At 42.0% G+C, this 576716-nt stretch overlaps 27 protein-coding genes across 51 annotated transcripts; 13 read left to right on the top strand and 14 right to left on the bottom strand.

The window, feature by feature from the left end:
• Positions 1-9140: 9140 nt before the first annotated feature.
• Positions 9141-44900, bottom strand: ldlrap1b (low density lipoprotein receptor adaptor protein 1b). 2 transcript variants are annotated; one of them, XM_034149519.1, is made up of 9 exons: positions 44647-44900; positions 26343-26485; positions 25306-25418; positions 23172-23286; positions 22032-22104; positions 18247-18342; positions 15329-15423; positions 13955-13989; positions 9141-10494 (listed from the first exon to the last, which is right to left on the bottom strand). In XM_034149519.1, the coding sequence occupies exons 1-9, from the start codon at positions 44729-44731 to the stop codon at positions 10356-10358; spliced, it is 894 nt and encodes a 297-aa protein (XP_034005410.1). In that variant the 5' UTR covers positions 44732-44900; the 3' UTR covers positions 9141-10355. The 2 variants fall into 2 exon arrangements, with proteins under 2 accessions (XP_034005410.1, XP_034004732.1); XM_034148841.1 differs by having other exon boundaries at positions 15290-15423; positions 44647-44897.
• A 5078-nt stretch (positions 44901-49978) lies between these two features.
• On the bottom strand, positions 49979-62568 carry maco1b (macoilin 1b). The gene is made up of 11 exons (XM_034147819.1): positions 62278-62568; positions 60809-60950; positions 59883-60009; positions 57788-57911; positions 56678-56856; positions 55066-55621; positions 53085-53243; positions 52588-52770; positions 52373-52493; positions 51128-51302; positions 49979-50370 (listed from the first exon to the last, which is right to left on the bottom strand). Exons 1-11 carry the CDS (start codon positions 62355-62357, stop codon positions 50168-50170), a joined length of 2049 nt encoding a protein of 682 aa, XP_034003710.1. The 5' UTR covers positions 62358-62568; the 3' UTR covers positions 49979-50167.
• Positions 62569-63560: 992 nt separating this feature from the next.
• On the top strand, positions 63561-67263 carry rhd (Rh blood group, D antigen). Its single transcript, XM_034123221.1, has 10 exons — positions 63561-63812; positions 64102-64288; positions 64624-64774; positions 64877-65024; positions 65176-65348; positions 65506-65643; positions 66055-66182; positions 66269-66348; positions 66869-66942; positions 67108-67263. Exons 1-10 carry the CDS (start codon positions 63662-63664, stop codon positions 67132-67134), a joined length of 1257 nt encoding a protein of 418 aa, XP_033979112.1. The 5' UTR covers positions 63561-63661; the 3' UTR covers positions 67135-67263.
• Positions 67264-67270: 7 nt separating this feature from the next.
• Positions 67271-71212, bottom strand: tmem50a (transmembrane protein 50A). Its single transcript, XM_034123234.1, has 7 exons — positions 71063-71212; positions 70424-70529; positions 69659-69771; positions 68474-68541; positions 68157-68249; positions 67928-67988; positions 67271-67838 (listed from the first exon to the last, which is right to left on the bottom strand). The coding sequence occupies exons 2-7, from the start codon at positions 70523-70525 to the stop codon at positions 67793-67795; spliced, it is 483 nt and encodes a 160-aa protein (XP_033979125.1). The 5' UTR covers positions 70526-70529; positions 71063-71212; the 3' UTR covers positions 67271-67792.
• A 1029-nt stretch (positions 71213-72241) lies between these two features.
• mgst3b (microsomal glutathione S-transferase 3b) lies at positions 72242-74223 on the bottom strand. The gene is made up of 4 exons (XM_034134487.1): positions 73971-74223; positions 73718-73840; positions 73341-73413; positions 72242-72565 (listed from the first exon to the last, which is right to left on the bottom strand). The coding sequence occupies exons 1-4, from the start codon at positions 74094-74096 to the stop codon at positions 72465-72467; spliced, it is 423 nt and encodes a 140-aa protein (XP_033990378.1). The 5' UTR covers positions 74097-74223; the 3' UTR covers positions 72242-72464.
• Positions 74224-75023: 800 nt separating this feature from the next.
• On the top strand, positions 75024-78175 carry rsrp1 (arginine/serine-rich protein 1). 2 transcript variants are annotated; one of them, XR_004555258.1, is made up of 5 exons: positions 75024-75234; positions 75649-76133; positions 76226-76929; positions 77115-77694; positions 77816-78175. XR_004555258.1 is itself a non-coding variant. In XM_034122550.1 (5 exons), exons 2-5 carry the CDS (start codon positions 75671-75673, stop codon positions 77972-77974), a joined length of 873 nt encoding a protein of 290 aa, XP_033978441.1. In that variant the 5' UTR covers positions 75026-75234; positions 75649-75670; the 3' UTR covers positions 77975-78175. The 2 variants fall into 2 exon arrangements, 1 of the variants encoding a protein (XP_033978441.1); XM_034122550.1 differs by having other exon boundaries at positions 75026-75234; positions 76226-76398; positions 77617-77694.
• A 3087-nt stretch (positions 78176-81262) lies between these two features.
• Positions 81263-87895, bottom strand: syf2 (SYF2 pre-mRNA-splicing factor). The gene is made up of 7 exons (XM_034124608.1): positions 87838-87895; positions 87431-87520; positions 87087-87212; positions 84531-84648; positions 83394-83484; positions 82753-82851; positions 81263-81631 (listed from the first exon to the last, which is right to left on the bottom strand). Exons 1-7 carry the CDS (start codon positions 87853-87855, stop codon positions 81466-81468), a joined length of 708 nt encoding a protein of 235 aa, XP_033980499.1. The 5' UTR covers positions 87856-87895; the 3' UTR covers positions 81263-81465.
• Positions 87896-167956: 80061 nt separating this feature from the next.
• On the top strand, positions 167957-215958 carry runx3 (RUNX family transcription factor 3). 4 transcript variants are annotated; one of them, XM_034124830.1, is made up of 8 exons: positions 167968-168191; positions 168463-168573; positions 186875-187116; positions 187829-187985; positions 189349-189453; positions 202007-202153; positions 208235-208309; positions 212963-215958. In XM_034124830.1, the coding sequence occupies exons 2-8, from the start codon at positions 168516-168518 to the stop codon at positions 213436-213438; spliced, it is 1260 nt and encodes a 419-aa protein (XP_033980721.1). In that variant the 5' UTR covers positions 167968-168191; positions 168463-168515; the 3' UTR covers positions 213439-215958. The 4 variants fall into 4 exon arrangements, with proteins under 4 accessions (XP_033980944.1, XP_033980871.1, XP_033980801.1 ...); XM_034124980.1 differs by lacking the exon at positions 202007-202153 and having other exon boundaries at positions 167962-168191; XM_034124910.1 differs by lacking the exon at positions 208235-208309 and having other exon boundaries at positions 167962-168191.
• An 18549-nt stretch (positions 215959-234507) lies between these two features.
• clic4 (chloride intracellular channel 4) lies at positions 234508-256994 on the bottom strand. Its single transcript, XM_034152328.1, has 6 exons — positions 256611-256994; positions 243347-243456; positions 241564-241689; positions 238632-238738; positions 237497-237678; positions 234508-236216 (listed from the first exon to the last, which is right to left on the bottom strand). Exons 1-6 carry the CDS (start codon positions 256677-256679, stop codon positions 236052-236054), a joined length of 759 nt encoding a protein of 252 aa, XP_034008219.1. The 5' UTR covers positions 256680-256994; the 3' UTR covers positions 234508-236051.
• Positions 256995-259122: 2128 nt separating this feature from the next.
• Positions 259123-269998, bottom strand: srrm1 (serine/arginine repetitive matrix 1). Of its 9 annotated transcripts, none has more exons than XM_034151604.1 (17): positions 269862-269998; positions 268818-268907; positions 268117-268239; positions 265779-265949; positions 265380-265474; positions 265063-265308; positions 264565-264750; positions 264362-264481; positions 264003-264211; positions 263659-263739; positions 263126-263212; positions 261670-261805; positions 261455-261541; positions 260875-261354; positions 260554-260734; positions 260088-260258; positions 259123-259965 (listed from the first exon to the last, which is right to left on the bottom strand). In XM_034151604.1, exons 1-17 carry the CDS (start codon positions 269880-269882, stop codon positions 259855-259857), a joined length of 2595 nt encoding a protein of 864 aa, XP_034007495.1. In that variant the 5' UTR covers positions 269883-269998; the 3' UTR covers positions 259123-259854. The 9 variants fall into 9 exon arrangements, with proteins under 9 accessions (XP_034007495.1, XP_034007834.1, XP_034007598.1 ...); XM_034151943.1 differs by having other exon boundaries at positions 259123-259958; XM_034151707.1 differs by having other exon boundaries at positions 264003-264178.
• A 640-nt stretch (positions 269999-270638) lies between these two features.
• tdh2 (L-threonine dehydrogenase 2) lies at positions 270639-274542 on the bottom strand. 2 transcript variants are annotated; one of them, XM_034151275.1, is made up of 9 exons: positions 274409-274542; positions 274076-274276; positions 273490-273532; positions 273333-273403; positions 273047-273196; positions 272790-272962; positions 272566-272656; positions 272210-272479; positions 271266-271532 (listed from the first exon to the last, which is right to left on the bottom strand). In XM_034151275.1, exons 2-9 carry the CDS (start codon positions 274260-274262, stop codon positions 271387-271389), a joined length of 1131 nt encoding a protein of 376 aa, XP_034007166.1. In that variant the 5' UTR covers positions 274263-274276; positions 274409-274542; the 3' UTR covers positions 271266-271386. The 2 variants fall into 2 exon arrangements, with proteins under 2 accessions (XP_034007253.1, XP_034007166.1); XM_034151362.1 differs by lacking the exon at positions 274409-274542 and having other exon boundaries at positions 270639-271532; positions 274076-274387.
• Positions 274543-274776: 234 nt separating this feature from the next.
• zgc:154055 (uncharacterized protein LOC556036 homolog) lies at positions 274777-282979 on the bottom strand. 2 transcript variants are annotated; one of them, XM_034151094.1, is made up of 11 exons: positions 282391-282979; positions 281452-281508; positions 280911-281031; positions 280590-280715; positions 279161-279334; positions 278865-279082; positions 278152-278313; positions 277361-277502; positions 276004-276224; positions 275757-275908; positions 274777-275149 (listed from the first exon to the last, which is right to left on the bottom strand). In XM_034151094.1, the coding sequence occupies exons 1-11, from the start codon at positions 282573-282575 to the stop codon at positions 275031-275033; spliced, it is 1677 nt and encodes a 558-aa protein (XP_034006985.1). In that variant the 5' UTR covers positions 282576-282979; the 3' UTR covers positions 274777-275030. The 2 variants fall into 2 exon arrangements, with proteins under 2 accessions (XP_034006985.1, XP_034007057.1); XM_034151166.1 differs by lacking the exon at positions 281452-281508 and having other exon boundaries at positions 282391-282880.
• Positions 282980-284293: 1314 nt separating this feature from the next.
• On the top strand, positions 284294-287847 carry fam167b (family with sequence similarity 167 member B). Its single transcript, XM_034151490.1, has 2 exons — positions 284294-284709; positions 285937-287847. The coding sequence occupies exons 1-2, from the start codon at positions 284410-284412 to the stop codon at positions 286198-286200; spliced, it is 564 nt and encodes a 187-aa protein (XP_034007381.1). The 5' UTR covers positions 284294-284409; the 3' UTR covers positions 286201-287847.
• Positions 287848-289704: 1857 nt separating this feature from the next.
• Positions 289705-303033, top strand: lck (LCK proto-oncogene, Src family tyrosine kinase). The gene is made up of 13 exons (XM_034122542.1): positions 289705-289932; positions 291536-291647; positions 292199-292259; positions 293848-293938; positions 294576-294674; positions 294821-294924; positions 295357-295506; positions 295597-295749; positions 297767-297946; positions 299848-299924; positions 301756-301909; positions 302017-302148; positions 302257-303033. The coding sequence occupies exons 2-13, from the start codon at positions 291540-291542 to the stop codon at positions 302451-302453; spliced, it is 1506 nt and encodes a 501-aa protein (XP_033978433.1). The 5' UTR covers positions 289705-289932; positions 291536-291539; the 3' UTR covers positions 302454-303033.
• A 387-nt stretch (positions 303034-303420) lies between these two features.
• Positions 303421-308216, top strand: LOC117472958 (probable histone deacetylase 1-B). Its single transcript, XM_034118454.1, has 14 exons — positions 303421-303580; positions 304320-304432; positions 304519-304636; positions 304764-304838; positions 304965-305103; positions 305344-305485; positions 305569-305661; positions 305753-305861; positions 305973-306113; positions 306355-306463; positions 306697-306827; positions 306954-307124; positions 307239-307290; positions 307382-308216. Exons 1-14 carry the CDS (start codon positions 303529-303531, stop codon positions 307407-307409), a joined length of 1473 nt encoding a protein of 490 aa, XP_033974345.1. The 5' UTR covers positions 303421-303528; the 3' UTR covers positions 307410-308216.
• tmem54a (transmembrane protein 54a) lies at positions 308127-313302 on the bottom strand. Its single transcript, XM_034118555.1, has 6 exons — positions 313147-313302; positions 311044-311240; positions 310788-310847; positions 310254-310448; positions 310033-310170; positions 308127-308648 (listed from the first exon to the last, which is right to left on the bottom strand). The coding sequence occupies exons 1-6, from the start codon at positions 313157-313159 to the stop codon at positions 308511-308513; spliced, it is 741 nt and encodes a 246-aa protein (XP_033974446.1). The 5' UTR covers positions 313160-313302; the 3' UTR covers positions 308127-308510.
• A 1104-nt stretch (positions 313303-314406) lies between these two features.
• Positions 314407-317013, top strand: zpcx (zona pellucida protein C). Its single transcript, XM_034123029.1, has 9 exons — positions 314407-314826; positions 314900-315012; positions 315092-315165; positions 315249-315423; positions 315493-315598; positions 315673-315758; positions 315827-315912; positions 315990-316854; positions 316933-317013. Exons 1-9 carry the CDS (start codon positions 314407-314409, stop codon positions 316952-316954), a joined length of 1947 nt encoding a protein of 648 aa, XP_033978920.1. The 3' UTR covers positions 316955-317013.
• A 1000-nt stretch (positions 317014-318013) lies between these two features.
• pabpc4 (poly(A) binding protein, cytoplasmic 4 (inducible form)) lies at positions 318014-326903 on the top strand. 2 transcript variants are annotated; one of them, XM_034123018.1, is made up of 15 exons: positions 318014-318745; positions 321487-321680; positions 322318-322433; positions 323455-323594; positions 323678-323772; positions 323853-323990; positions 324095-324190; positions 324307-324576; positions 325195-325285; positions 325453-325548; positions 325687-325817; positions 325914-326004; positions 326086-326216; positions 326314-326438; positions 326516-326903. In XM_034123018.1, exons 1-14 carry the CDS (start codon positions 318550-318552, stop codon positions 326413-326415), a joined length of 1887 nt encoding a protein of 628 aa, XP_033978909.1. In that variant the 5' UTR covers positions 318014-318549; the 3' UTR covers positions 326416-326438; positions 326516-326903. The 2 variants fall into 2 exon arrangements, with proteins under 2 accessions (XP_033978909.1, XP_033978900.1); XM_034123009.1 differs by having other exon boundaries at positions 318015-318745; positions 325192-325285.
• Positions 326904-328399: 1496 nt separating this feature from the next.
• Positions 328400-331718, top strand: ppie (peptidylprolyl isomerase E (cyclophilin E)). The gene is made up of 10 exons (XM_034122996.1): positions 328400-328460; positions 328869-328967; positions 329060-329103; positions 329558-329584; positions 329733-329814; positions 329900-330003; positions 330095-330218; positions 330674-330859; positions 330979-331121; positions 331504-331718. Exons 1-10 carry the CDS (start codon positions 328430-328432, stop codon positions 331570-331572), a joined length of 909 nt encoding a protein of 302 aa, XP_033978887.1. The 5' UTR covers positions 328400-328429; the 3' UTR covers positions 331573-331718.
• Positions 331719-332872: 1154 nt separating this feature from the next.
• cx34.4 (connexin 34.4) lies at positions 332873-334915 on the top strand. 3 transcript variants are annotated; one of them, XM_034125694.1, is made up of 2 exons: positions 332873-332959; positions 333449-334915. In XM_034125694.1, the coding sequence occupies exon 2, from the start codon at positions 333484-333486 to the stop codon at positions 334258-334260; it is 777 nt and encodes a 258-aa protein (XP_033981585.1). In that variant the 5' UTR covers positions 332873-332959; positions 333449-333483; the 3' UTR covers positions 334261-334915. The 3 variants fall into 3 exon arrangements, with proteins under 3 accessions (XP_033981585.1, XP_033981592.1, XP_033981600.1); XM_034125701.1 differs by having other exon boundaries at positions 332875-332959; positions 333452-334915; XM_034125709.1 differs by having other exon boundaries at positions 332894-332959; positions 333383-334915.
• Positions 334916-338088: 3173 nt separating this feature from the next.
• On the top strand, positions 338089-341116 carry cx35.4 (connexin 35.4). Its single transcript, XM_034145978.1, has 2 exons — positions 338089-338264; positions 338942-341116. The coding sequence occupies exon 2, from the start codon at positions 339012-339014 to the stop codon at positions 339873-339875; it is 864 nt and encodes a 287-aa protein (XP_034001869.1). The 5' UTR covers positions 338089-338264; positions 338942-339011; the 3' UTR covers positions 339876-341116.
• A 395-nt stretch (positions 341117-341511) lies between these two features.
• hmgcl (3-hydroxy-3-methylglutaryl-CoA lyase) lies at positions 341512-344422 on the bottom strand. Of its 2 annotated transcripts, none has more exons than XM_034145797.1 (9): positions 344272-344422; positions 343970-344053; positions 343555-343662; positions 343323-343418; positions 343068-343216; positions 342914-342977; positions 342640-342828; positions 342369-342494; positions 341512-342166 (listed from the first exon to the last, which is right to left on the bottom strand). In XM_034145797.1, exons 1-9 carry the CDS (start codon positions 344365-344367, stop codon positions 342065-342067), a joined length of 1014 nt encoding a protein of 337 aa, XP_034001688.1. In that variant the 5' UTR covers positions 344368-344422; the 3' UTR covers positions 341512-342064. The 2 variants fall into 2 exon arrangements, with proteins under 2 accessions (XP_034001688.1, XP_034001765.1); XM_034145874.1 differs by having other exon boundaries at positions 344281-344421.
• Positions 344423-347321: 2899 nt separating this feature from the next.
• On the bottom strand, positions 347322-351531 carry zbtb8a (zinc finger and BTB domain containing 8A). Its single transcript, XM_034145684.1, has 4 exons — positions 351403-351531; positions 348682-349559; positions 347856-348025; positions 347322-347708 (listed from the first exon to the last, which is right to left on the bottom strand). Exons 1-4 carry the CDS (start codon positions 351483-351485, stop codon positions 347391-347393), a joined length of 1449 nt encoding a protein of 482 aa, XP_034001575.1. The 5' UTR covers positions 351486-351531; the 3' UTR covers positions 347322-347390.
• A 465-nt stretch (positions 351532-351996) lies between these two features.
• On the bottom strand, positions 351997-356040 carry gale (UDP-galactose-4-epimerase). 3 transcript variants are annotated; one of them, XM_034125830.1, is made up of 12 exons: positions 355877-356040; positions 355183-355266; positions 354952-355080; positions 354683-354798; positions 353927-354040; positions 353471-353647; positions 353275-353388; positions 353117-353183; positions 352946-353031; positions 352745-352822; positions 352408-352522; positions 351997-352310 (listed from the first exon to the last, which is right to left on the bottom strand). In XM_034125830.1, exons 3-12 carry the CDS (start codon positions 355070-355072, stop codon positions 352246-352248), a joined length of 1053 nt encoding a protein of 350 aa, XP_033981721.1. In that variant the 5' UTR covers positions 355073-355080; positions 355183-355266; positions 355877-356040; the 3' UTR covers positions 351997-352245. The 3 variants fall into 3 exon arrangements, with proteins under 3 accessions (XP_033981721.1, XP_033981712.1, XP_033981729.1); XM_034125821.1 differs by lacking the exon at positions 355183-355266; XM_034125838.1 differs by lacking the exon at positions 355183-355266 and having other exon boundaries at positions 354683-354795.
• A 16216-nt stretch (positions 356041-372256) lies between these two features.
• Positions 372257-374971, top strand: insm1b (insulinoma-associated 1b). Its single transcript, XM_034126350.1, has one exon. It carries the CDS (start codon positions 372468-372470, stop codon positions 373935-373937), a length of 1470 nt encoding a protein of 489 aa, XP_033982241.1. The 5' UTR covers positions 372257-372467; the 3' UTR covers positions 373938-374971.
• Positions 374972-376761: 1790 nt separating this feature from the next.
• ralgapa2 (Ral GTPase activating protein catalytic subunit alpha 2) lies at positions 376762-477272 on the bottom strand. Of its 4 annotated transcripts, none has more exons than XM_034125459.1 (41): positions 477027-477272; positions 459079-459189; positions 458641-458690; positions 450371-450428; positions 447613-447656; positions 447344-447524; positions 447080-447195; positions 446160-446298; positions 445423-445631; positions 444307-444552; positions 443886-444068; positions 442991-443125; positions 442753-442901; positions 442543-442654; positions 441950-442187; positions 439982-440161; positions 438018-438164; positions 437489-437611; positions 436696-436781; positions 436509-436599; positions 436109-436282; positions 434193-434360; positions 433270-433463; positions 432932-433030; positions 432216-432371; positions 426032-426160; positions 423582-423710; positions 423301-423359; positions 422324-422432; positions 420361-420471; positions 420017-420085; positions 419460-419597; positions 416549-416726; positions 413654-414488; positions 412978-413049; positions 412155-412278; positions 411903-412055; positions 408987-409145; positions 406167-406294; positions 385013-385134; positions 376762-379394 (listed from the first exon to the last, which is right to left on the bottom strand). In XM_034125459.1, exons 1-41 carry the CDS (start codon positions 477130-477132, stop codon positions 379237-379239), a joined length of 6168 nt encoding a protein of 2055 aa, XP_033981350.1. In that variant the 5' UTR covers positions 477133-477272; the 3' UTR covers positions 376762-379236. The 4 variants fall into 4 exon arrangements, with proteins under 4 accessions (XP_033981350.1, XP_033981326.1, XP_033981343.1 ...); XM_034125445.1 differs by lacking the exon at positions 438018-438164 and adding an exon at positions 381486-381524 and having other exon boundaries at positions 379168-379394; XM_034125435.1 differs by lacking the exon at positions 438018-438164 and having other exon boundaries at positions 477027-477132.
• A 66580-nt stretch (positions 477273-543852) lies between these two features.
• kiz (kizuna centrosomal protein) lies at positions 543853-568281 on the top strand. Its single transcript, XM_034125490.1, is given in 16 exon segments — positions 543853-543894; positions 543896-544002; positions 544545-544607; positions 545483-545645; positions 546884-546958; positions 548229-548838; positions 548911-549169; positions 552097-552216; positions 552882-553046; positions 554969-555119; positions 557020-557176; positions 557622-557684; positions 558941-559042; positions 559639-559708; positions 566650-566696; positions 567974-568281. Coding segments are annotated over 16 exon segments (2298 nt in total). The 3' UTR covers positions 568078-568281.
• Positions 568282-576716: the final 8435 nt, after the last annotated feature.

Genomic DNA, 576716 nt, shown 5'->3' with positions numbered 1-576716 from the left:
ACACAGGACCACTCACAGACAAAGATACCTTGTGGTGGGATACAGGGGCAGGAAACATTTGAAAGTCCAATCTACTATAGTTTCAGATTAATGGTCAAAGATGCATGAATGTACCATACATAAAAGGGGAATTCCAGCATTGCTAAAGCATTTTTGTTTGCAGCCTGGAAGGGTAACCTCACATGACGGTTTCTTTTGAGGTGAGACTATTTCCCAGAAGGCCACACCCTTTTTGTTTGGTCGGTGGGTCATGAGACATAACTGTTTGGATTTCCTGTGCAGGCCTAATCCTAATTATTCAAATATGGTCATTTGAACATGTTTTCTGAAGAAAATTACGACATTACCAGTATTGATCTTATCAGTTCCACAACTTTATCCACCGGTTCATGTAACATTTTGAGATGAGAAATCTTAACTGACACTGTTATTCAAAAGTGTATACCCCTGCTATTTATGACCAAAACACAACAAAAGCCGATTTCATTTAGATTGACTCAGCATAAAAAAGTCTGTCTACGCACTGAAATCATAACACACAGCTAGCCTATTTTTCATTGCTTACACATATAGGTCACACCATGTGAATGTTGGCACACCTCACCATGCCTTGTTTATACACAGACATCCTACTGTCACACTCACCTTGCGTCATAAACTAAAGTCATGAAAGTTCATGAGCGAATCAGAAGTGTGTTAAATAATAAATAACTGTGTATAGGTTCCACACTAACAAGTATGTGTTGCTGAGACACACGTACTGTAGACTATTTCATATAAAGTACTTAAAGAAAAAAAGCTCTTTAAGTTCTCACTCAATATAAAGTAACATTTACAAGCTCTCAACCCTCTATTAGTTAAGTGTTTGCAGTAATCTCGTGTGAGATAAAGTTTTTACAGCTGACTTTAATCTTCAAATGCCTAGAGGGAGAGAAAGTAGGCAGAGTAGTGAGAGTAGTGAGTACTATTACAGATCAGCTGTTGTGGGGTTTTCCTATGACAGATATTGGAAAAGTTTCATCACCACCTCCTATTACAACTCCTCACACCATAGGATTAGACCACCTGTGATTGGTTGGGGCACCTCACCAGATTAGAACACACCCTGTTACTATAAATACACACACTCGCCTACAATTTACAACAATAATAAAAACAAAACGTTTTTTTAATCAAAGGTGGCTTTAATAGAGAATGGGTTATGATTTCATGAATGAATATTAAACAAATTAGTAAATCATTTGGTATAATAACTCAAGGATCAAAGACATACAATGACAGGACATAACCACTATGTCTTTAAAATCAATTGTATCGGATATAATTACTTTGCACACATTATTGCATTCAAACCCTGCAGTGTATTTAAAATATATTATAATATGTAAAATATACATACATTTTGTCTAGTATAAAGTATAAAATAATACCCAATATCTAATACAGATATAGATATGCTAACATTATTTATTTACTATAATATCCAACAGTATAAACATACCTAGGAATATATATTAGAAATATTTTATATATATATATATATATATATCAGTATTCCTATGTGCAGGGAATGACTTAAGGATGACAGGACACTGAAAGGGCACACATTGGTGCTGCATTACGAGTCTCCGCACTTCCACAGCTTAGGGTCACGTTAACACCAATTCGGGGGTCCTGACTGGACCTAGGGGGGTTACTGCATGGCTACTGGGCTTTGGTCCTACTTGCTTTCTGTGTGCTTCCACAGCCTCACTAACTATGTATCTGTGCACCAAAAAGGATAGCTAACCTAATGGCTGTGCAAATATCATCACTGTTTAAGTAACATTGAGCTTATTCAGCTGCTTTGGCAAATACAAATCTGATCTCACCAAATATGATTAAACTAGTGAGGCAGTGATAGTTTGACAAATGAATCATTTGTGACGAAGTGTATAAGTGATACAACCATAGAGTATATGGCTTCCCAAATCACATGTGTGCACACATTGTCCTCAACTGATTCATTAAAAGACCATTTGTAAAGTGTGCAGCCCTATATAATATAAAAAAGCATAAAGATATATATTAAAAATATCTCCCTGCAACTTTTTCTTGCAGTGGCATGTTGATGTAGAGCATTAGGGTTGTTGGGACAATATTAAAAACGGATCAGCTATGCTAATAGACGTTACGGCTACAAATCCAATCCTGTGTACTATAAACACTGATTTAGCTGAAATATGGATTTAAAAGGGAATGCATTCTTAAAAACAGGGAAGAGATGGTTCCCTAAAGACGGGCACAACAAACGGATTTAGAGTAGTGCAGCAGGAATACAGCAACACGCCAACTGCTACACTTTTGAAAGCAGGAATAAAGTTGTAAGCATCAATAGTACATAATGCTGCATGCTACAGTATATTTGTTAAAAAGATTCTTAAGATGGCAGTACAGGGGAGATGTACGTAATCGCCAACTCCCCGTCATGGTCATCCCTCTGCATCTTCACATGAGGGCAAATCCATCTGAGTGGGAGACAGATGCATGGAAATGAAAATAGAGCATACTGAAAAACTTGCAAGATGAGAGAAATGCATGGTATTTCATTCAAACTGATTTGTTTAAAGACAAACCTGGAAACGTTCTTCTTGAATTTGTAGAACAGGAAGACACAGAGCGCGACCAGCAGCAGGATAACACCAACAACAGCAAGGACAACAGGAACCGTCACTGTCAAGAGAAGAGAATCAGTTAATATACCAATAGATTACTATTTATTACATGTATTCAAATGTAATGTATCACAAAAACATGCCTTTTTTTGTTGCTTTCTACTATACCATTTGTGCATACTGGAATGGGTATTTTGGTAATATTTATTTTAAATATGCAGTTACTGTATATTACCTATATACATAGAATTGACAACCCGGAGATATTTGTATACAAATACTTGCCCTCTATTAGTTGTGAATGGAAACAAAAGTCTTTGTTTCATTCATGCCGTCTAACAGGAAGTACACACATGATGTAACCTTGCGATATCTACCGCATTGATGGCAAAGATGACCTAACATCAGTTATGTTGTTTAGATCATCCTTACCGTTGTGTCCCTCAGACTGTCTGGGAGCACTCTGAGTACAGTTGGCTGTAAAAAGAAGAAATCAGAACATTGGAAACACATTTCACTTCATAAAAAATAAAGGACAACATTTAACAATTATATTAAACATACAAATGGATGACAATCTGACACAAGGCAGACCGCAAGATCTTTGCACAGTTAGAGTAAAGTGAAGGAAATGGTACTCACTTGTACAGACAGCTGTGAAACCATTCCCCTATAGAGAAGAAGCAAAGGGACAATACCGTGAGATTACTTTAGTAGAGGGGAGACATTTCCAAATTATTATCTGTTTAAATGGCAAATCTATAATGCCATTATCAACGTGCAGTTTTTTTTTCACAAGGTAAAAGTGCAATACCTCCTTGGATGTACGTTTGAAGAGCACCGCTTCAAAGCATCTGTTGGTTATGAGATAGTTCACGCTGTTGTTCACCACAAGCTCAGGATTTTTGCCCTCTTCATTTGCCATCACATAGTTCTAAAAAGTAAAAAAACTGTTTATAACACAAACAGTAAAACAACCTTACGTACATGTCTGATCAAGTGAGGATACAGTACTGTATTCATCCATACAAGTGTTAATATTTTCGTTTGTGATATTATAACAAATTAGTATTATTTTAACATTTTAAGCAGTTATCTGATGTTGTTAAACTGGGATTTTCCCACGGACAAAAATCTCGTTGGTCAGAGAAGTGAAACGCTGAGCTAGACGATGCTGCTTTGTCTAACTTACACTGGCATTGGCCCAGGAGTAGCCAGATGCCTCAGAGACACGATGGCCGTCTGAGATGCTGTACTTTGTGTGGTCTCCATCCTGGACCACAATGCAGGTAATGTCCTGTGCACCGCAACCTTGTATAAAGGCAGCTGGGAGAAAATAGAGAAACATATCAGCAGAAGCAAGATTTAGTTTCAAAGATTTCTTAGCATCAATGCTAGATAGAAATGGATAAATTGATAAAGATTCAAGGCTTTATTGTCATTTGTAAATAGCTACAGTGTAGTTATGACAATGAAAATCTTAGGTCACATGCTCCTCCAACAGTGCACACAATAAAACAGATAATAGTGCAAGTAAATAAATAAAATAAAGGACCCCTGAATAACTATGAAAGTGACAGTGCAAGCATGCACAAAAGTGAAGTCTGATTCCTTACAAAGCTCCTCAAATGATCTGGTTTTGAGAAAGTTGATCTTAACATCACTGAGCCCTTTGTGCACTACAAAAACTCGAAATCTCGCCAAGTATATTTGTCTAATATCTAGTCAGAATATGTCTCTACACCTGATATAATTTTTCCAGTGTGGTTGTGCTGCCCCAAATATCCTTCCTTTACTTTAAAATAATACATGACTTTCCATAAATTCTGAAATACACACACGGAGTTTTTAGGATTAAACGTGCACAGTTAAAACTCTATCACATGGTGTAGCGTTCATGAGAAAGAAGGTGGGATGAGTGTAGGTATTCCCCCGGGCATCCCCGCCTCCTTATCGGTTACATCAGAAAAGAAAGTCCCCTCCGGAGAGGAGAATGGCACACCAGCGAAGTTAAATAGTAGGGAAAATGCCCTATTATGAATATGCTATAAAAAGGCTTAACATATAGAACATAGTTCATAATTTGACCCACTCAAACCTGTTCTTACCGGTTAAGCATTACTCATCTAACCCAAACAATGTCGCGCGACGTTATATGTGGCATGCATTACTCTACAACAATGATTTCCCATTGTGTACAATAAACTAAAACAAGCTGAGTACGTTTGTACAGATGAGTAGATGTAATCATGACAGTGACGCAATATTATGAGTCAACTTCTGAGCAGAACTACTATACACAATAAACTCCTCGCTCTGCAGTTAACAGGTTTCGATTTCAAATAATAATTAGAAAACTCAATACTTACTTAAGAAGCAGAAACACTTCACGATGCGCTTCATACTCTCCATCCTGTCAACTGTCAGGTTGTCGGCTTACTACTAGAGCACGAGGTTTGTTCCGGTCATACATGTATGATGGGGAGGGGGCAAAGGATCTCCTTATACTTCGGGGAAAGCTCTCGAAGCAACCCATGTACCGGAAAAGAGTTGGCCTTCAAAGTAAAATATCTTAAAAACAGTTGTTTTCCAAAGGAGTTTAGACTTGAGTTATAATAAGGAATATTAAAGCAGATTGACCACCAACCTTCATAAAAATGTGTATACAACCAATAATAATTGAGCCATTAAAAAGCTTTCAGAGCTTTAGGTTATGTTGTGTTAAACACAAGTTATAACTATAGTCTATGTCTCAAAATAGTGAATCTGTGTTCAGTTTTATTGCGACCTATATCTGGGAATATTTTCCCACATAGTTGGCTGACGACTTTTTGCTGCTGATTAAATTCAAGATTCTAGATTCAAAGATGTATTGTCATTTCCTATACGCAACTACGGTGTCGTTATGCAATAAATGAAAAACTTAGGTCACAGGTTCCTCAACAGTGCAATTACAAGACATACATTTTTACATACAAAAAAAAATAGGGCAAGCTCAGGAGTTTAGCAGTCTTATGGCCTGTGGGATGAAACTGTCCCTGAGTCTGGTGGTTTTAGACCTGATGCTGCGGTACCGCCTGCCAGATGGCAGCAGACTGAACAGTTTGTGGCTGGGGTGATGGGGGTCTTTTATAATCCTGAGGACTTTCTTTCTGAGCCGCTGGGAGTAAAGGTCCTCCATGGATGGCAGCTCCATCCTGGTGATGTTCTGTGCAGTTTTTACCACCCTCTGTAAAGCCTTACAATTGAGGGCAGTGCAGCTGCCATACCAGGCCGTGATGAAGCCAGTCAGGATGCTCTCTATGGTTCACCTGTAGAAGGTCAGGATGCTCTCTATGGTGCACCTGTAGAAGGTCAGGATGCTCTCTATGGTGCACCTGTAGAAGGTCAGGATGCTCTCTATGGTGCACCTGTAGGAGGTCAGGATCCTCTCTATGGTGCACCTGTAGGAGGTCAGGATGCTCTCTATGGTGCACCTGTAGAAGGTCAGGATCCTCTCTATGGTGCACCTGTAGGAGGTCAGGATGCTCTCTATGGTGCACCTGTAGAAGGTCAGGATGCTCTCTATGGTGCACCTGTAGAAGGTCAGGATGCTCTCTATGGTGCACCTGTAGAAGGTCAGGATCCTCTCTATGGTGCACCTGAAGAAGGTCAGGATGCTCTCTATGGTGCACCTGTAGAAGGTCAGGATCCTCTCTATGGTGCACCTGTAGAAGGTCAGGATCCTCTCTATGGTGCACCAGGAGAACTTGCAGTGTATCCTGGAGTCCATGTGGAACCTTTGCAGCCTCAAATGATTTTTATTACAGTACTTACACAGCACTGTACATTGTGTTCTTGTATTTTATACCTGTTGGATTCTATTTTAGTGTTTTTATTTCCATTCTCTACTCCCTATTTATTTCCCAGAAAACTGCAGCTGCAACTTTTTGCTGCTGACTTTTATTAAAGCAAATGTTTTTTATTTCTTACACAGATCTTTTTTCTTGCCCTATTTCTATTAGCTCATTTTAAAATAGGTTTCTTTTGTTTGCCTTGATGCTTTTCATTTTTGATTTCTCCAATACTAGCAAGCATTGAATAACTTAATGCTAACAAGCACAAAAGCGTATCAGGAATCTTATTTTGAAAATATAACCGGAAACTGCTTTAGCCTTAGCTTGTAAACGAGCACTTTCTGCTGGCTGGGTGATGCAAGCTGTGAGTAAGACCATAGGCATTGTCTTTCATCATGTGATGATGAAAAGTCACAAATCGGTCACGGAGTCAAGTTACAATTGTGAAGTGGGTGGTGACTATTTTGACCTTAAAAAGTGCTCAATATTGCAACAACAAAGTGTTTCTAAGTGTCTTCAGGCATTGTGTTCAAATGTCTGCTGCTGTTTCACCAACGGCACATCATTACACATGCATGGTCACCTTAATTCAGCTCCTAATTCAGAGTTTGGAAATGCCTGGAGCAACAGATATAGATGGAGAAGCAGAGGAGGATGCAGTGGTCTCTGCTGGAGGGCTAAATAATGTAACATGAAAACTCATCACAAAAAGTTCACTATGCAAGTACTTCTTTGTAGTGATAGTCAAACAAACATGCCTGTGCTAGAGCCTCTCAGTCTGGAAGATATCACACAAGGTAAATGCAACTGAAATACATAATTCATTTGCACTTGCCTTATAAGTGTGTTCCATAACTGGACTTAAATGTAACTGTTTTAACTTCTAATAAAGCTCTTTTTCTTTTGTCTTGAAGCTGTCCTGTTTCTATTTACAGAGTCCTACAGTACATCTCCTAAACCTGGCCTCATAGTCACAACAACTCCCTTATCTTATATTTTCTCTTGTTTTCTTTAACTATACAGCTAAATGGAAAGAAAAAGAGCGACAGCAAATGGTAATATACAGTTAGCTTACAAAGTTAGCCGTTTGAAAGAAAGAAAGAAGCCCATAGGTTTAAGCCATATTTCAGATAAGGGCGCACTGGATCTTACATCTTATGAACCGCTGTTGGTAATACATTTCATATTAAAATAAGAAACTTCCTCACATGTAGTACAAGTCTTTGTACTACATGTGAGTAGATCCCAGTAGATCAGCAGTTTCTGAAATACTCAGACCAGCCTGTCTGGCAGCAACAACCTGTTCAAAGTCACTTAAAGTGGACCTATCATGCTATATTTGAATAATATAGTATAGGACCATACCTATATAAGGCATATTTATACTTTTTCTTTTTCAAAATACCAAACAGATCATGCATTTTAGCCATGCCTCATTTTGCTCAATTTCACATTTTTTAGCTCTGTTTTTGCAAGGGCAGATTCTGTGAGAACAGCACCATCTACTGGCCTGGCATATGTACTACAGCGTCTCCAGCGCTTTCGAACGGCAATGGCCGTGGCTGTCTCCTCCTGATTGGTGGAGTTGGCCCAATAGCCGTAGCGCCACTGTCCTGACGTCAGGACAGTGTTCAAATCTTGATCAGTTTTTATCAGATCCGTTGCAGCCCCTTTTTTAGAGATTTGGGTATGGAGGAAAATAGAGAGGGTTGTGTTTTCTGACACTTGGTGAGTTCCCTGGAACACCGGGGACACATATTCATGTATAAAAGACGTACAAAAGTGCATTTTGCATGATAGGTCCCCTTTAAATCTCCTTTCTTCCCCATTCTGATGCTCTGTTTAAACCTCACCAGGTCATCTTGACCATGACTACATGCCTAAATGCATTGAGTTGCTGCCATGTGATTGGCTGATTAGATATTTGCATTATCAGGCAGTTGAACAGGTGTAGCCTACCTATTAAAGTGGCCAGTGAGTATAGCATATACACCATACTTATTGAACATGCAACATCAGTTTCATCTTTTCCCCTGATAGTTCAATAACATTCTCAACAGGGTATTATGAGCTTCCAACAAAACGTGTGCTTTGCTAGCTGAGGATTATAACTGACATATTTTCCATTGTTGTTCCTTCGATCTTTCAGACAAAGGATGCAAGAACAACCATTATACTGTATGGTGTAGGAGCCATGAAACGTGTATAGTAATGCGTTTTGTTTTAATATAAGATATTTGTTTGATCACTATTGATTGGTTAGCTTGGGTCACATGGATATGGGCGGCACTCATTATAATCCTGTTCACCTGCGTGAGGTGTGTGTGTGTGGAAGAGAGGGTGACACAGGGCCGTTGTACTTTTTGTTGACCGCAAGTTTAAATGATTGCTTTGATTAATATAACAATGTCTATGTCCAAGGATAATAAGTTGATCATCCCAGTTTTCATTAAACTACATTATTTTTCAATATAGTTTTTGATCTCAGCAAGTACTTTTTTGTAGCGTGTCACTCAATATCAAACAGGCCCGGCCTCAGCCTCTCAGCGACTTTGTTTGTTTCCTGCTGTCGCTATATATGGAGAGATAACAGTGAGCAAAATAAGTACACAAACATTTTTGTAATAAACATCACACAAATACATTTGTACTTTTATAGTTTTTTTATGTAAATTCATGAATTAAATTAAATTCATACATAAACAATGCCAAAAGTAACACTGGGAACCCTCCCCGAAAAAGTAAACTTGCAAAGTCAATGCAACAATATAATTTAACATATAGTGGTAGAGTGCCGATGAAACGCCTTTTGGACTTCATGTTTTATTTTTTTAACTATGAATCACAGGTGATTAAAAGCAACTCGGTGACAAGGTAGAGACTGTCATGTTAATGTGAGTAAAAAAAAAAACGACATGACTTGCCTCCACTTTGACATCCAGGTCTGTCCATGAGCCACAGTGGGGTGAAAGACTGGTTTTGTTTAAAATTTGGCGCTATTTGAAATTTTTGTTTCCTACAATCTCGGAAAAACTGAATACTGTGATTTACAGATAAAAAAACTAAACATGAAAAGAGTTAACAGAGGCACTGTATATAGGCCTGAATAATGAGCTTGATGCTTATCGAAGTTAAATTCCCTTACATTAAATATGTGCTTTTCAAAGTGGATGAGTGCAAAAATAGATTTTGCAATAGAAAAGAAAAATAAGATTGTCATTTTGTTCGCATCCATTTTTCACACGAGCACTCTTTGACCAAAATACACACACATATTTTTTTAAAGCTTTTGTTGCCCAACAAAAGGCTGAATTCTTGAAGCACATAGGTAGTAACTTTATTATTTTGCATTTCTGGCCTCCACCCGTGACGTTTCCCTCTTATCCAGTTTCTCCATCTCTAGCTAAATAAAATATGTGACAGCACCCTTGTTGACCTTTACCTCACGTAACAACCTGCTCAACATACTCTCACATCTCACTTTGTACATTTATATTCTGTACACACTCGTTAACGCAATGTACACAAGCACATACCACAAACACATTACTAACAGTGAATGGGTAAACAGACAGAAAAAGGAAGTAATACACTGACTGTAACAAACATTAAATGACTGCATGTGTCTTTCATAGAAAAGGGATAAAATGGTTTGTATTGCTTTGGCCTGTTCTGTGAGCAGCCTGCTCGTGTCTCCGTCTCTGGTCTGCAGACGCATCCGAGAGAGGGCGTGGCAGCAGGGAGAAGGCGGGAAACCTTACCGATCACGTGTCAAAATGTTCGTCTTCTCACAGTTTCCAACCATGTGTTAACAACATCTATCCCCCACGTTTCCCTGTCTTCCTTCTTGGCAGAGGCTCCACTTTTAGAAAGTGTCTTTCTGTGGGGGGAAGTCTATGTCCTCTTGGTCCCATTTGCCTGGGGACAGGCACTCTTCAGTGTTGAAGTCCTGAGGGTTTACCCCAATGTCCAGGACCTGGGGGTTAGTGCGAGACTCAGCGAGTCTGGAGGAACACAAGAAAACACACACTTGATTAGAAAATGCTATCATGGAACAGTGATAAAAGAAAATACTGATATTATGAATGACCATTTCATACAATACTCAACCCCACATTTTTATATCAAGAACTCACATGATTCATGAATTCCTATCTTCTTATTTCTTAACAAACACATGCATTTCACTTAAACCTAACCATGTAAAACACTACTGTATAAATAGTACTCACATGGATGAGTAAAGCTTTATATAGATTTAGCGAAAATGCATGTGGGGAGATTTGGATTATACTGGTTGTGTGATTATATAAATTGTGTGAAAGTGTGTTAACAGATTATTTCATATAGCTTTGCTATTTTAAATGCAGCCCTCACTTTAAGAAAATGAATATGTTTTCTTCAACAATTTACAAGTTATTGATATATACCTGATCATTTCAGGGATTAAGTATAAGAATATTGTGACCACTGTGTGAACAATGGTAGAATGTGTACAGAAAGTATGGACAACAACATGGCCAATAAACAAAGTGGCATTACTATTTGTAATGAGAACATCATGATCAAATAAAAAATAGAACACACACAAACATGCCAGACCTGCACATGAACACAAGGCGGTTTCATCCATGGTGACATCTCATATTACGGAGCCATGGCCCTAACACTGTCGTAAAGCTTATAAAGATTCAAGCACTTCCATAGTACCTAAACCAAACATGTACAGACTCTCAAAGCCCCTACCATTACTTCTAAATTGTAACTATAAAAGCAATCGCAAAAAATAAAGTTGGCATAATTCCTTCACACTCACAGTACTAAAGTGAGTGTTTATTTCATTGACTTCTTAAACTAGCCCTTGCCTACAACACCAGACAAATACTATGATAGGATTGTTTCCTTTTTATATTAAAAGCTTTTTTTGGTTGAGTAAGAACCCTGTTACATAGTAAAAAAGTAGTAGAGACACTACTAGACTTAATTGTGAGGAGGAGACACATAAAACACTTGTGATGAAGACGTGGACACACACTCAGGTTCTGTGGCAGTGAAGCTAGGTGATGGATCAAACTGTGGAGTGACAATGAGGAAGAGTTCCCCCCGCGATGTGTCTCTAATAAAGTTAAACAACCCTTGTTAATGGGATACAGCCTGAAAAGAAAGCGTGAAACTAAATGAGTCTTAATCAACCTGGATGAACACTGACATCCAGACAGATGAGCGGTTTGAATAGTGGGTTGACTGTGGGGACAATGGAGGTGGAAGTCACTATGTCCAGTGAATGACATCGTTACCTGAGTAGGATTCAAAGCTATCCAAACTGCGGCTGGGGGTGCAAAGGAAACATCACAAGTCAGGCAACAATTCAACTCTTCTGAACGGCCTTGTAGTAAAGCGAGTGGATACATTTAGACCACAGTGCGACCTAATGTCTATATTCTTGTGCTTCAACAGAAAGAGAAATCTTATGTATGTAAGGCCCATTTTCCTCAACGTTTGCCACACAGAAAACACATGCACATCAAACTGGCTTTTCCTCACTAAGATCAACAGGCACTTCAAAGCCTTGAAGGGGCCCTATTATGCCTTTGGGGTTTTCCCATTCGTGTAGCTTGTTATAGGGTTTTGTGCATGTCAATGGTCTGCAAAGGCTAAAATTCCAAAGTTCCCTCCAGAGGGAAACGCCTCCATTGGACTACTTTGTTTACTTCCGTAACATAGTGACATCAGTATGTAACCCTCGCGCTTCTATAACTTTGTACGTGAAGGTTTTGACATCTCTAAGTGGTTGAACAATCACAACAGAGCTGGCCAGCTAACCAATCAGAGCAGACTGGGCTCTGGTTTCAGACAGAGGGTGAGAAAAACAAAGAGCTTTTTGAACATTAAAGTAAGTAAACATGTCACAGTAGAGACAACAAATACAAATACGAACCTGAAAATGGGTATAATAAAGCCCTTTAAAAGCTCTAACATTACATGGTGACAAACACCCCACGGCCAGCAGAGGGCAGTGCTGTCTTTCAAATAGCAATAAAAGAAATCACAACACATGGATTTATCTTCATCTTGTAGCAAAAAGTACAATAAAACGTCTTATTTAAGGAAATTCAATGTACCTCACAGGAATTAAAGTTAGGAATAGCCATGTTTAACCTCAGAATTCAAACTTTGGTCTGCAGTTATCTCTATTTTTATTGGGAGGGGGGGAAATGTGCGTGCATAATTTGTCACTTATAGTTGTAAATAATGCATGTTTCTCTAAAGCTTAATAACATTTACACACATCTCTGTCATTTGTATCTGAAATAATATTGTGGCAGAGCTTTATTGAGGCAGGGCAGAACTATCCATTAATCCAAAGCTGATTTCAGTCCTCACGCAAAACTGTTTGCACCACACAGAACCTACCAGCTACCATCATTTACTATCGGTCTGCACATTCTCATGCACAGAACCATAAGTCTTCTCTTAATTTTTAATAACTTTCGCTCTGACCCCGACTTCACCCAGTATATCAGCTTCTCCTGATGGACAAAGACTTCAAACCGGACCCTCGGGCGTCCCGAACTCATGTCCATTAGAACAAATCTACACGTGGATGCGTGTGTGCTTACGCTGGGAGCATCGTCATTAATCACAGAGCGGGAGATTAATGACGTTAGTGTGTAATCACAGTGTGTGCAGACAAATAATCATCTGATAACGGGGCTAAAATGGCCTCTTAGTGCTTGATTACAGATGCTGTGGAACCCATTTTCCCTCTCACTAAATGAAAGTGATAGAATTAGAAGCCCACTTTCCAATTAGCAGAGGGAATAAAAGGCAGGGCCAGAGGAAATAAATGCACCAATAAACTGTCGCAAGAGTCCTTTTCTGGCTGTTGGAAATAAATGGCTGTAAAAGCGCGGTACGACGTGACAGGAGACCACCGCAGTTTATCTGAGTGTTCTGATGATTTAGACTCAATTGCAGCATACATCCCATTAGACTCTATACAGATTAGTTTGTTGAAGGCATAGACAGAGTTTAAGGAATTCCAAATCAACGCATACTTTCCTGTCAACATTGAACCTGTACATTCTGAGACTTTCTCCTGACTTTTCTGAATTTATTCAAACAGAAAAAGTGTCTTTCCTTTGTAATATATATACCAAGTACTCTCAGCAGCACTCATTTGTAATCACTGTCTTTCTGAGCTCATATAAAATCAGTGTGTGGGCCTGAGCCGATGGTAAACGGAGCATACAGAAGCAGCATGACTCAGGGGGAGGGGCGGCTGTGTCAGGGCCTGTAAACCGAGCCTGACCCCCGCCCGTGGGAGCGCACCGAGGTGAACCCAGCAGAGGGAGAGGCTGGGTTTATTGTGAGAGCAGCCCAAGACCGCAGGTAGCTATTTCCAGAACAGCAGCCTGTGTGGCTGCAGCCTTTAGGGAAAACCCAAATCTCACGTGTTCTCACCTTGAGAAAGCCTCGTCCAGACCGTCCTCCAACTCCTGAAACACAGAACACACACACATGTTGGTTAGTGATAACGTTGAAGTCTCAAGAGATGATAAGTCTGTCCGGCAGTCAGTAGGGGCTTGGACTGGGAGCTGTAGGGTCGCCGGTTCAAGTCCCCGACCAGACCTAAAATATGGAGTGTGGACTGCTACTTGGAGAGGTCCCAGTTCACCTCCTGCCCTGCCGTGGTGCCCTTGAGCAAGGCACCCGGACACCCCCTTGGCGCTGTAAAAAGCACGACCAATCATTTTAGCCGGCCCGGCTAAAATAACTGGATGGCCTACCTGCCTGTCAGCCTTCCATCTTGTGCACAAACTTATCTCGTGCCCTCATTGGTCATGTGCGCGTTCGTGTGTGTTGGAGGAGGGGCTCTGTAAGGAAGTCTGAAGGAAGGGGCAGATTTTTTCCGGTTGTGTAGTTTCACATTCTAGCGCACTCGAGCTGGTTTCTCCATTCTTACCTACCCTACCTTTAAAAGTACCAGTCTACCCTCTGGACTTTGTCTGTTTGAGGATTTGAAATGTCAACCTTCTTACGGGTTGAGCTATTTAACTTACTTTATGGACACGTATATCAAGTACCAAAATTACTGACATAATTACTAACATCACTTAACCCAAACCCAGATTTGTTCTGAGCCTGGATCATGAGTCGTGGCTGTGGTTCTGTCTGACGCTCACCTAACCATTTACAGCCCCAGAGGATTGTTGACATCCACCTGGACCCATCTTCATCTTTTTCTTATACTTATACAATGGACTGAGGGGAGTTTATCCATGTCCGATGTGAGGCTCAAAGGACAGAGGGTGTCGTATTCTGTACAGACTGTAAAACCCCCGGTGATCATGTAAAATGTGTGATATTGGGCTATATAAACACACTTTGATTGATTGATTAAAACCTCATCAAGTAGTAATATAATGTTAAGCACATGTTTAAGCCTATCCGACTAAAAGCTGATGAATGATGCTAAAGGGGTGCTGACCAATCATCTGTATGAGTTGGGAGTGAGAATGTGTTGCACAAGAGCAGTCTCCTCTTGCCTCACATGGTCTCAGGGGGTTTATCTCAGTTACTTGCAGCCCACTACCTCTGTAGCTATGTGACCATTTGATAAGGCCAGCTCTGTTCAATAGACTATTGTGTGACTGTGCAGCAGCTGTGTAACTGTAGGGTCCACTCCTTTCAACACAACAGGCACTTCATTAATCAGTGTTTACTGCGTGTATCTCTTCTCGCCCCCATCTTATCGAGCCTGAACAGCTGAAACGTATTGACCAGCCCGACTCTTACCCATACAGTATTGTTGTTCTCTGTGGCATGATTATGCACCGTAAAGGGATCCGATTCAGTCTGCTTTGTTCCTGAGTGGACCAGCGCCATGTTGGCTCCCTCTGCCAAGTCCAGAAGTGTTCCTGTGGCCACCTCTGGAAGGCAAAACAAAAAAAAGTAAATACATCTAAATGACATGCAAATAAGAATCAGTATCCTTTATTCGTCCCACAGTAGATACATGTACATTGTTACAGGGGACAGTGCAGCTTAAAAGCAAAATGAGTAGAGTAGACTAACACTAAATGAAGAAACAAGTACACATTAATAAAGAAAATATCGAATACGTTTAAATTCAAGGTAAAAAAAAATAGGTAGCGGCATAATAAAAGTAATTAAACATATAAAGTAAGTGAAGCAACCTTTCACATTCATCATTAGATTCCAAGCCTACAGACAATTGTTTAATAATGAAGTTCAATTACTTTTGATGAGATCCTGCGATTATAATATTCATACTCGTGGAACAGACTACAGCAGCACACATGCATAAAGTCTATGCATCTTCTCTTCTTCAGCCACTAATGCACCTCAGCGATGCAGCCATCTGTGGGTGTCATTTGTGATGAGTGAGTATGGAGTAACCTCCTGACTTGCACGCCTAAAAAAGGTGACACCACTGATCTGTAATCAGATTGGCTTGTAATGGCCTTGCCCGATGATTAATGTGTGTCAACACTAATTTCTGTCTCGCCTTACGGCTAATGTTGTCCATCGAGTGAACAGTAAAAGCTCAATGATTTGTACTGTAGCACCACCGCAATTCCCTTGGACCTATCCACTCTGTCAACACTGAGCTCTAAGGCATTTGGAGTATTGTGCTGTTATGAAGAAGGCAATATTGTGGGACTAGAGCTGTCACTCATGCAGAAAGAGAGGGGGGAGTTAAGACTCATATGATGGTAATACCCCTCAGAGAGCAACTTAGGTGTTTGTGAAGGTGGAAATTAGGCTTTCAGGGCATACGCCAAGCTAGCATGTTTAACTACAGCTACAAGTAGTGGTCGATTAGTGTATCGCAAAATAATTAATTGGCAATCATTTTAAAATATGGATTATGTTTCAGAGATCTTTTTTGCATTAACATGCACAAAAACCTATATAACACTCTACAGGAAAGAGAACAATCCCCAAAAGCATAATAGGGCCTCTAAATAAAGTAAATTATACATCTGTTGATTTGAGACTGTTATTCGGACCAAAAAAATCTATGTGAAGATATAACCGTGGTTTCTGGGGGATTGTCGAAAGCATTTTTTCACATTTTTGACGTTTTATATAGTGAATGATTAATCGATAGAAAGCAGGCTGAATCGTCCATAATGCATTCTTCTTTCTTTGTTCCTACAGAGAGCGTATGCTGCTGCCAAGAGAAAAAGCTCTGCACTGCTCTGAATCTTTCATAAAGGTGCTTGTGTCGGCACTGCCCTTCATGTTCATGCAACTGATCTGATATTCTCCGACTGGCGGTCATGATCATTGAAGGCCAAATGCGTAGATTGTTTATAGATGTATTATACACGTTTTAGTTGCATGCCTACATGTAAGCCTTTAAAGAGAAGATAACAGATGGGATGATCAGGCTAAATCCCCGACCAATCAGGGCGACACAGGAAGAAGTGCCATGCCTATCTTGTAGCCTCTGTGAGAGGCCTGGCGCCAGGAGAGAGCAGAGGGTATCATGTCTCATGAATAAATCTGACTCACCTCTGACAACACAACTGATCCTGAGAGTCCCTTTGACTCAGTGGCATGCCATTCGATCGGCCAAAGTGAATAAATAGTGCATAGGAGTAGCTTTCTGATCGCTCTAAAAGCTCGGCTGTCCCCAATCTTTGCTTCAGGGAAGGACGGCAATGCTCAGCCTGTTTTGAAAGGCACTCAGCAGCTTCTACCGTGTATAACTCTGCTGTACAATTACGCCAATTTGCTGTACAGAAATACAATCTGCTGGCAGCCAAATGGCCCACCGTATGGTCAGTGGGATAACGTTTCTCCAATAACGCACACCGAGCCTCTCTGTTGCCAGAATCTGTTTCTAAGTCCCACTTTACGACTTCTCACCAGGGGATCATCCTTAAAAGCCGTGTGGTGTCAGATCAGATTTATGATGAGAGATCACTCTCTGGCTGGAGGCCACCTGGCGGGGCGGGGCAGGGGGGGGGAAGCTCAGTACAAAGCTGATGTTTTTAGATGTTTTTTAAGGTTTTTCTGCTTGAAAAAGAAACTGTACAGTAACCGCTCATGTGTGAAAGGGAAAAAGGCACGAACAAAACAGGATAACAAAGAGAAATGAGAAATAAGTGAACAGCCATTGTGCCACTGGCATCAAGATGCTCCTCATCTTATTGACTCCTAGAGCGAGGGCAATACATGGAACTAATAATGCCTTAAGGTTGTCTGGCTCACTGGACGCCAACAGCTTGTTTAGAAGGCCTGAGCCACGTCTACAATCCTGGAAATCTCAGTTAATCTAATCAAACAATGGCCTCTTTCATGCTTTCCATGCTAACAGGGCTGTAATTGTGCTTCTAAAAGGAGAAAGAATATGGTTGTTTTTCCGTGAACAGTTCTCTATTGTTGTAAATGTCATGGGGATTGGTGAACCAAGATTTGTTTTTAATGGATCCACAACACGGCTAGACGGCTTTCAATTTTCCTAATTAAAACCACCATCATCATTGCCATTATCATTACATAAATAGACCGCTGAAAATGTCATTTGCTGTTTATTGCAATGAAGCTAGCGTGAAAGAATAACGCAGATTGTTGTCAGCTGACCTGCACCCTCAATAGAAGCAAACCTTTGACAAGTGGCTGATTACTCTTCCTCCCCCCCCCCCCCTGAGGCTACGATTCCTGACAGAAAGGGCGAGGGAGGGGGAGAGAAAGACGTGATGATGGGTGACATGACTCACCTCCTCCCTTCAGGCTGCCCAGGCTGGCCGAGCTGTCCGACTGCGAGCTGCTGGCTGCTTCTCCGTCTGAACCCGACTTCACTCGCTTCTCTTTGTCTGTGTGAGGGGTGGAGGAGAACAACAAGCAGTCAGTCAAACTGTGAATCAGGGGCTTGTAACTTGTACTTAAGGCGCCGTTTACCTTTCTAGCTGCTTAAAATGTTTCTCTAACCAAGCATATCACGAGTGTAAACAAATTAGCGGCCGCAAATTGGCAGATAAGGCCATTACTCAGGCCATCTGCCAGCTGAAACCTAGAGGGACCTCGCTCCGAAAGATTGTAACACACACACACACACACACAGCAGTAAATACATTAAGTGCAGCATTTACATAGAGCAGGCATGGCATCTGGGTCAGAGGGATAATACGCTGCAAACATTCTCACCTGCTGAGAAGAAGGCTTTTCACCAAGTGCAAGTGACAACAGCTCTTTATGTATTTCACCCTCTCTTAAACTCATTCTAGAGAAGAGGGCTCGCATTTATCAAGCATTCAGAATCTCTCCTTGGAATTGCACTGAAGGTTAACCCAGGACTTAACACACTTGTGACTCATCTGTAAAACTTCCCCATGAAAACAAGTCGTAATTAAATAATAAGCCTTTCAGTTACACCCCTTGTTAAAGGTTGTTTTTTTACATAACGAGTGAAAAAGGTTGTGTCGTACAGTCTTGAATTGAAAAGTTGAACCCATATCATCAAATATAATAGCTACATTCTTTTTTGAAACAGCCCAAATACAAATGATACGAGACCCTATAAAAGTATTTCACCTATTTGAATTAAGTTACACCTAATCTCACTGAGGAGTCATGTGCATTATGGAGGCTCATAAGGCCCATGAAAGTTTGATTTATTACTTCCAACGTTTTTGGCTCTGACAGAATAATCTCTGTTGTGCAGCTGCATTTTCCTCCTCACGATAAAGCATAACATTGTGAGGGAATCAGTTTCTGCTGAGGCAGCATGGTTGTTCCTGGGCATCTTTTAAAAAGTCTTCAATATTCTTGTGAGTAACCTGTGCGTCCCAAAACACCCTCCTCTCACTCTCTGAACGAATACCATCTCTAGGTCTCTAACAGGTTAGGACTCTTCTGTAGTGAGTGTTATATAGGTTTTCTGCATGTAAATGGTCTGCAAAGTCTAAAATAAAACACAAAATGAAAGTTCCTTGTAGCTGCTTTAAGGAAAAAAAAGATGAAATGCTTTTACTTCTGCTCCTATTAGTGGAACAAAAATGCTTCACCCTGAGTAAATAAGGCCAGTTAGGAGTAATCACCTGCTCTTGCTTGATCAATACAGACACAGTCTACTCACAAATGCATCTTTACACACCCATCTCTGTCTACTTACTTACCTTTCCCAGGGCATGAAGGCTAGGCAGATGCTAACACAGGAAAGCCCTTTTGAACAAGTGTGAAATCTTACAGAAACAGAAATACACACTCGCTGTAACTCAAGCTTCCTATACATTTAAGTACAGATTAAATGTCCATTACTGTTTAACGAGACCTGCTTACAGAAAGGAGATTGTATTTCATCATCATCCTATCTCTAAAAAAAGCACCACATCCCATTTCCCATGAGCCCAGGTAGCCAAGTGATGACAGTGTTACACAACTTTCCCTGGAGCGACTGTATCCCCCCCCCCCCCCCTCTGCCTCTCCAGAGCATCGTTTTTCAGCCAGCTAAACATGGCAGCAACATACAAATCTGCTCAGTTCAAAGCCAGCTGTAGTCTTTACAGTGAATATTCAATGAACACAGATTTATGATCAGAGATGAGAGCAGTAATATACAGAGGAATGTGGGTCAGGGATGCGTGGTGGGCTGCGGAGAACCACTGTGGGTGTCGGAGGAGAGTTGGTAAGCAACAGCAGCAGTAAACTCGACTAGACACACAGTAGATATCCCCTCTTCCTGCTCTGATCCTCCAGGGTCTTTAATGAAACAGACTCCAATGGATTTGTCCCCCTCTCCCTATCTCCCCTTCTTCTTCTCTTCTACTCTCTTTGTGAAAATATCCTTCTTCCCCCCCGCCATAACCCCACCAGCTTGACACGAGTTCTCCTTCATCAGTGACACCGCACTGAACTGGGAGAGAACAGCTCGGCAAATTAAATTGCTTAATAGGCCCGCTTAGAAAAAAGACGACGGCGAAGAATGGCGAGGGAAGGAAAGAAAAAGGAAGAAAACTTAAAGGGTGATAGAGGAGGCAGCAGATTTAATATTCAACTCAAAGTTACAAACAACCAAATGAAGAAGCGTGAGGAAAGGAGCCCGGGGCCTTGATGTTGGAAGAAAAATAATCCCTCCCTTAGATTGGAAATGTGCATCAAAAGACACAGTAGAAGAAGAACATGTAGAAGAAGAACATGTAGAAGAAGAACATAGGAATGTGGAGTAAATAGAAAAGGATGTATACAGTGCCAGTGTGTGTCTCTAAAGAACTGCATAAATAAACTCGCCTTCGCGCAGAGACAGGATCAATGGCACTGACACTGAATCTGTCAGGGGGTTGAGCTCCCGCTGACACACGCACACAATCATTTTCCTTTCTCTCTTACACACCCCCCGTCCCAGAAGCCCCCGCTGCCCCGCCTTTCATGCTCTCTTGCCCTCTCTCCTCAACAACCATCCCCCCCCCCCCCCTCCTCTCCTAACCTCCTTATAATAAGCAGAAGCGAGCGCTGTGATGGGGGGGGGGGAGGAGGAGGAGGAGGAGGGGAAAGAGGAATAACTCCACAAAGGGGGCGGGGTCAAGGTGCCAGGTGCAAAACAAGACAAGACGGCAACAAAGGAATAAATCACGAACAAATTCAAAAGGGCGCCTTCGACACTCGTGGAGAAGATTGGAGGGGGGGGGGGGGGGGGGGGGGGGGGGGGGGGGGGTGCAGGAACCTGTATTATGTGGCTGCTCATTTACACTGGAGTCATACATGCAGTAAATCACATGCGTGTTCTGCTGAGCTGTACAGAAGAATGTGTGTGACACCAGGCTTACAGTGCACTTTGATTGCCTGCTGTGTCCACGGAGGTGCCTGAACATGCACAGTCTGCTTTTTTCCCCTCAGTGTAGTCTACTATTAAAATGAATGCCATTAAAAGAGGTTGCATGCCTCACAAGTCTGACATGAACATATAAATATGTAATGGAGGAGAAAAGGAACATTTTTGCACTTCAGATGAAATACATCTGAGGGAAATCCCAGCCTCCCACACGTCTGAGTCCTGCTCTCACCGTTAAAAAGGAAGATTTACCTCCAGTCAGCCCACCTCTGCCCCGGGCTCACCTTAACTCCTCTCCACCCCCCCCGGTGTCGATACCCAGATGACTCTTTAACCATGACTGAGCTGCCTGTAATAAAGAGGCTTCACTAAACTAAAGCATGTCTCTGTGTTCTCAGGATAATGATTTAACCACTGTTAGGGCGACGTCTTTAATCACCGGGGACATTCCTCTACTGTATGTGAGGGTTTGAGGTGAGAAGTCAGTAAATAGTTCTGCAGTATATCACATGACCCCTCTTGGAGGTGTCAAGGCTGAGAGCCATTTTTATCTCCACGTTGTTTGGAAAACATCGGGATAAAAAAAAAAGACAGGACTTTGTTTGGTTACTAAGATGGAAGATACACAGTGTGTACAGTAAATGGAGAGACTGACAACGGAGGGGGAGGAGAGGGGAAGGAACATTTTCACTCCTCCGTCACACTTCTCTGGTTGTCTGGGGCGACCATGCGTACCTTCCTTGGCAGCCTGCCAGAATTCAAACGCCACTCTGAAAGCCTGAGCCACCGTTAGGGTCACCGCCTGGGCCTGTGGGGGGGGGGGGGGGGAGCAGAGGGAAAACGTGAAGTCAAAAAGGGAAGATGAGTATGCAATGCTTCCACATACAATAAAACTACAGGAAGCTGTGACGACTGTGCCAAAAACAGGAAGTGACCGCCAACAGAAGAAGTTCCTTCATAGATACTTGAAAAGGAGGAAAAGAAACCCGTAGGCTCCATGACGAGTTGTTTATGTAACAGGGAGGATACGTGGCCTTTCTGCCAGAACTCAATTAGTGAGGGGAAGGAAAAGGAGGGAGTGGCTCCCTCGTTCTGCAAACCTCCAGGGATGGAGAGAATGCCACAGAGGGGTGACAGCCCCCCCGCCCCTTTAAGTTCGCACTCCTCGCCTTTCTCCTAATAGTGGTTCAAGTGGTTCAAAGTGGCAGATGTACTGAGTGCAGAATCCTGCACCGTACAGAATCTGCAGCTACAGCCTGAAGCTGTTTTTTCACTTTACATTTATCTATATGTAACCCATGGCATTAAATGGATAGTTCAAGGTGGTGGGCAATTTCATTTCTTGGGAATTCGTTAAAAATATATATGGCACTTTAAGGTTTGTTTGCTCAATATGAAGCCACAGCCAGGAGGCGAAAAGGTAATACAAAAAAGAACATAAGGTTACAGCTTTTCAGAACGGTGGGAAAAACTAGCTACCAGAACTAATAAATCATACTTATTGACAGGTTACTTGTTTTTTTGTTTATTCTGCACAAATACACAATGTTAAAACAAGTTGTGTTCTTGGTCTTGCATGATGAATAATTAACTAGGGAGGTGTAAAAGTGCTGATAGGAGGATTTTATTGGTTTCAGTTGGTACAGAGCCAGGATACCCATTTCCCCTTGATCCCAGACTGTATGCTAAGCTAACCTGATACCTGGCTGTTGCTTCATATCTAAAATACATGAAGATGATATGAATCTTAGTCTTGGCAAGAAAGCAAATGTTCAAGTGTTCCTTTATTTAGAAAGGGGGGAGATCTGGTAACAGCCTACTGTGCACACAAGTGGTGTTTCAGGCACATGTAGACGCAGAAAACCATTTACGTACCATTTTTCTCTTTGTGCAGAGGAAGGCATGACACTGCAGCGTCTCATTGTGTTGGCTCTGGACGATGTAGGCAAACACTTTGTCATGCATCTTGTCCGCTGTGCAATATGATATTCTGAGGGGGGGGAAAAAACACACAGATTTAATAAAAACTGCAAGATTTAAAGAGTCATGCGGGGCCATCGTGCAACTTCATCTGCACTAAGCCGTTAAGCTAGTCCAAGCAATCTCATTTAAACTGTTCCATCTAGCAATTCTTAAAAAAAAAAAAAAAAAATGCCATTCATGAAACCAGCTGCACGCACAATCTCAGAGCTCTGCACATGATCACACACACACGCACAGCTGTTTGCAGGTAGAGCTGTACAATGTCGTGTATTTGAACTGAACACGTGTGAGTGGACATCTGTGCGATTTCCCAAAAGGGATGCCGTTTCAAACAAGTCGCTACATCGCACTCCCTCTGTGTCCACCTGCTTCACAACCCACACACACACACACACACACACACACCGTTTAAAATGACAGCGCTCAGATTGGGCCTGGCCCCTGTTGAAAGGTACATGAAAAGACTCACGCAGACACAGGTGATTGTTTTTGTCCCGGGGTAGGAGGTTGTCCAGAGTTTTTTCTGTCGCGTTTAGGAGAGATATCCTTCTTGCTTGTCAGTCCCAGGTGCAGAGTAGGGATTTTAAATTACACTGAGATGCTCCACAAATAGCTTTTCTCCATCGTTTGATCATCATGCTGTATACCAAAGTGACCGGTGCGCGGGCCAAATGGGGAGGAAGGCCCAAAACGATGGAGGAAGGCTATAATGAATGTGTGCCATCTGTCCTTCCTCTCCCCTTGGAGCATTAGCACTGTGCTCAAACTTCACAGCGGGATAGTCTCACACTCGGTTAACTAATGGCTAAGAGATAAGAGGCGTGGATATAATAAATAAATAAATAAATAAAAGCAAAGGAGGAAAAGTTTGGGCGGTTGAAGAACCGTAGCTGCAGGCTGCACAATGGAGATTTACGGGCTAATGTTTGGGAGGGAGGGCGACGGGGAAATTAGGTGTCTAGGCAAATCCATTACTTTTATTGGTCGTCTGTCTTATGAGCAGATGTCCATGGGAGGAACGATCCAATGGGGTGCGAGATACAACCAGATGCTTTATGTCTCCACACCATCCTGAGGTCACAGCTGGACTCACCTTGCGCAGTTGGCCTTCTAATTGCTGCAGTATTTACCTCATGTTCTACAAATGGCAGAATATATCATAGAGTATTAGCAGTTTAGCAGTTTACTGGCCAAGCGTCACAAAATGAGTGGGGTTGTATGCTTTGTTTTTGTTTGCACACAAATAAAGGGAAGCTTGTGGCAATAAATTCAAAAGGTTGAGGTTGTCGGGTTAGGGTTAGCCCAGCGATGTACAGGAAGAAGATCCTGTATGAGAAATGAGCTCCAAATGATCATTCTTAACGGCCAGGAACAGTTCTTCCATGACAGGGGATGTCAAATTAAGCAGGTGGGAGAAATGTAACTGTTGCATAAATCAGAAGAAAATCCCAAAGGTGACAAAGAAAAGCCAGAAAGATTAAGTAAAATAAAAATCTAACTCTAGGATGACTTAAGAAAAGAATAGAGATTTGTCCTCAATCTGCCAGAATTTAGGAGAAATGATTCAACATAAGCCTTTTGCGTGTAAAAATGATTTAAAGTCCCACATCTCCTGGATCAATGTAGAATTTTAGAAAAGCAATTCAAACTTGGATTGTAAGCTTGAGGCCAATAGAGGTTAGGCAGCTTTAAGCGTGCAAGCTGCAGCAGGCAAGTGAGATCAGTTGACATTTACTAGAGAGAATTGGTGTGTGTCTCAAAGTCAGACATACAGCTGATGACATGCTCCCTAGGGAGGTTAGATTGATGAGACATACTGCTGTCTTTTCACACACACACCTACCTTACCTTGGAATACCATACCTGCTCTTAAACTTGCATCCACCCCGTGATGGATGAGAACAAATAACAACTTCTGTTTTAATTTAGCTGATAAGGACAAGCTAAAGTATTTCAGACCTGGGACCAGCCGGCTGAGTCAGGGACACAGAATGTGTTAGGAAGAGTGTAGTTGAGGAGCACTGACCTGTATATGGAGATATTTTCTATCATCTGGTTGGAGGCACTGTCGCAAAGGATGATACCTCTTGGGGAGACCGTTAATGTGACTTTCTGGAGTTTTTTTCCAGTTGCTTTGGCCTGGAGGAAAGGGAAAAGGAAAATCAATCCAGTGAAAAGTTTTTAAAAAATGACAACAAATATGTCTTTGTTTTGACATTACTTTCTGCTTTATGTAGACAAGAGATTTCTAACATTTCTCTCTGTAAAAACCTTTGAATCTATTATGTCAACAAACGGAAACAAGCATTTTCAGGGTGGCTTTGCGAAATGCTCAGATTTCTATTCCAGAAATGTATGCAAATAAGCACCTGTTTAATGAAGAGAAAGCCACATTTGCATGTTTAATCAAATATTTCTGAAAACATGAATAAAATGTACCTTATTTTATGTCCCCTCTTAACAACCCTACAAACACCTCCTCAGAAATTAAGTGTGTGCGAGTGAGGGATATCCAGAGTAAATTACTTCCTATTGGCTTGACAAAATATTTCTTTAAACCAAGTGCACTACAGGACCTATTACAGGAAATGGATGACTTAAAAATATCCCATTTGGCAGAATAACATCTTTTTTTCAGAGGGATACCAAGGGCGGCCAACAGATTAGGCCCAATCAGAGCCCACGCCTCCCTCCCCATACATCACCGTGTCCCGAGTCCCACCACTCTGCTGCCGCTAACTTCATTATCCAGTGAGCTGCCAGATCCAATAACATTAAGCCCTTTCTACCATGATAAAGCAGGCTGAGCCATATACTGAGCAACAGTGTCCAAACTAATCGCATCCTCTTCTAAATGTCATCGGGGGCCACGGGGGAGGAGAGCAGGGAGCCAAACAGTCACTTTTCACAGAGGTGTCATCCAGGTCAGAAACAGGAGGAAGCTACTGGGTGAGTAGGATTTTCAAGTTGTGCAGGCGGGGATGTGGGAACAAAGTGGAGAGCTGGAGAGAAACACATTTTGTGAATAGACAGTGTTGTGTGTGTGTGTGTGTCGTCTCTCACCGTGGCCACTATCCTCTTGACAGCGGCCGCAGACAGCTCCTCTCCTTTGGGCTGCTCAACCATTGTGACCCCCAGGTACTTGAGCTGGAACACCATCCCCTCCAGAAGGGTCTCCCTGGTGTCCGTCCAGTTCTCTGGAAGCTCTGCAGAGGAGACATAAGAGACATGCATCAGTGACTCAGTGCTCATCAGCAACCCGGCTGTTTCTACTGTAAGGCAGGCTGAGAGAGATTCTGTGAGACAACATGTCAGTACAGAACAGCAGTCACTCTAGGGACGACACGGAATGAACATTTCATGTCACCTTTATCCCCGCACAAATGATTGCTATTCATAATATTAACCCAATAGTACTCTTAAAATTGAATCACTTTACCTCGCCTTACATTTTGTTAAGAAACGGGTAATTTTATTGCATCACAGAAAGGACATACATCTATCCGGGTTGAAAAACAATTAAACAATTATTATTATTATGTATTTATTTCAACAAGGAACATGCATACAAATACATTAATCTCAGAAAAGAGAAGAGATGAATTATGCCAGATTTTTGATAATAGCTAATTTCCATCTGCAGTCTTTAGGGTCCAATCTCAAATAATGATTTATATATATTTCTTTTATTATAAAAACAGGGCTTTTCTTTTGGTGACTTTTTATAATAAAGATAAATTATGAATAAATAAATGAAAATTAATTAAAAAAGACCCCCTCACATTAATACATGATAAATAAATAGAAAAGAAGAATAGGACATTTTGTCTGTCGTTTCTAAACATGTATTCCTGTATTGTTAGTCAGGGTATATCTTTCCCTCCTCTACCAAGATAGTGAGTTTTTTTAAGTGTTTTTCATCCAATATTCACTTTAATATCCTACTCCCCCCCCCCCCATCCCTAATTGCCTCATCTAAACACCCAGCTGATGACTTTAAAACTTTTTTAAAAAGGTTTCAAATAAAGGTTCAAGAGATTAAACTGGTCCCTGTTAACTGTTTGCCAACACTCATTTACAATCCTGCCAATTATGTCCGACGAAGTTATTCCTAAATGTATCTCCTCCAGCGTTCGATATGATGACACTTAACTGGATTGGATACAACAGCAGCCAAATCATATCCTCATTATGGGTGCGTGTAAATGAGCTCTAGCAAAAGCAACAGCTCCTATGTAATGGATATTGGCTGAACAAATGAGAACTATGTGAGCATACTGTTAGTTTTAATGGTCATCTATTTGGCCAGCTAAATTGCTTTTGTGCCAGGCTGAACAGCATGGTAAACTCTTCCTATGAAAACATAATGGAGAATAAAATCAGTCACCACAGATATTACTGATGATGTATTTCTTTGTATGTTGGTCCATGATGCAAAAAGTTTCACAGTTTTGAACTAGGTGTCAAATACAGGTTCAAGAGATAAAACTGGTCCCTCTTGAATTGTTGTACTCATTTACAATCCTGCCAACTGCTGCCGGTGAAGTCATTCATAAAAGATATCTCCTCCGGCGAACGAGACAGTGACGCTTATTCAGGACTCAATATTGTACATTTTGTCTGTAGCATGAAACTCTGAGGCTGTGGTTTTGATTTCTTTTATCGGAGGAAGACTCTGTGAGCTGCTTGAGGCGCTGCTCTTCTCTCCATATAATATCAATAATCTGAAGAAAGCCTGGGGCGCCTGCTGGTCCTAGGACTACTCCACAACGATGGAGCAGTGAAAGAGAATAGAGGAACTTGTGAGAACTGACCTGCCTTTTCCTTTACATCAAATCAATAAGACCAAGATGTTCAGCAGCTTTCAAACTGACCAAACAATCAGAGCGGAAACACCATTTCAGAGTGAGAAAAATAGTATATGTAGACATAAAACTGCTTTTTCAGCCATTAACTCCAACAAACAACATGCTAACATCTCCTTAATGTTAATAAGAGGTTAATGGAGGTGCCACTATGAGGTGTGATGGCACAGAGATTCATTTGTCTCAACACAAAGAGCATCAGACAATGTCATGCCCTTCACCCCTGGGTGGGCTTAGGCCCCGGCTCCACGAGGACAAATACGGCAAAACGCATCGGAGTAACGCAAATGCAACCGCAAAAAACCTTCGGTCCCCACGCAATATACACCGGATTGTGTCAAGCTCCACGAGACGGCTCCGTTTACATCCAAGCGCTGGAAAAGCTGCAGTACATATGCCGAACCTGTACGTGGCGCTGTAACTTCCTCCACAAAAGCAGCAACTTCCTCCACAAAAGCAGCGAAGAAGAATGGTTGTCATGGCTGCACTTCTGTGTATTCTCCGCGGTGGGGGCCGACAGAACCGGGCAGAGTTTTTCGCCGGTCAGCGTGTGTTAAAGTTTAAATCTTCCGGACAAAATTATAAAAGTGCCGGTCAAAGGTCTTCATTGTTATTTATTGAGCTTTAAAACAAATGAATAACGACGATATAATGATATATAATCATCAAATACACGGAGCCTGTCTCTTTTTCCTCTCTTCTGACAGCGTCAGTGTCTGTCTCATGCAGCAGCTGATCCTGTAATGAGTGACCCGACAGTAAAAATGAACATATTTATAACTAGTTTAGTTTGAGAGGTAATTAAAATAGCTAAGGGTGATGATCTGACTTGAAGTGTGTGTTTTGCTCCCGCTGCATCACAGCGGCAGGAGCTGCGTGTCTCCGTCCTGTCAGATTAGACTTCACTCGCGTTTATGTCCATATCGAGATAAAGATAAATAATCTGAATTCAAGGAGGAGCTCCTGTAGATGTTGCACAAAGAACTGTAGCATGGTCAGTAGCGACTGGAGCACGATAGCAACCCTGCGGGGCTATGAAAACGAATGACCGTATAGGCGACTCCACGGCCCCGTTGGACCCCCCAGAGCGCTCCGTTCCCAGATCTATCCACCTTTGGACCCGTTGTCGTTTGCGGGGTCTGTTTCTACGTTTCCCTTACGGCGTCGTCGAGCTTAGAGGGCTATACGCATGAGAAATATGCGGATTCAACCCGTATTTGTCCTCGTGGAGCCGGGGCCTTAGTGTGACCCTGTATCTTCAGGGTGATCTAAATAGATCCCTGTGGTTTGTCACTGTGTTTTTGTTTTGAGTGAAAGCAGTTATTTGGGGTTAAAGGGGTTCTGCTCAAGTGCAATATAACTCTTTAGAGAACAAGAGAGAGATTGAGTATTCACGTCGGTTATACATTTGAGCCCATACAAGAGACTCTTAAAAAATATAGACAGAAGTGCAAGTATACATTTTTTAAGAAGAAATGCCAAAAATGCACTTATCCAAACTTTGAGTATTACATTATGTAAACTGAGCAGTTTGTTTTTTTGACAGACTAAAGAAGACATTTAAATCAATATGGGCACTTAGAAAATTGTGATTGACATTTGTGTCTATAATTGATATGCAATTGGATTAATCTGCTTATGCTCAAATAAAGGTTTCAGTATGTGTTCCCATTATAGCTCGAGTATTACTTCCTCTGCCAAGGAAGCTATGTTTTGAGTCCTGTTCACTGGTTTGTTTGTCTGTCAGCAAAATCATTTGAATACATACTAGCTTGATTTTATGACACTGAGCAGATACACACATTATTGTTTTACTTTTAGAAACTATGCAAGATCTGCGTTCTACAAAAAGGCCTTGTAGTTATCTTTCGGGAAACAATAGAAGACGTGTGCTACTCATTTCTCATCTGCAAATGTCCAGTACCCGGGCAAGTAAAATAACAACTTTTAAAGTGATATAAATCCTTTTTTTACTTTGTGAACCCCATCACTTGGCCTAAGAACCCCTATTATATGGAACCACTTGGAACCTGTGGCAGAGGCTCACATATTATATTCCCTTTTACAACGTTCAAACCAAGCCAACCCTGAGTGGTTATGGTTATAATTCTCTAAATGCAGCTCCAACCAAACCCATCCTTAAGTAATGGGTGTGTCTGAAATGAACACCCACTTCAAGGTCAAGGTCTTTGGGCTCATAAGAGTGGGTAACACACCAGGCTGTAGTCCTGTGGTTACATTAGTGCCTGTATAAGTATCACCCTAACTGTAATATGACCTCAGGCGAGGAATCATTAGCTCCTATTCACGGACTAAATCAAGTAACCAAGTGGTCCAAGTGGACTAATGAGTGTCCATTACCAGGTGTGGCCACTTAAGACATTAGCAGACACAAATAAGATGGGGATAATACAGGCTCATCCTCAGCTAGCATGACATTATAACCTTTAGTGCTAGCTCCTGTTATTTCAATCAACAGTGAACTTGAGTCCAGAGATTTTCAGCATTTACCAAAGGCAACATTGCCGACAGGTCTGCTTCACTGAATTTTAAGAATCTGTCAGAAGTGCTTTGAAAATACTCAGAGTGATTCAAGGCTTAGGCGAGATGTCATTCGCATAAAAGACTCAGCCGCCGCTGCAGGCCTGTGCTGGTCCGGCAGAGATATCGGAAGCAAGCCTATGTACTTCGACTGCCCATACTAATACGTGCAGGAGGCAAGTCTCTAGGGATGACCAGCCGTTCACACTGACTGCAGTCTTAGAATCCCCCATCCCATGAGATACTGAGGAAGCTATCGTATAAGATTAGACAAGGTCTGCAACTACAGTTTATCTCCATTATAAAAAATGTGCTATTCTTTTTTGGATAAAACATTAGAATGTTCTATGAAATGTCAGAAACGTGTTGTATCTCAGTGTTTCTATCTGTCAAAGTTGGTGTCTTTAAATGTGTTTGGTCCAATATCCAAAGATATTCTCTTTGACTAGGATCAAAAAACTGCAAAATAAGAATTAGAAATCCTTTCCCACAGCATGAAATTTACAATGTTCCTGCAAAGAAACAGTGCAGACAAAAAGGCCAAAATAAGATTAGTAGAGTAACATATTACGCAGGAAACTCCCATAATAAAATAAAAAATGTGAAGGATTCATCAATCAATGGCATGTATCACCCATTGATTGACTAAACGTTTGGTTGACAAATTGTTGCAAATCTATTGGCAGCCAATGAGAGATCTTCAGCCTGCCTGAATCACATGAGTAGATGAATATTCGGCACAAATAATAAGTGAGCAATGAAACAACAGCTTGGCAGTTCAAATGAGCAACTCGTAAACCAGAGCTATTTTTAGACCGGTGCATATATACCCAGAGTGCTGTTTTCTATAGGATATAATCCATTTTCATTTTGGTCACATTTGCATTCACACAACCAACCCCCCACCTACTACCAACACCACCAGCAGTACCAGCCCCCACCCTGGCCGCTCTCTGCAGCTGCGGTGCTGATTAGAGCAAACTTCAAAGGCTACTGGAGCTACGGCTGGTCAGTGAGCGCTGCTCGCATGGGCGACACCGCCTGTAAACAAGCCAGAGAGCCGGCAAGGGAGCACTAATGTTCGCTGAGTGGGGAGGGGCATAGGGAGGCAGGTGGAGGGCAGCAACTGCATCAGTGGGTGTAAGATGTGAGGGTTTGTTCAGCCAATTATCTTCAAAGTGAAGCGTGGATAATGAACCGGTGGGGTTATTCGCTCTTGTTCTGGTTCCTGCTCTGCAAGTCTTCACAGGGCCAGGTGTCCAGCTCACCACCTCTAAACGCACCAACCACTACTAAACATTTATACCACACTTCAGCAGAGATGGAATGCAGAACAAGGGAAATAAGTGTTATGGACAAAGACTCAGGAACACATCAAATATCTGCACGTTGACTGCCAAATGATGGGGGATTAAATGTACCACTGCCAGCATCTGGCAACCTTGGATGAAGTCCTAGATGAGTCTAAATAAAGATTATGTTACATCGAAGCCCCTTAAATAGAACTGTGACAATCGCCTTTACTCATTGTTTGATCTATAGGAAAACCTACCCTCAAACACACTTAATTTACAAGTTTCACCTTAACTTTGACTAAATGCAGAATGAGTTGTAACACTTTGTTCTCAGCAGAGAGAAACCCACTTCAAAGATCACATCCATCATCATCAAGAGAAGGGTCTTATCTTGGCAAACATTTTTACTGAAGTATCAATGTCATGGTAGTGTTTTTTATAAGACAAGATGTAATAACTTTTGTAAGACAAATGTTAGTGTCAATGTCCATAAATAATGTTTTCTCCGAATTTGTCTGAAGGTCAAGTCATGCTTTGTTTTTTTAAAGCACCACCAAACTTTAGCACAAAAGGAGAATGGGGAAATTCTTACATGACAGAATGAGAAGTTGTGTTTCATGTTTAGGACTCTAAACATATCTTTCCAAAGAAAGAAGAAGTTATTTGACCTCGTCTAATTTTACAACATTCTTAAGGCTATTTCTTGACATGATATAACAGTTGAAGTAGCCATTCTCATAACCTTTAAAAAAACAAACATTTGCCAACACTCTCCGAAGTGCTGTCAGCCTGTAATCACACAGCCCATGTGAAGTCCACTCTTCCAGTCAGATGGAAACCTGCTTCCATCCCCTCCGTCTCCTCCTGCTTCAGACAAGTCTCAACACTTCACCAGACAAGGCTGAGCCAAGAGCAGAGAAGATGTCGCAAAGAAAAACACATGCAGCACCTGCAGTTCACCTCATCTGAACTTTAGTGCAAGTCTACAAACCTTTAACATCTCTCTTTAAAACTGAGCACGGTGTAAAAAGCAGACAGGTTTAATGACATACACCAACATCAGACCTCTAGTACAAATGTTCCTGTAAATAAGTGTTAAGAGATCAAAAAAGGATTATTCAAAGTGAATATGTCACGAATATTAGACTACGTGAGAATATCACAAAACCCACTTTTCAAGTTCTAAGAAACTGTGCTTTTAAACTTTATGACCACAATCTAAAAAACGAAAAGATTGATTCAAGCCTGCGCCATATCATCCAATCTTTTCCCATATGTGTTTTGCTACATCTGCTTTGACTAACAACAGTTGCCAGAATTCCGTCAGGTTATTGAAGCTGTGGGGTTCAATGAACCTGTGATCAGAAATCCAGACAGATCGTCCGTCTGTTGAGACCAGGCTGGGTTCATCAGACTCCTCTGGTGGTTACACAAGACTGTTGGAAGAAAAACGCTCTAGAAAAAAGGTCTTAGCCTCTTCTTTAAGATCCGATCATTCGAGCACGAGCCGGGGCTTTTCATTAAGTTTGAATGAAGCTAAAACTACAGAGGCAGTCGGGCCCTTTTGACACAGCAAGAGATCTGGAGAGGCAAACCAGCACAGAGGTTTTTGGAATTATAATCAAAGGGATTTGAGTGCTGAGCCATTGGATCATGAGAAGGAGAGGTGGTGGGGATGGGTGTTTTGGTCAAAGCCAACATGGAGGAAATGAAGCCGCGATTTGGGAAAGGGAGGGTCAAAGAGGATCACTATCGCTCTCTCTCTCTCAACAGCCACAGTGACAGTAATGAGAAAAGAAGATCTGCCTACAGACGGACAGACGGACAGACGGACACACAGAGACAAGACGAATGAAGGCAGAGAGACATTCATTACTGAAGAACAAGCAGATAAAAGAGAAAGAGGAAGTCGAATATCAGGAATATGCAAATGAAGGCAGTGAGTCAACTTGCCGATCATAAATTCACATATGTACACCCAACAAATGTAATGTTCATTTAGAGAGAAACAACACTTTAATCACTGTGGAAACAGCAGGAACGCTCTGCTATGCTGAGTGCCGGCTACACGATGTAGTTAAGATAAGGGGCTGGCAGAGAGGGAGATGCACGAGCAGCGATACGCACATTCAAACACAAATCATCACAGAGCCATCCTGACAACTTCAGTCTTTTTATCACCATCTCATTTGCTTCATCTAACATAAGTAGTGTTTAACTGCTTGGAAATTGATGTAAATTAAGGCTCCAGCATAATGGCAAAAGTTACTTTCTTTGATATGTAAAAACCAAGTGGATTTTCCACCAGATGATGAATTACTTGTTTTTGGTCAACATCATTCTTTCAGTAGACAAAATATTTCTGTTCAACTGATGTTGCCTTGATTTTTTCAACAAAATGTCAGTGTTTTACCATCTCCTTCAAGCTAATTTTGGCCTGGATGAAGACTGTAAAACACAAGCAACAAACGTTATGTATCCACAAGTAAATAATGTGGCATCAGAGAAACTTCTCTTGTATTTTTGTCATGGAAAATGGCTGTGTAAATGTGCCTTTTGTATTAAGCAGCAGAAATAGTTGCCTTTGTCCTCCGATACATTGCAATGTGGATGCTGACACAGTATATTGTCCAGCCCTAAAGAAAATCTTTATCTGAATACAATCCCAACAGTTGAGGACAGAGAAAGGTTAAAAATGCCCTCTTCATCATCACAGTCAGTGACACATTTCTCACCCAAAACCAAATTGGAGGCGACAGAGCTAAAAAGGTGACATGGCGCGACTGAGTCACTCCTACAGTGATTAACTTTCGCATCGCTAGGAGTTAATGTTCTAGCAGTATCTGGGAAAAACATCCTTGTTATTGACATCATTCTAAGTGATTCCAGATTATTTCAATAAAGCTGTGAGAACATGAGTAAGCCAGTTATATATTCAACGGAGTCTGTCATGAATGATTATTTGGGATTCTAGGAAAAGGGAGGGGAGACTTTGTGGCCCTCCCTTACAAACAAAGACAACTAAAGTCTTTCAGGTCAACAGTCAAAGCCTCCACTCCACAGCACCGGCAGGCTCCACGAGTCGAGCCTGCTGCATCAACAATTTCCCCTTTGTGGCGGTTTGAAAGGAGCTTGTGAGCATTGAGAGCTCTCCGCGTGGTGTCGCATTGGCATCAGTTACTGAGCGGGAGAACAGAATCCCAGCTCATTCATCTGAGCCCTCTGTGTCCCAATGTGTGTCCCAATGTGTGTGGTAGGGCTGCACGATTTGGGGAAATAATCTAATTGCGATTTTTCTGACAGATATTGCGATTCGATTTGCGATATTTGTTTTTAAGCGACCCAATGGAAATGTATTGTAAAATGCGGCCATATCTCCGGCTAGGAAGGTCGTATCAACGTGCTCCCGTCGCTAGCACCCCGGCAGCCCGAGCTACGAGTGAAAGAACTAAACTTACATTAAACTTCCGTTGGGTTGCTTTAAAGTCAAGCTTTAGTTTAAGATTCACCCTGTAATAGATGTAAAACAGGTGATGGAGCATTACTAACCTGACTCAGATGCTTTGTTTCACCAAACCATCTGGGAAAGCTCCATTGGAAGCCATTTGGAAAAGTATTTCAAAAATACTTGGCAGGTGATTGGATCAATCTGTCTATCACCTACTATCATGATTCATGGGCCACTTCTGATTGGTTAACAATGACTGGTACATGTGGAGCACAGCACTTCTGATTGGTGTGGATGACTGACACACAAGAAGAACTAAAAAACAAAACTAAAAGAAATCATAGGCTTTGCGATTTGATAATTGCATCATTTCAAATCGCGATTTCGATTTCGATTTAAAATCGATTAATCGTTCAGCCCTAGTGTCCCACCTGCATACCTGCTCCCGAACAAGATTAGTGGATACATCTCCACCCGGGGTTCCTGTTGTTCTTACACACCTTAGCAGAGGGATACAAGCACAAAAGCCTGGCAAACCACAGGGTCTGGCTTTGGTTTGAGTTGTGAGTCACTATGGGATATTGGGGAAAGGTGTGGACTCTGGCTGTCTTTAGTGCGCTCCTCCCTGAGGATCAGTGTTAAACTATGGACACTTTGGTAACTGATCTCTAGAGCAGCTCTGTGTGTCCTTGCAATTCTCAAATAAAGTAAATCAGAATAGGAGGAAACCATCTGATGGAAAAGATCAGTTTTGGTGCAAAGGCAGAACAACAAGCTCTTAAAAATCTTAAGACTTTATATATCGACAGCTAGGCACTGTATATTGGTAATCGATAGGAATAAATCTGGTTTTCATCATAATAAAAGGAACATGTCAGCCAGTGCAAAAGGTGTGAAGGATTTATACAAAAATACAGAAAACAACGGGTGTCTACGGCACACATTCACAATCTTCAGAATAAATCCTGGGTTTGTTGTGTTCTTTTTCATGGAATTTGTTGACAAGAAAAATATAGATTACTACTTGTGCTAAAACAAATCACAAGCAACCTTTGTAAACAAAGGGAGTGTCAAAAAGATCAATAGCTCCAAATAACTACCATATTACCAAAAGAAATGTTGCTCTTGTGTCTTCAGCTATTTAAGGCCTCAGCTGACCTATCGGCTACCTCTTCTAATCTTACAGCAACAAAACATTTGCCGATTCCAGCATTATTAGGTTCCAATCAGGACACTTTAGGCTAATTTAGGAACTGCCGACTCAGATGATGAAAGATGCCTTCAGGGATACAGAGACACAGAACTGAGCTTGTTGAGAGAGCCTTGGACAAACTCCAACTATGCGAACAAAGTAAAGTTGTTACATTTTGATTGCAAACTATCTTCTGTGGTTTAGTCTTGTATAACAATGGTATGAACTGTATGTAAATGTAACGTTATGTTCTGACTGTGGAAGTCAGAGTCTAGCACCATCTTCACCACCTCTAAAAGACAGAAAAAGGCTGAAATAGAGGATTGTTAAGAAGAGAAAGACCAAGTGTTAGTCAAAGGGAAAAAGTGTGTTTCTATACGCAGGGGGGATTGTCACTGTCTGTCCCCGGCTTGGTACAAAGACTGATCCAGTACCATTGTTACCCCCTCTTAACTCCAGCTTGTGCAGAAAGGATACAGGAAATGTCTTACATATTATCGGAAAACCAGGTCAAAGCCTCTCTGCCTTACACAAACACACCATTAGAAACAAATGACCACAGAGGCATAAACTAAAGGCCAGTTGACTAAAAGGAGCAATCGATACACAGTAAGTAAGATGAAGAGTCAGTGGGGAACCGCTATGTCCAGCAGCCTGTGACCTCTTTTCTCTATGTCCTTGGGTTCTTTCATCTTCTACTCCAGCAGGCTTAAGATATTCTTATACCTCTGTTGGAGCATAATACAAAGGAAGTGTAGCTATCAGTATTTCATTAGACGATCATTACAAAACAATTCCAGTTGGGTAGAGGAAAGGATTTGCAGAGGATAAGAGTCTTATAGTCATAACATTGAGACACGTGTCTTTCAGTATTGGCTAAAACCACTCAAACATGGGAATCAAGGATAGAGAGAGGGAGAGGAAGAGAGAAATGAGTGCTCATGCCAGTCAGGGATTACAGCTGATGACCAGCTGAGGCCAGAATGTACTCTCGACAAGAAGCAGGGTTATGAAACTGATCCTTAAAAGCACCTTGTGCTCAGCCACGCCAACCGCTCGATTCATATGGAGCAACATACTTGCACACAAAATAAATGTAAACTGGGTAATGTAAACTGGGTAATGGTGTTCGAAAAAACACATACTTGCACACAATATAACTGTACTGGGAATTGTAAACTGGGTAATGGTGTCCGAAAAAACTAAAATACAGACATGCCGTCAAAAAGCCACAATGACAAGTCAATGGTCCTAACTGCAATGATTATGGTGCGGAGGTGTGATCAGAGCTAATTGTGAGTCTGGTCAGGTATAAGACATACCGACACATAAAGAATCTGAGACCTGCAGTCACAGAAAAGGACCGTAATGGGACAGAATTAAACTGAAGGTAATTTGAACACGGTCTGACTGAGGTCCAGAATGAAGTCTCAGTTACAAAGTAGCAAAAGGACTGCTACACCAAACAACAAAAACGTCATATAATGAAAATGAATAAACCATTCCGTTGACTTTGTTACTCTCTGTTAAGTCACCGATTGCCCGGTGAACCAGTTTGACACACAGGTCCACAGATTTGCGTTATCTCTCCCTGAGAATTAAGAGGTGTGCTTGTCAGCTCTGCAAATCTCTTCTCCGCATCCTTACTTCAATATTTGCAGGGACATGTTTCAACGTTTATTTTTGGCAGCAGTTGCGGACATACAGGTGGAAGACGGGTCCATTAAATTAAAAACAATCCCTCTTGCATTCATAAGGATTTTTATAGAGGATTTGTTTGGGGTAAGTTAAGGGTAAAGGGTGTCACGTCAGGTTTAGTAAGATAGCACTAACAGAACACAGTTTTGGTGCTCAAAAAGAGCAAGTTTGACCTGAATTACGGGCTCACTTCAGTGGGAGGGGGAATCTTGACAAACAATGTTGAGTTTCATACATGTCAACTGACCAAACACCCCGAAAGACATAAACCTGCACAGCTTGACTAACAAGTTCGAGAAGGAGGCTTTTTACTGCTGAAGGTGCCCAAGAATGACTTTTCAATGCTTCAGACTTGTAGAGCATTGCTGTTTTTCTTCTTTGTTCACAACTGATTAAAGAGCAACTTGCAGGTTAGAGACCCCAGTGAATAAATGTGTAGGAAAATGATGTATACACTCGATTTTCAAAAACATATACAGAAATATACACTACAGTGACATCTGGCGTCGTCTTTGTAAGACATTTTTACTTCCGCATAAAAAAAGACCACCCGCGTGTGACGTCACTTTTTTTCATTTATTTAATCGTTTATTTGAAGAGGGACAATGCACATTGATGAACATTTAAAACAAATAATGCTTTAAAAACGTAAACATGCCAGATTTTAGCTTTGAGCTAGTTTCCATCCGTAGTCCCTCACATACAACATTTAAGAACATGACATTTATATACATAGCAAAATAAATACATGATATGCAGAAAGAGCATGAGCAGCATATAAGCATTTACCACATGGCAGTACAATGTAGCAGCTACGAAATATAAAGTGCAGGAGAAGATAAAAGAGCTACATCAAGTGCAAGAGGAGATGCCCCTGTATTGAAGTGCATCTAGCGGTGATTGCACGTTTGTTTGTTTCTCAACCATTCTTTTAGTTGACCTTTAAAACTGTTCAAAGTGGGACAATCCCGTAACTCAGTTGGGAGGCTATTCCACAAAGAGCTGCCCTTAATTGATAGAACATTTTGACAGAAAGTGGTCCGTCTACGGTGGACTTCACAGTCTCCTCTGGTTTCTGACCTAGTGCAGCGTCCAGTGTGTTTTTTGTGGATGAATTCCCCTAAGGGAGGGGGTGCCAGTCCATGTAAACATTTATAAAAAAAACACATACTTTTAAAAGACTTAAAATTGTCAAAACAAGAAATTGTGTTTTTTAAGGATGGTACAGTGGTGGTATGAATAAGGCTTTCTGTCAAACACCTTGATAGCTCTCTTGTACAGCTGTTCTATAGGTTTCAGGTTTGTGGCACAAGCAAACGACCAGTTTGTAAAACAGTATTCAATGTGGGATAGAATCATACAGTGGAGGTATGACTTTGCAGCATTGACAGTTAAGAAAGGTCTAATTTGTTTAAAATGTTGCAAGTTGAATTTAACGGTATTGGATACTTTCTTGATATGTTTCTTAAAAGTCAAGTTCGAGTCCAGTATGACTCCAAGATACTTGAAGTGGGGGACTAGTTCTAATTCTGCTCCGTTTAAAAACACATTGGATCCTTCGATTTTGACTGGTCGTTTACTGAACATCATGCATACTGTTTTTTTTGCATTTAACTGTAAGCAAATGTTGTTCAGCCAGTGTTGAACCTTGTCCAAATTATTTGAGAGACAGGATGTGATTATTTCAGTATTTTTCCCGTGTACAAAGATGACCGCATCATCGGCATACATTTGTACATTCAAATCAGGACATACATTAGGCAAGTCATTAATGTACAGAGAAAACAGTAATGGTCCAAGAATGGAACCTTGTGGAACCCCAACAGGGTTCACAAGGTAGGGGGATTTGGTACCTCTTGGTACATCAGGGAGAGCGGCCGGTCTAACGTATGAATAAACATGGATCACAATGCTAGTTTTGACACAGAAGAGGTTGAAATTGTATATTCGTATGCATATGACGGACCACAACCTTATAATTATGAGCCTGCTAGGCGTCCAAGAGACCAGGACCAGCCAAGGATTAGAAGAAATAACGGCCATCGGAGAGAAATGGAGCTGTGGTGTGAGGAGAACCAGTGGAGACCAGGGCAGCTGTCTTGGTGAGTGACCGGCATTAGCTACAGTCAGTGGCGGACTGGCCATCGGGACGTTCGGGACGAATCCCGATGGGCCGGTACTGAAGTGGGCCGGTCGGACGATGTGGGCCGGTCGGATAAGTCACTAGCCCCCCCCCCCGTTGACAATTTACTAGCGGTTACAGTTAATGTTGGCTAACGTCGGTCACATCACAACATTGTAAAGTTAGCTATCATATATCAGGCTATAACTAAAAGTAGTATTGATAATATAGTAATGTTAATGGCAGGACTGTTGATACTGAACCATAACAGAAATGAATGGGCAAGTATCAGCCGTATCTCGCGTTACAATGCAACTCCACACTACGTCTTACGGTGCTGTACCGGAGGGGAGAGAGAGAGGAGCGAAGGGGGGGGAGAGAGAGAGGAGTGAAGGGGGGGGGAGAGACAGAGCAGCGAAGTGGGGGAGAGAGATGTAATATGGTTTTCTGATAAACGTTTTGTTTGATAGGTGCTTGTGTGGTCACCGTGATTAAAAATGGTGAAATGCAATGTAAAATTACCGAAAAAATACCAGCTCACTAAATCACAACCGCTCAAACCAACTACCAACTACTACCGTGAATTGGGCAGAGAAGGAGTCCGAGAAAGTTGCTCCCCCATGTGACGTAATATGACGCGTTTGACGTATGACGTTAAAAAAAAAAAGTTTTTAGTAGTTTTTTAGTTTTAGAGCTCAAAACGGCTACTTTCCCCTCTGAATTCCAGCCCTTATGTCTCGTAAAACATATTAAATCCTGCATTAACTTTTTTTAATTGTAATTTTCAGGAAAGGTTAAGCATAAATGTAGTAAAAAACAAAACCTGCAAGTTGCTCTTTAAGGGAAATAAATTGTTTTAAACACCCAATGACCAAAAAAATAACCCCTCAAGATTCTTAATTGGGATTTGTGTGCTGTCCCCATGCTGTGAAAAGTCTCAAATGGCAGCTACTTAGTCAACAAGATCTCCTATGAAGTTTAAGAACTGAACTACCACACTGACCATATGTCTTCGCATATGGCTGAAGGAGATTACATGAATTATTTCTTACCAGGAAGGTGAAGCGGTTAGTCACTGCGCCTCCTACCCAGACTTGCCTTCTGGCTTCTCAGAATGGCAAAGTCTTTCAAAGTAATCCCTATACTGTGAAAAGTTGGGCCAATAAGAGATGTTTATTTAAATAAGAAAAATAAACAATCTTTGTAGAGACTTGGTTTTCTAATTTTGCATCTGCCACAAAATAATAGGATGTTTTTCAGAGTTATTTATGCAGTTTACACAAGATTGGAAATCATGTTTACTCTGGTATAATAGCATATGGGAATAGATGTACAATTGCTCTAATCACAGGCAGGCAACTGAATGCAATATAGCGCAGTGAATAACAGATGGAAATAGATTGCCTCACAAATTCATCATACTGCAATTTAGCGCTCAACTCAGCCTGTGCCAGTTACTGGTGTGATGATAACAGTTACTGACGCTTAAAGTATCCTATTTTCACTGCTGTGTCAGCTGAAACAAGAGAAAGTCAAACATCCATTTCCCCGCAGGATTAAAAATTGTCCTCTAGGAGAAACAGTGACAGAGCATGATTGCGCAGTCCTATCCACACGTGACTCACACACAGAAGCGTTCAGATACAGAAGATCTAACAGGGCTATAAATCAGTAAGAGCTTTACAACTCCATAAAGGAATCCTGCAAGAAGCAATCTCCATTAGAGCCTGGCAGACCCCTTTGGGTGACTTTTTGCAGGGGCTGTAGCGCTGAATGGGGCCAGAGGGGCAGACCACACACTGTCTGTTGTAGAAGAAACAGGGGCTTACTAAAAAGGCAATTAAAGGACTACTGTGTCTGTCATTACCCATTATGGTATTTAAATGATAGCTACAGGTGTATAATTTACAGCAACCCCAACTTATGTCACTGCAGTGGCGCTTTCTGAATAATGTACCAAATGCAAATTAGTCAACAGCTGTGGCAACTACCACCACCCGAGAACTTAACAACATTGCAGGTGTCATTATGATGAAATCAAAAATGGTATAAGATCAAACGCCCTCCTTCCCATTTGCCATCTGCCTGGGTCAACTGATAGGTATGTAGCTGCTTCAATATTGACAACCCCTCAGAAGACAGCTCCTTGACCGGGGACGTGGGAGGAAACTGTCTCTCTTCAATGCAGACAGGGATTTTCTGCCTCCCACTCTTTTCAGATTAGCAAAAAATAAACCAGGACATTTATGACCTAAAAAGATGGTTGATGTTACATTCCATTTCCAACCATTAAAATGGAAACTATTTGGATGTAATGTAAGGGCAGCACAGAAGAATTTGTCAGCTCAGCAGACTGCCAAAAAGGAACCATGTTGTTTAAAACCAAGCAGGAAATGACATCACGGACACATTCTTGCTCGTGCAGAGACCCGAGACTGCCAAAATGAGGAAAACAGGGCGAAGCTAATGTCAGTCCGCTTTATACGTTGACATGCAGTGATGATTAAAGAGGCAAGTTTTATGAAAACAATGCTGGAACCTGTCACAATCCAACACTGACAGTGGGAGAAAAGGAATGCAGTGCTGATAGATGCCAAAGAAGTGAATAGGCTGCTTTGACAAAGCCATGCCTACACACAGGAGAACAAAACTTTGACTCTCATTATGGACCTGTCAAAATCTAGACCCATACAAATACAACCAAAGCCAGAAGGCACACTAGAAGATGAATAACCACAATTTGTATTTCCTAAATAAGTATATATAGACATATAATGTAGAAAACAGAAGCTGACATTGTAACAGAAACCGACTGACACTTCAAGATAAAACATTATGCCTTCTTATTCATGACTGTGCAGTTCACTGGTGCCAAATAAAATACTGTTATTATCTCAACATTTTGAACAAAAATGAAGAAGATGAACAGTTACACAAGCAGACGAAACAGGAAACTGCAATACATAAGCAATGAGGAGGAAGAAATTATTTGATTGATGTTAAGTGATTGACAGGACCAGCAGCAGCAGCAGAGAGAGGAGAGGAAGTGGTTATTGCCACAGATTGAATGTGTAGCTTCATATATATATATTCTGTGATGTGTAGTCATGGCAAAGCTCACCATGAGCCTGAGCTTCCAGCAGCAGGGACTGATTGGTCGTTATAGCCCACCGTCTGATGTGGAAAGGGGACCATGCTGATTGTGCATCAGACCCCCAAGAGAGGGGTGGACCAAAACAAAGCATCGATTGCACTGTCTGGCACGTGTGACATCTTGCTGCCAAGTGCTCTATTGTCTATGAAATTAAAAAGGGAGGAGGGGTGGGCATGGGAGCAGGGGACATTCCCTTTTTGTGTATGCAAACATAAAAGGGTTTAGGCAGATCAGCCATGCTAGCACAGTGAGTGTGATGATACTCAGTTGAAGCCTGGCATCATATGGAAATAACAAGTAACACCTATCATGGCTTTAATGCTCATTAGACCCCTAAATCAAGCTTCGCAGTAGTATGAACTAGACTCCCCTATAAGATCCATGCAACCACTCCTCATACAGCCTATTTTTCACATAGTGTATCGCCTAGCAACAGTGCGTTGCTAGGATTGTACAGCCTTGCCAGGGAGAGCCAGAGAGACTCATCCGTCATCCGTCCATGGCTGTCCACTCCCGTGACTCCCCTGCTGCTTTCTCGAGGTGCACGGCGCTGTGTTGTATCTCCACGCTGAGCTGCTGAGCCTCTGTTGTAATTTTACAACCGTGTCAGTTGGCAGAGTGACGTGGCAGACAAGGGTTTCGCAAACTTCAGTGTCTGCTTCTGGTCGGAGTGGTTAAAACCCTTCAGCTCAATGGACTTGTTAGATGTGCGTAGCAGCAGTTTAACTAGTTTCTGCTTCAACAGGAGTCAGTTTACGACGAGCTGCGTGTCTATATTGTCATAATAAGTGTCAAGTTCAAAAGCATAACACACATTTCAGACTTTGAATACTCGCCTTTACCACTAGTCTAATGTAACTGTTCGTAATGGTGGCGAAACACCCCTACACTGACAGCTATTATCTCCCGGACAACTGTAGCTGAGTTGTAAAGTAAACGCCGGGTGTAATGTTAGCTCCATGTCGAGGCTAGCTTGATTTAGCGTCCATTTAGCCAAATGAGCACCAGCTAACGCCTTCGTGGACATGTATAAAACAACAGAGTATACTCACTTTTATGTCTCCCCGCTGCCCACGACTGTTTGGCGATACTGGGGCTCCGTATAATTGCCCTTCCAGCGGATTTCAAAGCGTCCATATCGTAATCCAAAGTGGGGCAAAGAGCCCGACGAGCGTCTGTTGTCTGTGTCGAAACACTCTGGTTTAAAACAGCCCTCTCACGTACAAACTTTTTTTGAGCTGTTTTTTTCTCCCCTCCGCACGGTTCGCTTTCAGTCGATGGTAGATTATCATGTTCGTCCCCCTGGGCGGTGTTTTGTATGTAAATTAACCGGATAATGTGCGTGACGCCCGCTTGTGGAATCACGCGAGTTGTGAGTGAGGTTGCACTCAGCAGCAGCAGTGTGTTGCTGCTGCTAATACCACGGTTAATACTCGCTGCAGTTTGACTCCAGCCACTGTATTTTGTGTAAAAATGATTTGTATTCACATCACGGGCTGTGGTGAGACCTCTTATGTTTAATTCAGCCAGCCACATGGCTTCTTATTGAGCTTCAAAATTCATCGTCTATTCAGTGTCAGTAATGTCATGACCAGAAATAGATGGGACTTCAATTCAGTTGATCACCTATTCAGGTGTATACAGCAAACTCAGCATTCATGTTATTAATATGAGTGTTTCTGTCTCAAAGTGAACCAACAACAAAAATGTCCTTTCAATGTCCATTTCACGCAAGATCCTGTGATTTTGTTACAGATACGTAGCTAATTATGTATATGATACGTTGCATCCTGTTCCCTCTACTGTGTGTAACCCTAGCCCCCATATTATGCCCTTGTGCTCTGAAAGCCCATCAAGTAAACAGCTGCAGGGGAGGAAGGCTCAGAGGTCCTTTCTTTGAAAATACCCATGATATCAGTGAGTCATTGTTCAAAATTGAAATCGAAGGAGTCCCTGCCGGATATCTGGAGGATAGGGGTCTCCTGATGAAAAAAATTGGAAGTTAGGGAGAGCTAGACAGTAAACAAAGAAATCTTATTTCCCATTTCTGAAGAGCAAACCCTGCTAGCCAGCCAAGCATTCATGTCACATTGACCTCTTTTTGCATGAGTAAAAACAAATGGCCAAAGGAAAAGATTCAGTTAACTAACAACAAATCTGTTTCTACAAGATCATTATATTGTATTATTATAGTCCCACTTTATGCAGTTCTAAGACTTTTCAGAGGACACAAGTAAACAATACATGTTTGAGAGATGGGCTAACCAAATTAGCAATCACAAATAGTTTTTCAATTTATGCTTGGGTCAAACATCAATACTAATACTTACTATAGGCTTATATAGTAATTACTTGTATTATAATGTTGCAGGCAAAGTTTTCTTGTATTGAGACAACTGTAAGCATGTTGTCAAGTGAAAAAAAGGTTAAAGTAAGAAATTAAAAACAAATATGTGGGTGTTGGCACTGACACCTTTGTATTGTATTGTGTCTATTTATAAAACACATTTCAAATTACACAAAGCCAAATATCTATATTGAGTTTCCCTGAGCTTACATCACCTTCCACTACATGAATCACTCAGGAGAGTGGCATTCAACACATCTTGCTGTACCGCATTTCAAGGATGTGACAAGCTCAGGTACATGTGTGCAACAGGCTAATACGCCCCAAAGGACATATTAGGCAACACCACTATCCTCAATCTGAAGCTCACTTAGAAGTGACATAGTATTGACTTCTTCTGCAATAAAAATGCTTCCTATAGGGAGAGAATAATCACAGCTACAGTGCAGTACTGTAAACACAACCACCCCTCTGCACTCTGCAGGTGCATTCCTTTTCAATCACTGTTTCTTTGTTGGCGGCTACGAGCATGTTTCACTGAGAGGTTTGAGACAAAAGAGTAGTTAGTAAATCTGCTAGTAACTGAAGCATGCAACACATATATTGACTTTTAAAGCAGGAACAGGGGTAGTAGTTTCATTAGGTGTGTCTGGGTAGGAAAATCAATACATTTCTGTTAGAGGAGAGACGAGGGGTCCAACTGCACATAAAGGAGAGGTGGTGAGCATTCAGCAGGGATGATTCTTCAATCTGATTGTGAGAATGAAAGACACAATTCACATGATTTATAAATACACAAGGTCAAACACACGCAAGTATATCTACGCAGTACGCACATCTATTCACACATGCCTTAAAAAAAACATGTAATTCATTTTTTAATCTGTTGCACCTTGTCTTTCAGAGGGTCAGGTATAAAAGCAGGGGACGGAGAGTCGATTTCCAGCCAGAAAATTGCTCATGGACTCAATGTTTATTGAGTAGGTCAAGAGAAACACGAGCTATACATGGCATTTCTCATGTTCTTCTCTACAAACAGCTGGGTTTGGTGTAGATTAGTGAATTCTAATGGCATCGCGAGTACAGCTGGACCAAAAACCTGATATAATCTGTTAATTCCACATGCTCGATTCTGCCAAGCAGCGTGGTGCCAAATTGGAACAAGGAGGGTAAATCATACGAGGAATGTTATGTAAAACAAAGGAATGGCAAACCAAGGCACCAGTTAATAAGGGGAGATGAGGAGGAGCTTTTCCCACGTGTGCCACTGCACAGGTTAATCTAGCATATTTGGGGAAGCCTGGCAGGTGAAAGAATGCCGAGTAGAGGGTTTATTTCATGCATTGAATTTCACTGTCTTTTGATTCTTTATCTCAAATCCAAATGCATTCGATGAATGAATTATCAGTCCAATGAAGATGCGTAGCAGCCCATATTTTGCTCCCATTTGTGGTTCCATCAGTGACTGAAATCTCGAGCCCAGACAAAGGTCAGCAGAGCAGAGAAACTCCCTGAAGGTTATTATGTCTGAATTTGAAAAGCATTCACCCTCAAGTTGCCGAATTGCTCTTGGAAGCACAATTGGTCACTATGTTTTGACCAGCCGTGATTAGTGGTTAGCATGAACAATTTATTCATACGTTCCTTTTGTCAGAGTTAAATGAGATGTTCTGGTCTTGAAAAGAAGGAATTAGTGGTTAATAACCAGAGTCTGCAGAGATTATCTCTTCTAACCCACATAAACACTGCCACCTAGTGGCAGTAACGCAGTAGTGCATCTAATCTAGAATACCAGAAATAGCAACAGTTGGATTAACCTTTTTTACGACAAATTTCACATTAAGGAACCCACATCTTGGATATTGTTTTACTTTAGGTCATTCATTGGAGCTAAATCACTACAAATAAAACATTACAACAAAAACAAATTGATGGGCTGAGAGTTCCAGATGCCATAAAGGAATTATGGTTCTAGGGTGCCACAGCATTTTAGTGAATTATTTTTTGTGCATTTCCATAAAATCTAAGGACTTGCAAGAAACATTTCTTCCACACTTCTTTTAAACCCCACAAGTTTTGTAAAGCAGGCTCACCAAGGGTTGATATTTCAGTCTCAGACTAAGGTTTAGAAAGTGAAAAATCCAAATTCAATGCATCGAGTCAAAAACAATAAACAGAGAAAATTCTATTTGCAAGAAAAAAAAAGTTTATTCCTTGTAAACCTCACAGAGCGAGAGCACAGCCAAGGTCAGACCTGGGGAGAAACAGAGCAGTGACTGTGGGCATAGAAAACAAAAAAACAAACGAAACACTTCTCTATACTTCCAACAATCAGCTGACCAAACAACTGACTCAACTGTATTTTTCACAAAAACATTTTTTCCAGGAGCCAATGACAGCGATCTGAGCTAAAAGAAGCGTCTCCTTATACAGAAGGTGAAAAACCACACGCACAACAATGACCATTTCAGATGATGGCGAAACCACATCAGACTCAAGCGATTTTTCTCCCTGCAGGAAAATAACAATAATACCAGAAACAGGAGTAAGGATAGCTGCTCTTAAAGACAGCTACTTCCCCAACAGTTGCAAATACTGTAACATTCACAAAAATAAATGTGACTTTCTAGTCCCTTACTTTTTAAACTACAGTCTACTACAAACAGGTGACCACTTTCTCTACCTGCTTAACAGAAACTTCCATTAAGTGATATTTAAACTGGATAATTGACAAACACTTCGGCCAATGTATTTGCGGTACATTCTTGAACACGTTACTAGAGAAACGAGCATTCCCAGTCTTGGCACACAAACTGAAGTGGAGGATTCATTAAATAAAATTATTTAAACTGCTCTATTAACGTTGGCATTTCCAAAGCTTTGTTTACATTGCACAGTCCATCTTTAGAGTTTTCCCTTTCGTGTGTATTTTCTACAGTGCAACTTTAAATTGGAAATAATAAAGAACATAGGGGGGGCAGCAGCTAAAGCCAAGGATTCGGGGGTTTAACACCAGTGGAGACGAGCTTCTGTGAATGGAAATGTGACGAGCCAGAGACCTGGAAGCAGTGGACGTACTGATAGGCAAATAGAAGTACAATTAATTTGTTGTGGTCCATTCAATCTGGTAAATGAGACTTACAGAAGCTGCCCTCGAGTGGACACGGTGGATCAGCTTCCCTACAAATCGGGGATATTAGTACGAAGTCCATAATCTAAACCATAGTCTAAAGGCAACTTTTTCCCACTTCACAAGGCTAGGTCAAATTCTTCCATCCGAGCCAGATGCTTTACTTATAATTCACAACGTGTTGGGCTGCATCTCGTCACCAAACTGTCCTCAACTCAAGGCACTGATCATAAAAACGGATGAAAGAGAGTGCAGAGAGGCCGGTACACTTTTATATATACACACATGCTCCTGTGACTGCACTTTCTTCAACTTAAAAACTCTGGGGGGCAGGGGGGGGACAAAACAGTTTTTTTTTTCACTAATGCTGAACATTACTTGCTGCTTGGGTTCATTGCATTTTATGGTTTCTGCTCATAACACAAGATGTTTTCCAACGTATTGCAATCAAAACTTGAAATCTAAAAGAGCGAACGAATAGAACCACACAATACACTTGAAAAACTATTTACCACCGAAACCCCCAAAAGCAGGGTTCATTTTGGTTTAAAAATAAATAAATAACAGGGCTGAGAGTCTGTGCCAACTTTGCACTACATTCCTCTGGTTGCACAGATGTTGCCATATTACCTTGGGAGAAAGAAAACAAATCTGTCAAAGAAATGGAGATACTAGTCAGGCTGTATGACTGTATGATAGTAGGAGAACTAATCAACCTAAAATAATAAAGCAGCTATTCCCCCAGGACCAAAGAGCAGGTTGCAGTGGTGGTGGGAGAGGGAGAGCAAAACCCTCCTTGAGATGAAAATACAAACCCGATTCTGTGAGGTTTCACTAGACACTTTAGAGTGAAAAAAAAAAAACGGGGACTTCCATGTTGACATGTGATGTCCGCTTTAAAGTTTTTTGTCTTTGTTTTAACTACAACAAATACAGTCACACGATACAACATCCTTTTGACCTGGCGAGGAGAACAAAATAAAACCAGAGAAAAACAATGTTCTCAGGCGCAGACATGCCGAGCAGAGTGGAAGGTGGTGGGCCTGCAGGAGAAATAAAAGATGACTGAGGCAGGAGAGGGCGCGGGACGAAGCGTTCACTTTTTGAGTGGCTGGTATACGGAGGCGTTGGGGTCCAGGCCGGAGGGATTGGTGTCCATGAACTTGGAGGAGTAATGGGGGGCCACGGGGCTCATGCTGCTGTTGTCGGATGAGTAGGAGATGCTGGGCATGACGGCCATCACTTCGGCTATCTTCTGTTTCAGATCTTTTATTTCCTGGTCCTTCTGCAGAATCTGACCTGAAAACAGACGACAGTCAAAGTCACAGTCAGTCCAAAGAGAAGGCAACTCTAAGAATAGGGTTGAAAAATAGTTTAAGGTGTGCTCACAGTTGTATATTTATTACGACCAGTGTTAAAAATGTCCGACGCTGGACCGTTTTTTTCTACAGTTTTTACAAGTTTTCTCGTCTATTGGGTTGCGCTTCACTATAGCGTAACCTTTTTGAGACCAATACATCCATGAACAGCAAAAAACACATGAATGACATAGTAAACAAACCTAAAGTGTGCCATAAAGATATTCCCCCTTACTACCTCCAGCAACAGGTTGCTGTTCTTTTTAATATGCCAGGTATTATAAACCTGTTGTGGCAATTTACAGACTTTGGTTTTACATTGAGAATAACTAACAGATATGCTTTGACTTATAGTAGTTTGAATGGTGCAATAAATATTATTTAGAAATGCTAAAAAGCCAATGTAATCCAGAATTAATATTATTACGTTTTGATAATGGGCACCTTTTTTCTGAATAAGTGTATGATGTCACGCTCAAACTAGTCGGTGAGATACAGAGGTAATGTTAGCTGGCGATGATGTCATAGTTTTCAGAGTTTATTGTTAAATAAATAATATTCTTTCAGTTATAATAAACAGCTTCTCCTTGTGTGCTTTTGGAAAGGAGTGTTGGACCCCCTCACCTTACCACAGGTGTATTCAGAGAAGTAAAACCCCCTCAACAGAGAACACCAGCCTCTGTGGACATCAGACTGACCTTGTGCGATCTCCAGCTGTCTCTTGGCGTCTCCCAGCGCAGAGAACAGGTCCAGTTTGATCCTGGTCTCTGCACTCAGACTGTTTTCCAGGTGCTGCGTCTTGTCCTGCATAGCTGACAGCGCCGACATCAGCACCTCTGTGTCTTTTTCATTTTCCTTATATTTATGAAGCTCCTGAAAGATGGAGGAGAAGAGATACAGGTGTGGTCAACTCTCTCTGACTGGATGCTTAGCACGTTGGTGAGAGCAATGGCACGGTGCAAATTCTATTTGTTTTATAACATCCGTAGCTGATGTGAAAGTTGAAGTTAGAGGAGCGTGAAAAACAAACAGCCAGACAGACCTTCTCCTAGGATGTACAAATTGTTTGAGGATAGTATGCGTCACTGCAGTGAGGCAAAAAATCCCAAAAGCCTGTGCCAGAATATTGCTGTTAATAAAACAATTCTCTCAACATAATGTTGACTGTATACAAATAAAGCCTTAGGAGGTACACAGAGCTTCAAAACCTGTAGCAGTCTGCTGCTTTGACTTCAACAGCACTGCCACATTTATGAGCACTAGGGTTGAATATTATTACGGTTTAAGCCATTTAATAACAAGTCAAATCGTATTTTAAAATACACAAACAAACACGGTACATGTTGCAAAGAAATGTTTTGCCAAGCTGCAGAAAGCAACTAACAAGTAAAAAAAAAAGAAAAGAAAGAATAGAAAAACACAATCCAGCAGTTATACTGTTTCATTGTTTAATTTCTATATAACTATTAAAACCAGTACATACAGTATATGCAATGTATGGCAGGTGGATGAAACCTAAATAATGAATACCAAGTTATAAATGGTGAAAGTCACTGATTAAGTACTGGACCATGCCTCTAAAATGATTAGGTGGTTTGTAAAATAAAACAGGTAAGGTATAGAATTCATTCATATTTTCTATGTCATCGTAAACAATGACATATTTCTATCTTTAAGCTATGTGTACCTGCCTTCTGCACACTGGTATTGACGAGTTGTGGTGCACTATAGCTGTGACAGCGCTTCAAGCTATGCCCCATCATCATATAAACATGGGCATGTTACATTTTTGCTGCACCATATTCCAAAAGTTAATTGTGTGCAGGACCAAAGCAGAACTAGTCATGTACACAAGCCTGCACCAAGGTCACATGACAGGAATCCAAACATTCATGTATACCCGAGCAGACTCAAAAAACAACAATATCTGAAAAACTCCTTACCTGAACTTTCAAGTCAAGCTCTCTTATCTGGTCTTCCTTTAGCTTGTTGTCCATTGATAATTTCTTACACTCTGTTTCTAATTCATTGATTCGCCGCCTCAGCGTGTCTGTGCACTCCCCTCTGAAAAATGGAGGGAGAAAAGTAGTAGATTTAGGAATATAACAGAACTTCAGAAAAAGCAAAGTCAGCAGTGAAATGTCAGAGGTGCAGCTACCTGGATGCTGCTGCTAGTGCTAATGCTCTGGCTGCTGTGGCCTCCTCTAACTTCTTCCGCTTCTTTTCATCTGCGAGCTGTTTCTCTGCGGCGGCTCGAGCCTCCTGCTCTGCTTTGAGCCTCTTCTCCAGTTGGCCCACTGACTGTTTGTCCTTTTGTTTTGCCTGCACTGCATTATGGAGCCTAGAAGAAGCACAGATACAAACAGGATCGAAGAGAACATTAACAAGAGGTAATACAGGGTGGCAAGGACAGGATTTCTTACCCGTGCTATAGGTATCATCACGGTTTCACATGTATAGAACTTGTTTGAGAAATTGTTTGGTATTTTTTTTTAATCTGATCTCGCCATTTATTTACGAGATACAACTCAAAAATCTGCACAAATGTGAGGAATATGTAGTTTTACTGATGCCTGACAATGAACACCCCGATTGCACTATATAGTTAAGATCCTAAACAAAATGATCTCCAGAGTGACCCAGCTTTCCACTCACTTGTTCTGCAGCAGCTCGTTCTCCTGGCGCAGCTGGCTCAGCTCGGTGCGTATGGAGCGCTCGGCGCTGCCCAGCGAGCCGATCTGGCTGCGCAGGTCCTGCTCCACCTGCCGGCTGGCCTGCAGGTCAGCCTTCAACTTCTTTACATCCTGCTCCAACCTGTCCCGGTGGGAGAAGGAACAGAGGAGAGACGGAGAGACACATTGACATGCTGGATTTATAGATGTATACTGTACATCCATATACATTATGTTATAGATCGGAAGTCTTAATATTGTGGGCTAATGGTCGGACCATGCATTAAACATATGCTTCCCTCTCAAGTAACAAAGAACTCTCTCAGAAAAGCAGTACCTAAATAGTTATGGCACCTAAGGCATGTTCATATTGAATCTACACTGACATGCAGTCAAATACAAAGTAGGACTACACAAAAAGAAACACGTTAACTTTATGTTTCAGAGTGCAGCATATATGATGATGACCTTCATTCTGAACTGATAGATTCATAACCAGAAGATCATTCTAAGACATGTATTAGAATTGTATGTTGCAGATATTGGTATACACTTATTTCTGATCATCTGCTGTCATGTAAAACATTCACCAAGAATAATCTGTCAGAAAAACACCATTGCAAAAAGTATACCATACACATCCACAGAATCATGAGGCCTATTTTCTTTGACATTGTCATCTGCCAACATCTACCCTTAACTCAACTGTTACACCCAAAAAATGTCAAACCTGAAAAACATTATCTGTCAATAGACCAACATTTTACAATTCTGTTTGCAAAAGATTGCATGAAATAAAGACTGAAATTACATTTTTCTACATTTTCAGCCCAATTAAATCATACAAGCAAGACACCCTCTTAATGGCCATCTGTTTGCAATATGTGATTTCAAAACTAAACAGTTGACAAGCTAATCAGAATAGGGGCTGACTTGTATACGTTTATGTTTCTGCTTACAACCAATCTTTGACGCTCTGTTTGTTTGCTCCAGGTGCACAAGCTGTCAAAATGTAACTGGTGTTTTCCGTAAACACGAGGACGAGGACATAAAGAGCAAACTAAAAAACATATCCTGTGCTTTTGAAATGAATGCTTTTAGATGAAAAGCTTTGAACTTTAGCACTCTGTTCTCTGGAAATGAGAGGTTGTCAAAATCCTTTACAAAAGCTTCTGCCACATCAAATCCACACCGACACTTGTTTTGAATGTTTTACAAAATACCATGAGGCTAAAAAGGACCTTGAACAGTATGGAAGGAAACCATGAAAGGTCGGCTGTAAAATAAAAATGTTATTAAGCTGATTTGAATTATTAATGGAGAGTTATTTGATTATTTTACAAAAGTTAAAGGTTTCTTTAAGCGTGCAGAGTGATTTGTGCAAAATCATGAAAAAAGGAGATTGTATCAGTATTATGATTAAGGACAATATGTGAGGAGGACATCCCTAGCCTCAACACATAATTATAGGTGAAATGGATTTTGTTTGAGAGAGAAATTGGTCTCAATAACAAAAGCAACGCATAAATACTTAATTTCATATTATAAGTCTTAAAGAGGGTTCATATTTGTATTTTGTGCCTCTACTGTGACATGTCTCCATGCTTTAATGTTCAAAAAGCTCTTTATTTCTCATACGGCCTGTGCTGCAGCACCTCTTTTCACCCTCTGTCTGAAACCACAGCCCAGTCTACTCTGGTTAACTGGCCGGCTCTGTTGTGATGGTCAAGAGAGGCGAAGTGATACATAGTGATGTCACTACGTTATGGAAATAAACAAGGGACTACAATGGAGGCGTTTCAGGCAGGAGTGTGTGGGAGAGAAACTCCCTCTGGAATGAAGGGATTTTCGCCTTTGCAGACCATTAACATACAAAACTATCTATAAACACACGATACAGGAAAGGGAAAACCCCCAAAAGCATAATAAGGCCCCTTAAATGAATACACCCGTGTGCTTCTTACCTAACAAGTGCTTCTGGCTTGCTCAGCTGGTTGTTGGGGATGCAGTTGTCTGTGGGATCCCTGTGGGAGCCCCCCGATGTCCCCTTCCCCACTGCTAACTTGTGCTTCTTTTCGTTCTTCCCCGTGGAAGAGGAGGATGAGGGTGCGGAGGGGACGCTGCCGTTGGTAGCACTGTGTCCGCGGGGGGAGGAGTTGAGCGTCGCAGCATTGCTGCTAGCATTTTTGTAGTTTTTGGAGGAGGATGAGGATGAGGAGGAGCACGATGAATTGTTGTCCTCTTTAAGCAACAGGTTTTCTGTGCTGCCCAGCTCTGTGGTCAGTCTCTTGTTGTTCATATGGTTCTCCATATACTCCATCTCTTGGAGCTTAGAGTCCACTGCTGATGGCAGGATGCTGTTGTGCTGTTTTTTAGCATCGCCCTTTCCCTCTTTCCCTTTTTCTCTAAACTCTAACTCTGGCAGAGGTGCCGATGTCTTTTTATTGGCTGGAGCGCCATTCTGTGACACTGGAGGCGTGTCCACTTCAGATATTCCTTTAGCTGCTGCTGCTGCTGCTGCTGTATGAATGAAGGGGGAAGTGAAGGGAATACAAAGGAAATATATTTAGTAAAACAGCCTTGAGAGTGACCTTAAAGAGTCCCATGTGTAATTCTTTATATGAAATATGACTTTTTGTAACCATTGACAGAAGGATTCATGTGCTGCTTCAGTGTTACTTATGTGAAATTGCCCAGCTTTTTCTACAACTGCACAACAAAACACAGCGCTGCTGCAAGTGATCACTTTCTTGGTGAAATTGGTTCTTTGGTGAAATTTCCTTCAATTCGTTTTTCCCTCGGAGCTTCTTTCAAAAGGTTGCCCAATCACACTCAAACAAATCAACTTGTGATCATAATGTGCATCATCGTACGTTTGTTTAAAATGTGAGGCAGGGAAACCTGCAACCACAGACTTTGGGTAGGGAGGGAAGGGCTGCAAAAGTATGTTGGGAGTTATGCTGACTTGTTTGACAGGACAGGTTCATGACAAACACAAACTCGATTGAAGCCTGGCTGGGATTTGAAAGAGTTCTGTTGCAAGGGTCCACACTTTTTTCACCATTCATTAAATCACATGAACAGGACACTGTTCTTCTAAGTCAGTTCCTATTCACCCATTCACATACATTCATGCAGAGGCAACTAAACAAGGGGCCACCTGCTCAGCTGAGACTAACTTTCTCACACATTCACCCACCACTAGCCATCAGTATCTTGCCCGCATCAACACTGCAGGTGAAATCGAACCACGTCCCTTCCAATTGATTGACAGCCGCTCTATTCTGAACAACAGCCGCACCAACATAGCAAAACATATCTAAATGAATGATCTTTTGTAGGACTTTCTGGTGGCTACCTGCCATCTTTGTCAACACTCAAAGACTGACCAGCAGATTATTCATCTTCCCAATCCATAGACGTTTCATCAGCGACGTGAGGCAGCAAGCTAGATGATTTTTTACATCTCTAATTATTAAAATAAAGGATTTTTTATTGTAACTCTTGGTAGATTGTTCTTGTGAGTCTCTGATTTGAACCAGGTGCTTCATGTGTACATGCGTCTGTGTGTTTTACCTTCTTCTGCTTCTCGCTCTTGCCTCTGGAGCATCTGTTGCTCCGGAGGCAGAGCCTGCTGCAGGAGCTGCATGTAAAACTCGTTCTCCTTCTGCACCTCCTTCTGCTTCCGAAGGCGCATCTTATAGCTTACGTAGCTCTTGAAGCCGAAGCCCAGCGTGACCACTGGGTAGCCAATGCTGCAGAGATGGACACAAGAAGAGCACTTATCAGTCTACTCTTGGTTCATAGATCAACAGCGCAAAATACCGAATTGATCAATGAACCACTGCTACAATAGTGCAATTAAATGATTTATACCTTAGAATTATTGATATTTTTTCATTTAATTTAATTGTTTATTTGAACCGGGACAGTGCACATTAATGAACTTTTTAAACAAAATAATGTTTTAAAATGTAAATGAGCCGGATTTGAGCTTTGAGCTAGTTTCCATCCGTAGTCCCGTCACATATAGTTAGAAGCTAAACTTCACAGCATAACACAAGTCAACATAGTCAAACCGTGCTTAAAGCTTGTAGGGGTTCTTAAAATTGCAGACCTCAAGTAACCTTACACATTTTACAATCCTACACTTCAGAGGTGAACATTTTATAAACATGCAGGGGGAGAACTTAGAGATACAGATACCAATTTGCAAAGATACAGATTTTGTGGCGTTTGCCCATGGCACAGCAAATGTCTCTACACTTCCTAAAAGATAAGATAAGAGATCAAATGTTTTGATTTAAAATGGAAAGTGTGGTGCAACAGTTGTGAAGTGTGCAAATGTATAAGTCTTCCTACCTACTTATACTGTAAAGCATATGCAAGTGCATTCAATCTTTATCTTTAACACTCAGGTCATCCAGCCTTGAAAATGAGCTAAGGGAAGAAAAAGGAAGCTAAGAAGCCTAACACGTAACTAAGCATGTGACATTAATGACTTCATGTTGTGCAGAGCAATTCATAATGCTGTGTGAACATTGAGATGAGTTGATATAATGCTGTGTCCACATAATTCCTCCCTACCATGCTGACAGTCTGCACCAAACCTAGACATGCCTTTCAGCCAAAAGCCCGTCTGTCAGGAACAGAGTTTCACACAGTTTAAACAGAACAGCAGCTCACCAGTGTGCTGCAAAGGGACGACACAGGTCCACGTGGAAGTTCTTCAGGTCTTTGAATCTGATGGCTGCCTCGATGTACACAAAGAGTATCCATAGAGACACTGTGGGCAGGCAGACTCCTCTCTCTGGAAAAAAAACAAAGCAGGACAGACATGTTATAACATCAGCATTATGTGCCATCTTCACCGTGTCCATAGCAATGAGGACCAAAATGGCAATGTTGGCACAGAATACTATATCATTGTTTAATTATTCCTTCACAAGTCCCTGCCTGGATCCTTATTTAATGCTGTATACACATTTCTATCTTACAATAATATGCCTGAGCTTATTTTGATGAAAATGAATAGCACAGCTGACCCTAGTGCTTACTATATGATGTTGCAGCCAATAAAACGGTCCGAAACAAACTTTTTAGAATAACGACATTGGCAAGTCTTTATGGACTCCATTGTTACACTACTGTGCTCTCGATCTCTTGCAGCACACCTCCATTTTGATCAAATATGCTTTATATTTTTGTTTGCGGTTCAAGAGTGTATCTTCCAGTGCGATGTCATCAGTTAAAGCAGCATCTGTGTCAAATGTAAGTGAAGCCTTGATGAAAATAGACCTTTCATACATTATTCTGTAATGGCGCGTTTCCACTACACGGCCTCGCACGGCCTCGCTCGGTATGGCTAGGCCTCGTTAGGACTGGCTCACTTTATGGCGCATTTCCATTACAGTTTAGGAACTGGGGTAGTATCTATAGTAACGTAGTGTAGGCGGAGCCGTGACGTCATCTTCAATGAGAACCCCAGAAAAACAACACAGCCGTTAGCTGTTAGCACTCAGAGCTCACAGCTCCTCATATCTGTTCAGAAACTGGACAAAAGTTAAACAAGTACAAACCACAGACTGCCTGTGTCATGGTGAATACAGTCGCTGCTTTATTTATGTCTGTATAGGCCGTTGTTGTGAGTGTGGACGGTCGGAGTATATACTGCGTTAGCTTAGCCAATCTCCATTTAGAAAACACGCATTTTAAAAGGTTTTTCGCCTGCCGTCTGTCTGCAGACTTGACAAAGCATTAATTCATGGTTTTTACTAACCGGTATCAGTATGTTGTTACTTCGGCATCATTTTGAAACGTGTATTACAATTAAATCACGGTCAAATATGTCCTTCTTGTTGTAGTTGTAGCCCCCTTGCCAGCGATTGTCTCTAGTTTAGCATACTCAGCCCGACTCAGCCTCGTTGTCTCTGGCCCTGGCCCCACGATTTTATGAGGCCAGAAAAACTGTGAATTAGGACCCGCCGGCCGGTACTAGGCCAAGTGGAAACGCAACCAAAGACGGGCCGCTGACGTCACAGCCCTCTTAAACCGTGCTCCGCGCTGTAGTGGAAACGCGCCATAAAAGTCTTCTCTGCACTCTACATGGCTATTATTTACAAAACACATGCAGTTGTCAGGCTACAGACACTACCCATTGTTTCCTTGGCTGCACTAAGCCGCAAGACTTACCCCAGCGGGCCGTGGAGTGTTAAGAGATATGAATACTTTAACAGAGAATGTCACTGGTGCGTAAAGTTAGAGTGCTGAAAAAGCAACTGGGAACCACTCTTGTGTTTCTCCTTCCCCCAGCTAGCACTAGGATTTCCATCTGACACCTGGCCTTCAGTCAACACAGGGGATACCGCTAAATCAGACTGACAACTTATCTGCAGAGTGCGGCTCGCTTACACACAGCATGCAAAATTCTTAGAAGCATAAACCGAAAGTATTTGTAAATACGATAACACAATGTGCAGGGGATTGCGCAACACTTTTCACACCTGTTTTTCCCCCACAACGCACTAAGTGGAAGAACAACAAAAAATAGAGCCAGTTCTAAGAAGTAGTGTGGTCTGTGACCTTAAAGAACGCTTTATCTTTGTAGTCCATCATTTGAATACACAGAAAGCTTCTTCCTTCCTTGTTTTGTTTGCATTGTTATCAGAACTAATGTAGAAAAAAGATTAAATGAGACTACGGTTAGAGCAAGGGCTAGGTCTCATATGCAGTATTTAAACTCACAAATATCAAGACACTTATACACATTGGAGGGCCTCACCTGTATGCCAAACATACTGCACCCACACATAGGTACTGGCAGCGAAGAATAGCCATTGCACTGGGATGAAGAGGAGGCAAATAATGTCCGAGGTAAACGCCACACACACAAAGAATACTGAGAAGGCCTGAAGGGGAGAGGAGAGGCTGGTATGATTATCATGAAACACAAGCTTTCATAAAACTAAAAAAATCTTCTCTATAAAAGTAAAAGATAGGAGTCGAGGCTAACAGCCCCCCTTAAGATGTTGAAGACATTTCATTCTTATTAGAGTGATCTTGCTCTGGTTGATTAAACTTCACATTTCATTGTTGAATTATGCCCCAAATCGTTAGGTGAATATGACATGTTTGCATCCCTGTGAGACACATATTCACCAACAGCACACACCTACACATTGAAGCTAAATGAAAAGCAAACTGTCCAGCATCAATAAAGGACCCACAGGAAAGTCAATCTATGATGGATTTGGATAATAACTTAGCGCCTGATAAGATCTATCTACCAATACTTTTGAATGTTCCTCTTTGAGCATGTGAATCAATGTTTAGGCTTTTTCTTTAGTTGACATGAAACAAGATACGAGTATTGGAAGAAATCCGCTGCATTATCTTATAAACAAAAAACAATGCGAAGACATTTAGTTGCTTATATTTAGGTCAAGGCATTTTGAAAAACAATTCTGTGATAATAGAGTAACTGTTTGCATGTGTCCATGAAACTGGCGGTTACAGTAGCGCAATGGTGCTGAAAAAATTCAAAATGAAGTATAACCACATAATTAAAGTAGGTTTGTACTTGTTTATTTTTATGTGAAAATCTAAAAGTTAAGTTGTGAAAAGGGAAAAACAATAGGTATAAAAAAGATCTACGCTCTTTCTTGACTTTTATGAAATCCTAATAAGTATAAAGAAATAGCCACTCACCAGCCCCTGGTATCTAAAGGAGTCGTACACACTGCGGATGAAGAGCCAGAACGGCCAGAGGTACTCGAACCTGAACTCCAATACAAAGTCTGCCAGCAGCACCAGGGCCCAAACCACCAGGAACTTCAGGTACAGGAAGGTACTAAAACATGAGAATGAAAAAGTTTGTATGAAACGTGTTTTGTAAAACACTGCAAGATTCAAAAGTGAATGGCACTCGTATTTACCCCCAATAGTCATTATTAAACGGCATGTCGTCTGAAATCAATGCTTCAAAAGGAGATCCAGCTTTAATGTAAGTGTTTTGTGGGTGTGTGTGAATCAAATGCAAGATGTCTGGAGCCTATTGCTGCCGTTTGACAGATAAAATGCAAGATTGCATTGCACTTCCTCTTAGCGGTTTATATATTCAAATGCAAATCTTCATTTATACAGAACTAGTGCATAGAAATGTCAGACTTGTAAAGCCATCAGGGTGAGGTATATGTCTGCACTCTGACCTGTTTTTGAGTCAGTGCTTTTAACATTTGTACATGGTATAATATATAGCAATTTTTCAAAAATTGTGGAGATTATAAATACACACATAATGTTGTAGTTTATTGCTGGTTCTTGCCAGGATTCATGCAAATACATTACAAGAGAAATATTTGACAGTTTACATTGTCTGTCAATAGGACACTGAGACCCAGAAAGTGACACAGTAGGAGTGTTCTCTGATCTCAAAGCAAACCTATTTTGTGGTAGGAGCACCTGCTCAATAATTCAAGAACCGCCCCTCATCACTGGGTTCAGATGCCACGTGTGTAACCAGTGGCCTTTAACGTTTAGTTTGTCAGACACATAGGAAGTCACACATAGTTAGATAGCCAGGTGTAAAACTAAGCAGCCTTAAGTTGTCTTAATAGTGCAACACATGGTCTTCAGAAGTAAAACCAACCACATTTGTATCAATTCGTGTTTACAGTTAATGTTAAAATGATATGTTGTGATATGACTAGATAAATGGGACTCATGGTTAAAGTTGGCAATGCTGCTGTTGTGCTAGCTCCAAAACTACCTTAGCTAACAGAGAAACGGCTCATTTAGATGCAGCTAGCAGATGACAACTGACTTGGGCAAACGGTAGATAGTCTGGGTTGTTAGTGAGTGTTCAAGGACCCACGGCACCTTATTTCAGAGAAACAGACGTTGTGACATGGTTAAAAACAGGCTGTTTTGGGGCCTAGCGCCAAGGCTAACAGCTAACGTTACCTGCTAATGTACAACAAAAACATACAGCTAGCATACACTAAGCTATCACTGGCCATTAGCTATGTTAATAAGCTAGCTGGCAGTTGCAGTTCATTGATATCAATGGTAACGTTAGAGACGTTCCACAGTATGAGACTTCAAGCATCCCCACTCAGTGCCCCCCGTCACTGTGGTGAGGAGGACCCCTCCGCCTGCCCTGGCTCCATATGAGTTACCTGCCGTATATACCCTCAGTGATTCGGTTCCGTTTTAACGGCCGTCGGAGTTTGCTGCAGTCCGCATTGCGCCGCTTCATCCTCCTCCCCTTGGCTTTGGCCTTCGAGTAACCACTGTAATCTTATCCAGTTTTCTTGAGTATTCGGACCCAGATAATAAATGAAGTGCCTGTGGTATTTGTCGCTGTTATTATTTTTCCCCACTGGAAACAAAGAAATAAATAAAGGACTCTATTCGGGAACCTCCTCCTTTTCTGTTAGCGCAGACTCAATAAGCCACAGCCGCGCTGTGTTTTACGTACGTCCGTTTGTCAGACGGCTGGTATATCCAATCAATCTAACCGCCGAGGACTCTCTCTTTGACGGATGCAGAGATGAGCCATTTACGTTACAGGGGAGAGCGAGGGGGAGTGGGACGCTGCGTCAGAAACGTCTCCCTGTTGAACCAATCAGATCTTTGTGGACAATTCAGGCATCGCTGGTCGACCAATGAACTTATCACGGAGGCGGTTTTTTTTTCCTCAGCAGTTTTTGCCTTTGGTTATGAGCAGAACCTATGCAGTGTTTTGGACAACATCCCCCTTTGTGCGAGACACAAAAACACTCATTCCAACGATTCCAACACACGGGGGTTATTTATATCAGGCCCACTGTGTCTGTAGTTCATGAGAGGCTTGCCCCAAGGCTTTGTGTGCCATCTATGTTTTGTTACTAGGTTCAAATGTGTGCACATACAAGTGGACGCGTGCGTGTGCGTGTTTGAGTAAAACAGTGGGTACAGCTGTCGTTGTTTATAATGTTAAAACCTTTCCCATGCATTTCTGTCCGTCATTGCAGTTGGAACCATATAAAGTGTCATAATGAAAGTAAAAGTGAAAGAGTGAAAGTATTATTAAAGACTTGTAGCCAAGACGGAATCGTTTTGTGTAGCAAAGATAACCAAATAATTAATATTTTATTTTGAAATTATTATAATTTTGATTATAACAGTACAGTAATGTTATCCAGATGTGCTTTAAGCTAACAATACTGCATGTTGTTGTGTCTCTTAGGGTCAAACTAAAATAATAATAAATAATAATTATAATATTATAATATAATATAATTAAACATATTGACTTCACTAAATGAAATTTGACATTAAGGTAAAGCATTTTTTTCACGACCTTAATCGTATTGCAGTGTGTTAAGGGAATGCATTGTTGCTGTTTGGTTGGAATAAATACATTTGATATCATGACCAAATAAGAAAGACGTGTTCATCCTGCCCACCCAGCATCTGATAAAACAAAGTGATGTGCCTGGGTCTGGGTTGCGTCCTGTCCAAAGCGCAGGGGCCACACTTGCGTCAGTTGGAGGAGAAGTGCGCAGGGATCTTCTCCTAATGGCTCCTCAATACGCACCAAGTCTGCGCTCCTGTTTGGGTCCTATGCTGCTTGTTCTGCAGCTAGGATTCATTCTCATATATGCCTTTTACATTGAGATTGAAAGCAATGTAAAAGTGTATGGGATTACCTTCAGCAATTTGTACCCTGGTGAGTTTGAAAGGGGGGTGGGGTGAGATAGCAAGGGTTAAAAGGTGAATTAAATGGAAAATTACGTATATTTAAAGCTAATTCTTAAAGGTTCTTTAAAAGCAGCATTAAGTTAAATATTAGGAAAACAAGGAGGGGCTGCAGTTATTACTGTTGGGCAGAGATAAGGTTTTACAGTTGCTGGTTCTTCAGCAGCAGAAGACTTGGGGCGGGAACATGGGCTATGCTGAAACACAGAATAAGTCATTGTATTTTAAATGCAGGTATCTGGCATTATTTTCTCTTGCAGAGTTCCAGGATGTGAATGTGATGGTGATTCTAGGTTTTGGCTACATGTGCACTTTTCTGGTGCGGTATGGTTTCAGTGGCTCTGGGTTCAACCTCCTTGTGGCTGTCATAGCCACCCAATGGGCTATCATACTCAATGGCATTGAGAACTGGTATTACAGAGGAAAGATCAGGATAGACTTGAAAAGGTAGGTCAAATCTGTTTGAGCAAATTATCTCTACAGAAACCATTTGTCCTTACACTATCTATAGCCATAGGAAAAAGAGGACATGCATTCTGGGCAGGAGTGCCAACAACCTGTAAACCATTTTATTGAACCAAGCCATACAGTTTTTTCTCCCCTGATTTTGTCACATGCAGGCTCATTAATATTCCGGCCCTTTTCTGAGTATCTCAAGGCCTAAGCCATTTGCAAGCCACTGAACAAATATATGGTTTTTAAAATGTTTGTGCATGTAAATATATTCTAATGGAATAACAAAACACAAGAACACACCCTAAAATGTGTCTCCTTTAATGTAGCTTAGTGGTTGCGGAGATGTGTGCAGCCTCTGCCCTCATTTCAATTGGAGTCGTGCTGGGGAAGACAAACCCTGTCCATCTGATCCTCATCGCTCTGCTGGAGGTCTCAGGGTTTGTCCTGAATGAATGGCTCCTCCAGACTCTGCTGAAGGTATCAGCCACTATACATCTTCAACTTACATTTGGCCAAATATGTTCACATTATACACATGCAGTACTTTTAAACATTCCTAATTATGTTTTCTAACTCTAGGTCCCGCCTTTGAACAGCATCATGCTGCTTCACATTTTCGCGGCCTTCTTTGGGCTCATGCTGACCCGGATCCTGTACAGGAAAGGATCCGAGCAACCATTTGAAAAAGAGAAAGTTGATCGCAAAACAGGATTGTTCTCCATATTGGGTAAGATGTTTTCCTTATGTTATTGACGGATAGGGTTGAGTAGGATAATTGCAACAAGTGGGAAAGCTATTCAACCAGAGATATACGTTGAAGCAATGAATCAGCAAGCACCCACCATGCTAAAGCATAATGTATAACCTCTGTTCCACAGGGACTTTGTTTCTCTGTGTGTTTTGGCCCAGTTTTAACTCCGTCCTAGTGGATAATCGTACCCCTGGGAGGAGGCTGGGGGCCGTGCTCAGCACCTACCTGGCCCTGGCAGTCAGTGCTGTGACAGCAGCTGCTGTGTCTTCGCTCTCCAGCCCCAAGGGAAAACTCAACCCGGTACTCTTACTCTCTACACTTGATATAACACAACGTTGTGCTCTTTCAGGAACAGTTGTCGGATGTTGCGTAATGACTTTTACTTAGATAATCAAATAGCACTCTAATTCGAATAGTTCTAATTAATAACAGCCACACATCCTCACTTCTCTCTCAGATCCATTTGCAGTCTTGCATGCTTGCTGGCGGTGTTTCTATTGGGGTTTCCATGCCAGCGGTTCATCAGCCATGGGAAGCCATGGCGATCGGATTCACTGCGGCTGTTGTATCCACCATTGGATTCAGATATCTTAAGGTTTTGATCACCACATGGACGAAAAATCTATAAAACACAACTCATGGCACTAGGACATAAGCAGGCAAACCAGTGCAATTCAGCCATATCTTATTGATAATACACTGTTCATATGATAATATACACATTATATGTACATTTTTACTTTATCTTCCTGTTTATATAAATATTTTTTATTATTTTTTATTTGAAATTGTATTTAATATTTTATTAGACATTTTACTTTCACTCTTCTTGTTTATATAACCACTTTTTTCTTCATTTAATCTTTTACTGGACATTTTACTTTACCTTTTTTGTTATTTTAACATCTTATTGTTATTTTAACTTTTAATTGTACTTGTACATATTTCTTTCTACATTTTTTCCAGGTATTTTGATTCCGATTCATCATTAACTCTTATGTTTCAGAGCCACATGCTGCTTGCGTTTAAGTGCCATGACACCTGTGCTGTCCTGAGCACACACGGACTGCCTGGTCTGCTGGGATGGCTGGCACATCTCCTGCTACAGATTAAAGACTGCGATGATCACACAACGTAAGAACACAAGGATCACATTGATCACATTGATACACAGTCAAAAGGCGTATCACCTGTTTAACTGGTCCTTTTCTTCCCTATAGGGCAATCCGGTTTGCTGTATTTCACATTTGTTCTCTCCTCATCACCATCTCTTTAAGTCTGTGCATGGGAATCATTACAGGTAGGTATTCTCTCATGTAGCTTCCATTATTAACAGTCTGGCTCAATCATACAAGAAGACAGAAGGTCCATTTTGAATTATTCAGTCACAACAGAATGCTAGCAACAGTGAAATGTGACCCAAAACATATCTTTAAAACCCTATTTGGCAGTATTTTTTCATTAAGACTGAAACTAATGATTATTTTCTGGATTAATCAACAAAAGAAAATCTGAAAATAGTGGAAATGCACATCCTGGTTTCTCAAAATCCAAGGTGATGTGTTTAAATGTCTTGTTAAGTCAGTTTAAAACCCTATATTCATTTTAATATAATATATATATTTTTTAAAAGCATTAAATCTCCACATTTAATAGACTAAAATAACACGTGTATTACAATTTTTGCATAAAAACTACCAATAATACCAAAGAAAGTTGGTGATTACTTTTCTGATCAATTTATAAATTAGTAGACTAATCGTTGCAGGTCTACTTTCCATTTAAACGTGTTTTTTACTTCAATATGTTATTGTTTTAAGGGCTCCTACTCAAGTGGAACTTCTGGAGGCCTCCCCAAGACAAGAAGTGTTTTGATGATCAGGCTTTCTGGGAGGTAGGCCAACAACAGTTACTTTTTAAGCAATAATCTGGCTAAAAACAATTGTATAACTGCACTGAAAATGTGTATTGTACATTTTGATAATTTCACAAAGCAGTAAACAATTTAAAAAAAGTTTCATCGTAAAGCATTGAACAAAAATATGTTCCTGTTTTGCAGTTTCCCCATCTTGCAGTGCAAAAGTAAGAAGACCAAGATTCTGGAAAGCTATTTTGGTGTCATATTGATGGATATCATTTTACACAATTGTGCTTACTTAGTGCAAAGTATCTTGATGTTTTTTATATGTGCAAAATAAAAAAATAAAACATAAAAGCAAGACTTGTTTTCTGCACAGTATGTTGCCGTTTAATGCTGCCACAGTTGTAAGAAACACACCTCATGGTTTTGATGTTACACAAGCAAATAGGTAGGTGTTGCAGTCAAAAACAACCCATATGGTTACATTCAGTAAATGTGTACAGTATTATGAAATATTGCCCTCAATGATGGTTTGTACCATAATAATTTATGCTGTGTCCACTCAAAAGACTTTCCAGATTCAAAAGATGTTAAAAGTAAGTATACCCAAACTAAATGTGGACAGTTCAGAGAAATAAAGCTCCCAAGAAACACACGTTGTTATACACAAGCTGTACACCATTAGAACAAACATGGCTACACAGTTGAGTGCAAATAGACACATTTAAAGATGTTCCATTATACAGCAAACAATATAAATTAAACAAGTTAATTTGAAAGCTAAAAAAGTTTGTATATAAAGTGAATAACCACTAAAGCATATAGTCTTATACAATATAGAAAGCAGTGTATAAACAGTGGACACAAAGACACAACGAGTCCATTACTGCCACAGGTCCTCTGTACGGCCAAACTTGAAGACCAAACCCCTAAGGAGACAAGAAGATAGTGTGAGAAAAATATTTCCCCCAAAAATCTGTGAGAAAATAAGCATGGATGATGCTGGGGAGGAACTTACCCGAAGAAAATGAACGCGTTTTGGAAGAAGATGGCGATACCGGGGTACACGACAGGCTTTTCTGCAAGAGACAAGAGATATAACACAGGTTACAAAATAAGGAAGCAGTTATAATTCGACATTTAAATCTAGTAAATGAAGAGCTCTCTTTATACACTAAATGTATTTAAGTTACTGCATCATACTGGCTTCTCTCTTTTTTCTGCAATTGGTGCAAGTTGCGACTTACGAGGCACTACGAATCCTCCGAACAGGATCCACATAGAGGCAATGAGGGAGCCAAAAGCCAGCATGAAGCCGATGAAGAGCCAAACTCGAGCGCCTGCAAACAGATAAGAGAGGCTGCGTTACAGGGTGGACATTACATTTTTTTATGTAGTTGCATTAAACTGCATGTATGTTGTAACATTATTACAAGGAAATGGTCTGATATTACAGCGAAAGTGCTGCAGAGGTATGTCCAGTAAAAAAGCCATCTATAGAAATGGGGGGAATTAGGTGTTTGTGGTGAGATATACACAGTTGATCATATCCAATCATACACACCTGTCTGTCCGATGCAGCCTTCACTATAGCTGTCCCCTCTCACCTGGCCGTTGGAAACAGCATTGATCCTAGACAAGTCGAAGGAGAGAATTACAAACTTATCAGCTTCTCACTTCACCCGATTGCTTATCATGACAGACTCCATGTTAATAATTGTATATATTAAGAATGCTTTTCCTTTCGATTTTAAGAAGTATGAGCATTATGACGCTCTCCCAAACTGCAGCCTTTTTTGAGCTGGGAAATAGAAAAAAAAGGTCCTATTAAAAAGGTTCAAGTTAATTGGTGCTTTCCACCATGCCCTGGAGTAGCTTAGTTCAGTACAGGAGATTGGGTTGGTTTCAAATTTTAAAAAATGAGTTTGTTTCCTCTATCAATTCAGATTGTCTAGATTGTTTAGGTGTGAGTTGCTTGGTGTTTGAGATATCCTCTGAAGAGATGTCTACCATATCTCCAATCTGATTAAACAAGATGGCACTTTGTTTGTGATGCTAACAAGGCTAAACTATTTTGTTTTAAAGTCAACAACAGTGTTGCCCTCCAGAAATCATGACCAACAAGATAGTCCACTAACTTTTTGGTAAGATGCTTAATATATCCATTAGAAGATATTCCTTCCTCCTGCACAGTCAATAGTTCCTACATGAAAATGCTTTTTCTCCCATTCTACTATACTATAACTACACATGTATTTTTGTGGAGCACAGTAAGCAGAATTCCATTCGGTTCCATAATAGTGAAAAGAAGGCAGACATCTCTACAGCCAATGTCTCCAGTAATCTGCAACTCACACCAAAACAACCCAGATTGACAATAGCATTCATGTCAGAGGAGAAGTATTGTTTTATTATTATTTTGTGGTGAAATGGTCCTTTAAGAAGGCCATTCAAATCTGACATCATTATTGACTATTATTGAACAAAGACAGGGGTTACTACCCTCCCTATTCAGGACCATCAGTGATCATGTGACTAACATGAGGTCACGTGATAACATCTCATGACAAAGGGGAGGGGGGGGGGGGGGGCAACTCCATACAGTAAGTTAGGCCTGGAGATGAGCCTTTAACCTGAGGCTGCATTCAGCCGAGTACACCCAAAATAATAAATAATGAAACTTATGATACGACCATATTGTCAAACATTTCCAGTGACAGAAACAGACTTCTGACAGAGTATGTCTCACATGAGAAAGGCCACTGTAGCGATGACTCCACAGGTGTGGTAGGCATGATGAAACTCCCCCTCTTCAGGATATTTCACTGCTGCATCAATGATGATCCACCAACCAGTGAAGAACTGCAACAACAAGATCCACAGTTAGCCACAGGAGTTTCATGACTGAAACAAACATGGATGTCAGAAAATGTGTAATAAATGTGTACCCTGGTAAAACAGGTATATAAAGCTCTGCATCAGAGGTGGAAGACTAATTAGATATTGTACTTGTGTGAAAGTTGATGTACCAAAGTGCAACAATACTCTGTTAGGAGGTAATGCATTAAAAACGTTACTCAAGTAAAAGTACAAGCATCAAAATATAAATCAAAAGTAGAAGTACTAATTATGCAGATTGGTCCATTTCAGAATAATATGCATGATATGTTGCAAGAGAGTCTAATCAAAGCTGGTAAAGGTGCAGCTAGTTTAATTACTAGTATGGTGCAGGGTAGCTGGTAGATGTTCTCTAGGTGTTGCTAAAGTCTGATTTAAGTGTTGATTATATTTCACATAGCTAAACTAAATCTACAAAGTTACTAAATAAATGCAGTGGAGTAAAAGTACCTCAAAATTGTACTAACTTAAGTTAGTTGACATCTTTTGTTACTTTACACCACTGCTCTACATATACTAAATGCTAGGAGCCAGATGCAAACAAAGAACAGGAAGGCCTTGCACTTTCATCTCCGTAGTTAGTTTGTTTGCTCGTTATTGAGAAGCTCATGTATACCAGAACTCCAGCAGCTACAGAAGCGATGGCGTTTCTTCTCTCCCCCCAGTCCACATTGCACTCGCAGTCTCCGCACCGGATTCCGTCCAGAAAACCTGACATGACTCTGGGAAAGGGAGTAAGGTCAAAATGCTTTAAAGTGAAAACAACATCAACAGTTTACGGAAATACTCAGTCGTTTCGATACCCCAACAGTTTGTTATGTATACCAGCCAAATGGAATTCACCAACCAATTGTTATTAGAACGGAAAAACAATGTTTGTGCGCAACCGCAGTACGTTACTATGATGCTCAACTCCCTGGTTTATATACCAAGCACCAACTATCACTAAGTATTTGTACACTTAACTCGGTAATCTATTCGACACCAAGGCTGACAATGTATCCAGTACTTGTACCAAAAACTACTATATATATATATATATATATGTCTAGACCAGATACAAACAGGGCTGTGTCCACGGGTTCTTTTGTTCATCGCTTTGGCATTAGCAAACATTTCCTTGAAGGTTTCTTCTCGCTACGAAGTTGCTAAAAAATATAATAGAATAACTCAAACGACAATAGTAGTACTGAGCGTAAAAACACACCCCGGGGTCATTACTTGTTTGTAGTGCCATTTTCAAAGGAATTCTTACCTTTTATTTTCGTTTTTGTTGAGTTGAACCCCCTGGTTAAGCCCGATTTGTGCTTCCGATACAGCTCGGTCATGCACATGCGCAGTTCATGCACGTCTGATCTGAGACGCTGTTGATACTGGTGCGTTCAGGTGTTGTGGACAACGTGGGAATATGGTAACATTACAAGCCATTTAAAAATATTTTAAAAGTAGACTATCAGGCAGGCCTACTTTGTGACATTAATAGATGATTTACTGTAACGAATACATGAACAAATGGGAGTGGATATTATGACCTCGAAGTATGTTGATGCTAAAAAGTAATGACAAATAAAACAATTTATCGTCTACCGTTTGAACATTTACAGTGCAATACAACAGTTTTAGAAAGTATTACATGTGCTATCTGCTATGTATGTTAAAAACAGTCACTAAACTATATAAATATCTGTTGTAATTTATTGTCTTTTATTGTGATTGTAGAAATGTGTTTTTATGTGATTGTAGTTATTACATGTACAGCACTTTGGCCCGACCAAAAATCGCTTTTAAATGTGCTTTATAAATAAACTTTGATTTGATTTGATATACAATCCGACTTTGGAGTAATTTTCTTCATTTTCTGCAGGGACAATTACCGCACAAAAGTTTCGTATAGGAAGTACAAGTTTAGAACTAGTTTATGAACGAACCACTGTGAATAAGCATTTTGATGATACTTTCACATTCACTTCTAATAATACTGCAAGACAAGCTGGACTCGAAGCCAAAAGTAATACAAGAGTACATTTGTAATTAAATTAAGATACATAATGGAAAAAACTTAAAGGTCACCTATTATGCAAAATTCACTTTTTCACGTCTTTTAAACATAAGCATGTGTCCCCTCTGTGTAAAGAGACTCTGAAAGTTTCAGGAACAAAGATTCACTCACTTTTTGCCCTGATCCATTTATCATATATTTATCCATATTTCAGACAGATATAAAAACCTGTCTGAAAATGAGCTGATCAGATGTTGGCCACCATTAGCCAATAACCAACCAAGGTAACCCCCCCCCATAAACCATTTGCAGTGAGATTGGCACATCATGTGGGAGTCACATGGGGCCTTCGTGCAGGCTGCAGATCCCTTTCTTAATTCCCAACTCTAATGCTAACTAACTGTGAACAGGATACTAAAGAAGACTTACAGTATCTGGGTCTGTTTGGATCAGAATCTACTTTATTGTTGATGGTCACATGGAGTAGACATTGAAAAACATAATTGCATTACAGAGATAGTATCAAGCTAGTGGTCCATACAAAAATATCTAACGCATTACAATTTGAGATTATTATGAATTGTACTGCTGTTTATAGTTGATACATTTGAAGTGTCATGCAAGTCAGTAAAAATGAGTAAACAAGATGACAATTGTCTTAATAGACTCCAAGCAACTGCAGGGCTACAGATATGGACAGGAAGATGACGCCAAAGTATCCAATGTAGCCGTAGGCTCCGTACATCCTCTTGGATGGATCTGAAATAAAACATAAAACAGAACAATGTTAACATTCAAAGTAGAACTATATGAAACAACAATGAACACTATTCTGTTGAGAATAGCCTACATTAAATTATCACTTTTATAACATTTCATTTAAATAATGTATATAATATACTATGCCTATTTATTTTTGTTCTAGCAGTAAACTGGTATATTATAGAGTATTCTACCTTATTCTGTATATTGTAATTTTTGTTTAGATTTATATTTCATTCTATTTTTAATTCATGTGTAATACTTGTCAACATGCTGCTGTGACAAAATAAAATCCTTTCACGTACATCTAATCTTATCTAAAGTGGAATGAAATCCAACTTGCATTACTTGTTTTAAAACTACTTAAATAATTGCAATATTTTAGACACCATGCATGTCTTAGTTGCTATTATCTTTTTCTCAATGCTATCTTCTGTGAATGATTAAACAAAACTGGGGGCAGGGGGGGGGGGGGTAATTAGTCTTTACACCACTAATGTTTTGAGTATTTTTTTTGCAAATATAGATACATTTTGATGAGTTCAACAGGATAGACATCACTCAGTATTGATGTAATTGTATAACCTGCCTATATTCCTTCAATGTCTATATGTGCATATAACTTTGACCCATATACTATGATATATATTTATATTATTGGTAGTGTGTGTTTTTAATGCGTTTTGCCAGCATTAAAATGTGTGCAACATCTTTCGGACAAAAAACAAAAAATGAGGTTTGGTGCTTTTGCCCTCCATTATATCAGTCTTACCTCCTGTGTAGTAGCCCCAGGCATAGGAGAACCTGCTGGTCACCCAAATAGCCCCCAGAACAGCCGCTGACAACTGGGATTATGAACAAACAGAAAACCAGAATTATAAACAGTTTAGGAAATACAGGGGTGATGCAGTGTAATGGAAATATGCTGAGTCACTGTGACACTGTCCCCATGCTATCTTTATTATCTGGAGAATAGATGCCAGAGTTCATGAGGATTGCCTGCCCCACCCTCCTACACATTTTTGTTTTGTAACACTTTAAGTAGTCCTTAAAATCCACTTCTGAGCTCTCATATTATTTAATAAATATTATAGACATCAACAACAAAGTATTTTGTGTGTATGCAGGATAAAAGCAGGATACACATACCGGATACACAAGGGCTGCAATGGTCTGGAAAACCAGCCACTGAGCATACACCTCCAGGGTGTTCTGATGGGCTCTCTGGATGCAGTTGAATACCTGATGTTTGTCACTGTACATAGTGGGATACTGCAAAATAGAGAGATTAAACATGTCATATTAAAGCTAGAAACAAAAAAGGAAAACACATCCAATAAAAGCATTAGCGTCCACAGAACTTTGCAACCTGTTTTCATTATTTAAAGTTATATTTATCTACCTTAACATCGAATGTCTTCCTCGCACCCCCAACCTTGACTGCTAAATACCCCAGCATGATCCAGCTGTAGAGGTATGTAAATATGGCATATCCAAAGTTGGACGGTAGCACAGTTAGCATATCCATTTCTGCTCGATACGTTTGCCTGTTTCAAGTTTTCAAAAGACTGCAACGTGCAAATCAGGGATCAGTGTATAGGCAACTGAGGAGTCAGTGGGCAGGATTGGAACAGGAAGCAGATTAGTTAACAGATTCGAGGTTACATACAAAATCGCGAGATTACAGAGCGAGGTTACATTTAAAAGGCAACACCACCATAATACTGCGTTTTATTCTTGTTGCTTTCCCATAATAATGCGCACTGAATTGATTGTTTGTTATAGGATTACATAACTGCATTCCTGAAACAAAGTCAGCAAATTAAAGATTAGTTAACAAAACAATAAGCATGTTAAATAGCTTACTCAAAATCTTCTGTTAGTTGTAATATATTTACAACTATTTTCTGATGTTTGTGTCCATATTTATCCAGTCTTTTCTTTACCTTTATTTGTCTAGCTTTGTTGACATTGTTCTTGACAAAGCCTTGCAAGTAGTCTAAATTGAGAAATATGAATATAATAAGAATAAGTCAAATCCCCTGAATGTGTACTTTTCTCATTAAAGGTGATTCTAAATGAAGGCTTTGAATAACAGACACGGCATGGTATATTTGTATGTATCTATAATTTGTGGCATGTATAATAAAATGTTGCATTTCACCCCATATCTTTGTCAAGGTGGATTCAAACATTGTTGCTTCTATGTTGTTTTGCAGCTAGGACAACATAATTGGATTATTTTTTTATTGTATCATAGTCTGAACGAACTGAAATAAATCGCCTTCTTTCATCTCGAATTCAGGTTGATAAAACATTAGTAATAAGGGCACAAGGAGGAAAAACGTTGGCCCACAGACAGAGAATCAACTCCTTTCGTTCATGAGTTTTGAACCGCTATGGGCGTCACGTGACTGGAATTTTCCATAGGCTTCAAAAGTAGCTCTGCGCCCACAGCAACACTAGTTACAAAACAAGCGACGACGACAGACGGATCAACCCCGACGAAGAGACATCGACTTCGCTTTTGCTAATAAACGGCTACAAACTCACATATTTGATTAATATTCGTAATATATCGTCTTGATATACGTTTTGAAGGTTATTTACTTGCCTTGAATCGTTTACATCGACGTTACCACCAGAACAAAGCTACAATCTACACGGTAAGACCTTACTACTAACTTCCGTCCGCTAGCATGGCTCATTTTGTTTGGCCAATCCAGATGTACTTGCATCCGCTGCTTTAAATGTAATATTACGTTGAAATGTCATTTCATGTATGTGTTAAACTTGTTATCAAATCACAGGCGAATGAATTTGACATGGTCTGGTTTGTAGTTACAGCAGCTGTTAGCTTAAGCTATCTTTAGCTTGCGTCATTCTGGAATTTTCCAGTAGGCCTCATCTCCGCCATTGCAGTTCCGTCTATCTGCTCGCCATGTTTTGACATAGGCATATTTAAATAATATTACTTTGCTCAAATATCTGATAACGCCAGTTATTAATACTTCGAACATAGCTTTTTGAAAGCTAGTTAAAAGAAACGTATTCATATGTGTGTATGTTTTATTTCACAGCTTGTGGCAGTACACATAAACAATGGCCAAGGGAGAAGTCGCACACTCTAAAATGGCCTACGATCGTCAAATTGATGGCATCAAAGTCATCTTTGACCAGAGTAGCCCGGTCCCTTCTCGCTCCCGATCCAGGAGCAACAGTGGCAGCAAACCTACCTCTGGCTCCGGCCGCTCCAAGGGCCGTGTCAGCCGCAGGAGGCGCTACAGATCATCCTCCAGCAGCAGCAGCTCCTCGTCTCATTCCAGGTCCCGCTCTCACCCCCGATGCCACAGACCTTCTTCCCGTTGTCGCTGTGACAACCATCGCAGAAATGACCGTAGCCGCCAAGCCCCACCACGTCGCGACAGGGCCGGCTCCAGGTCCTCCAGCCACAGGAACAAGAACAAGAGGGCTGCGAGCCCCTCTTCCAAATCCCAACCCAGAACCCACAGCGGCAGCTCAAGATCTGGATCTTCAGAGGATTCCGTCAACCTGAGATTGGATGGTAAATTGATTCTCTAAAATAAGGAAATGGTAACTACTTCAATATTGATTTGTACAACTGATTAAATCGTATGCACATGTTGTGTTCCCCAGACAAAGGAGAACTGGTCAGAGCTGCACAGGCCATTGCAACGACAATCCTAGGAGTGGAGAAGGAGGAACTTCCTGAGAGTGTGGAACCAGTCCTGTCCGAGGAGTCGGTTGAGTTCAAACGGGTGTCCATAGATACATGGGTGAGACAAGACCCTGAAAAGACTGAGTCACAGGTGGGTGCATTTCTGTCATGTTTATCACAAAACACAATACAAAAATTAAGCTGTGTACAGATTCTTAATAAAGGCAAACATGTTTTTTTTCATCATGGACTACACCTAAATAAAAGGTAAGGGGTGTTGAGAATTTAGGGATAGCCAACAATCTTTCAACTTGTGCATAATCAATCTTTACCACATGCTTAATATTAATCATAGATCTTAAGCTGTACAGGATGACTTAATATTTTCATAATATAAGCTGATCTTAGCCGTTGCATCATTTTTTTTAATCAAAGATACAGTCTAACGTCTACAGTTGTTTATCTTGAGGTCAATGTTGTGTTGAATTTCCTGTCTTGTGTGCTTGGACCCCTGAGGGAATACACATGCTCTCTGTATTTATTCCTGTCTTCATAGATAACATGACAGTGGTCTCCTTCACTCATCGGCACCTGGGAGTAAAGGGCTGTCATGTGACTTGGGTGACAACAATATGTTTGCGTGAAAGTTTATCTGATACCTCCTTTATAATTTCCACGATGTGTAAGTTTATCAACTAGAGGCCTGCAGTTAAACAAACACATATGTAGATTACCTCACAATCAGGCATGTACAAAGTCCATACAAATGCTAACTATACACATATATGATGCTCAAGAAATTCATACATTATATTACACTGACTCCACTTTCAAATTTTGAAATTTCCAATGTATTTATGCTTGCAGTTGAAATGGGTCGTTGTTATTTAGCAGAATCCTTCACTCGCTGATGGAGCAAAGGCGTGTGGACCGCATTATAGTGACTATCCCTGTCGAGAGCTAGAAACAGATGAAGAACTCCACTCCGTATGCCAAAGATAAGTTGGTTCACCAGCCGTGTGCTGAGCTGGGAAACCTACGTCACCACCATTCAGCCAATGTAGACAGAGAAGACATCCCTTTTTACTTGATCCTTTTCTCTTTCATTTGATTGTTTTATTATGTTTCAAGGTCTGACTTTAGTAGGATTCAGTTAATGCTCGAGCCGAGTCTTTGACAACAGTGGGATGGGGTTTTTTAAGTGTTGAAGTTAACACTTAAATAATTAACATGCAATAGAAGTGCTTCACAATTTGACAATGGGGACTATAACACATCTATATGAAGTTTACAAACTGTCAGAGCCACCCTACCATCAGTTTCACACACATATCTAACTAGGTGTGGTTTTCTTGTCTTTCTGAAACAGAGCGATGAGGAGGAGTCTGATGATGTATTCAGCCCCAGGATGTCCCCAAAAAGGAAAACTATCTCTTTCAGCATTAATGTAAGTGACTTTAAGTTAGCAGCTTCCTCCTGTTTTCCCCAAACTGTTAAAAGACAAAGCCTGCTCTTCATTATTCAGTTTGTCTGATGTCTTTTTTCTCTCCCATCTTCTCCCTCCTTAGAACTCTTTGGTGAAGCCCACACTGGCGGCTCAGTCTGGAGCTAAGGTAACCTCCAGAGTGGACAGCTTTGACAGCAGGAAGCCCTACGGTCACTGGGTTCGGGTCAAATCAGGCAAATCTATGAACGCGCGCAAACACACATTCTCTACTACACACTAGTGTGTCAGAGTGCATGGACCCTGTAAATACTGCACATGATTTGTACATATGCTTCAACATATTATGGTCGCAATTTTTTTTCAGATGTTGAAAGAGTAAAGTGGGAACAACTGAAGAAATTCATTCAGGTGGGATATTTTTTTCCCTTTGTTGTATATTGTGCTTTTTTTTCAATAAAGATATTTATTTGATTACAAAGTGTTTGTCTGTTGTCTCATACATCTATGAACTGCAATCAGTGACCTTTAAATGAAGAGCTTGAATTTGGAGTTTTTCCAGCATTGACTAAAATCATTTTTTTTGTATTGACAAATACCATAAAGGTTATTTATCCATACTGGAAAATAACTTACCTCTTACAAATCAGTTACACGAGTATGTAAGTAGGGTATAAAAACCATTTATAGTGGGATAGGCCTGTGTCTTTAAGTCTTCTTAAAAGAAAAAGAAACATATCCACAAAAGAACTCAAACCAGAGTAGCCTGGTTATAAGCAGCTATCAAACATTACAGGTACAAACGCTACACAGAATATGGCGGCACCCTGTGATTCATTCAAAGGCCATTATCCTACTGTGCAGCTTGAGGGTTGCAGTACTGATCAGTGACCACACGGGGGCAGTATTACCACAGAGTTGTCTGTCACTGGGATGAGTGTTGATGCAGTCGCCTGGTTCGAGACCGTGGAATCACCACCATATCTGGGTTTTTTTAGGGGTTTCAATATGCGTGGCAATTCAGTTTAAGTATCAGGTTAGTTGATGCGGTGTTTCCTAATTTACATAAAACCAAGGTATCCATACACCTGTTACAGAACACACGTTTAAACAAACTCAACTTGTTTTATGTACAGACATTTTGATTCAGTTTGTGCATAAATAAAACCATTAAGACAAAAGTGAACACACATCGTTTTCAATATTTAATATCTTTATCCCCTATATGGAGATTTCACTTTTTTATATCATTGTTTATTTATGAAGTCATGTCTATGATTCAGATATTTTTTCAAATGTATTTACTTAGACATCTTAAAGCAACTGTAAAAATAATCATTCACTGTATTGATGGCTGAATCCCATTAGCTTTAGGGCCATGGTATAGTGATCACAATCGAGGAATTACAGGCTCTCAGCGATCTTTTCTTTATGTTAGGGGAATCAGTTGATGGTTATTCATGTTTGGTGATCATCTGTCTGCTCACATGATGTGAACATGTTCCTTCTTGATACATCGTGCTGTTCAGGCGGCTGTTAAGTGTGTGTGTATTTTAGATTTGATTAGTTCCTGGCACATATTAAAACTACAGATGTATTATTGCCAGAAGGTATCTATTGGATTAGATAGCGATCTGTAAAGTGAGTAATAAATTGTACTGCTCTTGAGATTTTCCAAGCTGATATTTAGATACATGTCACAATCTGTTGTAATAAAAAGGTAAAATCACACCGTTTTATGATGTCTGACAGCCAGACTGCGTGTCTCCTGCTGTACAACTCACCTGTTATTCTGATTCCTTGCTTTGATTAGAGATAAGACATGCAAATACATAACAGAGTCTCAAAGGAGCTGGAGCAGTATGTAAGAACAAGCGCAGGCCCAGTTGACTTGTTATATGCCAGTATCATTGAAAAGCACACAAGAAAAGCAGAGTAGTGTCTAGTTTTAAAGGAGCCCTATTGTTTGTGTTTTTCCTTTCCTGTAGTGTGTAATATATAGGTTTTTCTAAATGCAAAGGCTAAAATCCAAAAGTCCCCTCCAGAGGGAGTCTCCCCCCTCTGCTAAAGGCATCAATTGTAGTCCTTTGTTTACTTCTGTTATATATTGACATCACTACATAACACTTGTGCTTCTATTGGCTAGCTCTCCAACACATTGTACATGATATGCTCAGGGGCGGGACATCTCTAAGCAGTTGACCAATCACAAGGGCGCATCAGCCATCTTTTTTGGTGTGGTCTGCTGGAGCAGGAAGCGCCTGAACAGCCTGGTTAAGATGGCCAGCTCTGTCCTGGGGAGTCCTCTGGACACTGTGGAGGTGGTGGGAGACAGGAGAATGGCAGACAAGCTGTCCTCCCTGCTGGATAATATGTCCCACCCCCTCCAGGACACCCTGTCCTCACTGCATCCCCGCTGTCTCACGGAGAGATACCGCAGGTCAGACTTTACAACTAGCACGGCCCCTGGTAGACCCCCCAACACTCAGACAACTAAAGACCAAGACATCCCTGTTGTGTAACCACACCAACGTGGGCTCTGGTTTCAGACAGAGGGTGAAAAGAGATGTTGCAGTATGAGAAAAATAAAAACCTTTTTGAGCGTGAAAACACGTCACAGTAGAGGCACAAAATACAAATATGAACTAGCAAAATAGAGCACCTTTAAGAAAACATTTGTATTTCTTGCAATGTATAATAGTCATACTTATAGAACTGATGAATATGTCATATGATTTGCTTATTCTATTTTTTAAATAAGATTTGGTGCCAGTTTATTGCTTGCAGACTTTTATGTCTACGGAAAACTCCCCGATTAAACTCATTGCTGTTTACCAGGCTTTAAATCATACCCATGTTGCTTTACTTTACTTGGCCTTGAAAGAATCAAAGGTGTCATATTATCTAAAAAGTTAATTTACATGATTCCCAGCCAACGTCCTCTAGCTAATCAGATAAAACTACAAAAAAATATCCCAATAATAAATCTGAAAATGTAATCACTAACTGTAGTATAGTCAGATATCAAAGACATTTAAAGGCACCTCTACCTTTCATCATTAGAACATAAACAACGTGTGTCATGGCGTCTTTGCGAAGCCCCCTTTGAGGGCATCCTTCAAATGTATTCTGGGAGGCTTGATTCATCAAGATTAGATGCAGGAGAAAATAAAGATTCAATTTGATACTGGTATGACTACACAAAGCCATGGCTGTGTTCCCTGCAGAGGGCATTGCTGGTGTTTTCACACAGACTGGGGGCCTGGCATGGGAACCTGCTGTTGTCTCATCTCTCCTGCAGTCACAAGGCTTCCTGCTCATGTTCAGCTCGGGGCCAGTTAGTCAGAGATGTAGACGATAATGAATAAATTCAATTGCTCAATTGTTGGTCTTTATCACTCTATTTGGACCAACACCGAAACATTCTGTTGGCTGGCATCGCCGTGTTAATGTGCCCCGAGGTCTGATGGTAGCTACTTAATGGTGGTTCATTCTCACGCTCCAAACCCCCCCCCCCCCCCCCCCCCACCACGCGACCACACGCAGGAACCCACAGAAAAACAAACAAGTGTGCGAGATAACTGTCAGTGGTTTATTTAAAAATAAAAAGATTAATCATAACAGCTGTTTTCACCCCCATACTGTACAAAGGACCACCACACATCACATTCATTCTTTCTCAGCTCTAGCAATGATATAACAACGAGTATTGATGGCTTGTAATACATGAAAAAAAAATGCACCCAAGCCTCCAGACTATGGCTGCTGAAGCTTCTAGACGGCTGTGCCTCTCTCCAGGTTTTGTTTGATCTCCGCTGTGTATTTGCCGTAGAAGCGCTCCGCCTTCTTGTTGAACTTGGCGTTCCTCTCGTTGATGTAGTCGATGTCCGCGTCGTCGTTGTAGGCCCTGCGTCTGCTGTACTTGGCCCGCTTCTCGATCCTGACGTGGGCAAATAAAAGCAGCTTAGGCAGGATTTCACAAACCAGTGTGGCCACTATCCATGGCATATCCAATAACGATAATTGGCTGCAGGCAATTATTTTTTGGGGGGGGGGTTGTGCGTTTGAATTTGGCATGGAGAGTGGCAATGGAAAACCAAACACGCATACTTGGAGGAAAATGCTGTCAATTTGTGAGCTCTTGGTTCTTCAAAGCATTGTTGTGCGTCATTCCCTGGCAACTGAACCCCTTGTCTAATGCCCCACAGTCGCATCTCTACATGAGCCTGGGGCTGTCTTCAATACACAACAACTGAAGAGGACTGGGGTAACAACAAGGTGAAAAGGACTTGCTACAAAGACAAAAGTAACAGAAAACTAAGGCAGACATTTCGTGTTGTACGCCCAATTGGTTAAATTGATCAGTGTTCTGACTTTGTAGCGAGTTCCATAAAGCTTACTCACAGTTACCAGAACACTCAATTCAGTACATTTGGCTCTATCCTGAGAGTTATTCTGTTGAAGGTATTTCCACCCTCACATCACACAGGCCCTTATTCACAAATTGACAGAGGTCACAAATTCATTCCTTCCACACATCATCTCTTATGACTGATCTTCTCATATTTCCAGACTCCACGCCACGTTTGCGGTGTACCAGTGCCGGGAACAAGGCTCTGAATGTACCCACTGTCTATCAGAGGTTCGGAAATAATTAATTTGGTAGAATTGCTAAAGCCAATCATAATTAGCAGGGTTTTTTGCCCTTGTTGCCGTATAATGTTCATTTATTCAGTCCTCGCCATCAAGCTTTTTCAGAGCTTCTATTGGGATGTTGAGTAAATGAGTTTTAATGCATCCTGTTTGTATGTGAATGCATTTAATATCCTTTTAAATAGCATACATACACATCTGCACTTTTCTATCAATAACTGGAATATTTAGTCTTTTAATAGGCCATTTTATTTTTAAGGGTTGAGCCTAAACATGTTTTACATAAAGTCATGGAGGGGATTCTATGGAGGGATAGTTTACGAACTAATGACCTGCCTTATGTACAGGCAGGCTGAGTGAGATGAATTTAGCGCAGGGTCAGGAGACGATGATTTGAGTGTGACTTACTGTTTCTCAACATCATCCACCATGCGGTCAATGCCATCCTTTGAGGGGACGTGGGTGCCGTGGATCAGGCTGTTGGACGTGGGGTGGAAGTCCACACCGCTGTGGAGCAAACGGCAAAGGACTTAGTCAAGCATTAATCACAGATAATCACATTTTGAACATACTTAAAACTGACTTCTCTATTCCATCATTGTGATGATCGTCATCTAACGAGGAAAGATGGATCATTTGCATCAGGGGGAAACCGTGTGTGTGTGGATCCTTCACGGTTCTGCATGAACGTCAGGGTTTCAGAGAAACCTGCAGGCGCTGAACTCTTCTTGCATATTAGCATGCACTTTAAAACCCCAAATTTACTTAGTGTGTCAATACTTGCCCCGGGGCAAACGAGGGGGGACATAACTCAACGTATAGAATATGTTTTGTGCACATGTGATGGGTTATTTCTGGGAAGTCCACGGGAAGCAAAATGATACAATTCATTTTACTTGATGAGAAATGTCACAGCTACGGTTCCAATAGCAGAGAGGTCATCATCTTTTTTTACGGCCGTGTTTGTTCCCATGTTGAGCTTTTTAAAGAATTAAAACACAAATGCAGAACTGTCACAGTAAGACAAAATGGTAAGGGGCTTCACTCACCATTCCTCCCTCTGCTTCTCGTAGCCTTCAAAGTCAGGTCGGATCTGCTTGGTGAGCCTCTGGTACTGTCGGAACTGGGCCTCGGCATAGCCTGCAGTCCATTGTGTGAGATATGAAAACTGAGTTATAATTACCAGAACAAACGGCAAGCAGGATGGGCACAACCTGCAGCTTGTTAGGAGGAGATGAAGAGGCAACTCCTCCTCTCTTGAAGGCCTTCTGGTGATCATTTTCTCCCCAGAGGTTTTAATTCAGAGGAGGTTTTGATGCAGCAGATGGCCGCCATATTCAGGAAACACAGCAAGTCTTTTTTTATAAAGGAGATTAAATTGGGAGCAGTTTGAGATGATTAACATCCCAAGGGGTTCTAACATGCAGCCAGTACGGCTCGATACTGTCTGCTGTGTGGGATTCAGGCAGCCATGTTCTCACTTCTCGATCATATTGAAAAGAAGAGTAGAGTAGAATCACAATTGTAATTTAATACAGAATCCTCAAGAGTAGACTATTAAATTACAATTTAATAATATGAGTAAACTGGTTTGGTAGCCTCATATCTACAAAAAAGTAGATTGATTACTTTATTACTTCCTGATGTGATTATAACAATTCCAAAGTCAATAAAATCAGTGAGTGACATCCACTTCAATGTTCTAAATAATGGATGCTGACATTGATCGTGCTAGGTGTCAAAGGGACAGAAATGTTGTTTTCATTGATGACGAAATGTGTAATTGGTTAAGACTAGTATAGTGCCCGTTTCAAACGGCAACATTTTTTTGCCATCACATATTGCTGGATCCACCTTGTATATGATATTACAACTTTATCACAGCAACTTTTTTTGTATCCATCACCACGACGATGGCCAGGCACACAGAAAAAGATATGCTGCATCTCTGAGGAATGAAGCCGGTCAACCTAAATCAGGATAATACGCCTGGGATTTTTATTTTTGGGAAATTAAAAAAAGTAAAAAAAACTGACCAGGCTGATTCAAATTGAAGTTTTTTGTTAGCAATGATTAATGAACACTTGATGACATGTTTCATACTCTATGTCTTGTATAAAACATGTAACTAAAGAGTACGCTGCAACCAATCTATATCAGTCTCCACTGGAGACCCAGCCACCAACCTGCAAAGCCTTGGTCCGGGTTCTTCTTCTTCTTCTTCCTCTCAAAGCGCTCTGCATCATCAGCTGTGATTTCAAGCAGTTTCACTCTGTGATAGTCCTCTCCTTTGTCAGCACATTCCTGCAAGACAAATATTAAAACATGACTCTTTCATATGACATTTGATAAGTAAAGTTAAGTCTACGGCAATATTTAAATGCATTGGTGGAGGATTATTGATTATTTGAATGACGCCCGGTGAATAATAACTTCCCTCTGAGGGGAAACAGTTATAGAGGGTGCTGGGATGATGTATTTGTGTAATCCAACCCTGAAAGTTGACATTGTGCTAGTTCCCTCAACAAAAAGCCAATGAAATTCTCCCATTAGATTTTGGAACTTTGCAGTTAATATTCATCCATTAAAATAAAACATCGACGGGAAAGCTAAAGTGCTAGATTGCTAAATCATTTTCAGGTTCGGGACATATTCCTACACCACGCTATATCAAATCTAGACTAGAAAATATGCATGCAGGGCTCGACATTAGAAATGGCCCGCTGGCCCGGAAGCACTATTTAGACACCCCGGGCCAGCATAACGTACTTTCCACTTGCCCACTCAAAAAATTGCTTTAAAAAAAAAATTGTCCTGTGGTATTAGTATTTTGACTAGCAATTTTGTTAAATTGTTTCGTTTATTAATGCTACAACATAGCGTTTCGTGAGGCGGTTGTCATTGTTGGGTGAAAAGCAAACAGCTGTTTGCTGCAGAGCGCAGCGCGAGCAGGCTCCTGTGAGCGGCCGGTAACCGGCCAAGCGCCGGGCAAAAAACAATCTTTAAATAAAAGAATGTCACTGGAAGAGTTAAAGGAGAGTGACAGGGAGTAGGAGAAGAAGAGGGAGAGAAAGTTTCAGCCACACTGGCTTGATCGATGGAGCTGGCTTCAATATGATGATATAAACAAGGTCTTTTGTCGGCTCTGTACATCAATGCCGACCTATTCTGAAAAGTAAGTGAAGAGTAGAAAATATAAAAGGTATATTGGCTATAGGGAAATGTCCCAGCAGTTTAGGATAATGAAGGTTCTAATCTAGGTTATTACATAGCCATTACATGTCTAAATCCTAATGACAGGAAGGCAGAAAGCGCATTATACAAATAATAATATACTCATAATGATAATAGCAGAATTTTTTTAACAATGACCACAATATAATTATTTTAATAAACCAAATATGAACAATTGAGGAAAATTAGGAAGAACTGATGATTCAAATGTTGTAGTACAAGTAGTAATGTAGTTTGTGCATAAATGACTATTGCAACAAATGTGTTCATTTTCTTCATTATTAGAAATTAGAAATGATTCTTCGATTTTTTGGACGAATGCTCATGGGCCAGTGGTTACAATGGTGGGGCCAGTGATAATACAATTCCACTGGCCCAATTTGACCCTTAATGTCTACCCCTGGCATGTAAACGGCCGAGCGGGCATCAGAGAGAAATGTATCAAATCAAACCAAAGACATGATTAATGTGTTATGGTAGCACTCTTTCTTAGTCAGTGCAGCTTGACTAAAACATAATATTTTGCCCCTAAAAGAACCCATCCTAATGAGTAGTAGCCCAGCATTCAGTTTTATGTAAAGTACTTCGGCTCCATTACATGAGTCAATGTATGGGGAGGGATGCCATTGGACACATACATGGTTAGAAGATCAAGTCTAAAAACGTATGTTTGTTAACACGGCAACTGTCTGATTCGTGATATCATATTGAATATGCACGGTAGTTCATGAATACTAGACTTAAATAGCTATAGACTTATGGCGCATTTCCACTACAGCGCGGTTTAAGCGTGCCGTGTCCAGCCCGTTTTTGGTTGCGTTTCCACTTGGCGTAGTACCGGCTAGCGGGTACTATTTCACTGTTTTTCTGGCCCCATAAAATCGAAGTTCTTAGCGGGCCAACAACCAGGCTGAGTATGCTAAACTAGAGAGAGAATCGCTGGCAAGGGGGCTACAACTACAACAAAATGAACATATTTGACCGTGATTTAATTGTAATACGTTTCAAAATGATGCCGAAGTAACAACATACTGATACCGGTTAGTAAAAACCATGAATTAATGCTTTGACATGTCTGCAGACAGGCGGCAGGTGAAAAACCTTTTAAAATGCGTGTTTTCTAGATGGAGATCGGCTAAGCTAACGCAGTATATGCTCCGACCGTCCACACTCACAACAACGGCCTATACAGACATAAATAAACCAGCGACTGTATTCACCATGACACAGACAGTCTGTGGTTTGTACTTGTTTAACTTTTGTCTAGTTTCTGAACAGATATGAGGAGCTGTGAGCTTGAGTGCTAACAGCTAACGGCTGATGTTGTTTTTCTGTGGTTCGCATTGAAGATGACGTCACGGCTCCGCCTACACTGCGTTACTATAGTTACTGCCCCAGCTACTAAACTGTAATGGAAACGCAGCATAAAGTGAGCCAGTCCTAACAAGACCTAACTATACCGTACTAAGCCGAGCCAGGGCCTGCAATGGAAATGCGCCATTAAATACCTTTTTCTTTGCGTCTTCAGCAACCTCCCACTCCAGTCTGGCTTTCTTAGCCTCCCAGTTGGCAGGGAGCTTCAGCCTCTTGTCTTCCTCCACAACCTCCTGGTGGTTGAGTTTACGGGCTTCATTCTGCAGTGGAAAACAACACGACATGTTAAACAAGTAGCTGTATGAAAGTGACATTTAACCAGAAATACACTGGCTGGGGCAGACCGTGTTGACAGATGTCTTGTTGAAGGTGTTTTTCACCTGCGACAAAATAGTACGTAGTAGCTTAGAGGAGCCACGAAAATAAAATGTGTCTGGATAGCTTGAGTGTTATAACAAGGTTAGGTTAAAACACTCACCCGTTTCAAATGTAAGTCTCTGAATTTCAGTAGTCTCTCTTCTCTCTTCTGGGACGGTGTCTGTCCCTCTCCAAAGGCTGTGGCAGACGTCTGAAAAAAAGCCAGTTAACATTACATTCATCTTAAGTCATTTAAAACGAGCCTAATGACACTGTAAATGAAGTGTAGTACATTACAGGAAAGTTAACCGAGAGTATCAGGCAGCGATAGCTTACGTAAACATGGACTCGCTAACATCGGTTAGCTTAGCAACAACAGGAGGTGGTAAACAACAAGTGTGGAGCAGGAACACAGTATCCACCGGCGAACTTAAACACCACTTTCACAGAAAAATATACTCGTATAATGTCACCGAACAAAATCAAATAGATTCGGTAGTTTGCCAATAATATTGGGAAAATACTCACCACACTACAGGACGCCATTGTTAGGCTTGTGCTACACGGATGAAGACAGGAAGTATCACATCCATACCGGATATGACGAAGAAGATAAACATTTTTTTCTTTTGCCAGACAAAACAAGGGATATTTTTTTACATTTAACAATATATACCAGACGTCTGTCTGTCGAGATGTCTCGATTTTAAAAACATTAATCATTTTTTTCAACGATTAACTAGTATATTTAACCAGTATTAATTTACATTTTTAACTTGATGATATAATGAATACAATTAAGCTATTTTCAAATTCGAATAGATCAAATGTGTGTAAAGACATAAACAATTGGATATATATATACATATCTCCTGAATTTTCTTTATCTTATTTTAATTAAACATTCCAGGTTTATTGCAAATGATATGAACACACACACACACACACACACACACACACACACACACACACACACACACACACACACACACACACACACACACACACACACACACACACACACACACACACACACACACACACACACACACACACACACACACACACACACACACACACACACACACACACACACACACACACACACACACACACGTGGGAAAGTGTAGAAGCAGACAGGTCTAATGGATCGAATAAAAGTAACACTACTTAAAAAGGGGCCTAACAACAAGAGGCCAACAGTGGTGTGTCTACCGGAGTCGATCATACAAAAATAATTTACTGGTATAATAAATTGGCCTCCCAGAAAAAAGCGTGCATTGTTTTTTGTTGATTAGATGGTATTTTGTAATTTACCATATCTCCTAGATTCTCTTTATCTTATTTTAATTAGACATTCCAGAAGTGGACATAAATCTATTTCAAACCCTTTACATCATCAGAAGAAACTAACTTTAATTATATGCTGCAATCTAATTAAAAAAAAAAAATCATGACACCATGACAAAGCAATTTCCAAGCATCTTGTATTTTACAGAAATGTCTTTGTGTACTATTTAAAACCAGCCCAACGTGCTTCCTCTGATGTAGAAAAATACTGCTAGACTAATGGAAACTGGCACAACGCATACAGGCAGCAATTATAAATATGACTGGAGGTTATACAGTAAGAGGCGTGAAAGGTCAAGCATAAAGTCATCAGTGTGCCACACAGAGAGTCTCTTCAGACTTCCCTAAATTCTAATTTGTATGGTTGTTTTTGCTGCAGAGAAATGGAATTCAATGTATTAGCAATGCATGTTATTTTGACCCACAAAAATCACAAGTATCATTAGGGCTCTTGGACCTGGGACTTCCAAATATGATTCGATGATCAGATGTGAAGATGAAAGAAAACACTTTCAAAAGCCATTTGAGCATGTTTGACTTGCCAAATGGATGTGCTCCCTGTTTGATTGCAATATACTAATAGAGCTCTTTTGGAGGATGTAATTAAGTGGAGTTTATAGTCTCACATTAAAGCATCCTCTAGATCAGAGGCACTGTTAATGGAGTGATGCATTTTCACTGGAAACCAGATGGGAGCACATCACAACAGAACGAAACATCATTGGCTGCAGTAATGGGAAGGGCTCTTTAACCGCCATGAAAAAGAGAAAACATCTTCACAATAAATGGCTCTCAAATGAAGAGAGAGAAACAGCAAAGAGGATGAAGCTAATTACCATTTCCTATTTATTTAATTCAGATTGGGAAGTATGCAGAACAGTTGCATTGGAACAGGAGTAATGTCGTGTGTGTGACTTTGGAATTTCCAGACATCAATACAAAAAGAGCATGAGAGTTAGCATATGTATTATGGGTGTGTTTCTGTCTTGAATAGCTGTTGATCTCTTTGTTAATATAGTCCAGACTTCCTTTACAGTTCTCAAGTATTCTCATATGTTGACTAAACTCCCGTCAGGGTGCATTCACTGACTGGCCTTGAACACAGAACCGGTCAACGAGAACTCATGGATTAACAATGTAATGTTTGATAAAGTCAAGGGTCACTGTAGTAGCTTCCTTTTTTAGCAACAGTTAATGGGAATTTTAAAATGTTGGGGTAGTTTGTGGACCTGACACATGGAAGATACTGTATATTATAAAGATGAGAAAAAATGAAATATACGCAAAATAAAGGAACTTGGTTTTCGAGTTTGTCTGAGCATTACTGTACGTTTAAGTACATTTTGTTACAACACTCTAGGTTTGATTAAGGCAAAGTAAATGAAGCCTTTCAGTTCATTTCTGTGCCAGTTTTTGTCACAGGCAGTGTGAGGATCTATAAGCAATGCTGTCGTAACCATTTAAGGGTTACTGAAGTTGAGCGCAGTACGACGTGCATCTCACACGTGTCGGGCCACCCAAAAATGCTGAACAGCCTCGCTTGGATATTAACTTTTCCAGTCAGGCAGATCCGGTCTGAAATAAAGTAACATTATATCTGCAAATAAATTACACTTTAGGGGCACATTTATGAATTCAAAGCAGACTTCATGGTTCTTCGTCAACATTAATCAAACTGGACATGATATTAGTTCACTTTGTACATGCTGTGAATGCGATACTTTGTTTCTTGTACACACATACATATATTTAACTGGCGCTGTTATCTTGCTCTTAATAAAAGTTCCTCTAGATAGCACGTGGGGGGGGCAGGGCCTCTTGCTGTGCAGGCAGCTGCTTCACATCTGGAACTTAATATAAACATCATGGCCAATAAAATCATTCCATTTCCTTAATTACTATTCCTGTCATTTCCGCACTAAATGAAAAGTTATTAATTCGGGGCCAACACAAACATGCTTCTCCAATCCGAGGAGCTGCTCCTGAAGCGTCGCCACCCTGACTACACGCCGCTGTCACTGGACTGAAACCACAAGCTCCCGCCCCGCTCTGCCAGCGCCTGTTTGTGTGATCCTGAGTTTGCGTATGCATAGGAAACACAGGCCGAGGCGCCGCAGACATGAATGGAACACAAGATGGCGTCCTGTTTTCCATCTCATCCACTGGTGCCAGTATAATCATGACAGGCACAAGCCGTCCTGTTTCATCTCTCTGAAACTTCCTCTTCCACACTCCTGTTCTTCTGCTGCTTCTCTGTGTGTTCACCACATTCCCTGCCATCTTTTTCTCCGACCAATTTATTCTACTCATCCGCTAAATTCATTTTCTCCAGTTTTTTCCTTTGACATGCCTTTCTATGCTATCTAGTCCATGTAAGATAGCAGGCACATTGACGTAATTCACAGTATATAGTGTGATAACAAGAAATATAAAGAGAGCATCCCTCTGAGAAATATTTAGTGCGGCTATACATGACCTAAGTGAGAAATTGCAATCCCTCACAGGGTCATAAGTCATCCAGCTAATTTTCAGTTGAAACATTCCTCACAGCCCATCATCTCTAACCGTCCCTTGTTGTCAAAGTGCTGGCCATTGATTTGCTGCTGCTGCTGTTAATCATATCCAAAGGGCATGTATGAATGAAGGGAACAGTGAGCCATTTGGACGGGAATCCTTGTGAAACGCCTGATGCCAAAAGCATCTTTGTCAACACAAATGCCAGTGTATGTGTGTCCTCATAGATGATGTTTCGCCACATTAAATCTTCCCCTGTAGGTAAAATAATGCTAATATCATGTCAATCTAAGTGTATACATTTGACACAGTAGCTTCTTTGACTCCAACTGAAGCCGTTCACAGGCCAAGAGAGGAAGAGGATCTGGTGAGCGACACGTATACTTACACAAAAGACGCATGTATGCACTCAAATACCACCAGTTTTGTAGTCAATGCTTTTCCCTCCACCACACACAATTAAAGTCCCAATTAAAGGCCATTATGGGTTTTCCACTAGCAGCGACCGCAGGGAGAGCAGCTCCACGGCTCGTACATTGCGGGCACACAGATGTCTCCTGTGTTGTCATCCAAAGGAACTCAGACTCATCCACAAACTTTATGGTCATAATTACTGATCAAAATTAAAGTGCAACAACAATATAAACTACGCGATAAAAAAAAAAGTTTGAGCGATTCCGGTAAAACGGGCCAAGTGGGACTATCAGAGGGAAGTGTTTGTGATAGATTCATCCTGAAATATAAAGTATACTAAAAAGATCATGAGCAGTGACTGGAGCCACTTCCTTCTGAAGTCTATCAAACTCCCATTTACCACCAGAGGGAGGCAGTTCCCTGATATTTCACATGAAATGACACCCACAGTCATATTGCCCTTTGTTATACTACTTTTATTATTCTTTCAGTTAATTGACGAGCAGTATTTATCTTTTTTTTGTGGCTTTTTCTCAGCATAGTTATTATTGTCATAATAGTTCCAAGTGCCACTTGAGTGAGATGAGAGCTTAACAATAATGTATTTTAATTACATTTAATTATAAATAATGAGGTAATGGCATGCAACCCCAGATGTAACAATGTTAATTACATTTTTTATTACGATGTTGTGATCACTAATGTGTTGTTACCCATTGTGAGTATTTACATATTTGAGAGAAACATTTTTTTTAACAGATGAACTGAAATCTGAGTGAGAATATCAAATAAAAAAAAGCCACATTTCCATGATTATTCCTTCTTATGCACTTGTGCTTCCTATCTGACAGCCACAATCACCAATAGATGCGAGTTCTCACCGCAGACGAAAAGCACTGAGCTCCTTATCTGCTGTGATGCATCCCTTCACCACCGTACCCACACACAAGTTCAACCCGAGTGTCTCGCCTTGAGCGGGGCCCAAAAAGCATCATGGGTTTCCGCTTCTGAGTTCCCATCCTCTCCGCCAGTGAGCCGAATGAAAGAGTAAAGTTCTCACTTGGCCAAACAATGCGCTGTTGTCGGGGGCCTGCGATAAGAGGTGGCCAGTCAACAGCCTGTGGACATGCAGCTGTGCAGAAGAAGCGTCTCCCCGGTCTGTCCCCGGCCTGACACGCAAAATCTGTTTCTAGATCAGATAGCCTCACACAGAAACACACGTGTCAAAATGCATGTGGTGGCACGCACACGCACACAAAAAGTGAATCCCATTCCCACCCAATTTGCTCTGAGAACTCACAATCTGTTTAGCTCAAAAAACTGCTGTGGCTCCTTTCATCTCGAGTTCAAGGCGATGGATCTAATTCCAAATCTGATGATGAACAAACCAGTGCCAAATATCTAAAACAAGTGTCACAAACAACACCACTGTTTAACTGAGTGATAAATGAGCTCTTTCTTCATGGTCAGTACGGTTTATTCTATGAACTTTTAAGGGCCTTAAAGAGGGCTTTTATTTTCATGAACAAAATCAACTTATTTTTTGGAAGCGGAATATTTAAATGTTTTCAAGGTGCAAGATATTTTCTTCTGGGAATAGTCTGCTGACTAAGTGGAATTGAGAAAATGTAACACTGTGATACAGAGAATTCATTAAAAAGTATACAAGCTCCATTTAGTAGCCATTTTGGAGCTTTCAATCATCAATAAATATGTGTTTATATAAAATATGAATTGCCGATCATTCTGATGTGCAGTGTTTTCATGTAGAGATCCACTTTCGTTTAACATTAAGACATTTCGGCCTAATATTGACTTTTAATGGGAGTGTAATTCAAATAGAATTGCCACACATTATAGACACATAAAGATCTGTGCTTCACTTTTTAGAAGAGGCAATGAACAGATTCTAGGTTCAAATGCATTTTCTTATTCCTCCTGATTGCAAGGACTAATATTATGAAGACATTCTAAGAAACGTATTAATATATATAAATGAGAACATTTCAAAATGAAATATTTTGACTGTGACGACACATGACTGGCACATTTCTTAGTTTTTTTTACGGTTTTAAGTTTAACAGGAAACATGAGGAGAGATAAAGAAATGCAAAAAAAGTCCCTGAAATGTTGGCTATGTTGTATCTTATGTATATGTGTAATTTATTGGTATTAGTTTGTCTTATTTTATGTCTGTTAGCTATCTATTTTGTCTATATGTCTATATGTCTTATCTGTTTATCAAAGACTTCCTGTTATATATTGTCCAGTGTTGCACAATCGGCTTATTATTTTGATTAATAAAAAAAACCCAATATATTTGTAAAATAATTATTTTGTATTGAACTTTCCTGTTAACAAACAAACCCTCACTTCAAAATGCTGGAGAGAAGGCAGAAGGCCAACCATACACATATACTTTGGGCCTGTGTTGGGAGACTTCTGGGAAACAGTGTTAAGAGAAATGTCCAATATCTTTGGCATTTCTCTCAACAAGAACCCATTATCCCTACTACTGGGAAAAACCAGAGGAAATAAAAAAAAAGATTCCTACCTATTTCTGGTAATTAGAATAGTGATCATCAAACAAATTACAAGGAATTGGCTAAAAGATAATAACTTAGTAACCTCACAATGGAATCTATGTAATGGAAAAAACAACTATGAGAATTAGAAACCAAATGCATATCTTTGAGGAAAGGTGGGAAAAATGGGCCAAGTATAGAACAATATAATGAATATAATTAATGTATACCTGAGTATTAATAATGTATCCATTCTTTTATTTGTAATATTATTAATATTATTTTATTATTTCTTTTCAGATTTTTCATCTGATATGTAGTTTATCTATGTACCTAGATGTGTTCATTTTGTTATGTATGCTTTGTGAATATTTTCTTAAAATGCAAATTAACAAAAATAGGGAGGTGTGTGGCGCAGTGGACTAGTGCATTAGTGTTCGGATCAGGGGGTCACAGGTTCAAACCCCACTGCAGTCAGCATGTCGTTGTGTCCCTGGCCAAGACACTTCACCCCAAATTGCTCCTATGGGGATTGCCCACAGTATTGAATGTATGTAAGTCGCTTTGGATAAAAGCGTCTAACAAGTAACATGTAATGTAATGTAAAAATAATAATAATAAAAAAAGGAAGGTGAGGATACTCAACAGGTGAGGATTGGCAGGTGTGAGACGACGGTACAGGTCAGTGTGCACCTTTATACTGTATTTACAGTGAATGGTGTGCACACAGAAGCCATTAATCACACCAAGAAGCAGGAGAGGAAGGAGCCATGGCATGCAACCAAGCCCTGACAACCAAATACAATTAATGACAAAAGCAATTGCTGGTGTTAGGCTGAAAAAAGCTTCCTTTTTTTCAAAGTGTAACAATTTCCAGTGTGGTATTGGCACTATTTGGTCCATCAAGTTAAAACGGGTCTGTGGGTGACTCTCAGTCATTGAAACCAGACGCACACGTGGGAGCGCTGAACAGGACAGGAGAACAGTGACGGATATTCCAGAGTCAATGAACTGTCTCAGCCAGACAATCTGCAGTGATGTAGGGCTATGTGTGTGAATGAATGAGGTGTTTTCCCTAATGTGGGCTATAATCTGACCCTCTTGGGAGGGAGCAGCAGGCGGAGGCAGTGCTGTGGAAAATGTCCAGCGTAAATTCAGAATGGAGGTCCATTTTTAAAACGAGTACAATAACATGCAGGGGAAAAGACATTTAAAGTCCACAAAAAAGAAACAAGAATCAGCAATGTAGAGAAAGAGGAATATGTGCAGAGATGGAGGGCTGAAATGAGAAGTGAAAGCGAGCATTAGGCAGAACAAGCTCGAGCCATGTGTAAACAGAGTGTATAGAAACCAGATATGGCCAATCCTAAAGGTAATATACAGAGAGAATGCGTTTAGCAGAGTCCATTAAAGCCAAAAGCCTCTGAGGGAACGTTTCGAACCAGACACGGGACCCTGATGGAGGTAGCCAAGACACTCTAACTCCAGGTTAGCCTCTCACTCTGAGTAATGGACCAGGGTGTTTTCAGACTCCCATGGCCCCTCGGAGCCCCGCCGAGCCCCCGTGATGAAGTTAGCGAGGCAGCAGGCAGCGATGAAGCAGAGAGAGAACGAGCAGTGCCCGTCTCCTGTTGCTGTTGAATGTAATTTCGGATCGTATTGCAGCGGAAGCACAACTGACAGAGGAGGAATCTATCGAATTCAGCTCAGACATCACAATAATATTGAGTCTTGTTTATAAACACACATTCAGGATGCTTCGGGAGTATCATTCGTTTGTAAGACCCGACTGAGTGTGGAGTGTCAGTGTCTGGAACGGAAACCTTAAAAGGAGGTGTTTGAATGGATATGGCTGCTTACAATTGCTTTGGTTTAAAAAAACTAGAAGTTAAGTATTTGAATAGACTTTTCTTTTGTATTATCTAATTGAGAATTTGAATAGTTTCATGGTCAATTCACTGGTTTCTTTTAATCATCGCCTGTTGTATGCCTCCATCAACTGGTCATGTTTTAGCTACCAATCATGTCTGTCATGTCTTTTTATTCTATCCTATTTAACATTTGTGTGAAATAGTCTTAATGAGCTTTTAATTCTTGAGGTATGGCCCAGAAATTAGCGTTTTGCGAGGTCACAGTGACCTTTAACGGCCACATTTTAATCAGGTCCTAAAACAGAGATTGTTTACAAACCCTCCAGCATTATAATCCACGTTTACCTCATCCCATGATATGCTTGCTACTTCCTAAACACATGCATACTAATTATAATACAAAATAATACCGTTCTTTTAACCGTTGTTCACAGTTGAGGCATGCGAGGAAAACAGAATTCTCTTGAAGAATTCAAGGTAACACAGGGTGAGTAATTGATATACAAATTGTTCTTGTAAAGTTTTTCTTCAAGGGGTTACCAAAGGCAAAATAATTCATTCTGAGGGGAGCATGAAATGTGTGCACTGGATTTCAAGCCAATCCATCACCAAAGTCACTGGAATACATCCGAATGAATGTCTGCACAGACTTTCATAGCAATCCATTTAGTCGTAAAGCTATTTCAGTCCGGACCGAAGAGGCGGTACAATCGACTCCCAATGCAAACCCTCGACCTATTCTGCTTGTGTGGCTAAAAACAAGATCAATTAACCTCCACCTGACAAACAAGACAAATCCTCCCTTTCCTTTCTTGTCATTCATTGCGTGTCCATGTCTTTTCCTCTGTGGTTAACCGACTCTTGGCTCGTGCCTCCGGTGCGACGCCATCTCTATTATAATGCCATCATCCCTGCCTGCCAAGCCATAGAGAATGATGTCACTTCCACCCTTGGTCATGGTGGTTTGGGTTTGGCCACTGGTGCATGTGAAAATTTGTGCCCTACTAGGAAGCCCTGAAGCTTCCAAGTTGGCGACCGGCCATGACATCCACACCCTCACCCAGTTTCACAACAAGACATGTTTTAATTCTCTAGAGAGCTTTTGACTATGCCCTTACTTCTTCTTGTGCTCACTTTAATCCATCCCCCTCTCTTCTTTTCCTGTCACGCTGTACAGGGTCTCCACTCCAGTCCTTTACGCTGTGGCTTTGTAGTCGTGTTGTGAGGCGGAAAGGATCTGGGCAGGGCCAGGCGCAGGCCCAGCGGTGGCTGATGTATGGCTTCTGGAGAGGAAACACAAAGCAAGCGATGAGAGAATGTGGAAACGTACGTATGGCACGATGCCCGCCGGGCCCGACCCACTCTGCACTGTGTTTAGAGGCAGCCCTTTCTTCTGGTGCCAGGGGGGTGGGGGATGAAAGAGGGCACAGGCCTGGGATCAAACAGCAGAGATGCAGTGGAGGGTGGTGGTGCTGGTGGGGGGTGGTAATTGTGGGATGAGTGGTCAATTTACTGGACAGTCTTAATTCATATGTGATTAATTACTGCACAAATCGTCCATGGCTTTTCTGCAGCTATTTCCGTCTCTTCACGTTAGTGCTTATGAGGCTCTCGTCTCTGCTTTTCAAATTTTACTGAGGCCATTAATGACCCATTTTAGAAAATGTTAGAGGCTGTGTTTCATTTCCTTTTCTGATCCCATGCAAAATGGCACACAACATTCAACTTAAAATAGCTCCTTTGCCGCTTATCCTGTAGACCAAAGGCTCAGTAATCGATTTTAAAAACACTAACTAATGTGAGGTATGTATAGTTTCATTCGTGATTGAAATTGCTACCCCATGTGTAATAACAAAGCACATTCTATGAGATATACCACCATGACCAAACGTCTGTAATTTGCCAGTCAACAGCGTCACTGTCCAAACTGTGATCCTGCAAACTGTATTTTAGGTTGGGACTTTCACATTCATACTTGCGATGAAGAGCGGGGGCAGATGCATTTGTTGTCCCCGTACTGTCTCATTATCCCAGTTCTTCCAGCTCAGGCTTGTGGGTTCTTGGCGGGGAACCCCAGCCCAGAAGTGGCGACGAGGATGGGACAAACCAACCACCACTCACAGGCTCCGGCCGGATTGGGGAAGGAAGAAGATGACACTCGTCATTTGGAGGTTTTGGTCTGATTGCTTCCACTCATGGGGGACTTAACTGTCCCCACAGGGAATGCGGTCCCATTTAAACCCACGCCTAAGGACAGAGAGAGGGAGAATGAGGTGTAAATACAAAAATAAGTAAGAAATACAGCCGTGCTGAGTGAGCTGACAAATGCAAAACAAGTCAAGCATGAAGAAAATATGTATGCATTCAGACTATTAAATTAGTCTAAAGTTAACTATCTATTACTTTGGATCAAAGTGTGAGCTAAATGAAATGTATCATCGTAAAAAAAGTGATAATATGACATTGTTGTGTTCACGGAGTGTTTAAGTTGTCCCCCAAATTGTCAAAAGTTAGTTACTGCAGGTTTCAAAAGTATTCCAAAAACGTGAAAAAAATGTGAAAGTGGTGTTCTGGTGGGAATATCATGCACGACAGAAATGTCAGTGTCTGTCCGTGATGGAAACCAGACATTGTTTAGGGGATTTTCTGACTATACCTCTGAAATTCAATCATGTTTGAAAGCCGACCATATTTCACAGAGAAATCCTGGGTTTGGAATACATAATCAATGTCATTTTTGTCTTACTCTGCTATGTGCTCCTTTACCCTCCTCGCCTGCTTTCTCTCCCCCTCGTTTACAGTTGAATGCAAACGCTTTAATGGCTCAGTCGTTCCTGTTCAGAAGGGCCTTGCCAGTCGTCGTGGTTACTATAAAAACTAATCATTTCAATTTCCTTGTATCTTATTTCATTCATTTACTTTAATCACAGTCAATGGGAGGCGCCAATGTTTCCCCATGAGTGGCGTCTGTTAAAGAGAGTAGAAACTCAGAGCGGGCCGTTTTCAGCTGGCATGGGGCAGACATCCATACTACTGTATTTAATGACTGCGCTGGAGTTCAAGCGATTAGAGCTCATCTTGGAAGAGCTGCATGCCCTTTTGATCTTTGAATCCTGCAAATGAAGTCAAGGGGAGAGACAGAGACGAATCACCTGCGGTTTTTGGAAATCATTTAGAACTGACTGGCTTTCCAAACTGATAGGGGGTGAAAAAGGTTTGATCTTTGCTGGATCGACTGCTTCAGATTCCCTATCTGTCTTTCTCTCCGTGAGTGTGTGGTTGGTAAAAAAGTAGAGTGGCTTGGGTTTCCCAAAAGACTAAAAAAGACATGAATTCTTTCAACCTGAAAATAAATAAACACTGTAAGCATGAGGCCAGCAGCATGGGGATGACTGTGATGGCTGAACTGCCAGGCTGTGGCAGTCTTGGGCCAGTGAAGAATGATGGCCTTCGTCTGCTCCATTAATTAACAGCCATTGAGACAGGAAACCAGAGCCAGCACTCCAGTCTGCTTTCATGTCTCATCCCATTTCCCTGCAGAAACCTCATTTTTCATTATTTACTGTATCACTTCCAGACTGATGATCATCAATATTGTGCAAATGAAGGAAGGGGTGAAATCTTTTTGGGAAAGGTTTGAAGTGCATTTTGCTGTTGAAATATTGCCCTGTGGTAAACGTGTTGTTACTGAAACCCTCAATGGGCTGTCACAGTGTGACATTAAAAAGGCGGCCTTGTACAGCCACACGTCCAGGCGTAACAATAATGAACCTCGGGGACTTTGAGAGCGGGAGGAAAGTGGACGCAAGTGTTTTATGATCTGGCAGCGCCGCGGACAAAGCAAATAATCTCCAGACACAGAGGAGCAGGTAGTTTCACTTAACCTCTGCTCAGGGCTGAGAGCCAGCTTAACTGGAAGCACATGGCTGCACAGCACTTAGATAGAGGCAGAGAGGCTGATTATTCCCATTCACTGACCCACCAATTAAAGATCCTTCACAGTGCCGAGGTGTAACACAGCATCCAGCCTAATGACACTGTTATCTCACAGTAGCTGGACTTTCGCTGTACATACAAGCGTACTGCACACAGTTTCTCAAGTTACCCTGGCCACACAGCAAGTGTAACACACGGAAGACTTGAGGAAGTCACAACGCTGGTCGGTGCCTCGGTGTACCTGCGCGGTCAAATGGAGGAGAGAGTATACATCTGGTGGACTGTGGTCTGCTGTTTACTGGATGTCTGTGGCCTGTGGCTTTGTCTCCTTCCCATTAGTGTGTTTGGTGTTGTTCGCATAAAGACTGGCCATACGGTAAATGCTCCTTATCAGCGGGCCACTCCTGAGGGTACTGCAGCCGCAAAAACTCCTGAGAGGGTGTAAGATGGAGGAAGTGTATGCATCAGGGCAAGTGAGAGAAAGTGTCTGTGCGGAGATTCATGAGCCGATATACATACGTTTGCATGTTTGATGACATTAAGTGATGATGTTGTTTATGAATGGGTCAGGCCCGGCAGCAGTGAGCATCCATCTCACAGGCCGCACTGCCCAGGTTACCTTCTCCTCTGGCCAAGTGCCACTATCAGGTTCCCGCATGTGGTTCCACTTAGACCGCCAGGGGCTCCAGCTACAGTCTGCAGACAGCCTCTCAGGCCACAGGGCGGGGGGGTGAGGGGAAGGCCCCACTGACTGCATATGCAGCAGGCTCAATAGGCCACATCATGGCACACACCTCATCGCTAGCAACGGGTTCCTCATGGCCCCTTGACTAACCATAACCCTGGAGAATGTGTCCCTGCCTGCTGATCATTATTTCTTAGCTTACTTGGGATGATAAGATAGGTTAAAGAAATACAATCTTTGTGCTGTGATCTATTTTAAAAGTAAAGTATTAATTAGATGCCTAAGCCAAAGCCGAACATAATGCGTGTGTGCATCCTTTGATTCAGATCCGCTTGATCATTTAATTGGTTCTTCCTGGGATAATGCTGAAACCTTCCACCCGATTTCATGTGCCTCAGGTTTCTAGTTTTTCCGGGATCCCGCTGACACGCACAGAAACCTTCAAACAATCTGATATTCAATTTGTGGCACAGTGACACACAGCAGCCAAAAAAAGGTCAGGGGAGAAATTTTGTTTTGATTGTGAGTTATGATTTATGAGACCAATGCACACTTGGTGGTGAAATTACAGCTTTCTTATGACACACCCTACTCTATATGTTCCCAGCGCCTTCTGCCTCAGCTCAGAGTAAAAGCCTGTCCTTCTGCCTCAGCGTCCCTCCAACCCTCATTGTCCCCCCTCCACCACTTACAGCCTATCACTGTATATTTTTATTGATGAAGGCTGACAGCGCCCCCGATTCCAATATAGCTTGGGACATTTGATACATGCACCCCTCCCTTAAAAACGAAAAAAGAAAAGAAAAATGTGCCTCAGTCTCCCTCTCTCAGTCCTGAGACTCCACTCTATAACAGCAGGCCCTAATTTCTCTTTCCAGTCATGGAATATGATAATTTTCTTATTTGCAAGAAATATCAATTGCTCAAGGCGGACACATAATCATTGGGGAGGAAAGGAGAAGCTACCTGTCTAATGTGCTTAACAGGCTAACCCATTTAGCCGCAGGCGCTGTTTGAAAATGAGAAAGTGCTGATGGTCAAAATCAATTTTCCCTGTGTCCAAATTACTCCCTGCCCGGCTTAGAATTTCACCTAAATGGCCAAACCTTAAAACACTGATACTAATTCTATCATATTAGAGCCTGGTCATATAGTTGAAATTATTGCTAATGCTATTTTGCTGTATTTATTGATGTAGTGAGATGACTCGAAGGCCAGGGAGCAGAGAGTTCTATTACTGCCCTTGTGTCTGTGTGTGTGTGTGAGATGCATATCAGTACAACTCAATACCTTCATTGTACATGCAGCCGTTAGGCTTTAACAATGTTTTAAGGATGTTTGCTGCTTATGGGTTCTCAAATCTCATATATCATGTGAGAAATATTATATAAAAGCTTGTATTTTCCTCATCATATAATGTCAAAAGCTTATTTTACTGTCCCTAAAAAACACATCATTAATGGTACTTTTCTTAGTTACTGCTTAGAAATGCGTTTGTTTGAAAATGTGTAATGTCTTAAGAAATGTCTTGGCATTATATGCTAATAACAGTGAAAAGGAACAAGAACAGCATGCACATTTGGTTAATGAGGTTACAGCTAGCGGTTAGCCGTTTAAAAATTGGAAACAGGGAAACAGCCTGGCTCTGTTTAAGGTAGCAAAATCTAGCTACCACCAACTCTAAAGCTTGTCATTTACATGTTAAATCTAATTTGTTTAATATATTAAAAATGTATATTAGAAGAGCTCGAATTTCTTTATGCTAACTTTCACTGATAGGCCTTTCTCACAGCAGCCATGTTGACATGTCATACCAGGTTAAACACAGGTGTAATTGATGCTAAATAAGGTCCGCCAGCCCATTAGCCAGCATGCACAACACAAAGGACCTGGCTCACATTAAAAAACAATAGTGTTATTAATTACACATGTGTTTACCCTGCAGTGACATGTCCAAATGGCTGCTTTGAAAGGGGCCTATTGTGTCCTTGTTCAAGCTTCATATTTAAAGCAAGAATATCAGATTATTTTTGTTCTTCTCATGTAACTCTTGCCAAGTTAGTACATAAGCATATTAGCCAAAACTCATCATGGAGGGTTGACATTCCTTTTTTCCATTGGCTGTGATACTCTGGCAGAGTAGAGCAGTCAGCTCTAAGCTATTCCAAAGAGCTTCTGAAGAACCGCTTTTACAGACTAACCAAGATTTTGATATCTGTAAACTATAGTTTGCTTTGTTTTTATTAATAACTTGTGACGCTTGCTCTTGAAAGTTGATACATCAAATAAATACACTTCACTCACTGACATTTCTTTCAGTTCCAGCATGATGACCACTTTTTCTTTTCCACCAAGAAAATATATTTAGTCACTTACAGCTTCTAATGACCTCAATCAAAACAGTCTCTGTATTTTTACATAACTACTATAGAATTACTGGACTTTTACTTAAAAACAACTTTCTTGGAGGCCTGTACTTTTATTCCATTTTCAATATTATAAATAAATAATGATGGTTCCAAGAAACTTTATATGCAAGTTACTTTCTGGAAATGATGACATTTTGTCAAGCACAGTGTGAGAGAGTATATGTTGTCAGTACCAAATTAATATATCTGAACATACACACACAATATACTACATTCACATATAGAGTTAAAGCCGTCTAAACATAACTTAATTATGACTGTTATGAGCACTTCTTCTCGTCTCTGTTAAAGTGAATTTAGTTTGTACAATTCTGATCAACTCTTCTTTAACTTCAACATAAAATAATTTAAATGAATACAAAGTTACACTAAAATGGGTTGGAGGGATTTCAACCAAAGACAATATTAGGAGCTTTAAAGGCAATGTTGACATCCATTTAAACCAGAAGGACCCGACTTTCATTTTTCCTATGATAAACACTTTGAGTTGGGTTTAACACAGGCTGGGACAGACCTGACTGACTTGTCTACCCCAAAAAGATGACAGAAAACCAGCTCTGCTCGGGACTATAGATCTGTGGATTTGGGGTCAGGTTGGCTTGTGGCTGTAGCTCGTCCACCTGGGCTCGCCACATCATAAACAACAGCTGTGTGTCAGGTTTGCTTCTGTATCAACATCACCACACTAGCCACTGGCTGGAGCCGCACATAGGTATTATATCCATGGGCTTCCTGCTGGAGGACAGCCCTCTAAACACCACGGCCACTGTCCAGGAAGTCAGGTACTCCGCCTCTGAAACCAAGACGTTAAAGTGGAACAACAGAGGAAACAACTGACAGGGTGTATCAATGTGTCTTTGACCTTCTTCTAGGTTTAAGATGGTTTCAATTTGCCGCTTCATCGTAATTAATGGACTTTTACGAGCTCATGTCCTCTGACACTTTCTCTCTCTGAGTGAATTCCCAGGGCTTGAGATAACATATCTGTAGCGGCTCTGATTTATCTGCTGGGCCCTCTCCACTGCTCAGAACACAGATAAGCCTAATAACCATTGTCAGCTCTTTAGGCGTGAAGAAGGTATATTGTAACCATTTGGGCAGAAACGGGCCGGCTTTCCCGATATTGACTCGAACACACAGAGGGAGAAGGAGGGGAGGCGCGGAATAAAGTGACACTAATGGAGCATTGATGACAAAACAAGGCGCGCACAGGGACCACTTTCTAGCGTTTTTAATTCTTAATGCCGTCGCCTCGGGTTTCAACATGTCCTGGGCCGGGGCTGCTTGCTTGCACCCGGCGGATCTGGCATGAGGATTAGGATGTCTTCGCGAGGAAATGGTCACGTGATTTACTGTTGCTGGAGAGGCTCTACAGGTGCCAGAGCACGGGGAGGGACGGATAAGATGACCGAAAGCTCGTCTCGCTGGAACCACACTACGCTCCTCACCCCACTCTGGAATCAGCTCTATCGTGACTGGGCTGAGAGACCAGAGCGTCACCCTATACTTTGAAAACACACTTTGATGGCAATTAAATATTAATACGGGGAATCATAGCCTGAGAGCTGTATCCACATTACATGGAGCATGCAAATCGCTCCAATCAGTGAGCCAACTGAAATAGCATCTGGAGAGCTGTATAAATAAGACTATGTGTATCTTTAATATCATTAATATGGACTGGACCAACTGCAGAGGGGTAACAAAGTATAAAACTAGAAAACAATTGCTGTAATTATTATTTTGTTTTTATTTGCATATGAACTTGCTGTTGTTGCTTTGACCTTGTGTGTTTCCCACTGTTAACAGTTTATCATAAGAAAACATTTATTTCACCACTGTTAACAATTTTAAAGAAATGTTAATTGTTATAAAAGGGTGTGGAAATCAGAGAAAATTCTCTTTGCTCTTCTCATCTCCAGTCCAGAAAATCACACGCACACAGACACACAGTCATCTGCCTTTTCTCTTGGTTTCTCTCTCCCCTCCATAATCAGGCCTGGTTTCCTCCCAATAGAAAAACATCCCTCTTCCCTCCCTGCCTGCGTCTGTCAGCGATTCTGTGTGGGCCTGGACTCAGCTCAGCCCGTGGCCAAAAATATCCCCCCATGGCTCCTCTGAATGGGACCGGCCACATAGACCACAGGCACACAGCCCTAAAAATACAGAGAGGCTCAGCCACAGCTCGCCTCGTTCCTTCATTAGCACTGCACAGACTCAGGAGCTAACAGAGGGAGAGAAGCCCAGGAGACGGCTGTGCACATTGAGTGATGTAATAATGAAACCAACAATATGTGTGGAAAAACAATTGTCGTCTTCTAATGAGAAGCACGCTCAGGTCTCACCCACACCCAAGAAAAAGCTCAAACTCTTTTGCCAGAAGAGCGCAGCGTCAGATAAGCAACCAATAAATGTCTTCAGATTTCAGCCTGGAGACAAACACTTCTTCTGGCTGCCATGTAATATCCATCGTTGGCGGTGGCGTGGGAGAAATTCATTAGAACTCATAAAGCTGTCAGACCAAAATGATGAATCGCCCTATGGCTGGCTCTAACAGATAACCATCGTCTCGTCACATAGTGCCACCCTTTATCTCGCCGATCTGATGATAGAGAGTTGGAGAGAGAAGGTGAGAAAGAGCGGGTTTAATTGGTGCATTATTGTTTAATGAAGACGAGCTCTTTGTCTGCATTCCTCTCTGGCTGTTCACTCGGTACACTTCCCCCCCTGTGTGCGATGCCAACTTGAGCGTTGGGCGGCTGCTCGATGTGTGGGCACCGTTTCTTACACATTCCGTTCCTCTAACTCGCCAACAGACGGGACAGGCCCGGGCCAGATCACATGAGGCGTGTGTTCAGCATGAGTGGAAGAGTCTATTTGTGTGTGTACATTTGCAAATATGAATATGTTTTCATTCAGTTTATATGGATGTGTTCTGTGTTTGCGTGTTTGTCTGTGTGTGTAGCAGAGAAAGCATGCTGCATATTTGTGTTTTTTAAGTATGTGTAAGGGCGTGTGTGCGTCTGAGTATGTGTGTGCATGTGTAAACAGCTGGCAAGCCTGCCTGTGGTGGTGTGTAAACACAAGTGAAGGTATTCTGGCTGAGGTTACGAGGTGGGTGGGGGGGTATGCCAGTGCTGAATGAGGCATTTAGTGCTGACAGTTAAAAATACCCCGAGCTGGACTAGCGCTGCTGCAGCTAACGCCGAGCCGCAGAGCCGACCTACGCCGCTCGCCCCCCCACGCTAACTCATCAAATCACACGCCCATTTCAGGCTGATCTGGGCTGCGGCCTAGCGTTCTAAAGCCTGATGTAAGATAATGGTTAACCAGAGGTATGAGCGAAGGCCTGGGAGTCCTCCCACACATGAAGACGTGTGGGTTCTCTATGGGCATGAACCAAGACGTTTGATACTCAAAAGTAAACATAACGCTGCCTTATCGTGCAGCATGATGCTGCAATGATGCTGTGTCTTTCTACACTTAACAATATTAGAGGCAGTGGAAAGATTTATGGGTGCGAAGGCAAAGTGTTGATAAAACATGAGCTCCAAAAAACAGGTCTCATGCTGGCCATAATGCAATTAAAGTTTATCAGACAAGAAATTATGAATATTCCAATATACAATTCTGTTAGATAAATAACTGAGTTGTATCTTTCACCGAGTCATTCTGGGTTAGGATATTCATTCAGTTTGTTTCTTGGTCTGTCAGCGGTATTACGGAAAAACGACTAGTCTGGAGTTCATGAAACTTGGGAGAGTGTAAGGGTCTACTAAATGCTTTAGCTGATCTTAATCAAGGATTGGACATAAACATTTGGTCAACAATCGTTAACATTGTGCTGCATTCGGTGTCAGAATCTTCACAAAAATGTTTTCAAGTCAGAATATCAATTGGGAAACAACTATCAACGTGATGTTGTTTCCCAATGATGACATTATGTTAAAACGCTCTGAGCAATACAAGACAAAACATTTTCTTTGACTTACAGTTCATGTTTAGGTTCTGAAACACATTTATTAATGTATCTATTTCCTATTTGTCCTCCTTAAATAACTACAATTATTGCTTCTGTCATTTCTAGGGAGGGAATTGGTTGATGCTTAATATTTCTTTATAATAATATTGTTTGAATTCTTGTTTTATGAAAACCTTTTGACAATACTTTTGACTTTGTTTTGTTTGGGTCAAATACTCAAAAGTTGTAGTTACCTGGAGTTGGAGGAACATCCTGTAAGTTCCCATTGGCTCAGGCTGCTTATACATTGGGACTGAAACAACAACTTAATTCCACTGATTCAATCTGGCCATTAAATCATTTTAGTCAGAGGCAAATGGAGAGCTGTTTGCTGTTTATCAGGCTGAAAGGCTTCCTCTCGCTCATTTATTGATAGCATTACAGTAATATAGGTGTTTACGATAGGTGTGGGGCTTATTTAGAGTTAATAAAACATTCTCTTTCCTATGTAATGAAGGATGCTGTTTGACATAAGTGCTTTTTGTTTGTTCTGTTTGGTCTCAAGTGTGAGGAGAGGACCATTAACTTGAGACAAACATTTTTACCAGTGGTTTGTGAAAGCCTTCTCTGAAATGTACCGGAGGAAAGGCACTGATGCATGGTTTCTCATCCGTCTTCAACTCCAAGCATCGAGACAGTGAGTGTACTATTTAAAAAAATGAAACCAAATCTCTTAAAACCTGCATGACAGCTCTCTAAATGTCATGTTGTAACACCATTAGGTAAAGTGTATTAAGTGAAAAATGTTAGACATTGCTACTTGAAGTAGCTTGCAAAAGAATGCGAATAGACTGAAGATAAGGCGTGTATAAAAGTGACTTACATGATTCATCTACATGAAACACAGCCGCAACCTTCCAGATCATTTGGCCAAGTGTTAACTTTCTCCCATCAAGACGTTGAAATACAGTAGGTGGAGCACTAGGAAAAAGGGACCAGTGTCTGTTTTTGGGGGGGGGCGCGGTTCGGACGAGGGGATATGGTTGACAAAATGTAAAACAGAATGTGTGTTTTTGTGTTAAATTTGATAATGTTCCCCTCGGGTTTCCAGGAGCACACGGATTGGGCTGAGTGCGACAGGGCTTCAAAAAGCAGCTATTTAAAAGTCTCAGTTAACAGGACCCTCCAAACAGCCAAACCGCTTCAAACGTCAGCCAAACAAGATCCACATTGTTCAATGGTATGCCCAAAGTGGCCATAACCCAAGCACGGGGCCATAAACAACTTCTAATTGGTTTAATTATCATATAATTTTAAAAATATGTTTTAATATAGGGTCTATCCTTTTATTTACCCAGAGCGAAGTGGAAATAAGACTTGGGCCCAGTAACAAATTCAATATGTTCATTATGTAAACACCTTAAAGAGCTGAGAGAGAGAGGGAAAGTCAAGATTTAAAAAAGTGAGGTTTTTCGCTGAAGTGCTGCACATATGCAAAAAGAATTCAAAGTAAATGTTATGGGCTTTTGGAAGATAACCCAAACACGCTGATGGATAGATAGAACAATGTCCAAAACCACTTCTGTCTTTGTTTTTCCAAAGGGAGCCGACAGATGATGTGCAGGGGAAACTGGCCGAGTGTTTCACAACAACTGCTTCCTTCCTGGATGGAGGTTCGAGTGGTGGAGAGGGATAAGAGAGGAGAAAAGGTCAAAATCCACAAAGAGGCTGTTCAGGAACATTTCTCAGCTCCTCCCTTCAAATTGCGAGCTGCAGAGGAGAGTAAATAAACGGCCTGCAGACGGCTGACCCTCTGATCAATACTCTCTTTTTGGACCCTAACTGTCGAGTGTTGACACGCAGAGGGCGGTGCGGGCCTCAAACGCTGCCTCAGCTACGAGCAAGGACACAATCACAACACACAGGAATGTTCAGCACGTCTACTTTAAATGCCGCCTCATTGGCAGTCCGATGTGGATGGCACATCAATCTCTGTTTGGCACAACAACAATGAAAACATGCAAATGAGACGGCAAAACCTAACCATGGCTTCGTCACTTCATGTGTATATGGGTTGGGAGCTGTGGTTTCAACCAGAACACCTAGTACAGAAATATTACAAGGGGTTTACTAAAGGTTGTGGCATGTTTGGTTATGAAGAGCTGCAGGGAACGACATGTCACAGTAGTAGTATTTGTGCGAATTGTTTTCCAAGAATTAAAAAAAACGTAATCTTTTTTTAATTCATTAGTTGCTTGCGGTTTTGCTTAACTTGACAGCTATGTTTTATATAATAAAGGTGTTTGACAGCATTTGCATTTACATTAGTAAATTATAATCTTACAGTCTTATACCAATTATTCCCAGAACAAATGATCCACCTTTTGCTTTTGGCTGGTGATTTATTATACATTCCTGCTACCTGGTTTTTGCTATTCCACTGATTGGCCAATGAAGTTGGTAATTTGTCAAAAAAACGAAAACAACAACAATACACGGTAAAGAAGAACTGCTACCTGATGTCAATATGGCAACCCTGTCAATACTTAACTCAACAACTAAACCGCATTCTCAATTCGTTTTAAATTTGTGGTAAAGGTTGTAAATTGAAACAAAACAAATGTAAATTAAACACATTGACTTGATTTCACACATCACAAGTCCAGCGGTCTCCAGGGTGAAAGTGCTTGTGTGACCCCTCACTCCACCCTGACCTCACCATGATTAGAAACATGTTTCTTTTTTTTTGTCAACAAAAAAAGGGGGGAAATACATTTCCCCTCCAAACATTATTAACAATACAACCAGCACAACATATAAATACAAAATAGCACTGCATACATTAAATGACAACCCTGAATGTTTAGAATTTCTTTTATAGTGACATAATCCAACTTGATATGAAGCAGACTTAAAGTTAGCAGAATAGTCGCCTATATGACTGGCCCCAATCTGGACGTGTATTTCAGAGTAATTGTTGCATCACTGTTACAGCACAGACCCATAGCAAATACAGTTCAGAGACGCCATTGAGCCCCCTTTCAGACCAACTGTCATTGTGCCAAATCTGTGGCCTCACAACAATTTTAGGCAGCGCCAGAATGAGGGATAAATTGCCTTGAGTCATCGGATTCCTATTAGGGAAAATGTTTGCGGAATGATTGGCAGAGATACCAGAACCACTTTTAAAATGGTCAGAGAAGATGAAGAGGGAAAAAGAGATTGAGGCATCAGGTCTGTTCCAAGACTAAATCTGACTGTCAACAGCGTTAGCCTGTGATCCGGCCCTCCAGAACGACACACGCTGCACGCCATACTTTGAGGGGAAATAGAGTAATAGCAGGAACCTGATAGTGTTTAGATGCTCAATCCAAGCATTCAGCAGATTCTCAAATGCTCTGCTTAACTGCTGAGGAAGACAAGCTAGGTTCTTTCTCTCTTTTTATGCACGTGATTCGAGGATTAAGGCTGATTGTTTTTGTTAAACTACCAATTATAGTAAAATGTTCAGATTATCTGCAAAAACGGAGAACTTACTGTATAGGCACACCATGAAAGCAATACAAATGCATACGCACACTGTAGCAGCTCTGTTTTGGAAGCCCTGCCGATCCTCTCTTGTTTTGTTTTGGGTGTGCTCCGAAACGTGCCTTTCATTTGCAGCTTTGACCTCGGGATCACTCCATAATTTTCAAAACGAGTTCACTCCTCATTAAAAGTGAGAAAAATGATGGAGCGATAGGGGGGTCGGGGGCAAAAAGGGAGAAGCTGAGATATCAAGATAAATGGGACGTGAGGAATAGAGAGGGAGAAACGGCGAGAATGAAAGAGCGTTTCGGTTGATGTGAGCCAAATGACAGGCGTTGGGACACGAATGTGAAAACTTAATGGGGCTGGCCTCAGAAGTGGGCCTCCACAGTAAAATGAAAAGCCTGTGGAGCTGGTTCCTGTGATGGATGAAGCGTTGTGCTCGCCGGGCCCTGACAGATTCTGGGAAAGCGCTTGAGCCGTCTCCTGTTCTGATAAAGAAATAAGAGGAGAGCCAGCGCTGCTCGTCTCGCTCCTGAGGTGACAGAGGAGCTTTACAAAGTAGTGGATTTTCCAGCTAGACTGCTATTATCTACAAAGCTGAATACCAATAATGCGGTTTGATTTGCAGTACTCATGTATGACAGGTATAGGATCCATACTTGAGGCTAAGGTACCATCTTACTAAGCCTCTGATCCAGTGACACCAGAGATACTGAGCCCATATCTCCTTGTTCAGGAGATCTTCAGTCTGCTTTCTAATTGGTACCATCTCCTCTCAGAGTGACATCACTGGAGTCATGGCAGAGGTGATGGGGACCAGATGGTGAGGAGATGGTGATGAGCCACTCCCATGTCTCCCTTCTCTACACCTCTCACCCATGTGGTTTTCCTTTGGTCCTTCGCTTATCTTATCCGTCAGCTCCTCTTCTGATGTCGCCATCAAAATGTTTTTTTATTGCCTTCGGTTTCCAGAACAGTTGCTGTAGACTAAATCAATATGCATTCACTTCAACTCCCACATCCTTCATTCTGGCTGTGATTGATCATGCAGGATAAGTTGTCCTTTTCATAAAATAGATAGATTGATCCGGCCTCAAAAGCTTGTGTTCTGATTGAACTAAAGTGGATTGTGGTGGCGGACTCCTTCTGCAGGCCTTCGACCTCTAATTAACACCCGCTCTGTCCTCCCTCTCCTCCCCCTTTATCATTTCCCAAAAGTGATCCAATACAGCCCAGGCGTAAAGCGTTGCTGTCCTGGCGAAGGTCGAACCTCTTCAGCGCCTCAGACTTGCACATAGAAACACACAGAGGCATTGATCCTTGGGGCTGGTGTTCATTTCAGATTCCTGTTAGGATCCATCCACCTCATTGATTACTCCATCTCCTCTGATTAGGCAATTGAAGGCAACATACCAGCGTTCCGATGGGTCTGATCAGGAAGACTTGCCCCATAGGACAGCTGATAAATAGGAGAAGGAACAAATGGACTGAGACCGGAGTTAACAGTTCACTGAGGACGTTTTTATACTAGCTATTGTTCTCCATTACTCTTAGCCATTGCACGTTTGGATTGCATATGTTGTTCTGTACCCGTGTACACTTGCATCATCATCTACATGACATTTGGAAATGTTGTTCACATAGAGAAAATGCTTATCGCGAAATCCAAATCGCACACAATGGAGACCATCTTTGCATCATGCCAACTATTGTTTGTGCTTTAGAGAAAAGACCAACAACTAATCTCCTGACGCGCTGCCACCCGCGTTCATCCGATTGACTCTGCCAGGGTTTAATGCTCATTTATAAGGAAGCGTATTGTCAAGGGCGAAGGTATTTTGAGGAGCAGTTCTCGAGAAAGCTGTTGGCACCAATACTGGAGGCCAAGCAGGTCTGACGTGTTACATTTGCTCAGCTATGATTCAAATGTTGGAGGAGGGGTTCTATCAAATGGTGAATTAATAATAGACTTCAAATAAGGACCGACAACAATACTTGTATGACTACACTGACTCAGATCAAAGTATTTGTGGTGATTCCAAAGCATTGGCATGTGTCACTGTTAAATGCCTAGAGGACAGAGTGCAGACACAAAGGCTGTGTGTGCCCACGACACAGATCACATGCAGCGACCTGGAACTGCTTCTGAACACACAGCCCAAACCACAGAAGTAGATCCAGTCACAGCAACAGAGGGAAACCGTCTAGGCATTCTTCCCTGACTGTGTCAACAATGACACACCTCTGCTCCGGCGTGTCCCCTCCCTCCTCCTGCCGCCCTTAAAGCACTGACAGAGGGAAAACAGGCCTGTGTCACACTGTAAAGGCTGTTATTCATTGTCCTCAGTGTCTTGTAGAGTCCTTAATCCCAGCCTTGCTTGGGCTCTGTCTGTCTCTCTTTCTCTCTTCAGAAGGATAAAGCAGCAGTTGAAGAAGTAGCCCACCCTAAGGGTTGAAAGCTTGTATCCCATCCAGCCCTGAAAGCTGTTTTCACTCAAAACATTGTCAGCGTGCCCAAACATGTCAGAGGAAGTTATTTGTAACAAGAGGGATAGGGAACTATCCTTTGGATCTGTCATCAGGCCCTGGAAGGGAAGCTCGCCGCTCGCTGCCCGCACACCTCCGCCGGCCAATCAGAAGGCAGGAAAGAAAAATAAATAGGTGGCTGTGTCCCTGAATGGAGAGCTCACACCAGCGGTTTCATCATGCTCCTGGCTTGACGGGTGCAATGGCAACCGTGTTTCTAAGAATGTTTCCACTTCTTATTTTTCCTCTGCTGTTACTTCGCTCTCATCTTTCCCAAAGGTGACCACTTCTAAACACAGCACATGAAATGTCTTTCAGTAAAGGGGAAAATATTTAAAACAGAATCCCACCGCATTACCTAATCAACAAAGTAAAGCAAAAGTGTGGTTATTTTGGAAACCTAATACATGGTGAGACTCATTAGAACACCACAACTTCCATCTTATTACATCGTCTTTACCAATGACATTGCATAATAGTAGTCTTTCTGGCCATAAATCCAGCTTCCAAGAAATGGTTTAAGGGGAAGTGATGATAACTTAAGGTGCATTTGAAAGCATTAAAGTGATAATACAATGATTTAGTATTGTACTTATAAAATGAAGCCATAGAGGCCGATTTATCCTTTAACTCTTGATCACATTTGCCATGATGGAAATGACATAATGACGAGTAAACTGAAAAGTGTAAAATGAGTGTCCCTTTAGCTAGTGAAGTATTGAATATGTATTGTACATTATCTAATTTAATTGTTTTTATTTTATCTTACAGATATATATTTAACTTTTTTGCACTATATATATATCATTTTTTTTAATTCTAAATGACATTGTATGTTGCACTGTAATAGGAGCCTGGGACTTTTTTCATTGCCAAAACTATGCTGTAGCATATGACAATGAAGCCTTTGAATCTTGACTTCTCAATAACAAGGACGGCAGCAGCTGACAAACAGATGAAAATCAGACAAGCTTCAAGAGATCACACAAGCATATTTAAATGAATTATTATATTTGCTCTAAATGTATACAGAAGCTGAACATTGTTCTCTCTGTACTGTGTGGGATGGAGCAACATCCGTGCCATGAGTCACTGCAGCGCGTCCAACCAGCTCTCTGGGCGTAAAAACAAACTTTATTAAAAAGATCATAGGCACGAGGGCCGACAATAGCAGTAGTCATTAATCAAAGGTGGAGCAGCTGCCATGGCATGCGTGGCGTGGTGGGAGGCTGGGTTGGAAAAGCATCACAGAAAATGACTCATGTTCTTCCAGATTTGCCGGTGCAATTCCCTCACGTCTCCTCCTCCCTCATCAGGAATGTCACAGCAACTGGAAAAAATGTCAGCGGCTGAGTGTTGATCACTGACAAAAGAATCAATATGTAGATAAATGCTAACAAATGCATACACAGTCCAGCACAAATATCAGCTGGTGTGCAGAAACACACAATGAGTGACACGCAAGCTTCATTTTACAATCAGTTATAACACTGCAGGCACACGTGCATATGCTCTATCACAGTAACACACACATAGAAACTCCTCGAAGCCAAGCTGTGCCCAATCAATTGTTGTAACCATTACTCAACACATGTGGCTAATTTGTCCCTGGCAATTTTCATCATGGTCGGGTGATGGTCTACAGAGAGAGGTAGAACAAAGCAGAAGCGGTCACATGACAAGTCTCGAGCAAACCGTCGCGGCCACAAACACACAGGATAAATGTCAGCACTTTGACGGATCGAGCCTTCCCATTCTGCTTCTATCAACACACACGAGCACAATAAATATCAGCATTGGGTAATGGTGGTGCTAGAGAGAGCTGCCGAGTAATGACTGAGGCCGGACTTGATGCTGCTAACACCTCAGGGAGTGCCAGGTAGCAAATGTGAAACGTCTGATGTTGCACCGGAGTCATTTAACTAAATTAAGCCAGTTAAATGGGCTGGAGCCTGTGGTTGGCTGAATGTAAAGAGAAGAGTCACTACCTCGTCCACACACATTTGTCAATGCAGGCGGATAGACTGGCGGATGCATAGCACACACAGATACACACACAGGCTCTGTGGGTAATAGCGGCTGCATGGGTGTTAGAGGGGCGCCACTGTGGTCGGACTGGGCTGTCTGGGAGCATAAAGTGGCCTTCTCATGGTTCCCCACTTTCCTGGGTGGTCTGACTCCGCCGTTGGTGTGTGTGTGTGGACAGGGACGGACATACACTCGTCCTGCAAAGGTGAGATGAGTGAGTGTGTGTGGTTGCAAAGGGTGGCAAGACAGCCTGGGCAGTGCCCACACATGGAGCGCCGCAAGTCCCACTGACCATTCTATTCACTGACATACACACACCCACACACACACCAAGCCCCCCCATCCATGCAGAAACAAATATTTTGACAGAGATGGGTAGACGATGGGGCGTCTCCTCTCTCTCTAACTGGGCTTCTTCTGGTGTCACCTCAGCACAGGACGGCCTAAACAGAACCTGGGAAAACCTCATCCACTTTTAGAGTCAATCAGCCCCCCGCCACCCCCCGACCCCAGCCCGACGACAACCATGGATGCAGACACAAACACTGAACCATCAGACGGCGGAGCGAAGAAGACATCAGACTCCTCGGGTTTTTAAGTTGTGGTCAAAGTGGAACAAAATAAACATTTTCTCCTTCCAGTGAGATTTCAACAGGCAGATATACAGCCTGTCTCCACTCCAGTTATATTGAAAAAAAGTGTCATTCTTTCTCTCTGTAGCTCGCTCACTCTCTCATAAGTGCCAGGCTATTTTGGTTTCCCAAAATATTTTCGAAGGCCTGAAGAGCTGCTTTTATATATCTGTCGCCATAGCTGTTTGAAAGTGAGCATGCCAGCTGAAAAGGACCATTCAGTAGCCAGAATCAAAGTGTGCTGCCTGTGTGAAATGGCTCTCTCTCGGGAGGGAAGGCCACCTCAGTCCACAGAGCAAAATTAGAGCTTCACAGCATCTGATGTCCGTAACCTTGATCACTTGTGATCATGTTTAAGTGAATTAAGCCATTGGATAAGCTTTGTAATGGCTGCTGTCGCTTTAAGTAGCTCTCTTCTTTTTTAAACTTTGGAATACAGCAGAGAGTGACATTTGGGCATGTGTAGTGCTTTCCAACTGACATGCAAAATAAGAAAACCCATTCAGTTTTTTTGTTGCTTCCTAGATCGGAAAATAGACAACAATTGATAAGCAATCGTGATTTAGCTTCCTATCCCATATCACATGCAGGCTCATTAGAATAAACCACCCCCTATCTAAGTATCTCCAAGGCTGGAAAACTTTATCGCTTGCCAATAATACACACTGAGCTTTTTTGGGAAGCATTTGGGAAGTCCCCATAATATTTCACTTTAAATCAAAGAACTTAACTGTTGTTCATATTATTAAATATTAAGACCAGTCAAACAATCTTCTATCTAATCACTAATCTTTTATTCTGAAGTAGGTTACCACTTGTGAGGTTTATTCTTTCTTGCTGACGTAAAACCCTTCCTACTGGAGTCAAGACTGCTCGGTTGTTTACATGTTATTTCCCTGCCTCGTCCATGCATGCAGGCAGAGTTAAGAAAGCAACATTTATTATTGATTAGGCTACTTCAAAATGTCCTTCTTGAGTAATAAACAGTCGCTCATAGACAGTCGGTGCATTAGCGTCAGCAGGAGCGCCAGGCGGAAAGCAGAGGCCTATCAGTCACCATCACTCCCAACGTGACGAGACTGATTATAGGTTATTATTAAGCTGTATTGATCACTGCCTGGGGGAGCTAAGTGTGCTGGAGAGACACTGTTGAACTGTATAGGGAGAGACTTTTACAGCTCCCAGCACTATAGTACACTGTACAGTAGTAATGCACCCTATTGGAAAGTTAAAGCAGCTCACAATGTAAGACAATAAACACAGTGTTTACCATGATGCTTTGTTTCCAGTTTCACTAAGCGTTTTCTCTCACAGCCTTTGTCAGGGAAGAGGGAAGTCATATTTACCATCAAATTCCGTCAGTGGTTTGGAGCTTTTATCGTCACAATAATTATGGCGGTCCATTTATTGAATAAACTTCTGAAGTGGTAACACTCTTGAGATGCCAGAGCCACCCCAAACACACCACTTTTGGGGGCAGAGGGAACAGCTTAAAGGCTTTGGAAGCCATGTGGGTAACCTACCCTGTACCACTCTGTCCACACACACTCAGGGACAAACACACACACACACCATTCTCTCCTCCAAACCAATCATTATACCCATCCTGCCCACAGCTTGAGAGTCCTCAGGTCCACACAACATACTTAGTTGTGGTTGAAGAAGCACTTACATCCTCTCAGCACTCTGCCATTCCCTGCCCAAGACAATGCTGTTCTGGTGGAGGATGGGGGGGGTCTTCTTTTACGAACTTCCTGCGACCGTCCATCAGACCGCTAAAAAGAAATGGGTGGGTACGGTGGCCACAGTCTCTAACCTCAAGGAGAGCCTAATGCAAGGGGCCTTTCTGGGCCAGCTCCTCGGCCACCGTTGCATAAGAAGTGAAGATGTTAATTATTGATGCTCCATTGGGTTAAATATTTAATGGTGGCGACATGTAATTTACACTCACACTGGAGAAATCACGGGGTACAGACCAAAATAAACAAGTGTATTTGTGCCAAAGAGTGCAGGGGGTGTTATATGAATCCTATCCGGTGGGCTCTGATTTCACTAATAATCTTTGGTGTGAAACAGCAACTGTGTTCTTGATTTGATTCATATTGGAAAAGTTGGGAACCAGGAGATTTTAATGCACCATTCATCAATGTGAACCACATCAATACAATGTAAAAGCAAAAAGGCTTTTCCCTTTTAGAAAAGATGAAACCCATCAAGGGCAGAATATTTATTGTTTTATACAAAGCTGCTTTTGATTAAACTATGATATATGAGCCACTATTTAAATATGACTTTGCTCAGAGCTCAAATGCATCTGAGGTAAAAAAATAACATAATATATCAATGAGTAGCATGTGGCATCACACCAAACTAAATAACCCGGGAACCATTTGACTTCCACTCCTGATCTAGCATCCGCTCCATCACAATCCTTTTTGCGTGGTTGCGTGACACCAACTGTCCCTTATTCTGATTTAGAATAAGTTATATTGAAGTCCTGTTTATCAGACCAGAGTTGAACAGCCGTCTGTCACATAGCACGTTGCTAAATCTCCTGTATGTTCATTTTTGCCGGTGACTTCGCAAGGCTGAGCCGCACCATTAAGCAGGGATTTAAATGAGGTGGTGAACTTTGAGTTAACACCTTTTAGGGTTACGGATCATGGGAACATGTGTTGTGAATTTGGAGAGCTGCATGCTGCCATGTGAGCGCAGCAGAGTGACCTCTGACATGTGTAACACCTCCTAATTTGTCCTGAGGAGAAGTTAACGAGGCCTACTGGGGAGAGGGTCATTAAAGTGAGGCCCTTCTGACAGAGACAAGGAGCCTGTGTGTATATATGATGAGTTTATAGGTCTTTGAATAACGTTTATTCCATTAATATAGTATATATGTTTAGAGGGGACTCCTTACGTTATTTCAAATATTGGGTATGTAGAACTATGTAAAAATATAGGTTTTTTAATGAAAAACTTGCATGTACAAGGATTAAAGCCAATGACACCTGTAATACCCAGTAGCAACATTCTTCTTGTGTGCAGTGAGATTAAGTACCTTGGTCATTATATCTCTGATGATCTCACAGATGACAAAGACATCCATAGACAACGCTGCAAACTGTATGCCCAGGCAAACATATGAATGCGGAAATTTCACAAGTGCTCTGTAGATGTCAAGGTATCACTTTTTAAAGCTTTCTGTACACCATTGTACACGGCTCACCTGTGGAGTAACTACAAGGCTAGCAGCATGCAAAAACGAAAAGTTGCATACAATGATGCTATACGGTTGCTGGTGAGGGTACCAAGATGGCACAGTGCCAGCCAGCTGTTTGTTAACTTGGGGGTACCTACCTGTCAAGCCCTTTTAAGAAATGTAATGTACAAATTCATGTGTCGCCTAGAAGAGTCAGACAATCATGTTATCTCGATTTTAATTAACCCTGTGAAGAGTTCTACTCGGTTCTCTTCCATGATTTGGAGGCATTGGCGCAACAGCCTCTACAGACACTGAGCATATATGTGTGGCTAGCTGTAATTGGACTGATTTTTTCATCTGTTTTTTTGTTTAGCTTTTTAATCCTATTTATTGTTGAGTATTTTGTCATTTTGTATGTGATATGGACCTTGAGTCTGAAATAAAGATTGAATTGAATACTGTATAATGCAGTCCATTACAGCACACTTTGAACAGAAAAAGAACATTAAAAGCTCAACAAAAGCAATATTTACTGCTAGGCTGTAGTATGCTGTATTTCTACTTTACGTATATGTAAGTATTGAGATAATTAAGATATGTAGAGGAGTAGAAATAGAAATATTTACATAAAAACACATTGAAGTGCAAATGCAAAGTAGCTTCAAATAAGATTTCAAAACCTAAAAACGGTATTTGCTCAAAGCACAGTACTCAAGTACTTATTTAACTTCCATCACTGTCAGCCACTGTCAATAAGAACACCAATGTGTGGGTTACTGGTACAAATGATAATGAAAGCAGGTGTTGTCTGAAAAGATGTGTGTCAATATTAAGTGAAATTCCCATCATTCTTAGGGAGTGTCTCTCTCTTAATCAGACTCTAGGTCAAGGAACATGTCATGTTGATCTTGGTGGATGGGGTTACCAAATGCCATAGTTAGTGGTAGTTAACTTGGCACATTTACTGTACACCAACTGTACGACTGTATGTCTGCATGACTCTGTATTTGAACATAAATGCATGTGTGTGTTTCAGAGGAAGGTGTCAAAAGTATAGGTTAAGTTGTGAGTGAATTTATCAGATGAATAGGAGGACAGAATCTACTACCAGAAACTCACATGTCCAACCATCCGTTAGGTCTCTTATGATCATACGACTTTTCCTTAGGTTCACCTCTCGTGCACCCGAAGCAGTGAAACCACACCATATGCTTCCAGGGCAGTGTGCTTACCACTGATAAACATTCCTCAGACTGTGGTGGAAACAGAACTTTTTTTAACGCTGCTGTGTGTGCCTTTGTCAGCCAGGAGCCCTTGACTACGACCGAGGAGGAATGCATGTAAAGCTGCTTTGAAGGGCCCCTTTTAGCTGCTGCACCACTGGAGGGCACTGCTCCGTCTGCCTCCACACAGAGCGCTCTTTGTTAGGAGATGCTTGCGCCAGAGACAGTGAGGATGAATTACAGGGGAAAAGAGAGGGTATATCATCTATCTGCCACATTTTGCATCATGTGCGATTAAAGTTTCAACATGAGATCAAATCGCAATTTTTTATACATTTTTATGAGCTGGTAATAATGAAGGGCTACTCGGATGAGAAGTGTTTATCACTGTTAAAGGTAAAGGGTGTTTCTGTGGTGTGAAGTACTTTGCTCACCAAAAAGAAAAACAACAACACGCAAATGCCACACAGCATGAAGCCTCCTCTACCGCAAAGCTCGCAGCCATGTTTTTCTATTTCCTATTTTTTTCCCCTTCTCGGGGCAAACTGCAGGAGGGTTGCCTACATTGGAATGCTACTGGGTTTGAGTTGTTTCAAATGAAATAGTTTGGCCTCAACACCTCCGCCCCCCTCTAGCCACAATGTCACAAACACTTACATCCTGGATGGAGGAAAAAAAAAAAGAAAACGCACAGTGCAACGACAGTTGGCACAGATAAAGTGCAAAGAAACGAGGCAGCTGCAGAGCCAGAGCAGATCTGCTGACTCAGCATTGTGGACTGCTAGCACTAATGCTACAAGTGCCACTGCAGGACAGGTCTTGTTTGCTGGAAAAAATATTGCTAAGTGGGTTAGATTGAAGAGAACTGGTGGTTAATCATTTGCGGAAAATGACAGGATGGATGTGGGGTTGGAAATGTGGGGGATCCATTTTGAAAGCCAATGGTGAAAATTGAAGAAGAGTTGGCATCCAAGGTGATGAAAAAATGATAAAAAAGGGCACAAACTATAAAAAAGAATCAATCAGAGACACGGTAGTATTCTGCATGACTGATGGCCCGTAATCAGAGGATATTATACAATGAGGAAGGTCCAAACCACCGGCAGCCCCGCGCGCAGTGCTGGAACCGACGCCTGCAGAAGCTCTGGCTTTATTGGAGGTGGGCAGACATTCAAGTTTTTCTTTGACGCTCCACCCCGCAAGCCGCTTTTATGGGGCTGTTTACTAGCATGGGCTTCCAGAGATCTTTATCCAGTGCGCCTTTGATTTGCCAGAGCTCTCATCCCACATCCCATATGCAGCGGCAGAGACACAGCCTTTCAAGACGCACAAATAGAAATCTGGCAGTCATTTCACAGTCAAATTTTTTTTTGTGTCTCCCCCCTTCTCTGTTCACCCCCTTCATTTTATTCCTATACCCCCCCCCCCTTCTGTTTCTCCACATCTTTAGATATAATTACGGAGGCTCTTTGCAGATGTTCCTTCTCTCCCTTCTTCCCATTACCCAGATTTGGGGAGATGAGTAGAGATGTGATGTTGCACCAACAGAGGGGACAGCCAGCCTTTAGTAAAACACATTCTTCTCTGATAACCTACAAAGGAATGGTAAATAATAAATAGGAATGGCAAGACCCCTCACCACCACATGCAGGCAGCAACAGGATATGACAGGAACTGCAGCATAAATGTTAATTGCATTTATTTCCTATGACAACTGGTGCATTACAAAGGCTTCAACAAACGCACAGCAGCTGGAGCGACCGCTGGGGCTTCTACTGTACAATGTAGGTGGTCGGGACATTACTGTTCTAATTAATGTAGAGTTGAAGAAGAGCTTTTAAACTTTTCAAAGTGAGGAGATGTCAATAGAAAAACAAGTTGAAAACCACTTCCGTCGACCCAGACCGAAACAACAAACAAAGAGATCAGCAGCTGGAGTAAAACTGTCAAATAAGAAAAGTATAGGGTTCAGGAAGGGAAGTCAATACACACACTGCATATAGCTCTGGTCCAAGCATGACCATCGGACAGGGTGCAATTATCCTGCGTTGACACAAAAGCACACAGGCCGTAACATTTACCCATTGTTAACACCAACCTCTGTGGATAGTGAAGTCGAGCGGCAAGTCGGGCCAAGCTAAACCAGACCTGACCAGACGAGGCCGGAACACCCAATCACGACTGGCCTCAACCACCCGTGTCACATGACCAAGGTCAACAGGAAGTTTCGGGAAGAGAACGGGAAAAATAACACGGCATTCGGCAGGTTTAGGACCAATTGAGTAGGCCTTCGTCTCCTATTCCCACTTTTATTTCATTTGCCATTCATCAAAGTGCCAGATCGGCTGGCGGCTACTTCCCAAGTTGTTAGACAGGCAATCCTCGGGTGTGCTTACTCAGCGACTTGGTGACAGCCAACGTTAAAGTTGCTTGTTTTAAGCAAAGAATCTAAAAAGTATTTAGAATAATGTGGCCCCCCCATGTAAGTAGGAAGCAAGGTGTTTGAGTCTGGGCATAACAGCTCTCTGTGGATTAATTCATGAACTGCTGCAGTCCGGCAAGAGAGGTGTGATTTGGCTCGATGTGAGTGAGGGGTTCTGCATGGTAGACAGAGGCAGGAAGCTCTGACTGAGAGAGAGAGGGTCAGCAAGTCTATATAACGGTTTCCGAGAGAAAGAGAAGTTGAACTGAAACACAGAGGCCCCTTGCTCGTAATCTTTCTGTGGTTTCCCTTCTCTGCTCCTCGGCCACAAACCCCCATGAAGACAGTCTCTCTTTTACTGCTGCCCTCGAAACTGTTCTCCTCCCCCCCCCCTCCTTCAATCTCCTTTTCTTTTATGGTATAAAAAAGATGATGCTTTTTCGGGTCTAGCTGTGGCCTTGGCCCCGCTCCATGGGAGGAGATGTGGTTTCTCCAGCTGCTGTGAATCCTGAAATGATGGTCTGCGCATGAAGACATGCTTAATTTGTGTAGTCGAGGCGGCGATACACCCCCGCCAGCTCTCCACTCAGCATTCTCTATCCCTCCATCATCTCTATGTATTATCAATCTGAAAGTCTGCCTTCTTCTTCATGATTTCAGCTTCTGCTTCACCTTAAACCTGAAGATGTATTTCATTCTGAATATTCCATCTGAAAAAGTTGGGCTTGTATAATGATCAAATCCTCGACACGGACACATTTAAGACAACAGATCCTCTTGTAAATGAACTGAGTATCTTCATTGATCGAGTGTTTTCATTAATGGGTGTTTTGTAGCCTTAAAGCAAAAGTATGACATTTAGGGAAATACGCTTATCAGCTTTCGTGCTAAGAATTAGATGAGAAGAATGATAAAACTCTGTACACCATTTATATCGTTTTATCGTGCTAGAGCCAAAGGCATTTAGGTTAGCTTAGCACAAAGACTGTAAACAGCAAGTCTGCTTCTGTCAAACACCAACAAATATGCCGATGGGTACTTTTAAAGCTCACTATTTGACAGGTTATATCATATTTGTTTAGTCTGTACCAAAACCGAAGCAAACCTGAAAATGTATCATCGATGGAGTTTTTGTTGCTAGATGTTTTCTTGGTTTTGAGTTGTGACTCCAAGAGGATTCTGTGTAGTGCTTTGTTAGCCTAGCACTTCACCATCGGAGTCGTCTAAGGGTTGTTTTATATTCTAGGTAATACGAACAGCGAGCTCTAAATGTATTGATAGTCCAAATCAAAGCTCTGAGTCCAACTCGCAGTGTAATTGACCGAAAATGAGACTGTGAATGCCAAGAGACCAAGTGCAACCTATAAGTGAAGAAAAGGTGGAGCCAAATGGAGACACTGCCATGTCCAGATATAAGTCATTTACATCCCCCACACTAAACACTGCCTACTGTACCGATCAAAACATTACATAAGAGAGTGTGGTGGAAGGTTAGGAAGTCTGGCTGGGCTCCAGTGGCTTTCTAGAGGCCCTGGTCTCTGTCTGTACATTAGCCAGGATATTAAAGGAAATGCAGGCCACCACAGGCTCCTCTGCTGTGGTTTGCCATCAGCCGGAGCAAATCTGTGTGTTCCAGTGGCACACTCTCTGCCCAGTCCTGACATGAGGACTGTGTGTGTGTGTGTTGTGGGGGAGTCGGTGGGACGACTGCGTGACCACTGTGTTCCGTTCTGTGTGGCCTGTCAGCAGCCGGTCGCTATAGTAATACTCACTCATTACACATAATAGTCGCAGAGACAAAGAGGCAGGCAGATGTAAAGACACACACACACACACACACACACACACACACACCGTCGTCGTGAACAGACATTCCACGTGGGCCCCTGTGTGTTCACGGACCATTAGCATAGCTACAGTGTGAGCTAATCAGTTGTGGCAGTGTTTTGCTGGGGCAGCGGCTGGGTGGGACAGGTAACATTCAATTAGAGCCCCGCCTGGAGAAGACCAGAAGACAACAGAGTCGCGTTACCAAGCACACACGCGACACACTCTGCAGGATGACGGAGAGGGAGTGGAAGTGTTGGGAGCCAATCTTTCCTCTGGAGTCTGAACAGAAAAGCTTCCCACCTCATCAATGCGCTGGTTTATTTCAATGAATACCACCCAGTGTGTGTGGGTGTGAAATGAAGGTTCATAGACATTTGCACACAGCTCGACGTATATGTGTGCATTCATATTGAATAGCTGAACATGTGTGAGTGTGTGTGTGTGTGTGTGTCTGCGGGGGATTGTCTCTTAATATAGTTAAGCTGTGAAAAACCCCAAAGTCTTTGGCGAGGTCTCACACACACTTTTTCTCCTTCCTCCCTCTCACCAGAACCATTTATCAGAGCAGAACAGGGGCAGCTAGCGTGTCGTAAGCCTCTTTGGAGCCACAAACAAATCAAGCAGGGCTCTCCATCAAATGAACTCCCCACTCGACTGGCGGTTACATAAAGGTTTACTCACTCGCTGTGTAAGAGCATGTTTCAGGGGGAATGGCTTCTGATTGAATACATCCATACGTAGCAGTGCGAGGGGAAGACAAATGACTTAGACTCATATAGGAGGGGGGTAATTGTCAAACTTTTTTCAATTCACCATATGTCAGAGTATTCAGAGGTCTTACAAGTATGGCTGGTTCCTTTATGTAGGTGTAGGTGTGGGATCCCTGCAGTGGTGAGTTGCAAACCATTGTAGCTTTAATTGAACCTTCTGACCATTTGTAATGATTGTGATGTATGTATTTTGGGGAAGGGCTCTTTATGCCTTTATTCAAAAGTGTGAGAGGTTACAGGGAATGAGTTTGGGATTTTTGGTTTTCGGGTTCAGATATGCAACAAAGGTCCCCAGCAGATGTGATCACAGTATGGTGACCATTTGAACCACTGGGCCAGCGGGACGCCCCAATGCAATATTTAAAATGTGTGATGAGTTACATTTAGCTGTCTCTCCTCACAAAATATAAATATTTCACAGGCTCCCATGCCTTTCTAACTTACAAGATGTGAGCTATGCACTTTCTGAACTGAAAATCGAACCTGATATTTCAGACATATGGATAAAATTGATACTGATACAAAGTTGGAAGTGGAAAGAGACACATTTAAAAAAACGTTTCCCTCGAGTGTTCCAAGAAGTATTATTGTTGGTGTGGCTGTTGCAAAGACAAACAGATAACCTTCTGTTTTCTTCAGAGCCTAGCAATTACCAACACCTCAGGACACACTGTATTTTGTTTTCCACAGTTACTTCGGCTGTTCCTCCAACTGTTATTCCCATTACGGGGATAGTAACTGCAAAAAACGTACATCGATACTTTTCTGTGAGGATGGCCACCAATGCTACCAAGGAAAAACCAAAGCACTATCCTCTTCATGTTATGGTTTTGACATAGGACGCACTTCTTGTGTGCAGAAAATCCGGCTTTCATTTGACCTGGAGATAATAGCCATTGGCTGACAGAATTACATAAGGAATGCAAAACTCAAAGGGAACCTATAAAGGCCAATGGGGTCACTATTAAATAGCTATTCCATCGCGCAATTGTAAAGGTGCGATTTTGCCTGTGGTATTCTCCCACACAACCTCGACTAGATGCTCCTACAGCTATCTTAAAAATAACCTTTCAAATAGAGCTAGCTATTTGAATTGGCTCGTTAATTCACTAAATAAATGTATTACTTGACAATGTTTCAACATCAACATACTGTACTTGTCTTGACAGGCAAACCTGTGGCGTAAGAATGAAGTTTATAGCATGAGTCATCGTCACAAACAGACAGACACAAACACAAAAACCACCATTGCGACACAACAATAATACAGACAGCAGGGATCGTAGTACTTGGACAAAAAAAAAAACTAGGGATACACTTCGGAATGCTTTAAACCTATTAGTTTGTGTTTCAAAATAAGTAGATATTTTGTAATATTATTAAAGATGGAAAAATACATCAGGCAAAGTTGAAGCATTCGTCTGTCAAGATTAACCTCAAGAACCTTTTAAATGAAAGCTCCAACTTATAAATCAAACGATCAATCATTGCCCAGATACATTAAGGCCTTGGGCTTCACCGCAGTAGTCTGATATGGTTTCCTTTTGGACGAGAAGGTAACCAATCAATATCATTGGCCTTCACCCTGCCAACCCTGACCAACCCACTCCCTGCAGTAAACAGGAGATGTCTTTGTTGTGCCGTGACCCCCCCTCCCTCCAACAGCACGGCCATTGCTGACCATGACCACAAGGGCCACGAAGAGGGACCATTCACAATCTGGGGGTCCGAAGCCTCGACAAAAGCCCAAGTCAGGGCAAACTGTGCAAACAGACGGAGCGCAGGGTTTAGCCTTCTGCTCTGTGGTCGAGCTACAGCTGGGACAGTCACTCTGGCAACTTGACCTTCACCCTGACCCGACCGTGGCTTGGGAGGACAGAGAGGGGGCCGTGCCCTGCGCTGACTCCTGTGACTCTATTGGTAATGGCATTGATTACTGCTCCTGGACACGCAGATTTGTGAGGCTGTGTATTAGCACAGGCACGACCATGACTGAGCGCTGCTAATAGAACAAGCTGAGGGCCTTGAATTATGGGGACAAGATGGATGTTGTATGACTCTGTTGAGCTTTGTGAATGATTCATGGAGATGACACTCACTACTTCTAGGCCTAACATACAAAGTATACAGTCCCTTTGGTCTCTACACCCTCTCAGCTCCATCTCACACCCTCCCCTGTGGAGGACAAAGGGGCTTTTAGGGCCCTGATGAGGATACAGTTGGAGTCACGGGGTGATGAGCTCTCTATCTCATCTCAATTACTGCTGTCATTAACGCAGAGGACTTTGAGCAGGAGGAAGCCCAAAGTGACACTAACAGTACACTTAACCTTTGGAGCATGCAGATGCTTCTCCGCTGACTGAGACATAGAAATGGTGGTCGAATTTTTAATCTCAAGAAGGCAACGTGTGAGTGTTTTTTAAATAAGTCATATGCACACTAATCAATCCAGCAGTTACCAAATTCATATTTAGCTAACGAACCTTCTGAAACTAAAAGGCAGATCACTTATCGATTCCTAAGCTAATCAACAAAGGATGAATATAAAGCAACCGTCTATAAGTGTTTGTCTAAACGACAGGCTGTAATTTGAAATGAAGTGTATACTCACCCATAGAGGGCCTGGTCTCCTAGGGCCACTAGTAAGCATTAGGAGAGGCCTGCGACTCACACTACACATGAATATTTAAGGACACACTGGGACTCTTCCATTTGGCTTCCCAGAGGGGGTGAAGCAGGCCCCTATATCCTAACTCCTCCCTCATTGCACTCTCTCCTAACCCTGACCTCTGTCACCTTCTTGCACTTCAGTTCCTCCCTTTGCTTTTCACTTTTCCATATCTCTTTTGCTATTTTCTCTACACCTCCAGATTCTGTTTTCTCTTATCCACACGTCTCACGCTTGCCTGCTGTCTCTTCTTTCTGTGGTTTGTCAGAGCTCAGAAGCCACGGAGGCAGATGAAGGGATGAGCACTCTCCCTTCTCCCTCTGCCTCTGCCCTGCCAGTGCGTGGAGGAGATTGAGATGCGGTAGACGATGCGGCAGCTGGTTCTTCTTTTGCTCTAATCACTCCCAGAGAGCCGATCATGGTTTGATTTGGTTTTTTACAGCCTGGCCTTATTTTTCACATCAGCGACGTGAATGCCTCCTCATACCCTCCCCCCTATACTTTTGATCAAATTTGCACCATATGCCTTTGAAGGGAGAGGAACCGACTGGCAGGCGTGCTTCTCTTTAACTCCCCTTCCCGGTGCAAGTGGTTTGATCAGGCCCCAGCCCTGATGGGGGCAAGCTCTCCAATCCTGAGACAGTATTATGTTCCCAAAATTGCCTGACTGGAGATAATGAAGGCCTATGATTTTTTGGAGCAGCGCTCACTTCCAGAAAGAGGAGGAGACAGGGACTTGACTAAGGACGTGCTCACTAGACCGTTACTACCAAATCAACCTCCAGAGGTAGAAATAGGCAGATATGGGCATCAAAGGAAAGGCCACATACATCTAATCACCTCTGTCCGTCTACACTGTACACTGATTCTCTCACACTGCTGCAGCCAATAGGATTAAAAGAGTTTTATTTCACCTTGAATTACCACAGTGCGCACCATGCAGTGTAATCCATATTGAAAGACTTCTGGGACGAGTTTGGCCAAATGGGGAGAGGAAAGGAAGGAGGGAGGACGGTTGGCTGATTGCTGAAATGAATGCCGTGTTGCCCCTATATCTTCGTCCCAATGAAATCCTTCCCTTCTTCAGAAGGAGAGCCAATCAATGCCCTTATCAACTGTCTCATCAGGCCCACTGGCCAAATTAGCCCTTGGCAATTCGCAGAGTGACGCATAGTTTGTGTAATCAGAAGGGAAATCAACATCTAAGGAACGAGAGAGAATCCACTGGAAAAACATTGAGTAGATTAGTAAACTAGACAAATGTCCGGCGACAGAAACAGATGAAGAGGATGATAAAGATGCGAGTCAACAAATCACAACTTTTAAGTGTACACAGGTACTGAAAGACGTCCTTGTACCCAAGAGATGCCAACATTGACAAGTGGTTGAGAAAAACTAAAACCTAATGGTGGATAAGCTTGAAAAGACTGGAATGACCTAAATAATATTTAAACTATCAGACAGCTGATCCAAAGGCCACTTTCTCCTCCACCTCTGAATCCTTGCTGCCATGTGTGACTGTGTAAAAGACCTATGCCAAGACTGAAACAGGCCTGAAAAGGTTGACTGCAATAACATGTCTTCTCCTCCTTGTCAGTGGCACCCAGGATCTGGTTCTGTTTCTCCACTGGCTGTCACAGAGCTTTCAAAAACAGCTGTGGAGGTTTAACGGCTGAAAACAATAGCTTGTGTCTTTTATCCGGCTCTCAGGCACAAGCGTCTCTTGGCTCGCTAAAGTAGTCAGTGAAGAGTTAAGGGCCTTGAGGGACAATCGGTCTTTAATTACTTGGCTGAACAGCAGCAACTGTAAGCTGATCAACAGGATAATGATTTCTGTCAAGTAGTCATTTCCAATACTTCCAGAGATGATATCAAAAGGTGTGTCTTCAGCGTGCATAAATCTATCTGTTTAAGGGCCCTGCCATGTGCAAGTGTAGTTAAACATCAGCTAACATGCTAGCTGGCAGTTCTGACTACAGCAGGGCTGGGAATCATTAATGAGCAGTAATAAACAATGCACAGACACACTGTAACGAATGTGTATTTGTATGTGCGCACAAAACATCTTCAGTGTACTGCATGCAGTGCGCCTATCAGCAGGCCATCACTATTGATTTATTAATGCTAGAGAATGCTGCTGCGCTAATTGAATTGAGATCCAGGAAGTCAGTTAATGTAGCTGACAGCGATACAGGAATTTAATCTCCCCAGTGCACAGAATTATGACTCTTCCCTATCCTCGCTGTCAGAGGCATAAATAGTAAATCAATCTTTTCTACAATGGGCCCCACTCAGAGTTTGTGCAGGATGGATCGTAACAACCTCTCTCCATCTTAAACCATCAACAATCACTACTGAAGCTGTTCAATTGGTTCATTGTCTCATCCCTTGGAAGATAAATCAAGAATTTGGAAAAGGCTGCAGCCCCAAAGCAGATGTAGAATTTAAACCCCATAATCATAAAACCTTTCATTATGAAAAGACAATGTGCTGCTTATAGCCAAATCACTTGTAACCCAATAGTTTATAGCCACCTACATTGTCCAAGTCAGGGCAATCACTCTTATGCTACACACTTCAAAATCCACTTCCTGAGGTCCGTCCCGGTCCAGCTGGTACCGCGCCATCACTCCCCACCACTGTGCCCTTGAAAGACTCCGCCGACATCAGCGTTTCTACGCGAAAGACCACCACCGCTACAACGACCACTACAACTTCTTAGAATATCAGAACCGCACCGCAGAGAGGCTCCAACATAAAGTCATTAATACAGGCCTGGTTTAATGTATATGTGTTTGTACAGCTGCTCTTTAGCTGCCTTCTGATGGTAAAGGAAAGCTGTACAGCCAGGTCTCTGACAGCACTGTGAGGCGGACTGTCCAAAGGGGCTAAAGCACAGACGCTGGCAGGCAAGCCAAGCAGGGGCCTGGGGCCAAACCACTACAGTATACTCAGAGGCACCACCACCCAGACGGCCAAGGTGTGTGGGCCTGGGATCGGATGACCCTGGACAGTCAGCGTGTCGATGTGCACGCTCTGTATACACTGTGAAGAAGTGGCACAGATGCAAGTCAACCATACTGATCATATTGTACATGCATCACAAAGATTCATGAGCCAGAGAGGATACATATAACTTTCCCAATGAGAAGCTTCAATATAGCATAGAGAAACAGAGATAAACAGAAAGAGGAGATGAGGATGACTATATTATACATTTATAATATATACTAACTGGCCAGGCGAGGGTAGAAAAGAAAAACACTTTTTTTTGCTCTTTCTGTTTCTCTTCTCAGTGGTTAATGGATACATGAGTTATATACAGTACTTATTTTAGTCCCTTTAATCATGAGCTTTTATCGCATGTTCTGCCAAGACCTTCCACCAGTTACTGGTCGCGCCTGCCAAGAGAAATGAATGAAAATGTAGAGAAACCAAATATTGTGGAGCCATGGCTCAGAAGTCAAAACCAATCTTTTTCCCCTCCCTTTGAAGAGCTGAGCTATAAAAGAAACACCTAACTGGGACCAGGTATTATGTTCAAAGAGTGTGTGGGTGAGATGGGGAAATGCTTTTAATAGGGTTTAGTGATATGAAAAGAATTAGTGTGGCTAATGGTACCTAGATAATGCTTGTGCAACATAAGCTCATATAAGCTAAGCAAAGACAAAACAAACGTCCTTGTCAGCATTTTTCAACTGTGTGGCTTAAGAACAGAAGAGAGAACATCATTAATCATTTTGACATGCCTTGATCTGCATGAGGAAAAGATGCCAAAGTCATTCTCGTTGTAGACACAACATCTACAAATCAAGATGCAAGACTTCAACATTTGAATAACTGAAAAAAACACATCCCCAGAGATCAATCCCACATCAGAGGTGTTGACCATTATCCTGGTGTGCCCTTAATGCACAGAGAGCCTGCAGAGTGGATGAGTGTTTCTGGTCAAGCCTTATCCAGAAGGCCGCTGCATTAGATGGGGCCAGAGCTGCGGCCAATGGAGCTCTCAGACCTGGAGTGTAGTACTTAATGCTCCAGGAGAGTGGGGGACCTTCCTGCCCACAAAGTCCTACCCCGTGCCCCCTGGAAAACCACAGCTGACCACCGGGGCACTGGGAAATGAAACCGAGGAAACCACGGGCCAGTCGAGAGCAGCGAGGCAGCCGACACCGGGGCGGAAAAAACAAAGAGTCCGGCCTTTTGGCGGCTTGGTGGTTGGCGCTGATGGAGGTATTAAGATATTAATTGCTTTTTGACTTGATTTTGTTAAGGGAGGAGGGCAGGCCTGCGGCTTCTCACACAGCGGCCATTATAATGGTGTAGAGGCCTGACAGGGCAGAAAGGGTTCAGCACTGGCCTCCATGCTGGAACGGAGAGCTCTCGCAAGAGGGAGATGTTTTCTTTTTATACACATTGCCTTCAAATTGAAGGTTAGACAAATAGTTGTATAGATCATGATAAATATTATAATACGAGTGATGTAGGAGGTGCATATAGTTTAAGATTTGACATGTGTACAATGCTAAACCATATGCAAGAAATGAAAGGGCATTTAATGAAGTACCGTTTTAAAGTCAATATTTTAGGAAATACTATTTTTTGGTTCTATGCTGAGGTTGATGTCATAGTATGTTTGTACTGTAAACATGCTTAGCATAAAGTCAGGGAAAAAAGGGAAATAGCTAGCCTGCCAAAGATATGCAGCCAATCTGAAGCTCACTTTTTTACATATAGATATTGGATTTTCTATTTGTACAAAAACTACAATTAAATAAACTTAGAACAACAGAGCAAGGATAGTTGTGTCTCTATACTTCACGCCTCTAGGCTAAGCTAAGCTAACTATATCCTGGTTGTAGCAATAAGCACATTCCCCAAAATAATACTCACTATTCCGGTAATACTTTACCAGAATAGAGAAGCGCCATTAGAGATCTTTGCTTTAAGTTTTTTTTAAACAATTTTGGTAAATGAAGTTGCACTTCAACCATCTTATTCTTGATGGAGTGCTTAATCCAAAATCCAATAAGCAGGTTTCCAAGAAAATGTAGCCAAAGAGGCCAATTCTCACTTGTTTATTTGTTCTGGTAAAGAGCGTTCATCAGAGAGTTTACAGTGTACAGATTCAATTCAGTTATATACACAACATGTTTTTTTAAAAACAACTTAGCTGTTCTAGAATGTAAAGTTAATAAAACAGTTTACAAAGTCACAATGAATGAGCAGGCAGTGAGCTGAAGGCTAAATGTGTCTCCCATCGTAGACTGGGTTAACCCAACTGAGGTGGTAGTGCGTCAGCTGGGGGCGCAGCCTGCGTACACGCCAGCAGACATAAACAGCAGCGCAGCAGCCCTGACGCAAGGCAGCGGCCTCACACACACTCAGAGAGAGGCTAAGGTTGCACTGGGAGAAGTGAATCACCAACCCCCGGTGATTCAGGACACACAACCTATACTTATGGGCTGCTGCGTTCATGAAACTGTACTCCGCTGCATGTGTGTGTGTGGGAGTGGCGTGTGTACGATGCAAATGCGTGTATGGCGCAGGCAGCTGCCAGGGGATGGGCAGGGAGCATTACCATCAGCATCTCTGAGGATCAAGGAGAATCCCCCAGTAATCCTGGCCTCTCTCCAGGCTCCAACACACCGCAATTAGGATTAATCCTCCCCTCCTCCCTCCTAGAAGCAGAACAACAGGGAACCGTGGCGTGTGTCTCTGTGTTTGTGTGTATTAGTGTGTGTGTGTGGTGTGGCTGTGGGGGGCAATTAGCCAACTTTGTACTTGGGGTGGAGATCCCCCCCCTGAAACCGCCAGACGACCACTAGGCTGTGGGACTGTGGGACAGCGCGCACAACACACACACATGAAATTGAAAATATGGAGGGTAACAAATTGACCAAAGTGGTGACGATATAAACAAGTGTTTGACCAGTGGCCACATAATTGGCTGTAAAGCAGGAAGAGTTCTCACTATCAGCAGGGAGTTTTCCCCACTGGATCCACCACCACACAATCTGTCTTTGTGCAGACATGCTGTTGTGTTTTCTAATAATCATATGTTTAATAGTGCATCCATCAAATTGTAACCTTTTTTGGGGATAATAGGAACAGTTTGGTGTAGATTGGAGAGTATGAAACCTGATGTCCTGGAGTCTCTCTGAAGGTAAATTATGGCCTTCACTTGGTTTTGACAGATTACCAGCAAACAGCTAAGGTGCCGCGGCTGAGTGCAGATTAAACATCTGCGTGGCAAACACAAGCCGCAGGGTCACAGCGCAGAGGCTCAGCACTGACAGGACATATACAGAGATGTATTTGAGGTGAGGCAGGCTTGGCTACAGGAATTCCACATTAAGTTACAAAATATGTATGATATTGCCTTAAAATGTATGTTATTTGAACTGATTTCTCTATCAGCAGATCACCAGCCATTGTCCCTGCTTTAAAAAAAATTACTGTTACTTTTTTATTCTATTCTATTTTATTTGTATTTACTTTACTTGCACTATTTAAACTATTTTATTTGTTTTATTGTGTTGCACTGTTGGAGGAGCCTGTGACGTAAGATTGTAATTGACATATCTACACTGTAGCTATGTACAAATGACAATAAAAGCCTTGAACCTTGAAACTTAAGATCGGGAAAAAGTTTGGAAGAAAGGGATATTTAATCTTTTTAGTTTTGCACTTCCATAGAGAGACACGTAAAAAGCTAATACCAAGGTGTGATCATTACTTTTTTGTGTTCTCTTCAGAGCCCCAATATGAATCTGTTTTCAAAGGCTTAGTAGCACTAATTGATATAAAAAAGAGAAGTTAACAACTGGGAATTGTGGTATTTGTTAAAAGAAGTTGTAAACTTTGTTACCCATTCATTTTCCATAAGGTGTTTGGTGACTAACCTTAGCATCTCTACGCTAATTTTCTCCTGACAGAGGAGACCTTTATAATTATTATATTATATTTTGAATTGTAATTGGAAAAGCACATGATTTCAGCGGATAGTTTTAAAGACATATTCATGTTATTGTTCTAAAATACAGTATGAAGACATCATCACTGTAAGGAAGAGACTTCGGTCTTGATCCTAAGGATTTGTAGATTTCAACACCGCTTGTGCGCTACACAGAAATGTGTTGAGGTGGTGCCATCTTGTATTTTTCAAAGTTATAGTGAGAAAACAAAAAGGAACGACCCTCAATATGTTGGGTTGTGTGAGATTGACACCAATTCGGAATTAAGTATCATATTTTTTATCACAACACAACTATTTATTGAAAATAAATGATGATGGGAGTAGAAATGTGCTATCTCTGAACTGTGGTTGACACTAATGCCCTAGAAGTGTCAGAAGTGATTTGCCTGCACAGCTAAATGTAAGCAGTAGATGCGAGGGACATGAGCAGGGTGGAGAGAGGTGTCAGGGTGGAGGGCCTGTAACACGCCAAACCTCAGAGCTCACGCCTTCACAACTTCACAGGTACCTTATCTGACCACTTCCGCATCTTAAAGGAAGCAAAGATGTACATTTCTGCATTATACTTCGAGGCTGTCCCCCTAAGGCAAATAAACACTGCATTTCTTCCTCCCACAACAGCTGCCGTGTTTACAACTGCAATAATAAAACACTTAACAGTTTTATATATGTATATATATACATATATAAAAAGATCTCTCTAGCGCAACCTATTATTGTTTTTCCCTTGTAATAAAAAGTCAGGGAGTGCAAAATGTCGCCAACAGGCAGCTGCACGCTACGACTAAAGCGTCAAAATCATTTCCAGACTGCTGCCCTGTGGATCAAGGGGAGAGAGAGGCACAGGGAAAGGAAACCAAGGCAAAATAAATTAATTGCAAATGTATCTTGGAGGGGAGCAAAGGGGAGCGATTGGGCCGATGTATCTGTGCTGACGGACAGCGACATGAGCAGAAAGCTGAGGGTGAGAGGATGAGAAGCAGTGTGAGGTCACTGGAAAGCAACACAGGTGATGAGGAGCTTCACAATTCAAAGAAGTGAAAGATGAGCGGAGAGCAAAAGAGCGCGGCTGTTACACGGACAGTCATGTCTGAGTGCATCTGAGAGCCGAGGCAGCTCTGTTAATCTTTAGGAAAGCTTGCTGCTGAGGGGGGAGGGTGGGGGGGGGGGAGTTTGATTTGGGCTGTGACAATGATAAACGGGCCGGGGAAATAGGCTATAGAGATCAGTCAAACACCTGCCCTGCCCTGCATGAGCTCCACTCAACTCAAACAAGATGCGGGAGCAGGAAGTGCAGCGTGCCCGCTCAGGGGGGGGCGGGGGGGGGGCTCCCTGCCACCTCTCCCTTTGTTCTTCTGCAAACACACATACATGGACAGGTTGATCGATACCAAGAGGGAGGCAGGATTAATGGCTTTTTAACAGTATGTTTGCAGTTTGTCCGAGGATAAATAACTGCTTACAATTTGTAAATTCATTTTGTAGAAAATATATTATGAACACAAAACATAAAGTTAGAAACTAAGAAAATGAATGCTGAGAGCAAATGATTGCAGTCATTAAAAAATATATGCATTTAAGTTAATCTGACATATTATTTATATATTAGAAAACTGTTTGAATATGTTTGAATTCATTCCAAACTCTGTTTATCAAAACAATAATATTTTTCTTTGAATAAAGCACAACATGAAGGTTATACCCAACTTTACTCTCAATAAATAAGTAACATACCTTGGATTTTATTCTATGATGACAGAGTGATATAACGCTCAAGAAAAACAGCAATATTACAATTGTTTGGAAATAATAATTTCTGTAGTATAAATGTATTTGTGGTCTTGCCCCTCCATATGGTGTTGTCTTGTTTTCACTTCCTTAAATATATGTGTGCATATCAATTATACGTTTTTTTCGTAAATCTGTAAAGCTAATGAAAAACAATGTACTTGAGAAAAAGAGAAGAGAAAACAGGAATGTTAAAAAGGAACCAATATGGAGGAATGACACTTGTTATATTGATCCAATACATGAGAAGAAGAACTGTTTGTTTTATGAGCAGTGCCACGCTGCTAGAAGTCAATCTGGTAAACAAACATTGGTCCTTCTGGAGCCTGCACAGCCTTTGCCTTTTTTTCCTACACTGGCATCATTTAATAAAAGCTTGACAGCAAATATGAGTCTTTGTTAGAGAAAGTTGTATAAGCCCTAAATGGAATCAGGCCTGAAAGTGATGCACACTCGTCTTTCCTCAGGGAAAAGAGACAGGAAGAGAAAAAGAGAGGATGAAAATATAAGTGACTCCAACAGCAGCATTATCTGTTTGTAGTTTTCAATTCCAGGAAAACCTGAACGCTCAATGTGACTGAATATTATTTGTATATTGAATTTTTACAAAGGATTGCAGGAGGTTTAACTCCATATTGTGTTTGGGTTTAAACGTGCAGGAACTGTGGAGTTGTTGTCTGTGCTTGTTGTTCTACAGACCAAACACATGCAGGTTAGGTTCCTTTGGGACTCTAAATGGCCCGTAGGTGTTAGTATAGATGTTACGTGTCCATGGTTTACCCCGCCTCTCACCTAATGTCAGCAAGGCTCCAGGCCTGTGTTCCTCCAAAGGATAAACGAGTATAGCTAATGGATGGATTTGCTAAAGGTGTTTAAAATTCAAACAGCATCCCCTCTCCTCCGACATCCTCTGCAGCAGACGGACCCAACAGACCTGCCAAAGTGAATTTACCTAGTAAAGTGAATTACAGGGTGATAAACGATACTTTGGCAGCAAGGCAGTAAACTGCTGAGAGAAGCTAAATACTAATGTGATTTGTCAAGGAGTTTATAAGCTGTAAGTGCTGCGATGAAATGACTGCCCTCATTGGAAGAGATAAACACGAGGGAAAGTCTTTGTTTTGCAGCCTTATCGACCTGTGGGAGGCCGGCGGGGAGGAAACGGTTAACATTTACTGTTAATGTTTACACTGTTCAGAGGCGAGGGACAGTGCTTTTCTATATGGTAAACCCGTACTGTTTCGCAGAGCAACACCATCTTAAGATAGAATCCTGATGTACACGCTTCTTATGAATAAACATTTTCAGGTTGAACCTCTTCATTTCCATATGGGAGGTCTCCTGTATCTGGGGGAAACTAGACCCTAAAAATATCTCCCTCAGCCTGCCCCAGACTCTACCCGACCTACAAGGACGGGCACACAAACACACACTCCCTATCACTGTGGCTCTGCTGTGTTGTGCTGTGGGAGGCTGAAGTGGCCTTTGTGGGCAGAGTTGAATATCTCTGTCCGCTCTGGCAGGGCCTCAGAGTGCCGGCTGCCGCCTGCTGCCTCAGCCCCGGGCACGGGCTGCCAGCCGACCCGCCGACCAACCTCCCTGAACCCATGCCAAGCTCCTGACGCCACCCTGGGTGGTCCCGCTTCATGCGGCTCTGGCATGGCCCTGCTCAAATGGCACCCCCCCCCCAACCCAACTCCTCTCTGGCTCCTTCGGCAGCCGCAAACAACCTCGCTGTGTTCCCAATGTGGAGCTCCACAGAGATTCAGTCAATGTTGCAAGTTATATTTTTATCGTAAGGGAGGATGTGGATGTGCTTTATTTTTGAGGGTTTTGGAGAAGTAAAAAAGTTGAAAAAATAATGTCTGTAGGCATTTATATTTAGTCTGCATATGAGTTTATATTTGCATGCTTTTTTGGGGGGGACAAGTGTGTTGCTGATGGGTCACATAAACTGAAGGGAAGCAATGTCTCACATCAAAGTCTCTCTTTGGTCTTACAGAACGTTTCCCCTTCAGATCTAAATGTCTCCTTGAGTTACTCTCTATTCTTCCGTTTCTGATTTAGTCAATGAACCACGACGAAAAAGTTAAAATCATCAACACTGAAATCATCCATCGGGCAGGTTCGGGGTTGCAGTGATGAGTTGGAAACCGACTGTCAAATTACAAGACGACGACTCAAGATTCTCCTGTTACAGATATCCCAGCAGGCAGCCAACAAATCAAGCCTGCTTGAGCCAGAGCGGCGCTCCCATTCCCCCATCTCCCTGCTTTGGAGTTTGGAGTCATGTTCCCCTGGAGCTCTGGAGGTAATTGTGCCACGCTCCTACACTCCTTATGACCACCCTTCCGTTGCTCTGCGGCCCCGCCAAATAAAACGCACTCCCTCCCCCCCTTTCTGTCTGTCTTGTCTCTCTGTCTCTCGTCCACAGATTCGTGACTCCTGCACCTGATTGCGGACGATTAAAATCATTAGAGGTCGTTAGCGGGAGTCACTTACTGTTGAGCTTGCCGTGTAGGAAGGGTGGGGTCCGGAGGGAAAAAGAGGGGATAGAGGGGGTGTTGCGGGAGCTTGTTGGGGGCGGGTTTGGTGTCAAAGGGGAGACGAGTATCACTCTCTCCTTTGACCTTAACGAAAGTATTACGCGCTGCCGGACCCAAATGCACATACAGGCACACACATCTATCTGCCCCACCCGTCCACCTCTAACAGTCACACACACACCAAAACCACCCAAGCTGCCACTGATACCATCAGCAAAAAGTCTCTGAAGAAAAGCGCCAATGTGTGTATTAGCACTGTGTGTAATCACAGGGCCTTTGGGGACCCTAATGGATTAGTACACTAACACACTGTCAACTCTGGGCCAAGCTGGGCCCACACTTACACACAAAACGCTAACATTGTCAAATGACACAATCGCTGTGCTGGAAAAGTCCTAATTGCCCCTGTTAGATATCAACAGAGGACTTTATAATACTCAAATGACTCATTTTGGTGCCCAATGTTTGAGTCTGTTGATTAGAAACAATACAAACTTTGTATTTACAACAAGTGATCATCATCAGCTCTATGAAAATGTCCTCGCCGTCAAGACTGAGTAAGACAGCCTTGTTTTTGAACACAGATGCAACACAGATGTGTTTATCCCTGTAAGTTACAGCAGCGATAACTGCAGTTGGTTAAAGCAGCCGTATATTAACTCCAATGTGCTTGAGAACATGTTGCCGTCCGACCGATCCTATATCCGTCCGTCGCAGATTGGAGTGGCTGGACAGCTGTTGTAGCCGGTGCGAGCTGTGAGTGGATCGCCGGGCTGTAAGCCATGAATAATAGATGCTGTTTATGAGTGTATGTTTTCCATCTGACCCCTGGGTTTACAGCGAAAACTGCAGCAGGCCTCTTAAGGGGAGGAAGGAAAAGAGAGAGAACGCGAGAGAGACAGATGAAGCTCGTCCGGGGAGGCGATGGGTCATTTAGTGCCGGGGGACCCCCTATCAGCCATCAGTGACATGTCCAATCAGGCCTTATATTGTTATACACACAATTCCCTGCTGCTGCCAACTGATTTTACACACACTGCACTTTGAGAAAACAATGCAGCATTTATGCTTCAGAAAAAGCAGCCTCATATTAAACTCTGTTGTGTTCACTCAAGGCTTTTCTCATATTATTAACCTACATAATGAGTTTTTTTTAAGGTTATTTGTGGGCAACCAGTGTCCTTATTACAGATACAGAGGAGGAGGAGACAGAGTGGCTAATTCTCTTAAAAGGTTGGAATAGCACCCAATTCCGCCACAGCAGGGACTTAAGCTGCCTTTAAATCATACGCGATTTGGTCTCCTCTCACCTCAAGGCTCAGAGCAGAGCGTTTCCTTTCTTTGCTTACCTCCCCTGCTAGCTGGCACCCTTTCATACAGCCGGCCTCTGATTGTTTGTTTGTTTGTAGCCTTTATTTAACCAGGTGAAAAATCCCATTGAGATCAACGATCTCTTTTTCAAGGGAGACCTGCAGTACATTGGTTACACATAAAAACAACAGAAAACAAAAAGGACATCATACAACATAATTACAGGGGTATAAATTAGCAACCTATTCACAATGACAGGTATCTAATAACATTTCATCCAGCCATGCTTTAAAATGATGCAAGGGAATCAAAATGCTCAGTTTCAATGTTTTTTGCATAGTGTTCCAAGCTAGAGGAGCAGCGCACATAAAAGCTTTAGTACCTAAAACAGTCCTAGCACTTGGCACATGTAATAAAAACACATCCTGGGATCTCAGGCAATAGCTACTTGCCACTCTCTGTGAGATCAAAGAGCATATGTAAGTTGGTAGTTTACCCAACATAGCTTTATAGATGAATATGTACCAATGACTGAGCCTCCGTACAGTAAGTGAAGGCAGACCTGCCTTGGCATACAGGGTACAGTGATGAGTAAGTACTTTACAGTTAGTAACAAATCTCAGAGCACTGTGATAGGCGGCATCTAACCTTTCCAGGCAATGGGCAGGTGCATTCATATCAAATCACCATAGTCCAGCACAGGTAAAAAGGTCACAGTGACTAGCCTTTTCCTGGCTTCAAAAGAGAAACAGGACTTGTTTCTGAAAAAGAAACCTAGTCTAACCCTCAGCTTTTTAAGCAGATTAATGACCTGAAGTTTAAAAGTAAGACAATCATCAAGCCAGATACCAAGGTATTTATAACAGGTAACCACTTGGAGTACTTGTATAGTCCTTGCATAGTAACAATATCCAAAGCAGTCTCTGGAGTCTTTTTAGCTTTTGAAAAGAGCATTACCTTGGTTTTCTCAACATTTAAAAGAAGCTTAAGCTCAGCGAGCTGAGTCTGAATAATGTTAAAAACAGCCTGTAATTTAACACCAGCCTCCTTAATCGAGGGACCTGCACAGTACATAACGGTATCATCCGCATAAAAATGTAAAGTAGCTTCATCCACATTTTCACCTAAACTATTGATATATATGGAGAATAAAAGTGGACCTAAAACAGAACCTTGGGGAACACCATTAGCAATGTTCAACCACTCAGAAGACAGCCCATCAAAGTGAACACATTGGGACCTTTCAGAGAGGTAGTTCACAAACCACCCCACTGCATGGCTGGATATGCCAATACTGAGTAGCCTCTGCTTTAAGATGCGATGATCGACGGTGTCAAACGCTTTGGAAAGGTCAATACATAGAGCTGCACAGCTCTGCTTTTTATCTAAAATACTTGTAATGTCATTCACCACTTTCATTGTCGCAGTCAGTGATGGTGCTACAGTATGTTGCTTTCTGAAGCCTGACTGATGTTTAGACAGGATATCATTTTTACATAAAAACTCCTTTACTTGTTCACTCACTAGGCGTTCGAGCACCTTCGCCAGAACTGACAATTTAGAGATTGGTTGCGTGTTGAAAAGTTTGTAGCAATAATGGTAAAAGTTTGCGACTCCAGGTAAGGCTTCCGTCTCCTCTGGTGTCAATGCTCTCTCCATAGAAAGACAACGGCAGCGCAGGAATGTTTTACCACTGCTCATGTCAAAGCATTTTGAGAGCCAGTACATTGGCTGCCAGCACTACCAGGTGAGCTTTCTAGAAGCACAATGATGAGGTTTTAATATGACCCTGACACATATCAAGCAGCCAAACACTGGTTATGTTCAGCTCCTTTGCTCCTGTAGTGAGAATCAGCAATTCTCTCTGAATATCACAGCAGCTGGGTCATTAAAAAGCCATGGTGGGTTTCCTTCGGTGACGCCGGCAGAATTAGGACCCCTACAGCCTGACTAATGAGGGTCAGGCCTCTGGTGCAGCGTGCTAGGCCCAGACAGTTGGAGGTTAACCTGCTCCACTGCTGGCAATTAGGTTAGGAAACCCTGAGCTGCTTAAGAGGCTGCAGGTCTTAGGACTTTCTCTCACACTGTTCCTAATGACACAGGGGTCAAAGAATGTGTGTGTTTTATAAGAGTGGTTACGGTCTGCGGGTCCTGACAGTATTCTCATGTGCTGAGAGGTTTAGGTTTGAGGATCAAGAGGAACCAGAGGGGTCGTCACAGCCCCGATCACTCAGGCTGTAAACTTCAGTCGAGCCTTCAACCCTCTGCTATCAACTCCCTTCATCTGCAGCGACGTTGTTGTGAGGTTTGACAGTGACGTTAGTGTAAGCAAACCCCATGCTAAGAAGGGAGAAGTACCACTAGGTGGCATGGTCACTTTGAACACACACACACATGCACACACACAAAGCAAACCACTGAAAAAGAAAAACCGCAGACGTTCATATGTGAGGCTCAGCATTTTGACATTTCATCGTGTTTGCAGCTTGATGAGTAAGACGTTTTGCTGCATATCTGATTGATAGAGCGATAACAGCTGACACACTGCACAAGAAGCACAAAAACATGAGGACAGAAACTGAAGTTCTACAGCATCATGCGAGAGTAAATGCTGATCAATGAGATATTTGAATAATGACAAAGAGATAATGCCTTCTGAACACTGTTGTGCAAGCGACATCTTCTAGTCACTAAAGGATGTTATGTCTTGTAAGCTGCGCAATCAGCAAAGTCAACACTTCTCAGAAAGGACAGATGTTATTCTGGTGCTGTATGATATCACTAAGAGGAAGAATGATTAATAAGTAAGATAACAGGGCAGAGTGTGAGAAAAAAGCACTGTCTATATGTATGTGTGTGCATTCAAGTGTGCTTATTTATTGACTGTGTGTAGGCATATCTGTGACCATGCCTGTGTGTGATCACAGTTTTAGCCTCCTGAATAATTCAGTGCCCCCCAGTGCGAACGCTGACACTAACTGAGGGGAGCCATTAAAGATCCATGAGGAGATCATTACAGGCCGCTGCCCGCCCCACTGCCCGGCCTTCTCATCTGCAGCCGCTCCTCCACCCCCCCTGGGGCGACTCCCTCTCCAAACAGTGAGGCCTAACCCCTTCAACATGAGCTCACTTTCCTGCCCCGAAGCTGCTACAAGGGCTGGGGGGGGGTCAGAGGTTAGCCAAGCAAAGGCATGACCCACTGCACTAATGCACTTGTAACACTTTAAAACACTTTGGCGAGAGTTAAACAGAACACGCTCTCAAGGAGGACCACACAGAGGCTGGCTTCTCTTTCTCCTTTTTTCCCCTTTTCCCCTCTCTCAATACTTGCTCTGCTCTCGCTGTTTCTTTGGCAGTTAAAGGAAAGTGAGATGTGTTGATGCTGTCTTTCTCTCTTTTCTCTTTAATTTCACTGTAGACTGATACACTTTTGTTTATTCAATTACGTGTCTTGGACTCAGCTGCCATAAAACAACACGGATTATGTTGGTTGCTGGTTTTAGAATTAGGGAAGCTAGTATTTATATTTTACCCTAATGTACAGCCATCTGTATTAAAAAAACAAATAATAACATCTAACTCAGGACAAAAGCTTAAGAGGATTGAGTTGAACAGAAATGAGAAAATGTTTGTTATCAACAACAAAATAAGAGAACCTTTAATGTTTTTGTTTGTATGTGATCTTTATGTATTTTTACACAGACTTCTGAGCCAACCTATGTAAGATAAGCATCATATTCACATGACCACTCCCCCCGCTGCACCTCACCTCCCCATGGAGACCTCCAACTGTTATCATGTCATGTGAAACCATCAGAGTGAGCCGAGGGCATCAAGTGCACTGCCAGTCAACAATTAGCTCACATTGGAAGTCCCCTTTGGTGGCAAATCCAATCAGGTAAGATTATCACTGGCTGTCCTGCCTCTGCCCAGCATCACACAGGCTCATTTTGTTACCGCCCAACCACCACTGGAACGTGGGAGATGTGTTTGATTCCGCTTTAACCACATTGGGCTGAAAAGCTGACTATTCCTTAGATTTGAGAAAACATTGTTAGTAGATTGCATTCTCAGCTTTTTGGGTTAGCGGTGAGATTTATTTACATACTACTATGTGACTGAACTGGGGCTGTTTTGAGTTTCAGTCAAATCTTAAAGATCTGTACATTTTGCATATTCAGAAGGTACCACTTTACAATAAGACTACCCTTATAAAGGTTTATAATTAGGTTATTAATTAGACTGTGAACACTTTATTAATCATTAAGAACCATTTATAAACCAGTTCTAAGTTTTCATACATCAACACAGGCTCACTATTTGGCAAGATGACTAAGCCTTATGTTGGCTACTTAGCTTACTTCGTCTTCTTCATCAGCGAACATCCTTGGTATCTGTTGTTCACTGAGTTGATTCTCCCCCCTTCATCTTGATGTTTCTTGGCATCTCTTTATGACCATTTATTTATGAGGTACTAACATTTATAACTGCCAAAAGGGAGCCTTATTGTAAAACACATTCCCATTTATTAATCAGTTACAACCATTTCTAATTGGTAAAAGGGAGCCTTATTGTAAAATGTGAAACAAATCACCATTTATTAATGAGTTACTACCATTTATAATTGGTAAAAGGGAGCCTTATTAAAAACACAGTCAACTGATCGAATGCACCTATTTCCACATCTACACTTGATCAGCTGATTATTTCTATTTGCCTCACTTTATGAGCTACACAACACTTGTGCCTTGTGACTGCAGAGTTTGCAACGTCACAAATAAATGGTGCCAATCTTCAGTCAGATGTGAATGTGTAATCTAACATTTTCAGTAAGAATAATTGACAAAAGGAGTGCAAATACAAATTCAATTTATTGAAATGTGAACCAAAAGTTATCAAAGATGAACCATCACATTTAAAAAAATAAATAAAAAGCACATAATAGACAGAAGGTGTAAACCTATGAAATGTATAAGTAAACACACTTAGTCAAATAAAGTGACAGAATAGGCCTGTGCCGTTGGTATCAGCTATGCCCAGCATGGGCTCCTCCATCAGGCCTGGTCCTCCTCCATCAGGCCTGGTCCTCCTCCATGAAGAAAGACCTCTCTCCATCAGTCCTCCCGGGCCAAACCAACAGACAGGATGTACATCACACTGAGGTTTCCCCCTGAAGTCCCTGCAGCTCTCTGGACACCACACTGTATGAGAGGGGGAAATGAAAGCAATAAACGTTTTAGACAATAAGAAATATAAAGTTGACTGTTGAGTTGCTCTGTTTTTTTAGATATAAATAACTAGAGTCGTGCAAACATATTAATATTTGCTTGATTCCAGTGTTGAATTTAGCACAATTATATACAAACGTTAAGGGATTTTAAGATTCTGAAGTATTATCCTAAAACTCAATAACTTAGATTATTATTTATAGTTTGCTGAATAGTTTTTGTCTGTGCTTACCTTAGAAACGTAAAATGCGACGGCAGTGTGCAGACGGGGAGCAACAGACGTAGGTTAGCCAGCTAGCATCGCAGAGCAGCACTGCTGAGCATGTTAGCCTCAGCTAGCTCTGGAGCTTCCAGCTCACTGTCGAGACGGCAGCGGGTGACTCCGCCTACTTCGTGCTTCACAGCAACTCTGCAGAGACCTATGGGTGACGTCACGGACACTACGTCCATTTATATATACAGACTATGGTTCCAACCTTAAAGGTGGGGTAGGTAAGTTTGAGAAACCGGCTCGAGATACACTTTTTGTTATATTCCATGGAATGCGCCGATAGCAATGAATATCTTAAGTGCTTTGACAAAAAATCCATAAAAAAATGTAATCTGTGGAAGCCGTAATACTGTAAAAAGCACGACCAATAATTTTAGCCGGCCCGGCTAAAATAACTGGATGGCCTACCTGCCTGTCAGCCTTCCATCTGTGCACAAACTTATCTCGTGCCCTCATTGGTCATGTGCGCGCTCGTGTGTGTTGGAGGAGGGGCTCTGTAAGGAAGTGGCAGACTTTTTCCGGCTGGCTCTGGCGCCAAAATGTATGTTGGCTAGGTTTTTTCTTTGCCATGGTTGTGACTCATTAATAAATGGGAATGTGTTTTACACTTTACAATAAGGCTCCCTTTTGGCAGTTATAAATGTTAGTAACTCATTCATAAATGGTCATAAGAGATGCCAAGAAACATCAAGATGGAAGGGGGGAGAATCAACTCAGTGAGCAACAGATACCAAGGATGCTGGCTGATGAAGAAGACGAGTTGCTAAGTAGCCAATATAAGGCTTAGCAGTACAGATAAATGTGGGCTCACTATTTGACAGGCAACCGGTCACAGTTGCCCTGTTTATCTCATGTCTTATAAAAGCGTATTAATGATTTATAACGTGTCCACAACCTAATTAATAAATGAATTACAAACTATCCGTAAACCCTTTATAAGGGTAGTCTTATTGTAAAGTGGTACCCCGGTCCCAGTAGGTTAAGATAACCTGATGTGAACCTCAACTCCACCTTCATTTCCTTGAACGCAATTGTGGTTATCTGTTTTTACTGTAAAAAGCCTCGTAAGTAGGTCATGTTGGGGACATTTGTCCCTGATGGTTGGGGTCAGAGGGTCAGCCAACCACCAAGAGTGGCAGCTGTCATTTGACTGATGTCCAATGTCCCTTTACCCACCAGGAAGTGGAGGTGTGTGTGCTGGAGGCTGTGGAGTGTGTGGTTAGCTGGCCGGTCAGCGGTGGGCCCAGAGTGGTCTGGTTCCAGATACCACGGAGCTCTCAGCAGCAGTGGCAGCCCAGAGCACTGACTGATAGTGGGCATTATCATTTGTTAAGTGCCCTCTTCGCCTTTGGTCAGGAACACTTAACACTGCCTGTGGTCACTAAATGCTGCTGGACTGCCGGTAGCAAGGTAAAATATTCATTGTCGTGGAGTGGTGGTTTTCCTCTGTACCAAGGCTAAAAGCCTGGCTTGGTTTTGTGTTTTTAACCAAGGCTCTAAAACCAGGCCGCACAGGAGTGGCCTTTTACTGGACAATGTAATGGACCTCAATAGTATCCGCGTAACTTACCACAAAATCACAGGCATCGAAAGATTCCACCACAATGTGGAAGGTTGGAAAAATAAAAGGGCAAAATATGGAAAGAACTGTAAAATAAGGACAATGCCTAAAATTGCTTTTGTTGATAGATTTGACATGATAAGCAACATCCTTTCTATATTTGACATTTTGCATGCTTGCACTAAATTGAATGCTGACGTGAGCGTGGTTGGCTTTTTGGTTTAAGAACATATGTTCTTTTCGAAGGGGGATTTTTAAACTCCCAGTCCAAGAGAAAAATATTTATGTAGGTCAGCAACCTTTGGTTTTCCCTTTTATCAGTGAATCAGTGAGTCACCTGTGGTTTGCTTTCCTTTGGAAGATGTTGCTGCTGGTAAACTTTATGAGTGCAGTCACATCCCTGATAGCGGGGGGGACTTCCCAGAAGACCCCTGCAGCCTGTCCCTCCTCTAACCAAACCGCGTGGCATTTACTACTGTGTCAACTGCTGAAAATAATCTGCAAATGTTCATTTGCTGACTTTTGGTTCTGTGTCTGTTGTGGCCACTGTCTGCTGCATTATTGGCTGTCATGTCCGAGAGCAATTGAACAGACCCTCCGTTTTGCTTGCTGTCAATGGTTTTGACAGAGGTGCTCCCACCTGTGGTGAGTCTGGCATTTAGCAGCCCATAAACTTCTCCCCCCTCTTTCGCTCTCGCTCTCAGACATGCACACACAAACACGCCGCAGTTAGTATCAGGTGCTTGTCTCTGTGTTTCCAGTTTCGTCTGGGTCCCAGTTCGGCTGCAGCCTATGGTGTCAGAGCACCACAGAACCGAGACTGTAACCGTTAGAGGCGAGGGTGGTTTCTCCCCCAGTGGCCTCAGACTGACTCGAGCTGAGGCCTGGGAGTTGTGGGGTTCTGGTTGAGGGGATCCCTGCCCCAGAGGGTGCTTGGTGGCATCCTTGGTCAACCTAGGCGCAGCTCACAGGAGGCTTGAGGCAGAGCAGAAGCCAGGCTGTGGCAGGTGTGGCTATGGGATATGGGAGGAAACTGCCGCATGCATGGCCACACACTGCTGCTGCAAGATGCAATGCTTCCTGGGCTCTGCAGACATTAACAAGGTCATAGAATTATCTATGAATGGAAACACAGGATGTTGGGATGCTGTTGTTTATGGCTGCCTTATTGTTATGCACAGATTTATCTCTGGAATTAAATGAAAAACCAGGTGTAATCCACACACTTATGTCACTTTTAGTCATACCAAATAAATATCAGAAAAGTATGAAGGAGATTGCGGTAGAATATGACATTTATATCATATTAAGTGTTACAGAATCCATGCAGGAAAAAAAGGCAACTGAATCAAATGTATAGCATACGATGTCAGTATAGGACATATGTTGGATGTATCACCCATTCAATCATTGCCTTCAAAACTGGATATTAACTGAAACAGAAATGTCTTCAAACATAAAAAAGAGAAATGCAGACTTGAAGATGAAATTACATCTGTGTTTTGAAATATTTTTTTCCGGAGACATGAGGCACGAGCCAGACAACCACGAAGGCTCACAGGAGTGAGTGAGTATGCAGTTACTTTAAGATGATTTACCCAATATTTGATAATGATCATTTGTCATTAGGAAACCTCCCGGAGAGAAGAAAATGAAAGCTGACCAATAAACCTCAGTGAGGGTCTGAGTAACAGGAGGTCAGGAAGCATCGCATCATTGTAGTGTGACTCCACTGAAACCACTCTGGAAGGCTCTGTCAAACCTTTGTGGTTGTTATGTCTAAAGAAATGGAGATTTTCAAGAATAAATATTTCTACTTGAACATCTGCGGTTGATAACTTGTAAATGGCCCACACACTTCCAACCTCAACACACACACACACACACACAACTACAGGGAGAGAGTTAAAGACAGGGTGACGTTGCTGTGGTTTTCTAAGACCAGGTGAACCTACGCCACTGTTTCCATGACAGCAGATGAACACAGTGACGGCAGAGCTGTTTGTTGGCTTGTGTTACGTCAAGGAAAGCTGCAGATGAACTTAAAATGACCTTCCATACATGATTTAAAGGTCCCATGTCATGCTTTTCCGGTTATTACCCGTCCCCTTGTGTGTTATGAAGGTTTTTATGCCTGTAACGGTCTGGAAAGACACAAACCCTCAAAGTACACCCTGTAGCGAGTAAAACTCTAACCCAGAAAAGACCTGTCTATACTGCCCCAGAACGCCTCGTTGGAGATTTCTCTTTTTCTTCCTGGTACTAAGTGATGTAACGACAACCCAAATGGACCCATTGGTCCGTAGAGCTCCTCACACACACACACACTCTTTTCGCGGCAAAAATGTGACGCGCTGGGGGGGGGGGTGGGGTGCTAGTGGAGCCTTGCAGCGCGGCGAAACTGTGGCACGCTTACCCCTAGATTCCACCGGGTCCGTCTGTGTCGCGTTACGGCCGCATTACGGCCACGTTACGGCTGCGCCGCCGCATTCACAAGAATCGCGGCCAGTCAATGGGTGCTATTCCACCAGACGCGCTGTGTTACGGCTCAGAAGCGTCCCAGATGCGTCTCAGCGCTGGGCTCCGCTCAAAATAGGATTCAAGTCTATTTTTTTTCGACGCAACGCGAGGCGTTGCAGAGGCGCAGGGCAGGAAGTGGACCGGTCAGAGCATCCGGCCCATCCACAAAATAAACTAATTTTGCAGACCCTATCCCTCCGTAGTCTTTCAAGTAGGAGGAGAAATGCCAGCGTTCTCCTCCGGTTTACAGGCACTGTGTTATGATGATGAATGCATTTTTTACCACTAAAATACAGCAAGACATCTTTGATTCATGTCGTTTATAACTGGAATATTACAATTATTATTAACTAGTGGAGCCTCGCAGATGGGGCTGCTGCAGCCCCCTCAACACCCCTCCCCCCCCCATTCCCGCGTCCATTCGCGATGTCTCGCTGTCTCGCAGCAAGCAGGAAACCACACCAGTAAGCCAGCTCACACTGTTAGCCAGTGGGCGAGCTGACCAATCAGAGCACACTGGGCTCACAGGGGGGGGGGGGGGCAGGAGCTCCAACAAGGCGTTTAGGACAGAGAGTGAAATTCTGTGAATACACATACTATACAGAGATGCTGTATGAGAAACCAATGTGAGTTTGGAAAATTGCACAATGTAAATCTATTCTAGTAGACCTCAACAATGGAGTTATGATCAGTAGAAATGGCCATGTCATGGGACCTTTAAGTACGAAGAAATATTCTGCTATCATAGATATTTAGTTTAAAATTGGTTTACCTCATGAAAAGTCTTTTTTAAATGATTTGGGGGTCAATTTTGCAATTTTTTTTGTTTTATATTAGTTGTTTGTGCTTCTACAGGGACATGTTTACATGCTTTAATGTCTTAAGTGTGCTTTTTTTGTCTCATACTGCCATACATAGCACCTCTTTTCACCCTCTGTCTGAAACCAGAGCCCAGTCTGCTCTGATTGGTTAGCTGGCCGGCTCTGTTGTGATTGGTCAACGCTTAGACATGTCCCACCCTTATCCTATCATGTACAATGTGTTGGAGCGCTAGCCAATAGAAGCGCGGGTGTTACATAGTGATTAGTCATTATGTCACTGAACTAAACAAAGAACTACAATGGAGGTGTTTCAGTAAGGGGGGGGAAGAAACTCCCTCTGGAGATGCAGAAAATTAACATGCACAATAACCTATAGGACACAAAACAGGAAAGGGAAATCCCCCAAAAGCACAATAGGGCCCTTTTAAAGTATTATCTAATACTCTGCTATTATACATATTTAGTTTAACATTGATTTCCATCAAAACATTTCATTAAAAACTCTTTAAAAGTGTTTGACTCAAATAAAGAGTTGCATCAATCAGAATGAATACTGTAGTTAGCATCTTTTATTTGTTTTGCTAATTTGTTAGCTTCTTAGCTTGTAGCTAGCAGTGGCTGACACATCGTTAGCGCATGTGCAACACAATATCAAGGCGGATTCTTTGGTCATATAGATGAAGGAAGCTCCGGGATCTGGTTTGCATGCAACAAGGCCCACATTTGTATGCATGTTGGCTGCCACAACTTTAACCATGATAATGCAAACTTTGCATATTAGCAGCTTTGAAAATGTGTGATATGCCTAATCTAGCGTGGGAAAACTCACCTCTCTTTTTGAGTGGAGGGGATCTTTAAGTTGCATCAATGTGTGTGTGTTTCTGAGAGTGTGAATGATGGTGATGAAATGATAGAGATGTATTAAGTAGAATCTCTTTAAGTAGAATCTCTTTAAGTAGAATCTTTTTGCTGCAGGCTGACATATCTACATGTTAAAAGACATGTTCTCATGCTGAATCCTGCTCTAATTCACGTGTTTGAGGATGTAACAGATGTCTGGTCATAGGTGTCACCACTGTCATCACTATGAAGACTACATTCCCACGCTGGTGGCCGTCTGCGCAACACAAGGGCCGAGTCACGGTCTTTCTCATGAAACCACGGCAATGGCCATCAAAAAACCAATAACTTCCTCAGCGCGTCGGCTCACTTCCGCCTTCTGTGTATGGGGACCTTCCGTTACCATGGTTCCCGGGCCGGCGTTTGCGTGCGAGCAACTTAGACAGCCGTCTGGGGTTTCTCGCACACACAACAGGAAGACGCTGGTCGTACTTCACAACCGTTTCTCACTTCTGCCTTCTTGATTTAGGGAAGGCTGGGGGAGATGCACAGACACAACACACAGCAACTGTGAACAGTGGTGTAAGCTCACCCCCCCTGAGAAAATGTTATAAAAAAAGATGCAGCCATTGATGTGTAATAGTGATGATTCATTTTGATCAGCACTGTTGCCCAAACTGAAAGTAACAGCTCTTAGTTTAACACGTAGGAAACATTGTGTTTGTTGTATTACTTTTTTAAATACACCAGTAAATCTTTCTTATTTATTTTATTTTCAGTTATTATGCTGCTTGGTTACAATGTCCAACAAATTAATGCATTTTTAGGACATTTGCACACAAAAATGTCAACAATATTTGAATAACAGCATGCTATTATTCAAATACTGTTGAAATTGTTGCAAATAAAATTATACGATTATGCAATTATAAGGCAGTGTCATCTGCATACGTGATATCCCTGCTCTCAAATGGTCGCTGTGTGCGAGGGCCTGGGATCTTGTCACTGAGCCCGGGGCTGATCACAGACGTCGGTTTGGAAGCATGTGTATATGTTCCTCATTAGCATAATGGAAACATTGAGCTAACAAGTGAGACATTGCTAAAACCACAAGTGTTGGATGAGGTGATTCACATCAACCTCTCATCCCCAGGCTGTTGACCGTGGGCTTCGACAACTTTGCTTATGTAAACTCTGAGTCACTCCACTAAACTAGTGCAGCCTGAAAGAAACCGATCAATTGAAAATGTGGAACGAGATTCCGTCTTATATTACATTTATCTTATCTTGTTTATTTGATCAAAGGTGTCTCAATGGAGGGAGTGAAACTGCATGAACCTTTCCTATCAAAACAGTTCTGGCAGGATTTAAAATCACAAATATACCCAACCTGATCAATCTTTAGTCAGTCACTTGAAGTGTTGAAATACAACCGCAGCTCTCTTGGTTAAAGTACACAAAGTGCTTCTCTTAAGAGCAAGGAAAAATGGAAGATGCTGAAATATCAAGGTGCCAAGTAGTTAGCCAAGTGCAAATGTTAAGCAACCATAAGAGTAGCCTTATCTGCTCAGTGGCTGTGGGAAAGTGCAGAGCATGTCTGTCGCATGGTTAAGTCTTTCTCAAAGCAGCAGAGTCGTGAAGCCACAGAGAGGCAAACTATACTGTAAACTCATACCGGAACCCGTCTGCGGCCGGAGCGCTGCCAAGGCAAGTCTTCCTCATGCCAACCTGTCTCTGATTTCACTCAATGACAGCAGGCAGGTCTGCACTCTGCACATAACAAACAAACCTGAAACACATTCACACACACTGAAACCTTTCAGCAAAATTTAACATCACCTCAGAAAAGAAACTCTACCCTTCTCAATGTATTTCTATTTTATAAGCACAAGTTTCAAGTTGTGAGAGGTTGCCGACATTCCATCATGAATATTTTATATCATGGCTTATTTTGACGGAGGACTTGGGTTTCAAATTATGAATATCGCAGTCAAACTTGAATTAGAATGCATATTTCTTTCCCTCTTTCCACACAGTTTCGTTTTTAAACTGTTGCACTGCAGCCTAAGGACACAAAAGAGCTTAGCAAATATTAGCTTTCAAGCCATGATGTCTGCTTATTGACGAAATGCACCCAATGATTATTTACATTTTCAGTTATGCACTTGGATAATAGAATAGTCGTTGTATCTATTAAATGTCAGAAATGGTGAAATGAAAAAGCCCATGGTGACATGTCAAATGTACTGACTTGTCAAGAGCTCAAATATATAGAATTACTGTCACAAAGAACTAGAAAATATTCATATTAAAAGCTGGAATCAGAAATGTTTGACTAACCTGGCCCCTATTATGCTTTTTGGGGTTCTCTTTTTCCTCCCGCAGGTTTTTGTGCATGTAAATGGTCTGCAAAGGCTAAATTCCCAAACATTCTCTCCCACATAGCCCCCCCCCCCCCCCCCCCGCTTAAAACATCTCCATTGGACTCCTTTTCTTACTTCCGAAACATAGTGACAGCTATATAACACTAGCGCTCCTATTGGCTAGCTCTAACACATTGTAGTTGATAGGCTAAGGGTCGGCCACTTCCATTTCTAATCACAACAGAGCTGGCCAGCTAACCAATCAGAGCAGACTGGGCTCTGGTTTCAGACAGAGGGTAAAAAGAGGCAGTATGAGTCAAAAGCTTTTTGAACATTAAACCATGTGAACATGTCACCGTAGAGGCCCAAAATACAGACATGAACCTAAAAATGACCTCTATATAGAATAACTCAAACAATTAATACATTATCAAAAAAGTTGCCCATTAATTCAATCCGCAAGAAATAAACCATTAGTCCCTGCAGCTCTAGCGTACATATCTGGCTTTGATGAATGACCATGTGTAATGAAGTAGCTCTCATAACCCATCATTGCTTTTGTATGGTGAAGGCAAATCTAAGTTTCTTCAGTGGAACAATGGCTCACACACGGCTATTCATTCACTTGGACAAGTCATTCCCATCGACACATTATTCACAGCAGTGACAGCATACAGAACTATCAGGTGATGTATAGAGGGTTGACGTTGCAGTGGAAAAGAGTGTATGGGTTTGTGTGTGCGGGGGTTTGTTGAAACCACTTTTGGTGTTTTGCAAAGTTAATCCACAGCGTGGGTTGCTTCTGAAAAACTAATATATGTTTCTCAAAAGCCTTTCGTCAGTAGTTTCACATCTCCTGATGGTTCTAACTGAAAGGAAAATAAAATGTTCCAATCAACCAATCCTCAACTGCATGAGTTCAAATCAGGACTGTTACAATGTCTAAATCTGTGTATTTGATGTGTGCAGGTCTAAGTGCTTTATCAGTGTGACTCACAAAGTGGTTTGTGCGAGGGTGAAGCTGAAGATTTAAGCTGCGTCGAGATGACTCAATTTAGCAGAACTTCGCCAAGAGTTCTGGGTAAAGAGGTTAGGCTAACCGACACCGTGAGAATGTGGCAACATGTGTCCTGTTCTGTGGCAGGACCAGCCTCCTCTCTGCTCTCTCTGTATACGGCGCAAAACAAAAGTGTTGCTGCTATTTAGAGTGTTTTTAGATATGCTGGTGCGATGTAATTAAATGTTCAAATGTTGTCTTGCATCACTCAGTAGGAAACCTAAATGTACAAAGAAAGGGCAAAAAAAGGCAATTCATGTCCCAGGCAGAGCTACTCGTCATACTCATGTGACTCAATATAATTCCAGATGAGTGTGTGATGATATGATCAGCTGTAAATAGACAATTAATATACTCCAGTTAAGTAATCTTCTGTTTTGCCACATGATTAAAGCAGATATTTACACAGTGTATTTAAGTCGTGGTTAGCCAGGCTTTATCAAGTCATGCGCCCACAAACCTGGCTGCTGCTTTCAAGCCTTTAGGCCACAACCATGTTCACCTCTGGGACCATGTGACGCGGTGCCGCCATGGGTCCTGAGCCAAGGCTGTGGGAATGGTGGAGTGCTATCTACTCCCACTCCAACCATCGCTTCCCTTTGTAGTGAGCCGCAACAAGCTCCTCATGTGGGCTGGAACAGGGCCTTTGATAAAGCCAATGCTACAATATCCTCTGATCTGAGTGTTAAACTGCAAATGTCATGCAAATGACTTTTTTCTTTCATCTCTCATCTGTCTTTTTTTTTTTTACTTAAAAGTAATTTCCCCATTATCTTCTTCTTCTTTAAACATCTTTATTTAAAATACCTTTTATGCAAATGTGTTTATCTTATCTGTGTCTTTATGTACAGCTCCTTAACTGCCTTGTTGTATTAAATGTCACCTATAAACTTGCCCTGCCTTGCCTTATAGCTATATTGAAAATATATAAACAGCTGTGGAGGACAGAGGATGCTGGTGCGTGTTGCATTTGGTACATTCACACTTCAGATAGGTATGAATTTGAAGAATAAATGCTCACAAAGTTCAAACACAGAGAGGCATATTGCACCAAATGTGGATACACTCGTATGCACTGAAGTAGCACTACAGCGGAAACCAACCCCCCTCAGTCTTGTCACGAAAAGCTTGTCAGTCTGGAAGAGATATAGAATAGAATTGATATTCACGTTATATTCACACACGCACACTAGCAGATAGAAATACAAAAAAAAAGAAGCAGTTCCTTCTCGGTTGTCTGCACAGAAAGCTAGCCACCAACCACAACCACAAAGCCCCAGTATGTCAGCAAGCACCTGGCTATACACCCACTCCCAGACAGACAGTCACACACACACACAACAATCTGCAAACAAGCACCGAAAGATGCACACTTTGGCTTTTCTCAGGAAGAACATGCAAAAGCACCTGCTTCTTTATAAGCCTTGCCATATATATCCTGTGTATAGGTGGAGCAATGCATGGATCACAGAGGGAGTCGCTTCAGCCTGGGTGTCAGTGCGTGTTCATGTGTGACTTAAAGAAGAACTCTGCAACCTCTAAGACCTATTTACAGCGATGAGCGTGGGAAACAACATCAGAAGTCTAAGACATCGTACTAAAGTACTGCCATGTGTGTACATGTACATGCAACGTTAAAACACTGTTTATCGACAGCGCTACATCCTTCTCACTATGTGTAATTCACACACATTAGATAAGATATTATTTTTTAATAAATGTCGGATCACTATTATGCCTGAGGATTATGTATGTAACATAATTACATCTATTTTAGGTTTTTATTTGTTGAGCTAGCAAAGGTGCTATACATGCAGCTACTGTACAGGCATACATGCAGAAATACATGCTCAGACGTCTGCAAGCACACCCGCTATAGTGTCTGTAGATGGTAAAATAGATTAACAGTGGACATGTTGCAAGTGTTGCAATAATGACACACACAGGCTGGCTCAGAGCAGCAGGTCACAGAGGACATCTCTCTCTCACTCATTGTTTGGATGGTAGTGAAGGTTTGTCCTGGACCGAACTCACTCTGGGTGATTACTGCATTGTTGTCTGGCTCTCTATCACAGCAAGCTGTTGTGTTGAAAAGCCAAGGTGTTAAAACCACACGACCAGCGAGGAGAATCACAACTTTATCATTTACATGGTTGGTCTGCACCTGTTAAAGATTTACACCCAACAGATGTGACAATCAAAGTGTCTCAACTGCACGTGATCATACTTAAAAAAGGCAGGCTAACGCTTCCACTTCATTTAATATAACCATATGCGAACAGAAATGTTTATAAAGAAAGCCAAGTCTAGTCCTAATTGACTTTTAATCATAGATGAGTATGTGTAAATATTTGTATTAGAATATGTTGTTTTAATGTATGCGTGTGTGTGGGTGTGTTGCAACTTGCAGAGAAAAGCAGAAGGAATTATTGCCTAAATTACTAGAAAACTGAAGGGTGACAACAAAAGTTCAGGACACTGCTTGCGGTCCACAGCTGCAACAAAATAAAGGTGTTTGTTTTTTGTGCTGATTCACAATTCATTGGAATAATGAGTGTGTTTTTCTGAGCTCATGAAAAGCTTTAAAAACATGTGGTTCTCAACGGACAGCAACTTCAGAAACATACAGTGTGATGATCTTAGAACATATAATGTAGATGAAACCAAACGGTATATAAAAAAGTTAAAACAAGAAAGAAGCAAGGGTGTACAAATTAAAGCAAATACAGGAAGTTCATGTTTTAGAAGCTTCAGTATTTTTTATAAAAGGTTGGCTTAGTAGTGTAGTATTAGTACATGTTACTTAAACAGGAATAAAAGTGTATTTCATTGTGAATGTATTTAAAATATACTACAGTGACTGTGTTCATGGTAATAAGGGACCCAGTGCAACAGGAACTCAGTAAGTGAATGACCTGCAGTTTTAAAAGGGAAGCTCGTGACCTTAAAAGGGAATTGTGCGACATTTGTGGGACATTTTTCCTGTTAATCACAACCTGTGCGCGGTGGTAAATTAGATGCATGAGAGAATTGGACCCAGACCTGGTGGTGATGCGTTCAATCTGCGATTTCTCCCGTAAAGAAAAGCGCTGTATGCAAATGTATGAGGAGCCGCTTCCCTATCAAACATCAGTCTGAGCAGGAGATTCATTAGAGGGGTCTCCAGGTGGTCTTTGACTGTACATGCACGATGTAGTGTATACGTCTTTAAACTGGAGGGGAGCGGTGTTATCGGGCCAGTAAAGCAGCCTAAACCTCTGCATGGTCTGCACCCCCGAGCCTCACCAGTCATCCAGCCTGCCAGCGAGTCCGGGGGGCCTGGGATGCATTAGAGGCCGGGGGAGAGGCCGCCCTGAGTGGCCTTCATTAGGAGCGCACGCACACACACACACACACACACACACTCCCCTCCCACAAAGGAAACACTGTATGTCTCCCTCACAATAAAAGCCAGCCCTGGATCATAGATCAGACACATGTAGCGTCTGCTGAGTCTGGTTCTCCACTAGTGAGCCGAGGGATTCAAACACACACACACACACACACACACACACACACACACAACCACACACACACACACACACACACACACACACACACACACACACACACACACACACACACACACACACACACACACACACCACACAACACACACACACACCACACACACACACACACACACACACACACACACACACACACACACACACACACACACACACACACACACACACACACACACACACACCGCGCATTGCAATGGATGACAAAGAGCAATGACCTCTGATATTAAAAGAGCACAAAGGATGAACAGGGAGGCAGAGTGAGACGTGTGTGTGTGTGTGTGTGTGTGTGTGTGTGTGTGTGTGTGTGTGTGTGTGTGTGTGTGTGTGTGTGTGTGTGTGTGTGTGTGTGTGTGTGTGTGTGTGTGTGTGTGTGTGTGTGTGTTGTTGTGTGTGTGAGGGGAGTTGAGACAGTGTTAGGGGCCGTCAAGAGTGCCCCGTGTCACCATCACCTCATAAAGCATCCTAATGGACGTCGCCGCGATTTGTCAAAGGGAGAGACAAATGAAAGAGAGGCGGTGTGAGGGAGGGGTGAAAGAGAAAGTGAGAACGACATTTTTGAGAAAAATGGAGTGCGCTATTATGTTACCGGCTTTCAAAAGACTGTAAAAAGCTTAAGCACATATGCCTACATTTACAGATACAGGGACACACACAGACACACACACACACTGAAACATAGATGTGAATTTCCAGAGCCCCCCTTCCCCTGTTCTAGGTCAGTAAAACCCACCAAGGTACTGAAATGTGTGGGCTGCTATATGAAAGCAGGTCACTGCTGCAAGCACACACACACAGGTACACTGAGGCACACACACACACACACACACACACACACAGGTACACTGATGTACACACACCGGAACAAACACACACCAGTTATGGTTAAAACTTATGGTTTCAATGCTGCCCATTAAACTGAGTCACACTATTCTAGGGAAGGCAAACATGCCCTTTTGGATTTCTATGTTAAATAGTCACACCTTTCAACCTGCTGATAAAGAAGGCCATGCATAACTTGTTGATACTGTATATATTTATTGATTTGTTAAGCTATGCATATGCACGTGGCCAAATAAAATAGCAGGTGCTTCAAGGCCATTATAGTTATGGTTGAAAAGTGTGTATATTAATTAAGTTGAGTGTTTTCTTAATATAGCTTGATGTGTAAACACTTTTGCCCTTACATTACATATCATTTAGCTTTTATCCAAAGCAACTTACAATAAGTGCAAAAACCATAAAGAATCCAACTCTGAACAACAAGGAAAGTGCAGATATATTCACTTCAAGCAAGATCATACCATAGTAAGTGACTACTTTGTTTTTCAGCAATAACTTAATTGCCAAGGTACAATCTTTACAAGTTCTTACATTTCTCAAAAAAATGATAGTAAAAGATGATTTGTGATTAGTTTCAGATGTGATAAAAAAACAACAACACTGCATACTTGGTCAGACCTGCTGTATTTGTGTTTTTTTTCATGGACACGCTTAATCATGTGTTATCATGCTGCACACTCTCATGTTATCTCTCACATGTTCTGGTTGGTACGTTATCTAATGAGACAACAAACACTCTATTGGGAACACGTTGTCAAACTGGTTGTGTTCCAAACATGTTTAAGTACATCAAGTACACGTCTGAGTTACTTTACTATGAGCTTTTCCTTGTATGCCCCAGCAACTGGTGGTTAACATAAAAAAGACAGTCATCATATAAAATGCTACAGTATGTAAAATAGGCACACATTGTTAGATAGTGACCAGCTACACATTTAAAATGCTACTTAAAAATAAAATGTACAGGGCTTTCCTGGACCCAAACCATCTCGGCTGCCAACAATAAATATAATAATATTAATTAATAATATTAATTAATAATATTAATACATATAAATAAAGAGAAATAAGCTATGAAGAAACAGAAAAATAACGGTAATAATAAGGAAAGAAGTGAAATTAAATGGGAAATGGATGAATAGGTGAATTAATCATAAAAGCAAGAGATCTGTATGTGTATATGTGCATATGTGTGCATATATATATATATATATGTATTTATTTATTTGACTATTTATCTATTTATTTACCTATTAAACAATAAAGTATACCTATATTATGAAGCAAATCATGTATAAATACAACGCCATATGCATACATCAAATGTAACTGACATTGTAATCCCCCTACCCCCCCACTCTTCATGTTATGTCCTGTCCTACTTGTAATGTATGTGAGCCATGTCCTTGTCCGTGTGTTTTTGTCTTTTGAAAATATTTAATAAAATATAAATGTTAAAAAAAAATTAAAAAAAATGTACAGCTCATAATAATTACATTTTATGATGTATGATACAATTAGAAATAAAGGGAGGATTATGACCTCATAATAAACACTTTTACTTTTGATACAGTTTGAGTTTAATATTTCAGTACTTAAATCTAAATGGATTTTAACTTTTAATATTTTGTATTTGTGCCATTGCAATTTTTACATAAGACAAATGAGCTTGGTACTGTGTAATCAGGAACCTAACCTTCATTGAAATCTTAAATTGCTGCAGATTTACTGTAGTTGAGTCGAGCCTCAATATGATCTTTAACAGAGTGGAACAAGGTCATTGCATGCACACTGGACATATGACAGTTTCATGCAGCAGCACAGCGACCTGAGCTCACACGCACACAGCATCTGAGTTAACCGCTGAGCATCTCTGGAGAGGAACATCCTGCCCCACAGACGAGGCTCGTCTCTCACATCCAGAAACCCGTGTCTGAACCACAGGAAATACGTATGTGCACAGTCTCAGACGCAGACACATGCACCAATACAGGCAGAGGTAATAAAACATGGTGAGAGTGACTCTGACAAACTCACTGCAACTCTATGAAGATTAAGTGCATTTCAAATTCAGCCAGTAATAATCATATGGTGAAAAAATATTGCAAAGCATTCAACCTGTGTTAGCTTAAAAGATCCCGATGATGCTGAGGTCATCGGGATCGCTCTGGTTTGTGGCAAGACCATGGATTGCTCTATTCTTGTCCAGCTGGGGCTGAGCTACAAGTAAGTGTGTGTGTGTGTGTGTGTGTGTGTGTGTGTGTGTGTGTGTGTGTGTGTGTGTGTGTGTGTGTGTGTGTGTGTGTGTGTGTGTGTGGGGGGGGGGGTGTTTGTGTGGAAAGTTGGGGCATTTGGGGTAACTGAGGTCTCGGGTGCTTTTATGTGAGGCTACAGCACTCCATCCTCCAGCTGCTGCGTTGCCATGATGTGGTGCCGTCGTGTACCTCAGAGCGCAGCGTACATTTACCACTCTGGTGAAGACGAGTGGTTCCTAAACACACAGGCACAGTGTGATAAGCATTGTCAACTAAAACAGGATAAAACCAGAAGACGCTCAGCCGACCGTTTAGTTTGTTTATCATCCGTCTTCCTGATTTGATTGTAAGTAAGTAATAACAGCTGATTAGGATGCACATTTAGCAGCAAATATGTCTCAAATGTTTTTATCTTATCACCAACACCTGAACGCAGCGTTATGGAAATGTAGAAACCAAGTAAAGGGATCAGAGTCAGTCCCATATTAGTAAAAATATTCAATGGGTCAATGATTCAAGTTGCCTCAAAGTAAAAAATCACCTCTGTCTCAGGCAAAATACATTAAAACATTAATATAATTATAAATACATGTACTATATTTTAGATTTACTTGGAATAAATACAAGTAGTTGAACTTTGCTGCACATAATTATGTTGGTTAACCTTATTGCAAGTTAACACTCTTTTAACCTTTATTTTGATATTTGTGCAACTGTTTTATAATTTTTTAAGTACCAGAAATGACATTAAAGTTTAATAGAAAAGTTACAATATCTTTGTATTTACTGTATTTAGCCTGTACTGTATGTTTCGTATTATCATGACCCATTGCCATGTATATCTACTCTAATGCCTAATAATATATATTAATATATTGCCACTACATTATTAGAAAACATACATTCTTAAAACATACATCTACCCTACTACTAAATACCTCACTTTACTCAAGTTCAATTTAATTTACTGAAGTAATTATGACTGTAGACTGGTGTGATGAGACTGATATATTTACTCTGCATTATGTTTCAAAAGCTACACGAAGAACTGTTTGCCGACCATAAATTGTGGAAGGAGCCTAAAGAGCACGTTGCCAGGCTGGATGCTCGGTCTTTGTGTTGGCACGGTTTCTACATAACAGGAAGAGCTTGGGTGACGGGGTTAGGATGGAGGTTTACTGCCTGTAAACACGGTAAATGTGTCCTAAAGAGCTGCAGCAGGTGCCAGAGGTGCAACACTGCAATGGAGGAACCCGGCAGCTTCCACCATGTTAGCACTCAATCACGATGTTCAATCTTATCTGTCCTCACGCAGCACAATCACGAAGACTCTGATATTAACAATTTGCGCCTTTTTTGAGATTTCTTTTTTTCTTAACAGTACGAACCCTCAAGAGATGCAAAACAAATCTTTTTAATTCTACAGCTGTTTATCATAGGACTTGAATAATATTTAATCACTTCACACCACATCATAATTTGAATTAAATAACCACTACATTAACTGTTCAACCTTAAAGGTAGGGTAGGTAAGAATGGAGAAACCAGCTCGAGTGCGCTAGAATTTGAAAGTACACAACCAAAAGAAATCAGACTTCCTTACAGAGCCCCTCCTCCAACACACACGAACCAATGAGGGCACGAGATAAGTTTGTGCACGAGATGGAAGGCTGACAGGCAGGTAGGCCATCCAGTTATTTTAGCTGGCCGGCTCAGATGATTGGTCGTGCTTTTTACAGTATTACGGCTTCCACAGATGACATTTTTGTATATATTTATTGTCAAAGCATTTAATGTATTCATTGCTAACGGGATGTTAAGAGCATTCCATGGAATATAACAAAATGTTTCTGAAGTGAATTACCTACCCCACCTTTAAAGGAGTAATAAATAAATCATTCATCTTTTTTGGTGCAATTTTACATCCCTTTTTAAGGTCACTTATTACAAATTGCCTTAACTTCAGAACCACTGAAGTTTTTTTATGTGTAGAGTCCAGTGCTCCACCCTCTTTATACTTGTGTTGGGCACTGGAATTCATTTTCTTAATTTATTTTCAATCTCTGTGTGTTCACATGACCCTGCAGTCTCATGCTTTTTTTGTATGTATGGGAACAATGTGATTTATAACATTAAATCACAGGTCAAACAATTCTTCAGTTAAAGAACCCGTCATGAATCTGACATTCTCCATAAATATCCACCTTGCAATGACACTCCTCACAGCCCTTTATCCACCCGGACTTATCTTGGTCCTACACCAGGTTACTGTATACATGTCCACCCCTCAGGAACTCTGGGATACGGAGTTCTCAGTGTGTGGCGATGCAGCGCTCCCACTCCCCTCCTCTGTGTGGTTACCACAGTCAGCTCTCCATGTCTGCTGGAGCCAATAAATAAATAATGGGCCCGGTGATCACTTCCAACCGGGATACTGCGTGCTCACACCACTGCATCTGGGAGTGCCCCGCTTACAATGACAACAACAACAACATATGAACTCACACATGTTGACACACACACACACAGATCAATGCTGAGTCGGTTACAAAAGTCATTTGTCATGCAGCTGCAACTTTCAAAGAAGTAAGATCTCTTGGTTTCCACACCAGCTTTTTTCAAATGTGACAAGTTAGGAAAATAAACATGTTTTATATTTTTGTTTTGCTGCCAATGTTTATAAAAAGAGAATTAGCATGAGCACTTCCGGAATAAATCCTTGTTAAAAGTATCATGTTAAGAGTAACATGTAAACTTTTATGTGAAGCCAACTGGGACTCTTTCAATCTGTTAAATCCTTGCAAAGTTATAAATCCGTACAGACTATGGGTACGGTACTGAAAGTGGAGAGGACCATCAGTCAAGGGAATGAGCAGTGTAATATAGTTAGAGGGAGCAGGGCATTATGAGGTGTGAGTGAGCAGGTAGGACATTGGACCCGTGCATGCAGCCCCAAAAAGAGCGGGCTCCCATGGCCGGTCCCAGAGGAAGGCAGGACCGTGGTGTTTGATGCAATGACGGCCACTTTATTATAAAAGCCTCCTCAAGTCCCACGCTGCATTCCACGTTTATAGGGAACATATGGGGAAGCCTGCAATTTTTAGACCACAAAATAAGCCCCTTTGCAGCTGGACGCACGACCGCACCGGGTCCTTTTTGCCTCGCGAGCCACACCCGAGAGGCGTAGGACCACTGACAGTGATTAAACCACCACAGTTTTCTCAGCAAAACAGGAGTTATATTAAGCTTAAATACAGGGGCTTGATAAACAAGGCATGGGCAGGGGAAAAAAAGAATTGAGTGAAAGACGGCCACAATGATCTTCAGACTATTTTCCCCTCACGGTCATGGGCAGTGCACAGCCATGAGATACATTTCAAAACATGAAGCAGATGTTTACCTAGACAAAGTAGAAAAAACAAAGCGCGGGCTGAGCACAGAGAAAAAAAGGCCTCGACTCCAGCGCTTTCTTCAAATGTCAAGGTTTTGGACTGCACTACAATGGAGACAATTCCCGTTCTTGCACAATGCTGTGGGATTGTATTTGTTTTGCTTTTCTCGATTCCTCATTGAAATTCGACATGCAAACGTCTACCACCACAAATGGACAAGAATAAGGAAATTGACAATAACCTGAAACAGACTCCCCTTGTGAAAACAGCTGGCAGAACATATATTAAACACTTCAATCTCAAAAACAACATCAATCATTACCAGAAACATGTCACACTTACACAAATACACTCACTAAAAGGTATTATAAACTGAAACCACCACAAGCCTGTGTGCTTTGAAACGTTGCACTCTGTAGCACCCCGGATGACACCAGAGACCCAGCAGAGACCCTCCACTCACAATGGAGCATACCAAAAATAAATAGTTGCAAATGTCTTACAACAGGGATCGGACTATAGGATTGTATTGTTTATCTCGATAAAAAGACTGCAAAGAATTTAATCATGATGAAATTCCGTCTCGATAATTGTGAATATCCTCACATGAGTGACTGAAAAGCTGTCTAACCCACTATCAAGGAAGAAAAGTTAAAAAATACAGGTCAAATTAAAAAAAAGATTGCATTATCAAGGCAGGGGAAAATACTGATTTATGATAACCTGATTTGGGATTGACAAAATAAGATTTTTGGATTGTTTTTCACAAAAAAATATGTTCACTAAAAAAATCATATCTTCAAAGCAATACAAGTATTTGTATCCAAACAAATGTAAATGAAATAGTTTTAAGCGGATTTTATCGGGATAAAATTGTAAATCCCAAGGTTTTTAGACAGGATAATCATGGTATTAAATGTAAATACCCTCCCTTACATACTCACAAGCGCATTGCTAAAGAATCTCAAACATGACTGAGCACAACCCTTCAGCCATCATGCCCGTGGCCTAGTCTCCCTGAGGCCTATGTGACAGCGGTCCCTGTTGCTGCGCAGAGTCACAGCTGTAATCTGTCCCTGGGCTGGCAGGCCGGTCGAGGCCATGTCGGGAGGCAGCAGAGGTGTGAGGAGAGGAAGCCTCGCTGTGTGTGAGGTTAAGTTGGAGGCCTGTAGTGGCCGCGTGGCCGGACTGATAAAAGCTCTGGGGCCGCGGCTGTGGCCTCAGAGTTCGGCCACACTTGCCGACGCGCCGTGTCATTTAGCCCGCGCTGCCGCCTAACTCAGCGGCAACTGCTCATTTACAGGGCAGTGCGGGCTACCAGGAAGAGTTCTCCCTCTCTTACACACACATACACTCAGAACATGGTACTGTATATAAACATACAAACACATGCTGTGGTCCATGCAGCAGCCTTGTCCACCAATTAGCAGAGGACCTAGTGGGCTGACAACCATACACAGAGCAGTTTGAAGGAGTAACAGAACCATGCACACACACACACACACACACATACATACTCTGAGACACACAGACTTCACATGAGTGACCAGACGGTGGTTTGGGTCTGTTGTCCCGTGGCCAGACATGGTCAGTGTGTCACTGAGAGACAGGAGAAAGGAGAGAGGAAGTGTGGATACCACAGGTTTGCAAATGCCAGTGATTTGTGCACTCACACACAAACAGGCACAAACACACACTTGTAGTACTGCAGGATTTTCAGGTTAACAGTACCACAACAAACAGTTAGTCTTTTTCCCTGATTGACTGCATTTATCACGTTGCTCGTTGCTACATTTCTGTACAAATCTGTAGCAGAATGAATCATTTCCTGTTTCTTGCATAAGTGCAGAATAAGCTTTCAAATAAATAGCAGGAAAAGTGTTTTTTTTTAAAGAAAGAAAAGGATGTAATGCAATGAAGTCACAACTTAGGTTGATACTGAATGAGTAGAAAAATAACCTAAAAAGTGTGGAAACCACAATCAGGTTAAATCGCTTTGCATTTTCACATGGGGGGAAGAGACTACGCTAGGCCACAACTGACTTTTATTGGTTTCTCATATTGCTCAAAAAGGCTTATTTAAAAATCACAAACTGCCATGCAAACTTAAACTGAAAGAATAGTATTAGGTGGTGAGTTTATATTAAGGAGTTACAATTGAATATACATTTATTTTTTAAAGGAGTGCTGGAAAAAGAAATGATTATTGATGTAACCTAAAAATATGAAAACAGAGTTTATCTACTGGCAGTGCTGCTTCTGATGAGGCTCAGATAATGATACTATCGATGGGTGGAGGTTTGCAGGCCGATAACCACCAGCTCTTTCAAACACAGACGTGCTGTCAGACAAAGGTACACAGGACATGCATATAGAGTCGAGAACAACGTGGTCCTGTGAAGCTGCTAGACTGACACTCTGAAGCCACAGCTATCTCTCATTTCTCTTTCTCTTTTCATTCAGTTCTGTCCTCTTTCTCTCTTTTGAATGTGTGTTTGGTTTAATACTTTTGCAGCTCTTCTGCAGTGGTTTCAGCGAGCCACAGTGCCTGGTTTGAACTCAAAAGAAAAATAGAATGTTTCCAAAACGTGGACGACCAATCAGAAGTGAGAGTGAAGCCGGCGAGTCAGAGAAGGAGAAGCATGGAAACTAAGAAACCGACGCAGAGAAACCAGAGAAAAAAAATCAAATGCGATAGGAGTAGAAGGGAGGGAGGGTGAGAGGGTGGGAGGGAGAGGCCCGGTGACCTCACGTGACATGTGACGTGGGCTCCACCACTCACCGAGGGGAGTGTGTTTGTGGAGGATGGCGAGGAGGATGCAGATACACTGTGGCTTTTAGCCTTTTACTAGCATCGACGCTCCAGTCAGGCCACCACCATCGTGCAGGAGGAAGAGAAAGGATCTGCTGGCTAACCTCAGACCCTCAGCCCGCTGCTTGACACAGGACCACAAGCCCAGCCCTCGCCGCCGCCGCTTCCACCACCCAGGCTCCGTCCAGCAGGGCCTCCTATCATCTCCAACCCCGGTGAGTCCACACCTGGACACACACACACACACACACACACACACAGTTTCTTTCTCTCAGTTTCTCCTCTTCTCTCTGAAAGTCTGCCGGTGCTGCCGCTCTATAACACATGCTGCTGCTCTCTCTGCAGGCTTGTGGCTTGGGATTCCTGTGGTAGTCACAAACCCTAGATTCTTGGTTGCTCCGAGCTCCAGGAGTTGTGTCCTCGCCGCTCTCCTTCCTCCTCCTCACTCTTTGTTTCTGATCTGTTTTTTTGTTCTTCTTCTCAAAGGTCGGCGGAGATCGACTGAAGAGCAGGCTCCTCACCGTTCTGTCTTCTCTGTCATGGCATCAAACAGCATCTTTGACTCCTTCTCCAACTACAGCAGCAGTCTACTCAGAGGTGAGTGCTGATCCTCCCCTCTTACCACCCCCCCCCCCCTCTCCACCCTCACCCCCCTACTTTCAACCACCATCCCACCCTCTGTCCAGTTCTGAATGTACAGCTTTGACAACTTGTTTCTTTTGACAAAAGAAATGTGTGAATGCATATATCTCTCCGTCCACTGAGGCAGGATCTGATTTGCCCTCATCTAGTTGACTGATATGGCCCATAAATGCCTCTGCGCTCCAGTGTTTTCTGTAGGCTTGATGGAGTAGCGCCATAATGGGATTCTCACCACAGACATTCATTATCAAGTGAAACTCGGCGCTCTCTCTCACTGCTGAATACGAGCTCAGAGGCTCCATGTGACTGGGCCCTTTACTGGAACAGGGCAATACAATAAAAGAAAAAAAAATAACACAAACATATTAGGCTCTCTGCTTTACTTCCAGGAGGTACTTTTGGTCTATGTGGTGAGGTGAGTGCACTATACTTGGCGAAGCTAAACGCCAGCCTCAGTGAAGAAGCCATTTGTTGCCATGGTTATTCCAATCAGACGGCTTTTACTTGTGGAGCTCTTAAGCGTGGTGGAGAAGCAGAAGGAGATTACAACTTTTACCTGGTTTTAGCTAGAATAGCTTGTTGACTTTATTCCTGTTAGTGATGATAACATGAAGTAGTTGTGGAAGTTGTTAATCTGATGGCGTCCCGGGGATTCAGATATTCCCACTGTTCGTCACACAACCACTAAGACAGCCACTGAAAGGCAGCAGGAAAAAAAATCTCCTTCCCAATTAAGGCCTCGTTGCAGTTTAATTAGAGACAGCCACAGAAGAAGCACTACCAGCTCCTAATTGTTTGCAGAGTATATCTTAAACTCTCTGGAGCCTCACACACACACACACAGTCAGACGGACACACACATCTGCGTCTCACATGAGAACAATCCTCTGATATCCTCGGTGGAACCGCAGTGACAGGGGATGATGTTCCAGTGTTCTCACAGCTTCTACAGACACCAAGGCTTTTATAGTTTCCTCCTGACAAGGCTCAGGCCTTTCCTCGCTTTTTCAACTCTAAAACCGCGGGATCTGCATCCCTTTATCTCTTCCCCGTTTACAGATCAGCGTGTCACCAACTCCAGGTTTCATGCGTGCCGCTGGGGCGCCTGATTTTGATTTTGAACTCGAGCAGAGCAGTGAGACGCGATGTGAGACAGTAGGTCAGGAGGGGAAAAGAGAGACAAGCATTTAAAGCTGTAATCATCCATTGGAAATCATTAGTGAATATGCAATATCCTTTTACAATTCACTCTGTCAGGAGACTGAAACCTAACTGCGGGAGAACAAAGGCCAAGAGTCATTAAATACGCCGGTTCAATCTGAAAGCATTTCAAATCGGGACTACCTCATGTAAGCAAAATACCCGAGTGGTTAGTTTAACAACTTCCATTACACAGGCAAAGCAATTTGGCAAGTTCCCTTTTTTGTATAAAACTCAAATCAAACTGAAATTAAGAAGAACGGTTACAGAAAATCAAAGACGCTGTTAAATGTCTGGCTTCCATGAGCTGTGACTTTAATACCGTGTGACATTAAGCTTGTGGAAATAATGTATACATCTATTTGGATGTCAGGATATACAGCTCTAATCAACATGTCAGTCATTTGAAAAAGGAAATAAAAAGAAAAGAGGTTTAAAAAAAAAGAAGGGTTAACACCTTTTCTTCCCTTTTTTTTTTTTTTTTTTAATCATACAAACTTGTACTTTGCTATTAAAAATAGACACCAGCACTATCGCATATATCAGGCCAGCACAAACACGCAGTGTCTACTGCTGGTGTTATATTGGTAACTCTTTAACATTTCAGCGTATCTCACAGTGCAGACAGAGAACACATGTTAGCATGTGATGAGCAACATCAGATGCACTGCGTGAGAAGCGAGAAGACGCCTCACCTCAGAAACCTCAGTCCTCCGCTTAAGCTGAATGAGACAAACACAAACACACACACACACACACACACACACACACACACCCACAACACAAACCACACACACACACACAACACACACACACACACACACACACACACACACACACACACACACACACACACACACACACACACCCACACACACACACACACACACACACACACACCACACACACCACACACACACACACACACACACACACACACACACACACACACCACACACACACACACACACAGACACACACACCACACCAGTCACCAAGAAAGCAGACAAGGCAGCTGTCGTCTCATGGCGTCCAGTCCATTATTGAGCGCAATAAAAAAAAAAAGTCTAACAGTTAGAAAAGAAGAGAACATCGGATGGAGAGCTTAGCGTCAACGAGGCGTTAATCTGATGCAGACTCAAAGTGCTGCTGCAGTTCACTGATAATAACCACAATGAGGCTATACACCTGCTAACTCTCACACAGCAGCTCCACTACTTAACCAGAATGCAGCATTTCTGAGACACTTTATTTAAAGGAGTAGGGTCCACAAAACACCGGGCTTTCCCCATATGAAGCAGAATTGTAATTAACTACACAACATTTTTTGTTTCGGACATATTGGCAGTGCATCGGGGGGGGTACCTGGTTTATAGCGGCTGTGATTGGGCCGATATGGTGGGTCATATTCTTGGCCATGTCTGTCACCACATTTCCCTCCGCTTGGAAGCCTTTTCCCTGCAGACTGTTTTTTACAGGGGTCCGTTTAAAAAAAAAAAAGAGTGTCTTGGGAGCCAGCTCCCTTTGTGGCAGAGAAAAAGGCCCCCGGTTTATTAGGGTGGGAATGTTTTTTATATGTTTGGCTTATTGCGCTGCATGAATGGAAGTGAGGGATTGTGTGTGAGAATCGCGCCATGCCTCACCACAGTTGTAGCGAGGTTATTCTGGAGGGTTCCGGGAGGTGGTCTGGTTTGTTCGACAAGTTTCTGGGAGGGAAAAAGCCTGACAGACACATGCACAGTATGCGAGAGAGAGAGACACTTCAAATGCATCAAAATGAATCGCTCAGAGGGGATACAACTCGAGACGAGCTTCAAGCCTTGAACTACTGACAAATAAAAAGGCGCTATACAGTGGCTCAAAAAAGAAAAAATGCTATAAATTTGACAGAACACATGGCTGGTGATGGCTGGTGAATTTATTAATAACAAAGTCATATGGTGAAGATTTCTCCTGTGCCTCTTAAATTAAAATGCTTGATTGGAGCCCATTCAAAAGCCTGCTGTGAGTGTGAGGCCCCCGAGTGACGCCAAAACATAAAGACTGGCTGAGCGGGCAGAAATCTGTAACCAGATATTGAGGGTTTCAATATTTGATATAGTGAAAGCAAATAATAGAAAACTCATGACAGACAGAGCGGGCGAAATCCTGTCTCCAATTTAGCCCAGTATAATATCTATTTATAAAACTAATATTGGATAGAGGGAATGCTCTGGACTTGATTATGGCTGTAAACGCTTTTGGAGGTACTTATTTACTTTTTGGTACGTCTCGCCGTTTTAACCGTCTGTCAACACGACTTCATGGGGAACACTTTCAAGGGATGCCAGCAACATGGCTTCCAGGTAGAACGTGCAGAAGGGCGTGCTGATTATGTGGTCGACTAATCCCAAAACCTGCCTCTGCCCTCGCATACTTTTGGCTCCAAACAACCACGCTCGGCGTTGCGTTGGTCAAGGTTAAAGTCGCGCTAAGTGTAGTTGTAAATACAATTTTCTGGTGGTCGACAAACAACCACAGGGGCCAGATTCTTTTCAGCCGATCTGATAATATGGATTTATGCTGTACAGGTCTCGCTAACTGGGGGGAAGAAAAGTGTTCTGAAAGGTTGAGCGACTTCTTACAAGAAACACTCATGGAGGGGGCTTCTTGCTTCTGTAATTCTGCTGGAAAATAAACTGTAGGTGCGTCGGCTTTGAGGCAGCATCCAGCGAGGAGCGAATGTGATCTGAGCCTGGTGTCGGGCCAAGCAGGCAAGAAGAACATTCTGCGTGTCGGCGTCTTCAACACAGTTGAACAAGAGTTAGTCTGCATGTTAAACTCTGTGAAATGATTGTGTATGGCAGCTGTGAGAGCAGTGAACTCAGTATGCTGAACACTTTTTACTTCATCAACCTACTATAGTTGTATAAGATGAGGTAGAAGTAGAAAATAATTGGTATCAGGGACACAAATGTCCAAATATGATGCATGTGATGTAAGAGGAATTTATAAAGTCTAGACGGGCTACTTTAAATGTCTGCCATGCAAAATAAATCGAAACAGGAACTACATGGCAGGAAAATATGCAGACTTTGAAAAAGCTTGCGTAATTGAATAACGAGGTGGAAATGATCACAATATAAAGTTCTTTCTCTTGATTTAAAAAAAGGTTATGCCCTGGGCGGATAAGGCTCTTCTATTTCTATGACTCATTTCTGTACGGTTAATTTGCTTCACTTACGAGCTGATAATATTTCATATGCCCCCTTACGTTAAAAAGATTAAAGCCACATCAGTTATTAGACTCTTCATGAGGTCATTCATCCTGCATGGTGGACAACTAAAAGAAGGAAAAACCTTTCTCGCAATTTTCTGTTTCTTAATTTTGTTTTAAACCTACGCCCTAAACCACAGGCCAGCCCCACAGCTTATTACATGGTAAGGCTGGGGTTGCAGAAAAAACACAAAGTATTATTGTAGGCTAATTTATGTATTATTAACCTACATTTATGCAGCTGTTGTGTGGAATTTGCTTGCAATTCTCTGCAAAGCTGGGAAGAAGGTAAACAATTAAAAGTGAAAATTGAAATAAAACATTTGTGTCATCCGAGGTTTAGTTTGTTTTCAGTAACTCTGGCTACAATTAGAGAGTTGTGACCTGAGTTTGACTCAGATGAAGAAGCCTTATTGTTTGGACCCCTCCCTGTAGCGTTAAACAGATGTTGTCAACAACGTCCTTACTGTTGCAGTGAGAAGCAGGAAAAGCAAAGAAAACTGCCGGTGACTAAGCAGAACGTCGATTGCTGTGCACTTTTGTTTTTAACATTACAGTTGCATTCAAAGCCACAAATGACTTTAATGGGCGGGCATGGGTCTGGTCGGCAGCACATCAAATGACTCAAACTTATGGAGAACCCACATGTTCAGAAACCTATCAGCACGGATCTATTTCTTTTTTTTTTGCATAAGAAGGAACACAGAGGGTTTTATTTTATCATGTGTGAAAGTTTAGCAAAGATCTAAGGCCCAGAGGAACTCATTCTGTCACCATCAAAGGATTAAAAGGAATGTTTTTCACAGACTAAATATCCTTCCTCCAGACTGAATCTTCACGTCATTATGTGCAACTTTAATCTTCTCCAAAACATCCTTATAGCCTATCCCTTTTCCCATAAGCAATAAAGGAAAAAAAAACGTAATTACGGAGGAGGAAAAATGCAGATAATGATAGGATGCGAGAGGCTGCCGGCTATGAAATGTTTTCAGATTCTCTATTTTCCTCCATTTTCCCAGAATGTTTTTTTTCTTTACTTGTTTACATACAGTTAATTGTCGTTGCTGCAATAAAACATGTTATTGGGTTGCTTCTTCCCTCCCCTCAAACATAACTTTAACCACAGGGAATTGATTTTTGTGGAGACAGCATTTCAAAAATGGGATTTTTCTCTCTGCCTATTCATTGGGGGGTGCGAATCTGGCTGTGCTCACTGCTTCGGTAATGGGCCACCTAATTGAGCACATTTGAACATTTTGATGAGACAAAGGATGAGTGAAAGAAAGTTCGATATTTCAGGATAAAAGCTTACTTGCTCTCTTTCTGAGTTAGATTGATGTCCCTCTCAGGCCCTATTATGTTTTTGGGGGGTTCTCCTTTTCCTGTGGTGTGTTAGATATGTTTGTGTGCATGTAAATGGTCTGCAAAGGCTTACATCCAAAAGCTCCCTCCAAAGGGAGTTTCTGTCCCACACTTTCCCCCCGGCCTGAAACGCCTCCATTTGAATCCTTTGTTTACTTCTGTAACATAGTGACATCACCATGTAACACACGCATTTCTATTTGCTAGCTCTCCAACACATTGTACGTGACAGGCTAAGGTGAAGGACATCTCGAAGCGGTTGACCAATCACAACGGAGTCGGCCAGCTAACCAATCAGAGCAGACTGGGCTCTGATTTCAGACAGAGGGTGAAAAGAGGTGCTGCAGCACAGGCAGTATGAGAAGAATAAAGAGCTTTTTGAACATTAAAGCATTAAAGATTGAAATAGAGGGGAAAACATCACGGCTTGCTTTGTTACAAAATCTGCCAGCCAGAAGAAGTCATAGTCCCGCCCAGTACAACCAAAAGTTGGTTTACACTTTTACTATTGTCCAGAAAAATGAATATTTCCCAAAACTCAAAGGAAATTCATTAAAAAGGTCCATTCTTCCTCAGATGCCAAAATGACCATATTCATATCCTGATTTAGCTTGTTCTGCAATCTTTTTATTTCATAAAGACTCATGCAAAATGTATCCAATTATCTACAACCCCAGTATTGCAGCATGTTTTGCCCTGAAGTAAACTTCAACGGGCTTGTACTTTCTCTCCAGCTGCTCACTTCTGTATTGGCTCAGTAGGAAACACCATGCCAGGGATTCCCCCTCAGCTGTGCACCAGAAGTGGCCCCTCCATCTCTTCTGCATAGTGTCTGCTGTGAGGTCACTCCGTCTGCTGCACACACTCTTCTCACGGGGGCAGCCGTCATGCTCACCAACACACGAGAAACTGTATGGTATAGGCGCACAGACTGCCGATTGCACATATAGAATACACACACACACACACACACATGCAGAAGTCTGAGTTTTTCCCCCGTGCTGAGTCAGAGACGAGAGGTGCCTGTCAACATGATGACCGTGACGTTTCCCCCCCCTTAAATGCTGTCTGACCTCACTCTAATAGCTGGTCAGGACTAACATATGGTCTGCCGATGCCTTAGTCCAGCAGAATTGCCCACACTGTGACTACACAGCAGAGGACTTAACTGAAAATATCACTGACAGCTTTCTCGATAAAATCAAAAGGGCCAGTTTGGGACTTCTTCTTATAAAAAGTATTCAACTGATTTTACTGAGGTTACACTTGTAATGAGAAGAGTCAGAGTTTCTATCAAATTAACAGCTGTTAAATCCACTTGAATCCAATCACAAAATCTAAGAGCAGCCTAGAAAAATTGTCAATGAATATCAGGCATAATTGTTGCTGTTACATATGAATTGTAACACAACATTCAATTAAAACAGGGACACCTCTCAGGTCTCCACATAACAGCCTGACAGCTAGCTGTGTTAACACTGCCAACCTGGCAGAGACAACGTTGGTGTTAGAAGTGCTTGACGGACTTGAACACAGCTTTTCCCCTTTAATCAGTGTGATGACATAAGAGGCAGACAGCGAGCCAGTCATTCAGTCAGTGTAGAGTTTGATTAACCTAATCACCAGGCAGCCAGGCTCCAGGCTGCTGATTGGGTTTACAAACGCTCCTTGTCATCGTTGTGTCATTAGCTCGCCGTTAGCCGCGGCCGCCTTGACGTGGAGCAGCGACGTGCCGGGCCTAAACACAGCAATCAGGGGATTAGTGTGCAGTTACAGCAAAGCCTCAATGGACGCCTCAGGCTCTGAGTCAAGGAGGGGAAAGTCTTGCCTTCTTATGCTAGCTGCACATGGCCAGGGTGCTAACTGTACATGGGCAACGCCACTACTGATTAGCAAGGGACCCGATGAGAGGAAACATTCAGTGACTTCGGACACACGGGTGGTTTCCCAGACTCCAATTAAGCCAAGTCATTGACTCAAGCAATGATTTGAATGGAGGGACTCCATTGAAAATAAGTTTTAGCTTCCAATTAGGTTTGCTTAATCTGGAGCTGGGACTCAAGCCCAAAGGCATCACAGAAACAGAGCAGCCTGCAGCACAGTGACTCTCTGCAGAAAGGCTCAGTGGAGTTGGAAGGAATTCATTTTCTTTTTGATTTCATTTGAAATTCATTGGAATGATTGACAATAATCAGTAACTGTGCATAAGACAGAATATATGCATTGTGACAAATGAATGTGTCTAAGTGCTCTCCTGAGCTTCTTGGCTCGAAGGCTGAGAGTTGCCACACCCTTGTTTCCTTACGATGAAAAGCCCCGAGGGCGAAGCGAGAACTTTCCAAGAGTTGTCTTACGTCTGCAGAAGAAAGTGGCACAGACACTTGTCAGGAAACCAGCGCCGGGTTCCTGCTTCAATCTGGTCGGACTCTGCGGTGAGACAGACGGTGCTTGAACGGCTGAATCCCTCTGAAGAGGGGAGTACATGCAAATTCAATATTTGGGGGATTTTTGAAGTTCATTTGCACTTGAATGAGTGTGACAGAACCTGGAATGACCTCTGTGGAAAAGAGTCTCTACACAGTGATGAAAGGAGATGAAAGGGACAAACACTGATGACAATAGTTGGAAAAGTTGGAAGTGTGCACATGGTGTGTATTTGTGTGGGTTCCCATAAGGTTAGCTTGAGTGTGTGTGCGCAGTGGTTTAAATCAAGTCAGCAGGGATGACTAATAAACGGTGATTCCTTCAGACACTTTGAATAAAAACACAATGCCGCTAAGAGGAATACATTTGGCCCAGTGCCCGCTTGGCAGAGCCCTCTCTGCCTTGTGTTTGTTGGTTTGAGTTCATGTCATTCATTTTATACGTTACAGAACTTACCTTGTTGCTTCATATGCCAAAGTAAGAGGGACCTAGTTTTAAAAAATAAAAACATGTGGCTTTTGTTGCAGAGAGGAATGAACAACAGCATTCCATGTGCAACCACATCAAAGGTCCCCCTCGCCATGGGGCTAAATGAGGGCAGACTGTCCTGCTTGCCCCTCCTGACATGACTGCCACTAATTAACCAGCGATCTCAAAACTGACACTTAATCTTCTTCACTTCTCCCTCACATATTCACTCTCATCTGCACAGATTTTAAACTGCTTCTCGTTGGGCTCCAGTGTGAGGGGACAGCCACACAACAAGCACAAAGGGGCATTGTCTGCTGGTGAAAATGTGGTTTACAGGCTCTGCTATAATGGCTCGGTGGTTGCTGGAAGCCATGCGCACTTCCTAATATCCAACTCACATGCGATTTCATTTTGAGAAAAAGACTGAGCTGTGGGGCTTTGCCTTTGTGTGAGTGGGACGCCTCACAACTTATTTTCTGAGCCCTCACCCCTCCTTCTCCCCTCTCTTCACCCCCTCTTCCCCTCTCTGGTGGCGCTACTATATTTGTGTGGGCTCTCTAGCAAAGGCTGCGTTGCCAGTCAAACGTGTTCGGGGGCCGTCAGACTGAAAGGCTTCCAGCGCTGCGATCTGTCTCCGCTCCTCGTCAGTGGGAGCTGTTTGATCTGACAGAGAGACTCCATTAGAGACACAGGGAGGTTGGATGGCTTCAGCAGTCAGAGTAGCAGCCCAGAGAGGAAAAGGTTTGCACACGCAGTCTGGATGCAATCTTGGTGTCTCGCTGTGTATCTATAAATGTCTCTGCGCATTACTTGTCCTTATACTAGGTGTGTGTGGTTGCACGTTGATGAGTGCACCGTAAGAACTGGGCTGATATATTTTGGGGCTCTGTTTGGTAAAGGGGTGAGACGCGGTGGATAATGATATCATAAAAGTGTGGCGCTGCTTAGCTGCAATGACCGAGAGAGAGAGAGCTTGTTTGCCAAGGTTGTGAGAAGTAAGACGTCCTCTTAACACACATCATAGCTTTCCCTCAGTCTCCACTGGTGGTGATGACCTCATAAACCTGCGCCACAGTCCAACTGACTAGAAGCTGGTGTCAGGGCGGTGAAATGGTAGACAATGGTTTGATAAATATGCATCCACGGTTGAGCCACAGACCATCTCCACACTCCATACATTTACTATGGCTACAACTTCCACTAATCAGCAATGAACTCTGACAAATGACTTAATTCTACAAGATGTATTTACACGTAATATTAAGGGATTAGACTTTCATCATGTGCTTGCACGGTGTGATAGCTGTTAAAAAGGAGCAGGGGGAGCGAGTTTGTGTGAAAGATTTGTCTCCTGATCTGTGTGTGGCAGCTGGGCTCTGGCAGGGCTCTGGCACCGGGGCTGCATGGCAGTTAAACTGTCAGTGGCAGGAACTGTAAATCTTTCTGCAGAAGGTGAACGCAGCACGACAGCGCCACAGGTGTGTGTGTGAGTGTATGTGTGTTAAAGTTTGTCACAAGGCTATGGTTGCTTGTCCGTATGTCTTTGTGTCTCAGCCATCCTGAGAGACAGTCTCCAAAGTTTTGGAGCTGGACACATTTGGCAGAGTGAGTCAGGATACTCTTGTGTGTGTATGTGTGTGTCTGTCAGGGGTGGGGGTGCTGTCACTTTGGCAACGCAACTGCACATATTGCAGCGATTACCACAGCGGAAAAATGTTTTTCTGCAACATGCAATTACTACAGATTACAGATTGCCGTCCTTGCATCAGAAGCTCTCGCTAGAAAAGGGAGAAACACAGCACGTCTGTGTGTGTGGATGTGGATGTGTGTGTGTGTCCCGTTACACACAAATAGACAGAGAGACAAAGAAAGATGAGAAATGATTATAGCTCACACTAAAAACCACAACTGAAAAAAAAGGGGGAGTTGACGTATTTATGGGACTCATTTAGATTAAAAAGTTATAATGACTCTTATGGGGTAAATAAAAGACCCTGGCTAAAAAACACAATCTGTCCTTCAGTGAAATGAATAAAGTAGAGCATTTCGTAGGCCTTTTGTCCATCATCATCAACATTATGAAAAATACACGAATGAAGGACACAATCCTAAACACCACAAATCATATCAGTTCTGGACTTTGTATTTTGTTCCAGGTTACAAATGAACCTAAATATCAAAAAGCTTCCTTCAGGTCACACTAAACAATATAGCCCAAAAGTGGTGCCCCGCAGCAAGGCAGGGCCCTATTTACAAACCCACCAGACCAAAGTGCTCCTATAATAGCACTGGGGCCTTTTGGTGAGCTTACCATCCAATGCTACTTTTAGTGGGTTTCCAAAGAATAAACAGGCCCGGGCAACCACATCACAGGCTGCTGACTGTCATCGTTGGGTGAGTGTACCCGACGGATGATGTGAGGGCGGAGCGACCGTGACACCGGGGTTTACGGCAAGTCCCCCCCTGCCTAACATGGGTGTGGTGTGCACCATTGAACTGCCACTGAAAGGACATGGGAAGGGGGAGGGGGTCTGACCACGTTCAACCTCTGAACGCTGATCACAGTGAATCCATCAGTGTCTCACTTTGCCTTTCATGACTTATTTGGTTATTGGAAACAAGAAAGGAGTGACTTTGGATTTTGGGTATTCAAAACAGAGATTTGTTTGGTTGGGCAATCAGATATGCACACACAAGCAGGATGGTGTAAGAAGTTGTCAGATCTTTAAGTAAATCAACCCTACGCAAAGTATAAATACAAGCCTTTTGAAGTCAAATTCATAATTCCATTTGTTTCTTCAGCAAACAATATATTTGTTTCTGAATCGAGACAATAACATAGGATGGAGTTTGGTTGTTTTGATCATGTAGCGAGGGATTATGGGACTTAAATCATTGCAGTCAGCTTCCCCCTTATTTATCTGAAGCTGACTTATCCGCAGAGGTCACCTTCTTTTCAAAACAAAAGGTCCTAGTGATAGAAATCAGTAAAAGCTCGGAATAAGGACATTTTAGTTTTAAAATGCAGTGTTTTCTGATGCTGTTGGTGGACAACGGACAACATGGAGGACCTAATGTTCCCTCTGTTAGCCTAGGATCCAAACGTTCCAAAGTATTTTACAGTTAACCGAATTATCCGTAAAGGCAAAACAAACAGTAAAAGTACTTAAAAACAGCAGTTTCATGGTAAAGAAAAGTGTTTCTACAACTCTGTTCAAGACCAAAATCCTTTATAAAGCTAACAAACCAGAAATATAGTTACTAATGTGTATATTTTATAGGTCTATCATTGTTTTTTAAATGTAAAACCCTAATCTGGAAAACAGCTAACAGCTTAAACCGTCAAATAAATGTAGTGGAGTAATACAAATAAATAAAAATTTCCTTTTAAAAGGTTCTTTAGCAGAAGTATCAAAAAGGTACATCAAATGAAAATGGAGTTAACTGTACTGAATGACTTTCTTCCTCTGCTCTAGAGGATTGGAGAGCATCACAGCAGCACCGCTACCAATCTCATCAGATAACGTATTCAATATGAAATGCATTGTTAGATCGACAAACAGATGCTTGGTATGTTTGCAAATGAATGCAGTCTTTAAGAAGTCCATTTACATTCAGCAGACAGAAATAAAAATGCAGTTGGAGTCGTCCCCCAACAGCCATTATGCAGCTCAATTGATTCAGAGAGCTTTTATAAGCCCTGGGCTCCGCTCTGCACCTTTTATCAAATGTAAGCAGAATATTAAAGATGCATGAGATGAATGTGCTCATTGTCTCCTCTGGTGACTGCTGCATCTCAACTCATCACGCTCACATAGTCATTAGCTGCTGCGTCTGGAAATGATACAACAAATAGGATCAAATGGATAAGATTTATTGTCCTAAAGGAATTTTGTCTTGGAAACATACAGTATCTGCTGTTAAGAAAAGACTAATAAACATAGTGCCTGCATACAGAACATAGTCTGTTAACATAGTCAAAAGGAAATGTCACTATCATCTTTATTATGTTTATCATATATACCTCAACCACCTTCAAGGATTGGGGAGTTATTTTATGTATAACGCACTTCAAAGGGGAAATTATAGAGGAAAACTGTCAACATTTAAATACAAATAAAGTGCTTTAGGGACATTGAGAGCTAAAACAAGTTTGAATACACAAGTGCATTCCAGTCATCATTAAAACTAACACAGACAGCCCGGGTTGAGAACAAAATAACATACACATTTATATGAGGAAAATTCTTCAATGTGTTTCCTATTTTCTTGTCTGAACATCAAAATGGACAAAAATGACCACCAATTGTGATGTGCTGACACATTATGTAATCAAAATTTGAGAGAATCAGCCATCAGAGCAGCGAGAGCCCAAAACCCAAACAGTCTGTACCCACTCACTGTTGTTTAAAGGTTTCTCCGTATACTTGTGTATATAAACACTCCAACGCTAGAATATGATTTGGCTTTGAGGGGACTGGCACAAATGGCTTTGGTGACTTACATCATGCTTGGATGTCTAATCACAGACACTCTTGTCATATCAAGAAGAAAAAGTCCATTTCATAGCGAGCTACGTCTCCAAAAAAAAAGAGGAGGGAAGGGTAAACAAGCCTGGCGTTCCACAGCCACCGCAGAATTCATCATTCATACAAAAAAATACCCCGAGACCCAAAGTAGAGCTAATTTAATCCGAGAGGAATAAAACTCCATTTCATAGAAGTCGTCCATTCAGAACACTCATATTTCCACTGAGCAGAAACCCCCGGCTGAAATCCGAGCAGACACTTTTCGGAAGGAATGCATTCGGTGGGTTGAGGGCCAAAGCTTGCCCTGTAATTTGTGAATGTACAGAAATGTGTGACCGCCACAGCTCCTCTAAAGATAGAAATCTTTGTCTTATGTCATCGCCCAACCTCAAACTATTTCTAATTGCCCCCATAGCCCCCTTTCCCAAATGAATAGCTACCCATCGAAAGGCTTATGTGTGCATGGCTGAAAATAGCCGAGGAGTTTACACAAGCTAATAGATCATATTCAGCAAAATAAAAAGATGAAAAACGTTTAAAAAGGAGCTCCACGTATTGGAGACTGTCCCCGTCTTCAAAGTGACTTTTAAGTGGCGCTGAAAGTTGTGTGGGCGGCATTTAGAGTCAGGTATACTTTTACACACCCCGAAGGCTTCCACTGGTTCCTCTGCTAATGGGTTGATTCTCATTTGAGTCTTTACACTGTGACTCATTACAAATAAAAACCAAAGTAAATGGAGTTTCCTTTGATTGAATACTCAGAGGAGGACGTGTTTCTTGTCAGGACTCCACGGAAGCATTAGTTTAACGACAACTGCGAAAAACTACATTTTCTTCGGGGCCCATTTAGAATCATTTGTCTTTATGGTGTTTTGATTGCAAACATTTTCTAATAAAAGGGAAGCTTTTTTCTTATGAACTCAAGTTATGACTCAGGACTTTCACAGAGGGCTGAAGGCCAACCTCTCAAGTTTTCATAGAGCAACCATCAGTAAACAATGATGTGATATCTTGATTTATATCTGAAGGATCTATTTTCTTTTTAACCTTCGTTGGTAAGAATCCTTTATGCTGAGGCCCATTTGAGGTGCGTCCAGGGTTTCACATATCCTCCACGAGTTCTATCTTGATTTCAGGCTCAACCCACCCGGATCATTAAAAATCGTTCAGGGGCACGGCGGGCTCCGTCCTCAATGGCTGTGCGGCTGAAACCAAAGAAACTGCAGGTTGAAATGTGGAGGTCTAAATGTGACAGGCGCCCAGAGCACAGATTACGGCTGAGGAGGGTATAGCATGGGGTTTGTGGTCAAGTATTAATAATGAACTCGGGCAGGAGGACGACTAAAATATCACCGGCATTGTCATTGTCCCAGTAGAGCTGGACTCAAAATAGAGGCGGCATGATAGGTGATCTGATCGGAGGTGATTCTTTTGGCAGTAAGGACTGTAGGGATTTAAGCTGCTGCTGCTTTATGGAGGGATTTGAGTTCAACAGTGGACTAGGCTTGGTGATTTGGGGTTTCCCTACATGTTCAAGTTAAAACTCCAAAAATTGAAACACATGGGCAATGGGCCATAAGGTAATTCCCTGGCTTAAAAGGATAATTGCTGTTCTGACACTGAATTGACTCTGAATGGTAATGGATGTATTATCTTAATTGTGGGTATAATTGTTGTGACTAATATAGAGAGATAACTTTTTGTATGTCACTCCACCCCCCTGAAACCCTGTCCTCCAGAATAACAAGCAACCGCAGGAGAGTCAGGTGTTACAAGCTTAACATTTCTGTGACCCAGAAGAAACACTCAAAAATATGTTTTGAATTGAAAATAAAACTACAAAAATGACAACCTTATATGCTTGATTTAAATTTGATTTATAGAAGAAATGTTTATCAGCAGTTTCTCTGATAATTCAATTTAGATTAATATAATTTAATATTTTCCTTTAAGTGTTAGAGCACCATTGACACAGCACTGACAGTGTGAGGTTTGTGGCCAGCTTTGATCCCACATAAACAATGAATTGTGAAAATAATCTTTAATATCCCAGAGTTTTTTGGACATTTGTTTTTTGTTTTAACTTTTGAAATCTTCCATCTGCATCTCTCTCTGAGTCTGATTTAGTGTGATGGGGGAAATTAAGGGAAAATGTGAAGCCACTGCGATGACTCCTCACGCCACTTAACTGCACTTCATTTATTCTCATGCAAGTAAACAACTTAAAAACCGCCACACGCACGCAGAGGCGCGCGCACACAAGGATACATTGCGCAGTTATTAAATCAAATCAACCGTTTTGATTGGATGCGTTTAAAAACGCGAAATCCAACATACTTGTACAATATTTATTCTACTGTCAATTTTCTGTTTGCATTAATTAATTAAAAACATTAGTTATATTCATTGTGTTTTATGGTCATTTTTATTATTTTAATGCCAGTAATTAAAATAATAATTTCTTCACCAATGATATCCTAAATATCTATTAGAATAATTTGTACTATTATAATCAATAAATAACTGCTAGTGAACACTAAAACAAACGATGTAAACTTGTATTAAAGTGTTTTAAGCGAAGTCTGAAAATATGCTTAAACATTTAAAGTAAAAGACACGAATCAATGAATTGTCTAAATGTTGTATTTCGAGACGGACATGTTAAAACAAATACATTACGTGGCTTCAATGAACGATTCATAAACGAAAAAATGCTAGTGTTTTATAATATTTTACATTTTCAACGATAAAAACAGATTTAAGGCAAAAGCTCAAATGTATACGCGAAAATTAAATATCTGCCGAGCTTCTTTCAAAGACGTAATCAGCTCACAAGGGGAATTCTTTATAACAGATTTGGCTTAGATTAATTCACATTTAAGAGATCTCTGAGCACTGATAAAGTTTCATTTTCTCTGCACATGTGAAATGAGTGCCTCAGACTGTCTGAGCTGACAGCGATTGAAAAGGCAAACGCGCCAACTAGTGTCAGAAAGCAGCATGGCGGAGGGCTCAGGGTGCGCCGTCACTTCATGTTACCCTCAGCATTTCACCTTACTAATGAGTGTAGCCACACACACACACACACACACACACACACACACACACACACACACACACACACACACACACACACACACACACACACACACACACACACACACACACACACACACACACACACACACACACACACACACACACACACACACACACACACACACACACACACACACCACACACACACACACACACACACACCACACACACACACACCACACACACACACACACACACACACACACACACACACACACACACACACACACACACACACACACACACACACACACACACACACACACACACACACACACACACACACAACACGTATTGGCCTGTTGTGTTTTTTTTTTTTATGTGGAAGAAGCACATTTGCCTGTTTGCTTTAATCATCTATTAATTCAGTTCAGTCAATTAAAGTGATACGGATCTGCCTTCCACCCATATTTCACTTTATGAACACGTTATTTACCTACCTGAAGAGGAGGTGCAGAGCCTCCAGATATAATAGCTTTTCAAAGTGAATACACGAGAGTAAAACCACAGGCATCTGCAGTCTACATCCTTCTCTAGATACATTAAAAAACGCCCAAGTGAAATAGGTCAAAGACGTTTCTGGGACAATGCAGTGTGACAGGAAAGCATATATTTTATGTTATTTCATTAAATTAAACTGAGTCCATGTAATGCGGATATTTCCTAACAGCACAGAGGCTGATTTGTAATTAACCAATATAATTTATAACCCATGCTATAATCCATCCCATTCAATATGTTACCCAATTAAAAAGCTTACACCTCTTTCCATTTGGGCTCCTGTCACTGGGTATCATTTAAAATATTCATTTGTGTTCTTGCAGCTCAGTTAATACCACGTGTCGCTTCTTTAAACTCTCATCATTTCTATATGCATCGATTCAACGTGTCTATATGCTGTATAAAAAACCCAAGCAGCAGAGAAAAGCACAGATATGTATCAATAATTCAGCTCGTGTGTGACAGCAGTGCAGGGCAGAGGAAGGAGCAGCGCAGCGTGTGATTGGTCTGCTGAAAGCCCAACCCTGTACATTCATTGGTGGAAATCATCCCCACACTCCCAACCACTAAACACTAAAATGACTCGGGTAAAATAATATCGCGGCACTCTGCTCTGCGATCAGCCTCACGGATCCTTCTCGCGCCCTATAACCCTGCGCTAAAGGATAACCTTAAAGGAGATTCCGCTGGAGCTTCTCTGTACCAGAATCACGCTGTGTTTTTGTGGAGAAGGGATCCAGCGAGGACAAAGTTTGCGAGAACTTTAACGCAAGAAAAAGGACACTGATGTGCTACAGTATACTTTGACTGTTGATACTCGGGTTTGAGACATTTAGTTTGGAGTCTCTGAAGAGGCGTCTGGCTGTTCAGTCGAGATCATTCTTTTAAAAACTCAAGCCAGTCAGCTCGGTTTCTCACTTTCCGCACCACGGCTGGATTACCTGGTTGCTGTCAACAGATTGTCATTGATCGGTGATAACTTATATAGAAGATCCGTTGACTCATTTGAGGTTTCAAAGTGAGAGCTCGGGTAGTTTGTGGTGTTGATACATTGTGTACACGCGGCTGAAACTGTCTGTCCACCAAGCGTGCGACAGATAAGAGCGCCGATAAGTTGCGCACTGAGAGACTTTGTTTGTACGTGTTTTGCTGAAGTTAGAGAAATAACAGAGCAACCCTGGTGTTCCTCGGGCTGACACATCCTGTGCAGATGATCTATCTCACAGTCACCGCAGTGTATTGTTTCTGTTAAGGTAGCGAGGCTCTCTTCACTTAGTGCGCTCGGCTCCATCCCCTGCGCTCCCACCGTGGACTCCTGAGACCACCAGCGTCTGGAGGAAAAACTATTAGAAAAGCTTCTGATACAGAGCCAGTCAGGTGGCACTGACCCACGCTGTTGTGATGCATATTCCAGATTCGCCCACCACCAGACGGTTCCCGCCACCCTCCACGTCCTTCCCCTGCAGTAAGCTCGGAGACGGCAACGGGGCCATGGCCACCCCGGGGCCCCACAGGTCACGATCGGACAGCAGGAACGTGGTGGACGTGCTGGCGGACCACGCCGGAGAGCTGGTCCGGACCGACAGCCCTAACTTCCTCTGCTCCGTGCTCCCGTCCCACTGGAGGTGCAACAAGACGCTGCCCGTGGCTTTCAAGGCAAGACCCATGTGTTCTGGTTTTACTTTTTATGGTTTTATTTTAATGACGCACACTTTGGTTTTCTGACTGTAGGAAGAGCATAAGAAAATGCTGTAAGATAATTAATCAAGACCAAACACATTGCTTCTAGGGTTCTTAAAAGCTTTTATTTGATCAATAACAGTGACCTGCACGTTCTGTTGTTTGGTTTTCGCATTGTGGTTAAAGTAGGATATTAAATTGTTAAAATTAAGCCTTAAAAAACGCTTGGCTAATAGTGGCTTCGGCTCCATCGGTCTCGATAGGTCTGTATTAGTCTGAGGAAATATTTAGATCTATTTAGTATTATTATTTATACTTTTTTTCCTGTAGGCCTATTATGTTTATCTATTTTATATAATTTATAGGCAAATATCTGAAGCTTGTGTCAGTATTATGCATCGCATTGTCAAATGTTGTATTTGGATCAGATCCGATGACAACACAAAAACATAAATAAAGAAAATATATGTATCATGACACTCGTGTTTATAACAAATATATAAATGCCACTAATCTACATTGGATTGGAGTCTTTACATTATGTGTTATATTTAAATTGTTGACATGCTGGCAAAATTGTAAAAAATATTCCTTATATTATGGGAGTCAGATGCGGTTTTACGCGTGCATTGTGCAGCCTATATTTCGTTTGGTGACCCAGAGTGACCGGTCGTTTTACCCGGTACAGATCGTGGCTCTCGGTGATGTCCCCGACGGGACTCTGGTCACCGTGATGGCCGGGAACGACGAGAACTTTTCGGCTGAGCTGAGGAACGCCTCCGCCGCGATGAAGAACCAGGTGGCCCGTTTCAACGACCTGCGCTTTGTGGGCAGGAGCGGACGAGGTGAGCTGCAATTCTCTCTCCTACAGTAGTAGGCTACACACACACACACACACACCCACACACACACACACACCCACACCCACACACACACACGCACACACACCTGCACACACATAGCGAGAGGACTGTGTGTAATGCCATGTGCAGCAACATTTGGAAACGCGCTAATAATTATAATAAAATGACATTTCTGGGTTTAAGTGGAGATCGAGTGATAACTTAATTTTCTTTTCAAATATATATGGAAAAATATTAGGTCAAGTTATGTTGTACAGACCAAACTGCTTAGTCCTTATATGAATAGCTTTTATATTATTTGACTGATCTCTGTTGTCTTACAAAAATAATAAAGAGCAGATCTGGAATCATTTATGTGCCAACACTTCGCCAACTGACGTCCGCAGGTGTCATCCAGAACATCTGGCCTGCACGATGAACAGAGGCGATGTGACTGTATTTTTCTTAATCCAGGGGAATATATATAATTATCCACGTGGTGTTTATCTGAGGGATGGATGGAAAAACCACCTCGAAATGCATGCCCTGGGACAATTTGTCAAATAATCCCTGGCAACAAAAAGCTTAGCTTAATACGCAGTAGGCCAATTTATCGTGGGTTTAATAGCTGCAATAAAAAAAAGAAATCACACATTAACATGGGATGTTGTGGTTAATGCATAGGGCTGTTGAAAAAAAAATGTTGTGCCTTATTGACTAAATCAAAGCCTCATTTTCTCAGGCATAAATAATTAAATGTCCTGAAATAAAAAATACATTTGTGATTGTTCACAAAAATCTTAAACTAGAGAAGGGATTTTCCTCTGTCCCTTCAGAGCCTCTTCTAGGCCGTTTGTATTTTATCGTAATGTTAACAAATCTATGATTTGATGAAAAGGAAATAGTTCTCGTCAAATTAAACAAGTGGTTTATAGCTTTCATTTGTGTAGTCAATTACCCCACCCGAGGATTCTTTTTTTCTTCTTTCCTCCCACGCAGTCTCTCTTTTTTTTTTAAACAAGAGCTGCCTTTCTCAGGCCGGACGCTCTGATGCAGATGGGAGCAAGATCCTGCCTTGTTGAACAATAAACTATGGCTGTAAAGCCTTTCGTGCAATCTGGAACACATTGTCTCAATAATCGAAATCCTACCCGCAGTCAGGCCATCAATAGAGGTGGTCCCCTGCTTTAAAAAAAAATCCTGAATTCAAAGGCTGTAGCGGGATAAAAGCCGGTGATGATTTGAAGTTGAACAAGCGATGTATTGTTGCGCACAACAGAGGAATAGATAGCCTAATTGTTAAGGGCCGTTTATACAGTGAAACGAGTTCCATAAATCTCACGGACATGTTGTTGCTGTTCTGCAGGGAAGAGCTTCACTCTGACCATCACCGTGTTCACCGGACCGCCGCAAGTGGCCACCTACCACCGCGCCATCAAAGTCACCGTGGATGGACCCCGAGAACCGCGCAGTGAGTACACCCCCCCCCCCCCCCCCCCCCCACACACACACACACACAGCAACGCTACTATTGTTGGTACTAAAAAAGCATTGTGGTGCGATTTGATGCTCCATGCCACCCGGTTAAAAGCAGCTATTGGGGGTGTGGGGTATCGGTGTCTCTTCATGCTAAAAGAGCCGAATGAGTCATGTGCAGATGATACATGTAAATCTAACTCTGTGAGCGTGTCTGATAGTGTCACATTGTGGAGGTAAAAAAATCAGTTCACACCTCACATGTGCCAAAGCTCGGTTGCCACTGAATATATTTTGGGGTTAAGACCTGGTTTTGGGGTTGAGATTAGAATTAAGACTAGGTTAAGGAGGTTGGCGGTTATGGTAAGCCTACAGATAATGAATGTAGGTTTGAACATCGTCCTCACAAGTGCAGTGGTGTGTGAGTGTGTGAGTGTGTGTGTGTGTGTGTGTGTGTGTGTGTGTGTGTGTGTGTGTGTGTGTGTGTGTGTGTGCAGCAGGGGCACAGGGGCGGGCCCAGTCAGAGGAAACTGTAAAGCATATTAAGGCCTAACCCAAGACCACTAAGGAGCTGAGTGAGTCTCCAAGCCGCAGGTGGCTCAGCTCAGACGACCCCCCCCCCCCCCAACTTCCCCAGTTGCTGGTCAAAGGGGTCGTACCTGTCTGACCACATAAGTGGCTCGTTGATTTAACACAGGGCAGACTTCGGCCGCTGTTAGGCCTGGCAGGGAGGCTCAAGCTGTTAGCGCCACCGTTCAGCCGCAGATACATTCTCATGTGGTTTGATGCTGCTGGTGTGAGTGGGGGGGAGAGCAGTGTTACTTCTACATGAGTCAGGGGGCTATGTATGCCCTTTACTCACAGTACGTTAGACGAGATGGGCAGGATTTCATGATCTACCTATGAAGGTGTCATGTTGGAGAAGTTCTAGAGGTTTCTGAACATGTGGATAAGTGTGGTTTGTGGTCATGTCAGTTATTTGGGAAGGGGTGCATTTAGCCCAGGCAAAACGGACCACAGCAGGGGAAGATAGAGTGGCAGCAAGTGCAACATGAGGGTGGGGGATAAGGCTGGCATGGAGGGAGCCGAGGGGCACAGCGAGAGGGGCATCAACTGGACGCTATTTGCAGAGTTATTAAAGAGAAGAGTGACGGCAAAAGAGGGAGATAATTATAAACAATGTGTGTGTGTGTGTGTGTGTGTGTGTGTGTGTGTGTGTGTGTGTGTGTGTGTGTGTGTGTGTGGGTGTGTGTGTGTGTGTGTGTGTGTGTGTGTGTGTGTGTGTGTGTGTGTGTGTGTGTGTGTGTGTGTGTGTGTGTGTGTGTGTGTGTGTGTGTGTGTGTGTGTGTGTGTGTGTGTGTGTGTGTGTGTGTGTGTGTGTGTGTGTGTGTGTGTGTGTGTGTGTGTGTGTGTGGTTTCAATTTGATCTTTCTTTGTTGAAAGAAAAAAAGGAGCTTATCGTGTGTGTCTGTGCATAAGCGCATTCTCATGTGCATCTGCGAGTGTCTCAGCTCGAAATAACTGCGTACATTAAGGTCGTCTCCCGTCTGTCTGTCAGCGTGTTACGGCTCCAGCTGAGGCGTCAGAGTGGTCGTGCTACTTTTACACTGGCGCTGGCTGCTATAAAGTGACACTGTTTAATATAGGGCAGGAGGAATTTAGGGCTCCATTAAACTCTGTTACACGGTGCTGAGAGGGGATTCATAGGATGACAGAAAATAAACTTTGGCGAAGGCTGATTTAAAAAGAAAAAAGCATCTGTGGATGATTTGGATATGTACCAAGGTGAACCTCCTTCAGCTTAACCCCCTGGTAACATTGATGGTTTAATTGGTGTAAATGCTGAAATACTGAGTCTGAAATATGAATAATGCATCCAGCTACACTGCAGTTAAACCAGATATACATATGGATCACAGTTGGTAGAATAAGCTTTTTGAAACCCAACACATTTATATTGTTCATTAAAATGATACAAGCTGTCAGGTTTAGGAGGAGCCTCCAGTCCAATTCGGTGTATGAAGGACTGGTAGCCTTGCGAGCAAGATAAAGGACCTCTCATATTTAAACAAGAAGCACATTTTAAGAGAGTAATATCATTCGTGTTCCGGTGCAGTCAAAGCGCAGGAAAACACACACTACTATTCAGACATTATTAGGGCCATAAAAATAATCGGATTCCTCCCTAACCACAAGGCACCACATTATATTGGCTCTACAGCGTTTAGAGCCAAAGCAGAGAGGCACTTTTGCCAACACATAAAACTAATAACATTTTTTCATTACAAATCTCATCCTCAGAGACGGTTATACATTCTGACGCTGCTTTGATCGCAGTATATATTTTTCAGTAATGCCACACAATGATGCCGGTGTGACTGGGCTTCATCATTGATGGAGTGCAGACAGCCTGCAGCCCAGACTTGGCCGCGCTGTGCTCACCTGTCCGCATGCTGGCGGGCCGGGGCCTTACGGGCTGTTTGTGAAGGGCCCGCATTTGCATGGCTGCCAGCCGAGCCGCGGCAGGAGTTGGCACAGAGAAAGGAGGTTTTTATTAATGTTTACTGATCCAGTCAGGAGAACCTGACGAACAGGACTGCAGTGGCTGCCAGCCAGCGGCAAAGTAACAAAGGACACCGTGCATTCTTAAAACACATGATATGTCAGATGGATACACACATGGCCACCGATGTGTACACTTGTGTATTTCTGCATGCCCACATACATATAAAGGTACACAGACTGCATTTAGTTCCTGAACAGAAAGTAGGCTTAATGTTCAGCTAAGTATTTTTGTCTCCCTTGCTGCTGATTTCCTCATCACACATCCGGCATTTGTCGCTTAACCCTGCCTCCCCAACCCCCTGATGTATCTGTCATACTATATTATCGAACTTCTGCTGAAGCCAAACTGGAAGCACAACTGTTGCCTGTCTCCTGTCTGTGCAGCAGCTTCAACAATACACCACATCCAACAAACGCGCACGCTGAGCTAAAAAGACAGAAAAAGAAAAAAGCAGATGACTTAAGTGTCGAGAGCCTCCCTGTTTGTCGCTGTTATCAGAGGCCTCCCCACACACTTAGAGCACCCTGCAGGGTTATATTCTCACCAATAATCCCACAACTGTATTTTTGGTGCTCTTCTCACTCCCTCACTTGCATATGACATCAGCCGCTGCATATTTACCCAACATGGGGGAGGGGCTGTTTTTATTTCCGTAACTCACGACCTGAAATGAATCGGTCCCCGGGAAGAAAAGATGAAGTCACCGCAGGTCAGGTTAGGCCAGAGAGATTTAAAAAAGGTCTGAAATATTTTGTGCTAGCAAAATCATTTCTCAGTGTTCTTGTGTTCCCTTTTTTTAGAGCCTCAAGAAATTATCAGCATTATTTTAATAAAAGTTCAGAAAAGAAAAGTTTGTAAAAATGGAGATATAATTTACAGATGTGTAGATAAGTCATACAAAAACTGTGAGGGTGTGAATGAAATGTGTGGATGAATGATATTGAAACTTGATTGTCTGTAAGATGCTATCTGTGTGTGAAAATCAAAACCTAAAGCTTGAGTGTGTGACGCTGATGGATAAATGTAATTGTGCAATCTCAAAGCCATTTTTTTTATCCAGTTGAAAATTAATTCCACTATTCGAGCAAATCTGCAAATAGTTCTGGTATTTATTCAATTATTTACCTAAAAATTCAAATCAAAAAGCCCTTTTTTGTTCCCACTCAGAAGTTTTGGAGGATTAAGGATGTTAAGGCAACAGAGAGGAGAGGGACTGAAGATGTGGAGGCCTGTTGTAGTGAGGTCAGAGAGGCAATTTGTCGGATGAGACATGAAAATGATACACATGGATACACCCTAACACAATTAACAGTGTACATGCAATACCTGCATACATTCAGACAGAGCTCACACACCGTCCCACCCACAGGCCCACACCGTCCCACCCACAGGCCCACACATCCACCGAAATCAAGTGCTGTCGTGTTTTGTTGCCTCTATTTACTCTGCTGGGTGTGTTCGCACAACTCCAGGAGGAGAATGGCGGGCGTGGGGGGGGTGAGACGTGGGCGGCGGGGGTGCATGTTGGAGTTGGCAGGTTGATTCTATTTGCATTTGGCACACAGACTGTACAAAGTATGCAAATAGACAAACAATGACTTTTGCTGTGTTCTTTTTCCCTGTGATATTGCAGTCTCTCTGCGAGTAAACAAAAAAGATGTTGTTGCGTATGCATTTGCGTGTGCTCGGCTCATACACCTGCCAGGTGCGTCCATCTCTTTAAGTCGGCCCCCGCCGGCCACGCCCATGCTCCACAAATCACATGAAAGGCTCACCCTCAGTGCGAATTGCTCTCTCAAAGGCAACTTTGATGTTTGAAAATGGAGACGGGTGTCTTTGAAAGAAAGGCCTACAGGTGTATCAGTGCCAGGGGAGGGGAGGAACAGTGGCACGTCTGATGCTGGGTGCTTTCCTGACTGCTAACGGCTGGCCATAACTCCCACATGTATAACCTGGAGACATAGTGGCCTACGCATGCACGCAATTACACACACACAAAAAGCTTTTAATCACGACAACCAAACTCATGACCACCTAATTTATGATTGGGTAGTTAAGATAGTCTGCCTCTATACCACTGACAGACAGATGGGAGCAGATAAGGGGAGATTTTGTGAGTTTCCCAGCAAAATGACAGTCGGTGGCGTCTGCAGTGATTGGAGGCCGCCGACCACGGCGTTCCTCCCGCCTGGGGTCACTTCAGACGCGTCATACTTAGCCTCAGTGATTAGGAGCAGAGCAAATATTGGCTAACTGATAAATCCACTGGAATGGAATGTGCATATTAAATAGGCTGGGACTGATTTCAGAGAGGAACAAAACCACAGTCTGAGGTCTGAGGCTTGTGATGGGCAGAGGAGCAGGAAGGTTTCCACCAGTAGTCATCTTTATGCTGTTTTTAAAGTTAGATTTATGCCGTTTTTAAAGTTTGATAGAAGGAATACAAGACTGTTGCTGTTCATTAAAGTGTGATTAGATAGACATTAAAGCTTCTGTAATATCAAATGTAATTATGAGACAGTAAAAAAGATAGAGGCTCTGTGACCATTGTTGCCACCTTAACCACATATAGAGTTTTTGAGGCTAGCTTCCTTTGTGGGCCACACACACACACACACACACACACACACACACACACACACACACACACACACACAACACACACACACACACACACACACACACACACACACACACACACACACACACACACACACACACACACACACACACACACACACACACACACACACACACACACACACACACACACACACACACACACACACACACACACACACACACACACACACACACACACACACACACACACACACACACCTACCTGTTGGTAATCCTACTTTGGCTTTTGTACTTAGGCTTTCCTGTGAAAGCAGAGCTAATTACTCTAAATACCTCCACTAGACAAAGGAAATATAGCCATTAGTTGAAAACTGGCACTTTTCTTCTCTTCCATCACTGCTTCTGTTTGCTCTTCAGCATGTTGCTGCAGCACCAATGTGTAAAAAGAAGAACACTGTCTTACACTTTGACACAGCGTGATGTCCCCTCCTAAGGCCAGTTAATGACTGTCGGAACCACACAAAAAATGACCTTTTCTTTTTCCACAAAGACATAAAATCATTTCCACGCTGTTTTGCTGACCTAAAAAGAACAGCAGGTCCTATTAGAAATGAAACCTACAAATGATTCGCCCCAGACAGAGCATCTCATTCTGATGCGATGAGAAGACGGTTTCTCAGAATCACATTTAAGCTTAGCCAAAGTCGCTCCTTCGCTCTAACTCACTGTCTCTCCACCCACTCCCCCCTAAACTCAGCAGCCAAGCGTCTTTCCTGTTTACCTACCTATGAAGGGAAGTAAAATGCCCACTCTGTGTGTGCTCACTCTTCCTTATTTACACTGACCCATACAGGAGGGAGCCATTACGACCTTTCAGCCGTAATTCAATAAAAGTTCCGTTCTGCATTTAGAAAAATAAATGGCCCATGAGTGGAGGAATATTTTCTCCCCCGCTGCTTTATGACAATAAACCGTTTTCTGTGTTGGGGCAGTGGGGGTGGAGTCTAGGGGGGGCTGTTTGTGGGAAGAAGGCACCTGCTGGTTACTGGAAAAGACGCCCCGTACAACCACCCCGCGGTTCTTGATATTTATTTCTTCAGGCCTTAATGGATGGGAACAGTGAGCAAATAATAGGTGTTGCAAGATCTTTCTTTTGCTTCCAGGAGCGGAGAAAGTTGTTAACCTCTGGGTAAACACAGAGGGAAGGACCAGGTCAATCTTTGTAAACCTCCGCACTGCTGCAGCAGTTCACCAACATGACAACTTCAGAGACAGTACTGAAAGTGAAATATGTGCATGCCCACACAGTAACGAAAAATTCACACGTTAGACATTTTACACATTTACTTTGACCCTCCTGGAATTTAAAATGTGTATTCCGAGGAACTGTGTGTGTGTTTAGGGGCAAATGCACGCTTGTTGCACATTATTGTTCATGAGCTCTTATGCACAAAGGTGTATGCACAAAGGTGTGAACACAAAGTCGTTTGACACATCTGCTGGCGTTGCATTGATGTATGTGACAACGGCATCTTGCTTTCCTTTCCCACAGCCTTGCGAGGCCCCCACCTTTCCTCTGGCACCTCGCTGCTTAGAACAACTTGAGTACCATGTACATGCAAACAAGTATGCACGCCCATACATACATGCACAACAACCCCTATTAGAGCTAAAATAACACACCCAAAGCAGCTTATAGCTTTAATATGATCTGTCACCGGAGCCAAATTGTTTTTCTGTGCTTTGAAAGGCAAGAGAAGCAGTAGCAGTAGCTCGTGGAAATCTATGAAGTCTGCAGGCATGCCGCCAAAAAGATCTGAAAAACAGCCGTGCTCATATCAACCTCAACACACCTCAACTCCCCAAGAAGACAGTTACACACACACACACGCGCACACACGTGTGGATTGGAGGGACAAAAGAGGGATGATTGCTCTCAATATGCTACGGGCCTTGTTCTATTGTCATAGAATCCGGGTGCATTATTTTGGCACCCCTTCATTCACTCTGCCTGCCTCAACCTGCCTTGCTGTAAGGCTGTCCTTGTGTGGCACTGCTTCTGTTCCACATACACACACAGACACACACACACACACACTCAGAGCTTTATCCCCTTATCAGAGAAGGAAGGCTGCTTCTTTGCTCAAACAGTCTCATGTAGCAACTTCCGCTGTGAGCAGCTTGTTTTCAGACCTGCGAGGGGGATTTTCTCACTGCTGATGTCCTCAGAGACAGACAGACGCCTGAGGGACCCGACGATCCCCCAGCTGTAGTCAGGTGGAGGGGTGAACTACTGATAAAAGCGTGCCAAAACTTGTGCTGACCTCCTCCTTACAGCTTAGATAGAAATAACGTTTACACAAAAGCCCACTTGACACTGTATTCAGAGCTGACATGTTTATGAGACATTCAACTCAGGAAATAAACACAACTTGCATTCAATCTATGGTAATGATATAGTCGTAAAAACGTATTCGTACTGAGAGTGCAACAGGCAAGTTATGTAAATGAGCACAGTGCAATGTCTGTGTGTGGCTAGCATCGACTCATTTAGGCCCCAGACGAGACAGCCACAATCACCAGCCAAGGGTAAAACCCACATCCTTCAGGGTCAGCCTCAAAACAAGAACTTTGATTCGTCCCACTGTAAATACCCAACTGTGTGATTGGTGGCCCTGAGAAACGCGGTGCCAAACAAGCCACTGCAGAGATGCTTTCTGAACCATGCTAGTAATAGAACTGAAAAGGGAAGTAAAAGACAGAGCAGCGGAAAGAAGCAGGGTGGGAACATAAACGTTGGGGGTTCAGGTCTGCTAGCGAGAAGGAAGAGGAAGACAGGTGTACAAGTCTTTGCTCAACAGATGTTGAAACGTCCCCTGTGTCTGTTGAGGCCAAACGGAAGTTCGCTCGCAGGCAACTAGGCCTCACTGCAACAAATGTTCAACTGTCGCCCCACATCGCTCTGTGGGGATACAAAACTTAGATAAGATGCTGCTCTTGTGCTCACATCTTTTCAACACCTAAGTTTCAACGCATATACAGGGTTTACTTAAGAGGAACGCTAGAAGCATTTCTAAGTTGTGGTGCTATTGGTTTGACTCATCAACATAACACAATCAGTTATTCAAACATGCTATAACCAGGAAGCTGCCATCACAGTAGCCTTCATATTCACAAAGGCTTCTTATACACTGCCTAAATATGTTTGCATGTAATCCTATAGCATAGTTACATAGACTTTACAGTTCAGTCAAAGTTTTCAATGTTAAGTGATGCACTCTAAATCAATTTCATTATGTTATCAGGGGCCTATCAAGTCCATTTATATGTTGAATACAAATATTTACACTTCAAATATATTCAGTGAAGACTTGGGCCGGGGCCAAGGCACGTATTGCCCTTTGCCGTCCAGATAGAGTTTCACTTTGCCCCTGAAAAAGCGCCCAGCCCTTTACTAAAAAGAGCTTGTGTTTAATGTGTCTCCCTTTGGACGGGAACATATGTTTCTTTCTTTCAATGGAGACAGAGGCAGACAGAGAGAAAGAGAGGAGAAGTGGAGAAAATGTGGGGGCTGAAGGAAGGAAACCGGTCGTATTGGGTGATCGTTCAGCTGTGTTTAAGGCCTGGCTGTCACCTTACTGAGCAAACACTGTCTCTGTGTGCGGCTGATATGGGCTTTGTGGAGGGAAGGCTGGGCACAATTCTGTAGAATTTGCTGTTCATGTTAAGATCAACGGGTGCAATCTCCTAAAAGCTTGCACTTTTTTACATCACTTACATTCAAATCTATCTGCATACACTTCAAAGCTCAAGGGAACAAGAGCAAACCAGCATCTCGAGTTATTCTGCAGCGAGGATAAAACGCGTATCAGGAAATAAAAAGTCACACACACAAACAAAACAAAGCGAGGCTGAGAGCGGCACACCCATTTCTCCAAAACACAGCCATCGCCTACATCGTTAATACCAGACATTTTATATCAAGCATTTTATTTGTTCTTCATAGACTTCCATAATGCTTTCAGATGATGCGACCGCTACTCTGAGAGGAGGCTAGTAAATCTACAACCTTTAGCATCCATTTCGGCTCGGGGTGCTTATTGAGCGCTGCCGTTTAGGCCTCATGTGTGCATTGGCCCCCCATCTCCCAGCTCTATCTTGTGGTTATGATATCATAGAGAGAAAACAAGGGCATTGTCTCCTAAGTGCACCCTGATACATTAAATATTCATCCGACCACAAAAACCCTTCTGAAATGGGGCCGGTGTGGAGCGCTGGCACCCCTCTGGCCCCCGGACCTGCAGAGTACAAGTCAAATGTTGGCGGTCGGAGCAGACACACTGTGGCTACAGACAGGGTCAACTGGCCAATGAGAGCGCATTAACACGAGGTTAAACTGAAAGATACAGGTTGAGTCAATGTGGTGAAATCTTGCAGACTGATGTGATTTAGAAAGTCCGAAAAACGTTTGTTGAGTGACTGACGAGGTTTTCTTTCATTAGGAGTCATCAAGCAGGGTAGAAATACAGAGCTTCAAGTTTAAAAGGAGGGATCACTTTTCTAAGTGAATGTTAATGAAAAATAACTAACTTCAAATCAAGACTAAATTGTATTTTATTACAAAAAGGTGATTTAATTGCTCCTTTTGTATTCAGTAAAGTTAGTCTTGTGTTCTTAACTTCACTATCAAGCATATAGAGTAGATATGAAGTCTTATCCCAATCCTTGTGGTAGCTACACCCTTTTGAAGACTATAGTGCCTTACAAAAATGGTTTCACTTATAAACAGAGGAGAAAGGGAGAAGAAAGTTTGGAGCCACCTCCCAGTTGATTAGTGGTGTTAACAGTAACTGCGGCCCCTGGGTTAATGAGCCCCAGGCCTCGCCTAATGAAGGCTTCCCTGAAAATCCCCCTCTCCCGGCCCACTGAACCTCCTACTGGAAGCTCGGAACAGTGTCGCCAAACGCAGCGTGTCCATGCCAACTGGAACTGGGCCATGTGATTCACAGTTAGGCTCGAGTCTGTGTACGTGTGTGTTTGTGGGTAGCTCAATGATCACTTTCATCCCCAAAGAGCAGGCCAATTCATCTAAGACCACCATTGGCTGCAGAAAAACGGACCAATTATCATATTTTCCCCCCCTTGCCGTCTGTCTTTTTGTTTTTTTTCCAACCGGAGAGCAGTGGGATGTATCATTTCCCTGACCTCAGCCGTTTGAGGTGGTGTAAATCTCTTAATAACTACACAAGGACACATATAGTGGCTATATTTGGAGGGCTGCTTCCCCTGGCCGCCCCTGCTCTGGCATGGTACAGACAGTAGCCACAGTGTCTATGTGGGTGATGGAGCCGAGACCTGGCGCTGTGTGCGTACGAGAGAGAGAGGGAGTGAGAGTAAAAAGAGAGAGTGAGAACGCAGGCCTTCATTCCTTCCGTCGCAGTTAAAAGAAGGCTGACTGGCCACATATGAGTACGAATACAAAGATAATAAAGAGTGTGTGTCGCCGTGTGTCCAACCATGTTTCTGAGTAACGGCACGGAGCAAACTGGTGGGTCGGTCGGAAACACACACTCACTGTCCTTTCCTTAATGCTCTGTAAAACAAACAGCTGGGGAGCAGAATTGCTGTCTCTGCTCAGACAGATTAGTCATGACCTAGTCTAAGACACATAACGTGCAACAGATCAGTGTGTGTTAAAAAAAGAAAGTAGCATTCTGTGCTGCAATTTGACTTTGAAAAGGTGGAATTTCTATTCAGCAGCTGCCTGTGGTTTAGACATTGTGTCTGTGCATCGGTGCATCCCCTTTGTGCATCTGTACGCATGTGTGTTGGGGGACGTCAATGATAGATATTTCTATATAGTTCGTAAAGAGAGGCTGGAGGGGAGGCGGTGGGCACAAACAAATGGACAGAGCGGTAAACGAGAGGAAACTTTACCCATGGGTCAGCCTCCGAGGGAAGATATATTGCCCATGGGTCAGTGGAGAGAAAGGACGGGCAAAATCCATATTGGTCCGTCTGCCTTGCCCCCTTTATATAGTGATAAAATATTCAAATCCAGCCATTACTTCACATTAGGCTACTCTGTAGAGATGCCAGGGAGAAAACCACAGAATGTATACATGCCGGTTCACACACAGTTTTGGTGCATTGATAGTTACATTAAAATCTCTTCCTCCCATTAGAGGCATAGCCCTCATCCGGACTCTGACATTTAAGGTGTGTTCACATGTAGAGTATGTGCACGTATGTATGTGCGTGTGAACATGTTTTGTACATGTCTGCGTGTGTGTGTGTGTGTGTGTGTGTGTGTGTGTGTACATAAAAGGCATGTTCAGAGGTTTTTTTTTTCTTTTACCATCTCCCTCAACGGGACATCAAAGTGATAAGGGCGCTAAGTGTGTTGGTTAGTTTGTCCAGGTCCGGACAAAAGACATGCAGCAGATACGCTTCACTTATTTCATTCTCACATCCTGCACACACACACCGACACCAAAAGCTCTTTCTGTCTTTCTCTATCCCATATGTTTAAGACTGATGACTATAGGGTCTGGTAGCTTGTCTGGGTGTTTTCTTCTGACTAAGTGCTGTGTCAGTCAGACCTGTGTGTGTGTGTGTGTGTGTGTGTGTGTGTGTGTGTGTGTGTGTGTGTGTGTGTGTGTGTGTGTGTGTGTGTGTGTGTGTGTGTGTGTGTGTGTGTGTGTGTGTGTGTGTGTGTGTGTGTGTGTGTGTGTGTGTGTGTGTGTGTGTGTGTGTGTGTGTGTGTGTGTGTGTGTGTGTGTGTGTGTGTGTGTGTGTGTGTGTGTGTGTGTGTGTGAGGGGTGGTTATTGAGGGAAAATCAACTCGCTCTTTTTTGTGTTTTGAGCAAGAAGGAAAGATAAGATCACTTAGCTTCATAGCTGACTTTTTGTTAAACTAAGAGAGAAAACAGAATTCCTTCAGCAATTATTTTCCACCACTTATGCTATCGTTATCTGCGGATGACGCGGCAGCAGGTGCAGCTTGGGTAACACTAAGTGTCTAGCCGATGTATGTCAAGGTCTGTTTTCATTCTAATAATATTTTTGCCTTTCGAAGCTAAAAACATGGTGACAGTGTCGCTCCCCTCTGCCTTATTTCATTTCTTCCTATGTGAGTGTTTGTGAATTACCGTGGAGGATATTGATGGTTTTTACAGTCCAAAATATATTTGGAGTAATTACAGTTCAGGATACACGTCTGCCACAAAGTAATTTGGCAGAAGGAAAAGTTTTCCAATACCATTCTTATTTTTGCTATTTTTGTACAACTCTGGAAATATAAAGTGCCATCCTGTGCCTATTTTCCTGGTTGTGTAGGTGGTAAATTGGCAAGTCCTTGATTTTTCTCTTAAACGTCCTCCTCATGTCGCTGTTTCAGGACACAGAGTGAAGATGGAAGACCCCCAGAAGATGCAGTTCTCGGACAGGCTGTCAGAGATCGAGCGCTACCAGCGGTCGATGCGGATAGGACAAGTGAACAATAATCCCCGCCCCATCCACCAAACCCACCTAAGCACCACACAAGGTGAGGAGCACTGATAACATACAACCGCAACCACCCCACATCCCCATGAGCAAATGGTACTGTAAAGTCAGCTTACATTACATACCGCCATGACTTAGAAGTAAATAACTCCTCCAATGAAACAAACATATTCCTTTTTATGTGGCCCAGAGGGTAAGTAATATGCAACGCAAATCTTTAACACAACACAGTACAATCAGCTCAACAAGTATGAAACTTAAACAAAAGCCCATCAAGTACATTTTTCCTCTTTGGGCCTTTCGAGTTATTTCCCACATTATCTGGCCAGCCGAGGGGAAGCTCATGTCAGTTCTGTCCCCGGATGCCCTGCGTTTGAGGGTCCGGGGCCCCACAGTGTGCAGGGTTGAGTAAGTGGTCAGGTGGCATGGCGGGTGCTGCCAACCCAGCCTGGCATAGGGGCTGAAGCCGGCCTCCGCACGCCGCACACTACAGCCTCAGGAATGTAGCAGCCGCTCACTACCTTGGCAATCACGTCACTCCCAGACTGGTCAAATGTGCGGGGGCAGAGAGGGAGGGGGGATTGAGACCTAGACTGAGGTGGTGCGATGGAGGGGAGGGCGTTGTTTCATGCATATGTGTGTGTGGACAGCTGCGTGGGTGATGGTTGGAGTGAGGATGAGTGTTTGGTCTCCGTAATATGTCAGAGCCTCTTTAACAGGATGCCATGTCCACACACACACACACACACACACACACACACACACACACACACACACACACACACACACACACACACACACACACACACACACACACACACACACACACACACACACACACACACACACACACACACACACACACACACACACACACACACACACACACACACACACACACACACACACACACACACACACACACACACACACACACACACACACACACACACACACACACACACACACACACACACACACACACCTCTTCCACCCACTCTTGAGTTCTCATGCCAGCTAATGAATCTCATTACCTTTGTATCAGCATGTTGCTGTGTACAGGAGAGCTTGTTTGGGAGCTGTGGGCCGTGTGTGTGTGGGTGGAACTCTATCGCTGTGTATCACTAGTGTTTGGCCTTGTGCTTTGCTTAGCCAGCGCTGACTCACTAGTGCGGGCATATCTAACAGCTGACTGCGGAGAACACAGGATCTGTATGCCCTGCTACCCCATGTCCTTATCAACTGTTGATATGGATGTTGTGCCCTCGAACGAGAGAAAATGTCAGCCAATTAAAAAACACCCTTACGCCGAAAATAAACAGTGCGGATCTTCAACACAATACAACCACTGTGATGATAATTTTCAGATGGGTTAGAGTTTGGCGTGAGCGCTGTAGGATATCTGCCAATAAAAAGCCCCCTGTAGCTAAGCTTATACTGGGCGCTTTAAGTTTCTGACTTGAATACAGAGAGGGGGGGGGAGGAGAGGTGTACAGACTTGGTCCAGACAGCAGACGAAGAGGAGCTCTTTGCTGTGCCTCGCACGGGATTAGGGCGGGAATTAGAGCGTCATAGGCTTTCCAGGCTTCAAAGGGCTGCAATGTTGCAACACACACATGTACAGTACATACACGGTGAGCAGACACAACACATTAACATCAGTCGGGGTTGTCAGAGACGGTGAAGGCCTTGGAGCTTCGCGTTACAGCTGCCAGCAACTGGAGGCCGTCTATAAGAAGTGTGTGAGTGAGACAGACGAGGGGAAGGGCTGTTAAAACCGCACACCTTAATCTGTGGTATTACCATTATGACGGCATACCGCAGGGCAAGAGTGGTAAAATAATTAAATAACAGAATAGAGGGCTTTCTCCCTCCCACCTCGTCTATCTGTTGGAGTGTCTGAGCAGCTCACTGGAAACGTATATGCGGCGGCACACTTCACACGCAGCGCTCCCGTATGTGTAGGAATCGTGCAGCAGACAGCAACACGGCAGTATTACAAGGAAAGCTCAAACGAAAATAGACTTGTTGCAATAAATCCCATTTAGAGACACAGGGATGTGTTTACATATCAACAGCACACACGGCTCTGCTCTTGGCAGACCTGCCAGACACTGTTGTATTTTGCAGATACTTTAAATCCCGGGGCCTGTTTGTTTGAGAACTGCCGGGTGATAGATCGCCCATCAACACGTTATAATTAAATGGATTCCCGCCTTGCCGTTACAAAAGATGTTTTCCATTATCCGGGGCTGGAGCCTTGCGCTTCTCCCCCCTTGAAGACAGCTAAATAAGAAAATACAGCGTCATCTCCTCCTAAAGCCTCCTTGCTTCATATTGTTGTCTGAGCAATGAAATACTGTCTCAGTTTTCTTGTCAACAAGACGTGTCTCCAGACATCTGCTCAATGCTACCCTGGATTCTTAAATCACACACACACAGACGATTGCACCATAAGCACATTGAAAATACAAAACATGAACACACACACACACACACACACACACACACACACACACACAGAGTTGTGTGCTAGTGTTGCAAGTTCTCCGCTAGTGCCCCAGACAGACAGGGTGATTAAGAGCTCATTACAGTGCATGCAGTGACAGGATTCCTGCACGCTGGCAGACGCTGCATTCACTGCTTGTTTTTGTTCTTCTGTGGCCACAGGTAAGCCTGCTAGACATGTGGAATGATTCTCAGCAAGGGTGGAGGGAATGTGTATGTGTGTGCGTGTGTGTGTGTGTGTATGTGTGTGTGCATGTGTGCGTGTGTGTGTTTATTAAATGCGTGGTTCAACTAGTGCAGTCAAGCAAATCTGACACTCAGACAATCAAGTACTAAATTGTTATTCTGGTTTTCAAAACCTCAAGAGAGGCAGCCTACATGTGTATACTGTACGTGTCGGTGGGTGGCAATTTTTTTCTTCCTCAGATACAGAATTGAGTTCATCCCTTGACATCTAACTGTGACATTGCATTTTTTAAATATACACGCAGATCTTTCCATTCTAAGAGAAGCAAACGGATGATAGAAAATTAGATTTTCCTCAAAGTGGAAAACAGATTCCAGTTTTACCTTGTTCCATTTTAACGGCAGACAAAACTCAACAAGCCCCTGGCACAGCCTCTAACAGACAGCCGAGACGAAAGCGGCTCTTTAAACTTAAATGTGTTTTAACAGCACGAGGGAAGAAAAAAAAAAGAAATACAATATAATCATAAAAAAAAGAAGTCCTGGCACTTTTGAGGCTGTATCATTTACCATGTTATTCAGTCCAACACCTGTGTGTTCCCCTCTGCAGATGAATATCAGACACTAGCATAACGTTCCGCCATCGAGTTGAGTGCTCGATGCTTTGATGAGGGCCCAAAAGTGTGTGTGCGCCTGTCTGTCTGAACGTGTGACCCAAGTGGCGATATTATTAAAAATGTGCAGAAATAATATATTTCACATTTCATTTTGGAAAAGTACTCAGCGTTTATCCTGGGAGTTCATTTCATTCAAAAAATTCATTTTTTTTATTAATGACACTTTCACACATGTTGGCACCTCTGGCTTCCTCCTGCACCACTGGCACACATCTGCTGCAGCTGTGCTTTGGCCCTCTGGTCCAGTATTTTCAGGCTGCGGCCTCTGGACTGGACTTAACTAGAGAGTCCTGTTTGATGGAGGACCAGCCCGATGCAGCTGTGCCCCTCCCGCCTCGTCCACAGTGACCACACTGTTTACACCACATAAACAAGCTGGCCGGCCCCCCCAGGTTCGAGGCGGCACTCTGCTACTGCCGTGGCTGAGAGGCTCACACTAATTCACACATCCAGAATGACATGATCAGCCAATTAGAAGCAAGAGCGAGACAGGAAATTAGCACCGTCAGGTAGCTGTGGTGTGGACTTTAGAGTATTGCCGTCACGCTAGTTAGGTTTCATGCTCATTTCTGCCAAACCCAAGCAGGAAGCTGCCCCTCTGAGGCCAATACAACCAATACGAGCAGGAATCTGGAACAGTCCTTTAGACGCTATGTTTTACTTCTGCACTCCATTATTTACATAATATGTCAATGGCTGCCACGGAGTTTATTTGTTATGGTGCCTGAAAGCTTCACTTGTGGTTACTCTCTTTTTGTGACCCTGAGATGAATAATTCAAACTGAAAATGTTTTTGTTCTTCAACAAAAAAAAGAAGAATCTTTTGAAGCCACCTCCTTGGTGGAAAAAAAGAAAGAAAAAGAGAAGTGAGAGCAAGTTGTTTTTTACCAGACTCAACTGTTTGTATAAGTTATAATTTCACATCAGAGTCAGGCTGAGTTTTACATTTCAGCAATTACAGAAACTACATGTGTGCCATGAACAGTCTCTATTGAGTCTGGGGAGAGGGGAAGGGTGGGAGGACGACGAGCTCTCAAAGAGAACATAGGATTTTTCAGCCCATGTGTTTGTTTTTGCTCACGTTATAAGTGAGGGCTCAAAAGACATATCAAATGTCCCACATAGCTGAGCCAAGGCCGTGTTCCTCCCCTCTCTAACACGCTCTCTTTCTCTCTCCTTCTCTCTCCTTCTCTCGCTGGCGTCTTTCTTTCTCTCTTGCTTGCTCTCTCACATTCTCTCCCCGTTGCGACGCCTAAGGCCTAAGCGAAACAGGAAGCCAGCACAAGGACCAGCATTCACTGTGTCTCAATGACACGCTTCATTACGGCGGGCGCATTACATGTCTTAGAGGCGTTGCTAGATCCGGAGTCACGAGGACGGACGCCATTTTGGCTCAAACATCTTTCTCAGCCTTTCATCTACACATGCACTTCAAAAGCATTGCATGTGTTTATTTGTGTCCTCCCCAAAACTACATTGGAACCACCCCAAAGCTACTTATTAGTGACGCAGTCTGCGCTTGCTCCCACTCCAGCCCCCGCCCTCCCCACTACTCAGCCCCGCCCAGGGGGCTGGTCTTCTTATTAACAGGGGTAATCTGTGCCTCTGGTATTGACGTTGTCTGCTGGCCAATCAAAATATTTGAAGGAAATGTTTATTTTCTTGAGCGAATCGCACCAGCTGCTCGCAAGCCTTTCTGAATAAGGCCATTTATGTGTAAGAATTTGCCATTGTGAGGTATAGTGCGGGACCTCTCGGTGACTGAGTGCTGATTTGGGCCTTTGCAGAGGAAGTGGAGGAGCTCCAGGGGAAGCACAGATCTTACACATTCTGAGCCCAGTGCGGCTATAGGTGAACAGCCCGGCGGCAGCGCTACACCCCCCTCCCTGCTTCTGGCATCCTCCTCCGTCCTAATTGCCACTACAGGAGGTTAGGAGTTTACTATATTGCGGTATCTCGACAGCGTAGGGCAGAGTCATAGTGATACCACATGGCCGACTGCTGCTCCCATTAAAAGCAAAGCTCCATGAGAAAAATGTGGTTTTATAATATGCAGGTTTCATACTTGAATATTAATGTACATTGTAGGAAAAATGTTTTAATAATATGTAACTCAGCTCAGAGACTGGTAGATGCACAACCAATGTGCTGAGATGTGCACAGGGCTCCGTGCTAGTTGTCATGTAACATCTGCAACGTCTCAGACCGAGAGCAAACAGCCCCCCGTTTGTGTCAGCCCTCCTGCGGTGTGGCCGTTGAGTGTGAAGCAGGGTCCCACGCGTTGGGCCAGTAGGTCTTCGACCCTCCCTCGCTCCCTGACAGCTCTGCTGGACAGGCTAGTGAGTGTCCTGCCACTTCACAGGTCTCCGCTGCCCGTCCAGTGTCTCGTCTGAAACACCCAAAAATATCTCCCATGCACCCACCAAGCATGTTTTTCCAAGTCTGATCTCACTCTGGTGAGAAAAAAAGCCCCTCCTCTACCCAATCTTCGCTGCTCAGTCAGCAGAGGCCAACCTGTGACAGGAAGACACATCTCCAAACCGCCAGATGTCAAGACAGTTTTGACAAGTCTGTCATAGAGAGTTTTTTTTGGACGCTGCTCTAGATTTCTATGGCGCTACTTCCTCACACTGTACACATAAACAACCGACACATTTTTCTGCGTTCCACAAAATACTAAAAGGAAGATTTTTAAACAGAATTCCTGGACTGATTTAATTCTAATAATCTCGTTTTGTGTGTTACACCAGCCCTGTGGCAGGATCAAATGGACACCCCCGCTCTGAAGACATGCAAAGTGGAGGAAGACCTGAGACCATGGCCAGGTGAGACACTAATGCTTTACAAGAGACGTCTGTTTAACTCTGCTTTCGGCTACTTCTTCAAGCTTTCCTTTCTTCACATGAAGCTCAGCCTTTTTAGTTGGACCACAAATTCAGTGTGAATTTCAGGGAGGTGTGTATGCGTGCATTTTGGGGATTTTGTGTGTGTTAATAACAAAATAGTTTTGAAGGGTGTTAGTTGCCAAGAGAAAATCATCATGTGCAGCCCAATCAGCAAGCAGTTTGTGGGGATGACGTCCCTAATAGGCAACAGCCTTAATTACTAGGAGGGAGCAAACAGGCTCTAAAAATACAGGGAAGAGAATTTAAGCCAAAGAGTGTTTACTCCTTTCACATGGTACATCTCAGAACAAACTGAAGACTTCCAAACTCATTTCTTTTAATTACACATTACGTCAGCCCATTCAAATGAAAATAAACACTTCAGAAGAAGAGCAGCTGGAAAGGCTGGCATACACAGGGTGTGCCATTCGTTGTGACCATTTTGGAGTCCGTTTAGTTTTGCCTGTAGGGCTCTACTACACCCCAGAACATTCCTAGAGAGCCACCACCCTGCCTCATTTATTCTTATTATTCTTATTATCCTTATTATCCTTGCTTCCCCCCCACTGCCTCTTTATTTGATTGGTTTCTTTTTATTATAAGAAAATAAAAGGACTTTTTATAAGCTCTCTTTTGTACAGTTAAGCAGAAAAAAAAGACAATGTCTGAGACAAAGTTATATATTTACATGTGTTACTGGTTTTACGAGGCGTTCTCTGGCCACAGATTCACTGCAGAGTAAGACATTCATGGTGGTGTGAGAAATGTCATTGACAACCGTGATTAGTAAAAGCATAAACTTAGATGCCAGGAAATCCATTAAAAACAACTGGGACAGACATGTACTGTAAGAATGCAAGTATAACATGATGATGCTACTTGTAGTCAAATACTTAATCCATACAATAACAGCAGACATGGTCTAGGGTCAGCAAATCACACATCACGCTGGTGGCTTTACAAGCAAGTATCATATCTCCATAGAAATAGATTTACTTAACAAACAAATGTATTAATCATGTCGCCATGTTTGTGGATGCATTATGAAAATCTCAGGTTTTCTGTAATCACAAACTACCTTCACCCTCGCTTGTATTGCAAGTTGGCAACATGCAAAATCCTCTGTGCTCACATGATAAAGTGCCTAACATGGATGAGGCTTTTGGGCTGTTGACCATGGTGCCACACTACAGAGGTGATTATCATTTGCATTCAACATGATGCACCGGCCTCAAAGCCTTGGTGCTTATAAAAACACCTGGAGATCATTTGTGTTCATTTGGCTCTCCTATTATTTGGCCTGTGCAGCAGAACCTGAACACCAGAAGTGTTGCCCTGTCATCATCACCCTGTTAGCAACAATGATTGCCTATCCTTCTAACGGCATCCACTGTTCCAACCACCCAAGCCAGTCAATAAATCAAAGCCCCTCAAAGGAGCTGCAGGGCAGTGTTTCTTTCGGGATCATATGAGGGAAACAATCTGACTCCGCAGCTCGGTGTGTGTGGCTGACCTCGGGTTCTCTCTCTCTCTCTCTCTCTCACTTCCCCCCCCCCCCCCATTTCCCCTTATTTGCCTGAGACACCATTCCCTGGGTACTGGCCGTCACAGTTTGCATCAAGCCTGAGTAAACATTTCACAGGTGAGCGCCTGTATTTGCATCTCCCTATCGCCAAGCTCACCACATGCGGACATGCACGCATACACACACACACACATAACTCTGCGCGCAATTACACAAACAGACATGTCCGCCTTAAACGTGCCCTTATGTTAACAACCAAAATCAGTTTCTCCCATATGCAAATGATGCAAACCTCCGGTCGTATGTTGGTTACACGCTTGACTGTGGACTAGTGGACTTCTTGAGCTGAGCAGAAAGGAGGAGGACTCCACCCTTGGTGTTACAGGATTAAATAAGTGTGTGGCGCTATGCTTGAGAGCTAGAGAAGGAAAGAGAGCGCTGGAACACTATGTTCTCTATAAAAGCCCTGATTCCCGGCTACCCGCTTGCTCTACTGCGAACATCACAGACAGCAGACTGTGCCAGCTCGCCCTCTGGGGTCCATACCCTCTCCTGTCCCTGCAATTTAGTCAACACGTTTCAGATGAGCCTAATGGAGATCATGTGTGGTGGGCCGCAGAGGTTACAGGCAGCTACTAGCAGGCTCAGTTAGGAAGACCCTCTCTGCCAAAGATACACCACCGTTACCACAGTCACGACGGCGAAGCCTGTACTTACACTGGGTGGGGGAGGGTGGGGATGCAGTAAGGTATGCAACATGGTTAAGAGTGAGGAAAAGAAGACATAGCTCGCTATTACAAAGCAGTTTGTTCAGCCCTCTCCTCCAGAGGGAGCTACTGTACTGTAGAGGCTTGAAATGTGGGAGCAGGCTCCTGCTGGCTCAGGGCCGAGCGCTTGATACTGCACAAGCCCATTAAGGTGTTGTGATAAGTGTCCAGTCCAGTTTCTCCTGACAGAACACAGGAGTCGATCCCCACCGCAGTTTAGCCAACACGTTTCCACCGACTCCAATTAAATGGAGATCATATGGGCTGCAGCAGCCAGAGCCATCAAGTCCCCGCGCCACACATCCCCTCGCCGGCTTCACCCTGAAGCCTAAATTTAGCACAGACAGAGGGAGATGAAGGGACAGAGAGACAGAGAGACAGAGAGACAGAGAGACAGAGAAAGTGAGAGAGAGCAAAGGCGTTTGGGAGTCCAGTAGGAATTGGTGGGCCGACTGCACTTCACCCGAATCAACAGCAGCTGAAGTCTCGGATTTTCCTCGCGTGAAATCAGATATGGAGCCCGACTCCGGTGCCTGGTAGACTCTGGAAAAAGAAACAGCCCCCATACCACCACCATACTCCCTCATCCCAAAAAGAGGAGGAAATTCAACTGCAGAAGTGTGTTGTTGAAAAAAAAAAAAGCAGGGGCCATGGAAATTGCAAAGGAACAGATTTTTTTTTTGCAGCTGAAAAAGGACCCAGTACTCCAGACATAGGGAAAAGACATTTCAATGAGACTATGGCACGCAAGTTTGGCATTCTCCCCCCTAAGGGCAATGGCGTGCAAGCGCTTGCTATTTCACAAATACAAGCTCTCTTTTCTCTGCCATCCAAATCCACATTTTACACTTGCAGTCATGTGGGCACTTTGGACCCATGAAAGCCATATGCGGACAAACAGATAACCATGGACGGAGGTGTGTGTGAGTGTGGTTACAGGCAGCAGGTGTGAAAGCAAAGTGTGTATGTTGACAGGTATGAGCAACTCGGCCTCATCATTTTGTCTCTGTAACCAGGTTAAGGGCGTTTGCCGTATTTGGGCCTGGCTGTTTGCCACATGACCTATCTTGCAAAGTATCTGCTGGAGTACAAAGACTGACATATCTAACTCGTCAGGCAAGACTTCATATTTCACACCTCAGAGATAATTATAATGCAGTGTTGATTTGTATGATGTGCATTGTTTGAGCACATAAAACGGTTGTGATGCTTGTGTGTCACAGTGACAGTTGCTTTGTATTGAAAAACTACCTCAGTAGAAGAAGTGACAATCAAAGATGTTTTCTTAATATTACGTACAACTGATAAAATATCTTCTAACGAACATAATACAGCAGAAATATGAAACAATAATTGTCCCTGCGTAAGAGTAACAAATACTACAGTAGGTTGCAGCAGGCGGTGTTCCGAAGTCCTACATGACTGCAGGAACTGTGAATGGGTTCATATCTGAAACTGAGGCTGTAAGATCAGCCAATAATACTCCTCAGTTAATAAGGAGGGCAATATGGTGTTTGAGTTAAGGAGTTAAGTTGGTGACAGTAGCGGCCCCAAATCTCAGAGAAGCAAACTGCCAAGTCAAACCCTCGAGCAATATTTATTTTTCCCCTTTAGTCAGCTGAGTAAATTAGAAAGTGTGCAGTGAAATTGAAGTCCTTACAGCTGGGTTCACAGGGCTCTGCTACCTGTGAGATTACACTTAGCAGTTAACTCTGACAGGTCCTGGACTGTGATACACATTAGCTTAGAGGACATTCACATAGAAACACCCGTTTTCTTTTTTCTCTTCCTTCCTTCTTTCCTTTCCTTTTCCCCTCTGCGTCTCCCTGTCTGTCTCTGATTGTGACTGTCTGCGTCTAACAATGATTTATGAGTTGCACAACAGTGCAACAAGCAGTCGGTGTTTATACAAAGCACCCCTCAGCACTGACAATGCCTCTTTTCATTGCTCCGAGAAAGACAGAATAATGTGCTTTGCTCTCCTTTGGAAGGGGTGGTAGGAGGGCTGAGGCGAGGGGGCCTTTTCATAACTTCAGTCTTGTGCACTGGGCTGTGGGATGATGTGCTGTCAGTGCTTGATGACTGTTATTAAGCAAAGAAATGTCTCAGTTCATTACTTTGAGCAAACATTTCCATGGACAGACATATCGGAGGAAATCTGAGCTCAGAATTGGGGGTTTGGAGAGATTTGCTGTACCAGAGATCAGTGTTCTTTTTATAAAATAAAAAAATCAATGAGGCTCTTTCATGCTGAATGCTTGTCGACTCTTTCCAACATTTTGTTTTCGTTTATGCCTACAGGTAGTACTGACCTCTTCAACCAGAGGAACAGCTTCCCGTCACTGTCGCCACTGACTGACCCTCGCTTCTCAGACCCCCGGATGCACTACCCCGGGGCCTTCCCCTACTCCTCCAACACCTCCAGCTCCGGCATCAGCGGCCTCAGCATGTCGGCCTCTTCTAGATACCACACCTATCTGCCGCCGCCTTACTCAAACAACCAGAGCCAGAACTTCCAGTCCAACTCCTACCTGTATTACGGCGCAGGCACCGGATCCTACCAGTTCTCCATGGTGGCGCCGGGCAACACCGGGGGCGAGCGCTCCCCCACCCGCCTGCTGTCTTGCTCTGGGGCCACGGGAGGGACCAACAGCCTGATGAACCAGGGCCTGAACAACCAGAGCGAGGGCGTGGAGGCCGACGGGAGCCACAGCAACTCCCCCACCACCATGAGCGCCTCGGGCCGCTTGGACGAGTCCGTCTGGAGGCCTTACTGACTGACAGACGGCTAGACAATGAGAGGAGTGCAGTGAGGGCGGAAAAGTAAAGAGGATAATGAACAAAAAAACACTGAAAGCAAAAAAAAAGAAAAAAAAAAGAGAAATGCTGCATGTTTTTCTTTTATTTCTCCGGCAATAGCTTTAAAAACAGTTTTTAGCAACTCTGTCAAGACATCCATGTATTTTGTACATTTTTGAGTAAACTCCTGCACTGTGCTGAAACATGTACTCTTAAAAAGGACTATCAAAGCCATAGAAGTGAGGAAGATGAAGGCAGAACCAGAAAAGCCATAGCAATGAAACGTTTCAGCATCCTTTGTCCGATGTAAACAGGTACTGATGAAAGAACAGAAGACGATGGAGGCATGATCCATCAGTACAGCTGATGAACTGAAAAACCACAGCAGACAATCATCAAACAGTCGGACTGGACTGAGTGACTGACATCCTTCCAAGGCACCGCTGCACTGCTGTAGCAAACAGCCTTTTAAAGCTTTACATTTGTGTAAAAGTTGAATATTACGTCAGTTGTGAAAACTTCTTCAGTTTCATCCAGGGCTATGTGCTCACAGTACTTATGCAGTACCTTATTGCCTAATTTATTATCCGAATGGACACATTAGCCTTTGGTGCTACAGTGTGCAGTTGACCTTTCAACACAATCGCTGCATCTTTCAGAGTAAAGCATTTTATCCGTCACATGTTTAATGATACATTCTCCTCTGCCGCGTCATCAGTGTATCGAGTTTCAACAGGACAATGGCTGATATTTGGAGGAATGTAAAAGACTTATGCAGAGGGGGGTTCATTTGTTTCTTTTTCTGCAGGAATATGTAAGTCCTGCTGTGTCAACTCTTTACTTTTTTCTTACATTTCTTATCCAAGCTCTTTTCTGAAAAATAAGTCTTGGTCTGGTATTTTTTTAACTGGATGACACGGTTTACTTTTGATATTTATTTGAGCCAAATTGTGAGGAAATGTGCACGTATACCCAAAATCCTTAAGCATTTCTCACTACCTTTCCTTTTTATATATATACAGTATATATGCCTTATTTTGTTGTTAAGTATACATTTGGAATTTGTGTAATATATTGCTACTAAATTATGAAAAAAACAAAACATTTAATGTAATTATTTTGTCTTCCAATGTAGCTTTGATGCACTAAAAACTTTTATTCCTTATGAACCACGCCCAACAGATTCTGTTAGTGAGAAGGTGTATCGAGCCCTTATCCTTTAGACAATTTCCAATTTGCCTTTCTGCGCTAAATAAGCCATTTGCTTCATTTTTTGCACTATGATTGTTTTTCTTTTTTGGTTATGTATTTACAAATATCTGAAACTATGCCAAAGTAAATATTAAAATATTCCGTCACGTGTATTTGCTGAACACACTTATGTGTCCTTTTTTAAGAAACCCATCGCCAAGTAATTAATGATGTCATGATTAGACACATTCACACACACACATTCCTGCACCACAGGTGTGTGTGCACATTCCCCCTGTCCTGAGGGCCTTTCGCCTGCAGGTACACATGTGATCCCTCCATCCCTGGTTAGGAAGAGTGTGAGGATGAAGGGATAGAAAGAGGAGGAGGGGGCACAGTGGTATCTTCTTACCAACACCAAAGGCAGTTATGCAAAGGAAACCCCCTTGTTGTTCACAGGTCCCTTTGTTCTGTATAATCAGGGAAGGCTTTGAAGCCTTCATGGTCCCCATTTAGACATGTTTGGTCTAATTGACTGATCAGCAGGGCTCATGCTGTACCAATCATGTATACGCCTGCACAAAAGGCAGGTATCTCATATCTACTAGAAGATTCATTCACAAGCGAGAATACATCTGAAGTATGGAATATATGTAGTTCCTACAAAAGTTAGATATCATTTTTGAATGACCCATAAAAGCGTGCACTTGCAGCTCAGGTAAAACAAATGTGCAAAGTGTTTTGTAGATCTCACATCAAGACAATCAGTAGCAATGTGTCATTCCTATCTCCCTTTGATCAGGAGGGAAAGCGTGTATCCCTGCTCCCTCCTCTGAAGCCTTTTCACGGTAGAGGACCTACTTTATTATGGGCAAAAATCATGCAGCTAGAGAAACCACATGTGTACTTCTATCCACGTGGTTCCTTCAAGAAAACCAAAGATCTTCACAACTGCCTGTAATAACGTCAGGATGACTTTTAATATCATTCTTTATGCAAAACTAGGAAGCCAAATTGTACAAGTGATATGTATTTTATTGTATATTAGATTAAAGAGCACAATGTAACTTTTTCTGTTTTGTTCATCTTTTTTATAAAGATGCCCCTTTTCATATACCAACATGTTAAATCATCTTTGCTCCTTTCATTTCTCCTGATGCTCAAGCATGTACATCTGAAACTGATATGTTAATTTAAGAATCTCATCCGTGTATGTAATGATGTTGTTGATGCCTACATATTGAGTGCTTGTAAAGTTTGCGGATAATGTCGTTTTGAATCATTTTAATTAAAAAACACATGTCTCACTTTTGTCTTTACAGCTGTATTTAATACAAATGTCTTTAAAAAAGAAATGGTAAGTCAAAATGAACTCCAGGAGAGAGTGACGACAACACGTCAAATGTCTTCAAAAAGGTCACGTCTGCACCCTTGAGAAAATCACACCCACATCAGATTTCAGTTCAGTATTTATGGCCACATTCTTCAACATTATTCGCTTTACTATAAAGAAAAATAAGATTTCTTACAATAACAAAACTCTCATTTTGAAACTCAATGCGAAAAAAGTCTGGATTTGTGGTCTTTTATGGTTTAACAGGGGGAGGTGTTGAGAGTGGAAACATAAAGCATGGAGGCAAAGGGTATCATTCACCTGAAGAAACCCAGACGCCATCACACCAGCTGACAAAAGAGCAGAACAAAAACACTATCAAGATTCATGGGAGCAAAATCTATGCCAGCACATTGTGGTCCAACTATTCCTTCTTTTTTAGCCTCATACAGTAAATGCCATGCATGCCATTAACTCCATCTCATAACCCTGGAAGTTCATTGGCAGCCCGTTCTCAATAACCCCTTTTAATAACGATCCTCCTCTCTGCCATTAGTAAGACTCTCTACCCACACTTCTCTGGGGTTTACAAACGCCTCGGCTGTCAACACGGTGGTACGGAGAGCGTAAATAAGGCGCAGCTCAGGAATCCTACACCGCCCTGGCAGCCTCGGAGTAAGTGCGCGTCGGCAAGTCGTCACTTGTTAAAAACAATACGGGAGAAGTTTGGAATGTCGGCCGTCTATTTGACCAGCTATTTGGTGGTTCATTGATGCGGCGGTGATGGCATCTGTTGGCCCTATTGAAGCCGAGCCACAAGATTAAACTCTTGAGATGCTACCTTGTGGGGTGGTCCGATTTCAGATGTCTCATGTGGTTAACCTGAAACACAACATCCACAATGCCTCCCTCCTAAACTAATGCCACCTGTTGATGTGCCATGAAAGGGCTTTCACTTATAAACGCTTTGTTTTTCTACTTCAAATTAGTCACTCTTTTATTTTCCCTGTCTATACTCTCCTGTAGTATCTATACTCGCCTCTTTTCTTCTCATTTTCTTTCCTCCTTTCTTTCCTTCTGTGTGGCTTTTATTTTGTCTGCGTCAGGCCTGCCTTCTATGGGGGCAGTGTTGGCAGAACAACAAAGCCTCAGGATGCACACACACAGCCTTGATACACACTGTATTCAATTAACTCTGCACACTCAAAGCATATCCCCGCACACACAATCCCCTGCTGACAGATCTCACACCAGGCTCCGCACAGACATTACTGAGCTCTACTTCACAGCGCCAGCGTATGACAGATCTGCACCGTGTTAAAACATTCCCCACTATTTCCTCCAGGTCTCATCACAGAGTTGCTCTCTGAGTCTCTCCCCGCTGATCCCTGGCCGCTCAGGAAGCACAAAGAGAAGATGATAAGCTTTCAATTAGGCCAGGCTCAGGGGAATTTTCCAGCTGTCTTCACACACTCTGTGAGACCCGACTCTCGTCCACATGTGGGGAGCAGAGGAGCGCTCATCTGGCTCCGTCTTTGTCATGGATGTACGTGAGCCGAGCTGCCTCTTTTCATCTCCCCCCTCTTCCCCCTCCTATGTCGTTCTTCTTCCGAAAATTGTAACTCTCCAGGAAAGAGGGGAAATGTTTGCCTGGAGAAAGCTGCTTGTCTGGATGCAATTTTAGTCAAAAGGCGTGATTAATTGGTTTATAATACGACTTGTGAAATAGCTTTTTAAGTGGATAAAATAAAAAGGAGAACTGGAGGCATGATAATGTCATGATTATACACAGGAAATACAAATATAAGACAATGAGAATCATTGAGGAATACTTTGGTAAGTCAATCATGTGTTCTAATGAACAGCAATGTCTTTTGATTTTCTTTTGTAACAGGCCCAAGCCTTGTCCCTCACACGACTTTATCTTAGATTCATCAGAAAGATGAGAAAGGTTAAAGCCCTATTTATAAATTCAAATGAGAGAGAGACAGAGGAAGAGATGCAGGAGGAGACAGAGAATAAAGGAGAGGGAGAACAGAGTGAGGGAGTGTTTTGGAAAGAGCACAGGATTGTTAAACCCTCTCATTTCTCATGAACACAGTATCCCGTGTCGCTTCTGCGGTACCTGCATACGAAACCCATTAGGGCCTCTTCTGCAGCCGCTGACCTCTCCCCCCCCCCCAAACCCGTGAGAAGGAGCGGGCTTGGACCGGCTTGGTTTGGGTGCCTGGTACACGACCAGAAATCTATTTTCTAACCAGACTGGTGGTGGGAACAGAGGCTACCGTCCAAAAATCAGGGTTCCCACAGATTGACCGAGAAACACAGGGGCCAGGGGGCTAAGAAACCGCGAGAGCTATGATGCAACCGTTCTCACACTGATGACTAGTGCTGCCTCGTCGACAGGGAGCGGGGTATGGAGGGAGAGACAAAGGAAAGAGAGAGAAACAGGGTTCTCCTAGTTCAGAGGGATCCCAGTGAAGGTAGTTTCTCATCCATGTTGGGTCTGCAGAGACTGCTCCGTGTTCCGATACATCAGGCTCATATCAGTTCCCACAGCAGAGCACTGGGTTCCCGCTCAGACCCAGAGGATCTCTAAAGGCGTACGGAAGGCACTCGCAGAAACAGTCTCACTATCGGCTCCATCTAGAGAGCTGACCGTGTTGATTCAAGGCTGATAGTGTGTGTGATAGGGAATCGCTGTGCGACCCTAAAATATTAAATGTTAGATCTGAAAACGGCAAGAGCAGAACTACTGTACGTTCGTATTATTAATAGAGCAGAAATGATAGGTCATTTAATTGATTGGTCGATCAATAGAAAACTATTTGTCAGCTTCTTTGATTGTTTATTAATTGTCAAAATCATTTAAAAAAGCAAAGCTTCTGTTTCCAGCTTCTTAGTTGTTGGGATGTTGTTCTTCTTTGTATAATGTGATAATTATGTACTTTATATTTTGGAATGTTTTAGAAAATAACCTTTATTTTTAGTTAACTGCAAAGGAGATTATTTACAATAACAATATTCCAAGTATCAAAAAATATTCAGCGGAATATAATATATAACATTTTAAACAAGTTTAATTTGAAGCCATAATTATTACAGTTTCCTTGAAAAGTGTTTTTAGACCGTGTGGCTTGCACATGTTTAAAAAAAATCATAATTTAAAGAATTTCACAAGATCCTTAACTGTCAAGATAGCAGTCATACAAAGAAGCCATAGTACTAATAAGAAAAAGACTTTGCTTCAAACTATCTTCTGCTAAACTTAGACCGAGTCATCCTTCCCACTGATCTCGTCATAGGAAGCCAAGACATGTGAATGAGACACATCAGAGAAGGCCTTTATACTTTTATTTGCAGAAAGCCAACAGACCAGTGGATGGTGGACCTGCGGCCCGGACCATGGTTAGAGGGGATTCTGGCTCGGACCACATCAGCTCACTTTAATGTGGCTGCCCCAATGGCTTGGATTTAGCTGCATAACGGCGACAGCTTTATGTGTCGAACCTATCTAGCCTAATGTGATTAGTGAGATAGGAAAAAAGTAGAGCATTTGATATGAGAGGGTAGCATATAGTGCAAAGGATTGTTTTGATCTTTGATCTTTGCCTGGAATAATGAATAATGACATGATGTGCTCTTTAAAGTTTCATTTGGACATTGCGTCGCCTACCTTTACTCACATTGCCCAGGTACATTTTTACTAGCTTTTCACAGGTTGTAGGTCAACACATTACTTTAGTTAACATTTACTTGGTGCTATGACTTAAATGTACTTATCAAAATGAAGATACAAAATTACTTGCAAATTCAAGTAACACATTAAATAAAAGGAGAGATTTTGAGTAAAAGAAAATTATTAGTGATTTCTTGTAGAATTTAAACACATAATCACAGTATTATTTACTGGACCAACAAATTGTTTTTATCAGTGTGTTTTCTGCTAAACTTAGACCGAGTCATCCTTCCCCACTGATCTCGTCATAGGAAACCAAGACACATCAGAGAAGGCCTTTATACTTTTATTTGCAGAAAGCCAACAGACCAGTGGATGGTGGACCTGCGGCCCGGACCATGGTTAGAGGGGATTCTGGCTCAGACCACATCAGCTCACTTTAATGTGGCTGCCCCAATGGCTTGGAGTTTGATTCTTGTCGCTGCATAACGGCCACAGTTGATGTGTCGAACCTATCTAGCCTAATGTGATTAGTGGGATAGGAAAAAAGTAGAGCATTTGATATGAGAGCATCTAGTGTTGAGGATTTTTTTGATCTTTGATCTTAGCCTGGAATAATGACATGAGTTGCTTTTCAAGTTAATTTGGACATTGCGTTCGCTAAGAGAGCAGGGCAGCTTCCCAGAAACAATATTAGTTGTTTCCCATACAGATTCATGAGAATTGAGCAACTTTTTTTCTGTCCTTTTTTTCTCACAGAGAAAATCTGAATAACGATCTGTACGCGAACACTGCTTCCTCTATAAAACAGGAAATTAACACACACACACACACACACACACACACACACACACACACACACACACACACACACACACACACACACACACACACACACACACACACACACACACACACACACACACACACACACACACACACACACACACACACACACACACACACACACACACACACACACACACACACACACACACACACACACACACACACACACACACACACACACACACACAAGCTCTCTGCCAGGCTTTCCCCCATCACGGTGGGGTCCTGAGTGGGGGGGTGCTGGGGGTAAGGAGGCGAGAAAGGGAAACTGAGATCCCTGTGGACCAGGTCTCTGTTCACTTCCTGCTTAAGCAGGGGAACACACAAAATAGGCGGTTCACACACACACTTTCTATCTTTCTATCTCCCCTACTTTTTTCATCCATGTACGCAAGTAGTGAGTGAAATGGGGATGATTGCTCAAGTCTGTTTTGGATCATGTGGGAACATGAGCGTCATTGAAAGCTTGCACCGTCCCATTATCTTTTGTTCCCACTAGCAGCAGAAGTCAGATGAACGTATGCCTGTTTGTTGCTAAGATCTAAGTCTTTGTCCTTCAGACGTTAAATGTCAGCCTGGGACTGACCACCATTAAGATGACTAACACTCTTTTACTAGTAAGCGCTCATGTGGCTATAAAAAACGAATGTGTGAAAACCGCTACAGACTTACAGCCTCCTCTGCCCTATAAATTGTTAGAATGAAAACATTAAAGAAAACTTTTTCCTATTCCTCTCATGTGTCACTGAACACAAGAGCTTTGCAAGAAATGTGTCTGTCATCATATTTCTTGTTACATCAGTCTTTCTCCAACAGTCCTTTTTATCGCTGTTGCTATTTTGGCCCTTTGATTTGTAAACATTACAATCACAGTAATCAAAGACAAGTCTGAATAAATCAAGCTACTGCTTACACCTAATAAAATGTCAGCTATTGTTATTGTTAGACAGGTGAGGTGACTAGAAGTCATTGCTTGGGTGTTTCTGTCTCCAGTCTGCACTGTGTGTGTGTGGCAGTATTACACACCCCCGTGTCTGGCCGTGGCTGCCCTGCAGGCCTCTGCTAACCCGTTCCCATGGTTCCACTATAGCGACTGTGGACTTCCTCAGGGGACACCTCCCACTCACTGGTTTGTTTTCATCCTTAAATGGGAGCTCATCTTACACTCTTTATGGTGTGTGCGTGTGAAGTAAACAGTTTGTGTGTGTTTCTTTTCTGTGCATGCACCTGCAAGGACAAAGGCATGTCATCAGGTATGAGTGTGTATGTGTGTGAGCTTACACAAGTCTGTACAGCATAAATGTTGTGTGTGTGTGTGTTGATCTACAGACAACAGGCATCTTGATTTCTCCTCATTTTGTTTTTGCCCATGAGGCAGAGAGGAAGATGAAGGAAGAATGTATCTTTTGAGTGTCTGGAGACGTCTGTTAGGGATCCATTCATATTTTAGAATAATTGCTTTTAAGTGCTGAAATATAACAGCCAAATGGCTCGTGGAACAAAGAGGGTTTGTGGGGGGATGGAAAATGAAGCATTTACATCCAGGGCCGAGTAATGAGGGGATTTTCCTGAGAGATGACAGTGAAGAGGAGGATCAGAGGAGGACAGAGGGAGAGAGAGGTACAACAGAGAGAACACATCAGATCAAGGGGTGGCAATAACACCCATCGGAGACAAGCGTTTTGGCTGTACATTTGGCCCCAGACTGTGATGCACTCTGGCCAAAGCATCATGCATACAAACACATTTTCCTCACCCAGTTTGAAGCCTACAGGTGTTTGTGCTTTATGAGAGGCCCTACACTGTACCTCAGCAGGGTCTGCAGCAGCAGAGCGAGCCAAGGAGGATTTGGGCTCTGGGACGTCTTGGCGGATTCAACCACAGTATGAAGTGCGGCCTTCTGGCAGGCCGCTCGCAGCAGGGCACGGCAGACCAGAACATAAACAAAGTCAGTCCTTAAAATCCATCCATCAAAACAGGTCCACCAGGGAGGCAAAACCCATCAATCTCACTCACTGAGACGGACGCAGAAACAGATTATTGAGGACACGGGAATGAGTTATATCATTTTCTGGTAGACGTTTAGTCAGTAAGGTAAACCACTGCCATCTAGACGTGTTATTTATTACGTATAAATTAAACAAAAAAAAGATTTGTTCTTGTGTTTTCAGAGAAGTGTCATTCTACTCTGCTTCACAGTCACCCTGTATTTTGCCCAAAAGCAGCCCTGAACTTTTCTTTTTGTGGTTTTTGGAAATGCCCCCACTTTTCCGGCCCTGCTCCAATTTTCTTTAAATACAACCGTAATTGGTTTGATTTCCTACCTCCGGCCTGGTGGTAAGGGGGGGCTGGGGTAACTAGCAGTGCTTGAAGCTAGCGAGGGCCAGCCGAAAGGGGACCCAGCCCACAGCAGGCGATCTGCATGCTTGGGTGGCAAATATAGTTTGGACTTCAGTGCCAGGACTACTATTCCCTCGTTTAAAGGCTGTTTATGGGTTATATGCTGGAGGCCCATCGGTGGAAACTGTCATAAATCAGCACGGAAAAGCACATTCAGAAATATAGCTTCTAATACCAGAATGTGTCTGAATCATAAGCTAGCAGCACACATCATAACCTTGCAAACAGGAAACGTTTCCCCTTTTGTCTCACACACATCCATCACACCCCTGCCAACAAATCTTGCGACATGATAAAAAACGCATTCCAGCCTCCAGATCAAAACCAGTCTACTGCAGAAAGTATTTTCTTTGACATTTCTGTCATGGATAGGCAGACAGACAGAGAGGAGAGCAAGTGAGCTGCTCATCAGGCAGGCGTGAGTAATCAAAAAGGAAATAAGACGTAGCGTCTGGGAGTGGCCAAGCAGCCCCTACTGATCTACAGCCAGCTCATTGTTCTGGCCTTCTATTGTTTTATGCTTGGTTGTTAGACCAGAGAGCAGCCAGCCAAGAAGAAGCCACTTCAGATCTGTCCTTGTCATGGGAGCAGAGATGTTCCTCAGGTGGTGGCACTGATGGTGAGGGGGGGGGGATCCTGAGAAATCAGTGCCAACCATTGCGCTGCTGTAAGGCTCTTTGTGGGTGGAAAAGCATAATGACATTCAGTCTTTTACTGCATAAAGTCAAATTGGATTTAGTCCAACAAGCAACTGAGATTGAAACCTTCAGATTTGAGGCGGAAACTGGATCTACACATTGAAAAGTCTCAGTCTGGGGTAGAGGAGGTGTCGATTTTTTGACTGCAGCCAGCAGCAACCCGGAGCGGACTTGTTATGGGGATTCCGGGGCCAAACACAGCTTATTAATGTAGGATGGGGAGACAGTAGAGGAGTTTGTCTTCTGATGATGGCTGGGAATAAAAACAGACACGCTTCCAACCAAAGCAAGATTTTGGGGTATATGTGGGCAGCAGAAATGGACCCAGGAGGCTTCCTTAGCATTGGTGCAGAGAGAACACAGGGACTCTTCCAAAAATTGCACAAGTGCACGCATGCACACACACTCACACAACGTGGTGCCTTCCCGGCAAGCGACATTCATCTCCGTGGAAAAATATGGTAACCGATGCATTAAAACCCAGGACTTTGAGGGGTTGCAGGGACACAGTGGCATTAGAGACAGACAGACCAGTGGGAAACACACCACACAATATCCAGAAAGCTTAGGAGTTTGTTCGGCAAAATGGGTCACAGCATAAGCACATACACACACACACAGACTGGTGAAAAAATATCAAACTAATGATATCCGGGCTTATGCAACACAGATGAAATACAGTTGGAAAGTTCATGTGCATGGTGTTTTAACATATTGGTGGACATTTGTCAATCGTTAGATAAGCGCAGCCTCCCTCCGCATATCTAAATGACGTGTGCGCACTATCAGAGCAAGACCTACTCAATAATTAGAGCGATTTGAAAGAATAAAGGCAACAGTGACTTTCTCCACAAAAGAGACCTTGCTCCTAAAAAACTAATTTTATAAAAATAATATGGCTTGGGAAGTTGAGCAGAAAATAGCTCCAAAAAAGAAAAAAGACAGTCTTTCATGCCGGTTGAAGCCTGCGGTTCTGTTGCTTTATAACACCAAATGATGCACTTCAAACCCCATTTCAATCGCGACCCTTTCCCCAGTATCCAGCCATCGGTCTCTCCTCGGTATGTGAACCATACAAATGTTCATAACTGCTGGAACTTCACATGTCTGTCAGTGTCAGACAGGAATTTTACTGCACACAAGTCCAGGGTTTTCAGGGTAAGTGAGCCGCAGCTTTCAGCGCCCAATCGAAACAAATTCCCAAAAGACAAGAAGCTGATCCTGCTCACGCCTTAGCAAAAACAGAGAAGGCGAAGATACGCTCCAAATCACGACTTTAAACCAGCCTTTTGGCCTAGACTTGTGTGCGTTCCTGATGAGCTGACAGGCTGGAGAAGTAACACCGACTGTCTTATTAATGCTTAAAGCATTCTGACATAGCCTTTTGTTACTTACTTAAACCACACTGCCTGCAACGACCTAATGGAAGTCTAAAAGCCATTAGGCTAGTGGGCTTAGCCCTCACAAACCATGCACAGAGGCTATGAGGGAGCAGCTAAGGGCAATCAATACATCTCCCCTCCTTCTCCTCCTCGTCCTTTCCTCCTCTAGTGTTAAAGATGTCATAGCGTCTTCTATGGCTGCGAGCGAGTAAAAGAGATGCTTACGTTTAGATTGGAAAGAAAGCAGGTACAGAGGGCTGGCACCTGCAGAGTGGTCTTACTTAAATGTTGGCTACATGTAAGCTGCTTTTTGCTCTAGGCTTTTATGTTCAGTTGTTTCTTCTGTTCTCTAATGTTGAGCATCTTGGTTGTGCAAATCAGCTGCTTCTGACAACTGTAAGTCAGTTATAAGACAGCACAAAAGCCAAATTGAAAACAGAGAGGGGCTTCACTGTTAGCAGGGGCACGTGAGTGTAGTCTGTTGTCATTTTACCATGGCGACATGGCAGGGAGGAGTCATTCGGGGCGTTTCTCTTTAACGGGCCTGGCCTCTGCATGGCTGGCATGAAAAGAAAGCCAGCGAGCTGCAGACGGATGGCAGAACCCAAAGGTTCAAAGACCTCCTCTCTTTCCCCTTAGATGTGCTATATGGCTATGAAAGGGAACCTGCTTGTTCACTTAAGCACAAAGACACGCAGGCATACTGTCTCTTATGCACACACACACACATATACACACCTGGGATGATCAGCACACCCAACAGACGCTTCCTGATTCCTTTTAAAGAAGGAACAACAGGAACATGGTTTGGTTATGAAAATACACAAACGCAGACACGTAGTAATACACAAATGCACAAGTGCACAGACACAGGAATAATTCACCACATACCAGACAGATATTTTGCCGCAGGCTTTGACACACTAGCATAACATAAACTGCAAGGTAAATCTTCTTCTGTGGGGAACTGAGGTGGGGGTGTGGCTGCTGACAAGGCAAAGTCTTTTATGTCTAATAGTTTTTCCATGGCAGACAAAATAAAAACAGGCCACTATTGTACTCTCATAAAGAGCCTAAACAACCTAGACAAAGACCCCAGGAGGCATCAAATATCTGACGTCACAAGGTGTCTTTCAAACACACAGCTGACAAAGACTCAGAGTTACTGTTTTTCTCTTAAAAACCACTTAGTTTAAGACCCACGTCTCTCCTTATCCCTCGCTCTCACAAGCACAAAACCTCCTTCATGCTTCCTGTGAAAAAGTGCTGACCGTGTAAAGGAGATAAGAACAAACCCCAGGGAGAAAAGTCACTGCCAGCTTTCAGAGCTCCCCCTTTTCAGCTCACTGTGGCTGAGTACCCTCTAGTGGTAATAACTGTGAACAGCACTTCTCCTTCCTGATATTTGTATCCCTGAACCCCTCACTATGCCTCTTTACCAGCCAACAGCCGCAGTTAACCGCAGCTCTGCCACAGGGTGTGACTGTAGGACCCAGATGGGGTGAGTGGCAAGCAAGGGGGAAGGGGATGAGGCAGCTTTTTGTGGGCCGCCCAAGGGGGTCCACCACAGTCCCCTATCTCCCTACCACAGTAGCCACCGAGCCCGGGAGAGAGAAAGCCACCCCACCACATTTTAATGAGGGCTAAAATAAACAATGTGAGCACACAAAACCCACCCCGACTGGTTGACTGCAGGCACTGGAGTGGGGCAGATAAGCTGGGCTGTTACTCGGTGGTCTGGGGGTTTGATGGAGTGGCTGATGCCACAATGAACTCCACTATGAACTGCACTTGTTTGGCAACGTTGGACCCTTTCAACACTCAAATAGTGACAGTGTTTGTCACAGTGGCAGCAAGCCCCCAATTCAAGATTAATGAAACACTGAAGGAACAGTATGTCAAGCTTTTGTTTAATTGAAATTGACCATCTTTGTGGGGTCAAATTCAATTTGAAAGTGAGTATAAGGTCAAATGAATACTCACTTACCTGTGATGGCATCTAGCCACGCAGATACTGTAGTTTTGGTTTTCTGGGTTTTGAGATATCCATCTGAGATTTCTGCATCTACATCGACACAAAGGAGCAAAGGGGTATTTTAAATATGCTGCAGAAAAACTACATGTTCCCCACTAGTAATATGTAAATGTGTACTCAAGCATTGCATTTTAGTATCTTGCAATTGAGTACAGTATGATATATAGTTTTACATCAATGAATTCTACTTACACACTATAGCATCAGTAATGCTTACATTTTGCTTTTAATAACTGTACTTGTAATATATTTAAATGGAGGACTTTTATTAGTAGCTTCACATTGTTGTATTGAAATTATATTAAGTAAAATATAGTTTCTCTACCACTCCTTTTCACACAAATGTGTACCAAGTGTAACAAAACACACTGTTTATGCAAATATATGTTGTAGTTATAAGTGTGATTTTTAAATAGAGGGAGCGCCACAAAACTAAAGTCTTGTCACGCAACCCGTCACCTGCATTGTATTGGGTGGTAGCGACGTTAAATTACCCGAGACAGTATATTGTTGAACTTTGTAAAAAAAATGACTCCTAATACCACATTCAACCCTCGACATAGAATACATTGCCAAACCACTGATATATATTGCATTTAAACACAGAAAACCTTGAAATACTCTCGAGTTTCATGCTAGCACAGTGTGCCACTCTGCATCACTCTTAGCATGTTGATGTGTCTTTCAGAGCACGCGGAGTATGCCTATTTATGAGTAACTATATGAATACCAGACAAAACCCTCTATGCTGCTGCCAAAAAAAGAATTACAAGATGATGGGTCAATGACAGCTTGTACGACTTGAAGAAGTTTGGCAAGAAAAACACACCTTTCTGCAGGGTCGACACAGGCCTCGGCGCTCGTGCTGCTAACTAGTTTCAAACGACGAGTATTTATTTTAGAGGGTCGCGAGCTGATGCCAACATATTTTCTGAATAAAGGCCAACTTGACTGAAGTTATAAGGGGCAAATAAAGGCCATGGAAGGCATTATGGCGGCGGTGAGCTCTTCAGTACTGTATTGACTGACAGAAATGCCTGAAGTTCACCGCTAGCCAAAATCAACAACAACAACAACACACCGTGTGGTCCGTGCCAGGCAAGCAGCCGCTGTGGACTCTGCGGTGACTTTACACACCTGTGGACACTTTAGCTAATTATGTCAATTAACGAGCTACTGTAGCGGTACTCAGACCTTATGCTAAAAGCAGAGGTGGGAAGTAACTAAGTACGTTTACTCACATACTGTACTTAAAGTATTATTCTGAGTAGGCCTACTTTGTAATAGTATAGGCTACTGCATGTAGTTCTTTGGTATCCAGATTGAATGTAAATAATTTTCTGGGTCAATATCACTATAAAGTAACTTTGGTGTCCCCATCAGAATCACTCAGTTATCATGAAAATGTAGCAGAATAATGAAACTCTGAGGTTTTATTATAAAAGGCCAAACATTTACACACATATCAGTACAATGATAATGTTAAGTCTCTTGAAATGTGTTTCCTTCATTTATACCTTATTTTTTCATTGGATGTACGTGATTTTGGCATGTCCCACACACTACTCTGCTAACTACAGTGTGTGTAATAAGTGGTTAAATGATACTACATTTTAAAAAAAAACTATATATATAGCAAACTAGGTCATTCCTAGCATTCGGTGCCATTTAGGTCCCCAACACATTATATCATACATTTTGTATTTAAAAGGTCTAATGCTTATTTTTTAAAAGCTTGGTTTTAAATGTTTATCCCCCTCTACCATAAAACAACAATGTTATTTACCCAGGATCTTCAAAATTCTAAATAATGACTCTGATTTTAGCACAAGTAGGCCAAATTGCTGTGTCCCCAATCATGTTTGCTCAACTTCTGTAACAGATATACAAAAAGAAATCAAACAAATTCTACATTTTTGTCACTGTTGTATAACCCTTTTGCTAATATTCCTCACCAAATTTAATTTGTTTGTATTAATTCATTTTTATTGTTTAAAGTTTTTTTTAAAGTGTGTGTCCCCTGTTTGAATGTCCCCCCTGTTACTCTGATTTGAATCCCTCCGGACACGCCCCTTTACTATTCTACCATTTGTATAACCCAGAAGAAGAACGATACATTTTGAGTGGGAAAATCATCTTCAAGAAGCTTTTTTAAAGAACTTAACTGTTGCAATGAAGCATAAATGTCCACCCTGTTATGCTCATTTTTTAGTGGAAACTGATCATTTGTTTTACATTTAGAAAATATGGTAAATATATCTATCAAATATGTGTTTCTGTTGTCACCAAGTGCTAGCTTGATTATCATCACACATTTAGCAATAGCCAAGTTTAGCATACAATGTCCACCCTGTTACCGTCCACCCTGTTACTATTTTTCACATTAACAGGGTGGACTCACAGTAACTGGGGATGTTAAAAAAGATTTTTTTTAAATATAATTTCGAAATATATTTGTTAAACAGTACACAGTCACCTTGCTAACTGAATCATGTTGCTAACTGAAGGTCCACCATGTGCTCATTAAATGCTAATATTAGCCAAAAATGTCCACCCTGTCATTGTCCACCCTGTCAGCAAGCCTTCCATAAATAATATAAAATGTACATTTTTTGTTATATTCCATGGAATGCTCTTAACATCCCGATAACAATTAATATATGAAATGCTTTGACAATAAATACATTAAAAAAATTAATCTGTGGAAGCCGTAGTACTGTAAAAAGCACGACCAATCATCTGAGCCGGCCCGGCTAAAATAACTGGATGGCCTACCTGCCTGTCAGCCTTCCATCTGTGCACAAATGTATCTCGTGCCCTCATTGGTCATGTGCGCGTTCGTGTGTGTTGGAGGAGGGGCTCTGTAAGGAAGTGGCAGATTTTTTCCGGTTGTGTATTTTCAAATTCTAGCGCACTCGAGCTGGTTTCTCCAAAATTACATACCCCACCTTTAATGGAAAAAGTATTTGGATAATAATGAAATTATGGCAAACGATTTGTACCATTGTCCACCCTGTCAGCAAGCCTTCCCATGACAGGGTGGACATGGTACAAATAGTTTGCCATAATTTCATTATTATCCAAATACTTTTTCCTTGTTGAGAAAGGGACTATAGCTTTCTGAAAATGTACATTTTATAATCACTATGTAATTACAATGTATTTATTCTTTGAATTTTGTCCATGACAGGGTGGATACATTTTGCTGTTTGCATGTACTTGCAGTTAATTTATAAAAAGTGTGGGAGCTTGACCAACATCCATTTCTAACAGCATAACGTATACTTAATACAATGAATATGAAGTTTAATGGAAAATCTCAGATTTTTTGGGGGGAAATGGGGAAGTCTCAAATGCACCGTATGGTGATATTGACCCTTCTATATCTTAACGTATTTTTTGTATAATAGTTTTTATTTAATTTGTTGGTTGTTTTTCTTACATTTTATCTTATTTTACTGTGTTTATGAGTGCACCATGTAGACAAAGACAAATTCCTCGTATGTGTAAACCTACTTGGCAATACACCTGTTTCTGATTTTGATGTACTTGTACTTTACTTCAATATTTCCATTTAATTCTACTTTATACATCTATTCCACCATATTTGATAGGGAAAACCTGTAATTTCACTGCACTACTCCACTCTTTAAGTCACATAGGAGTCAAATTATTAAAATATTTTACATAAAGTCAATCAGTAATAAGTTAATAAAGTAACTTTTCCACCTTTGAGTAAAAGTAATAATATTCTGTTAAAAGTAAAAGTCCTATAATCAAAATGTTACTTAAGTAAGTACCAAATCTAAAAGTAGGCCTACTCATTACTCAAAGTGGCCATTTTCTGAAATATATATATATATATATATATATATATATATATATATATATTATATCACTAGAGTGTATTTAGTGATGCACTGTCTATCATTTTAATTTTGCAGCTGAGAAAACATTGAACACTTTTTAAATCTCCATTCATATTAGTACATTAAAGTTGATGAGTGGATTTCATTTTGGTATTAATAAAATGTACCTGCAATAGTAACTAGTAACTCATTTTTTGTTTTTTTCATAAATGTAGTGAATAACAATTAAATATATTTGCTGCTTAAATGTAGTGTAGAATTACAAATTTGCATAAAATGAAAATACTCAAGTAAAGGACACGATCCTCAAAAATACTTGTGCGGTACTTGAGTAAATTAGTTACTCTCCAACTCTGGTAGCGGGCAGCCATTTTAACTGTGTCATATCAATTATTTTGTAAAACCTTTTTATAGACATCTCCCTCTAGCTAACATTATGAGATCTCATTACAGGGAAAGTACAGGAACTAATAACATTAATTACGGTTTGGTTCCACTTAAGTGTGCCAGTATCTTCTTGCCACTGAGCCAGCAGCATGGAGGCTACCAACACTCTGACTGTGGCACACCTGGGTGGAAAACAGCCATTATTAATGTTATTAGTTCATTTACAAGTCACAGAAGTGTTTGGTTTTACTCTGTGTTTAGACAGCTAACTTTTATTTTGCTTCAAGGTGTGCCATAAAGCAAAAGCTTGGCTTCTGATCTGCTTGACATCACAAATATGTTTCCTTTCTTTAGTTGTAGTCAGTTAAATGCTGCCCTAACTGAAACATAGGAAATTAATGTTTTTTTCTTTTGTAATTTTCTTTGTTTTGTTCATGGCATACCGTAAAGCAATTTGAATTCATATTATGCATGAAAAGTACAATACAATGTATTTGTTTTATTTGTATTGTTTTGTTTTGTGCTTGTTCTCCTTTGTAGCTTCTTTTTTCTCAATGGTGAATAACACTGTTTTGGGTTTTCTACCATATTTATGTTGTCTTATATAAAACTTTTAAAATATTATAGTATAAAACTGAAGTTTGAAAAAGTGCTATATAAAAAAAGTGTAATATAACATTGTCTTGTGAATACTGAATACAAATATCTCAAAGTCCAACATCTTTCTTTGACCTCTTTCACACAAAAAGGTAAGGGAACCACAGCCTTGGGCTAATTCGTCAATCCTTCAATCCTTTATTATATATTCATTAAAAATGTACAAAAATAGTTAAAACACATTGTTTGTGGCCTCCTGTCTAGCTCCACTAAAACCACCACAAAGCCATGCCTGGAGGCTATCTGTTTAATAAAATGATTATAGCAGGCCTTATCTGCTCAAAGTAAGCTTTGGCAAACTCACAGTTAAAATAACATTTACCTTTACCTTTTAATTTAACTGTCATGATAGGAGTGAAATATTATGGGCCATTTGAAATGAAAACCAATTATACAACATCAATTATTATATTTAAATTGAAGGAATCCCAATATCCTACCAGCCACATATTTATGGGCCTGCGTGCTGTCACTCAGCAGACTAAACCAAACACAAAGCAACCTATGTGACCACATGAAATGTCAGGTGCACTGAGTCCATTATGCAAAGAAGGGTTTTCACACATTGTAGCTCCAAAACCCAGTTGGGATATCACTGTGTACTCTCGAGCGAGCTACTTTACCAATGTAAATATTTAGCCAGCTGTATAAATGGGTGTTGTGTAAAACCTGCAAACTGAACTGGCACTGCACAGAAAGAGCCAAACAGAAAAGGCTATGCCAAACATATGAGTAGTGAAAAATACACAGCGGATTGTTTTACCTGTTAATGATGGCAAAAATGTAAATCAAGGGTAAAGAAACTCACTACAAGAGACTGACTGTAACCTGTGTGTTGGCTCCCTCTTATGGTGTGTAATATAGCCCAGCTCTTTATACAAACACACGCACGACACACACACACAGTCAACATGTTTGAAAAACAATACTCAGCCCCTCCCTGTCTCCCCTTCATTACCCAATTACACTAATACACTCATCCTGCTTGTAATGAGTGTGCGGTCTGAATGATAGCCATCCTTGTTGTGTCTTCACTTACCCCACACGGACAAACACACACATACTTTTGTTTGTTTTCTGATGGGTGGATTTTCCTGACTGTGAATTACAAGTGGAGACCATGTCTCAGTGTTCAGCAGAAAGGGAGAAGAGACTGTCTGAGGCTGAAACATGACACTTTAATGATCTGGACAGCATCCAATAACAGTACACCCCCGCACTTTTTTTTTTTTTTTTTTTAAATCTATTGCGAAACTTTGTCTGCAATCAGCCCTGCAGAATAGACTTGTTTGTGCTTCAAAACAGTAGGGACATGGCTCCAAAACACCATCAAGCTGACAGCCAGAGGCAATGTTAGGGGGGGGGGGTGGACACCCACATGAGACATTCCTTGGAGACGGAGAGAGCTGTAAACAAACATGTTTTGGCCCAGGGGTTCCCAAACTTTTCTATATTTTTGTATCAGTGAACTGCGAGATTAACTATAGTTTGACCATGAACAGTCAAAAGTCATATAATAGTTCTCTTTTTCTGTTTGCAGGGGAGCTCATGGGACCTGAAGGTCACTGGGCCCCTTTGTTGGAAACTTGGGCTGATTTTACTCTGCAGGTAAACAGCCCATCTAGGGATTTCCCCCTGAATAACTGACACACATGCCTTTTTTTCTGATATATTTTCTGAATTTGTCTTAAATCTGGAACATGGTTTGATACAATGTAACTGGTATTCATAGTGACGTTAAAGTAGTACATAATTCATTAATGTTTATGTCACTGCAGAGAAAAAAAATTACAACATCACGCTGATTCTTGCAGAAAGCTGGAACAGAGCTGCAATTGTTTTTGTTTTCTAGGACATGATTAAAGTTATGAATTTTGGTTTATCTTCATTTAGCTGCTCCAGTTTCAGGGTGCAGATCAATTGAATGTGGCATCAATGTCAGTCCTATAAAGAGAGCCTATGAAACTTATGTAGACAAATACCTCTTAACTCAGTGTCCAAATTACTCTCATGGTCTTCCTCAAATGACTATGTTGCTTATTTGTCTTCTGGTACATTTGCGAGTTTAGCATCTTCGATGTTGTGTTTTCACTATTCTTTATAAAGGGATAGTTTTGATGCTTTCTAGTGATGGTTGCTTGATAGCTCCTATATGCAGAAACAGACTGGAGTACTTAGAGGAAATTCACTGCTGTGGATGGGAGAGCTGCAAAATGTCCCAACTTAAACCAATATCAGTTGAAGTTTATGCTATATTTAGAAAACAGGAAACTGAAGCCCTTATCTATGCTATCTTCAAAAGCCACCAGACTACATTGACAAAAAAAAGATGTAACTTTACCAGGCTGGTAGAAGTGGCTGGTTCACTGTTCATGGATCTCTCAATGTGTGTGCATTATTGTGGAACTTGATGATTTTAAAAAAGTTTCATTTTGGATAAATCAAAATTAAAGAGCAAATTCATGGACATGGCGGCTACCAGTAAGAAAGGAATAAACAAAGTGGTATAGGATATGAACATGGAAGTAGTAAAGTAAGGGTTAATGACAGTCAAAACACTTACAGTTACAAAAACAAAGTCAGAGTGCCAATAAGTTTATTTAAATTCAGTCAATATTGTTAAGAAAAATAAAAATAAAAATCCATGACATAGCTTGTATATTTTCTTTGTACAACATCATGTTGTAAAGAAATGGTCTCTGCAGAGAGAAAACAGGTAAGGCAAGAGGAGAGCAAGCAAGAAATGAGCTTGTTCCCCTCAAAATTCAGATGAAATGTATAAAATGTACACATTGAATTCTGAGCGACCAAAACAAATATTTACAATTCCTTTTTTTTTGTAATCAAATTTGTTTAATAACAAAATGTCTGAAAAAACATGGCAAATGAGAGAAAACAAAACATGTTTTTGCTTAATCCGCATTAAAGCACTTTTGGAGCTACTGTATCATCACATACATTCACTACCACAGAGATCTACACACTGAAGAGACAGGTATTCGTTTCATTGCTACTCTCCTCTTTTGACATAAATATGTTTTGTGCCGCCTTTTACTGACTGCACATTAGTGTCCTTCATTCTGTATGCTAAGGAGAAGGAAACAAAGAGTGTGTGGATCTTCTTTTACATAGCCGGAGTCATTTCATCCACAGTGAGACCAGTATAATGTGCCCCTTTTGCTCCTCCATGTGTAATCCAAACTACGGCTACAGTCAGCACGACCTTCCTTCATGCTTCACAAGAGAAGACGAGTCAAAGAGCTTTGCTATGTCTGGACATCTACACCTTAGATATCTGTAAGCTACATGGGGTTGATTATTTCTTCACCTCAGGTTAGATTTACCCCGATTCCTGCAGCACGTACAGAAAATTCCCTCCAATTCTCCAGAGCTGAGCTACAAGACTTTTGCCAATTTGAGGCAATGAGGAAATCAGAGCATGGATACCAGGTAGCTTTACCTGCAGTTACAATTATCTTTGATTTATTTAAAGCCGCTCAACATTAAAATAAAGCATCTCTCACTTGATATACCAACCACTCTGGTTTGGATTTGCTTCTACTTGTCAAATACTTGAGCGAAAGAAAAACACTGAAGCTTCAACACTGTTTACAATGCCTCTTAGTAAGCCAAAAGACCGGGAAAAACTGCTTCTCAGTGTTCATCCTAAAGCAATCTTAGAAAGAGCCTTTTCAATATTCAATAACAGACAACAGGAAATGAACAACAGCTTGTGACCTTCCCCCTGCTCCAGAGGGAAGGTCATCTCGAAGGTCACTTATATGTTGATAAGCGCTGATACACATGTCTGGCTGCTTCTCACGTGGCCGAGCAACATTCATCGGCCTATGAAAAACAAAAGTAAATTAAGGACGGAACAACCGTGGCCTTTTGCTGAATCAACTAAAAAAGTAGGTCTTCGGAGAAAGAAAAAAAAAAAAGGGATTGAGAACGGTTCATGCATTGGGCTTCGCTTTAGATGAGAGAAGGAAAAGAAGTCCAAAGTTTTTTCTTTCTCGTGAATGAGCACATCAGTCCCGGGGTGGAGGTGGGGGGTGTGAGAGAGAGAGGGGGGGGGGGTTAGGGGTGAGGGATGGATGGACACGGGAGCTTATTTGACCAGCCTCTTGGCTACGTCTCCGTAGGCGATCTCGATCTCTTTGTCGCTGGGGCAGGTGTTGGTGAACTCTTCGCGCGTGTAGGCGATGTTCAGGTACTTCCAGATGGAGCTCATCTCTTTGGGGATTTCAAAGCCTCGGTACTTATTGGCCACCACCTTAGAGGAAGATATCGGAAGTTAGAAATCTAAAAACACAATCCACCGGGCGACAAACTCTTCATAAACTCAAAGCATCAGCAAAACTATGCAAAGATCAATAGTCAAGAAATAACACTTTTTATTATATTTGGATCAATTAAATAAATGTGGCCCCATATACATATATATAGTGGAGCAGTTATTGGTGAGTAATTCTTCATTAAATTGCTCTATGCTGCCCACAAGGTGCCACATTTGTAAAGCTGAAACTACTAGTCACTCAACAAATCGATTAACAGAAAATTCCTCAATAATTATTTAATTAATTAGTTGAATACTCATTTTTTTGATGAAATTCATTAGTAGTTGAAACCCTATAGAGTTGTCTCAACATCCTTACAACAACAGAACATGTGGCAAGTCGTTCAAGGATATTGTTTGGAAAAAATATAAAAACACACAACCCAATATCACTGAAATTAAAATGTCGCCAAAAAATGGCGACATTTGAATTTCAGTGATATTGGGTTGTGTGTTTTAACAAAAAAAAGGTCCCACGTACTCATTGTTCACTCACTAACTTACTCTGCCTAAATAAACTGCTTGTTGGGAGCATGTTATCTCAACTGATATATCTCCGACCGTCCCATTAGTGTTGTTTGACATTTAGATAGCAATAGACTGAAAACAAAAAAAGGTGTGGGGTGTAGTGTTTTTGCTCTCCAGATCATTAAAGTTTCACACCAACAGTTTTAGGTTCATGGAGTTTGGTGACCTTATGCCTTTAAAGACCCTGTGTATCCATCTGCTGTTTTCATCAGGGGACTGTTTAAAATGTCATGCTAACATACCAATTAAAGCTCCTGCTATGAGTAGGAACCAATGTTTGTTTATTCGTCCGAAAGGTAAAACAAACACACAAACACACACACACACTTACTATTTATAATAAGTATGACGGACAACTGAGTATGTGATGTATTCGTACTGCATTGTATGTTCATTTTGAGTATATGAGAAATGCGTGGATGTATACTAGATTAGCAAGAATGTCTGAGTATGCGATGTGAGCTTACTAGTACCATCATGAATTGAATAGGCAGTACATTATGGTTGAGTATGTATTAAACAGAATTGTATTTCAACACATTGCTCTGGCTGACCACTGCTGAGGTTTAAGCAGGGTGGAGCTCTGCTGCGTATTACATAAGGTCACCAATATCAATGTAGCAATAATTTAAGTTTGTTCTACCACAACTACAATGATTGGGTGATGTTTAAAAGTCCCCCCTGCTCACCTTGACTATGTGCAGCTTTGGCAGCAGGTTGCAGTCGGCCAGGGTCATCTCATCCCCGTCCAGGAACTTGCGGCTGGAGACCTTGACGTCCTCGATGCTGTTGTGGTCGATCTCGTCGGGCAGCGGTGAGCGAAGATACTCGTCCAGCTTCTGCAGCGTCTTCATGAGGCCGCGCTCCAGACCTATGAAAGATAGTTTTAAGTTAAGTTAAATTCTATTTTCAGTAAATAATATTTAACAATGTTAAACTGGGCTCAACAGTGCCACTCCCAGTGATCCACCACATGGGGGCAGCATTTAATCAGGAGAGTGGGCATGAACACTACTAATGCAGGAAACAGACACATCATGAACACCAGTACAATCCTAGCAACACTAGCATTGTGAACCACTGCTGTGCTGCTGTAATATTTTATTATAAGTTAACTAACCACCACACATTTGAATTAATCGCACATATGATTTGACCTTACCCTGTATCCATCTGTCTATTGATCAATCATTAACAATTAATTCTATAGTTGGAAATTATGACATGAATGTTCGATCCAGTAGTTCAACAGTACTTGTGAACTGTAACTTTGGAGAGCACTTATCATTGAACCATGAGATTCAGCCCAAAACTCTGTTGACACAGCCTGGGATTTCACCTGCAGCTCACCATGGCTCAATATTTTCCCAGGGTGGAGAGAGCGGTCAACTAAAAACATGATACAACGTCTTGGTATTTTGTGCAGATCATAAAAATCATTCAAGGGAAACAAGTCTACAAATTGTTTCACCCAGGATGAACCAGAATCTATGGAGACTATATACATACTACAATAAATCTAATTATCTTTATCAGGGAAGTGTGTAGGTGGAGGGAGGAGATAGTGCGCTCCAGTTCATTCTCAGAATAGCTGCAGTGTGGTTTTCCAGAGAGCTCCAGCAGGTGAGACAGGGAGGGTGAGGACAAGAGGAACAAAAGCTCTGTGTTCCGGAGTGAGGCTGTAAACCACCAATCAGGGCAGGGCTACCAATGTCGCCTGGCAACCAGAGAGCTCTCCAAACACAATTGGATGGTTTATGATCTCTGATCTCATGCGTGTGTCTGTTCGTGTGTGTGTGTTTGTGTCAAATACAGATAACTCACCCTCATTTGCATCTGGTTTGGAGTTCTTAATGAATGCTGAAAACTTGGCGAAGATGTCCATCCCAGCTGTGTTTGACTCTGGGTGTCTGGCACCAAGCTTGATGTACCTGCACCCAAGAACACACACACACTCAGGTAAATACACATCTGTATGTACATATGAGGAGGTTAAAGTGCAGTTTTGATAACATTTATATTAATGAAAATAAATGTATCCTATTAACTATTGTTGTTTGTAAAGACAAACACTGATACAGCATATTTCTCTGTACTGCCTGCATTAATTGTCTAAAAATGACATCAACAAAAAGCTCTATATAGTCATATTTGAGTGTTTTGACATGTTTTCCTTATCATACCCGATATATTCTTTGGACACAATCACAATCGGTTTTATTACCAAATGGGTTTACACATACGAGAAATTTGCTTTGTTGTATATGGTGCATATAAATACACCTTTTATTATCGGAACAAAATGGGTTAGGTAAAACCTCGTACAACCTAGTACAGGGGTGCCCAATACGTCGATCGCAAAGGTATGTGGGTAGATCGCATGGAATAAAAAGAAAAAAAGAAAAACTGGAGCTGGAGACGCAAAGGAAGGCTTGTGCGCAACTTGACATTGCGAGCAGATTGGGACAATTGTGTCAGAGTTTGACAAACGCTTTCAAGACATTGCTTTACTCCAGGGGTGGGGAACCTCCGGCCTCCGCGAGACCATTTGATACGTCCCTCGAAGTCATTTATAAACACACACAAAAAAAATTAAAGATATCTAGACCGCAAAATAATTGAACAAGCAAGTGCCTGTTTTTCCTGGCCAAGGTCAGGTTCCTTGAACACAACACGAGCCTAACATCAGGTGGTATAGAGAGGCGAAGTCCCTCCCCTTCCGGTTGAGCTCCATGGGACCTTATTTCGGAAAAGTTATGCATTGAAGTCAATGGAGAGAGAAAGATTATCTTTCGATCCCGTTTGAATTGTGCCACGAATTACACATATGATGTTTGTCAGTTTAAAAGATAATTTTGCAAGTCAAAAAAATAAAAATGTGTCGTAAAAATGTGAAGTAACACTTTTTTTGTGTGAAACCGCTCAACTATGAACTACATCTCCCGTCTCGCACCACACACCAAGACGGCCGTCACGTTGGCACATTTCACTTCTTTCTTTCAGAATGAGGCGAAAAGTATTAAAAGAGGTGAAAATCACTCCAAGTCTGGGCATGTTGAGAGCTGTACATACACACAAGGGGAGTTAGTCGGTTCCGTAAGAGCCAGCATGCGGGACCGGGATCCTGGGATTTGTAGTCTTTCTAGTTGCGTATTTTTCAGTCTTATATTTCAACAGTTTTACGACAAACTGTGACTTTTTTGACATGGAAATTATTATTTAAGATTGACAAACATCATATGTGTAATTCGTGGCACAATTCAAACGGGATCGAAAGATAATCTTTCTCTCTCCATTGACTTCAATACAAACTTTTTCCGAAATAAGGTCCCATGAGTCCCACCGGAAGGGGAGGGACTTCGCCTCTCTATATGTCTCGTCTGACAGGGGTGTAGTGCTGCCGGAGAGCACCGGAACCCTGCTCCGGCACTTAAAAAATTGCAGTACCCATAAGGAGCGTACACATGCTGCAGTTTTTGCGTTGCTGTGTCTGTAGTTGTAAGCTCAGTGGCGATCTGTTCATCTGTCATACAGTCAATAACGCCATCGAAAATAATATGATACAGTACAGTACAGTACAACTACTTCTGGGTCTTTGTGTGTCATTCAAGCTCGGCTCTGTGTGTGGCACGAGCGCATTTTGGGTGAGCGAGCGAGAGAAAGAGCGGTACAGGGAATTGTTGTTATTAGCATCTGGTTAGCTAGCTATGCTAACGAATATAAGGAGCTTTTTCTACAACCAGGTGGAAGAGAGCTCTCCTTTCAGACTGAGAGGCTGATAACCTCAGCTCAGTGAGGTAAAGGCACACCTTTATATGATCATTATAAAAAAATAAGAGAATAAATGAAAAAATAAAATACTAATATGAAAGTAAAAAAAATGTGTTATTAATTAATTAATAAACAAGAATACAGTTTGAAAGGGGAGTGATTTGTAAAATATCCATAAAGAAAAAGAAAATCTGCTTACAGTTCCGTTTCATATGGGTGTTGAGAGATGTATCCATAGATCTCCTAATGTTGCTCTCAAAGTGCACCAGATTGATGCTTTTAACTTCAACATTTAAAAAAAATATTCCCGGGGGTGCATGCCCCCCCGGACCCCCCTAGAGGAGGTGAGGACCCCCCTAGAGGAGGTTAGGTCCTCAACCCACTTAAATCATGTTCACATGGATAGGATACTAAATACATTTGCACACATCTTGTGTCCATATCTTTCTGTTTGGGTGGTCATGCCACAACCGTGCACGTGCACACATACGCGAGTCATGGTAAGATATCTGGATTAAGAGGTTGCTTTTTCTTTGCACAGCATGAAAGAAAGGCGAAATGAATGGGCTGTGATTTTAGTTTTTTAAGCAGAGGTTGAGTTCAATAATTTGTACGGCCCCCGGAGGATGTTGTAAAAATTGAAATGGCCCTTGAGAGGAAAAAGGTTCCCCACCCCTGATTTACTCGAACCAGTCGCTAAATGTATGTGCTACCCATTTCGGGAAGATGTTGAGGTTGATTCAAATTGCAAAGCTGTTTCACTTGAACTCGTCAGACTTTTTAATGTAGGTAGATCATTTTGACTTGGTCATTTTAAAAGTAGCTCCCAAGCTGAAAAAGTGTGGGCACCCCTGCTCTAGTAGATCTATATGGCCTTTAGCTTTAAATCCTTGCTAACAGAGCAATTAAAAGCTTAGTGTCCTCATGACAGTGTACAGAGATTAGGTGTGTCAAAGCGTGGCTGGAGGGTTGAGACGGCACTCACTTGGGTGGGGAGAGGACATCCTCAAGGAACTCCTCGATCTTGTTGACGTCAGTTTTGACCTCGCCGTTGAAGGTGATGAAGGGGGGGTGTGTGCCCGGGGCCAGGTTCTGGAGGTCGGCTGGCTTCCTGGAAGAGAAATTAAGCGAATGTTAGTGGATTTAAGAAAAGGGAACAAAAGTAACCATGCAACCAATAAAATCTCTATAAAAGTGGTTCTGGTCCGTTTGAATACGTGTAAACATATTCACTGTATATATTTCAAGCCAATTCAAACATTGAGTGTGATATGTGTGTTTTCCTCTGTCCCCAATGAGTGTGTTTGTGTCTCCTTTTCTCTCTGCGGCCTTCAAACCAGCACATTTTGTACCAGATGTCTTTGGCAGGCAGATGACACTGACGCACACATAAATAAAAATGAGCATGTGTTGAATGAGGAGTGTGAACACAACTCACTTGGGAAATCCACAGAGCCCAGATGCTTAAATCCCTTCAGCTTAAAGGCAGCCAAACAAACAGCGGTGTCTTTTTGAACCTAACAGATTGGTGTTAGCCAGCAGACAGTGTGAATCCTCTTTGATGTTATGTTACTAGCAACAACATGTATCCATAGAGAATCTAATACGCTCCAGCGGTGGCGGTGTTTTGGGACAAGCCATCTGAGGGCACAGAGGAACAGGAAATGACTTCAACTCTTAGGAATGCAAAGGGGAAGTGGCACCCTTACCGATTTATATCCCAGATGAGCTGGTAAAAACTGCCTTATGACTCGCATGCTTTTATCACAGATATGAACATGATATCCTTGACCCAAGAGAAGACCTTAACATGTGACATACATGTCCTTCTACAGGTGTAACACTGTTCTCCCATTTAAATACTACAATAAAAACAGCCATAAACACAGCACACAACTTCTGTTGCATTACACATGCGCTTTATGTTTACTCAAGGTTACCGACACTAAAACACATGGAGTCTGGATCTCTTGTTCCCCTGGAGAGGAGTAAAAAACAAAAGACACTCCAGCTGAACAAAGGGGTTGTCTGACGAGTGAAGGATAAACAGACACTGCTAAGTAGGCGGACATCCTACATTGCTTTTTACAGGAGATCATCCAGCTCTGTACTGTGCTACTTGCCCTCCGCTAGGGAAAATCTATGGAAATGAATCTGAGCAGTCATCTAGATCGTGCATGCATGTGTGAAGAAACCCAGATGACTAGTCAAAAAGACTATCTATCATTATATTTCTGTTGATTTGTGTTGTTGCGAGACGCCCTGTGTTGAAAGAACGGATTAAATGCATTTTGGAACATTACTGCAGAAGTCTCGAATCTCTGAGTCAATACACACATGACGCAGAAAGACCTTATAAACCACACGTTGATCTGATGTCTGAAAATAATCCGGCATTTGCCCGTCCCGCCTTAGGAAGTGGAACAAAATGTAGGGTGATGAATCACCGAAGAGAAACTGATGGGTTTGGTAGAAGTTCTGCTACAGGAGTCCATACGTTACTTTGTGGTGAAAAATAACATGTTCCCCACCAAAATCTGGGCAGGAAGTGGGTGGAACCTTAAGAACCTTAAATAGCCTCTCCAGAGTCTGTGTGTATATATTCCTCCGGCCTGAGAAAGGGTCATGGGAAAGACAAATAAGCAGTGGGGAGGCAGCGAGCGTGTCGGGGTGGGGCTGGATCAAAGCGCTACAGAGCTGCCAAGGCCTTTGTGGAAACATCCAGAAGAGAAAAAGAAAGAAGGATGGAGACAGAGAGCCAGACTCACCTCTTGAGGTCCACTGTGGTGACGTTGAAGACGACTCCTTTAAGCCACAGGATCATGAAGAGCCTCTGGGAGAAGGGGCAGTTTCCGATGCTCTCGCCATCACTTCCTGCCTGAAATAGACACACAGATTTAGGCGAGTTAGAAGAGTAGATTATCAGTGATATGTTACAGATATTGTTCCTGAAGACTGAGCACACAAATGATGGCACAGGATTCTATCGTATTGAGAACATTGAAAGAGAAAGTATGGATTGTACTGCCAAGCAATGTGCAACTATGGATGTTGGCAGCAGAAACATTTAAACTACCTAAAAAAAAAAGACTCCCCTAAAATGATCAATACCGGCTCATCGAGTACACTTTATTCTGTATATTTCATAGTTTGTCCTTGCAATCAGGCAGCCCTTTGGACAGGGAACTGAATCTTGTCTATTAGGGTGGTCCTTAAAATCGAAAGTCGGAAAGTCTAAGCTCCAACCCCCAGAATTCATTCCATTAGTCAAGAAAACTCTCCTGGTGAATTTTCTTTCCTCAATCTGACAACATTTACCCCTCCCTCATCGACCTTGAAGTTTAGCCTCAGTTGCAGCACCGTGGCTGGTCGGTCGATGAGGGAGTGGTTTTTTAAGGACCACCCTACTGAGGCTAAACTTCAAGGTTGATGAGGGAGGGGTAAATGTTGTTGGAATTTGAATAAAATTCGCCAGGAGAGTTTTCTTGACTATCATAACGAATTCCGGTGGTTGGAGCTTAAAATAAATGAATTTGAAAATGTACATGGCACTAAGGACCACCCTATTGTTGTCTATACTTGCTTGAAAAGCCAGCGTACTCTTTTGGCAAAAACAGCCATTTTATCTAGCTTCTAGTCTATGGCTGCATTGATCGGTTTGTTTGAGTGATGATGCAACTTTGGTGTTTTAAATGGGTATTTCCGATTAACCAAAGTCACACAAGACAAACCAACTAACCGATGTCTATAGGATAGAATTCTGCAAGGTACTGTAAATGATGTCAATTTGGTGAAAAAGTATGTAAACTTAAAGTGATATTAATTAGGAGGGCATTTCTTTAAGGTAGCGAAAAAGTGTTGTTACTGGCCCCATCCACATCAGTACATTGCTTCTGTGCCAGTACTCCTACATACTTCTTCAAATTGGCGGTGTGCAGACCGCCCTCTACTGTTATACAGCAACTATGGATAAGTACCTCATTTAACCCCACTTCAAACGGTACAAACTATCCCTTTAAAAAGGACACATCCCAGATTGTAATTATTGCAAGCATAAAATAAATATCAAGATAGCAGATCTTAAAAACATCTGTAACAGGTTTCAGGCCCTGATAACACCTAGGCTTAATGCTGAGGCCGAAACACCCCGAACAATCTTGATAGAGATCGCATCTCTGTTGCTCAACCTTTATGGCCCCGGGCGTTTTACTGCACTCACCCAGAGAGGGCCTATCACAGACAATGACTCTTTCATACACATTACAGGCTGCCCTCGAAAAGATTTAAGTAGGAGGGAAAGAGTGGAGAGAGTCGACCCCCCTTGTCTTAAATACTTCAGCACACTTCCCCTCCATTAAAGTGCACAACAACTGTCCAAGAGTAAGAGGAAACTTCTGGAGTGATTAAGACCGTGGTCCGCCTCTTGTTTCCTCTTTTGCTAGACTGCACAAACACAAGACCAAGAAGTTGCTCAGGGAAGTGTATCAATGGATGCGGCACATGTCTTTAAAATGAATGACCATATCTCATCGGTTAGCACCAGACAAAAACAAGAGTGCTTTTCAAACACTAGAAACACAACCTGCTCGCTTTTTCTTAAGCTAAAGGACTGATAGAATAGTCCGAGCGCTTCATGGACAGGAAAACATTGCAGTGATTTCTGTCTCACTATCACACACACAGCAGTATAGAGAAAGGCGACGGGAGGATGCTGCAAGCTGTCAGAGATATCTCCGCTCTTCCTAACATCCATCCATCTCTTTGTCTCCCACTCTAAATTATTAGAGACTCACAGCCATGTATGGAGTGAGTCGGCTGTAGCGCAGGACAAATATGGTTTGGATTCTACATCAGAAGGCAGAATAAGAGATGCATTTGATTAACTGAGCTTTGTGAAGTATCCTAATCAGATCTGCAATGCTGATAGAGTAATGCCTGCTCCAAGACATAGATTTTCCGTAAAAAAAGAAAAAGAAAAAAATCTTTATTCTACCTTGTTTACACATCACCAGACATATATTTAACAACCGTTTTCCATAGACTCAGAGCATTGTGACTATGAATACCAAGCCTCTTGAGGTATGCCCGTTGTCCAGACAAGGCAGGCCAAAAGAGAATGCACCTTATTCATCCATTCACAAGGACAAGCATGGAGGTCATTCAGGTATCGCCGCTCTGGAATGAGCCTCTTCGTTCAGTGTATTATTGTAGCAGAGCCAAAGCGGCTGAATATCATTTGGCTTTGTCTGCCTCTCGTGGCGTCACTCACTCCTCATTCTGCATGCACTCCTGCAAAGGTAATATGCAAAGTGTGTCTGTACGAGTGATGCAAAAGCCGTACTCAAATCACATAGACCAGAAAAAGAGCACCGAATAAAAACAAGATTCAAATTTAAACCACTATCTTAACAGAGTATTGTTTAACATCAGATTTGCATGTTCTGCAGCATCTTCAATAGTGGACTTTGTTCTGGAGTGTTCAGTGAGTCCTGCTGCTCCTTGCTGCTGCGGACAGGCCGGCTGCTGTTGTCCTCTGTGTGACGCCCAGTAGGATGGCTCTGTTTGATCTGCCTGCTGGCTCCTATTGTACTGCGGATGCCCCCCCTACCCCCCCCCCCACCCACACTCTGAATTCAATATCTGCAAAGCTTGGATTAGATCTTTGCTTTTGTCCAGCAAATTAAATTCCCCTTTTCACCTTACATGGTTCAATTCTGATATAAAGCATCGGCCATGAAGAGTATCCCGGTTCTTGGCCTTTCATACATTACACTAGCATTAGCTGATCTTTAGCGGATCAGAAACACATCAAATGGGACGATAACTCCATTTTCCCCACAGCGCTTACACCTACAGCGCACCATTCAGTTCTGGATCAAGGGAGCACAGCAACCGTTCCCATGACAATGGCCAGGGACATTATGACATGCACACAGCGTAGAAGGGATCACAAAATCACAGGTGAGCTCCTTTTCTGTAGGGGTTGAGAATTCAAATCACATAACGCAACGTCCTTTTTAATTAAAAAGATGTTTGCTGTTCTTCAACACAATGAGATGCTTTTAAGCTCCAGTTCTGCCTCTCGAGTTGCCAAGAAGATGGCCACAGCAGCTGAGAAAGACAGTTCACACTTTTCTTTCTCTTTCAGTCTGTACTCGGAGTCATGGCAATGCTCCTGCCCTCTGCAGCAGAGAAGACTGCAGCTCTCTGTGAAAGACACTGCAGAGAGAGGGATGAACAGCTAGAGAGAGATATAATAATAAATAGGGAGGGAACGAGGTGTCAGAGACATGGAGAACAAGCGGTAATCAATGCTCTTAGTGGGAGGAGAAGACGGCAGGCTTCAGAGGCCGTGTGCTGTTTTGCACGCTGCTTCTTCTTTCTTCTTCCTTCCCCCTTTATCCGTCTCCCCTTATCCTGGGCCCCTCTGTCGAGTCAGAGGGGGGTTGGGCATTTTAGGAGGAGGCAGAAACTATTCCAGAAATGTCTTGTTACTCCCGCCGAAGAGGGGGCTTTGTTTAGTTTAAGTAATGATGCTGTTGGGGCTGCATTTCCGCTGCCTGTGACATATAAACTGCTGCTCTGATGTGTAAATAAAAAGTTCTGCATATATTATATAGACTAGATGTAGTTACCACTCTTCTGATAGCATGAAAAAGTGAACTTATTTTTACTAAGATTATATGCAAATTGTGTGTGCTCTTAATACAATGACACATTTCCAAAAAATAATAATTAAAAAAAAGTAAATCGCAAAACACTGCCTTGCATACAATATTGCAATGTATCGCCATACTGAATTATAGATTCAAGTGAGGTAGTTTTATATGATAAATAATAAATGTAAAAAATGAAATTATAACATTGCACCAACCTCAGGGGATCGTTGAGAAACAAAATTTGATATAATGAAAAAAAACTGCTCCGTTAACATTATTTTCAATTCTCATTCATTTATTAGAAATTGGTCCGGGGGCTGATAGAACGGCTACTCACTGGTTTAGGACACGCCTCATAACCTTGTCCATGCTCCACCCTACCAACACTTTCCAGAGTGCCAGTATTATAGTGGGACATTCAGAAAAAAGGACTTCTGGAGAACCTTCCATACAGCAGCATCACAAAGCGCTTTTTGTTTGCGGAGTTTTAGGCACGTCACTAGGTAGCCAGGGGGGGGGGGGGGGGGGGATCACCCTCATAAAAACACACATACAAGGCAAGAAAGTACCTTGAGTGGGCCCTTTTATGGCTAGGAACTTCAGTTTAAAAATACCCTTTTTTCCAAATACAAGCAGCATTCAGCGCTCAGTGTGGAGCCTGTTATTTTGCCTCCTGTATCAAAAATGACTCACATCTTGCAGACGGTTACACCATCTTGCAAATAGATTCGTACATAGATTTCCTCTAATGAGAAACGGCTAAAATAACGGCTGGTGTGCAGAAGCAGCTGACTTCTTGCTAACAGACTCTCAAGCTTTATTTAGGCTCCATGGATGGACTGAGAGTCAACAGATGCTTGTTTATTTAATGCCGAACACACACAGCTGCTGATGGAGGGTGTGAGTCATGCTCAAGTCGGATGTTATCTAGGAGTCTGTGTCCAGGACAGCGTGGCCCCACAGCAGAACAATGAGGCCTCAGTCAGCAAGGAGCCCGTTGTGTCTTTAAAGCCCTTTTTCACAGTGTGGTCATATCTCTTTATCACTTCCCTTATGACTGTGCTCATGCTGATGTTATGACCCACTTAACACTTCTCGGGAGTAATGAAGATGAGGCTAGGCTTTAAAGTGCACCTATCATGCTATGTTTAGGCATATATTATGGGTCTCAGATATATACAAATATATAAAAACATGTCTATGATGTGTTTTTCTCAAAATACCAACAGATCATGCATTTTAGCCAACCCTCAAACCCCTCTATTCCAGCCCTGTTAGAGAAATGCGGATTTTGGGTCCTTAGCTAAAAAAAAAAGAGGAGGCGGAGCTAATGCCTGATCAGAATTCTACCGGAGATAAAGTTAAATTCTGCTGTGATAAAACGCCATCCTGTTCTAAATCACATCAAGGATTATTTCTGAAACAGTATGGAGCTCAAATGCTTTTTCTATTGCGGGTTTACCACAAGGTGAGTTCCTTTTTTTATTTCCTGCTTTTTAAAACACATGTGCTCTACAGTACAGGTTAGCTCCGAGGCTTGCTAATGTAAAAAAAAAAACATATTACGTCCAAAACACGTCAGGCATTGTTTCCGATAGCAACTTTCTGTGGGTCCGCCATCCGAAATTACGTAATATCGGCAGCAAATCTGTATCCGCTCATTGTACCCCCGTTTTTAAAAGATGTGGGTACGGAGGAAAAGAGAAAGGGTTTTATTTTCTGACGCTGCTTGAGTTCCCCGACACACCGGGGACACATATTTATGTATAAAAGACATCAAAAAGTACATTTTGCATGATAGGTCCCCTTTAACAAATAAGCTCAAATATTATTTGTAGATTAAAAGAGATTCTCAATACACAACAAATGTACTAGGCTAGGTTTCCTTGCCCTGGCTTATACAAATAGTTTTTTTGAGAAAATTAAAACAAAGATTGGGGTCGATTGTCATGTTTTATCTCATATAGTAAAATATATCGGACCAACGGCGACGTGTCACTGATGTCAAGTAACAAACATTGTTGCGTCACAGAAATGGTATGACAATCACCGCTCCTTCTCACTAATCATGGACTAGTTAACTGTGAGTGAGTGAGTTAAAGTACAGGCCGTAGCAGATGTGCAATTATTTTTAACCACTTGTGATTGGCCAAGTGGGTTGCTGGATTTACTGGCCTGACGTGGCATTTCACTGCCTAGGGCAATCCTTATTGTTGAGCCATGTGTATGTCCTTGAAGGTGTGTGCACCTTCAATAGGGACAAAAGGGATCCTCTTCACAAGTCCATAAGACTTTTCAAGCAGGCACAGAAAATCCAACATCACCCCTTTCATTTTCCAATTTTCTCCAGTGTTACATACATGACTTCCAACACATTTCTACCAAGTTCTCCTACAGTTCTAAGACTGGTCTGATGATGTGAGACCACAGTTACAGTCGCCAGCATTCAGGGACAATGGGTCTTGTTCAGGCCGGGCACAGTCCTCCCAGTCTCTGCTCACAGCCTAATTTTAGTAACATGTCTGACGTGCCTTCCCCTCCCCAACACACTTCATGTTCTAAATTGGGTGGGCTGCTCAGCAAGTTCAAGCCACACTTTGACCGAATAAGGAACTGACGATGTAACAAGGGCTCAGCTCTCCGTCTCCTGCTCTGACACACAGCAGGAATGTCCGTTTGAGAGTGGGCAGCCATGGAAACGTCATGGCAACGCCTCTCCCTGTTTGCTGGACAAGGATAATACTAGGATGATGCTAGAATTTTTTTTAGATTAAAACTTCTCATTTTTGTTCAGCATTTAGAATAGGGCTGAGACAAATATTAATTAATCAAAAATAAAATAATTCTAACTATTCTGGTACAGTGGTGCAGGAATGAGTCCTAAAACCCGTATACGAGTCAGCATTTTGGGACTTCTGATGGCTCGTCTAAAAATAACAAAGTTTTTCTTAATGGGTTTTTAGTTAGAATCCTAAATAAGGTTTGTGGTTACAACATGCTTAAAAGATGTTTGCGCCATGTTCAAAACACATAATACTTCACTAAGTACCCCAAGTGTCCGATGCATTTGTTTTTTCAGGTAAAATCTTACTTTGAGGAATACAACCATGTTTTTCAACAAAACCCATAGTTTTATTTTATAAAAGCCAAACTTCTCAAATATAATAATTGTTCACTTGACAAAATAAAGTATAAAGTAAAGTAATTGCCAGAATTCAGATTTCCATCAGAGACTTTATAAGTACAAACACCCAGGCATCAAATGGCACCTTTTGGTACTCAACAGTCTTCAATAGTGCTATTGGCAGATTTCCCCCATCACCACAAAGTTATTTAGTCTCCATGTCTGAATGTGGCGGTCTGGTCTGGGTGGGGCTGAGACCCTGTGTTACTGCCAATCGCTCAGAGATATGAGTGTACAGAGGACTCTGATCCTGCAGGAATAGAAACGCCATCACATCCTTGGTGTGGCTCTGACTCAGGCTGACATCACTCAATGGAAAACTCAAGACTTCCAGTCAGACACAGGCCTACTGTGCTGGAGCGCAGGAGAGCTGTAAGAACCAACGGTCGCTGTGGAAAGTTGGAAAGACGTGTCCTGCGTAACCATGCTACTGCAATGATGTTGGCCAAGTTAATAATATTGTAACTCCTGCATCAAGCCTCAGTGTCGAATAGATCAAGACAAATAGCCAGTTCAGGTTTCTAGAAGCACATGACGGGTGTTTGAGGATGAGTAACGCGGATCCAAAATGAGGGAAAAACAAACGGACAGCACTGTGGGAGATCAGCATGAACTAACAATCACCCTCGCTCTGACTGTTGTTTCAAGTGTCTAACACAAACACTGAGCTGCAAACTGAGGTCTGCTCCAACTCCACCTATTCAAATACAGTCCTTACACATTCAAAGACCCCAAGCTGATGACTAGGGAGACTCATGCATTCACACTTGCATATAGAAAACCCACACTTTAATCGTTATTCTCTCCATTTTACAAACATTTACAGGAGGAAATAACATGGAAATCTAGCCTCCATGTGTCTTTCAAAAAGTAAGACTTCTTTAGAATCAAATTCTCTGTACTGAGCTCAATTCATTCACTTTGAACCTATGAATCCCAGGGATTCCTTTATTATAGATATCTTGTCTAGACAGCTGTGAACCACCCTTTGGCACAGATACAATGCCAGCATGCTGTACATACATGCCAGATATGCACAGCAGTAAAAGCCTGCCCTGCATACTGGCCACATACACACTGGCCTCATCAGTGATTCTGACAGATAGTGTGTGGGTGTTTCTCAATGTTGAGTAAAGCTGCTGAGCCACTATTTCAAGCATACTACGTCATCGAGTGCCGCCGAAGGACTGTTCCAATGTCCAGCATACTTGGAATTCTACCGAGCCCGGCGTACTTCGTAGCGAGAAATTTCGAGGCTGCACATGTGGAGACTCCGCGGTCTTAAAATCCCCACAATGCTTTGCGCACGGACCAATTTCCCCAAATCTGTGGCGGAAAATGTAAGGCGGGGCCTCTCATATGACGCACACCTGCACACTCGGAAGACATGTGCTACCAAGCAAGCGTACTCGACATTGAGAAACACCCTGTCTCTCTCTGGACACTCGCTGGTCATATCCACTCTGACCTGCAATTGAGTTGGCTTTCAGTACCAGTCTGCTGTCTTGCTCTTTTCACATCATAAAAACCAACATGCAAATGAAGAAACAGCTTGTGCAAAAGTGAAAAGGGAAAGACTGTTTACTGCAAAATGAAAAATACAAATGTTCCTCCACCTATATCGCCACTTACCAATAGTTTTTGCGTGAGTTGCTGTTTGTTGTAGGCAATGGCTGTAGAGATTCTGCCTCAAATTAAATGGAAGTAGACGGGCAGCATTCTCCTTTGCTTGTGGTGCTTTAAGAAACATTATTTTTTCTAGTTATGATTCTAGCCATCCTTGTATAATAAATCATCAATATTAGCCTTTACGTAGCAGCCATGATTGTGATTTTAACATCCAGTTCTCAAAGACAAAAGAAAGCCTAGGTAGATATTTAGGGCACTAAATGATGGAATGATGATGAGTCAAGTAAGATTCCCATGTCATCCTATCCTCCACTTTCAGGATGTACTACACTTCCAAAGGCTCTGCTATGAGGAACACAGCATGTGAAACACAAGCAGACTGGATCATGTTGAGACTGATTGAGTTACATGTGTAGCGTGGAGAGGAGGGCAGATTCTCCTCATTTAAGGGGGTCACATCTCCTCGGACAGTGTGGATGATGTAGCAGGCGCAGCGGTAGCTCCTTCTCCCCTGCATCCTGATCTTGTAGGTTATAATTGCAGCAGTAACCTGTACAGGCTATTAGTTAATTAACAAGTAAAACACACCAATCCATAAATGAACAAGTCTCCTCGTCTCAGATCCATGTGCTTATAGGGCGACCTCACTTCCTGTACTTGAGCTCATAGGGAAAATGCTTTATTAGCCAATGGCTTCCTGGTCAGGCAGCACAAATGAGACAAGCACTTCCTCCTTTTCCTTAGAAATATTGGCACAACTGAACATTTTAGTCACACAATCAGGAACAACAAAGCCTCCGTTAGACTGAAAACAACATGAAATGGGACTTTTGAGTACCCCATAAAAATGCAAACATTGATCTGAGAGCTCCTCTTACACACTAATAACACACTGCCAGGTCAATTATGGCCAGTGTTCAGAGTCAGTCAACCGGACAGTCACAATGAAGAAGCAGAGACAGGGCAGGTGCTGCAAAAGCTAAATTCACAGAGCAGAAACAACTGCTCTGCAACAGCAACAAGCTATTCATCTTTGTCCCCTCATGATGCTGACTGCAGCTTTGCTATAAGCTTAGGATACTTTAACTACCCTATTGATTTTCCTATAAAAAAAAAAGCAGTGCTCAAGTGCCTGCAATGCCACCAGGAGCACAGTAACCATAAAACAGCACATCACAAGGCATACAACTGATTGTCACAAGTTGCAACTGATAGCACAATATATGACCGTGAAGTTTTTCCCTAGGCTTTTATAATAAACTTTAAAGAACAGAATATACTGTCAACTAAGAGTTCAAGGTGTAACACATGAACCCTAACAATTGTTCTCATGTGTAGGGAAGACATACATCTTAGTGTCATGTGTTGTTGAGCAGTAAGTCATCGGGCCGACTCTAGCCATCCCTGAAAAAGTGCTGCTTTGTGTGGACCTTGTTGCAGGCTACCATCTCCCTGGTTCCCATGGAACTGTGCTGAAGGACACACACAAACACAGACGGCCCCTTATGCCATCCAGACTTAAAAGCACTTGTGTTCTGGCTCTGTTGTTACTGCTGGCAGCAAGATGATCGAAGTCTGGAGGCAGCAGAAGGTTTTGTAACCAGTAGCGTGACTTTGGCACACTTGCAGCTAACAGAAGCATACACAAGTAGAGCCTGTCTGTTTCTCTTGACTCATCTGTATTCTGCTCGTACCGTCAGGTCATATGCTTGTGGAAAATGACTCACTTTGTAAAACTGTGAGAAGCTGAATGAAAACAGAAGCAAAATCGTAGTGATTCAATGAGAATCATGCACATTAAGAACAATGAAAGTAACACAAGACAATTACCTAAGTTATGCGAGAGGATCCCTGAATCAATCAGACCGTGCTGCAATTAATAAGGATGGAACTCAGTTTGTAAGAGGGTAGGGCTGCAAATAACAATTATCTTCATTGACGTTGTATCCGTTGTTTGTTTTCTTGATTAATTGCTTTGTTGTTTGTTCTATATAAAGTCATAAATACGGTGAAAAATGTCAGTCAGCGCTTCCTGAAAGCCAAGATGATACTCGAATGTCTATTTTTTCCAGCACTTGAAAAATAGGTATAAAGAAACAAACCAGGAGTTGCAGAATTGTAAACGTTTCTTCTTTAAAAACTACTCTGTGATTCATCTTTTATCAAAAAAAGTGAGCAATTAATTTAATAGTCATAACAAAAAAAAGATCTTTAGAATTCTTAGTTCAAATACTACAAACAATGTCCCTTTGTGGCAGAGTAATACTTTTTCTAGCTATCACAGCACATAAATACATCAGATGTAGGGTTTCATATTACCCTTTAGCCATGTGACGTGTGGATGTTAAACAGACATGGGTGGACGCTGGGAAGTGGCAGAAGCTATTGCTCATGTGTGCAAAACAATATCTAATCTGCTGCAGCGTGATGAGGGTCAAGGGTTGATCCTCCTACTCACAAAGTCATTATACGATGCTTATTTGCAATCGAGAGCAATAAAAACTGACAATGACAAACGTCACGCCCTCATAGATGAGCACAACGTAAAGTGTTCCCATAGCAATGTGACAACCGTAGCTATAAACACCACAGGTAGAAAAGCTGCAAGATCATCAAAGTATCTCCAAACTGGGACAGTCAGCTACTTTGAATGAGTATCAGAGTTGTCTTTTTACAGACACAGCAGCAACTCATGATCTCGAAGTTCAATTAGTCAGCTTTCACATGGCAGCGCCCTAACAGATCTGACACTGCAGTGTGTGGAGAGCACACACAGTTCGTTATCAGCTGTTCCCAGAGGCCCTGCTCGAAGACGCGTGTCTATGGCAACCTGCATGTCTGCCATTGTCTCACATGACTGTGTTTAACGCAGCACAGTGAGAACAACGGCCACAATAATAGATGTGGACATGGCAGATGTTGGCACGCAACACAGTGCCATGCAAGGGACCAAAGAGAAACACACAAAAGGCTTTCTTACACACGATAAAAAGAAACTTCAAGCTACACAGGCCAAGGAGGGAGGGAGGGAGAAGAGTTTGCCACATGTGTAAACCTTTCAGGATGATGTAACCTCTCCTGTAGGCTGAGGGGTAGTTTGGAGAAATGGTGCTGAGCCAGTTGGAGTCCATTTATTCTGTAGCTTCAGCAAAGGGCCTGCAAAGCTGCTCAGCCTCATGAAGTCCCTTACTACAAATGCCCTGCATTTAAGAGAGCACTAGGAACAAAACAAGTGAGTTTTCTACTGAATCTAACAAAACAGGATGACTCATTTAAGGCAACCAAAGTGCAAAACTTGTAACCCAGAGTGAGTTTGCACCAGGTTACAAATGCCTGTTTCCATTTATTTTCATTTGCAGATAATTATTGTTTTAATTAGACTTTCCACAAGTATTTTATTCTCATCTGTGTCTTTCACAAGTGTGATTGTATTTCTCAACCGTCGCCATTAAAGAGTTCACTCTCTGGGTCAGTGACACCCCGCTTCAACACGCCCTCTCCCAGCCAAGACCCCATAAGTCCCTGCCTGTCCCAGCCCCATGCTCCCCCTTTTTCCTTCACTCTGCCATTTTCCCGCCCTACAACGCTGAGCTGAAGAAAAGGAAAAACAGCCGTTCACAACCCTCCACCATCCCTCACCAGTAGATGCAGATGTATAAGCCATGGAAAAAGTGTGGTTAAGTTAATTGAAATTACTGATAGCTTCATACAAATTGTTAATGATGTTGTTGTGATGTGTTGCCTGGGAAAAGGCACTTTGGAAGCCCATTTCCCCCCATTTCTCATTCCCTGGCAAATTATGGAAAAAGTAAATGTGATGCAATATTTGTAAATTAAGAAACAAACGCATTATCAAAAGCTTCTTAATAAATTATCATAATCTAAAATGTAAAAGCAGCATAAACAGTTATGACATTAAATAACAACCAGTGTCAGAAACAAACACCACTGATGACACATGCCTGCAACCTATCTTTCATACCGTTGCCTTAACAGTGAGATAACCTTGGATAACTTTGAATAACCAAAGTAGTCTATTTACACAGATCTCTGATGGCAGACAGTGTTTCCCAAAACAACTAACGACATATTCAATGACCCTAGTAACCATGAATAGATTATATGCACGTCCAACACAATCCATCACTATAATAATCTAAGTGTTAAGCATGAATTTCCACTGCAGAAGGCGAGCACATGTTACGGTGTTTAATCTGCTGTTACGGAGCTTTTGTGAAAGGATTAGCGCCGTGTTGTCAGCATGGCAGCATTTTCCCCACGATGGGAGGAAAGCTGCATCCGCCCTGCCTGTGACACATGGCCACGGAGGGTTGTGGATAAATACAATTAAACTCAATGCGACATATTGTTCTAGCGTTAGTGCCACATATAGCAAACGTCGTAAATGAATTAGCAACGTATAGCTAGTATGGATGTAGCCACGCAAAACCAGTAATAGTGCGCAGAAATACAGCTCTCTTCATCAGAATGCACTGATGTGTGTTTATCAAAGTATCTCAAAATGAAAAACTTCTCAAAGAGACGTGTGCTCGGTCTTACCTTCACAAACAGCTCGATAACGGGCTCGTCGTCTGACTTTACTCCGTTCTGCGGTACCGACAGCGACATTATGGTGCTTCTTTCTGAAGTTTTTGCGAACAAAGATTAGTTTTTTCTTGCTACCACGCCCGATTTAGCTCAGTCCTGTTGTCCACCTCTCTTCTTTTTTTTCCGCACTGGAGCCCAAGTAGGCGCGTTTTCTCCCGGAGGAGGACCCGGTGCTGGGAACACAAGTCTGTTAAGCCAAACGGACGAGGAGGCAGCGGTGAAAGCCAGATACACAACTGTTTTTAATATTACGGTATGACTTTAATCACGCTGGGCTACAAACACATCGTAGAGGCGCGCGGCTCTTTATGCTGGGTTAGTGTGATGAGGAGGCGGGAGGGAAGAAGAAGCAACGGGAATATTTAAAGCGGTGATGTCATCCGAGGCGCAGACAAGTGGGAGGGTCTGAGGGTTCTTGTTGGGAGGAGGGTGAGGAGGAGATGTAGAGCAGAAAACTGAGACCACTGCAAAATTATCATTTTCTCTGGTTTTATTATTTATAGCTATGTGTTTGAGTAAAATGAATTTTTCTTTATGTTATTCTAAAACCAACTGACAACCTTTATCTGTGTTGGAATTCAACAGACACTGCGGAATGGCTGCCACACATGTAGAAATTGAGATTTAACCCTTGTGTTATGTTCACATTTCGCACCCTTTGGTAATGTTCGGGTCAAATTGTCCCGGGACATATTTCAGGGTTTAAAAAAATACAGAACTAAATTCAACATGCACAATTCCTTATATATATTGTCTTTAACTCATTCCCCAACAATTAAATGAAATATATGATTCGTTTTTGAAAATACTCTTTGCTAGATCAAATGTAACAATGGAAGTGTCCATCGTTTTTTGTGATAAAAATACACTGTAATAAAAACTAGGTTTACATTTTGCTCATGCTTTTTTAGGACAAATGTAAATGAAACATTTTTTCATTAATGTTTATTATTTTTAATGTGGCTGTGGGGGTCCTTCAGCGGCTGGCTGTGGGGGTCTTCCAGCAGCTGGCTCTGAGTCAAGTTCATCTTCCAATTCGCTGTCAAATTCTGAGTTTACCTCCACATTATCCTCATCTTCAGAAATGTCTTCCTGTTCCACTTCACCGTGTTCTTCTAATGCATTCCACTCACTCTCATCCATTATTAGCTCCAAGGCTCTCTGAGCAGAATATCTTTTGGCCATTTTGCTGGTAGATAATTGTAGTTCTGCACTATAGGCTACACTGTAATGCGAGGTTATGTCTCTGTTTAGTCCCTCCTCCGGCGTGCAAGTGCGAGGGGGACAGTGCGAGAAAATGTAAAATGTTTATACATTTCTGGAAGATCTAAAATGTTTATAATTTTCTAGGATAGTTTTGTGAACATTACATTGCTTTTAGCTGACGCACACTACAGAGGGTAAAGATCAAGGTACAACAGGATTAAACAGCTTCTCTATGCATACAATTTTGTGTGTGTGTGTCTTTAGTTTGTGTGTTTCTGTGTGTTTTTCTCTGTCTGTCTGTCCTGATATTGTATCCGGGTCAGATTGACCCGAACCTCTTATGAAGGACATAAATGCGGGTGGGCATTTTTTCACAAGTGGAACAAAATAAAAACAATTCCACATGTCCTTCACAATAAATAAGCTCCGGCCATTGCGTTTCAGGTTGAACGAAAATATCCTTGTTTTTCTTTATTCATTGAAAATGGAAATCGGGTCAATTTGACCCGAACACCACACAAGGGTTAAGAAAAGTTTGCAGTGGTCACTTAATTTTTCCAGAGCTGTATAGGCCTGCTGTCTTTTGTCAAGAAATACAAACATTTTTATTTTCCAACAACCACTAACTTCCCCGTGGGTTTTTCCATTTAATTTACGTATTTATTGGAATGGTTCGAATGCAAAAAATAAACAAGTTTTTATTTATTTTCCGTATATATTTGTGGGCTCTCTAGGGAATTAACTTTATGTGTGTTGCATTATTTTGGCAGATCAGTTATTTTTCTATTATACATTTATTTTAACAAATGTTTATTTCTAATGTCTCTCTTTACTTGAATTTGCATTTTTACTTATCCTATTTTTAACTTACTTAACCATTTATTTCGACAAAGTCACAAGCTATTTGCCATTACAATTTAACAACATTCAGAGATATACTTTCACTGACAACAAATATAAAGAAACTATTTTAGGTCGGCTGCGGGATATTCATACTTCGCCTAAACTAGCATTACTTTTGTTTAACTGTTGAAACAGGCAGCATGTGTAGTGGTAGGTTTTTGACTTTGCAGGTCCATTGGATCATCATTGGTCTCATTTCAGTCAAGGCAACATCCCAACCATAGACTTCAGGATAACCAAGACAAGTGGGATCCCAAGCCTTTAACCTTTGCATTTTTTGTTAATTACCTCAATAAAATCTGTCAGTTTTCACAGATCCCATCCAAAACAGAAATGACAAAAAAAAATCTCACAATTAAGGAAAGCACACGTCCTATAAAAAGGTTTTAATTCTGAAAGGAGGACAAGATGACAAGAGCCAGGGGTACTAAATACAAATAATAGAGCAGTCCCACAGCGTGTTGGAAGGGTGTCAACATAAAATTGCATATTAATTATTTTAGAAAAATTAAAGCATACTCCATGTCACATTAGATTGTTGTAGTCTTAAAACAAGACTATTTCAAAGTCAGAAAAAAAAGCAGGTTAAACAATGCTAAACACTTCCTTTAAGTTACTATATGGGACAAGACATTCTGTTAGGGCCTCTGATAGTTCACACAGCTGTGCAACTGTTCCACTAATAAGAGGCATTGGTAACAGTATGTTACTGTATGTTGGTTTTACTCTACACTCCATAAGCTCAGTGGGTCATGCACTTCAGAGACGATCACTGCACATGCAATCATTTCTCATATGGAATCTATTGTATGCTGCGGTAAACCTCTTAAACCTGTTAACTCAAACCGTTACCCTGCTCAACAATTTAAAATGATGGACAACACAGGCTTCATCACAGTTAAGATAATACACTAACTGACAAATCAAGCTCTTAATGAAACACACTCTTCAGAATGTACCAAACCAGTAAAAAGAAAACAAAAAAAGACTTGAGATTTAACAATTTGTACATTCTAAAGCTGAACCAGGTTGATGACAAACATCAAGAGTGAGTGGAAAAATTCAAAAGTGAGAAAGCCAGTCGTTTTCAGGACATCTGGGATGGAGACAGCTGGGCCTTCCTCATGGACCGTAGGGCTTTCTCTCTTAGGTGCTTCTCCAGGCCGGCCAAGCTGTCCTCTACTTCACTATCTGATTCCTAAACGGAAAACAGCATGAAATACACGCAACTCCACTAGCCACAAATACAGAAAGTTGGTTATATCTGTCCCGTTGAGCAATAGGCCTGGAAAGCTAAAAAACAAAGAAACTAGACATCACCTTTCTTGACTCTCCGTCCTCCGCGCCGTGGTTTTCATGTGCATCACCGGTCACAGCACTACCACTCTTCTCCTTCTTATGCTTCTTGTGCTTCTTGTGTTTCTTCTCTTTCTTGTGTTTCTTTTCCTTCTTCTTTTTCTTCTTCTTTCCACTGCCATCAACATCGGAATTCTGCAATGAAACAGATTTTTATGAGGACAAGGTTAACAGTGCAACTAAAAACACCACAAACCATAAGAAAGAGATAATGAGAGCTAATATAACCAGAGTACACATCGTAAGGTATCTGCATACTTAATAATAATTCAACCTTCTCCAATAAGAACTAAAACACATTTGATAGTTGTTTTTTTTACTAAATGCAATCGTCCTTGAGTAAACTTAGAAAAAATATCCATAATATTCAATACTCAAGTTATAAAGCCAAACAGACAACCATATAAGTAAATAAGCTAAAATATCAAACCTTGCTTGGGGATTGGCTGCCGGAACCACTGCTGGCTTTCTTTGCTGGTGGTGGAGACCCACTGGCAGAGCGGGAGGGTGAGGGGGAGGCAGATGCAGGGACGGGACGTTTCAGAGCTGCTGGTTGAGGGGAAACAGATCTGGAGGCTGCTCTCCTCATGGGCTGGGGGCTCGGAGAGGGTCTTGGGAGAAGAAAAAAAAGGGAAGATTTAAAAAGGGTCGCAGGGCCATGCACAATACATGCTATATAGTACAAAGAGATAGAACAGCAGTATTCTGAATAAATAAATAAATAAATATTTAAAAATAAATTCAATGTTACCTCTTGTTGTTGCGTGGCTCTGGGGTACGGGACACTCGGCGGATGGGTTTGCCGCTGTGTGTCGGGGACTGCTGCCTCCGCGGGTTAGATGGAGATGCACTGGAGTTTTCAAAACGTCCCTGAGGACTGGTGGAACCCCGAACAGGTCGACCGCGGGTTGCGGGGGACGGGGAGAGGCGGCCAGCTGCTGCCACAGGGGATCGTGGGTCCCTGCTTAGTCTAGCAGAAGGCAACATGGGGCTCCTCCGGTGTCTGGGTGGAGATGAGGAAGGAGACATGCGTCTCCTTTGAGGAGGGGAGTTTCTGCGCTTGGGGGACCTGGAGGGGCGTCGCTTGGCCCCTGGAGAAGAGCGCTTTGGGGGAGAGCTAGACATCTTCCTCTTCTGTGGGGGCAAAGGTGAGGGGCTGTAGCGACGCTGGATAGGGGGAGAATATCGTCTGGGGGATGGAGAACGACGACGGGGAGGCGGGGAAGGGGACCTGGGTAGGAACAAATGTAATTGTTACACTTTTTTTTTTTAAAACCGTAAATATAATTTGACAAATTAAAGCTCTAGATATGATATAAAGCTGCACATACCTTCGTCTAGGAGGAGAAGGAGATCTGCGACGTCGTGGGGGAGACGGGGAGCGCCGTCTGCGTGGAGGAGATGGAGAGCGTCTTTTCCTGAAGGAGTACAAACACAAACAAAATGTTATACATGTGGACAACGCTGAACATGGGCAACTTAAAAACATTTGATTCAACAATAAGTTAAAACATTTTGATAAAAATGTACAAAAACGTTGTCTAACCTTGGGGAGGCATCTCTGTGTCTCCTCCGTGGTGACGGTGTTCGGCTGCGTCTCCTCCTCACATCCCCGTTTTTGGCTCCCGGCCCGGCTGTTGGCCTCTTGGGCCCCTCGTTTTCAGAGGAGGAAGATCCTGAATCTAAAACCAAACAGACAAAGGACATCAACAACTGTTTAATTGTAGCCATAACTGTATGAAGTGAGGGGAAAAAACACTAAGGTTGGGGTTAAGGGCACGGCTTCAAAAGTCCATGAGACGATGAGTGCAAGATGACATGGACAGAGACTTTGTCAGATGGGGCTTTCACACCAATGCGGTTCCAGGGCCGGTTCGGAGCTAGAGCCTGAAAAGCACCGGTTTTTCCTGTTCACACCGCAGCGGAGCCGCCTCTAAGCTCCGGAATCCGGTTTGTTTCAAGCACCAAAAAATTGTCGGTCTAGAAGCAAGAACCGAATACGCCACGCTTACGTCGGAGGGCGGCAAGATTAACCTGAGCTAACAGTTAAAGGCGAGTACGGCAAATAAAAGTTGTAACAAGCAGTAGTGCTGAGCAAAGTGACTAGAACGCAACCACACACTTGTAAAAAAAAACACGCTTTATAAAGTCAGGCAACACTAACCAGGCTTCTTGTGATTCTGTTTATTTGTACCTTACTTTGACCATCCGTTCGCTGTTATTGATCATTGTGGAGAGCAGGCAGACGTTTTGTTTGTTATTATAGCAGCTATCGGATGGAATCAATACATGGGCTGCACAGGTTGTCATGTCCGACTATCACAAGTAGAATCACAAAGAAAAATATGCCGGTAAAATGTGCCGGATTATGCCACAATAGGATAGCAACAAGTAGTCAAGATAGTCAGTTTAGCTTCGGTTGCTATGCTAACATCACCCATTTTATACCAGATAAACTTTAATAACAGCGTTGTGATGCCAAACAGCGTCAATTCAGACTGACACACATTCACTTAAGGGGAATTGGGGATATGTATCAGCTGCTTGTGTGACAGTCAGACAGTGAACACTTTAGAGCCGTGTGAGCTAACCCGGAGCTAACGGGAGAATACACTCCCGTTGAAGAGCAGCCAGCACTGCAGCGGTCAGTAAATGCCGCTGAAACACATTAATAAACAATGAACCACGGCACTCTGGAGAAAAGTATAAGGTTGGAGCAGTCGTTATTTAATTTAATCTGGCTTCGTATGATTAAAAGCAACACGACGCAGTCCCCCATTGTTGTTGTAGTGAGCGCCGTAAGCGACGTAAACGGTGACGTCATGACGCAGCAGCGGCAGCACCAGTCAGGCTCTGGGCGGTGTGAACAAAACGGGGGCTGAAAATAAAAACCGGTTCCGAACCAACTCTAGCACGGAGCTAGAACGGGAATCGCGTTGGTGTGAAAGCCCTAAGAGAGGTGTTGGGTATGGGAGAGGAACGGGGATAAAAACGCTTTTAACCTGAAGATGTCTGTCGGTTCTGCCTGCGATACTGACGTCGCTGCTGCACCGAATCTGCTGTTGCCTCTTTGTCATTTTTATCCTCCTCTGAAATGTAGAGCATTGAGTGTCTCATCAGTGTCAGAGAACCAGTAAAAAAACTGCCATGGCGAATTAAGATAATATAGAAAAATATGTATATGCCTGTGGCTTGAGTTTAGGGTTTTAAATGGCATAGTGCAATTTGACTAAAAACTACTATTGTCCTTCATGTCAAGTCATAGTTTTTGTTTCCTTTGTTTGTACTCTTAAGTGGGATCCCAATTATCAAAGCAGCTTAATAAATGTGATCACTGTAATGAGGTCCATGGGCATTGATATACTTAACCTTCCCCATCGCTGTGTGACATTGTGCCCCTTACTGCTGAAAACCGGGGCAAGTGGACTGAGCCAAAAAAATGACTGAGAACTCCAGACAGCAGTCATCAAAAATGTTTTTGGCATGAGGCAAAAGGCCCATACAGTTCCTTAAACAGACATAATATAACGCTTACCTGAGTCAGAGCCTTCAGAAGGTCTGGGCTTGGCATTATCAGACGGAGAATCATTCCTTCCCCTTTGTTTTTGCTTTAAACCTAAAAAAAAAGAGACACAAAGAATTATACATGCAATTTCAATATCCATTCCTAAAGCCATGAACACTTCAAATGCACAATACTTATATGTGTCTCTCTGTGACCTCAGTACCAAAGGAATTTTATCATCACATATTAACTAATGAGGAAAATGTATAACTAAACAGAAATAGTCAGAGAACTGAAAGAGTCATGGGGTAGGCAGTATGAGACAAAGAGTTAATAATTATGGCGAGGAAAGAACCAACGGTTAAAGATCATACCAGACGGCCTGGCTGGTGACGCAGAGCCTCGGCCTCTTCTGGCACGAGGAGATGGAGACCGCCTGTCCTTCCCGGCGGGGCTGATGGCTTTTTCAGGATGATGGACCCCCTTTCTGGGTGGGGAGTTGGATATTCTCTTCATTGCTTTTTTAGGAGAGCGAGAGTTGGAGGAGCTGCTGCCAGAAGATGAAGCAGAGCGTGAGCGCCTCCTGCAGGACACAGACATTAGCACATTCATAATGTATTCTCAACTGAGGAAGGATGGTCCAACATCCTATGTAGGGTCACTTGTAGTAACCAATATAATATAAAGTATATTTAATTAAATAATTAAGTATTTTGAAGGATGTGGCGCTGACCTGCGGACTGGGGACCGTCTATGTCTGTTTCTGTTGCCAGGGGGGCCACGCCTGGGGGGGCTCCTACGACGAGGAGACATCCTCCTCCTGGGACTTGGTCTTCTACGAGGAGAGTAGGATCTGCAGTGGGGTATAGTGTTCTATGTTAAATAACTTTTGAAGAACCATAAAAATAAAAATGTGATATGAGTGTTGGGAATTACCTAGAGCGGGAGCGTCGCCTGCGGTTGCGGGAATGAGAACGAGAGCGGTGGTGAGGTCTGTCCCTCCTGCTGTCCTTCTCCCTGTCCCGGGACTTGGGCCTTTCCTCTTTCTTGAGAGGCTTCTCTGGCGAAGATTCTTTGACTTCAGTAACTGGGTCTGGTTTCACCACCTCCACAACTGTGTCACTACAAGTCAGAGAAAGAAGTTTACATTTTAATGTTACCCTTAAGGTTATTTGTTATAACCTGTCATCAAGCTAAACTAAAATACGTATTGATGAATACAAATGTAGTTTTTGATCCAGTTCATTGCTACACTCCGCACCCCAAATGAACCCTAATGAAAATCGAAAAAAAGTAGGACTAAAATAAACATGCAAAACAAGAAAATCTATTAAAGAAATTCAAACTAAAGTGGATTTGAACCTAAAACTTAGAACAATTAAGTTTTGACTTTAAATGCATGGCAATAATGGTACATTTAAGTTTTCTACACACCATGTGGAAGGAGTTTCTTGGATGGCCGGCTCTGGCAGGGCTCCTTCTAATGCATTCGGCTCCACAAGCTGCTCCACAGGTTTGGCTGGCAGCTGCATCAGGGGTGGAGGGGGGGAGCTGCTGACGACTGGACTGGGTTTGCGTCTCGGCGAGCGAGAGGCACTGCGTTTCCTTTCACGCTTCACTGGCGACCTTCGCCGTGGTGACGGTGACCTTGATTTCCTCCTAGACATAGGACGATGCAAACTGAATACGTTTGTTGGTGATAAATGCACTTGTACACCCACTGATCTCCATATTAAACATGTTTTTCTTACCTTCTTGGGCTTTTTGACTGAGCCCTGTCTCTGATGTCCTTTTCCTTCTTATCATCATCAACTTTCTTCAGAGTAGCCAGCTTCTCTTGTTCAATCTACCAAAAAATGGAACCATGGGGGAAACAATCACACATTTCTCCAAAAGTATATAAATAATGTCTATCCTGCAATGTTTATAACATAACTGACATCTGGGAACCAAATAATGTTTTTAATGTTGTCTCAGACTATTGATTGAAATGACATATCAATACCAATTATTATAGCATTTAACAAAAGTGTATAAGAGATTGCGATGGCTGTTTTTACCCATAACAAGTATTTTTGTATCTGTCAACCGCAGAGTTATGGCCTTCTGATAGCTAGAATGTTGCCTAATTGGCATTGGGGGAAGCTTACCTGTCTCTGTTTAATTTCCTCCTTCTTCTGTTCCAGGAAAGCAGAGGGGATGCCAGCAATGTTCTCCTGAGCACTCAGCAGCAGGGGCCACAGGTCCCTCATGAACTCCCGGGCGTTCTTCCCATTCAGAAAGCCTGTCAGGTTGATCTGCATCATCTTGCTATCTGGATTCTGTAACACACACACGAAGGGAGGAGAGAAAAAAAACATATGGCTATTGAAATAATGGAAGGGCAACATAATCAAGGACGGGGGTAGGATCCCACAAGGGACCTACTAGTCCTCACTAGACTATTCCTGGGACTATGTTATCACCATTACTGTATTACTCAAATCATGACTATATAAATAAATGTGACTAATTTAAAATCATACTCACAAACTCATTGAACTGAGAATGTGAGCTAGCTGAGGGGGAGACATGTCTAATGATATAAAAACGGCATGCAATGTTGCCGTTATTCCAATTCCTGATTGTTATTCCCCAAATAAACAATCAATAATACAAGAAAACATTTTTGCCATTATTTGATTTCCTCAGAATTATCCCCTTTACTTTACCTTTCTGTGTCCCTACCCACCCCTTGCTCTCTGGTCTCCCCACAGTCTACACTTCAGGAGTTAAACAAATAGCCACAATACAGAGTGCATTAAAACCCAACACTGCAAGTACAGTTCCGGTGTCTTCAGTGAGTCCCGTGGGATCAGTGGGCACGGAGCTCCCATGGCTTGCTTCCGCCTCCCTACTGCTTGAGACTCAACCACCTTGAGCTTAATGTTATATCACTAAATTGCAAGAGACGAACAAGCAATAATGAGTACATTGTTACACAAAAAAGGAGTTTTATTTCAACAACTGATAGAATTATTCTGAGAGGCCGTAATTTCAATTCAATTTCCTTGTCTTATCATTACGCAACACCCCTTACACTTAGCTTTCCAGCCCAACCCACCCCCCAAAAGCTATGACAAGCAAAAATATCAAATAGAAGGATTAAAAAAAAGTGTGCAGTGATGGTGTCATATATAAATAAATGAATGTGTTTTTTAGCATCTTGTTAGAATAAAAAAGTCACTAATGTGGGTTATTTGCATTTACACAAACATTTGCATTTAAGTATACTGTGGGATGAAATCCTAGGGATAGACTAATGAAGGATACTTTGTGTAAATTACTTGGGTTATTTTCCCCCAATGAACCTGTGAAATAACCAATTGCAGTAAGCATAAGTGGTTAATCAGTGGGCTCCACATTATGATTAAATAAATAAAACCCTTGAAGTCTACTTAGTAGCAAAAGCCTATGAAATAAAGAAGAAGCACAGTTTAGTATTACAAAATGAAATACCTAACATAAGTGGGGCTTAGCATTACAGCTCTACTGGCAAACAATATTGTTTTAAGGTCAAAAACATGACCATTACAGATATCTCAATAGTCTTCCAGTTTAAAGAGTAACTTCATACCAAAAAAAAAAAGAGTGTTGTTTCTTCTGGTTGAAAATCTGCTGTCTGTTACACATCTGATGACACACAACCCAGAAGATGGGTGCTATCCGAGGTTTAACACACTCAAATAAAAATGTTGTTTTTGTTGACCTCCTGTCATTGAGGTTCTCCATCTCCTACATTGATGTAGAGATACACCTGTGGTGTGTTCACATCACTGTAAGGTGTGGTTACAAGTCCACCAGAAACAGTTTTGACCACCCCCAACAGATGTGAAACTTTGAATCAGAGGTGGTCAGTGAGACAATACTTTTTAGCTTGGTGTTAAAGTACTCAAGTTACTCTTTAAAGAATGTAAAGGAAATCATTTTCTCTATGTGGCAAACCCTCCCTGAATTTAACCTATATTTCCAATTACATTGGGCCATTGAATGATGCACTACAAATACCTACGCAATATGATTATGGCATTGTTCAGGTGTTTCTTTCACTAACATGATATTGGTAATCCCTGCATATAACTCACCTCAAACCACACACTGCATCATGAAGGGAGAGTTGGGCTCAGTGACTTTGGGCTCAGGAGAGAGCTAATTAGGTGTTGGTGCTATACTTCAGATGCAAGGTATAACATCCATATTGGTTCAGGCCTTTTAAATCATAAATCACATCATCATTAGAAGACTGCTGAATGAAGGCACTTTGTCACATAACATCAAAACATAGTTATGTCATTATAAATCAGTTTTACACCAATTGTAACTTTACCCATTTTCAAGTTGAACAAAATGTGCAATGGTTTGCTTGTATTCCTTCTAACTAACTAAACATTGCCCTCAAATTCATGACAGTTTTGAAGAAACAAAACATAAACACATTTAAGACATTACCTTCTCCTCAAGCAGGTTAAATATTAACTCTATGACGACATCATCCTCGAATCCCAGAGTTTCTGTCACTCGCTGAGTTATCCAAGGTTTGATGACTTCCAGGTTCACTTTGGTCATGTCCACCTATGGGTGAAACAAGAAACCAACATCACACAGTTAGTAAGACAATCAGTGAATAAATGACTCAAGACTAGTGTCTATGTTTCAGTTGTATTTATCAAAATGTACAACAGATGTGTTACTCTAAATGTGCAACTCCATATAGTATGAGACGGTTTAATATAAATGGTAACACGTCCATTGATGTGATTAGCATGACATTTGGAAATCTCTAAACTATTTTCGGTCCCATCTGAAGTAACACATTGAAAGTGATGCTGATACCATTATAACAATTAAAAACAACATGGATGAAAGGAAGTTTGGACAGTATATTATTGCCTGAAAAAGATTGTGTTAAATTACTCAAGACTACAGTGTCTACATTTCAGTTTTTTCTATCAAAAATGTATCTCTTTAAACAACATTGACTGACAGAAACACATCTAAAACTTAACAATACATTACATTTGATTAAGGCAACAGTTTATTTGGTAATGAAATCTGACATTACCAAATGTCAGATTTGGTAATGTGAATCTATTGTGTCAGATTTTACATCTGACACAATAGTAAAATAACAAGTGATGATGCTCATATACCTTCTTGTCCAGACATTCTGCAAACTTCAGCTGCTTCAGCAGTTTCTTCTGCTTGTTGCTGAAACGGTTGTCTTGCTCCGCACTTGTACCCTAAAGACAAATCAACAATCAAATGGGCTTGTGTACGTTGAGAATCGTTATCACATCTACACGCATGTGCTTAAAACATCTCGCTTTTTTTTTTTTTAATCGAGTTGAAAAGCAACTTCCGTGTTATTTTGTCAGCGTAAATCAAACACCTGCACTTAAACAAAACAGGGGTGCTGACATCCAAATCTAAATACCGAGTTTCAGTTAAGTTAACACAGATTTGAAAACATGTGCTCACACATGACGTTATTATATTATCCTAAATATTAATAAATATAATGTATGTGATAACAGTACCATGTTAAATGTAAGCGATCAAACTGAGTCGGATATGACATTGATACGATGAAGCTAACACTAGCTAAGCTAATCGTTAGCTTGCTTAATCCTTCAAGGGAACCAAAGATGCTAGTTAGCCACTGTCTGGGGGATATTTTGGCCAACAACAGCGTTAATATAGTCCGAACACCACAAGTCATATTAGTTTTGTAATGCAGGACACATGTACGTCTATTTATTATAGCCAACATAAATGGTCGTGACTATCCCTTAGAGACAGAAACGATGTACCGCCCGGACGCCATCTTTAGCCAGAGCTAACACATTATCATTAACTAGCAAGCTAGCAAGTGTGGTTCGACTATTTCCTGCAAATGTGTAAAACTGCATATTAATGTATAAAATACGGTGTAGGCAAGACACAATTACATGCTACTTTAGGGTAACGCCAAATACACGCAAACCCTGGAACTAGCCCAGTTGTAACACGACTGTTGACGAAACCCAACATGGTTCGTCATCAGGTGATAGACGTAGCCCTGACCATAACGTTACAGTCTGACTGTATGGCCCTCCGCCTATATACACAATACTACTGTTCTAACTAAGAAATATACTTCCATGCAACTTTGCAGTAAGACAAAAAAGGGTTAGAAATCATTTTCAAGAACTTACGCGGAAGAATCCCGCGTCCATTGTCGGAGAAAATGGATATTAGCAGGCGCAGTTGAGAAAGACGTGCGTGGCTCGGGTGAGATACTTAGAGGCCAGCCGGATGATGGTGCGCCTCTTCGGGAAGGAAGGAAAACTACATCTACTGAAATTACTGGAGAGCAGAGGGGTAAGCTACATCCTGAGCTTTTAAGTTAAAACCCCTATCACCAGTAAGTGTATAAACATGAAATATGCAGAATGTCACCTTCTGAATGGTTTATTATTGTATTATATATCTATATCTTTATAATTCTTTATGTATTACTGTTTGAGCAACCTTTTTGTATGTAGCTGGTCTTACAGAGGAGGCTACTAATTATATTATTATCATATTTAATTTGTTTATCATGTATTTTGAAGGTCAACCCTGTTTTGCAAAGTAACTAGTATGTATGATGATCTAAATGTAATGGTGTAAAAAAAATAAAAAATCTCTGAAATGTATCAGAGTATAAGAACACGTACCTTCAAAATGTACCTATTTAGCAGCATAATCAGTACTACTGTCTGTTATCATTATCATCCTAAACTTCATCATCGCCCACTCAGTTATAATTACTATATACATGTAGATACATGAACTCTTCTTTTTTTTAATATACCACGTTATAAATTAACTTAAAGATGTCTGAGTGTATCGTTATCCTTTCTTTCTCAACACCTGACCAACACTAGTTACATGGATGTAAATGTTTGGCAGTCCTTAAGTAATTCAACCATTCGCAAAAATCACAGCTGTTTGGGTAAATATCATGTTTATTGTTCAAGATCTTAAGTCAAAGTACATTGCTTTCCAAAGTAATCCACAGTTAACAAGGCTTCTTTTGTTATTGCTGCTCATTCATAACTAAAATCACACTGTTCGCAAAAAAGGCAAAATAAAGGCTTCTTGTTAGATGCCACAGCAAGGGTAGTGGGATTGCATTGTGTGTGATATTTATTATAAAAGATTGCATTTTAAAACACCCAGAATTGTGTCATTACAGTCCAGAGGTAACTGAGCAAGCCGTTCCAGATGATCCTGGAATCAAAATGTACAACAGATGTGTTACTCTAAATGTGCAACTCCAAATAGTAGGACAGTTTAATAGAAATGGTAACATTTCCATTGATGTGATTAGCATGACATTTGGACAACTCTAAAGTATTTTTCCGTTCCGTCTGAAGTAACAGATGTAAAGTGATGCTGATACCATTATAACAATTAAAAACAATATGGATGAAAGGAAGTTTGGACAGTATATTATTCCCTGAAAAAGACTGTGTGTGTTTGAGTGTATGTGTGTGACGTCTCACTGTCCACTGTACATTGAGAGCATCTGACTGAGAATTCCCACTTTCATTTACTAATTCCCATGTTCATTGCTGCACTGACCAGAGTAACACTGGGATACTGGTGGACAACTTGTGAAAGGAAGTGTCGTATATGCAGGCTGAAGCAAAGTCAAACATATGTCATTGGTTAGCCTTTGTGTTCCATGTATCGCTAGCTGACTGGCAAACCCTCGTTTGTCCTCTTCTCTCGAATGGATCTCAGCATGTCTGACACCAGCTCCTCAAGCGCATAAGTTGGCGCCCAGCCCCAATCTCTCCTGGCATTGGTGTCGTCAAACCTGACCGGCCAGCTGTCTGCTGCAGAGGGACAAGCAAAATTACCCAATTACTATTAGCATATTACAAAGGTAGCAGTATGAGACACATATCCTTTAAAGATAAAACTTAAAAGAGAAGTTTGTTTGATTTAAGCTAAAAACTAATTTCCTGCTCAGTGATCAGGCACACCATATACCGCTTGTTGAGTGCCACCCCTAGCACACATATGGTACACATCTGCAGAATTGGTCAGTTCCACACTCCCTGGTCCTTTTCTGTGTAATTAGACCTGCATTGGATTCTGGTAGCAGGTTACTATAGATACAATGCGGTGCAACATGGCGCAATCCTTTGAAGAGGACCCTCTCCCTTCATACTTCATCTTAACGGCTCATTCTAACCTAACAAAAACACAACTATTCCTAACTTCTGGTGATTATAAAACAGTTAAAATATTACATTCCATTTATGCCAATAAAAGCCTCTAAATCCTTCTCACCGCTGCTTTGGACACTTTTAAAATGTAGGTTTAATTAAATGCCACATCCTTTAATGTCTTTTGCCATCATATGAAAGATCAGTCACTTTGCAGTTTTTAGATTAAAGTAAAGAATTGTGTCATCTACATTTCTATAATCAGCCACCACAGCTGGATTTTTAAAACCATTTATATTTTGACAGAGCTTTTATGTGTAGGTATGTGTACCACGTCCTACCGATGTTCTGGCGGACAGAGTCAGGATTGTAGGTGACTTTGAGGTGAGGGAGATGCTTGCGGATCTCCTGGGCCACTTCCTCTGGAGTGAAGCTCATGGCGGCGATGTTGTAGGTACGCAGAGACAGCTGGCAATCTGGTGCCTGCATGAACTCTATTGTGGCACGGTGGCAGTCAGAGATATGCATCATGGGAAGGCGGGTGTCGGGACGCAAGTAGCACTCATGGTGCCCTGTGCTGAGAGCATCGTGGAAGATTTGAACGGCATAGTCTGTGAATAAAAGAGCCCAGAGCTTAGTCCACAACATCAAACTGATTGTACTGAATATCTGTGGCAGATAGAAAGTGATGCAATACCTGTAGTTCCTCCCCCGGGGGGGCCGTTGACTGATATCACACCTGGGTAACGTAGGCAGCGGAAGTCCAAACCATATTTATGATGGAGATACTAAAGAAAAACACAAATATTATTTAAGTTTAACAAATCTTTCCTGTTACCTGTAGTGCTTTTTATCAAGCTAGATGTCAGCGATAAATGGCACTTCATAATAAAAAGATGTGTTTATCCATGATTGCCACACCTCCCCCATCAGTTCTCCATGCACTTTGGACACGCCATAGATGGTTCGAGGTCTTTGGACACAGAGGTCAGGGGCAGGGTCACGTGGAGAAGAGGGGCCAAACGCTCCGATTGTGCTGGGGACAAAGATGCGCAGGCAGTTCTCTAGGGCCAGGTCCAGCACGTTATGAAGGCCTACATGGACAGCAGAAAGCAGGGTTTAATTATAAAGAATCCATAACAAATTGTACTTTTAAATGGTTTATGCTTTCAGCTCCCCTGTGATGTTGATCTTGCGTGCCAAAGCCATATTGGCCTCCCCTACAGCACTAAGCAGAGCGCTGTAGTGGACCATCCAAGTGATACGATTATTCACAACCAGTTCTCTGAGATGTTTGTAGTCCAAGACATCAGCGTATACAAACGGACCTAATAGGAAAAGAGCAGGTAAATAGATCAATTAAAGAGAATAACTAATGATTCAGCAACATGGAAATAAGATGTGCATTCTGTGAGGAAGACACAACAAAGAAGGTGAAAATATTTAGAATTTGGTTTTGCATACCACTCTCCAAAACATGAGGTTGAGGCTTCTTAATGTCAGACAGGATCACATTGTCCTTTCCGTAATGTTTCCTAGACATAATAAATATATGATAAATAATAAATACATTTAAAACATTTTGAAAAGCTTTCATATATGCGAAGTCCACGTATCTCACCTCAGTATCTGTGCCAGTCCCGCACCTAACTGCCCAAGACCACCTGCGCACAGAAACCACGTTTATTTATATTTTATATTCCGAGGAAACACATACATATTTGGTGGTTACATGTTTGGTATGAAAATGCAACTAATGTTTTTTGTGAGCACCACATTTCAGCTTTTTTGTTGTTTGTATCAAAGCTTTATTCTGGGACAAAAAGTGACAGCCAGCTATTATTCACCCCACTCATTGGCTCTTTTATGTCACCAGTGCTGTCTGTACACATCCTATTGTGAAGAATCAAAATGAGGTCCTGCTGCCGGTGCACCGTAAAAAAACAACTCCAACAAATAAAAATGACAGCACATGTCCAGTACTGCCTCATGTCATTGATGCCACAGTATGAGTCTTTCCTCTTTTAGTCTAAACATTGGATATGTTGGATAGAGTTACTCTCTTATCACCATTTAAAGGTGCTGTTGGCCACTCAACAGGGGCTGCACAGTGAAAGTGGTAGAAAACAATGGCAGCTTCAGTGTTTGTGTAGATGTGACAAAGACTGTCATCAGCTATAATGTTGCAGAAAATAAAGTGATATTACCTGTGATAAGGATACGGGGGTTATTCTGTGAAGGTAGGGGGCTGCTGGAGTCCCGGCTGTTCCACCTGCTCATCTGCCGGTGCAAACCGCTGAGGCTGAGACCAGGCAAACTCCGTGCCCTGCTGAGACAATCTCGGCAAAACGGGCCCAGCGCAGCCGCAGTGGGCACAAAGACCCCCGGGTGCATGTCCAGCAGCAGTCCTTAGAAAAAGTGAAATTGTGATGATACAGAATATCTATAATTTAGGTATGATTATTAAGGCAAATACAAGTTGTGTTAAAATAACATTTAAACCCAAATTCAATTGAATAGTACACAGAAGAGTGTTTTACCTGACAAAACAGAAATCCAAGGCAGATGATTCTTGTTGCGAAACCAGCTGATGCAACTGCGTCAAACTATAACTGTTTTATGAAGCTGACACTACAGTTTTCCAGGTTTTTAAGTGTCAGAATTAAAATATTATGATCCGATAGGTCACCGTTCCAGTTCACCTAACCTGGATAAATAAGCAGGTGTAGAAAGACAACAGGGCTTGTGGCTCTTTACTGAACTGGACTACAGTCTCCAGCTTCCAAAGCTGCGTGTGTGCAAACATGCTGACTTGCAGTGCACAGGGATTTCTATTGTGAACAGTGTTTAGCTGAGCTTAACAGGACTGGGAGGTGTGTTTGTTATGCAGTCTTATTCTATTCAAAATAGCTAATTGTAAATAAATGTTAAAAAATCATAAAATAAAATGCAAAACATAAAACATTTGAGCAGAATTTAAAACACCAAAGTACATTGTTAATATATAGTGGGCCAGAACAAACATACACGTAACATTTTATTATTATACATTTTTTATGAAAAATACTGGACATTTTAACATGATAAGTTGTAAAAAATAACAAGTCGAAAGGCATTGCACATTGGTAACATGTTCTACATGTTCTGAATATCTTCACTTCTTCATGTGCTGGCAGGACAACTGCTGAGAGCCAGCTTCCCCCACTCAATGACCATGTTCCTGATTTCCTCCTGAGCCTCTTCTAAGTGATGAGTCTGTGGAGTCCACCTCAGAAAAAAGCCTTAGGAAGAGACATAGACATAGCGTTGATAAAATCCTAGAGTTGAAAAGTAGCAAAGTTGTAGGGTTACGACTCTAAATTATAAAAGCACTAGGGGATATCATATTGAATGAGTATCGCTGCTGAAACAAACCACAGGTAAAACAATTAAGATAATGGAACGGACATTATTCCGCAGTTTAATTGGTGGATGAAAATATGAATTTGGTGAAATGTTGAGTATTCTGCTAAATACATTTATTGGCCTGCATTTATATAATGCAAAGCTCTATTGCTTTAACTGTAATCGACTTAAAGAGCGCAGCCTCTACATAAACAGTATTGTTTAGTGGCGGCATGCACTTGGCAATACAACATTTTAGATTTTTTTTTAAATACATTTCAAAAGTCAGAACTGTTCTTTGTTTTTGCTGTGTTAGCAATAGTGACGTCACTTAATTGTGGTTAGATCAGAGCTATGGAATATTAAATCATGCATCTTTACTCACTACAGATTATCCTTTCTTACCCTAAATTTGCATTATGAGGTTATGAACGTGTTCTTAAAATACCTCTTCTAGGTATTGGCTTTAAAATGTAACCATCCCTGGAATACACCAAGGCTCACCTCTCCAAAGCTGCAGGGACTGAGGGTAGACTGAGGGCCAGATTGCCAGCTCGGTGTGCTCATACAGCGGGTTAGAGTAGCAGTCTCTCTCCCTGGGCCTCAGCAGAGCCTGGAACAAACAGTGAGTGTTCTCCTTCACTCCCAGAGCACACCTGAGAGGGAGGAGCAAATGTCAATGGATGTAAATGAAAGTTAAAAAGTTGAATTTTATGCTTCCATCAATTCCCTAATGCCCCGTTGCACTGACCTCTCCTGCTGGTTGTTACCCAGGAAGGTGCCGTAGTCCGATGCGTAGGCCTCGGTGGCCAGCCGGAGGAGCAGCGCCTCAGAGAAGCCCAGCGCCAGGGGGAACTGCCGCCACAGCTGCCACACGCAGTCCAGCAGCAGCAGGAACACCGGGGACTCCTGCTGCAAGCGGGCGTGGGAGTGGGCCGAGTGGGCACAACGCTGCTGGAACGGGTGACCTGCCTTCAGAGAAGAACAGCAATATCCATATTCATACATATAGTACAGTATATAGACATAGAGTGGCAATTCCAACTTATTGAGGAGAGAGACACTTCAAGTGAATAGGGTAAAAACATTAACTTATAGATATCAGCCTTAAACCAGTTGATAACTTACGTTAGTCAGTTTTGTACTTCACATTTTAAATGTAACAAATGATGCATTATCTTCTTTTCTATGTGCTAATTTGTATACATTTCTGGACCAGAAATCTGCATATTGGATAAAGCCAGGTTCATTATTCTGGTATCACTCAATCTATTGTGGTCAGGTTTATAGGAATAAAATGTAATAAGAAAATTAGGCTATGCACGATAAATCAACAAAGCCCTCCGTGGAAACCTTCACAATATAGATGGGAATTCAACTGGGAAGTTTGTTATATGTACATGCTACTAAAGTGGAGATTTCTGAGTATGTGAAATATATTTTGTAATGGGAATTAAATGGGGTAAATAAACATGTTAACTAATTGAAATAAAAAAACAAGTTTAAATATGCTAATTAGTCATTATCTAAAGCTAACTCTCTGTTAGTCTTGGATACATCTACAGACACACTGTGAAGGCTTACAACCACTGTTTAGTTTAACAGTAGTTAAGTATGATGTTGAAAAATTCCGAAAAAATTGTTTCCCTTAAATGTTGATAAATGTTTCACTGGAGGTGGAATTGTTAGAGAAAATTCACCACGGTCAAAAGGTGAAGAGAAGCAAGTTTTGTTTCTGCCAACAGCAGCACACTAAATGTGATTTTTTTGTTTTGTTAAGTCATTTCCTGTTAAGGGTAGAATGTGGAGCAATTTCCTTTTTAGCAAGAGATTTGGTCATAACCACATGTAAGATTGTGAACAGCTCTGCAGCCAAACTACAAGTGTGAGTAGTAACAAAATCCAATATGCTCTTATTTTGGATGTGACAAGAAAATGTATTTCAGACTCAAAAACTCAAACGGTACAAAAACAATTGAAAATACTAACTTATTTAATATAAAGTGCGCCTGTTCTATTGATACTATTTCCATATGCCTTGGTTTTGCCACCCTTTGCTTATGAGAATCAGTGTTTTCCAAGTATTTTTCTCAAACACACACTCTCACCTGTACCCACTCCCTCTCCAGCAGAGTCAGGAAGCCCTCCAGTGTGCGGCAGCTCGGGTCCATGATGAGCTGAGCCAGAGTGCTGATGAGCAAAGTGGAGTCTGTCCCCTCAGAGCCGTGCACCAGAACTGAATGACCGTCCCTGGACAAAACCAATCCACAAACAGTCATTTACCTCTACATAGGATATAAGTGAGTAGAAGAAAAAACACACATACATGCATTTATTTATTAGCAGTTACAGTAACCCCCGTCTGATGAGGATTATTATTATTATAATGTCCTAGAGGTGTCTTTGTTGTCGCTTGCATTATTTGTTATGCTATACCCTCATTCTTACATGCATGTGCAGCCTTTGCCTGTGTTATTTTACTGTCTTTTAGTATCATATTAAAGGGGTCGAAGCAGCAAAGCATTGCAGCATTCCACCCACTACTCAGGTACATAATCAACCTAATCGACCTCAAGGTGGTGCTGTAACAATCAAGTGTTTGCCATTATCTCAAAAAGGGCTTGGATTCGAGTCAGATCCCTTCATCATTTAATGTCTTAATTCATCTGCATTTCTACACCAATCTGAATTTAAAATGACAATTTTCTTTACTTTTCTCTATCTTCTAATCCCATCTTCTACAACTCGTCAGAAACCAATTGTCCCAAAACGGATTTGGCTGATCTAGGGTTATCAAAGAGATTTGGTCTGACTGTCCCTATAAACACTAATATGATTGAAGACAAGGGAACACCTTCTGTATTCGTACTACAGACATACTCCCGGGTGTAGTTCGTACCTCTCCACACACTCCGCCAGCAGGCCAGCTGTTGACAGAGCAGTTTGGACGTGAGACAGCCACTTTGAATTTTCAAGCTTACTGAGCCAACGGTCCATATTATTGGACTCTTCTCCGCAGGCCTCCACCAGTTTAATCAGACTCTCCTGCAGCGCTTTACCCCTGCATATGAAGACAACGAGGTGAAGGAGGTACGTTTGAAGGGACATATAAGTGTATATATGTTATATAGAGTTATTGCAGTGGGCAGTAATGTTTTCCTCTACCGGTCCGCTGTCACAAGGACCGATACAGGAAAACATTCCTGCCCGCTGCAATAACTCTATATAACAAATCACCTCTGGCTGGCAGAGAACTCTCTGTTCCATAGCTTCTCTTGGACAACTGGACTTAAAATCACACTGTACATTTTACATTTATATTCTAATATTTCATATTCCATTCCTCACATACTTATGTATATATAATATCCTGCTTTATATTTTGTTACTGTACATTTGTAATTCAACATGTATATTTTCTACTTTTCTTTTAATGCTATTTTATTTCTATTGAGATGTTTACATTTTGGAATGTTTATTTATAGTCTTTAAATTTGTATTGTACAATGCCATGTCTTTGTATGCTGCTGCAACACAAACATTTCACAAATTGGATCAATAAAGTACTTCTTATCTTATCTTATCTTAAAAAACCAATTCACACTCACACACCTCTCCATCTGTCTCTGCAGTCTCTTCCAGCTGCTATAACACGATTTGGACTCCAATCCTCCACCTGTCATCCGGGCCTGCAACGCCTGCTGGCTGGAGCGCGTGTCGATAATGTAACCTTTATCTGAGCCGTCAATCACAGCCTGGAGGAGCTGCTCATCTTCCCTGCAGCGCTTCCTATTGGCTCCCGTCAGAGGCTGACTGCTTCGCATGATTACCTAAAAGGTTGGATAACGTTTTTTTTGTTTAATATATAAATTGTATACTAGCAGTGGAAACACGTGAAAGCCCCTCACCATGCCGTTCTTCTTGTGGTAGTAGCAGAGCACAGGGAAGCGTCCTCCCTGTCTGAATTTGGCCACCTTCTCCAGCATTTCATCGTCTGTGCTCTTGGGGACGATAACAGCTTGAGGGTAAGAGGGACACACTGAGAAGTCTCTGTTCACGGTGCTCAGTCTCCACCGATCATGCTGCAAACAGAGGAGAGAGAAACTGTATTTTAACTTTATTACACGTAACATGCACATCTGTAACAGCTTTTATGTAAAAGGATATGAGTGTTACAGGAAACTGCTCTAACATGAGCGGGTTCCCCTTTGTCTGCATAAAGCACTTGCTCACTACTGGATTGTTCAGTCTTAAAAGTCTAGAGAGCAAATACACTTTGTGTGTCACTTGATCTTCATTTGTCCATTCATGAAAATCTAGAAGAGGCCAAGACTAACAACAAAACTAAATGTTTTACCGAAATTGAGAAGCACATGAAGAACAACAACACTTGGTATAACTCTACAATCAAAATAAACTTAGCATAAAGACTGGAAACTACGTAAAACAGCTAGCCAGGCTCTTTCAAAAAGGGAAAATCTGCCTGCTAGCTAAAGAAAGTGACAACTAAAGGTAATTATTTAATGTGACGTTGCATTTGTTTATCCTTTTCAAAACTCTACAGAGTGTTGCTCCAGGCCTACAGCTAGCTTGTCACTTTTCATAAAACAGAAATGTTTGTAACACTTTGCTTTTTGTTCTGATCAAAATAGTTTTTAATTAAATATATTTAAATATCATATAATATCATTCAAATATAAAGTGTAAAGGAACTTTTAAGTGGATGGTAGAAAGATTTTCTTTAGTTGTTGGACAGATTTAAGCTAGTTGTTTCGCCCTGTTTCTAGTCTTTATGCTAAGCTAAGCTTACCGTCTTCTGGTCGCACCTTTATATTTAACATATGATTTTGATAGTTTTAGAGTGCTAGAAATGTTCTTATTTTACTCTCGGCAAGAAAGTGATAAGCGTAAAATTCGCAAAATGTTGAACTATTGCTTTCAATGACTTAAACAAATATTTTATTCCCCATATATGGGCAGGAATCTGCTGGGCAGTTGGGTGTAACCATGCAAGTTACAACCAGAAACACAGTCACAAGGCTAGCCTGATAAAAACTTAAGATATCCTGCATATTTTGGGAACATTGTGCCAGTAAAACAAACGCAACAATGCTGTCCTGAGGGTCCAACCCTCACCATGGCAACATGATATTCCCAGAGGAAGACGTCCGTCTATTGAATCACACATTTAAGCTGTGAGCAGCATATTCTAGAGTTAAGGGAAAACAAATGAAAGCTAAGCATCGGGGATATCCTGAATCTTGACCCCTGCATGCAGATTCCCTGGAATTATCCTGTCATGTGGATGTTGGATCACTGTTGGGATGAGGTGCTTACAAGTTCTTTCATTTGACTGTAGTGCCTTTCAAGGGACGAGAGACCCCACTGGTCCCGCAGGCTGGCACTAGAGGGTCTGTAAAAGAAAGGATACAACTCCGACATCGAATCCAGACAGGACAGGGTCTGGAAAACGTGACAAAGGGTTGTTGTTGTTAAGAAGGGTGTTATCAGATGTAAAGCACAGATGAGGGCTACACCGGAAATAGTGAGTAACGTTGTATTCAAAGCAAGGATGTAAGATCCTATCATAAACAGAAATGACTGATTTCCTAATTTATGTTTCGGGGCTTAGTATGATTATAAGACTATTTCTTATACCTCAATAGAGCGTGCGATGTTGAGACACTCCTCCATGCCCGGGATGTCAAGCTGGAGCACACGAAGATCTTTACACTTGATGGTAATCGTCCCGGAAGATCCAGATAACCTACACACACCGCTAACCAGATAACACACACACACCGCTATGATTATTTGCAAAAAATAAATCAAAAAATTCCCCTGTGTGTCAACTCCCGCCTAAACACCACATGTTTTGACTTCACCAGACTTGCAGCAAGAAAAGAAAGGTGAACCATGTCAGTATATAAAGTGTTTATATGGCCAATAAGTGAGCAACCCCTACTCACCAAAATATATCGAGTACGTGTGTGTGTGCGTGTGTGTGTGTGTGTGTGTGGTGTGTGTCTGTGTGTGTGTGTGTGTGTGTGTGTGTGTGTGTGTGTGTGTGTGCGCGTGCGTGTGCGTGTGGAAGGCGATGAGAAAATAGAGTTGCTGTAATGCTGTTAGCAAATTTCCTCTTTGAGCACTGTGGGCAAATAAGAGCAGCTGACACATGGAAACACACATTATGTCCAACCTTTGACTGAGACCTGCGTTAGAGAAGAGGCCGGAGCAGGTCAAAAGGTTTTCCACACTGGTTAAAAAAGATTTGAAGAATAATTGAATTAGACATTAATTAAACATTCTCGGAAAGCGTTGGTTATTATTAGTTTAGTTGGTTAGTGTTGATTAGAGTATATTCTTGAACAAGTTAGTTAGTTAGAATGATCCATACAACCTTATTATTAAGAGGAACACAACATAAATCCATCTTTTGATTTCCTTAAGTTTGTACCTGATCATTAGGCAATGAAATGGAGACTGATTTTGTGGACTGATTAGTTAAAACCCATGTAAATGTTATATGTTATATAACTTAAGCATGCTAGCAGCACTATAGCATGATAGTTATATGATTTACAATACGAAAAAGTACATCAGCTGTGAGCTATAGAAACAATGTCTTATGATTATTAACCTATACTGTACGTGCTCCTTTCTCTACCTTGAACTTACAAATTCACTTATGTCAGTTATTTTTAATAACGTAGATAGGTGAATGCTGTCAATTCTGAAACAGAGAATCGAACCATATAGAACAGTACCCTGGTTGATCTCAGTGTCTCCAAATGATTGCCAATGGAGCAGTTTTACATTGTAAACTTGATAACATCACATTTAGACTGGTTTCTAAATGTGACAAATGGAAGTTTCAACCCTCTAGTTTTTTCTATGTGGAAATTGTTCATTTTCTAACTGTCTTAAATCATAGTAATAACTCGTATGCATTCTGTAAATTGGCGTATTCCCCTTTAAGTGCTGTAATTGGTATGTTCAAGCACATCTATTAGCCTACATCGTTAAGGCTGTTAATTAAAATCTGTTGTTTTTGGCACTTTTGGAAAACAAATGGAAGCAATGATATACTACTTTAATAATTCCATGCTGCTATGCTCAACATAACATGCCCCCTCACCTCTTCTCAATAGCATCGATGTTCCGGAGCAGCAGCAGAACCTGCCGGCAGCTCCCCTCCTCCCTGTCCGAAAACAGCAGGTGGTGGCCGGTGATGCACAGGGTGCCTCTGCCTGGTGGATGGAGCGGCTGCCGGAGCACAACATCCTCCACATTGGCGGTCTTGATGTGTTCAGAAAACTCCATCACAATGCAAACTTCTCTGCTGCTGCTGAACTTCTGAATGCACAAGTAAATCACTTCCTCGCCTCACTGTGAGAAAATGAAAGCTCCCTCCTCTCTGCACTCAGGGGGCTGGGTAACACAGCAGTTGCTTTCTGTTTGTTCGACGATAAGGGGCCTATTAATAGATGTTTTTTTTTTCTGAACATAGCCAGGCCTTAATGTTGCTACACCTATTCTTACACAGGTGGCTGCTGAACACGAGACGGTGTCGCTCGAGGCCACAGAAGACGGAAGTGCACGTTTCCTGAGAAACAGCAGCACATAGATGTGACTGTAGGATGTGACACATCTTGCTGTAAAAGCTCTGCACAGTGAAAGAGAGAGAAATCGTAATAATGGCCACGTATTATACACAGTATTACAATGTGCTGATTTTGACATTACTTCGAACGGTTTTTTTTGTAATCCTTTTATAGAAACGTCTAACTTATGTTTATACAAATATTTGTTTAAAAATGTTTTCAGAATATATATTTTGTATTTTATTCATCTTAAATTGAGCATTTAACACAACGCCCAATTTCACGCGGGAAAAATAAGGTATACTGATTCAGATATGCATGTTATGTCACACATGGCCAGTAGGTGGCAGCACACTCATACTCAGAAAGTTGTTATAGCAGTTAAAGCTTACATCACAACAGGGTGAAGAAGGGTTTCAGTTTTTATTTAGCTTACATTTTTTATATCACAAACAAAACACCTATATATCCAAGTATTATTAATTTCCGTATCATTTATATTCATTTTTTATTTTACTTAATTTATCTTACTTTAATTGCTATTCTATTAGGAATTGGTGTACATATACAGTAACTTATAATGCACTTTATTTCTCTTCTGTTTGTATGTTGCTGTAATTTTAAGAAATTGATCTCTGGCTCGAGGAAGTAGTAGAGAGCTCATATGAATGTCCCACTTGGAAGGTATTAAACATATTGGCTGTTTTATTATGTGAGTGGAGCTACATTAAACTAGTTTGCACTCTTGTGGTCGTTTTTTTTCTCATCATATTTTGTAAAGTTGAACAGTAGTATCTGCAAAAATACCAGAGCACCTAGATTGATGTAGAAAAAAACCTAATATTTAATATATCTAAGCACATTATTTCCCTTTGAAATGCAGCAATACAGTGGTGAATGTTACAAAGTACATTTATATACAAAACAGGCCTGTACAATACAAAACGTTTAAATATGTAGTTGTCTGTGAAGCATGGTGCAGGACACACATATAAACAAGTCAATAACAGAGATGTGATATTAAAATAGGATGACGTAGCTTTGCATCCATCAGCTTGAACATTAAATATTAATAATAAACTAGTAGATAGAATATAGGGTAAACAATCTACAACACCCATAGTGGTCATATGACTGCATTATATAGGCCATCTTTAACTTTATTTTCAGAACATTGTGCTGATTCTGTATTTCTATTTTATTTGTTGAGTGTACTTGTATTGAAGTACACTTTATTGTTGCTGTGTTACTTCACTTTACTGAACAGATGCAGTGACAACAGGATTGGATAACGCTTCACTCTAAATTCGTCTAATTTGTTTTAAATTATGAATGCACAGCTATAAATAGCGACACTAAGGTCTTGAGGAAGTTTAAGGAGATCAGTGCTCCTTACAATAATGATCCAGCCTCCCTGTCCTGCGGGATGGGCGGTCACTGCCTCGTATGTCCCTATAAAGGAGGTAAAGACCTGTTGCCTTTACTCGCCAAGCTGCTTACCCAGAGTGCAAACTGCACGTGGATTCCTAAAGCCTGCATTCATCACTGAGCCGATGGATTTTAAAGAGTATGGAGCTGGGTCCTCGGAGGGAGACTCGGAGGACCTGGACAGCGTGAAAGCCCTCACACAGAAGCTGAAGCTGCAGACCCGCAGACCGTCCTATCTGGAGTGGCAGGAGCGGGTACAGAGCGGACCCTGGAAGGAGGGTCTCCTTGCAGCAGAACCGGGCTCTGGAGGAACAGAGGTCTCCGTGCCGACGATCCTGAGGAATGAGAACTCAGAGCTGGTTGTGCGCAACATCTGTGGCTTTGACACCATTGATGATGCTTTGGAGTTTCTGCGGAAAGAGCTGGTGAGTGACTATTTTCCCCAAATTCCGTTGTGCTGAAACTGAATTAGATTGGCAAAGTTAGAAAGATATTGGGGTATTCTAATTTGACTGATCAACTTAAACAACACGTTGTTAAACACAAACGATGTGTCCTAACAACCACAGTCAAATTGACAACTATTGGGATTGTAATTATTGTTATTGGCTAGCTGCTTCACTAACTAAAATAATGTTTGTTTTAGTGCATACAATGTTGCAAAGAGTTGACAGCTTTGTCAAACCAAAATTAGTTCCAAAGTTACCTATCCATACATATGGATATGGAATATACAGATGTCTGTCTTTCTAATTCACCTCTAAATAACATACAATAGTAATCTCTTCAGGTGTCAGAAATCTGCTGCATGAATGCCTGACTTAACCCTTATGCCATTGGCTGTGTTAATGCCTATTGCATAGATTTGAGCAATCTGTGTAAGGTTTCCTTTTCTTTTTGAATATTGGAGGTTCAATCTCAGCTTCTATAATACATACATACAGACAGTAAAGGGCAACAAATCTCCCTATTGAAATCAGTTAAAACCACACATTTTGACCCACTGGCCATTAAAACATAAAACCAAGCATTATATTATATCTGGGTATTACATCTACAGCTGGCTTCAAAATGGTGACTTTTATAATTTTACAGCAATGTTTTAATGTTCGTCCTATGGGGCAAAACATGCAATTTGATTGGTTTACTGTACAAAAAAATTGAAATGCATCAACATCAATCAAACATTATACAAACAAACAGGCATGTATTGGATTAAGCCTCTAAAAGTGAATGACTGTTTGGTAGTTATGATCAGGACCATAATTGGTTTGAACATTTAACTCAGTAAAAGAGGAAATAATATTTACATATATATTTACATGGAAGGATTTTATGCAGACATTTTCATCCTCTTGGTATATTAGAACTTGTTTTATAGTGAGGCACAAGGGTTGAAATCAGTGCTAACATGACTGACTTCATGCAGTCGTCACTGCCTGAACAAACAGTTTGTGCAGCCATACGATGTGTGTTTTCTCACAGGCTCCAGCCCGTATGCTCTACATGCCAGTGATTTATACACCTTGATAAGAAGATAAATGAGAAGAGCTATCCAAATCACAGCTTCCACATTCCTATACCTTACTGATGATCAATTTAACCTCTCTGCCTCCCCCTCTCTGCCTCCCCCTCTCTGCCTCCTCACTCAGAGGGAGATGCAGGTTCAGGACAACCGCCTGGCCCGTCAGCTGATCCGTCTGCGTGTGGAGATCCACCGGCTGAAAGTGGAGCAGGTGTGTGGCCGCCATAAGGAGATGCTGGACGATGCCACGTACGAGCTGGAGGAGTGTGGCGAGGAGTCGGACCTGCTGTGTGACATCCCCATGAAGGCAGCCTTTTCCCTGTCCGGCCCCCTCAAACACCTGGGCCTCACCAAGATGAACATCAACTCCAGACGTTTCTCACTCTGTTAAAATTTAAAAACCCTCATTTGTGTTTCTGAGGATGTTCCCATGGCCTCCTCTGTGTTTGTGTTGGCTACATATTAGGCTTATTTCCTCCAATTGGTGGGTGGGAATGAACATGACTGTGCACCTTGGCTTGACATGCATGAGGAAGTCTCAGTGTGGAGACCTGTAGGGGCACACCCACTTAATACAGACACACCTTCCTGTTGGATAGAGCTTCAGCTGCTCTACTGTTCACTGTTCACTGTTCTTTGCACATGTCATGTTAATCGGATATAACAAGAAGGCTTGTTAATGTGAAGGTAGATATGGAAGGGCACCATTTACCCAGAGGAGAGATGCTGAAAGATTGTCAGAAGAACAATCTCCCTTCAGAAAAGCAGCTTCATGGTCACAGTAGATTTAGAGAGGTCAGCTTACTTTACATCAGTGGTTCCCAAAATAGGGGTCGGTGCCAAGACAGGGGTACCGTAATTCTTTTTAGATATTGTGAGGCAATTAACTGGATAGGAAAAATAAATAAATTACTGATTACATTTCACTGATTATATTCGTGTTTAACAAGCTTTGAGCAGATAAACTGCTACACAAAGTGTAGTTTTGTAGCACTATAGGCTACACTCAATTCATGGCTATTAAATGTCCATAAACAGAGAAGAAAAGTAGAGGATGCAAACTGGCTATGGCCAATTCACTTAAAAATGGGGACAGATCATTAGGAATTCTATAAGTTCTTTCATCTGAGCTAGTAGTGCCTCGTTTCATGATGTATGGAGATAAAGACAAAAATATGCCAAGAGCATAACAGCTAAGTCATGTAAGTTAAATATTTACGGAATTTATTCAGCCAATGCATTTTAATATACTATCAACTCTTTTATCGCAAATGTAAAAAGAACCTCAAGAGTGCAAAACATTTGTTTTTCAGACAATTATAGTTTTATCAAAAAATGTGCGCTTCCATACAGTTTTTCCTATGTGATCATTTAAAATGTTTAATACCCAAAAGGTTGGGAACGCTTTGGATTACTGTTAAATGTGGAGTTGACTGAAATAAGAAAAGTAAGAAGGAGGGACCTCTGGTCACATAAAATAAATTGTCAGCATTGCTTATGTACACATTTAAAAGGAGTACTGTAATCCAGCTGGTAAAGCCTTCATACAGCTACTGTCCTCACTACTATCCTCAAAGGAAGCTGGAGGTCCCTCTCCAGCATTTCTACGCCTCTTCTTCACAAACCAAATATATCTCCATAGCCTCACCACTGCAGCGACAGGACGCAGGAGGCTGTGCCTAAAGCATTTTTTTTCCCATTACTATATATGGCTGGTGGTGACCAAGTGTATTCTGCGGCTCAAAGTTGAATGCCAATTATAGCTTAATATTATTAGCTAGCAAGTAGGAAGATGTTTTTATTGAGTGGTATTTGACATTGGTTCTTACTTTGTTGGATGTAAAAAAAAAAAAGAAACTGCAATATTGTAAAAAATATGCTACTGTAATATAAATGTATGTATTTGACAAATGATTATAAAAAGAAGTGCCTTAAAATGTAACTGTTTTTCTTGCACAAACAGCAGAAAATTAATGAGACTACTATATATATTTGACTTGTAGATTGTATTGTATTAGCATTAAAACGTGAAATATTACATGCTTAGACTTTGAGCTGTTTTGTGCATCTGCCTATACCATATATCCATATTTTCCAGCCTAACTGCCACTACATCCTCCATGGGATCCATCCTTCATCCTAAAGCCATCCTGCACAAAAGTCTCTTGTTTCCTGCCACGAGACATTCATGACCTGCTGTAATTTCCAAACATAAGTGTGGGGCCCCGGAGGGATGAGCAGAAACACAGGCAGTGTTGGACTTAATTAGTCAAACAAGAAACCAAATATGCCTTACCAGAGTGCGCACTGTCTGAAATGAGGACTGTTGACATGATTACAAAGCGGCATACTTCTACCTCAGGACACGGATGACCAATTGTGTGACATAAGAACTAAAAAGTTGAAATTAATATTATATGAAAGATGCAAAGAGGCCGAAGTTCGTCTTGAGGCCTCATTCTTTAGTGAATGCTTTTATAACAAAGCTCTGCAGAGTTGTGTTTCTCATGCCCCTCAGCTCTGCCCTGCAGATAGTTTCACTTGACCCTTTAACCATATCATACCACATGATCATATGTTGAAGAAACTGGAATTAGAGACTAAACAAACTTAAGAATATATGTTTTTTAAATTGGTTAAGAATGACTGAGTGAGTTAGCAGCAAAAAAAAGGGGCAGCACCTGCACAGTGAAGTATGTCAGTAGGAGTGTTGGAAAACCTTTTTGCATATTGATAGTATCTCGATTTGATTGCGTAACAGAATGTGATTTCCAACCACATTTAGACAACAGCTGTGGTCGAAGGGAAACTAGGAATACCCTTAAAGCCTCACAAGGCCCGGCAAAAGCTGATCTCCAAATATGGTGAGGTTTTTTGTAGTAAATGTGCCAGCATTCATCATATTTATGGAGAATGTGTGCCAGGTTGGATTCTGCATTCAGAAACAGATAATACCACATAAATCAGCTCAGTAAAAGACTCACTGTAAAAAATGAAAGTACTTAATTATCCCTTCTAGGGTTACACTCTCACAGTTATGTGCCCTAATGGAAAAAGAGTAAGCTCAAGTGGTTTCGTGTTAATCTATGCTGTGGCAGTGTTCTACGCAGACGTCTGTGCACTTCCTGGAAGGTTTGGACCGACTTCCTGCCAGCGCAAGCTCTGTTGCAGCAGCAGCTCACCACAAGAGAAGAGAAGCGGCCTGCAGCAGAGAAAGATTTAGAACTTTACACGCAGGGCTGAACGTGATCATTCTCCGAGTAGCAATGGTTAAACATGATGATTAGTTTACACTGACATATGTTTTTTTGCCCCTCTGCAAGTGAGATGTTTGTGACTCATGTTGTCTATAACTTTCCTATTTGATTGTCATTGAAAACCAAGGCCAAAGTCTATTTTTAAAATGGTTCGCTGGCCACACGGAGACACAAACCACATGTGTGATTGACAAAATAGACTTGTTTACTTAATACTTAACCTGTCGTTTGACACCACAACACAGGAAACACAACTGTCCCCAATCACCAAATTGGTGATTTATCTAGTACATTGTTTATTATAATTATTTATAATCAATCTGATACTGTTCGTATATTATTATATCATGTATATTATTAATTACAATCTTTCATAGCAGGTTCTCTTGAATAACCCTGCATCACTTCACCTTAAAGGTCACAGATCTACAGATGATACACACAAAAGTCGAATATAGAACTCTAACTGAACCACTGTCTCACATAGCCTCCTTTTTTAAAACTGTGTTGGAAACATCTTTGGGAAAGGTGCTGTCCTGACCCCTTTACCATGGAGCCTTTAACTGCTCACACACAGCTGCAAGTTGAAGCACCTGTTATAGAAGAAGCCTGCAGAGCAACCCTCAACCTTTCAACGACAGGAAACTCTGCTGTCACTCTCCTCCGCTTCTCCAAAGTGTGTGTTCGCACATTCAGTTAGTGACTATAAGAGAAGCGGATGATGACATCTTCACACCCGTTGTGAAAAACTACCTTACTGCTAAATAGATTTTTCTTTACAAAATAGACATATTTAAAAAGTGTCTTTATGGAGGCACGTGATATCTGATATTGCACATTTGAAGAGACATTTCATATTTCAAAAGGTAAGTGTCATACTTGTGATTCTATTGTTGTCGCATAGTTTTAAAATGTAGAGAAAGAAAAGTGAATAAACTAAAAGTGATCATTTTTCTTTAGTTATCATGTGTTACATGACAAGAGATACATAAATCAGACAGGATGTTTAGAGTTTGCAGATTCGTTGAGTCTTTAATGTAATTTAATGTAATGAAAAATAGAGAAAAATTATGTCAAAGCCCGAGTTACATCCCTATAGCTACACTCACTATGTTTTTGTTGCCTGGTTCTAAATTAATGTGTATAAAAAAATATTTCATTAGCGCTGTTGATAAAAATCACTATGATAAAAGGAACAAACAAAGGATTAATATTAAAGTTAAATGTTCTTTAGACGTGTTTGTAAGTTGAAAGCTGCCACACAAACTGTGAATACGAGAGACACAATGTAGGTGATGCAGACTAGATTATGAAGTACAAAAAACGAATAAAATGTGAAATGTTGGAATTGGAACAGAGCTGCATCAACATAAAAATCTCATAAAATATTTGTGTTGATATTTCGTTACATTTTTAAATCTAGTTTATTTGTTTATAGTGTTCATAATGCTTTTTTTTTTTAAAGGTGTGGTTATAATCCTACATGCTTCACTTACAATGTCAACATGTATCAGGTCATTATTCAGACTAACAGAGTTTCTTCATGATACTCTGCATACAATAACAATCAGTATTTGTTTGCCAAGGCCTTCAGATCATAAACAAAAGAGGGTAGCCCCTGAATGGAAAATGCTGACTTTGTTTGTGTGACTCTGTGAGTACTGGCCAGAATGCGTAGGAGTGCTGATAATTGAGAAAAAAACCTAGAAAAACTCCTCATAGGTCAAAGTGATCGCTCCTCGGGCTCTCAGTGCAGTGTTGGGCTGTTATTGGCGGGTCAGGCCTCTCCAGATTGTTCTCACGGCTCCGAGCCTTTGGGACAGACGGCCGCTGCGATTAGCCCACTGACCCTGTTCCATGAGCGGCCCGCTGGGAGCCAAGTGAGCTTAAGAAGGCCAGCTCATACAGTGCACCAGTGTAAAACAAAATACAGAGCACCCCATGCTGGATTATACAAGATTAGTATCTTTTAGAATTTCGTAGTGCTTGAGGTAGAATTAGAACATGTCCACTCCTGCGATTTGCAATAATGGGAAGTAACAATGTAGCTGTTTGTCACAGTGCTGGATGTGATTTTACTTGCAGGTTTATAGTGTCGAAACAGTGCCTACAGATAAAGCTTTCACATGTGTTAGGCCCTTTGTTTCCAGCCCGGTTCTCCATTTTGAGGCGAGGCCCTAATCACATTCGATAACAGTATGACAGTTTCGGATTTCTTTTTTGTTTTCTGTCCACCGCAACGCAATTTTAGTTTAGTTCCAAACAGTATTTGATATCTATCTTTTAAAATGCATCGCAAACCGTAAACCGTCTTGGATTGGTATGAGAGACATTCCTTAAGGGACATGAAAGCTATCTCAGACGCCGCACAAAAAAAGAAAATACTTTCACACGCCATCAAAAAATGTATAGACATTATTTTATGAACCCTAATGCCCATAATGCTTGAATTAAACCTCTTAATTGCAGAAAAATGGGCTGCAACTGCAGTTCGGACTATTCAGACAGCGACTGGATTGAGAACTTGGATGAAATCTGTGATCACTGCAACTGCGCCATACCCCCCCAGTCATGCAACCCAGTAAGTGTCACTGCACATATTGTATGTACAGGCGTGTGTTTGTGTCAGTTCATCATACATTGTAGTGTTTGAATGTGTGTAAGTGAGCTTCACGTGAATGGCCTTTGGTTGTTTGTGTGCCCATGAGTGTGTGAACATTTCATAGGGTGCAACAATTCAATTCATGGCGTGTAAATGATGTAAACATTTCCAAGAAAAATAGAGCAATCTGTTTTTGTGTTTTGTGTCCATAACGGTTTATAACCTACATGCCTGTGAGGGAAGTTCTCTTTTGTGTTTGTGATTAAATTACAGCGTAATCATTCCCTCTGTGTTTTTGTTTCCTCTGCATGAGTAAGATATCCCGTTAGATTAGAAATAAAGTAGAAAGCCACCTGTGTGTGGCACATTATGTTGAGACATTTTGTCTGGGAGAAAAACCTAAACTGTGATAACATTGGCCTAATAACCTGACGTTTATTTTAGATGAATGTGATACTTACTTATTTTTTCTGCCGGATTCTTCTTTTGTTCTTTGGAAAGTCTAATATTGTTTGTTTTTTGATCTCCAGTACACAGACCAGCTTATTCATCACCCATCACAGTATTCACCTCCTACATCTCCTCTACCAGGTGACAAAAATACAACAAACTGTTCTACATTTGCAAGTAGTAAAGTGTAAATACAAATAAAAGTGATAAAACATTATTGAATGTGTAAATACTAGGGCTGTCAGTCGATTAAAATATTTAATCGCGATTAATCGCATGATTGTCCATAGTTAATCGCGATTAATCGCAAATTAATCGCACATTTTGTATCTGTTCTAAATGTAACTTAGAGGGATATTTTTCAAGTTTTTAATACTATTATCAACATATGAGTGGACAAATATGCTTTATATGTTTGTTTATTATCATTTGAACAATGACAAATATTCTCATGAATATTAAACACAACAACCTCTGAACATTACAAATATTCGATTCAACCTGGAACCTCTCATACAATAATACTGTGTGTGTGTGTGTGTGTGTGTGTGTGTGTGTGTGTGTGTGTGTGTGGTGTGTGGTGTGTGTGTGTGTGTGTGTGTGTGTGTGTGTGTGTGTGTGTGTGTGTGTGTGTGTGTGTGTGTGTGTGTGTGTGGTGTGGGAGCTGCAATCATGTTGCGCGCACTATCCGTGCTGAGTGTGCTGACTTTTCGTACAATGTCCCACTGTCTGGCTACCTGCATAAAGTAAAGTGCTCGGCGCAGTTGTCGGCGAAATGTCATTGAAACAGCTCCTTATATCCGTTAGCGCAGCTAGCTAGCACCAGATGCTAACAACAACAACACGTAAGGTGTGCCTCGCTCGCGCGAGTCGCGCCACACATACACACACCCTCCCGGTCCTCCCGATGGCCAGTCCGGGCCTGCCGGTGAGCGTGGAAGTGTGGTCTGCCACAAGCGGGCGGCAGGTGCGGGGCTGTAAGCATCAGCTTGTAGATGGTATTTTAAACTCGATGCGCTCTGAAACTACTGGGCGGCCGAGGACAAAAAATACACATGCGTTAATCGCGTTAAAATAATTAGTGGCGTTAATTTTTTTTTGCGTTAACGCGTTATTAACGCGTTAACTTGACAGCCCTAGTAAATACATTTAAAAGCTTTTGATTTTATTCCTTTATTCCAAACTACAGTTTGCATTTTATAATTTGCACACACAATCATTTGCCTCACCAACCTTTTTGTAACATCTCCCCATCTCCCTTATAGTTTAAATATTGTGTCTAAATGCAGGAGCATAAGAAGTTAACATTTCCTTTCTTCCTTTACAAAAATCTAAATTGTGAACCTCTTCGTATTAGTTATTTATGGATTAAATTACATGTATAACTAAGCATACATGGAGTTTAGCTAATTTGCTGCCAATGTGGCTTCACCTCGCTCCGTTTCCCATATGTTCCTCCTTTTTTTCCAGCCCACTTTACCTTTAGCCACATAAACAATAATGGGCTACCAATACACATACTGTAAGCGCTATGCAGAAGACTAAGCTTTACCACTGTCCTACTCACCATCGCCTTCGAGCCTTTACAGGCAGCCAATTGCCAAAATATAAATATCAAAACAACTAAAGCCTTTAATATATTCTAATAGTACGTTTTGGGAGTGAAATCTGTGGCTAATGTGTTTCACCTATATGTAATTCTTTCAAAAATGTACAAACCTCCTTGCAGACAACCTTGTGCTGGCCATATACAGTTATGAACCCAACCATGATGGAGACCTGGGCTTTCAGAAGGGAGACAAACTCAAGATCATCAACAAGTAAGCTGCTCATTACCGTAAAGTAAAGATAGGGAAATATATCTTAGAATATTTAGGCCCCAGACAACAATTCATAGACTATCCACTCACCTCAACGTAACCTAAAGCTTCATTTACATTTTAGGCCTACAGAATATATACATATACAGGAAATAAGGGAACACGTTGGTTTGGTTGGTGGAATTTTTAAATAAAAACATGGCTTTATTAATGTGAAAAACTCCAAAAAATACTCTAAAATGTAATTGAACTTTTCAAATAAATAAATAAAATATGGGTTCATTTTGTTTGTGTGTTTTTAACACTCAGAAAATACAATACAGTGTTTGGTTGGAAAAAAGCAAAAATAAATATAAAAAAATAGAGGTTTTAGGGAGAACTATTCCTTTTTTGAAATGTCAAGTTTAAGAACCTATACAGTGTGGGGAATGTTGTTGAATTGAACATCTTCACTGTAAAACAAGACATTCCCACGCCTAATGTGACATGCGGTTCATTTGATGCACTGATCATTACCAGTGCAGAGAACACCTTTTTCCGTTGGGGGGCTAACTGAAACTGCTTTCTGAATATGTACTCCGTCTCTCAGAAAGTCTAGACTGTGTTTCATTTGTAAAAGTCACTCTTTTGCCCTCAGGGAAGATCCAGAGTGGTATTTGGCGGAGTCTCTCACCACAGGCCAGCAGGGCTACATCCCATACAACTTTGTTGCGATGACCACCATGGAGACAGAATCGTACGTCACACAGGAAACATAATCATACATCTCTCAACGCCATGTCACTCAACCTCAACACCATCTCATATCATGCGTGCTGTGTCCCTGAGGGAAGGGAAGTGGTTTGCTCATAGTGTGAAGCATATCGTGTATTTGTGTTGCAGGTGGTTCTTTAAGAACATTTCGAGAAACGAAGCCACGCGGCTCCTCCTCTCTCCCGGGAATACAATGGGCTCCTTCTTGATTCGAGAGAGTGAGACAACCCAAGGTGATATTTTTGTCATCATGTCATTGACTCAAAAGGCAGTTTCTCAGCAGCATATTTGGAGTATGGCTTTTCATTGTTATTTGCTTAAAGGTGCTATCGGTAGAATATTAAGACTTTGATATATTTCTTTACAATAATACAACACACAAAAGGTGTGGGTTTCCCCATGTTACTTTGTCTTGTTATGACTGGCAGATGACCCATTTCCCACAACTCCCTTCCTGCTTCCAAACTCGTTTAACATGTTTGATTTCAGTTTTGCTTTTAGTCTGAAATGCAAACACTACTAGATGTGTCATAAATCAATATAGTGTAATGTAAAGAAGTGAGAGAAAAATGTTTTTTTCACCAATAAACTTCAATCGATTTGTGATGTTCCGATATCTTTAGTTGAAAACACCTCGATTCCATTATGTTTCTTCTTTGTTCCAGGCTCATTCTCCTTATCAATCAGGGACTTGGACCACAACACTGGGGAAGTAGTCAAGCACTACAGAATCCGCAACATGGACGATGGTGGCTTCTACATCACAGCCAAGATATCCTTTAGCTCGCTGAAGGAGATGGTCCAGCATCACTCACGTGCGTGCAGCCTGTTGAAATGACTAACAAGATCGCTGTGGGGTCTTTATCTAAATGATTCTAAACCTGTGTGGTCTCTGTATCGTTCAGGTGAGGCAGAGGGGTTGTGCACAAAGCTGGTGAAGCCGTGTCAGTCGAGGGCACCACAGAAGCCCTGGTGGCAGGATGAGTGGGAGATTCCCAGAGAGTCCCTGAAGCTGGAGCAAAAGCTGGGAGCAGGACAGTTTGGAGAAGTCTGGATGGGTAAGGGACAGAGAAGACCCTATGGGGGAAATGATTGATCCAATTCAATTATTTAAGTGTCATTTTTTTCTATTTTGTACATAATGGTTTGCACAATTTTGCACAGATCCATCACATGTACAGAGCCCTGTTATCAAGTTGTGGGCACCTAAAGCCTTTAGCCTGGGTTTTTCCACAGCGTATGCAGAACAGTTTCCTAAACACGGTCTTAATTGTAGGCTTGTATGAGCTGGTTCACTGAAGAATTATGAGGTATTATCCCTGTTATGCAACAGCACTCAAACAACATCAATCTAAATTTGCAAAGAGCTCATGAATTGGATGAATGGTCTCTTAACAATTCTTGCATAAACGCAATTGTTGAGTATTAAGTCAGACACGAAAATGTGCTGATCACAAGGGTATCAGTTTTAATCATCTGTGCCACAACGTCCTTATTATTCAATTAAAGGGGTAATTCCCTTCTCTTTTCCATCCTCAATTGCCAGCTCAATTCAACATGCCAAACAAACCCTTGTATTAAGAGAGATAAACATTGCCAACCATGGAACTTGTCCTCATTGCACAGCCACTCTCTATTTACGATATCTTCTTGCATGTAGTCTGGGCACTGTATTTGTTTCTCTATTCACGTCCAAAGATTGGGGACTTTCAAGGACATGCTTAAATAATGGGAGTGGTTTTCATTTGCTATGAAAGTTTTATTTCATTTTCATTTTGTTTCCAATGCTACGCTTCATGCATGGTGTGAGATGCTTATCATTTCATGAGCATGGCTGTGGGTTTGAGTGACATGTTTTAATGTAGCAGATCTGGAATGAAGTCATGTTTGCATGACAGTCATGTGGAACTATTGTCGGTATGTCATAACAACTGTATTTATCACCGCATTACTTTGGTCATCCCCTAAGTTTTTATTCTAGTACCAAAATTAGGTCCACATTTTCGATTGCGAGTGAATTCACTCACCAACTATTAGTTGGATAAACATTAATGCTACAAACATGCATGTTCCTAGACTGAATGCCGATAAGTTAAGGTTTTTCATTTGGCGCCATAAGAAGAACATTATTTTAATTACTTCAATGCTTAAAGGTAGGGTAGGTAAGTTTGAGAAACCGCTCGAGATACACTTTTTGTTATATTCCATGGAATGCTCTTAACATCCCGATAGCAATGAATATCTTAAGTGCTTTGACAAAAAATCCATAAAAAAATGTCATCTGTGGAAGCCGTAATACTGTAAAAAGTACGACCAATCATTTTAGCCGGCCCGGCTAAATAACTGGATGGCCTACCTGCCTGTCAGCCTTCCATCTGTGCACAAACTTATCTCGTGCCCTCATTGGTCATGTGCGCGTTCGTGTGTGTTGGAGGAGGGGCTCTGTAAGGAAGTGGCAGATTTTCTCCGGTTGTGTATTTTCAAATTCTAGCGATCTCGAGCCGGTTTCTCCGTAAGAATGGAGAAACCAGCTTGAGTGCGCTAGAATTTGAAAGTACGCAGCCGAAGAAAATCCGCCCCTTCCTTCAGACTCCCTTACAGAGCCCCTCCTCCAACACACACGAACGCGCACATGACCAATGAGGGCACGAGATAAGTTTGTGCACAGATGGAAGGCTGACAGGCAGGTAGGCCATCCAGTTATTTTAGCCGGGCTGGCTAAAATGATTGGTCGTACTTTTTACAGTACTACGGCTTCCACAGATGACATTTTTTTATGGATTTTTTGTCAAAGCACTTAAGATATTCATTGCTATCGGGATGTTAAGAGCATTCCATGGAATATAACAAAAAGTGTTTCTGAAGTGAATTACCTACACTACCTTTAATGAGCAAATACATTTGAATACGTTTGCTAGCCAACACAAATTGTGGAAAACATTATACCTGCTTAACATTAGCATGTTAACATTGTGATAAGCACTGCACTGCTGTACCTGCTAGCATGTCTGCAGACTCTTTGTCTTGTTTTAAACAATGCCCTTCAACCACTGATGTCCAAATGTATATTGTCAGGTGTCTACAATAATGACAGGAGGGTGGCAATTAAGAACCTGAAGATAGGCACAATGACGGTGGAAGCCTTCCTGGCAGAGGCCAACATGATGAAGAACTTGCAGCATCCACGTCTCGTCCGCCTCTTCGCCGTTGTCACGCAGGAGCCAATCTATATTGTCACGGAGTACATGGAGAATGGTGGGTAGAAACTCCAGTTATCTCTTATAGCATGAAAAGAAAAGGAAAACCATGGTCCCAGGGTATTTCCATCATCCTCAATTGAAGCTAAATTAAAAAGAGATTCTTCTTTAATCATACCAGCTTCTTTTCAATTCACTTAGTCAGCTGGAGTATGTCTAAGCCTGTCTGAAACGATCATTCCCTTAATCTCAGGCCCTGTTGCCCGAAAACCAAAGGCGGTGTCATAAGCATAATGTCTGGGCCTGGGGAAAAAATAAATGATAGGCAGCGGCGTAGACGTTCAGGATCAAACATGTTGATCTGGAATTAGAAAAATGGTTGTTAGAGCACTTGCTTTAACAAAAGACTGGGCTGCCCAAAGTGTTTCATCCTTTTCATTAGTCACCGTATTTGCAGACTTCAGTGACTCTGTTGAATTATCTTTTGAACACACAGCTGCCTTCCTATGTTTGATAAAAGATATAAACATTACTGAAATAATACTGTATAATCACAACCCGTGCATGGACATGAATGCAGCTGTGAGAGCAAACCTAAATAAGGGACTCGGTCATGAGCCTTGCCTCCCAAAGCATGCTGCTCTGCTGAAGTGGCCTGCCTTCTGATAGGCTATTTTCAGCTTCTCCTCGCAACGCTCCTGTATTCGCCACTCTGTGCTAAAATGTCTCAAAGCAAACATGAACTTTCACTTATTTTCCGGGCCCCTCCAGTCAGGTTACTGGTGTTTACTCATGAAGGGGAAATCCCAGTCTCCTGGCCCATCTGAGACAAGAGGGTGTTCAAATAGGAGAGGGTGATTAATCAGGTTATTGTTCACAAAGACCCCTTGATGATACTTGGCTACTTTCCAGAGTCTGCATTACGCACATTGCATCCACAGACACTCACAAGCACATTGAACCACAAACAAAAGAAATAAAAAGGGGCAATCGTAACAGATGCAAACAACTTTCCATATTACATGCTCTATGCCCTGTAATAGTTTATCACGCACAAGTGCAGCAGTCATTTGTAAGTCATGCAGTATCTTTAATCTCAACAAATATGTTTAATTCTCCTTCACTGGGAGGAACAACAACAATATGCATAGAGAGATGCTGTCACAAACACAGCTTTAGCCTTGCAGCAGAATTGAATGGAGTGGCTTTGTATGGTCTTGTATGAGTGGCCTGTAAACCAACAGCAGTGGCTCTACATGAGGCTGCCTCTTTGTCTGGGATCCACGTGTGGACAGGACACAATTGTCGCCTCTGTGTTCAAGAGAAAGGATGGCTCGTAGTTCTCGTCTTTTCAGTTTTTATTATGGAAGACAACAAAGATGGAAAAAAACAGGCGTGTCAACCCGGCTTCCTTTTGTGACCTTGACAAAAAGCGTTCCTCCAGACTTCAAAAGCTGTCTTCCTGACTTTAAGCAGAGGAGCAAAGGCCTCCTCTTTCCTGGCACAGTCATACCTCTTATTTCCTTTGGTTTGACTTGGTTGGCTTGTGTGCGGAGTTATTGTTCTGTGCTTATCAAACTCAACACAAAGTCTGCTGTCAGAAACTATATACATCAACTTGACTGATGTTTGTGCACTTCCTCAAAGTGTTATGTCCCCTGTTTTAAACTGCTATTCTGGTCCAACTGTCTATTTATGTCCATGAGGTTTTTACCAAGGAAAATATAATCTTCTGGAACAAACTTGGCTTTACTTTTGTTGTCCAATTCAATTAAAGCTTGTTCTGTACTATTCAGCATGCACTTGTGGTTGTAACCTACTTTATAGATATATTTGATTGTAGAAATAGGTTGCTAGAGTCCATCTGTTAAGGCTGACATGATTTTTTGTTACAAAATGTTTTTTGTTCAGCAAAACGTGCTTGTCTGAAAAGATACAACTTAAATGTCATTTTCACAGGAAGCCTAGTGGATTACTTGAAAACCACAGAGGGAAGCAGTTTGCCAATGAACACTCTGATAGACATGGCGGCTCAGGCAAGACAACTCTCTTTTTTACTGTCAATGAATCTGTGCTTTTATCTACATTCTCCATTTACCACACTCTGTTTCGTTTATTCTTTCACAGCCTATTCTCTCAGCATGATCCTCATAGACAGGAAACTGACCACTGTTGTAATGAGACTTACACTCAACGCTGTATGACAGAGCAGGGTGTGTGTGTGAGCAGAGGTGCATGTGGTCTAGACATGTTGTCACAAATAAAACTGGTTAAAACCAAAGAACCAGGATAGGGGAGAGATTCACCTTTTTATTAACCCATGTGAAAGTTCTCGTTGTGATTTTAAGCCTGACAAAAGACAAATCTGGTCAGTTACACCAGATGTTTAAACAAGGATTAACACAGACTAAAAGTTTAAGGGGTATAACAACATTTTGGGAGTACACTTATTATGTATTTTGTGCCGAGGGCTTCACTAGAATATGATACCGTTCTCATATCTTTCTGTTAAATATGAACCTACAGCCAGGAGACAGTTATCGCCTAGCACACATACTGGAAACAGGGGGAAACAGCTAGTCTGGCTTTAAAAGTTAACACAATCTGCCTACCAGCTCATCAACAGCTCACTTATCAACATGTTGTATCTGGTTTAAAAAGCTGTCTACTATTGGACAGCGCCAGCCGTTTGGTCATGGTTCCAATCTTTAAGCTGGGCTAGGTTTAGCTAAGCTACTGGTTCTCGCTTCACTTTTAGCGTACAGATAAGAACGGTATCATTCTTATCCAGCACATAGCAACATGAAAGGATATGAAAAAAATATCGCAATGTTATCATTCCTGCATCTACTTCTTTAAATGTTAGATGCTAATAAAGGAACTGGTGTGGGTGTGGGAAACCCAGCCACCGGAAGACAGAATGATCTTTCAAAGTCTAACAAGAGATTCTTCATTTGAGAATAGGTTCATACAGAGCTTTGTGGTAAACGTGGTTTAAAAAAGATGCATTCTAGCGAGTCGTCATGCTCTGATAGCATTTGTGGTAAAAGCCCTAGCAAGTAACTCTAAAATTAAAGTGATGAATGACCTTGCTCGGCCACAGTAGCCCATTGGACTCTCTGTCCACATACTTAAACCTTGACTAAAATGTGTATACATGAATGGAATCAGAAGAGTTCAAGAGTTTCAGATTGAATCATACCACAATCAAATGGAGAGTGAAGAGGCGTTAAGTTGCCTGAATTGGAAGTCATGACGACGGTAAAAGTTTATGAAATACACAGACATAGGCTACGTACATCTCACGTTTCGGACAAGCCCCCCAGGGCTAATTGCACCTATGTGATACATTCTTGTGTCTGACATATACACCACTGACCCAGCAAAATGTAGAGAGTTAGAAACATTTACACAAACACACAAATGACACAGATGCTTATTAACTGTGGGTTGTGAATTCTGTGGAAATCTTAATAAGATAACATCAATTGCTTTGTGCAATAGTTTCAAGTTACATCATAGGTCTGCTTATGTAGAAATGACTAATGATTGAATCAGAAACAGTCACTGGAATATTCAGCCAGCCTGTAGTAAGGTGAAGGCAAGACTGCAGCTTTTAGTATCAGGAAGTAGAGCGGTTACAGCTGGATGTACCTGGGTGGAGTACAGAGGTAAAGGGTATAAGGAACTGACCTGGGGAAGTGGGAAACTCCCTGATTTGGGAGTGAACCAAAGCTGTCCATCTGTCCAACACACACAAATATTACACAATACTAAACCATACACAAGTCACTTACACTCACACTCACATTTCATGCTTGAACACACAGTGATAGGACTTGTCTGATGATGTGCTGCCTCCTGCAGGTGGCGGATGGCATGGCTTTCATTGAGCAGAAGAATTACATTCATCGAGACGTGAGAGCAGCCAATATTCTGGTGTCCTGTGAGCTCATTTGTAAGATTGCTGACTTCGGACTGGCAAGGCTGATTGAGGACAATGAATACACAGCAAGAGAAGGTAACACATCCTCGGACAAATCACCCATGTTTGTCTTGAAGTCAAAACAAAAATGTAAGTATGATATAAATCTGTACAGAAGATAAGGTTTCTTCCTGTGTTCATAGGTGCAAAGTTCCCCATCAAATGGACGGCTCCAGAGGCTATCAACTATGGCACCTTTTCCATAAAGTCTGATGTGTGGTCATTTGGGATCCTCCTCACAGAAATAGTGACATATGGACGCATACCCTACCCTGGTAAATACTCATTAATTATCATACTAGTCCATCCCAAATTCCTTTCTTAAAACACCTAAGTAAAAGTATAACATTTTTGAGACCATTGACAATTTAACTGTTTTTCAGGTATGTCCAACCCAGAGGTAATCCAGAACCTGGACCGGGGCTACAGAATGCCGAGGCCAGAAAACTGTCCAGAGGGGCTTTTTAACGTCATGTGTCTTTGCTGGGGGGAAAACCCAGAGGACAGGCCCACCTTCGAGTACCTGAGGAGCGTTCTGGAGGATTTCGTCACGGCCACAGAGAGGCAGTACCAGGAGTAGCTCTCAAGAAGCAGAAAGACATACAGACTTACAATAAATGTACTCAAACTAAAGGCATTGCTCGTGAAGATGGATGCTGGATTTTGTTTTATTTGTCTTTAAACAGTAGGCTACATGGGTATTTTGCTTCTACATGAATTGTATTTTATAGTGGCCTCTTGTGGAACTATAAACCAGGAAACTCTTGCAACAGCTGGAGAGGGAAGTGATCAGCATGCTGCTTGAATAGACATGGCAACTGTAGCTGAGAAAGTAGCAGCTCTCCTGGTGCTCATTATTAAGATGTAAATACCCTCAAAGTACTCAGCTATGTTTTACCTCGAAACATTTATATATTTGTTCCTACTGGTTTTACTTACAGATAAAAGCTTAACATGGATGTTGTTTTGCCGTTACTTAAAATACAGCAGAACCGATCACAACCCATTTCCCCAATGATCCCCCATCAGATTAAACTTGGTATGTTTCATACGTAAAAATAATCAAATGTTTTATTGATGCTTTTATGACTATAAATACATGTAATTAATAATAAAAAATATGTGCTTTCTGGACACTGTAGTTTTAATCGTGTGTGCTGAAATTCTGAAATTATAAAAAAAACGTTTTCAGACACTAACTGTTAGTGTAGGCTATGTGATCATGGACAGTATTTCAATAATGTAATGAGGTGTGGAAAAATTAAAGTTGCTTCAGCTGCATTACTCCATTAGGAAAACTATTAACTTTACATACATTATAGGCCTATGTTTGCTGTTAAATACACTTTTATGGGAAAAAACTGCCATCGTCCTTATCACATTTGTCAAAAATATAAATGTTGTTGCCTTGGGTTTTGAAGAATATACAGCACATTTTCCCATAATAATGTAATGATGTAGGCTACTCAATGACAAATCTGCAAAGGGGTTAAAAACTACAATTACGTCACAGAGTGGGACGGGCTATAACTCTATCGCCCCCTGTTGAAGGCAGCTATCATTACCTCCCATTGATTCGCCTTGATACAAACTATCCGCCTCTCGTCGCTGTTGTCTCTTGCGTTGTGCGGGGAAAGCCAGCAAAAGGCAGTAAAATGGCGCTTAGTTCTCAAGGAACAAAGAAAAAAGTTTGCTACTACTATGACGGTGAGTACTGTTGTGCTTGTACACTACAAACCGTTCGTGCGTATGTGTGAAATCCTGCACTTGGTGCCAACAAAGGTTGCAGTTTATTTATTCAGCCTCTTGTGCTAACCTGGCACGTTAGCTAAGCTAGCTAGCTTTAGTCGCAGGCGGCTCTCATCATCTCAGTGTAACGCAGAGCTGCTAAGTCCACAGACAGTATTTATGCCCTAATAGTATATCCGCGGTTCCAATTGATGCGTTAGTTTCGAGTAAAACAGACTTGCATGCATTTATCCACCAAATAGCAGCATTTAAAACCAAATTAGTAGCTGTTACTAGCTACACAGCTAACAATGGGTAAATGAGTACTTCATTGTCGCCTCAATTAACGCCAGCACCAAGCTAGCCTTACAACGGCTCATCGTGCAACCCCCAAATACCCGGTAGTTAGCATTAGATACTGTTTTGGTCTCGATTTATTGATCCGTGTAATATGGCGCAACCTTGGAAATGTAGCTGGGTACTTAGTTTACTTTCATAGACCCGATTTTACTACAGGCTGTAGTTTATAGAGATCTCTTGCAGGATCCCAAATACATTTTTGTTGAAATCCTCGACGATCTTTTCAGTGCACAGACCAGGAAGTTGTAGGACCTACTGTTATTTTACTTTTTACTTTGTGTTTACATTTGTTGAACGTTTACATTTGAAATAGAACCAAAAAATCCAACATGTTGTGTTTATTTTTTTAATATTTCAGGTGATGTTGGAAACTACTACTATGGACAGGGGCACCCCATGAAGCCCCACCGAATCCGCATGACTCACAACTTGTTGCTCAACTATGGACTCTACAGAAAGATGGAGATATATGTATGTTAAAAGTAACATTTTAAATTAATCTGCCACACCAACTCGCCTTATGTGTCTCAGGAACTAAGTTGTCCTCTGTGTTTCAGCGTCCACACAAAGCCAGCGGAGAAGAGATGACCAAGTATCACAGTGATGATTACATCAAGTTCCTGCGTTCAATTCGACCGGACAACATGTCAGAATACAGCAAACAAATGCAGAGATGTGAGTTTAATCACAGATGTCCTTTGCATCAGTAAAGACATTGTCTTTGTGCTCATCAAACTAACTGCATACATTCTGAAATGAGAAATAGCAATAATGTGTTTATTTCTCTGCTGCTGCTTTGCAGTTAATGTGGGAGAGGACTGTCCAGTGTTTGATGGGTTATTCGAGTTCTGCCAGCTCTCAGGAGGGGGCTCTGTTGGTACGTTTTTTGTTTGTAAATTCAGCTAGAACAATATGCTATGTTAAACTATTTTCATGCCATAGTTCCCCCATTAATCTGTCAAATTCAGTATTGGCAGGTTGTTAACTCTTCTCTGTTCTCCAGCTGGTGCGGTGAAGTTGAACAAACAGCAGACGGACATCGCCATCAACTGGGCTGGAGGCCTGCATCACGCCAAGAAGTCTGAGGCCTCCGGGTTTTGCTACGTCAACGACATTGTTCTGGCAATTCTTGAGTTACTGAAGTGAGTACAAAGGACCTATCATAGTCATTCAAGTACTGGTTTGCTTTGCATAAGGGGTATAATTGTGATATTTTTGGGAAAACATGTATTGTTTAAGGTCTAGTTGTTCCCCTAATCAAGCACATGTGTTTTCAGAAAGCCTTATAAATGTGCAAATTGAGAAAAGACTGCAAGATGTTTTGTTTTTTTTTGGCTAAATCCAAAGTTTCATCACCTAACGGATGTTTTTGCTCTTTCCAGATACCACCAGAGAGTTCTGTACATCGACATTGACATCCATCATGGAGACGGTGTGGAGGAGGCTTTCTACACCACAGACCGTGTCATGACGGTGTCCTTCCACAAGTACGGAGAGTACTTCCCTGGCACAGGCGACCTGAGGGTAAGCTTTGCAATATGTTTTACTGATTGGAGTCACATTGTCATAGTTATAAGGTTAGCTGACATCTTTCTTGTTCTCTGCAGGACATCGGTGCTGGTAAGGGTAAATATTACGCTGTGAATTACCCGCTGAGGGATGGGATTGACGATGAGTCTTATGAAGCCATATTCAAACCTGTAAGTAAACAAAGACTTGACTTTGATGTTTGGGTAGTTGTGATCTCTCTGATGGAAAGAAGGATTTTAAGAGTGGATGTTGTTTGTGCAGATCATGGCCAAGGTGATGGAGATGTACCAACCCAGCGCAGTGGTTCTGCAGTGTGGAGCTGATTCTCTGTCAGGAGACAGACTCGGTTGCTTTAACCTCACCATTAAAGGTAAATTAACAAAACATCCCTTTATTTAGATGCACAACTGTCTGCAATGCCTTGACTGCAGTCTATCTGGCAAGCCAAATAATCTTCCTTTCTTTCATTCTGTGTTCTCAGGCCATGCAAAGTGTGTGGAGTACATGAAGAGCTTCAACCTGCCACTGCTCATGCTGGGAGGAGGAGGCTACACCATCCGTAACGTGGCACGCTGCTGGACTTATGAGACGGCTGTGGCCCTGGATACCTCCATCCCCAACGGTGAGTCTTTTTATACCCTTTAGAGTCAAATTCTGTGGTGTGGTGGTAAACAAAGCATTTTAGAATATTTCAGAAATAATTGAATCTATTAATAAGTCTGTTGTCAGATCCATTGATTAAACTGCAGTTGCAATAGTTTCCCAGCAAGTGAAAAGAGATATATAGACTTGAGTATCCTTATACAAACAATCAATTAACTTCTTGATTATTATCTAATGAACAACAAATGTACATTTCTCAGAGCTCCCATACAACGACTACTTTGAGTACTTTGGACCAGACTTCAAGCTGCACATCAGCCCCTCCAACATGACCAACCAGAACACCAATGACTACCTGGAGAAGATCAAGTAAGTGCATCAAATTGGATTTATGTGAACTTTGTATTTTCACAATCGCATTTCAAATAACACGTTAGTAACAAAATCTAGACATTTTTGGTACTTTGGAAAGTGTTGAAATTGTACTTTTTAAATAGCGGTTTCAACCCTGTAAATGTAAGAATTTGGCCATATGTTGGGTACAGGTTTTTATCTCCGGTCCTTTAGTGTTCAGTATGTTCAACCTGTATTCTGTTCTACAGGCAGCGCTTGTTTGAGAACTTGCGCATGCTGCCCCACGCCCCGGGGGTCCAGATGCAGGCCATCCCTGAGGACGCTGTGCAGGAGGACAGTGGAGATGAGGAGGAGGATGACCCCAACAAACGCATCTCGAGTAAGAACCTCTTCCGTAGACATAACTTTCTTACATATTCACATCGGGTATCTGGAGATTATGCAGCTATCCATTTCAAACTAGTGTTCCATGTTTTAATTGAACCCTCTGCTCTGTTAACTTCAGTCCGTGCTCACGACAAGAGGATAGCGTGTGAGGAGGAGTTCTCTGATTCTGAGGATGAAGGCGAAGGAGGCCGCAGACACGCAGCCAGCTTCAAGAAAGCCAAGCGAGCCAAGACTGAAGGAGAGAAGGAGGGAGAAGAAAAGGAGAAGAAGACTGAGGAGGAAACGAAAGGTATACATACAAAAATATATGTATATTCTTTTTATCTCATTGGTCAGATCATTCTATATAATTCATAGGTAGTTGTGTTGTGATCGCTAAATATGTGTTTGTTTTCTTTTACAGAAGTAAAAGAAGAAGAGAAGGCACCAGAGGAGGAGAAAATGGACACATCAAAGTAAGAAAACACTTCACACACATATTGACCGTATTTTACAGGAAGTGGTCATTGTGTGGTGCTAATCATTTCCTCTCTCTTGGTCCTTTAGGCCGAAGGAAGAGTCCAAGACGCCTTGAAGTCCTCAGCAGCTAATGGTGCCAATTCGGTTGATAAGAACAAGCTTTGTTTGGATAAATCATCTTTCCAGGCTGCTGCTGTGGAAATCAGTCAAGAAATATACCTTTGTAATGAGACCCTTCTTCCTCAAAATGGGATAGGGATCTTAATATTTTCTAGGACACCTTTTCAACCGAACCTGTTTATGGACCGAGGTCAAACTGCGTATTTTTGAGTATTGTTTTTGTATTCTTTATCATTTTATTTTTTATTCTTAATCTTTTTATTCTATGACACTTACTTTTCCCTTGTAATGCAACTGTGTAAAAATGGCTAGTACATGTATGCTTTTATATATCTGAACGATTTATTTAAATCATAGATATTTTGGCTACGGTTTTGTCTTTCAGTCCCAATTGTCATGTGTCTTTGAAAATGTAGTTGAAGCATGTTTATACTATAGATCCTTTTCTGTAATACATTTGTGTCACTGAGATTGGTTAAAAGGGTTGTGAATACCTGATAACCTTTTCATATGGCACAGTGAAGGTCAGTTACACTCTTATTTTAGGATGTGTCCTTTACACAGACATCTTCAAATCCCTGGGACTCCCGCCACACAATATTGATAATGTTTTGATTCCTGTCACGTGATGTCAGGGCTTAAATTCCATATAAATTTGGACTTGAATATCCAGCATAAAGTACTTAAATGGGAAGAAAGACAAATGCCAGAATTCATTTGTTGTATATATTTGTATTCTGAAATCTGACAGACCATGTGTGCAAACACACTTTTAACACCAATAAAAAAAAAAAACTACCCTTAAACATTATGTACCTTTGTTGTTAATACAAATGTTAAGCTGGCAGAATAATAGACAAAACTACATTTATAAAAAACATTTTAATGTCAACAAACGGGAGCCATCGCAACACCCAAAACACAAATCTGATAATTTAAAACCATCCAACAGCAGTATTTAATCACAGGGAAATATAATGCCTTTTGCTTTTTCAGACATTTAATCTGTAACAGACACAGTAACTTCACAGAAAGTGTTTCATTTTATCCAGGTAAGCCAGGCAGTTAGCAACCCATGTCATTAGGCTTAGGAGCTTCAGAGCCACGCGCTCTGCTCCACCGCGACTTCTTCCAACAGCTCGTCCTGCTCTGCCGGCTCCTCAGGGTCAGCCTCGCTCTCTGGGTCGGGTGCTTTAGGAAGCGGTGGATAGTCCACAGGTCTCTGGATACGCACCTACAACATAACAAACATTTAGTTTAAGATAAGGTAAAACATCAATATCATTAGCAAAGGTAACTAGAAAATGACTAAAATACAGACTGATCTTTGGTACTAGTGCTAAGTGGCAATTTCAAAGTGTCATTAGCCAACACTCTTTTGAATAGCAATTAATCCATTTTAAACCACAACTTGTTTAAAAATGTAAAATCGCTAAGCACAAATCTGCCTGCATATCGTAATGGCAGGGCCGGTTGACATGTAAGTCCAAACTACAACATAGTGTCTCTTGAGACTTAAGTTAATTTACTTTATTTTGAATAATGTCATTGCAATTTTATAAAGACCTTTTTTTCTAATATGCATTTGTGACAACACAAGTGTGTCCAATGATGGTAATAAACTGAGCCACTGTTGTGATCTGTGCTTTTGGAGTTTATTTCCAGCCACTGATCCAACCATGTGATGTGCACTGAGACCACATGAGAAGAGGACAGTTACCACCCCGCTCTGTTCAGGTTTGCTTTGTCAGTAGGGCCACTATCTTCCATTTGTCTGTATTCAATTCAATGTCACAGTGCTATTTGTGGATAGATTGAAGCCAGGCCAGGTCACTTTTATAACGTTCACTTAATTTAATGCTTTTCCATTGCTGCTGTGTTAGTAGGGCTTTTATTTGAGGTATTATAGTTAAATTATTAGTTTGTTGTTACCTCCACACAGGGAGTTATGTTTTCAGGTTGTTTTGTCAGGAGTATTACAGAAAAATGACTCCATATTTTCATGAACCTTAATAGAATGGTTTAACATGGGCCAGTGAAGAATGAAAGTTGATTTGAATCACAGAGTACACAGACTTCTTTATATACAGTCTACGGTAGAGACACATGTTTTACTTATGGAAACAGCCTTTATAGAGTGCTGGCCCTTCTAGTTTTAAAATATATTCATGTTTAACCTCTATCATTCTTTTAAAAGTATTTGTAGAAATTAAATTGATTTGTTTGCACTTTGGAAAGAGGTAAACATCACAGCCGCATCTACATTAAGGTTAAAAAAATGTATATAAAAAATCAAAGGTCTGCCTAAAATGACTTAACATGACATCATCTGGATGTTGTGATATGGCATGGTTTTAAAGGCTGTATTACATTACATAAGTGATGTAATTCTTTGAACATACCAGACTTGTGTAGCTCTTCAATGAATTGCCTTTACTCACTTTGTCATTATATTCACCTTGGATCATTTATCCAAAATGTCATTGTGTTAATATTTAGTGAAACCATTATTGATTAACCCTACAATATCATTGTTATATTGAGGTATTGGCTGAACGATAACATAATATGTTATTATCTTCATATGTAGGTCCAACACTGATCAGACAGCAGCTCACCCTCCTGGCCTGGGTCGGCCTCCTCCTGCACGGACACAGGTAGAGGAATGAAGTGCAGGCAGCGAAGCAGCGGAAGGAAAACACTGTTTCCACCACGGACATTAAGATGAGAGGAACCCACAGAATGATCGTTGTCCCCTGGTTGACAAAAAAAGAGGATTTTCAGGCATTTCAAGTAAATATAAAAACTACTGATGGATGAATATTAACATTCAACTTACATAGATACGTGTGGGGTCGAAGGGGCATTCGTATGTGATGCTGGCGGTGTCGACAACAGGTTCAGAAAACGTGCAGTGTGTGAGCAGACCCCATCCTCTGTTGCTGATGGCTTTTACCATAGAAACTAATAAGGCCACAGTGGAGGCGACCGCCAGAAGGCCGGCCAGGAAGCTCAACACCAACAAGACCCACTGCTGCAAAGAGAAGGTACAAGAAAGTGAAAGCGCACCTCGTAGAAAGACAATTATAAACAGGAGATAACAGGCTTTTCAATGTCAATTAAATGTAAGTGGGAGGCTCTAGGACCCTGGAATACAATCCACAGCAAAGACAGGAAATATTTAAATATACTCTATATTCGCATGGACCTGAATGTTAGCTATTTAAATAATAAGATATAATCTTGCATATGTTTACACACATGCATTCCCTCAAAAACAGAGGACAAGTTCTAACAGGAGCCAGCAAATGACACATGAGTGCTGAATGGAGCGAGGGAGAAGCAGTGGCAGAGAGAGGGGAAGAGCATTTACCAGGATCCTGTTTCTCTTGTTTTTGGACAGGACAATGGCAGTTATTCCAACAATAATTCCCTATGGGGTCACAAGAGAAAAAAAGCAAAGAGAATTCATAAAATATATACAGATCAAATATGAGGTTTCAAGCAACATTTTAGTAAATGTTTTTCTAGTCTGTTGAGGAAAAATTATTTTAAAACCACTGTTCACTGGTAATTATCAATTGGATTTAAAAATGTTCATATACATAGTGAGTTTTTGCACCACTTACAACCAGGCCTGCCACAATGGCGATGACATTAGAGATGGCGTAGACCATGGTCCGGGCCTGAGAGTGCACGTTGATGTGTCTGAGCACAGCGCCGTGCACCAGCGCTCCAAGAAGAAAGTTGACGTGGCCCACCAGCACCAGCCCCAACCCCATCTTCATCAGGGCTTTGTTGTCCTTCAGGTTGGCACAGCATACTCCTACAGGAAGTAGAAATAAGATTTGACTTGGGCTGCAACCCATCATTATTTCCATTATCGATTATCCTGCCAAAGAGAAAATAGTGAAAAAGGTCCTTCCCTGTTTCTCAAAGTCTAAGGTGATGTCTTTAAATGTTTTGACAGTACAACCAGGGCCGTCCCTCCCTACAGGCCGATCATGCAGGCTGCATGGGGCCTCACATTGCGCAGGGGGCCTCGGCTTATGAGCTCGGCTTGTGCGCAGTTCTCCGCGCAGTTCTCCGCGCAGTTCTCCGCGCATCAGCTGCAATTCACGACATGAAGAAGGCAGTCTCTGCATAGCAGGCTAATGGAGATGCAGTTATTTCCAGCATTCTTTATTTACCATTCATTCAAGTATTTTATGCCTTTTATCTGCTAATGTACAGGAGGAAGAGTGATACACTGTCTGTCTAGTTGGCTTACATAACAGTTCAAGTTTACAGCCTAAAAAACATGGAGCATTTTCTCCCCCTTTTATTCATTTTTATGTCAATTTGCACATTTCATGGTGATGCTCAGCCTCTCCCCTTAACTCCTAACAGTCATCATCATGTCAACCACAACACAGAGAAATACTGATAGAAATGTGTGTGTAGTTGTTGATACATTGCTGACAGAGGGAATACATTTGAATACAGATTTAAGAAATATCAGTTTTTGAGCATGTAATAAGCATGTTTTGTCTTGACTATACTACAACTATATTATAATAAAATAATATAGTATTTATATTATTGAATTGATTATGATTATGATTATTATTATTAGTAGAAGTAGTTTATTTGCATTAATTATATTAAAACCTGCTCTGGAGATGTTGTAATTTCTCCACAAAAGTGAGTTACAGGAACTGTAACCAAATCTCTGGATTGCCCTCCGCATTGCAGTAACTCTTCCTGTTACAGTTGCGTCTGCTGAGAGAAGCTTTTCCAAACTGAAGGCTATGAAGACGTACCTCCGGTCGTCAATGGCACAAGAACGCTTAAGTGGCCTGGCTATCATAAGCATCAACGCACAGTTGGCACAGCAGCTGTCATACGATGACCTTGTCGATGACTTTGCATCCAGGAAATGCTTCCCTGATCGGAGCATCCCTAATTTTGTTCCTTCCTCTGAGGAAAGTTTAATCATCCCCCACCTGTAAAGGACAATGTAAGCCCCTCCTGAACCAAACAGGACAAAGCTTTGGGTGGAGTGTTCAAACATTAGCCACTATTTACCTGGCCTGAGGGGTCAGGCAGAAACACATTCTGCCTGTCTCATTCCAGCCTTTAGGAGCTGCAGGAAAAACTCAGTGTGTGTTGGTCATAATATTGATAGTATAATGTTGACACTGTAATGTACAGACCCTAACAAATTCATAGTATTTTGGCATGTAGTGATAACCCGTATCACTCTGATAACCACTTGATATTATATTCCAATATGATAAAAGATAAGCTGTAAAATGCAATATGATATTCTATTTTTATAGTTACACATGACCCATATTACACAAACACATAGTAAATTATGTTTGATCGCGTTACTTTCTTTATGTTCAGTTATAATGATAAGATGTGGTGCGATAGCCTACTACTATGGGTCTTTATTTTTGACCTATCAACAGCCTCTATCATGGATCTATGCAACAGCTACCCAAAGTTTAACTTTTATTGGTGAAACTCCAAATCAACTAAATAAATAAACTTTATTGTCATAAAATGAACGTATATCACTTAAGCTTCGACATCCAAACACCATTAAAAATGTTAACTACGTTTGTTACGTCTCATCTCCTTTGACCTCAGTCACGGACTGCGCAGACCACGCCTAAAAACTTTAGCGCGCAACACACACAAATATTCAGCCACTTTAGTCAAACACGCATTAAAAGTTAACTTACCTGAGTTCGGCATGGTGGCGTTTATGTCCCCTTAGATCATATTAGTGTAGAAGTTGTATTAAAGTCATTTCTGACAGCTTGGTTGTCTTCCTCAACTTCCGCTTACCTGCAGGACAGTGACACACAGGCGTAACCTTCCGCCTACCTGAGCTGAAGCTCCGCCCCGTGCTGGCTCACTCTACAAGAAAAAAGGGAAACGTTGTTTATCTGTTCAAAACACATGCAACTGGGACCCTATACTAGTCAAATTGATTATCCATACATGGAAAAAAAATGATATTTCTAAATGTTTGCAATTATTATATTATCAGAAGAAAAAAACATCACATAATGTATTCGATCTTCATGATTATACATAAAGTTAACTGAACAGTGGTTTACAGTGACTCCCTTGTTTGTTCACTGCAGGATTTTATGGGAACTTATTACAACAAGGTAATTAGTAACCTAGGTCTCATGCTGAACCAGATGTGGTATTAACACTGTAGATTTCTACTCTACATTGACCTGACAATCCATGCTACTAGTAGGCCTACCCACAAGCATACAAGCTACAACACTAAAGTGATAGTATTACAGACCATTCTGTGTAATGAGTAATTTTGGCACTTTAAATTAATTTGATGAGCATACATATACAAGCAAGTATTCAGTCACATTGTTGTTTTGCTACTTTTACTTTTGTTAACTCTTTATATCTTTATATATATATAAATATAATAATCTGTGTACTACTTGCACCGCTGTGCAACATTTCCTCAGTTAGCCATCACGATTATTTAGTCTTTCTCTCCCCAACATATTAAAAAATATATATATATATATTGTGCACAATCTTTTCCATAAGGATTATAATAGCACAATTCCATTAAATATGTTCAACATTTATGGCATAATTGGGCATCTATATAGCCCTGGTAAAATGTCAAGTTCTGAAAAGTGGATAAGAATGATATTATTGAGGAACAGGTAAAATACAGTTTAATTCAGATGTCAGGGATTGATAAAGATAAAGTCAGGAATAAAATCAACAAAATATACAATCTTATACTACTTGTGTGTTGTAAAAAAAAGTGGATTTACCACATCTGCTGAATGCCTCCTGTCTCACAATGAAATAGCATATAGACTGGCAGCACTAGTGTTGAATGCAGCATAATGGCCTCGTTAGCGTGATTGCTAACACCTGTCCCTCCTGCCTGCACCTTATTAAAGACACACCTGTGGTGGGAGGGAAATTATCCCACTTTGAGGCTTGCAATGGGGAGTATAGAGATATTTGTCCGTGTTTTTCTTGCACACGTAATTGCTGCTCAACCAGTAATAAGAAAGCAGGATGCCACATTTTTTCAGGATGTTGAACAATTATTTGACAACATCAGGCCTTTTCCATTTGAAAACAATTTTGATTTCATCCCGTATGACACCATCTTCAGCTCGTGGCGGACTCTGCAGCCTGACTTTCACAAGCTGGTTGAATTACCTCACACCATGATGGTTCCCAGAGTCGAGGTGTTCTGCGATGAATCGAAGCTAACTCTGCTGGTTGATAAGAGATTCAATGGTGTCGTACTGACCGGAGAGGAGCTACAGCTGGGTGGGGGCTGCTATAGCAACAGCGAGCTACCAAACCAATTTGTCTTCACCTATAGTTTGGATGAGTGTGGAACCACACCTGTGGTAAGTGGACAACATGTTTTAATAGTTATTGAGTTCCACAGCTTTTGTAAGGATTGTCTGATTTCTCTTACAGATGCAGAATGGCTTGGTGATGTTTAGCAACTCTCTACACTTGAATCTCAAAAAACCTCTCCAAACAGGGTGGCAAACTCCCTCCGCTGTGCACATCTCATGCATGCCTAAAAGGTGCATCCTTTTGATTTGCCAAAATAGTTGTAAATCTGTCACAAATTATCATACTAAAAGAGAATGCATGTCGCTACAGGTCATATCCAAACTTCTTTAACTCCACGCCATTTCCTGAGACTGGCAAAACCTTTAACATCAAAGCTATGAATCGTGAGTCATAAGTAAAACATAATGCTGTTAGGCTGGATTTGTTTTCTTCTTTTGCAATAACAAGTATTTAATCGTTTCTGCAGCAACTTGGACTGGTAATGCAGAAACTAACATCTACAAGCGAGGGCAGGTTGTCAACCTCCAGGTTTCTGCCAAAATCAGTTCTGAACAGAAGCAGCTTTTCATCCAGTCCTGTTTTGTCTCTGCGTTCCCTGAGCCTCAGACTAGACCCAGGCATGCAGTCATAATGAATAAAGGGTAAGCAGCCAGTCAGGGGTTAATATAATGTATGTCCATGATGTTCTAATCACCTGTGATACTCTGCAGATGCACAGCCCCGTTGGGTTCTCCTCATGCTGTGATACAATTCGTAGCCTCTGGCAGAGCAGATGTAGTGAATCTCGTTCTGAACACATCTTATCTTATTTCTAAGGTAAGTTTTGTTAAAAGTCATATTTTTCTTCTTCTGCTGTTCAATTAAACAACCTCCTTTTTTCTTTTCTGAAGTTGTACATCCACTGCAGTGTCCTCAAATCAGACCATGGTGTCCACACTGGCTCTAAATCCTGCAACTATAACATGATGCGATCAAGGTACTTGTACACACATTGAACTATACTTTGTGAACTTTCATTACTTGATAAGATTGTTTTGTTTTTAGATGGGAGGACCTGAGAGGAAATGCAGAGGTCTGTGAGTGCTGCATCGTGAAGTGTAGAGGCCTGTCAGTCAAGCACCTGTCTGAAGGTCAGTTTTCTGCAAAAGGTGCAATGATGATGAACTCAGTTTTTTTTCTGGTCTGTAACTCCAGCGTGTTGTTTCAGATGCTAAGGCTATCGTCAGCACTGGCCCTTTGGTTGTTGTGGACAAACGTGTAGAGATGAGTCCTCAGCCTTCTCTTCCTGAAATGCAAGAGACCACCAGTGCTCCGCATGCACGCTCCATGCAGTCTGATGGTGCAGCAATTGTTTCTAGTACTTCCTTATCAAGACCCCCTCAGGGTGTGGTGATTGTCAGTCAGGACCCAGTTGCCAGGCTGACACTTTGGCTACCTGGACAGGTCCAAGATCCTGAACATGGAGAGAGTAAGGTTTCTGAAGACAAGTTGACAGTTAAGTTACAGGCAAGAGACACCACATCAAGATACATTCCTGAGCAGCGACCGTTTACCTTATATCAGGAGCCTCCTCTGAATGCACCCACCAACAAGATCAGAGATCACGGTGCAAATGAACTAAAAGACGGTCATATGTTCGATTTGAATCTTCTTACACTAGTTGATGGATGGCCAATTCCTCCACAGATGGAAAAAGCAGCTTTTGCAGATAAAGCTCAAATAAAAAAGCTTTTTGGAAGACCTGGAATGTTTGAGGCTCCACAAGAGGTTGACATTCCACTGATGGCGGAGATGACTTTGAATGTCCTTAACCAGCATGACTTTCACCAAATAAGAGACGAGCTGGCAGAAGAAGCTGTGATGCCCAGAGATGAAGCGACTGATTCAATAATTCGCTCAAAAGTTCAGTTTTCCAAAGGCATGGATGGATCCCAAACATTGAGTTATGAAGAAGAAGTGATGAGGGAGCAAGAGGGAAAAGGTGTGACCAGTAGATTTGGGATGGATGGGAATAAAAGGAAACCGGAGACCAAACGGAGAGGACTGCGCTCGGCTTTCCTGGATTTGATAAGGTAACTAATCTTGTAACGTTAGTATTTTGTATTGCACGTGAATATGACTAACTGTATTTCTCCATCTCTTATCCCCAGGAGTATGGACAAGGCAGAATAACTGTATTTTAAGAATAGTCTAAAATGGCACTTTAACTGAATAAATCCATTGAGCAATGATCAAGTTGTTTCGTCATACATTTGAGTAAAACCAAGGACATCTTGACTCTCTGGACTCTATACGGCTGAATCATAAACTCATATACACAGTACACACTAAAGTAGGGGGAAACACTTCTAAAATAAGCACTAATTTAATTATTTATACTGAAATATAAGAGCCTTAATGATTGTCGATAAGGCTGATCATAATAAGTCAGACTTTCTGACTGTTAAGGGTTAACGGTAATGGACGAATGTGACAATTTGAGGGCTCAATTAATGGAGCATTGTAAAGAGGAATGTACCGTCCGTATGTTTAAGAATTTACACACACATATTTGATGGATACAAAGCCTGTGACCACATTTTTAAACTGCTCTTGCACAATTTTGAAATACTTGTACTTTAATTTAATATTTCCACATGCTACTTTATACTTTTACACTACATTTCAGAGGTAAATCGTGTATTTTTACTCCACTACATTTATTTAATGACTTTAGTTACTTTACAGATTTGGATTAATGATGTGAAATGTAATCATCACTTGAATAAGACTTTAGTTACACCTGGAGTACATTTACAGCTGCACCTTTACCAGCTTTGATGACACTTTAATGATCAATAATTATAATCAAAACGCATGATGTATATTATTATTCTGAAATGGACCCATCTGCATAATTACTACTTCTACTTTTGGTACTTAAGTTTATTTGATGCTTATACCTTTACTTGAGTAGCCTAATTTTTGAATGCAGGACTTTTACTTGTACAGAGTATTGCTACACTTTGGTACTTTTACTAAAGTACATTAGTAGCCTACTTCTCCCACCTCCAGTCAATTTGTATTATGAAAAATGACTATTTGGTATAGGAGGCATTTCTCTCTTTTTCTTTTAGATGTATTTTTTTTCTGCAATAGCCTATCTTTAAATCGAACTTAAACGTTGTCCATGGTGGTAACAGCCACCCAGATGTCGCTGTGGGGAGCTGCGCTCTGTAGTTAGCAGGGTACAGTGTGAGCTCTCTTTTACACCGCATGCTCGGTGTTGTTTTTCTCCCATCCCATGTTTGACCCTGGCCACTAGTTCCTCCTCACACCCACTCTCTATAAAGTTCCCATGCTTTTCTTCACACAGTCTCTTTACCCGGCCACAAAACAAGCGTGAGTGTCTAACTCGCCGATCTTGAAAAACTTAAAAAAAATATAAAAAATATAAAATCCACAAAATCTTAATAAAAACAAGGATACTTAAAGAAATACAAACGTTTAAAAAAAAACAGCAAAAATAATAATTTATAAAAATACGAGAAACAGGCCTTGGGCTTTAAACGAAGTTCGCGTCTTTTAAAGGAAGAAACACTTGAGATCATTTTATATCGTGATTTTTCAGGTTTTTTATTTTTTTTCAACAAGCTGGATAACAGAGCCAGCTGTCTTTTTGAGCTGAAGGGCACATCGGACCCGGAATAGAGCTCACACCAACCGGCTTTTTACTCTGGCGTTTCTGAGGGGAGCCCTGAATTCATTTATATTGTGAATTCCAAGTTATGGACAACACAGCGACGGGGAGTTATCCGATGGCTTCTCTTTACGTTGGCGACCTGCACCCCGACATCACGGAGGCTATGCTGTATGAGAAATTCAGCCCCGCCGGACCGGTGCTCTCCATTCGGGTCTGCCGTGACATGATCACCCGGCGATCCCTCGGTTACGCCTATGTGAACTTCTCTCAACCCGCTGATGGTAAGAAACACGCGAAGTGATCACTGCAGTTTGAGCATATGTTACCTGCATGCGGCTTTAAAATGCACACCTCATGCATCCTTTAAATATTGACAATGTCACCATATGATCTCAATGTCAAGAGTTAACCTGTCTGCATAACCAAATGCAAAATCAAGTGCACACTGACAATGAAAACACATGATTTGCTTCTAAATAATCCTGTGCCATAGACAGGATAGTGCACTAGTTTTGACCCATATAAGCATGCCCCAGTTGTTGAGAATACTCCTGCCAGAGTTAAAGCCCTCACACCCATGCAGTTTGATCTGTACTTGAAAGTGAATAGAAGCGTCTCTTTAATGCCCAATCAATTGGGAATATCAAAACCTTTTGCAGTCTCACTTAATCTGCCCAAATGACCCATTTCTGCTCCTTCTTAGGGCTACTGGGTGTAACCAATTCACATTGCCCTCTGTTGCTATGTCTAAGCAAGAGAAGGGACAGCTGAACAATGACTCCTGCAATGCCAGTTTGACATGTCTCCTTTGTATTGTCTGGCACATGCAGTAGTAAAAGACTCTATCCTGTTGGCATTTAATCCCATATTTGGTATTATCTGAATCATAATAGGTTTATCTGTAATATCGTAACCACTTGAGGGTTGTTAATCTATTAGGACATTGTGCCTCCAGTCAAAGCATTGAGCAATAGTAGCAGGTGCTGTGGTGGCCTGCTGACACTGTTTACATTGTGTGGGCTTTTTTGCCTCCTTTATCAACGATAAACACCTGTCATTTATCTGTGCTCGAGTCTGTCACCAAAAGCTGTAGTAACGATATGTCACAACTTCAAGGGAGGTAGTGTCACTCACTTGGTAAGAGCCACAAGTGAGAAGACAACATATTTGTTATTGGAAGTGTAGACATGGGGGGATGGTAACTGTTGGGTAGTTAGCATGTGCCTGTGGAGCAATAGCTTGCTGTCTGTAAATAAATCTAACTTCTGTATATCTGTTTCATTCAGAGTAACGCAGTAGTCGTAGATGACCATTACATGTATGTATGTGTAATGTGTATTTGTAAATCGCTTTGAGTCATTGAAAAAGCGCTATAATAAATATAAGGATTATTATTAATATTATAGTAGTCATGCACTCTGTTGATTTCTTTATGAATCCCACTCTGAGGCGTAGTGTTGCTCATTTGAGCATTCTTGTTGAGTGGCTCTTCCCCATCAATGGTAGAGAATGCTCTACTCACACTCTATGCCAGCACATACCTCCCAGGACCCCTCTCTAAATATAGAACATCTTTCTGAGCAGCACTTAATTTGCCTGGCAGAAATTCTTTTAAGTTTTTACCTTGACAGAAATTGTTAACCAACGACTAATAATTCAACACAACAACATTTGACCACTCTGTTTAACTACTGTTCTTAATTATTTAACTGATAATTTAAAATAGTAATTATTACATAGATCAAGCAGGCCTTTTAAAAACTACAATTCCCAATCTGAACGTTCCAGAAGACCACATGTTTGACAGCGGTCACACACCTTCTCTGAGAACACAGGCTATGAAGTACAATTGTGATCCAAACTGCTGATGCCAGCAGACACAAGGCAGCTCCGTTTTGTTTACCAGACACTTTTAGCTGGAAAGCCTGGCCTGTGTGTGTCTGTTACTGTGGACAGAACAAAGGGATGTGTTGGCGTTTGTGCACACATGAGCACCTTTATGAGAGTTGGTGCAATAGATTGAGAGAAACATTTTATAAATTGAACCTGAACCTATGCCTCCTTCCATTATGTCTTCTTTGAATCAGGTTTAAAAGAGACCGAATGGAGTGAGCAGATAACACATAGTACATCTTATACCCACAATAAGCACATTTGTATTATATTTGGGCCAGCTGCACTGATAGTGCAACTGTCTTAGGTGGGACGTGGCCCAGCAGCATGTGTTGAGTTGGAGAAGGGGGACATGTGCTCCCAGCTCGCCCACTGCAGCTGCCCCTGACACATGTCTCAGCTGCTCCTCCGCCACATGGTCTGCTGCAGTCCTTAGTCATGTTACATATACCTTGTTAATGGGCTGGAAGCTAAGACTAATACACTACATTGTACACTTTGGGTTCATCTTATTTCTCCTGGGGCGTTATTAAACGATAATTAACACCCTAAATAATCATTTGTATACCAACTTTCTATCTCGTGTTAAAAAAACTAAGAAATGTTTTGCTTTATTGAAATAAATGGGAGCTGTGTTGAACGGCAGCAAAACTATATCCAATTATATTAAATAATAAGTTCTAGGCTCATCTAGTAAGAATGGTAGTATATAAATAAGACTTGGGTTATACTTAACAATTTGCATGGGATTATTTGATGTAGTATTGTTATTTGATGCGATACTATTTACTTCAATCATCAATACTTCTTGATACATTCTTTGGGTTATCGTGAAGGCATGCAAAACAAACAGTTTTCTTAAAAAACACGGGCGAGTAATTGATATACAAATGATCATTTTATGTAAAATGTCTCTTAAGGCCCTGCTGTGTGTGTGTGTGTGTGTATGGCAGCATCTTAATCGGTTTTGACGAAATAGAAATTCCTTGTGTGCATATATTGTCCATGATAGATGGAAGCATGTTGGTTACAGACATACTACTAGTAACATATATGTTTTGACTGGTTGCTCCATGTAAACAACCACCCCTGACCTTTCCCTCCATCTCTCTGCCTCTCCTCCCTCCAGCTGAGAGAGCCCTCGACACCATGAACTTTGATGTGGTGAAAGGGAAGCCAATCAGAATCATGTGGTCCCAAAGAGACCCCTCACTCAGGAAGTCTGGAGTGGGCAACGTGTTCATCAAGAACCTTGACAAGTCCATTGACAACAAAGCCCTGTACGACACCTTCTCTGCCTTTGGCAACATCCTCTCCTGCAAGGTACAATTGTCCTAAATTCGACTGAGGGATGTTAAAACATGATGATTGTTTCTATCAAAACTGTTCTTGCCTTGAGATTTCACACAAATGTAGTTAGTTCTAGTTCCATCTCAAAACCTCAGCACCACTGCCATATTCCCACAGTTGAATATGAAGCTACAGCTAGCAGCTGGCTAACTTACCTTGTTTTAGAAACAGCTAGCCTGGCTCTGTCCAGAAGGTAACACAAATCACCCAACAGCCTGATGCTTACTAATGTACAGTTATTTAAATATGGTTGGAGTGACACCTTACGTGTTAAACTGGCAAATAACCCCTGTAAAACAACAAATAGACACGTTTTTGTACAGACGGATCCAGGCTAGCTGTTTCTGGTCTTTATGCTATGCTAGGCTAGCTGTCTTCAGCTTCATATTTAGAGGAAACATTTTACAGTGGTCTCGATATTCTTATCTTACCCTCAGCAAGAAAGCAAAGAAGCGCTCTTCTAAAACGATTTAACTATTGCTTTCAAGTTAAACCAAATGCATGCAAACATACCATACATACAGACCTATCCTGGTTAAATAAAGGTAAAATAAATAAATAAAATAAAATAATGCCTCTTGATCTGATACAATGTCTTTCTCTGCTCCAGGTGGTGTGTGATGAAAATGGTTCCAAGGGCTACGCTTTTGTCCATTTTGAGACCCAGGATGCTGCTGATCGTGCCATCGAGAAGATGAACGGCATGCTTCTGAATGACCGCAAGGTGTGAGTGTCAGATCATTTAGGAACTTGGGACAAAGGGTTGTTTATTGTTGTCAGTTTTTTATAAAGAGACTTTTAAAACAATTCAGCTTAAAATGTAAAGAAAATCTTGAAAGTAAAAGAATAATAATGCTGTTAAAAGTCCAGTTGTAGAGGTTGCAGTTATCATAGAGCTTATGGTGATAATATAGCAATAGCTTACATGTATCGGTGTTATAAGGGTGTTTATGTTGTGTAAACCTGACTTGTTTGTTCTGCACATGTGTTGAGTGACCTGACTTTTCGTGTCTTTTTTGAGTTTGAGTTTGTGTGTGAATAATCTGACTAATAAAGCTCATCTCTCACAACCGCCAGTAAGAAGATAACCTCTGAACTGATTAGATAACAAACTAAAAGCTCTTACCTTAGCTCTTATCTTTCCTACCAGAAGCATTTTCTGTTGCCTCATTGGTCCACCCGCTGGTCACCCGTCTTGGAGTGTTTGTATGTGTGTGTGTGTGTGTGTGTATGACCACGCTTGTGTGTTTTAGTGATGGATCGAATGCAGGAATACAATACTGGATGGCAGAAGGGGAGAGGTCATCATAGCAAGGTATATAAGATCACTTGGTCTTCCTCAGCTTTTCTTTGTACTGTGAGACTCTGTTCCTCCATCCCTCTCCATCCACCTCATCAAGTTTTGGACCAAGAATTAAGATAGTTGTCTCTGTGATGTCTAGCATGCCAACCTATCTGCCTGCCTCTGGTGATATTAACAGCAGTTTGATGTTTTACCCCAGGAATGATGTGTCACATGATGAAATGTAGCTGTGAATTTGTTTTGTGGGTGTTGTTCCTGTTTTGTAAAAGAAAGTACTCTCTTTTACTTACCTTGCTTGTGTGGTCAGGTCATCCTCTCCCGGGATCAAGAGTGTTTTTAGATCGGGAAAGGGAAGTCAAAACAGATGGATCCTGGTTTGTTTTCTCACCACTTTCAGGACTGTTTTACAAGAGTGTGTTTTGCTGCTCCCCTTCCTCTCTTTAGGTTTGTGGGTCGTTTCAAATCTCGCAAAGAACGGGAGGCTGAACTTGGTGCCAAGGCCAAGGAGTTCACCAATGTCTACATCAAGAACTTCGGGGATGAAATGAATGATGAACGGCTGAAAGAGCTTTTCGAAAAATATGGTAAAGCGGAACTAGATTTATCCTCCAAACCTGAATGTGGTCTGCTATCCTGGATCCACTTATCTGACCATTAATCTCTGTAGGTACAATTCTCAGCGTGAAGGTGATGACAGATCCCACCGGCAAATGCAGAGGCTTTGGATTTGTTAGTTTCGAACAACATGAAGATGCTAACAAGGTACTTTGCGCTCATAGTGTGCACTACGTGATTGTTTCATTTTTGGTAATTCCTGCTAATAACAATGATTTTGTACAAAGGCTGTAGAGGACATGAACGGCACTGAATATAATGGCAAGACAGTGTTTGTGGGCCGGGCTCAGAAGAAGATGGAGCGGCAGGCGGAGCTCAAGAGGAGGTTTGAGCTGCTGAAACAAGAGAGGATCAGTCGTTACCAGGTGTGTAGAGACTAATCCCTTAATTAATCAAATAAATCCTATATTTAGTCTAATGTCGAAGAAGCTGCTACGTATGAATCCTGACTGTCCGTCTTTGGTTTCAGGGCGTTAATCTTTACATTAAGAACCTGGATGACACCATAGACGATGAGAAACTGCGTAAAGAGTTCACTCCATTCGGGTCTATCACAAGTGCCAAGGTGAGAACAATCAAATTGATCTTGCAATTTCATCCCCATAAGAGAAAAGATGATGCATCAGTGCTTACAATATTATGTGTTTGAAGGTACTCAGTCACTATCTGTCTCTACATTAGGTGATGCTGGAGGAGGGTCGCTCCAAGGGCTTCGGCTTTGTCTGCTTCTCCTCCCCTGAAGAGGCCACCAAGGCTGTGACTGAGATGAACGGACGCATCGTTGGATCCAAACCCCTCTACGTCGCTCTGGCTCAGCGCAAAGAAGAGCGCAAAGCCCACCTCACCAACCAGTACATGCAGCGTATTGCTGGCATGAGAGCCATGCCGGCTAATGCCATCATTAATCAGTTCCAGCCTACCAGTGGATACTTCATGCCAGCTGTGCCACAGGTAGGAGAATCAACGTCTGTAAAGATAGTGTGTGTTAACATGGCTTTCTTAAAAATATACAGTGTTGAATGTGAAAGGGGCTAGCTCCTATAACAAAGCTATAGATACTTATCATCTGACTCTACTGAGTTTTTTGGTGTAGGCTCATTATGTTTGACAAATGTTTAAAACCTTATGTAGATAACCAGCTCATCATTAAACTGCTGACTACAAAATGTAACATCTTAAAGCATTTACCAGCTTGAAGCCAGATATTTCCTGCAGCAGTAGATGGACACCAAAGACAGAGCTAATAAGAGGAGTGCATATTGGATTTATCTTTGCCCAGTAGATACAAACCAAAGTCAAATGTCACGCAATGTGTGCTTGATGTGTACATATGCAACTGTGTGCTAATAAGTATGCCATACCAACTTTAAATGTTATTATGAATTGTCCAATTACCACCAACTCTAAGTGAAGTGTTTGTATTGTTTATTAGGGATATAAGTAAAATGTTGACTCTTGTTTTATTTCAGTAAAACGTCACAGATTACAAAGATAGTCACATCAGTGGTTTAGGTGTGGTATGACTTGAATTACATAAAATGATACATTTCCCTCACTTGTACCCAGCAGGCCCAGAATAGGACTACATACTATGCACCAAATCAGCTGGCCCAAATGCGACCCAACCCCAGGTGGCAGCAGCAAGGAGGCAGAGGTCAAGGTGAGCATGTGGCACTTTATGACAGGGCATCTATTTTGGATATGCTTTCAGGGACACTGTAATATATAGCTATACTGCAATGGACCTATTTGAAATCTATACAATTTAATGCACAACCCTTTTGTTATTCATCTCATTGTTTTTGTCTCTGCTTCTGTCACTCCTAGGTGGTTTCCAGGGGATACCCAACTCGCTGCGTCAGCCAGGACCCCGTGCTAACTTGAGACACATGAGTCCTGGCGGTGGCTCACAGGGTCCAAGAGGTGTGTTCACTCATAACATTATCAACCAAAATGACCACCATCATTGATATTCACTCTCGCTTTTATTGAGGTATATGCATGTGCAGTAGAGGTTGTCAAGACTCTGAATTATGCTCCATTTTCCCTCCTCTCTGCTAGCCTCTGGCCAGGCCATGGCTCCTCGTCCCTCGATGGGAGTCCCCGGCCCCCGCGCCATGCCTCCTTACAAATATGCCACTGGTGTCCGTAACCCCAACCCCCAGGTGGTGCAACCTCTTGCCTTACAGCAGGTATGAGCTAAAAAAAACACATCATGTCATGTTCCTATCATATCGAACCCCAAAACCTTTATATAATTTTCCTTCCAATGCTTTCTCTCTGTCCAGGCTCAGCCGGCTGTGCACGTTCAGGGCCAGGAGCCTCTCACGGCCTCCATGCTGGCTGCTGCACCCCCACAGGAGCAGAAACAGATGCTAGGTAAGAATATCCCATCATGATAAAGAAACTATTATGTTTTTTTTTTTATAATTAGGTTGATTTATTTATTTATCCAAATAGGTGAGCGTCTTTTCCCACTGATTCAGTCCATGCATGCCAACCTGGCAGGAAAGATCACTGGCATGCTGCTGGAGATCGACAACTCTGAACTGCTGCATATGCTGGAGTCTCATGAATCTCTGCGCTCAAAGGTACTTGATTACCTCTATCCTTGCCATAAAGTGGCACTAAAATGTCTGTTATCCATAGTACACTGTTTCATTCATGTGTGATGTTATGTTTGTACAGGTGGATGAAGCCGTTGCTGTGCTTCAAGCACACCAGGCAAAGAAGGATGCAACTCAGAAAGTGGGCAGCATGGCTACTACTGCTGCTGCGGCCACATCCTAAAGACTGTGTGCTGTACTGAAGTGGTACGTATCATTATCAGTCAGTCTATTCTTACATAATTCCAGGTTTGTTGTGTTAATAAAAAGTAATTGTCTTTCAGCGCACAGAGTGCAGAGATGGGGAGAGACACTCTACACCGACTCCATACACCTTACTCCTCTGAAGAATCATGCAAAAAATGAAGGAAAAAAAAGGAAAATGTAATAAAAAATATACTGGAACATTTTGAAAAATATAACGGTTCATAGTTTTCTAGTTCTGTACAACTTTTAAACTGCATACCAAAAGCAGATATGCAAACAAATCTTGAATGAAGGTTCTTCACCTTGTGGCGAAGGAGAGAGACCTTTTTAAAAAAAAAAAGGGAAACGAGCCTTATTCTTTTGCTTTGCTTGAAAGTTTTATGTTTGATTTGAAATGATGAACTCCCCCATCCTATCATGTTATCATGGGTGTGTGGTATTCTCAATAAAAGGATGACATATCAAGGTTTCTACTGTTGTCTGAATGTAATGCCTACATGAAGCTTTATTTATTCAGTTTCAAGTGTGTATCTGACACACGCTTACCTGTCAGTAGTACACAGAGATGGCCGAATTGTACACAGCAGAATAGTTACAGCAGGAGTAGAACAAACAATATTATCATTCATATGGTATGGTATCATATGTTTTGTTTGGGTGTTCACTCGGATAGATGATTGATATAAATTGGACCCTTGATAATGACATCGGAAAGATTTTGCCTGAAAAAAATGAGAAACCAATAAGATAAATTAATCATATTTTTGCATAGAAAACCCATTCAAGATAATTGTCATGACTTCATTGCCATTACATCTCAGCAAAATAACTTATTCAATTCAACTAAAAAGGTATCACCACCATCATGTTGATCATATCATTGTTATCCATTAGCTTGCATAGGATTTATTAAACATTTTTTTAAAGCTTTTCTAAATGACACTTCTCATTCTTCGAAAGAATGATCCTGATGACAGAAAGCATGTGCATCAATTACTGACAAAGGGTGAGATATAAAAAATATATTTGCTGAAAGTTTAGTGCCTTTTTTCTTATCTTAGTCAAACTAAATATGGTACCACCAGCCAGAGACATTTTTCACAAGCTATAAGTTATCTTAGAAAATAGCTTAAAACAAATCAAAACATTTTTTATTTATTAATTATTATTTAATCCATTAGAGTGCCCTATTAGATATTGGTTCCCACAAATATGTTTGGCTGCTCTTAAAATGTCCCTTTTAAATAGAGAAAGGTAAAATAAAATATGCTCCACAATAGTCAGAGATTTTTCACAGCAGTTGGACTTGTAAGAAAGCACAGGTGTCCCAGTAAGTGATTACAGTGTGAGCCACTCAACAGGCCTTTTTTTCCACAGATGATATTTGGACATTATCAGCGTGGGAAAATTAGAGGTAACATTTTTTAAATAATGATTGAAACCTGGCAACTGCTGTTTCAGGATCCTGGAATTGTGCATAGAGGCATACCGGGGCAGTAAAACACAACAGTGCATATGAATGATAATATAATTTCCTGTGCTTTTCATACTATAACAAGTGGCACGTCCCTATCTGAAACAGCTTAAGTCATCATTCATATTATTATTCAAACATGTAACAAGGAAGAGTTTTATCTCAAATGCAAATCTTACCTATCTCACTTATATCCAAATACAAAGCTTTTTGTCTTCCTAAATAGTAGTCGTAAAAAGTAGATGTAGAGTTTTGGAATATTTGCTGAACAAGATAGATACAACTGGTAAAATGGACCTTCCCAATCCCAACTATAGAAGGACTGTAGTGATAGTCTGCAGCTGAATGTACAACTTTGAATACTGTATAATGAAGCCTAGTATTAAAGTGAATATGGAGTCGTGCCCGTTTCCTCCGACAGATGGCGCCTCAGGAAACGTGGTCACTGGGAGGCGGGCTTTAGTCTCACTGAACCAATCACAATCTGCGGGGTCAAAGTTGAGGGGTAACATCCAATATGGCGGCTAACAAACGAGTGCTGTATGTTGGTAAGTTAATGTTTTTTTTCTTAAAAATCGTTGAAACTACATAGTTTCACTACATTTAGCAAACATATTAAGGTCAATACTTTATAAATATTTGAAGTAACTAAATGAAAATATGAATATAGTGCAAGAAAACCTCCGGAAGGAAAAGGTTTAGCCGGTAAAACTTGAAAACGTCTCCTGAAAACATGGCAACTTCGCCGATGTTTAACTACGTACAAACGCAATGAGAAAGTACTTATAGTCAACTTGTTAAAGAATTTTGAATGCATTTAGTAAAATATAAGCGTAAGCTTCAGGAAATCCTATGGACATATGTTTATTGAACGCAGCACGTTTAAACTGTCCCGTTATGCTCTTCCGCTAATATGCAATAATATACATTTCATCATTTTGGTGTGTTTCTGTCAGGTGGCCTGGCAGAGGAGGTCGATGAGAAGGTGTTACATGCAGCTTTTATTCCGTTTGGAGACATTACAGACATCCAGATACCATTAGACTATGAAACAGGTAAGACTAGTAACTGTTCTGTTTCTGCAACACTTTATCACTGTGGCCAAGATAAACTGAAATAATGTGTCTGTCTAATGATCTGTTTTCAGAAAAGCACAGAGGATTTGCCTTCATTGAGTTTGAACTAGGAGAGGTATGTACTGGTACTTCTCTAAAGTACACACTGAAAGTAACAATATTCTGATATTTACATGAAAAAGCCAATACATATATGTATTAAAATAGGCTAAAATCAGTGTGTAGTTGCACTATTGAGAGAAAAGTTGAACATGGACACACCTTAACACAATCTGAGTTTAAAAAAAGGTTTGCAACACATAGTAATCTATCTGCTTGGGATTGTAATGTACTGTTATGTACATCCTTAAAAAATGTCACTCCCCCTTGTTAATACGGCTGTTGTACAGCATATAAATATGAATGGGCTAAATGTATTATTATTATTATTTGCACTACTGTCTGATAAGGACATTTTGTATATTTGCCTGACTGTTGAATTCAGTGTAAACATGGATGGTAACACATAATAAGGATTTCAATTATACATATTTCTGTGCTCATGACATTTATGGCCTTTTCTTCTGTAGGATGCTGCAGCAGCTATTGATAACATGGTAAGTGCATCACTGTGTTGCACAATCATGTAAGTGAGAATGTTATTCTGTTTCTGAGACATAGCTGATGTGAGTTTGCCCAAAAGGTTAAAGCTTTCTGTTTTCTAGCTTTCTGTTTTAATGTTGATGTTCTTGCTCTTTCTGCCAGAATGAGTCTGAGCTTTTCGGGCGGACTATCCGAGTCAACACTGCCAAGCCCATGAGGATCAAAGAAGGATCTTCTCGACCAGGTGATTTCAAAAAACAGCTTATAGAGTTCTTAGGTTCAAGTATATTAAATCCTTTATTCTTAATTTAAATCTGCTTTTCTGTCAGTGTGGTCGGACGACGACTGGCTGAAGAAGTTCTCGGGGAAGACCGCAGAGGAAGCTGATGGGGAGGCAGCGGCTGGAGAGACAACCACCACTGCAACAGAGGAGGTGAGGCGGCTTTCTCTAAAAAGAGTTGGTGGCTCCCACCCTTAACTATGTCAAGATAGTGACATCAGTATGATTTGGTTGTTTTTTGCAGGCTGAGCCCCCGGCTAAAAAGGGCAGAGTTAATCCTCAGGTCTACATGGACATCAAGATTGGAAACAAGGCAGCGGGGAGACTACGATTCCTTCTTCGGGCCGACATTGTTCCCATGACAGCAGGTGTGTGTGCTGTAGGGCTTTCAACATCATATCTTTGTCAAACATATATGTTGTAGCTGTACAATGTTAAGTGTGCTTGCATAAAGAATTGACACTGAATTCTACAGGAGTCGATCGTAAAAAAAAAAAAGTGTTTAGAAGAAGAAGAAGAAGAAGATTCAACTTATGGTCATTATGTAGTACAGGTACTATGTAACGAAACGGTTTCTCTGCATTTGACCCATCCTAGTGTTAGGAGCAGTGGGCTGCCATTATTTACGGCGCCCGGGGAGCAGTGTAGGGAACGGTGCCTTGCTCAGGGACACCTCGGTAGCACTTCCGGGACTTGAACTGGTGACCTTCCAGTTGCCAAGCCAAGTCCCTATGGACTTCGCCACCACCGCCCTTTATCATTCCCCCCTAAATTTAAAATCGGCAAAAAGTGACCTCATCATCTTTTTTTTCATTCTCTACAGAGAATTTCCGCTGCCTGTGCACGCATGAGAAGGGCTTTGGCTTTAAGGGCAGCTGCTTCCATCGCGTCATCCCTCAGTTCATGTGCCAGGGAGGAGACTTCACAAACCACAACGGCACCGGGGGCAAGTCCATCTACGGCCGGAAGTTTGATGATGAGAACTTTGTCCTCAAGCACACAGCGCCAGGTGAGGAGTTTTGTGTGGGGTTCGTGGGTGTTTGTGTCGGAGGTCTGAGTGTGAATCAGCATCATGGTTTACAGATTCTGTGGATAACTGTTCACAATCTTGTTTTGTTGTGTTCACAGGCCAGCTCTCCATGGCCAACTCTGGAGCAAACACTAACGGCTCCCAGTTCTTCATCACGACTGACAAAACAGACTGGCTGGACGGCAAACATGTGGTGTTTGGAGATATGGTGGAGGGCATGGATGTGCTCCGTGCAATGGAGGTAAGGGATAAAGGGCTGACTCAGACTGCTTTATTATTATTATTATTATTAAATACAACTGAAGGTTTTTTTCAATGCAGTGATCATAATGAGCTGCACAATACAACAACATAGCCCTCTGGTTTAAATGCTCTCAATTTAAACACAATTCATTTCAAAACAATGTCCATCACTATTTGATTCTCACTTTTGCTACCTGTGAATAAACTTTCTGTTCATCATCTCACTTAAAAGTGTACACATTAAAAACTCACTATATTGGTTTAATGTTATATTGATAATAGCAGGTTATTTAGCTATAAAAGCTTGTAAAGGTTAAAGACAATCAGGATGAATTTTTAGATGCAATTGCTTTTTTTATAATTGTGTTTTCTTTTTGCAGGCTCAGGGAAATAAAGACGGCAAGCCGAAGCAGAAAGTCATCATCTCGGACTGTGGAGAATATGAGTGACCAAAACAGTGTGTGTTTGCTTGTATGTGTCTGTGGCCGCAGTGTATGTCTGACAGTGTGAGTGTGTTCATGGTATTTTGTTCTTTGAGCCCACATTGTCTGCCATGTAAATATTTCAATAAACATCTTTTTTTTTTATAAAGAAACCACAGCTTGATATTTCTTGATATCTATTTCTTGGTACAAAAAGAGTGGAAATGGTTGGCCAATGCTCTTAGCGATGCATATCAAATCAACAGCTTCCTAAAGACACCAGCAAGTGTTGAAAATGTTTTGACATTTGGTCAGCTTTCACCTCAAGTTTGCAAATGGTAATGTTGGTTACAGTATGTTTAAAATATGAATAAAAGCCATAGTGTATTGTGTCAAAGAATATGAAAAGTCCTTATGTCATTTTCGATAATATCGATAAAATAGAATAGTTTTCCATTGATTTGAATGGATTTTTTTTATGTACAGTGAGTCCAAAAAAACTGAAAATGTTCATTGTATTGTATAGAAAATATCTGAAGAAAACCCAAAGTATAGTATGTCGAACATTTCAGAAAAAAGTCATATTGCATGTCGAAAATAGTAAACAAAAATACAACTAATTAGAAATATTATGTCGAAGATTTCTGAAAAAAACAAACAATTCAATAATAGTTTGGCATGTTGAAAAAAGTTATTGTATGATATGTCGAACAATTTGAAAAGAAGTCAGTCAAGTCTGGTGAAAATGTAAAGAAAATCATAGTATAGTGTAAATATGAAAAGATCATAGTATGTCGACAAACAAGACAATTATATGAAAATACTGCAATATATCAAGATGCAATTGAATGAATGAAAAACACAGATGTCAATTTTTACCATGCCTGGAATGATTATAAAACGTAAATAGTTACCTATAATATGGCGAGGAAGAGTATTACTTTAAAAAACCTCCTTTATAGTTGAGGATAAACAGTTTATGTAAAAAAACAGATGATGTGCTTTGTTCATGCGCTGATATTTTATACAAATACAAAATATCTTTATTTAACATGATTATATTGTTTGTATTGAATAGTTTTTTCTTCATTTAATGGGTTTCATGTAAATAATTAAACGACCACTTGCAGGACGCCTGATCAATCCAATCTGATCCAAACGCATGATGCCTATTTTGACATAAACGGTACATCAAACGTTACCCTATATCCATACGTAATCGCATAAACAAGTTTGTTGCAGTGTGGCTGCCACACCTGAGCAAGTTTGATTGGAGAGAAGAAGACATGGCAGGCAAACAACTCCACCCCCTCCACTCCTGTCTGTTGAGAAATCTCCTGAGATATTCATCCGAGAGCTTCATCCAAGCTGCTCCTCCGCTCCGACACTGAAGCGCAACAGCAGCGGCTAAACTGTAAGTATTCAAATCAATATGTTAAATACGGAATAGGATGATAACGCGAACATGTTTGGATGTGTCCGATTGTGTAGCATTTAGACGTGGATATTGTGGATACGCGCAATTGCTGACGGAATGTCCAAACTTTAAAAAGTTTACCGTAGTCATTTGGAAGTGATTCAGTAATATTTGGTTGACTGTGTTTCGGCACAAAACGAGTTTAAAAAAGGTTTCTGCTTGTAGAATAAGAAAACATCTTATATTATAAAGAAATTGCGGACATTTGTGTTGTTCATTGTGTTGTTTTTGATCTTATAGTGTGCGTTAAATATATGTTAACACGGGATTATCATGATATTAACCCAGTTTCGCCCGAACTTGTTTCTTAGTTGTTTTATCCCTCTTCTATGTGTGTGACTGTGATTTATTTTATCTCAGGTCGGTAGATACCTGGTTTTCTCTGTGCCTGTTCAGCTGAAAATAGTTTCCTCTGTCTTCCATCAGCAGGAAGAGAAGACGGACTGTGAACAAACGTCGTCATGAACTGGGCATTCCTCCAGGGCCTCCTCAGTGGAGTGAACAAATACTCCACAGTCTTCGGCCGAGTGTGGCTCTCTATCGTGTTCCTCTTCAGGGTCTTGGTGTTTGTGGTGGCCGCAGAGAAGGTGTGGGGTGATGAACAGAAAGACTTCAAATGCAACACGGCTCAGCCCGGGTGCCACAACGTCTGCTACGACCACTTCTTCCCCGTGTCCCACGTGCGGCTGTGGGCCCTACAGCTCATCTTCGTCACCTGCCCCTCTCTCCTGGTGACGATGCATGTGGCCTACAGGGACGACAGGGAGCGCAAACACCGGCTCAAGTATGGCGAGAACTGCAGAGCCCTCTACCTGAACACGGGAAAGAAGCGTGGAGGCCTGTGGTGGACCTACGTTCTCACTTTGGTCTTCAAAATAGCTGTGGACACCACCTTCGTCTACCTCCTCTACCACATCTACGAGGGTTACGACTTTCCCTCGCTGATAAAATGTGAACAGAAGCCCTGCCCCAACAAGGTGGACTGCTTCATCGCTCGACCCACCGAGAAACGGATCTTCACCATCTTCATGGTGGTCACCAGCCTGGCCTGCATCCTCCTCTCCATTTTTGAAATCGTCTACCTGATTGGCAAGCGATGCCGTGAATGTTGTGTATCCATTCACAACTCTCGCTACACCACGAAACGCACATTGATCGAGTCAAACGGTATAAAGATACCTGGAAAAAGCTCCCCTGAGACGCCCGCTCCTTCATACAGCCTTGTCGTCACATCCTGAGATTCTGAGATTAAAGGAAAAGACTAAATGAATGTGGTGGGAAAGGAAACTAATCTCCCCCACTCTACAGGCACTTCCTTAAAAGACTTGTCAGCAGACATTTTGTGCTCAGAGACTGAACTACGATTAAGTTTGTTCTTTACTTTTTTTGTGTCCACTATCAAAGACTTTTTAACCCCGAGGCATATGTGTCATTTATCTGGAATGTGCTCACTGTTGTGTTTGGGTCAGTGTATTTTTTTTTACAGATGAAGTTCAGCCTTGCAAAGAAAAATCTAGTTTGTGTGATTCAGATTTAGCCTACAGTCCAATTACATGAGTCACTCCATGGTTTTGGCGATGGTTTTACAAACAGATGTGGTTTTCTGTGTAAAGTTTTCCCTCTGCTCAAAGCTCAACCCAGAACTGCTTACTCCGAGCTGTACTGTGTCTCTTTCCCCTTCACTCACATGATCATATCTGGTTCTTTGTGAGTAACTTACATAATTTATCATTAGGTTTGACAGACTGATCTGACTTGATTTTAAACTGCTTCCTATACAAAGGCAAACGAGTGCAATAATGTTGAAATCCAGGGTTGTAAACACATATATCAGGATGTGTGGCTGCAAAGTTGTTAATAATATTTTTCAATAAAATAATTTTGATGTTTGGATATGAGTTTTCTTTACATTTTCATGTTTTCAAAATGTCTTTATTCCTCTATATAATCAAGGAAGGCAATTTAGAGAGGTCCATATGCAGTAGTTCTATAATAGTTACACAATAAATCTTAACATAATGAAATACACTGATTTAATCTAGCCACAGGACTTATCGATTCTTCACAAGTTGTGTGGTTTGACAAAGCCCTCAGACTTTCTTTCTTCTTACACTTTTTACATTTCATAAAGCCCTCCCTCCACATTGGCGAACAAAATTGCTCTGTTGCTAGGCGCAGCGCCCTCATTGTTTAGGTAGATTGGTACATTTGAGAAGGGCAGAGGAGGAGTCTCCCACCCCTCGGTTTGAATCACCCATTCGAACGGGTGTGGATCCACCCAGTGCAGGAATTTGTCGGTCTACACAACCTCTGACTGGATGTTTCCACTTCTGAAACTTCATGTGTGATAGAAGAGATATAGTGAGAGTAAAACACAATTTCTTACTCTCTCGTTTTAACCCAGTTAGATCATTTGCTCTGCTAGTGTTTTTCCCTCTGAAACTGCCACCTCAATACCACAGAGGAGAATAAATATAGTTGGTGCAGCTCAGAGCAATAAAGAATGACATTTTAAAGAGTCAAACATTTAAGTGTCTTTGCATAAACATCCGGAAAGATCATCTGCAGACTACTGTTAACAGATTTAATTGGAAACATCGATGTATTTTACAGTAGACAGTAGTTCCGATCAACCTTTTTAACAAGAGAGGTCTGTGGATTATCATGTTTCCTAGGGCAATGTTTCTTATAAATACTTTTAACACTTCTACTTTAAAAGGTCGGTAGCAGAAATGTCACAAATGGATATCTAAATCCACAAGAAGAAAGTGGCAAAATAAGTTTTTATGTGGGTGATTTGAGAACTTTCTAGTGGGCCAGATGTGCTACAATTATGTTAAGTGACTAAGTCTGAGTTAATCATCAATTCCATATTATCTAAACAGGATCTAAACTCTCAAGTGTTAGATCAAGTGTCACAAGGTCTACAAATATAAGCAAACATAATTGAAGTTCTCTTTGTCCCTTTTCTGCTTGCCCAGCCTTACTGGGTGGTTAAGTGAAGCGGGCAATCCCTCCCATCAAAGGTCCCATCGGGTTTAATTCCTCTCCCCAGGCCTTCCCTCTGTTCTGGCACATTTCCTTCCTTTCACAGCCACAGCAGTGCAAAGTGTTTACCCCGTGTTGTGTTGCTGTTGTCTTGTCGAGACTTGCTGCTGGCAGAGGTTGGGGTGCATTCCTCCAGGTGTGTCCCAGCAGACTGCCTGGACCAGTTATTCATCTGGAGCTAGAAGCAACTTTTCTTTACCCTCCCCCTCACCTCTAGTTCAATTGTTGTAGTCTGAACTGCTAAAATGCTTTTACAGGAGTAAATACAGATGTTGTTGGAAGCTTAATGCCACAGCTGGACTTTCCTCAAAAGCACAATCGCAGTTGATGTTCGGAGAGTTTTGCCCGATGGCTGCGAGTCTTTGAGATGAAGTGTTTGCTTTAGACAAGCCCACATTACAACATTCTATTCATGGTGTAACCTTTCATACAATTCAGCTTGCTATATTGTAGAAATGGTTTGAACACAGATACAATATGAGAAACAAACTTGTTCTAAACATGCACAAAAATGTGCACTGAATTACTTGTGGATTTTTAGCCAGACAAAATTCTGTCTACATGTCACTTTCACATCTCATTTTTTCCAGACATTTTAACTTTGGTGAAGGAAAAAACATAATTTAGTTAGATTATGAGGTTAGTTATGTTTGCAAACTAAGCATGTCGCATTGCAACTGCTCTTATATCTCAACCTTGTGAATTACAGTTGTTGAGCCCACTTCCTCTGATAGTTGTGAGCCATTGTCATTGTGAGCCTGAAAGAAGAAAAGCCCATTGAAACATAGCATGCGATTGAACAGAGCGATGCAAATTCAGTCAATGACTTGACTTGACTTGAGACTGGTGAAACATGAGCAAGTATATTATCCTTTTATATAAAGTCAACACAGGATTTAATAGCTCTGAATGGTCTGCAAGAAGCGGCATGCTCTGGCATAACTATGGCATGTTTGATTTTCCTTTACAGCTTCTGAGGACTGCAAACACTGCTTATGATGGGATGGTTTCCCTAAAGAAAAGAGAGACAAAAAAGCTGTTTAGAAGGGATATCTTATCTGTTAAGTCTGAAAAAAACAAGGTTTGGTCGTGAAAAGCATGCGGATGGTGAAGTGGAGACAATAGATCTGAAGATGAGCCTATAAGCATGAATTGCGACAGTGTTATCTGAGAAGAGCTCTGCCTCTACAAGAATAAAGGAACCACAATATGCTCTTTTGGCACTGTTGTTAAAGTAATGGAAACAGATGGAATAAATTAATAGAGCAGAAAATGAATGAGGAAAGAGAATGAGGAACAGGAACAGGGACATTTAAGAATTGATAACAAATTCCCTCTGTATAATGATGATGTATGTTTTTCTGCTATGACCTCCGGCCTACCAGCAAACCCACATTTTTCAATAGCCTACTCCTACTTAAAATCCCTGTAAGAATGTTGTCTCGCACTCGTCATACTTGTAGAAGCTTGCAACAAGTCAAAGACATGCACAACAAAACAATAACAAAAAAATGCATTCACTTTAAGGTGTGTCTGCCTCTTAGCACACTTTATGTATAGTACTCAGAAACACGTTCAAACAGGGAGACGCTTCCTGGAAAAAAGACCTAATAGAACAATAGACCTAAATCTGACATCTGAAATCATTTGAATGAGCACAAAACAACCCTAAGAAGAGGATGCTTTTCCTCATGTAACGGTGTCTGGAAGGATTTGGTGGTCACCATGTTGCCAATCCTTAACGTGAACCATGTGAGCTCTAATTGGTTTTATCTGGTGCCAAATGTGTTGGTGCATGTGTCCTGAAACCCGTACGAAGTACCTGAACATGGTTTCCTTGAACTGTGATACCTGTTACGCCAAAATATTTGATTAGCCACCTAACAGTGGGGTGTGAGACCGAGTCAAGGAGGCAGACAGAGAGAGAGAGAGAGGGAGAGAGAGCGAGAGCGAGAGAGAGAGAGGAAGGGAGGGAGACAGAGGGAGGGAGGAAGAGGAACATCTGGGGAGGCTCCAGTCTCTTTTCTGTAACCACACCCACAGGCGCATTTCTCAACTCTGCGCTCCGCTACCTGTCGACTGGAAACGAATCTGTGCGTTAAAGGACCAAAACGACATTAAAGCGGCAAGAAACCCCGCAGAAACACATATTATCGGGTGGCTTTCAACATATAATGGACTAATACTTCTTTCGGTAAGTGGAAAACTCGCCGAAATGAACTTTTGCTGTGTCTTAAAAAAAAGTTTAGCTCCGCGTTCCAGTCAATTGGACAGGAGTTGATTCGTTGTTTTTTATACGGCCGTCTCTGTAACGAGAGACGGCCGTATACAAAAAACCCCACACAACCTGTATTGTCCCGGGTAAATGTGTAACTCATACTATCGGAAAAGAGCTAAATCCATCAATAAAATATGTTTAAATAACGCATAGAGTCTGTGCGTAAAAGGCCGTTTTAAAGACTCATACATATTCAGATGTCTCTTTTTACATGTAAGCACAGCAGAAGGCTAATAGCATTTACTATGTTAATTACATACGTATTTGCATTAAAGTCGTGTAGTTAAGCCATTGTGTTTTGTGAATTACATGAAACTCTGGATGTGTCATCGTTGGTCCAACTTGTTTCCTTCATGTACGGATTTGGCTCGAGGCCTACCCATAAATGTGTTGTTGTCAGCTAAATGCTGATAAATGAGGCCTTTGGGAGTTGCTTTCACTTTAATTCAGATTTAGAAGATAAAGAAGAGTTTATAAAAGTCAGAATTGAAGGTTATGTATTATGCAAGGCACCTGGAGTTCACAGAGTGAAAGCAGAGTACTCAGCAGACAATGAAAACATGTTCACCCATTCTTCATTCTGCCATGTCCAGGTTTGAAGATAAACTCCAACCAGCAACAGAGGATTTCCAGAGAAAGGGTTTTTGACTGCCAGCCAAGGACATGGACTGGAAGACCTTCCAAGCCCTCCTCAGTGGGGTGAACAAATACTCTACGGCGTTCGGGCGGGTATGGCTGTCTGTGGTGTTCGTGTTCAGGGTCATGGTGTACGTGGTGGCGGCGGAGCGAGTGTGGGGCGACGAGCAGAAGGACTTTGACTGCAACACCAAGCAGCCTGGCTGCGCCAACGTCTGCTACGACCACTACTTCCCCATCTCCCACATCCGCCTGTGGGCCCTGCAGCTCATCTTCATCTCCTGCCCATCTTTTATGGTGGTGATGCACGTGGCGTACCGTGATGACCGTGAGCGCAAATACAAGATAAAGAACCCAGACTGCGAGAAGCTGTATGCCAACACGGGCAAGAAGCACGGCGGCCTGTGGTGGACCTATCTGGTCAGCCTCTTCGCCAAGACGGGCATCGAGGTTGCGTTCCTCTACATCCTCCACCACATCTACGAGAGCTTTGACATGCCGAGACTCGTTAAGTGCGAAGTGAAGCCTTGCCCTAACGTGGTGGACTGCTACATCGGCCATCCCACTGAGAAGAAGGTCTTCAGCTACTTCATGGTCGGAGCTTCTGGCCTCTGCATCGTCCTGAACATCTGCGAGATCATCTATCTCATCTCCAAACGCGTTGTGCGAATTGGCAACAAGTTTAAGAGGCGCCATCGCAGCACGGCCGTGCGACAAAACGACTACAACAGCAAGGAGCCCTTTAACAACTGCCATTTGGCCGTGCCGAGTCGGGACCGGAAGGACAGGCCTCCGTCCTTTAAGAGTGCATTCAAGTCCTCACACGGGGTATCCAGCCTCATAATGGAAGAGAAGATACGGGCCTCCGCTCCTAATCTGTCCTCCTCATGAGATGACAGGAGGCTGAAATTAAGAGATCAGCAGAACCCAGTGTCAAACCAAAAGACAAACAAACTCAGAACTATGAGACAAACGTCAGTGTGTGTCTGACCCTGGAAGTCATGATCCATCCCTTGGGCCCCTGTGTCCACATCTAAGACTCTTTTTGAGCTCATGAACTTTGGTTTCCAAGTCAGCTCGAGCCAAATTGATTTGTTAATAATATGTTGGTTTTCTTCTTTTTGAACACAATACAGGTCTGTGTGCCTTTTCAACTTCACCCATATTCAAACATTCCTATGAGGTTTCTGTGTTTCATGTGATTCGAGTTTTGACGCAGGAGGGGAAGGCAATGAAATGCTCACACAAGGAGGCAGGACACACCTGGCAAAGGTATTCCCCCTCCCTGTCTCCCTGTCTGCCTGCCTGCCTGCCTGCCAGTGTATACAGTGGTGTGTCAGGGCACTAATTGTTAGATGCACATTTCTTGATCTCTTTTATTTAACTGAACATTAGCTTTACCTTTATCATGTGTTGTCCTGTTGACATTAAAGATGGGTAAAAAACAACATTGGGAGTGGGGATACTCCAAGGTCATAGAGTTATGGCTGAGTTTTACTTGAAGGTGTGCGAGCTGGCCAAAACAAAATGTTTTTACTGCATTTTTGCTTCAGATAAGCAACAATGTGCATGTAATATTAGTGTATTTCTTTATCTTAAGCCTCAGCAGACTCAGGTTTATGCTGCACGGTCATACGCTGTTCTGCCTGTGTTTTGATGTGCTTGTACACAAACACCCCTCATCCAAGACCACTGTTGATTTAAATAAGGCCAAAGGAATGCTGCTGTTTATCCCTGTGTTGGTAGAGCTGCAGCACTGAGGAAAAGGTCGTACAAACAGACGTCTCATTGAACTATTAACGCATTTTTGTGAGTTCCTAATCGTCCCCTGTGGACCTCAGCTGGACATGGATATTATGCACTTGTTAAAAATGTCATTTTTACAAAGCTAAATATATTAAATGTATTGAATGTGTGTTTTGTATTTGGTGTTTTTAATGAGGGATGCTTCTTGATACGCAGGTAATATTTATTTTTGGAACAGTTTTCTATTAACACATAGGACAAAGACACTTTTCCTCCCACAAACTGTTTGATCATCCTTATAATTTAAAGAGCTGTTATTTTCCATTGTTGTTGACTCATGATTAGTTTCTTACACAACCGATTAAAAAGCATGCATGGTAATATCATTTGTCCACGTGATCTAGCTGTGAGTCATCACATGCGATTTGACTGTCTCTTATACTCATGAGGCAAGTTTCTAAAGCACCATGAGGAGGCCAGCGGTAAGAATCTCAGTCTGCCTGTCAGACTTGTAAGTCAGGTTTTTAACAAGGTGGAGTAAAGAAAGAAAGTTTGTTTATTCTGAATCATTTCCGCAACAAACTGCAAAATCAATATGGAGTCAAGAAATATTAACATTGTGCCTAATATGGTCAGTTATGGCTCCAAAATGTTTACAACAATTGAGCTAATATTGACTGTAAAAGGCTTAGATTTACTTTTCAAGCTTCTTGAGTTACAATCTTTCTTTACAGTTACGCTATTTATATCTCTTTGCTCTCCACATAAGATCAATGACACATTTCATGTATGAAATAAAATTTATTTTTAAAGGTACTATCTCCGGATATTTACATGTAGAATTTGAAAGGAAAATAAATGCACAGCACATCAACATTTGTTCCACAAGCCAGTACAATGCCCACGTTCATTAGAACAGATTTTTCATAGACTCTGGAGAATTCATTTCAAGACAGACATAACTGCATATGGAGTATGGTAGAAAACAAACAGTGTTTTCATCCATACCCAAGACATAATTCCACTGGTTCATTAACAGAAACTAAGTGTGTGTCTACTTTGATTTGCCCACTGACCAGAAAGGAATGTAAACACACTATTAAAGAAGCAGGTGATGGCATGGCTTTTATAAGATGGATTTGTGATTAGACTGACTGTACATAAGGCACTGTTCCAGCTATGCCATCATGAAGATTAATAAATAAACCAAAAACAAAGTAACTGGTACTTGGAGAGGATGAATGACACTCAGGAGAGAATAAGCAGATCTGCACATAGAGAGGATGAAGGCTCCAGGTTTTGCTGCAGAGTACAGTCTGTGTTTTCACTCTTGTCTACAGCTTGCAGTTGGCCTGCGCTACTTTGGAGCTGGTCTTCCTGTTGAGGGTTCGGCAGATATAAGCTCCGGCATCCATCAGCTTTGAGAGGTCCACTCCCTGAGGTGAGGACAGCAAGTCAAAGGTTAAACTTGAAGGAGCCCACATCCTACAAAATATGGCTAAAATGTAAACTACAAATTTAGCTTAATTATAATATGTGGAAAAAAACGCAAAAACAAGAGCAGCATTTACAAGTTCTACTATATAGGAAATAAAATAAAAGGGAGGTTGAAGACAAACATAAAGGAGGACTTCTCACTGTTTGAATCCCAAGTCCGTGAAGCATGTACACTACATCTTCAGTAGCAACATTCCCAGAAGCCCCCTGGGCATAGGGACAGCCCCCCAGCCCTGCTACTGACGAGTCCACCACACTGATTCCCATCTGCAAAATAATGGTACAATAGATTCATTAAAGACAATCTTCAGTTTATGAATTCATGTTTGCTTTTTACCTTTAATATTTATTCTATTGATAAAAAGGAAAATATATTTTCCAAAAATAGTAAGTAACCAGAGTGAGGTCTGACCTGTAAGGCTACAAGGATGTTGGCCAGGGCCTGGCCGTAGGTATCGTGGCAGTGCACTGCCAAGGCATTAACTGGCACCTCTTTGCTCACCGCCTCCAGCATTTCTATCATGCTTCCAGGAGTCCCCACTCCTATTGTGTCCCCCAGAGAGATCTCATAGCAGCCCATGGAGTACAGACGCTTAGCCACCTGCAAGATAGAGTCCAAGTTAGACCTGGTTGATCTGGTACTGTGCCAGTTTACGTCAAATAAACATGTATCAAATAAAACCCACGTGTGCAACTTTTTCTGGTGCCACCTTGCCTTCATAGGGACATCCAAGAACACATGACACATAGCTGAGGTGACAGGAAACAGAGAGGAAGGAAATGAAAACACAATAATTCCAGTAATGTATACATGTGTTAGGAGCGAGACAGTAAACCTACCCTCTAACTGGCACACCGGCTTCTTTCGCTGCTTTCATAATCACTTCAAAGCGCTGTAAACTCTCTTCCACTGAGCAGTTTATGTTCTTCTTACTGAAGAGCTCTGATGCAGCACCAAATATGGCTACCTCTGAAGCTCCAGCCTTCAACTGAGGTAAGTAAGAGCAAGTACAATTTTTATTGAAACATTGAGACTACAGTGTTAGAAGCTGGATTTATCAGTGTAGCTATTGGGATGTGATGTGTGACACTTACAGCAGCCTGGAAACCCTTGAGGTTGGGGGTGAGGACGGGGTAAGACACCCCCGGTTTCCTACCAATCCCCTTCATCACCTCCACCTGGTCTGCCATCTGGACAAGGGTGACAGAAACCAATTAGTCCTGGAGAACAAGCCACCACCATTCCTTCACACTGCAGTTTCTGTACCGCCCTACGTTGGGTGTGTCAGCACTTTCCATATGAATGGCTGTGGGAGAACAAACTCACCTGTGGAACCCATTTTGGAGACACAAAGCTGGTGGCCTCAATGACTGGCAGCCCTGTCGCTGACAGCATGTCAATCAAATGAATTTTAGTTTCTGTTGGCACGATAGTCTGAGGGGGGAAGCAGCAGGGCAACAAAACGAGGAATAATTGTGAAAAGACTGACAAAAATGCATGCCTGGAATTATTTCACTTTTGCACCTATACTTGAGTCACATTTTGATTGCAGGACTTTTACTTGTAACAGAGTTTCTACACCCTGGTACTTCTGCTTTTACTTAAGCACAGGATCTATTTCTCCCACCTCTGACTATGCTGATGGTGACACGCATAGATATGTTAACATCTGTCTGAGACATTTAATAGCTTCTGTTTAATCCAATTATTCAAGTCATTAATTGTTCTTACATAACTTTACCTTTTCATTCTGAAGCCCATCTCTGGGTCCCACCTCCACTATTTTCACCTTCTCTGGAAGAGCTTGACCTGCTCTTACGCCAGCCTGCACAAACACACGCAGACACATATTTAATACAGATGTAATTTAAAGCAGTGTTAGGTAAGAACACCTGACACACAGCTGCCTAGGTTACCAGCTATCAGTGACTGTATGTTAGCTTAGCTTGACCGTGGAGGAAGCTAACAGTTCGCCGACAAGCACTGCAGTCCTGACAGCCATTTAAACATGAACAATATAACCTGCTGGGAGATAAAACTTACTGCAGTGACCTTTGCTGCTGAGCTATACGCCACATACTTCTGACCCATTGCTGAACTTAGAATTCTTCTGTTTACAAGCCTCATCACCGCCGCCATGTTGGTCGGTTAGTGCCCCCAGGAAGTGCGCTGGACTCTGATCAAAATATTCTAGTGTCCAAAAGGCGGTACTACAATTTCCGTATCAGTCCGTGACGTCACTGGGCCCAGAAATACTTTTTCCAATTGACTAACATTGGGAAAGAGACGTCTGTATATCAGCGGACAATTAAAAAAAAACGAAATAAACTACCCAGTATGAACTATTTTATAGCCCTTATTATAATCATTAGGTCCTTAAAGTTGTAAAATGCACTAAAAGCCGAATCTAGATTTATTTTCGGTCTCCATTCATTCTACTGAGCCGAGAGTGGGAGCTCCGGGGGCGGGGCTTAAGCATGCCAACATTCGTTCAACGTCCAAACCATACGACGCTGACTAACCCATGTTGGTCCAGCCTCTGGTCTGATGTCAGTTCTTCCTCGGGATAGAGGAACGGAAAGCACTGCAAGGTCGCCATCTATGGGCCGGGTCTTTGTATTGAAAACTCATTTCAGAATCTTTTAAATGTCCTTTATCATTTATTATGTTAATTGTAATTCAACACCATTACCATATACGTTTAAGACGCAGGGGCGGATCTACCGGGTGGCATGCGGTGGCAACTGCCACCCTAAAAAATAGCCTAGCCACCCCAGCTGCCACCCCAGTTGGCATCTTTGTTTCGAAAGAAAAGTTGTGGCTCATCTGACATTTATGAGAGAAAATCTCTAATGTCCGAGTGCAAGTGAATGCAGCACAAGACGCGAGTCTTGCCCCTCCCCCGGCCCTGGCGCGAGCTTGGAAATATGATTGGCGGCGATTTCATTTGAACGGGGGACGGCGCAAAACAAGAAGCATTCGGACCTATGATTCGGACTCAAGTAGACGGAAGGAATGAGGTATTTGCGGTCTACAATGACACAGAAGATACTGTCAAGTTTGGCTGTACTCAGCATTGAATCAAAACGCACTAAAGCTGTTGATCTTAATACGTTTGTGAGACGTTTTGCTGAACAAAATGGTAATAGCCGCATTCAGCTGTAATAGGCATGCCAACTTAATGCTCTGCTCACGGATGACTCGTGAGCATAAAAAACTGTTAAGAGATGAATGATGACCTGGTATGTTTGTATATATTTGTTTTCTTTGTGGGGGTCTGCCCCCAAAAAACAGTTTTATGGCCTGAGAAAGTCAAATAAGACGGTGTGTAAAACTACACTGCCCAGCCAAAAAAAAGTAACCACTTTGATTTAACTAGGCCAGTAGGTAAGGAATTTCCACTGGATAATAACTTACTGCAGCGATGTATATGTTTTAGCTGAATACACGATTTTTTTATTTAACCCTAACTGATGCAGTTAGTCACTTCTTTAATGTTTGTTCTTTCTGATGTAAAGTCAAGGTTGTAACTGTTTGCAGTAAAGTCGTGGGGTGCTGAACTGTTCGTTTGAATCTTTTGAATTTTGATACATGATATCATTAATTACTTGTCTTTCAAATTTGAAGGAAGGGGAACATTCATCATTAACTCCTCCAAAATATATAGTTTATTCAATAATAAATGAATATGTGAATCATAACAGTGATTGACAGCTGATAGGAATAATATGATTGTTAATAGTATCATATTCATTCAGACAAACATCGATGAGACAGTTAATTAATGTACTTATTGCAGCAGTCTTCATAGATTTGGTACCCCTGCTGGTCTAAGAGTGAAACAAACTCATTCAGTTATTGTTCAGTTAAAATTCATTAAATTATGTCTGCCACCTTATATATTTATATGTAAGGCTTTACTGATGTGCCACAATAATGTCACCTAATGTTATTGAGTTAAAATATTAATATTGTGGCTTTTCAAGTTAACATTGATTGATCTGACTGCGATTAAATCAGCATATACTTCTGCCAGGGGATGCCACCCCTCAAAATCTCCTGCCACCCTCTTGCCACCCCATGGATATTTGTCTAGATCCGCCCCTGTTAAGACGTTTACAAAAGCTACATCATATTTATACACCTATGTTTTAATGCTTCACTCATGTTGATGTCATTTTTCTTGTAATCATTCACTCACTATTTGACAAATAATCTAAATGAATACTGTTTTCTTTACAATACTTTCGAAATGTTCTAAAATCATCAGTGTGCAATGAAATATTGTCCATTTCGAATGAATATAATCTGCCTTTATTTTATTGTATTTTCATTATTTGTTCTTGTCCTTACTATAGTTTTCCTTTTATAAGATTTGTTTAAACTCTCCATTTAGACAAAAAGATGTGAAATGACACAGAACACAGAGTTGTATAAAAATATCTTTAATGTGTCAAAAAGTTTAAAAAAACAGACAAATAAATTATAATTGGTTTTATACCATAGTGCATATCATAATCAAAAATGATCATAGAAAAACTTTGTGACATTGGGAGGGAAAGAAAAGTCTGCTGTTGACTTTCCCTACAGTGAGCAGGAAAACAGCAGTAGAGTCATAACATGTCACTTTGTTTTGTTCAAACGCCAGCATTTATCAAAGCAGAAAGACTCGAAAAGTAGCAAAAGTGTTTTTCCATGCATATGAAAAAACAATTGAAAGAGTTATTATTTAACAATAATAGAAGCAAAGGAAACACTGACAATGCATGCTTTGGATACTGCATATATTTATGAAGTTTAACAAAAAGCATTCCATTTGTCACTAAGGTCAACTTCTCATTGAAAGTAACAATTAACCGGTTGCATTTAACTAATAGACTTATATATATATAACTAATATATCATAAATGTATGTATTTACATTACTGGATCACATATGTTATGCATAAATTCTCCTGCATGGCTTCAGCACATGCACTAACACACACACACACACACACACCACACACACACACACACACACACACACACACACACACACCACACACACACACACACACACACACACACACACACACACACACACACACACACACACACACACACACACACACACACACACACACACACACACACACACACACACACACTTTGGTTATATTTCACTCCAGCTCCTCGTCACTGTCGTCCACTTGTTGGATGATGAGGTCGGCCCCCGAGTCTTCAGCCAGGTCATCGTCATCAGTTACCATCCAGCTCCTCTTGCTGTCCCCCTCCTCCTCCCCGTCTACTCCCAACAATAGTGCCGGCTCCTCATTGGCGCCATCTAGACTGTCCATGGGGATGTCATCACAATCCACTTCCTGGATGCACGCGGTGCACATGCGGTATCGTCGTGAGCCCTCACACACCACATGCCCAGTGTCCTCCGTCACCTGACACTTACACTTCCTGCAAACCAGCTTCCTGGCTTGATGGATCTGTGGAGGAACACAAAAAGTCAGAAATGCTGTTGGTGTTTCAAACACTGAAGCACAGCCTGAAGTGTATGCTCACAATTTCTATGTTTCTAAAGCTGTTACATCAATACTGAATGACTTTCGCCTCCAGGTTGTTAATAAACCTACCGTCTCGAAATGGCTCCGAAGATGCTCCAGGCGAGTGAAGCGTTTATTGCAGGCCTGACAGGGGTACGGCCTCTCTCCAGTGTGGCAGCGCAGGTGTCGCTTCAGGTCTGCCTTCCTCTTCACCGTGTGTGTGCAGAAGGGACATTTGAAGCGCATAATGGGGTTTGAGTCTGCAAAGAGGAAGAGAAAGTGTTCAGAGCTCTTGCTTTTCGGTTGATGCAGCAACCTGCACCAGAATCACAAAACCCAATATCCCCTGGGATAAATACAATTATTCTGATTCTTATGATTGTGATAAAAGTTAGAATTAAGAAGGTCACTGATGCTGATAAATGTTGAATAAGTTACAGAGATTACTTTTTTGGGAGTTCATGCTAAAAATATTTGTAAAATGGTTAACGACGACAAGAAATCGCATGACATCTGACTGTCTTGCTGTTTCGAAATGCAGTTATATTCGTTTTTTTATATAGAATATATACTTTTTTCTGGCATTTCTGATTTATTATATTAGTGAGAAGGAGACAGTAAAGGCATGGGATAAAATGCAACAGTAAACCCTTGGCGGGATTTGTACCCAGGCAGCTGTAGCAAACTAGCGTCAGCTATAAAGAGAACAATACTTGCATCAAATAGCTGTTTTCAGCTTGTCCATATATTATATTTCTGTCCGTATTAAACTTTCAATACATTAATAAATAATGCCCCGAATATGAAGAATTGGCTTATTTTGAGGTTTACAATCAATGCCAGTCTGACCATGTTGTTAATTTTCCCACTTCTCTATAGAAATGATTGTCTTTTCCTTTCGTACAGCCCGACTCACCTCTATTGAAGTGTCCAATTACACCCACAATAGGTGGCAGAGTAGCATAAAGCTCCTCTGCCTTCTCAGCCTTTTGTGTCCTGGCCTCCTGCAGGTCTAGGTCCTCAGGTTGGTTGGAGCGATTGCTGTTGGACCCTTTCCTCTTAGTCCCCCCTTTACCTCTCCGGCGCTCTGATCCAGGCAGGGTGTACAGAGGATCCTGAGGGTCATGCAGGTCCTCTGACTCTGCATGGAGATCATCAGCAGGGCTGCTCGGGTTAGTCTTCATCACTGAGGCCGATGACTCCTGGTCTAAGTCTTTTCCTATAAAGCTAGATTGTGATGTGGAGTTGTCCCGGGTCCAGAGCGCAGGGGGTGGGCTGACAGAGATGGGGCCTTGCTGCTGCTGCTGCTCTAATGTCTCATCCCCTGCTACACTGGTGAAACTGCAGGTCTCAGACACGCTGAGGCAGCGCTCACTGTCTTCATCCTTCACACTGATCTCCAAGGAGGATTTGATGAAGTTCTTGCAGAAGTTGATGACATTGTTCATCTGTAAGTAGCTTGCTGCTGACATCACCTCGATCACGTTGTGGCTTGAGAGGTCCAGCTGGCCAGAGTAGATGAAATCCAGGATGACGGTGAAGGTCTCGGGGCTGAAGACGTCGAAAGTGGCATCAACGGAGTCAGCCAGCCCGTCCGGCCCCTGGGACAGCAGCATGCGGAAGTATCCACTGCTGGCAAACAGGACGTTGCGGTGGGCCCTGAAGAGCTGACCCTCCACCAGCAGGTTGCAGTCGCAGAAGAGCTCCTGGCGGCGCTGCTGGTTCAGCTGCTTCAGCAGGCTGCTCTGGTGAGCCACTGTGATGTCTGCCGCGTTGAACCACCTCTGAGGCTGCCTGCAGGAGACAACATGAGAGCACTCTGGGTGTGCATGCGGAAAACACTGTTCTGCAATAAATTAACAGATCATAAAGGCCTTGTGGAAACTAATAATGACAGTGACACTTCCATCTACATGATCCTGGATGAACAAGCTAAGAGCCTATACATACATGACAAATGTTTTGACTTTTACATATTACAGTGGAAAACATGCACTTCTTGAGTGTGTTCGTGGGACATCTGACCTGGCCAGCTGACTTTGATAAATAGTTGTGCTACCAGGCTAAATATTAACAGGAGGTCACACAGCAAACACACCAGTGACCAGTGGTGTAGTGGGGATTTTTTTACTGGGTGGACGCTCGTGAACTGAACTGTCAACGGGGGGGTGCACTGTGGACCTCTGTCAGCGCAACTTACATGATGCCGTTTCAAATAATAATAAAGGGCGGTGCCTGACATCAGCGAACCGAACTTTCTCCGCGACTGTCACTCAAATGCGGGACATAGTCTCAATTTGTGGGACGCGGGACAAATGATAAAAATGCTGTGCAGTCCCGCAAAAAGCGGGACATCTGGTCACCCTAGGACTCATCCCAAACAATGCCACAAGTGCGCAGTGCACTCACAAAACGGGCAGACAGCAGGTCTACAGAAACTACCGGTATGCTTAGTCCTACTTTAATTAGCCTACTGTACTGCAAAAAGCACGCGCTGCGCTCAACACACACACAGACTCAAAACCATGGACACACCGGCACATAAGTTAGGCTACATAAACAATTTATAGGCCTAAGTTGCATAAATGCTTAGACTTCGACTATTAAAAAAAAAAAATCATGCTTCAAAAAAGTGGGGGCTCCAAATAAGTGGGGGGACGGCGATCCCCCGCGTCCAACGACCACTGCCAGTGACCCCCCCGTTGATGTAGCTGTCAGATCTCCCCTGTCTTTGTTTCTGCACTGGACTGTCTCCAGCTTCGCAAAACATCCGCCTACCTGACTTCATTCGGCGCTGTGATTGGATGCACGATCTTTCAATCAAACTCTCCTTCTAATAGGCTACACCCGACTCCAGTCAGAGCATCGGGTGGTAAAACCCTGTAATCACCCCTAAGCGGGCATGAAAAATATTATATATATATATAATATAAAACAGACTTAAGGGAAGAGAAAATATTAGAGCATTGTAACTGAGCATGACATGCAAAGATAGTACGAAAATGCCGCAACCTCATTTGCAGAATAGTTTTATTTTTTATAGTAACCTATTTAGCCTTCCTCGTGTAGACTCTAAATTACACGCATGCATTTTTAATTATGCGATGCTTTCTGACAGGCTCCCCAGCGCCCGATAACCACGGTGCAACGCCCGCTTGCAACATTCTATACTGCTCCTCATGTCACACGAAACCAAGTCCAGTATGTAAACAGAGATATTCTCCCGTAATTCAGGTAGTCGACCTATAAAACGAAATGAGAGTGCTGCAGTCCTGCGAGAGAAAAGCGGGCAGCGGCGCACCAGAGCAGCCCAGTCTGTCCTGGAGCGACGCCCACTTCAGGCTCCAGCCAGCACACAATGGAAAAATAAGAAACAAACCTCCAGTAACTGAGCATACTGCGAACTGATAAATACATATATTCACATAGGGAATCATATTTGGGATAAGACGCGCTAATACACCCGTTTTCATCCTCGACGCCACCCCCACTTTCCCCGGAGGTCCGGAGCGCAGCGAGCAGCGGGGAGGATTTGCCTGCTGCCCAAACCCAGCGACTCTCTCCCAGGCGTGAGGTGTCGGCAGGACCCGCTTACGCCCCACGCCGTTCAACCCTCACAAGATCCATCGATACTCACTGGTGACTTGATTCACCCGGCGCCCGATAGAGTCTACTCGCCCCCAAGTCTTCCACCATTTCCGTTTTTAATTTCTTTTGCATTTTTCCGGTGCTCTTTTCTCCCTTCCAGGGTCCACAGTCAGGCACTTCCTGCTCAGCCCTAAAGACCGAAACCCGGTTAGAGCGACTGGAGCTCTGCTGACGTGGGTGTTTATTAACTGGGTGCCCGAGGGTTCAAGGAGCCATTTAAAGCCCTAGTGCCCGGTTTTAATGTGGTGTATGGGCAGAATATTGATATTGAACAGTGCCTTATAACATTGTGTAATATTTCTATAGGGATTTATAGCCTGTCTGCCCATCTACTGACCTATCACATAGCCTGTCTTATCACTATGATAATGTTCCTGTGTGGCTCAATAGTGACTTTTCATCATATTTACAGACAAGCGTATCTTTTACTGGAATATTGTTATGGTTTTGTTTTTTCCACAAACATTTTGTATTTGATCTCATATCGTATTCAGCACTGAAACCGGCAATCTCCTAATAACATCTAATTTCACAATCATTTGAAACAGTTAACTTTTATAATGGAGTGGAAATGAAGACATCCTTAATATGATAATTTATTTATTCTTTCAGTGTTATGGCTCACAGATCAATACATACAGTATTATTGGAGAAAACACCCATTTTTAATCTGAGAAATCAAACATTTGTTCATTAGTTAATAGAGAATACATAGTATAAAGCAGCTGAATCACATGATGTTTATATGAAATGCAATAAAGAGGAAGTTGATGGTTTGCTTTGGCCCGATGATTTAGGAGAGGATTCAATAACAGCAAAAGTCTGAGTTGCATCAAGAGGCGGTGCCATCGGAAAATCCTGTGGGGTTCTTGGACTGCCAGCGCCACAGATCTTCACCTACACAGGTAAGAATAATAACATATATGATGGGGAAATATTTCACACAAAATAACTTTAAAATACACAAAGATATTTTAAGTGTAGCTGTGCTTACACATTCGTTCCAGGTCAAATTTGGCCTTCCAGCCCAGCTCCTTGTCAGCGAGACGAGGGTCAGCGTAGCAGGATGCGATGTCTCCTTCCCTACGTGGTGCAATTTTGTATTTGATCTATGGAGAGGATGCATTTTAATTAACAGAACAGGAGGGTGGTTTAGCCTTAAAAGGTGGGACCCTCTTAAATCATCTAACTTCACAATCAAAGTCAGCTTTGCCATCCTTTAAACATGATAACATGTAGTTTGGTTACTACGCCAAGTGAGTTTAATTACGCTCAGAAGACACAATACAATCACTGAAGGCAATTCGCTTTGGAAAGATGATGTCCCTCACCTCTTTCCCTGATGCCTTCTCCATAGCCTTCACCATCTGGAGCACAGAGTAGCCCGTCCCCGTTCCCAGGTTGTAAACCTTCGGACACAAAAATATACGCATGCCAGCACTCCCATAAATACCTTCATGCTATATGCAAGTGAATACACAATAGACAAGAAAATGTGTTTTGGAATGCTTTGCTTTTTTTCTCAAATGTACCTTGCAGCCACAGCCATCCTTCAGCTTCTTCAAAGCTGCTATGTGTCCTTTTGCTAGATCTACGACATGGATATAGTCTCGTACACCTAGAAAGAAAAAGGCAAACCTTGAGCCCTCTGCCCAATTTGCAAACCACAATTAAATATTTTAAATGCAGTTATTTTCCATTACCTGTTCCGTCAAGTGTGTCATAATCATTCCCATACACACTGAGGCACTCTCGTCTCCCAACAGCAACCTATGAGGGGGATCAATTAAGCAATGCAAAACACATGGAGTATGCTTCCATGCTCTGATCTAGCTGTGTATTTGGCAGAGGGCTCATGTACCTGGGCAACATATGGCAGCAGGTTGTTAGGGATACCCTGAGGGTCCTCCCCGATCAGGCCGGAGGAATGAGCTCCAATTGGGTTGAAATAACGCAACAGCATTGCATTCCAGTCCTGCTGACACACAGGCGATAATGAGACACCATGTGCACTGTATATGTGTGGGTGTGCATGGTTTCTGTCTTCGGATAAGTACCTTCTCAGCTTTACAGTGGTCCTTGATTATCTCCTCAATGAAGTACTTGGACTGGCCGTAGGGGTTGGTGCAGCCGCCCACGGGGTGCTGCTCGTCGATGGGGAGGCGCTGAGGGTCTCCGTACACCGTGGCTGAGCTGCTGAAGACCAGATTGTGCACCTTGTGAGCCTGCATCACCTGGGACACGTGCAGATGAAAAAAACAAGGCACACACATACAGTCAGCCGCTTAAGCACACACACATACAGAGTAAGTTTGGCGGACACAGTGAGCTCCACACGTTAAAAGTTCTGAAGGGTGCAGGGTTAGAATTAGCCGACTCAGTGTCAGATGAACACACGCTGTCATGCACTCTGCAAACAAAGAGGAAGTGCAAATAGAGATCGGTTCAGAAATGAAGAGGGAAGTGCAGGCTTAATGGAGGACAGACGTGTCAGATAAAAAGTTCAAACTGACCTCCAGCAGGTTCATAGAGGCGGTGAGGTTGACTCTGTAGTAGCGTAGCGGCTGCTCCACAGACTCGCCAACAGCCTTCAGACCAGCAAAGTGCATCACCGCACTGAAGGAATGCTGCAACACACATCCATGTTTAGTCAGGTATGACCAATGTGGAAGGACATCTTTTTAACTGATATGCCCAAGCATTATGTCACACTACCTATTCTCAGTGCTATCTGAGCACGTATGGTGGCCAGCAGGGACATTGTTTGGTAAAAAAAATAGAAAAGCAGACTAAAATTGTAATTGTAAAATGTACACTAAAGACAAGGTTTTCAAGCATTACCTCAATGACATGTTATGAGCTGATCTAAGAGCTGATTTATGAGCGGAAAATACCTGTACATTTAGTTGAATTTAGGTTTAAACTCACATTTCCTGTTGTCGATTAATCAGCCATTGAGGTGAACAATTTATGAATTTGTCCAAAAAAATTGTCCAAGAAAAAGTGAAACATGCCTATTATTTTCCCAGATCCAAAGCTGCCATATTAAACAGAATTATATTATTATTATTATATATATATATTATATATATTCAACCAACAGTAAAAAGCCTTATGTTTGTCATTTCTTGCCTGAAAAAATTACTAAAACATTTGATGGCTTATCAAACTAGTTACACTTGAATCATCTCTCAACTGAGAAAGCATTTAAATAAGTAGCTGTTCAAGTTTGGATCAAATGAATAAATAACCTTTAATATCTTACTGACCTTTTTGAAGAGTTTCTCCAAGCCAGGTTGGTCCAGAAGATCTAGTTCATGAAACTCAATGCTGGTGTCCAGGAACTTCTCTATCCTCCGTATGCTTTCTGGCACATCCCCCTCTCCTCCATAGACAACAGGTTACACACACAAAGAGAGACACACACACACATACACACACACACACACACTTAGTTTTATATTATGACTTTGAATTGCCAACTGTAAGCTGAGGCACTAACTTTTTATCAGCCTGTGTTTTCATTAAGGGAGTTTACCTCTGACAGCGTTACTGAAGTTATCCACCACGACTGGATGGTAACCCGCTTCGATGAGCTCCACCACACAGTGACTACCGATGTAGCCTCCTCCACCTGTGACCAGCACCTTCTCTGCCATTCTCTCACCTGTCAAATACAACATACAATCACAAACATAAACTCAACCATTTAAAACCCTGTTGTGATTATTCTTGTTAAAGCACAATGATGTGAAGGCAATCTCTAGACCTGCTCTGGAAGAACAGGATATCCTTTAGCCTGAGTAAGTTTGAGGAAATACTTTAGGGCCACTGTCCCAGGGCAAGCCCAAACCTGTCAAGCCACATAAAACAATTATAGTGCTATAATTAGTTACCTTGTAACGTCAGTCGCTACTCACTGTTGGAAGGTATTTTAATCATTTGAGAAGGTGACCTTAAATAAACTATAATGTACTAGTACGTTGCTTCGTAAAAGTTGTATGAATGAATTTCAATAAAAACCTTTGCAAATATATAAAGTACAGGCCCCTAATGAGTGCTGAGTCTGCTTTAACATAAACCCATGGACATTTAACTTCTTTCCATCTAGGCTTAATCAATAACCTAATACTATGTCTCCTCACTAGTAACATACACTCTAAGCCAAATCCTAAACACACTTTTTCCTCAGTACACTTTTGTATTCTGTGTTTTGCATTTTGAGACTGTACATTATAGCTAAATGTATTATTGTCTGTATAAGATTAGGCACAATCCAAATTAACACGTCTTTTTTTATAAACGTGATGTCGTCGTCGACCCACTGCATCTATGCCAGTTCTACTAAGGATTAACAACTTAAACTTAGTCTAACCCATTGAGCAAAGGCATTAATTTGTGACAAACTGTCAGAATGAGAGCACATCCTACAGAGAACTGAAGATGTCAGCGAAAAGACTTACTTAATTTCCCGATAAGAGAGTAAATAGTAGTTCCCGACAGAGTCTCCTAATAAAACAGACCCGGAGAAGCAGGAAAAGTGTGTGTCGTGACAGAAATAAGTTTTATCTGTCAGTTCATTTAGTGAAGTGTTTCCCCTCTCCTTTAGCCATATCTTTACTTCCTGTAAAACGTGGAAACAGCGATAAGTTCATGAGTAGAGCGCAACTTCCTATATCTGTCCTTTCAAAATAAAAGCATACGCATTCCTACATTGGCACCGCAGAACATTTAATTCACTTAAGCTTTAACTGTGATATAAAGTTATCAATATGTGTAATACCATGTAGGAAAATAAACGCAACATAAACCAAAACATGTTATAATATCGGCAAAACTATAGTTTCAGCTTTTATTTTGAAGTATTAAACGGATTCACCATACTGCTCATCGTGCGCTTCATGGTATTTAATCACTTTGACGTTGTACGTAAGAGGCTCACATGCCGTGACGTCAGAACCACCCTAATAAAGCTACGCCCTTGCCCATACAAACAGAGAGGTGATAGTGCTGTGTACAGACCAATACACACAGGATGGGAAGGGGAAAGTGCCACGTAACTTAACAAATTCAGTCCAGCACATTTGCAAATATAAGGGTTTAGGCAGCAATGCAAGTGCAGTTTAGTTAAAAGAACTACAGATACTTGAATTTATCCACATAAAAACATGTTTTAAAACATGTTTAAAACATACAGTAGGCTATATTCTATATGTCATTATGTTAATACATTTTAAAAGTATCACTATGTATAATGTACAAAGTTGTAGATGTTTTTTACGTAATTGTCCAAACTCAAATAAAAGTAAATAAACAAACAGACAGAGAAAATATGAACCACAGCATCCAAAACTTATGTAGCATTTTAAAACACTATATTTCTAACTAATTATCTGACCTTTTTCTTTATTTCCTATGATGACATATTCAATTTGAACTGATGCCTTTTCTGTTGCCTTCAGATCATAATGTGTAAATCATGCATGTGAAATATGTGTTGGCATTCTTATGTTCATAAAGACAACTGTTTTTTCCATTAAGTCTATATGAAGTTCAGATTTAGCAGGAGTCTTTTATATCCTGTGTCATTTCTGAAGGCCACTTGCCAGTCCTGCCCAGAGACACTGACACATAAAGAAAGGCGGCAGAATTGTGAGCAAAGAAAGATGAGACGAGTTGGATACCTTAGAGATCAAGTTTGCTTTCATAATGCAGTCTCTTTGTTATAGAAAGGTCTTGGAGCAGATGAAGACATCTGAAGAGGGAAAACACAATGGAAAACACATCAGCAGTACACAGTTATAATACAGGAAAACCAATCCAACCAGCAACCAGCAACTCTCCCCCCTAGCCCTGATCTACTGTGTATGCTGTGGGCAGTCCTCTAATGTGGATTGGCAGCAGTGTGACCCGGATGGGGCTCAGATGGCAGCTGTGAAGGGGGCCTGGTCTCCAAGACGAAAATGCAAATGAGGAGACACAGGGCTGAGCCAGATCCGACATGTGTGTGTCAGGAAAAGGGTCCAGTATGTGGCTCAGATGGGTGGACCTACCCGAATGTTTGCCAGATGAGAGAGGTCATGAGCCAGCATAAAACCACCCTAAAGCTCACTGGAGGAGGACCTTGTTACTGTGGTTACTGCATTATTTTCTTGCACAAGTCATCAGTCCAGGAATTATTAGATTCAAATTCATGTGAAGAGTTGTCTTGTTACTTATTAACTTTAGTGATCCTAGTTTTGAACCTTGAGGTACTCCTTTTTTTGCTGCGCCCCCACGTAACCTTCGAAGCCGCAGAAACCAGTTAAATATACACAGGGAACGACATTGTGTTTTTGTGCGAAGCCTAAGCCTACCATCTGTCAAACCTGAGCTGGGCAAAGACACGGAGTGACAATTTCCTGCCCGGAGATGATCCACACAGCTCTGTCCAGGTTTAATATGCACTGCTGTTATCAGGGTTTACTGAAAGTTTCAGTAACAGTGTATCTGAGGCTGCAAAATCAAGCAGAAACAAAACAGAACAACTATCTAAAAATAAAACTAACTGCTGAGTCACCAGATAATTAACCGAATGCAGAGAATGATCCAATGTCCAGGAACAATGTTTTCACCTATTCTCGCCTTGCTGCCTTTACTGTGGTGTTCCCTGGTAAAAAGATCCCACCTCCACCTGTCTCCAAGAAATGTAAACCATCATTTAATTTGATTTAAGTGATACAAACAGATACAAGTCACCCCTAAAGTAAAGCCTCAACCACTTCTACCTGCTTTCACGTCTCCACCCAGAAAACGTAGGGTACAGTACATTCGTACACTGAGGAAAAAAGAAGGAGATGGGTGGAGCGAGAGAAGGTGGGACCATCCACAGGGTCTCCGTCTGATTCTCTTCATCTCTCTCCACCTGAGTGCCAGTTAATCCTCCCCTCATCCCAGACTCCCAGCTGGATACACTGGCTCCTTCTGAATGGCAAGCTGCATTAACGCCGAGGAACTTTCCCCTGCTGTCTGTTAGTCAAAGCTGATTGGAGATTAATGGCCTGCGGCGAAAATACAGCCTTCCATCTCATCTCAAATCACTTTCCACCCCTTTATCTCTCCTTCTCTTCACTTCTATATCTTTTAATCCCAGCTCTCCTCCTTTTCAATGTCATCAACTTTTGCTTGCCACTACATTTTAGACTCTATTCAGTTATCTGTTTTTGACAGATACATGACAAGAAGGATGAAGAAGAGGAAGACTGAGTAGAAAAAATAAACCCCCCTCCTGAGTGGAGCCAGAATGATGTCATGGGGGCATTTGTCCTCCTGGTGTGGAGGCTTCCCTTCCCCTGCTAATTACCTTGTACAAACTCGAATCTGATACGGCGGATATGAGGCCCAAACACAATTATTGTGGGCTAACAAAGAGATATTGAGATTCAGGGAATGAGGGAGAGACTGCAAGTGAGATAGAAGGAAAAGCATGCGCATGGCCATGCATGCACACACACATACAGTGACCACATGCGTGCACACACACAAGCATACCCCACCCACACACACACAACCACTTGTCCTTCCCCTCCATTCCCTCAGATAGGCTAATGTTATTACTGGGGTAATTATCCTCATTAGTGCCAGCAGCTGTAGAGAGCACATTGCTTGCTGTTCAAACTCCACCCCAAACCTTTCCGTCTTCACATCCCTCTTTGTATTCCCAAGATCTTATTTAGAGACTTTGTCTCCATCCTTGGCATGCAGTTGTAAAAATAGAGCCCCATCAAATATCTAATGAGCCCAAGTTACCCCTACTTGTTAGAGTCTATTTTGTGGATGTGGGTTGCTAATGTGTTCTGGCTTGCAGCACTGACCACAAAAAGCTACATTAGAAGGCTCAGCAGTGTGCAAAAGTAGAAAAATGGCTAAAGTGCATTTATAAATGAGTTAATAGTTAACTTAATTGGATGTCATAAAACAAGGATCCATCTCTCATTCCACCTGCAGGGTTTTTGGATTTTAAAAACTGAACACAAGATGGCACTGTTTAGTCAAATAACCACTTTACTGCTCTCCAGTGACTGCTCATACACCTATTTGCACTGCTCTCTATTTGCTTCATGTATTCTCTTATTTACATCCCTCTAAGCAAAATCCGTCACCAAATATTATTAGTTGTCAGTCTTTCTGTTTTGGATACAATGACACTTCCCCACTGACACCCAGAGAATACAAGTATTTGCATAACTAAAGGTGTTGCCTTTTATATGAAAGCCTTCTGAAAATGAATCCCTTCGTGCTTTTCACCCCAATGCGCTGTGTGCATCTTTACACACAAATTATGAGATCAACAGCTGAAACAGGCAGCTTTGCACACAGCCTTCCCCCCCGCTCTGTGAGATTGCCTTTTGTTTTATTGCCAGGGGCTGCTGAGGACAGTAGGTAACCTGTATGCCACTAAGCCCCGCATCAGGCGCTAAATGTCATGCATAGCCTGTTTTTATTGGCTGAAATGGCCCGTTGTACCCTTCTCCTTTTTCCTGGAAGCCATTGTTAAAGAGCTGGTTGTTAACGTGGCTGACCAGATGGGCTCCTTCTCCCACATCAGCTCTGACTGAGGGTGTTTACCATGCACTGGGCTGTGGATAACAGGTGAGACTGATGCTTTTCAACCAATCACTGAGCAGCAGATGTCTGGCCTCTGCCTGTAAACCTTTATTTGGCATTTGGGGCCTTATGGGAGTGGGTTTGATAATAACACGGAATCAAAGTGAATACTGGTTTATATGTTTTCCACATGACGCTTTTATGTGAAATGGCCATGCAAGCTATGCCAATAAGCCCCTCAAACTCCCTGAACCCAATATCCTGAATCCATTTTCTGTCAGAACCTTCAGATAAATAAAGATGAAATATCTTTTGTGTATGAAATACTTCAAATGAAAAACATCTCTGCTATTTATTTTCCCTCATTCAAGTTCAGACCTCATTTCCAGAGATGTTCCCCAGTCCCTTGTGCGACAAAATGTTTCAAGCATTAGCTGAGCAAACAGCGGACATTCCTTTCCCTTTTCCAATGCAGCCCATCTTGAATTACTGCAATTATTATGGCAACAACAGAAGGTAAGGCCGGGCCTGGGATGGTTGAGGAGTACTCTTCTAAAGCTCTGAATCAATCTGCCTTAATGGATGACCTGTGTCGAGCATGCATGTATGGATTAGTTTGTCTGCAGCACCTGTCCCTGCTCTGTCAACAGCAGATCAGGTTACTGGCCACACATTCACCTGGCTGACACAACTTCCTGTGATTGACAATACGCCGGCTTTTGTGCACTGCTGCTCTCACAATATTGACATTGAATGTACAATTATGAAACAGGTGATCTTAAAAAATACTTTGGATATAGAGATTTTTCTTTTCCTCACAATGAAAAAAAATCCATATTGCCACAAACAAATCCACCTCACATCTGTCTTGTAATTTTAAGATCGGGCTCTTATGAGGCCTTTCAGGTTGATTATGGAGTTAAGCTTCCAGAGCGACCCACTGAAGCAAGGCTGTAGCCGAGCTTAACATCCTCCCAAGGACAGCTTGTATCTGATCTGAACTGGGAAACAAAGCGCGGCGGAGAATAGGAAGAATCCTCTCTGAACGTTGCTCCTGAGTAGTAAGATTTAAAGATTATATTATCAACGATAAGCCTTTTTTTTTTCTAGTCAGATAACATTAATATGCATATTTTAGAATATTTAAAAGCGAACTGGGGATTTGGAGCAGTTGACAGGATACCTTCTACCCTAAAGTCTTTGTTCTGCTAATCAGTTTCCCAAAGCCCAATATGGGGAAACTCCCCTTAGATTTGTAAGAACATTTTTTGTTTCAAATGATCAAACCAGCTCGGTGGTGCACTCATGTAATTATTAACCGATGTTCAAACAGACGTCACCTATGTTCCTGCGAGAGGTAAACTGCAAGGCTCCACTTGAGACCATTCATATTTGAGTCAGGAGTCAGGAGTCCACAAATGGAAATATCTACATATTTCATCCAGCTGGCACAAAGCCCCCTCTGCCCGGCCTTGTACGCCTCGTGCGGCCTTGTTGCTGGTCTGAATTCACTGTCATCTCCATTATCTCCCTGATGATGAAACGATTAGCTATCAACCGTTATGCTAACCACAAAGCTGGGCGGTGATGGATGGGCTAAGTCATAGACTCTGGCGGTTGGTTTGGGGGCTTTGTCTTGGATCTCGTGACACCTTCTATCTTGTGATCCAAGCAACCCCCCCATTGCCTACAAACAACCCCAAGTTCCCCCCACCAGCTGCCTCTGACCCCTCATCATAGCGCTGCCTATGCTTGCCATGTGCTGGGAGTCAAAGGTTCCCACCTATCGCTCATCAGAATGGAAGCCGTCCGTCTCCTGCCCCGCGCTCTAAATCACAATCAATCTCTTGGCAGACAGAGATGGATTAGGACATCCACGACCCTGTACCTTTCATGGAGCCCCCCCCCCCCCTCCTTCTTCCCCTCCACCCTCCAAAGGGCGGCTGTCACTGACAAATAATAGAGGTGATGCTGAGGAGTGAGCAGGTCAAGTCTGCCGGCCCTGGAAGGAAGTTATCACAAAGCAATGGAGGGGCATTCCTTTCTCTTCAGGAACAACAGTGACAATGTCTAACAGCATGTCTGACAGAAGGACGTGTGGAGGAGAGGAGACTTTATAATAACATTTCAATCCATCTTAGGCAGGAAACATTTTTGAGTGATGTGCGGAATGTATTCTTGTATGAGAGATGTCAACAAAAGTACACAAGTCTCACGTTTGATGTTAGATTTATTTTTTTGCTAATGGGATACTTGAGAGGAGAGCAACAGAACTGTACTTAGGCAATGTGCTATCATTTAATTTAGGCTAACTTTAGGTGATAGCATGTCCTTTTAGTCAGACTAATATCTGTACTTCAACCGTCTCTGATTCTTTAGCACGAGCATTTCAGTAAAAGATACATGCAAGAAATAATCAGGCCACCATATAGCTCAGGTGGTAGAGCTGGCAGCCAACATACTGGGGTGATCCCCAATTGGAGGACCCATGTTCGAATCCGGCTCGGAACCATTTGCCGCATGTCATCTCCTCTGTCTCCCCATGTCATCCCCTCTGGCTCCCCATGTCATCCCCTCTGGCTCCCCATGTCATCCCCTCTGTCTCCCCATGTCATCCCCTCTGTCTCCCCATGTCATATCTAGCACTGTAATAAAGGCACTTGTTGCCCAAAAAACCTTTAAAAAAAGAATCAAACTATGCCCAATGTGTTAGGTAGATGTCTATTAAATGTCAGTCCGTCCAACAAGCTAACTGTTTGGCTAACCAGTAAGGCAAATGATATGAGAAAAGCTTCTTTTAACCTTAACTTAATTTAAATGAACTAGTTAAGTCACCATAGCAGTAGCAATAACGAGGAAAGTGCAGCCGTGTTGAAATGCCATGATTTCTCCTTTTTTCAAATGTTCAAATGTTAAGTGGCCTAGCTAATGTTAATGCCAGCCAATAGTAGTTAGACTAGTAAGTTAGGTGCTGTATTTGTTTCCCCTCATTTTACAAATGTTACTTGCATTATGTTAATCATGCTTATTAAAATGAGGCGTGTTCGTCAAACAGTGCTTAAAAACAATGACAAACTGAATTTGATTTACCGTACAGAACTAATAAAGTGTCAAGGTGTGTCTATATGCACCAAGATGTACAACGGCCTCTAAGAAAAGCAATCCATTCCATTTGTATTCAGACTCATAAACACCTGTCTTTTGATGATATTTACATATGTATTATCAGTAAGCTGCCTTTGTCTCTGCGTCCCTTTTGTCCTCTTCTCTCATAATAATACAATCTTGACATTGTGCCTCACATCATCATGTGTGTTTGAAGAGTTGCCGTCTAGTGCTTCCTGATTTACTTCACAACAGACTGAGTGATTGCATCGTTCACATGAGCATTGACAACAAATATCATTCAGACATGTAAAAGTCTCCACAATGCCATAACACGATGATTGGGACGTGAAAGATCTTATTCTGTATTCACCGCCAAGGGCTCCAGGAGGATCATTCACATGTAGATGTGTCCTTCTGGAAGTGCCTCAGCTATACAATTTCCATTTAGATAAGGTGTATACACAAATAAAGAAAGGGCATTGGGTTCTTCATTTGATTAACTAATCATAGTCTTTGTAATTCCACTCGGAGAAGGGCAGTGCCGGGCTGTGCACCCTGATTAGCCTGTACATGATTGCTGCTGCTGTGGCACAAATCAGTTCAAGTAACTCAACTCCATACACTACCCAGTGGCTGTGATTAAACAGGCGATTACTACGGAGAGAGTTTCTGTCTCTCTAATCCCTTCTCCCATTGTCTAGATAGCCGCAGTGTAGTCCCTGATCAACAATAACTGAGCACCACAAGAATTGGAGTGAGAGGTGATTAGGTCTTTAAAGCTCCCTAGAGTGCGCATGCAGGTTGTTTGTGATTAGCTCGAATTTAGAGGTACATTCTGTCCTTATTGCCTCTTGCCTGAGCTGGGAATTCATTATCTGATGCTTAAGCTGAGGGGAGTAGAATAAATAACACACATACAGCCCCCAGGACTGGTGTAATATCTTTAAGTGAGACCGGAATAATCCACGTTTGTGGCACTAACCATGCCAAGTGAGGAGGCATCCTGTTCACAGCATGTTGACAAACCCCACAAAACACTCCTCAACCTCACGACTCCATCCTCAAAGTGCTTTAACCCTCTTCCCACTTCTCTGCTAGCCTCTTCATGATGTGCAGTGGTGTCTGTGTATCATCTGAAGGCTGTATAGAAGCTCTACAGCCCCTCTCCATGACTGATCTCTTTTGATAGAGCTCATTATGCAAACTGCTCCCAACTCCCACCGCATAATTAGTGCTTAATTAATTTGAGTGAAATCTTTCATCTGTCTGTGTCCGGCCAGCTCCTTCCTTCCATTTACAACATGATATTAATTTCAGAGGGGGGAATGGTAGCCCAGCTGATGAAAAGGCTGATATAATTAATCAAGTACTGTATCTTTTTCCTTCATTTTTCTGCAGGAATAATAATAAGTGTGATGAGCAGAGTCTGATTAACCCTATTATGCTCCCTAATTAGGGTGATCATTTAATAATCAAAGAAGCAGCACAATTATAAGAGAATGCAAATTATGCCATCTAATGAAGAGAGGGCCAATTCTGGGAATTCTTTGTTTGGAAAATGCGGCATTCCAAAGTCAAAGGCCAAGAAAAGGTTTCTTTTCTTAATGCACACAATGTGTCAAGGATGTACTTACACACTTGAGCTCCACATTTTTCATGCATTTTTTGGTACATTTCTTCCACAATGTCAACAGAAAGCATTAAAAAGGCATACTAATCACAATGTCTTTCCTTGATAAGAGTTCAACGAGAAAATAAAAACCAGTGTTGTTTTCTGTACAGCAAATATGAAGCTAGCAGCCAGTTAGCTTAGCATATAGAAAACATGTGGAATATGCCTAGCCTAAACTCGCCAGTTTATTTTGGTTTGTTTAATCCATCAAACCCCTCAAGTGTAAAAACGTTGTGTTTTGTAAAGAGTTGTGTTTTTAAGTTCCCTACTATAGCACTGCTAAAAAACGCTAGCACAAAACTGCAAGCATGGCATCTAAAGCCCTGAGTGAGTGTGTGTAGAAGCACCTGCCATGACTTTATGACGAGATCTTAAAACTGGTAACCTTTTCTAAACCATATGATGCTTGTGTAACTGTATTTAGTTTTCATATTCTTTGATTTTTGTTATAGCTGTTTGCACGACAATTTCTCCTGTGGTACAATAAAGAACCCGAGAACCGTCTATTTCTTGACCAGGAGATGTAACTTCCTGGAGTCATCCTCTATGAGAACTCAACGTGACGTTACTTTTGAAAGACACAGTCACTGTTTCCAGTCTTCATACTAAACCAAGATAACTAGCTGTCGTACAGACATTTAAGTGGAAGCTTTTTAACAAAGAAAACCATCAACAGGATGTTCGAACAAACCTATTTAAAAGGACACATTTCCATTCATGTGAGAGTCACAATGACAGAATCGCATCACTCAGGCGCTTAAAGCCACTCAGAGGGCACCAACTTGTATTTCCCACTGGCCCTGTGTCTTTTATAGAGCCCGAGGCACTAGAAAGGGGCAGCTGCCACTGTAAACTCGAGGGCAGAAGTTCAGAACCATGGACAGCAACCAGCCTTCTCCAGAGAGATCACGCTCAACCGTCCACAGTCAGAGCCAGTGTTTCAAATATAACATTGTGAATATTAATTAGGGGAACAAGACGATTCTGCATTAAAAGCTTAGCAATGTATCTTATGTATGAATTAGTGAGATAAGCTGACTAATAGTGAAAGGCTATGAGCAACGCGACCACCGTGTAGCTCCATATGTCAATAGATAAAGGATATGGCCCATTAGGTCTGCCAGAATCCATCGTTCATGCTCCTAGATGATACAGCTGCTGTCTACACTTTCATCAAGATAATGGTGACCTCATATATGGAGTCTATGAGCAATGGCCCTGATTTCATTTTTCTCAGAGAATCCATTATCAATATCATTACATCTTCAGGGAGCCAGCGAGCAACAGAAGATGGACCTTTTTTTTCCCTTTCTGTTGTGTACTTGTGTGAGAAATGTATTGGTTGCTAAGCCAAACGCCTGTCAGTAAAATCCTTTATATGCTGGCTTGTCTTGCTACAGCGTGTGTGTGCCTCCTCCACTCCATTGTATCTGTGCAGTGTGTGCGTGCTCTTGTGTGTGTCTACATGAATGTACCTCAATTTACTCCTCTTCACCCCCATAGTGCAGCTGCGCCTCAGAGGACTCTTGTGAAGTAATTGAATGAGCCGGGGCAGGGGGAAACCTGTGGCAGCGAATGTGCTGCCCGCTGGCCTTATTATCTGTAATACGGCAGCCGCTCTGCCTGCACTTTCTCATCCGCTCATGAATACCGAAATGAATGTGGTGGACGTCAGAGGTGAGCGCAGAGGGGAGAAGCAGGGCCCGAGCCGTTTTAATCAGCTCCCAGATAGAACAATCACTTTATCCACCTCCACAGCTCAGAGGTGAATTAGTGTTTAACATTCCAGGGCATGCTTTCTGACAGGGGACTCCACCCCAAACAACCAATGGACTGCGGAGATTATTGAGAGACACTCTGATGTTTTTTGATGGTTAAATTAGAGCTAAACGTGCCCCTGGGACTCCAAGCTACTGATATGCAGGAAGACCTCTGTTTAATAAGAGGCTCTACATGAGAAAAGATAATCTGTTGTTGTGCCTTTGAAGCATTTGTTCACGTGTCTGTGCACACATTACATGAGATATAACCGATAGAAAAATCGATGGTTTTCCCCGGGGTCATTAGCAACCTTTTTGCAATCATTGATGTGGCATTTCATACTCATTTTGCAATGCATTGTATAATGCAAAGAGAACATTATATTTGGCCAGCTCCACAATACCTTTTCAGAAATGACATGAAGCCATCAGCGTCAGTCAAAATGACATCAGGGACATTCCCAGTCAACACCAAGGTCCATTAGTCATAAGCTCAGAGATACACCACTTTACGGGGCTTTTGATAGTAACCTGGTCTCATGGGCATCTTTCTAAAGTACACTTTAAAGTCTAGACACCGACCTCTGTGTGGTTCTCATGGCCAAACAGGCAATTTCCCCCATTGATCTCCTGGATGCTACAGTCAGACTTCATTTCTAGAGGCTCGCTGCAAACTGTTCACTTTTGTTGCTCTGTTGTATTTTTACAGTGACTGCAACGTTATCTGTTTTCTGTAAGAAACCAGTCAGTGGAAATCAAGACTTTGTGACCCAAAGGTGGCACACAATTCAGCAGAAAACATGTATACAAGGCTGGATAAAGCAGTAAACCGTAACCATGAATCATCTTGATTCAATTCCCATAAACCTTTTTCAACTGTACTCAAATGTTTCTTGTTAATGGCAATGTATTAAAATGCCAGGCAGTGAGTTGTTCTGACAGAACAACAGCAGAGGCACTCCATTGTTCTGCCAAGGCCTCTTTTCTGTAAGTTAAACATATTGAATGTATCCGCCCCCGGATCAGCTCCAAAATGAAATGGATTCTGCCTAGTCCCATGCTACACCTATCCAGTTCTTCCATTATTCTGCTGACAGACAAATAACACTGAATCTAACCCTATTCGCAATCATAACCTCCTTAGCAGAGGTAACAAACAATATATTATAGTTAACCCAAAGCTGAGATAAATATCTTATTATATGAAGATTCATTCACACTAACGAGAAAGTAGAGTCATAAAGATATCTGCCATAGTAACTTAACCCTTCTCTTGCGTTAGGTCATACCCCCCTTCCCATGCTATTTTCGGTCAAAATTGATATCTCTGGAACTCCTTATCCAATTTTGATGGTTGACATCTCATTTGAACAGTCAAAGCAAGTAGAATCAAGGGGTGACAGACAGAATGACACCAGGGGTGAATTTCATATTATTTTTTGCAGTAAGTTCAAAGATAGTGCTTATTTTACATTACTGTATATTATAAAAATGCTTGCCATGTAGGCTGTGTTTACTGGAGATGGAAATGCTTTAGTTAGTGTTGTGGCTGAGATTCTTCCCGTTGCAATGATGTATGGGATGTATTGATTTGATACAAGCAAGCCAGTGTTTCATGTCATGGTCCGGACCCACCGGTGGGCCCATCAAGTTCAGCACTCACTGTGATGAATATAAAATAAGACACTGATACTGTTTTCCTCAATGAACATTTATTGAAAGAGAAATATACCATAATAGAACATGTGTGTGTGTGTGTGTGTGTGTGTGTGTGTGTGTGTGTGTGTGTGTGTGTGTGTGTGTGCGTGTGTGCACGTGCGTGCGTGCTCACGTGTGTTCACGTGTGTTCACGCACATAGTTGGCAATGCAAAATTGTGGAATGTCACCTCAGGCTCCTCTCCCTCAGGGGCCTCTATCTCAGGGGCCTCTATCTCAGGGGCCTCTCCCTCCTCTCCCTCAGGGGCCTCTCCCTCAGGTGCCTCTTCCTGGTCTGTTGTAGGCTCATAGTCTGGTTCGCAGTTGTCTTCCATTTCTGAGACATCTTCCTCTATCTCCTCTTCATCTGGTTCAATGTCCTCTTCATCTGGTTCAAAAAATGTGTCCAAAGCCTCTCGTACAGAAAATCGACTAATCGGTCGCCTGCTCATTGTGTCAATGAGTCAAATGTGAGCAAGGCACAAATATAACTGCTTGAGAGACAGTAAGGGAGGCGCATTTAGCGCGAGAAAGTCAGAGGTTTGTGTTTCTCGAGGGGCACAGAGCTCGCACCTGTGAGAAGGTTTGATACAGCGTGAGAAAGGGAGAGGTTCCCGTAACGTGTGTGTGTGTGTGTGTGTGTGTGTGTGTGTGTGTGTGTGTGTGTGTGTGTGTGTGTGTGTGTGTGTGTGTGTGTGTGTGTGTGGGTGTGTGTGTGTGTGTGTGTGTGTGTGTGTGTGTGTGTGTGTGTGTGTGTGTGTGGAGAGATGTTTTCCATCTGCAGGATGAACATAATACACTCATACCCATTCATTTTCTATGGCGGTCAATTCTGACCGAAAACATCATGGGTGTTTCACTGTTGAATAAATCACTCAAGATTCAATGCAAGTGGTGATCATCAAGTGTATATGTTCAGAGGCCTAGTGTGGAGGATAACATAAGGTATTGAGGCAATTGGATGAAAAACACAATATTTATGATTAAAACAAATGTCATTCGGTCACTTTTGACCCGAAGCGCAAGAGAAGGGTTAAGAGAATAGAAGATAACGGCAGAACTGAGTCATCATGCCCCTGTAGAAATAGTTGAAATGTATTTTGGACAAGCCCATTACAACTATATTTAAAAACCAATCACTTCATTAAACTCTGCCACTTTTGTTCTACTGTGTCATTGTTCTGTTGTTGTTGCCCGCCTGCTCTCAGTTTCAGGGACAAAGGCTCGAGCCGAGGCTGTGCTGCGTCCACAGCCAGCCTGATTAAATCTGGGTCCCTTGCTGGCTCTCTCCATGGTGCTGAAAGAGCCCTCTATCAGATTACAGGCAGCCAGAATAGGACCTCAGCTAATCCATTACAATAATTGATTGACAATGCATTGAAGGTGGCCATGTAGTGAGCACCAATTACAGTCATGTCCTGTTGCACTGTCAAATTGGCAAAGCACATGGAGCCAATCATTCATCTGGGAAGTACAGGAGCTTTCTGTACATGTATGGCGAGAATAGAGCTAATCCAATTGTTGGGAAACAACCAAAATGCTCCACTGCTCCCTGGGTAACGCTGTTAATGTTTGACAGAATCATGGTGGGATGCCTGCAAAAAGATCGGAGTAAAATGCCTTGAATACTGAAGGAAAACTTTTCGGTCTGTTCTCAGAATTCATGTTTCTTCCTGTAGGTGGTGCAATTAAGTAAGAACAAGGCTCTGAAGCTAGAAGGTCAGAAACAGATCAGTCTTTAACTCAAACTTCTACTTTTACAGTTAATCCATGAACTCAGGTTCAAATCATCAAATCAGGCCTACATTACTTTAGGAAGCTTTTTTAAAGTGACTGTGGGGAAAGTTAAAGAAACCAGCACCAAAAAACATACTTTTACATCAAACTAAAACATTAAAAACAATACTTATTATTTTAAACTTTAATCATATAGGCCTAGTCTAATAGCTATTATATTAAGAGTATGGGCTACATGCAGGTGGAATATGAGAGGAATATTATACACGGTGCAGCATGCCATAAGGTTTATGAGGCTGAAGTTGAGCCTGCATTAGAACGGCTGCAGCTGTATGCTAATGAGGCGCCTATGCTTCCCGTCCGCCAGAGCAGCACGCGCCACTGATCAAACACGCGCATGCGCCTTTATAGCCAAGACCAGCACACCGGCCCACGCGCCCCACAGAAATTATCATAGGGGAAAGAGGAACTCGTTAAAATGCCATCAAAGCTTGTACTCCCAACAAACCACGACTAATAGAAGTGCAGAGAGAAAGAACAACAAGTAGCAGAAGAGAGAGGGACGAAGTCAGGGGAAAGTTTGGAGTTATATTATAAAGTACAATTAGGCGAGTTTGTGAAGCCATAAAACAAAAAAAACTGTTACAAAACGTAGCAACAAATAAGTACACTAAATGATTTTCGATACTTAAAAATGTGTTCAACTTGAATCAAAACATTGAAAAGTTTATGTTTAGTTTTATGTCTATCTTTAAAACGTTTATAAAATGTTTTCTCTACTCATTTTACCTCACCAAAATAACGGTGTGCGTTCAGGCAGGTGAGAAGGCACGGGCACACAGAGACCTATTGAAAGAAGGCGCAGGCCTGCGGCTCAGAGCCGATTGTGTAATTATTTGACTTGGTCATACTGCAGCTTTATGCAAATGAGGGGAACAATGTACGACGATGGAGATTAATTCCTCCCTGGTCTGCCGAGTGAAAGGAAAAAGAATGCACTCTCTGCCAAGTGGCGCACTGCAGCCTACATTTAGCCATTATAAGAGAGGGAGAAAAAACAAATACACAATATATGAGGTATGCACAGAAACCATGGGGGAGCTGGTAAAGAAGTAGGCCACATTTGTCGTAAAAAAAAGTTGTCTTTGTTAGGCAAACAGCAGACTGCATAATGAGGGCGTTTTATAGAAACGGAGATTTGTTTTAATAAATTATTGGAGTATAACAAACATGTATTGTTTATAGGATTCAATGCAAACTTTAACATTGAATCGCTTCTTTCAGCAAAATAAGCCCACAAATCAACAATTCACGTCCTCATAGCACATATTTGCCCAAACAACAGTTCCCTCCAGCAACAACAGCAGTTTCCCTTATGTTATGTGCAGCATTTTTGCGGCACAAGCCTCGGCTGCGGCCTTCTTTGTCTGCAGCTCTGATTCCGCCCAGCACGCGCCTAGCTGTGGGCCAGATTGGTCGTGAGTCCTGTTTCACAGTTAAGAGGTCAATTTGCCTTTCAAACGAAAAAAAAGAGAGACGGGGAAATCCAAGCACGGGCAGACGTGGCTATTGTGCACAAAGACCAGAGGGCCTTCTTATTACTTATGTATGCAGCGAGATGTCTGATTTATATATCGAGTTAAACGGAGACAGACACGTGCCCTAAAATAAAGAAACACTCCATCCATAGTGTTTATTTAAGGCATAATAAAATAAAGGTCTATAAAATCTGGCTTATCTGGTTTGTTGGGAGGCCTGCAATGTGTGCAAAGGTCGTGCGTAAAAGAGGAGCATGGGTATACAAAATAAACAACTGTGAACCGAGTGGAGGTTGAAACAAGCTGGAATTCGGAGAATCTGGTGTTACAGTTGTGTCCATTAGGTGAGTTGCTTCTCTGAACCTCATCACAGCAGAAATTGAAAGAAACACAGCTTTTGGTTTGTATTTAACCAAGCTTGTCTTATCCCCGTCTTAATTCTAAATTGTGATGATCGTGGCAGTGACGGACATTTCCTTTCGCAGCTCCGGGGCCCCCAGAGGAGAGCCACAAAGCCGTGGCACGTGTGCATTTGTATAGGGGCCCATCAGACCGTAAAAGGAGGAGGGTCCCGGCGTGTGCCTCTGTCGGGGAGGGGCTGAGCGCACACATTAATGTAATAAACCGCCAGTACATCTGCTAAGCTATCTGCACATCCTCCAACGAAATCCACCAAACCCAGGCTGTAAGCCCTCCCACAATCAAATCCACTGGGATGTTGGTTTCATCCGATTGGTCGGGGATGCTGCAACAGGGGGGGCGAGAACAATAGCATCATTCCGGCATAAAAAGAGTGGAGCTATGCCTTGGAGACGAAAACATTTCAGCAACAGAAGAATCGATATACTGGGGAGATAAAGTCCCAGAAGCTTCTAGTGTTGCCATATTTTTAACAAACCTGGATACTCGAGACTTCACCCACCTCCCCGAAGTGCCTTTCCTCTCATACTCGCCAAGATGCCCAAAGGATTCCTGGTAAAAAGAAACAGGAAATCTACACATGTTTCCTACAGGACTCGGTCGGACGAAGATGACTACCAGGAGCATCCCACCCCAGCTGCCTTGCCGAGTTATGTGGACCCCTCCCCGCCGATGTCCGTGGCGTCCAGTCCGGAGCGCGCCGCAGCCTCTCCAGATTTCACAACAGCTTACGCGCCAGTGCCAAGACTGGAGAAGCCGGTGCTGTTCGGCAACCCGGAGGCGGTGTGCCAAGCGATCTACAGCCCCACCCGGCCCATCAGCAAGGAGCACGACAGGGGATATTTCGAGCAAAGTTTCAATCTGGGCTCGCCTATTTCTGCCGAGTCATTCCCCACACCTGCCTCCCTCTCCGGCCTGGACCAGCTCATGTTCGCCCCGGTCGACCTAAAGATCGGAACCAGCAACAGTAGCCGCAGCGGCACCACCAGCAGCCTTCCGGTACCGAGCAACCGGGTCGCCACCAAAAGACCCGCAGCTGACGGTACAGAACGTAAATCTAAGCCCGCCTCCAAGAAACCCAAAGCCATCAGAAAACTCAACTTCGAAGACGAGATGACGACTTCTCCCGTGCTTGGTCTCAAAATCAAAGAGGGGCCGCTGGAGGTGAAGCCGAGGTCGTCTTCCGCGGGGAACAAGCCTCTGGGGGAGTTTGTGTGTCAGCTGTGCAAGGAGGCGTACGAAGATCCATTCTCTCTGGCTCAGCACAAGTGCTCCCGCATCGTCAGGGTCGAGTACCGGTGTCCAGAGTGCGATAAGATGTTCAGCTGCCCGGCTAACCTCGCCTCTCACCGCCGCTGGCACAAACCCCGGACCACCGGAGCACCTGCCATGGCACAGGCTCAGGCCATCAAACATGAAACGGCCAAAATGCCACCCATGGGTGTCAAGTCAGTCACCGACGAAGCCAAAGACATGAGTGACAGAGACACCCCGAGTCCAGGTGTGTCCGAGTCGGGCTCTGAAGATGGCACCTATGACTGCCAGTACTGCGGGAAGAGGTTTAAGAGACAGGCATACCTAAGAAAACACATCTTGGCACACCAGGCCTTGCAAAAGAAAGTGCTGGAGGAGCACGGGTTTCAAACCGGCGACCGCCCGGCAGAGCAGGCTCCGGTCTTACCCTCCTCTTCAGCATCATCAGCATCATCATCATCATCATCATCATCATCATCATCATCATCCTCAGAGGAAGCCACAAACCAAAGCCCCCTCAACCTGAGCCCGGCGGACTGCCTGCTGTGCCCGGTGTGCGGGGAGAGTTTCACCAGCAGGGCCGGCCAGGAGAGACACCTGCGCCTCATGCACTCCTCCCAGATTTACCCGTGCAAATACTGCCCCGCCACTCTCTACAGCTCGCCGGGGCTCACCAGGCACATAAACAAGTGCCACCCCTCGGAGAACAGGCAGGTGATCCTACTCCAAATGCCGGTGCGCCCCGCCTGTTAGAGACAACACTAAACTTGTGCCTTTGAAGGGGGGATAACTTAAAAAAAAAGGAGAAACAAAAAAAGTGGCTTTGGGGTTAAAAAATAAGAGTTTGAGATGCTCACTGCCATAACTTTAGGCCAATGAAAGGCAGCCGGTTTGATGTTTAAGTGGTGTTTAATGAGGTGTCTTTTCCATGCCAATCAGTGATTGTTGAATGCTTCTCTCTATATTTGAACTACTTATAGGCCTATTTTGAGATTTTCTTTCTCAACTTAGTTTATCAAGAAGAAAAAAAAGAATACAAAGCGTTAGTTTGACTGTTAAAGGGTATTTTTCTAGGACAGCACATGTGTTCAATGATAGCTTCTAGACCTAAGAAATGTCTTAAAATTCTCAGAAATCCTTTTCCCCATCAAAGCCTTTTGAATTCACTATCACTGTAGCTTTAGGCTAGTTTGGGAATGACTTCGTATTGGTGGGAAAAAGAGAGTGACTGAGACATTCCCTGTTTAGTAGAACCACAAATGCCTTTAGTATAAGCCTAGTCCGACATAGCCTAAATACACATCCAAATCCCGCTGTATAACTGCCTTAAAAAAAGTCAACATAGACTGTATTAATTTTGAATGCTGGCACATATTTTATTATTATTATTATTATTATTGTTATTATTATTATTATGGAAGATTGTTGCAATATTTTTCATCATATGTTTATTTATTTATTTATTCAAATTATTTTATGTAACTTATTGTTGTGTTTGGTGTGATCTCTTCTGTGAATCGTTCTGGCAGTTTACATGTCGTATAGCCAAAATGTATTTTTATTTTTTGTTTTTTTGGGGTCAAATTCACGAGTTGTGCTAATTGTCGTGGGTCGGGTTTTAATCCTCAATCCCCACAGCTCTTGTAAAAAAAACAAACGTAAAGCTCTTACCTTAGATGCAATCTTTTTTAAGGACAAGTTATTTTTCTTAAATGTTGGCTTTTATAGCGCTTTGATTGTATGTGTACATCGTTGTTGTCTATCGAAATAAAATATTTTCAAAAGGACACGTGTCTCAAGGTGGTTGAACTTTCTCAGACAGAGTGGAAATAAGTATATGGTGGTAATTAACGAATACTTCATATTACTGGTGGGAATTTGGTTATGCTGACATGATGAGTTTGATGATCTTTTATAGTCTTTAGAATATCCGTGATGGGTTTTCTCTTGAGGGAAGTCTGGACAATTATTTCCAAAAAGCTTCATATAGGCTAATAATGCTAAGATTATTATGTAAATGAATACAGGTAGAACATATTAATTTATCAAATGAGATGAAAGTATGAGATGTTGGAAAAAGCCCTCTGACTTTGTGGTTATAATTTTAGAACCCACAATGAAACCATGTGCTTAAAAACTTGCGTAAAAGCTCTTTCAAAATAACCTTAAACGCGTATTTACACTACACTGACTTATGCTTTAGTATAAAACATCTGTCAATATAATCTTAAAAAAGTGAGTAAAATGCAGTTATTATTCTGCTTTTATGGCCGATCATGTGGTTTAAAGTGGACTTCCAAATCAGGTTACCAAGCAAGATGAATAAGAATACAATTTATCACCATAAAACTTTTAACAATGTCACTGTTTAACGTGTAATGTATCCTCTGCACCATCCCTCTCACATCGGGTCCCACTCCAAAACGGTGCAACTCTTTTTACTCGTCCCCAACAGGAACAGAAACCTCAGGATCCCCCCCGGCCAAACCTTTGCCTTCGATTCCCCGTTCACCAGCCTGATTCGCAGTGAATCATAGCTCCAGTGGCTCAATAGAGGCCGTTTCGCTGCCACAGAGAAGCACTTAGGGCCTAATCATAAATCCCCTCCTTAATACCATGTCAGGACATGACAGGAGGACAAAGAGGTGGTGGATCAAACTCACCTCTGGAGCAGTAAAACATCTGTCTTCTCTGGAAGACTCATATGCAGTTCGATGTGTGCTGATTTAGGGCACATCCGGGCTCAGTGGGCTTCATATCTGACCTCCAGAACCTGTAAGGCATTAATTCAGTTGTAAATTAGCACACAGCCTCCTCTTCAGACTTACAGAGACATACTGTCAGCACTGGGTTGACCTCAGAGCATTATTACTCATGGTATAACTTGCCTTATTTGTTGAAAAGATTACAAAAAATCTCCTTTTTGCTATAAAGATTTTCCTGCTTATTAAAACTCTCCAGCCTTCTCAGACTAAAAAAGAATAAAACCATGTGTTAAATGACTGTCACTCCCCCTTAGGGCATCAGTGACAGTACATCCAGACAGAGATATACTGTATTAGAAGTGTGAAAATAGACTACAGTCAGCAGTGTAACACATGAAAAAAGACAATCTGGTAGTAACAATCAGCCTGGGACACCCAGACCCTGCTTCATAAACTCTCTCGGGGTCAATGACTGAGGCAAACAGCGCTGAGCATGGTGAAAATGAGCTAACATTATCAGCTTCTTTCTCACCCTTTCTCTCTCACAGTTTTAGGGCTCCAATTACAGTCAAGTGCTTTTCCTGAGTCTTCATGTGACCCAGGCGAGGCAGGGCTGCAGTCTAGGTGCTGCAGCCTATGCACCTGTACCTCCTGGTGAGCCTCCATTATGCCAGCCTGCTGAGCAGCAGGGGAGACAGATGGGAGGGGGGTCAGGTTACCCTGCTGCTGCTAGCACGCCTGGGCCAGGGTCAGAGAGCCCATGGTAACAGCACCATCATGTCAGCACACACACTCTGGCCCACTCTGCTAAATCCGAGGTTACACAATTATTTGATGTGTTGTTAGGAGGGGGGAAAAAGGCACAAAGAAACTTAGAATTTCAAATTGATTTAATGAAATGTTTCAATTTTCACATTTCTAATAAAGATAGCAGGAATTCGGTCGTTAAAAACAGTTTGATATGTTGACAAGTAATGATGAAATCTTCAAGCTTTTTTTCCTCTTTCTCTTATACAAAGATTATATTACAGGCATTCATATATTTATATTCGGAAGGCGCTCGAGCCTTCAAATTTGACACAATGTACAAGGATTTTTCTAAAACGAGAAGAGAGAGAAAAAAACATACTAGGGCTAACACTAGTTCATTTTCCTCACGTATATAAGACACACAATCCTTATCTTGGTCCAAAACTAACATCTCCAGCCAACTAAACCACCAAAGGGGGAGCACAGACCCCTTTCTAAAGACATCTGCTAATAAACTACAATCTTTAAGATCAGCATCCTGGGCGGTTCCTTCAAGTTGGGGGGGGGGGGGGGGGGAATAACAAAAAAAGAGATGTGATCCAGGCCTATATTTATACATTCTTCAAAAAAAATGAATCAACCCAAACAAAAGGAGGTGACGTGTGCAGGTTAGTAAAGACAACAGACAGGAGAGCGATGGGGGGAAAGTAAGGCATAGTAGTGCAACAGATGGGGATAGAGTTGCAGCTTGGGTGGAGCCCTCTGAGGATGTGGGTGTGTGTGTGTGGAACACCTGGCTGCCATGACTACCCCGAGCGGGCAGGTTGGAGAAGTGAGCGTCGCCCCGGCTGTTGCTAGGAGGGCTGCTAGATTTCAGCTCAGGCATGCCACCTAAACCCAGAACACCCACTCCTCTCTTGGGAGGCGATGTGGGCGAGGGCGGAGGATCATGGGAAAGAGGAGGTGCCTCCTTGACTCCTATTCAGGGACGGAGCAGTGCACCACCTGTAATAAAGACTAAAAGAGAGAACCCCACAAATCCATCTGCTGCTGTTTTTGTTGTGGGAAGCACAAGACGCTGACCTTTAGAGACACAGAGAGGGAGGGGGGGGGGCTTTGTTTTAGACTAACTAATGATGGAGATGTGATGCAGGGTGTCTATGGTTTGTGTCACAAAAGAAGAGAAACTCAAATGTGCTTACGGGGAGGAGCATGTTAGAGGACAGACATAACACAGGCACTGTGAGAAGCTCCCTCTGAAACTCACACACTCATACACACACTCAAACACACCAGTGCATGGACTTAAGATTCACCTGAGGCTCTGGTGGCATATTTCCTCTAAAACAGCACATGAATAGATAATACAATACAACATCAAATAGTCCTTTCTAATATAAATCTAGCAAATAAAATGTAAAGCAATTTACATCCAAGAACGAAGAGAAACATTCAAATGCTAGGTAAATCAATGACAGTGCAAAAAATAAACGTTGGAATGTCGATGCCTTAGCTTCACAGGACAGGGGAAACTGATAGCGGAGGAAAGAGACAGGAGGAACTTATTCAATTACCGGACATGAGCCCAAGTTAACGACATCAGAAAACAATTACAAACGCAGTCTTTTCTCGTTTCAGCAGAGTTGCATAAATCAAATCATGACACAATCCATCGGAATTCATTTAAAAATGAAAATTAGAGGGGTAAAAAAAACAACACAACCCCAAACAGATTTTCTATTAAGCTCCAGTTAGAAAAGACGTCATTGATTGTCCACTCTGGGTTGAAGACAATTAAAAATCCTCCTGACTGCACGTCCTGCAGGGACTCAGAAAGTATGTGTGGTAGTGCAGGGAGCACGGACAGTTCTGGGGAGGCTATCCCCATGCATCAGTGTTTTTGTCTTCCTTTTTCAGTGTATGGAAGTCCATGAACATGGTCCAAACTGGTGCTTAAGAGCGACTTCCTGTCCCCCAGTGGCTATCTTTGACACAGCAGAAAGGTTGCGGCAGGTGCGGGAGGAGGTAAAAAAAGGCAAACATATTTATAAATGGATCCCAACATTTGTGCAGTTTTAGCATGATGCCATTTACAGCGGTGTCCTTCAGTGCTTTGTCACATTAAGTGTTGAGACGGTTGAGACACAGAAACAGGGGGAAGCAGTCTCCCTTTCCCTTAACATAGTAAGAACGTCTTACTCTCCAGTGCATAGAGACAACACTAGAAACATGAGAATAAAAATGACATTTCTTTTGATCACAGGTTCCTTTCACGACTTCTCATTCAAGTCTTCCTATGCTGCTGATCCTTATGCTGAAACCACCAGGGTGAACATAAATAGCGTAGTCACATGTCCATCTCGATTAAGCAGTTAAACACCACAACAAATAGAAATGTATCAACGAAAATCAATGATTGCCACTTAAATTAAAAAATTGCATTATGCTCCAGTTACATGTTTATATGACACGAAATAAAACAAAGAAAAACAGTACACGCCAAGAAACACTTGCAGTCACGGCTGGGTGTGTGAGGTTCTTTGAGAGAAAGATTAAAGGCTGCACTCGGGTGGGGAAAAGGGGACGGGATGAAGAGCTCAGTTGGAGGATTTGCTTATAGCGCTGGCTGACCGGCGGAGCTTTCCGGACACTCGGTTCTTCGTGGCACGGGGCATTGTGGGAGAAACCTGGTCCACGGGGTCCGTTGGTCCTGCGTTGTTTCCGGATTCTGTGCTCACGCTGCCGGTGAAGGAGCCTGGGAGAGAGATGGAGGGAGAGATTGTGGACAGGAAGAAAAGGACAACAATAGATGAGACAGAGTTAGACATGGCAGTGGGGTTCATCAGGTTGTGTGATTGCCATTTTATCCCAGCATGCTTTGTCATGCATTTGGCTGCTCCCACAAAACAAGATCACCTAGGTTTTTTTCACCGACATTCACAAAAACGTACAATTCAAACTGTCAAAGTGCTGAGATTTGAGTTTGTTTCACCCATTAAGCCATTAAAATTAAGATATGAGAAAGTGATTTCAAATATTTCAGAGATAACATGCTTCTTTCACATGCTGTGGGAAAGCAAAGCTTGTTAAAAGAGAAGCCGCCTTTCTTCCGAATACAGAGCTTCCAGATGCTTAAATGACATAAAAAAATGAGGCAACCTTTGTAGCTAAGGGTAAAAAAAAAGTATTCAGTTCACAGTGTGACAGCAAAATGCTTTGAATGGAAATAAAATGGCACATTATGCTCTTGTTGTGAACATGTGGAGCCTTCCCATTGTTAAGTATTGTCCTTTTTTAGAAAAAAACGTCACAGATAAGGGGACAGCAAGAATTAATGGGCTGGGAGGTGGGCATGGGGGGGACAATCAAGTATTGTGAACATCGCCCGGACTTCTTCAGTGTGCCCCTGACCAAACCCAGACCTGCTGCCTCCCCTCCCCTCCCCCCCCCCCCCCTTTGGCCCCCATGCCTCGAGTTTAAACAACTTTTCTGCTTTGTGGAGGTGGCATCTGGTTGCCTATTTTCTTTCCTATCCTTTTATTTCCTGCCATTTTTCCGAGGCATCTCAAGTTGCAGCGGCTAAAAGGAACGGCAGATGGCTGGAGTAACAGACACTCAGCAGCACAGTGGCCACCGGCAGCATCCAGGGCAGCGCTCACTGGGAGAGGAGGGCTGGGCTATGGATGAAACATAGGGTGTGTGTATTGTGAACGGCTAGAGGGGAGGCGAGGGGGGTCCGAACATGGATTCTCAAATCTGCATATGAATATAAAAAAAGGGACTGGCTTGGCAAAAAAAAAAGAAGAAAATAGGCTGGCCTGATGGACGGAATAATTCCTGCATTCCCGTATTCTTCTACTCATTCCTACAGTAAACACTTTGTGGGCTTAACTCCATCTGCATGTACTGCGAAAACATATGATAGACAGGAGGAAGGCAACCACCTATTACAGCTAATACACACTGACAATAGTGCGGTACAGTTCACCACCCACTCAACAGACTTCCCTTTTCGTTTAGCGGCCATTAAAACATGCTGCACTAAACAGTCATCACTCCCACTGTGGCACTTAATGACTGCGGCTGCATCGGTTAATTGATGTTCTTCACTGTATGGCCTTATGTAAGAATTCATTTTCATAGTAAGATACCGCTTGAAAAAAAAAATAACCCAGATCAAGAAGAGGCTAATGTATCATTATGGTCATTTTAACTCAGCATTTCCGCTCCTTGCTCAGCCCAATCTGCCTTACAGTGAGGTTCATTTCACATGGGAGGAATAAGGGAGAGAGAAAGAAAACAAAGAGGGTCTTTACATGGCCCTGCTATCCCATTGGTCCCCTCTGCAGCAGTTCAAACAAGGCTTTAGATGACAAAGACATCTTCCAGTGCGGCAGGTGTTAGTCTCAGAGTCTGCCCCAGGCAAACAGGCACACTCCAACAGGAGGAAATAAGGGGGGTGGAGGGATTGGAGGGATTGGGGGGGAAAGAAAGGAAAGAGAAAAGTGTTTGCTGGGGGAAGAGATAAAGGCGCGCCACATGCAGAAGCGAGGGCCAGAAGTGTAGCCGTATTGTTCATGCTGCTACTTAGTCAGGTGCTAATTGTCCCCACCGTGCATCACTTTCAATTACCAGCCTGGCCTAAACAGTAGGACACCCCCAAATAAACAGCCTGGTTTCTCTGTCCCGTTACCCCTTTGTCAGAGCACTCAGTAAATAAAGCTTGGTTAGTGCTGGATGGAGAGAAAGAAGAGTGGGAGGGGGGAACAGCCAGGATGAGGGATCGAGCGAAGGGGTAGGTAGGCCGCTGGACGGAAACGAGCTTCAGGTCTGACTCGGGGCTTACCTGCGCCATAAACAGTTTTTGGACCTTTATATTTTTAATCTAAAAGGGGAAAAACAGAGTAGAGCATCATGTGAGACACCATACCACAGTGCAGCAGAACACAACACAACGCTGCTGAAAAGTCAGTGATCCGAGGGAGACTCAGACAGCTTGTGTGGCGTCGAGGTTAGTCATCACTGGAAGGTTTCAAAAGTCACACAAGGTTAAATGTTTTTACGGCGATGAGTTAATCAACAAGTGCCATTTTTTATTCTGAAGATACCTTCAAGGATATTTTCTGCCAGTGCCTGTTAAATCTGTCCAATTCACATATTTCAAAATCAAGAAGATTTTGAAATCCAAACCATGAATGGTGGGCAGTTCACATGGCAACAACAGAAACAATTTGCACCACTGTTACTATTAAAGAGGGTTAGTGTGGGAGTGTAAAAGGGTTTGAAGAGGTTTTATCCACTAAAAAGAAATGTTTCTTATGTGCAGTTATTCATTAAGAAAGTTTCAAGGTTAAAACACAGACAACATCACAACACAATACAAAATGGAGCAGAGCAGTGCAGGTGAAACACAACAAGGGCAGAGCACTGTGGATACAGTTAGTATGGCAGATGGACTAGCTCATGCAGGACGCCATGATGCTGGTCTGAAGTTGCATGGTAAGAGTGAGGTTGCATTCAGGGTCATGGAGTTAACTGACAAGCCAAATATGTTACGAGAGGAGTAGAGGGTGGAGGTTAAAATGGTTCAAATACAGCTACTTTTATCCATTAGCATGCAGAATCTGAACTTGGGCCATTTTTTCTTTCAAAAATTGGCTCAATCAAGCGCAGCCCACATAGTTATTTGATGATGGCGGGGTTCACAATCATTTTAATGAATTAATGGATGGATGTTTGGGGGGCTGTGGCTGGGCGTCATGCCTAGTGAGGAGGAAGCAGGCAGAGTCTTACAGTCCAGTTTGGCCCAGGGGTACTCCATGTCCCAAACCATCCCCGGCCAACGCCTGCACGCTGTCATGGAGCATGGATGACATGTTAGTGGCAGCAATGGGAGCAAGAGCAGGATGGACTCAGACAGATGGATAGACAAACTTGCACACACACACACACACACACACACACACACACTCATACACACATGGGACGGCAGTGCAGCACATTTAAGAAGAATGAGGATGAGGATGAGGAGCAGCGTCAGCCAGCCATCACTGCTACATCGAAGCTTGATGGGACACAGAGTCTCAGGGTGATCGATTACAACGATAAAGGATACTTGGATGCATTATATATGTGGCCTAAAGCATTAAATACATTATGCCTATGGTTTTGAAAAGCTACAGACCAGCTTTCAGTTTATAAATACAGTTGATAAGAATACATGAAAACACACAGCTGTGGTGGCTGGAAGAAACTGCTAGAGTCAATTCAGCAACTACTGGACCGTCAATTATTACCCTGTTAAAACTGTTCTTTTTTCAACATTGGTAACCCTAAAGGGGCCATATTCTGCTCATTTTCAGGTTCATTATTGTATTTTGTGCCTCTACTGTCACTGTGACATGTTTATATGCTTTAATGTTCAAAAAGGTATTTATTTCTCTCATACAGTCTGTGCTGCAGCACCTCTTTTCACCCTCTGTCTGAAACCAGAGCCCAGTCTGCTCTGATTGGTTCGCTGGCCGGCTCTGCTCTTCTGCCAACAGCACAGGGTATTCCAAAGAAACAAAGTTGCCAATATGCAAACGAGTGTTTGACATCAAAAGATGACTTTAGGAACTACTGCTAGCTACTTTCATTGCAAAGAGATGGCACAGTGCCAACAGTGTCCGTTTGCAGTGTGGCCTTCATTATCGGGAGATCATAACTCTTGGCAGACAGGACCACATCATTTAAATCGAGGCTTATAGGGAACTAATCTAAATACAGATGGTAAAGCAAACTTAATAACGATAAGTAAAATAAATAAAAAAACGTTTATTGGCAAATGTCACACATCACAATTCCTTGGCTGCAACACAACTAAATAATAAAACAAATATATAATATCAAACTTTAGCAGCAGAATCATTTGTGAAATCTCTGAACCCACTGTTGAAATAGTTCACCTGAAAATAAAGTGACTGTGTTACAATATCGTCTGAAGTAAGTCCTGGATACAATATGATAGGACATAAACACACACCCTGACATTAATCTAGTAATCTATTTACACACGTTGATTCCGGAGAAATACAAATGGCCGTTCAGAACGAGTTTCCGCAGCAGCGAGGGTGACACGGTCAGCCTTACGGACTTCATTATGTCCTGGCCTCTCACATTAGCCACAGCAGCTCTGTCCCATGCTGTGAACGTTTATTCCAAAGCCTGGCAAACCTCACTAACCTGTCTCTGTCCAGACACAAAGGAACTCATGGTCAGCTAGATCTTCTTCCTCTCACTCACTTGCTCTCCCTGCCTCTATATTCCTCTGAATCTCAATTATATTTCCCCTCAGTCCTTCCCTTTAGAGTGATCGAGTGGTGGGGATGAGACGAGGTGACGAGAGGTCAGTTGGGGGAGATTTTACACCTCTCCCGGAAAGATGGGCAAATTCTATGATAATATAGCTGACTATATTTCAAAAGCCTGAATATCACACCTGCCGTCTCACAATCTGAAGTCCTACACACACAGACAGGCACACGGTCTCAGAAATCCAGACATGTCATTCTCACATGCCAGCATAGGGTAAAAATATTACATACACGTTGAACAACCCTTGAAACTGAGAAAATGTGAAAATGACACGACATCTATGGTGTGGTACTGTGGAGTGCTTTCCTTGTCAAAACAGAATGTGTGTCGGGATCCGATAGAGTGGAAAAGTGCAATCCCGTATTGATTTCAGTGCTGTGGCAGATCGATCAGAGCTGGCACAAGTAGGAAGAACAAGATAAGACACGTTTTCCATTCTATTCATCACAGACTGATAAGGGTGCAGTGCTGACATCCGCGAGCTGCTGTTTGCCGGTCGGCTCTTCTAAGTGTTGGTGAATGAGCTCATGAAGACGCACCCGCACACACACACACACACACACATACACACACACACACACACACACACAAGTATGCACTTTGCGGCCGCCATTTAACAAGGCTGCTTATATTCATAGGAAAGTAATTGCACGGAAAATATGCAGTTTGGAAACAAGAAGGGATGAAAAAAGTAGTGTGAGTGGGGCTTGAGGAAGTGGAGAAAGCAGAGCGTTTGAAGTCAGTCGGATAGCATGAAGAGGCCGGGCCAGTCGTTTGATATTCATCAGCGCACGTAGGCGAGGAGGAACATTGGAGATGAGGGAGGGTGGAGGAGGCAAGGATGGAAAACAGGTGTGTTGTAGAGCAGAAAAAAAGAGGTAATTAAGAAAGGTAAAAGAAGGGATAACGCACAAATGTGATGAAGGGCTGGGATGGAGAACCTGATGGAAGGGGGCAAAAACATGGAATAGAAAAAACCTAAGGGAGAACAGAGGTGCAGTTTGGGTAGTTTCTCACCTGTCCCACTCATTGGATAGCCAGGAGAGGGGGAGAAGACCTGTGAGGCAAAATCTTCGAAGGTCATGACCTCTCTGTGGTTCTGAACAATGGCCTCCAGGTAGAGCGCCCGCTCCTCATAGCTGGTTAGTTCTCGTTAAGGCACAACATATGATGACATGTTGGAGAAGAAAAAGGTAGCAATACAGAGTTAGCATTTCAAAGTAATTAAACCTCAGAATAATCACATTTCAGAACATCATTCTGCACATCTTGTCAGTTATCATAGCCACAGTTACACATCACATATTTTCAGTGGCGCGCTGCATATACATGTGCTGAGAGCAAGAGGCAGGGCAGCTCCACCATCAGCAACCCAGCCAGAAGCGAAGAGGGAACAATCAGCCATGACACACAGCCCCAAATGAGAATGCAGTCTCCAAAATAATCATAAAAAAAGAGAGAAAGAATACATGACTGCTGGCGTGATGCTCCACACCTCTCCTCTCCACCCTCTCGTGCCTCTCTTCTCTCTAATAGAACCCCTGCTGCAGGCAGCATGTTTAGGACCTCCCTCCCCGATGTGCTGCCTGCCACTTCTCCGTGCCATCAGGGGGAAAATTGGAGCCATTTGAAATTCAGAGTGACAAGCAGTGACTGGAGCCTGGGCAACCAGCATGCAGGATGGATGGCCGGATTTGAAATGGGAAAGCTTAAATTAATAAATAAATAAATAAATAAATAAATAAATATAGGCCTGCAAAATGGCTGCCGGATGAGGGTGGAAAACATTCAGGTGGCCATTATCATATCATTATCATAGATTAATCGTAAGTCTGTTGTGGAATGGAGGCAAGTGCTGGGTAAAATATGGTGCAGGGAACTACTGGAGTGAAAAGGTCTGTCTGATGGCATAATGATAGTAAGCACTTTTGAGATTTAACAGTGTGTGAGTGTGTTAGACAATGAGCCAGATTATTCTCACGGCTGTCTGTTGTGGCCATTTTTCTTTGATAGAAAACACCTCACAAATTGCTTGTCAAACATATGCATACTCACTCTCACACAACTCAAGTCGCTCTGCACAGAGCCCCCTCCCCCTCATCTCATTACCACTGCCAGGGTGGAGTGGCACTGGGCTGTTGCTGACGCCAAGGCTGAACCAGGCTGAGCTGAGATAGGCTGGACTGGGGTCTGGGTTAGATAGATAGGACGCGACAGTGACTGGGCGAGGGGCCTGCTGTGGGCACATGCCGCCACAGCAGGGGCCAAAGCAGCCATGACCAATGGCTTTGAGGGAACCGTGGCAAAGGCAGGGTGACGGGCACCTGAGCCGGGAGGCACCAGAGGGGACGCTGGCCAAGCTGCTCAGGGACAGACAGGGATGGACAGAGGGCAGTCCGGGACAAAGGATGGGGAAAATAGGGAGCAAGATGGAAGTGCTATGCCGTACCACACCCTATAAACCAAATAATTACAATTATTTAAAAACAGATAGCTGCATATCAAGTGGGACAAGTTTTTGGTGTCGAGAACGCTAAGGTTTTTGATTGTAGTCAAGCAGTTTTGATCAATCTGGAACAAAAGAGGCAGGATGCATTGTCCAAGGTTGTGGAACACGATCGGATATCGTCTGATGGTGATGTTCTGATTTGTTTAAAAATGTCAAATGGCAACAATTTATTTCGTATGCGTCGTCTTTCAATTACAATTCCGGATCCCAATCAGAAATATTGGCTGTTGCCCAAGAAGCTTAATCAGCGTAAGATAGATAGCCGAGGGGTCCCAAGGTTACATAAAGGTAAATAAAGCCTTGTAAAACTAATATAGTCTTTTGACAAACAAGCATTTTTGAACCAAGGAAAGCAAACGTTGGAGACAAATACTAGCTAGTAGGTTTAAAAATAAAATAAAAAGTATTTATGTTGTTTCTTTCCATGTTAAAACTATTTGGAACTCTGCCCTTTTCAAATTGAGATTTTTTGGATGCTTGTCAGGACAGAACTCCAAAAAATCCATTAAAATAAAAGCTCATATTTCCTGCCTTAAGGAGAAGAGGAATGGAAAGACCTGACCAGGATCTCCATTTAAGAGCATGATTTTGAGTAAAAGCCTCTTGAGCTCTATATCTGTCTTCCGGTCTGCCAGGCATGCAACGTCACTGTTTTCTGTCACTTGCTGGAAACAGTATTGGACAAGAGTGGGCATCCCAGTCTCTGCTGCCATGGTAACTTGGGTCAAAGCTCTGTGTGGTGGGCCATATTCAGGCTTTTATGGATGACAGACACAGAGAAAGGATGTTTGTAAAAAATAACAACATGTGCCCAAATAGGTGATAAGTGGAAGACAAAATATAGTAGCACTTAATGAAAAGAAATGAGAGAAGTTAGAAGGAAGTGAGCAAATGAAAGAGACGGGAAGACGAGAAGAGAGAAAGAGAACCTCGGCACAGCGTGGGTCAACATGGCCATATGGCTGTCCATTATCAGAGATGCAGATGACTGGAGGCCTGTTATTGAGATTCCTAAAGCAAATATTGACTCCAGCTGGAGCAGACGCTCTCGCTGACTCCGACACACGCCTCTCCTCCACTACTTCCTTCTGCTGCCCTCCATCCAAGTCAAATGGATTATAGTGGGTGAGAAATTATTAAAAAAACTTCAAAGAATAAAATCAAGGGAGATAGTGTAGAATTATCAAGAGACGAGAGAAAATATAGAGCCACAGGCTGCCGGGGAGAAAGACAGGCGGTTAGGGAGACTAATAAAAGGTATTTTGGAGACGAGTGAAAGCGAGAGCCATAATCAGCTCACTTAAGTAAATGTACGGAGCTATCTGTCAGTAAAAAAAAAAAATTGCTGCACAGAAATCAGAGCTGATGCACAGCGAGGGGTAATCTTGCCTCCCGCACTCCCTCACCTTTCTGCTCGTCTCTAATTACTAAGCCACAGGCACAGCTTGTTCCGCTGTATATGCACAGATGCGGCTGCCTCTGCGCAGTAACTTAATCAACGGACACGTCCAGAACAGTGACGCAAAGACTATGCCCATGTCATGGACACCAAACCTGCTGACACTGACCTAGTTTTAGGGGGAAAGCTGCAGCTATGATGGTGATCAGCATCATGTTGAGACAAGCTTCTCTGAGAATATGGATCACAAAATACAGAATGTTAGTCTGCCTTTTTTAGATCGACTATTTCTCTATATCGCATCAAGCTACTCTATATTGTGTGCTATACAAATCCTCATAAAGCTAGGGATGAAATGTATAAAAAGGAAAATGCAGACAGGTCTACATTTCCACAGATGGACTGCAACTTAAGTCACCCGTGAGATAACTGTCATTTACAGCTGAACTGGGCGGACAGGCAAGACAAGCCCGAGTATTGGAGGAGAGCGTGTTGCACCACTTTGGGAATTTCCAAGGAACCCCTACGTTCCAAGCCGCTGCATTCCTATTAGGGAGAAGAGAGGGAAACCAATGTAATGCCTATGGAGCGTGACAAACATTGGGATAGTAACGAGAAATAAAAAAACATCAGAGTTAATGTGAAACAACTTTAGTTAGGGGATTTTATGTCTAGAGACATGGAGGATGTGGAAAGGGCTTTGAGAGTAGGGAGGGATTTTTATGGTTTAAAGAAAAGTACAAATCTAATCTATCAAATACAACACATTTGTTTTAGTGGTCATTGTATGCCATATCCCCTGCATGCCCTCTCTTTTTTGAGGACAAAGGAAGTGACTTATGGCCAGCATGTTGTTTCTTAGTGTAGATGTGTATGAATTGTGCAAAAACACACACAATGCAGCTAAAATGGCATAGAATAAAAGGTGTTATATGGCCGAAAAAGCACCATCAGAGTCAGAATCCAACACCGTGAAACCTGTGAATGTGCATGTGTATCTGAGTTGGCCTACGTGTACATGCATATGTATCTGTGGGTGTGTGCACATATGTATACATATGCATGCATGCTGTCCAGATGGCAAGAGATGGGGGGGGGGGGGGGTTCTCTTGGGGAAGGGTGGGGGTCAAGCATCTTTGTGGATCAAAGCCAAGGTCAGGGCAGCTGCAGTGGCCCATGTTCAAGGTGAATGGAGGCCTCAGATGGCTCTTCATTAGCAGGCTGCTCCGTCCCTGCTGGACCCCATCAGCCAACCGCCACCGAGCCTCATCATCCTCTCCCTCCCTTCCTCTTCCTCTGTCCACAGGGACCAGTCCTGAAAACACCCGTCCACTGGGATCCATATTGTGACGTGTGTAACCCCACCCAGCCCACAAGGACACGCACACATGCTCACACAGGCGTTTGTGCATAAGCAGGTACAACACACACTGACACTATTCACCCCCACACACTGTTCCCCCAAAAGAGCCAATGTTGACCTCTAAACTGGAGTCTCTCTGGAGAGCAGCATCCTCCTGACCATCCAGCCTCCGTCTTTGTGTTGCTCAATCCCCCTGCTGACAAAAGGCCTCACGCCACTACTCGCCTTGACACACACTCAACATCAAACTGAACACACACATCCTTTGAACACACACAGCCAGCAGGGAAGTCAATGGCTTCTAAAAGTAAACCTCTCAGTTTATATTCAATGTTTTCTTGCCATTTGTTCACCACCAGCACATTGTGCGTATACTGGAGGCCAAAAAAAACATATGAATGTATTTTGTTTCTCACTAAAACATAGTCTTTAATTTGATTTTAAATCTGCATTGTTAACATCCATGTAAACAAGTGTTTGCAGTCTTCTATTCCCCTATTTCGCGTGTTGCAACATCTAATTCAACTGCCGTTCAACAGAAATGCATGAATCATCAGCATACATTTGATTTATTTATAAAAACAAATGTACCAACATTTACTATCGGACTAAAACATGATTCCTTAGTTCAAACGTTATCAGGTCAACCTATATAAAAAAAAGCGTGAACACCAAGCAATGGCATTCAAAGAGTCTTTTAGGTACCCCAAAAGTGCTGACCACCATATGTTTTGAACCAAAGATTCTTTCAAGGTTCACCATGTGGTCAATCTCAGTAAAGGTTATGTGGGGGTCTCGGTCAGGAGAAGACAAACCCACTGACCGCAGCTTGACAGTCCATATGGAGTTTGCCAAGGGGAAGTGCATGGATTCTGAGAGCATGGTGGGACAAAAGATGATTCGGTCTGCCAAGTGAACACCAGTGCTATATCCAGTGGGGACCAGATAATGAATACTATACCCACAGTGAACTACACTGGTGGCAGCTTCATGCTGTAGGGATGGCTGTCAGCAGCAGAGACTCGTTAAGACTGGAGTGGGTTCATTTTGACTAGCAATGTCAAAATCCAACTCTGGAAACCCGTTTCATGTTTTTTGCTAAATAATAATAGATTGTGTGTGGATATTTCTGTTTACAGTATTTACTCTCACTTTCAGTAATTGCAGACATGAGAAGAATGAATTAAACAGAAGCACAGAGACTCTCACACACAGCTAATCTGTTGATAAGGCGGAGCAGAGGGTGAAGGTCCAGATTAGGCAATAGAGCATTAGAAGGGGTTTTAAGACGCTCCATACGGACATTTCACTACTTAAGCTCCATTTCTATCTACTAGTGCAGGGGGGGGGGGGGGGGGGGGGGGCTGTCCTATGGTCAAAGATGTCCTAAGGCTAAACTCTCTCTCTATGAAATGTTCATAGTCAAAATGAGGCATGTCAAGTCAGATAAGGAAATTCTCCCCCACAAAAAACGTTTAAAAGGCAGACGGACATTTGTAAAAGAGGCACCCAGAGGATGACACTATTGAAGTTTTGAATTATCATTAGGGTTGGGAACCGAAACTCGGTTCCAGATGAGAACCGATAAGAAAATGCCGGGTACCGGGTACCCATACAAAATACACAATTTCGGTTCTGCTTAACGGTTCCTAAACGCGTTGCATGAAACGGCATCATGTAAGTTGCGCTGACAGGCGACAGAGGTCCACAGTTGCCCCGCAGCGAGGCTCCCCCCGCCCTCCCGTAGACAGTTCACGAGCTCAGTCACTTCATAACACCAAAGATGGGTCGCGGTAAACGCTCTACAGTGTAATGCCTGTTAATAGCTTGCCACAGGCATAGCTCAGTTCAAATAAAGCACAGCTATTGTGCAATACATTTGTATTGCATGTATATTTTTTATTTGTAAAAATGTCAGTTAAAGCTTAAAAGAATAAAGATATCTTTGTTATCTAAACGTTTGACCTCTTTCTTTTACAATTTTGGAATCGAAACTGGGAATCGATAAGAACCGGAATCGATAAGCAGAACCGGAATCGATAAGCAGAACCGGAATCGGAATCGATACATTTCAAACGATACCCATCCCTAATTATCATCCCTTGCAGGCCTGCCTAGAGCAGATAAACCATTGTGTTGACCTCTTTGATTGTCTTATTTTGGAAGGAAGAGGTGCAACTGACACCAGGGGCCTCATGTATAAAGCCTTGCGTAGGATTGGCGCGGGAAGGTTGCTTACGTAGGACAAAGCAAATAAATACGCACCGACACTTTCTGATTCATAAAAGACTGCGTACCGGCGCAGGACTTGCGTACGGCACATCCTACGCCGGTTTCCCTTTATAAATCACAATCAACTCGAAATGCGGCGCAGCTTTTGCGGGCTTCACGTAACGCCCATATTTGCCTATAAATAGTCAAAGAAACGCCCATTCATTCATTCATTTTGACGGACTGCATGAAGAAGATTGCAGGAAATGACGACAGGACAGCTAAAAAAGACATCTCACACCGTGTCAGATTCTGGTTATTTTGGGGAGGTCGAGATAAATCATATTGTTTGGTGGATGCAGTTTGAACCAGAGTAGCAGCATGGAGGTCGGATCGTCACCAAAATAAATAAATAAGTGGTCCGAAAAAGGTTAATGACAAAAAAAAATACACATAGCCTTCCTCAGGCAGTGTGTTTGTACCGGGGACAGGAGACACCCCCTTGATGAGAAACTGTAAGAAATGATCGGGGAATCCCTCCGGAGTGGAGTCATGACGACTGGATCTGAATTATTTTGTTGTATTTGGTGGTTTGTGTTCCAGCTGTCGATCAGCAACTATATATCCATAATCCACCAGTTAAAGGAAATACAACTAATGTGTTGTGTTATATTAGCTGTACAATTGACCACATATGGTGTTCTTAGTTTCCATACCTCCTGTGTTTTACAAGCGACTTATCAAGTAGGCTATTGGCGAACGGCATAAAACATGATTAAACGTGATAGTATATAAAACCATGCTCGTATCTACAACCTATAGAAATGCTAAACGGCGTCAGTTTAAAGTAATTCTGTCCTCCTGTTTACCGCATCATTTATGAGAATACATTTCTTAACAAGAGAACATAATCGAGGGGTGATCAATAACATTTCCGTATTTATTTATTTCTCCAAGTTATGTTTTTGTGTGCACTGAGGAGTCTCAAACAGGCGTTTGTTAAATCATTTTAATCAATGTTTTATCATATATGAAGAATTCATTTTCAATGAGGTAACATTTTATTTATGGTATTATTTCCACATATTTCTCTCCATTCTTCCTTCTGCCAACGGTATCGCAGTTTCTCGTCTCTCCCGTTTTTGTGCTTAGTGCGTACGCATGGGTCAGAGTTTGCGTGGAGGACCGCACATTTTCCCGTCAAGTTAGTTTTTTATAAATCGCAAACAGTGCGTAGAAACTGGCGTACGCCATCTTTCGTGCGTACGTACCGTTTATAAATGAGGCCCCTGGAGACTACACCTTTACCAAACACAGACACTTTCTGGTTATAAGGCATGTGTACGTTATCCTCCGAGAAGACACAGTTTACTATCACATCTTATGATTCTTGAAGTTTTTCTTGAAGAACATGCAATAAACTAAACATGAGCTTTTCCATTCATGGGGAGGAAACAGTCCTACGCTCCTAGGGCTTCCACGGAAGCAGCCAAGGTTAATCCTGTTTATGGAAGCGCTGGAGGTAAAAGGGGCTCTTGTAGTGAAGAGGGACAGTTTAGAGATGAGGTGGAGGGTGCCTTTAGGTGCTTGACCCCCTCCTCTCTTAGCCCCACATCTGCCCATTAACCTGGGCCAATCAGCTTGACCTTGGTGAGGAGAGGAGCTCAGGAGTAGCTCACAGAGCCATTGACTCCCAGCAGTCACATAATTGGCCTGTTAAGAGGAAGGGATGGGGGGTGCTTAGTTGTGCCTGGGTGCCAGTGCAAGCGGTGTGTAAAAAAAAAAGAGAAACAAGGAGATGTGGTAATTATTTTTTGTTGAACGGCATAGTGTGTCACGCTCTTATATCACATGCGCACTCACAGCAAAGTTGTCCGATTTGACTGTCCATACATAAGAGTACATTTAGGAATGTACAGTCTTTTCATAGGTGTTGAACAAAAAAAGGGTGTCAGATTCGAAAAAAGACTAGTGGCAAAGACACACCTTTAAATGGAATACAGGCTGTTGTTATTACCAGTAATTTACACTGGCTATCATAGGAGGTAATAGGAGCAGACTGGTGTCACATGACCGTGTTTAAATCAACAGGGATCACAGAGTCATCTCCAGGAGGAGACTGTATATGGACGAACTGCTACTCATTATGGAAAAGGAGATAAGAGGCAGGAAATGGCGGGGAAATGTAAAGAGGTAATACACAGGCAAAGAGAAAGGGTGGAGACGCTGAAAACGAAGGATAGAACGATGGAGAAACAAGGTGGAGAGAAGGGAGAGAGTGGGGGAAAGAAGGATAAAGCCGGGCAGGTGTTGATTGGAGAGAGGCCAGGCGGTGAGTGCCAGCGGTACCTGTTGTCACAGCGAGGGCTGAGGTGTGAAGCCCGTCTCAGCAGAGGCCCTGAGAGGTGTGAGGTGATTATGGGAAAACGGGGAGGAAGACAGAGACATTTAGACGGGAGAGACGCGGAGAGAAAGAAAGATAGGGACAGAGAGAGTGAATGTGGCGATAAAGCTTGCTGCTGGAATAATGGCAGAGTGGGAAGGAACAACAGATTGAGATGGATAAAGTGAGAGCGTGTATGACAGAAACTAGCCAGTAGGGTGATTGTATAGTGTGTGTGTGTTGTGTGTGCATGTGTGTCCCAATCCCATTTTATATGGCAGCTACTCAAACCTTGGTGTCTCATTAAACAGCTTTTTGCTGTAGACTCAGCAGCAGGACAGAGAAAAACGTCTGAATGTGTCACAGATGCATTATGATGAGTGGAGGTGTTTGTGTGTTCATTTTCTGGGTGTGCATAGACATACATGAGATTAGATGCTCCAGTAGAATAGCTGCTTTCAGAAGAGTTCTTAACAAGTAGCCTAATTAGGAGCTGGTCCAGAAAACCGGAGCTTGTGAGTCCCTGAGGAGCCGGGTCAAACAGTAAGCCCAGGTTAATGACACCTCCTGAGGGGCGAGTTTCCCCACAGCGAGAGCTTTCTAAAGCTCCAACCTCCACACCTCTCTGCCGTCCATCTGGCATTCAGACAACGGGATGGGAAGTTATGGCTGTGACATCACTCCTAACCTGTGACATCATCACTGCCCATCAGTGATTTCACACAGGTTTGCCACAGCTGCAGACTAAATCTGATGTCTGCTAGCTGGCATGAGCAGGTTATTTATGAGCTGATTGGATAAAGTAGTCACCCATTTTCTCAAGTCTCTGGCGGACCACCATTCCTCTGGGAGACAATAAAAATCGATTTCTGCTCCCCGACAAATCACAAGACAAGCACCTACACCTAAGTCGATGTTGACCTTTAAACTATGTTTGGACAGACCGTTGGGGGCCCCAGAATATAAATGATAATGCAACAAGTAAGCCTCACACCACAGAGAAACCACAAGACAACTGGTGACATCATAATTTGTCGTGGCGCTGTTTGTTCAGCACAACATGACTGCCATCAAAGCCTACTGGGGCTTGTGTATTCAGATGAGCTGAGTCTGTAACCAATCTCGTTTTGAAAGGACTCTGGTCTCCATTGATGAGTCCTAACGCAGCAGCCTTAGATGTGAAACACAATGGATCGACATGATTAATCAAACACAGGCCCATTACAGGCAGACAGTCACGCAGGCCTCCAGCGTGCATTAACAGAAAGTCATAATAAGATGAGCAGAGGCTCACAGGGATGAAGATGAACAGATACAGCTCTGTGACTGGCCGGGTGAGAGTTCTCTCTGAAGGTCTCCTTTGTCAGTGACGATGGCCAGAGTGGTATGAATGCCTTCTGGAAACCTTATTAGGTCAGTACAAAGGTGTGCATCTTATTAGTTATCTGAGGTGAATATGCGTCATATTTTCTTTTCTGATATATGAATTGTTCAGAATCGAGACAGGACCGAACAACGGCACCTATCTGATCTCAATTTGAACTTTTAATAAAAAGTCAAAGATGAGAAAGAGAAGGGCACGCTGGGGCGAGACTTCCATTGAAATCCATCTGATTACTTTCTTTCAACTGTCATGTGGAAATGTATAGCTTGATAATTATTACCTCCAGGGTACAGATTCATACTCTGCCCACCTGTATCCACCTCAAAGCATGGCAGCAATCAAAGTCATCTGACGTTCCATAATCTGTTTGACACATCTAGAAAAACAGTCTGACACTTAAATTGTACGAGGAGTGTGCCAACCTCTGGGTCACGCCAAATGGGCTCTGATTTTAACCCTGCGATAACACTGTTCAGACAAGCACTGATGAAATATTAAAACTAAAATGAACGGAGGATTTTGCAATTTTAATGATGCTTGTGGCATGTGCGTCCGAATAATTGTGATGCCTTAACGCCAAGCACCTCGATCTACTTCCCCTCCAAGACGCGCTGCTCATGAAGTCTCTTGTTCCTCCATTGCCCCCTCTGTGAAAGGTTCATTGGACCAATTAGGCTGCTTGGCCTTATGCAAAATGCCAGGCATTTAGCGGGGAATGATAATGATTAGCGCCGGGATACAGCTGTGGTGAATGCACAGAGCAGAGAGGGTTAGTTACTGGGGCCAAGAGTGATTTCATTTGCCCTCATATTTGCATTTTGGACATATTTCAATTCATTCTATTGTGATTACAAGGAGTCTTATCTTTGGTACCATATGAAGACCAGTCAGGCCAAGTCTAACATACTTCTCAAATAGTTATAGGTCTTCTTGTTGGTCTTAATGTGCTGGGTGGTTAAGGGCCTTGATGACAGTCCAAGCCTTCTACCTGAATTGGGATATGTATACACACATAAGCATGCACACATAGAGAAACCCACACACAAAACCTTGGGCAAAGAAAGAAAATGGACTTCTGTGTTGGCAACAGCTTTTTTCCTAATCCTCGCCCCTGGGCTATATTGTGCAGTCAAGCAGGCTATTACATGGCAACAATTAGGGGGGCTGGAGCCCAACACCTGGTCGTCTCCTATTCGGGCCCTTCAGTGGCAGCTGACTGTACAGTCTCACAGCCAGGTGGCCCTCCTTCAATGACATTAGCTAGTCACTCCAGGGTTAATCAGGAGCCTGCCATCATCCAGTGGGCATGCATAGAGCTCCATTCACACCGGGAGCTTTTATAGGGGGGAAAGGGATGATGCAGACAATGTTGTTATAAAAACTTCAACTGAAGAAGTCTGAGAGCCCAGATAATCAAAATTAACTTGAGGGAGGGGTTGGGGCCTCTTGGATTCGTGGCCTAACTTCAGCACACTGCCTTGATTGGCTCAAGCGGAGCTCGCCGCACATCAACTGTGCATCCTGCGGATTATAATGGACCTTTTCATGGGTGGACAAAAACAGATGGAGGAGCGGGAAGTGCTATACATCCATGCAGACGGGGGATGATGTGGGGGGAGGGAAACTGGATTTTGTCAAAGTCGGCAGATACAAAAACAAGTGGGTGTAGCTGCAGCGGCCCCGGCTCTATCTGCCTGCACAAAGCCCCATTCCGAAGCCCCCTGGCTTGGAGATCTGAGGGTAAATAACACTCATTAGAATAACAAAAGCTATAGATTTGTACCCAAATCAGCTAGAGTCTCATCAATAGTAATTAGAGGCTATACATAACTAATGAAGATGTGTACACTAGATGAAACAAAGGTACTGAGAGCTGTTGTGTATCTAAACATAGTGTTGAATAAGTGGATGTCTGCAGCACAAAGCTTTTCTTACATTTCATTACTATTATAGTCATGAGTACTATCAGCGTAATTATAATGTTGTGCCGTATGACAAAGATGTGATTTACTTGTTAAGATAAGGGGATCCCACTATTTGAATGTGTGCCTGTGTCTGCAACCAACAATACTTTCTCTTTGTTCGAAAACCCCTCAATATTATCTCAGCCTGTTGCAGTGCAGGAACAAGATGTGGCCACTATTACGCAGAGCTTCTCTTTCAGCCACATCCACCACTTGACAATGAATCGCAGAATATCAGTATTAACACATCAAAGGCTGCTCTCTGGAAGAAGAGGCAGACAATGCACAGCGATACATACTTAAATGTTTTGTTTGTGTGTTATTGCTTTTGTTTGCCTTGCCTTGTCTGTCAATGCAGAAAATTCCATTTAGTGCTAAAATGCAAATCCTGCGAGGCACAAGGACATCCTCAAAGAGAGAACAATGGCCAGAGGCCAGCAGAGGAGCAGACACTGCCTTTGAACCAAATAAAGAGGCATTAATGTGCAACTTATAAATAATCAACTAATTCCTTCTTATAAAACAGCCAATTAGGTCTGTGACATTAAAAGAAACGCAGCCTTTTGAAGAAAGAAAAAGAGCAAACCAAAATAATTAAATATGTAACAGTCATTTAGGGACAAAGACATCCAATAATGTCACAAGGTGTCCTCACAGGAGTCCTTAAAAACCCAGGGCCACACCAGAGACAGAGATTCCAGCGGAGAACGATGAGTGACATTTCAGTGACATTTCCCTGCAGCATTCATCGCAGGGCTGTATCAAGACGGCGTCAGAAATATCTATGGATATGCTTGCGTGTGACACAGGCGTTAAGGGATGCGGGTTCTTTCAGGGGACGCCTGAGCTCTGGGGCCGGTGATGAGGAGCCTGGACCCTGGGAGATTGAATGGTAATCACTGGAGCACAGATAATGGATGATTGAAGGCTCTTTCTGCGCCGCTGTTGGATTTCAATATCAGAGAGGCCCTAGAATTGGGATTCTTATCAGGGGCGGTGTGTCAAACAAAGGAGAGCCGAGCGTGAAATATGGGGTCCAACTCAGGCACACGACCATGGCGATTAGCACAAGGATAAAAAAGGCCGCACAAACAAAAGAGGGCAGCTTTAGCTGGACAAAGGGCTGTCCACTGCCTTGTAACAGGAGACACGGAAGGAAGAAGGGACATAAAGGAAGGGAGAGTACTTGGTGGTAAAAGGAGGACAGGACAAGAGTTTTGCTGAGATGGCTGAAAGATGAATAGTGACGCACACAACTGTTAAAGAGTGTTCCAGATTCCCTGCTTCAGAGGAGGAATAATGGACCAGCGGGGATGAAATGCAACGCACCCCCGCCTCAAAGCTATTCATACACATCCAAACAAACACACATCCTCATTCACGTACACACTCCTGACACACAAACACACATGGTGGCACGAGGCTTCACATCCCTGCCAAGCCCCATCACAAAAAAACACAAAACAAAAAAAACAACAAAATTATTCCCATTTATCCCCGGATTCCAAGCGCTACAGCTTGCCAGGAAAGCTCATTAACCCTCCCTTCAAGAACCCTGAGACAAAAGAAGGGGGAAAACAAAACATAACTAATCAATGAGAACGCACCCATTGAGGAGGGGGGGGGGGGGACGACGACAAGAACACGCATCCATTTGGATAACCTGAGAGGGCTAACAGCTTTTGCTTTAGTGTTGCGCTGGCTGGCAACGGGGCGGAGAAAGAAAGTTCATTAATTAAACAGGGCTAGGGGGAACAGATGGAATGGCTAGCTGGATGCTTACCACTTAAAGCAGACGGACAGGTTTTTACACCCGCACTAGTAGCAGCTCCACACATCAATCACAATGAACATGGATCTGCAGTCCGTACTAGTCCAGTGGTGACATGGGGGTCAGGATTTTCTGGTTGATGGACACTGACCTATCAGCAAGACTGTCATTAAAGCAGTTTCATTTTAGGTTGATATTTAGTGAGGATTTTTTGGCAGTCTTTGCAAGGGTATGGTCTCGATGTGTTAACATGCAAACCCACACCACCAGTCATTCCTTTACACATTAGGAGCCAATTTGAGATGATTACTCACTTTGAAGCTTCATGTTCAAGTGTATGCAAAATATAATAAATGCAATGGAATGTATTCTATTGAGCCTGAAATTAACAGAACTAGGAGACTTTTCTTAAAGGGGACCAATCAGGCAAAATGCACTTTTGTACGTCTTTTATACATGAATATGTGTCCCCGGTGTTCCAGGGAACTCACCAAGTGTCAGAAAACACAACCCTCTCTATTTTCCTCCATACCCAAATCTCTAAAAAAGGGGCTGCAACGGATCTGATAAAAACTGATCCAGATTTGAACACTTCACCGACGTCACAGAAGTGGCGCTACGGCTATTGGGCCAACTCTCCACCTATCAGGGGAATGTGGGGTTGGGCCACGGCCGGCCATTGCTGCTCGAAAGCGCTGGAGACGCTGTAGTACATATGCCAGGCCTGTAAGTGGCACTGTAGTCTGCCACAAAAGCAGCGAAGAAGACTTCCCGCCCATAGTTACCATGGTTACCCTTCTGTTTATTCTCCGCTGTGGCTTTTTCTCTCCCTCCCCGAGGCAAGCGTTTGCTCCCGCTGCTTTAATTCAATGCAATCCCTCCCCGTCGAGGCAAGCACTGTAATTCTCTCCGGTTAGTCCACCAGCAGATGACAAACACCCACCTCTCCGCCTCTTCCAAGGAACGAGGGGACCGTGCGGGAGAGTTTCAGTTTCAGTTTCCTTCGCCGGTCAAGATGTCCGTTAAAGTTTAAATCTTCCGGACAAAATTAGAAAAGTGCCGGTCAAAGGTCTTCTTTGTTATTTATTGAGCTTTGAAACAAATGAATAACGACTCTATAGGCCTATTATAATATAATAAAACACGGAGGACGGAGATCTTTTTTTCGCCCCCTCTTGACTTGATCAGAGCACAGCTCCCCTCTCCTGCAGGGGGGGCATGGTCAGCTGCAGCTCACAGAGATCAGCCCCGTAGACAGCAAACAGCACATAGAGCGAAATGAGGCATGGCTAAAATGCATGATCTGTTTGGTATTTTGAAAACAGAAACGTATAAATATACCTTATATAGGTATGGCCCTACAATATATCATTTAAATATAGCATGATCGGTGTCCTTTAAGCAGCAGCAATATTACACCACAAGGGTTTTGATATAGTGGTCAAATTTAAAATGGTTGTAATTTTTTTTTTTTTTTTAAATAAATCCAATTTTAAATTAATTACGTATGTTTAGTACGTTCTGTTCTTGTGTTGCCAAGCTTCTCAACTTTCTTTGAAATATAAGACGAAAAGACACACAACTACTTGTAATTTCTAGAACCAATGTTTTTTTCATATATAATTTTGATGCTTGCTCTTAAGAAAGAAGAGAAGAACATCTAAACTACAATTTTGTATGTACTATTAGGATTTATACTCTTGATAACATGTTAACAATGAACCGAAATATATCTGTATAAGGAGTTGAATTTGATAATTGACAATCCGCACAAATAAGTGATTTCAAATCATCAAATATTAATATGCCCTTAAATTGAAACAGGCCAAACGGTTGTCAAAAATACATAAATAATTTTCACAATTATGATGTTCTTGTTTATGTCCTTCTTCCTGATACCCTGAGCCTGAGTTGGGGATGGGACAGAGATACGACCCCACACCAAACTGGCAGTGTTGCTGGCTTTCACTTTGCCGCTCACAAACACACAGATGTCAGACATGACTGCATAACAGACGGAGAGAGAAGGGGAGGGGCGCCAGGGTGGGGGTTCAAGTTTAAAAATACACAGAGCATGACACTTTTTGTGTTACACTAGGCAATGCCATTTCTTCTGCTATTTTAAAAATAATATTATTTTATTCACAATATAAAATAATATTATTTTGTCTGCAGAAAACTACCTGGCACTACAACACAGTTCATTTTCAGCTTATAATCTAGTGTAAATCAAAAATAAAGTATGTTACTCTTTGCAAATAAAAGACAACCCTTCTTTGTCATACAGGTTGCATTTAGAAAAATAAAGGACACATGGTGCTTAAATATGCATAACCACAGAAAGCCGGATGGTTTTATATTACTAGAGGCGCTACAAAATAAAAGGCAGATACCGTAAAGGTACCAACACAAACAGGCACAACAGTTTGACACCAGCAGTGTGTGTATGCTACCCGAGGCGGGGCTCTGGGTCCCTGCTGTTGGCCGTCTGGTTCCACGCCTGCTCTACCTGTGTTTAAAAGGGGCGGGCCCCATGAAGCTCAGGCCTCAGAGTGCAGGCTGGGCTGGGCCCCCAGGGCTTTCAGGGTGTGGGTGCCATGCAGCGGACGCCTTTTGTTACAGGCTGGGTGGCAAGAGGAGGAGGAACTAATGTGGGGGAAAGGAGGGAGAAAAAAAAAGGGAGTAATGCTATGAGTCATTCTGCATTAGCAGCAGGGGAGGGAGACAGGGAGGGGGGGCTCGATGAGGGGAGGGGGCAAATGGAGAGAATACTTTTGCATGTTGTATGAAGCTAGACGCCATATGCCATCCGAGCCGGGCTGCCTCCTGAGTCAGGGCTCTTGGTTTGACAGGCCTGTGCTTGCCCCCTCCTCAAACCCAAGGCTTCCCCCCTCACTAACACCCTCCTCCCTCTAGGCCTTCCTGGGCTCCAGCAATGGTCTAGCCAATTGCTTCGGTTGTGCATGGACTGCGCCCTGTGTATTTGTGTGTGTGATGGAGATGGGGGGGGTGGGGGGGGGGGGGGGGGGGGTACCCAGTGATCTGAACACATCGGACATTGTCGTGAGTCCCGGCAGGAACAGCTGGTCAGCTGGAGAGAAGGGTGGGAGGGGGCAGGGATAAGGAGGGGGAAGAGATGGGAGGCAGTGCGCTACACTGATAATGGGATTAGGTTAAAACATTCAGTGGGGGAGAGACCCCTCCTCTCAGTGTAGCCCCCCAAATACTGCATAAACTCTCAACCGCTCTATCAAAGCCAATGCCAGCCTCTGCCCAAACCGCCCTTGCCAATTCCAAGCAGTGACACTTCAACTCAGAAACGGACCCCCGCAACCCACCCGACAGCAGCCGACTGCCTCCAAATAAAGGCTTGCAACCAGTAATACCAGATATACAATGCACGACAAATCAAGGTCATTTCTGATTTGATTGTATATCACAAATTACTTCGGGCAACTTGTAAAAGCTTTTAGTTGGTCTGCCTTGTTTTCCATAAACAGGAAGTTGGCTAGTTACACTCACTTCAGCTCAGACCATTACATGAACCAGCAAATAATGACTAGCCCGGCGTCTCACTGTGCCCAGTCAAGCACCGTGTTCCACAGCGATATAGACCGCTGAGTATTATCTATGAGTCTGCCGACAGTTATGGCACAACAGCTGGCAAATTAGACCTATCAACGATGCTAAATAATTCATGTGAGACAACACTAACATGGCATATCCTATTCATGATATCCCATCATGCATACAGACGCACTTTCATCTCCGCTAGGTGAGGAATCTTACTGTATACAAAAGAACGCACCGCCGTTGGACAAAGACACAGCGAGAGTGGGACAATAACTTGCTCAGAAGGGGTGTGAGAATATGTCATTGCCAATGCAGGGACTGTAGTAATTATGATGCCGCCTTGGGGGGTGCAGCAACAGCACAAAAAGAACTGCTCACGGGATACCATATCCATTATTTTTTCAGTAGACATCCTTTGAAATTATGTACATCTCGTTTTGGCTTTCAGGGAGCTGGAGGACTGTAGATATGCTCACATGAGCCAGTGAGGGAACATGAGAGACTCCAGCAGCATTCTGGGATCAAGCCTCCCTCTCTGCACACAGATAAACACACACACACCCCACCTAAAAGCCTGGCTCGCATGACTGGCGATGGGCAGAAACAGATTATGGTTATTGATCGCTGCCTGGAGATGGATCTGTGTGTGTGTGTGTGTGTGTTTGTGAGTGTGTGTGTTTGCCAGACCAGAGGATGGGGACTAAGGGCAGTGTGCAAAAACTATTGATTCAGTCCAGTAGGGAGGCTATGTCTCTGAATCAAGGTCAGTTCAGCAGTCTCACCTATTAGAAACTTGCCGTTTCCTCAATATACACACACGCACACACAGTCTTTACTCACAACAGTACCCCCATCACAAAGAGTGATGGACGGCACATCAAACTCAAGTGCTTGCTGAAGAGAGAAATGAATCCCAGCTTCTGGATGGAGACATTATTCCACAGTGACAGTATGAAGGATCTTTATAAAAAAGGAAATGGCAGCAGACAGCAAAACCATTCAGTGACAGCCTGAGTTCATGTGACGCAAACACACTTATTGCATCTTCTATGCCGGTATGTCATACACTGCACCATTAATGCAGGAACAGAATTACATCTACATGTTCTACTCTCCTACCCCAAAAAGTGGTAGTTTTCTAAAAAAGTTGTTTAGGCACATTTTGTGTTGTCAATTATTTAAAATGTGGAGTGTAGACTAGTTGCAGACAATACACTTAGAACACACAAACCAGACCAGCTGCATTTTCCATCAGGCGTATAAATAATAGATGATACATTATGAGTTGTCTGTGGGAGGCTTGTGATATGGTGTCTATGAGGCCAAGGTTTTGTCTTGACTGAAGAAATTGATACAGATTGTAACTGACAATGGGAGAGTACAAGAAAACAACTACACAGATTTCACAAATCCTCACAGTTCAGAGCTGGAGGAAAAAAAGGAGACGGAGGATGCGATGAGGAGGAAGAAAGGAAGACAGCAAGGGGGGAGTATTTGAAAAACACTCTTACAGCCCGTCTGTGTATTTTCTGAAAATGTGGCTGGTGGACATTTTTTAATATCAAATCCTATTAGCCTGAGAGATCCTGTGAGCGTTGCGGCAGACTGCTGGAGTCCTCTCGAAGCCTTGTGACAGAGCGAGAGAGGGGGCCACAGCGCCACACTGGCCTTTTATCTGGACACACAGGGGTCATATAGCTTCTCTTTGAAGAAATATTCAACTAATTACCTTGGAGAGTGGCCTCACAGGCAGAGAGCAGACTGTGGATTGTTAAGGCATTGTGAAGGGGTAAACCAAGGATGAGGATTTTCCATCTTGTAACCAAAAAAAGAAAAACACAGCCGAGACAAAAAAAAAAAGGGAGGGTCATTGTTCCGACCTGCGATAGATAAAGGGACGCATAACCTGAGAAGATGGAAGAATGACGGCTGGAGACGGAGAAGTGCAAAAGGCTGCAGTAATACAACAGTGATGAAAGCATTTGTAAGATTAGCTGGTTATCGCTTCTGGTTTGTGGTCCATACCGGTGCCAGTCAGGACTTAAAATCTAAAACTTGGTCATCACATTTTGGCTATGCATTGCCTCTGTCCTCACAAGTTCTCAGGCTATGCATTCAAACAGCAGTACAAACAGACATGCAGATACTCATGCTGGCAGTGTGTGTTGCCTGGCACATTCATTCATCTCCTCTCTTGGAGTGTGTGAGGCCTGGCAGCCGCTCAGTGCCAGAGCTCCAGAGGCAGCGCTTATCTCCTCTCATAGATCACGCTGCCTGCTCCTCTGCTAAGGAATGCCAGGTAAAGCTTTTGTGGCCCGGCACAGGCCCGGTACTGTCCCCCCCCCCCGCCCCCCCAGAGGCTCACAGAGGCCTGTGGCTGCCCCCCCCCTCTGGCACTGAGTGTCACACTGGGCTAATTCACTTGGCGTCGGGTAACAGACATCTGTCACTCAGGATTCCCCTGGGGACACACAGACAAGGCCTGATATAGGGGTGGGGTGGGGCCAGGGGATGTGATGCACTGTGAAACGCATACAGGCAGGCACATACTTACACACAGCCGACTGTAAACAACACGCGCAGCTGCGTTGTAGGAACGACAAAGAGGCTTTTTTTGGGTAAATGACTGTGATACAATGACTTCAGAATAATTCAAAACAGCAGCAAATACGTCAATGTCTAAAAAACAAAAGAGAGTGGTCTTCCACCCAAATGAAACATCCTCAGGGGAGGTTTCTATAGCAACTGCCAGAGGGGCAGCGTGGTTCTGGTGAGGCGGTGCCGTACATGCTGTCCGAGGAGGAGCGGGGCGTTGAGGGAGATCAGGTTTCCCCCTCCAGGGGCCATCCCGACTCTGCCCCCCATCTCACCCCCCAACTCAGTGCTGCTGGCATTCACATGCTAATTCATCTCCATTGGTGATTACACTCCCTTTAAACCAACTGACAACTACAGCTGGAGTCAGGCTCTTAACGGCACACTGTTGGCTGGATGGGTGGAGGGATGAAAGCGAGTGTGAGTATGTGTATGTTTGTCTGTGTGTGTGTGTGTGTGTGTGTGTGTGTGTGTGTGTGTGTGTGTGTGTGTGTGTGTGTGTGTGTGTGTGTGTGTGTGTGTGTGTGTGTGTGTGTGTGTGTGTGTGTGTGTGTGTGTGTGTGTGTGTGTGTGTGTGTGTGTGTGAGTGTGTTTGTCGGTGTGTGCATTTGCTGAGGGTGCTCTTATTTCGGCTCTCCTCGTGCTCCATAAAACGGTAGTGATAGATGATGACACATTATCTGCGCTCCTGCCCAAAACAACCCCAAACAACCTCCCATGCTGCTCCAGGCTGCGAAACAGCCCTGGCCTAATAGCTGTATGTAAATCAGCCAGCCCATAAAGATCAGTGTCAGCACTCAGCTGTGTACGTTAGCTGATGTGACAAGCACGCCACATGTCTCAATGAATTTACCCAAATGGGCCACTGGTGGTGTCATGAAATCATTATAAAAAGCCATATCTACTCACAACCGTTAATATCTCGGCTGTATGGGTCATCAATGGGGTCTTTTCTTATGAATTGTTCGATTTCTCTGTGCAGATTAAATGTAGCAGAACACATTAGGAGTCAAGGATACAAGCTCTGGTAGAGAGTCAGCCGGGACTTGACAGCTCTGCTGGCATTGATACAGGTGGCCCGCACCAAGCTGGGCAGCAGCGTCCCCGTGATGATGGCGCCATTGAACAGAGGCCCGAAGAAAGGAACCTGGGGAAGTAAAGAAAATAAAACATGAGACATCAAACGCTCAACAATAATCCAAAATGAACTCACTCAGCGTTCTGTCCTTGTATAAGTAATCTCCCAAAATGTAGGAAAAGGTTAATTAAAATGTGTTTTGTTCTTCTCTTTTTAACCGTTTCTCCATCTGTTTAGGGCAAGGGTTCAAGTTGAAATTGGATTCTTACCTAACTTTGCATGACAACCACACATATCTAATGCGAATCAATGTTAGGCAAATGAAATTAAAATGACAATCAATACTAAACAAAGGCTCATATTGAGCTACCGAACAAATACAAAGGGGCAATATGCATTTCAGTGGCAGCGTGTGAGTGTGTGTGGCTACACGCGTCTGTTCATGCATATTGGAAGGAGGCCCTTAATCACTGAAGCTCAATGGTCGTTGACCTGGAAGTTGACGTGAATGTCAAAGTCTCCAAAAGGTCCTGCTGTCTTCAACTTGGTAGTTCAGCACGTATAATAACCCGACAAATTATACAATAAATTGATTTTAAAGGTCCCATGTCATGCTTTTCCGGTTATTACCCGTCCCCTTGTGTGTTAGGTAGCTTTTTCTGCATGTAAACGGTCTGCAAAGTCACAAACCCTCAAAGTACACCCTGTAGCGAGTAAAACTCGAACACAGAAAAGACCTGTCTATGCTGCCCCAGAACGCCTTGTTGGAGATTTCTCTTCTTCCATTTTTTTCTTCCTGGTCACAGTGACGTAACGACGTCCAAATGGACCAATCCGTGGAGCTCCTCACACACACACACACACACTCACTCAGCCTTATCTTTTCTCAGCCACGCTACTCCACGGAGTTTCGCCGGCACACACACTCACTCAGCCTTATCTTTTCTCAGGCTGCGAGTGTGTGGCGAACAGCCTGGCTGTGAGTGTATGTGTGTGCTCAGGCTGAGTTCCGCTGTGTCTCGCTGTCTCGCAGACCCCACGCAGCAACCAGGAAACGACACCAGTAATCCAGCTCACACTGTCCGCTCCTCGAGCCTCAAAGGGCGGAGCAGCGAGCCCCGCAACGTCCCGCCAACACGGCACTCAGACCCCACGCAGCATTCTCATCTGTTTGTCATTACTGGTGTAATTTTCTGGTTGCTAACAAACGCCATCGTAACACAGAATCACTGATGTTCCGCTGTAACGGTGGTGGACTCATCAGAACAGAGTGGGCGAGCTGACCAATCAGAGCACAGTGGGCTCATAGGGAGGGGGGGGGGGCTCCAACAAGCCGTTTAGGACAGAGAGTGAATACACATACTATACAGAGATGCTGTATGAGAAAACCAATGTGATTTTGGAACATTGAACAATGTAAATCTATTCTAGTAGACCTCAACAATGGAATTATGATCAGTAGAAATGGCCATGACATGGGACCTTTAACATGAAAGTACACAGACCAATTAACCTAATAATCACATGCAAGAAGACTTGGGTGACTTTGGATAAACTAAAATCAGAAACCTGAGTAGATTGCTTTAAAGGTTCTTGGAGTCGGGGGCAGTTTAAGTGAGAGAATGTTAGATAACTTTTATCGGGTTGCATGGGGTCACGGTTGGGGGGCAGATCCGTGGCTTTTCGCCCTCCTGGGCTCTGGCTGCAGAGACCCTCTACTGAGAATATGTTTTCAGTTGTGAACCATCTGCGATCATTGAAGAACTTAACGTACACTTTTTTTTCTTTGTGTATTATTTATTAATCTAACAGTCGCTCACAGTTCTTAAGAAATGCAGATTTGTACTATTTAGATCAATTTGATTAGTACAGAGATTTCTTATTGGCAGTAAAGAAAGAGATATGCAAAAGAGTTAAAAACTGACAAATATTTGAGGAAAAAATTAAATATTTAACAGAAAATTCTCAAGAACACTTGTATAGCCCTTAATTAAATCATTATGTTCTAAAAGTTGTAAAATGCGCAAAAAAATGAATCCAGAGTTATTTTCTCTCTCCATTCATTTGGCTGAGCCGAGAGCGGGACACCAGAGGCGGAGCTTAAGCAAAATGCAAGCGTGTACTCTCTATGGGCCCGGATACTTTCAGGCAGGTGAGCTAATTATTGTATTGGTCCTAAAGTGCTATCAATGTTTAATAATTAGCAGTTCCTCTGGAGCTGGTATACTGTCATTATAAAGCTAAAAGGAGATGATGTTATTTCTTACATTAGGTCACGGAACTCTGAAATCGTAGAAAATGTTGTGGATGTATCTGAACATCTGAAGGCAGCCCTTCCCTGAAAGAGACATTTCACTATCCTCTGGAAGGCCACACATCGAGTGCAGTACTTCAGAGTGGTCAAGATGAAAGCTAGGCAGGAAAGGAGTGCAACCATCTCCGAGAGCACGTACCCACAGTATGGGTAATAATGCACAGCTGGAGTATGAGGAACTGAGAGCCTTCAGACAGAAACCATAACAGGGAAAAAGGACGGAGAAACTCATGGCAAAGTCTGAGAAGGAAGCGGAGTAGGGACTGTTTAAACTCAGAGCCTGGAAATTAGTGCAGTGATGAAAATAGCCAGAGCGCTCTTTAGCTTTTTGTGCTTGGCACTTTGTCCTGTTAGTATAAAAGGAAAATAAGCATTTAAAAAAAATGTAAAAAAGTAATTTCCCATTTCCAATGACCCTTAATAAAGTCTGCAGTGGTTTACATGTACCTGCGGTTTCTTCATGATCTGGATGAAATACATGTGGTTCTTCATGGGGTAGATGATGATCAGCACGTCTCCAAAGTCAGTCGGGATGATGCCACGCCGGTAGTCCCTGCTGTGCTCCGACCACACTATGTGCACCTCGTCGTTTCCCAGGTGACGTAGCTGCCAACAAACAAAATCAGTCTAATCAAGTACCTGGCAAGTGCATGTAATTTTCATCCCTAAGGTGATGATGACAGGAACACACCGGGCTCAGCCAGCACGTAGCTTCGGGCAACACCTCGTAACGGGTGAGGAGTGCAATGAGATATGAGGGGTGTGTAGAAGGGGATAATAAAACACAATTCACTACTGACAGATCAGCAAATGTGCCGTTACTGGCTTTTATCACTGTATACAGAAATATATTATGTAATGCGTTATTCCGATATAAGCACTTTTGTTGGATCTTAAAGATAAAGCATAATTGCAGCAGGTGTGGAAGGTGACTATGAAAACAATGGTTTAAGTAGGAGTCTTAGATTCGCCTCTTTTTATAGCTTTTTTCATTACAAATTTAAATTGCAAACACAAAATTGAGCATTTCAAAAGCAAATAATTCAAATCCAATTGACTTTCCCCCATCAGAGATTAAATTGCTTCCCATTTCCACTCTATTCACGAACCCAAATGAAACTGGGCAGGAGAAGAACGTGTGCTTAAATGACAGGAAATTGACTGATGCTAGATGGAAATAGGTAAACAGCTTTCCTCTTCCCCAAAGTTAAATAGAGGGACACAGCCTCATTATGTTCTCTGACAAGTGTGGATCACTTATTAGCTGGTAGCCCAGTGGTTTTCTGGGGGGGGGGATCATGGACACTGAAAAGTGAGCCTCTGCTCAGAAGAAAACATCTGCCAATGTACTGTGGGCCTAATGAGCCATTAAGAAACATGCCCTCGCCACCAAAAATGCAATTAGCACATTCTATTATAAGCCATTAATTATGGTAATACGGTAATCTTAAACAAATCCACGGCATGCTGATTACTGGAGCTCGCCAGTTCAGTCTGTCTGTCCAAGGATCAGCAGGTACCAACCAGGTCAGTCACTGGGACAATTTCAGAGAAAATGTTGAATATGCATTTGCCGCAGACAATTAACACTGGGATGTTAATTTGGGTTAAGATATTAGCATTTGGATGAGCTTAATCACAAGTTTAATGAGGATGCTTATGCTCTAGTCAATCATCTGCTGCACCAACCAATTTACTCCCTTGTTAATCACATCCAAATGTTTGAGGCTTCTTTTATAAAAATGTGATTCAAGTCAAAGGCTCTTGTCCAATTAGCCCTTTTTGACCTTCCACTCAGCCAATGGGCTTGACACACATGGAGACAGCAGACCAGAGGACCCCAGAACACAAGAGGCTCCTTATAAAAACAACCTGCAGCAGCCCAGTTAAGCTGCGGCGCCTGGGGGTGAATGTGATAGCTAAGGCACTTGTCTATTTCCCTCTATCTCACACACACACACACATATACACACACACACATTTACACACACACACACGCGGTCTACATGGCCTGACCCCAACCCTGCAGGTCGCTTCTCTAACCGCATTACTGAAGCCAGCTGCCACTGCTGCAGCCTGCACTGCCCCAAAACCCACAATTGGATTGAGGAATTCATGGTCTTCCCTCTTTTCTTTTTGGTTTGGCTGGGTTTTTTTTCTTCTCCCCTCAATTTTCTTCAAACAGACAATCTGCCCAGCGAGAGCTCCCCCATCCGTCACTCCCCCACAGTATGCCTCTATGGTTGCAGGCAGTAAAGCGAGTGACTGCTGGACTAAAAGTGTTATTTTTAAATTGACAGGGAAACATCCTACTTGGACACAGACTAAGCGCTTTTCTCAATCCAATTCTTCGTACCACTTCCTCTTCTCCCTGCCATCTCTTTCCCTGACACATCCATGCAAGCAGCCAGCATGCCAATTTCTGTGCAGCCTGTAGCTGGTGTTGAGATCTTTGCAAGGTGAGCGTGAGCAATTACAGAAGTTGCCTGTAAAATGAATGGAAGAAGAGTGGTAGCACACTCCACTCTGGGCCCGGCCGCCCCTGCAGCGCCTCACTCTGGCCAAAGTCAAAATCTTTGCTCACACATTTTTTGCGGTCACCAAGCACAGATTCAGGATGGTTTCGTAATGAGTAGGGGGTCATTGGTGAAACAGAGAGGGGGAAGGTCTGTGAAGGACTATAAGGGGGTTGGACATGAGGAGAGCCTGATGAATTTCCCTTCTCAGCAGGGTACTGTATGAGAAGATTGGCAGCACGGGCAGGGGCCTTGCGGCTCATTTCTTCGTGCTAACTGCTACTGGTGCACTACAGCTCAGAATCCCACTGCAGAACCCAATCGATCGCTCCTGTGGCGGCAGCAGGAATTGGATAAAAGGATCCTGCCGGCATCCGGCCGGCGCCTGCCCTCGCAGAGAGAGCTAATGGCTGAATCCAGGCCCTGGTCACAGCACACAGGGAGGGGGGCAGGGGCTAGCAGAATCATAGTCATTACCCGCAGCGGCACATGCCCTCTCTTCACTCACGCGCCTGCGACTCTCTACTCCTCAGGCCTGCCTGGCCAGGGTCACTAATCAATGCCCGCACTCTGGAGTCACACCTCCTGATCACAGCTTAACACAGAGCTGAAGGCTACAACAACATACTGCTATGGGCAGGCCGGCCTGTGTAGCCATTTCACCGCATCATTTTCTCCTTTTTCTCTACATACTCTTGGCTTGAGGAGTGCAAAAATGACAATGATCAAACATCAAACAATGATATAATACATTAATCCAAATGTCACAGACAGGAAGGAACTGTCAACATTTATCATTACACAGGATAAAAAAAGATAATTAACACAAACAAGATTTCTATTTTACCTTTTTGGTAAGGCAGTCAGAGTCAGATGGCATGCGAGTGGAGACGTGGAAGATGGTTTCCACGGTGGAGGTAGCATAATAAGGAGCCGTTAGACCCGTACTGCCATTCCTCTGGAGGCCTCCCATAAAGCCGCAGTGTGTGGCCAGGTCCACCTGAGGGACACATGTACAATTGAGTGTGAGTGTGTGCATATTTAGGCAGTATGTGTGGATACATAAGATGTGTTGATTTGAGGGTGTGGTTTTTGGCACCTCCCATCCCAGTCCTGACACAAAGTCTTCGTAGGCCTGGCTGCCCGCGCTGTTAGACAGGATGGAGCACTTGTCCTCTTGGCCCTCTCCAATGTAGAACACAGCGATCTTGTGTGTTTCTCGACTTCAAAACAAAACATGGATTTTAAAAAAACAACCACAACACAGCAGACATTTTTAAACAGAACTTGAAAAGCTTCTCACTCCAGTGGCCACCTCAGATGATTGATGCTTTGTAAGTCAAAACACTTGCTTATGGAGGTAAATTGTGTGTAAGTCTAATTGAGTTGTATAAAATCAGGAGAGCAGAATGAGCATTTTTTTTCACTATCTCTGCAGCTCTAACCTGATTTTTAAAAAGGATGGCAGCAAAGGCCCCCTTTCCCTACTTTCCCTGTTGCCATGGCAGTACATCATGCTGGGGTAGATTTAGGGCACTTTGCATGCTTGCGCACAGGTTGTTATTGCCCAACCAAGGCTGGCCATCTGGGAGAATAAAGTCCAGTCCTGAGGGAAATCTTTAATAAGCTCCTGTCATTAGCAAAGTGTGGTGTACTTAATGATCAGTCTAAGAAAGACAGAGTTATTGTGGGAGACTTCCAGGGCTGTGATCAACAGGAGATGGTACAAATTAGAAAGATCTTTGGGGAGGAAGGGAGGGAGTGAAGGGAAGGGGAAATATATTCAGCTTGGAGCAACTGTATGATGTATCATTTGAGTTAATTTCTAACAGGTTTACCATAAGACTGTTTCAGGATTAGCAGAAGTATATGAATACAAACAGAATATATATTATGTCAGATTAAATGTATAAAAGTATTACCATTGCCTGGAATCCAAGTTCTTCAATTCCCTTAAAAGTTTGGAGTTTTTCTTCAGCAAATGGAAACTTTTCCTGTTTGACAAAAAAAGTCTTGATTACATTTTCAATTCTGGATATAAAAACCATGGTAGCAACAATTAACCTCTGTTGGAAAAAGGGTTTAATCTACTAGAAAATTGAGAAAATAGTGGAGTTTTGTTTTGCAGACAAGATTAACAGAGGCAAAAAAAAGGCACAGGTGTGAACAGCAATCTCCTTCTTGCTGTGGGCACGTTGCACGGTCACCATTAAGAGGTGTAAGCTTTTAATTTACGGGAAAGCACGTCAAAGATGTGGCTCTGCGAGGTGGACCTTAGTGAAAACAGCTGGGCACCTTTACCCTGTGGAGAGGAGATTAAGTCTCTCTAGACTCCGCAGTGCTTTTAACTGTGCTCTTTCTCTCTTTGAGTAACGAGCCAGCAGCTGAGTTACTTAAGGGAAGTAGTCCAACTAGTTAAGGAGGAAGGAAGTAACTCTGGCTCGTACTGCTTGAATTTAAGATGAGAGCAGAGAGAATGCTAAAGAAAAAACAAATAATCAACAGGCTATAGAATAACTTCTAAGAACCCTGCTTCTTGTTTGCGTCTTTCATCTTCTACAGTGCAAACCAGGTAGCTAGTTTCGGTTTGTAGCGTACCTGCGGTCCAAAGAGTTCATGCCAAGGTCATTGAGCAGCAGCCGGCAGAAGTAGAAAGGAGCTTTTGGTTCCTGGTGGGACGGTTCACTCTGGCAGGCAGCCTTAAAGCTCAAGTCAGCATCCCACCTCCTCACCTGCTCCTCCTCCTGCTGCATCTGACGCAAGATTGCCTCCATGATGGCGCTCTCTTGCTCTAAGTTCATGCCATGAGGGGAGGGGGCTGGCTGGTTTAGCCTGAGCTGTGGTACGGGGAGGCATTCTGGGCTGCTGTGGCCCAGGTCCTCCAAAAGCGTGTCCAATATATCCAACCCTTCCTCCTCGTAGCAGTCTGACAGCGAGTCGGAGACTGAGCAATGGTTTTTGTACGGTCCATTTGTTGGAGAGTCAGGCTGGTTTCTGCTGTGAGGGTCATGAGAGGTGGTGGAAAGAGGGCGATCAACTGCTTCAAAAACGCCTGCGTCATCACAGTCGTCATGGTTAGTGCAGTAGAGGATTGCGCCATCCCACGAGTACTTCCCCGAGATGTCGCGGACGATCACACGTACTTGGGAGGAAGATTTGGGGGGCTGTCCGACGGCGGGGGTCTCTGCGGGGATCTGCAGGTAGGACACCAGCGTGCTGTCGTTGAACACAAACAGCTGGAGGTTTGGGCTTTTGAAAACCTCGGAGGACAGCTCAGACGACTCCACATACGGGTTGTCGTGGTTCTCGCTCACGAGGCTGTGGAGAAGGGCCGGGCCGCCGCTCAGCGGGTGGTGACCCAGATGGTTCACCAGGTGGGTCATGACCATCCGTGCTGTCAGGGGAATCAGCTCCATGTTCCGACGGCGCTTTTCTGGGGGGGAAATGATGGCAGGAAGATACAAATACTTAGACAGTCTCTGAAGGAAAACACACGTAAGAAATTGTAAAACATGGTAAACGGCTTTAGCTCACTATGAATATTTCACATCAAAACTATGTATACCAACAATGATGCTAATTTGTGACAGAAGCATTACTGGTTTAATAAAAAGTTTGAATAGATCGACGCAGGTAGAGGTAAACCAACTACCGGGATCATATTTGCCCAGAATAGTTGAATAGCCTAGTTATGCAGTACATCAATCACAGCTTTCTTATTGTGAAAGGTAAGAACAACAGGAAAGGATCTGCTATATGCTACCTTTGTCAAAGTTGACAAGGGTAATACAATTAGCTGTCATCATTTGGACAATGTCATTGGTTAATGCCTTTATTCGGAATGTAAAAGCAAAAATGTTTTTTTTTCTCCGACTGCAGCACCTCTTTTCACCCTCTGTCTGAAACCAGAGCCCAGTCTGCTCTGATTGGTTAGCTGGCCGGCTCTATTGTGATGGTAAACTGCTTATAGATGTCCCGCCCCGTAGCCTATCACGTACAATGTGTTGGAGCTTTACCCAATAGAAGCGCATGTGTTACATAGTGATGTCACTATGTTACGGATGTTAACAATGGAGTCCAATGGAGGCGTTTCAGGCGGGGGGAAGGGTTTGGTGTGTGTCGGAGAAACACTTTGTGACCTAGCTTTAGCAGACGATTTACATGCACAACATATATAACACACTACAGGAAAGGGACCGTTTAAAGTACTAATGACATAAACGACACACTGAGAAACAATTGGCGCACTAATTGAATCGCCTGAAAAAAACGGCATCAGCGTTAAGGCCTATTAAATAATCAAACGCACACTTTGCTAACCGTATCCCAAAAGCCCCATGTTTGTGTGTAGACAAGCTATCATCTCAGTTAGCTCGTTTTTATACAAAGCCAAATCTCATTTATGATTACTAATAGGTGTACTTTATTCATTTCTCACAATAGCTTGGCCGGCACACCTCTAAGTAGGTATCTAATCAAAAGAGACAACTTTGAAAAGCCCATTGAGTCTTCTTAGAATGGACAAGCGTTGAGACTGGCTGAGTGCTAATGAGAACCACCATCTTTGCAGGCTGCTCAATAGGACTCTACTTAGTGAATTGCATTTATGTAAATGCACAGGTTTTTAGTCCCAAGCGAAAGGCATGCGGTGCTTTATTCTGCAGTGATGTGGGAAAAAACAAGGAGATGCACTCTTACATTGTGACAGTGCTATCAATACCATCATCCCCCATCAAAGCGGAGAAAGCTCTTTAGAAAGCAGGCCAAGCTGCATTAGAGATGCACTAGCCCTTTGATGTGACTTGATCAATATGAGGTGGGGGACATGAATATAACCAGGCCGGCTCTCTTTGGTTTGCCCCTTTGAAAGTGTTTTGTTATTTCTACTAAGAACATGGGCACCAGAAACAGAGAGGTGTGGTGAAATGTTTCAGGCAAAAGCTCCTGTTCAAATTTCTTACATTGTTTCAGTACACTGCATTTTGTATTTGGGCTCAAAGGACTTTTCAGAAGTTGAGGACATGGGGCAGAGAGGAATACATTGCCTAATGGAATCACAAGGTCACAACAAAAGAAGAAAAAAACCCCATAATGGGTCTTCTCTCTAGGGCTGAGTACTAATGCGAACATTCCATTCCCTGTGATGGTTGATTTCCTTTTCATACTTTTAATAAGATATTGACATTTAATGGAGAGGCTCCAAATGGATGGGCTTTTCAGACCTTGCTTTTCCCTCTAATCCTTTTTTTGGGGATATTTTTTCTGTGGTCTGTGGTCAGAAGCACAGGAACGGAAATGAAGAAGTGTGTCCCAAAATTGACCAGAGATAGTCCTCTAAGCAGTGATGTGACAGATATCAGACACACACACACACAAATGCACACGTCCTATACAACCAATAAATGGCCATTGCCGTTTTATCTGCCAGCCCAGTGCAATCTCGTGCACAGCGGGGGGTAAAAAGGGGGAATCAGGAAGGCTCCATTTCCTTACCCTCAGCGACTGTGAGCAGGTTGCCGAAGTCGGAAGAGGTTGTCTGGGAGGGTGGGGGCTCGAAGCTCTTAACCTGACCCAACATGAGGTCATAGTCGGGCGACAGGTCCGACAGACTGAGCAGGTAGTGGCTCTGTTGGGTGTGCAGGGTGGAGCCCGACACACAGCAGTGCAGCACCTGAGGAAGAGCAGGAAAAGGGGTGAGGATTCAGATGGAATGTGCCATCATTTCTAATCTCGTGCTACATTATAAACCCATCAGAACTCTCAGGTCTTCTGGGACGGTTCGGCGTTCTGTCCCCAGAATCAGAACTAAACATGGAGTTCCAAATATCTGGAACAAACTCCCACAAACCTGCAAGTCCGCTGCAACTCTTTTTTTTATTCAGGTTCTGGCATAAACATTTTTTTTTTCCTGCTTTTTATTGAACTATTCCTATCTTACACTGCACTGTTACTTTTATGCATGTATTTTATGCCTGTGTTATTCTATATTACCTTCTTTTATGATTTTCTTATTTTCTCTTTGCTTTTAATTGGCTGTTTTGAAATGCCATTTTAAAATGTGTATCCGCTGCACATTTCCTATTGCTCTTAATATCTTTTTATTTTTGTAAAGCACTTTGAATTGCCTTGTGTTGACAGTGATAGGCAATGACTGAACTTGAACTTCGATATATAGTGTGTGCGTGTGTTGTGAGACGATGCACAGTGACACTCCTGCAGGCCTGCTCCAGAGTGACATGATCCAGGAGCATGAAAGGGGAATATAAGTTGCATTTACATCATAAGGCAACGGAAGGAGGGAGTGAGGTAGGGACGGGGGGGGGGGAGAGAAAAGAGAGGGGACTTTATTGCCACTAATCCATTTCTCCTGTGATGTGTGAGTGTATCGATCTACATAACAGATGGCAGAGCATCCGTTGGCAGGGCTAGATAAGGCGCACTGGGGCAGTTGATTACAGCCATTGGACAGGTTTACACTGTTTGATTTAATTAAGACTTTATCCCTGTGCTCAGCTCCCACCACAAATATGCACACACACACAAACACACAAACACACAAACACACCTGTATACTGTATAATCCGAGTGGAGGTGAGGCGCCGCGTATGAGAGGGTGAAACATATGCCTAATGTATGTAAATGAGGGGGGCCTCTCATTCAGAGTAGAGCAACTTGGGTAAAGCCATGCGAGGGCTAATCCCATTCAGTACACACATACGCTCCATCTTGGCTGAGAGACGCTGTGAGAGGCAGCCTGGCCCTGCCATCTGAAACAGTATTGTGTGGGGCAATGTAGACAGTATGTGGATGATTCTGCCGAACAGACCTCTGGGTGCATGGGGGGGAGGGATTGTGAGGCTTGAGGCTGAAAAGACCTGAACCAAACAGCTGCTACACCAAAGCCCCAAAGAGCTTCCTCAGTGGAGAGGTGGAGAGACAGAAAGGGAGGAGGTTGGTGAGGGGGGGGGGGACCCACAGCTGTGCTTGACAACTAAGTGACTGCACTTTCGCATAGCAACAGTTCCTGGAAAGTAACGCGCAGTGCTTACTGTAGTTGGAGGAGGCACATATGGATGCATGAGTATTACGCCTGTGTACACACATACATCCAATCATAAAAACGCAAACAGAGACATACAGGTGTGCACGTGGACAAATGGACCTGTTCTTGCTTTCTTCCCCTCACATAAATACACACACACTCACACACAGAGACGCGTAGTGCAGCTGGCTGCCGGGGAAGCGAAAAGAGCAGATGGAGAAGCTAGAGCAGATCTCCAATGAGCTCTAATGCAATGTTGCTTTATACATCGATCTGCATGTTGTTAAAAACTTTTTCTCAGAACCAATAGCCTGACAACCTTTTCATTAGGTGGGTACCATTCTTGTGCTTGATGTGTTTGGTATTTAACAAGGTTTTTTTTTTTTTTTTTTATCTGAAATTGTAATTAAAGGAAGGTGAAGCATGAAAAACCCTCCCTGCTACCTTCTCAGTGACACTAGCCAGTGATGCAATAAAAGGGAGATGTTTCCAATTAGGGAAGCTATTCTCCGCTCGCTGTAGAGAATAATCAGCAGCCGAGGTATCTGCGGAGAAGTATAGATTTCAGTCCTGACATTGCATTAATATTGTCATACCTTGCGATGCCCTTGCCTAATATATTATTTCCAATGAAACCCAGAGGGGCCATTGTCTTTTGTTTAGCTGATAGACAACCAATCACGCCTAATTGTCTTTGCTTTCATAGCAGCTGCAGTCGCTCTCATATTAAGACATATTCCATTCAAATCTCCAGGACAAGCGTTTATAGCCCGAGCTTATCAACTGGACAATGGGTCCTGTTTGAATAATTGGACCATTTCTTATCAGGGGTGACATCCTTACAAAGATCTGCCGTTGACCGCATCTGCCCAGACAGGAGGGAATGAATAATACCTCCTTCATTTGTGCCTGAAGCTTGGCCCTCTTCCTCAGGGTCAGACTATAAAATACAAGGCTAGTGGGACAGATACACTAGAGCAACTAGAGTGGGTACTGCATATTTTTAAATTCATAATACAATTTATATTTGTAAATGCAGTATGCTACTACAAAGCAAGTTGTAAGGGTTTCCTGCATATGATAAATGGACAGTGTACGTCGGCTATGGCGGTTTCTCTTATGCTGTGCCACTATGATGTTAAATGAGGCATAGTCATGAGGTCACGGTGGAGGTGAGTCTAATTAAAGTGGCAAGCCCATTTTGTGGGTAATAGAGGGGGGGGGGGGGTCAAAGCTGGAGTTATTGTGTTTGCGGATGAAGACTATGTATTATTCAGAAGTTATCGGAAATCAGCAAGAAGCTAAAGTGGCCGTTCTTCAAAAGAAATGTTGCCCCCCCCAGCTGCCAGGGAGGCTACCCACCCTGTAGATGTAGTCCAGCAGCGGGGCCTTATGGGATGTGCGGTCCTCCGGAGAAGGCATGGTGATGGGTTCCAGCAGCAGGCTCAAGGGAACAGCCATGCACCAGTCCAACAGGCAGAGCAGCAGGGACACCATCAACTGAGGAAGTGAGAAACACATGTTGGTCATCAAATAAAACAAAAACAAGTGTATATAGCAAAAAAGGAGCTGTGCAGTTCCTGAGAAACATTTCCGATATTACGTCATATCGGACGCAAATCTGGATCAGCTCCGTTGTAGCCCCGTTTTTAGAGATTTGGGTAAAAAGAGAGAGGGTTTTATTTTTCTGACGCTGCGTGAGTTCCCCGACACACCGGGGACACATATTTATGTATAAAAGACATCAAAAAGTGCATTTTGCATGATAGGTCCCCTTTAAGCAAATAGAGGAGAGCAGCAAAAAAAAAATACAGAGCTAGACAGATATAAACAAACATTCCTCTGCAAATGCTTCATTCCAACATGATTGATCAAGGGCCTTTAGATCTCAGCCGTGTCCCCTCCTTTCAAACATGTACCTTTTTGTCTGCCTCCACTGTTGAGTGCTCCGCGCTCGGCAACAAAAAGGCTATTGTGGCCACAAAGATCTGTGTTGGGACAAAACAAGGCGGAAGATAATTGGATGACACACTCCTATTCATCAGCTGAGTCAGGGCTGTGTGCTCAAATGGATGTGAAGCCAAGGGATGTGGAGTATGCATATTTGTTAGTAAGACTTTTGAATTCTAAGTGACTTGATAGGAATTTCTTACTTATGAATATATGTTCTCGGAGACCTCTAATGGCTACTGACAAAACACTGTGTGTGTGTGTGTGTCTGTGTGTGTGCGTGCGTGTGTATGTGTGTGCGTGCGTGTGTTACCTCAATGATTTTCTTAGGTAGAGTGGGCTCCAGCCTCTGGAGATGTTCCCAGTGAGAGATGAGCAGCTGGAACACGTCACAGGCCACTTGAGCCACTGCTTTGTTTCCAAACTGCACGAACAAACAAGTAAAGGACGGGACACAAACAGTTCAACGATGCATAGCTTATTTTATAATAAGCTGCATTAACATACGGAACATTTTAGACATTTAACAAATATTTTAATGCTATACATGTACATTCTCGGGCCAGGGGAACGCTTGTTATTGCATCTGCCTTGACATTTTTGCTCTGGCACTATATACATTCAAAATATATCAGATTTTCTTCTAAGGCATTGTGTTCTTAATTGGTGCTAGCTGGTCCCTAATTTCTCAATCTAAGCTATTTGAAAAAGCATTAAATCAAGCATATAAGTCAGCATCAAGTGTCTGTTTAAACTGTCCAAATAAACACATACTAAATAGGAACACTGGAGCCTTTTACAATGTTCATAATCTGTGAGATCAGATTCAAATCATCTAAATAGAAAAATAAACTTTAAAATGCTCAAAATGCTTAAATGTGACCTAGGATTCATTTTTAGAACTAGGATACAGATGGAACAATATTTCTTATATTTACATTAAACTATGCCTGATTCCATACTGTAACTTAATAAATCAAAGTTAGTAAATATTTGTTATGACGTCTTGATGCCGTCTAAACATACAGGAAAAAAAACATGTATTGACATATTTGAGAACTTTATATTTACACATAAGCACAACATTAATGAGGCTCTATTATGCTATGTGTGTGTCTCCTGTAGTGTGTTATAAAGGTTTTAGTGCATGTAAATGGTCTGCAAAGGCTAAAATCCCAAAGTTCCCTCCCTCCCTTCTCTCCCAGACCAAAGGTTGGAAACAGGGAAAGGGACATACATGGCTGGTTGAAAAAGGGAACAAGTTCTAGGCACAAGCTGAGCATGACAACAATCTGAGTAATAGCCCTTATATTTAGTTTTTCACTTACATGCATATATTTAGCATAATTGAATTTCCCCTCCAAACAATGACTTATTTTCTCCTGACTGATTGCAGGAAAGAATTGAGTTGTTGACCATTTTCTTTCAAATGTGAATTTCTTTAGTGATTTGAAATTCTTTGTGGAGAAATAGAATTTCCCATTTCTTCCAGCTGAATGCCTTTCAACATGTAACAAGGACAGACAATGTGGGGAGTGCAGAAATGGCCAAACACAAAAAGGGGCCCTGAGAGTTCAGCACCTGCTTTTCGAAAAGAGACTCTCAGTGCCACTCTTCCCCATAGATCCCCCACCCAGCCTATACCCTCTATTTTGGGGCTGGCGGAGTCTGTGTGTCAAGTTGTACAGGGGAGTGATTACTGCTCCATTAGGGAAGGGGGGGGGGGGGGGGGGGGGGGGGGGGGATGCTCGAGCAGGAAGCTGGGAGATGTAGCTGCTTAAATTGGCCCACATCTACTGAGAGCGAGCAGCCTGGAAATTACACCACCGCCCAAAACACTATTCCATGAAGAAAAAAAAAAAGCGACAAAAAACAGCCACCAGTGATTTTCTGCATCTCTTCACTCAGGGAGGAAAGAGGGCTCTTCCAAAAATATGGCCATGAGTCACATCACTGAACATGTTTTATTCTCACACTTTCTGTCCACTCACTATGTTGAAATTGTTCTGCAGTCCTTTTATGTAATCAACTATCATTTCTGATAGAGCTAAACACTACAGTGCTCATGTGGTAAAACGAAACATTTCTGAGATGAAATCAGGGCTTCGTGCATCAATTTGTTTAAGACACTGCAGCCGTCAGTGATTTATCCTATTCAGAATTGTTGCCAAAATTAAAATGGTCAACAGTGCGCTTGTTTGTTAGAAAATCAAACTGAACACATAAGTTACAGGGTATCAAACTGCAAATGAATACATGGTGTGATGTGAACTGACCTTTAGTGTTACGCCCAGCACATTGATGGCATCTTTAACCTGGTGGTGGATGTTCTTCTGCGTCAGCTCCTCACAAACCCACAGACCCAGAGTGCACACAGCAATGCACCTGAATGACAGAAGATCAAGAGAGAAGCAGAGTAAAAAAAAACTATTCAACCTCTAAAATCTCCAATTTGTTCTCCGAGGTGATAAGCGGCAACAGCAGGTGTTATTTGGATCTCACTTTGTTTGTGAGGCAATAGCCTCAACTCGGCATAGCCTCAACTCCCATTGTGTTACTTGATTTAATAGACACTTCGTAAGGAAAATCTTCAGAGTTATAACTTTAAGGACACAAATTATTTCTTTGTTAAATAGGCTTGAAAACCCCTTTTCCGTACTGTTTATAAGATAGATAGATAGATAGATAGATAGATAGATAGATAGATAGATAGATAGATAGATAGATAGATAGATAGATAGATAGATAGATAGATAGATAGATAGATAGATAGATAGATAGATGGATGGATAGATGGATAGATGGATAGATAGATGGATAGATACTTTATTGATCCCAATTTGGGAAATTATTTTGTTTCAGAAGAAGAATCATTGTGTTCAGACATAAAATAAAGATACTTAAAAAGTGGAATAGAGAATCAACAACTACACATTAAAAGTGAAAGTGAAATGAAAACTATTATATCAAATATAAACAATATTAACAGTATACAAATTATGGATTAATAAATTGTTCTAAAAAAGTCATAAATACTGCAGTTAGTAGCAGGAATATATGCTTACAGTACAGGAGCATATACATACTTGTATATACATAGTACATACATAATGTAAGTAAATGCTCTGATTCAATGCACATTATAATAGTAAATATCTATATGTGTGTAAAAACACATCGCCCTCAAACTAACAAAAATAAATAGCCAATGTAATCTAATATAAAATAAGCATTGATATATTGCCGATCATACCTGGCTCCTTCACAGTGTTCCCTTGTGGCCATCTCCAGGAGGATGTTCACCAGGTAATCCTGAACAGTAAAGAAAACATGCTAAATGTATATATTCTCAAAATACACGTTATTCTATCCATCTACATTATTGGGGTTATTAACTGTGAAGATCGGATATAAGAATCAAACAGTATCATGCTTAACGTTCACATTTTAGGAGACTTGCATGGGACTAATCATTTACAGTTAGCTGTTATGTGACATGTCTCTAAATATCATTACCACATGTTGAACATTCACCTTGATATCCTCATTTCCTACGATGATGTCATCAGAGCCGGGCACACGCTGCAGCACAGGAATCTGGAGGTAGAGGTTGGGGAAACACACCAGGGAGCCCAGGATTGTCTGAGCCTCCATCCTCGGAGCCTGGAAGGGATGGGGGGGGGGGAAATAAACAAAAACAGGCTATCATTCATTCCCTAAAGCTACAAGAAAACAACCCAGTTCCAGGAAGCAGGAAGGTGGCTATCCGGGGGAAAAGGATTGGAGGGATCCTGCAGAATTAATTCCGTCTTTATTCACGATTCTGCTGAGGCTCAACAGAGTCTCTTGACACATGGTAGCGTTGGACAACAACATGACTGATTAAATGCGCGATGGATGCCGCTCGTAAGCAGATTCAGCTTGTATTTGTAATTATCTGGCAACCAAAACAGAAGGAAGCAACATATAACTGTCTGGAAATCATTGGGAGAAGTACGATAGGGAGGCTGTGGCTCAATAGGGAGGCTGTGGCTCAGTGGATAGTGTGCTGGACTTGGAATTAGGGGGTAGCAAGTTCGAGTCCCACTGCAGTCAGCATGTCGTTGTGTCCGTGGGCAAGACACTTCACCTCAAATTGCTCCTGTGGGGATTGTCCACAGTACTGAATGTATGTAAGTCGCTTTGGATAAAAGCGTCTAACAAATGACATGTAATGTAAGAGATAGTCAACATTCTGGACATTTTATCTTATTTGTCTCCCCGACAAAATGAGGTGGTCCATTTTTTGGGGGTTGTTTGGAACATTTGGACCTTCATAAGAAGTTCTGGAAGGCTATCGACCGTACCCGTTTTATTTTCTTCCGTTTTTTGGTCGTGATTGTTTATATTCCTGTTCTGTCTGATATTCATTTGGATTGTAAATATATAATCAATACAATATAAAAATAATAAAACAAAGAAATGCAGTGGCAGCAGTATAGGCTAAAAAGGCATTTCCTTTTGTTTAATATGTATGGTACAATGTCATTTTCTTATTGTGCCATTAGTAGGGATGGGTATCGTTAAGGTTTTAACAGTACTACTACTTTTATCGATACCGCTTATCGGTCCGGTCTTTTAACGGTACTCTTATCGGTTCTTTTGGAGAGAAAAATGAGGTAAACTAACTATATGTTGTATGTCAGGGACTACGGATGGAAATTAGCTCAAAGCTAAAATCCGGCATATTTACACTTGAAGCATTATTTGTCTAAAGTGTTCATTAATGTGCATTGTCCCTATTCAAATAAACAATTAAATGAAAATTAACAAATTGTGAACAAAACTAACATTGCTTTTTATTTAAATGAAATACATAATATTTCACATCAACAACAACGTTTTAACAAATCATATTAAATAATCTGATGACAGAACTGTGAACAGAATGGCTGAAACTTTAACAAACTAAATAACTCAGTTACCTCTAATCATTAACCCATGTTTGAATCATTGAGTTAGCTCCGTGTGTTGCTGCTAGCATACATAATATACCTGACGTGGAAACGTTACTCGTGGATGGGGCTACAGAGCTACTAGAGAGACAGTCGAACCCGGTGCATTTCTCCGTCTGAACGTGGTGCACTTTTGCAAGATGTTTAGACAAATTGCTCGTGTTACCGCCCTGACATGCTAAACTCTTATTGCACTTTAGGCAACGAGCGAGACGGGTAAAGTTTAACCACACCTCGGAGCGCGTTCTCTCCGCCATCTCCTCCGTGTGTGTGTGTTGCTGCATGTAGCAGCTGCGTGTGTGTAAACTGCCCCGCCCCCTCGCACACAGGCGGGGGAGAGAGATCTCTCGTCTGGATTGGAGAGATCGAAAATACAAAAAATTACGCATTTTGCAGTCTTTTTGCATATTAGAAACGGAGTTGGCGACACTAAAACTGCAATATAATGTTTGTGTAGCAATAATATACATGACATATTTTTTAGATGTCTCCAGTACCGATAAAAAGACCGATAACGTCGGAGCTTAACGGTACCACGGTCTTTAATAATTCAGCCCCGGGGCCCGTTTAATACCGGGGCTCGGTACCCATCCCTAGCCATTAGGCTATTTACTTTCAAAAGATTGAGGAAAACTCAGGATGAATAATATATTTCAATAAAAATAAAAATATGTTTGGTATTCATTTCAGTCAAAGTTGCAAAGTCTTACAAAGAAGAAGAAGGAAAAAGAAGAGAAAAATACGTTTTTATCCAATTTATAACTACTGGATTAAAAATAATAATAATAATGAAAGACCCATTAGATACAAGAGAGTGAGTGAATCATTGACACATTTATTAAAGACCACCATGTATGAGGAGGAACTCTGGTTTTCTTTTTTTAGTTGGGACATTCCTGAAAACGTATAAGTAGATATAATATTTAACAACATTTTTAAGGTTGAGTTTGAATCTCATGACAAATGTAGATGTGGAGAGTGTGTGCGTACCTCTGAGGAGTCAGATCTGAGGACGCGGGCAGCGGCAGTGATGAAATCTCCAACGAGCATGGTGAAGCCGGGCAGGCCGAGGAAGAAGAAACGTGGAGAGCAGGCACGGATGATGGTGTTCAAAACATCCTGATGACATGCATACACAAATACTATTAATAGGAGGCAAACTATATTTTCCCCGTATGCATTATTATGATAATACCCATCCACCAATGACTCAACATGCTACAGGAATAAACAGAATCACCCATCTGCAATTTCTTACAGTCAACAGGATTTTGTGAATTTGGTATGAGCACATGGTCTTGTTTCGGTGGGGGAGGGAAGCAGAAATATTTGGCAAATGGGCCACCATGTGAGAGGGAGAAAGCTTTTTCCTCCGACAGCTAGGATAAGCATTTTAAATGTGTTGGGGAGAGTAAGGTACTCAACAGCACATGTCTGTAAAGGACAGAAAAAAACAGAAAGCGAGGGCAGCAGATGGATCGTTCACAGAGGATAAGAGAAAGAACAAAAGACCTCAACTTTGGTCAGTCCTATGTATATACACACAGGCAAACCTGTAATTAAAGCAGGAAACAAAGTATTGTTTCGCCGAGGTACAGGCGGCTATGTGGCAGATGGGTGCTCTTACAACACTTACACATGCTGCGCTGCACAAAGTGCTGAAGTATGTACAGTGAAATACCATGCTGGAGCGCGGAGAGCTCTTAACAGGTTTTCCATTACATATATATAGATATATATATATAGAACGGGAATGGTTCTCTTTACTCTGCAATGACACTCTAAAACATATTGGTATCAGAATGCACCTTATCAGAGAGGCAGAGAGATTGTTCCCTCTCTTATCTGAGACGTGCGTATGTGTGTACAAAGGCAAGGTCCAGGCTGGAAACACCTGCCGTCTTGGCCATAAACTTGTGTAAATCGGACAGTTCAAACATCAGCGTTTCTAGCTGAACCGTAGGGCACCTTAGCAAACACACACATGCACACAGTTTCGGTCTCTTGCACACACACTGCGCCAGCTCTATCTGGGACATTAATCACCTGAAGCTTTGGTAAACAGAGAGTGCAGGTGAACAAAAGAGGAAAAGAATAAAAACGCAGAGGCAATCCAACATGGTGCACCGCATGTGGAAAATTGGTGGGTAGAGCTTTAGGAATCGAGGGCCCATTTTCCCCTTATTTTGTTGGTAATTGACCTTTGAAACATAATGTGCACTGCAGACAGAGGTAATTAGCATGCGACAAACTGATGTTGATTGCCTGAAATGAGCATTTTAGGAGGAAGCCACAGACGTAGAATGCAAAGTGTTTTTCTATTGTATGTGTAAGTAGGGGAACCTGATTTGAGGTGTGTGTATAGAAATGGGATTTTGAGCCCCACATGTAGCCGTGTGCTGGCAGGAGGAACGGCCCCCTGTGTCAACAAAAGGTGCATTAACGTGACTCTGAATAGAGCCACCTCAGGCCTTTTCATTTGGTCTTCCGCCTCGAAGGGAATCACGCTCTTTCCACCTGCCGGCCCTTGAGGTGACGGGGTTCAATCCAGTATCTGGTATGTAAGGTTTTTTCCTGGTTTACAAAACACGAGGCACTTCCAGTAAAGTATTGGCCAGATTTCCTGTTGCAATTGCTATCATCACTATGAATATGTGGGGGTTTCCCTACACAAGCTGTTAGGAAGGGATATATAACCCACCTGCATAACTACAAGGCCAGCGGTTTAATCAACAACCACGTGTGTGGCTAACGGGGTCAACTGGCACATTTTAATCTCTCAGTGTGTGACTGATACATGACCTCTTTGCATTTCTTTCAAGAGACCCTTTCATGCTTTTTGGGGGGTTCTGTTCCCTTATCTGTAGTGTATTATAGGTTTGTGTGCAAGTAAATGGTCTGCAAAGGCTAAAAACTAAAAGTTCCGTCCAGAGGGAGTTTCTCTCCCACACACTCCCCTCCTGACTGAAACCCCTCCATTGGACTCCTTTGTTTACTTCTGTAACAAAAGGTACATCACTTTGTAACACATGTTTTTCTAATGGCTAATGCTCAAACACATTGAACGTGATAGAGAAGTCCGGCTCCTTAGTCTAAGTGGTTGACCAATCACAACAGAACCAGCCAGCTGACCAATCAGAGCAGACTGGAATCTGGTTTCAGACAGAGGGTGAAAAAAGGTGTTGCGAAACAGGCAGTATAACAGAAATAAAGACCTTTGTGAACATTAAAGCATGTAAACTAGGGGTGTTGAAATTAATCATTTCTACGATGCATCGTGATGTGGACGTGGACGATTCTGCATCGATGCAGGGACTGAACATAATTGATTATAGCATAGTAACGTTGCTTCCTGATCTTCCGGCCGTGGCTTGACAATAACGTTTTTTCTGTCACACGAATATCAAATCGGTCGGTGACGCAGAGATCAGGGAACAGACGTGACAGCGGCACAGCGACTCCAAACACGGAGCAGTCTGCTTTATCCACCAACACAAGCACCAGTCCAGAACCAACGGCAGAATGACGCGCTCTGAATCAGTCCGTGTCGCTGCGGCTCAGAGACACACATCGATTTATGTTTTTGAAAAACACTCGTTGTCGTCATGTCAGGTTTTTGGTGGATTTAATTAAGTCTTGGATTGCAGAGTATGAATGTCCTCTTGCTATTTTCAGACGATAATTACGTGTGTAAAGTTTGTGAAGGCAGGAGGAAAGCTTCCGCGATCACCGTCTCCTCTGTTCCTCCAAACCCCGCCCCCTCCCTGAAAATAATGAGTGACAGGCTGATAGTAACCTGATAGAAACTTTATTATTCACTTAATCACTGATTGAGATATGATGAAGCTAACTTAAAGTGGACCTATCATGCTATATTTAAATGATATATTGTAGGGCCATACCTATATAAAGGTATATGTATACGTTTCTTTTTTCAAAATACCAAACAGATCATGCATTTTAGCCATGCCTCATTTCGCTCTATGTGCTGTTTGCTGTCTACGGGGCTGATTCTGTGAGCTGCAGCTGACCACGCCCCCCTGCAGGAGAGGGAAGCCGTGCTCTGATCAAGTCAAGAGGGGGAGAACAAAAGATCTCCGTCCTCCGTGTTTTATTATATTGTTATAGGCCTATAGAGTCGTTATTCATTTGTTTTAAAGCTCAATAAATAACAAAGAAGACCTTTTACCGGCACTTTTCTAATTTTGTCCGGAAGATTTCAACTTTAACGGACATCTTGACCGGCGAAAGAAACTGAAACTGAAACTCTGCCGCACGGTCCCCTCGTTCCTTGGAAGAGGCGGAGAGGTGGGTGTTTGTCATCTGCTGGTGGACTAACCGGAGAGAATTACAGTGCTTGCCTCGACGGGGAGGGATTGCATTGAATTAAAGTAGCGGGAGCAAACGCTTGCCTCGGGGAGGGAGAAAAAAAGCCACAGCGGAGAATAAACAGAAGGGTAACCATGGTAACTATGGGCGGGAAGTCTTCTTCGCTGCTTTTGTGGCAGACTACAGCGCCACTTACAGGCCTGGCATATGTACTACAGCGTCTCCAGCGCTTTCGAGCGGCAATGGCCGGCCGTGGCCCAACCCCACATTCCCCTGATAGGTGGAGAGTTGGCCCAATAGCCGTAGCGCCACTTCTGTGACGACATAGAAGTGTTCAAATCTGGATCAGTTTTTATCAGATCCGTTGCAGCCCCTTTTTTAGAGATTTGGGTATGGAGGAAAATAGAGAGGGTTGTGTTTTCTGACACTTGGTGAGTTCCCTGGAACACCGGGGACACATATTCATGTATAAAAGATGTACAAAAGTGCATTTTGCATGATAGGTCCCCTTTAATCTCCTACAATCATGGGATTTATGTAATAGTACAACAGAGAATGTAAGTGTGCACCCACATGCAGTATTTTTGTTTTTATATGCTGTTGTAAATACTCCTGTTGTCTGCTGTGTTCAGACTCAAGTCATGTTTGTGATGCCACATTCAGGACATTCAGTGTCCTTTTTGGAGCAGAAGACCGTTGCTAGAAGCTGCAGCTAGACTGCAGAAGTATTAGTTTTTGAGGATGGAACAATTTCACACACAGATGCTAGAGCTATACAATTGGTTTAATTTGGTTTAATGTCAAGACATTTATGTTATTGATTTCTGACGCACTTTATAAATAATAAAAAAGGGAGTTCATATTTATCTTACTGCATGTATTCATTGATGAAAAAGAAGCCATGTGCAGTAATATAGAAAATTGAGGATGCAACGCATTGTTATGCATCGTGATATCGAATCGAAGACAGGATAATTGTAATCGACTCGTGAGACCAGTGAAGATGCACAGCCCTAATGTAAACATGTCACGGTAGAGGCACAACATATCAATATTAACCTGAAAATGAGCATTATAGGCCCTCTTTACAAAGATTTGGTCTGAAAGCCCAGGTGAGGAAGTATGTCCTTCCACTAATACCTGGCGAGTTAAATGTTAGTTTGAGCTAGATTATCTGGTGTGTTAAGAACACACCAGATAATCTCTCAACAAATAATTATGTAATACATCATTTTTTTATCTAAACACGAGCATACCTCACACAAAATGCCGTTGACTATTGCAGTCCAGACAGTAGACCTATTAGATAGATTACTGCCTTTGTGCTTTGCCGTGCCTTTGTGAGACCCTGACCAGAGGATGACAGCCAGGACAATAGCCTTGACCCTGGCACTCTGTCAGATGGAGGCAGAACCCCTCCAAAGGAAGCTGTCATTTCTCTAAGCTTAGGTGAATTTAATGTTGAGGATTGACACTGGGCTTCCCCCTGTTGTCTATAAAACAAAGGCTGTTTAGGGCACCTTTTTATTTCTTGATAGACAGGTAGTCTCAAAATAATACTGGACCTGTAAACTGTAATATTTTAAGATACACATGTACACCAGAGAATAACGACAAAAACAAAACCATTTTTTAAACGTACTATTTGCAGTATCATGTAAGATGCAGTCTGTACTGATGGCTACTTTTATGCAAGCTAATTGAAATAAGATTGCATGAAAAATAAATATTTTTACGTGTATGACGGATTTGGAAATGTGTATGTTTTTTTTCCTGCTTTTTTATTTTATTTGGGTGGGGGTTTCGGGTGAAGACAGAGAGGAAAGAGGAGGGGGAGAGTAAGAGCCACTTTCTTATGTTAAGCAGGCGTGCGGCTGTCCTCTATTGTGTGGCGTGAGGACTCTTTTCTCCGGCCAATTTGAGCATGCTTCAGTGGCCAGCCTGGCTCTGGCCCCCCCGACGCATTATACAGAGCCACAACAAAAGCTGGAGAATGTAGCCTCGTCCCTCAATGTGCCCCCCTCATTGCTCTACACTGCACTACGTTCCCCAGGCTCCCCTCCCGCTCCTTCACACACACTTGCGTACACACACACACACACACACATACACACACAGGCAGGCCGGCCTACTCCGGGCCCCTGGCCGACGTGTCAGTCCAACGGAGCGCGACAGACGTCAATCCTTAATTAATCACGTATACGCGGCAGGGGCTCAAAACATTATTTAACGACATGGAAAACATTCTAATAAGCTTGTCGCACTGCCAAGGCGCAATAGAAACCAAGCCAGGAGGGCATTTATACTCAAACACACTTGCATCCAAAACACCCCCCCCACCCACACACACTTTTATCCCCGTCCTTTGTTTTGGGGGGACTCCATTCATCTCCACTCAGCTTCGTCTGGGAGGAATGGAGCAGGGCCAGATTTAAATACAAGGAAGGGTGTGGCTAAAGGAGGAGGAAGATGCCAAAACACTGAAGCATTCTTCATCACCACTGGTTGGCACGCTGTTTTCAAAATCAACTGCTGAACAGTAGCTTTAATTGCAGGACCTATATGACCCCTAAATCCTGGGAGGTACAGTCTGGCACAAGACATATATTTTGTGTGGATAATAATCCAAGGGCTACCTGATTTACACCAACAAATAACAGGTGAATATGACATCATTTCACACAGGAAAAAGTAGAAGTCAAATTGGGACTTCAAACCTTAATTGTACAGTTTTTAAAAACAGGACCAATGCAAATGCATCACATGGGTTTGACTGGTTTGCCATCTACTGGTTAGTAAAAGCACAACTGGCAGCCATACTGTGGGCGCCCCCTGCTGGCTGTACCTGGTCGTTGCTGGTAATGCCTTTGTGCATGGTGTGGTAGAGGTGCACCAAGAAGTCACTGTTGGGGAGAACATCCTGGTGCCGGGTCATCATCTCACAGATCAGCTTGAAGGCCTGCAGCTTCCCAGCCTTGTACTCAGATGGCAGCATGGTGGACTGTAGAGGGAGGGGGGGGGGGGGGGATAATGAGGTCAGTATTATCATGACGAGCTGAAAACTGTTATCTATTATGATGAGAGGATTCGAGATGTATATATCGATTTTGTCCAATTTTGAAAACACTGCAGTTGCTTGTCTCTATTAATGAGGAAAATTCTTTATTTGAATATCACATATAACGTTCTTGTTTTTTTGTTGTTAATGATACAGTCGATAAGTCAATGCTAATTAAAACATTCTTAGTCACACTGTCTGTCCTGTCCTGTTCATAACGTGTTGCTGCTAATCAAATTGCCTTCTGAGCATTAGGGCACTTCCCCCAAGAAAACACATACAACATATTGTACTTAAATGATAAAGACATATAGATGAGGTTAGAAAAAATGAAATAACTATAATGATTAATGAGAATGCTTTGGATTATGGACATGGTAATATCCAAACGTTCTCTAAACTTTTTTGCAATTTTTTTTCTTTATGCCTGCAGGTATTCCATTATTGTTGTCATAATTGTTGTTTTGTGAATATTGTCTGCTGTGCCTGTGTGTTGTCGATACCCTAAAGAGCCAGGAGGCCAGCATTCGAAGAGGAGGGATGTAGTCGGGCAGGGGAGGAGACGACTGGTTGTCCACACTAATCCCGAGGTTGTCCCGGATCTGTAAGTCACTTTCAGTCAATTAACAAAACCAGTGGGAGTAATCTTTATGTGAGAAAGTAAAGGGTACAAAAGGCTTCTGTGTTAAAATTCCACAATATTACCTCAAATAAAAAGGCACCATATCATAAACATGATTTTCAATTATTGGACATGCTTTGTCTTTGCAACAGCTGACAGGAAGTAAAAAAGAGAACCAAGCTATGCAAGGCTTTACGTTTGTGGTCCTGTCTGCTTTACCTTGGCCAGCTTATGCCAGAGCTCATAAAGGCAGTAGAAGACCTTGGCATGGATTCTTGGGCAGCGGATGCAGTTGACATCTCCAAGGATACCCAAAATCCTCCTCCACAGGACAAAGGCCGAGTCAGCATGCCATCCAGTCAGTGTCCCACCCGCAATTATGCTGACGTCATCAGCCAGACACTCACTACTGTCTGCATGGTCAGAGAGAGTTCGGGGTGAAAATACATTATTACGTAAAATGTTCATTTGTAGCTGACAGTAAATTATAAAAAGTAAATTATAATACATTTTAAAGAAGTAATAGGATTCAGTCAACAAATGCACAACACCTTTTATAAAAGTATTTTAAATTGAGATACTCGTCTGTAATACATAAAAGAAATTAACGTTCAATGCCGTACTGTAATTGTGTGAGCGGTTGTTGACAAAATCCTCTTTTTCCCAAATGCAGCAAAATACTCAGTTATGTGGACACTCAAACAGAATCAAGGATAGAAACACTTTTGGGAAACAGAGGAGTCACATGCATCATCCAAATGAAGTCAGGTTGAACTGTTTGAGGACAGCGCCACCAAGTGGGCAACAGGAGACCGATGGGAAGGGAAGGGAAGGGAAGGGGAGTACTGGTCAGGAAGGAGACACAACAAGTGAAAGTGTGCGTAGAAGATCTGAAGTGATAATTAAAAGAAAGCCGTCTCAACTCTTTGAGGCTCAATCAAAGTTGGACTTGCTAAATGCTAATTTGGTTCCAAGGAAAACCATTTTTAAATGTTGTGCATTTAATCAAGTCAAGTGGAACAAAACAACATGGATAAATGTAGTGTAAGTGAAGGAAGTAAAGGTAAGGCTGGAGAAATGTAGAGCATGGAGAGTCAATGGTATATGAGTCTATATGATGAGTAGCAGCTAGGGAGCAGTACCCAGGTGGTGTGGCATGTGTAAGACAGACTGATGCATGGTGTCGTCCATGGGGCACTCTGTGTGCACCAGCAGGGCCGGGGAGGCGGGCGGGTGCTGGGGGTATTGGTAGTGGTTGTGGTGGTGGAAGGACGGGGGTGCAGAGTGGGGAGGGAGGAGATACTCGGGACCTAAAAAGGACAAGGGGGAAGGGATCAAATTGGGTTTGAGGAGGGGAGCACAGGGACAACGGAAGAGTGACAACTTCATGATGATCACAATGTGGGACAACACAGACACAAGTTCACATGCAAGGGTGGGGGGGGGGGAACAGAATCTCAACATCAATAATGATTGAGGGGTGGGCACATTTAAAGCTAAAGAGTTTCAGCGATCTTCATTATTTTCCTATCAAAATACAAATGACAGAAATACTTCAGTAGGCCGCTGACCACTCAGCCTTCACAAAATGTCCAAATGAACTCAAACACATACTGTCAGCAGGTTTAAATATGAAATGACTAAGCCAGAGAGGTACTGTAGCAGATACTGATGATCAAGTTTCCTCAGCGGGTCACTCTACCTGGCTAATGCTAATCCATTGTCGCCTCCAGTGAGGTAACTGGAGGCAGCTGGATGGGACACACCTCAGATGAACTCGCTGAACTGCTGAAATCTTTCAACTCATCTTCCATTATTGAGCGTGCATGGCTAACAGCTAATCTGGGGTTAAGTTGTTTGGATTCTAAACAGGGTCAAATTCTACGGCTGTACTGCTAACCCTGTTTTTACCTCTTCCACAGCCGACCTACCTTTGTAGCGGTTTCAGTTTTAAAGCTAGGGGTAGGGTAGTATATACAACTATATAATCCAATGAATTCATTAGTATCAATGATGTCATGCTAGCTTGTCTGGAAAGAGACTAAATATTGCTCCTAAATAAGGCAACATTTCTGAGAGGGACAAAATGGCATTGCTATATTTGCATCAAGATACATATTTGATGAAAGTGGTTTCTCTGGATAACCACAAGTCTAACCTTTACAGACAAGCCAAATTACACTGATTCCATGCAGTTTGGGGCAAGAAAACATGGCTTTTTTTTTTTGTATAAATGTGTTATTATTTGCTTTTTTTAACAATGGTTTCTGCACTAGGGTTACTAAAGTTTTGGAATTGCATAAATTGTGTTTGTCTGGATATCTGACCATTTTGGGAATGAACTAGGCCCAGTTGTATTGATGTTTGATGATGTTCGTCCTCAATGAAGCCCTTTCATTGTAGTGATTTTGGGAAACTTGAGCTCACTGTATAAACATTAGCTGTTTTGAACTCTAGGATAATCACAACTTCATGTTACTTTACAACCACAAACGATATATTTAGGGAATTCAGAGGATATATGGCTGGTTTAAGTACATTGACAGCAGTTTCCAGAACAAATGGGCTTGATATCCAAATGCCAAAAAATGCAAATCTTTCAGAAATCTATTCATTTAAAAAGTTTGCAGCAGGAATGTTTGCGTGGGGCTACCAAGTATTTGTTTCTTAAAGTGGGATTTTGAAGGGATTTTTGCTCATTCTAATAAGTGTTGAATGTTTGAAAATGGTTGAATCCATCACCAAATCTTTGAAAGCATCAACCAAAAGATAGCCGCAACGACTTGACACATAATAGAGCCTGGGCGGGCCGTCACATACTTCCATCATAAAGTCCTAAGCCTTTATAAACTCAACACTTATTTATATATATAATATTTGAATAGGACCAAACAGGTTTATGGTATATGGTACAGAGCGATGGAGTGATATAGGTTAACCTTGCTCTGTATCCTTGTAATTTTTTTCAAACTGATTGTAGTTGATAGACATATTGAATAAATCATGACCCAAATCTGTTCTCTTAGCACTCAAGGTGAACTCTTATCCGTCCCAATACCTGCTAGAGCCTCATTATGGCTGAGCAGCAGACTCCCCTGGCTCTGGGGGTCCGCCGTCACGTCCATGTGAGCCGACTGTGTGGACTGAGTGTCCGCTTCCTCATCAAACGCCTGCCAGGTGACCTCAGCTTCATTGAGGTAGCCGTTGGACGTCTCACTGCTTACACTCTCACCTGGGTGGAGAGAATGAGGTGGATAAAGGACTTAAAGAAGTTGAACACAGAGTAGAAGGAAGGCATTTGCTGTTTAAAGACTGACTCATTAATACATGCAAAGAATGGCCTCTGTTAGATACTTTCATGTTTGATTAACTGATTGAGCAAATCTTCATGTGGATTATATACATTAAAACACAGCGATTATCATATTAGAGTAATAATTAGTGATGTAATCTCTAACTTTTCTCTCTGAGCTTGTGTCTTGCTTGGTTTAACTGTCCCTCAGCAGTGACCTCTGTCTCAGTTGGACTGCTGCTGCGCCGGATGAGGATCTAGGAAAACAGAAACAAACATTTAAGAAAATATGTTTTTATTGATAAATGTTATTTAGTTAATTTAAGACCATATATTAAGAGGATTCTTTTCACCACTGGTGGCTCGTTGCCCTCTCTCTTCCCCTCAGACGTCCTGCTATCAGAGCCACAGGAAGTAGGGGAGCTCTCTCTCTTCTGGGCTGGAGTGTGACAGGGGGTATTTCAAATGGACAAAAAAAGACACAATTAAGTTATCTTAAAAGCTTATATTGTTTTACGACTATCTTTATGTCCTCGACAACACGTGTTCCATTTTAACATCCAGGGACGGACTATCAATGGAAATGGTTTTACTCAATTTATCATTAATACAATAAACGTGAGTTCCTTTTACACTTCTATATGATGTGACACAGTACTACCCAGTCGTATACACTTTAAAAAACAATCACGGCAACACTAACTGTCTTATGTTACACTGTGAAAGGGGCCTATATGGATAACGAGTATTTTTTTTTAACATTAGCTACATCTTGCTGATAATATTGCTGTACTTTAACTTAAGTAACATTTTGAACTCATCACTTTTAAAAAATAATTTCAGACTGTTATATTTCAATTTTTAGTTAGGCTAAGGATATGAGTCTCTTAACCACTGTTGAAATATAGTAAACATTAAAGGATAAACAACTATTGATTTAAGTCATTAGATTGGATTGAATTAAATGATAAGGGGTTGTGATTCATTATAGAGAAACTTTACTGGCAAATGACTTTTCCCTTTGAAGTTAACCAATGGGTTACAGGTAGTTCAGCTAAATCTCTTCTTAAAACAATCCCAGTGCGAGGCCAAGGTTTTAATATCAGAGGTGTCAGGAGAACAATTCAGTGTGTTGTTTGTATGTACCTGGTAAAGTGTCAGAGAGCTGTTGGGTGATGTCGGAGGTGCTGCTGCTACGTGGCAGAGGGCTATCCCCGCCTCCCAGCTCCTCCTCCCCCCCACACTCTGACAGCTGACCCTCATCCACGTCTGACACACAGGAGAACAGAAGAGAGGGAGTCAGGCAGAGACACAAGAGTCAAACAGCATGCACAACACACACCTTCACATCTCATGTGTAGTCTTTAAGGATTTAAAACAGAGTAAAGCTGAAGATTTAACATATTCATGAGAACTTTGGAGATAAATAATGACATGCACACATGCAGTGGTGACGCAGACATACTCTAGTTAAAGACTGTATTTCTACCTAGAGATTTAACACACTTTACAATAAGTAAAACACAGGGCAGTGAAGTTCCTGTTCAAACATAAACCTCTCAGTGACAGCAGACGTGGGAACTGACAGCTTATAACAGATAGTGACAGATGGATTGAAAGGAAGGGCGGAGGTCACAAACACATCAACACACGCAGCTCTCAGAACACACTTTACCTGAGAGTCTGTGAGAGCAAGCAGAGTTACCAGAAGAGATACCAGGCAAGAAAGAGCTCACAGTGTGGAGAAGCATAGGAACGCTTTTAGCATTGGGCAAAGCTTCGTACAGATGAACACAGTTGCTGATGGACTGGCTTCGCTTAGCTTCCATCACGGAAAAAGAAAAGGAGAGGAAAAAGAAAGAAAGGCAGTGGAAACAGAAGAAAAGGGTGAAGGGAAGGAGACAGAATTCAATAACAGCAGAGTACAGAGTGAGTAAATAAAGCACAGCAGATACAGAGTTTGATCTACATATGGTTATACACAGAAATACATTACATCTGATTATGAAGGAAATTATAAATAAGGTTCATAGCAAAAGGAAAATAAATGGAATTACTGTCGGAGTCCAAATGTCGTGTTATCCTATAAGTCATCTTTGTGCATTTTCATTCTAAGCATATTAACTCTCGAGTAATGGGCAAAAATGTCTTAGTTTCATGCAATTAAGTCCAATTGAATTTCCCAATCGGAAACAAATAATTAAATTCAATGTAATAAGAAAAATAAATGGAATGGTTTATCTCAATATAATATCTATTTTTTATATTTTTGTTTTTGGTATACATCACAATTGAGCTTAAGGTGAACCTGATAACCATCCTAAGGCTGGCAGATCAAGAACTGGTTTAACTGGGTCATTGTAACAGTGAAAGCATAATGAGTGCCATAATGATATGACCAGCCTTTTCCCTATTATCAAGACACGATCTCTGAACAATATTAGTTTGAATTTGCATGCAGAAGTAGAGCCAAGTTTTGACAGTTGTCAATGCTGAGGCATTGCCATTGTGTGTGGATAGCACTTCAGGCTTTATCTCAAAGAGAGCAATGAAAGAGGACAGTTCTATTCTCCGCTTTCAGCACACTTTAATTATGCCTTTCAGTAAGAGAGATGCATCGTCTGCGCTGCAGCCCACTACTGCTTCCCATTTATGCATATTAATGAGCATTAATTACACTCTTAATGAAACTATCAAAAACTGCCGTGCAATTGATGTGTGGGCCCTCTCTTGAGGAGTGGGGAGGAGGGCTGCGGGCCTTTGAAGATCAATGTGGGAGAAATCCAATTAGGCCAAAGAAAGGGAAGGGAATTTGAAGCGGTAGTGTTTAATGTCCATCTTTGCTCGATACAAATAAACAGAATAGGTGCATAAACATGCACGAAACACATAATAGATGTGTCAGCACACACACAAACACACACACACAACACCCTTCTAAGACTTCATCCTTCAGGCACAAATACATCTGCTCCTAGCTCAACAAGCTCGTCAATTTAGTACGTCGGTGGTAATTGGGGAGGCGGAAGGCCAAGAAAGGAAAAGGCATCGTCTCCGTCTTTTATCCTCCAAATTAAGATTCTGTCTAGACAAAATTAAGACGAGCAAGACAGGCACTGCAGCTAGTTACTACCCTACTGCCTTCCAGCTCAACTTATAATTAGCCTGCCACACTCCCATCAGATAAGAGGTGTTTGCTATGTCTGAATTGAGGTAATGACAATAAGTGTCCAAAGATGGCCTTTGACATGCTGTCGGTGGACGGTGGACGGGGGGGGGGGGAGGGATTGTGCTGTATGCCCGCAATCGAGCTGACATGGAAACATGTTGACATTGGCCGGTGACATGTGAGGGGGAACAATGGGGGCCATCTGCTGGCCTCTTTGTCTTTGTTGTTGGGCCTTTCAGTGACACCTGGGCCAACGTGTACACGGACCTGTCAATACGTCTGATAAAACCTGACGCTGCGCTCCGAGGGCTTATCAGTACTGTTGTAGGCCCACACAAAGCCAGAGGATTAAAACAGAAGCCTACTTACAGTGGGTTTTATAAAAGCTTTGTATTATATTATTGCCTGCTATGATGGTATATAATATAACACACGATACTAATGCTATTACTAATACCCCAGGTACTCACCGGAGGCCTTCTGTCGGACATTGTAAAGGGCTTTCTCTACACCGGGGGCTCCTGACGTAGTGGCGGAGCGAATCCTCATGGGCTCCTGCCCCCCCGGCACGCCCTGCTCCCCTTGGTTTCTCCGACTCAGTGAGAAGGAACGCGCCACTGCTGCTGCCTTCTGGGAGTCCTGGAGCGCACCTGCAAGCAGAGAACAACACTTGCTGATTCATGAGGTGTCAGAGTACATTTAAAATGTATATTCAGCTTGATAGTTGGATTTAGCACCAACAACATCTACTGGCATGCAAAACAGTTAACAGGGTTAACCGTTATAGTGATTATGGTATCATAGCCATTAAAACACTGTAGTAATAACACCCCACACACTGATGTAGTAGCTGTCAATGTCTGATGGCCCATTTTCTTAAAGTTCTTGTTGCTTAGCTGTATCTGAATGAGCTCATTGTCAAATCCACACTGTGTAGGATTTGAACATGAATGACTTTGGCGACCACTAGTGGAAGTGTCACTCTGGCTGACAGCAGTGCACACTGATGGATGGAAGTTGGGCAGTTTTTATGTCGTATTCATTTCGTGTGGAAAACAAAGAAAAAGGGAAAATCTACATCTGCATAGCTGGAAAAAGACAGAAGTTCTGCTTTTTCTCCTCCATTGATTATAATGTTGGTATCCTGATGTAACTTGCGTATTCATGCATTTAAATATGTTTTTTGTACCTGAAGCTGTGTGTCTAAGTCTCTGTGTGTTCTACCTGTCTGCAAGACACATTTTTATATTTGAAGTTGTTGTGTTTTAATTGTAGTGATTGACTAAAGAAATGTAAAGGCCACATAGATTGTAATCTTTTATATAGATATAGATGTCTGGCATGTTCAGAAATCTCAGCCAGATCTATAAAAATGATGTTGAGTGCAAGGGGATTTTTGACAAATGTGGGTATTTTTAGGGATGCTCCGATCGATCGGTCACCGATCGAGATCTGCCGATACTCACCCTCTACCGATCGATCGGTGCTCTCTAAACATGCCGATCGCGAGGGCCGATCGCATGACGTAAAATACATGACACTTTTCTCTGTACGCGGCAAAACAAGCTCGCCAAAATGGCTTCACCGGTCTGGCATTATTTTAAGGTGTCCGAAAAAGACAGTAAAATAGCGGTATGCAACGTGTGTGTGAAGCAGAAACCCTGCAGCTCCACCCGCTGTGACGGGCGGTGAGCGGAGCGAAACACACACTGAGAGTTAGACCTAACACACTTAGCTATTTTATCTACCTCTGGAACAAGCTAAACTAGTTATAAATATGTTTATTCTTCACTGTCGGCCTCACACATTACTGGATCAGCGAGCTGCATGAGACGATACTGACGGGCTGTCAGGAGACGGAGAGAGGGGGGGAGAGAGAGGGAGAGAGAGGGGGAGAGAGAGGGGGAGAGAGAGGGGGAGAGAGAGGGGGAGAGAGCTTGCTAATTTCTCCCGTGGTATTATCCAAAGTGAATGTAAACTTGAATAATATACATAATTTGAATGTAATAATTAAGTTGATTGTTGTTTGTGGAAGCTCCAGTGAATGAGCATTAACTGAGTTTTAAACATCACTTTAAATGGAAGATTTAAAGTGATGTTTAAATCTTCCATTTAGGCCCCGCCCACTCGATCGGATCGGCAATCGGTATCGGCAGATACTGATTCCGGCGATCGGCGATCGGCCCCAAAATTGGCGATCGGAGCATCCCTAGGTATTTTAATACTTCTTTACATTGTTTTTAGAACATTGTGACAATAATTAACATACATTTTTCATGTTAAAGTGATAGAATAAAAACAACCACCCTAAAGTAAAGTGTATGACAAAACAAAGCTGTAAAGTAACCAGCATTACCTTCCCAAAAGTCAGTTTTCAAAAACAAAATTTCACCCAAATTCTACCACTCCCAATTTCCATTCCCCCACCCCCCTCTCACCACGTCCTCTCTGCTTCTTCTCCTTCTGCTCGCTGAGTTTGTCCAGAGGCAGGCTGGCCATGTCCAGGCCGTAAACGGAGCGCGCCAGCACAGCCGTCAGCGAGTCCATGATGCTGGCCCACTCCGTCACTAGCTCCTCCCAGCAGGTGAGAGAGGACAGCACTGCCAGCAGCTCGTCCCACAGCTCCCGGGAGATAAACACGCACAGGTTGGCTCGCACCCACGCCACGATGATGGTCTGAATGTGAGACGAGGAGAGATGTATTAGCATGGACAGACAGCTCTGAATCCCATCCCCTGATAAGATGTGACAGCAGGGTCTTCACACTGATACATCTCATTTGGTAGAGTGTCTCTTTGGCTTTTTGTCAATCCAACCAGGAGACACACAACAAGTGAATATAGGTTACTGAGTAACAAATCATAATTGTAAAGGAAATTGCATAGAATTATGTACATTGAATGTTCTGTATAGTGAACTACAGTGAGGGACTACTCGCTGGAGGAAAGACATCCACACTCACTCCCTTTTTGCCTGTGATGAATAGCAAACCCTGTTAGTCAGTGAATGTAAAAGGCACCTGTAGACATACCCTAAAAAGTATAGATGCTAAACTTTCAGCGAAGCTGTCTTTTCTTTGGTTTTCCTGTGGCCTCTTCATCACTGCCTCTGTGATCCTCAGCAGTACCTGCAGCATCTGCTCCCTGCAGAACAAAGTCAATCAAAACCAAAGGGTGAATTGATCACTAAAATAACATTCAAGAATCACAAAGGAATAACTCTATCAGAATATCTCACTGACCAAGTTTGTGTGTTCATCGTGTGCTCCATGATCATGTGCCGGTAGATGCTGAGAACACCCTTGCACACCTCCACCTGGTTATCCAGGAGTTTAGCTACATCTTGGCATGGCTCCAGCAGGAAAACATTGGAGGAGTTGGTCAGGAACACCTCCACACGAGCAAAAAGCAAGAGGAAGTTAGTCAACAGTATGAATTTCTGATTCCAGTTCCTAAATGCTGTGATCTTCAGGGACAGACCTGTAGTGTGGGCTGGATGCCAGCATTGACGTCCCTGTTCTGCGCCTCGGTGAAGAAGCCCCTGCTGATGGCGCTGCTGAAGGAGTAAGTCCTCCCCCAGCTGGACGAGCGTCTGTGGCCGTGACTCTCTGCCGACTGGTTTAAGAGAAAGCAGACCAGTCAATTGGTCAGTAGGCAGTAAGTATTCAGAGCTTTAACTTAAACAAAAGTAGCAAAACAACAGTGTAAAAAGTAAACTACTAATGTCACTAATGCTTCGTTTCAAAATCATATATTACATTACTGGATTATAACTATTTATGCAATCATGTTTTCCTATTTTTAATATTGAAGCTGGGAAAGGTTGGGCTTATTTCAATTTCTGTATATACTGCTGGATAGTTAAATCTGTAATATATCATACATTGTTCATTGGTATATTCTGATATTAAAATATATTTGTTTTATTATTTATTATTATAAATATTATAAAATAATATCTCAATCTGCAAAGTAATTAAATAGATAAATGCAGGGAAGTGTAATTCTACTCTTAAATGTGATGGAGTAGAATATAAAGTAGTACAAATAAAACACATTGTGCTTAGGTAAAGTATTTGAGTAAATTAACTTTCAACAACTGTCAGTAGGCAATAGCGAAGATATTTTGACAAATCCTTTACTAAATAGCAAAGACCACACATGTTTGTTAGTATAAATATGTTATGGTCATGGCTTGATTATCTATGCTACTTTGAGACCACTGTAGTGTTATTTTTTTAGCTTATATCAGTAATGGAAGCAAAATCACACAAAAAAAGGCAACGGTACCAATTTCTTGACCTTTTTTACAATAAAAACCCATCATAGGTATACTTGTATGTTATGCTAAGTTGTTATATTTGGCTTTCGGTACCTGTACGTGCATGCTGTTAGCCTCTGAGCTGAGTATCTGTTCAGGGCGGCCATCTATCTCTTCTCCCGGAGTCGGTACTTCAGGCTCCGTCATGAAGCTGGGCTTATCCTGCAGGATCCACTTCCTGTACACTTTAATCACCTTCCTGGTTGCTGATGCCTCGCAAGACGGCAGCAGGAAGGCCTTAGGGGAAAAACATGGACTTTTAATTTGAGCTTTTACAGAAGTATGAATGGTTTTGAAAAAGGTTGCCTGGTAATAGAAGGGATCTTTTAGCTATGTTATCAAATGGCCAGCAGAGGGCGACATAGTACATGGTATCACAGTGTCTTCATTCAGTCTGCTTGACCCAAAATAATACTTGCAATTGTATTCATTATTGCAACATCAAATCAAGACATGTTTCTTGTTGGCCCTGTACCTGGTGGAAGACCTCGTTGACAAAATTCACATTGTCTCTGGTGGACAGAAGGATGGCGTGCACCATGTCATACACATAGCGGTGCTCCTCCTCGATGCTACACAGACTGGAGTCGCTGTGCCGGCGGTCTGACAGCGTGCTGCTGTTGGAGTGGCTCTTCTCCGGCTCCCCTGCTGGCCCGTTAGTATCCCCGTCTGACGTCTTATCCTTCTCCTTCTCCTGGCTGCTACTGCCCGCAGTGACAGTCTGGGCACAATGGAGACACAGTGAGAAATTAGTCACCTTAGTTTGCTGCACAGACGCTTCTGCACAATTCAGTAATTGGACACTAGAGTCTCATTGACTAGAATTCCCTTTGTCAATTATCTGTGTTTTATGGTATTTTCTGGGAATGAGATACTGTATTGGTCATTACTGTTCAAATGTTTTCTCACCTTCATGCAATTCAAATAATAAATGCTGGATTTAATTCCTCTCTTTCCCTCCCCATAAAACTGTAACTCAATTTAGTGTTGTGTAAAGGCACAATGCCAAAAAGGGTCAATCACAATTTCACCGTCAATATTTATATATGTTTTACTTTTGTTTAATTTTTGCAAATGTTGAGATGTTATATTTTCTACTCTTTTTAATTTTCACATTGTGTACAATGCCTTGTTTACATGCTGCTGAGATGAAAAATGTTACCAAATTGGGATAAATAGAAGTAGATCTTATCTTCTATAAAGTATTTTAATACTTTTCAGGACTTCAAAAGGGATTATGAGCGGTGATGCTACAACTGTGTGTTTTATTAGACTTTTAGATATTAATATCTTTTGGTTAAAAAATATTTAATCAAAACTTTTCCGCAAGCAATTATTCTAGTTCACTGTCATAACATACATTCACAAATTGAATTGAAACATGAATAAAACACCCTTTTTGTGTTTTATAGTATTTTAATGGTGTTTGCAACTCTTGAAACTATTTTCTAAGTGATACGTGTGTTCAGTATTTTGTGGCCAGGTGTCTTGCAGCTTGTGCTCAGGGGTTTTGCTGCAACAACACCTTCATAACAGCCTCCCTCCTCAGTGACAGAATGAGAAATAAACAGGGTGTTATTCTCGTGCACACCTGGATGAGTTTGGGAATGACCTCTGTGCCGTTCTTGGCGCTCTGCGCCGCAGCAGCACTGCTCACATACTTCTTCTCCAGGAAGAAGGTGACCAGCCAGGTGATGAAGGCCACGCGGGGGGACAGGTACTGGTCCCTGGTGCAGAAGGTGCTCTCATTGTTCCGCGTCACTGGCACATACAAGGGTTTGGGTCTGTGGTGGGGGAGGTCTAATCGAGCAATATAGTAGAGTGAAGAGTGAGGGATGGGGACAGAGGGAGGGGAAGGACAAAAGGAGAAAAGGAGAAGAGCAAAATGGTTTTACTTATTTAATAATAATAATACAAAAACTGGATTTGAACAAGAAGCATGTTGAATAGGGTTACAGACAACCCAAAATAATATACTCATTATTTTTAAATTATTCTATAAATAATGTTTCAAATTGTTATGTGTTTCTGCGTGTAATGATCTTATAACGTAACGATACAAATGTTTTAATAATATGCTAAAGATTTTGTCACAATAAATATATCTGTAATTATATGCTTACTGTCCCCACGTCCTACAGATCATTTTCTCCTTTTACTAATTCTCATTGAACACTTGCACAAGATAAATGGTCAAATTGAGATTGTTATGCTTAAATGGCTGCTCTTGAGTTTAACTACAGTGTGTAGTTAGTGTGCAACATATTTCCTTTAAAGAGGCTTCAGCCCAAATACAGTGTACAGCATGTATACTGTAAGTCAGCTTACCTAGTAAAGGCTTGTAGAGATTTGTGAGCTTGGTGAAGGAGGGGAAGAGATGTGGAAGGTAGTACTTCTTGAACAGGCTGAAGAGAAACCTGAAGCCTGTGTCCTGGTTCTCTTTGTTCTTCCATTCTAAACTGGAGGCCTGGCAGACAGAGAGCAGAAGGCAGACAAGGTCAGGCTACAGGGAGAGGAGAGGAAGGCTCCAGCATCACTCAGAGATCTGCAGTGCATTGTTTGCAACACAATACTGTGAAGGTTCCTCCAACAAACAGTACACAGAAGGGGAAATGGTTTGGCCGAGGCACAACATTCAGAGACTTGAACTTTACGCACTTAACTACTGATAAATCATTTAGCTTTATAATCTTACTGTAGAACAAAGGGATTATAAACAACCTCACATTACTCCATGCCCATGACAACAGACACATAGTATACAAGGTGATGGTATATTTTACATATACAGGTGCAATACAGATGCATTGTTTGGAAGGATTATTTTACCCTGTAAGTCCTTCCTTGCTGAGAACAATTTAGGAGACCCTTCAAAGCAGGGTATCACATTGGTATGATCATTTGCATCAAACAATTATTGCAGTAATATCAAAATATATTGTGTAACGCAAAAAAAAAGATCAAAAAAGATAAATCGAACTTTTGGAGGCCCATTATGCATCGTGCCGTGAACCATGAGCCACAAACACAAGATGAGATAGGGCTTTATTTATCCCGAAGGAAATGACAAAAATACAATAAACACATATAAACACATGTCCCTCCTTTGTTATATGCAGCCCTTCACTAGAATATGACCTGTGCCACTGATGTGACCCTGTGATAAAGGACATCAACATTATAACAAACACACACCGATAATCTGGCAAAAAGAGATGTAGTCTTTTCCAATCATAAGTAGTTGTTACCTGGATGACCATGTACTTGAGCAGAGTCTCGAGGATGTAACAGGTCTGATCCTCTGCAACCTTTTCTCCAACCACAGCCGGGACCAGGGGGGTAATCTCCTCAGGCACCACCTTGGCTGCTCAGATCCACACATACAAAGAGATGAGTGAAGTGTAAGAAATGAGAGTTAACAATTAAAAGGAATATGCACAACTGGATATCAGTTTAGTATGTTTCAGACTTCCACATTATTAATTTGAACATGTAGGAATATTCATATGCACCATCAGGGGGGTTGGAGAAGGGGTTGTAAATGATGGTGTCAAGGGTGCAAGGCCCTCTGGAGGAGGGCACAGCGGGGAATCCCGGCACCAGACAAGCGAAGATAAGGAACTGCTCCTCGGCACAGTTGTCCCTCAGGGCCTGCAGCCACAGCAGGAAGAGACGGATCCCCTCGCAGCGGATCTACACGGGAGAAGGGTGGGACGATTTTAACTGATACATAAAAGAGAAGTGGTGTAGTGCATCATGTGGGAAGGAAAACAGCACTTACCTTGAATGAATTTCCAGTGTGTAGAAGCTTTTTCAGAATAGAACCTGGAAAAAATAGAAGTACAAATTAATGTACAACCTAGATGTGCGTGTGCATGTTCCTGTGTGTACGTCCCTTGTTACTGGCCCTTTAAGTCCGGGACTCTTTAGTGTTACATCAGCCTTGGTGCCATTAACTATTTACTATTCGTATACTTGCATATTTCTTATTGTCTCCCTTGTTTTATTTATTTTCTATATTACAATGTATTATGATTCTTTTATTTTTTACAATGAATTACATTTTGTATTGTATTGTATAATTAATTTCCTTTTTTATTATCTTTTACTACATAATGATTAATGTATTTCTTGTGGAAGGGGCCTGCGGGATGGGGTGTGACCAGGGTGGATAAGGTTGTTAGAAACTAAAAAAGAGATTTTCAATAGAAGTCTACACGGCAAGCAGAAACACAACAGCCAGTACAAAGCTTATGGAGGACCCGCTTGTAATCTCCACTGTGGCAAATTGACCTTGATGGCTGACAAACCAGAGAGAGTGGCAAGGCTTCACATTTTCCTGATGAAAATTAACATCAGTTGGCAGCGACATGCATTCATGAAGGCAATCTGGTTCCGCTGTAATCACATGAGACATTGCTCTGATTGCTAAATACCTTGAGCGGAAGAGGTTTCTGTGTGTGTGGGTAATGACATGCTCTTGACAGCCTGCAGACAGCCCTGTACTTATGAGGTCTCTGTGTGCTGTGGAGATTTCAATAAAGGACTGAGGATAAAATGGTCATCATGCTAGGGCGAAAAATGAATGTTCTCCAGTGGTGTGTTCAAACGCACAGTGTGTTGTTTCTGACGCTATGGGTCTCTCAATGAAAACAATAATAAAACACTGACTTTGATGTAATGTAAAGAAGCATGGGATCATGGGACAAATAAAAAACAACATTGCCACGAAAATCTGATTTTACATTCAAGGACAAGTTAATGTATAAATGTTTTAATTCTCATTAAGTCTGTTCACGTTTTGTCATTAAATTCTAAGGATCAAGTAACGCAAGCTTTAGTAACGTTGCATTGCTTACTTACCATTAGAAGAGACGCCCACACATACAGCTACTGTAGCTAACATTATGTGGCCAATTCAAGCACCCACGAATAACAGCCCAGTGCTGATAGCCACGCTAGCTGACACGTGCAAACGCGCTGGATAATCCCAGAACGTGGATTTCTCCGCTTTTCTCCTAATGGAAAAGTGTTGGGCTGTTGTAACGCATTTGCCACCGTAGATTGCGTGGTCAAAACAGTCATACTCAAAATAATTTTAGGACCTTGTTGAATGGTCATAATCTGGGCGGATGGCATTATCTTCTTGTCTTTGCAACACTTCATAGTATGATGGATGGAAATTGAATTATCGTATCAATTAAAAAGTCTCTACTGGATATTCAACTTCCTTCCTCACTCTCTAACATGTGGTGTTTTCCTCCTTTCCTATGAAGCAACTAGAGGGGGGGCAAGGGGATGTGACGCTATTATTCTTACCAAATAATACTCAACGTTACCGTGATACAATTACAGACATTTCTGGGTGTTTTGGGATAATGCAATTGCACAAACCTTGTATAGGTAGTCCTTTAGTATTGCAGAAATGTTAAATATTATACTTTTAAGTCTTGTTCAAGACGGTACCCAACTGAGGGATTTGACGCCCAAATGAAGTGGCGGAGTTATTTTAAAAGCATAGCAAAGTCTATTGTGTGCGAGTTTACAAGGCTGTTTGTCTGGTGCTTTTATTGTTCCCCTCTCAACCAGATCAATCAATAACATTTCTCTGGTGGCCACATAAAGAGATCCTAGTCTCAGGAGAGAAGGAAGTAGTAGTAAGAATGATGTTAAAAGGTGTGGGGATTCTTCTTCCAGCTTCTAATGGTCTGTGTCAAACATCTGACCTTGCAATCCTCGGATAAAAGCACAAAATCACTATCAAATCATAAGTCATTAAAGTCATTCCTCCCAAGGCGTTTGTACAAGACCTCTGAAATACTTTCAGCAGAGCGACTGGATGAAGAAAATGATTAAAAACATGATGTGAAGTAAAAAAGATCAATTCTAATCAAACTCAGGTATGGCGGGAAGCTATTCAGCCTCCATTGCTGATGCTCCTTCAAAAGCAGAAGAACAGAGTGGAAGGAGAGCATCTTGACCAGTGACCCGGGGAAATATTCTATGCGAGTTCATGAAAAAGCCAAGAGGCAGCTTTAAGCTTGTGAAGATTTGTTTTCCAATGAATGACGAAGTGGTGAATTTGTCTAAGGGCATCAGACCTCAGATGAGTCTTGATATGTGGAATTAGAAGCCTGAGGGAGAAGGCTGATCTACAACCGGGATCTAGACCCACACTGTTTAGATGCCGACGGCTGAAAAACAACAGTTATAATTGGGGTTATCGCTCCTTGCAAGGATTTCCTTTTCATTTTTTTTGTAAGGGACTGAAATCATAGCAGCATAATTCAATTACCTATTTGCATTTCAAATGAAGTGCTCATTTGCATTTCACATTTACATCCCCTCCCAAGACTGATTATTTTCTCTTTATTATGAAAGGCTTAGGCATGGCTCTGGGGATGATTTGTCCTAAAGTGTATCTTGGAGGTTACATAAGAAGGAGGAAAGATGCAAACACAGTGGCATCTATCAGTCAGGTGTAACAGAGAGACAAAGGTTTTAATATGGTAGTAACAAAACATGTCAGCAATACATACCAATACTGTGAAACTGCCATCTGTTGTAGATCTTCTCGGGCAGATGTTGTAGAATTTTCTGATGAACAAGAAAAAGAGAGTTATGATTAGGGTTAGTTGGTAGAGTTTGGCACATTTCTAGGGCTTTTTTCCTTCACTATTTACTTACTACACCGAGGCCTAGTGACTGAACAGCTCCAGGCTTTATTTTGAGTAGATTTTCTTTCAGGGATTACCGTTAGTTTATTATTATTCAATGATTTTATTAACAGAACATGATTTATTTCATGCAAAAACAGCAAAGATCCACCGTTACCGGGTCTAAAATGAAAGTATTTTTCTTGGTCTTATGTTAGTTAGACTATATTGTATTATGTATATAAAGATTTTATGGATATGGTAACCTTCATTTTTTACTAGGGGTGTACAAAATGACAGGTACTTTAAAGTATCAAGATATTGTGATGCTGTATAGAAACACGTGATAGGCTAAGGGGCGGGTCATCTCTAAGAAATTGACCAGTCACAACAGAGCCTGTCAGCTAACCAATCAGAGCAGACTGGGCTCTGTTTTCAGACAGAGGGTGAAAAAAGCAAACAGGCCGTATGAGAAAAACAAAGCCCTTTGGAACATTAAAACATGCAAACATGTCACAGTAGAGCCACATAATACAAATATCAACCTGTAATGAGCATAACAGGGCCCCTTTAAAATAGGTACATTTTGCTGTATGACATTTAATGGACCAGGTACTTAATAGATTAATCAACAAAATAATCGACGGATTAAGAAAGAATGGAAACAATTATTAGCTGCAGCACTATTCTAATAATTAGTTCCCAAATTAAAGAGAGGACAACAACCGCCTTTGTTTTGCCAGAGCAGGATTACACCAAAGGAATAGCGTCCTCGCCCTTTCCCTCCACTCGGCCCAGCGTGTGCTCAGATCCCTGTGACACAGCACAGCCCAGAGAAATGTCATCACCTCGCCAACAACCGCTTTACAACTCAATTAGAGCTCCCTAACCTTTCAGCAGCCTATCATTATTCTTAAATGCAGCGACAGGTTAACTGGGTCCCTCAGGAGAGAAGAAAGAGAGGGGCAAGGGTTGCAGGAGTGTGTGTGTGTGTGTGTGTGTGTGTGTACACGTGGCTAGTTAATAGTCGGTGCACTGTGAGCAACTGATGCCCCAATGGCTCACTTTTCATCAAATCCTAATCGCTGACCCAATAAGACTTCATGATTGCAACAAAGAGGTCAAGTCTATCCTTTACTGCTTTACGTATGCAGCTCTGACCCACTCAAGCACACAAGCAACTGTGGCCGGCATGATAAAAGCTCTTTGCCTGGAGAGGGACACACAGGAAGGAGACAGATACAGAGCGTGACACAAAATGAACATGAAATAGCTGCAAAAATGAAGTCCTTTAGCAGACAAAAAATGCTACGTGATACAGCAGCAGCAAAAAGAAGGATGACAAAGTATGAGAGAAAGCTTCTATGGCTAATACAGCTTCATATGATGGTTTGTGAGACCATGAAAATGTCAAGTGATGGCTATTATAAGCTCAATATATACAAATAAATATTTCAAGTGATGTAACAATATAGATACAATTATTTAATAAATGAAACTGAAGTTGATAACTTTGGGTGAGTACAAATGTTTGGTCTTCTTAAAAAAAAGACAATTTCAAATGAGAACCCCAAAAAATGACACTCTAGTAGCATTTTTTTTTGGCACATAGCCAAATATTGGGAGTTGTAAAATGCCTAAAAAAAAAAATGTGACACTATTTAAATTAAGGTACTGTAAAATAAAAGTGTTGTTTTCTCGAGCGTCATCCTCAGAAGGAACCATTACTCTTAATTGGGATCAAAGGACCAATTTTATTTCTCTAATAATCAAATCTTTATAATTCCTCTTAAGCATATAGTAACCTTACTTTAACTATACTATTATTATATTATTCTTAAGGTTCCTTACATTTAAAGCATACAGTATTTTCCCTTGCATTACACAAACAAATTGTTATGAAAACTACGATATTTGTTCTTAGCTCGGTAAGAGTGCTCTGTTAAGAATAGTCTATTACTTAAAGGGGACCTATCATGCAAAATGCACTTTTGTACGTCTTTTATACATGAATATGTGTCCCCGGTGTTCCAGGGAACTCACCAAGTGTCAGAAAACACAACCCTCTCTATTTTCCTCCATACCCAAATCTCTAAAAAAGGGGCTGCAACGGATCTGATAAAAACTGATCCAGATTTGAACACTGTCCTGACGTCAGGACGGTGGCGCTACGTCTATTGGGCCAACTCCACCAATCAGGAGGAGACAGCCACGGCCATTGCCGTTCGAAAGCGCTGGAGACGCTGTAGTACATATGCCAGGCCTGTAGATGGTGCTGTTCTCACTGAATCTGCCCTTGCAAAAACAGAGCTAAAAAATGTCAAATTGAGCAAAATGAGGCATGGCTAAAATGCATGATCTGTTTGGTATTTTGAAAACAAAAAAGGATAAATATGCCTTATATAGGTATGGTCCTATACTATATTATTCAAATATAGCATGATAGGTCCACTTTAAGAAAATGGGTTATCACAAAATAAAAATTGTGGATTGGAACAAAAATATAAGATCATGTATTTTTTATTGCTTCCGGCATGTTGTCATTTTCACATGAGAAGGGGTAAGTATGAGTTTGTCTGTTTCTATCGTTTCAGACTACACAATGATCATAATGTGTTGTAAAGTCTTAATATTCCCACTATAGAATGCCTCTGAAAGACTGTATATGAATATGTTTTGCCCTGTGCTTTGCTACATAACGTTGAGAGCGGTGGTGGTCCAGAAGTCATCTCATGTTTGAGGGTCTCAGTTTGTCAACAGCATCCTTCTTCTCTCATTATCCTCCATCTTTAACTTTCCCTTCTTGTCCTCTGAGTAAATCCCTGTCATTATCAGTGACAGCGGAGATGTTGAAAGACATGCATCACTTAAAGGAGGGCCCTGGATGTCTATCTGTGATGTTCAATTTCTCTCTGATCCACGGACGTGATGGTATGCGTGTACAGGCGTGTGGCTGCACCTTGCGGTTGATCCCGTATGGGATTACTACATCTCCGTGAAGGCTTGGTAGCGGCCTCCTTCACTCCGTCTCCTTGGGGCAGCATACGCATTATGCTAGGCGCTAACACAGCAGGGTAGCCTGCTTAAGCCCTTCCCTGTGTGTGTGTGTGTGTGTGTGTGTGTGTGTGTGTGTGTGTGTGTGTGTGTGTGTGTGTGTGTGTGTGTGTGTGTGTGTGTGTGTGTGTGTGTGTGTGTCTATCTGTGTGTGTCTGTGTGTGCAAGCAGACACAATAACAGTGTATTTCTCTCTCCTTACAGAGAAACCAGGATGGGAGAGTGGGAATGAGATGGAGAAGCCAGCTCAGAAAGACTCCCTGCGGAGCGGGAATGGTGGCCGCAACAATGAGGACTTTACTGGCTGATATGAGGCGAATGGAGAGTCTGCCGGGCTGAAGGTTGGTGGAGTTACTCTAATCTGCAGCCGTACTCCAGCATAAAGATGGGGGCATTACTGCGGAACAACTACAGCCTTAACACATTTACATGATCCGCACTTAGGTTTCCAGTTGCAGGGCCTGAACATGACGCAGAATACACTTCTGTGAGGGGTGGTCCACAAGGGCTTTCTGATGGCACAAACAGACATGGACAAATGTCTTTTAGGTGTTGTTTTTGAAGCAACTTGTCTGTTATTATACCATCTAAGGACAATGAACTCTCCAGGGAGACACAAAGAAAAAAACCTATTAATCAGAAATAAACGGTGTATTAATCACATAACAAAACCTAGGCAGTTTAGGATTGCTAAACCCAGCAAACAGTGTAGGGATTAAGATAAAACATTCCTAATAAATAGTATCTTTGCATGATATAATAACACATTTGATATTTTAGCCTATGACGGAAAGTTGTTATATATACTTTTAGGCCTTATATGCATGTGTAAGGAAAGACACACTTGCTTTGTTTAAAATTCTGCACAGGGCCAAACACTGCAGAGTGCTAAACAAATGTCTCTGCTTGCCCCTCATTATTTGTTGATAAAGGTCTGGGCACATTCGAGCTGACAATACATATCTCATATGAACCTAAAATATAACCAAGTTTAAAGCCTGAAGCACTTTGAGTTTTATAATGGAATTATTTACCAAAATACAATGAACCAAGAGCAACACTTTAAAAACAGATGTCATTCTCCTGTGTAACCAGTAGGTGGCAGCAGCAGAGTGCGGTCAGACTGCCTCAGCTCAGTGTTTACTCTTTGCTCGATTTGAACCAACAGCAGGTTTCCTCTAGGACCAATTTTAAAGTGTTTTATGGAGGAACAGTTTTTTAAAAGAGGAAGAAACCTACATTCCATGTGATCAAAGCCAACAAAGCCACACATTGATAAACATGCATGCACAAAACGTTCATAAATCAGTGCTTACATGTGACAACAATCATCAGTTATCTATCAAATGTGTGGCTGTACCTTAAATGGGTTTGTGTTTGAAGGGTAAGTACAGGTTAAAGCGGTGCTTCATCAAGATTCATTTACTCAGCCTGCTCCGATTGCAGAGGCGAGCTACACTTAGTGAATTAGCATTTATGCATTAACCAATAACCCCCCTATGGTGGACTGTCAGTCAGAGCTGGGTCTGCATAAAGAGGGGACCGGGAGTAAAAGGAATCACTTAGCTCAATGGCTCTGGGTTCATTTGTCAGCACCATGTAGGAGAGTTTCATTGATTTATGGCTTTCTTCGACTACAGGAATCCTTAGTCAACTAACACTAAGATCATTGTGTTGAATAATCTATAAGTTGATTCAATCGAAGGACCAAGCCCCAATGTACTAAATATATAGTCATACGTTTAAAAAAAACGTTTAAAAAAAGCTACATATAATAAACACAAATACCCATAGTAGGCAACTCAACAAGTTAAGTCTCAAGCCTAGATGAGGGGCTTTTTTACAGAGGATGACGAGGGGATTCAGAATGCTGAGTCAGGTCCGGAGAACGGACAACGGGTCATGTTGAGGTCATATCCTGGAGAGAAAGTGGGAATGAACAGACTTCCCTCTGAGTTTTGTTGGTCCCACAGCCCTCCTTTAACCTGTCTCACAACCTCAAATGAACCAGGATCTGCTTTCAGACAGTTAGCGGTCATTTTCAGTCATACAGGAGGGTAAACAAACTGCAGTCCCTTAAGCCATGAAGCTAAATCTGGTTTTGAAATCTGGTTTCATTCCTGGAATTAGACATACCTGCTGCATGCATAATTGATGTGAGTCTGAAACAGCTTCTCAGTGCCTTTCTCACTACCTACTTACATTTGCACTTATCTGTACAGCAGCAAGAGAAGACATAAGATAAGATTACAGGAATGCATTTCGACTCCAAACTGTATTATATGAATGGCTGCCAAAGCGAGACAGACATTATCAAACTGACAACGACGTTGTCTCACATACCTGCCTACCCTGATGCTCCAAAACATTGCAAACACAGACATGAACAGCAAGCTCAAACATCAAGCCCTGACAATGTGCTTCCTATTACTACTGCCCATCCCTCTCTAACACTCAGTTTCCCAAATGACATTATCATAGTCTGAGGGATATGCCTTGAAATGTTTATTTTTTAAATATTATTTTGATAAGCATTGTAGCTGAATTAGTTTGATTGTCTATACAAAGGTAGCTATTGGCAGGGAAGTGACTCGTGAGTAACAAGCAGTTCCATGTACAATGGTAGAATAACATACAGATATGTCACACCTTCTTTACACACTGTTCTCCACTGAACTGGTTGTGCGACTTATTAAACAAATTACTGTAGCACCACTAGTAATGATTTAGGTGTGTCACAGTAAAGGGGGCTAAATACTTAGGCATTGCAGTCTTCTCACATTGGGTCACTGAGACAGAAGATCTTTTTAAAGGAGGCCCTATTATTCTTTTTCAGGGTTATCCCTTTTCCTGTAGTGTGCTATGTAGGTTTCTGTGCACATAGATGGCTAAACTCCCTAAGCTCCTTCCAGAGGGAGTTTCTCTCCATTGGACATGGCTTATTTTTATATATTTAAATCCATCTTCAATAGCATATGTTTACTTCAAATGTTTATATTATATCTTATCATATCTTATTCTATTCTAAAGTGAAAACAACTGTCACAAATACAATTTTCCTCGTGGATAATTAAACTATTTCTGATTCTGATTGCTGTTCTCACAGAGGTCTCTCCTCTTTCTCAGCATCACACGCTGCCACGGTGGATGCCTTCATAGCAGGAGACACAAAGGGACCCTGGACGGAAATGGCGATGGCGGCTGGTGGCGGTGGGGGTGGGGTGTTCCAGCAGAGTTTAAGGTGGCGAGACAAAAGATTACCCCCTTTAGATATCCATTAATCAAACAAGGGGGACACCCCCAGAGCAACGAATGAAAAAAAAAATGGGTCACATACAAGTAATTCCCACATAGCCAACTCAATGCAAGCACACACACCGGAGACGTGTACTGTATAGGTCAGCCACATCTGAATGCAAGAAGGGACTCAGGTGCAGAAGAGCACAGGGGGCTGTATTTCCTTTGTGTCTGGAGAGATGAGGACATTAATGCGGCTTTCCAGGAAAATTCTTTCACAGGATGAGATCTTACAGCACTGAAGTGTGTGGCGAAGCACACAGCCACAAAACCTCTTTTGTCTCAGCTGTTTGTCTATTCAAAACCTTCTCTTTACTCCGAGGCTTTCTGGACAAAAGCCAAAGACCTCTGCGACCAAAATAAGTGATACATATTTAGACCAATTGGGTTTAAAATCCATACATCCATAAATGAACAAATGCTTTTTGCAGGAAAGCGATCCGGATGCCCTGCCTCAAAACCCTGTTAATCTTTCACTCCATATGTCCCGTCTGTGTGTTACGTAATATAACCTCTGTGACAATATGATGCATTAGTAGTGCATGTTTGCCAGCACAAACGTATCCATTGATATCATATTCACCAGCACATAGATCCAACATCCATAATCTAATGTGGCGTAAGGAGAAAGTATGCAGAGTGCAGCAGAGCTCCGGATCAAAGCCACCCTGTATCTGTCCTGTACACACCACTCACAGCAGGCTTATCTGCTCGGGGCACGGGTGAGAGCACACGGTGTCTCAGGCAGGGGCTAAAAGGGGACAAATGAGGGTTAAGCTGCTTTCAATATCAGTTTTTTTTTCTAGGACTATTAATATGTAGTAGGCATGAATCCAGGCTTTATTTACAGGTTAGATGACTGGATGTGTGCGCACAGAAAGTCATGCTGAGCAGAGGAGAAACCGGAGGGCCATCTTGTGAGCTCTTTATTTTAAACAGACGGGAAGCACGGATACTAATGATCATTTTCATTTTCATCAATTATTAAAAACGCCTTCCAAACGGAAAGCTAGGTAAGCCATAAATTACAAACCTGAACAATTGAGCAGAACCAAAGAAGATCTAATCATAACCATAACATGAAAACACATTTAAGTCGTACTAGATGCCTTACAAGCAAAGTAGGAATCCATATCTAAAGGCAGACAATGGACAGATGAATTAGCCAGTGGGACTGAATCCAAAGCTAAAGATCCTCTGTGCTTTCCAAACTGGAATTGCTTAGTCTTTGTTAGACTTCTACAAGACACACTGCCACACAGTGCTCCCAGGTGATCAGAAAAACTAGGACAACGACATACTGTACAAAGAGGGACAAACCATTTGTTTCCCTTCTGCTGCCATCCTAACGGCCCTGCCCTGAGCAAATGAAACTGGAGAGCTGGCTGTTTGTGTTGGAAACTCGAGCTGCCTTTAAAGTCAGGTGGGAAAACAAGGTGGGGGACTTTAACCTGCATGTGCAACATAAGAGTGTTCAGGAAACAGGGGGAGGGGCCCGTAAAACCAACAATGCCTTGCACACTCAGACACGAGACCTTTCATGCACACCTTGAAAAAAAGAAATGGACTGAAAGCTATCCTAAGAGTTCAAATATGATTGAGCAAAGGTGGGTTTTTTTTTTATCATCTGCACAATCTTAAAATGATTTCCAGGCTATTTGAGGCAAATTCAGGAAGAAGCCAGAGTTGCATGGCACCATGGAAACTAGGGTCCCGCCCCTGAGTGGAGCAGTAAACAGGTTGAGGCTATAGTGGAAATCCGACAGGGAGACAAGTAACACAGACAAACATGGATGACTTACTTCAAAAATAAAGAGGATAGAGTCCAGCTCCTCCCTTTGTGATTTGTTCCCTGAAAAACAAGGAAAGTACTTAGGACTTTAAACACATACCCAGGAGGTAGACTGCATTAGCCTCATCAATAATGCATCGATAACGCAGGCCATTTTGTGAACACTTATTCAAAAGGAACTTGTGTGAGCATACTCCCAGTGGGAATGAACCCCATTACTCCTGATAGTGTAGAGTTTAGCAGAATTAGAGTTGAACTGGACATAACCAGACAGTGTTTCCTTATGCTAATTTCTATGTAAATGTAGGGCAGAGCAATATACACCCTTGTTGTCATGCATACCATAAAGAACAGGGAGAGGGTTAATTATTGAACCGTCATCCTGGGTGTTGGTCAACTCGTGAGTGAGCAGTAAACAATAAAAGAAAAGAACAAAATGTGCAGTTACCTTTTAGTTTTAAGTTGCTTTCCAGTGTAATGAAATTTTCATAGAAGATAAAATATATCTGAGAACAGTTGCTTTCGAAGAACGGCTTCAGTTCACTCTTGTCAATGATATCTGTGGAAAAGAGAAAAAACAATGTCAAGAACATCTTAACACCAGCATTTGACCTTGTTCCTTAAATGTGGATGTGGGCATAACGTGATGTATCTTCAAAGGAGATACGTCTAGAAGTCATACTATTGGGGGATTTCTTTCATGTGTGTTGTGGCATGGCAGCAATACAGTAAATGATACGATAGAACAATTCAAACTCAATTATATGATGCTACTTGTTTGGTCATAATAAACATTTTCACTTGATTTTCTATCTCAGAATGTATCTAATATCTTCTCAACCAACAGTCATTCAAAACTTAAGGTCGCGCTGAATTCATTTAAAGAACAATGTTTGATTTTGTCAGTATTTATCAAGGTTAAACAAAACTGCCACTATAGATCTGTTTCCAACCGATTATCAGGAGTACTTCAGAGCAGTCATGTGAGTATTTATTTTATTTCAAGGTGTTTTGTGACCTGCTGTCTCTTTAATTCAAGTGACACTGTTAAACATCACTTTTGCACACGTGACTTTCTACTTGTTTCCCATTGTGCAGACTAGATCTGTTTTACATGAAGGCAAATGACTTCACTTCTTTATCTGCTCAGCCTCCCCTCACCTGGTAACATTAGAGAAACGATGACAGGCTTTTTGGAAATGTTAATAAATAAATTTGCCTCCTCAGGGGATCATTTCACATTGCCTGAATACGTGTGTATATATCCAACAATTCTACTGATAATGCAAACACAATATAAATAGATTTCACCTTAATGTATACTGCTTTAGGTAAAAAGTGGACCGGCATACTTTCAGGACATTTCATCTCAAGATTTCATGTACAAATACCAACATTGTTGATCTCACATGAATGTGCTACTAAACTTATGTTCATCCCTCGTATTTGGATTATTAAGCTGTCTGCAGCAGATGCATAGGCTGCTCTACAGTATGTTGTTCACCAGGGATGAGGAGTGCGTCACATTCCCAGGATTTTCTTCACTTTTAGCAGAAGCCAAAGCATGACTGAAGATACACATTTGTGGGACAACTTTTTCTCAAAACGCTTTCTGTCAACATTTAGTTAGTTAGTTTACCATCTCAGTGTGTGGATTATTTCATGTCCTCTGGATGAAGGCCAGGCTAAGATATGTAGATGGCCACACGAGCTCCGGCTGCAACAGTTAATGAGGCAAATAGGTGGTACAGTCACAAACAGACTGGCACTGAGAAGATCCCCAATTCTCCATGAAATGAAGCCCGATCATTTGCCATGCTTATTCAACTGTGATAATGAGATAGGCCTGGTCTGAATAATCAAATATAGGCCAGGAGGAGCGCTGGCACAATTACAGCAATTAAGGTTCACCTTCTGTTGAAATTCTCGCTCAACCACATGGCAAACTGGAAGACTCCCAGAAGCAGTCAGGCTCGTGGGGAGTGCTGGAATTATGCTGTGTGTGACAAAGACTGGGATGACTAATCTTTGCCCTGAGATTAAAGAGAAGATAATGTAGACGCATGATTGGAAGATCAAGTCAAAGACATTGCTTTTCTGCCTTGATGTAGAAAAAAAGAACAGCAAGGCATCATCTGAGGATGCCAAGTAGTCAACTGGCTCTTTGAAAGTGCATGGGTCTAATAATAGGAGCTGGACAAAAGCAATCAATACCATCTTAAAGTTGGTCTTACTGTACATTCACAGGTAGACAAAGACAGATTCTACATTTAAAAATATAGGGATAAAACCTCTAGTAAATTGCATTTTTTCAACTTTTATTTTAACATCTCAATGTTCAAACCTTGGCAACACTTCATTAAATACTCCTTGCTCCTGGCATTAAGGCATCCCATCTGCTCAATTCACATATAAGCATAATCATCTACACACATAAGTGCACACTCTCAAGCACACACTTAGAAACTTAAAGCAAAACAATGGGAGTAATGATCGTCCAAGTAGTAACTAGGGATGCTCCGATCGATCGGCCGCCGATCGATATCGGCCGATACTCACTCTCTGCCGATCGATCGGTGCTCTCTAAAAATGCAGATCGCGAGAGCCGATCGCATGACGTAAAATACATGAGACTTTTCTCTGTGCGCGGCTTTCACACCAACGCGGTTCCAGGGCCAGTTCGGAGCTAGAGCCTGAAAAGCACAGTTTTTTCCTGTTCACACCGCAGCGGAGCCGCCTCTAAGCTCCACCAAAAAAAATTCGGCCTAGAAGCAAGAACCACATACGTCACGCTTACGTCAGAGGCGGGGGCAGGGGCAGGGGCGGGATCAACCTGAGCAATAACAGTTTATGGCGAGTAGTACGCCAAATGAAAGTTGTAACAAGCAGTAGTGCTGAGCAAAGTGACTAGAACGCAACCACACACTTATTAAAAAAAACACACTTTATAAAGTCAGGCAACACTAACCAGGCTTCGTGTGATTCTGTTTATTTGTACCTTACTTTGACCATCCGTTCGCTGTTATTGATCATTGTGGAGAGCAGGCAGACGTTTTGTTTTGTATTATAGCAGCTATCAGATTGAATCAATACATGGGCTGCACAGGTTGTCATGTCCGACTATCACAAGTAGAATCATAATGAAAAATACGCCGGTAAAATGTGCCGGCTTATGCCACAATAGGATAGCAACAAGTAGTCAAGATAGTCAGTTTAGCTTCGGTTGCTATGCTAACATCACCCATTTTATACCAGAGAAACTTTCATAACAGCGTTGAGATGCCAAACAGCGGGCAGCACTGCAGCGGTCGGTAAATGCCGCTGTAACACATTAATAAACAATGAACCACGGCAATGGAGAAAAGAACAAGGGTTGAGAAGTAGTTATTTCATTTAATCTGGCTTCGTATGATTAAAAGCAACACGATCATCGACCCGACGCCGTTGGGGAGAAAATCAGCAACGTAAACGTTGACGTCATGATGCAGCAGCGGCAGCACCAGTCGCGCTCTGGGCGGTGTGAACAAAACGGGGGCTGAAAAGAAAAACCGGTTCCGAACCAGAAAAGCTCTAGCACGGAGCTAGAACGGGAACCACATTAGTGTGAAAGGGGCATAAGAGTTAGACCTAACACACTTACCTATTTTATCTACCTCTGGAACAAGCTAAACTAGTTATAAATATATTTATTCTTCACTGTCGGGTCACTCATTACTGGATCAGTGAGCTGCAGGAGATACTGACGGGCTGTCAGGAGAGAGAGAGAGGGGGAGAGAGGAAAAGAGAGCGCTTCCGCTCATTTCTCCCGTGTTATTATCCAAAGTTAATGTAAACTTGAATAATGTACTTCATTTGAATGTAATAATGATGTTGGTTGTTGTTTGTGGAAGCGCCAGTGAATGAGCCCCATTAACTGAGTTTTAAACATCACTTTAAATGGAAGATCCCCATAGGCCCCGCCCACTCGATCGGCGATCGGTCGATACTGATTCCGGCGATCGGCCCCAAAATTGGCGATCGGAGCATCCCTAGTAGTGACTTATCTTAGACCCAGGTAAACGTGCACACAGCATTTTCTCCAGTCTCTTGAATGGCAACAGTGGATGTCTGTTTGTCAGGGGGGAAGCAACACACCTGCTGTGGCTAATATTTTGTACCTGGCAGACAAATATGCAATGCATACGCTATTTATATGGTGTTTTGTTACAGTAACGTTCACTATAACTGGTTCCTTCTCACTGCTCTTAGTTTTATTGTTGGCACCATCAGCTTACCTAGCTAGCTTGTGTTAGGCTAGCTTGAGTAATAAACTGCTCTGCTGTACCAAAACAACGCTCCCGTCTGAAAATCCCATGGGGCAGTAGATGTGTAGATTACCTATGGCTCTCACAAACACCTCTAGAAGACAAATACAACATTCTTAAATGCTTGATTGCCAAGAAGATTGCCTAAATGTAACTTTAAGGTACAATTGGTTTTGTTTTCTTTGCAGTACCTATTTTCCTCATTACATGGTCCACATTTTCTACCACTGTGTGCTGTTTTGGTTTCCTGTCAAAAACGGTATAGTATGCAAGCTTGGAAAACAGCAGAGGGGAAGCACAGGAAGGTTTGGAGGGCGCGAGGGTCAGTGTGTGTTTGATGTTGTTGAGACAGCGTTGGCATGTTTATCATGCGTGTCAGAGAATGGGCTGCTTTTGAGCCAAATTATAGCTGACTTGCTTAATACTTTCACATTCATCAGCAAAATCCCTCAGACAACAGACAAAGAGTTCATTTGGCTCGTGTTCTATAGTTAGACCAGTCCGTCTCCAAGGAAAATAATGTCACCACCAATATCAATAAAGATTTGTCTAATAAAACAATCAAATATATTATTTGTTTATGTCAAACAGGTTGGATTGGTGTATATGGTGTACCTGTGTGCTCAAAAGAGATGGAGAAAGCACAGAGAGGAAGTCTGTATGATAATTGTGCAGCTCTAATTTGAATATTGTTGCATTTGTGAGGAGTTGCTGGGCGTGGGTCAATTTCATATGTCAAGCTGCATGTCACTGGGCCATCATCTTGAGCTCGCTAGCCTTCAGACTCCCTGCTACCCATCTGCTCAAATGGGCCTAAGCAGCTGGAGGGAAAGCCCTTAAGGGGGAAAAAGGAAATGTAAAGCAAGCAAGAATCTGAGATGGAGGCTAACCATGTTGGAAAAGGCTGACAACCGATCAAGCTCCCAGTGGTACACTTCTGACAAAGATGGTCAGACATGTTAAAATTCAAGGATGATGTGCATGGACAGGTTTCTGTCCAGGCTGCGTTAAGTATGTCAGAGAGTGAAAGGTGAGCATTAAGCATAAGCCATCTGCTTGTATACAGGCAATATACCAAACAAGGCCAAATTAAACAACCTCTTCCTCCTTGGTAACCAATTGCTTGAAAATTACAAATATTTCAGAGTTCTTGTATTGATTGTTTATGCTAAAATATTGGATAACAACATGAGGGCAAATAAATTAGCTGTTACCTCAAGTTCACAGAAGATGTACCTGCAAGTGCCATGCGACCTCTTCAGCTAATTCAAAATGCAGCAGTTTGACTGGTTTTAAACCTACCTAAGTTCCCTCACACTACACCGCTCCTTTGCTACCTTGACTGGCTGTCAGTGGCGGCCCAAATACGCTTCAAGACACTGGGTCTGGGCTACCGTGCAGTGAAGGAATGAATACGGTGCTGCCTACATCCAGGACATGGTTAAACCATACACTTCAGCTCATGGTATTTTCTCTGCATCAGCCTATGGGCTTGCTACTCCCTCACTGCAAGATGGACCCAAGGACGGTAACACGCCTGTTTGCTATCCTGGCTCCAAAATGTTTGAAAGAGCTCCCAAATGATATGAGGATAGCAGAAAGTCTAAACATCTTCCGTTGCAGACTGACAACCCACCTGTAATGCTTGTACCTTGGCCATTCAAACCAAAACACACACAAATAATAACTGTACTACTTTAAGGATTTCGTCCTTTGAAACTAATGCACCAGCACTTGCAATGGTTTGGCTCTTTTGAAGCAACTATACCTGCATGTTTCCTTTCCTATTGTTCTGAGTTTGTATCTTTATGATTATTGTACTCATTGTAAGTCGCTTTGGATAAAAGCGTCAGCTAAATGAAATGTAATGGGTTATGTGAAAGCATTCACAACTCTAACAACATTAAGCCAGCAGGAACTAAAGGACTCTATATAAAATGTCTGTTGCTAATGGCATGCTGTGGCACCAACTAAACACACTTATCCCCAGCTATCTCTGGTTGAAGTTTTTTTTGTCGTGAAAGGAAACAATTGACTGAGAGGATGAAGTTGTCACCATTGTTAACTGTATCCATCCAGGCCCTTTGCTCAATGGGCTTCAGTGACTTCTCAGGTAACGGCATGGGGGACATAAAGAGACAAAACCTGTTCTCTGGGCTCTGGGAATACAGGGGATGACACTGTATCCTCTGAGACCAACTAGATAACTGTGTCCTTCAATTGACACCCCTCTGTCGCAGGACTCTCATGTCAAAGAGGGGAGGAGGGTGCTGGATGAACGGCAGCTGTGGAGAGCTGTTATGGAGGGAGGAAACCATGTGTCTTCTTAACACTGGTGACTGGAGCTGAATGAACGGATGGCTTGTGTTCAGAAGCTCTGTGTTTGAGGAAGCTAATGCCAACACTCAGTGATGTGATTCACACATAATAGCACTTCTTTTAGAAAGAAGAGTGCTGAGGAACAAATCAAAAGGGGAAAGAGAATGAATAGAGGGATGCTGAGAAAAAAGCCAAGATCAGCAACAATCTAAGGGTCAATGGATGCCACAAATGCTATCCTAGTAATTAGTACTTTTATTGGCAAGAGCTAAATACTCCCAATATTTCCCATCAATTACAGTAAACTGAAATTACTACGCGGCAAGGGGATCATTAAGTCAGTCTTATTGTTAACCGATGAAAGACTGTACGATATAACAATGGCCTAGATACTGCTGACAGTGATAACTTAATGATGCGGAGACCTGCAATCTTCTCTAGTGAGTTCAATAAACTCACGCCAAGCAGGGCAGCTATGGCAGCTTTGAGTTGGCTGACACTGTTCTCCATTGTGATACGTTTCCTGTTAACTGTCAGGGAAGGGCAGATGCTCCAACCCCTATGTAAGAGGACCAGCTGGAAAATAATAGCGTGCAGCCAGGGCGGAGGGCAAACATTTAATATGGTGAAGGGCAGACAAACACAGCGTCTTCTCAACATGATATCAAAAATGTCCACAAAAAAAGAAAGAAGAATATCCCACTCAGTGCAAAGACTTTATTTTTCAACCCCTGGCTGGATAAACAGAATTTGGATATTTTAAATGTCACCACGTCACTAAGGGTCTCACTCTGACTCCTTGGGCCAAGGGTAGATTGAACCGCTGATTCTAAAAATATCATAAACTGTAACCCTGTGGCGTGCCTTTAGTGCCAATCTATTTCCTTAAGCTACACATGGTAAGATGGAGAAATTATTCTGCCAGGCAAGCAGCATTATGTTAAGCTTAAACTGAATAATTAGTGTCTCTATTGCTAGTTTAATGAACTCATGCTAAACTGGGTTTGTCCAGCAAGCACGGAGGGAGTGCACACAGCAGTGTACACATTGGGCTTGTGAGCCAAACGGGTGAAGGTCATTTGTCAGCTGAAGCCTATGGTATATTACACAAAACCAAACTGTTCAAACTTGATCAGCATACAACACATAATCATATTAAGTACTCACATTAACTGTTCAAAAGGTTGTGTCAAACCCTATTTAACCCCCTGGGCAACTTACAATGTATGTCATTTATACCACCTGAAGCGGATCATTTATATGCCACGTCAACTCTCAAACTACTCCGACCTTTGATCAGACATGCGCTCATTTGCATTAGCTCTTGGTTAGCTTACTCTGCAGGTGCACTGCATTCCTGCCAGAAAGGAGATGAAGAGAGAGAAAAGACTGATATGTGTCTTTGGCAGTGCGCTCAGATCAGACACAGAGGACTCTTTAAGAGTCTCGACAGAGGGAGGCCTGGAGGCTGCCAACACATAGTAGAAGAGACACGGGGGTGGTAGCTAATGTGGAGGCTGATGGATGCACCATAGATGGCACTTTCCTCTTTAGATAGTCCTATCCAAACAAAGAACAACCAACTTAAAAAGGGGCTCCAAGAGATGGATCAATCCAAAGATTAGAGAGCAGTTTTCTTTTGTGATTTTCTTTTTGGCAATATTCTGGGGATATGCATGCGGGAGACCGCACAAGGCACACTGATAGTACTGCAGTTCCAAAATTATATTTTTCATAGTTACAGTTTTTCTATTTTAAATTTCACCTCTTTTTTTATGAAAGAAGGACAACACATTCAGATGCTTTTCATTTAAAAAAAACAAAACGAAATACATAGTTGTAGCCTCATTCTATCCCTTATATTTTTACATTAACTACAACAAGTTCAAATACAATACTTAAATGTGTTATGGACACTATATTGTATATAATATATATGATATCAGCTTTCTGTTGTCAGAGAGAAAATAGGAAACAGATCAGCTTCATACAGCGCTTTATGACCGGTGGCAGGGTCAGGTGGTTGACATTTGACCGTAGTCAAATAAGTTTAATCATACATCTGTCAAAACCAGCTGAGGATGGCAAGTCTGTCACATGATTCTGTTACAGAGTTACAATAGTTAGCACGCTGTATGAGCCTCATTTGAGGCCCTGATAACACACAGCTGCTTCTCATAATGTTAAGCATGCTGCAAGCTGTGCCAGTCTGGAGATGTCAATCATAATTCAGCCCTCGCTGGGACAAATTGATGATCCTTATCAGGGGGTCGATTGGAGCTCATTCGTTTAGTTTTCTCTATCAGTGTTGACAACAGACTCATCTGCCATGGACTGGTTTACAGTGATGTTGATAGCTTTTCAATGGAGTGAGTTCCCTAGACCAGTGTTTCTCAAACTTTTTCATACCAAGTCAAAGTCAAAGTCAAAGTCAGCTTTATTGTCAAAATGTCTACATGTGTTATACATACACAAATCTCGAGATACCGCTTCCCGCAGTCCCACAGTGTGACATATATACAGAAAACAAAAAAGGGCCTAGATAAACGGGGTGTACAACTAAGTAATAGTATTAATAAGTGCTTGTTAATAATGTACTTAAAAACACAGTCCACAGAACATAAATTGACATTAATGCAAGTATTTTTTGTGCAAAATAGAAAAATGGACCACTTAACCAATAATAAAACACTCGCGGACCACCTAACTCCCCAAATATCCAAAAGCAATAGGCCTGCTTACCATTCCAACAGTATATAACAAATTACAGCCTAATAATGATAGCTTAACCTTCTCTATATCGCCTCGTTCACACATTAAATCAACAATACAAATACAACTACAGATTATATTAGCATTTCGTTCAAATGCGATTTAAAATGCTCAGGTTTTACACCTCTTATGAAATGTAGACTACATTTATTACGGAGTTTATGTCCGAGCCAACAGACTCACAGATCGTTGGCTACTGAGAGAAATGCAAAATACACCGCATAGTAGGCTACGACACAAACCTCCGCTGTGGATTTTCAAAACAAAATACAGTAAAACTATGGTCGCAGGCCCAAGTTGAACTCTCTGAGGTCTAAGCCCTTTTTTCACATGTTAGGCTCGCCTGGGCTTTTTTTTGAAAAAATGCTATTAAAACATGAACCTTGGTGACCATTGGGCTGGCCTGCATGGTCTGCCAAAACAAAAATAAAAAAACGTTTTTGCAGCCCCAACAACAGCCTCTGATCATCAACAGACTTCATGCAATGCTTCATTGGATGCATATATTAGATAATAATCTTTATCTAAGTCCTAACACAACTAAATCTACTTCCAGCATGGATAAATGTTCATAAAAGACATCCATTGTTTGTTTTATACGCTTCATGAAATCTAAAAAAAAAGAACACATAGTTTTTCTAGAACAGATTACAAATCGCCTGAAAATGGTACAAACAAGTGGCAACATGTGTGACGAAGGTGTTGCGCTGGGCTATATCATGCAATTGAAAATTAAGCTCGCCCCATTGCGGAGATATTCCCGCAAGAGTGCGGAAAACTTAAATGTATTTATTTATTTCAAATGTGAAATTTTACCACCAGTGGTCCGCAAACCACACTTTGAGAAGCCCACAGGTGGGCACATGGAAGGGTACCGTAGACAATTTAGTAGGTTTTGCAATTATATGTTGTTTTATTGACAAACTGTGGTGTCATCAAACCTGTGTGAACTGTATCTGAAATGTAAATAAATTAACATCTAAATCTTTTTTTCCCTCTCAAATAAATGTGATATAAAAAAATGACATATGAAATAATTTATTAAAAACATGAAACTTATAAAAAGAGCTATCCTCAAAAATTCTGGCAATAAAATAAAAAGACAGAAAACTCTTGCAGGAGGCCTTCAGATCGCAAAACAACCTCCCATCTACACCCATTCCAGCATAGCGAAAAAACAAAAATACACATGCCATAGGAAAGCTTGGATGTTGGCAGTACTACCATGTGACAATACAAACAAACACACACATTTGATATGAATCTGGTGCATGATTATCAGGGATAAATAGGGTGTGATGGTGAGGTTACAGCGTCCTTTGTGGTTTTAATGTGTCAGACATGCAGGATGCGCACCTATCTACACCACTGGGTTTAGCTTATAAAGCTTTCAGTTTGCTGCATAGCTAATTTGTTGATTCTGAAAAACATCCGTGTAAGACTGTAGCGGTCTACCCGCTTTTGAGGCGCCATAGCTGGTCAGGAGAAAATATTTATAACTGGCTTGTCCATGCAATGCATCATCCTCCCTGAGAAAAACAAAGAGTGATTTACATGCTGCCAGGCTAAAGCAATGGAGCAACGCATGCAGCTCTCTCCGAGTTGACAGAGTCACAGCATGGGTTATAATTCAAAAAAAGTACGACAGGTGGTAATAACTCAACCTTATTTAAAATATTTAACAGGGTACTCTCAAGTAGGAATAACAACCTCAGGATAAATGCTACAGCAGAGCAGCTTCATCAGAGGTTTTTGATTCGGGTTCAGAATGTTTACGAAGGGGCATTTCTCACAATCACAACACTTATGCTGCCCATAATGAAATGATGGTGCCACTGTGCCAAACTCTCCACTAAGGCCTCTCCACTTGCAGCCTGCCTCGCTGTGTGACAGATTGGGGACTTTGGGTGTGCACTGAGCACAGTGTGAAGGAGTCATGGTAGAACTGGCAAAGCCTGACCTTCTCCCAGTCTGAGCTCACACAGCGGAGAGTGGCTTATCTCCACTGCTTAGCACTGAAGAGCTGCTGAACTGACAACTTTCACTCTTCCTCTTCAGGTAGCACTGAAACCCTTATCTTTAACAACGCAGGGGTTACATCCGTTACACTGTGAAACTAGTCCTTTTGATCATCGCACTTACTCGCACTGACGGACGGGAGAATTACTCATGGATGGACACACTAAGCAATTTGGTTTCAATGTACACAGGACACATATCTTCCTTGTACCCTGATTTATCTCATATTCCAGAAAAGGTAAAAAAAATGTTCACCATAATGCAAGGTCACATGGACAATGTAGGAGTGCAAAGAAAATCTACCTACATATTATTTTGATGTTTAATTTAAAATTGTAAAAATGACAGTAGCTCAATCTTGCACTTCATGTTGATTTGCTTGTGTTAAAATGCAAACAGGTGATAGTTCAAGTAAATGGAGCCTGAAGCATTTCAAGTCAAACCTCTGTTATTGATGGCATAGCTTAGTAATAATTCCTGTTTCTCAGGAGCATTATGTTTGACCAACTTGAATCACTCCCCACTGTCCGGAGAAAACATTGAAATCATCGAAGACCAGGTCGTAAGCACTTAAAATGAAAGCAAAATGATATAGAAACATTTGTATCACTCTTGATGGCCTTTCAACTTCAGATGATCCCTCACTTTTAAAGGCCACATACAGTAGAGGCTAACAGAATGGAAATATTAATTGTTTACTGGAAAAACCGTTTCAAGTCCAAGACTGTATCATATTTTCATCAGCCAGTATTTCACTAGCCACCCTGCATTTTGCTCTTTAACAACTGCGTAGCGTTCCCCTAATACTATAAGCCAAAGCTAAGTGTTTATTTATTTTTTTGGCTCTAAACCTGGAAATCCGTCACAGATTAGCAGAAGCTTGGACATTCAGAAAGGCAACATGAAATCAAATCCACTTTGAGATCAAGTCTTGAGAACAAGTGGTGTCACAGTAATCTGCAGGTCTCGGGATAGACTTGGCTATTATAAAAGCAGGACAGGTAAACAGAGGAACCAGACCAACTGGTTTCCCTTCGCCATGTACAATCGCACGGATCCTCCGCAGCAGCACACAGAGGGCTGGTGTTCTCCTATCTCTAGCTCTCCAGCAAGCCAACAGATAAAAGAAAAAAGCCATTCATTCAACACCATGTGATAATTATCATATCTGAAAAGTGTTTTAAGGAAGCTCTGGAACACATAACAGCTTTAACACAGACTGAAAACAGAAACCTCTTCTAAAGCTTTTTAGAAAGACAAAAACATCCTTGGGTTAACACAATGTTTTTATAAGTCATGTGCCTATAGTAGCCTCATGAAAATAAATCTTTAACCATAAAATACTAGGTAAAAACTGTTTAAACCATTTACAAGTTAACGTCTAATAGGTCATGTTTACTTAGAAATGAGGATGTACACGAGGCATTTAAATACTTCACATTTAAGTCATGCAAGCTCCAGAACATAACAGTGTGCTTTTTGATGGAGACTGATGATAAAAAACCCTTTCGTGCTTTCATAACAAATACCAAAGGAACCCATAACTCAGAGTGACACACCTGCAAAACGTGTTAACTAATCAGATCTTTTACTCATTTGATTTGTAAAGTGAACACGCTGCAGCTTTCACGCAACACCAGTCAGATACCGCCAGACACAATGAGGTAGCACTAATAATTAAATATATTAGTATTAGTATGCTAGAACTTCTTCTTCGTTTTTATCATGGCATAGTTTGTAATTGTAATGGCCCATGAATTGCAGAAGAGGACCTTTATTTATACTGCATGATGCTTATCTTGACAGTGGCACCAGTTTAGAGGAAGCTTCACATATGCTTCCTTACTAGTAGGCATAATAAAAGGAATTTAATTTAAATATAAAACAGTTAGTGTTGCCTTTTTGTCCCAAACACCTTGCCGAAACCAGTTATCTAAACAGGTGTATTCATCCGATTAAAAAAAGGTAAGCTAAAAAGGTAATAAAAACTGCTAAATAGTCCAAAACTAAATGTACTGTACCTACTTTTAAACAATATCAAATCCTACTTTAAAGAAAAAGTGTATGGAGTGAATAACACCTGTTTTCTGACAAGAACACACAGCAGAGGCGCCTGGCAACTTACCAAGCTGCGGTCTCTGTTCCACTATCTATTAGGGCTGCTCAATTAATTGTATTTTAATCGCAATTACGATTTTGGCTTGCAACGATTATGAAAACAACATAATCGAAATAAAACGATTATTTTCTTTTCTTTTTTTTTTTATTGGTTTTTCAGTTGAATTATACTTAAAGTTCAGGGTAATCAACTGTTAAAAACATACTGTTCAACATTTTTTGTTTTCAAAGTAAATGGATAATCGTTTTTAATAATTGTGATATCAATTATTGACCCAAATAATCGAGATTATGATTTTTGCCATAATCGAGCAGCCCTACTATCTATTTACAATACTTTTCTCATAAAACACCAAAATATGAACCCGAGGCTTTCATTTTGAGCGGCAGACTTATTTTGTTAGCAGTCAACAACAACAACAAACACCAGTAAAATGTGCCATCTGTAAAAGGTTCATGAGCTGTAGGTGTGAATGATGAAAACTATACCGTTTTATAAACAGCAAGTTTCTCACACTTTGTATCCAATATCTCAAGTCAGGCTGGGTAGGAGCAAACTTAGCTTTCTATTTAGGAACTTTGTGTCTAATGTATTGTGTTCAGTTGTTTTTTTTCTTCTTCCAACTCATTTTAAGCCATTGGAAACAATTAAAAGAACAATTAAGCAGCGGTAAATGTAGTCAGGGAAAGACTTCTATAAAGCTATTTACAAATGACAATACAAGCTTACATTGTGTAACCTTGCATCACTCTATTATTCAACAGCTGATTCTGTGGCTGATTGTTCATTTCTTTTTCAAATCTCCATCCAAAGCAGCTCTACAGATCTCGTAAGACAACGAGTTAAGAAGATGCTAAACACCTGGGGGATAATGGCACAAACTGTTATGGTGATAGACAAACACCTGTTAATGGCCTCTCTGCTGCCTTCATCGCAAACAACTTGGCCTTTATAGCTATTGACAGTGTCAATAACACATTATTGACTAAATTATATATTTCTTGCGCTCGACTCAAGAAAGAAATGTCATACGACTTAGAAATATATTCTGGTTATAGCATACATCATTCGATGTAAATCACTTTGGCATAAAAGAGTCTAAATTAAAAGAACGTTTTATAGGCCCTGTACTTGTGTTGTGAAAAAGAACACTACAACCCAAACTTCAGTTATCTGATAGCCTGTAGTGAAATAAGAGAAAAAGGTAATAAAAGCCATTTGTGATTGCTTACTCTGGTGGTTATAACACTTAAGTGTCGACATCATGCCTACAAAGTGTTGGATAAAAGACGCTAAGAGGCTGAAGTCGTTCACAAGTCTAACCCGAGTGTGTTACAAAAGGGGAGAATCAGAAGTCGAGTGATCTCAGCCTTTACTTCAGCCACACAGAGGACCTTGTTGAGAGCGCTTGAGCCAGTGTTGTGCTCATTGTTTCCTCAGATGCTTCACGTTGTGATTTCCTTTTATATGAGCAGCGCTGTTGGTTCACCCGGACCTCAGCAACACTTGGAGAACACATGGAGTAATGACACTATATTTAATTCAAGCTAAAAAACAACGAGTACAGCGCTTCCTTTAAAAACATTACCTTTGGCAACACACTCACGCACCTACAAAAGACAAACACACCTGACTGTTATCACTGACAACACTTGCACTGTTATTCCCATGCAGATCAACAACAGGTCTGAGTTTGTTTACAGCAGTTGAAGAGAATAACAGAGAACAAACAATACCCCCTTAGGATATAGCTTGTTCTATTCAGTTGATCAGGGGTCGAAGTTATTTGTCCTACAAACAGAGGGTCAGTGCACATGATAATAAGGCATACTGAATCCACTTGCTCCAGCAGCACTGACTAGAAACTGACCTGGCACCTCTCTGTAAAGGGAACAAGGGAAAAAAGGTTACATCTCTTCCAGGAATCAATGGGAATTCCCCCAGTCAAACCCTCCTGTCTACAATCAAATTAGTGAGAGTTTAAATTAGTTTGGACCATGCACTTCAGGCTTTTTTAAGGTAATTGGGGTATGCGTATGCAACAACGAATACAGAATGAGTTGTGAGACTGCGCTTGAGAGTGACTTTGAACAGTAAACAGTCAGAGGAATAGCAGTTTGCGCCTCCGTCGAGAGCAGCAGTGAGAGATCAGGTGGTTTGCTGCGCTGCTGTAATTAACAACCTCAGCCAAATCCAGCCAGGCATGACCGGCAAATTAACATGCAGCAGCTTTCACACTCTATCCCACCGATCTGCTCAGTGAGCAGAAAACCAATACAGGCCAGCTCCGAAAATAGCCCAGACCACAGATTGCCCTTTAAACTCCAATACCACTGACACTATGACTAGTCTCCACGAGCTGGTTGAACACATTTCTGTTCCAAGTACTACAAAACGGCAGAGAAAACAACTTCCAAAATATTTGACAACAAATGTGTGTAGCCTAACGGATGCTGAATTTGGACCGTCAACTGCCAAAAACTCAAGTTATGAACTAATATGTGTGCACAATTGCGGAGCCCCTATACATTTACGCTGGCAGCAATGCCATTTAAAGCAATTGTTCTGCCTGTAGCAGGAGAAGAAGGCTTGGTTTATTGTTACTGAAACACACTATAGCTGTTACCATTTTGTAATAATAATATGAGGGATGTCAGCCTGACTGACAGCTTTACTTTTCCTCTGGATTAAATCCTTCTCCTACATATATGGGAATAGTAGGGTTTCCAAAAATACCAAACACTGCCAGCAACTAATTGGAGTCAGCTATATTTCCACAAGTCCCTGTCGTGTCTTCCACAGCAGTCTCATCTCTCATCACTGTTTCCTGTTCACACAGGAAGCAGCAGCACCAGAAGGAAGTCCTTCCTTAGCTGAAAGCACGTGAAATCAGGGAGGCAGGGTGACATTAACACGTTGGCCCTTCTATCAGCTACTGGACAAACAGACCCGCCTTATCTTTAACTGCACATGAGGGAAAGAAAAACACAGAGGCGATGTTGCGCTCGGTGTTGACCTCTACTTTGGTTGTACTAGTCTTGACATTGAAGGTGTGATGATAGTAAAGAGATCTCTCTATGTCAACTTCAAAAAGTTGTATACTGGCTGTCACAGCTCTGCCACTGTGCAGGAAAATCAATAAACAGCAAATATAACACTATGACTGATGCATGCTGGTCGAGTGCAAGCATGCACCAGTCTAGACTAATAGTTGAACCCCTAAACATCTAAAAAGGTACCTTATTGCAAGAGTGATTTTTAGTTTCCGCAGACTTCCTTTGCAAACCCAACTTCACTTTCACACTTTGGAGATTAATTAAAAGGTAGTCTTACCAAAATCAATCAGTGAGAAATATCCGGCGGAACCTCTAACCACAAACATAGGTTCCTACCTTTATACCCACAGTGTTAATTGGCTCCTACAAAGGGTAAGGAATCAAGTTATACCAATTCATTTTTAAACCATGCTATTCTTGAATATTTTAGTAAACATCAAAACATATTATAAAAAAAGTAAGCTTTAATAGTTACAGAGTATTATTTCTCCATTATAGTGTAAGTACAAATATATAATAGGTTTATAAGTCTACATATGCACTAGACGTCCAACCTTACGAGATAGAAACTCTACGGTACAATACCTGACCTACAATGGATAGAAAGCACTTCATACATACAGTGGGTTGCGCTTATACAGAATCCATATCTCACAATTTCCTCAAGTCAACTTTTTCTCCTCTCCACACTTTCCCAAAGTACCCTGACCCAGTTGTATCTGTGGTACAATGAGAATAGCAGAAGTGTGTACATACAAATGCTACAGTCTCCAGTACAATAAAGGTGCTGTTTGTAACAGTCTTCAATAGTATGCAATGAAACATAAACATATTCATTTCCAAAAGACAACAAATGTTATGCTTTAGAGTTCTATATACCTCTCTGATTTGTTAATGCTGTTTTTTAGTCATGTTGACTTATTTCAGCAAAACATAATAGACATAAACGACTTCAGCATGTCTCCTGCCTTCTACTTGCATGTTTTGCAGTGGAAAGTGGATTTGGCAATGAGACTCATAGTGGTATAGTAATATTCTACATGGACTCTTTAGAGCATCATGATCATTGATCAATGAATCAGCACAAGTCAGCACTAGAGAGCTTCCATTATAATAGTGAAGGATGACAGGGTTGGAACAATAGCCACACAACAGTCTGTTTTATGACTGTCATAACCTACTGCACTTCCTTGTCTAATGAAAAAAAAAAGAGGACATTACCATTATGCTTTCTTTACATTACATTTTCTAATTAAATATCTCTAGGATAGAGTAACTTCACATTAGCTTGATATGAAAACAGCTAGGGGAAAGCTATATTCTCATTTCATTCTAAAGTATAAAACGTGTTATGTGTTTGTGATGTGTCAAGCCACACAGGTGCACTTACTACGTTTTTAAAACAACAAGGGAGACGTTGGACTAAAATGACAACAAAGGTTGTAGTGGGTATCTGCTTCTAAATGATGCCCTGACAAGGCAGCATCAGTTAGCATTGGCTGGCTAGTTAGCCGCAAGGGGTGCTAGCTCACAGCAGCTAGCATTCATGCCTTATCACAGTGCCACTTGCCCGATATTTGTACGTAAAACAATCAATGAAAACATGTGGTGAGTTGCAAACACTTCAAATTAGGACGGTAGTTTTTGCTGCCCGTTGAAATTAAATGTCAGGTAGCTTGCATTAGTAACCGTAGTGACAGCCAGCCAGCTAACCTGACGCCTTGTTTGACGTTAGCTGTCGGCTAGCTAGCACGACTAGCTAAGCCTCGGCGATGCAGCATCAAAAGCACGGTGACATTTCGCTCACCTAACAGTGACCGCAGGTGTTTCAGCCGGGTCAGTACATCCTTCTTTGGGTCCAGAACTTTCTGTGTAGATTTCTTGACGTCTCCATGCCCCCTTCGAGTGAACATTCCGCTGTAAAATGCAACCGTGAAGGCTGAAATCACCTGTGCTTCACCATACACCGAGCCTCCAGTGTGACTGTCACTTTCCTCACCACCACTCTATGCCTGCTCGGTAAACATTCGTCCGACGGCCGCTAGTGTCCTGTTTTCTGTGGGTGTGTAAACACGGAAGAGCAGCCTGACAGGGAGGAGTGGTCACATTATATGAATACGCCTCCTTGTTTATACCCGTTGCACCTTGCACTAAGAGGGGGGCTTGTTTTTGTGAATTTTAATAAGTAATTTCACCTTTCAATTTAGGCTATATAGTTTTGGTTTATGCTCAAGCTGTTGCATTGTGAAGATGTGGGGTTCGTTTGATAGAGTGCCACACTATTGCCTCTTAAAAAAAAGAGAAACAAAAGTTTGAGTGCACTGTCATGCAGTTAACTTTAGGTTGAAGACTGGCGCCCATCTTTAGTCTTAAACGGGGACTTATCGATTCCAATTACTTCCTACAATAGAGGTTTAATAAGAGGAGGTTGGGGTCTAGTAGTAAATATAGATCCCAAGCGCCCCCTGGTGTTTGACATAGTAAAACACAAATCACAGGGAACAACAGTATTTAAATGAATGGAAAGGAGACTTGCAAATATTACTTTTAATGGAAATTGCCTTGCCCACGTATTTTGGATTAGATGTTTATTTTATGTTAGGGATAACTCTGCAAATAAAGATAATTTTCATTATTGATTAACGTGCAGATTAACTTTTGATATACATATCAGGAAAAAACATTACAATGCCTTTTAGAAATTCCTAAACCCAAAGAGCCAAACTGCTTATACTATATATATATATATATATATATATATATATATATATATATATATATATATATATATATATATATATATATATATATATATATATATATAAAATAAAGGCTGTAGTTTGTTGACTGGATTTTATTTGTATTGCTTATTTTGTTATATGGATTTTTCGTTTTTGAGAATCTGTTTCCATTTTACAAGTTGCAGGCCTTGAAAAGCGCAACAATTTTTTACTTACTTTAGACGCATGCAAATGTTTTAATTTTAGGAGCTGGAACCAGGCTTTTTTTATAGCATTTTTTTTAAATCTTAGTAATAGTAATAATGAGTTACATTTCTGTAAATGCCCTAATGCATTAATCATTTATACTCTAGTCTTCAGTTTCTCCAAGAGCTACAATAAAAAGTACTGTGCTGACATTTGGACTTGTCATAGCAGGGCAAGCACAGATTTAATTCTAAACATTAATGATGGCTGCATTCCATTTATTTCAGTTCTAGAGCTCTGGTGCAAGTTGCTACATGTTAGCTCTAAATGGAACAGTCACCATTACTGTTATTGATTCCCAGTGGCAGAATGGGAACTAATTTCCCTTAGTACTGCACTTAGGTACAAATTGAACATACTTGTACTTTGCTTCAGTATTCTTCTCTTGTTCCTGCTCCTACTCTCCTTTACTTCTACTCTTCTTTTTAGGGTTAAATATTATACTTTGTATTTCACCTTTATTTGACAGGACTTTTTAATAATGGAGGAAAAACTTAGCTAATGAATTGATATTGAACATAGTTATAAGAAGTAGTCCTATACAAAATAGTGTAGGAATTACAAATATTTAAAACATGTTTTATTTTAGAGCCATCACAATATTAAAATTGCTTTTGTGTTGATGCACTTCTATAACTTTCTGCTTTAAGTACTGTTTCTTTACATGATGGAAGGTTTTCCTGGTTATTCTTAGCTACTTACTATTACTTGTGTAACATTTTAATGCAATAATTTAACTTAAAGTGTGGTATTAGTGTGGTATCAAAACGTTAAATGAAGTAAAGGATGTGAATACTCTCTCCACCAGTGTTGTGTATAACTAGGTATAATGTGTCTGCAGGATTACATTGTATTAATAGTAGGTGTTCTATCTGATACAATATTCTGCAGTATGAGGGTACAACTCACTTAGGTCATGCTGTTTTTCATGCTGTATAAATGCACATCAATGTCTATGTATTAACTACATCATACTGTATTTAACTCCAGCTCACAACCCATTTCAACTTATAGTCAAAGCCTTTATTAAAAATACTGAGTGTCTGGAACTATTATCCAAAGCTAAAAGCACCAATTGTTACAATGCACTTACGAATGAACAAGGAACCTAACTTCCAGATGAAAGAACCCTGTAGTTTTTGATATCACCACTCCACTCCACTATGGTGACACTTACAAAGAGAAAAAAGGTAGAACAGCTTCACTGCTCACTCAAGCCGTTGCCACTTGACACTTAAAACTGGAGGTTTTGATGAATAAGAATACAAGCTCTGCTTTTACATATCAGAGCTCTCCTGCAGTTATAGTAAACTCGGGGTTATGGTAAATTGAACAGAGTTCAGTGTGCTCATGATTTTAATGGATTTTCAAATTAATTTGTTTTACATGGTTGTGCAGACAGCAAATTCCATCTTGGGAATGGAAAAAGGCATTTATGTTCTGAGATGAATCTTACATTTGAAGAAATTGGATGCATCCGTTAATCAACCCCAAACAAGCTGACATTTGGTGCAATCTCACACTTTCGCTTGTCTGAACCTATCTGTCTTATTTTAGAGGCAATTAATTTTGAGGCTTAGCTGGGGAAAATCATTTCATTTACACATTATACACACACCCCATTAAAGACAGAGCTTAGACTGTAGAGTTGAACTTTGTGACTGAGAAATCATTTTAGACTTAAACTAATGCAGAGAAATAAACATATCTTCATAACTGTTCCCCCTATCAAATATCACATTATGAAATCCTGCTGTTTTTTAAGACTTCTTATTATAAGATAATGTCTTTACATATATAGGAATAGCTACATTTTGTATGTATTGTACTCACAAAAACCTCAAATGAGACTCAACATGAGATTCTGGAATGTCCAAATTGACCAGGAGGTGGCGCCTAAAACATTGGTAATATGAGGCAAATAAACATACCATTAAAAGCTTCACATATCATTGAGGGTCTGAATATTTTTACCAATAAACAATGCATGTGCAGGCCTGGAAAAATAGGGTTCTCGTCAAAATTTTTTATGAAAGTTAATTAAAATGGCAACAAAGAGAAACTATAATCAAGAAACATTTAAGAAGGATAATAAAGAATTAGGTTTTGTTTGAATAACTCAACTGTTAAAGTAAAATAAAAGCAACAATGTCAGTGTTGACGAGTCGACTGTGAAGATTGTTATGCCCTCAACAAAGAAACCAGACTGTATTTTATTTCATTTACCACCCCCACATATTGAGACACTGACAATGTTGTGAGAGGTATTGTCTCTTTCTTTTTCAAGGTTCTGCACAATGGATGTCTTGAATGATAGGAGAGCGAACAGAGGGTAGTGAGAGCGGAGGCCAAAGAGGTGGAGTAAAAAGAGAAGTTAAAATCAGCCTTTGCCCTGCAGTTTGGTATGACACTCATTATCTGAAGTGGGCCATTCTGAGAAAGGAGGAGGTTGCCTGTCACAACAGATGTTGATTACACAAAACAGGGTAGTTTGGAAGGATGCGTGAATAAAACACAAGCCCACACACATACACAGACACAGGGTTATTGTTGGTGCTTTGTCACGAGTCTTAATTGATTGTAATCACCATTCCTTCTTGGCAAAGCTCCCCTGTTCTTGAAGTGCAGGTTATTGCTCATTATCTAAAATGGCATGGACCTACGATAATCTATCAACAATAACAATGGAAGTGCATTTTTGTTCTCCTCTCTCTAATCCTGCACCTGGAAGTATTTTCAGGGTTCAGCCCATTTCTGAAATAATACACCATAGGCTGCGACAATTCAACTTTATAGCTCACCGTAGAGGCCATACGGTGCTTTCTCAAAGATACTTCACTGCCCAATAAGACAATTACGGTGCCAACTGTGACATTATTTCTGAATGAGATCATTTAATTCAAAATGGGATTTCCAGTGTATTAACCAGCATAATTCATTCTTTTTTTTCATGCAGGCCTAGAATTGCCAATTTCCAGGGCCTGGCAGAGAAGAGAAGCCCTCATCATGACCAAATGGTGGCACTGCAGCCTCACAAATGCAGATCCTCCTTCTCATGGCCAGGCTGTCGGACTGATTCCAATCCAAGGTTTGAAAAGCACTTGTCTGCTCTAAATTGTTCTTATAAAGAGCTTGGAAATACTTGACTTTTCTCCTTATGTGGTTATGGATTTCCTTTTTGTACAATTAAGTGCCATTAAAAGCTAATGTATCCTGTTAAACCACATTAAGGTGTTGGGGTGGACAGTGGCACAGTTCCGAATATTGTGAATAGGAGCCCCACTCTCTGAGCATTTTCTTTTTTTTAAAATCTATATTGGACCATTCAGAAACTTCAGGATGAAAAGGATCAAAAGGGGAAATGTCCACAGGGCTGCTGATTCTCCTGGCTGTGAGACCACCCACAGCTGCTTGACATAGATGAGCTACAAAGCAATGAAACCATGAAACAAAACCAATCTGTGTTTGACTCAACCGGGAACACGGGCGTTTAGTATCTAACACGGAAGCTATATTTTTATGTTCACAATATTTGTATGAGTAGAATAAAAATTATAAATATATATTGCTCAAATTACATCAATTAACGCCATTAATTAAATATATTTTGCCCCATTGTAATGTTACAGTAAATACATTTTAATTTAGAAAAATGTATCCTATTTATTAAAAGCTTTTTCTACAAATAACACAAACAAGAAGCTGCCATTTATATGTAAGCTCCCACCAGGGGTCGTCATGGTGCCCTTCGCCACCAAGGTTATCTAACCTTATCTAACAAGTTCAAAGCACTATATTCATTATTTTGGAGCCTAGAAATGTGCACGCCTTTCTAAACAGCAAAGTGAGGAAAAATCTTGTGTTCTTGTATGAAATTCTCGCCTTTTATTTTTTCAAACGCTACAATTATGAAGCTCTGTATATGGATACAAGTGATTTCTGAATCTAGTGTTTGTAATGCACACTGTAGTTTGGAGCACATCTCCATGGAGGTTAATGAGGGGGCACTCTGAAGTAATTAAAACAAGAGCATTATAAGGCAGCAGTTTCACATAAGGCACTCATAGCAGCATAACCCATACTTAATTAAAACTCTATGCTGACAGCATTCTGTATCTTCTCAGGTAATCTGCTGTGAAATTAATAAGGAGGGAGAATTAAATGACTAATGTTGGCAAAGGAAAGGCAATTTTTTTCTTCATCCAGCAGTATGCATGACAGGGGTCTCTATCTGGAATGCGTGATCCTTATTGTGCTGGAAAATACTTCTTCAGGTTCTCGCCGTAATCTGATTCCAATTTCACTTGTGGTGTGACACCGGAGCGACAAGCCAGGGGGACGTTTAATTGAAATGTCCGAGCTTTTAATTGGATTCTGTTAAGATGTGAAATTACCTCCTAAATTACAGTCTTGTACCTTTAAATGCTGATACAGAACGGTTTCCAGCGGTGATCAGTTAAGGAGCTGAAATAATGCCTCCATTCAGCGGGGCGCGTCGCTGTGCCGAGGCAAAGGAACATTCTTGAATTTAGAGACAACCTGCATTTCAAAGGCAGACATTTATCTTGTGAAATTAATTGTTTTTCTAACAGGGTAGCGCTCGAAAGACAATGCGATACTTGAGCATGCTTCTGTAGTATGGGATTCAAGGTTTTCCTTCTGGGGAGAATTTGGTATCAAACTCCAACACTCTACAGTCATGGTATACCGTGCTTTCTGTCATGATACTGTATTTAGACCCACAAACGCCTATTACCAATCGTACAGTGGCTGCCAGATATCCATTTCAAGGCGAGTGAACCGGGCATTCATGATATCATAGTTAAGCTGAAGGTGTTCAGGTGATGCGCGGGTGGTAGGCAGCACAGCTTCCTTCACCTCCTCGAGGGTTGTGCTCTCCCAACCTCCTACATTGAGATTGGTGAATTTACCCATTCTGGGACCCGTGTCACCCCGCTGTGGCTGTGCAAAACATCCCTGCCTCCTCCACCTACATCCATGACCCCCTCCGATAAGCTTGGAGTTCATCCCTTTCACTGATTAGTTTGCTGGCGGATTGAATGCCCATGTCTACAGCACCGTGTCACCCGGCTGGCTCTACCTGTATGTGGCTGGATCAGCAGGTGGCTGGCACACAGTCCATGTGATACTGAAACCATTATTTATACAGAACATTTCCCTGTCTGTGTGCTCAGCAAAGCCATGCTTTCCCCGCTTTGGGAAACAACCACCTTTTCATAATTCCACAAAAATAATAGATTATGCCTAGATTTAAGCTAGAAATGCAGCGTTTTTTTGGAGTAACTTGCAAAAATGTTCCTATGATTTATATTCTGTGTGAAAATGTGAAGTCATTAGTATTTTATCTGCCCAAATCCCCTCTTTTCAGTATGCTATGTGTGTGGTTGGGTTAGCGTGAATTCACAAGTGTTTGTTTGTTTACCGTTCCACGGCTTGCCCAAGTCGGAGCCACAGGAGTGTGAAATAACAAGCACAAGAGGGATTTCACGCCTTTACAGAGCTGAAAAGGTGTGTTTTTTTGTCAGACAACACAGTCCATTTCCATCCCCGACAAACTTTGTTTACTTCCCACTAGTCACTGCCTATCTATTCCCTTTTAAAAAACCCATACAATTAAACATTATATATGGGTTCCCACGGGTATAGTGTGTCCAGGTTTGCTTATTCTACACCTCTGGCCTGTTTTATCGCTGTTATCAGAGGCACACGGTGCATCATTAGAAAAAGACAAACAGCCCAGCTTCTTTTTGGGGGGAAGAGAAGCTGACGGAAAATCAATGCTCGGTTTCCCATGAGCACCTAATTAGCCGGACACTTGTGCACTGTTGAAACACGGGCCGGATCTCTTTGTCTGCCGAGTCGATCAGGTGAAATGCATGAGAGACACCTTCACAGCTGATAAACTGTCAGAGAGCTGAGGAGTAAACACATAAGTGACACTTATGGTCTAGCATGCCTCACACCCACTATATGCTTTGGCAGACTGGATTTGAACTTTATCATCCACAATGCGACGGAAGCATTTCACACTAAGGGGGGGATATTTGTTTATCAAGCTAGCTTTCTTATCTCAAAAAGTCCTCCAATGATATTTGTTCAAGTCAGTTGGCTATGACACAGGGTCAGGAAACAAGTGCTGAGCCCAGCATAACAAATGGAGTGCCATGCAGAAGGCAGTTTTCCTGCATAGCTTCGACTCAATTGGTCTCTCACTGGAAATTCTAAACATTCAATAAAAAAGGGAAGAGGCATGAAAAAGTCCAATCCTATTCTATAACCTGTTAGAGTGACACTTGCGAATTTCCACTATGGAGAAGGTGGCAGTACAAACGCAGATAGACGAAGGGGAATAAAAGGGCCTTCTCATGACAAACTTTCTGGAAATGTCAGCCTTTCATGCTTTTGAGAAGACCTATTTCATATCTATTACAGCAGGCATTCTGTGTCCGATATTTCAGATTTCAGTCCTCCCCGCACTGCAAATCCTCTGCCAATCTTCCGCCCTTAAGAATCTCTGCCAGCCCCGATGCATTATTCCCCCCGCCACCTCCCTCTCTCCCCCCCTTTTGATGTGACAGAACAAACCGCGACCTATTAGGATTAAGGCTTTGAAAAGATCTTTGAAGCCGCTCAAGGTTCCTTTAAACTGGGGAATGACAATATGAGCTGTGTGGCAGCAGATGCTGAATGGAGTGATTGCTAGTCCTCCTCAGCGAGGTCTGCTGTCACACACGTACAAACACTCACACACACGCGCGTACAAGAGTGCACGCACACACAAACAACGTGCAGCCTCCACCCTCCACCCAAAGCCCTGCAGTTACAGTATTGTGCTCACAAATGCAGATTTTTTTCGGCATTTTTTGTTGTTGCTGTGAATTGACAGAGCACATTTTTGGCTGTGAGCCATTGCTGTATCTGAACTGCTGCCCAGGATGAAAACAAACAAACGTGACAAAACCTTGCATTTTCTCCTTTAATGATCTATTTCTGTTTAGGACACATTCATGTCAAAAACATCAGCAGGATACAGAAATGTGAAGGACGGAGGGTAAACAGGGAAGGATGCTGGAAACAGACATAAAAGAGAAAAGTCGTAACCCACTTGTGTGTGCTGACGATGTCTGTTACGAGTGCATGCGAATGAGAGTTTTGTGTCTACTTAAAAACATAATGGTGTGCTGTGGCAGCCTTTATCTGGCTGAAAATTACAGGAGTTCAAGGTGTCCCACTTTTCAGCGCGAAGATTCTCAAAAGCACAGAAGAATTTTCGTTTTACAATTTTTTTTATGAAGCCTCAACACTGACAGAGCATCTGATGAAACTGGAATGATGGAATGCCGCACTGATGCAAAGGAGAGCAAATTAAGTAAAAATGACATCCTCAATGCTACCTGTACACTTTACTTCAGTCACACAGACATGGCAGAGTGCAAATACCATCGCAGTGAATCTCCTGCAATAAAAAAAAAGAATTTAGCCTTCTTTTATCTAATCACTCCTCTGAATATCCCTTATCATACCTGCCTCGCCCCCTGAGGTAGCCGAGGACAGATGCTATATCAAATATTCAAACTGGGATGGTTCCTGTAGAGATTTATCGAGGGAAATTTCATGGGCGATCCTATTTAGATATTCACTGCCTGTTCTGCGTGGTGTCTGGGGTTAAACATGCCTCGGTGTGGGATGTCACTGAGAGACAGTCACTACAGATAGCCGGTCTGTGCAGAAATGAAGCCATGGGACACAGAGGGTAAAGGCTTCTCAGTGCTACTGTCAGGGAGACAAGTTCTCAGGGAGCTGCCACCATAGAGCACATATTGATCTGCCATTGCATCTTATCTGTGTGACTCTAGATTAAAATGCTCAACATTGGCTCTCCCTCTCTCTCTGCCAGGCTGAAGGCCTTTCTATATCCCTGAGTGGAGGAGCTCTAATCTCCCCATGAAGTAGTGGGAGCCGATCATTGGCAGAAAAACGCACGGTTCTCACTGCAGAAAAAAGGGGAGCTCAGAAATTAACCGGCTTAAAATGCTCCTATCTAAAGACTAACTTGAATGACAATCGGGTTTGATCCACGTATTTTATATGCCGCTGGTTGTTTTTCTTCAACACATTGTTTTTCTGTGTGAGATTTTCTGCTCTTTCTTGGTCTCCAGGCGTTGTTATCATAATCCAAACAATTGGCTGTTGTAACTGTATGTATTCCTCTTGTGGGAAATGGCTGGGAATCAGATGCTCTCGGGTCTTGTTTAATGTCCTGTCCAAATGAGCGGGGTGGAAGCCCTGACAAAAAAACGGGCAGGAATAAAGGGCAGAAAGCCTGGGCAGACAGACGGATGAGCCCCGGGCTCCAGGGCTTTGACTTTGGCCAAACAAACGTTTGTTTTTCAAAGTGTTTTTATAGTAGGATGGATTAAGGCGGATGTGGACCAAAAACCCCCACCTCCCCTGCCCATCTTCTTGTCAAACGGTGCATTGAGAAGAGGGGTTGCACCTGTTAGGGCAGCCCAGAGGAGTAGGACCAGTATGATATTGAGCAGGGCTTTGTGGGTATCAGAGTCAAAACAAAGCTGTCAGCCAGGGCTCATTCATCTTTGATGTTCATTGATGAGGAAACGGGTGGGCCTCAACAGGGCATTGTTTCCTCTAAGTGGGGCCCATTGATAGCCAGAAAGCCACGTTTGTTTTTACTCTCTGATGGGTGGAGCTCATTTTAAAAGGCTTAATGGTGCATCTAACCAGTCCAAAACATTGTGCTTTGGAGCCCTCCTTGCACCATTGGCTCGGTGCTGTCTTCCTGCTTCCTAAATGGCCTATAAACAATAATAGAATGCTAATCACGTGTGAATGGCCAACACCGGTGGGCATCCATGTATCCTCAAGCCCCCGGCTCTTCTAAAGGCCTGCTGTGACAAATCAAGATCCAGAATAGAGGGGCATTTCACTGCCATCGTGTCTGCTTCCTGGCCCATTCTCCAACCTCTCCACTCTCTTTGTCATAAAAACCTGGATAGCCTTCATAAAAAGCATTTCTCATGCTATTGTTCAGCTAATCATATCCTCTCCAACAATTTCAGGATGTGACAAGATAAGATAGGGAATATTAATGCCATATCGCCTCATCTCAAATTATGAAAATGTGTGGATGGGGGAGGGCATCTATGGGGGAAATAGAAATCAATTTGTGGCGCTTCCATTTTGTATATTGCCTTGAAAAGAAAACAGTAATTTCCCATGTTATCTACCTCAAATCCTATTAGAACCAGGTTAATTTAGTGCCAGCGATTTCAGGATGTTATCACGTCGTCCAATCGGATGATGTCTTTGAGTGCTCTCTGTTTGTTAGGTGTAACTGTTCAAATTTAATATAATGTCAGATACCGTATCTGACTGATGCATGATCTTGGTTATCACTTGCTGAACGGTGAATGCAGGAACACCATATTAATTAAATTCTCAATAGCAATAAGCTATTGGGTCCACCTTTGAATGAAGTGAATGTACCTGCACTGCAGATCAGAATCCTTTTCCTTCCGCTATGATAACATATTTATCACCCACCTCTTCGCTTGACCTCAAATGCCTTGTTTTTATCTTTCTCGGTATTCACATTTCTCTATTCCACATCTTTCTATAAGGGCACAACACATTTAATAAATGAAAAATCTCACCTTGCCCATACTGAAAATTCTATAAATCTTCAATATAACATGTATTCTTTGTAATACTGTTACCAGCATAAATACTCTATGGTTTGCAAGTTTCAAACGTTCCACATTGGAGCTGCATGCTCATAATTTACCACTATAGATCCTGAATTCATGAATATGAATGCTTCTTCCTCAAGAGCTGGCTCCTATTGCTGGCAGAAAAAAATCAAGGACTCTAGCCTTGTTTCAGTGCAGAGGTGTATCAAGGATGCACAGCCACATCTTACCTTAAATAAGGGTCTCGCTTTACACCTTCAAAGCACTGGAAGAAGAAACTGACAGAGTTTCTTTCGCTCTTCCTCCTGATTGTTTGCAAGCTTGATTCGCTTGGATTCTTAAATGATAGGCTCATATAGTCCCAGACTTTATTTATGTTGCATTGGCTGGCTGCCTCCTTAAGCGTGAGGAGATATGCAAGAGCAATCAAATATTTTCTATGGCTTGTATAAATGATGGTGGATGGGAGATGAAGTTTGAATTTTTCACTCCTCATTTGTGGTTCAATTGCCAGAGTGTGTATTGCCTGTTTTCCGGAAAGAAAATAGATGGCTTTGTCACTCAGTATGCATAAACCGTTGGGTCGTGTTTGTTGTACGCTGTCAACGAAAATGATAGCAATTCTATTTGTCTTATGAGAAAAGACATTGTTACAAAGTCTGAATAGCAGTTTTCATGAAAGGGATTGTTTGTCCATTCTGAAAGTTATTTTCGTCAGACATTATATGACATATCTTCATGGACTCTTTCAAACGCAAAATCCCCTGTCACAATGTGATATGTTAAGAGGAGAGCAGATTCTTTTTGCCTTCACCTCAGACAACACAGTTTAACTTTCTTTCCTCTTTTCCCTGCACATAGTGTGTAGAATTCGAATGTAGTATCAAGTGAAAACTTTATAAAAGTGCATGTAATTATGAGCTCCTCATCCTACACTAATAATACATCACGGAGATTGCAATTTGCCTCTTTATATAAAATGATAGACTGTCAGACATGCAGCCCGTCCACATCTATCTCGCGGTCTCATATCATTCAGCACTTGAACCAAACATATATTTCTATCAAGGCGCCGGAGAATAGCATCCTCCGTTTGGCGCAGAGGAGGTGTGTCCCCTTCTATCTTCACGAGAGAGGGAGAGAGAGAGACAGGGGGAGAGAGCGGGTACCTCTCTTTTGTTCACTCCCCTCTCTAACTGGTAGTGTTTGACTTCCCCCAGTCAGGAGTGGGTAATTCTGGAGCCCTGTGTGAGGTTGTTAGATCACTGAGGCCCAAGACAGCACCATTCTTTGCAGACCCTTGACAGCAAATATGTGGTAATGATATTGTCTCCTGCTGGGTAATAACACACAATTCAGACTGCCACATACTGCAGTCGCCGGGGAAAAAATGGAGGGGAGAGAAAAAAAGAATTACACTGAAGTACTGGAGGAAAATGACAGGAGAAATGTCTTCAACCTGAAGTGCTATATTGAAAAAAATGCACTCCTGCAGGACACTGCAGTCGGAACAACTGTTTTATTCCCCTCTTCTCAGAGTGATGTGGCCACTGCTATCTGTACAGCCTGTTCTGATACATCGATACGTCCGAAAAGTAATGCACTGTAATTCATATATATATTTCCCACAAAATCAATGTGAATTAAATCCACGTAATTGTGAACCACAAAGTATAAAGAGTGAAACGTGTGTATGGAGGCTATTGGAGTGGATAGGTGTGTCCAAAAACATTCAAATTTCCTCCAAGAGGTCGCTGTTTTTGGACTGTGTGAAAACAGAATTGCTTTAAGTGTCCTTAACCTTCTGTACCTTAGGCCCTATAATGCTTTTTGAGGTTTTCTCTTTCCTGTCGTGTGTTGTATAGATTTTGTGTGCATGTAAATGGTCTGCAAAGGTTAACATCCCAAAGTTCCCTCCAGAGGGAGTTTCTCTCCCACACACTCCCCCTTTGCCTGATACGCCTTCATTGGACTCATTTGTTTACTTCCTTAAAAAAGTGACATCACTGCCTAACACTTGCGCTTCTATTAGCTGAACCTCTCACACATTGTTTGTGATAAGGCTAAGGGCGGGACCTCTCTAAGTGGTTGAACAATCATACCAGAGCCGGCCAGCTAACCATTCAGAGCAGACTGGGCTCTGGTTTCAGACAGAGGGTGAAAAGATGTGCTGGAGCACAGGAATTATTTGAAAAATAAAGAGCTTTTTGAACATTAAAGCATATAAACATGTCACCGTAAAGGCACACAATACAATTATAGGGCCCCTTTAATGCTACTTATGTAATTACTTTGACTCAAACGTTTACCTGTACATCACAACACTTTGCCACTTGCATGGTTTAACCCTAACATTGATTTTCTTGATCATGTCACTTTCCCACTTTTATTGTTATTTTAATCCAACTGTTGCCTTATATGCCACTTAAATGTGTCGTGCGTAAATTGGCCACTTCTATATTTATTTAACCCAAACTACAATAATTTGCTAAAGTTGTTTGGTGTTCAGTCTGTATTTGTCTAATGAGCAGATATTGACACTTGTGGCTGGACAGTTGTAGGAGAACGTACGGGAACAACTTTCCGTCAGATATAATACAAACGGTTGTATAAGAGTACTTGGATCTGTGAGGTTGTTTCCTCATGCAAATGTTCATTTATGAGTTTAGTTGTCTTTTTAAATGGGACTCTTTAATGATCACTTTGTTTCCCCCTTGGGCATTTTAGGCAGTTCAGTCCCTGAATGCTAAACACTGTGGTTAGCAACTCTGGCTGTTTGACAAAAACCACGGCTTCAAATGACTAAAGCCCTTTGTGTCCATACAACACACTGCATAGTTAGTGTTTAGTATAAACAGCATTTTCCTACTATGGAGACCTTCCATTGTTAAGCAGACCACACTGGCAGCTTCAACCTTGACCTTTGTGTTGCTCCACTTGGTACTCGGCTTGTAATTGTCAACACCATCCATCACCGGCCTATCGGGGGGCTGGGATGGGGGCCAGTCCCCCTGCTGTACTGTGAAATTGTGGCATGTGATCCTTAATGTGCGTGAAGTAGACAAGGCCTTGACACAATGCATCAAGCTTCAGGGGGGCTCCTCTGGTCGAGTCTATTAGCCCCCCACTGTTCCCCTGGCTGCCTGGACTTATTCCTACGGGATACGTTGGAATAATAGTGTCATGTCTGCTTGCTTCCAAGACACTGGCTTCTGCCTTCCTGAGGACCAGGACCGGCTGTCAATCAAAACACCTGACCAGTGTGACAGGACATCTGCCAGCACACCTCTTATAAATTAAGAGTTCAAAACAGATTTGCCAAGACAAATATGGAGGATTTTTTGGCACCCTCAGCTCTGGCTGAACCCTCTTCTCAAAAATGATCTTCTCTGGGCTGCTCTGCTAGTGTCCATGATCTTAGATTCAGACCTTGCCTCTCTGTAGAGCATGAGAGAGAGCACAAGAGGGAGAGAGAGAGGGTGAGTCCCTCTTCTTATTCATACATTTGACTGCCAGGGAAGCATTGTGCAATGGGCTAAAATAATGAGAGCACCATGTAAAAAGGTAGCCTTGATACCACACGACTGGGTGAAAAAGGGAGACACATTGAAACGGAAGAATTCATCTTTTCTATCAGCCCCTCCGCTCGCGAGTTGAACCAGGTATTCAAATGGGTTCAATCTCAGCCGCTCAGATTTGCATAACACAGACAGATGAACTCAAGTGATTGAATTGGGCTAGGTGGAGTGAAAAAAAGAGAGAAAAGAAAATGAATTTCCATGCGAATTAGGAAATGATGAAAAACGGCAAAGGGTACATTATTTATTTTTCACACTGAAATAATTACGGAATTAACCTTTCCTTCCAATGTGACAGCCCTCTAAATCCTCTGTATCACTCTGAATTTGATGTACTGGACTCTATTGGAAAACAACTTGACTCTTTTTCGACGAATACAACGGAATTATCTCACCGCCATACCTGCGTCTGTTTTACTCCTGGTCAAGGCCGTCAGCTGATCGGCATTGCTCGCATAAGCTCCACACGGATGACATGTTTGTTGTCTCAGTCAGTGTTACAAAACTAATGCCCGTGCACCTTCCCTGTGACTACTATAGAGTCACAACACTGCAGGAGGGGGAAAAGCAATTTCATGGTTCACTCTGTGGTTAATGTGCTGCTGTAATCTTTAGAGAGGCCTGTCCTTTTTGTTTAAGTTTCACAGAATAAAGAGTCGGACTATCGTAAGCTCAGGCCAATTAATCACTGGGCTAAAAGGTGGCTGGAAGCCATCCACTGGGAATGGGCCATGGTGAGAGTGTGTGTGTGTTTGGTTGAGCGAATAAGTTCTTTCAAAAGGATCAGCTGGTGTGTATGTATTTACCTGAGTGGGCAGTATGTGCTTTTGTAAAGGGGGGGAATACTTTGCAGAGTGTACCTTGTGTGTGTGTGTTAGCGTGCTGTGCTCACACAGTCAGGTAAGCCTCTCTAATTGCTCCGAGGTGCATTAGCACTCAGCCACCTCGGTCTCTCCCCGTGTCTTTGTTTTTCCTCTCAGTGCCAGTCTGCAGGCCAGAAGACAATCAGACCAGAAGGGTCATTTTCTGCAAGAGCTCACCTCCCTCCTCCAAGCCTCGCCGCTGACAGGCTCACGCTCGGCAGGAACCCTAAATTAACACTTGACGTCGGCGAGGCTCAGCCCTGATGAGGCCGCAGAGAGACAAAGTGTCACAAAACAAACACTCGATCATTTTTGCTTCATTTCCTTCCACCGCTGGAGGAACACACTCACCTGGAGGGCCGCGGTGACATTCACTCCCATATCTGTTGCCGTGGATCAGGTCTGGTTCCTATGTGCAGAGGTGGAGACATAAAAACGGTGGGATGTAGAAACTGTTAATTAAGTACCGAAGTTCGGTTAAGAAACCGAAGGCATGAATGAGTTGAGTTACACCTGTTGGGTTCACTCAATTAGCCATGCTCTCTCTTTCATTGGATTATGACCTAAAACTATCAGGTGATCAAGTTTTTGTCAAGTCCATGGCACAAATACAACCCTGCTAAAAATGAATGTCTTTATTTCCTTGTGTTGGGAATGCATTCATCTCCGTTCTGTCATTACAAAGTAACTGATTTGTTTTCCTGAGCGCATCAACAACAACCCTTGTAATTATTCCTCACTGGGGATATGCACAACACTAGGACTCAACACCGCAGAGTAGTATGATACTATTTGAAGCCTACTTCAAACACAGTGCCCCCAGCGAGTTCCGATAGCGCCAGTGTCTATTTTATTATTTGCTTTATCTCTTGCGTGAGAGTTTATTTGTTTACATGAGAGGGATTGGAGGTTTGGTGATCTGAGCAAATTGCAGCAGAAAGTACTTCAGATGGGAATGACTGTAATTAGCATGCTCTTAAATGTGGAACGCTCTCCTAATGTTTTTGTTTACGTGGGGCAGCTGATCTGTGACTCGTGCGGGGGCGGCCCACAGGCAGGTTAAAATCACTTGTCATGCCAGAGATCATCATTATGAGCTTACAATTGGTCAGTGTTGAGGAACAATCAATGCAGCGCCAGGTAGACACTCAGCCTATGCACCGAGATTCTGTGTGTCATTTTGTATTTACAGTTGTGTTTTCCAGAGTGGATCATTTGAAAGTACGAGTGCATTTATGTGTGTATGTTTTTATGTGGTTATGCTTATACGCTATGTTTTGGCCGGTATTCTTTTTTTTTCGAAGCTTACCGAGCAGCCTTCACATAATCTCTCCCCGCATCTTCTCTGAAGAATATGTTCCATGACACACATTAAGAGTCAATTAAGAATGTGCTGCTGTGCCCAGTTATTCAGTCAGTGATTATATTTCACTGGAGGATAATATCCAGGTAAATTAAGATTTCCATTTTATTCAGCCCTGGTTGTCTCTGCATCTCCATTTCACATCATGGAACAATTGAGATCTTATCGTGGATTAAAGTGGGGGATATTACACCTAATTTAAAATATGCACATCTACAACTGCATGCACAGTTTAAGCATCCGCCATGATATTGTGGGGAGGGGGGAAACGAGCGAAACAATTAAGTGCCATACGCACAAAACTCAAAAGGCTGTGAGATACAATTCATCAAATTGGCAGAGGGATTGAGGGCGGAAACATTGCCTTGAAGAGTTCTTGAGAAAGATGAGGAGAAGGAAACACGAAAGGAGCAAAGAAGAGACAGGAAGTTGGGGTACATTCAAATGGGGGTTCCATGGTTGTCAGGTGACAAAGTTGTGCTTGTTTAAAATGTTCCCAGACTTCCTCCCTGTTGCTCTCTCTCCCTCCCTCACTGTCTGAGAGCCCAGTGCGAACGCTAAGCTCCGGCATCTGAAGTGGCAACACTTGAGATGGTGAAAGTGACAACATCTTAACATAAGCTGAGGGGGCTAAAGTGAAAGTCAGTGTGAACCCCCGACCAACCTCTCCTTCCACCCACATCCTTCACCCCTGCTCTGTCATCCCTCTTAACCCCCCCCCACATCCCAACGCATGGGCAACACTGTGCTTCGTCAGTTTGGGCTTCAAACCTGCCTTCACCAACCAGGAAGATGCAGGAAAATAGCGGGGATGAGACTACCCATGATTGAAAAAGCTGAAACTGAAGGTGAAAGGTTGGGGAGTAAGGAGACATCTCTCTATGTCTCCTCTCTTTACGTTTCACTGTCATCGTTGCTCCTTCCTTCCACTTCTAGTCACAGGTGCCTCCAAACAGAACTGGAAGCATGTAATCCGCCCAAATCCAGCCTCTTCCGAGGAGTGTAAAACCAGGAATGTTCTGTGGGGGTCACTGGATTAGACAGAATTCATGGTGGTAGCTTGGCTTGAGAGGCGGAATTAGCGGAGTAGGGGAAAAAAGGGAGAGGAGACCGAACTGGTTTTGTATTAAAATGAGCTTACCAGGTGGTCTCCCTCCCAAAAAGTGGACACAGTGTGTCAAGTAATCTGAAAAGCCCCCGGGTGTTTGTTGCTCATTGGCCAGAGGCCTGGTAAAAAGAGAGAGCGAGGGACTGAGAGAAAGCGAGAGAAAGAAAGGGGGGGTGGCTAGGGAGGTGGCACTGATGTGGCCATTGAGGCCTCAGTGAAATGTCTGTCAGGCTTGGTTTACCACAACCACAGCAGTGATTAGCCCCCTTTTGATGACAGGTTTAGTTTTCTGTCCATTGGCAAGAAAGTGAGAATGGACAAGAGGGAGGGGTAGGGGAGCTGGGTTGGGTTGCATTGGGAGACTTTGGGGGTGGGCGTTTACGCACTGTTGCAGGAAAACGGGAGGGGTGGAGATGAGGAGGTGTTGGGGGGGTGGGGGGGGTGTATATTAATGTCTTGCACCGGGGAGCTCCTACGTAATTTCCCAGCGGGTCGTGGGGTCAGGTTTGTATTTAGTTAGTGGTAATGATCTCGTTAGGGATCTGAATGGACCACCGTCTAAGCCCATTGAGGACAGCGAGTGTGCCTCCCCATCCCCCACCACTGCCTGCCTTGTGTGGGCTTACACAGCCCGTGAACTGTGATTAATGGACTTCCAGGGCTTAATAACTTGCAAAACAGTATTAAACAAGGGAGGCCCCGGGACAATCGGAGAGGCTACCCAGGCGGAGTAGGAGGTGGCTGTAAACAGTGCCCGGCAACAATTGCAATGCATGGAATTAATTGAGATGGGCCACTCACAATGCTACAGCTGGCTAGTGGCAGGGAGCCAGGCCTGGGAGGAAAAAGCTTCACTGGTGCTTCCAGGTGGCCCAGACCAGGCCAGGCCTATTCAGTTTTGTAAGTGTTAAAAAATAGAAGGGGAGAAAGGCTACATTTGTGATGGGGAGACAGTGAGAGGAAGCCATTGAGGAGAGACAAGAAAGAGATTAAAGAGCATAGAGAGTGATAAGCAGATAATGGGGGGGGCACATTCAATGGAACAAGTAATCCTTGACATGCAAGCACAAATATGAAGCCTTTTGTCTCTTGTGTCTAATTCAAGCCAGAATGCGTAAAGTGGCAAAGAGACAATGGTGATCCACATTAACACAGTACACACAGACAGATAAAACACACTCATCTGTCCAAGTGTGCACACATACACAAACATTTCATCACAACGTCCCCTCCCCACCCTTCCCACATCTCCCGGCCCGCCTTATACTCTTTCTTTCCCACCCTTGTGCCCTCTTGTCTGGAAACAAATGATCCCAGCATGGAGTCATGAGTACTGATGTGTTCAGACCACCCTCCACTCTGTCACAGAGCTCGTCTTTTCTCCCAAGCCTTGGTGTGCATTTTATGCCGGTATAATGCTTCTCAAATTTGTAAATATAAGCAATGGGGTCCACTTGTGCCGAGGGAAAAGCACTTTTTAATGGACATGGGAACTACTCTGGTCTATATTGGGAGAATGCTTTGTGTTGAATGAATGCAATTTTAATTGACTAGTTTTTGCTCAGTGACAGTTGTATTTTTTGAAATATATTTGTGTTCATTTGTGATATTTTCCAGAAAATATTTAGCCAAATGATGTTGGAAAATTAAAACTATGAGATTACAGTGATTTCCATTGTTGAGACAAATGTAATGCCAGCATGGTTTTAGTAAACAGAGAAATATGGCATAATGCAGCAAAATTGCACAGTCTGTTTTCAATTATAGGTAATTATGAAACAATTTGGACTGAATTGGATTAAAACATGAACAGGTAGTTTCTCCCATCATGAGGCAAGTGAGATAAATGTATTTGTTGCACATTGTTTAGATTTAGATGAAATGACAATATTAAACTTAAAAAAAACATCATGCTCAAATATAAATACCTTTTTATTATATTAGGAATTACTTATATTCTGTCTTGCTCCAATGAGAAAATCTAAATAAACCACACAGAGAAAAAAATTGATAGTTTACCAATGTTGTCTTTGGTTATTTAAGAGGGAACAATGGAATAATTGCATGTAAAAAAAAAGGCAGCAAACAGAGGAGGCTTAGCTGCTGCTGCTGTTTGACATTCTCTCCAGTGTGTTTGGCTTTTCTCAACAGTGACTCATCTCCAAATGAGTGACACTGAGGTCATCCTAATCTGCTTTTCCTGCAGATCAGAGACGAGTTGGACAAAAGCTCACTTTTCTATTCACTCCAGTGTAGAAGTCCAATATCTCTCTAAAGTATTTGCCCAAACCCTTTACTTAATCAGCGGCGGAGAGGTTATTCAAAACCACAGTCTGATGCTCCTTCCAAGTTTGTGTGTGTGTAGGTGTGTGTGTGTGCATAATGATTTTAAAACACTTTAATGGCCGTTTCATGATATTAATACATTATTTTTAGATCATGCCTAGTGTATCTTTATATAGTTTCCACAAATTGTATTATACAAAGTTTAACACGTGTATTTACAATGACGTTTAATATGCGTGTGTGTGTGGGAATACACACTGTTGCATTATCTCTATCTCCCTCTCTCACCTCACAGCTGTCGCCCTTCGCTCCACCCCCCACCTCACCCTCTCTTGCATCAGGGTGTGGGTGTGGCGGGGGCCTCGGCCCTGACAAGGCCGAGAAGGGATCCACTGCTGTGCTAAGCCTCTAGCTCCCTGCTCCCCCCCCCCCACCTCCCCGCATCATGAATAATGGAACAGGGAAATACATTTATCTTTTAATAGCCCCGGCCCCCTGGCTGAGGCTGTTCAGTCTGGCCCAAACCGCCGCCGCCGCGCAGGGCCGAGCTTTCTGAACACCACCCGTGATTGTCTCTGCTCCTTTTGAAGTTGGGTTCTTCTTAGTGTCCTAGAGATGGGTAATCAGGCTTGATTCTGGAAGGGTCAGGCCATCTTTTGAAGGGGCGGTCATCCTCCAAGTTCGACCAAGGAGCTCATGCTCTGTGTAAGAATTACTGTAATTTCATTGGACGAATTCACTGCCCAGTTTTGAATTTAATAGACTGAAAAAAAAAGGAGATGAAGAGAGCATTTCGGTCGTGCTAGGAATATAGTAGCAGGATTGTGTAAGAGTATTGTGTAATGCAAATTGCCAGCTGTGCGATAATTGTAAGGTAGAAATATTGTGTTTGGTTGTATTCAGAAGGGTTCTGTTATTGATGAATTTGTGAAAAGATTATAAAATAAATACAAATAAAAATATATTAGAAATATCGGTTCATACAGTATTTAATGATGCAATACATATTTGTCTTTTGAACGCCTGCCTCAAAGATAAATACTGAATAAATAAAACAATATATATATGCTTTTGTATATGTTTTCTATTTTTTGATTATAATGGTGATTTTTAAATAAACACAAAGGCACTAAAAAGATGCCATGATTATAAATCAGCCTCTTAATGCGCTACGTATCGGTGCACCATAATGTGGGAATAACAGCGTGTTTCTCTGTTTAACTAGGATCAGGGGGATTTGGGTCCAGCCTCCTCGTCCTCATTGCTCACACATCTGTATGTGTGGGCTCAGGGGAAGACAAGTGTAGCTGGATACCTTAACCCTCTGTTTGTCTACGCTGATTTAAGGCTCAAGCAGCCTCGCTGTGACACCTGCAGTAACAGAAACAGGAGAGGGACTGAGTCAACCCGCAGTGCAGAGAATCATCTGAGTAGTTCATTTGTAAAACAATTATTCACACATTATGAATCAGTTGTTTTTGCTTTAGTGCTTGAGTGTTACACAGGTTTGTTACATGCAGGCATGGTTTAAGATATATATCTGTTGGCATATTATGTTTATATCTGATAGTATCTGGTGATGCCCTCATATTTGACTGTTCATCTGTCATTGGTCACCTTGTGGTTGTTATGTTTTCTATGTTATTTATTATTTATTTTATGTGTGGTTTGTCTTTGTTAGATTATCTTTATAAATGTATAGTGTGTGTGTGTAAGTTTCTGTATTGAAAATGTATTATTTATTGCAAATGTATTTTTCATTTCTCCTCTGTTATGTAGTGATTGTGCTCAGCACAAAAACAAGATGGTGCAGCTCAAAAGTATATCTTGTTTTATTATCTTATAAATAAATAAACACAAAAAATTGGATTTATTTAATATAATAATATTTTATTTTTTTATGAAATACATTTTGTATTTAGATGCACACATAATTGTACAACTTACAATGTTGTGTTGGATCCTTATATCATAAAGTGTTTTAAATAAAATAAATAGAAGTGCATGTTTGTGTAAAATAAACCATGATGAATTATTTTAAAAAGGTTGTTTTGTGCTATTTTAGAAAGCAACAATGATAATGTATATGTCAGTGCCAGGTGAAAAAAAACAACAACAATATTTTATTAAAAAAAACTATTGAAATGTAATAACCCATAACTAAGTGGCCAACAATTCTTTCATCTAATGTTGTGAAGAAAAAATAAATGTTCAGGATTGTTGGTTCAATATATGTATATACAATAGCAAGGCACAATTTGAGAGATTGTTTGGATCAGATATTTAATATCACCAATTTATAATCAGATTATCACAATAACTGAAAAATACAGACAACAAAACACACTCGAGTCACACTGAGGCTGACATCACTTTCAGCCAACAATAACAAGTTCAAGCACACACTTCTTCCCAACATGCCTCCTCCTCCACACACACACACATACACAAAGTTACACACACTAACCTAAATCTCTACTCTCCATATCCGCACACACACCCATCCCCTCTTACCCACCACTCCCCTGCACCCAGAGCCTTGCAGCCGCCCGGGGTTTGTGTAGTTTTGCGTCGGGGAAGAGGCCTTGCTAGCCGCGGCTGAATCTGGGTCCTAGCCAGCACCTCCTCAGCTCCCTGCTCTGCTCTATGGAAGGCAGAGAAGCTGAAAGCACCATTTATCATCACTTGTGTGGGCAGCATCACCACGGCAACGCTCAGGCTGGCAAATGCCACTGCTGTGAATACTAATGAGGCTCTTGGCAGGCCTGCGTTGGCGTCAATGGGGCCAGGGTTGTACTCTACGTGTTTGTGTGTGTGTGTGTGTGTGCGTGTGAGCCAGTGCTAGGCTCTAGGAGGGCTGCAGTAGAGGTAAACAGTCCAAAGGAAATCAATTAAGTGTTTCCACAGTGTTTGGCAAGCGCTCTAATCTTCCGCAGCACATTTAAAAATAAGGGCAGAATCTGCCTTTAATACCTCCTCTGCTTTCTGCATGACAATAAACAAGCAGGCAACAATAAACAGCCGAGCACAGCCGAGCTTGACTAAGTCCTCCAGTCTGTACTTTGAGAAAACACAAGTGAAGTCATTATTCCAGACTTCTTTAGCTTTCTTCCCCATGCAGCATGTCTGTTTTTACCACGGAGAAATTGTGTCATGAAACGAAATGACTGCAATTAGTTCCTCAAGGTTTCATATTGCAGGAACATAATGTTTATTAGGGAACAATCTCAGATGATTTAAAGTTGTGTTGTGCATCCCTGAATGGAGGCTGCAAGGCATTTGAGCTAATGTAATGAGCGGTGATTCGGGGCACACCTGCCTTTCTGCTATTGACACTAGCTTTTAGCTTCAGCGGGGCCTTCACACTGTCACCTGTCAGAGATGCTCTCTCTCCCTCTCTGTGTTTCTCGTGACTCTTATGTTAGAGTGACGCTGTGAATAAATTGGGCTGGAGCATGCCTGCTTTGCTCTTTATTGATTCAGGCACTTTGATTGAGCAGGGATCTAATCAATTCTTCAGTAGTGAGACGCCAGAGTAAAATTATTCTTAGGCAAACCCTTCAAACGACTTGTCATTAATTTGCCTCTTTACTGGCACTTGTTTGCTGGGAACGAGATGCGTTCTGGGCTTCCTCTGTCTATTAGCGGGGTTGTGCTCCTGGGATTTTCATGGGCTGCTAAGCTTAGGGGGAGGGAGAGAATGTGTGTGTTTGTGTTTGTGTGTATAAGTCTGTTTATGTGTATGTAAAAGGGGGGGGGGGGAGAGGTTGGGCACACTATGCTTGCTCATCCTTACAGAGTGACTTATTAGTGCTAATTGGGAAGGACAGTTCAAACAAGCACAGAGGAGTGGTTGTCACACAAGCGTGACATGAGTGCAGAGAGGCAGGCAGTGCCGGGTGCTCTTCCCAGCTTCAGCCCTCCTTTTCCCCCCAAAGCCAGCCCTCCCTGTGTCTCCTCCTCTGTGGTCCCCCCTCCCACCCACCTCCTGGCTGTCCCTGGCCCCCGGCCTGGCCCCACAGAGTGGCCACAGAGTGGGCTCTTTGTCTGGACACGGCCATTAGCAGTCAGCGGACTTCAGAAATGTGAGCGGGACAAGGCAGTGGACAGAGGCGCAGACAGAAACACGGCTGTCTGAGACACTTAGGAAGTCAACAGCTGACGGAAGGGCCAACACAAAGGAGGGGCTGCTGAAGCATGGGGAGCGTGATCTGCATCCAATATAGACCTCCCTCCTTTTGCTTGTTGCACACGCAAACAGCTACACGAACCCACGCACACAAATAATGCACTTAACATAGCCTGATGTGCCACCGAGGAAGGCAAAGAGACACACAAGACTGCACACAGATGTGAATGTGCTACATCAGGGCCTCTATTAGCTGGGGGAGAAGATGCACTGACACCACAATATGATTGGATAGGCCTCCCTTCTGCCCTAACCCTCTGGTTAATGATGAATCAACCGGTGGTGCATCGACACTAAGACCTCTTTGCTGGAAAAAGCTCCATACTTTTATTTAGCACGGTTTTTGCTAAAAGATGCTAATTCCAATGATTATTTAGTGCCATAATAGCTGCAATTATACTCCGCACAAACTGATATAAGGTGTAAGCACCAATTAGTAACTGGTCATTATCTTAAGCATTTGGTGCAGGGAGAGTGAAGTAATAGGCAACCATTCAGTAACCCTTGCTCAGGAAAATGACTGCATAGTGCTTCGGTAATTAGTTGAGCCTGTTTGCCTTTAGTCTTGAAAGTGGGTTGTATATTCACTAACCTGCATTACTGCTCATTGCTTGCAGTCACATGTCGCTATTATAGACAGCCTTGCTATTAATGGGCAGTGTGAGGACTATGTCATATTTTAATGATTCTCTATTTGGTTATGACAAGAGGACACTTTCAATGAAGTGGCCCTTTTTAATGGAAATATATTTTCATGTATGTGTTATTTAAAAAATGAACACATGAGATTAAACCAAATATTGCTATAAAGATGGTATCAAAGTGTGCCAAATAAGCCACATTTCCATACAAACATGCGTTTAATGCCCCAGTTGAAAGACGGTGGCTTCATGACAATAATAAAGGAAAGTCCTGGAATATATAAAAAGCCCTGTGTTCAAATGGTATGTAATGGTGATGGCCTGGGCTCTGTGCTGTGTGTGTTTGCTTTCTCAAAGCCATGCCAGCGAGGATCACAAGAGCTGTATCAAAGCACTCGGCCACCATGCGAAATGTCTTCTCGCAGCAGGGGGTTGTGGGATTGTTGTCGGCATCCCAACTCTCTTTGAATGTCAGCCTCACTAACAGGGCAGTTGGCCTACACGGCACTGCTGACAACACAGCTACTTTCAACTTTTATTCTTTAATTCCCCCCCCCCCCCCCCCCCCCCCCCTTTTTCTGCCGTCACAGCGCCTCTCAATGGCAAAGAAGAAGACAGACGCATAAACTATTCTGTATTCACTCTAGTGAAGACACATCGTGTGTGTAGGTGAACATGTGTTGAGGTGAACGCGGGGTCAGTGTGTTTTATTTCGGGCGACGTATGCCGTGTGATTTTTTTGTTCGCACTGACACATACAGGACTTTTGGAACATATTCGCTAGTATCCAGACAGCTGAGCACAACAGCTTTACACATAAATCAAGCGCACCCCAACACACTGGGCCTGCCTAATAGATGTTTAACTAAACCCCCTCATTTCAAACAGTTTGACCCCGCCTCGCTAAAACACAATGTGAGAACTCCCCGAGGATTAGGCCCTGACCTCGCAGGGAATAGAGGGAATGGCCCACACTGGCTATAAAGGAGCCTGCCATTGTGCTGTCCAGGCATGGGGGAGGACAGTGCAAGGCAGATACATGCCAGTGGGTGGAGATAGCCTTGTTGTAACGACATCTTGATGGAGCATCTTTCCCACCCACCGGAGCAGCACCGGCTCTGTATGTATTTTAATGAGGCTTTGTGTCTGCCCACATATAGCCCCTCTACTGACAGGGAACATGTTAGCAACATGCTCACCCTTTGTCACGGCACCCAATCACATAATCGACTGCTCGGCTAGATTTATTCTCTTGACTCTACGTGTGTGTGTGTGTGTGTGTGTGTGTGTGTGTGTGTGTGTGTGTGTGTGTGTGTGTGTGTGTGTGTGTGTGTGTGTGTGTGTGTGTGTGTGTGTGTGTCCATAATGTGCAGGGATGTAAATAGTAAGAGTGACCTTTTACAGACACATCACTGCATAGTTGGCATGGCTTGTAAAGCTCCTGGGGTGAACTACAAAAAACCCCTGGAGCTTTGTGAGTGTCTTTATAGATCCTTGCGTGTGTGGCATGGCGGAGACTTAATAGAAAACTTTAACAAATCCATCATTTAAAAAGGGTCACTGTGACGACAAAAGTACTTTTACAGATGCTTGTCCTGAAGATGAATTTCCCTTTCATCTTGAAAGATCAAAATAATAATTTTTACTTGTGAAGCGCAGTCTTTTCATTCCAAAGTGCCCTTAGTGAGAACGCAGTAAAATGCGTTCATCATGTTGGGCCGGGGGGGGTCATTTTATTTTCTTAAGCTGGGATATGGTAGGTCTGGAGGATCCAATTGTGTGCCAGGATGGGATTCAGAATGTATTTTCTTAGTTACTGACCTTGATCAGGGAGCTGCAGGGTCAGAGCCTCTCCAGTCTCTATTGTGGGCTCCAATAGAATGTTAATGAATTGGTGCACTGAAAATGAATATTAAAACGCAGACCCCCTTTTCAGCACCCAGTCAGACTGCTGTGGCATGTTGAGTGTTTTGGTGGCTGGATATGCGTCTGGAGTCTTCCTGTAGAAATTCTGGGTGGGAATACCGAATCCATTCTGTCTATTTGTAGATGTTTTTGTCCAACCACGCCAATCAGGAGAGGGAGGGAGGTTTGAAGATAAATGTGAGATTTGTAGGTGTGTATGGAGGAGTGTCACTTGGCCCACAATTGAGCTCTGTGTGATCCTGAAGGTTTTTCTGGGGGAGCACAATGGCCCATTTAGGGGGCACCCAGTGCGGCCCCGGAAGTGCTTCATTTTGTTTGCACGGCAGCTGCACGGCTCTGTTAGTCTCCCCGTGCCTTTTCATTGGCCTGGCATGCTTAAGAGGGGCATGAGTACTGATTGTTTCAAACAGAACCTGGCATGCTATCAGCTGGGAGGATTGTTTATTTGGGGGGGGGGGTGAGGCAGGACAAAGTCAACAAAGAGAGCCAGGAGCCAACGGTGGCTCTGGAAGCGTCCAGAGGCGGTCTACAAAGGAAACGCGCATCTATACAGCACCTCCAAGCCACCGTGAATATTACAAATAGCAACACAATACTCATCTCTCTAGTGCCATCGCAATCAATGGCTTTTGTAGTCAAGTATAAACCCCACTGAGCCAGAATGGGCTCCATAACATCAGCAGCCATCAGAGGACGGATCACATGTTGAGAAGTATGAATATTAATTATTACATAAGAAGAGGCAGTCAATCAGTGATGGGGGAGGGGTGCAGTCATGACAAGGGGGCACAATGTTCTCAGCATCATGCACACACATAGTAAGTAGCAATACAAATGGATGTTTTTCTCATGCATTGTTTATCAAGGACATTTATCAGTGTATTTACCAAACGAAAAAATATAGAAAGCTCAATTCTACATAGGCAAACAAGATAGAAAAATATGTCTTAAAGAATGTAAGAGCAGTGATCTCAGAAGAATTCTGAACTATAGGAGCGCCTCAGCAATGTGAACCGATTCAACCACGATTTGAATACATCTAATTACTAGTTAGCAGCTAGAGTTACGACGGTATTTATTTACCTATCAAAGGAAGCGGCATATTTACTGTCGTCTAGCTCAAAGGTTGAGCTGAGTTTCACCTTGCATTTGGTGTCTAAATGGGAAAAAAGGGGGTTATCCTTTTTGAGTTTCATCTGAATAGAACAGATCCTAGAATTAATTTAGCCACGTCTATTTTTCTTTCACGGCCCGCCGCTGAGTCCCTCTATACAAGGATGAGTGAGTTGTGGCCTTGTGCTAGCCTCCATCTCCCTGAAAGAGGGAAGGGAGAAAAGGCAGTAAATAAACAAAAACATGTCTTGGAGTTGCTTTTCGGTGCCTCTCCATCTTCCTCATTTTGAAGCAGCTGTGCAAAAAATGTCAAAAATTCAGAGTGTCCTCTTTTTATATACCTTTCTGTCAAGTATTTCTTTTTCCCCTCAGGTTCAGATGGAAACCAATGTCTGATGACACATCTGAGGTACTCTAAAACGACCCGGAGAGAAAGGGAGAGAAGTACAAAAAAAAAAAGAGGAAAGAAATGAGTGTGTCTGCGTGAATGTTTTTGTGCGTTTGCTGAACACACGCGGTGCAGATGTCCATGCTGAGGATGGTCTTGCACACTGTTCAACATGCCTCAAAAAAGAAGGGATTTTCCCTCTTTGTTTCAAATTTCACAGGCCGTCCAAATGGGCACAGACATGCTTCCAAAATAAATAAATAAACGGATGTATCAGTGGCCAACATCTGCAGATTATGATTAGCATTTGGAAATTGCGTCCTTGAATGAGATTTGGATGTCAGTCTTCTTTTATGCACGCGGCTCCTATTCTGGGGAACTAGAGGGTAGCGCTTTGTCCTTAAATTGGCTACAATTTGGAGGGAGAAAGAAATCCTCTTCTCTCTCTTCCCCTCTGCCCGTTATGATGTGCCGTCTGAACAAGAAAGAGACACTATTAATTGTGTTGAATATGAATAGCTGTATTTGGTTAACCAGTTTCAAAGGAAATTGGCCCAAAGGAACTTCTTTCCCTCTTCTTCCCCCTACTGTCTGTCCCTGCTTTTTTCTTCCCTCTTTATCAAGATTTTTTTCTTCCCTCTCTAATTTTACACTGAGCGTGCTGGCTGCTTTAGTGCGGCTGCATTATCTTATGTATTCAGCTTTCAGCTCCTCTCCCTCTCCCGATGAGGCGAGGCTTAATTGGGCTCCGGCTTTAAAGTCTGTAGAGCTCTCCACTTGCTCATAGAAACACATTCAGGGGCTGCTCATTCACTTCGAGTATGTGTTAGATGTACAAATATTATTTACTTTTATACTCCAAATCAAAAGGCACACACTTCCTGCCTCTCTACACACAGTCCGTGCAGGAGAATTCACAGTTCAATTCACTTCACGTTTTTTTTTTTCTTCTTCTTATTCTCTGCCTCCTTCGTCGACCGCATTTCAAGACTGTGCTGCTGTTTCACGACAAAAGTATTATTTAAAAGGGCTGCTTCATTACAATGTAGTGGTATTGTTGATAAGGAAATATTAACAACGCTTGTAAAAGACGGTAATTATTACACTGCCTTGCGGTGGCACGGAAACCGGAGCAGCTACCATTTTTTATTCTTATAAGAAAATACAAGTTTTACCTCTATTCAAACTATTTAATTCCGTTTTTGTAATCCATAATTCAATGTGTTTCTCATTTAAATGTCATACTATTTCAACAGAGTGTTTATCATGCACGAAACAACAGAAATATATTTTTGAGAAATCCAATTAACAGATGAATAAATGAAACAAAACAGAGTTGAAAAGGAAAGTTTCACCTCTTATAGATCAGGCAAAGGGGAGCGGCTTTGTGCACACACTCCATTCCTCACAGCTAAACAACCTGAGCAATTAGCTGCACCATTAGAGCCTGGAGAAGGGGGAAAGGAGCTGATAAGAGAACGATTTTGCAGAGCGGAGGAGAGAGGGAAAGTCACACACAGAGGAACTTGGTGGCTCTTGTTCTGCGGCGAGACCACTGTGCTGTTTTGTGGAGTGCGTCGATGTAGAGGCCATTTCAGGCGGGAGCTGATGAACTGCAGATGAACAATTTTGCACTTCCCTCAGACCTGAGCTTACATACAAACTCCTCCTCATTAGTTTGTGTCACTTGTGCCAGGCACAGGAATAAATGAGACCACTATCAGCTGCTGCCTTGATAAGCTGCCTTATCTCATTAGGTTCCACATCAAAGATAATCAGAGATGGGAATAGTAATTGGCCGACTAGACAATGCCACAGATCATGGGGGCTTTTGTAGTGTATGTCATCTCCAAAACATCAGCGGGCTGGGGCTGGAAGATAGGGTGCATCTGTTGGAGAGAGAAGGAGAGAGGAGTGTGTGTGTAAGGGGGAGAGTGGGAGTGAGAGCTGGGAGTGAGTGTGCATGATGAAGAGCAGGGGGTGAGAGAGAAGACCGCGAGAGAGAGGGAGAGGGGATGAGAGGGGAAAGGAGTAATGGCAGAGGCATAACAAGCAAGCTGCTCAGAATTAATGAGCTTACTCAATAAGAAAAGAATAACCAATCAGTGTGTGTTGGGCAAATATAATTTGGGAATAATTGCTTGATTGCTTTTCTATAGTAGGCTGATTTGACCACACACAAGAACTGAGAATTAAGATGTCAAGACAAGAATTAATTTGGCAAGCGAGGGCACACAAATGTTCCTCTTGCTCCCCACTCAGGCGGCTTGGGAGGCAGCAGAGCCGCGAGTTGGAGCGCACTAATGATGAAAACACAGTGGTAGATTGCGTATTCATTTCCCTGTCTCTATTTTACATAAAGAGAGCCACGGCTAATGCCACAGATGTTGGGATATCATAAAAAAAAAAAACCTGTGCGTATGCTAACACATTTAATTGGCATTTTTGCATATTCCACTCCATTGTTGATAGCTAGTTGCAGCTGATTGTTCAGTTTGTGTCCTCATTGATTTCAGTGGCTTTTTTTTTTTTTGGAGGGGTAACTGTCTGGGGATGGTAATTGGTGCGTTTTGACGCTTCCCACCCCCAAACAGTGCTTATCCTGAAGTCTTCTCCCCTCTCTCGGTCGCCTATTCGTGAAGGCTTAGAGTGTGTCTTTCATTACTCGCTACCTGCTTTGAGAAATCAGTCTCGACCTCACTCACACACACTTGTGTGAGAGGCAATGAGGAAATGTTTTTGTCCTCTAACAAAGTGCCGGTGGTCAGAGTTACACATTAGAGAATAACCGACCGGAATACAGTGAGGAGAAGAGCAAAACAACACCCACCCTAGGACCCTAATGGCCAGCTGCACCCTGCTAATGATACACACACATACACGCACACGTATGCGCACACACTAACACAACCCCGATGCTCCATTTCCATTACAGGGCACTGTATAGGGTGTACCGATGTACACATGGCAGGAGCTTATTAATAGTAATCACAGGGCATGATGCAGGAAAGAATCCAACATTAGAGACACATTTGGACTGGATTCAGCCGACCCCCATTCAATTTAGATTTGAATAAGAAACATATCCCAACCTGACCACATGCATATGAATCGCCACATATATTTGCTCCCACATGTGTCTGGTACTTAGTTCCAATTAGGCTGAAAACACTGCTGCTGTGACGGAGGCTGCTCACACCATCTCAGTTATCACCTCTCTGCAGGTTCCGCGGCTGAGGCTATTCATTTTCCAATGTGTGTGTGTCAGCGTGTCAGGGTGTGTACGTCCGTATGCATGTGTGCATTGACATTATTTGAGCGGGGAGGTAAGTAAAGGGAATAAATAAGCAGGCAGAGGTCCTGTCATGATGATGTTATTGCCGCCCTGGGTTTGCTTGCGGCATTATGAGGACAGGCACACTGCCATATCCCTCACTGTCACACGCACACACACACAAACACACACATGCCTGCTTGCGTGCCGGGGATCTAGGGCACATGCTCTAGGTACATTTGCTTTGATCCGCATTGCACCTAATTGAGTCACAGGCAATGTCTCTATTCCCTCATCAAGGAATTTGAAAATGTTAGATTATTTCGCTGGGGGATTAAACCTAATTTTCGTGTGTTACGCATTAACCTATTAGGCTGGTTCATCTGCATTGCTAATGCCCCGCTGCAGACAGCTGTCACTGCCCCGGAAAAAAAAACATGATCATGCAATCCTTGAATGAGTGATCCCTGCACCGATTAGTGGCAGTGAACTTCGCTGAGCCTGAGTGATAAGGCTGCAAAATTCCCAAGTTGCCAATAGCTCCGAAAATTATCAGACTGTAGGCAAAGGAGAAATTGTGCCTTCCGGCTCAGGGGCTTCAATCCAGGGTTTGCCCAGATTGACATTATTTAAAGCTATGGAAATGGGCTCTGGCTATCTGGAGGATTGCTAGAATAAGAAATTTCCCAGCAACATTTATGAATACGCTGACAGGAGGGGATAGGGGCAACAACAACAAAATATATATATATATAAATATACTGTGTGCATTCTCGAAAAAGCAATTTTAGGGTAATTTCATGATTTCATGATCTAATCTGGGTAAATAAATAAACAGATATGTGTGGAGGGAAAACCCATATGGCTGTAATATTCTTAAAGGACCTCAGCAATCTTTACTGAGAAGCTACTTTAACAGGAACCACTGTGTACTCTATGTTTGGACCGAGTGCATTGTTTTCTAACCTGATGCAGCAGAAATGGAAACAAAATCCCTTCAATCACTTCCTGTTGTTCAGCCAGGACATATTGGAAGTGCAATGTTCTGTATGTGGGGCTACATGGAGATTGTATTAAATTCGTTGGTCAGTAAAATGAATCTCTTGGTAGATTCAGCTTGGGTGCATATTTTGTAACACCGCTGCAATGATGCCTCCATAGTGGACAAACACGCACACTGCTGGAACATCAGCCCTTTTTAGCATGCACAAGCACTAGTGAAGTGTGAATGTGGCCATTTTGCATAGCTTAACACAAGTGTGCACACTGCTCGACAAAAGCATCGTGCGTGGTAGGAGATGGTGTGCACACATGAACACAACACGTGTATTTATCTGTCTTCGAGTGTGTACGCGATGCATCCGTGAATGGATGAGTGTGTTATCGTCACCTATGAAAATGCTGAACGTAGGGTGGAACACTGCCCCTGAGTGCCTATTCAAATGAACACAAACATCAATCGCTGGCCGGCCCCTCGTGTTGCCAGCCTTGGAGGGTGACACTGTAGTAGTCACGCACATGCTCCACCCAGGATGCTTCTGTGCTGTTTTAATGAGAAGCAGAACATTAATCCTGTCCCGCTGTTTATTGTGTTTTTTTTTTAATTATGTTTTTTTTTCCAGTTTTGTTTAAGCGCTATGCAAATTAGGTATATGCATGTGTGTGTATGTGTGAGTCTCAGGGCTGTGTGAATGCGGTACTGGACACTTCAGCGTGCCTAATGGATGCAACTTCATTGGATATGGTCATTATCATGGATGTTCAAGAGCGATGTGACCTCACATTATCACAATAGATCCCCTACTATCCTCATCCTCTGTCTAATTATGTATGGGTGCTGGGCACAGTGCACTATACCCACAATATCCACCTCGCCAAGGTTTGATTTTTATCATGGCTGGCTGACTGTTTTTGTGTGCTTAGTACAAATATGTGACTGAGGCATCAGTCTAAATATTGTAGTTCATGGTATGGGTATTCAAAAGTGAAATTTAAGTCTTAACCTTAAAATTGAGATTCTAGCTAGTATAAAAGCTAGTGTTGCGCCAACTCTACATATTGCCTATCGGTAACCCAGTGGCTGCAGCCTGCATGTGGGGAGTCCCGGAGCACAAAGGCTAATCAATGTCAGGGTGGAAGCGGAGAATCCCCTGGCCCACCCTATTTGACTTAACTGCTCCGTTTGTGCTCCTACTGATCCTGTGGTCTTTGTGTACATTGTAATGAGCGCTGACATAATCCTGCGGATTTTCCTGGAGGCCAAACCTTTGCCAGCCCCATCAGGCCTGGGGTCTCTGCTCCGATCAGGAGGCTGCCAGAGGGGAGAAAGGCAGAACCACAATGCCCCCGACCCCCCTGAGACACTTACATTTAGGGATGGTTTGAAGCTCTCTGTGATTGAGCTAGTAACCCATTTTAATCCTATTAACACTAGCCAACAAAAGCTAAATCTGCTGCAGGACAGGCAGGGCTGGGGCAGGGAGGCTGGGCTGCGGATAGAAACTGGGGGGCCGGGACTATAGCAGGAGATACTGTTGAAATATAAAAATTGTGCAGCAAAAATAAATAAATGGATGCAGAATTGAAAAGCCTGTCCTTAAGGGTACTTATTTTATTGTAGGAAACGACATGGGGAAGGAGGAAACAAAGGACAAGAAGAAGAACACAAGGAAGAGACAGACAAAAACAGGAACAAAAAGCCTCTTTGTGCCAACACAGCCTCAAAGAGCGGGACCACCAATAGCTACTGTCAAATGTACACAAGGTTAACTCATTCAGCAAACATCCATCTTGGAGCTTGAAGGACATGTTATTGGCAGAACAGGGTAATAAATGTACGGCAAAGTGCAGAACAGGAAGTGAGACCAGTGCCTTGTGGGTGTTGGTACCTCGAGGTCGAGGGAACAAAAACCGGGGAGGCTCTCAATGCACTTTTGTTTTGGGTGCATCATGGGGCAGAGGGGCCAAGTATGCTGGTGGTCCTTGCCCTATCCCCATCAGAAAGGGAAGGGTTTTACACATCTAGTGTGGCAGCTTAAAACCCCCCATTGTAAGAAACAAGAGGGGAGTGACAGGGCCCATACAGACAGAAAGTGTTCTTTAGCCAAACAGGGCAGGATATGACTCTTTAAGGGGCAGGGGGGTGAATGAACAATAACTTGCGTGAAGAATGAAACCCTGTGTAAGGAACACTGATACTGCGATTCCTCACTAGGTGTCTTCGGTCATCGCTCATCGCTGCTCTCTGTGCTCCGACATATTCCCCTGCTCCACTCCCCAGCTCCTTCTCCTGCCGTCGCGGCTCTCATCACCATATCAATTTGTCATACTAGTGGCCTGATGTGGCAGCAAAAGCTATATATATGATTATAATTGTCAGTGTGGGGTCTAAGTGATGAGGTATGATATGTCATCACGGCAGTGCGGGGTAGTCTTTGACATGGGTCATTAGAGACAGGAGCCTTAACCAGAGAGGCGGCAGGCCATGAACCAAAACTCCAAGGGGAATAGCGGGCACCCCTGTTCATGGATCCAACATCATTATTTAGACACAACAACGCATAAAACCCCTGCTTCTTCGTCCCCTCTCCCTGTGGAGTATCTCCGGTGCGGTCTGGGAAGTGTGCATAATCAGCCAAGTGAGACACGGGATTGGCCGACTGGTGAGACAGACAGTGAGCTCCTGTGAACCTCCTGTGAGGTCTGCCCTCCTCTCCTCCCAGGGCGAGGGCCTTTAAGCATCCTGAGATCCTTCTCTGAGACGGGCCACGCTCTCCGTAGCCCGCTATACATTTATGTATGGGTCTGACCTTTCCTATAATGAGTTCACATCATAACCATTGACCTAAAACAAATTCACAAATGTTCTCCAGTGCTGAGGTTAAAAAAAAAACACGAAAGTGTGAGAAAGGGAAGAGTGAAAGAGAAAAATGAAAGAGCATGCAGAGAGTGCGATTTACTATGTTCTTGTGTAAAAGTCCCATTTTACATGCATGTTAGCTGGGGGCTAACTACAGCTCATCTGATTGACTTTGATGTGTGATCAAGATGCTCTAACGTACTTGTAATGTTTACATTGTGTGAGGTGAACACATGGCTGTTATTAAGAGGTATACAAAATCAAGTTAACTTTTTGATACAAAATCTAGGTAAGATTGTGTATTTAAAATGGTCCTAATGCTAAGAAATTAGAGCAATTAAGGTGAATAATCATTAGATTTTACGTTAAACTTGAAACAATTAAGAAAGCTATAATAATCATTTTATGTGTCAGAATAAAAAACGAATAAATCCCAAATAATGAATAGAAAATGTTTCAATCAATTCAGTTTGCAGAGTCTTAATCATCATTTTGTAATGAGTTTTATAATTGTGATTTTACTCTTTTTGGCAAAACATTGTTACCTATCAAGAAAATGTATTGATTTTTTGTTCCTTTTTTAAAATGACCCATTATGATATGTTCCCCAAGTTAATGTTCCTTCAACAAAATGTCACACTTTATATTGATATAAGTTAAGCCAAGATGCCACATAGTTCACTAAAGGTAATAATATGATTACATATTGTGGACACACAAGATATCAAATAGTCATATCTGAAAATGATTCCAGTAAATCAGAAATTGTGTCTAAAATAATGTGTGTGCTTGTGTGTGGTTATGTGTGTGTGAATAGGAGAGAGAGAGAGAGAATAATATCCTCTGTGGACCAGAGTGAATGTGGGCCTCTGAGAGAATACCTTGACAACTCAGTGTGTGCCCTGCTCACAATAGAAGAGGCCACCCTACCAGTTACTATTGCAAATTCAACCAGGGGAAGTGAGCTTGGAGGAATTGCTTGGCTATATTGGATATCACCTCCTGGCTACAGGTATATGATAAGCACTTATCTGTTTGCACTAACGGAGCACATGCATTCAGAGGCTTCCTTCCTTCCTGCTGGAGGATTTCTTCCATGTGCACCCTCCAACACACAGGCACACACACACAAATGTAGCACAAATGTTTACATCCCAGAAATAATATCTCCACACAATGGAAAGAAAGGCAGCAAAATAAGTAGCTGCCCACCCTGCTCCTCACCCCGGCTCATCCTTCTCATAATTAGCTCTCTTGTGCCGTTGTGTGCCGCACACAGCCGCCACAAAACAAGTGCTTCATGGGAGGAGGTATTTATCAACATTTCCATTTACTGTGTACAAAAAGGACATAAGCTGCACATTCTCCTCAGTTCATGGACAAACTCTTTTAATTCAGCGAGGAAGCGAGCAGGTTTTCAGCACACGCCGCCAGACAAGCGTATCACAAATAGTGCCAGGCAGGCAGATAGGGGCTCATAACAAGAGATCATCAGTAATTTTCAAAAGTACTGAGTTCCGCCGCGAACGGCGTTCAGCGGGTCAGAAAGTGTACTTGACAGGAAATATGCATACTGAGTGGATCCTACTCCCCTGCTTTTCATTTGCATTGTGTATTGATTTTTTGGGTCCTATTTAATACAATATTATGTGTGGGTCTACGGCGGCTTTTAGGTGTCTCTGGAGTGGACCAGTTCCATTGGAGGCTTAATGATAATTGCAGCTGGTAGAGGCAAGCTCAGGCAGATTTCATTGCAGGGCCATCAGAGCCCTCTCGCCCACCTCTACTTCCATTCCCATACCCCCTCCTTATGTTACACACACACACACACAGAGACACACAATCACACTAGAAATGGTGGAGGAGGAAGGAATGTATCAAGAAAGGGGGAAAAACCCCAATGTTGATGATTTTTAAAGCAATCACCAGCCCCCTTTGACTATTTGTCATCATGTGTGACTACAATGACATTTTATAGTCTGAGGAAGGTGCTCAAAATCCTTTAGGTTGCTTCTATTCTTCCGCAAATAACCTTTCCTGGAGCGTACACCGAGTCTACAATACAAAGATTAACAGAGAGCTGTCAGCTGCTGCAATGCAAATCACCTTTCCCCTTCTCCCAGGAGACCCTGATTAATGCCATTATTGTAATACAATTGGTCACAATGTGGCTTCCTTTGAGAAAAATAAAGTCAAATATGTAACTCCCTAATAACATGATACTTATCACCAGGGCTGGCTTATAAAACTGTTAAACCATGACACCAAAACACACAAATCATATTAAGGTCCCGGTCACGCTCCCCGGCTCTCTCTCCCACACAGCCACACTGAGGTTAGAGATTATTAAGCTGTCACAGACAGTGGGAGTGATAAGCGGCTATTTGGTCTACAAATTAGGCATAATTAAGGAGACATGTTGCCAAACAGAGGCAGCAGATATCTTCATCTGGCCCAAATATGACAGCATCCCCATCCCAAGCCTGGATTTACAGAGACAAATCAAACTGGGGATGAACTCAGGTGTTGGGGGGCAGATAGTAATGCCTGTGTGCTTTAAGTCTTTCTCTGTGTCTCCCTGGCTTAAAGGAAGCCGAACAAAGTTGTATATCTAGGGAAAAGGCCGGCGTGTAGATGGCGGTCCCCCTTTTTTTTTTGTAAGGGCTTAATGCTTATCCCTTGCTTATATCTACAGCCACCAACAGACATGCACAAACATTAATGAGATTAAGAGGAAGCGCTGTGCAATATTTATTAGGCTAGACAAACACTTCTGGGCTTTAGTGCGCTGGAAACGGGGCTCTCTCCAGGGGCCGCCGTTGGCACAGGCTGCCCAGGCAGGAGAGGCAGATGTCTCCAATTGCCAAGAGGATCTGCCTGCCTGCCACCCTCAAGATTGCTGCTCCACTTCTCCACACAACTTTAAAATACATTTGATGTGTATGGGAGTGTGTGTGTGCTTTGCATGTCTATGCGCAATTCCCCTCCCTCCTTTTCCTCTGCTCCTCTTGGTTTCCATAAGTTACCGCCTCCCTAGTTTTAAAATGTTTTTATTTTCTCTGTGCCCGCTCTTATAACTAAAAAATGCAAATGTGTGGATTGTTGTGATCGTTGATGAGGACCTCTTTTGTGTTGTGTGTTAACCTCCATTAGCAGGATTACAGGGACAGAGGCACAGTGGCATTTGGTCAGTGTCGCAGTGACAGCACTTGCTGCTGGAATGCCCGGCTGTCACACAGGGCTCTATCACTGGGCTTTCTCTCTTCCGAGTGTGAACTAATAAGCCTAGAAATTACAATTGCCTCCCTGCTAAATCCCTGATAGGCGGAAATAATGATATCAGTGCCCTGTTAATCTTCTTGGCTTGCTGCTTGGCATCAGCCTATTGAGGCACCAGTCATACTTACGTCTGATGAGATGAATTTAATCTCTCTGGCCATAATGACAATAGGGGCCAATTTAATGTTATGGATGATATTTGTCAAGGTTCTGTCTTTATTTTGCTCCTCTTTCTCCTGCACGTACCCAATTTGACACTTACTGTCAAGGTATCAGGACACTTGGACATTAGCTAAAGCAGACACAGATAGTAAGTCTTTCATAATTTTCTCATTTCATAGAGAAAGGAACCAAGTTGCAATTTTTGAATTTAAATGGATACTACCGCTAAAGTAATAAGATGTGAAATGTACTGACAGAGCTAAGCAGATACAACCAGATTGCTGTATTTTAATTTATCTGCTGCTAGCTATTACCCAATGCTACTGGGTCATTCAGTGCTCCACCGTGTCCTTCAACTCATTATAATCCAAAATACATTTGACAACGTTCAGCATTCTCGCAATATTAATGCATTTCATTATGAGGGATGTATATCATCACAAAGGCATGTGTGCTTCCTGCAGCTATCATTAATTTTCCCCGGGGACGAGCGGTAAGACTCTAAGGAAAAGACAAACTTATATCAAATGTGATTCTTTGATAACAGAGGCATCCAAGGACACAGTTCCAAGAATACCACCAATCATGTCTCTGCTAGTTCCTCACTACCTTAAACCACGTAGCTATTGTTATGATGCATGAAGGTCACACGGCATAGCAACACTGACCTGTTTGGTGAAACAAGAATCTAACAGCGAGAATTTAGCTAAGTGTTCTGGAGAGTCCAAGAGAGGAGATCTTTCTGACTCCATTTACAGATAAGTACTACAAATATAATATGATCTGCTTAAATATTCCTGCATATTTTCTCCCCAGCAGCACACAACACCCAACCTCCGTACTGTAAACTGCTCAAATGTCAGCAGTGAATTGCCTTCTTTTTAGTTACTCAATAACAGGAGTGACATTTTTACTATGACCTTAGCCATAACTGAAAAAAAAGAAAATATAAGGACTTAAAAAGGAAATAGATGTAATGCAGTTTTAAAAAGAGGTGTAAAAAAGGATATTTTTAGAAAATACTTTAATGGAATGAGGCAATAATTCCTGGGAACGGTGTAAAAATTACGCCACGTTAATTGTGTTATTGCATTAAACACCATTTTATGAATCTATTTGTTGTAAATGGGACAATTACTAGGGTGAAGTTAATGTCCAACTTTCTGTGCATCACTAAAAACCTTTATGATGAGGAAATGGTGTAGACTCCCCCTTATAATATTAGGAACATATATATATATTTATGATCTTGCTTGTTACAGGGGAGCTTTAAAATATCCACCTGCTTTCAAAAAAATGCGAGAAAAATTAGTTTAACAATGGTAGGCAACAATACGGTGACAATTTCTAAACATTAATTTAAGTAATAAGTGCTAGATAATAAATGTTATCACATAATATAAGTTAAAAGTCATAAGTGGAAACAAGATGTGCTACATACTAAAAAAAGAACAGTGGTTTTGTTATTGTGCCAAAGTTATAGTTTGGATATCTACCAATATATTAAATATTGTGCAATCTGCAATAAAACTACTAAAAACAGCACATGAAACTTTGTGTTAGCTAAAGTATGTATTAAAGGGATACCTTTATGGATCATTCCCTCACAGCATCTCTGTCCCCTGTCCCTGAATGTGTTTTACTGTGTAAGTAACAGCCAATGTTTTGCACCACACACACAAACACACACACATACACACACAGCCCAGGCTGCAGGAGGATCGATTGTCGTCATAGAAACTCTGTCATTAGATAAATGACTGCTTCCCCGAGCTGTCAGATTAACTTTGACAGAACAATCAACACTATGTTATTTATGCCTGGCTGACAAAGAATCGTTTTGGCGTGGCGAGAACTGAACAATCCCACTGTGTCCCTAGTTGTCCTATTCAGGAAAGTACGCCATTACAAGGGTTGAGTTATGGAACATCGGACTTCCTTTACTGTCTGCTTATAGGCCAGCAGTTGAATCGTTCTCCTATGTAATGGAAATTAGCCTTTGGTTATTCATTGGTTTGTTGAAATGGACTTCCTGTCAAGCTGTGAGTCCTAAACTCACAATTTTAAATGAGACAAATAAAAAAGTTTATCTTATAAGCCAATCTGTATACACCTTTCTGCTCTTACCTTATGGCGCCAATTATTTCAGCGGGAGAAAGTTAACAGATGTATATTAATATACTACAGAGGACGTTTGAAGTGAAGAACAGTGGGGGGACGATAATCATTTTTGTGATTTGATGCGTTTTGGCTTCAACTAAATGCACGTTGTGTAGGAAGTTGTTTCGTCGCGGCAAGTTACTATACAATATTATACTTTCAATGGCTGCCTTTCATGTGTTAGCAGTGATTAAAAAAATATTGGTTTACACCAATAACCATGGCCAAATGTTCAGTCACTTTAAACCACTGCTCGCGTACACAAATCCTCATGCGTGGGAACAGAATATCACCACACCGTCTGCTTTGTTTCCATCCTGGGTGTTTTTTCCTAACTGATTGCCTCTCTGCTTTATGCTCTAATTTGAAATCTGTTTGGCTTTCCTGCAGGAGAGTATTGTTCTTTCACTACACTGTGCTGTTAATGAGTATGGTTAAGAACATCATTATTTTTTAAGTATCATTTGGGTGTTCACAGTGGGTGATCTCGACAATAATCTGTTTTCTTGTTTCATATCCAGAGTGACAGCAGTGGGTGCCTCTTTAATACCCAGAAAATCATTAGCGCTGAGAATCTTTGGTATGCTGGGGAGAGAGAGAGAGAGAGGGAGAGAGAAATTGTAATGAAGACGTATTAACTACGGGTAATTTGGTTGTTCTTCAGCTTGAGTTTCCCTTCGCTCTGCTAGTTGGTTTTATTTGCATTGATGTCTCCTCAGAAGTAGTTTGCTTCTTGAACAAAGGGGCTGACGTATGTTAAGTGCTTTTGAAATCACAAGCATTCCAGCCATGAGGGCTGGGCCTGATGAAAGGGTGTGAAATACAATGTGGAAATCGATTTCACTATCTACTCGTTTGGCCTTGCCAAAGTACAGTCTTATGTCAAAGCAGCAGACATGGGGGCTGATGTGTGCATGTGCGTACATTTAACACACTTCACGCAATGAAGGGCTAAGAACAGGCAGCCTGGCTTTAAGCCTGATAAATCCATGCAAATTCTAGCTATGCTACAGTATGGACAGAATACATTAAAGCTGTTTAGTCTTGATATGAAGGCTTAACAATTATGAAAAACTAAAGTGAGAGTGAAAGGATGCTTCTGCACCATCAGTCTGGAGGCCACTGCTGGGTAACACAAAGCCACTTGTAAGATACAAAGGTCAAATACTTGATTTTCATTTCCTCAACAGCACACACAATCGTATTACAGTTACACTGATGTGAATGCTGTCATTCTAACAGAACGATGGGTGGAAAAGGCGGCGAGCAGGAAGTCCGGGGGTGCTCAGATGAGTGTATGCACATCATTATACTCATCGCAATATATCAACGCTGCACCAAGCTAGCATCATCAGTTTCTTTCCAGAAAAACTGCTTTTTTTTGTTTTTCCAAATCACTGCGTTGTTGCCATGACACGGGTCATCCATCCATTGGACCATCAATCCATCCCCAGTGTATGTGTCTATTGAATGTAGATGACAGCTCTGTGTCTATACTGTCACAAAAGGGCTACAGAAAGGGGGGGCGATGGAACAACAGTGTGAGAGCTCCACTGTGGAGCGCTAGCAGTACCATCTGTGAGGATGGGTAAACAGGAAACGTACACAATGAAATTATAAGGCTTTCTCTTGCTCCCTCCTCGCATTTGTGATTAATGGTAGTGATATCCGTCAAGCCGTTTCACCATATTTAACGCTGCTACAGCAGTTTGCAGCTGTTGTGTTTTTTCCAGCACGAGAGAGCGAGAGCATGAGACAGAACGTAGAGAGAGAGTAGCTCAATCAAAACACTGACTATCTAACTCAGAGCACTATGCAGAAACACAAATTAGCACCTAATAACCATCTGACACAGCTCAGCCAGAACAACAAAAACACCTAATCTTTGCCCTGTGAGACAAGGCCTCTGATTGGTTGGGTGGGATCAGTGAGACTCCAGGTCAGGCAATGAGCTAGGGGAGTCAATTAAAGGAGCTCCATCTTAATAGGGCTCTGATGTGGAGCCATAACGGCGTTATCTTGGCTCTCGCTCGTGGTGGCCAGATCTCTTTTGTGACACCAGCCAAGTAAATAAATAGCCAAATGAGGGCACACAAAAGCGTCGGCAATATCCCAGGGCACCTATTATGCAAGGGGCCGCGGAAAATTATGCCCTCAACAAATTGCTAATGATGAGCCAGTGATGTCTTGTTAAGCGACATTGTTTTCCCTCAGATCCCTTTGTGTCTGTGCCGCGTTCTTCCGTTTAACGAGACACACAAAAAAGCAGCCAAGCGGCTCTGCGATATTTTCTCTTTCTTCTCCCTCCCTCTTCTCTCTTTCCTCCATTCCCTCTTCCTCCTCCTCCTCCTCCTCTTCGTCTCTCCTTTGCAGTTAACTTGTGTATGTGCCTCTGTTTTTCCATCCTCTCACATCCGCTGCCACTCGGAGGGCCTGATTTGGCGCATGAGAACATGCTAGAGTGGGCCTGCTCAGCGGGGAAGGGCCTTTTGATGCAGACCCCCCTGGGATCCATCCACTGAACCAGCAGTATGTATCACAGATGTGACAGCTTTCATCTAACAGTTAACTTTTCCTAATTAAAGTCCCAAGTCTAATTACACACCAGCCTATCTGATATTTCTGAGATGGTCATAGCAGTTCTGGGGGCAGAGCCCATCAAAGATCCAAGCATCGGTGATTGGGTGGGTGGGTGTTTTTTTTGGAAGGAAATGCAGCACTGCTTGTGCCCTGTGTGGGCTGTGGGCTCACCTGGGTGTGGGGGGCCTTGAATGCCAAATGGCAAGGCCTCATCTCATTTGCAAAGACGCTGCCCCTGAATGTGGATGTGCAATTATGAATCACGGAGAAAAAAAATGGTTAAAAGGAAAAAACATTCCATAATTAGCAAGGCAACTCCAAGCACAAGCAATGGAAATTAGTCCTGGTGTAATAAATTAGCCTGCGCATATATTACATGAGATGAACACCCTTGGGGCCTCGTATTAGCAGTTTTGGCTGTACACTCCAGTGTATTTGAATAAAGCAGTCACTCCTTCGTTCCAATGACAGACATTTCTCTTCAAAACCCCAATTTTTAACAACTCATCCCCACAGTGTCAGCTGGGTGTGGTCTCTTTGTCTCCATAATACCACATGTGCTACTGCCTCATACAGCCCCAATTCTCTGCACAGCCTGCCAGCCGTCGTGGATTCGTAATCATTGGATATTTTGTCTTCTATTTTACATTGATTAGAGTTACCCATTTCTCCCTAGCTATTTTCTCGAGCTTTGATAAACAAATGTGAAATTAGAACCAGTTGAGATGAGCCGGGAGGAAATTTGCATCAAAATAATACAGTGTGCGGCTAACAAACCAAAATCAGATAGCAGCAACAAAAGCTGGCAAATTGCAAATTAAAAGGCATGATGTAAATGGTATTTTGTCATTAAGCTTCAGCAGCCATTTTTGGGGGGCGGAGGGGGTTGGCGGCGGGGCTCATGCCGCCGGTTGTGATGAGTCTTATCCAGAGCGATTATTCATACTTCTGCTTGAATTAAAGCAAGAGTGCTGGAGCCAGTTAAAGCCAAATACTTGAATGGCTAGTGAACTCTCACCTTCACGCGCATCCATTTAGCTCACAAATGAAAGCCAAGTACAGTCAGTGGAAAGCCATAATGGGTCTTTCTTCTTGCAGAGTGTGGCCATTACATACTAATTTCTTCTGGAGGCTCTTCAGGAATTTAAACACTTGGCTGGAGCCGCTGAGTCTTGTGCTGAGACGAGCAGGCACAACAATGCCAACACACAAGGTTTGTGCTGGTCACACTCATGTCGACTGACCACAATTGTGCTAAATTGGAGGGCTGCAGCATATTGTGGTATTTGGATGAGGGGCTGTATCTTTAGTGCAGGGGAATGTTTTCAAATGATTTTGATTGTTTTTTTTCATTTTCTAATTTTGGTATTGTGTTTATGCAAAGTTCTCTTCAAACTATTTTAACTCAGATTGACATACGATTTACTGAAAAAAAGTCAAAATGAAAGATTCATCATGTAAGAAATGCCTTTACTAATGTTTTTAAATGTTAAAAAGATCATGTTTAATGAATAAAGAAGGCTCACGGATACATCAAACATGGTGGATGCATTCATTCAAGTGCTGTTCAGTACAACATGTGTGCAGGTAATATAAAACATGATTGTCAAACATGTACTTTCACAATTATTACACAGAAAATATGGTATTTGTATTGCTTCATTTTAAATTGTATTTACAGTACTAGCACAAATTCAGAAACATGTTAGCAATACTATCTGCCAAAAAAGCACAATACATTCCCTGACATTTGCTCTAATGCCACATCCAGTTCTTTTCACAATTGTGATAAAACTGACCATAAGCTTTTGTGTATTTATGAAGCATATTGTCCTTGGTGAGTTGCTGTGGTCCTAGCCAATCATTACCATTATCAACCAGCCCACATTGTTGATGAGTGGTATTTTTGCGCCAGATTACCCACTGCACATCAGTAGCACCCAGGAGGCAGTGATTTAATTATGCAATTAGTGTGGTGGATGATTAAATGGCTTAATTAATAGAGGAAGATTGAGAATTTGGCTACAGTTGACAATATTTAGCTAGCTCGCTAGTTTGTGTGGATCTTTCAATAATTGGTCTTTAGCTCTTTTGTTCGGTGTAATGCATTGGTATGATGAGTGTGATGATGGCAAGCAAGCTATTGAAAGACTTCAATACACGACAACAGCATTAATTTGGCTATTAGGAATTTCAAATGACTTTCTTTTAAACATGGCTTTCCATTGTAATGGCTAATATTTCTGGATGGCAACTTGTTAACAAGCTAATGAGTCCACTTGTCGAATCAATAAATATGATTATGTATCATTGCAAATGTTACTAGCTTTGTACCACATGCAGGCTCAGCTGTTCCGCGGCATGAGAAGGATTTCACACTTCATGGCTGCTTTGGAGTCATTAGATTTCTGTGTTCCCGGCTTTCCTCCTGAGGTTTGAGACTGGATCTTCAGACAGGATTTTTCTCAGGTCGGGGCTTTTGTTGTATTTACTGGATTAGTTCAGCTCTGAGCTCTCTAACACAGCGTAGTGTACACTTGTCCATTTGATGGACGGCCCGCGGGGACCGAGGGAGCGAGTTATTTACTGCTCGTTTGTTTGCTCTCACACCGAGATATACGGAGATAGCAGATTGTGAGGTAAAGTCAATGGTGAGTTACACGGGCCTTTGTCAATCACAAATAGTTGTGGCAAAGGCACAATCATTGGAGCATGTCGTTTTCCCGAGTCGAGCAGTGCTTGCTATGAGTGTATATTGTTTGCAGCACTTGACACTAGAACGTGAGGCTTCTCTCAGCCTCACGTTTAGTGTCAAGTTCACCGGTCCTCAGAAGCATGACGTTGTTTTGTGTGCAGAGGAAGACGACCCCAACGACTAGTATGCTGCTCAACATAATTGCCAGCAGTGTATAGCAATCTCTGTTATTTCTTCTTTGAAATTGCAGGAAGAGTTTTTTTTACTAAAAGATAGTTTTTTTTTACTGCGGTCTGGAGTGGTGCTCTAATGTTTCGCATTGGCACAATCTGAATAGAACATTGTGGTAGAAGTCAATAGTTGTCTTTGTAATAGTTTAACCCCCGTTGCACTGTGAAAGCTATGTGCAGTTTGAACTTTCAGCTCTTCTGGGTAAATCCTTTTCATGGATCAATTTAGCAAATGGAATGTGCTATTCATTTACTGCAGTATATGGTATTGTGTCCAGTCAATCACACTGTCACTGCTGTTACGATTTGTCAACGTCTTGTTCAGAGCATGAATGCAATACAGTAGATATAATTACACTATTTTAATCACACATACTCAGCAGTCATAATCAAATGGACAAATGACTAAGTGCAATTTTCCATGTTTTGTACTGAACTGCACTAATAGAGGCTTTAAAGCTGGATATAATTATTTGCTCTTCATTTTGCATGGTTACATTATCCCTCTCTATTTTGAGCCTTGAATTGTTGCCAGGTCTGGGGTTCTACCCATCCATATTCAATAAAACACAGCGTCTCACTTCATAAATATCTGTTTCTTTACTGATGCTCAGTATGGCCACACTGTGGTCCTTGTTGTTAATCTAAAACACTGCGTTTTAATTAAAGCTGCAGTTAGCACTGTGTGTGTGGTGTAAACATTTAGGATGCAGAATTGCCCCATCTTTAAAAAATGTAACCATTATTCTTCTTTCAATAACTTATTATTTGTATTTGATTATTTAATACCTCTTTTATTCAAAGGTGGGTGTGGAACTGCAGGTAAAAGTGCAGAGTAATTGAAAGGTCTGCTACAATGGTGCATTTACAGTATGTGCAGTTTTGTGAATCCTGTGTTAATGTGAAATCAGTGCTGTTTGACCTCCCACATCGCTCACTACCAATATATTTGTGAAACAAGAGGACATTTAACAGCAGCTTAACATATGCAAGGCAATTTCACAAGTACTACAATAATCCAAGTCATCTACCTCTACAGTAAAAACACAAGATCTAAGTTCAGTAAATATTGACTAAATGCGAATGATATATAAGCGCATTATTCAAGCTTTTTTCAGAAGACTAATCATTTTATACGAAGAAGTAGTAATAAAATGACTCAAGGTGAATATGTTTCCTTACAGATAGTTAGAAAAATCGTAATGCTACAGTAAAGAAGAAGGACAGTCCATGTACTATAACCCCTGTGTGAGCTTGATGTTACTGCCTCTGTCAGCAGCCTGTCTGTCAGTCTGCCATGCTGTGATTGAGACATCAACCTAATCCATGTTTACACTGTCCTGCACGTGTCACGCCTAGCCGTTAACCACACAGAATTAGGCCGTGTTTGACACCTTCTGCAACCCGCCACTTGAACCCATCATCGACTTCAGGCTCAAAGAGCAGTTCCAGTGCTCCGTAAGCAGTTACTGCATTGTCAAGGGCCGAGAAGGCAAAAATAAAGCAGGAGGCTATAAGGGGATCGGGCTGGGGTGGTGGTGGGGGTGTAAGGAGAAACGATGGATGGCTGTGGGTAAGTGCCACTCCTTGAATATCCTCTCCGGCTCCCTTCCTACTCTGCCTCTCTCCCCCTCTGTCCTTCATTCTCCTCATGTCTCTCTTCCTCCCATCTCTCTCCCTCATTCTCTCTATCTTCCTCTGCTTCCCTCTTTCTGTTGCTTACTCAGAGAAGCGGCCAGTGTTTGCTTCTCCTTATCCAGGTTTATAATCCGCCGCCAGTGAAAGAGGGGGAGAGGGACAGGCAGAACCATTAGTGGAGAGTTTATCAGAGTCGCTCAATCTGTTATCACTCCTGTCCCTCTGTCCCTCCCGCCAGCCGCCACCTCCCTCCCTTGTCACAGAGCTACTGATTGTAGCCCCTACTAGTCCAAACACACACACACACAGACACACTCACAGCCCACCTCTGAGTGTGTTTGCGCATGTGTGTTTAACAGCTTTGTTGATGTGCTTTGCCATATGTTATTGCTGCCCATCAGTTTCTGCACCACCTTAAAAATGGCTCCAGCTAAGAATAAATAAAAGCCCCACTCTTTTCATCAAGGGTGTACTAGTTAACTTCCTGTACCTGATCACAAAGGGCCCGAGAAATAACATCAAATGTGGAGTATTTCACAAGAAACCGGAGAGGAGACGGCGAGTGTTCCTGATGCACTTTGAGGTGTGAAGCTGCTGCTCTAAAATATGCCCGCGCCGTTTTGTTGGCACGGGTGCTACTGGGACCGAGAGGGGAGGGCTAGAGTTTACCTAAAGGATAAATGTCAGAGGATCAGCTAAATTAGATCCTGTCTGTATTAAGACATCAACGGCTGCTGGAGTGTGAGCGGCGTATGTGTGTCTGTTCTGCTGTGTGGACCCCTGCTCTCAGCTAGATTGCAGTCCAGGCTAAAATGGAGCTCAGAATGGAAGTGGCAGAATAAGCCGTTTCCTAGAGTTCTGTCTAGTGCAGAACAAACCTGTGAAGAGGGACCCTCCTTCTCTCTTATGTCACACTGTGCTGCTTTCTCTATGGCCAAATGAACTGCTGAAGACACTGTTAGGCGTTAATTACTATTTTAATGCTGGATACACGAAACAAAAATATATTTAAGGTTATTTCAGAGAAGGACTTATGTTTTGTTAGGAATGATTTGTAGTAGGAATGTGTTGAGGAATGGTTTGATTGTTAATGTTGTGTTTATCTTAATGATAGTTGGTAGGATGATAATATATTTTGCACTTCCGTACTTGGTTGTGAACTACATGAGGTGAGCTGTTTTGATGTTTGTTGTGTTTAGGTGGCTTTAGTGTGTACATGTTTATTTGTGTGGACCCCAGGAAATAGTGCCAATGCTCATGCTAATGCTAATGGTATACTAATAAAGACATAAAGACACAGCAGGTCGTTTTTAATATTGGGCAATGGCCATTCTGTTTATTTTTCTATGACCTGTATCTGTATTAAGAGAGAAAACATTAATACTTCAAGGCAGTTACACTCTTCAGTCCAGTGATATAAAGTGCATCAGAGCTCCTTGACCACTATAGCTGCAGGCTTCCTGGGCCTATCTTTATTTACCATAAGGGTTATATAGGTGGACACAGTGTAAGTACTGCGTTGGCCCTAATATCAAGACAGGGGATAGGTTGTCTTTCCCACCCCAGGCCCAAGTGTGGTATGTCGGCTATACTCACTGCTGCAGGGCTTTGGAAGCTTCAACACTCATCACACCTACAACTACAGCATTTGTTCCCATATCCGAGACTACCCAGAACACAGCAGGAGAAACATGCTGGCTATCAATTTTATGTGAAAATACAGACGGAAAATGACTGCATTTGGATACAGTTTCTGTAGGTAATTTGCTGTGAAAACATTGCGGCTGGCTTTATTAGAATGTGTGTGTTTTCAAATGTTCATGCCTCCCATCTTGGTTTATGGGGTAGGAAAGCCCAGCACAGCACAACACAGCGCAAAGGCAACAACAGGAAAATGGCTGGTGCAAAGTGACATTTCTGCCACTTCGTTCATGTTCCGTCATTTAGAAGTAATGGCCGTGACCACTGCCTCTATGTTTACATAGCAGTGGGCTCCCAGCACCCAGCCTGTGACAAATTATAAAAGCCAGGCCTCTGTAGCTGGGCTGCATTTCATTAAACTTTAACTTCCCTTATCTGTAGCGACAGAGGACAGAATAATAAAGGCTGACAGGTATCTAAAGATGTATGTTTGGACTAGGGGACAGGAACAGCATGAGAGCCTTAGCCAGCTTTGTCACCAAAGAAGGGACATATGTTGTGGGCTATAAAAGCTGAAGGCAGATGTTGCTGTTTTACTGAAGCTGGGAGAGGTTGTCGACGCTGATGGTGCTCTGCACATATGTCCACCATGAACAGCTGTCTGTTACACTAACAATGCTTCCTGCTGCACATAACAAATAAATACAGGTGTTATTTGTTTTTTAATCAAATACGCTTAAAATATCACACAACATATTTGTCGTTTAAGCCCATTGCTGTATACAGTATGTTACCAAAAAATATATTACTGGTGGTCATCTCCATGTATTGGGGTTACATCAAATGGGAATTCAAGTTTCAATTGGTAAATTGGGGCCAAATATAAACATATAATGACATTCTAGGATTTTATAAAATTACCATGCACTTATACAGCACTCATGTTTGCAAAGACATTTGAATACAAATGAAATATGAGTGATTTAAAGATGTGTCTTTGATTGCACTGAATAAATGAGTGACAAAAAATACTTGAGTTATGCTGTCATTCATTATTAGTGAGAACAATATGCCTTAGCCTTGCTTGTCTCTCTCTGGGTGTGTTTTTTCCACCACACTGAGGCCGCTCTGAAATCCACTCTACACAAAAAGACCCCTCAGAAAAGAAACTTGGATCTCAGGCGTAAGTTAGATGAGGTTTATATCTCAAAAGGATAATGTGGCAAGGCCAACATTAAACCATGTTAAGATCTTCTAAGAGAAGCAGTTGATTGATTCCATAGAACCTTGTTCATCAAGGCCACCAGGTTTGAACCAAAGATATTTGAAATGTGAGGAAGAAAGAGGTAGTTACGGCAACAAAAAGCTGCTGAAGCGGCCTTTGTAAGTATCTGAAAGGACCTATCTACAGCTTGCTAGGCTCTCCCGTTGAGCAGACGAAAGACTACCATGTAAATAAAAGCCAAGGGTGAGCTCACAACTTTGCTTGCGTGAATAAAAATGCCCACAATAACATTACAGATGCATACACAAATAAAGCCAGCCATTCATTTCCTTGTAATACTCAGCAGGCGCCTTCTCTTTATTCACCGCTGCATAAGTATATGAATTTCTTGTGCAGTTTAATTCAAAGTACAAAAATAAATGCATGTCCTATCTACCAGTTGCTTCATTATGTTCAATAGCGCCTATTTTGCGGGACTCAATGATTGTCCGATATCATTTTCTCTCTCAGTTATATCCAGTTTCAACACTGGCTAGACTGTGTACACGTTTAAGTGCTACCAATTTTGTGATTTTCCTACACTCTCCATGAAAGCTTGTTTTCTGTGGCTCTACCAGTGTGTGTTGCTAGACAGCTGCGCACATGCTGCGATAAGGTCAGATATGGCCTTCCCCGTGGGTGTTGGTGGTGGCTGTGGAGGGTATCGGCCAGCCTGAGGAGTGGACGAGGTGGCTGAGATAGCCTCCTCCTGCAGGCGAGTCGGTCTGGAGTGCTGCTGCTGCTCTCTCCCCCCCAGCAGCCATGTCCTGTTGGAGTGAGCCCCTTCACCAAAGCTTTGTCTGAGAAGAGAGTAGCCGAAAGGGCCCTCTGACACACTGGACAAGACCCTTCAATATACTAAGCGCCACCTCCACAGCCTCGTAACTAACCTCAGCTACACACACACACGTGCGCACATTCTGCATACGCTCATGTGCGGCACCACACAAGTGCTGATGTTGTTTTATCTTCTGTTTTTGTGTGATTTTAGAGTTTGAACAGAGTGCTAAGCTCAAACGCAAACATTGGGGAGCCGGAGGCGAGAGCGGAGCGCCATCTGCCCCGTTCACGGCCTATCAGGCTTTCACTGTCCATTTCCTACAAGAAAACCTCTGCATTCATCGCAAACCAGGGGAGAGAAAAGAAGCGAGATAGAGTTGTACATCGTGACTGCCTGAGTAAACTTTAAATAGTTCTTTATCTGCTGTGTTTTTGGACTGTGTCTCTGGAAGGAGAAAGAAAGATGTAATCAATAATGAGCAACCTTGAAAATGTCTGTAAACAGATGGCCTATTGAAAAGAGGCAGGCTTTCACCTTCCCTACTTTCCCCCCCATATTTGTGTTTTCTAATTTACAATCCAAAAAGAAGTTTTCTCCATTGCTGAGCCCCTGACTGCATCTGTTCCTGAATAAGATTGCAAATCTCCCAGTCGATACCAGCGCACAATTGTTTTTCCTGTTATCATAAATAATAACCCACCTTTGCTTGTCTCTCAGGAGAAAGTCTCCGCAGATAACTCACACCATGTGTCACTAGGCGTGACAAAGCCCACAGTGTGACATATCTAGTCCAACGGAGAAGACTCGGAGATGCTGAGGGGAAGAAAGGAGAATGAAGACGAGAGAGCGGAGGGGGAAGGAGTGTTAAAGAGGAATGCAGTATAATGTATAGTGGTTTTGTCCAGGTAACTGTTGGCTCAAATGCGGCTCTGACACATTTGAAATTGGCCCTGGCCTGCCTACAAAGACGGACAGAGGCGCTGCAAGCACTAGCCAATCCATACTCTCCAGACACCTGCTCGGCTTGGAGAATCCTCAGATATTGACCTTCAATTCAGCCGGCATTCAGAGTTGATGAAAAGAGATAAGCACTCTAATCTGTCCGTCGTCTTTGCGCTTCCATTTATTGACTAACTGACACAGACTTATTTTAGCTCTGGATGTATGCTGTCGCCACACGCCAATGTGATACATAAACGTAATAGATGTTTATTTGAAAGAGGCTAATATGAAAATTGCCGCTAAAGACACATGAATCAATTTTCACAAGCAAACATAATTGGATATTCCGGGACACTTATTAAATGTGAATTGGCCCGGGTCTTCTTGTCTGTCAGAGAAGTGTGCCTCTCCCCCCCCCCACCCTCTTTGCTATGTTTCCTTGTGCGACATGTTATTATGCTCCGTTTCCCTCTGTCAGTCGTAGCCATTTAACAGATTGTCTGCCATGGAGAAACTGCTTTAAAACCCAATGGAGGAGTGTGTGTAAATGTGTGTATATCTAACCACATGCCTTTATGGGCATGGATACAGTCACACATTAGTCTCCGGTAGGTCCTTTTCCTACTCCTCCCACCGTGGTCCTACATTTTCACATGACAATTGTAGGCTGGACGTTAGAGGCACTTGACAATGAGTAGGGGAGTAGGAGGAAGTGCTTACTGAGAGCCTCTGTGGAGGATAGTGATGCCCACATACTGTCTGTGTCACAGACCTGCCATGAGGGTGACCATGTGGACGGATACACACACACACACACACACACACACACACACATATAATCAAACACGTGCAGATTATTGAAAATATTCACCAACCGCACATGGTCTCGCACCCTATCAGAGAGCCAACCGGTCATTTTCATATTCATATTTACATGTATATGAGAGTCGCGCATTCCAGGAATACAGATCTATTTAAATGTAGACAGAATCCGTAAATACCCCACCTCCGGAGAGCCGGGAGAGACGGAGAGACGGAGAAAAGGAGGCCAGTATATTTATTTGAGTGACATTGTCTAAATTGAAGTTTGACACTCTTCACCACTCTAACCTTTATGCAAATGTGAAAACATCTATATGTGATGGACAGAATTCAATTAACTGAGATGACAGAAAATAATCTAGTGAACTGAATACATCATGCAGTTGAAAGTAACATAATCATCCCGGTAGGAAAGGGTTGGGGGGGCAGTGGGGAGAGAGACAGAGAGGAAAAGAGATGGAGAGAGAGAAGAGGGGAAGGGAGGAGGGGGGGTGGAGGAATGGGAGGGAGGGCACAAAGGAAGTAGAAGATAGAGCCCATTTCTCCGGCGTCTTATCGAATGGCACAAGCTCTATTTCTCCAAAGCGGAGTCTTCAGTCCACTAAACTCTTGATCTCAAATGAGAGACCCTGCAACACTGTTGCTAAGCAATTAGGGGGGCTTATTGAGCAGCTGATTCCCGCCGCTCAGTGTCCATCATTACAATTTTTCCTCAACCTCATAGACTTCCATACTGATGAACAGCGGCCAGCGCCCAGTGACCATGCACAAGAAAATGGGCTTCTACGGGAAGGCTGCAAATTACCCCGTCGCACACGGAAACCCTTATTTCACCCAATATAGTAAGGCCCCCCCAAATAACTGTTGCTTCTAAGGGTGGGAGAGAGCAATTGATTGATATGAATAAATCCATAAAATTCTGTTGCAAAAAAATACATATTTTCACAACTCCTGGGTGTTTTCTATTAAATTCCACAGTATAAACAGTAATAATCTTGCTGAAATAATTGAAAGTCAAAGCAAAAATCATAGGTGGTTCAGATAAACCCTCAATATCATCTACAAATTAATTAAGGAAACAATGCAATGACTAAGTGGTGGGATAGGAGGAATCAAAGGTGCAACCAAACCTGCCTCACACACTCTGCACACTGCACACACTAGTGAGCTGTTGGCCAGATGGGGGCACCCTTACCCAAGATATGAGAACCCATGCTACATGAATGGAGCAGTCTGCCACAATGAAACAAGGAGGTGTGAGTAGGATTGGGAATGGGAAATGCCAAAACTATTCAAAAGTTGAAATGCTTAACAATATAAACACCACTGTACCAAAACAGACTAAATTAAGAGCATGTTTATTGCATTTGGTCTAGATATTCTGTGAGATTAAAATAGAATGATTTTTTTTGTAAAATTATCATACAATTTAGCCCATATGGACTCCAACACATTTCTCAGTGTGTTTTCTGGCCATTCAGTGACAACATTGTATGACCCGAGGCTGCCAGAGGAGTCTATTGTGTGTTTAGTGCAAACACTAGGTGGCTCTGTGATCTGTTAGTATTCCTGGGGAGCCACTCAGCCTCAGACCCAAGCCCCCAGGAAGTGCGCCGGACTCTGAGGAAAATATTCGTTGTGTACTACACTTCCGTATCAGTCGCTGGGCCCGGAAAGACTTTTTCCCATTGACTAACATTGTGAAAGAGACGTCTGTAAATCGTTGGATAATTTTTTTTAAACTAAATAAACTACCGAGTATGAACATTTGTATAGCCCTTATTAAAAACATTCGGTCCTCTAGTTGTAAAATGTGCTAATAACGTTATTCTGAGAGTTATTTTCCTCTGCATTATGAACGCGGATCTAACCCACGGGACCGCGCCGCACGGCACGTTCATGTGACGTGTTCAGTACTATGAGTTTGACCTTTACCCATGGACGCACAATAAGAACGGATTATATGATTATATGAATACTTTCGTGATGTTTCGCTCTCTCAAAAGTTGGGCCATTTTGTCTTCATGCGCCAATGAGCAACTCTCATAGGAATGACCGCCTTCCACGCTGTATCCAGTTCTTATTATACATCCATGCTCAGACCCCATTTACACGCAAACGCATACGAAAAGAACCGAATACGATATCAAAAAAGTATTCCTTCCACACGAGACCGCTCGGGAGCGCTGGAGACGCTGTAGTACATATGCCGGGCCTGTAAGTGGCGCTGTACTTCCGCACAAGACCGCTCCAAAGCGCTGGAGACGCTGTAGTACATATGCAGGGCCTGTAAGTGGCGCTGTACTTTTGCCATAAAATACACCAAAAGCAGCGAAGAAGACCCCCGAGCATGGTTGTCATGTTTGCCCTTCTGTTTATGCCCCGCGGTGGATTTAGCAACATGTAGTTCAACTGTTCATGTAATTCTCCATGTCCACTTGTTGCTGATGGTTGTGGTAGAGGAGCTGTAGATTTTGCACTAACATCTGTAGCATGGTCGAGCTGTAGATGTTGCACTAACATCTGTAGCATGGTCAGTAGCATGGTCAGTAGCAGTGAGCAGCAGAGGTGGGGAGAGGTGGGGCTATGGCTTCATAGTTATCAGGAAAATGATCGTATAGGGCGTACACACGGAGCCGTTTGGCCCCCCAGAGCGTTCCGTTTGCAGATCTATCCACCTTGGGACCCGTTATCGTTTGCGGGGTCCGTTTCCGCGTTTCCGTTACGGCCTCGTGTGAACGAACGGGCTATACGAAAGAGAAAAGTAGCGGATACAACCGTTTGCGTTCTCGTGTAAACAGCACAACGTGGATTGGAGTTGTGTTTATATAGTGAATTTTACAAAACTTTTCGTCCTCTTCTCCCATTAAATGTGAAAAGAAATGTAAAAAATCACAATCAGAGATCTTTGCCGATGACATTATGTATTTTTAAAGTACGGAATGTGACACTGTAGTCAAGACAACCAATGGTATCAATCAATAAACTATAACACACTGCTTTACAAATCTCCTCTCAATTCACACATCTTGGCTAAATTGTATTAGAATGCTGATTTAATCGTCATCATTTACATGAGGCTGAAAAATGGCATAGCAGCACTGAACCGCAGTCGTAATGGACGGATAAGTTCTCCTCACCAGATCTCTTACATATAATATAAGTTCCATTAGCCCCGAAATGGCTACTGTATGGCATTTAATTAAATATAGCCTTTCAAAGAAACCCACGGCAAGCAATTTAGAGTGTGGCAATATTTGAAGCCTGTGTGAGGTTACTAGTGCTTTTAACTACTGCACCCACTGCATAAACTGTTAATTAACATATTTAGAATGAAGTAGATTTGCCATGCACTAATCATTTTCTAATTCACTAACAACTGCTGCCTTTCAAACGCTGGACAGTAATCAACATGGCGGTCCTAAACATTACATAATCTGTAATTATGTTTCCACTGAAAGACGTGAAGAAATATATAAATAAATATACATAAATTAACAAAAGCCTATTGATGTGATTGGTTAATGGATGCCTTTACGTGTTGTGAAGGTTTATTTGCCATGTATACACATTCACAGGAATGCAAGAGAGGAAGATTCAGAAGAGAGCATGCGTTCTCAAGTGCTCTTAATACATTTCACCAATTTCAAATGGAATGTTTCCAGCTCCTTGGAAATATTCTCAACAGCATGCAAATGTATATCTTAATGTGTACAAATAATGTACGTATAAGAAATATCTGCTTATTCCACGTCGCTGTTATGGAAATGAGTCCACCCAAGGGGTGCAAGGGGTGGGCCTGTCCCAGAGGCCCCAGTGCACCATGGGTAATATTTTGACTCCTCAGGTATAATGAGGGAGCTGTGGCTCGGCTGCTGAGAGGGAGAGTGGCAGCACTCCAGCCCTGACCCCCTCCTAATCCTGGGAAACCCATCCTGGACTGACTCCCGCCTCACTCACAGCTTTAGGCTCGAGGAGAGACCGACTGCAGCTGCTCAGCCTCAGAGAGGAGCGGGACACTCAGTGTACCTGTGTACATCAACAGCTTAAACATTGGACTTACTCTGACTTCAATCCTTCTGCAGTCATTCTCTTGCAGCTCTTACAGGATCACATGTATCTACAATAGATTGGGCCCACTACTGAGATATAAGTACCGGAAAATTAGGGAGATCTTTGCCAATGCCTTTCATTTTATGGCCAAAACAGTGATAATGCAACACAAAAAAATGCTATGGTGTAATAAAATAAATCCTATTTATATATATGTAGCCAGTGGGAAAATTAACCATGTGCTGAATCAAGAAACGTGAATGGGAAGCTTCATAGCTGCAAAGGAATAATACGAAGCTTGTGAGCTATAGGCAAACAGAAGATAAAGTAAGATAAGCAAACCTGCTGGGGTTCAACAGTTTTGTATTACTAATTAACAGTTCAAAAGTAGTTACTTTTTATCTGTAGTTTTGTTGCATCACACTTAGGTACAGGATCAAACACGCAAATATTGCGATTGAAAGAGGACTAATAAAGAGGAAAAGCGCTGGGGGTTCAGATGTATTTATGCATTCCTTCCATCCCAGAGGCCTGCGGTTCAGTCACACCCACACACACACACACACACATCAGGAGAAGATCACACAGCGGGCAGGCAAGCCTCTGCTGCACTGGCTGTTGTCAGGTGACTCTCTCTGGCTCCGGTGGCGGTGGCAGATCCCAGCAGGAGACGTTGCTGATTGCTGACCACGCACACAACAATGTCGCCTGTGAACCTACCGCTTTACGGCTGCCCCTGCTTTGATGCAACATCTAATTGGCCGAGATGAACTGTTTCTGTGGCAGCTTGGGGGCCCGGCTCCACTGTACGCCAGTCCACACTGCCACTGTCAGCCTTTAATTAGGTCCCCTCTGCCTCTTGTGTGTGTGTATACTGTATGTGTGTGCAAACTAATATGTACATCTGCCCCTATGTTCACATCTACTTCTATGTGCAATGGTTTGTTAATTTGAGTATTAGAAACTCCAATTTATGTATAGTTTGTAATAAAGGATGATCAGATATTAAATAATTTTGAAACGAGAACGAATTGTGGGGTGGTGACACTTCCAGCTATTCTGTGATATGATGTTGTGCGTGGTAGAATTAAGATGGAGAGGTTTGGGGCTTAATTGCCCGGTGGTTTGTTTTCTCAGTTCTTAACACAGCTCGAGGTACTAGTGATCGGCTTGGGCGGTGACAGGGTGCGGTCGAGTAGAAGAAAGAGTGAAGGGTGTCGTAGTGGTTTGTTGTCGCAGGCCCTTCACTTCTCAGCGCTTGGCGATGGGGCTGGAGCCTGTTGTCACCACGGAGGGGCTGCGTGTGAGTGGCGCTTTATTTAACTTCCTCTCAGTGCTGGAGAAACCAGCAGGGCCTGGTAATGAGTCGGCAAACAGGACTCACAAGGAAGAGCACAGCGTTCCTCATTACTAATTGCAGCGAGGGATAGCAATGTGTTGCCTTGTATTTCAGCAAGAGGTTCTTTTTAAAAGGATACGCTGTTGATCATAATCATTTTTCATAAGAATCAACTTGTATAAAAGAACATTAGAGCTAATACATATTTCACTAATACCCTACAGCTACATGAACGTTGCGTTGGCAGTAACATGCCAATAGACGTTTTCATGTTAGAAAAACGAAGGGCAATTTTAGAAGCTGTGCCGCTGTGTTTATTTGCATAAAATTGAAGAAACAAAAGTATTGTGTGTGTCTCAGCTTACTCACCAGTGCACAATGACTGATTATGGCAAATTACTATCCCTGTACGAGCTGCAGAGAATCCGCTCTCTGTGCTGTACGCAGCCCTGAAGCAGGGGAAGAGAAATTGTTCCGCCCAAGTACCATAAAAACAGATTGGAAGCTCGGCACTGCGAATTAGCTGCACAGGAAGCCCCCTAAACCCCCTGTTTTATTCATGAGCATGAAGGCTATCGGAGTCTAAGAAACCCCTGTGGTCTTGCTCGCTACATCAAGGTTGCACGCCGCGTCCATGGAAGGTTGCATTTTTTTTACATGCCACATTAAAAAGCATCAGAGATTAACTGCTGCTGTCATCTGGAAGTATATAAACAAATGATTTAGAGCGAGATCAAACCACTGCTCATGTTGAAAGATGTTTAATGATCAATCATTCAATTCCTGAATCCTTGAAGAGTCCACAAGTTACATTTTGGGGTTCAGGGCTTTGTTTAGCCAACCAGGGGGAGAACTAGTGTTGGAGGGGAAGGGGGGAACTTTGCACAACTGTTGAGAAAATGCATTGTTGTTGGTAATCCTTTGGAAATTGAAATAGGGTGAGGCAGTGGCTCCTATGGGAGAGCGATGCAGTGGACACACACATGGCAGCGCCACACTAGAGCACTGCAGAGCCTGAGAAGTTGGTGCTAGCCACAGGGGGTACAGTGGATTGGGGCCAAGTGAGAGGAAGGTGAAGGGGCCACATCTGCCAAAATTGCAGAGGAGAGAGCACTGTAGAAAATGAGCTTTCAAGTAACCAACGTCTCCTGCAGTCTGTTGGTTACTGTTACTGTGCACTGTTGATCCTACAACAACTTCTTCACAGTGGAGCATATTTTATTATGACAATACATACTACGGGCAATGCAAAAAAACTCTCAAAACCAGGGGATAACACAAACTGTAACAGCAATGGGAATTTCCAGTATAATAATTTTTTGTTTACATGCAAAAATATGATTGAATTAAAAAATGAATACAACCTGCATGGTGTGAACCACCCCAGGCTTTTAATCTCTGGCAACCCCCTTTCATATGCATAAGATCAAACAATAACAACTCACTTTACCAATAAGAGGGGAATTAATTGGTCAATTTCCCTATTATGCTAATAAACGTGCGGTAAAACAGAGTTGCTGGTCCAACAATGACCCAGTAGGAAGCTAGCTTTTGTTTTTCTCTTTTGAACTCCACTAAAGCTATATCTCACTATTTCCGGCCACAGTATATGTTCAATTCAGAACCCTGTGTCCTTGTTTGCTTGTGTTGCTAATTGTCCTCTCTGAATTTAGCAACTTGGTCTCTCGTCATTACGGAGGCACTGAAGTCCTAATGAGTAGAATTGTTGTCTGAAAGATGGCCCCCTTTTTTCCCTGCTGCGAAAGCACATTAGATCCAGACAGCTCATTTCCATTCCCCCTGTCATCTCTCTAGAAATGACGTGCAGTGCTTGAAACTGTTTATTTCCAAATTCAGACCTCCTCCGCGGCAGCCATCGGCTTCAATTACCAGTTTTTCCTGAGCGGAGCCATCAGGCAGCCTGACACTGAGGTCCAACCTAATTCCCACCTTCTCCAAAGTCAAGAGCATAATGTGCAGATAAAAAAGGTGGAAAATAGCCTGCCACTCATTAGCATGCAGCGCCTGCCTGTTCATTTGCTTACTGCGAATGAAAGTTCTGACACTCAGCGCCTTGTGCAATGCGAGAATAGTCCTCTTCAGACTGCCTCCTGTCCTTGCTGCCATGGAAAGGTCATCGGCAGAGGTGTGCGCTCACCAACCCGGCTCTCTGCTCTTCACCGACCCACCTGGGACAGGGGTTAGCTGGGGGTATTGATTCAGGGGGAACCTCATTACCTGCTGAATCAACATATTATTGCCATGTTTCACCCAGCAGAATTGTTTACAAGTGTCTTTAGCGCGGGCAAAAGCCTGCTCTGTTGGGTCACGACCGCATTCATTAGTCTCTGACCCCGGTGATTATGTGTTATCTGATACGCTGCTATCTGGCATGGCCGCATGAGCAGGGCCACTGGCCTGTATCGGCCTGGGCCCATTACAAGCCCTCTCTCTTTCTCTCTCCGTTTTTCTCTCCCTCTCCCCCTTGATCCCTCGTTCCCTCTGTCTGTGCTCCCTATGAATGTATCCATTAGCCTGCCGATGTGTAAATTGTTTTCACCTGCACTGCGGGCAGATGGGGAGCAGTGTCTCTGTCGTGATTTCCTATGCATGAGCTTTCTAATCAGTCGGAGAGTAACATGATTCCCTTGCTCCTTGCTCGAGAAAAAGGTGAGCTTGCACGAGCATGCACACATACATCGCATACATACACACACATGTTCTCGCACTCACAATCTGCAATCAATATGCATGCTGTGTTGTGGGGATATTGGTGCAGTGGTGCCGGTGACAGGGTTCATTATGAGCTCGCCTTACAACACGCTGATGGCTTAATACAGGGGAGAAGCACTGGGCCTGAGATGATCCCTGCCTCTTCCATTCCCAATTTCAGTTCAAATCGAAAGGATAATTTGACCTGGAAGACTAAACCCACATAAGCGCCATGATATCCAGTAGCAGTGTCAACCGAGTGTGACCCATGGAAGAGACAGGAGCGGATGCCCCTCACGCAAACAAATAAAGCATTCCCTAATGCATTAATGTGGAAGTGACATGTGCCCTTTGGCCTCTCCTGGAGAACGGGGTCAAATGGGCCATCCAGGACTGGATTGGCTCTTTGAATGTAGGAAGAGATGCTCATATAATGAGCTGTCTATTCCTGGCTACTCAGACAGGACGGACCCTGGTTTTATATGTAGAATGCCGTATAGAAATTGCTGATTAAATCTTCCATTATTGCATTTTTACTGTATATGAATAATATTTTTGAAATTATGCTGTAAAACAGACCAACATTCTATAGTCCTAGAATGCGATGCATGAAGATACTAGCACATCATCTGTATTGGCAGATAAAGGCTTTAAAATCATATATTGTTATCGGAAAAAAATAAACTTTTCCTTTCATTACAGGCCGATAAAAAAAAGATAATGCATAGGCAATTCAAAATGTTGAAGTAGTAGGTGCAAAAACAATATTTCTATAACAATATAATGTATGTCGGCGGTGTTGCCAGCCTGTTGGAGTGGGGTAGCATTTTCTGATTTGTTTAAACATATATCGGAAAAATAATGAAAAAATGTATGTATTACATGTAACTTAAAGGTAGGGTAGGTAAGTTTGAGAAACCGGCTCGAGATACACTTTTTGTTATATTCCATGGAATGCTCTTAACATCCCGATAGCAATGAATATCTGAAGGGCTTTGACAAAAAATCCATAAAAAAATGTCATCTGTGGAAGCCGTAGCGCTGTAAAAAGCACGACCAATCATTTTAGCCGGCCTGGCTAAAATGACTGGATGGCCTACCTGCCTGTCAGCCTTCCATCTGTGCACAAACTTATCTCGTGCCCTCATTGGTCACGTGCGCGCTCGTGTGTGTTGGAGGAGGGGCTGTAAGGAAGTGGCAGATTTTTTCCGGTTGTGTATTTTCAAATTCCAGCGCACTCGAGCTGGTTTCTTCAAAATCACCTACCCCACCTTTAAGTTGAAGAATTGTACCAATGAGCCGTCATGCTTACAGGAGGCATGATAATAGTTCAAATGTATTCTCTGCAATAAGGTGGAAATATGGGTGTATACAGGTAAAATAAGTTGTCAAATATCAGCAAAAAATGTAAAAATATTATTATTACAGTATGTAAGTGAACCCAAGTGTAATGTTTTCAAAAACCTGAGTATAATGGAACATACAGGGTACAGATGCACAGTGACACAAGACCAAAAACACACACAAGCTGTCCACTAGTTCAGCACCAATAATAGGTTCACTTCAGTGAAAAATACCTACTGCCTTCCAGCCTGAGCTGGTAAACATGGAGGTGGAAGGGCACTGTCTTAACAAGGCCGGGGATCAGTGTAACCAGCCGGGCCAACTACAGGAGCAAACATGAAGCCCCTGCTGTCAGACGCCTGACCCGAACCGCCCAGCCCACAGGAATCTCATCATCTGACAACCACACACGCTGCCCTTACTCGCTGCTGCGCACCTGTGTAGCTCTCAGCTGTCTGTCAAACTCAGGCTCACAGACTCTTGTCAAACTCAGAGATGATCCTCTGCTTCCTGTCTCTCTCGCCCATTGACAGGGTCTGCTTGTGGGCCGTGAACATGTGCAAATGATTGGAAGGGTGAGACTCACTAGTGGCGGATGTCCAAGGGAAAGAATAACAAAAATGAAAGAAAATAAGAGAATGAATCCACTCTGCAAACTACGACATCACAAGGCGTGCATGCACTAACAACAGGCCACTGTCATTAGACCTGGGAGTCTTTGTTCACAACCACACTGAAGCATTGTGCTCTCAGACAGCACTCGAGACTGGCCTGATGTTTATTCAAATAACCAACAAGTGCAGCATCATGCACAATCTGATCTCCTCACTCATCCTGAGTGATAGAAGGAAAGAAAAATACATTTTAAAGAACGAATAACAGAAAAAGTACCTAATGTGTTTTGACACTGCCTAGAACAGACTCTTGGTGTTCAATTTCTTCATAAGTTGTAACTGGAAAAGCAAGCATTGGAAACTAGTTCCCCTCCACCCGATTCTATGTTGTCAGCTTTCTTTTCCGTGAAATTATAAAAGGGATTTGTTGCAGTTTTTCATCCACTTGATAGCACTTAACTAATTGCTGTCTTCTCATAGACAAAATTGCACTCGCAAAACATGCACACTCAAATAAACCACAGGCAGGCAGGCACACGTGTGCACACACACACACACATTTACTGTGATATTTTGTACCCTTTTTAAAATTTCAAATCAGCCCTGGGTCTGAACAGATACTACTAATATCATCGTCAGGACACATTTAATCTTTTTAATATATCTTTGTGAAAATCAAGCTATACCTGTGCCAACTACAAGTGGCTACTTTTTGAAACGATTATAAAAGCCCGGTCAAATCTCTTCCGCTAGTGGTATCAGCCAATTATAGAAACAAGTGACCATTGAATGAACACATGGAACTTGAAAGCTTTTGCACTCTGATGTAGAATGCTCTCCGGAAAAAAATATGTCAGACCTTAATTTGCAATTTCACAGGGAGTCACCCGAGTCCTGTGCAAACAATGGGCTTTAGCTCAATGGAAACACAATGGCATTGTAAATGTTAAAATGTGTTGATAAATGTCACAGTTCTTCCTCAACATTTTTTGTAAATGCTATCCAGACAGGACTATGAATGAATGAATAACAAATGTTCAGACTAAGTTGATTTTAAACTTGTAACAATAGGCAACTCCTACGCCTTTTTTCCTTCATAGATGAGAACTGAGGATTTGCATTAACCCCAAACACTGCTTCAGTATCTAGGTGATAGTGAAAGGAGTGAAGGGAGAGCCATGAAAACCAGAGCTGTGGAAGAGCAGCCACAAAAGACAGATAAACCCAACGCCACAGAGAGGTGAGCCAACTGTTCCAAGTCTCACACAAGGGGAGGAAGAAAAAGGGGAGGGGGCGGAGAAGATAATTTAGCATTTGTGTAAGCTGTTTATCAAATTATTAACTGCACAGATGTTTCTGACTAGCTAGGGGCTGAACATGGGCTCTGCCAGGGAGGGGAACAAAGGTCTGAAGGATTCAACGGAGATGTGCACTGAATATCAATTTAATTTACTAGCTGTTAATTCTTATGCAAATTGTGACCTCTGTTAGGGCATATCAATGGCCGTACGCATTGTGTATGTCTCCAGAGGAGCAGCAGGCAGACACACTGTATAAAACTACAAATAGGAAAAATCATATTTTCAGAGTAGCCATTTATTAAATCCAATTTAAAAAATGTATGCATGGCACTTTTTTTGTTTTTACTGATAAACACTTGTAAAGGCTATACCAACTTTATCATCAAAACAGTTTTTGTTAAGCACCATATAGGCTGTAAACATTTCAGGAAGGAACTACTGAAGATAGATTAATGTAGAGGTATGAATGCAGTTGAAGAAAAATAAAGATAAAATCGGTGTGGAAGAGAAAAAGACAAATAATTATGAGCTTGGAAGTTATTCTGTGCATTTTCCTATGCAAAGTAACTGAAATCGGACTCACCAATATGCATTCGGCTTCATTAGTGTCTTTACTTTGGATGCAGTCTCACTCATGGTGCCAGCATCTTGATGAGTGTTCTGCCTGATACACAAAGTAAATGAGAAATCATGAGAAAACCGTGGTTGTGAATGTTGTCTATATTGTGAACCACATTAGTCTGAAAATGATTATTGCACAGTATGACATCCAACAAAGGTCGATCCCCGGCTTCAACCTCAGCTGTGCTCAGCTGGAACAGCAATGTTGCAAGTCCAATTTTCTTCATAACCTCCAAAGTACCGCCTTTCAGCTCTCTAAAGCACAAACAAAAAGCCTGGCAACAATATCAATTATACATGCAGGAGGCAAACAAGGGGATTTATTTCACAACAAATAGCCTCATAGAGAGATGCTGAATAGGGCAGATTAGCATTAGAAAAGGACAACAAAACTCCCCAGTTCAACAGCTAAAGAGCAATTTGATGGGACTGGAATTGGGGAAATTGCTTGATTAGGGTGTGCATTTGGATGAGGCTGTCAATTTCATAATCCCAGCAAGGATGTGTAGTGTTGTCGCTTTGACAAAATGACATGCTGCTGCAGTCAAAACATGACATTATAAGAACTGTCAGTTGTGAACTTTGATAATGCAAGACAAGATCAGGGGATGATACAGTATCCATCTGGGTAAATGAGACATCAGTGTGTATCTGATAGAGAGGGGGAGTCTTATCAAATGAAGATACATAAATCATTTTAATGGATGGTATTTAGCCCAGTAAGGTTACAGACAAATGTTGACAGGTTGGGGGAGTTTTCTAAAATATGAGGTTTTATATATATTTAACCTTAAAGGTATAATTTATACAGGATGTTTAATTGCCCTTGCACACAAATTACGACATTTAGAGCCAGTCATACTGTTGAAACTTATATCTAGTTATCACATGTTAAAACAAAAAAAGTACTACAGTAGATGTTTAAGGAAATATTCAAAGTGTTTCTTTGTAGTAAGTACTACAGTTGTTCTTACCCGACACCTAACAGTTCTTTTGAGACAGCAGGAACACACTTTTATCGTAAACAACAAAACTCTGCAAGGACAAACAAAATATCGAAGGGGGGCTTGCGGTGGATGTGAGGCTCGTGCCTGCACCACCACCACGTGCTCTGTGTTTATCAGCAATGCTTTCTGGGAAGCGGTGCTCATGGTAACCAATGTAAACACCGGCCATCCTCCTCCTCCTCATCTTACTCGGCTTTGCAGCGCATAAGCGGGAGAAAATTGCAAACATGGCTCGCAGCGAGGACCAGTATTATGAGAAGATAACATCGATTCAACAGAGCATGCATAAAAGGTGAGGTTTCCTTATGTTGTTGTTAACGAAACGAGGCCTAGTGTAGACTGTGGACTCGAGTTGTGCTCTCGGCCGCCTGGTAGCATCCTCCTGCAGGCAGACTGCAGGCTAGCTGCTTAGCTAACCAGTGAAGTCTGAAGAATTAGCTGCATTATAACTCGTTTCTGGTAATCTGTTTACTTTGTAGGTTACACGAAGATAACAGCAGTTATATTGCGGTTGTTCTTGTAATACATGAATGGAAAGCTAACCCTACATAACTGTGAGTGTTATCGTTGCTAATTAGCCAAAGTTCCAATGAAGCTAACCTTCGTGTTTGTGTATGTAAGTAAGTGAGAGGAATATCAGCATAAGCATACGCATGTAGCAGATATTTTGCAATCGATTCGCATGCTAACATTAGCACACACACTACGGTTAGTTTGTTAACGAGTAAATATATAATTACCCCTAATATTGGTGATAATTAGCCGTCAATTAGCCTAGCAAACCACGGGGATGCTGCAGGGTGTGGGTGACAGCCCCTCTGACTCTGTGTGCAGGGAGAAGCGGAGGCTGCAGCTGGAGAGGGAACTGTTTGCTTACTCCAGATCTGATAAAAGAATGTAAGTTATACGGATTACTTTATAGAAAAAAAGAAATTACTTTACCTTGTTCTCATACCTTGACTTTCATATTAAGCTGTACCTTTGATAGATGACATATTTAAGTAGAAAGACCTTTCTATAAATGTAGCTTTGCTCAAGTAAATGAACTTAAGTACTGTTCAACTTTAAACTTCTACTACACTACATCACAAAGGGACATCTTGTACTCTTACTTTTTACACCACTATGTTATTATGTGACATATTCAATCACTAGTAACAACATATTGAAGGAACTTTAAAATACGTTGTGTGATGATCTAATATTATTTGTATTACCGAAACAAGTCATGGGTTGACAGAAGATTAGTTGACAACAATTGTTGCTAATTCAAGTAATTTTTTGTGTAAAACATGTCATAGTTCCAGCTTCTAAAATGTAAAGCTTTGCTTCTATTCCTAAAGATTAATTGTGTAAATGTAATTTTCAGTTTTGATTACTTTTATGACTAAAGTTAAATGTCAATACATTTAAGGTGTAGTATAAGTACTTCTACCTAAATAAAGGATGTAAATACTGTCTCCATCACTGTTTTCAGCATAGCCATATAAGCATTTTTATTTGGAATGATGTAAAAAAGACCCTGGTATTTTATCAGATTTTTCTTTTGTTAAAAATATAAACAGTAAGCTGAACAGCCATTTTTTATTGCAAATTGATTCTAGTAAATATGAACATGCCATTTAAAAACAGCTGATACGAGAGTTGGGAATACGATTTGCATTTAAAGCATATTGTGCTTAACCTATTCTTTTGAGAAGTCAAGCTCTTGTTTTTTTGACAATGCTCCTTGATAATATTTCTCTGGAATAATAGCTCTCCATTGCCTTCAGCTCACAGATAAAGTGTTCCAAACTGCGCAGTTATCTCAAAGAAATCTGTGACAGGGAAGCACGAGCGAAAATGAGAAACCTTGAGCTTCTGAGAGATGTGGAGTGCATAGAAATTAGCATGAAGGAATATCGTCCTGACCATGGCCCCCTGCAACAACAAAAGGTAAAACACACACACGCACACCATTTCAATTGTTCAGTGTTGCAGCTTTCTCATTATGGAGTTTTATTTAAAAACATCTTTGCAAAAATCTTGCCATGGGGGTTTATCCAGGTTCACACAATTGTACCTTTTTCTAAAAAGCAGTATTTATATATAGTCTAACTATTTTATTTGTATTTTGTAGTACTTTGTACTCAGTAAATACTACCCAACATACTGGGACAGGGAACAAGAACAATAAACTCACAGGCCTACAATATAATGAAACATTTGCCTTAATGATGTGCAGTAATTGAACATGGAGTAGACATGTTTGCTTGCAATTGCTTGATGTGACAATAGTAAACACTCAAACTGTGCAATTTATCACGACAAGCAAATGAACGAGGGAGAAAACAATGAGCCAGTCAGATTATCACTTAAAACTCAACGACAGTGCTTGACAGCTTAATATCAAATTAACAAAATTGGCTAATTATGACTCGCTGAGTTAATTGCCCAATATAGAGACTGTGAAGTGCTCCAGAGGTTTAGTCATTCTCTCCCCTCAAGCAGTTGGTTTATTTCCTCTTGATGCTTTATGAGTCCGACATGTTTGTTGTTATTATGGTTGTCCTGCTGCTTTGTCTCCTTTGTCTGAAGTCACCTAGATTTTTCACTTTTAACTCTGATTGGTGCAATGAAAAACATAAAGGGAAGTTACACATAACAATGTGCTTACATTTATGACATGTTTCAGTGTATGTTTGTTTATTGGTTGTGCAAAACTTTCAAATACCGAGTGGATAAATTAGAAATTGGGTAAAGCTGTCTTTTAATTGCCTGCTTCTCTGAACTGTCATTGTTTTGATGAAAAGCTTTGGCGTGTTTGAGTTAATCCAAGTGCCCTTAAAATGGCCATTGGTTGTTTTTAATTGAAGTTGGGATTAAGGCAGTTTAGTCTGGCCGGTCAGATAAATGCTAAAGGGTGTCAGCAGCTACACAGAGGACACTCGCTTGGGAAAACCCGTTGTGATTGACTGATCCTTGACGCTGTCACATTTTTCTTTTCAAACCTTCTGATTTTACCCACATTCAGATAATATTCAACAACACTATCACAGCAATACAACAGTCACATCCTAGCATGCAGTGTTAGTTTGCCTGTCAGTTAAATATCTTCACTATCACCTTTGTGTCGTTTTCTGCTCTTATCTTAATCTAATATTTTCTTTATTCTGTCTTTACATCTCCTACAGGCTGACTTCTTCAAAAAGATTTCTAGATTTATGGAAGCAAAGACGAATATGGAGAAAGAACTTGATGCAGCAAAGGTAATGGGATGTTCAAACTGAATACTATAATAATTGCATTCATATCTAGGGTGTATGAATTTGTACTTGATGTATCTATGTCCTGTGTGACCTCTGTCGTGTGTTTGTTTTATCACATATATTTTCATGGTTAAAAATAGCAGTTGCTTTACTTACGTTGGATCCTTCCTTTTTGAAATGTTTACACGATCTATGCAAATCTCAGTTCTATCAAGCTGTGTTTTCAGCTTTGGAATAACAAAGGAAAGTAGACATTATGCCTGGTAAATCTGTAGAGGAGTCTACATTTAAACTGTGTATCTGTAATAGCACAGGTGTCTAATCCTAGCTGGTGCATCTGTACAAGCGATGTAGTTCAAGTCCATAGCTGCTTTCTCCCTTCACTTAAAGCAGTTAAAGCTCTTTTAGATGAAATGTCTAAGACATCTCATAATAACTTGGAGCATGCTGTCTAGAGCAGTCACTTGTAACTGTGTGCAAAACCCCCGTCAGCTTGTCGATATTGTAATGAGCAAAATGGTACCGTCACTCCATTATGCATACAAGCCATTGGCTGGCAGTGTGCATGTCCCTCAGGCTGCAGCATTCATTAAGGGAAGCTTACCGGGCTGAAAGCTGGAGACAGATGATAACGGGATATGATTTTCATATTTAATACATTCCTTGGAAGAGCACACGCGTGCCGCAGATTGATAGAAGAATCAATTGCTACTTTAGTGAAACACTTTCTACTTTGCCCTGCAGCTACCGATGGAATCACTCAGCCAAGAAATTAACTTTTCCTCTTTTTTTTTACCTACTTTGTGGATCTGCTGGGCAGGCTGCATGGTTTACAGTGAATGTTATTAAGCAGCTAACTGTTTGGTATTTAAGACGCTTATCAGAAAAGAAACAGAAGCCATGCTTTTTGTTATTATGTTTGGAGGGAGGCTTTTTTGCTTCACTCCCCCCCCCAGCCCCCCGTCCCTTCTCGGTGACATTGCCGACATGAATCAAAACTTGTCTAAAGGATTTTCTAATAAGATGAAAAGTTAAAACATTGATCTTGAGACATTTTTCTGAAAGCTGTTTGTAAAAAATAATTCTGACCTTGGCCCAAATGAGCCACACTTATTCAAATTTGAAAAGTGGATAGTGAACATACTTGAGTGGAATTTTTTTGAAGCAAGAAATTAAATGTCTTTGAAGATCAGTTTTATTTGAAAAAAAATCATTTTTATAACGGAATGGAAATGTATAAATACACAGATTTTTATTTTCTCACTTGCAGGTTGACGCTGTGCACAGACAGAACCAGGACAGCTCCCTCTCTCATCCAGTTAGGGACTCTACACAACCATCAGCAGTCATTTCTATGGGCCGCCAGACCTCCAGAGGGTCTGACGCTGAAGCTGGCACCACAAGTGTACACTCACACCAAGCATTGCATCGTTCACCCAATCGCAGCATGCACTCCCGCGAACGTCTACCAAGTGGCCTTTTGAAGGACTTCAGAGTTGGCGGAGAGGATGCCGCCGGCAACCGAGCACATTTATCAGATGACATTTCAGGCTCAAACGATTCCCCAGACGGCTGTAATTTGAGTGACAAACATGAAAGAACGATGGTGATGCTCCCATCTGTCCGCGCATTAACAGGCGCAGCTGGCGATGTGCCTTTTGGAAGTGATGATGAACAAGAACCATCACCTTTAGTGACCTTGACGGGGCCTGAGAAGAAACCCAGCAGCAGTAGACTCATGAAGGCTGAGAATTCCCCTGTAGAGCACTCTGACTCCCGAGAAGCGGCTCATCAGCCACCCATAATGGAAGATGTGGAGAGAGCTCTCGGCCATTTCCTGCCTCAAACCACTTTCGGAGAAGAAGCTGAAGATATACCAGGTTTGCAATGCTGTTTCTTATGCTTATTATAGAATATTTGTATAGTTTTAACTGAAATGTGTTTACTTTCAGGTAGAGGTGAGAGCGTCAGCACACCTAGCTCTGATGTGCAGCTGTCCGAGAGCACTGCTAGCGACCTGTCCATTTCCCTGACACAATCTGAGCTGGATGAGGATCCACCAGAGGGTGTGGCACCTGAGAGAAATGCCACATCTGAATGGAGCGATGATCAAAATCAACACAGTCCTGAAACCTCCCTCCACTCTGACGGGTCCAAAAACAAACCCCAGTCAAACGGCCAATCCTCCGCTCCAGCGGTGACCTTGGAAAGGTAGAGTATTTAAGACTTCTGTACTTTGTTGTGTTGAATTGTCAAACTGCGTTGATGGGGAAAACACCAACACTTCTTGAAATGTGGACAATGCAGTCAGTATTTTTTTTTTGCCAAGATTTAAGGCTAAGCAGGCTGAGGAAGGGGAATGTTGTGCACAGCCGAGCTGAACCACAGAGGGCTGTTAATGATAGGAGACAGCGTACAGCCCTTGCCACCATCACATCAGAAGGCTGACAGAGAGGATTGTGGGAGTCACGGTCGGTGCCACCGCGCTCTCTGTGGCTCAGCGGCAGCAGCGGTGGTGGCAGTGATGCATCTTATAGGGAGAGCTCAGGACCTGTCACCAACAATATTGCCATAATCCAAGATAATGCTGTAACAGAGCAATTTTCTGCTCGAGAGACCTCAGGAAGTCCCCAGTGGAGGAGGAAATTTGTGGCACCATAGAGTGTTCTGGAGGGTGGGCATGTGGACAGCACTTACAGCCACAAATCCTTAGCGTGATGATGGCCTCTGAGTTGAAGGATCATTTTGGATGGGGTTAGAGACACAGAAAATCCCATGTGAATGTTTGCACCCAGAGTCTCTGCATTTCCACTACAAAATACAGTATATAATGAACAGGAGCGCTTATGGTCCTAAAGAAAACAGGAAAACTTAATTTTTCTTGACCATATTCTGAGGGATAGTGTTATTTACATTATACCTATTAATCATGATATGCTTAGTTGTTTTAAGCTAAGCACCAAGTTGCACACTTATTTTGTTCTAATCAAAACCATTTGTAATGTTTTAGTGGGCTTTGCAACAACATATGGTAGATACATCAGAGCATTTACAAGTAGGGAGTCAATCACTTACCGACCAAAATGATATTAAATGCCACAATTGAAATATTGCTTACCGCAAACATATTATTTCTTAGCATTATTAAGTGTATTCAAATGTTCTTTGTTTGTGCATGACTGTGTCTTTGTGTGGTCTACTATACTGTTTATGGTGTGACCTCAAGAGGAACTGCAGTTAGCCTGCTCCAGGGAAACGATGGGAGGGGGCTGCAGCTTTCATTGTTAACACGGAGGGCTTCTGTGTGCGAGGAGAAAACCAGAGGCTTTGATGTAAAGCTCAGAGAGCGTCCAGTCTCTCTCTGTCTCTCTCTCTTTCGTAAGGTTAGAGTTTGTATCACTCCCTCCATTCAGCTCACCGTCAGGAAAAACAAGCCTGAGCAATTCATTAGATTATCCCATTATATTTCTCCTCCAGCATGGCTGGGGTGAGTGAGGGTACACGACTGAAATATCCTCCAGGTATTTTTTTTCCTTCGAGACTCATCATAATGGCCTCCCTGTGTCCTCCTCTCACATGTGTCGTCCCTGAACTGCACGATGGTTCTGCTTCATCGGTGACAGTACGCCTTACAATTTAAGTTCTGAAAAATCCAATACTAGAGGTAGAATGAAAACAAATATGTAAAAGTTTTGCAATGTCATTCGAGTATTTAGCTTTATCTTTGCAAAGATTACTTTTATTTAGTGGTGTTGCTGCACATTGTCACACAGTACTTTGTACACTGTGTGGTGGGGTCCATCCCAGATTTTGCCTGGCAATCCCATGCTCAATGTGCTGTTATTACTTGTGGTTTTTCCATTCCTTTGTCTGTTATACTTGCCGTCTGTGCCAGCCCGGTGAGATTCCTCTGACACTAATCACTCCACAATGAGACCGTTCCGTGTGGTGAATCACACCGGAGCCAGTGCTGTACACTGTAGAGCAATATCGCTGCGTAGAGGCTGACCCCTTCCTCCTAGCTAACAATACGCGCTCCTGATGATGTCGACACGCGGACAACAGCAGCATCTAAAGTGAGGTCGGGGACCTTGACATGAAAGCTGGCCCAATACAATGAGAGAGAGGGAGAGGGGTTTGCAGAAAAACACAACTAATTCACTTTCTCCCTCTCTAAAGGTCTCTTTTTGAAGAGCATTGACAAATAAAGTGGAAAGAGAAAGATGACTATTTCAAGGCCCACGCTGACGATAAGGGAGAGAGAAAAAAAAAAAGATAGCTTTTGCCTATGCTACTTCAGCCACACTGAAGAGGACTTAGCACAGACGGATTGCACACTACAGAATGTCATGGATATAATTCGAGCTGCCAGCTTAATCAGGATGTTACCAGGAAACAACCTGCAAAAAAGAGGGAGCAATTGTTTGCTGACCCCTAACCCAGGAGCCCATTACAGATTGTCATAAATTCTTTTTGGCCCCTTTTATGTAGGGGGGCTCAGGATCTCTCGGCTGGGGTTTTCATGGCAGAATTCAAAGAGGGCCACCCAGAGCTTAATGCTCAAAAAAGAGATGGATTCTCAATATCCACATGCATTAGGCATCCATTTCTCTTTTTGCAGCACAAGCAGCACCAGATTAAAGTGTAAATCTCTAACAAAAGGAAGAGATCATCTCGAGGCCCCAATTTTTTGGGGAAATCTTTCTCCTTGTATTTTGAAATGTATATGTCGTTTTGTTTGACTTTTTACATTGGATATATATATATACTGTATATCATATTTATAATTAAGTTGAATTGGCCATTTAACTGTTAAAGGCTGATTTAAAGTTTTATTTCCACAATATTCAGCTAATTGTTCAAGCTCTAGTTTTGAATGACAGTTTTCAAACACAACCTGTCATTACATGTGGCGCAGAAATGCTTTGAATTGCTTGAAACGTCTGTTAAGTACCTTTTTTTCCTTCTTCTAATGATCAGATTCCTCAAGCAGTCCTTGAGTGCAAAAATGCATCAAAGATTTTCCGATCAAATTGCACTTATTTTAGTAATTTTGTACAAATATCAAGCATATTGATCACATGGCCTCCTGCGTTTTCTATCTCCTTTCACCAAATTAATGGGAAACATGCATTTAGTCTCTCCCAGGAAGGACTCTTCAATCTGCTAGACGACATCGAAGGACGACTCCATGGTGAGCAGACGTGTGTGTACGAGGATGCTTCGATTGATGGAAGACAACTCCAGAGAATTATCCGGTATACCCTTCCTGTCTTACCTCAGACTTTACAATCTTATCGCTGCATTAAATGCTGTGTTTATTTATTTAACGGCCATGGAGCAGTTTGTGCAGACGAGGAAAACATATTATCCTTCTGCTAAGGGCTCTCACTTTAGATGAAGTGTCATCACCAACATGCACGTCTTTATTTCCGAGGGGTTTTCAAACACACAGGATTGTTATAGTAACCACCCTGTTGAATTGTTAGTGGGAGTTAGGGGAGATGGAGGATGGAGAACGTGTTTCATTAGACTGGGCTTATTTTTCATAAGCCTTTTTATATTTCATAGCATGATTATAATTTACCATAATTGCAGTTCTTGTTGTAAAGAACGGATAAATGTCTGGCGAATGAAAGCTTTCGCACTCTTTTTAAACCCAGTTTATCCCTATCTATGCGACTATGAGTGTTGTAAATGATGTCAACAACATCTTCAATAGTAACCAGAGTGGCGATCGTGTGTTATGACCCTCAGTACAGTGTCTATTCTTCCTGGGATATTTTGTGTGTATGTGCATTGATGTGTATGATCACGCTTGTTTACTGTGTGTGGAGTGTTAGCAGCTGTTGGATGTCCTCTGTGTGCACCTGACCCGTGGGGCTCCATGGCAATAGCTGACTGCTCTCTATATATTGGACAGCCTTTGTAACGGTGGCGCGGGCGTGAATGGCGAGGACCTTAAAGCATGTGGAGCAGTCATCCTTCATGAGCTTCAGAGGTTGTCATGGAGCACAGAAAAGGGCTGCCTGCTACCTCAGGATCTAGTGGGTGCTCAGCAGTCCAGCACTGAGCCTAATGAAATAAGGTAAGGCCTCCTGGGAATCCAACACTAAAGTCTGTTGACGTGTTTTTGTTTCATTTATTCTGTAGTGTGTGTGTGTGCTTTTTCTTCTCTTAATCACACAGGTTATTGTGGAATTATAAAAGTTCACAATGGCATTGTCAGTTTTGATCGTTTCGTGTAACTCTGTACTACTCAGGTACTTTTTTCACCTTCAGAACTGTGCATTATGTTTCATTCGGAACAAACTACGACTTCTGAGGGAAAAAAACGCACACACAAAAAAGATGAAATATAGTGAGGCACAGCAGGGTTCTTGCTGTCCTTAATGGCCCTATTCTGCTCATTTTCAGGTTCACCTTTGTATGTTGTGCCTCTGTGACATGTCTCCATGCTTTAATGTTCAAAAAGCTCTTTATTTTTCTCATACTGTCTGTGCTGCAGCACCTCTTTTCACCCTCTGTCTGAAACCAGAGCCCAGTCTGCTCTGATTGGTTAGCTGGCCGACTCTGTTGTAATTGGTCAACGACTTAGAGATTTCCCGCCCCTTGTGAATGTGGTGGACGGCTAGCCAATAGAAACGTGTGTGTTACATAGTGATGTCACTATGTTTTTGAAGTAAACTTCAGGCAGTGGGGAGTGTGTGGGAAAGACATTTTGGGATGTTAGCCTTTGCACACCATTGACATGCACAAAAACCTATATAACACACTACAGGAAGGGGAAACCCCCAAAAAGCATAATAGGGCCCCTTTCAATCCTCTTAATTCCAAAACCAAAAACATTTGGACTATGAAGTAAACGTCACTAGCTTCAGTGTTTTGGGGAAAAAAGTCATGATCTTTCTGTTCAAAACTAAACATGGAACCAATATCCACCTATCACAATTGTGCTGTCCGGTCCGACATAATCTGAGCACTTTCAGCTACCGTGATGCCTCAAAAAAAAAAAAGGCGAAACTGCTCTTCTGACATTGCTTATGTGTTTACTTGCAACTCATTCTGGGACTTTTCTTCCTATCCTTTATACTTCTTTCCCTCCACAATTGGTACAAAATAGGCCTTAAATTGCATTCCTTACCCTTTAAAGGTCTTACAAAATCCTTAAACGAATGTATTGAAACTTGCAGAAACCCGGTATATTATGTGTTTTGTGATTACATTTTTAACTCTCCTTATAAGTAGTGTTATAGTAGAGTATTTCAGAGCGCAAATACCAACCGTCTGACAGCTACACAGTTCAACAGATATATTTGTTCCATGGAAACAACAGACTTACAGGAAAAAATGAATTCCACTTTCCAGACAAAGAGAGGATAGCTGCATTTTATTAATATTTTCTGGACCTGACAGTGGGGGAGAGGGCTCGCACTTAACAACAGTCGCTGAAGATATCGTGCACGGCGCTACCATTCGATATAGCCTCCCCTTGTCCACAAACATAAAGGTCATCTTTGGTGTCACCTCGTGCGGCAACACTGCACGGGTGAATGTCATGAGTAAATTAAAATGCCCTATCTGTGACTTCCAGTCCTTTGGATAATGAGTAATTCTACTCTGAGCCAAATCCATGCTTTGCTTCACTACTCTATTGATTTCACCGAGACCTCCACCCAAAGAAACACATCCAGCAGTGTCCCTCACTTTCCTCTGGAGATGCCTATTGGTGCTTTGACCTTTTTATCTAGTTTTCAACCTGGTGCTATATTAGTCTTTGTGTATTCAGGGTTGGCTGTCATTCTTATAAAGTGTTAGGATTAGCAATTAGCCTTTAGAGAATGATTTATGAGAACAAATCTTATTTCTCTATCCTTATCCCGATAATTAAAGTGTCTTTTACAGTAAGGAGGTTTTATTGTAACTTATTTACAAATGTCCCACTGTGTACTATTCAATAAGAAAAGCCTATTTTTTTCTTTCTCCTAATTCCCCCCACCCTCACCCCAGCACCAGCCTCCCTCCTGATGCCGCTCGGCTGTGGGATCGCTGGTTCAAGCACGCCCTTCTGCTGAAGGAGCGCCGTGTCCTCAGCACTGAGCGCCTGGTCCAGCTGTTCACGCCGCTGCTGCTGGAGCGCCATGCCACCTACAGCCACCAGGTAGCGTTGGAGGCACATACACATGCCACTTCTACACACAAATACAAGGTCACACACTTTCAAGGCACCCACTCCCAATAGCAAGCAGACATTAACACACATATGACCCCAGGAGTAGAATGCATCCTTTTTCTTCTTTCCAAATAGGCTTGTTTTTATTTCTTTGCATGCTTTTGGTGCCTGGCGTTTGAAAGCAAGCCCTGGCTGCCGACTCATCAGATTGTTCCACACGTTGACCTAGACAGAAGGGGAACCCTGACCCGTGCGCTAATCGCAAATTACAGCCTCTGCTTGGCTTCTTTCATCTCACGTGGCGTATTCATCTGAGAAACACTTGCTTTTAATACGGCATTAGCCAAAAGTATAGCCATCAGCTGGGTCCGATTGAATGAGGGAGCCATTTGGACTCTCACCACAAAGATTATTTATAATTTCCCACTCATTGACCTTGTGCAGATCATGCTCAAGTAAACAAAGACAGGAATTACAATTAATATTCATACTTGAAACCTATAGATGTCAAGATATATGTCAGGAATCTTCAGAAAAGGTACCTCCTATCTGCAGGAATGATCATATACATGCAGTTTTATACGTTTAGTTGAGGACCAATGTTGTCGGGATTCTTGTGGCTCGGAGATCTAGCTCCAGTGTCCCAGACGCTCTGAGAGGCACACTATAGAGCCTCTTGAAAATATGAACTGACAAAAGGAAGAGAGGCACTGCCATCTACATCATTGTGTCCAAGTGCATCAGGAAAAGCCTGAGTGAAAATCTTTCTCCCCCTTTATCGCTCTCACTCCATCTACTCCATCTATTTCTCCCTCCCTCCCTGGATTTCTTCTTCTCTGCTCTCTTTCTGTCCACATACAACAGCTTTACTCTCCTCGCACAAGAGCAAACAGAAATTTCCATTCACGTAATGCCACACAGCCTGGCTACTCCGACAAATGGGAGCATGCAGCTCGCATGCACACACACTCAAAGAGGCCCTTTGAATATTCAAGTGCTAACAGTTGCATTCATTGATATTTAAAATGCAGTGGGTCCGCGAGAGCCCTCAACCCACGGTACATTTAACTAAAAAAAAAAAAAAAAAAAAAAAGAACAAAGACGGATATCGGGGACAAGGATCAAGACAGTTTTTATTGTGCAGAAACATCAAATACCAAGTGGCAAGCTCAGATTGGCATGTGTTTGCCTCTCTTCCCCTCAAACAGAATGAAAGCATGTACTTTGTCAATCTTCACTGCGACCTACTGATAACAACTCACAATGCACTTAAAGTTTGTCACTGTCAAAATCCTCCTGATCATCCCCTCCCTATTAGTGCTCATTAAAAGTTGCAAATGGCCATCTGAGGCTGAGAGGCAGTCTTTGATCACAAAAGGGAGATGATGATGGCACGATTTGATATGGGGGAGGGAAAAAGGAGAGAAAGCGAAATCGGTGTGTGGCATCTCCATGCTCCTCATCTCCCGGAACAGCTCCTCTTAATTGTGTATCCTCATCTCCCCGGAGATAAAAAAAAATGAGCTGGAGAGGGAGGAAGAGAGCAGTTTGTCTCAATTCCCTCAGCCAAGAGGGGAGATATGTGGAACGTGTTGCACATTAACGCCAGGGTGATTGCATTCTTTAGGCGCTTCTCTAATCTCATGGATGAGAAGAGAGAGGCAGAGCGGGAGCGAAAGTGTGCGAAATAATCTTTTTTTAGTTAAATGACTGAGAGAATTTGAAGTTATTTTCTCTTGGCGTTTGAACACGCGCTTCAGCTGCACCTCCTGTGCGAGCAGCCATGGCCAAAGTAAATGAGTTGCCTAATCGGCGAGAGTTCAATTTGACACTTCCTTCACAAAATGGGAACAATTAAGAGTGTGGTTTTAATTTGTGCTGCTCACAGGCCAAAGTGCTGTTGAGGACACTTGTGTCCCGGTCCAGTGAGGAGTGCCCCTCAGCGGAGGACGAGAGTGACTCGTCTCCTTCCTCTGGTCCTCCTTCTCCCCTGGCGGACGCTGATGTAACGCCCGCCAGGCCGGTACAGAAGCAACAGATCCAAGGTTACTGAAATGTATTATTTTTTTTTAAGCATGGCATATTCCAATTATCCACCACATTTGAATGCTGGATTTTGTTTAATTATTATGGGGGAATGCATTTTCTGACAATTAAAAAAACTCTCCCTTCAGCAAGTGTTACTGTTAGTATATTCCCCCTAATGTTCAAAACAACCAAGACTCTCTGTCTTTGCACAGCAATGTAAAACAAGAACATTACTAGGAACAGATGTAGACTGCTTTTTTTTTGTAAACCACCTATGCAGAGAACTACGCTTTTATGAAAGAAATCAATTTCACCATAGAGCTTTTTTATTAATCCCTCACAGCCCAGTTTTCCTACAGGCTTCTATTCAGAGCTAAAGAAAGACCCCCCATTCCCATTTCTACCCCGAGAGTCCCTTCTTCCCTGCCACTGCTTCTCACTATGCGCTTCCCTTTCTTACAGAACTACAAAGTACTGAAGAGGACAGCCAGGCCGAAAGCCCTGTGGAAAGTGTTCCTATTAGAGGTAAAAAGGCATCGCCGGTGCCCCAGCATTCACACTGTCCTTATGTTGTGGTTTGTTTTCCTCCCAATGCAGTGAATAATGGCCTCTTTTCACCCAATGGCTGAGGCAGGATGATCAAGGTGAATCCAGGGTCAAAGTCCCACCTGAAGAGCTGTGCTAGTTCTCTCTAATTATCTCCCAGAAGAAAAAAAACACTAGCTAGGTTTTCAGCGTGGTCTGAGGCATTCCGGCGAAATTGATAATTCGCTGGCCCCGGCATAATGCGGCTGCTTTAATTGTCAGGAGGCCAGGGTGGGAAGCGCAAGAGATCTGTCATCGCTTCTCATTATCTTCTAAACAATGCCCTGAAAAGGCTGGACTTGAAAAAAGACTAGATGTGAAGGCATCCTGGAAGCAGTTGGTGTGCACCTCTGAAATGTAAAGCGACCGTACATTACCTTCAGCTATCAGATATCCCACAGGCTGTTTCATGTGTCTGCATCCCCAAGGTGCACAGCTAGCGAAATGAGTCCAGTTACCAAACGCTAGACCTAATCAAAAGAGCCAGTAGAAAGAAAACATGACTAAAGGTTTTGTAAGGAAAAGGGGTTTGCTGTGGTGAGCAACATCAATGTCACAATCAAATACCATGACCTTGGAAGTGAAAGTAATTGCCCAGACATTATTATTATTATTATAATGGTTGTTTTTTTCAGACTACATGTAAAAGCAATGCCTGTGTAAAGTGTTGTGGGTGGCATAACACTGCACATATAATATTATATTTAGAGCATGATTAAAAGTAAAAGAAAGTCAGGACTTGGTCATACAAGATCACCATTCTTCTCTCCCCCTTGATTTGGTAAGTGTGTTTTTTGGATACATGATTGAGACAACAGCCCTTGATTTATTATGTTCTCCTGCTCTGTTTATTTTTGTGCCAGCTCCTCTTAAAATGTGATACCTACTTTAGAGTGCCAGTGTGAAAGTAATTATGAGTGTTTTAAAAAAACAGAAAATCAATCATTGCCTTTCCTGGCAGGGGTTGTTTAGATATAGTAAGATGCTGATTGCTGTCTCATGGAAACTGTTGCTCCATACTGTAGGCTAGAATCAACAGCTTAGCTGATTGAGCGAGCTGTTCTCAGCCACTCTGACACCAAAAGAGTCAGCTACTGGAGCGTGTTGTCTCATCAAACACAGAAACCTCTGAAAGTTGGAAACCTGGGTTTTAAGCAAATATTTGACAGCGACTTTGTGTGTGTGTCCCTGAACAGAGACAAAAGCATATCAGTTACTTAAACAATCAGCGATGCAGGAAAGGCTGCAGAGCTCTGAAGAGGAGGAGGAGGAGGAGGAGGAGGAGGATGAACTCTCAGGTAAGAGATGCAGCCTACTCTACCAGGCAAGTAGCGTGCAACAGGAGCCTCATGACTGGTCAACACTGGCCTTATGTCAAGAAGGTCTATTTCAAACAATATGTTTATTGATTATTCTTAATTTTTACAAACTCAGTAATAACAGCAGATAGATCACAACTACTTAATTACAATGCAAAACTATCAAATCAAACAGCTCAGCTTTCAGACATGCATAGGAGGCTACAGGATAATCACTTCTATGATGGCCTTTTCTTATTATTACAGAAGATTCAGGAGGTTCCTTTTACAATAATGGCTGATAAATCAGGTCCAAGGAAATGTAAGTGAGGCTGCCAGATTGTATTGAACTGGTCAGATTTGGCATGTAGAACACACAGAAAGTCCATTTTAGTCTTCAAAGCTACATTTTTAGCAATCACAGACTCCTACATATATTCTTAGCCTCACATAGCGGTGTATCACATATCAATATATCAACATCAGGGACCAGTCAAGTCCCTCATAAGCTTCACCTATCTTAATAGGCATTGTAGATGATGTGATGAGATGTCTAAATCAAATGTTTTTTTCTGGCTCCTGTTTGCTCTTTTAAGGAATAAATCATGGCCATGAAGAGGACCTGGGGAGGGCCAAACGCTCCTCACATCAAGACCCTTACCCCGGGTAAGAACATTGTTATTATTCAACGGGCCACAGGAAATGGGCCACCAGACACCAAAGTGGTTGATGTACATTTGCATGGCCGCTCTCATAATTCCCTGTTCATTTCCATAAGATCAAGGGGGCGCCACCCATTAACTCGCTTACAAAGACAAAAGGCCTCTAAAGCCCCCCTCTCACTCACTGTTTGCCCGGTTCAGCCAGGTTTGGGAAATCAAAAAACCAAAAATGTCCTGTAATAAATAAATTGGGAGTCATAACGTCGCTGTCTTTGGATGTTTGTCAGAAGGCAAATAGATCATGTCAAGAAGAGAATCAGGGACGACTGTTTGGTAAGAAGGAGACTCAAGTGTTGACAAGGACAAATCGCCTTTCATTTTTCACCCTTGAAAGGCATTTAGCCTTCTCAAATCAGAGCCCTAAGTGGGTTGGAAAAGAAGATCTAATGATAAATAGCTCGGTGGAAGGCAGCTAAGACCAGCACAGCTACATTTGAATATCAACACGACTTCATCAAATCTGCAATTGCACGTCGGGTCCTCCGAGCACCTCTTCACTGCAAACCCATTTGGGCTGTCGTAATGGCTGGGTAAACGTTATGAGGAATAATCTTCTCTGATTTCATGTGATTACTGGGCACCACGCTGACACAAGGGCTGAAGTCTGTATCTCCCTGGCCTGGCAAGCAGGCAGCTCCCAGTCTGCCTATTAGTCCAGGGAAGGGCCTAATGGGCTGGCTCTATTGTGGCCCTCATAGCTGCCACTGCCAGCCCCAGTGACCACCCTCTTTAATAAACATGAGCCAATTTTGGACACAGACCCTCTCAGATGGTGCCTGTCCTCCTGTCTGAATGTGCATGGGAAGCCCGCAATATATGTGATTAAACAACATTTGCAGAAAGACAGAGAATGACATCAGCGGTTGTGTACATTTGACTAATGGGTAGTTTATACATGCCTAACACTGTAATCTCACTCAAGTTAGTAAGGACATGAGCTACCATGACCATAATCCTTGCTTTGGTCATACAACCATTTATCCCTGTCTTTTCTTTGCTTCTCCTGGACGCTTAGATTTAAGCATTCCACTTACCACAGTCACTTCTTGCGCTTTATTGCTTCCACAAGTGGTCTGCAAGCCCTGCACTTAAGCAGAAGCATAACACTGCAGCATGCTCTCGCCCTGCTTCTCTCCGTGTGTGTCTCGCTTGCCCTTTCTCCATCTATTCGCCCCCTTCTTCTTCTCTGTCTTCCTGTATTTTCCGCTCCTCCTCCTCCTCCTCCTCCTCCTCCTCCCCTCCTCTCCATCCTACTTGTTAATTATTTGCTTTATTTTGTCAGCGAGCTGATGAGTCTCATCAAAAGGAGGATGGAGCCGGACTCAAAATACAAAAATGGCTTCCTCTCTGTTGTCTCAGACAATAATTATGATTTGCCAGTTAAGCCTGGACTACAGCAGAGGGATTGTAGTTTAAAGCAGAGGCTTTGGTGCAAAAAATGCATTTATAGCCCTTTGTGAGGCTCCTCATTATGTGTGGGCCCGATTCATTAAGTAATTGGTTTGCAGTTGTTTACATGAGTATTAAGGCCTTCTATTCAGGGCCTTTGAGAGATACATTGTGCAAATGTTGCATGTTATGAATGCAGAATGAGAGGCGGGGGGCCAGTCCTATTGGCCAAACACTGCACTCGGCTGAAAAGCGAGAGAAAAGCACTGGGTGCTGCTTTGCATAGCAATGACTAGGGCCTTAATAAGCTTTACAGATTAAATACATGCAGTCTATACAAGATGCAAAGAGATACTCTTAACACATTTATATGTGCTCATTTCACTATTATGGCGTTGGAGAGAATTGAGGTCTTTCATATTCTTTTTTTCTCCCTCTCTCCCCCTCTTCCTTGCTCTCTCCCACACAGTGTTTTTCAGTCAGATACTTTTATAGAATGTGCTGTTTATTGTATTATAACTCGTGGGGAAGCGACTGATTTGTCCATTAGAAATCTTTTGCTGTCTTTGTGAGTGGCAAAGTAAAATCACTTTGTGGTTGAGTGGCGATGAAAGGAATAATGCACGAAGGAGTGAGTCTTAATAAGCAGCTGCACTCCATGTAAAGACCACTTGTTCCCCTTTGTACGCGAGTGCATGCCACTGCTTCCTCTCGTGCAAAGAATCATTGTGCTCCTTTCTACTGTAGGCATTTCAGATGCCACTCCTTTCTTGTTTTTATTTTGAGTTTTATAATACCTTTCCGTCATCCCCCTTCGTCTTGAATCGTGAAAAAATACTCGTACACATGTACACACACACACACAAACACACACAATCCTCCAGCCATCAGCCGGTGTGATGATTGTTGTGCCTAGTGCCTGCTTGACAAAAACCTTGACTCAACAATTAGTGGTTTACAGCTTTGCCTTGGACAACAGGATGTGCTCAAGCATTCGACCTCAAATCACTCAGAATGTCAAAATCAGAAGCTCCCTCTCCCTCTCCCTCTCCCTCTCTCTCTCTCTCTTGCTCTCGCTCTCTCTCCCTCTCTCTCTCTCGCTCTCTCTCTGTCTCATTGGGAGGTGATGTGTGTGGATCTCTGACTGCTCACTGGGAGGAGGGATGGAGGGGTGAGAGGGACATGAGCTGAGAGAGAGTGAAAGGACCGGAGGGGAGGAGACGTAGAAAGGGGAGCTGGAGATAGATGGAGACAGAGAGACGGTTACAGTCAAATAGATAATAAAAGATTTACTCCTGTTCTCCAAAAGTAAATGAATGGGAAACACGTGTGAACTATTTAAAAGACTAAATGTAATGAGCAGAAGTCAGGCATGTGGCAGTATTGAGTCTGTGGAATAACCTCTGAAAAACAAACAGAAAACTTGCTTCATATGTCATTTGCCTTTTTTTACATTTGGCAATATATAACATAATCTCCTTCAGTTTGAAATAAGATTACAACCAGGCCAAAAAGACAGTGACAACTGAGGAAGGCCTCATTTAGAGTCTCCAACCAGAGGAGGTCACTGTCCTACATAGCCTGACTCAAACCACTACATAATGCCACATCAATTTAACATTTTAAACACTTTCAATGCTATATTGGTTATTTTAAATAAACGATATCCTTTAGGTTTAGGATTGAATTACTCTTGAGCTGCATAAGCTGTTACTAGGTTGATAAAGAGAAAAAAAGGGCAAACATTTGACATAATGTCCAGTTTTTATATCTGCAGTCAAGTCAAAGTCAACTTTATTGTTTTATTGCAGTCATTTTTTAGGCTGTCATTCCTGATTGCATTTTCTTCTTTTGATTGATGTTGTAACTTGGTCGAATTACATTCTTAAAACACCAACGGAAAAGCCAGTGAATGTCTATAACAACAGAGGTTATGTTGCATGGACTAACCGTTACACAAGTATTCCTCTTGTCATAATACATTCTTAGTTGACTGACACCCATATGATTTTGTCAAATAATAGACTACTTGATTTCATAATCAGATCTGTTGTACTGAGTACTTCCACAAAGAATATTGCAAAATCACCTCTATACAACTTGTGTTTACCAGAGATGTGCTCACGTGTTTCTTGGAAATTATGAAAAAAGGAGGAAATAGGCATTCAAAAGGTAGTATTCATCTAAATAAATGAAAGTGGACTAAGACAAAAACAACCAATTAGTGAACTAAGAGAGAGCAGCCCTGAACATGAGATGAAGGATCTATCCTTTAGCCGTCCCCACTACACAGCCTTCAGTCAGGAGCAGAGCTCTCTGTGTAGAAATCTTTTTCCTCAGTAGCTTCCCTCTGAGTTGCAGTACTTCCTCATGCCCAGCAGAGAGCACTCACATGTTAGAGAGTTCCCCCTCACTGCACTCACAGTTTGCGTCTCACTGTTTGCCCCCACTGAGCGCTCTATCCTGCTACCATTCAGGCCCGTGAGAGTACATCTAAACGGAGCCTAAACAATGTTTCTGCGGGGTCATAGCTGGGATGGGAGTAGGAGTTGATGGGAATGATGAGGTGATGGGTCTCCCTTTACCTTTAGACAAGCACCGCTGTGCAAAAGTGCTATTGTGCTATTAGCATTTGTGTGTGGGTGGCAGGAGCTTTAAAAAAAAATAAATCCAGGGTAAATAAAAGCAGTTTTCTCGCTATCTGTGTGCAACACAGTTTTAAATGCTTGGTAAGCATTATTTCCTCTGTCAGTCCTCACATTCCCTAATGCGACTGTTTAGGATTACAAGTCAAATCCGTCACCAGAAAACCCTTCCTGGTCCTGCTTTGCAATTGCTTTAGACTGCAGTCTGATAGAACATTATGTTCTATATGAAGATGTCTTTGTCCATGTGCTATTTCTTTCCATATTCACATAACAACATGTATGATTGCAGCATTCTATGCCTAAAGTCTCTGGCTAATGCAGCATGCTGTTTCAGCTATGGGAAGGCCTATGTTGTGAAACAAATTAAAACCATAATCTAAACTAACCACACTTATAGTTGCAGAAGTAAATACTCCAAAATTGTAAGTAGAATCGGCATGCTGCTCTTGATGGCAACAAAGAAAAATGTCAAAAATAACCACATTTTCGTTTTAAACTCCAGGTTTACAGGAAATTGGAAACCAGTCATAGTCATTGTGTTATTCTATTTTTAAAAAATCACTTTTTCACCATTCCCGAAGAATGATACCAATACCTTTGCCAATGCTTACATTATGAGATATGCGGTAATATGATTGTTATATTTTGTATTAATGTAATTATCCCTTCACTAGTAGCCTTGCATAACTATCTTTTTACAATCTGTTTTGAATTGTTTAACTAAGCTCATGTAGTGTGAATTAGCAAAAACAAGACCACGGTTCTGATTAAGCAAATGCACTGACTACATAACGTGTGTTAAACTCCTCATACAATGTTAAAGGGTCATTGTAGACTCAGCAGACAGGCAACTGTTAAAACAGGATATAAACAACAATATGAATCGTAACAGGCCAGAGAAAGAGAATGAGCGAGGCATTGAGAGAGAAAAAAGAGGACATTACAATAGCTGTAATTTGCATCATTTTACACATTACATTCACCTCTATCTACCGGAGCCTGTGAAACACTGGCCAGCCCAGTCTTACATATTCAGATCATTTGCCTCAATTAAGGGAAACTCAGCAGAAGATGAACTGGCATAAATGTTTATGGAAACGGAATATTAGATTGGTGGGGTCAGATCCAGTCTGGGCTCTCTATGGTAATAGCCCTGTCTTGAAATCAGTCCTGTCCCTCACTGAAGTGGAACAGCTGATAGACCATTCCCATCCCCGGGAGGGAGTTCAAGAAAAGAAAAGCCCAATTTACTCTCCGTAACAGCTATTATTGTGGCAAAGGAGAGGAAGTAATCGTATGGATTATTGCTGTATTTTTGCTGCAGCAGGGACTGGTGCAGATATGTTGCCTAACAATTGTAAATGGATGCAGTAGTCCTCTTGCTTTAGTCGTGCTTCAGAGGCTCTACTTTATCTCTTATTCAGTTTATAAAGCAGAATGCTTACAGCAGGTGGATCTCGTTTTTTAAAATGTAGATACATGTATATTCCTCACATTATATTGCACCCTTAGCCTGTTCTAAAATCTCTCAACATATCATCACTTTTCTTCCTAGTTTTTAGAGTATATAGGATCTATATATTTAGTTTCACCGGTACATGATATTATTTGTTTTCATCATCATAATTTGTATATGGCCATCTGTTAGTCTTGTATAGTCAGTACAAAATTAGTCTACCAAAAAAAACCTCTTAACATTTCAAAAACCATCATTTTGTTCTCAAAATAGACGACACAAAAAAAAGTTACCATCTGCAACATTTCCCAAGATTTGATTATTAACTTACATATTTTGGCCAACAAAATCCTGTCTTCCAATGAAACACAACACCCTGCACCTTTTAGTTTGCTGGCTGATTATCCATCATTGTGTCTTTCTTCTCTTTTTTTTGGCGCAGCTTTTCTTACACAGCCTCTGCTTTTGATTTGCTAGCATTTTAAGTGCCTGAGGTTCAACATGCTGTCTGAACAGATGCAAGAATCCTCCAAATGTCCTGTAGGAAGCCCTATCAGCATATGAATATAAAGGTTATTTTCTAATGGTTATACGGGCTGTATGGTATATTGCTTTTAGCACCGAGCAATCTGTTCACAGTTAAGAATGGGAGTTGCTTCGCGTTCTGCCTTGAGTGGTGCAAAGCAGCAATATATAGTTTAGAAGATCGCAATTGGAACGCAGCCAGAGTCATTTGGTCCTCACACTCAATGTACAGTCACATGTGCCAAGACTTAGCGGAGGGAGAGATGAGGAGATGAGGGTGATTTAGAGGATGACAATCAAAGGGGTCATGGGTTTGAATTGATGCAGATGGAGGAACACGCCACACAACAGTTTTGTTTTTTTGCCAGAGCTCATCTGCTTAAAACTCTGAATCGGGTTTTTTTCACAAGAAAAGTGTCATCACAGCGCTGTATATAGAGGGTCCAAACAAATAAGCCATATGGATTTGTATGCTAACCTGAGAGATGATGAGGATATATTGTGGGGTTTTGAATAGCCTCTGTGATGATGTAAATTAAAGAGGAGGCCTTTAAAAGTGGAAGGGGGGGGCCTTATTGCATATGCATTGAGGTAGATCAAAGCCTTTTCGGAGGTCACACATTTACATAGCGATATCACCAGAGCTATGGGAACCTGGCAACCCTGTCTCTGGACTATTTTTGAATAAAGAGGGCCTTGTGGAAGTCCTTTAGCACAATTATAGGAGTCAAGGAAGTTCCCTGAGCTGCACTGTGCCTGCTTTTTCCCTTTTTGAACAGTTTCTGGTGTAAAATAGCAGCGGCTCATTTCCAAAGAAAGCGTAAGATAATAACTCTAGAAGGCTAATAACTGTCTTTGTGTTTCCAGGAAAGAGAAGACTAACTCAAAAATTCTTTCTACTCTGAAGACCAAAGGTGAGTATCGACAAAGTCATTTCAAATGCATGTGTCATGAAAAGGTTAATAGGATGTTTAAGCGTTCACAGGCATGACATTCACAACTATTTTAAGCCTCAGACGAAGGGCAACTGTTTGATAACATTTCATTTTTATTTAATATTAAGGTTAAATCCAGGTTACTGAAAGCCTAGATTCTTAGATAGCAGAAACACTATCTAAGTTGTATAATAAATTGCAAAAACAGTCAAATTGTACTAATACTTAGGACTACTGATATTACTGATCAAACCTTAAACACTGCTCTCTATGAAACCGTAAAACATAAGTGGTGAATCTCATTTCTTTGCAATGACATCTTTGCTTTATTCAAAACAAAACAAAATATATCATATATAAAAGTGCTTTGCTTCAACAGGGGCAGGTTGCAATTGGCCACATGTTTCACATTAAGTCTAGTTAAAAGGAAAAAAAACTTTTATTTCCACCTCTGTGCATATATTTGACAACATATGCTAAATACAATTTAAAAAAAAATCAATTTCTTCCAATATTTGTATTCAAAATCCAATCATCTTTACTTCATGTAAACCATAAAGAAAATGTGTGCTTATTTAAGCTGAAACTCATTTCAAACAATAATATATTGGCATCAATCAATCTGCAACTTTATCAAAAAGGAAGCTGTGTGAAGCCAACAGTCCTCTGAAGCCCGCCCACTTTTTAGCAGTCCAATCATTCGCGTGGGCTTTAAGGGATTGTAATGCTTGTTTTGTCTGTACAGTGCTTCTGTTCAACTCTGGAATACTTTTCAATAAAAAGAGCTTGAGACACTTTGAATTCTGTTTTACTGGGACTTTCAGTATCAACTTTGACTTTACTGATAAAGACTGAACAGACACAAACATTTCCTTATCAGGTAAACAATACAAACATCTGATTAGGCCTCAAGTTGTTGGATCCTAATATATATATTTTGGGTGCTACCCTCACATTTGTGTTTAGATTTTGGCGGCAGTTATCAGATCACCCGGGTGCATTTTATTGACATGAGTGCACAATAGACTATCTTCTTTCCATTTAGTATAATGTCGTGTTCAATTAAACTCAAGGTAAGCTTTAGCTGCAGTGCATTCAAATCCTGGAATGCTTATAGTGAAATCAAAGAAGTGTACAGAGGACTGGATAAAGAAATGATGTAGACAACGTTAAAGGTTACTCCTCATTTGAAGCCTGGATGGTGAAACATTCTGCTATAATAAGCTGGTTTTCTTTCCCTTTCCCTTTTCATGAAGATTTCTGGGGGGATTCGGATGACAGCAACTCGGAGATTGAAGCAGCCTTACGTCCTCAACCTTTCAACAAAAACATCGGTGACACCGACAGCTTCAGTGACTGATATTTCCCTCTAGATATTTTTTAAATGCACTACATTATATCGCTCCAAAATCCCAGGCAGTTTGGCTCACAGTAAATCAACCCCTGAGCGTTCTTTTATTGGTCTGCATTGTAAATCATATGCGCACTGTATCGTAAAAACAAATAATAAAGTTGACAGCTCTCACGCCGGGTAAAGTATGTGAAGAGTTGTCCAACACTCTGATGTTAACCCTGCTTCAGTCTCTTTATCTGAACAACTCTCCCGGCTCATAATAACAGCTCGAAATAGATTAAACTGATCTTTTAAAGCGATTTGTTTGCACTAGGCTGAAAATCATGCATTTTGAATGCCGCAAGCATCTCCGAGTGCTCTACCTCCAGCATGCTCGAGTGTAGTGATGTGAGTCACCTGTGAAATGACAAAGCACAATGGCCACTCTGCACGCTGCTGCGCGACCTGTGAACCTGCTGAAGAGGCCCATCTCCCAGGGCACAAAGTGTTGCTAACAAACTCAGAATATTTAGAACCTCCGACAAGCGCTCTGTTCAAATCTACACAGCTGCTTCTTTGATAACAATGCCACAGAAACACATATGTCTAAATGCCTCTCAGTTGTTGTGCCCATGAGTCTCGAGTAGCAGGATCGTTGCTGAAACCACACATTAGTCTTCTCCCTTTTAACATTTTGCAGCACATTCAACGCTCTGTATCTATTAATAACTCTGAGCTGCTGTGTGGGAGGCTACATTCCCAAGTTTACATTTATAGTTCATTATGTCTGTAGTGTACATTTCCAAATCTGGCATTCTGGGATGTGGTAAAAGCCCCCTGGCATTCAGTGTCAGCAGGATTCCATTAGTCAGCTCCAGGTGACTTTACATGCCTGAACCTTTTTAAAGTAGGACTCCACATTCATTACCAATAATGGCTTCAGACGGCCCTGACCCACCACAGAAAAGGGACCATGGCAGAATAATTTGGAGTTTGCTAAAAGGCTCCCTAACATAATATCCATGTTAAGGAGCATGTCAACAGATACTTGTGTGCGACAGATAGCTCACAGTGGAAGCGGAGTTATATTGTACTAATGTGTAGTAACACTAATATTAAAAAAAAAGAACTTTTCAGATGAGGGACACAATGAGGATGACATTCGGCTAATTCTTTGATGTCATTCTGCGTGTAGAAGGAGGTCAGGAAGGTGTTTATCTTGCAGTTAAGGGGCGTTATCCGTACATCGTTATCAATATGAGTTCTAACAGCATTGGTGTTGTGAAGGGGATCAATGTTTATATGACTTAACACATGGTGAGTCCAGACCACCACAAGAGTAAGGGAGATGGGTGATATTGGTATTTTTTACGACAGTGCTACGACAACATCTGTAATTTAAATGCAGGAAAATACGTTCTCTTTAATTTTTTAACACTACTTATCCTCCCTTACAATAACTAATAGGAGATGATGTATCTTTATAATAGAACACTTTTTTTTTGCTTAAAACAGCTCAAATATCTGAGAAAAGGCGTTGAAACTTATTATGCCAATTATTTTCTAGATTAATCAATTATTTGTTTATAAAATCAGTTTAAATAGTTGAGAAAAACAGGATAACGCCATATTTAAAAGTTTGAAATCAGCCTTTTCTCTTATTCGGTCATCCAAAAACTTTTTTTTTGTGTAAAAATGAATGTATCGAAGAATAGTCTACAAGGTGCCACTCTACTTGGATTCAGTCACTTGACAGAATCAATCGAAGTTTTCATAACCGCGACAATGGTGACACTTTAAGTTAATGGATTTCAGTCGCCTGTATTATTCAGCTTCAAACATTTCTTTTCAGGACGCCCAAATAATAAAGCCCTTCAAATCTTGAAATGACATCCCGTTCTTAATGTGATCAAAACCGCTCATCTCTTAGTGGCTCATCATGTTTTATATTGACTTGCTGCTTTAAATACAATAAATGGCGTAGATGGAAATACAGTCGACAAACTCAAAACTCATTCATTGATGCCTACAACACGCTCATTATAAATGTTTTCAAAGTATGAATGAAGCAATAATTGACAGTTAAAAGTTGAAGTAAATCTCAACATTTATGACATTGAGATAGAATATAAAATATACTTGTTGTATAGAATCTTAAGACTCACCAGTGTGTTTCTATACAACTCGATTCTCAAAGTGTTGTCTCTTTATAAGTTTCCTAAAATGAAGGCCAGAGAGACTGCTAAACTGCCATCATTGTTCAGAACTTGACAACCATAATGAGTAACAAGCACAACAACCACGTCTACTGGCAGAGTATGAATACATCTCATGTTTCCACTAAATGCTATGACCCATTCTTTATGCGCCCATTTCCTACCGTATGTAACAAAGGTCAAGGTCTGACACTGCAGTTTTTTTTAAATGTACATGCGATGTCAATAACCCGTGGGCTGTTTGACAACACAGCAGGCAGCGCTCAGTAGTGATACAACAGGTGGACACCGCATCACAAACCTGCAACAGAGAATATTATAACTAATATCGTTTAGTTATCATCAAATATATCAGATCAACTAGTGAAAAAAGAGAAAAGCAGTAAACGGTTTCCAGCTTCTTAAATGAGTCATTTCTCAGTTGTTTCAAGTCTTTAATGATATATATTTGATGCTTTTGGCCTGCCGTTGTGACACAACATGACGTTTTTAGATACCACTATTCGCTCTATGAAACTGTTAAGGGCTCTTTTTAATATTTGCTGATATTTTATTGATCAAAACAATAAATCAGTTTATCAGTCATTAATGTTTTAAGCAACTAAAACTGATGTTATAGTCATATCTAAGATCACTAACATTTATTTGTAATCAAATCTCATAGAAGCAGTGCGGCTCCTAGAGTACGGCGTATTGAACACATGGTGTGACATTCAAGTTCTTCAGAAACATAGCTATGAATGTCATTTCTGAGTTGTACATAAAAAGTGCATTTATCCAACAGATGCTGGAACAAAGATTTAAGACCAGACAAGGTTACACGGATCACATAATAACATTAATATGCTTTTGAATGTGCGCTTGCAACAACCACTGTGTTGTGAGTATGGAAGCCTGTTCCTTTCAGTCTGGCACGCTATCAAGTACTGAGCTTAAAGCCATTCATGTTCGGCCCACATCAATTCAGCCTTTTTTTCCTCACCAATTGCTGCCATGAGTGTCTGGAAAGTTGAGAGGAGGGTCTCGCTCCCTCACAAGCCAGATTGACCTACTTTTTGTCGAGACAACGTCCAATAAGACAGGGTCAGGGTTCTTTCATTGGTGTCTTGTATTGGAGTCTCCCACATGTGTCGAATTTGTTCAAAAGACACTTGTGTTACTTACTAGTAACAGGAAAAGTGGATTCATCCCTCTATGATAGTCCATGCATATAAATAATCATAAAAATGGCTATTATTCATTTTGGATTTATGTTCGAATAAGAATATAATGTCATCTGTAAGTGGGGGACACATAAATGAAAGCAAGAGGCAAAGTTAAACACATTCATCCTAAATGCTGTGGTTTCGCTCTCATATGTTTGTGTAATGTATTCCTGCCTGCCGGACAAACCGAGGCTCTTGAGTGTGCGCCTTCTATTCTCCCCTACCCTACTTTTATTTTGATCACTGAATAATCATTAAGAGCAAGATCATTTTGATCTTCTGCCTCAATAGGCCTCAATTAAATATTCATTCATTCTGATGTGGCCTCCTCGGCAGCTTCTTTGGTATGTGTGTTAAAGAGACAAAAGGCTGTGCTTTTGATTACACAAGCATCAGCATTTCAAAGAGATCCGGCACCATTATATAGAGTTAAACAATCTTTTCCACTGATCAACAGAGTTGTTGGTAAAATGTTTACTTTGGCGAGGATCCGTGATTTCGTCCTTGACTGTTAAATCAAAAATAATTCAGTTTGCTAAGCTTAATGGAGCCGTGTCTTCAAGGCTTTTGTTTTATGTGTTGTGCTGTACTGCTACATCATGACATTTAGCAATCAGCCACGCCATGTCTGGTTGTTGTCTAACCTGAATTCATAGCAAAAATGAAATTATTTGTATCAAGTAAACATCTAAATAACAGTATCAGGGACGTGGGAAAGGGATCACAATCCTAGTAATGTGTTCTGCTATTGCAACACTTGAGTAAATAACTATATGATGGATAGACATGGTACACATTCATTGTCCACAGAGGATGAATTGTAAAGATGTTGATGATCCCTTAATGATGGCTTTGTTGTACTCAATTAGAGGGCTGTGTCCAAAATGTGTTGCACCATATACTTTCAATTCGCTTTGCCATATTATTTGTCCCAAATGTAAGTGTGGAATATACGCAGAATATATTGCCCCTCGAAATTCATGTACTGAACACTTCTTTGTGATGATGATCCCAAAATGCAATGTGACACATTTGAAAGATTTCAAATGAACGGTCACTCCACACTACATCTGTGTCAAAATGACTATGATTCATAAGTCTCTGGAAACACACAGATTTACAAGTGTCAAAATGGAATTCAGCCAACTTTAATCCCATGTTTTTACCGACTGTTATTTCTGTGACTTAACATTTATTACATGAAAAAGGCCTATGGAACTTTTTTACGACAAAAATGCAAAAGGACTTTGCTGATACAAACAATCCACTTTAATACAGTATATAAATATATATTTGGATTAGATTTGTCTTGTATTCATTATTTAATATTAGATATGGTTATATTTCCTGTCTGTTAACCAAGCATTTTACACCTTATGAAAAATGCTTGGTTCCTGTCAGCAAACATCTACGAGAAAGCACACTGTATCAATTAAAAATAAATATATATGCATTAACAAAACATTATTATTATTCAGTTGTCTATTGTTCTAGCTAGTTGAGAGTGCTTATTGTTTTACGTCTTATTATAGCTTTTCACATTATGGAACATATCTCCAGCCCTGCCATTACATTTATCACTTGATTCAGCTAGTATCTGAAAGCGCAGTGGGTGAACAATAGGTCCAAGGATGATTTGCACATGAATGATGTCTGTGAATGAGAGTGGGTTACAGAGGAAGGCTGTCTCTCCACAGTCGGGGCAGGAAGGTTTTCTCCCCTCTGCCCCCACTCCAAAGACCAGGTGAGATTCTCCGACACAAAGGGCCAAGTGAAAATCTGTTCAGCATGGAAGCCTAAAACCCTTATTATGGTGATGCTTTATGGAGGATTTCAGGGGATGTATATAAAAGCACCGAGGTGCGCTGGATGTCGTGTCTTTATGGATTGCTGTTACATGTCCATCTGGCTTTCATCTTTCCAATACATTATATTTTTGCCATATATTCAGTCTCCATCTTGATCTGTGTTGATCAATCTTACAGCTCTGTGCTAAGGCAGTACACAATAGGTTGAGTGTTTATCCAAAACCTTTCACTTTTCAAATGTGTAATTTCACAAACATGTCACAAAAATAAGTATTTTAACACCAAAATAAATCTCCTAGGATGAATAGAATATTTGATTAATATATTTAATTGTTTTGGTTGACACTGTTTAATTATATACATCTTGAACATAATGCTTTAACCCTTAGATGCATAAGTGGGTCTTTTTTGACCCGGTGAGGTGGTTTTCTTGAAGTATCTTTGTAATTACATTTTTTTTTTATCATTTCATATTCCAGCTATTCCTCAAAAAACATGTTTTGGATATCATGCCATTCAAATTAAAAATGTACATTTTATACATTTTAAGAAATTGTAGTTTTTGTATTACTACCCCAAGCTTCCATAAGTGGGTCAAAAATGACCCGCATGCATTTTCTATGGGATCCTATGGGAACCTTTGATTCTTATCACCTGTGGCTGTCAGGAATACATTCACTGTAGCACACAGACTACATCACAAGTGCCACTTCTCAGGAAGATTATTTTACACAGCAAGATCTGATACCTGTCAGTATAATAATAATAATAATAATAATAATAATAATAATAATACATTATATTTTTATAGGGCTTTTCAAGGACTCAAAATCGCTTTACATATATAAGGGAAGGTTAGGGTGGGGGGTATAGGACTATCAAACTTGATCAACCGGCATGGATTGATGGGGGGTGGGCTATGAGTAGACAAGAGGAGAAGAGATGAGTTTTGAAAAGGGACTGGAATACTGTGAGGGTCTCAGAATAGCGAAGATCTTTCCATGAATATGTTCAAAACGTTTTTTTTCAAAATGTAAAAAGAATGTCTAAAATTATAAATAGTGAAAAATTAAATATAAAATATTTTTAGTGTGAAGTGATTTTTCTTAACCAAAATGACAAAAATGGCATAAAAACACATATTATTCTAATACGGGTCCTTTTTGACCCACTTATGGAAGAGTGTAGGGTCCAGTCACTCGTGCATCTAAGGGTTAATAAAATGCATGGCCCAACCCCCACACACATTCACACACAAACTGAAATGCAAATCATGAGCAGCATCAACCGTCATATAGCAGAACCACACTCTATGCTCCATTTACCAACACATTCTGCTTCTGTATGCAATTCAAATAAAGTGCAAGCAGCTTATGTAATATAAGCACGACCGCCTATTTTGAAATTCAAACAAGTCAAACGTTTAGCTAGTAAACATACACAATGTTCATCATGCAATTTGGTCAGGTGTCTTGATTATCCGATGCTCATATCTGTTTGTTTTTTTCCCATCGTTGTGTCATAAGCTAATTATTAAGGATTTAGGCTAATACACATGTTGAGACGTTTTACCTGGATTTAAAGGTTGCCCAGCCCTATGGTTCACAGTGATTTAATTGTTCTTCTCGGTGTGTTTACACTCTTTGAGAAGTTAGTAGCCCTTTACCTGTTGGCAGAGAGGCAGAGAGGGCTCATATATGGTTAAGGACAGTCAAAGAAGCCTTCATGTCACTTGGTGTTTTTATAGGAGCATGGAATTGTTTCATGATTATTTCTATGTTTTTAAGATGTTAGTGGTTTTGTTTTTCAAAAGGAAAGATGAGTGCCAGCTTTCTTTGACCCTACTTTTGTGCCAAATACAGTAATTCAGGTGTTCTCTGAATATCTGCATTAAGATCAAGTTCATACATATCCAATCATTAATGTTTTTAATTCTCTTATTGAAAAGAAATCCATGGAACTTTTGTCATTTCTTGATAGAGCAGGGTGCAGTTTGGTGTCATCTTCATCATTACAAAAGTTGATTTTATTGCTTTAAGTATTGTTGCCAAATCGAAGCATTTAAAATGTCAAATAGAGGAGGTCCAGGGATTGAGCCCTGGGGAACCCCACATGTCATGTTGATTGGCTTAAATGCATGAACGGTATATGACAGCTATGGCACTACGTACTTCCTGATAGTCCTTACACTGGTTTGTCCATCTTGTTCTTCCAAAGACTATTTATAAAGCAGTAAACTGTAAAGATACCAGCTCTTCCTTAGTGTTTAGGAATAGAACATTGACCTCATATGTGACAAAGCAAATGCCATGTTGTGCTGCAATTTCATCATTTGTCTGTGAATGCTACACATCGTGCATTTCACATTAAGGTTTGAAGGGGCCTCAAAACACAACATTTAATAATTAGATAACTGGATTTGAAAATATCCTTATGTAAGTATTGTTGGATTAACTCACGCCCTCCACGACTGATTGAAATTAACTAGAGGAGTAGGAGTTCAGGAATCAGAATAATCTGCTCCAAACCTGCCTGGAGTAAACACAACCAATGTGCCCCAGTTTTTTTCTTTTGCTCCTAGTACATTTCTGAGGCTAAGAGAGGCACTGGCTATGTTGAGCCATAATGAAGAGACCCAAACTGGAGCTGTGGTCAGAGAGCTCCACATCTAGATTGCCAGATTCCTGCTCAAGATGCTTCAAATCACATTATAATTAACCACATTTAGGATGGAGAGCAGAGAGTCCCTGCTTAGAGCTATTCCCATGATTCTGTCTCTCTCTATCTCTTCCGCTCCCTCACACTATCTTCCGCAGTCCCCATCTCTTGCTGTCCCTATTTTCAGTTGGGGTAATTAATATGGAAAGATGGAAAGGCATCATATTCTGCAAATTCCTATGAGATTGGCTTGCAAAAGCTGTTAAAGCCAAGTAGGTAAATTAGTATTCATGCAGGTTTTCCTGTTGCAAGTCATCTTTCCCTGTGGGACCAAGTAGTAGATTGGGTAGACAGGCAACGCTCATCCTTGATTATGTGAGCAGAATGCCACCACACAGCCGAAGCCCAGCAGGAAAGAAAAAACATTCCTTAGGCAGTAAATCAATTTCTGTGACCTGCTAAATGTAATTGACTACACTCTAATTCTTTAACCCTGTGTATGACGGTGAAAAAACATCCTGAGGTAGAATGATTACCAGCTATTATACAAATCCATGGTTTCTGTATCAGTTAATAACCATTTACAGCAAAATTATACATACGCCATTTTTCCGTGGCAGTAAACAATTGCTTTAATGCACTAGTCATGTCTTTGTTTAGTCAATCAATTGGATCTCAGAAAACCACCTATTATTCAAAATAGCAAAATGGCTTGGTAAAGAGTTGTTTTGCTTTTAGATGCATGGATATTTGTATGTAAATTGAGATGTTAATATTTC

This window comes from Trematomus bernacchii, unplaced genomic scaffold (assembly GCF_902827165.1).
Source record: "Trematomus bernacchii unplaced genomic scaffold, fTreBer1.1, whole genome shotgun sequence".
NCBI classification, from domain to species: domain Eukaryota; kingdom Metazoa; phylum Chordata; class Actinopteri; order Perciformes; family Nototheniidae; genus Trematomus; species Trematomus bernacchii.
This window is presented reverse-complemented; position numbering and strand designations above follow the sequence as displayed.

Bases quoted from the DNA above. Each gene is read 5' to 3' on its own strand.
- hmgcl (XM_034145797.1), bottom strand. From the start codon at position 344,367: ATGGCGGCGGTGATGAGGCTTGTAAACAGAAGAATTCTAAGTTCAGCA. The intron at 343,663-343,969 runs GTAAAGTTATGT...TTCCCCCCTCAG, and splicing joins ATGGGCTTCAGAATGAAAAG to ACTATCGTGCCAACAGAAAC. The intron at 342,829-342,913 runs GTGGGTTTTATT...TCTATCTTGCAG, and splicing joins CACCAGAAAAAGTTGCACAC to GTGGCTAAGCGTCTGTACTC.
- syf2 (XM_034124608.1), bottom strand. The intron at 84,649-87,086 runs GTATTTAATGGC...TTTGTCTTGCAG, and splicing joins CTGAAGACGCAAAGAAAAAG to GAATGTGCTGACAAAGGAGA. The intron at 82,852-83,393 runs GTGAGTGAAGCC...TTTGCTCCACAG, and splicing joins GAGAAGCAGAGGGAGGAATG to CGGTGTGGACTTCCACCCCA.
- rsrp1 (XM_034122550.1), top strand. From the start codon at position 75,671: ATGGCCAAGGGAGAAGTCGCACACTCTAAAATGGCCTACGATCGTCAA. The intron at 76,134-76,225 runs GTAAATTGATTC...TGTGTTCCCCAG, and splicing joins CGTCAACCTGAGATTGGATG to ACAAAGGAGAACTGGTCAGA. The intron at 77,695-77,815 runs GTAAGTGACTTT...CTCCCTCCTTAG, and splicing joins CTATCTCTTTCAGCATTAAT to AACTCTTTGGTGAAGCCCAC.
- cx34.4 (XM_034125694.1), top strand. From the start codon at position 333,484: ATGAACTGGGCATTCCTCCAGGGCCTCCTCAGTGGAGTGAACAAATAC.
- tmem50a (XM_034123234.1), bottom strand. From the start codon at position 70,525: ATGTCAGGTTTTCTGGACGGAATCCGGTGCGGAGACTGCGAGTGCAAT. The intron at 68,542-69,658 runs GTGAGACATACT...CGACTTGTCTAG, and splicing joins GCTACAGTGGCCTTTCTCAT to GATCAATGCTGTTTCCAACG. The intron at 67,989-68,156 runs GTAAGTCGCAAC...TGTCTCTTGCAG, and splicing joins CGGAGGATTCGTAGTGCCTC to AAAAGCCTGTCGTGTACCCC.
- cx35.4 (XM_034145978.1), top strand. From the start codon at position 339,012: ATGGACTGGAAGACCTTCCAAGCCCTCCTCAGTGGGGTGAACAAATAC.
- zgc:154055 (XM_034151094.1), bottom strand. From the start codon at position 282,575: ATGGAGTTTTCTGAACACATCAAGACCGCCAATGTGGAGGATGTTGTG. The intron at 278,314-278,864 runs GTGTGTGAGTGT...CTTCATATGCAG, and splicing joins CTGCAGAGACAGATGGAGAG to GGGTAAAGCGCTGCAGGAGA. The intron at 277,503-278,151 runs GTACGAACTACA...GGTTTTGTCCAG, and splicing joins CTGGCGGAGTGTGTGGAGAG to GGACGGTCATTCAGTTCTGG.
- mgst3b (XM_034134487.1), bottom strand. From the start codon at position 74,096: ATGGATATGCTAACTGTGCTACCGTCCAACTTTGGATATGCCATATTT. The intron at 73,841-73,970 runs GTAGATAAATAT...TCTATTTTGCAG, and splicing joins GGAAGACATTCGATGTTAAG to TATCCCACTATGTACAGTGA. The intron at 73,414-73,717 runs GTATGTGTATCC...TCATAATCCCAG, and splicing joins TTGCAGCCCTTGTGTATCCG to TTGTCAGCGGCTGTTCTGGG.
- pabpc4 (XM_034123009.1), top strand. From the start codon at position 318,550: ATGGACAACACAGCGACGGGGAGTTATCCGATGGCTTCTCTTTACGTT. The intron at 325,286-325,452 runs GTGAGCATGTGG...TGTCACTCCTAG, and splicing joins GCAAGGAGGCAGAGGTCAAG to GTGGTTTCCAGGGGATACCC. The intron at 326,005-326,085 runs GTAAGAATATCC...TTATCCAAATAG, and splicing joins GGAGCAGAAACAGATGCTAG to GTGAGCGTCTTTTCCCACTG.
- zbtb8a (XM_034145684.1), bottom strand. From the start codon at position 351,485: ATGCAAAAGAAATTAAAAACGGAAATGGTGGAAGACTTGGGGGCGAGT. The intron at 349,560-351,402 runs GTGAGTATCGAT...TGTCTCCTGCAG, and splicing joins CCGGGTGAATCAAGTCACCA to GCAGCCTCAGAGGTGGTTCA. The intron at 347,709-347,855 runs GTAGGTTTATTA...GTTCCTCCACAG, and splicing joins TTCGGAGCCATTTCGAGACG to ATCCATCAAGCCAGGAAGCT.
- runx3 (XM_034124830.1), top strand. From the start codon at position 168,516: ATGGCATCAAACAGCATCTTTGACTCCTTCTCCAACTACAGCAGCAGT. The intron at 187,117-187,828 runs GCAAGACCCATG...TACCCGGTACAG, and splicing joins CGCTGCCCGTGGCTTTCAAG to ATCGTGGCTCTCGGTGATGT. The intron at 187,986-189,348 runs GTGAGCTGCAAT...GCTGTTCTGCAG, and splicing joins TGTGGGCAGGAGCGGACGAG to GGAAGAGCTTCACTCTGACC.
- insm1b (XM_034126350.1), top strand. From the start codon at position 372,468: ATGCCCAAAGGATTCCTGGTAAAAAGAAACAGGAAATCTACACATGTT.
- tdh2 (XM_034151275.1), bottom strand. From the start codon at position 274,262: ATGCACCCGGGGGTCTTTGTGCCCACTGCGGCTGCGCTGGGCCCGTTT. The intron at 273,404-273,489 runs GTGAGATACGTG...TATTATGTCTAG, and splicing joins GGACTGGCACAGATACTGAG to GAAACATTACGGAAAGGACA. The intron at 271,533-272,209 runs GTAGGACGTGGT...GTCCCTCTGCAG, and splicing joins CTCTGTCCGCCAGAACATCG to CAGACAGCTGGCCGGTCAGG.
- ppie (XM_034122996.1), top strand. From the start codon at position 328,430: ATGGCGGCTAACAAACGAGTGCTGTATGTTG. The intron at 329,104-329,557 runs GTATGTACTGGT...TTTCTTCTGTAG, and splicing joins TTGAGTTTGAACTAGGAGAG to GATGCTGCAGCAGCTATTGA. The intron at 330,860-330,978 runs GTGAGGAGTTTT...TTGTGTTCACAG, and splicing joins CCTCAAGCACACAGCGCCAG to GCCAGCTCTCCATGGCCAAC.
- zpcx (XM_034123029.1), top strand. From the start codon at position 314,407: ATGGGGAGTATAGAGATATTTGTCCGTGTTTTTCTTGCACACGTAATT. The intron at 315,759-315,826 runs GTACTTGTACAC...TTTTGTTTTTAG, and splicing joins TATAACATGATGCGATCAAG to ATGGGAGGACCTGAGAGGAA. The intron at 315,913-315,989 runs GTCAGTTTTCTG...GTGTTGTTTCAG, and splicing joins AGTCAAGCACCTGTCTGAAG to ATGCTAAGGCTATCGTCAGC.
- clic4 (XM_034152328.1), bottom strand. From the start codon at position 256,679: ATGTCGCTGTCGGTACCGCAGAACGGAGTAAAGTCAGACGACGAGCCC. The intron at 243,457-256,610 runs GTAAGACCGAGC...TGTCTATTTCAG, and splicing joins TTATCGAGCTGTTTGTGAAG to GCAGGAAGTGATGGCGAGAG. The intron at 238,739-241,563 runs GTGAGTGCCGTC...TCTTGGGTGCAG, and splicing joins GATGTCCTCTCCCCACCCAA to GTACATCAAGCTTGGTGCCA.
- maco1b (XM_034147819.1), bottom strand. From the start codon at position 62,357: ATGAAGCGGCGCAATGCGGACTGCAGCAAACTCCGACGGCCGTTAAAA. The intron at 60,951-62,277 runs GTAACTCATATG...CTCATGTTTTAG, and splicing joins ACTGAGGGTATATACGGCAG to TACCTTCCTGTACCTGAAGT. The intron at 52,771-53,084 runs GTGAGTGGAAAG...TGCTTCTTCTAG, and splicing joins AACGAGCTGCTGCAGAACAA to GCTCCATAATGCAGTGCAGG.
- lck (XM_034122542.1), top strand. From the start codon at position 291,540: ATGGGCTGCAACTGCAGTTCGGACTATTCAGACAGCGACTGGATTGAG. The intron at 292,260-293,847 runs GTGACAAAAATA...ACCTCCTTGCAG, and splicing joins TCCTACATCTCCTCTACCAG to ACAACCTTGTGCTGGCCATA. The intron at 301,910-302,016 runs GTAACACATCCT...CTGTGTTCATAG, and splicing joins TGAATACACAGCAAGAGAAG to GTGCAAAGTTCCCCATCAAA.
- rhd (XM_034123221.1), top strand. From the start codon at position 63,662: ATGGCTCCTCAATACGCACCAAGTCTGCGCTCCTGTTTGGGTCCTATG. The intron at 65,349-65,505 runs GTACTCTTACTC...CTTCTCTCTCAG, and splicing joins CCAAGGGAAAACTCAACCCG to ATCCATTTGCAGTCTTGCAT. The intron at 66,183-66,268 runs GTAAGAACACAA...TCTTCCCTATAG, and splicing joins GACTGCGATGATCACACAAC to GGCAATCCGGTTTGCTGTAT.
- ralgapa2 (XM_034125459.1), bottom strand. From the start codon at position 477,132: ATGTTCACTCGAAGGGGGCATGGAGACGTCAAGAAATCTACACAGAAA. The intron at 436,782-437,488 runs GTACATACAAAC...GTCACACTCCAG, and splicing joins GCTCTCTGACACTTTACCAG to CCCAGAAGAGAGAGAGCTCC. The intron at 379,395-385,012 runs GTGAGAAACTAC...TCTCTCTCCCAG, and splicing joins CTATCCAATGAGTGGGACAG to GCTCCTTCACCGGCAGCGTG.
- LOC117472958 (XM_034118454.1), top strand. From the start codon at position 303,529: ATGGCGCTTAGTTCTCAAGGAACAAAGAAAAAAGTTTGCTACTACTAT. The intron at 305,104-305,343 runs GTGAGTACAAAG...TGCTCTTTCCAG, and splicing joins GCAATTCTTGAGTTACTGAA to ATACCACCAGAGAGTTCTGT. The intron at 306,114-306,354 runs GTGAGTCTTTTT...TACATTTCTCAG, and splicing joins GGATACCTCCATCCCCAACG to AGCTCCCATACAACGACTAC.
- gale (XM_034125830.1), bottom strand. From the start codon at position 355,072: ATGGCAGAGAAGGTGCTGGTCACAGGTGGAGGAGGCTACATCGGTAGT. The intron at 352,523-352,744 runs GTGAGGGACATC...TCCTCTCCATAG, and splicing joins AGAAGGCATCAGGGAAAGAG to ATCAAATACAAAATTGCACC. The intron at 352,311-352,407 runs GTAAGCACAGCT...TTACCTGTGTAG, and splicing joins ATTTGACCTGGAACGAATGT to GTGAAGATCTGTGGCGCTGG.
- ldlrap1b (XM_034148841.1), bottom strand. From the start codon at position 44,731: ATGGACGCTTTGAAATCCGCTGGAAGGGCAATTATACGGAGCCCCAGT. The intron at 23,287-25,305 runs GTCAGTGCTCCT...CCCCCCCCTCAG, and splicing joins GAAAATATCTCCATATACAG to AATATCATATTGCACAGCGG. The intron at 22,105-23,171 runs GTACGTAAATGG...CCCCCCCCACAG, and splicing joins TCTGCACAAAGAGAAAAATG to GCCCAGGCGGTGACCCTAAC.
- tmem54a (XM_034118555.1), bottom strand. The intron at 310,848-311,043 runs GTAAGTGGTGCA...GTGACCCCATAG, and splicing joins CCATTGTGGCAGGCCTGGTT to GGAATTATTGTTGGAATAAC. The intron at 310,171-310,253 runs GTAAGTTGAATG...TTTGTCAACCAG, and splicing joins TCGACCCCACACGTATCTAT to GGGACAACGATCATTCTGTG.
- fam167b (XM_034151490.1), top strand. From the start codon at position 284,410: ATGGATTTTAAAGAGTATGGAGCTGGGTCCTCGGAGGGAGACTCGGAG. The intron at 284,710-285,936 runs GTGAGTGACTAT...CTCCTCACTCAG, and splicing joins AGTTTCTGCGGAAAGAGCTG to AGGGAGATGCAGGTTCAGGA.
- srrm1 (XM_034151604.1), bottom strand. From the start codon at position 269,882: ATGGACGCGGGATTCTTCCGC. The intron at 264,751-265,062 runs GTGTGTAGAAAA...TCTGACTTGTAG, and splicing joins CAAGAAACTCCTTCCACATG to TGACACAGTTGTGGAGGTGG. The intron at 260,735-260,874 runs GTAACATTGAAT...TCTTCTCCCAAG, and splicing joins GAGCCACGCAACAACAAGAG to ACCCTCTCCGAGCCCCCAGC.